Below are 576,716 nucleotides of genomic sequence, written 5' to 3'. Positions count from 1 at the left end.
AAAATCCATGAGCATTTTATGTTAATTAAGTAAAAATGTATAGTTTCAACAAATCTTCGTTCTTACCTAACTCCAGCGGGTCTTAAATTCAGATAATCATTCAAGTATGTAAATAGGGATGTGGCTTATTTGCATCCCTTTGACATGCTACTCAGTAGAAATCCAAAGTGGAGTGCAGAGATGTGCTTCTGAACCCCTTCAGCTCAGTCAGTGGAGAACGATGGTGGTGGTATGGCTTTTAACCAATGGAAAAATGCAAAATAAAACTGGACTACATTGTACTGATGGAAGTGTGCTGTTGGACATGGAAGAGGGTGTTTTTTAGTTTGATCCGACTCAGATGTTAATATTTAGTTTCATTTCTAGTTTGGGATTGTTTTCCAGGAAATCTCTCAAGATCAGCAGTGGGTTTTTCTGTCTCCCTGATGGTTCTGAAGCCACCCGTAAGTGAAAACATTGCAAACAATCCACAGCTTCCTCTGGTTTCAGATGAATCTCATTGGCTGTGCCTCACATAACCAAGGAGCAAATTTCCCTGGGTGTCACAGCAATATTGTAATTTACCCATGCCTGTGTTATACAAGTTCCTTATATTCTTTGCTATTTTCTCACTTTGCATTTCAATAAAGACTAGGTTTCATGTCCTTTGAGCTGCCGCTTTCAGAGATATAACACATTAACGAAGCTCTGTAAGTGGCTCTCTGATTTCAGGGTGGTTTACGTGACATTGATGGTGTAATTTGAAGCTACAATAACTGAGCCTTTTTATCTTTTTTTTTTTTTTTGTATCACACGCTTCTATTACCTATTTGTATCATATAAAAGGAAAGAAAAAATAATTTCCTGTTGCTTTTTTTTTTTTTGCACTGAAGGCATAACTTACTGGTACCAATTGCATCAACCTCACTTCTGCCCCACACAATATAGTAAACAGGCAGATTCCTCAGCACATGTAATGTGGGTTTTCTTGTACTTTTCTTTGGTGTGTCTAGCAGATGTAGTCAGAGATTGCATTTTTGCCTGGATGAAATGGGTCTGATCCAATACAGGCAGACCCAGGTCTGTTTTTGGCCAAGTTACTCCACCTCCAATGGCTTAGTTTTCCCTTCTGTAAGATGAGGATAATGTACTGGCCTCCTTTTAAAAGTTAATTCTGATTTATAGAAGCAAAGTGCTAAAGAACATATTACGTCTCGCATCCCTGGAGCTTGGATTAAGGTGAAAGCCTTTGCTTTGTGCTCATGTGTTCTTCCTGAAATACCTACGTGCTTTGCATGTATTTTTAGAAGATGGCATGGATTTTGAGGTTTAAAGAAGCACTTGCTTTCTGCACTCGAGAGCAGCTGTCTTACTTTGTTGACCCTTTAAGGCACCAAGCTGTCCCAAACACAGAATTGTATGACTCCTCCTGGAATCACAGCTCCCAAATATACCTATCAGAGCAGCAGCATTGTAAAATAAGTTTTTTTTGATTTCTGATCCCACTTCTGGCTGAGACTGAAAATACCTCATGTGCACAAGTCCTTAACCCTCCAAGGTAAGTATCTGGGAGGAGGCTGCAGGACCCTGTAGTAAAAAGCTGGTTTGTAGCCAGCAGTATTTGATGAAGTTTCAGAAGTTCTAGCCGCTCAGAAAACCAGAGCAAAGACTGCAGAGCCAGTGGAGGATGTGCACAAAGGAAAATGTTTAAAAATAGATCAGATGAAATCTACACGGTAGAATTTGAAGCCTTATTATTAGTGAATAATTGCTGTGAGGAGTCTAACACTTTTCCTGTAAATTTTCAAAGATAAACAGCTTTCATAGATACAATTTGTTTGAATGAAAATGTTTTTAGAATAAACACTATGAAAAAATATTGGCTGTTATTACAGACTTGAACTTGGTAGTAAATAGAAATTAAGAAGCAACTGAGTTTTTCCTCCTTCAAGTAACCTGAATTTAATGTTAATGAAGCCTTGACACAAAAATAAATCTACAGGAAGGGTAAAAATTGAGAAAAAAAATGAGTGTTAAAAAAAAGAATTACTCTAAAGTGGCTAAAAGAGCCTAAGGTGTTGCATAAGCGTTGATGAGATTGCTCCTTTTGAGAATAAGTTTTATTCAAGTCACATGCAGAGATACCCGTTCTGAGAACGTAAGAACTGACAAAGGACCCACACACTGTCGACAACTCGACTGTGACATACATGCTATAGAGTGGTTTTATCTGTTGCTTCCAAGAGGTCACTTTCTTGAGGACACCATGTGTCTGTTTCTACCTCAGTGTAACTGATGCGGAGATGCAGTTACTGGTCTTCTCCCAAGTTTCTGTGTGGCCTTTGGTGTTGCCCAGTTACATAGCTTTTTTCAGACACATGCCCTGGTGCTTCATGTAGTAGCCTACACATGTTGGCTGTTGGGAAGTCTCTGAAACAGACCTTCCCAGGCTCCTTCACAAACAGGTTGACCCTCACCTGGCTGAACAGTGCCATCTCAGGTTTTGTTCACGTGTCTCCAGTTGTGGAAACTGTTGTTGACTGTATCTGCCACCACGCCAAGATGTTTGCTTTCATCATTGATTCTCTTCATGTATTTCAGCTTGCGTTGTCTTGAACATGCAACTAAAAGAATCCTTTCTTCATACTGTAAGGGTTTAGAACAATAATTTCTCCAAAGTTCTGCTCCTTGAAGAAGAGGACAGACCCATTAATGTTAACGTAATGATGGACATGTGGCAAAAAGAGAATGGGACTTCAGCACTTAAGTTTTTGCTCTGATACTTTCTCAGTGTACGTCAGTGTCCACATTTGTTTGCCTTTAAAAATCTCTCATATTGGTGTCTGAGAGTATTAATACCAGTACAGTTCTTTGGAGATGTAAAATACATTAATATATTATATTTGAATTGTCACCCTTACACATCAACAGACATTAAACGAGAAAGCACCTGTAGGGAGAAGTGGTGTGTATACAGATACGTTTCCAAAGAAGTTCTTTCATTTACACAGACATTCTTCATTCTTCTTGCACTCTTCCTTGCTCCTCTTATTCTTAAACACCCTTCAGCCACAACTGGCATGAAGTTTAGTTTGTATGACAGAGTGCTCTGAGTACTGTTGTGCATAAACTGAGAAAACTCTGATTACCAGCTATTAGGCTCGTGTTTTCCAAATTCTTCCCATGGTTTAGTGATGATGCAAACGGGAGCATTTTGTGCCAGTTCTGTGACCGCTGCAGGACAACAATACAGCCAACAAATAGGACAGCAAACAACATGAGGTACAGGAGCTGCACGAGCCTCAGCTGGGTAAGAGAAGTGAGATGTGGGTAAGAGGAGTAAGAAGTATGACTTGTATTTGGCCAAGAATTGTTTTTTAATGTCTGGGGATACAGTGAACTACACATACCTGGGGAGGAATCAAGAACCACCTCTGGTTTTGGAGCATGTGATTGGAGGGCAAGATATAGGTCATGAAAATTAGATGCTGTTTATATTAGAATTTCATGTGGAAAGAAAAGTTAGAAAATAGCATGAATAGGACTGAGCCCCATACAAACAGGCAAAAGTAAGTGTTCACCTGTGAGTGTAAATTTTGAAAGCAAAACTCAGCAAAAGATTTACCCAGATATACCTGATATAACCAGACGTTTCTCCACTGAGAAATATAACTGCATCTGACAGCATTTCAAATTATGCTCTAAAAGAATAATGACATTACTGTTACAAACAGAAAATTCCAACATGCCTTCTTTTAGCTTCAGTCGAATATTTGCAAAGAGGAAAATATCTTTATTCACATTGAATTCAGTCTCACATCCGTTAAAGTCAGTAGAAACATTACAGTTGATCAGGTCTATAGTATCTTAAATGTATTCTCTATATTACTTTCTTTAATGATGTTTATCTTTTTATTGACTTTTTTTACTTAGGAAACACTCAAGGCATCTCAACTAATCAGAGCATTAAAAGATAAACTGTAAGAAACAATTCAAGGAAGCTCAGCAAATGGTTCCTTAAATCTTTTCCAAAGCTGATTTATATCTTTGTATATTAGTTCTGTCTCTTGTCAATTTATTTTGTGTACAAGGTGTAGGCCTGTTTGAGGAACATGGGGCCTTGAAGAGACCCGTGCTGAAAAGTTGAACGTGCTTAAAAGCTAAACTCTTAAGACCATGGTAAGCTCTCTGGAAGAGGGAATCAGGAAAATGTCCCACTATCATCCCACAGTGCCTGTAAGGAGGGGGCTTCTGCCAAAGCGCCTGGTGATACTTTTATCAATCAGATGAAGGTTGCTGGCCTAGCTGGATTTGGGGTATACTTCCAGCAGGTGTTATCATGGTGTCTTACGATTTGGCGTGTCCCATCAGGATTCCTCTTTCATGGCTGCAAAAAAAATGTGCATCTGGGAAACAACTTATCAGGAGTGGAGCATCTCAGCATTTGCTTTCTACTTCAGCAACTTTTTTAGTTTTCAAAATGATCTAAAATATGTATAAACTAGCCAAGCTCGAAAAGAAAAACTCTTAGCTGTAGTTTTACTACATAAAATATTTCCTTATAATTTTTAGCTATGGAGTTTTGATGCATTGTGAAATGGTTTCATGAAGTGACAGCCTCCCACACAGGGATGAAAGCTGCAAACACTTCTGCGTTAGGCTATGGCAATGTATGTAGATGTTCATATTCTAGAAATGGTTATGGTTTTCAATTTCAGCTGTGTGTAGGAGGCTGTTAGTGAAATAATTTCCTTCCATGGAGAGGAACAACACACACATTTTGTCTTGCCACAGGAAAACAGCATGCATGTACTCAGTGGAAAATGCTCGGAGTCCAAATTGCTGCCTATAGGGTGGCTGAGAGCACTCCGGTAGCTGAGAGGACAACCTACAGACCAGGGCTGTCCCTGCAGAGGACAGCATTGGGACGCTGCTCGGTGAGGCTGTAGGTTATCTACGTGGGACAGCGGGGAAGCACGGTGACTCACCTGTTCTGCAGATGATACGCTTGGGTTTGCCTAGCCCGCAGCCAAGGAATGGGGGAAGAGAGCTAACAGTGCTGGGAGACAGGCGACAGGAAGAGATGATGAGTTTCGGATTGGATGCAGCACAGGAGTTGTGTGAGAGGAAGCTGTGACATTTGGTGATGTACTAGGTCATACCGTACATTTCTTACTGCTCATAGGAAATTAAGTTGTATTAAGAGTGGCTTCCCACAGAACTTGTTCTTGTGCGTGCCAGCCCTGCGTTGCTGCAGTGCGTTCTACTGCTCATGGGGTAAGTAACAATAACCCCCACATACCCGGCAACGTTAAATTACCGAGGCTTCAGTGGCCAGTCTCCAGTACACCGAGTCCTTCGCAGGACTCATGGTAAATCTCCTGGTAAGTCTGGGCCTCCTGTCCTTGAGGCTAGCAAAGCAGCGTATTCGTGCTAGAACTGGCTCTGAGAAGGCAATTTGGAGATAGCCTAAATTAAAAAAAAAAAAAAAAGAAAATCATCAACACAGGCTTAGAAGAAGTTTGTTGTGCATCCAGGAACAGTGTGAAATCCAGACCGCTTCTGAAATTCTCTGAATAGATCTGGCTGTTGGAGTACAGAAGAGCAGTTGGAAAGGGTTCTGTGGACTACAAAGCTGCTATTCCCAAATTACGTTCCATGAGAATTTCCTACAGAGCAGGCTGTACCTTACCATTTCTCTCCCAGCAATCAGCAAATGATGAAAATATGCGCATTAGTTTTCTTCCAAACACCAGAAGCAAATGTTCATTCCTCTGCTCATGGATAAAAAACTAACTTCGTGTTTTCCAATGCCAGTGTGGTCTAAAATAAAGCAAGCACCATCAGCAGTGCTGCTCTGCTATCAGTTTCAACACACACTGAAATTACACAAACCTTATTCGTTCCCATAAACTGAGAGAAGAACGCACATACAATACACTGTTGTGACAGCGAAAACCCTGGGACTGTGTCAAAGCAGAGACAGAAGAGATAAGAACTGCAATTTTTATTATGGTATAAAACAAGTAAGTTTTCCATTTTCTTCTGAAGACCAGGCACGAAGGGTGCGCAGGACTATCAGTAGTTCAGGGCTATCATTCGCCTGAGCGGCAGGGGTCCCTGCCAGCCCACGAGCACAGGGCTCGCTGCCGCACGGAAAAGGCCCAGAGGGGAGGTCAGCTGGACTTGACGGTGACCTTGCCACTCGGGAATGGAGGCAGGGCTCCGGAGACAGAACCGTGTTTGCTGGGCTTCTGGTTCCATTGCCCGTCGCAGATCAGCCCAGGATGGGAAAGCCGCCTCCTGCCTCCCCTCCTGCTGAGGGCGCAGCGACCGCTCCGCGTGCCCCTGGGTGGGCACAGAGGTGTCCCCACGGGCTCGTTGTGAACCCCAGTGGACACCCGCTTCGTGACTCACCCCTGCCACCTGCTCTGCTGCCCGGCTGCCCCATCACAACGAAGCTGCTCGTGGTGGTAGCTATCAATTTTTTTTCCTCTGCCACCCCGAAGTATATGAGGACATGGGCCAGAAAAGAGACAATATGAGGCATTTCAATGCACAGGTATGTCAGTATTGTCACTGCTTAGTAACAAACACTCACACAAAGGGTTATCTCAGGTATGGGGGCACAGCTTGCTGCCTTAATGCTCCAGTCACCTCATTCTCCCCCCTTATTTATCAAAAATACAGGAAAGTAACTCAGCTTCCCTTGCATCCTTGTACTGCTGTGCTTTCTGGCTTCCCGTGAAGCACCACAATCGCTGCTCAAATCCAGCTTAGTGTTACCCCGCTCTCTCCCCTCACATAGTCTGCGGAGCACAGCAGGCCTCTGTGACACGCCTGGTATTATCCACACTTGGCTGCAGATAGGAAATAGTTTTATAGGAAGGACCATCTGGTCTCCAGCTGTCCAAATGCGCGTTTGCCTGCACTCCTGCACCTGTTCAGCGTCTCATCCAGCCTCTCCCTGCCAGGTGCTCGCACACCAGAGGTCCTTCTGAGCCAGGGGACGAGAGGACATCTCCCAAAGCAGCCGTGGGTAGAGGTTTCTCTTTAGTAGGTACAAATCCCAGTTTATATTCAAAATAGAAACTCTGTGTAACAGGGGAAGCTAACTGCGCTCTGAAAAAAGGTCAGCAACATTACATGTAACAGCTAAGTCATCTTCACCAGTGCCCAGTTAAGGAAGGAGGCCTTCAAACGATTTGGTGTTTAAAACACTCATGGATATTGGTCTTACTCATCTATGGAATCACAGTCACAGAATGCCTTGGGTTGGAAGGGACCTTAAGGACCACCCAGTTCCACCCCCCCTGCCATGGGCAGGGACACCTCCCACCAGACCAGGCTGCCCAAAGCCCCATCCAGCCTGGCCTTGAACACCTCCAGGGCTGGGGCATCTCTTTTTTCTCCCTTTGCATGCTTGACTTCCCACGAGAGCTACATTTTACTATAATAATGAATCTGAGTGTGAGACTCAGACACAACTCTGAGATGGTGGAGTTCTAGTCCATGGGACTTACCTTTTTTATTTGACTGCCAACAAGATCTTTAGATACAAAATACAAATTGTCAGATTTCCTTCAGAGAAAGAAGAAATATCTGCAATTTGTGATTCATTTTTGTGAAGCATACTGTTACCACTCGAAAAGGAACTAAAGGTACCTATCAAAAATGACCTCAATGCCAAAAATTAAAAGCAGGATTAAATAGCATGTAATTACCAAGAGAAGAGCTGTAGCTGTCATTACTGGGCTGAAGAAATGGCATCACCATATACAAGAAGGATGAAGCGGTATGCCTGCCAGACCAAGCAGTTACCTGTTATTACACTACATTCCTATCTCAAGTGTAACACTGGAAAAATAAAATCTAATGATCACACATCGATGCTGTAGAACTTGCAAGTGAAAGCCCTGGGAGAAAAAAAAATATCTGAAAGCATGATGTTCCCTGAGCTAAGCAACATTTGCTCACATATGTTCTGGGAGACGGTGAAATTTTCCCCATTTTTCAAACGAAAACTGGAAACACACAGATGTTCCAGTTTGTTCCTTACCCCGCTATAAGGAAACCACACAGATTAAGGTTTTGCTGAGCAAATATATTCATCTTTTTCTAGTCTGCCAGCCTTATCTTCATGTTGGTTCCCCCTCTTTTAGCAGGGCATCGGAGTTTAGTTGTTAGTTTTACACACTTCTCCTAGGTTTGAGATACGTGCTGTCATCCAGGTATGATACAGCCATGTTACCCTCCAGGCTGTAAGGTGCTTTAGGTAGTTGTTTGGGAGGTAGATGGGCAGAGGGAATTAAAAAAGAAAAAAAGAAAAAAGTTTTAACAGTAGGCTTTTTTCTCTCCTTTTAAGGGAAGCCATTTCCTGTTCACAAGGTGCCTGCGAGTTGGCTCTGGGTGTCCTTCCCCACCAGAACCACCTGGGAAGGGCACAGGCAGAAAAAGCACCGCGAGTCCTGCTGTCTCCTTGCACGGTTCGCTCTGAGGCGGTGGCACTTACTGGCACCCTGGCTTCTCTACTGCCACGACCACAAAGCCGACACGTTCAATTCTATTTATCTAATGGTCGATAAGCTCTTGCTGTCTTAAGATAAGGGAGACCTTAAGATAGCTATTTAGGCAGCTTTTACAGTTAGTTAATGGGGAAGATACGCTTAAAACTTCCTCCCATTCACCATCTGTAGTGAGGAATTCATCTCCCCACTCTAAGACGGGCTGCTGTTGGGAGGCATCTCCTCCACTGCAGCTAATTACGAAGGGAGCACAGATGGCTAGGGAAGTCGCTGAGTTTTTAAGCAGCTGATGAGGTGGAAATCTCAGTGCAAACAATAGTTCATTATCTGGCCTCCAGAACTGACCTCTCCACCAACTCACTTCATAGCTCACCTAATTTTGACAGAGACTAGCATTTGAAAATTACAACTGTGTGTTTTAATGGCTGGGTATGTCAGCTTTGTTATAAATGAATTTGTTAATTAAGGACCTTAAAGAGCTGTGAACACTCTTATCCTAAAAATACACCATTAAAATATGTGATTTTTTAAGGCTTGAGACTACAGTTGACTGGGAGACTTAATGTCTGGAAAAAGCTTGTCAAAGTCTTACTGCCATAAGCTTTAATTGGCACTTTTAATGTTCTTTGAGGGGGAAAAATATCATCTTTTCATAGAGAGAAAAATGCAGAGAGACAATGAATATTTCCAACAAAAAAATGTACGGTCAAAGGATGAAAGGCTAATGTCTGCACTGCCCCATTACTTTAGAAGTCATCAAGTAACTTTAACCTATTCTGAAAAGGTATCAAGGAGAGAAAAGTTTCCAGGGTAAGTAAGTTCCTAACAGCTCTGTCAAAGTCAGTGCCGGGGAGGAGGGAACAGAAGAAAGAAGTCCAAGTATCACCTCCAGGGAGGAAGAGATGAGCAGAAAGATGCCCCTTCTCTTGCCTGGGCGAGATAATGTCACTCAACAAGAGAACATGGGTAAAGAAACTGGATTTACAGGAGGCTCAAGAAGCTCATAAGAAACAAGACTTCATTAGTTCTGCTCTTCACAATACTTGTTTTAAATAGAGAACTTTTCTCAGGATTTGCCAAAACCAGATTTTATATTTGTTTCTATTTGTGCTGTGCCGCCCTTTCTACAAAAGCAATCCTTAAGAAGATCACACGTGACTACGCCCTGCCACCAACTACCAAGATGTACAAGGGAGCAGAAGCGTAGCAGTATTGGAGTGCACCAACCATCAGCCAAGCAAAGGTGTTTCCATACTGCATGTTACAAAAGCATGGAAGCTATCACAGATTTTTACGTTTTCTGATTACTGTCAGCACACAGAAATAAATCTCAAATCATTTCCTTAGCTTTGACGATATACACAATGCTGTTCACAATTGATGAACAATTACGAATACCAGAGAATCTCTGAATCTTCTTCTCTCACCAACTTATACATTGTTTTGTATCGTTTTCCTGATACTTCAGAACAATGTGTTGTGGTCCTTTATAAGCGACAAAACCAAAGTCAGCATCATAAAAATGCCACATTGCTACAGACTGATGGTACTTGTGATCCATTTATTGCAGTCAACTAAACAAGCAGTGAAGTTTTATACCAACATTCCACAGTCCTTTAAACACATCTGCTACGAGACAGGATAATTTGACTCTCATTCAACTACATAATACAACCTTGCATTTTAACTCAGTAGAATCAGCACTGGAATATATACTTTCCAAACATGACAACATATAGCAAACATTTTAACTGTAGAGTGCAACTTCATATATTTTGTAACAAAGTAATTACAGAGCAATTCCTTAGAACAATATAGGCTTCATAATTTTAATAATGCACTGAATGTATGTAAACAAACTAGCAGAAAGAAGTTTAACAATGAAAAACTACTGCAGAAAAGCAACATACAGCTTTTTAGTAAAGACAGAGCAACAAGCATCCTCCAGAATTACAAGATCTTGCTTACCCAGGCAGAACAACTCTGTCTCACAGAAATTTAAGAGAACAGAAAAGGAATAAAACCCCTGATGCTTTCCACCCTCTTATACCAACAAAAAAAGAGCTACAAAAATAGATTAACTGGTATTTACAACAAAGACATACCTTTATGGCTAATCTTATAGCTAATGCCACAAGTCATAGCTTTACCCTTATGCTACATCACAGTGAATTGCTAATATTATTCATCTGGAAAGAGCAGGAAGACGGCACTGAAAAAGTGCTGAAGTGCTTCTCTCACAACTGCAGACACTGCAAGAAAACCAAACAGAAATTATCATTTACACCCTGCAATGTCATTGTGTTGGTTATTGCACTGAAACCATGATTGGTTTTGACAGGGATCTTGCAACACCACAAAACAATATTTTGGACTTATCAGTAAAGGAGCCCAGGGCTCCTTTGGTAAATGCCCCATTGCCAGACCAAAAAGCTCCTTGGCATATGCCTTGTGGCCATTTATTTTGCCCAAACATTCAGCCTCTCCTCTCTTATTGATACATTCCTGAACCAAATTAAAAAAATACGTGGTGGTTAGCAGCACGGACTTGGGAGGTGGTGAAGAAGGCCTGTTCCTTAACGTTGAAGAGGTATCCTCTATTTCCTGAGTGCCTACCCATTGACAACTTGTATTTACATTGGTTAGGAGCTTTTTTAGGTTTTGGAAGGCAAAAAAAAAAATCCATGCCTTTTTGAGGCACTCTTGTTGGTACAGACAGCGCTTTCAGAAGCAGCTTTCAAATGAAGGAACTCAGTGCATGCAGGCAGGGAGTGCGAGGACATGCCTGAGCTCCGTGGCAAACAACTGCCCGTGGCTAAGGCAGGGACAGCCATCACCTGGATGGAGGCAGACACACAGGTGCCTGAAGAGCCTTCACATCAAGGAGGAAACAAGCGATTTTACTTTCCTCAAGGATAGCAACAAATGGGATGCGTCGCAAGTTCTGACATGGGGATCTCCTTTTGCAAAAAAACATCGGTAGATCTAGCTCAATCACAAAGGTAACAACAGAAAAATAAAACCATAGGCAGGTAAGAATGATTTTTTTATATGCTAGCCAAAAAGTGCTGTTTTGTAACCAGAGAGAAGCACAGCTGCAGCCAGAAACCTGTCTGTGCTGAAGGCAGCAATTGGAACCGAGTATCAAGAACACCAAGAAGTGGAACAAGATAAACATTCACAGAGCTTGTGCTGGGAAAGGCAAAATCTGGCAAGAGATAATGAAATTGTGCAACAACCCATGGGTAAGGGTAAGATTCAGAATGCAAAAGTAAAATAACTGCAGTAGTGTTCTTGCCTCTTCACTAATTAAGACGTTAAGCCTATTGGTAATGATGCAGAAAAGGCGGAAGTTTCCAATTAAAATTTCTGCTTCGTATGTGAGAAGTAGGTGGTGTGTTGGGTGGTGACGTATTTTCCCCTCTACTAGCAACTGAAGAGGCAAAGCAACACTAGAAATAGACATTTTAATAAACACCATATATTAAATAAGTTTACCCAGTGCATTTTTAGGTAACTTAGAAATTCAATAGATTTTGGGAAAATGTAGCTGTTGTACTACAGAAGGACAACAAGAAAGAATCAGTTAAATACAGACTGATTTTCCAGTATCCAAGCAGTGCTGCAGAATTTATAGAAGGTTAAGGGATCAAAAATATAATTGCCACTAGTTAACACCCTTTATGAAAAAAAAATAAGCTTTAATAAACCTCATTTTGTTCTTCAGTGAGATATTTGGTTGATAAACCTATCCAAACAGACATGATACTTTTGTAGGGCATCATGGCAGTGAGTCAAACATCTTAATCCACAACCAGCGTAATACTACATTAACAAAATACACACTCAGTATCCAAACTGACAGATTTGGAGGAGGAGCTTCCCCACTGGCCGCAGGTCAGGTGGGTTTCTTAGGGAGGTTTTACTGATCTGTACAAGGACACACTTTGGTGCTTTAATAAAATCATGCAAAAGGCAAAAGTGGATGAATTGGTACATTCTTACAGAGCCTGAATAATACAGAACAACATAAATCATGCCTGAAGCTGATTTTCAGTCAGGTAGAACTTGCTTTGGCATAGCAAAAGGCACAAAAAAAATATTTGTATAGGAAAGAGAAATTTAGGCCATAAAATGGAAGACTGTACTGTGCTCTCCAAAACCCTTTAATTCAGTTTTAATGCCCACTGTGATGCTATGGCAAAAGCAGGTAATAGGAATTGTGAACATATAAGCAGGGGGCGTAGAGTGAAAGTGAAGAGGTTGGGAAGGAAAACACAAAGGGATGAAAAAAATGAACACTTTCCGTTGTTGAGGACTAGAGAAAATCAGTTTGTTTAGTCTACCAGAAAGAGCTTCCACAGCAAATATCTAGAGTGTTAGTATGCTCAGATGTTTTAATAATGTCAGCTTATTCTCATATTAATAATACAGAAGCGGTAGGCTCACACTCTACTCAAGTATTTTACGACCAGGCAAATTCTTGAACAAGTGACTGAGTTCAATCTGACTGAAAGGTGTTCAGCGCCACGCCAGGTACCATAGCGATATTTAAAGACCTACAATATTAAGATCATCTTATCTAATACTCACCTTTGACCCTAAGGTGTGAGAAAATGTCATTTTTCCCCCAAGCAGCATTTAGCCAGTTTTCAAACAGACATCTCTATCTTTTCTGCCACCTCCACATCGCTGTGCCTGCATTCATACTGGCACAGGATAAATATTATTGAAGATCAGGTGCACATACAAGTAACAGCTCCCAAAATTGGTATGTTGTGTTTATTTACATAAAATATCTCTCAGAAAATTAATCACAAACATGACAGCAACAAGAAACTTCACAGCAAATCTAGTCGAGCTTTTTCTATACATGATGTATTTTTCCTAGGAACATTATTAGCAATATTGACACATTTACACATTAAAAGTCTATACAACGTCCTTTCCTCTCCCAGTCTCCGAAACGTGTCGGTTCAGGGCCTTTAGGTCCACCCCTCTCTTTTGTAGTAGGATTGATTCCATCAGGGAATTCTAGAACGACAGGGAAAATTCATTAACATGCCTATAATGTTGACAAACATGGACACAAATTGAAACAAAGGAAGTTCTCTTTGGACATCAGGAAACACTTTTTTTTTTTTTTTTAAACTGTGTGAGTGACAGAGCAGTGGCACAGGTTGCACAGAGACATCGTGGTGTCTCCCTCCCTGGAGACCTGTAGGGGGCCCTGCTCGAGCAGGGGGCTGGAGCAGAGGACCCCGCCAACCCCAACCGTTCTGTGAAATAGAAAGTTGTCATCATCTGTAAGCTTTGCCTCTCAGTCCACACTTAAATGCAAAATCAATTATCTTGTTTATAAAGGCAACCTTGAGTTAAGCACTTCCCAGAGCAATAAGAGTCATTTCAGAGTTTTGTGACTACAGTCAGAAAAGTATGATCAAATTCCGTCACACAAACAAAAAAGCAACTCAATGTCCAAAGCTCCACAGTGGATTCGGAGTAAGAACTGGCATCGTGCAGGTATGCTGTACGTACGTTTGCTACATCTAAAATATCAGGTCGTTGTCTGTGTTTGTTTAGGTTTCTGATTTTAGACTCACAGGTATGAGAACTTCAGTCGAGATTCTGTAATTCTCGGACTTAAAACACCCTGTTTTCATGGATGATATTTTTTCAGCAAATACCATGTTGAGATTTCCCAACATCGGACTAAATACCACCATCCTAGAAGGTACTATGAAATCCCAGATAACTAAAATTAGACATTTTACCTTTTAAAACTGAGCATAAGCCTGCTAAGTCCCTGTGATGCCCCTTCAGGACAGGGTGCGACCCTTCCCGAGCAGGGTGTGAACGGGACTCCAGAATCTCTGTGCTGAGCTGCACGCTACGCTCACGCTCCCAACACCTCCCTAATTGACGCCACCTGCCCTTACCGCCACGCAGCTTTGTTCCACCCCCGGCAGTCTTGTGCTACTCGGTGCTCCCGGAACGGGGCCCTCTCTTCACAGCAACTCAGGGACGGCTGCACAGGCATCGCCAAGCCACAGAGGAGTTACTTTCTGGCACGGCACCACCCTAGGCTGGGTATTTTTTCATCCTGCGGCAGACTGCAAAGCGCTCTGAAGCTCTCTGCACCCCACACCCGCTTGCCATAGTGATTCCAGAACCTTCCTGTACACCCAGCTCTGGGCTCCCTCTGTTGCATCACTGAGCCAGCGCTGGTGGGGACGCAAGTAACAAGGAGAAGGGCTGAGAATGAGAGAAGACAACAGGAATCCTGGAGAGCGATGAAAAAGGGCAGTGACAGAGGAAGACTCATGGCTACAGGCGATACGCGATGACATACTGTGATGCCCGCTTGAACACTCACACAGACCCTGACAGGGAATGTCAAGTACTCGAGTACTCCCCATAGCTCAAGGAGCACAAAAGCATCTTGCATTATCCCGTAGATGTCATCATCCTGATACCCAAGCACTACTGCTGTGCTGACAGTGGACGCAGAAGGTCAGAAGGTTTCTCCACGATAGCTACACGGCAGAGGGAATCGCAAACGGCCATCTCAAACCCTCACATTTTTTCTGATAGCCATCAAGGATACAATGGGTAGCGGGCATTCTAACAAACTGATGTTATGTGTAAAAATACCCAAGTACAACTACATTTAAAGCCAAAAGAAACCTTCAATTTTGCTCTAAATATAGAACACTTAAGCCAAAAGCAAAAGATAATAATTATGCATTGGTTTTAAAAGAAGCACTGATGGCATTTATTTCCTCGGAAATAAAGGAACAAGAAATTAAGAATTAAATAGTGCTTACAGAACAACTCCAACTCTGAGTCAATGCTCAAGTGAGTCCATCTGAAATCGCCTGCAGCCATTTTGCAGACCATACTATAATTTTTCAGTCGTTCTGTCACCTGGATATTCACAGGGATCTATTGCTGTATTGAAAAAGCTTGTCCTGGAGACCTTGGAACGGACAAATACGGGCTATCACTACTGGTGAACAAACAGTGACAAAACAGCACACTGGTGTGTAAGATCAAGTCTGCCTAGCACTTTTACTTAAGGAAAGATGGCTCATCAAAAAGAGAGGGAAACAGATTCGTTCTCTCTCCTGCCTGATAAATAAGCGCATTCTTCCATTGGCTTTCAGCAGTGACACATCTGGCACCTGGGGCTGCCAGGCTCCCTACACTAAGGCCAGGGGAACACAGCCCCAGCAGCCGCAGTTCATCAGGGCCCCCGGCCCCACCGAGGGGCTCAGGAAACAGCATCTGCTGTTGCTCTTCAAAACGCTCCGTGCAAGGCTAAGAAACAGGGACCATGAAAATGGCATAGGTCAGGAATCTTCTGCGGACTAAGAAACAGAACTGACTTTTTGGATAAAAAAGAAAGTAGCTGGTGCCCTCATGGGTTTACCACCATCGGTTAGAGCTATACGGTAACAGACTAATGCTGCCCCCCCCAGTGACACTTAGCAGCACCCTCGCTGGGCGACTTCCTACAGCGTTTGACCACCCTTGTTTCGAAGAAGTTTCTGCTCATACATCCTCTGCTGTGACTTGTCACCACTGCCCCATCTCCATTCGTTTTCAAAACTGTTAAGCCCAGAAAGCGATTCTGAAGACTGCTGAACACCCATCCCTCTTCATAAACGTGTATCAGCACAACATCTCAAAATCTTTACTTTAAAAAACATGGCTTTCAGTTTGGTAAAACGTGACTTACTTTCCAGGGGTTCCCTCTCTATACTGGACTCCTCTGGTTCATCAAATCGACCTACTGGTAACTTCGGTTTCTTAAGTGCCTGCTTAGCGGGTTCAGGTCTTCCTCCTGTGTTAGAGCTGGTGCTCCTCAGAGAGCTGCAAAGAACCGATGACCCTGTCAAATGAACAGACGCGTAACGTAAATGTGAGGCTTTAACACTGAACAGTTCTAGCACTGTTTAGAGAACCTCGGGGGGAGGCCAGGAAAAAGCCCTCCAAGTATTAGTTCAAAACTCAACTCACAACCACCTAAGAAATCAGCACAGACTCTTATTTTCAGTCCTAGAAACATATGCAGGGAAAACTGTGTTAGTTGTGTAACTCTGTTCACATAAACAGTGTATTTTAAACTGCTTGAACTTCTCTTCATCATTACCTTCTTGTATTTTAGACTCTAAATAGTAGTTGTGCTAGCACAGACCAGTACATTCTGTTTTCCTGGAAGAATCCTAACCTCCCCAAGAAACCAGCTGATTTCTAGGTTTTGGCTCATTTCCAGCAGCTTTTTAGTCAGAAAAAGCTTCTGCCTTCCCAACGGAAAGTATTAAAAAAAAAAGAAAAAAAAACATTGTTCCCTTAATAACAGGTATTCCAGAAAGTTGCTACAGAATAGATGGGCTTTGTTTAGGATGGTAAAGTATTTAAGCTGGTAGGCAAAAGCAGGACAAACTTTAAACACATTTGCATTCACGTATACAACTGCAAATTGTGCAAATGCGTTGAAGAGAAAAAAAGTTACTTATTTTAACAAAGACCTACTAACAATTTTTAAACACAAATGTAGAAGAAACCTTATCAGCCATACCTCAAAGTTATGTTAAGTAGTCTAAAAACATAGAGGTGCACAGATATTATAAGTCACAAAAAGTTCAGAAGTCATTAACAAGTTAAAAATTACTTTCAAAAACCTCTCAAAATGAATGCTATTTCCACAATCGTTTAAAAAGCCAAATGTCCATGGACAACGTATGTTTAGAGAGTAGCTCTTGTTCACTGTGGACATGTGCCTAAAGGGGCTCTGACCTTTCTTAAGGAGGATTCAAGCAGGAATCCTCCCGGTACCACCCCAGGTGCAAAGCACTGCGAAGAACTATCCCACCGTGCTCGAGATCGCACCAGGCAGCCTCCGCAAGCAGCACGGATTCGCCTCCCCTACACCAAACAACGATCCACCTGCGCTGCCAGAATCTGCGCATCTATTCATCCCAAAATACCACAACCTTAAGATTAAACCCTATGGTCACATAAACCATACCATGCCTGCCAACCACTGCCAATGCCCCAAAGAAATCTACTTTTTTTTCCTTTAGCTATGACATAGTGGATTATGAACTGGGAGGAATTTAATTCTCATCCATACACTGGATCCTTCTACTCCTGCCAGTCAACTGGCTCTTCAGCAAGCTGAAAGAGAAGCTATTTAGAAAGCTAAATTATGGCTGATATTCTAGCCTAAATTCAAACAGAAGTCAGATGAAGCTACTGATATGAAATCGATTATCTCAGCACAGAAGAGACAAAATCAATTTTTCCTATTTGTAATACTTGCTATTGTTGACCAAGATGTATTCTTCTTGACACAGAGGTGAAAGAAGTTCAACACTAAGTGCCTCCGAGAAAGGCACGATGAACAATCAACCCAGAGTAGTCACTGCACCAGGCCTGTCGGAGTTTAAGAAGCGACTGGACTGTGCACTTAGTCACATGGTCTAAAATTTTGGGTAGACCTGTGTGGTGCCAGGAGCTGGATTCGATGATCCTTATGGGTCCCTTCCAACTCGGGATATTCTATGATTCTAACCTCATCAGTACAGCACATTCTGCAAACTGCCCTTGACCTCCCTCTTCCTTTGCGGGCTGTCACAAAGCCACGCAATGTATTAGTTACAGGGTTGAATTTAAAAAGAAGTTGAAAATCCCATGTCTTTTAAGCTGCTGCACAGCCAACATCCATAATACCCAAAATACATCTAGTTCTACCAAATTAAAATAATGGCTGTGGAGGATATTCATGCTTCTTACTCTATGTTTCTTGGAGGCAACACAGTTCTCGAGAGCCTTCATCTCCTCAGAAACAACTTGTTTGCAAACTAAGCCTGCAGGAGGTCTCTGCGTTAGCTAAGACCACCACAGATTCGGAGCGACGGCCGGGTGGGTGCTTCAGGAGCCCCGCGGCAGGAGGACGCCGTGAGCTTCAGGTTTTGAAGGGGAAGGCAGGGCCCTGATCGGCCGCCCTGTGCCCACTGCTCGGGGCTCCTTGTACGCCCGAGCCCCTCACACACCGGGCACAGGGCAGAGATCGCCGAGGCGGCCCCCTCACGCCCTCACCCCCGCCCCAAGCCGCAGGCAGAGCGAGGCCCCTGCCCCCCCGCCGCCGCCATTTCAGGCGCCCTTCAGCCACCGAGGCAACCGCCCCCGCGTGAGGAAGAGGAGGAGGAAGAGAAGCAGGGGAGACGCCCAGGACTCCCCTCACCCCCTTCCCCTCCCTCCTCGCCCCGCCCGCCGCTTACTGGCCGCCCCCGCCGCGCCCCGCAGCAGCCGCAACGCCATGGCCCCCACAGCCCGCTTCAGGCGCCCGGCGCGTGCGCAACGGCTGCGGGCGGGGCTGGCGCGGCGGCCGTTGGGCGCTGAGGGAGGGGCGGGAAGCGGGAGGCCGGTCAGGGCGGGTACAAATAAAAATCGTTAAAATACAGCGTGGGAATAACACGCGGAAGGTAGCTGGGACGTGAGATCTCCTGGTCTGAGGGAGGTGTCCCTGCCCGCGGCAGAGGGGTTGGAATTAGATCGTTTTTAAAGCCCCTTCCAAACCCAAACGATCTATGATTCCATAAGGGAATTAGGCTTGCACCACAGCGTTGATTTACAGGCTGGCTTTGTCCTCATAAATTAAAGGCTGTAGAACTTCAAGGTTGCCATGCCTTTCCCCTTTTTTCCCCTCACGTAATTGTTTCATTATTTAATAAATTTGACCTCTCTCACCTCTTTCTGCACCTGAGTAGGTAGGAAGAAGGCAGCAAGAAACCGAGCAACACAGCCCAGTCACTGACCCAGAAGGAGTATTTCGGACCACATCTTTTAATTTTTCCAATCTATACACTGAGAAAGTGCTCTGAACACTCTACAGTCAGTACAAACCTAAGCCTGGAACAGATAACGTCTGGGCATACAGGGTGGAGTTCCAGTTATTTAGCTCCAATTGATTTCTTTTGAGCATACTAACATTTTTGTCACACTCCAACCATCTCCATCTAACTTTGCTCCTCCATAAAAGAGAACTCAAAACTCTGTCCACAGATACAAAGCCACAGAAGATAACTCACTCACTCAGCCATTCATGGAGATGGAGTCTAAAATAGCGTTTTGTGTTTGAACAGTTTAAGAAAGTAAATTAACAGCCATGCTCCGCTGGGTTTATTGCGCTACAACTGGCAATGCCTACACGCTGAAAGTGATTAAATTTAACTGACTGCCTTCTGTGTGACATTTTCTCAATAAGCTTCTTGTAACATGGTTAATTGGTCATTAGAGACTGAAAATAATGGGAAACGCTTTACTTTATTCTAACAGCAAGATGCTGAGCTTCTAGACTAGAGAAAAAAAAAGTAATACTGGTAGTTCGTGCAGGAAAAATGCTCTTCTGACCAAAAGCAGCAAGGAAAAAGCCCACAGGTCTATGACAAGTTCGACAACGAATCATGTATGCGCTTGCTATCATGAAATCCTTACCTTAAAAAATACTCATACCAAGCTGTCTGTAGGTACCAAGTAGCAGTAAGCTCTGTTGATTGAGAGCTTAAAGCAAATCCATGAAAATCATGCTGACATGCATTCCCAAATGTTAAGGATAAAATAGCAATGTAGGATTAGTTAGGAACTATTCTTCCACCAAAAAATAAGCTGAGGTCTTCAAAGCATTATTTTATATGCTTTATTAGTTGTATTCCTGTAAAAATGCAAAATGCACATTTTACTTCTCAATTGTGTATTTCTAGATCCTGTGGTTGAGAAGGTTGTGAATCTGAACATAGGTAAGTACAAATTTAGCACGTGCCACAGGAATTTGCCACTTCGTGATTAAAAGAAACGTGTTGTTGTTGTTTCCATCCCCCCATTTACTGATCATTTCTCTCTCACTCTCCAGCTTGCCTTGCAAGGAGGAGTCAAACAATATTGTATTATTTATTTTGCTGTTCTAAAAAGCAGGGAATAGAAGACTTGGAGCTAACATATATACTCTGCCAGCAGGTCAATTCAGATAAGCCAGAACATAAGCTTTCCATGAGTGCTATCAGGAAAGCACCACATCCACCACTGTCACATGCCACCGACAGATGTGCCGATTCCTAAGGCACATCCTAAGGAAATGCTCCGAGCATTTCCTTTCTGATCAAGTCAAGAAAGCTTAGCTGTCAGAACAACATACCTGGTTGGGGCTGTGCTGATAAGATTAACTTGGAATGAAGAGTGTTTTGTGGCTACAGAATAAATTTTCCACCAACGTGGAAATTCTTGGCTCTGCTGCAAAGCCTGTTGACTTCCACAATGATCTTTTTTTCCCCCAATCAGTATCCAGATCCGTAGGATCAGAACGTTTAATTTGGATGGAAGATTCAAACACAAACCAAGGAATTAATAATTTATATACACTACACACAAGCAAAATTTCAGATACAGTCATTTTACACAATGGTGTCCTAATAATATCACAGGGAGCTTTGTGAATAACAGGAGCAACATACTGCCTTCAGGGATTGAGAGACTGGCAGCTCCCTAAAGGAGTGAAAAAGACCCTAACATTTAACTCCCATTCTGTAAGCAGCATCTGATGCAGCCTAATCCTCTGTCAAGTGGTTGTAAAATACCTGCACGGAGGAGAGGTTGCTATCACCACAGGAAGATGAAGCTGATTCAAAACAGAAGAGGGGAGAGATGGAGCACTTTATGGCTGCTTTGGATCACAACACTGAATTAATTATGCATATGAATCCATACTCTTATCTAGTAAATAGACAGTAGAAAAACGCAGGAGTAGGGGGAGTATGCTGTGTAACACGCACAGAGTTATCCAAAACATGGATGAGTGCATGTGTTGTTCAGACAGCAACTGCAAGCATACCATACAGTTAATAAATGCACTTCAAGGACACACTGGGGTCATCATGCCACTCAGTGCTGTCTTACAACAAACAAGTAGTGGCCATTCCTTTGGGACTTCAAGATGTCAAACAGCCCCCATGAAGGCTACAGTAGTGAGAGGGCTCCCAGACTACAGACAGACTGCACTGGGCAATACACATTAGGGGAGAGAAAAAGAAATTCTCTTCATTTGCCCTGTTCCATTAAGAATTTACGTGCAAATATCATATGATTTTCTACACCATCCATTTCACTTAAAAAACAAACCAGATTCAAGACTGCTTAAATGAATGGGCTCAAGTATTAAAAAAGAAGTCAAGAAAAAAAGTGGCTACAGTGCAGAATATTTCTGCTTTGCTAATCACAAAAGCATGACGTATGCTTTTGGATTTCCAGAGAGATCCAACAAAAACATTTTTCAATAGTGACAGAAATGTCTAAATAGTTCCATGCTCACAGTATTTTAACTTCATCATGGTGAATCACGGAATATTTTGTAGATCTACCTCCCTAAACTGATATTAAAAATTAAGCTACTGGAATACTCTTAAACAAAATACAGTCGAGATATCAGAACACAATTTAAATATTTAAAACAGAGTAGCACCGTCATAATATACGGAACATTAATAAAGCTAGACATTGTTAGAGGGGGAATGTATTTAAGGTATCTTTGTGTCATAAGCACTTGCCTAACCCAATTCTAATAAAAGCCTCTTAAGTGGACACATTGCCAAGTTGCAGGTGCTCAGCTGAAACTTGGAAACCACAGAGAAGAAAACGGATTACAAAGACTGTATTAACAAACCATATCAAATGCAAAACCACGTCATTATAAACTCTTATTGCTATATTCATTTCAAATAATACAAAATTATTAATTATATGCAAAAATGCCTCCCCAGAATTTTGGTAATTCGCAGAAGATTTCAGTTTCTTTAATTGCTTCCATTAGAGCCATTTGTTCATTTTATTAACACCAGATGCAATAACACAAAGCTAAAAATAAACATGCATTATACAACAAATTTATATTTTTCAAAAAAATGTTCATTACAATTAGTGAATGCACAATGTAACCCCTTTTTCCCCCCACCTTTAGTGAATTATTGTTTGAAACAGAGAAAAGGGAAGGAAGGAGAAACCAAACATAATGCTATTCAGCACCAGTAGAAAGTCAATAGACCTTTAACATTCCTGTATATCAAAAACATTTTATCTGTATCACTAAACAGGTAAAGTTTACAATATTGTCCCAGTTGAAGATGTATTGGTTTCTATTTACAATACTTTGTAGTCAATAAAACATTTTAACAATATTTAAAAATTGATTAAATTCATAAAAGTATTGCAGAAATTTATAACATTTACTTATTTTATGTACATACAAGGAAGTCCATGTAAAACTGTCCATGTTCATCTGAAGAACTGACAGAGTAAGGAGCAATTTTAATACAGTTTGCAAAACCCCAATTATTTGAAGGCAGCTATCATTAAACATTCAAAAATCCTTAGTTGCCATTTGCTTCTGAAAACTAAAGTTCCAGTAATAAAATCGAATATGTAAACTAACATGTTTTTGAGATCAGTAGAAAATATATTCCCACAGGCATAACGTATTTAATAACGATGATAATGACTTTGTAGAAAACTGTTAAGATGTAGTGATATCTGAACAGACAACTCACTAACGGTCTTTGCGAGACTCAGGGATGTAGTCATTTTTCAAATACCCAGTATTTTAGCAGCTCGTTGTGTTTCCAGTTTAAACTTCTTGCAGTGCTAAAATACGACGACTGAACGTGTAATACCGTATCAGAATTTTTAAATCCAATTAATTTTGGCATCTAAACCCTCTTGCAAAATGAGCCAAGCAACATTGACTTCTGTAGTATAAGAGCCCATAATAAACAAACTGAAAGTACACACTGTGCTTTAATCTCCAAATAATCAGGTACCCCAAATTAAGAAAAAGTAATAGAAAAGTAAAAAGAATAAAATAAAAAAAAATATTGCACAGCCACATTACCTAGAAAGTAAAGTTGATGTTAAAAAGCCCTAAGTGTGGATGATATAAATTATCTTCCATATAAAAAGTATAAATATCTCTTAAAATACAGCTGCAGCTATACTTTAATACCACACATTATTTGATTCATCTGTTAATGAGGTAATAACCAAGTCTCTTACAATGCTTTTCTCTACTGAAAATATTTTAGGGCAGCAACAAGGAAGAATTTTTCTAAAAATATTTCTGAATCAAGAACAGCAATGTGTGCAGCTCTCCCTATAAGCGAATCTGCCGTATTGGGCAATGCGTTAATTACATTATAACGAACCAAATTACATTCCTTATTTTGAAGAACTGGCAGAAGCAGGTTCTGGATCATTTCAGCATAAATTGGTCCTGCAGAGGAAAATAAAAATTGCACTGCGTGAATCACCAGGAACAAACACAGTTCTATGACCTTGACCTGAAAATGAATGCATGCCAGAGCGCTAACAGCATGTGTTACGCTGCTTGTCTGTTAAGACTGAATACAGTTTAATTTCCTCAGATACCTGGGAAAAATAATTTTATTTACTTTGCATTTTTTTCTTGGTACATTTATAGTGAGAATGTGCTTATCAGTATTAATGTATTATACTGGCTACGTAAAAGGTATTTACTTGTCAACATATAATATTAGAACGTGAGTGTGCTAGGATATCTCAACTGTAAATACAACAACCAACCATCTGAGGCCCCCAGCTCAGGAAGGGTATGGAAGTATTCAAACAAGTCCAGAGGAGGGCCACAGAGATGATCAAGGGGCTGGAGCACCTCTCCTACGAAGACAGGCTGAGGGACTTGGGGTTGTTCAGCCTGGAGAAGAGAAGGCTCCAGGCAGACCTTATAGAGGCCTTCCAGTACCTAAAAGGGGCCTACAGGAAAGTTGCGGAGGGACTCTTTGTCTGGGCAAGGGGTCGTGATAGGACAAGGGGTAATGGCTTTAAACTAAAAGAGGGTAGGTTTAGATAAGGATGAAATTCTTTACTTGGAGGGTGGTGAGGCACTGGCACAGGTTGCCATCCCCATCCCTCGAGGTGTTCAAGGCCAGGCTGGATGGGACTTTGGGCAACCTGGTCTGGTGGGAGGTGTCCCTGCCCATGGCAGGGGGCTGGAATTAAATGGTCTTTAAGGTCACTTCCAGCCCAAACCATTCTGTGATTCCACGATCTCTCAAAATTGTAAAATTGCATTTTCATTCACTGCTAGTATTAAGCCTCAACTAAATAAAGCCCACATGCTAGAAGCTACAACTGGACATCTTCAAAAAATGAAAGCTATCTGTCCTCCCTATTCGTGGAGTAACCCATCAGGGGCTGTGTTTGTCCCACCTAACTTTCAATGAAGTTTATAAGCTAGAAATGTATTTAGTCTCATCTTTTGCAAGACATATTAAGAAAGCAATTCCGTTCTTATGTAGATTTTCTCCACTACTACAGAGTAAGCCCAGGGTGTCTAAAGACGTAGCTGAGGTGCCTGAAGCACTCAAAATTAAATGGGATGAATCTGAAACCTATAAGCTTTCATCTGAGTGGTCTTTTTCCATTTATTACCTGATTGTTTATCCTTTAAAGCTGTTTTACACATCTCAATGCGAGCGGAGTGATAAGGAACATAACGATCTTGCAGAGATCCTACTAATACAATGTTTTTGAAGTAATGAAGACCTACAAGAAAAGAGAAGAAAGTATATATTATAATGAATCACTTGACAATTACTACAGACTAATTAAACATTTTACAGCTGAAGTTTGGCACTGATTTATTATAAGACCTTGCATGAAAAGGCAGAAAGAATTAGTTACAAAAGACAGAGCTACAGAATAATTAAATTTTGAGTACTGGCCTTTTTCTCTGTACATATTTTAATACACACATACAGACGTGACTCAAGTGTGATGTTTCCTATTTAACCAAAATCAGTACGGTTTAAAACTTTCTCTGGCTTCTTAGACTGGAGGAGATGTAGGAATCGAGCGCTCAATTTCTGGCTGACAGAAGGGAGTAAAGGCTCTGCATTGCTTAACGAAGCCTAGAGTTGAATGGTGCCTTGTCTTCTCCACTGATGCCCCAGTCAACAGCGTAGCCGGGCCAGGATTAATGCCCAGCATAAATATCTATGCAGTACAGCCCAGGAGTGCAGCCCATCCAACAAAAAATCCTTCCCTTTTACCCGATTGTTTCCTAAGTTTCCAGTATTTTATAGACTCTGTATGATGAAGGCTACGTGTCCAAACCAAGTCAGTTACAAAACCAATGTTGAACAACCTCGATATATGAGAAAGTAACTGGACCTGCCCAGATTTCAAATAAATTGATAAATAAAAACTCTGCATATCTATAGAAACATAAAGAAAATCCATCCAAACTAAATCCTGTGCTCTTCAAATATGAAATCCTGTTTTTCTGTTTGTTTGTTTTGGCTGTTGTGGTTTTGAGAGGGTTTTTTAGTTTTGTTTGGTTTGTGGTTTTTTGTGTATTTGTTCTGCCTGTGACCACTGCAAAAACAATACTGTTTCAGCAGATCAGCTAAATCACTGGAATCTTTTATTTGACATCTGATGAAAAATGACCGCAGCAATCTTACACAAAGATGCAGATACCAGTTCAAAAACCTAGTACTAAGTTGAAAACAATGCATTTGGAATGAATCAAAGACAGGAATTCTCTGCAGGCTAATCTGTAATCGTTTTATAAATTCCTCAGGAATCTACCTATCTCGAATTAAGTATTTTTGATATGAGCTTTCCCTAGAGAAATATGCATTAATTCATATAAAAGGTACAAAGAAGTGGGTTGCCTAGAATCAACCTGAGGAAGGAAGAAAAGTCCTGTGGAATCTTTAGAGGAATAGCAGTCTACATCAATCAACAGTTAATAGTCTCTTTTCAGCCTCACATAAAACAAAACCAGAATTAAAACAAAAATAGCTTAGGACATCACAATTTAATAAATTAAGCATCCCCCTTTTGGTCACAGTGACTCATTTTTTATGGTCTATATAAAAATAAAAATAATAACTTATAATATCTCCTAAAAATAATATAATGGACTTCCCTTTACTTCAGGTATGACAAATATAAGGAATCTTTCCTGAAGTGTTTGAGGGAATTCTTCAGTAGGAACAAAAAAGGCATACAGGATATTTCATAAGCATGAATTTTATTCTTTAACCATTCTTTATGTTTTATTTTTGTTGGTGGTGATGGTTTTTTTGGATGTGTCTTTGTGCTTATTTTGAAGAAAAATGTCCAAGTCTTATGCTTTGGAGTTGTTTTTTCTGACATGGTTGAATACAGATGTGCACTCCAAGAATGAAAGGAGTCAAATAGTATATATAAAACATACAGAGCCTGGCAACAACCCCTTGGATGTCTACAACATGAGACAACTCAAACCATTTGTCAATGAGAAAAAACTGCACGGTGTTCAACAGCATCTTTTCTGCTCTCCAGACAGTCTGTGAGACTACTCAGGGCATGGGCTTGGAATGATCTCTAATATGGAAGTGTGCAGTGCTAAACTTAAGCATACTTGTGGACAAATAAGAAATTTATCACTATCTTTCTTTTATGTAGATGTGAAAACTGGACACCAGTCATCTTTCCTTGTTGTTCTTTCACTTACTTCCTAGACTTCAAATATATCCTGCCTTTAAATTGGAAATTTTAGAATAGATTGAGAACAAGAATAAAGCTCTGTTAATTCCTATGATCCTTATCTTAATTTTCCCTCTGGAAAGAAACAAAAATAATAATAAAAAACAACTCACCAGACATAATACAAGATCTATCACACACACCAGAAGTATTAAAAACAAAACAAAACAAAACAAAAACACAGCCCAAACATAAAATTATTCTAAGTAATCATTGAACCAATCTCACTTGTTCAGCAAAATTTTCAGCTACTGAATTGGGAACCTAACCCCAAAAATCTCATTAGGCCAACATTTTTAGATTGCTGTAGTTAGGCAAAATACTAGAAGATTAAAACTGAATTCTATCAGAACAAAATATATTTGAACTCATTACATCACCTCATCTGCAAAACAGATCACATTTTTGCAGAGTACTATAAAAACACTGATGTTTTCATTAACTAGAAAGCACTGACTAAATTTTTCAACAGGGTTTGAGATGGCCTGCAGAAAAATAAACAATCCAAGTGAAAGATCACTGTTGAAATAATAAGTTTTGCCCCATACAACAGAATGTTCTTTTCTGCAGTAACAAACCTCTTCTAGGCTTTCCAAATTTTTATGATGATTCTCATCACCTAATGGAACTTCATTTTCAGTCAAAGTTAATTTAAGCATACACAGAGTGCATTTTCTATCATTTAACCATCTTTCCATTCATGTCAGTGCATCAGTGAATGATAATGGCATTAGTCATTATTAATGAATATCTAAAAATTCATGGCTTTTTTTTTCCCAAATAATTTGTCAGGTGGAAAAATCTGTCTGGAGCAGTAGGTATAGAGACCTGGCAATCCAAAACTGTCTACAGTCAGAGAGAAATAGTTTTCTTATATAAATTCCAGCACCAGAATCAGGGAGCCTGTAAATCTAACGCTAAGTCTGCCCTCTAGCTGAAGTCAACGTGCAAGTAGTGAATGGAAAACGATGCCACTGGTAGAATGGGCTCGTGATTTCCTCTGACACTTCATGACAAAAGGGATAACAAAATTCCATCTACCCCCCTTTAACTCAAAACGAGGCTTGAATTATTTGCAATGGACAATATACACTGTGGATACCACAGAGTTCTTGAGCATAAGGAAATCAAAATCACTTAGGATAAGCTTCAAAAAAAATACAGCAATCTGATTTTGGTAATAAGCTCCCATTTTGTTTAGGAATATACTAATCACAGAATCCTAGAATAGAATAATTTAGGTTTTAAGAGACCTTTAGAGATCATCTGATCCTACCTACTTTTTCAAAACAGGGCCAGCTTTGATGTTAGATCAGTAGCTCGCCTCATATCTGGCTGCTTTGATTTGAATGAAACTTCTCCATTTTGTCAGGGTACTGGACTGTAAACATTTCCCACAATTCTATCAATTCACAAACCTGTCTGGAAAAAGGGATCTGAAGCTTTGCCAAAAACGCAGTCTGAAAATAGACGTCAGAAACTCGCAGTGAAAGGCAGCTCTCTCTCCTGCAGGCAGTCTTCTGCACTATTTTGTGAGGTTAGTACATCACACACAAAGCTGGAACCATGGCCTAAAAATTCACTCTCCATAATAGACATCTCAAAGCAGAAAACGTCAGCCATGCTTATTCATGGCTTTTCTGTTGTTAACGTGGACATACACTGAAACCCAAACAACTTTCCTTTCCTCCTTTCAGAGACTAGGAAAACATGTGTTTTTAAAGGGGGGAGATAATGTAATAAACAGATCAGAATTCTGCTAATCAAGACCTGTGGAAGTGCTAAGACACATGAATCTAAGCCCACCTACGTAAGTACAAAAATACTCTGAAAGAGACCACAGCTATGCACTCACATTTGTGAGCTCTGTGGGATAAAAGGAACAGAACCGTAGAGCAATCCTGTTGGTATGAGGAATCCCTCATCCATCATAATGCCCATTTCAGGAGAGTTTACTTTGGACCAGCTCTGTCTGGTCCCGTGGCTGGAACATGCATTGGCTGTTGACGCTCACTCACTGCGCTCTGAAGCAAACAGGGATGATGAAAAGATTTGCTCCCCAGTGCAAAGTGCTGATGCAGGCATAGTCTACGACTGACTAACAGGACTTAAAAGAATACATAAATAAAGCTGAGGAAAAAAAACTCACAGCTCCAAAGTTCGTTGCAGGAAGCACTCCTTCCCGCGAGCAAACAGTATTTTGAGGTTTTCCCTCTGGAAGCAAGTCTCAGCAGGGCACGCTTCTCACATACACGTTCTTTATAAGAGAACTAGTTCTGTCTGAAGTTCTGGAGTCACTCTATTTGGGAAGTCCTTAATTCCAAATGACCTATAAAAATTTGTATCAACTTGGGATCTACCTCCAGGGTCTTCATTTCTGATGTCTGAGCTGACTGAGAAGCTCAAGTTTCTGTCAGCAAAGACCAGCTGATGGAACTGGACTCTGCTTTTAATACCCGTACTGAACAATGTGCTGGAGTTCTAAACAAGGTATTCACACACAAAAGATTTGTCTGAAACCAAACTAAAGCCAAATGTTACGCATCCCTAACACTGTTCTTAGACAATCAGAACGTCAAAACCAGCCGAGCATCTTCAGTTTTACCTGAGCTACTGCCTTTCCACTTCCTCAGGCAAAAACTACAATGTGTTCCAATTGAAAAAATAATGTATTTGAAAACCCTCATCAAACCCATATCCTTCCTCAATCTGTTAAAAGAAAAAAAAAAACAAAACTTCTGATTTTTTTGGTGATATGCCAATAAACACTTAGAATTTCATATACTAGCTAATTCTTCCATTTTTTGTTAGAAAAAAAAATGAAGGTACAGTATCGCTTGTAGAATTTGAGCATGCCCAATTCTCAGAGTAAGTGGAAGATTAGTGGTAGGTTAAATGGAAGCAGAAATCAGAAGCTGTGTAAATTCCCGAACTTGTCGCTGAATCACAACATGGTGCTGTGCTGAGCAATGCATCCATGCACTGGTTTCAAATAATACTTCACTACTTACCGGTTATCCTTTTCAGGACAGGTCTGTATTACAACCATTTTGTAAGTTTTATGGCAAATATTAGGTGTTTAGTTACAAGAAGTCTTCTTTCCCACTAAGCAGACAGACCATACTAATGTCTAAAAGCTAAGCAATTAGAAAATAATACTACGTATTTTTTATTTTTCTGTCCAAAAATCTCATCAAGTTAATTTCAAATAACTCCAGTCTTATTTTTTGTTGAATAATTAATACTGCAACATGAAATTCTGTTTACACAGAACACAGTAATTTTCATGTGTTTTTTCATCTGCGCTGCTACAATTGTTTTTGTATTGAACAGCTTGCGTGTCATCATAGCTGGCAACCTGCTGTAATTTCTTGTCGCAGTATGAAGCTAACAATCATTTCCAAGACCCCAGAAGTTACCAGACAGATTGTGGCTGCTGAAGACATGACAAGCAAATTTTAAGGAGATTGTTGTTAAAGAAGATAATTCTTAGAAATATCATTACGAAGAAACAACAGCAGAAATCTCAATTTTCCACCAGTTAAAGCCAATATAAGTTGGCCTCAACTGCCAACATAAAGTGATCAGTACTTCAAGTAACTTAAAATTCAGGAATTATTATAAACTTGAACTCTCTTAATATTGAATTATCCTACTACTTTTTTTTTTTTTTTTTTAAATGAACAGATAAGTTTAGATTTTGCACCTTATCAGCAAGTACCAACGATGGTAACTGTAAGAAATAAAATAGTTTTAACTTAATAACTTTTGAATGGTCATGTCCAGAAAGAAAATATCTTTTTTTAAAAAATAACAATCCCATCAGAAATTGCAACATATTTAAGTCTCCATTTCTTCCTGCTGCACCCTATTATTCTTCAAAATAAAGATTGCTTTTCATAGGGTAACTTATTACATGTCCCCCAAAACTATTTTGTTTTCAGAATTCTTGAAGATAACATAAAAGTGGTCCTTCTACGGTTGCTTCAACAACAAGTTAACTTTTTAATATTCTTTCTGCTTTGACAAAGACACTTGGTAACTGGGCAATAAATGAGTTGTATTGGACTTTAAAAATATTCTACAAGTATAACACTCCATTAAATGCAGAGAAGCAAAAGTAGCTCACAGACACGCCTCATAAAATGCTACAGAAAAGCAGATACTTAGTTCATCACTATCATCATTGCTTGTCAGTTCCTATAATTTATTGAATCAATCATTTCAAAAAGCACTTACAATTTAAGAATCAATTCCTATTTATACATCAGAAAGATATAAAGAGGATTGTTAAAATACCCTGTCTGTCATTCTGCCTTGACAATTTAATTGAAAATAAAATGTATACGCTCCCAGACTTCACTTTCTAAATGAGTTAACTGTATGCTAGATCTGAGGAAATTCTGCAAACAAAACTCTTATGTAGACGTACTTGTACACAAACAATCCAATGAACACATTCTAAATCACAGATATCTATGTTTAGGTGGATGTATTTCCTTTTAGCTTAAAGATACTAATAACAAGTAATGACAACAACAACTTCAGTTTGGTCACTTAGACGAATCACTCTTCCAGCATATAGTTTATATTTATCAGGCATAACACAACATAGGTATGGTTTTCATCAATGTTATTTGCCAGAAAACAGTACAAACTAAATTTTGCACCAGCTATTTTTAAAACAAACAAACAAAAATCAGACCACAACTAATGACAATAAGCACCTAGTGCTTGAGTACAAACCATGTGTTCTTCACAAGTTCACTTTTTATCTCAGAACTGGATAATTATCATTCAGTCCTATCACAGGATGAATTACAATACATGAATAGCAGGCACTGTAACAACTGGTAAGAAAACTTTTTTCACTTTTCACTGGTTGCTTTAAAGAAAATCCTACCAAAAGATTTTTACAGCGAAGCAAAACTGAGGTAGAGAACTTAAGGAACTTGAGTAGAATAAGCTCTGGGTGACTATTCATTCAGCAAATACTGATAGACGGATTTAAGTTGTACAGAGGAAGAGCTGCATGATTTAGACAGGAGGGATTTGTTTACGACATATCTATCATTTCTATTCTTACTCTGTTCTGCTTCTTCCAAGTCCTGTAAGTTTTAATACATCAAACATCACAGGAACAAGGATGTCAGTCTCTTGCTGCCCAAAGCTCTCAACCAAATTTCAGATGTAACAAGCTACTACAAACATTTTGACAGAGAAACGTGCCCAAATTTTCCACAAAACATCATGAGCACCTTTGGCTCCACAATTGCTTGGCTGACAGACATTTCAAAACACCTGTCAAATGAACCCTCAATAAACTTTATGAGGTGTGAAGGTACTTGACTCATCACACTGCAATAACTAGCTTCAGAGGCTGAAGAGGAAGCTGACATATACAGTGTACTGGCTGCACTCAAAACAGACTCATTAGTTAGGAAGGAAAGTCTAAATGTAATGGTCCATCTCTAGAAAAAAAAAAAAAAAACGGTTTACTGTTTACTTACTTGAAGAATATGGAACTAAAACCAAAGTAACTTAAAAAAACTGAAACAAGAGCTTGCTGGAAACCTTTTTTCTAGGTTTCCTGTTCACATTTACGCACAGTGGTCTTTAGAAGACACCCAATATTAACAAAGGTTACCTGCTTTTTTACTAAGCTTGTATAAGAATGTTTGTCGTGGATCTGAATGGTCTCGACACGTCAGCTGCAATAAAGAGCCAGACTTCTTCCACTTCTGCATAAACCACAGTCCTGCAGTGTAAGGTACAGTATGAGTATAGATCCAAAATAAAATATGAAAATTAATATAAAGTATGTAACATACATACATTTAGCCTCTCAGGTGTGACTGTTCTATTTTTCATGTCAGCGCTGTCACACTTAGGCATTTTAAATTTTTATTCCTTTTTTTCTTGTCAATATGTATAATAAAGCATGAAGACCATTATTTCAACTAATGTACATGCCCTCCTACAAAAATAAGTATACTTACAAAAAGTGAAAATATATCACTGTTAGACATAAGGCAACGTACAAACTATTTCAATAATTTATAGAATATTAGAACATTTTGATGTTGAAATATATATCACTAAACAACAAGCATATTTTTAGAAATCTGAGAAATAAGCTTTAAAGCAGCACTGAAATCATCATATATAACCAGGAAGAAGAATATAACAAAAGAAGCAGAATTTTCTGGGAGGAAAAGCATACTAATACTTATTCTATGATTTTGTACCCTCTTTACTGGTCAATGAGCAAGTCAACTGGCTGTTTTTTCAGAAAAAACTTACATCCCTTGCAAAGCAGAAGAAAAGCACACAACCAAGTCCTTATAGCCTCAAGAATTTCTTTATGTGCTGATTCAACCCTCAGGGAAATAGTTTTTTTTTTCTTTTTTTTTAAATAACAATTTACTGAAGGTCTTTCTTGGTATTTTCTAAAATCTTAGAGTCTGCTTCCATAAAGTACCATCATAACTGCCATTAGCCATCAATTCCTGTTAACTTTTTTTAAGCCCATCCTATATGAGTTAAAGGTTTTTCCTCTTTTTTTTTTTGTTTTGTATGAAGCAATTGGACAATCAATAAATAAGCTGGCACCAAATGAAGTAATTTTCTTCATGATTTAGCGTGTACACTTAACAGTTTAATGAGCATATTTGTATTTACTGAAAATAAGGGTTACTCCGTTTGCTTCTGCACCCTCCAAGGCAGGTGGTAAACTCAAACAAATTTTCATCCTTAATTTATTTTAAATTTGTATGCTACTTGAAAATATTTTCCAGAATTTATTTGAAAAGCATTTTCTACAAATTCTCCTAGAGCTATATTTAGTCTTCAGAAAAACAGACATTGACAAGACACACATCTGCAGGAACATACTGGATAACTCATGGGCATCCAGCCTTTCCTCTTTTGTTAATATAAGAAAAGGTTGCAAGATATTTTTGAGAGAGGAAATACAGTACTAATGGTTCAGAATTGTTTTACTGCATCTTACCTACTTGCTCTGCAGATTAAGTATATTAAAATTCAGTCTATAATAAATTGAATTCAATACATTAAAGCTAGAGTTTCTTTAAGGTGTAACAAAAAAGCCTGAATCAAACATCCTGGAAAACTCATATGTCAACCATCTTCTGCACATCCTTCTATTGATACTTTACTTTTATAACCCTGCACACTACATATAACTGCTAAATGAGTTTCAAGGACAAAACCTTCCCTAAACTTATACTACCAATAATAATATTATACCTGTATTAACAAGAGCACTGCTGTTGTAGAGGGTACCAAGATGTGGTCCAGACAGAGACAGGAAGGTGTGAAGTTTGTTGAGGTAATATTTAAATCGAGGTCTTGTGAGCACTGAACGGATTATTAAATTACCCAGTGAATGTCCAATAAAGCTGTTTAAAAAGAAAAACAGAATTTGATGGCAAGCTTCTTATTTTTTTCTTTTAGACAGCAAGAAATAAAACTGGTATCATAAAATGCTGAAGGAGCATAGGAAAAAAAATGATAGTTTCCATTCAAAAGCCTGTATTTTAGGAAATAATAGAAACACAGCTCTTCCATACATCCCAAGCCACACAAATTCATTAGGAAAATGTTCTGAGCTCCTTCAAAGTTATTTTAAACATTGTTTTTGAAAAACTGTGAAAACAAACTATCCTTTGACCAACACCTCCCACCCAAAATCAAGATTATTGCTGGGTCTATTTCCCTTAGCACCAACTATTCAGAAAATATTTTGAGATGTACAGGACTGAATAAGTCACAACTTCAACATGTGATGACATTCAGTATCATAAATGCATGAGAGTTACTGAATCAACCTGCTGGAGAAGGATTCCAAAAGTGTACTCCTATAAGGGGGAAAACCATTACTGAACCAAATCTGAATATTTTAAAGTAGAAGCAACATCTCAAATCTGCTTAACAGTTTGACCAAAAAAAGTGATAATCAGCTTGAGCTAGGCAAATGAAGTTATCTGTCTACCAGGAGAATATTACATTTAGTTGTTTGCCTGGTTAATCAAGCTAGAGGGAAGATTGATAGGGCTCTTTAACTTAATGTGGCTATAATTATTACTTAATCTGAGTTGCCTGCAGTCACACCTCCAAATCTGTACAAAGCATTTCTTTAGCAAGGACACTACAAAATAAAGCATTTCTAGTTATTATGCAGTCATGCTTACAGATCCCTGCTGAGGTAAGGACCACACTAACTTAGGCACCGAGTTAAGGAGGATATGGTACAGGCAAGACAGACAAAATTAAAAGGAAAAAGTTGTCTTCCTGTTTTACAGAAGTAATTTCATGACTTGGAGAGAACAAGCCACCATCCAAAAATATATGGGAAATCTATGCTAGAACTATCATAGCTGAATTACCTAACTGCCACATTATATCCGTAATATCACCCTTCTAATATGCTTTGTATCACTGCATTCTTTGACAAAAATAGCTGCAACAAAGCTACCAATATCTACATAAAATACACTGCTAACAAATTACTTGACTATTCAATTTCTTCCCATGCAAGAACTATTAGCTCTGAAAATTCCAACGTAAAGCTAAATGAAAAAAATCAAACATTAGGCCACAGAATTGCAGAGCCACTCCTAAACTCTGACACAACTGTACATTTCTGGGTGATGGAATAGGCTACTTGTTTGTTACCAAAACACAGTTTAACAATATATGCATATTTTTTCTGGTCACTTTTACTATTAGATTTTCAAAATTGCTGCAGTATCAGAAATTCTTTGCCAGAGCCTGCTGTTTACCTAACTTTGAATCAAAAAATATGTATCCTCTGTGTTGTCACAGTCACATTAAAAGCTCAACAGGGGTGTGCTTGAAAACTAAAATGCTGAGTTGCTTAATCTCTTGAATACTAAGATTTAAAACTATTCTCTTAGTACATCATGAAGACCATACAAGAAAACCCAAACTGTAGGTTATTATTATTATTTCTTTAGGAACAAGAAAATGCCCACAGAAATTGAGTAAGTTCATCCTGCAGATGGTCTGCACCACAATTTTTAAACCGGAAAACAAAGTGATCCATCAGTCAATCCTATCATCCTCAAGAATATGGGCATACCTGAACCAAAACTTCAGAAACATGAAAGACCCATTTGAGAAGAAAAAAAAAAAAAACAAAAAAAACATGCTTGCAATTAGCTATGTGAACATATTTCAAAGATTAAACATTTCTTAATTTGTAAAGATCTTGAAAAACAACAAAAGTTACTGTAATGTACTGGGTTCAAACCCAGGTGTTTAGGTGAACATGCAATAAGCCTTTAATAGGTTTTTCTAAGAGAGAAAGGTTCAGGAATTTTCTCAAATCAAGTGTAAGAAGAAAGGCTTTGAAAAATGCAAGACAAAAACGTAACTCATGCTACTCATTGTTTCAGATACGTACAACTGGGATGCTCTGAAAAAACAATGCATTTCTGAACAGCAGGTGGCAATATTACTGTCTTTTGAATACAAGGTATCACTAACACAACACACTAAACGAACAGAATTATAATGTAGTATTTATATTTGCTTTATGCCCCAGGTTTCCAAATTCAGATCATACTGGGAAATTACACACAGTAAAACCTTGTTTTTCTGTGTTAATGCATGAAAGATCATGTCCAAGTATAAAAAATTATGGAAGAAAAAGATATCCATCAAAAGCCATAATCAAAAAGAAACAAAAGAAATTGCTGAAACAATATCAAGCTCAGGAACTCTATCTAAAGTGCCAAGAGGTACATGAATAATAGGGTATATATACCCTATTGTACGTCCTTTGTTTATACTCTTTCCCTAAACATTTATCTCTGGTCACCATGAGACACTGCTGACTGGGCTAGACAGAGTCCAGAGTCTGACTAGAGAACAGATGTTTTCACGTATGCAGAGCATGAAAAATTTCCTTTTTTGGGGTGGGGGTCAGGGGTGAGCCAAAGTTACTTAAAAGAGGATGAAAAGTTGAAAAATACATTGAGGCCAAAGTCCAATATAGGCGATCAGAAATATATATAGGACCATACATGAGGAAGATGGTTTCTGAAACTATGCTGCAAAAGCATGTCGTTCATTTCCTAGTTATATCATGACCTGGAAAGCCTTCCATCCTTACAGATATTCAAAACTTGAATGGCTATAACTGAGCAATTTCGAAGTTGGATCTTTTTTAAAGTAGATCAAAACCTGATCTAACTTTTAAGGTGCCACTCATATGAGTGGGTAGCTGGCCTAGATGGCCTTCAGTGGTCCGTTAAACCAAAAAGTATTCTGCGATTCTTCATCCCTTTCTTTTTTAAGAAATAAATTGCTGTTGGTTTCAATGAAGATTCCAGTTCACTCTTCCTAGCCACATTGATCTAAGAACAAAGATTTTGTTCAAAGCAAACCAATGCACTTGCTGGTGGGTGTATGGGTACGGTAACAGGTATTAACTCTGATAGTACCAAACATGTTGGTTCATTAAGTTGACAATACAGTATGGCTCAGGGTTCTGATGGTACATGGAGAGCCTCTTATTATCTCAGTACAAAAATGTAGCACGCTAAATATGACTTTGAAAGCACGAAGCTTTGCTTTGACTGGCCAGTACAGAATCTCAGCATTTCTTATGACTTGTCTTGGCCTGAGGTGATTTTAGTTTGTTTCAGGTGGGACAACAACTGTCTAGCAGTCAAGGAACAAGTCAGGTCTGAAGTTAGTTTAGTTTCTCTGTAGTTTCTAGTAATAACATATAGATGTTCCGTGTGGATTGAAAGGTGTATCACCAGAATAAAACACAGCATGGAAGAGTGCAAACACAGCTGTCATATGCCTGAGGTCCCCAACAGCCAATTAATGGTCACTGCAGAAGCACAGTCTCATAAGTCAGGAGATAAAAATGGTGTTAGGGACAACAGAGAACAGAAAAACTGAGTAACTGCATAACGATGAAAAGAAAGATCATGTGGGCAGACCAAAAATACGAGAAAATAAATCCAGGCAGACCCAAGGCCAAGGGGGTAGAAAATCCCACCAAGAACACCATTCTTCTGCCAGTGAAGCCCCAAATGCTGATGTCTGACTGTAAGCCTTTTGTCTCTGTTCTGCTGAAGGAAGAGAGAAACCACCAACCTCAGGACTCTGACAGCTGCTGGAAGGAGAGCCTAACACCTCAGAATCATAGAATATCCTGAGTTGGAAGGGACACACAAGGATCATCGAGTCCAACTCCTTGGTCCCCAAAGGACCACCCAAAAATCAGACCATGTGTCTGAGTGCGCTGTCCAAATGCTTCTTGAACTCTGGCAGGCTCGGTGCTGTGACCACTGCCCTGAGGATCCCCTTCCAGAACAGATACTACTTACCTCTGTGTATAAGGTGTGCTCCATTTTGCCTATAGCAAGATTTTGGACGTAAAAGAGCAGGCTTTCCTAAGACAAGGCACTTCCCAGTCCTTTTTGCCTTATGGCATCGTTACAGGTCTGGAGGCTGATTTCTAACTTGACTCGGCTATTGAGTACCACTTGTACAGAGAAGATTTCCTTCAGTACACAGAAGATTTTAGAGAAACTAGCACCATTCAGGAGAGCATGGCTAGCTAGACAAAGCCCACTTCCTTCACAGTGGGACAGCCAAAATGAGTTAGGAACGCAGTGGCTACTTCAATAGAGGTTTTCTCAAGAGTACTTTCCTGTGCTTTCTGGGTTATCCCTTCAAGGACTTGCACATAAGCACATCTTTCTGAAAGACCTCTCACGCAGCTACCAGGAAACAGCTGCAGGATTTGCTGATAGACATAACTTTCTCTTAAGAAAAGCAAACGTTGATAGATGGAGACTTCTGCTTCGTGAAGCCAAAACACAACTGTAAATCTTGAAAAGGAAGCTAAAATAAAAATTGCAATTTCTTTTTTGATCAAGTGTCAGGCAATAAATGAAGCTGAAAAAATATTTACAAATCAAAAGTTTTATGAGAAAATATGCAGCAAACCAGAAGAGACTTCAATTGTCAGATATGAACAGTGAGAAGGAACTGGGTGGATACATCCATCACTGCCTTCTGACCACAGGAAAGAGAAAATATCAGTGTGTGCTGGTGGGTACAGAAGCCTCCGATGTCGAGGGTGCTCACACGCACTCTGTGTAACAGACACAGTCACACAATGCCTTTTTTTTTTTTAAATCACCAAATCAGACAAAATTAACCATGTCAAATCTCAAAATATTAACATTTGTTTAAGAATTGAGATGACATTTAAACATGTTAGAAGTTTCCTCTAGCTGAACAAGGTCTATAAAATACATGAGTACGCAGAAACTTGTAGGATATGCAACAGCAACCAGTGAGTCAAAACCCACTACAGAGGGATAATTTGAGGATGTCTAAGCAAATGGGTGAAGTTGGACATTATTTGCTCCTGTCATCTAACAGTGAGCTAACTCCAGCTGTGTCAGTAAGAAAGTCTTCCCAAACGGTGCACACTACTGTGAAAAAATAAACAGAACAGGTATACCTTGAAAATAACTAAAAAAGGGAAGAGGAATCCTGGGATAAGCCCTCTATATGAAGATGCAAAACATGCTTTTTAGCAGATGAAACAATCAGAAAATCAAAATAATGAAGCATTCTTCTCATGCAGCTTCCCTTTAATGTCACGTGTCACACTGAACTTTCCTGTAGGAATGACAAACTGCCGCATCATACTTGGTGAAGAGACTAAAACCAGAAGAAAGATAACTTGATCTAGAAATAGCGCTACTGTGGTTTCCTTCTACTTTCTCAAAATATTATCAGTTTTACCACAGACCATTACCACACAGGATCTCTGAGAAGGCACAGGACAGCAGTTCCGGAAATGTAATGAGTAACTCACTCTTCCCTACAATCACCAACAGGACTCAGTGAACTCACAATACTGTTCAGTTTTATTTCAGCTGGGAATTCCCTCTCTCCTCCGTCCTCCTTTTCCCTATTCCTCCCCCTTCATGAATTTCTCTTTCCCTTCTCTCTTGTGGCCTGCTTCTGAGCATCACAGTTCAGAACAACAAAGGGCTCTACTGTTAAGTTTATTTCTATAAATAGTATAGAACAGATATTACCTGATTTTTGAAAGGGTTAGATTATAAATTTGTATATACTGTATAATTTCATCTAAAAGGCGATCTGTCATGGAATCAAAATCAGCAAAGGTATCATTCTGTAAAATAAAAGAAATAAAAAATAACAACTGTGTTTTCTAATGCAGTAATATACATTCTGCATTCAGTCTGAACTCTTATTCCCCAGTGTTTCGATTAACAACACACATATAAAAGCATTGATATCAACTTTGAATACAAACACTACAGCTAGGTATTCTCATTTTTTCAAGTTTTTTTTTTCTTGTAACACTTTGGAATAAAGCAATATACATTTTATTGTGAGACTACTTTCTTCTAACACACCAAAACAAATCTTAACATGACACAACCAGCCTTACTTCCATACCTTCCTCTACATATAATCTTATCTTTAGTGAAACTGAAGACCCAACTACATATTCAAAACTAAATCACACTGCCCATGAAATAAAAATATGAGACAATTACTGCAACAGCAGAGTCTACATAAGTGTTCTTTATTCAAAACAAAAAAAACCTTTAAAGCCTTATTCCCAATTCATAGCTGATTCTCTACAATGATTAACAGTAAGAAATTTGAAAAGAGGTAGGCAAAGCTTGCCTAAAACTTTTCAACACAAGTTCAAAGGATCTACGCTATAATCTGTAGTGTTCAACATATTGATAAATGACCTGAAAAAGGGAAGAAGGAGAATAACAAGACATCAGAGTTTGTAAACAAAACCAAATATCCAGGATAATCAAATCTAGAAATGACCAGAATTTCAGAAGAATCTTATAGTACTGTATGACTGGGTGATAAAATGGCAAGAAATGCAAAATAATATTACACAGGGAAAAACAGCCCTAAATACACATGTAATCAATAATCTGTATATCTGTGTTCTATAAAATAATCCACAATAGAAAAGTCAGGAAAGAACAGAAAATATCAATATACCATTTTATAATTTCACAGTGCACAAACATCTTCAATGCCCTGTCAAGTTCTGACCAACCTATTTTAAATGACAAGAAGTTTGAAAATGGGCAGAGAAGGATATCATCCAGGAACTGTTGCACAGGTGTTCCTGAGAAATACTAAATGAAGTAGGCCTCTTCAGTTGCCTCCTTAGGAGGGAGAAATTATACTTGTTTAGGAAATACTTGATTAACTGAAGCAGAAAATGGGGAATAATTATTGACATTTTTTTTTCCCCCAAAACAAGATGTAGGATTGGTTTAAATTTCTTTGTTTGCAACTGAATTATTCATGTATACGAACCATGGAATTAATCTCAACTGTATGCTGTGTAAGCTGTAAGTAAAATCATTCAAAAACAAATCAGCCAACATTAAGCAGAGACGTCCATCAGTAGCTATTAGGCTCAGTGGTCTCAACAGATTTCCCAAATCCCAAAGTTTCAGAACTGCTGACTGCCAAAAACTATAGTGCTATAGAAGAGAAACCATGGCTCAGTGCCTGCCCAGCCTGTTCTCAAAGCATCCGAGCAGCTATCTTCAGAAACACACCACTGCACTAAGTGAACCTCTCCTCTGAGCCACTGAAGAGACTCTGTTCTAATACTTCCCTGAAGTATGTCTAATACAATATGTAACACAAAAAACCAAACATGTAAAAATTAGTCTTCTGTGCTTTTCGAAGTTTACTTCATCTGAAAATAATAAAGTTCACAAAAGATGAAGACCAAGGTAATTTGATATGGATTCAGTGTCATGATGCAGATCTTGCAATTCGCTGACAAAAGATTACATCCTGCAAAATAACACATCTCCCTTCTTGCCACACAAGTTTCTACTATTAGTGCTTTTACCGTTAATATAAAAAAGTATTTTATAAACAATCCTAACTGGTAATACTGAGAATTTAGGAGATATCAGTATACACAACAAAATGGCAACAACAAATACTTCTCCTTACATGTTTTTCTTCAATGTCATACTAGGTTTTGTAACTACTTTAATGCAAGCCACAGAACAATTCACAGGTTCTGCTGGAATACAATAAAAACATATAGAATGTGTTAAACTGCATACCATAGTACTATTAAATAAACATGTCTGAAAACGTACAGTGTTTATTGCTTTACAAAAAATCTTTTGTTAGTAAATACCTGATTCCTTTCGGACATAAGAAAATCTATTCTTCCTCCAGGCAGCCCTAGCTCAATGTAAGTCTTCACTAATCTTAGATCTGCGCTGTTACCTTAAAAGGAAAAACAACCAAGAGTTATACACTGCAAAGTGAATTTGCAATAAAAGCATTTAGAGTACTGAAATGAACCTATGGGACAAGTTTATATTTAAACACAGTTAATGATATTCTCAGACCTAATTAAAATTCAGTGAGACTCAGGAAGATAAACTGCAATGTCAAATACAGCGCCAAAACGAAAATGACATTCAATTGCAGACACCGTTTTAAAAAAGCAAGGATTTAGGAAGGCGTTTCATTTTTTTATGGCATCCAACAGATACATAGCACTGTGAACGTTAAATTCTTGAAAACCTAATTAACTTTAATAAAAGTCAATTAAAGAACTCAGAACTAGCTTAAAGGATTCGGTGAAGCTGCAAGGAATAATAGCAAGTTGTAAAGTTTTTCACACAGTAAAAAGGCAAAATGGACCATCAGTAGATAAAGATATGCTTAGACTGGTATACGAGACAACTAAAGCTAGTTTATAAGACTCCTGAAGATTCCTCTGTATCAGTGATCATGCATACTTTTGAAGAAAGGGTACCCTTTCTGCCTTAGAGAAAAAAAATAAATCTCATTAATAGGAAAGAACCTTTATGTACTGTTTTACAAGAAAATTCTAACTATATGGATTATTCTAAGGCTTTGAATACATGTTCTTATAACAACAATTTTTATGGCCACGTTAACTTTTGTGCTAACTCTAAGCATACAATAGCACACAAACATCTACACTAGTAAGAAGGAACATTTCTGAGTTCAGTTTCAGAAGAGCTTAATAACGGATGCCTTCTACTCAGAGGAGGAAAGAAAAGCTATTTTGTTATTTTAACATTCTTTAACTAAGAAATTTGAAAAATGAACAAGACAGCTGTGCAACGTTAGTCCAGCCCAATATTCTATGTATTGTGTCTCCTTGCATTGTTAATTTAAGAAGCTTCTCAAAATGAGACAAAAAGGTTAATGGCAGAAAGATGGGAAATAGGTTCCTAACTACAGGGGATGCCATTTCTTAGCATGCACATACATATTGAACTAAAAGCAGGTGAGTATGTTCAAACTTCAGTGTGCCCTGAGTATGGCAACAAGGCTGGTAAAAGGGTGAGAAGGCATGTCTTGTGAGGACAGACTAAGAACACTGGGTTTGGCTATTCTGGAAAAAAGGAGGTTCAGAGGCGACCTCACTGCTGTCTACAACTTCCTGAGGGGAAGTGCAGAGAGGTGCCAGTCTCTTCTCACTGGTAACCAACGAGAGGATGTCCAGGAATGGCACAAAGCTGCACCAAGGGATGCTCAGACTGGATATTTGGAAAAATTTCTTCACCGCAAGGGTGGTCAAACACTGGAACAGGCTTCCTAGTGAGGTGGTTGCTCCATGTCTGTCACGAGTTCAAGAGGCATTTAGACAATGGCCTCAACAACATGCTTTAACATTTGGTTAGCCCTCAAGTGTTCAGGCAGTTCTAATCAAAGATCTTTGTAGATCCCATCCAGCTGAACTACTCTACACCGTTCTGTTCCACACTATTTAAATTCTCCTATCTTCATTCATTTAGCAAGGGATTTTCTCATTTCTACTATAGCAAAGTCTCTGTCCTTGGAGATACTCAAAAACCCACTGGGCATGGTCTGGGGCAACCTGCTGTAGGTGACCCTGCTCTAAGCAGGTGAATTGGACCTCAACCATTCAGTCATTCTGTGATCTAACCTTTTAAAACCTAATATACAATTGACTGCAATTTACACACACTTTTTTTTTTTTTTTAATAACAGTATACACACCTTTTATTTTCCTTGACAATGTAACACTGCAAATTCTAAATAAAGCTGTTTTGTTACTATCTCTCTTCTATTATCACAGTACGGACAAACACCTAGATGACGTAAAAACTGGAGGATGTACCTAATGTGAACTATGCCATACACTGGGTTTATGCACTTGAAAGTTTTACTGAAGACAAATGTTACACAAAATTCTTAATTTAAATGTATTTCTAGAACACATTGTTAAACATAGCAATACAATGTCAGATTCCCATCTCCCTCAGGTGAACCTATTCCAGAAGTGTTCAGTTCACAGTTCAAATAACAAAAGTTAAACCTGACTGGTAATCTGAACTGCCATCTCATTCAGTATCATATTTCCCAGCATACCATCTAGGCCATGGACACAGACTATAAGATGTATTCCTTCTCCTGAACAGTCATCCTCCTCCATACTGAAGTAAGGTATTGAAGAAGCCAGTTTGAAAACATCACTATACATGAATCCGGGAAGTTTAAGTTGCTTCAATTCTTCTTTAGCCTGGAGGAAACTGGAATGAAACAATATTTATGATAAAATAACATTTACTATGGGCAGACAAATTTAGGGTATCCTAGGATACAGTTTTCTATTGACTTTTTACTTTTGTCTTCTATGTAATCGATATGAAGAAAAGATATTTATCAAATTACTATTTTCACAAAACAACCCAGTTCCTCAAAATACTTTTTAATTTCAGCTTCCTAAAGTCCTTTTTCCTCTGTAACAAAATCTGTACCCTAAGATCAACTCTTCTTTCCTTTGAATATCTCTGCTAACTGTAAAATATTTCTGAAACCATACAAGATTCTGCTTTAGTTCCAGTCTTGTTAACTGCAGTAACAACATTAGATCTGGTTCTAATTCCTGTAAAGTCAAGATAAAGATTTCCAGTGACTTCTGATAATTCTTGCCAAATTTAAGACCTGTTTTCCTAGGTTAGCAGAGGTAGTGCTGAATTGGCTCACTATAAAGTTCCTTTAATATGCTGAACAATTGTTATTTGCTTCAGAAGAAACTAGATCCAGACCTCTGATCTCTTACCTATTAGGAGAGGGCTTACACTATAGCTTCTATAAGCTGACCACGGGCCAAGAGTTCCTCCTGCTGCTCCCTTTCTGTAAGTTTCTTTGTGTATGACCTTTCTACAAAGTTGCATATCAGTTTTCCCTGCAACACTTCAAACAGCCTTGCTTCATGCCAAAAGCTTTATGCTTCTTTCTCTCCTTTATTTGTCTTTTCCATATGACCCCTCGGCGTCAACGCATAGCCTGACCTCTTCTGCCTGCTCCTTGTTTTCCTCTCACTCTACTTCTTGTTCTCTGGTTCCCCAGCTTTTTCTTTAGCTCATTCCTCACTAAGTGGTAAGAGCAAACCTCAATAAAGTCGGCCTAAACAGAGACCACTGCAGAGAGCTGGTCTTATCTCTCTGCAGCAGAGTTTACTTAGTTTGTACCACAAGAATGTTTAACGAATGAGATGTACCCAAGTTTGGTCTCCAACAAGCAGCTCCTGCCCTCTGCAGTCCCTGTGGCCTCACCATCCACGTGACTGCTTTCCCCAAGGCCAAGTCCTTGATTTTACTCTGAGTGCCCTCTTTCTTTTATTGTTACAGAAAGCCATAAAATAGTCTCTGCTTTTCAACCTAGTCCATGCCAGTCCCCATTATCTCAAAGCTACATTTCTGTCTTCTCACTTCCAGTCTTGTTTCCTCCACAATCACTAGATCCTTCCTCCTGCTTACCACAAACTGTCTGGTCTTTATCTCTTTTGTCCGCTGATTCTTCTCCTTGTTCTTACTTCTCTTCCAAGCCTTCTTCATTCTGATAGCAACATTTTGCTTCCAATACAACACAGCACATTAAGCTGCTGCTTCCCATGTTCTGTTAGCAGCAGGAATTATCAGAGAAACTCCTATTTTTGCATCTGGGATCCCCGATGCTCCTCTAAATTTGACCTTCCTGGTACCCAAACTGTAGCGTAATTTAGAGGTGTTACATTTTGGATATTTGAAGTTAAGATTAAAAAATAAGGCTGTAATCTTGTCCAGTATTGCAAAATAGCTTCACAACAAATAGAATGGACAGTAAGTTACAGATACTTTTTGCTTTTATGCTTTTAAACTCGAAGCACATTTTTCCGTACGTGCTATTTTAACAGCTTCCATTTCATTACACACCATTTTTATGCTCAGTAGCCACTACGACATCACTTTTCCGTTTAATGCCTATTTTTAAAACAGGAACATATTAACGAAACAAGATACATGCATTTTGCTTGAAGTTTGTGAAACCACATGAAATTGCAATGTAAATCATATAAGGAATTATGCGCTAACACATTTTCCATATTAACATCTAAAATGTGATGTTACTTGAATATACAGAATCCACAAGACAATGTCATGAGGGCACTTGAGCATAACCACATTTCTTTCCCCCTTTTACACTATATTAACATCATTTCTAAAAGCAAATAAACTTTGTTTTAAAACAGTCACTTACGCTAGCATTTGAGGTTTTGGGGAGCTTTCATACCAGGAAACAGATGAAGCTGAGTTGTAGGATGTGCTGCTTGGCTGCTGTGTAATTGCATCAGATTTATTCCTTGAAGAACAGGTAACATTGCAAGGAGAGTCTCTCAGAGAAGATGGAAAAGACAGACAACCAGGAGTACAGACGGGAGGCACAGTCATTCCATCTCGCAGATGCCCACTATCAATCCTTTCAGATCTCAGGACTCTTTCTTCTGCTAAGCCATGGTCCTGGTCAGCACTGGAAGCTCCATCTAATATACCATAGTCTGTTTCTTCATAATACCCATTTTCAATCATTTCTTGATCATCCTCTTCTTCCTCATCTTGTTGGGAAGAGCAAATAATTTGCTTTTCATACATTTCTTTTTGAGGGCTAACAGGATTGCTGTTGTCCATAGGCCAAATATCTGAAATATCTGTGCTGCTTCGAGAGCCAAAATAGTTTTCTACAAACCCTTGCTTTACAATATCAGTACTACTGGTGGGAGAAGGATTATCTGTACCAGTTTCACTTTTAGCTGCTGACAATTCTTCCGCTGTTTCCTTTAGTTCTAAAGGCTCATTATGTTTTCCTTCATTTGTTTTTTCAACCTCATACCCTGCACTTACAGATGAAGAACCTGAAACAACAGATGGCTCACTCAAGCAAGTAATTTCTAAATGCAATTTAACTGTTTCTTCTGTAGTGTTATGATGCCTTTCGAGGTCCTGAGAGCCCTTGCAAGTTGTGCCAAGGTCTGTCTGTGGGCTGTTACTTTTCAAATCAGTAGATGTAACTTCATCTGAAACAACTAAGCCTAAAAGATCTTTTGTTCCTGAGAGAGAGGAATGTATAGATAGAGTTTCGTTATCTGAATGCCCTGAAAACAGAACACACTGTTGCTGCAAACTGGTATTTGATTTTTTAATGTCATTGCATTTTGGCAAGTCAACTGCTCCAAGATCCAATACAGTTTTACTGTCACTTAGCTGGCATTCAGGTACAATAGTTATCTTTGAATTTTCATCAGGTGAGAGTTCATCATCATCTGAAGGCAAAGAATTTATGGATGTCAGGGATGATTGTATTTCACTTACAGCGCTGGTACTCTCAGTACAATGGCTTTCCAATGCATTTTTTATAGCATAGTCTGGTTTTAGCAAAAGCTGAGGAAATAATCTCTCCGTATTGTATACACTTTGCCCTTGAACATTTTCAAAAACCTGATCAGGGTTGGGGAGAGTTGCAAAAGAACTTGGTTCACTTTCTATACCAGAATCTGAAAACCTAGAAGAGGCATATGTCACACTAACATCTGGTAATTTAGTCATGTCCCCACTTACAGAAAGTTGACTTTCTTTTGTAGATAAACTAGGCTGATTATTTTTTATTTTTGTCATGACATCACTGGTGTGTCGGAAGTTTTTTTCATGGACGTCTTCCTTTTCAAGCACTGGTTCTACTGAATGCAGTTTATTTCCAGATTCTGAAGCCTGAATATTGGGTGTCTGCAAATTCTCTCCTTGTACTCCATCTTGCGGAAACTCAGACCACGATCCAATATGAACAGTTACTTTCTCCCCTTCATAGGGATTCTTATTACTTGGTTTGACCTCAATTGTCCTGACCCCCGAGGAAGCTGGCTGACCTCCTTCAAGTATACCTCTGGGTTGCAGAGCACTATCTACTTGTATAGTTCCAGGACCTGCCTGGGAGATCGTAAGTCTACCAAAAATAGCCGCGTTTTCACAGTGCACGGGGCTACCCTGACTTGGTTGAACACCTTCAGTCTTGGCAGTCTTTTCCTCAGTTCCCAATGACAAACATGTAAATTCTCTTTGACTTATTTGCCTGGTGCAGGTCTTTGTATCACAAGGAAATCCACTTAACGTAGGGTCCAGCCCTTCATTAGCATTATATGAAGGCCTGCCTTCTGAGCTTTTAGAGGCATCTTCCAGTGCTGCACTTTTCAAACATTTGTAGCCTACTAAGACCACAGAGTCCTTAGAGTTCTGTTTCACGACTTTTTTTGTGTTTTCAGGTTTCATTGTTTTCATGAGCTTAGTAACCTTAACTTTAGGTTTATTTGCATCTTCATTTTTCCCTTTCAAAGACTTTGTTAGCATCTTTTCACTTTCTGAATGCCAAAGGTTGGAGGCACCTGCAGGTCTTATTTTCAATTCTGGGCTAGTAAATCCAGCTACAAAACCTTCTTCAGCTTCAAATTTATCCAGTTTATTGGACTCCGACCTTGGAAGATTCTGAACTACCAACCAGGGTACATCCAGATCTTTTACCAAAAAAAAGTGAGAAAAAAAAGGATTGTTTACAACAAGATTATGGAAGTAGCTGAAGCTATAAAACACTGGTAATTACAGAATTTTACACATCCTCAAAACTCAAACTAGAAAAACATTTCCTAGCAAACAAACATACTCCTTCAAAGCCAGCAAGAAATGACAAGAAGAATACTCAGTTTCTGCATCACTTTTGCTCTTTTTCTCCAAAAAGAAAACTGCGCTGTGAGGTGTGTTTACCTTCAGTAATTGAATCTAAATACCGATCTTCAAAGATTATAGGCAAGGAGTTCATATCTCCATCTAGTTCACTGCATTCAATAGGGAGGGGTGGAAGAGAACTGCAGAAGGAAGTGTTTTTGATAGCTGCACACATCTGTAGATGACTCTGAGCACTGAAAAAAATGAAGTAGTCCTACATGAAAAAATAGAACTGTTTATTTTTACATTAACAGAAATCAGCAGTAGTTTAATTCCCTTTAGTGGAAGCTTTTCCACTAATTACTTATTTAACAGAAAAATTATTCCATTACTCATTTGAATTGCACTGTCTTAACTTGTATGTTCTTCACTAAAAAACTTCAGATCTCTGTTTAAGAGCATTAAGTTTCTTTTGAACTTATGTAAGTATTTTTGCAAGACAGTACTTCTACACAATGTTAACTACAGAATAACTACGTGCTAAATGTTATGCACTTCGAAAGGCTACTCACTGTAGTTCTTGATAGGCAAGGGCAGCTTGCCTAGGATGCTCAAGACAAAAGAATGCTTCTGCAAATCTGCGCACCTGCAAGATCCAAATAATGTTAGAGCTAATTGTGTATTACACACAAGTTCTGAAAATTCACCAGGATTACTACGCTGCAATGCTATTAACTTGGATTGAATTATATAGTAATAATAATTGAATTATATACATAGTTTTTGGTGGTGGTGGTTTGTTTTTTCAGTGTTCAGTCTGGGCAAAGAGGGAAGAGGATACCATAGGCAAGACTTGAAAGTGAAATGAGGATTTTAACTTGTGCACTAGATGACTGAGGGGAATTATATTAGACTCAACTACCTGCTGAAAACTTGATTACCAAGAAATGAATCATCTAAACCAGGCCCACATGAAATAAAAACATACAAAAAATATTAGAAATTTCAGAAGAGGAAAGGAAGTAACTGTTTGACGGACACTTCTGAATGGGCTTGAGGATTACCTTCGGAAGCAGAAACCCATCACATGCGCTTGAGACGTATGTTTCAAACATTTCACGAACACCCTCTAGCTCACAACTAAAACATTGTGCAAAAAAAACCTTTTGTTTGTAAAGATTTCAGCTGTGATTGATAAATAACAGAATGTATGCTAATCATAGGCACTGTATTCAAGACTTAATTGTATGCCTGAAGTTAATAAACCATGCAATATTAAAATGTTTTTTTGTAACGTATGGAAGCCTATTTCTTTATCATCAGGTATTTATTTTCGCAAGGTACTCTGGGCCTTCCTCTTGCTTTATCTAATTTCCCAGACAGTGACTATGAGAGTTTCATGTTCTGTAATTTCCACCTTTTCCTTTTTTTTCCCCTCCCCTTCATAACATAAGAAAAGCTGGTTAAAAAACTGCTCTGAGGTGCTTAAAAACAAACAAAATCAACTCAACAAACACACAAACAAACAAAACAACACAAAAACCTCACACAAACATTAAAACCCCCTATCTCGAACCTGTATTAGAGGCTGAAAGTCCTTCTGTCCCAACCTCTCAAAATTCTATTTATTTTTTATATGAAATAAATCTCAGTGATATATCACCTATGAATAGTCATAGAAAATGTTTTGAAGCAACAGAAAGCACTACACTGTATACTGCCTTGTAAATGCAACTTCCACTCTCAGCAGTGACCAGACACACACGCACAGCCTACCTCCTCTCCTTCAGAAATGGCACTCTGAGTTTATGCACACACATGCTGCTTAAGAACCAAGTGTTCCTACTATTCCCCTGTGCTTTCCCAGATCCTTTTCTAAACAGAGGTCTACCTTGCAAATATGTCATTTTGTCAGGGCTAATCCTCAGCCTTTGCCCCAGAAAGGTACAACATTGTTTTATTATTTAAAAACTAGATGTTAGAGCAACTGATTATTACGGCTGGACTGGTTATCATTCTAAACTGAGCAACCTAGAAATTAATTACAGATCCTAATTGATCACGTAATAGAAAATAAGACAATAACAAGAGTATTTCCCAATTAGATGTCTGTGATTTGAGCCAAGAAAAGGGCATATAGCTGTTTCCCAGTAGGGGAGCAAAGTGCTTTTGGTTTTGGATGCAAGCAATCACTTTACCACCGACCAAAACCTGGCTTACACAGAGAACAGATCTTTATAATTCTGCCAATACCTCAAACAGAAAATTAAGGCTTTTTTATTTGCAGTAAACCCCATTTGTAATTGCTTAATTAATTCCAGTGCTTTTGAAGAAAATCTGATTCTCAGCTCTGACAGCGCTTAGTTTAACAGCAACAGTAGAAAACTAGTTGGATGCAAGCTCCAAAATTGCTCCAAATGCCCAGATAATCAGTATTAAAGAAACAAAACAAACAAACAAAAACCCCTCACAACAGTAGTTTATTATGTTTAATCAGCATGTACCTTATGGAGGGACTGAGACGTTTGCTAGGACACTGTTACGCAGGCTCTGCAGCAGCAGAGAGCCCACCAGCTGGCAGTGGTGACTCAAATGCTACCAACATGAGCTGACCCCGCAACGGCTTTGCGGGAGGAAATTGTAGGCACTACTCCTAGTCCCTACAGGCTTCCTCAAATTATGCACTCGATGGTCCTCCCAACGTAAGCAGAAGAAAAATTGGATAGAAGAACTGCTGTGGAATACATACTGAGTCCCTGGCACACCGATGAGTAGCAGCACTCAGATCTTGGTTCTCAGTTCTCCTATTTTAGGACTAATCAAACTGTAAGAAATCATTTTGGAATAACGTGTTCAGACCTACCAGAAGATGTCACTATGAAACAGTGTGTGCAAACTTTGTGTAATATAAAATATCTTAATCAGTTTTTTTTTTCAATGTAGTTGCAAACCTTGTTAGTGGGCTATTGTAGTTGATGGATGTTCTAATCTGAATTTTTCCTGCTTTTTATGTAGCAATTAAAATCTGGTATAGTGTTTTACAGAGATGTGCTCAAATAAGATACTGCATTTCATTATGACCTTATTTTCCAACAATACTCCAGCAAAAGCACCTATGCACAGAGGGGGAAAACTATTTGACCAAATACAGATGACAGGCATTTCTAGGGGATATTTTACTTAAAACATCTAAACCAGTCAGATGGATGAGTCCCTAAAAGCGTTCATTTGTCTTAGATTAATATAAAACTTTCCCAGGGAGAAATTTCCAGTGGAGAGTACAGTCTACAAATACTGCAAGATGAAAAGGTAAATTTAGAAAAGATTTAGAATCCAATATAGACCAGATGAGAACATCAATTTCTAAAATAAAAGGACAGAATTTTGTATAGTGCAAAAATCTTATTTCGGAAAAGACAGATATGCTCTCAAGAGAGTAATTATAATTAGTAGGTCATCTCTCAAATTCCACCTACATTCACTAACCAGAAAGTCTACATCATTTAACACGCAGATAATGCCTCTAGTGAAACATGATCATTCCAGGTTTCCCCAAAGTTTATATAAAGGTTTATAGTCTCAAGACTATTAATACAAATTGCAAAATGTTATGGCAAGACCTCAAAAACAGTATCCAGAATCAGTAATGCTCTTAAAAATATCATGGCTCAAATTTACCATCCCTTTTTAATTTTAAGGTTTACTGAAGTTCTGCAGTGCTGAATCCTGCTCGACTGGCAGTATGTTTTCTTATATATATTTAATTGCACATATTTGCAAATTGTTTGTACCAGCTCTTCACATCTTGGGAGTACAGGAAACCAGTGTGGTATCTGCAAATTAGTGTTTGTAAAATTAAGTATGATCACATTGCTGGTTCTATGTAAATTGGCTCAGGTAAAATTTCCTTCTCAATGCTGTATTATTCAATTCGTGCCAGACAGCAGCCTTGGAGACAGCCTCCTTGCTCTTCGTTATCAGGCCCTAAATAAAAAGGTAAGTTTAAGATTACCTGTGTCCTGCATCTCTTTTTCAGACTTTGATGTTTGGATAGATACTGTAGTATCCAGTAACTGCAGAACTCAGTAAGAAATAGCAACTGGCCACTTCTTTCAAAAATAAAATAAGCTTTATATATATATTTAATAAAAAATAAGAACATTTTCAGTAATAACAAGGGTCAGCTCTGAGTTCAACCCTGAAAACTCAAAAGTTTTAGAGACAAAGTATCACCCAGTAGCAAGCTACATGGAAGACTATGCAACCATCTTCAGCTCCCCACCACTACGCTGCAAATGTAGCTTAATACCTAAAGAAAAGAATATTTCTGCTGCATTTATTAAAGAAAAATGTTATTTTTTCTTTTATTAAGAAGCAAAATTTGCATGTGATGTGATGCTTGAAACAAGATTATTTATGCAGGGTGACATCTAAGAGGAGAAGTGGGCATAAAAACAATTGGAGGAGAAAAATGCAGGTACGAAAGCAAGTGACACGTTACATAGAATCACAAACTGGCTTTGGTTTGAAGGGACCTTAAGGACCACCCAGTTTCAGCTCCCTGCCATGGGCAGGGACACCTCCCACCAGACCAGGCTGCCCAAAGCCCCATCCAGTCTGGCCTTGAACACCTCCAGGGATGGGGCATCCACAGCTTCTCTGGGCAACCTGTGCCAGGGCCTCACCATCCTCTGCGTGAAGACTTTCCACCTAACATCTAATCTAAACCTCCCCTCTTTTAGTTTAAAGCTATTCCCCCTTGTCCTGTCATTATCTGACTGAGCAAAAAGTTGTTCCCTCTCTTTTTTGTAAGCCCCCTTTAAGTATTGAAAAGCTGCCATGAGGCCTCCCTGGAGCCATCTTTTCTCCAAGCTAAACATCCCCAGCTCTCTCAGCCTTTCTTCAGTGCTCCAGCCCTCTGATCAAATTTGTGGCCCTCCTCTGGACCTGCTCTAACAGCCCCACCTCCTTCTTTCAGCCCCATATCCAGGCCCTGGATGCAGCCCCATATCCAGGCCTGGATGCAGCACTCCAGGTGGGGCCTCATGGGGTCAGAGCAGAGGGGCACAATCCCCTCCCTCCACCTGCTGGCCACCCCTCTGTTGGGGCAGCCCAGGACGCAGTTGGCCTTCTGGGCTGCAAGCACACATGGCTGGCTCAGTCAGGCTTTTTGTCCACCAGAACCCACAAGTCCTTCTCTGCAGGGCTGCTCTCAATGAGTTCTTCTCCCATCCTGTCCTCATGTCTGGGATTGCCCCGTCCCAGGTGCAGCACCTTGCACTTGGCCTTGTTGAACCTCATTAGGTTCACATGGGCCCACTTCTCCAGACCCCTTTGGATGGCATCCCTTCCTTCTCTTGTATCAACTGCACCACTCAGCTTGGTGTCATCTTCAAACTTGCTGAGGGTGCACCCGATCCCACTGTCTATGTCATTGGTAAAGGTATTAATCAGCCCCAAACAGACCCCTGAGGGACACCGCTCGTCACTGGCCTCCACCTGGACACTGAGCCATTGACCACCACTCTCTGGGTGCAGCCTTCAAGCCAATTCCTTATCCAGTGAACGGTCCACCCTTTGAATCCATCCCTCTCCAAGTTGGAGATCAAGATGTAATGTGGGACCGTGGATTGATCAGGCATGATTCCAACAAATCAGGAATCAGAAGGAAGGGGGAGGAAGGGAACTCCTATTCAGCTTCTGTGATGCTTTCCAGTTTTCACAAAAATATTTTTAATACACACAGTATCTCAATTCATCTCAAAAATACTTTGATTTATATTCCCTAGAAGAACTGCAGTAAAATTCAGTTCTTAAATTATTTGAGAGCTAGAGAAAATGACATAAATCAGAGACTTTAAGAACCACATTTAAGAAGCTAAGGACATATCATTACTAGCATACACATATATTTAACAATGGTCCAATTAAAATAAAAATATTAATACTTTTGGCTCTACTCAAGGTATACTTGTACAAACACTACCTTAGCAGCAGTTGAATGCAAATGCAGGTTAATTGAAACAATATTCTCATCTTATAGCTTCCACCCCAGTTGAAGGATTCCAGAATTTGTATGAAAAGCACAAAGGCAAGTAAGATTCATAGATAGCCAGTAAATTGATCACACCTTGCTACTGCTAGCACAGTCACTCTAACAAATAAGTCTTGCACTCTTTCTGAAAGATCCAACTTCTCAGAATAGGCTATTTGCACAACCACAATTCCCTCACTGAACAGTGTGATTTTTCAAGGGTTTACGTAAGACCCCAATCCAAGTATCCCTCATAATCAGTTTCCACTACAGAATCAAAACAGGAAGGCTTCTGGTGCAAGTGATAGAAATGCTGGTTAAACAAATCAAGTCTCTGCAAACTAAAACTTTAAAAATGACTTTATTTTGGATTGTCATTACTACAAATCATTGATACCATGTACTCTCACTAACCAGACCTACGAATGAACTCTCTGCAAATGGTTTTACAACAAGAGCCTCCAGATAAACTCTTAAAATGACTTCTTATATGTACGTGATACATGTATGGATTATGATGTCAAACAGTAAAGATGTGACGCTAGCTAAATATCAAGTTGTGTGATTGGGAAACAAGGGTGGTGGGAAGTGTTGTTTGTTTTAATGAATTTTACTCCCTGAAAAATTTTAAATGTTTTGTTTCTTCAAATCCTTGACCACGAAAGAGGGGAGGAAAAGATACATTTATGAGAAGGTAAGGGCAAAGGTTTAGCTCATACTTGAAAATATTTCACTATGTTTTGCATGTAGAAAGCAGCAACTGTATATACACATCACCAGATCTACTGCGTGTAATTACCATGCATCAATTTTTATACATACACACACATAAATGCCAAATCCTGTCTGGATTGTCTCTTCTTTTTTGAAATCTCACTTCAGAACCCTTTCAAAGCTTAGGAACGTTATCAGTTCTCAATTCAGAAGAAAAATACGTTTCATTTTATGATGTAATCTGGCAGCCTAACTGCAGTAGGGAAGGAAAATGAGTGGGCACTAGACATTGCTCCTGCAGAAAAATACATCATTCTACACAAACACATCTCCCACAGACTGCAATTTGCCTTCTGAAATGCGTTTCTTATTCAAACAATCAGTGAATAAACATAAACAATGTACTTTACGTGTATTTTATATGTATGTACTTTATATATATTCCAAGAATAAGCTCTAACAACATTATATACAAACTAATCAATGCAACGCAACAGCTCCCTTTGTGATTCCAACTACCTTTCCCTAATAAAACCTGAAAAAATACAATTTGGAGTGTCATTTCCATTACAATGTGTCCCAGCAAGAGTATGAACATCCCATTTATAACACCAGAGTTAATACTTACTCTTAATGTGTGATGCTCTTGTGCAAGCAATGCTGTGACCTCCTCTTGTAAAGTAATGACCTCCAGAAATTGTCCCCAGAGAGCCATTAGAAGTGAGCAAAGCTGAGCAAGATTCATATTTATAAGTTCTGCCAGTTCATCGGGGTTTTCCATTTTCTGAAGCATGGAAGAAAGATTTACATGATTACTACACCACAATGAACAGACAAAAATCAAAAGAAGTGTATTTCATCTTAGTAAGAAATTTAATTTTAAAAGTAACTTCCAAATGAGAACTGTTTTGTCAAAGTATTAGAATTGAATTAACTTATATTACAACACTACCAACTTGTTTTATTAGTATTTTAAATATTATCTAGATGTCTATTAGCATTAGGACTCATGATCTTAAATTGAGGCAACAAACCCATTAATAGCAACCATAACTATGAGTTGCAACTGTTTGATTTTCTAACATGCAAAAATATAGTGCCTGAAAGGAATCAGAATTAGAAAACAGAAAATTGATTCTAGGTATATTAGTCCAAATTTGATACAATCCTAAGAAATTAATGAAGACATTTCCACTTTGGAACATTAACAACTTACAATAATGTTTATATGGCACTATATGCCTACATACACTTTAAACATGTTCAGAAATCAATGTTATACTATTTGATAGTTACAGAATAGGTTTCCTAGAAAGAGGTCATACAAATTCAGTGCAAAACAAGTTTTTCTTTCTGAGAGTGTACTGTAATCCTGTGATCCAGTTCCATACAAGTCAACTGTAAATTGTTAGGCTTATATTCCCTACTATTTTAGAAAAAAATCTAGCTTTTCCAAAACTAATTGGAGACAGATAAGGCATTGAGGCAAGGGGTTTAAAAAGTAAGTATAGTAAAGATCCAACACCAGCAGTATTAAAGGGGAAGCGTAAAAAAGGATTACAAATACTGAAACACCAACTTAGGAGGCAAGAGTAGAAATAAGAGGAACTTTTGAAGAGAACTGCATAAAAGAACAGAAAGGAGAAAATGGAAAAAACAAATATAGTTTAGCAAGCTAAGGGAAAAACTAGCAAAAAAAATCTTAAGTACTAGAAAATACATAGAAACTACACAAATGTAAAAAAAAAAAAAAGCCTTTCTAGTTTATAAAGTAAGATTATCAGTTGCTCACAGAAAGCTAACTGTGTTGGCTTTCTTTGTCTCCAGTTATACAAATAGCATCCTTTCAACATCAGTATTACATTTCCTTGCAATTGTGCTACTACTTTTGAAAGTATGAATGAAAGTTAAGTCTATTACAAAAGCTGGGTAGCTAGCCCACTCAGCAACAAAGCATGGACCATCCTGCATAAAAGTCTTCAAACTTCTGCTTTAAATTTGTCTGTGATAAGGAAATCAGCTCTTCAACTAATTCTGTCTGGTGCACATGAAAGAGTTGAGAAGACAAATCTAAGTAATCTATAGTGGACAGTATTTCCTTGAGAATGCATGGAAAACAAAAGGAGACAGCCTCAGGCCAAGTCCTTCTGGATGAGGATATGCCTTGGAGAATCTGCTTTTGTACAACTTATTACTCATGTTCCATCTTGTAACTATTATTTGGTATCTTCAAAAAGAAGGGATTCAAATAATGAACACATAAAATTCAAAATATGATTTTAATACAAGTAATCCATCTTTCTATAATCTTCAGTTTTATGATCTTTAACAGTTACCATGGCTACTACTGCCATGCTGAGCCACCAGATCAGTAGGTAAGTTTTTGAGTCAGCTGAGCGACTACTCTTTGAAAGAACAGTCAAAAGAAACAGTGGCAAAAAAAAATAAAATACAGGATGTTATCACCTAAACAGTTTATTCCCAAGTACCATGTAAAATCAGCATACTCTACTTTTATAGTTACTTCACTTATTCAACGAATGTAAAGTAGTACCTTTACTTCTTCACACAATTCTGTAAGACGAACTTCTACATCTATGTTTTCTGGAAAGATGAGAGTATATAACTATGAGAAAAATACTTTCCAAGTTGCATAGTAAAACCTATTATCTCACAAAACAATTTAAAAACATTAAAAAGGAAAGACACTATCAATTAAAACTTAATGTCACATTGAATGTCATAATCAACTTTAAATCGAGTAAATGGTAAAATAATTTCTTACTAATGTCTGAAATTGAGGACAGAACATGATCAATAAAAAATGGTTTGCAGCCAGGTATCATGAAGACTTATCATGAGACCTCATCAAGGATATAATTTTTTTTATTCCAAGTTACACTTGCAAGCACTGTACTGTAGATTATATAGTTTGCACGTTACCAGAACTGCTCAGCTATTCAGCAGCAATATCATCACTCAAAACCAAGGTAACCCAATTCATCTTCTACCTCAGATTTTCCAGACATTTGTTAACTCAGCACCGTTTTTCTACAGGTATATTATTTAACTGATTTGTAAGCTACATAAATAAAAATAGATTCTTGTCTGATGAGTCATAGTTTGGTCAGATAAAGCTGTTCTTTAATTAATCTTTCTCTCAATAGCTCAATGTCAAGAATAACTCAATCTTCCATGCTATGGCAACTTAAATTGGATCAGAACCTCAAATGTCTTTATTCCTTCATGTAAGATACTGTTCCTTATTAATCATTCCTTTTCTACTCAAGCAAATCCAATCAATTAAATAATAACATTGTACCACAATAAGATTTCCTTCTACATCTGAGGTACCAGTAACAAGGGAGTAATTTACAAACCTAAAATTATTTCTGACAAATATTTAAGTTATTTTTCAGAAAACAGTATTAAGGGCAAAAAAACAGTTTTACTTAAAAATGTACACCAAAAAAACATGCTTCCAAACCCACAATAATATGTTTAGGATATGGATAATGAACGTAGGCTTGTAGAACAGCAATAGCTTGCTCATTCATCTGGTCTTTGAATTATACCATCTGGATTTGCTGAGTATATATTGATTTTCAAATAATTGTAATGCCTTATGTCTAGGTTTAAACTCAATGACAAATTAACTCACACAACTCAAAGTTCTGAGGAAATATGCAATATAGAAACATATGAAGTTCTCAGAAACAAGTTTAGAAATGTTTTTGAAATAAACTACTTGCACCTGTTAACTAGACAGCACTTGATAATTGCTCTGGAAATATTTGAAAACATTTTATATACACGTTATATACATCTTTTGGAGTGTTTGTGGCCACACGGATTTTGTCATTAGTGAAAAAATTAGATGGTTCTCTTTTGAGACCATCTAATACTGAGTAGTCATCTTGTTTGCCACACTGTGATTGAGCGTAGGTTTGATACAATAGGTAAAGCTGACTTCTGAAGTCATTTCTGAAAATCCCAAATTACAATGCTATCAAAAAACCTACAATATCAAAAATAAACAACAACAAAAAAATCCACTAGACAATACAAGACTAAACAAAATTAACTGTTTTATAGCAGCATTGTTCATACATCTAATGAAATTTTACTGGCTCAGCTAAAATAGTTTTGACTTATTTTTTAAACAAAAATGCAGTTATTCATGATTAAGTTGGTGTCCTACTATGAGGCTAAACTGCCATTTTATTCTTCTCTCATCATAAACTGCCTTGTGCTTAAACAGCACTGTACTTTTCCAACATCAAACCAACAGTGACTCTCTCCAAAGAGAAGGCTGTCCATTTAGATGTGGACAAATGCACCCTAAGCTTTAAGAACGTCTTGTGTAGTGTTTGGAAGAATCAAACCTTGAGATACCAGAAGTAATCTGAACGATTTCACAGGAAGAATAACTACTAGCCTTTAATTACTAAAAACAAACAAAAACAAAAACTAAGTCTGTAATGAACTAAATAAAATGAATTATAAAGAAATAAAAATAATTTTAGCTATTTTATTTAAATGGTGACAACTGACTGAACTCTTCAATCATTTTTTTATTAAAATAGAACAACACTAAAACAAAGCATAATATTTTATTTTATTATCTACGCTCAGCCTAAAAATAAGTAGTTCAATTCTACAGACTTCACCAGAGTTCAACGTACTCTCACTGTGGCTAAACAGTGAAATAGCATTCCTGTTTACAAAATAATATGTTTTATATTATTAATAAAAATCTGAGGGGTTATATCACCTGCTTTGAAAACATACCTAGGTAGGCGTCTCTCTGGGTTCGTGGAAATTTTCTTCTGAGAAGGCGTTCATAAAGGACCTGCATGCTGGCCTTGGCTAGTTATAGGGATTGCACACACATGACTAGTTACTACACTCCTTTTTTCATCTTTGATTTATTATTTGCCTTAAAGTTAGTAAAAAAGCTTATTGCTAGCCTAGCAATTAGTGCAGTTAGATCAGTACACGAAAGCATATAATTTTGGTGTAATTTCTCGATTAGATATCACTCATGATATACATTATGCTAACATTCTTTTATTTTCTGAAACCAACAATACTTAAATGGTCAGTTACAGTTATTGAGTCCAACAGTTGTCTCCACATGCTTCTGCAAAATCAGTCTTTTTAAAAAAATTATATGAGAGAGCAACAGCAAAGCAAACAGAAGAAACAAAAATTAGGGAGGTTATAATTTAATTGGAAATTAAAAAGTGACGATTTGAGATTTAAACAGGACTTGAGATTCTCTTCTCCAAAGGTCATTTAAATTTAACATATAAAATCTCAACCAAAAACCAGTTCATTTACTGTAACGATTAAAAATAAATGCAAGAGACAGTTTTGTTCTTTGTGAAGTCCAGAGAGCTTCATTTTTTTTTATAGACATCACAGAAACATGGCTTTTTGTTCCTTTTTAAATTATTATTATTAACTGTTGATAGATTTTAGAGAAATTGGTGTTAATGATAAGCACTGGTTATTTTACAAGAGCGAAGAGTGAGTAGTAATAGCATAACTAGTATTTACATTATTAGTTCTTTTTGTTATATCAATTTCCCCAATCAAAGTATATACAAAATAACTGCAATAAATGAAAAAAAAAAGATTCAGAAATAAGAAAATAATTATACCAGAAACTTAAGAATTAAAACAAAAAGCAAAATACCATAACAACACAGGAAACAAACCATGAGCAGAATATATACAATGTATGTTAAATATAAGTACTGATTTTCTTTTAATGTATTTATTTTGAGTGTTTCTTTTCAAGCTTGCATTTCCTTAAGGTAAGCTAAGTCACCCAGAGAAATGACTAGAGGTCCGATCCAACTACCACTGAAGTTTTGTTTTGTTTTTTTTGTGACGTCAATGAAGACTAAATACCTCCTCACTATGCAATTTGATTGTCAGCTTCTTTCTATTACATGTATTTTGTAAGAATGTTTTAGGGGAATTTAAGATCCTACCTGAAACATTTAAATATCAAGACACAATCTTAGCCTATCTTTACAATAACAATAGTGCCAACAGATTCTATTTGGCAAAAAGTGCATTTTGTCCTTACAAGGCAGACTAAGAGTTGAGTCATTCATATAATAGGGTGTTTCCCTCCATACCAAGATTAAGATAACTGACACAGAAATACTCTGTACTGTAACTGTAGCAGTACTTCTGTTTCTACAAAGAAAACCCTCAGTTTCTGGTATTTTTCTATGCACAGATTTTTAACACACTTGTTTCCTTTTTGTTCTTGAGTTATTAAATTCCAGTTCAGTTTGAATAAAAAGATTTTAGATAGACAAGATGTATGAAATCAAAGCCAGTTTAGCCTAGGAAAGGGATTATTTTGAATAAACAAAGGGAAAGTGATATATTTTATTAAATTCAACATACCTAGTTCAATTCGGTGAGAAGAGGGGAGCTCCTTTGTTATCATAAGGAAATAGCTATGTAACCCTTTGAAAGCAAGCAGCAAACTAGCACAAAGTGTATAGTGGAAATTATAGGCATGACTGAGGAAAGACTCTGAAACAACAAAACTGCAACCCTGAAAAAAAGAAAAAAAGAAAAAAGATTTAGGCACATACTAATTTCATACAATAAAGGACGTGTTAACAATGCAAATTGCCTATTTTTATGAACCTCATCCATCTTTTTGCAATTTTCAACGGATTGCAATATCTTAAAAGAATAAGGCTAAACACTAAATACTGTAAGCTTTCCATCTGCACAGTTTTGAAACAGGTAACATAGCCTTCTGGAACAATTCTTTTCTTTTCCCATATTTATATTATATAATATTCCCATATTATTATTTCCTACATTATATTATATGCCTGGCACAGCAAAGTAACTCTAACAAAGTTCATTTTTTAATCAAACAATACTTTTGCAGAAAAGATAAAATTCACACCACCCAACAAAATACAAATGAAATGTTCAACTGAAGTATTCTTACATCTGCTGATAACTGCTTTGTGTAGTTATTGCCAAAGACCACGCTTTCAAGAGAAGGAATCACAGAGTCCCTGTTTTGTGCTGGTGCATTTCTGTTCAACCACGTATTCTTCACTGGGCGAGGGAAACTGCAAAAAGCACAAATGAACCAGTAAGCGAGATAAACAGTGATTGCAATGGATGACACGAGTTAATGAAAGAAGAAAGCTTTACTAAAATTAGGCAAAATTTTATTTAAAGAGAAAACAAAATCCCCTGGTTTCATTTATTTTAGTGAAGGTAAATGTATCATTTGCAGAAATCATTGTCACTGCAGTATCAATTGAAAACTGAGAAGATAGCCATCAGAAGATGCTCAATTTGTATTGGACTCCAATGATCCTTGTGGGTGGCTTCCAACTCAGGATATTCTATTAACAGCACCTACTTCAGTCACTAACTACAGTCAGCAGCAGATCTTACTGATTAAAAACATGAATAAATATTTACACATATAAATATACATGAATAAATACCAATGTTTATACATTCCTTCTCTCTTCTCTGGTTGTGGGTATTATCTGTCTACTACATTACATACTCTTATTTTTAATGAAAACAAACTCAAAATTTTCTTCAAGGTAACTTAGAAAACAAGAAGCTTCTCCTCCCTCTGAACCCTGGATTACAAAATCATAAAGAAAACTACATTGACTTAACTTCTTCCTAAGTATTCAGTTCTCATAACGTTTCCATTTGGACACCCAATACTTTATTTGTATTTTATTAACAAGAGATTACCTTATCAGGGGCTGATGCAGAGCAACCAAAGAAGCATGGACTATAACCGATATGACGGAAAGGTGGAAGTAATCAAACATAACATTGACGTAATGGTGAAGGCCCCGGTGTAAGTTAAAGTGCAACTTTAAAGTTCGGCTACTAATTGGCTGTAGTGTGCTCAGGTCATCTGGTCTAAGAAGAAAAAAAACAAACACATACAATTACAGTGACCACATTCAAGGTGCAACATGCAAGCGAGTTATTAATAACTGATGCAGATAACAATATAGCATTGGTCTATACTTTTGAATGTAATAATATCTGCCTCAGAGGAGAAAAAAAAAGAAAAATCATAATGAGTCAAACTAGTTATGAAATCTTAACAGACTTCAGTGTTGGATTTCTTTCGTACTCTCATATACGTCTAATATGAACACAGTGCATCTATATATACCACAGATTTAATTAGTTTAAAAAGTTAACATATGCTGTTGCTTTAATAAAATCTTCTATATTTAAACTTACGAATAGTCTGTATCCGTGAAGTGTAGATCTAATGTTAGCAGAAAATTCATTTCATTAAGAGACTCCTCAATCTAAAAAGAAATTGTGGAATTGTGAAATCTTTTCATGTCCCTTATTTATACTAATCCAAACTGTACATAACAAAGATTTAAGTATCTGAATATAGTTAAATTGGTTGACAGATTACCTTCCTCTCATCTAACAGCATTTTTATTTTGAAAATCATCACATCGTTCACCGACACTTCCTCATTTTTGTAAAGAATCTGAAATGTTTTACTGCAAACTATATTGTCATGGATTGAAGCAGGAAAGGCAAGATCTGCACCTGAAAAAAGAAACAAGTATTAATATTATTGGCCTAGCATCTGGCAACTCCAGAGCAGCTAATAAGTGAATTTACCATTACTATCAGTTCCATGACCACAATTAAAACCATAACATCAACAGTATCTGTGGTTTTCCATTTCAGTCAGCAACTACTGGAGTTTGAAGGGAAGCACTTTGTTTCTAAGTAATGCTTTATCAATATTTTTCAATGTAATTTACTTTCAATACAATTTCTAGATTGAAGAATCTAATTTGTTCCAAACTAGAGTGAAACGCTCTAGGCATCAGAAATTTTAATAAAAACCCTGAAATCTGTCTTGTTTCATTCACCATTTGTGTTGTTTTACAAGGTTTAACCGCACTAAGAATTCAGAATTAACTACCAATGAGGCAAAGAGGTTAAATGATATATATCACTCCACTGAATTAATCAAGAACAGTGGTGGTTCCTCCTTTCCTTCCAGATCTTTGCATACTGTTCTGGCCAGACTAGTTCCAAGTGTATCACCTGAACCTTATGTTTGCTGCTCAGGATGATACATACTTCTGCTTTCAGTTCAGAAGCTGTTCATCACGAAGAGTTCACAAGAGTGTGATATATGGTTAGGGAATCCATTGCCAAGAAAGGTCAAAAGACTTTTGGAAGAAATGAGGAAAGGAGTAGTTTTAAAAAGTTACTGAGGAAGTATTTAGCCATAATTACTATCCAAGGGTTATCACACAGGAAATATGATGATGGCCACTACCCTGTGAAACAACACATAAAAGAAGGCGGAATTTGGAAGAACAAAGTCAACAGAAACATCGACAGTTTCTTATCACTCCTCAACAAGTAGCCTCAACAACATTAACCTCTTTCAGAGCACAGAGTCTGATAAGTTGTGTAAATGGGAGCGAGAAACATTTTTTAAAACATTTTGATTCTTTTTAATCAATCACTTCAAATGAGTCCACAAAAGAAAAAGACATCTGCAAAGTTGGCACTTCATAGATTTGGAGTCTACTGACCACTGACAGAAAATCACTGCCCGAGTCTGTATTGCAAACACTCCCACTCTATAACCCTCATTATTGTTCAAACTTCCAACAGAAACTAGAAACCAGTAAAAATACATTTTTTTGCTGAAGTGCTTTCATATGCATCATTGATTTAGGTCTCTTGAACAAAATAACTACAAAGGATGAATCATTAAATGGCAATTCCCCTAAATAATGGCACGTTCACCTTGCATCAGTCCTTGCCACATGCTGCAGGTGAAGGGCAGAGAGGGCATGGTTTCACGTTATGTGTAATCTGACAGAACCACACACCATCAGCAGAAGGGATTCTGCCACTGCATTCTGATAGAAAAGAAGTAATGGAGACACATGGCCAAGGTCAGCTTCCTATGTGCCGTCCAACTCTGTGAGTTATAGCTCTCGGTTCTGCTGACTTGAGAGTAACGTGAAACTGCATCCTCAGAAGTGAGAGAAAAGGAGAAGAGGCAAAGCGAGCACCAGGAACAGGCTGAGCCACATCTACCTGGGAATCGAGGTCTCACATTAAACAGTGGGGACTGAATTCATTCTTGTGCTGTGAACCTGTGAACATGGTCATCTCGTTTCTAAACTGCCTTACAGAAGAAGGAGTACAGAAGAACCTCAAATAAGAAATAACCTCATACAGACTGCAAGTACCTAAGTTTTTCTTTTATCTTCCTAGAGGATTCCTCCATTTCCCTTCAAGTCACAAGAATGCCAGGAGACATTCTCAAGTCCGGGCCTAAGGCAAACGGCTTGCCGTACCACCACTGTAATGACACACACTGTCATGTCCTGGGTCTGCAGTAACTCAAGGGAACTACTAAAGGACACGGGAAATAGAAATGGATGAAACATGGATTTGAATAAGCACAGGACCTTATGAAAAGGTGGGAAGGACTGGGCAAGGGATGGAAGAAGCAGTAAAGGAAAGAGAAACAGGATTGAAGGATGAACAGGAAGCAGGGAACAAATGAGCACGTACAATTAACCTGGGGAAATAAAAGGAAGAATTAGATCAGAGAGTCTGCAGGTGAGGGGAAAACACAGCTAGGGTAAGGAAACTGTTGGTGACTTGTGGACAGGCTAGGGAGAGCTAGAACTAGCTAGGCAAGATGACTTGGACTGGAGTGGGAAAACCATGACTCTGTCAAAAGGAATGGGATTTAAAAGAGGTAAGCATTAGGAAAACAGAACAGACAGGTAGAAAAGTATAGGAAGAAATACCTGGCCAACACAACCCATCGCTCTCAAGAAGGAAAGACCTACAGCTAAACCTACAGACCTAAACCTACCGCTCCCCATTCTGCTATTTTCAGCAAGCAGCTGAAACAAACGGAAGGCAGAGGTCCTCAGCAAAATAAAGCACAACCAAATCCACAAGAGGAAAAGCTAATACTGCAGTGGCATCTTTACCACCAAAAAAAAACAAAGCTGTAGCTTAACATGCATTTAACTGGAAAAAAAAAAAAAAAAGCAGCCATACCCACTCTTTCATTGACTAAAGTGGGGAGAAGGACACAAGCTGCTGTGGCACAAACTGAGAGACTGAACTGAAAGGAACCCCAGTTTTTGGGTTTGGAGGGTTTGTATTTTTGTGAAATGGTTGCTTATCTGAACTGAACTGAGTTTCCCAATTGGCTTTCCAGGCCAAATCAGACACTTGTGTCAATACAGTGCATGGAGCAATACGAAGGTAAAGAGTAGCAGCTGGGGGAACCACAGGCCGATTTGTTTTGACAGCACCGCTCATCTTAACTCCTGTCAAATTGCAGCCTTTAATGCTTACGCCTAGTAATGAGCGACCAAAGAGCTAACACGTCACAGAATTTATTAACAAGATTGCAGCTTTCTGAAATTAACTGGACTGTTCTAAAATATACCATGAAATGGAAAAAAACATTCTTTTAGCAGTATTAAGCATCATTAAGCGATGCTATTAAAAAATATGTCTTATTAGAGTGAAAGGATCAGTTTAGCATAGCTAAATTCCCTCAACAACGCCACACTTTGACATTGAAATGGAATAGCCATGGTTTGTAAGAATTATTTATTTACTTCACATAAATCAAAGCAAACATAAATATGCAAGAAGCTTGACTAAAATTCAGTGTCTAAATTGTGGTTCTTCTCCCAGTTACTTTTAAAACAGTGTCAAAAATTCAGGTTTGAGTATCCCAGTTTTATATCCCATTTTCTCAGACTGCAGCAGGTCCTTCTACCTGGCAATTCCAAGAAATTCATCTGCCACTTGAAAACTTCATTCATTTCCATTTTTCACATTTCTACAGCACAGTGAGGTGTGGGCTTCACAGAACTAGAAGAGCGCTAACAGGTTTCTCCAGTTCAACTTGCCTCAACAAAGAAACCAAAAGGCAGTTCTGCTTTCTAGGTCAAGTACAGGGAAAAAATGGGGGGGAAGTGTGGAGAAAAGGTAGGGGGGAAGGAGGATAAAAAAGGGAAGAGGGTGTAGCTAATTCTGTGCAGGAACTTAAATCAATTTTGCTGCTGGACAGCAAGAGAGCGAGTTTGAAAACAGCAAGACTGGATCCTTTCAGAGACTTCTTGGAGGGGAAGAAAGGGGAGGCGGTTAAGTAGCAATCTATATAATTGTTTGTATCTGAAGTACTCCACTACTTTGAGGATATCTAGTTAAATGAGAACTGTCCTTAGTATCCTTAGTCCAAAACATAAGAAGACCGAGCATATCAGTGGAAAAAACAGAAGATATTAACATAAAGGAACCACCATGTTTCACTACCAGCAAAGAGAATTAACAGAGGAAATACAGTAACACAAATTCTGCAATCAACTTTTGAGTCTCATTGCTACAAACCAAGTAATTTTTCAGCAGGTCGCCATGAAATAATTTACATTTCAGTTGTGTCAATGACAAAATGAAATCACTTTTATATTAGTTATAATAATACAAGACAAAAAGGATGCTCCCTTAATCAACAAGTCGAGATAACGGCCTCGCTTACTAAAAGGCTTTGCACTTACCAGTTGCGTGTAACAAACTAGCTTCTAACTTGTGTGGAATTCTTGGAGGAATTTTCATAGACGCACGAATCTGGTAAAAGCTAAAGCAAAAGACAGTGATTTGCAACACATGCTGTACAGTACATCTATCTCATTTACCATATGCACTTACATACAATGGCAAAGGCAGGAACACAGAGTGAGAAGGGGGAACAGAGCACGGAAGACTAAAAAGCTTAAAACTGCGTTCTTGTGTGTCATCAACCAGACGGATAAGAATATAAGAAGGAAGTCTGAACACAGAGCTAGACTTTCCACACTCCACAGTGTAAATGCAAGTATTTATGTAGATACAGGGTAAACTATATTGGAGAACTGATATGGATGAAAAATCAAGATCGTCAGCTACACACACACCCATCTCGTAATGATTTACCATGCAGCACATCTATAGGGCTGCTCCAGCTCTGCTGCTGAGGAAGCTATTCCTGAAACCGCAGCACACACACCACCAGGAACCCCACAAAATACCCTGCTTGCCAGACGCTCTCGACACTGCCTGTCACCACCACCACACAGTGCAAACGGAGGGTCACACTAAGCAAAATATGGCAGCACTTGACTATGAAGACATAGTGCTATTGCCTTTGTGATAGCAAGGGCAGCAGCTGCAGGCATACAAACTAAAACAAACAAAAAAAAAACCCACACCCAAGAACACAAAACCTTCAGTCTTTGTTTTCTGAGTCTCTGCCCCCACCTTTATCAAGTTTTTAAATCTGTTCAGTTCCATATTGTTTCCAACCTTGTTTTTGATCTATGAAATCCCTAATTGTCTCTTATACTGATTTTATGGGACTCCTCACAAGACACAAGCACCCGTAAATACACACTTAAATGGTGTGTTCCCTCCATGTCATCCCATTTCAGATAATTTGTTTTTATTTTAAGGGGTGAGGTGCAGCCAGCACCGTAAGCTGATCTGACCTGCATGAACAGTGACACCACCGAAGCGAGGGAGCAAGAACATCCTCAAGCAGAGAGTGGGCAGAAGCACGGCCTCAAATGCGTTTGTATGCAATTTCCCTTCTGTATTCCTCTCAATCTCATCTCTCATTTTCATGGTCTGGACTATCCAAACTATCCCAGATTACTTCCTGTTCCAGTTTTGGTTACTAGCACCTCCGCTACACCTGATGATCCAGTAGTTCATTAGCAAATGATGCATCTATTTACTAGTCTGACAATCAATCAATAAAAATAATTCTTAATTTAATCCTTCCACAAAATTAATATGTCAACTACAGTCTGGTCAAAACTATGCATCAAAGAGTGCCTTATAACAGAAGATACTTAATAAACCAGTGATGTGGCTAGAGATAAGAGTGGAGAGCAAAATCATCCCTAGCATTTAAAAACTGAATAAAACAACTACTGCAAACTAGTAATGATATATTTTGCATTAGAAACCTGAAGTCAAAGAAGATTCCAAATACATTTCCTAAGTGATTCACAAACAGTAAACTCTGAATTAATTTTGCACTGGATAAAAAAGTATAATATTAAGATTAAGAGTGTAAGGCATCAAGGCGATTAGGAGAGCCCTCTCGTCAATAACCCAGCAGGATGCAATCCACTGATGTCTCCTTTCCAGTCGGTCAGATGCTGCTTCCATCATCCAGCCAGTTACCCGTTTCACTACAATGAGGACACACGTCCTCACAATGCACATAACCTCAGCAAGGAGATACTTTTCACCAGCTCCAGTTTCGCAGTGCCATTTCTAGATCCCCAGTAAGCATTTCTCAAGAGCTTGACATCCCACGAGCCACATCTTCTCACAACCCAAATGACTAGAATGTGCTAGCAGACCACAGTGCTTGTTGCTTCAGGTATTATGGAAAGAATGTAAAGTAATTGGTGTGGTTAAATGTTATGTCTTGGTAGTTCAGAAACACGCCACGTATTTTATTTCATGTCACGCTAACCTCCTGCCAAGCTGAGCCCCTTTATCAGCCTTTAAAACAGCCCAAACCTGCACCATTCTCAGTTCATCTTTAGAGACAGGTTGCAGCTCTACAGAGAGAGACTTTAACTAGCTTAAAAACTTTATCAGATGTGGAGAGATGAATGAATTAGGACTGCAACAAGGTATCACGCAAGGCAATATCCCTATTGCTTAAACCAGTAAGACCCATTTGTCCTGGTGATGCCATTAATTGACTGTTTACAAACCAGGCCTCAAAGAGAACAATAATCAATAGAATTGTTCACGCTTAGAATGTAATTTGTGAAACCAAAGGCCATTGTGACACCCTTACTTTTCCTATTATTACTTTCAATTCATGAAAAGCAGAGTATTCTACCCTTTACCCAGTAAACCCGATGGATTTTGATGTGAGGTTAATGTGGAGATGGAGGTGTACTGTCTGCTTGTTTGAGACAGGTGGCTTTGATATTCAGCACAGATTTAAACTCTAAGCAGTTTATAATATAAAACATTCACCTGTTAATCTGAAAATTTAAATCCTGTAGGAGTTCGTCTTAGGGCAAATTTTTAAATTTTAATTTCCAATCTTGTGCCCAGGTCTTTGAAACAATTATGTAACTGCATCAAGATATTTAAATGAAAAACCCAACCTCCTACACAGTATTTACCCAAATTAATCACTGTCACTCATCTTTAAATACCATATAGATTAAGGACCTATCTGCAAATGAAATACTGTGATACTGAAACAGGGTATTTAACTTACAATGGAACTGCATTTGTAATGCATAAAATAAGGAAGCGTTTTCTAAAGCTAATAAGACATTCCTCATGTGACAGCAAGATTCTAAAAGAAAGTTCAAAAAATGCATCAAGCGTGGTTACTCTCTCCTCCCCCAGCCCTGCTCTCCTCATCTTTCCGTCTGTGTTTGGTTTGACTCATCAATGTGTGTCACAATCCTTCCTTTTCTATTAAAAGCAAACAAACAAAACAAACAACACAATACCAACACAAACCAACCACCTCCAACTATTTCCCATTTGAATATGGAACTGAAGCATTGTCTGGTTCTGATGGAGTCTACAAGTGACCCATAAACCTGATCTATTCAATTGCATCTGTTTGGGAGTCCAGATAACAATTCAGTACCAAAGGACTTGTCACATTCAATTATCCCAGATATCCTTAAAATACTCCGCGAGTAAGATCCGAATACAATCAACTCTCCATTATCTTATGTAATGGAAGAACGAAGGTATTCTGGATAGTGGAAAATCCCAGACAATAATGATGCTACAGATGCCGTCACGAAGGATGGTCAGGGCTGGCACACATGCTCTTAGTAGAAGCTGAGAAAACTGAGTTTGTCCAGCCTTCATTTTTTCTGGATGGGTGTTTTTGAACAAGAATTCTTGATTCTTTTACTATATTTGGAAACAAACAAACAAAAAACATGTTATAACCTTTCCCTTAGTCCCTCTCTTAACTGTATTAAATAGGGAAAATATCATATATTACTAGATGATCTGAACTAGATGATCTTTGAGGTCCCTTCCAACACAGGCCGTTCTATGATTATATATATGAGAACATCAACATCCGTATGTTAGGATCCTTGACTACCTTTTGTTCCATGAGATGAACCAAGTATTTAACTAAACAGAGAATAAAACCAAGAGTAGTAGCACCAAGAACTGTCATTTTTACAGTTTGATGGAAAACACACTAAAAATCCTGACCAGAAGCAACAATGTGATATGCAATAGTTGCTGGATTCCTTTAATAGATTACGCATTGATGTTTATAAGACCCACCACCTGATAATTCAGCAAGATGCATTTTGATCATCTTTGATGATATAAGGTGATTTGGGCATTTTAAAAGTCCAGGCTACACCAGCAACTCATGAAGCAGAATCTGAACGTGAGTCACTGCAGCATGGGCAGTGCCTGAATCTGATCTGGGAAGAAAAGCAAAGTGAGAGTTGGATGAAGGTCTGACACCACACAACAAAATGATTTTGAGCAAGTCTTTAGCACCGTTTTGTCAAGACAAAGCAAACAAACAGATTACAGCTGCATGATGCTTGCTGATAAGAATGATTTGAAAGAAAGTCTCCAAAGGGAGATCGAGCAAAGTGAGACTCAGAGCAGCCTTCCTGAGCCTTACAAAGCTATTTACAAAGTGCTGCAAAAACAGCTCTCCTGATGAGTGATCAAATATGTAACACATCTTTGAGGTACTTTGATCTTGGTGAGTAAGAACACCCAGAAGAGCTCAGATGGATGTCATCAAAAGAATCAAATAGTAAAATAAATTGCCCATACCAAGGCCTTTTAGACCATGGACACTTGGCAGAAATTCTTAGTCTGAAGGAATAAAGTAGATATTTGCTGTCTTATGGAGGACCTTCATTCCTCTAAGAGGACTTCTCATCCAAGGCTTTTTAAAAGCTTCACCTTGTTGGAGAAAGAGCAAGCAATTCTGAAACCCTTTACGGACATCACTGCATTCAAAATTACAAAGGTTTATTTTCTTCCTGCATTATCTCATTTGCCCTAGATTCCACAGCTGAAACACGGTACTTATTCGTGATATCACTGCTTTACCTGGAGAATGAGGATTCATTCACTGGAGACAGCGTTTACTCCCCTGTGGGCCCCTATTTGTTCTTCCCATAGATAGTGTAACTCAGAGGCTATGGAAATGCATTCTGCTCATTTCCCAAACACCATCAGGCCATCCGCCCCTCAGCAAAGGAAACCCTGACTACTGTTAGCATGGCTCTACAGTGGCAGACCATCCAGGTACGTGCCTTGTTAAAGCTAGGTAAGCCAGCACTGCTTCTGAAACAGAAACATTATTATCCAGAAACATTACTATGTGAATGACGGCTCGCTAATGCTACTTTAAATTGTTATTCCAACACAGAACAGAGGTAGCTCTGCCAAACACTGTCAAGAAGGAATATTTTATGCACAGTGAGTAAGCTTTAATTCTCTTTAAAAAGCATTATCACAACAGACAACGTGTATTCAGTCCCAGCAGCAGACCTCACCTTGCAATGGTCCAGGCTAGGGGCTGCCTGCCTTGAGAAGCTGTGCTGAGAAGACCTTGGGGGTCTTGGAAGATATCAAGTTGAACACAAGCCACCAGCAAGGTGGACAAGGTCACCAGCATCTCATCCTGGGCTGTATCAACAGAAGCACAGCCAGGTGTTGACAAAAATGATTATCCCTCTTTACTCAGCACTCATCAGACCACATCTGGAGTCCCGTATCCAGCTTTGGGACCCCCAGCTTGAGCAAGTTCAGCAGAAAGCCATCAAGTTGGTTGGCGCTGGAGCACAGGAAAAAAAGATACAATATACAATGCCACCTCTGAAAATATGCCAACCTCTCCTTTTCTAAACGCTTCCAGCATTACTTACCTTGCTCACAGACAGCAGCAGGTCAAGAATGAACACCAGATCTCTGTTTCACTGCTTAAAAGCTTTGCCTTGAAACAGTTTCTCACCCACCCCAAGAAAGGTACCTTTGCATGTAATTCATAATCACAGATAATGTGTGACAGATGACCTGTGACTTAGCCCAAATATTTGAGGTGCTTACTGAGACAGCATAAACAATCACGGCTGAAGTCACTAATGGAGGACTTAAAAATATCCAAGGGATGTCTGACAACCCAAGTCTATGTAGTGCGCTAAATGTGTGCACATGCTGAGGTCCACTGTCTCATTTGGTCCTGAACATAACCATATGCAAATCCATAACCATGTTCTTAAACCTGCAGCTTAGTGTCCTTACTACAGAACTTGTAGAAAAAAGTCTTCTGAAAGGGGTAGTTAGACTTACTGCTCTCCTGTGGACAGAGGAGACATTTATTGACCATACTGTATGAAGGATTAAATCTTTTTCAAATGAGCTGCATTAAAATCTCCAAGATTCAGGATCTAACATGAGCCAGAACTACCTTCTGACACAGCAACATTGTCAGGTTTCTTTTTTTCACTGGGATCATCATTTAGATGGGTAATATTTTTCCATTATATGTGTTGAAAAACACCATTTATAATCTGAGCAAGAAGTGGGTTCAACAGTAACTGGAATTTACCTTGCTACTAACACAAAAGGAAATATAAGAAGGAACGGTTATTTGATTTTTTAATGCTCCCACATGGAACCACAGGCAGTAATGTGTGCAAATGCAGTCAAAAAGAACAGCCATTATTAAAACAAAAATCTCATGCATAAAAAAGTGTATGTGCTTTTAGAGATAGCCGCTTGAGCATTTACTTGAAAAACACTTACTTTGCCAGCTAAAGCACATTCCAAGGGAAGCGTACATCCTGAAAAAGCTTTATAATACAGTTCATCATTGAGGTAAAACTTTTATGCAGTTCCTCTCGCCAAGCAGAGGACAGGCAGAAACGCACACAGCAGATTCTGACCTTCCCTTGTCCCTGAGTCCCCTTGCGCTCAATGCACACATAAATGCATTCAGTCACATTAACAAGAGCAAACACTGAACATCTTGGACTGCAGTACTCACACGCACAGCGGGTCACCTGCAGGGCAGCTCCTACATCTATCAGTCCTCAAAACGAGGCGACAGCTGTGACCCTGCAGATGTAAAACCTCAGGAGAGCTCCTGGGATCTACTGAACGCGCGGCCCTGCTGAAATCCACGTGCTCTGGTGCAGACCACCACTGAGACTTCTCTCCTTCTCTGTTGTCCAAGGTGACATCAGAGAGACAGCTGTGGCAGAGCAGTAGCTCAGGCAAGCAAGCTTCACTTGGTGCACAGGCAAATGCAGAACAGAAACTCCCACTGCACTGAGGGGTCGAGGCAGCCACGTATTAAAAGAATCCAACAGTGACAGAAAGAACATTTTTTACTTCTGTTCAACATCTCTCTGTCCTACAAGCCGAGCCCCTTGCTACTACAGAGATCCCACACTACTAATTCTTTCAAGGAATCATAAAAATCCATCTTAAAAGCAACGAAGGTGTTTGGCATTTCACACGACCAGTCACAAGTCTGTACTGGTAAATGCCAGCATCCACACATTTTTCAAGGCAATCTGAGCCTGCTTGTGATGTTTGAAGCATTTTAAATGACCTTGGAGCACAAAAACTCTATTTTAAATGTTAAATTTAAACTCTATTTTAATGTTAAATGTTTTAAATGTTCGGAATTGTTTGGTATTCTGTAAAAGTTAAAACTAGTTACAGAGGTTATCTAGATAGGGTATCATTTGATACAGGTATAGAACACACACAAAACTTCTTATCCTACACTCACCTTGTGTAAGTGCTTCCAATAATATAGCACCATGAGATTACACTCTGCTGTAATCGTGGGGTTTATGCCATTTAACAAATTCCATTTCAGATCCTTGAACAACAGGAAATTATCATGCCCAAAAGACTTTGTTTAAACTCTTTTATCAATCCCATCTATGAAAAATCCAGGTATTTTTCAGATGGATAAGACAATTTTTATTAAGAAATAAAGGAAAGGGGCAAACTTACAGGACTGATAAAAGGTTCACATTTACTTGAAAGCAAGTTTGCTCAAAAGTGACTTACTTTTTAAAGTACACTGCACGTCTATGGAGCACACTGCTTCTCACAACTGAAGATTTTTTTTTTTTTTCATTGAGCAAATTTTTTTTTTTTTGATTGAGCAAAAAAGATTGAGCAAAACAATTATTAAGCCAAAAGTCTGATGACATTTATTTGGAAGCCTTTATTTGGAAGCACGTATTTGGAATACCTCAAATAAGTCACAGCAGTTTGTTATGAAACAAGATCATATACATCAGACAGGAGAGACTGGAAAATAAATGCAGTAGGGATTTTGCCTTATTACTACACAAAGCTTTTCTCCATGTTCTTTCCAGCAGGACACTCGGGCAGAATTCCTGCAGTGGCTGTCAATGTTTATTTAAAAACTGGAAAGAGGAATACTCTCAAACAAATCTTGATTTTTTTTTTTAAAGAGCCACATAAACGCACAGTAATAGCTCTCATTTAATCAAGTAACTCTTAACTTGTATCAGTCTGTATTTATAATTTTAGTTCCCCTTTTATTTCCTGTTATTACTGAAGGGAACAAAAAAAGAAATCACGCTATCTTGCCTCTTTAAATTATAACAGCTCCATGAAGCTCTTCTTCGGTGCTAATGATTTCCTACATTCCCTAATAAGAGAACTTCCTAACTGTATTTATTTAGCTTTGAATTTTTTATTTGATTTTTTGATGTATTACAAGTGTGTATCTACTGTCTGGCTCGAAAGCTTTCTGGGGACAAAGGTATGGGATGCAGAGTTTTCCTGGCAAGTAGGGCCACAGTTTTTTCCAAAGCTTCTCCTCTTGCAAACAGGCAGTGGTTCTTATTCAGACACATCATAACATGTTAATTTTGAAATCAAGGTTTAGCAAACACAACAGATGGGAGACCAGAAGACAAGTCTGACAACTCATTTTCTGGTACTCACTGCCAATGGTCTTTCAAATCTTTTTTTCAAGCTTTGCAGCTGTGCAATTCTGTTCCTCTCATCCACCAGTAATCAAATACACAAGCTTTACAATTCACTTTGTGACTTACTTTCATGAAACGCAATCTCTGTTTTAATAGCAAATATATCATACATTTAACCAGAAGCAGAAATTCAGGTACCACAAAGAAAATTCTCACAAAAAATGTGACCAAAAAATGCACATTATCTGTCCATCATGTCATATGTATGATACATTAAATAAAAGTGTTACTCTTTTAACCCTTGCTGACATCTTCATCTTCCCCTGTAGAAAGCTACATCATTCAAGGATGTAACATCAGCTCCCCAAGCTCAATTTTTTTTAAAGTTTCTATCACTATAGTTTCAAATATAACTACTCTTAGATATTACTTGGACATTAGGGAAGAAAAATAGCCTTTCAGCATCTGAAGTATCCATCTTTTACCTTCAAGCAAGGTGCAGTTTCATGACTAATTTAAGCCAGCCTAAGACAGGAGCAATTCTGCACTCAAAACCCCTTTTTACATGTTTTTGCCCCTCCTCAGACAAGTTCTCATGTTCTAGCAACTGCATGGTAAATCAAATCAACACATGTCCATTTGGAAAGGGGAGAAAGAATACAATAGGGGCTATCAGAGCAGGCAGGAACATGTGGCCAGGGGAGAATGAGAGAAGTGGGACTGCCCCATTCAGTGACAGCCCAGGCTTAGGTCAGGCTGAGCTGCTGGTGTGCCCCCACACTCAGAAGTAATGTTAAACTGCACTGCCAATTCCTGTAAAGTATTTTTTCCTCAGGGGTTTCAACTCTAAAAAATTGAAAGAAGCAGATCTACTCAGTGTACTATATCTATGCATTCATTATTAACATAGTTCTCAAGAAGTCATCTCAGGGAATCTTACCAGAATGGACTATGTTAGACCCATGCTATCAAAGGTCTGCAGCAGATTTCAAGATCTGCTTTTCTAAATTCTTATTCAGATGATCCAAAGCGTTCATGAATGTCAAACAAGTAAGGTAAGCATTCAAGACACGAACTCAGTAGATTCCTAAACACACCACTTCTTACCCATCCATGTAAAGGAAACAACTTGCTTTTCTTGGATAGACTTTTTGTATTTTTTATTTTTGCCAAGTTGGAGCCACCTCCTACAGCTAAAACATTTTCAGTCTCTCCTGTACCTTTACAAGATCAAAGTTAAAAATCCAAACTCACCAGAGTTAACCTTCAGATACCAGTTTAAATAGGCTTGAAAATGAGCCCAGACTTTTAAAATATAAGGATTTGGAGGGGAAGAAAGGATTAAAGAGCTCTGTTTTCCCCTTTCCCTCTGCCCTGCCCTCCCAGACACTCACTCTTGCCCCTGTGCTGCAATGTATCAGCCCGTTCCCAGTTACACCAGCAGACTACCTGCAGACAACGCTGCCCACTGGACTGATCCTGCAGCGCACCTCCGGGCAGCTCTGACAGCACAATGGGGAGGGCAAGAAACAGCCACGAGCAAGGAAAGCAGAACCTGCGAACTGGCATCGCCACCCAAGTGTCCCTAAATGACAGCTCAGGGAAATCAGAACTGACGCACCTGATGTCTGTCACCGTCCTGTACCCTGCGGGCAGGGATGCCAACCGAGGTGAAGGCAGCAGTTCAAGCAGAGGGTTTCTTTCAACACATACTCACCTCTGGGCTGCTCTCAGCCAGCCAGAGATCGTGCTGATGCAGACTCTGCTGTTTGAGACATCTTCCCAACACAGAGGCTAAACTACAGACACCTCTCTCCGAATGAGGTCCAGCATTACAGTTAATCAGCCTGAGGCTGGTTGGTGACACAAGCAGGGATCCCGTTCCTCCATCTTACCTTCTGCTCCTGCGCTGGCATTGACTAGCGCTGAGCTTGTGGAAGGTGAGCCAGTGAGACAAACTAGCAAAAGCAGAACCATATCCTGTGTTTAGTTTTTCTGCTGGCCTAGCGTTTTGAGCTGACCTGCCATGAGGCAGAAAAGCCTCACTGCAGGCACACAGGATGTGCCAGAAGCAGGACCACTCTTTTTAGGCAGCTGCTATTCAACACATCTCCTGATCAGTAACATCTACACCCTTAGCCTAATGCCCACTCCCTGTCTACACAAAAAGCAAGCCCATCTGATTGACCACAGAACTGCACGACTGCAAAAGCAAACAGAACAGGAGATGACCGTGCATATCGCACCTTTTGGCAGACACATGCCGTTGTACTGCCTTAAGCCACCTACAGATCCGTAGATGAGAACGCTGTTTCACAGAGGATTCGAGCTCAAGGCGCTAATAGTGGGCCATGCTGGGTGCACATTCTCCCCCTCCACCACCACCAGTGCTCAGGCGATTATACAACCATCCACATCAAAGAAACTGGTACAGCTGAAACATATGACCAAGACTGATTACCTCCAACAGGCAGAAAATTTAAAAAAATAAAATAAAACACCTTGAAAATACACGGTGAGTAGCAACAGAGGTCCTGACCCCCGCGTGTATGATATTCCCCATCTTTTTTGAGAAACAAGAAACATTTTTAAAAGCAATTTTAAAACTTTCTGGAAAAACAAATTTATGTGGATAAACATGAATGTGTTGAAGAGCTCAGATACGTACTTAAGCCATCTTAGTGGCCTAAGCCTGGAGTGCCTCTAACCCTGTGGAAGCGTCTTGAGCTTCTTACCTGCCAACACAAATCAGACCTGGGAAAGGGGAACAAGTGCAGGAGGAGGAAAAACGGTTAAAAATCTGAAAGTATGAAAAGTTACTTTGTACGGCATACAGTAATTGGCAAAGGTACCAGGAGGTTTAAGGAGTGAAAGAGGAAGATTTTAAGGAGAGATGTGAAGCAAGGAGAGTCTCGAGTAAAGCACCTGATGGAAGCAGAAGCAGCAAGCCTGGCAGTGTGACAGGGCCTGGCTCCATATTCACATGAAGCTGTATTTCTCACATCATCCAGTAAACTGCTGCCTGCGACTGCAGACACAGATCTGCATAAATGTATGAATAGATGTACGTGCAGCAGAAGGGGCACAACAAGACCCAGTGCCAGGAACTCCCGTCGTACCACAAGGCAGCCAAGACTGTGGAATACTCAATGAACATCTCTCTCTGCTCCTTCAGATAGCAATGGATGTCAAAGTAATTTAAAGGACTAACATAATCATCTTTCTGCTATAACCACGTGCACAAAAATAGGTCAGAAGACTTAGAAATGTCAGATTTTTCTCTAGTTTTTCTAGTTTTCATTACCATCACATAGAGATTGGTCTGAACTGTAAGCTGATGCAGAATCTACATGCTACAAAAGGGTGCTGCTGAACTTGTGAAAGAGAGTCTCAAAATTAGCAATTTTAATGACTAAGCATATATTTAATGCAACGTTAAAGCTGCTACTGCTGGCACACGCCACTGCAGAATACTCAACTCAGTAAAAGTCAGATTTAGAAAGAAGTCACATACTCAAGAAACCATTATTCTGATGTCTTCAACCAACACCTCAGTGAACACCTACTCTCATTCTACCTTCATACAACACACAGAAGCTAATTATATTGTTCTAAAGGTTAAAATAAAAAAGGGTTTTATCTGGAGAAAATCATTTTATATTCAGTACTGTCTCCATTGTCATTTACGCCCTCACTAAACTGAGCTCACTGATCATGTTTCTGCTGGCAGTCTTCACAGCAGGACAGCCTTGTGCCACGCTGATACTTGATCTTTATACCACAATGCGAAATGGTACCTGGTCTTACAAACACAAGGCACATCTTTCTTTGATCATAGGAAGAAGGAATTACACATAGACTTCCAAGCACCAGTCTTCGAAGGAGGATATATAATATAAGCCGTGTCATAATTACATTTAACCTTACCGTCACACAAAATAGCTATACCTACCACAGTGCTGTCAGGCTCCAGCAAGACGTTAAGATGGCATAAGCACATATTTGAGGACTTTATTTCTTAAAAAGTGAATTTTGCTGAATTCAGTGTCTGGAGGGTATGTCTGACTCACTCAAAATAACAAACTTCAAATGTTATGATGTTAGTTTCCTTCCAGAAGGATGACATAGGTCTAAGAGCTAAAGCCTGAACAAAATTCAGGTGACTTGAGATTTTAACCCAATATCTGAGAAGTCTCAAATATGCAATAAATACCCATGAACATTTGACAAAACCTTAGGTGTATTTTTGAACAAATATTGGCTAGTAGAGGGTTGGAGGAAAGAAAAAAGTTTTGTAAAACATCCCTTCAGTACAACTACAATTACCAACTGTTATGTATCTGGGAGTAGTGACTGAAGAAGTAAGCACCTGTACCATTATATCTAGATGTCAGAAAATGTACCTAAAACCAGTAGCTTCAGGCATCTGATCTAGTTTCTTAAGTGGGAGGCCAGTCTTCTGGGAATTAACGTATGGGAATGGAAGAAAGAGACAGGATTCAGAGGCTTGAGAGTAGAAACCCAATTTACAATGGCCCTAAACAATCCCTCAACAGGCTTCCCTGTGTGTCTAGAAGTGTCCTAACACAGACATTTTCACTCAGATATCTAAAAACAAGTGGTACAACCTCCCCGTGTCTTCAGTTCCATTTATATAACTAAGGTTGAGCATACTTCAAAAGCTTTAATTTCTCAGCTAACTCAAAGGAAGTAGTGCTCAATTGTATGCTTACTCTTCCAATTTCTACTCAACAAACGTAGGGCTTTTTATTTTTAAAAGGCATTAATCTAAAGGACCATGATGTGGTACTTCAAACGGTTATTCCTCGTTGGGACCACACCATGTCATTGGCCTCTCAGGCATCCTGCATCAGAAGGGCTAATGGGATATTTGATCATCCTAATGTTTAACTTCTGAAACATTACCAACATAAAATATGACTTTTTACCCAATATGACATTTTACCCAGTTTTACCCATTCTTGCCTCAGAGCAAGAAGGACCTGTGTACGTGCATCCACCACTGAACCAGAATCAGAAATTGATCCACCTCTAAAAACATGAATAAAAAAGAAAAGCATCCGCACCTTTTTTTCCCCAGACAGAATATTCCCCTGTTTTTACAGCCCAGCCCTCCAAATCTTGAATCTGTATTACTGCTATTCGTATTGCTGTACAATCATAAGCTGAAGAACAGCGCTTATCTTGCAACTGTTAGACAAATTTGACAGCTTTCTTCTCCCTTTGAAAAGATCGCATTACATTAAGGAAAGATCAGAGCACAATACTTCAGAAGATATGCTACATGACAGAAGGGAATTCAGAACACTTACCTCCAGAAAGCTGTGTCATACACGAACATAGTTTGAAAGCAAAAGTTTGACTGAGGTTTCTGAATTCCAAGGAAAACCAAACAGCTCAGCCTGAACGTGTCATGTACCCCATGAGTCTGCTACCTGATCATATGCTAATGGCACAAACCACAAAAATCCTTTATTTAGGAACCGAAACTGTCCATCTCCTGATGTAGCCAGAAGAAAGATGAGTTGCCCCACTCTTCAAATTTTAATTTACTGTTAACAAATTATAAAATTAATGTAGACAACTCACTGGATCCAGGAAAAAAAAAAAACTTTCATATGTTGCCTGATTTCTCATTAAATTACCCTGTAATCATAGTAAGATTCACTAAGATTCCTACTCTGATTCAGTGTTTTCCTTTACACAACCAGGCACATGGAAGCATAAAATGTCAGTGCTGCTGAGATACATCAGCAAGTGTCTGCACATAAGAAAACAAATCTATGGCAGAGAGGAATACCGTAACACTAATTTTCCAATAGTCTCTGAAGCTTAAATTCCTTTGACTTTCAACGAGGCTCAGGTTCACAAGCAAATTAGTGCTACTGAAATCCTCCCAAAAACCTAATTTCAAATGTGATATGCATCCAAAAAGTGTTTTCACATTCCTGTGATATTGCACCCCACAATGAAACTTCTACTTGGAAAAACAAGACAAAGCAGAGACAGAGACATTGCTATTGAAAAGCTTCTAAATCCACATCTGGCTAGATGCGTGTGCACAGCTATCGCTGACAAAATACAAAAAAATAGTGACAAAATAAGAATTTAACATTGGGATTTTAAGAATGCGAACAGGTAGAGAAAACGTAGACTAAATCTAAAGCATCTCCTTTGTAGATTTTTCAAAGAGGAAAATTAGTATGAAGAAATAAATATCGTGGTTTCAAAACTACCTGAGAAATAGAGCCTGACACCAAGCCCAAGCTGCTGACAGGAGTCAGGCAGCATAACACAGGAAGAGACCTCGCTTTCCCAAAGTGCACTTGATGCTCTGAGGAAAGAGGCGTCAGAAGGCTGACAAGGTCAAAATGGTAGCCTTCAAAGTGGGAGAACATAACGTATGCCAAGACCAAAGGAAAATTAATGGAAGTCATTAAGGGAATTTGCCAGTTTCTACTACAGGACAAGGTAGGAAAGATGTTATCTTACAGATCTTCACCCCCACAGAATTCACATGATCGAAATAAAGGCTGGATGCAAGCAGGTAGTCTGATACAAACAGGATAAATTACAAGACTGACCCATCAGCTTGGTGGTAACAACAGAAGAGAGCCCATAATCCACACTTCTTCCTAAGGCTGCCACATCTTCAGTTCAGAGCAAAACCAATCTTGAGTTAGGACAACTTTGGCAGCAAATGCGCACCAGACATGTTAATGTGTCATACTGTGACTGGCTGTCACTCTCAAGTATCAGATAGTGAAGGGACCTTAAATCACAATAAATATGACTGCCATCCAGTGACAAAACTCAGCACACTGACCTAAGCAAGCATGAATAAAGTGTCATACTTTCTCCACAGGCATCTGTAAGCAAAACAGAGTAATTCACACTGTGCTGGGCAATGGCCTGTGGATTATTCCAGAAGGTTATGTATTCATTTTTAAATATAAAAAGTGTGAAGGCAGTGAATATCACTGGTATGTCTTAGGTGAAGTCACAAAGTTTGAGAAATAATCTTCAAAACAAAGCTAGATCCCTCAATACACAAAATCATAGGAGTATTAAAAAAACTTAGCTGGGAGACATTGCATTTTCTTATTTATTTATTTGTTGTTGTTTTTTTTTTTTTTTTGAACAAAGGCTGAAAAGAACCACCTGAATCACAGAATAATTTAAATTGAAAGCAAAGCCTGGAAGTTATCCAGCCCAAACACCTGCACAAAGCAGGTCCCATCAGACCCTGCTGTTCTGGCACCTGTCCCGTCAGACTTTCAGTGTTTTCAAGGATGAAGATTCCACATCCTCTCCGTGCAACCTGGTCCAGTTGGTGAAAAAGCATTCCTCATGCACAATCTGAATGTCTCGTATGGCAGCTTGAGCCTCTTGCCCATCATCCTATCACTGGAAAACTGCAAGAAGAATCTGGATCTGTCTTCTCCAGCCATACAAATTAGTAAGGTCTCCCTTTCACCTCACATGTTCAATTCACTGTCTACCACGGCCCCTGGGTACTTTTCTGCAAAGCTGTCTTCCAGACACTTAGCCCCCATCCTGCACTGCTGTATGGGGTTATTTGGCCTCTTTTGTATGACTCTGCCTTTAACACAATGTCAGTCCATTTCCCCAGTTTGTGTAGGTCCTTCCAAAAGGGCTGTTTTCCACTGTATCTAACCATTCCCTGCAAAGTGTAATCATTCAAAAACTTGCTGAGAAGGCATGACGTCTCATCATCCAGGCTGTTAATCAAAACACCAAACAGAACTGATGCTGTATCGATCTGTGAGGGATGCCACTAGTCATTAATTACAAGCTGGACTTTGCCCCATTTGAGCACAACGCTTTGAGCCCAGTCACCCAGCCAGTTTTCCATCCAACTCATTCTCCATTTCTCCAGTCCACACCGCCCTCGAACTGCATTATATTTCCCTTGGTATTTATAAAAGGTCAGCACTACAGGGCCCAACTCTAACCGGAGCCTTTATAAAGTAAGACAACAGAAGAGCTTGAAGCCCTGCCATCTCAGACGGATCTTCCTTTATTCATTTTGTCACACAATACTCACGTATCAGCCACTGACTGTTTGGGCAAAAACTCCCATGATCACATCACCCTGGTGTAAAAAGGAAAACTATGCGAAGCCTTATCTAAATGTAGCAACAGTTAAAATAAGCCAGCAGAGCAACCTGGAGCAAGTTTGCTTTTAAGCCACTAGTGCAGAGCTATAAGAAAATATTACATAATGAGATAGCTAAATTAGATAAGAAGAACTTAAGTGTTCTTTAACTACATTACATTCCTCTGCTACTTACGGCTGCAGCACAACTTTCAGGAAATGCCATTAAGGTCCAAAAAGGACCCCACTTGCTGCATGCTGGCTCAAGTTGACTGAGAGTTCTCTATGTATGTGAACTTGATCTCTCCTAGAGAAAGTTAAACCATCAGTTTGTGACATCTGCATACCATAAAATGTGCTTCAGCCCAGGGGACAGAAAGGTCTGAACCAATCACTGGTACAAACAACTTCAAAACACGCTCATGGTGAAAACATCTGGCCCAGAGGACCAGACTAAACCTAGTCTGAAGTAATCCTGGAACCACACAGATACCGGGACCTCAACCTTGCTTCTAGCACTTTATTCTGAATGTACCAAATTAATTGCTAGCATAAATAGAGTCTTAAATGCTTCTGGAAACAATGTCACTATAGATACAGATTCAAGAAAACATAGCTACAGTTAGATGCAATAGATGGCGGATTTCTTTACATGGTTATGAAAGCAGGAAGAGATAATGCTGTTTTAGATTCAGTATTGGGATAAGTGGACCTCACAGAAAAGCAGGGGGCGGGGGGGGAGCAGCTTGTCACAAATTCAGATGACTAAACCAATTCAGTTTATAATTAATGGGAGAGACAAATGACTGACACCTAAAAATATATCAGAGTGAACATTCAGGCTGAAAAAATCATTCAAAGCACAGGACAAAGCTGATGGGAAAAATAAACAACTATATATTGATCAGAAGGAAACTGAGGCTGGACATTATGACATCTCCAATAATTAGAAGAGTGAGAATCTGATCTCACTTTCTAACTGAATAGTTCAGATAAAAATCCCGTAAGTTTTAAGAAGGAGCTTGATTTGCTGGATGTGATTACTTGAAATGGCTGCACTTCTATTTTACACAATTCACAAGGCCATTATGCTTCTAACACCATGAGACAGACAAGCTAAGCTGTGTAGGCTTGAACGCACACAGTCCCAAGCAAACCCATAATATTATCAGTTCTATACCTGACTTCTGGTGAGAGAAACCAGGCTAAATGCAGCAGCAGCTCAACAACACAAAGCCAACAATGAAACTGAGGATTTTCTTTTCTGCTGATTCAATCCATCATCTAAGAGCTCCTCTGGCACTATCATATAAGTATTACATTCCTATCTCCACTAAATACAAAGGTTAGAACTTGCCCAAATTGACAGAAATTACAGAATTCACATTACTCAGTCTTTTGACTTATTCTGGCAGCTTCTTCTCCTTCTTGACATTGCTTTATAAGGGAACATGCCCAGAGTTAAAGGTGCAGCTTGAAACCACAGAAGCAGTATCTGCTAGTCATTTTTCTCATTATGTCAGCATTTCACCTCCCTCAGCCTGCTGTGTGAGTTTACTGCATTTTAAAGAGTAAGCTAAAAAGCAACAAGCCAAGTTGAACACTGGTAATTGTAACGCTGTGCTTTGCTTCCAAACTACCTTTCTGAGGAATCATTTGAATCAGAGGGTGAAGATAACCCATAAAGACTTCCTTTTTTTCAGGTTCTTCTCTATTAATGTTTTTCCATACTCTATCCTCTCCTTCCACACTGATTTCAGAGAGAAAAAGAAAGGACACAGTTCAAGGAAGTGTACTTTTTGTCAAAGCAATTAGAACATTCTCAGTGTTTTCCCAGACCTCTTAAGCCTTCCTTAATCCTCGTCCTCCAATGAAGGGCAAAATTACAATTTCCCCTAAAAGATGGGCACAGCTAGTTAGCTGCATATAGTTTGACTGCAAATGGTAGTGAACGTAAGTCAACACTTCTCAGTACCCACTTCAAGTCAAATTTAGAGAAAGGCTGGCTTTAATAAGCTCTAGAGGAAAATTAATAGTAACACAGCAAAGCTAAAGCCTAGCTAGCCAAGATGTGTTGTATGACATCATCTTATGCCGCTTTCTCCTGATCTCCTTCCCAATTCTTTTTCATATCACTCTTCCCCAAAATATCCACCTCGGAGATTTAATACAAAGATATCTGTAATGCAGCACGGAAAAACAAAACAAAGACATTCCCACCGCCCCTGAACAAAAATTGTTTGCATTATCACCAGGTTAAAAACAAGAATATATTTCATTGTTTCCAAGTAAAGTTCTTCTACAATATTTTGGAAAGAGCTATCATAAATCAACACTGATGTATACCATTCTCTGTCTGTGAACACTGACACAGCCTCAAACAGACTTGCCTGAAACTATCATCATAACAACTAAAAGAGTGACATGTACTTTTACTGTAGTCTGTTAGAAAGCTTACAGGATGACCAACGAGCTTTAATAACTCAAAAATAACCTAAAAAGGATTACTTCCTATGTAGCCATAGGAAAGCAGGACCTTAGGAAGTAATCTGGGAACAACCAGGTAACAACGAATTAAAGGAATGTGAAAGGGTCTTCTACAGAGACCCCATGGAGTTAAGTGGAAGTCAAAGGACCTATGCAGTACAGAGTCTTCTGCTACTGCAGAGGCACAGCACAGCGTGACGACAGAAGCTAGTGAAGTTCTCCGCTGCCAAATCAATAAATTAATAAGTTAATTGGGGCAGAAACATTTTTAAAAGATACAAAAGCTGCCTGACATATTTCAAGCAAAAGGGATCACAGCAATTAAAATATGAAAGGGTAAGAGCCCAGTAAGAATATAACCTGTCCTCAAACTCTACAGAACTTCCCTCCTTTCCAATCAGAAAATAAATACTTGTTACAACTTAAGTTTTAGGCCAAATTACTCAAACATTTTGATTCTAGCAAGCATATACCTTTCCAATAAGCAATTAACAACTTTCAAATCACTATAAAAACAGTCAATAACACATGAAGCAATGCTGCATGATGCTACCAGTTAAGGTCTTTCTAACATCACCCACACATCACAGTAAAGTTTTAGAGAACACACTACCTACCCTCTTTGAAACAAATCCACATTGAAGAACTTGTGGAGCTCCACGGAGAATTCTACCATAGCCTGAACTTCGCTCATGTTTATGAGGATGAAGAAGTCAAAGCTTGTCAGCACCTTAGTTACTGAAAACAAACAGAAAACAAACTTTTTAAAACACAAGCTGGGGACAATGCCTATCTGGTCCTTAAAAGGAAAACGCTACTCAATTTTACACAGCTTCCTTAAATATACATGTCCTGGGGTAAACATGAATATAGGATTTATATAGGATATGCCAAATCCTGCCTACATTAGCTTCTTTCTTTGTTGTGAAGGAATCAAGTATTATCAGAGAAGTATCACGATACGATCAGCATAATATAACCTTGGAACTTACTGATACCTACGTACTGCGGCTCTGCTCTGGTACTTGGCTGGAGAGAGGAAAAAGCACTGCCAAGAAGGAGACAAAGAGCGTATTTGGTCTGCTTCCAGCCCCTGCTGAAGCAGAATGACCAAACAGGTAGCAAGCACTACCTCAAGTCCAACACGAGGACAGGGACAGCTGAATGTGGCCAAGCGGGGCAGAGTAAGGCCTGACGGGAGCTGTAGGATTTTTGACGGAGCGACTGGAGAGGAAAGGCAGGAGTTAAAGAGGGCAACGTGCCCATCCTTAGTCAATCTTTGTTAGTAGCAAAGCATTAATTCTCATTGTCTTCTTTGCAGCCACAGACTGGCACCTTACTGCTAATTTACAGATGCCTGCTGATACTTAAATTAAAATCTTACAGACTTCGACGAGTTCTGCTGGTTTCCCTTCAACAATATCAAGGGGATTAATAAAACAGACTACTCTTTCTGCAAACACTCGTCCTCAAACTTCCTAGCTCCTGCAAGCACTGCCTGGTTTGAAGAATAAACAAACCAAAAAAACTAAAACGGACAACCCTTCATGCACATTAGTCCTCCTTCTGTGTCTCGTGCAGAAGCAGTAAACCTAATAGCGAGCCTGGCCTGAGCTTGAATGCGTTATGGGCTTTTTTTGTTTCTATAAAACAAGCTTAAACAAGCATGTGGGAGTTTTGTGAAGCAGCAGGTGGTACTACCGAGACAGAAAATAGAAAGCTGGCAAAGAAAATTCCTAGCCACAGCAGATATCAGTCACCTGAAAGCAAAGTTATCTTACGGGGCTACCTCGAGCCTACCAACTAAATTATCTTGGCGTATGGCTCAAGATAAGATTTACCTTGCTGTACTTGCAGCGCAGGTTTAGATTTTTAAGCATAAACAAGTAAATTCTGACCTTGGTTTAACAGCCTGTACAAGGACTCCACATACACCTTACTAAGAACACACAAAGAACACACTTAGTACTTTCTGACTTAGCAGGGAATAGGTAAAGAGGAATTTTGCTTCTGAAGCTGAGTTATAACAATTTGAAGAACTCCGATCCAGGACCCTTCATGACAGGTGAAAACTACAGCATACAGGTGGTGCATTTAACACAGCTTGTCTAAAAACCCTGCATTACAATCCGAATTCAAATCGAGGGATTTTGACAGACTAGTTGAATGATGCCACAGCATGCAGTGCAAGGGCTATCACTGATAACCTACACTACTTTGAAACAATTCCTTCTTCCACTGCTCTGCCTACAGGATTGTGTAGGGATGTCCTCAGCGGTCCTCTGAAGCCAGAATCAGGAAGTTCTGCTCTTCTCAGGCACTCTAATTCTCTGGGGTCGCAGTACTGCATTATCACACGTGCCTCACCTACCAGGACGCAAGTGTATCTTCTGCAAATGGAACCTGACCTGCCACCGAGCAGGGATCCTCGACCTGCTGTGACCCTGGGCAGCAAACCCTGTGGGCAGTGTATGTAACACGTGATGAGGCTGGATGACACCCCAGAAAGGACAGGACCCCACTTGAAAATCCTCAGGCAGAAGAGAAAGACCTTCAGAAGACAAAGGATGCCATTGAGCTATCTGAGGCAGTTTGCATTTTGATGAAGCTAACTACATTTTCAAGACATCACATCATCACACGCCTCTGACTCCCCAGCACTAATGGCACTGTCCTTTGTCCCTGAAGTTTGGCTTCCCTATGAGGAAGGAAAACTGTTCCTGCAGGAGTTGTTGAGCCAAGCCAGCCCTTCCAAATGCTTCAGGGTCCCTCAAGTCCTCAGGAGGAAACCAGGCAGGAACAACCCAGAACTAGCCTGGCTAGGCAGATTTAAAGGCTCATTTTATGAAAGAGTTACTTCAACAGCAAAAAAAGCTACAGAGAGCCATATCTGGCATTACTGTCAAAAGGGCTGCCCCATGAACTTGTGATATTTCTGTTGGGTCTGATATGACTCTAGCTGGAGCCAGAGCCCCCCTACTCTGCTGAGCCAACGCAGCATCCCCAACCAGCCCAGTAAAAATTGCCTGGGCAGGCAGCAAGGCAGACTGAACACAAGCACACACACGTGTGCACAACACAGCGCCACCTGTTTTAAAGCAGTAACCCAGCCCTCGATCGACCATCAACAATATGTGGAAAAGTGGCACCCCTGCCTTGCTCCGGTATCTATTGCTAAACCAGCACGAGCTACCGAGCCACAGTTCGTGTTGTGCATCCAGAAAGCAGCACTGCGCACCCCTGCGAGTGTCTGGGACTGCAGTCAATCCGCTGACCTTTGCCAAGCATCGGCTTGTTCCATGTTCAGTCTGGGTGAAGGGGAGCGTTCACTGTCCTGGCTTGACGTAAACCCAACCACTACTTTCTGTCGAAGTCTTTTATAACTGTGCAAAGTAAAACTGAGTTCTTCGAACCACGTAAAAGTGTTATGCAGCAACTAAATATTTCAAAGGGGAAAACCAAACTTGGAGAAGCCGTCTTTAATTTTTGTTTGCTTATCATAGAAAACCCAACATAGAAAGTTAAACTTGTGTAGAGGTATTCCTTTGTGTAGATTCCATTTAAATTTACAGCTAAACCTGCACTAACTTCAATAATATTACAAGTCCACAACTCATTTCAATACTTAATGAGTTGATTCTTGTATTTTAAAGCATATAATTATCATTAAGAAACAGAGAAGGAAACTGACACTTGTCCTGCCTGCAAGAAACAGAAGACTCCTTCATTAAGAACAACATTATGAACAACAGAGGTTAACGCAGCATATAAACGTGCATCAGAAGATCTGACAGTAAATGAGAAGAAAATCCTAGTACAGAGGGTTAGAGAAAACAACTCTTGGTGGCTACTTAGAGCTTATGAATAATCAAAACAGCATTTTAAAACCCAGTAGCATTAAAGCACTGAGACTGAACATCTCCAATGGTTAAAGCAGCATTAAAGCCACTTGATTCTATACTGAGGACCAAAACTTTACTTTTCTTTACACATCTGAGGGTTTATCTATATGAACCTGTTCTTAAGGAGACAATTTCCTACGCAACCTTGCTAGTCAATACTGTCCCCACACCAGCTCATTCCTTCTTTAGTTACCCAAGCCCATCTCTTCTGGGGCAACAACAGAAAATGGATCAAAGAAATATCAGACTGTTAAAGCCCATCAAAAGGGAAAAAATGTTTCTCTATTCTGTTTTTTTTTTTTAATTATTGAACATTTTAGTGGTACTTTACAGCAGCTGCATCAGGGCACCTCTGAGTGCAATGAAAAGACGGATGGAGGTGCACAGAAACCTCCTAAACCAGCTTTGTTCTCAGAGAAATGTTTGTGTTAGGAACTGCAAGACACTGCTAAGAAACGAAACCGCAGCATATTCACAGAATATCTTACCTCTACTGGTAAATACTCCATTTTAGTACAATAATTAACCAGTCTTCCAGTTCTCCACTATTGCTGTCAGAAGCATACTGCTTGAACTAGAAAAGAAAAACAAAAATGTTTTACTAAGCACAGTATCTCTAGAACGTTTCAGTACTTACGTTCTTTATCCTCTTTTCTGTGTCCTAATACCAGACCCTACCACGTCCTCTCCACCAAACACACGCATGTATCTTCGTACCTTCTATCACCATTCTCCCATTTGCCCTCGGTTCCTACACTGAAATTTTCAGCTTTCTGCAAGTCTAACAGCCTGACACGTATTCTTCCAAAACAAAGACAAAAAAAATAAAATGTTTCTTGAAGCCGGTGCTCTGGCAAAGCTGATGCTGCCACGTTCAGCCAAACCAGCCCTGTCTTTGCTGAGGAATCCCATCCACAGGTGATCCCACAGGGCCCCGCAGCCCCCCTGGTCTCCAGAGGGAACCTCAGCAACGTAGAGCAACCATTACAGCTAGGTCCATGCCACGGGCTATTCCAAAACCCTCCTGAAGCTGCCGCTGACCCCATCTTGAAAGGACTTGCTCAGAATCAGCCTTCCCCCTGTATTCTTCTGAAGCGTGAGGACGTTTAAAATAACAAAAAAAAAATAATCATTCATTCTCCACTTTATCTGACATCTATTAAATTTCAGACACGAAGAGAAGAAAATGCTTACTTCTGCTTTCTTAGAGGATCCTTGTGTCCTTTCTGTATGAATTTCAGAGAAACATAAACACAAAACCTATCGCAGCTTGTGCAGGCAAGTTGTGAAACTGAACTGTTTTTGCCTTAACTTCAAAGAAAACAGAGACACTGAAGCATAAAAAATAAATTACCTGTTTGCTTGTTTTTTAATAGAAAACACTTGTGCTTGTCACGTGCAATATTACATCTCTGACACCACAAATTATCAGTAATGCCCTGACGAAATTCTGATACCATAAGCTTGCATCAAAATTACTTTTATTCCATTTAACTGCACGGTACAGGCTGTACCATACTAGTGTTTTCTTGTTTTGTTTTTTAAAGGATGAAGCTCAGTGCAAAGTCCTCAGAGTAGTGAAAATTACTCTGGCCTTAAATTTAGTATTTTATACTTGGTGGAAGTCAAATGCAAAAATACAGAATCCTACAAAGGAAAATACAACAAAAATGTTTACTTTCCTCCGCTTTTCTTCTAGCATTTAAGTCTTCAGACAACTTTTTTTCTTCTAAGTTCCTGCAGGAGCTTTGTGCACCTCTCTGCCTGACCTTTCTTCCTGTCCTCTCCTCCCCAAGTACGAACTCAGCGACCCAGTATCTGCCAACACAAACTCCGCCACCATCTATCTCTGTGCTGATGACTCAGATTTGTCCCCCCCCCCACCTGGGAACTGTCTTCAGTTCCAATTTTAGCTGTTTCTTGGACGCAGCCTTCAGCTGAAGCTCATTGTGGCTGAACCAGAGCCCTTAACCTGACCTGCACGGCTGCTCCCGACACCTACTTTGGGAGCGCGCACCTCAATGCACAACCTCACTGCAAACCTAGAGAGCGTTTTTCATTTAGTTTTCTCTTGGTTTTCATAGACTTTGGCAAGGCTACGCACAACACCTGCCAAATTTGTCTGCACGTGATCAGAAACGTGTCCTGTCTATCCAGACGGCCAAAACACATCCGAGCTAATATCCTCTCTTGTTTTAATTACTGTTAAGCTGCAAAGGTGTAATTCACTGCGTGTCTTACTCCAGCATGGTGCAGCAAAGAACCAGCCTCTGACTTTGATCATTTCACCTCTCCTTCTGCATCCCCCACAAGGAGAGCCCGGGCTACTGCATCAAGCATCGCCTACTTGTCTTCTGAAATCCTTTTGGAGCTGAACGGCAGCCAGTGCCACAGTGTCCTGGCTGCAGACTAGAGCTTCCCAGCACCACTAATAAACCCTGCTCCTCCAGAATTAAAAAGGTGAAGCGGGGGAAAGGGAAAAAAAAAAAAAAGTGCTAATTGAATTTTGGGTTGCATAAATATCGTTTTGTAAAACATGGGAAAAAAGCCATCAACGTAACGGTAAGCGGAGGTATCTAGGACACCTTATGCAAATTTATTATCCCAACTTTTAAAAGATGACATGACTACCACTCAGAAAAAATAAAAACACAACAGAATAGACTGCTTTATACTAGGATTTATTATTTTAATGAAAAATATATTGTTTTAAAATCTGCATGGTTCTACATATCTGTATGAGTATAAATATCCCCAGTTACTTAAACATAGTGAAACAATGATCCAATTTTACAGGCTCAGGGCAAAACCCCACTACTACAATTTCCTTCTTGCATGGTTCTCTAAGGCTGTATTACTTTGCAGACCGCCATTACAAGGTTTCATTCACCTCTTCTAACCAAGCTAATGCAGGCTACCTATGACACTTCAATGGGCTAGATAATCAACCAGAATACAAACTCAAATTTTCCCACTTTTATCTTTAAATTTAGCACCAGTATCTGGTTCTCTGTGCAGCACTGATAAAAACAACATACTACATGGAGCTGACAACTTAGTTATTCTCAGTATGTGTGGAAGTCAGTAATATGTTGCCTTTCTTTTCTTCTACCCTATTAATAGACCACATATCTGATATAACAACATATCTTGAGCATTTATTAGGCTTATTCTCTTTTACCCTAACATTGGCCTTTGGCAAATGACATGGCATTTCTAAGCTTCCTCGTTAAGAAGTTTAACATGAAAAGTTCTGCGGGCAGTACAGTTAAAAAGCTGCTTTCCTACAGACACATTCCTCCCCCTCCACCACGATAACCCCCTATCTGTCGTGACACCTTGACGAGGCAAAAGATCACACGTCCTGCAGGTACTAGGAACATATACCCACTGTGAGGGGCCAGCTGCTACAAAACCACGTAGCAGATGATTTCTGTATTTTTCCTCCCAGAAAGGGCACTAATTTCAGTGTCTTCCCTCTTCAGCCGCCAATTTACACAAAACACAATTCATCATCTTAGAGAGCCCTTCTCCTCTTTTGCGTTTGGCTGAATTGAGCAATGGTTTCCAGCCCTAATTTGCACAGAAAGAGGAAATGGAACGTGAACAAACCGAACTGAATGTTGTATTTGTCTTTTACAAAGACTTCCCCTAAAAATTTTGTTAAAAAACAGATTTATGTTTAAAAGGGTAAAAAATTACTAGCAGAAATTTGACTGCAATCAAGTCTGCCCCAGCGAAACGCAGCATTTCCATGAAAAGCGGCGGTGGTTCAGGATGCGTGCTGCCATGTAAGCCAGGCCGTGTCCCACTTTGGTCCCAACCACCAGTTAAGTGAGAAAAACAAAGCAAATACTACTACACTCATGTCCTAAAAACCAAGGAGAATAGACTTATTTTGCATATAATTTTTATTTAACACAATCTACCTATTTTTCCTAACAAGCTACTCAGCAGAGCAATATGGGAGAGAAAGAAAAAATAAGTGCTTACTCTAAATAATTAAAAGTCTTCTTGAACTTACATGAAAGGCACATGATGATCTTACAATAGACTAAAAAAAAAACAACAAAACAAACCTGCAAGCTGTAATACTTTGGCTTAAGGAATAAATTGCATAACAATACACTCACCATCTCATAACCTCAAGAATTTATGAAGGATGCGCTACGGAAGAATTAATAAACTAGGAGGGGGAAGCTTCCCAACGTAATTTGATTCTGTCCAACTGAAAAGTTTCTTCGTAAAGAGTTTACTAAGGGTCTATTTCAGTGTACTTAAAGTGTACTTATTTCCTTTTCCTACTTAGAGAAAGAAAATAAGCACTTCTCTGAATTCCACGTGCCACGCAATGCCATTAAATGAAAATTAACTCTCACATATGCATGAATGAATTTCACATTAAAATGTCTGCAGTGACTGTTATTATCATTACTCTGCCATATTTTATGAATCCGAATAATGCTCAAAAGAGTCAGTTGTCGCAACTGCCTTCCCAGCTTAAGCAGATTTATTGTTAAAAAAATAAAGCTTAAGAGAAATCTAACGGTACATGAAGTAAACGGTACTGTAGCATACAGTAAATTATTTCTTCATAGGTAATAAATCCATATTAAGCAATTCTGTAAATAAAAGAGAATACAGTTTACTAACTTAAGTCACTGTTCCAATACCTTTTCTGAAGTCACAGTTTGACAAGACAGTAAATACAGTTTAGGTTTGACAGGTCGATTTCATACTGGAGGGCTTCATGCCAAATAGTTACTGTCTTTCCTCCCACAGCAGGCATTAAGTCAGCACAAATGATATATTGTGTACTCTTACTAACTTAAGAAACGTGATAGTTTGCCTACCTGATCAAAGTTACATTACAGGATAATCTGATAGTAAATCTGATCCAGGAACAGTGATCACAAAACCACTTCCTTGGTAGCTCCTACACCAACACCATCTCTGGTGACAGGCTGGATGTGCCAGCACGGAGGAACAGCGACTCCACCAGGCTCTTTATGCAGAGAAAAGTTATTTCATAAACAGATGGGGGCACGGTATCGGAGCCTCGTTTATTTTTAACACATAATGTTAATAACCTAACACAAAGCCAGTTGACTTGAAGCTGACTTTACAGGAATATATCTATAAAAACAGTCTCCAATATCACTTTTTCCCTTACAGTTTGGCTTCCAGTTTCCCACAGTTTCAACAAAAAAATTGTGGCAAACATTATGTCACGTAAATTTAGGTTAAAAGATTGCTTCGACTTTAAATGAAAAAAAAAAAAGAAAAACAAAACACCTTAACACTCTGGAAATACAAAGCACTGTTCTCATCTTCTCAACTTCTGTCCACTGCCTTTATTTAATACTGGTCAGAGAAATGCCGCAGCTTCTTGTTTTGTTCTTTGTTAATGGTTTTCTCACCCTTAGATACTCTAAAATGCTCTTTGCAACTCCTCTGTTACACAAAACATGCATTAACTTTACAGTCAAATCTGTATTATTTTAGTACAGTGCAATTCGGTTACGGTTGGATGCCAATTAAACAGACTGCCATTGGGATCGCTGGCCTCACGAAGCTAATGGGGTCATGGGAAAAGTATCTCAGAACGTGAGTCAAAACCATTGACACACCAAGTTTTCAAAAACATACTGTAGCTTTAGAAGAGAAGGGACCGTCCGCAGTCAGGCCAGTATTAACATCTAACCCTAAAGAAGTGAGCAAGGGCACGGCAAGAATTTAAGACAGCTCTTCTCGTGAAACAACACTGGTCATGAACATCAGCAGCAGCTTGAGAAGATCCTGCCCCAGGTGCTCATTTCTGTCTTCACAGCATCAGAGCCTCACCCCCACAACATGCCGACACATTGCTTGTGGGACAGCATTTTAAAATGAATTAGTTACCATTTTAGAGTAATCTATTTTTGCAGGGCTCGATCGGATCACTTCCTTATCCTGTTTCAAAGCACAGCTCCACAAATAGCTGTGTCACCACCACTGGTGGGGAAGGGACGGCGAGCTGCAGCCAGAGATGGCAACCCCTCAGGGCTCCCTTCTCTTCAAGGCAAAGTGAGGCCAAGCAAGGAGGCTTGATGGCAGCAGTTTGAGAGCAGTTTTCCCTCTTCACAATCGTTCCAGAGGTAAAAAGCCCTGCACTCCATCCTTACGCTAACCAAGCAAGCTGGACGAGGAATGGAGCCAAGGCAGGACACAGCACTCCTCCTGCTGGGATGGATACAGCCAAAAGAGCCCAAGCGTGAGCCCAAACCTGACTTCTCCCCGGCTCAGCACTTGGGACGTCCCAATCCCTCCTACAAGGGCTCGCGTTTCAGGGAGAGAAGCTGAAGATGGGGACATCCCTCTCCTGAAGGAAGCGTGAGGAGCTTCCAGCAGTCCTCCGTCCCGCCAGGCCTGGAAACACACTCTGCTCACAGGATCCCTCACTTACAGTGCCAGCCTCAGAGGACAGGCACGACTGCTGCTGAAGAAGGGCTCTTCCTCTCCCTGAAATGGAGGAAGAAAGAGACGGGCCCGCCCTGGCCGCCAGAGCACCCCAAGCCACAGGCTGGCCCCTCACGGTGCCGGCCCTTCCTCCCCCACCAGCACGGTGCCGAAACAAGAGTTACGTACAGAATCCCTGTTAAACAGACAAATATAGCAACCTTATCAAATTCAAGTTTTGCTTTTGTTTATTTTACGGCTTAATAGCTTTATGCCCCTTTTATCTCTCCTCCCCACATGCCATTTAACTGACAGAATAAAGCTGACACTTGATGAGCTGCTAGGAGAGCTGACACGAGCACAGAACGGCATCGCTGTGTTTCACAAACAACACGTTCAAAATAAAACAAGCTTAATGATCACCTTCAGTACCTTCAACGGGGAGACTTGAAGGGTTACATCAAAACAAAGCAGCAAACTGATTTTTAAATTAGCCTGAACCATCACCATTGCTATTTAAACAATTTTTGGCAATGTTTTATATGGAGCAGTTTTTGTTCATTCCTTTTTTCCTACAATTTACTTGTCATATTTAGTCAGAAAATACCATACTAGCAGTTGGTAATCATTAAATCCTTTATACGCTCCTTTCACGTATGCTACAGCTGGAATAAGGAAAAACTGCTATTAAATACCACATAACACATCCAGAAGAAAAAAGCCCAACAACCAGGAGCCCAGTTATCACAGGTATTCCCTACCCTACGGACACATAGTTAGTTTTCAAACAGGTCCTCATCACCTCCTATTCTAGCTGAGAGGGATGAAACCACAGCTGATCATGCCGACTGGCCATGTAAATCTATTTTCCCATCTAAACTCCACCAGCTTTCATACCTTTCACACGTCAAAAGACAGGAACATACGTGCCAGAGCTCCTTGTTGCCAACCAACAGCCAAACCAAATATTTGTAGCCTTAGCTGACATTCAAATTTATTTCAGAGTAACACAATGTCCTTTTTACAGAAGAGACCATATCTCAAGAACATTCAAGGTAAAATTAGCACCAGGTGAAAACCAATGGCACACAGCTTCTGCCTGCCTAACAAGGGGTTTCATTAGAAAAGGTCCAGTCTGACAGAAGAGGTGCAAGGTTGGAGGTCTAGGTGTCACTTCCACTTGGAGGTCTACTATTGACCTCAACCGTTTTAAGACTTTCTCTCTATGCATCACAAGCAGTAAAGGTATGTTTTCTACTATTTACGCCCCCGTTCTTCTGGCACCTTAAAGACACTCACTACCTTGGCATATTTTGCACCAACGTATTTCACTGAGCTGAAGAATTTAAGGTCAGAGGTATGGGGAACCACAGGCCCTGGAATTATCTGGTAGTTGGTATAATCTCAGTTTGCCCAGAAAATTCATAAAATCTTAAAAAAAAAAAAAAAAAGCTGATTTTTTTTTAACATGGAAATATGCAATCATAATGCAGAAAAATCATAAAGTGACATCTGAACTGACAGCCTAAGAATAAAGTAGGTTCTCCAAAAAAAAATACTTCTTAAACCTGTAGGAGAACAAATAGTATTACATTTCTTTCATAAGCTTTAATAGAAAGAAGATAAAAGATATACTGCGAGCCATTCTGATATCAAAATTTCAAACCCTTAAAGGGAAACTTGCTTTATTAACTTTAGAAGCATCTAAAGCATAAAGAGAATGCAATGTATTTATTTTATAGCTAGGAAGCATGATTTGCTCATCTAGCTTGACATCCTGTATAGAGAAGGCAACAAATTACCTATGCCATGATCAGTAGCACATAACAGTGATAAATTCAAGAAGTTTAAACAAGTGAACAAGGTTGTGACTATGGTAAACAGATCTGGATCTGAAAAACAAGACCGTTTATTATTTCAAAATGTCATAAATTAAAGGTAAGGCTTCCTGCACAGCTGACAAATGCTGTAGATTTTTTCTGCTTAACTCTATGAATTAGGGGGGTGGGAGAGGGAATAGGTGATTTATTCTGTAAATGAGATTCAGCAAACTGTATGTATATGTATGTATGTATATACATATATAAAATTTTATAATGTTAGAGGTTACAAATTTGTAACTGTAAATCTAAAAGATAAAAATAGGAAAAAAAGTGTTTTTCAATTTCCTGATACAAAGCATGCAACTTAGAAATGAAGAAAATCCAAATTTATTTTTAGTAAGAAATATTGATAAGGGTGACTTCATGTCTTGCTTCCAAGAAAACTGCTGGCAGAATATTAAACTTCAAGGTTCTTAGCACAGAAAATATTCCCAATTCCAAAACCTCCAAAGCAAATCCATGAAAAAAAGAAAAATACAGCACTGCAACCATCTAATGAGAAATAGAACTGATGTCATTTCAGTCTGCTTTATCACTTTCAACCCTTGTTCTGCTTATAAATTGAACTCTACGAGGCTTCACTCTGTTTCTTTTCTCTGCCTGTTCTTTCCAAGAATAGTGCTGTCACAGATTTCCTGCTTGAAGTAAACACAGTTTGCTCACCTCACTTCTCCCTGACCCCAAAGTATGGCAAACTTCCTTCCTTCCTTTCAGATTTTTTTTCTTGTATACTCTTTGTTGTATAGTCTTGTTACCACAAATGTTCCACGTATTGTTCTCTGAGGAAGACAATTTGTAAGACAGGCTTCTAGAAATATTAGCTACACTGCATTACAAACATACCAACTGCTTTTGCTAGAACTGAATGCATAAATATTTAACTGCCGTGTTCATACTTCCACAGTGACATAGCTTTCTATACACAATGCTTTCTGAGATGTATTCCATGAATTAGTGCGATCGAAATGTGTTCAGTAAAATGCTAGAGTAAGCCAAAACCAGCAAATACTTGAACTTGAAAACACATGCCATGCCACACAGAAAACATAAGGTGCATGAACATTAACAGAACATAAGGACATCCTTTATTGTTCTACTTAGCTGTGGCAGAAAAATGCAGAAGTAGTACTTACTCAGAAACAGTCTGACTATAGTAAGTTCATGGGGAGATGAAAAAGTGGCTTTTGAGTGTATTTAACCAATCAAACCCGTCTGTTCCGCCTGATTTAAAACAGGAAAATGCAAAGTCTTTGAAGGTTCCTATATCCTACATATAAAGCTTTTGAAGGCTCCTATGTAAACAAACTTTTCATTAAAAGAAATAATCACATTTTCCAAGCTTTTCCACTAGCAGGGAAAAATGACTGTAAGACTAAGTAATTCATAACTCAAGAAACATTAAGTTATGCTCGTAGTTTAACCAAAGCAGAAACTGAACATGCCTGTATTTCATGCGAATGCTTTGGCTATATGCTTTCTGAGCCAACGGCCTGTCAGAGGTGCCTGACATACAACGGGAGGCTTGCTGAACGAATACCCATCGTGAACAATTACTGGTCAATACACAGATGCTACTTGTCCACCCTGTCATGAAAACGATAAAAAGCACCAGTGAGAGAGTATTTTTGCATAAGAAGTAAAGAGGGAGTGAAGAAATCCCAAACAACAAAAACACAACTCTTCAACCTTGGTTAACTAAAGGGTATCCAAGGCTATGCTTTAGTCTTTAGGGACCAGGGGATGCAAAAGAACAAAAAGATTTCAAGACAGAAGACACAAAGGAGAAGATAAATCCTCTACCAAACAAGGATGAGAAGCACTAGTCTCTATCAATAACGACTTCAAATATTGAAACGCGGTCAACAGTAATAAGAATTCACGACAATTCTTATGATTCTCTCATTAAGGTCCACCTTTGTTAACAGCTTAACTTTCTTTCATGCTTCTTCAGGACAGCACCCACACTGGGAAAGAGACACAGAGGCACCAGTAATCCCAGCATTTTATCGACAAACATTTATATATCCATCTCCTACACTGGCATAGACATTTAGTTTCTCTTCAAAAACATAAAATAGAAGTACAAGAATCAGAGTTCAGACAGGACTTCCCTATCTGTCTACCCACAGTAGTTCAAGGCTTTGCCACTCACAGTAATCTGCTTCGCCCTGCTGCCAAAAAATGCTTTCCTATCCAGTTCCACAGGATGGTTGTGGCACACATATCCCATCCTAATCACTTCCAACACTGCCTAAGAGAAGCTTGCACCAAAATATCAGACTAACCTGGTGAGAGTGAGATAATGACGGAAACATCCTGTTGCAGGGTGTTAACAACATCTGAAAACCACAACCACGAAGTCCATCACATGCCGTCAGCCTTCCCTGGTGGAGAGCTGACATTACAACCACAAAACTACAGTGCCAGGTAACAGTTCATCTGCACGAGGGTTTCAGTGGCTTCACAGCAGACACCAAGGCTTTTTTCTACTGAACACTGAACAGAACACGAGACATTGTTTTTTGAGGTTTTGCTGAACTCAAAACAGAACTAAATTCTACAGCAGTGGAATTAGATTCCATCAGCAAATGTATTGGGCTGTCTGGCACATTTCGAGAAATCACAGTTTTGAAGACAGATTTCGGTTGCTGCGTTCACTTGACTATTACTGATTACTCTGCGTGCCAAACCCTACCCAGGCCAGTCATGCAGACTGTAATTTAAAGTGAAGATAACAAATCCATTTTATTAACAAAACAAGCATAGATTTAAGAAGAAAAATAGTATTTCCACATATGATATCAGAAAACCCTTACCGGTTTTATAGGACTATGCTTCCCACAGAACAAACATAAACCTTATCAAAGAAGAAGTTCTAATTCATGTTCTACAACCTTTCCCGATTACTGAAGGAAAGCTGAAGAACTGACTTATGCTACTTACAGGGCGAAAAAATGAGAGGCAGGAGAGCGAAAATAAGCTTGGCCAACCACGGAAGTGTAGAATAAGAGCTATAGCTGTACTCTGACCTCTCAAATGTGGGTGCTGCCACCTTGACTGCCACCGTCACATGGAAGAAACAGGGCAATACAATGATTCCGCATTTCATTCATTTCGGGTATTTCCAAAGATACAATGAAGTCCGGCTTATTGCTCACTTCCTACAAAACAGCATCTCGGTGTTAGCTGGCAACGCACTGCTGAATGGAATAACGAGAACTATGCTGAAATACGTAATTTGCTCTTCCACAAACCAGGAATTTTTTCATCCTGAAAAAGCTGTAACGCTCCAGGAAAACACAGCTTGACCAAACCAGGCTTGGCTACCCTTCAGCAAGGGCCAAGGAGTTCTGCTTCACAATCCAAATGCTAAGTAAGAGAGGTTCAGGGGACTGAAATGTAATACATTCCCTTCCAGGGTACTGAGGATCACGCCAACAGCGTTCCCTACTTATCAGCCCAACAAATGGAAAAGCAGCGTGGGGGGATTTCTGCTCACTTTGCCCACGGACAACACAACGTTAAGGTCGCCGACTGACTGCCTTAAAAACCAAGGCAAACCATAAAAAAGGTATTTATGCCCCGCCACTCGATAAAACTTGCCTTCAAAGGGAAGTTTGTTTACTTTGCCATCTGAAAAGCCCACCGCGAGGAGAAAAGGGAAGCGGCCTTGAGCACCTTGGCATGAAAACCTCTTTAGCTGGAATATTATTACCGTGACCGCAAATCCCCCGAAATAGATTTTTTTTTTGTCATGCAATTTCCCTTCCAAGCGGCACGTCGGTAACGTTCAGCCACGAAATAAAGCTTCCACTTAAATCCTAATGGAAATAAAAATAGATAAATAAACCCCAACAACTCCAGAAATAAAGCTAAGAGTTATTTCCACGAGAGGGCTTCCCGATGGTGCAAATTTGGGGCGTCTGGGGCAGCTCACCCCACCGCCGGGCAGGCCGGTATAGGGCAGTGCTGGAGGGGGGCTCGGAGCCCCCCCGGAGCCCTCCAGAGCCGAACCCAGTACCCGGAGGCTTGGGGCAGGCACCGAAACGCTGGAAAAAAGCCCCCGGAGCCGGCGAGGAGCGGGGCACGGAGCCCCAGCGCCGGACATGCCCAGAGCCGGGGCGCTGCGGGCAGGGGGCGAGGTGGAAAACCCTCCCTGACCTATTTGCAGCGCCGCCCCACAGCCATAAACAAGCGGCGGCAACGTCAAAACAGTCCCCGGGCAAAAAAAAAAATAAGGAAAATAAGGGAAAATAAACCAAACTTCCCGCCCGTGGGTCACCCAGCGAGGCGGGGTGCCGGCACAAGCAAGCCCCCCCCCGCCCCGTCCCCTCGTCGGGCGCAGGCCGGGCCCGGCCGGGGGAGTCCGCCCGGCGCCCCCCGGTTCCCGTCCCCCTTCCCCCCGTGCCCGGCACCGACCTGGGGCCCGGAGCAGCGGCGGTGGGCGGCGATGGCCCGGCGGAGCCCAGGCCGCGGCGGCAGCGGGGTGGCGTGGCGCAGGCATCCGCCGACCGCTGCTCCCGGGAGCGGCCCCGCGCCGCCGGCGCCCGCTCTGCGCTGGGCGGGGAGGCGGCGGCGGCTGGGGGGGGAGCCGGGGGATGGCCGCCGGGAGCCGGCCGCACAACGCTTCCTGCTCCCCGGCGCCTGGGGGGAGGAGGGCCGGGCCCCGCCGTTAGGCTGAGGGCGGCGGAGCTGGCGGCCGCCGCATCCCTCGCTTCCCCGAGCCGGCGCCGCTTCGTGGGGAGACGCCGCCGCCGCGGCTGCCGCTGGCAGCCGGAGCCCCGGCTCGGGCTCGTGCTCCCCCTGCCGCCCCGCTCCGGCTCCTCCGCTCCGGAGGGGCCCGGGACAGGCCCGGAGCCGCCGGGCCGGGTGGCGCCCGAGGGGCCCCGCTCGGCCCCGGGCCCGCCGCCCCCGGAGCCCCCGCGGCGGCTGAGGGCGGAGGAGGCCTGTCCCGAGCCGCCGCCATGGGCCGCGGCCCCCCGGGCTGGTGGCCGGGCTTCCACAGCCCTTGTGTGGGTGGGCAAAGGTCTTGTGTGTGGGGCAAGGCTTTTAGCAGCGTGCGACAGCAGAATGCGAGGCTGCAAGGGGAACAGGACTAATCGTCCTAGTGCCGAGGAGCAGAGAGGCTAGGAGCTTCAGCCTTCTGTCAGCAAGTGCAGCCTGAAAAGCAGTCGGTGCAAAAAAGTACCAAAACCAAAGTGATTGGCTCCCTGAAAAGAAAAAAAAAAATCTTAATCGCCTTCTATCTGCTTTCCTTCCCCTGAAAATAAATAAATAAATAAATCCTTGATGTGAAGAAAACTTGCATCCTAGCCTAAATACAGTTCTTCAGAGTGGGCTTCCCCTCTGAAAGCCAGACCTAAACCCATGGCTGTTACACAGAAGTCTGTGTTAGAAGAGTTAGAAGCAGACTATCAGCAGTAGGTTTGCCTTTTACTGTTTATTTGATTATAATGTCTTTCAGTCATGCGATCTTAGGCCAGTCAGGTGGCCAGCAATGTTGAATTTGCTCTGTTAGTCTTTGGATATGCTTCTTTCAGTAATACTTCTATCAACTGATTCAACGTCCAAAAATGCGCACAGAAAATGAAGACCAGCCAAGGAAGCAGCCCGAGTGGCACTGGGCTGGGAAGAATGACAGAGGGATGAGACGCTGATCGCAGTGCAGTGTTGAGATCAGCTTTGTGAGGAACCCTAGTGAGTTCCCAGCACCTGTTTATTGCTGTAAAATGTGATTAAGGTTGCTCTGGTCACTACATGCAGAAACTTGCTCACTGCAGGCTGAACTCATGGCTATCTGGGAATTTAATTCTCATAAAAGAAATCTCAGTTCATGAGAAATTAATAGTTTAAATTAAGCTTGCATTTGATTTGTCAGGACTGTCTGAGTGTCTCGAAGCTTTTTAGAAAGGTAATTCCAAAAGCACTGATACCAATCCATGCCATTTTGCCTATTTACCCTTGATTCAGGACAGGCTTGAGTGGTCCTGCAGAGTCAGTTCTGACATACAAAAAAATACTGAAGCAGTTTGTGCATGTCTTACAAAAGGACCCGCCAGGCCTCAACACAACACACCTCCAACTTACTTGCCTCATAAATGTAGCATTTTTATATTAAAAGATGCTCAGCACCAGATGGTGTCCATGGCTCTCAAGAGGCAGATTCTGAAGATGGTCTGGTTTCTGAGTAGCCAGGGTCGGGCTGACAGTTTGGATTGACTTTATACTTTTGCACAGACATATACTTGCTTGGCTTATTTTTACTGGTATTTTATCTCTCCTGAAACTTGCCTTGACTTCTCCTATAAGTTAAATGTATCTAGCAGGCTTCTTTCCTGTCAAGTCAAGGAAGCATTTCTTGGCAACAGCCTTTTCCCCTGATACAAGCAGAAAACTGGCAGCTTGTTCCCATAAATGGCAGCATTCCCATTAGAGACATCTGATTCACTGCTGCTCCCTCACCAAAATCCACTTGTGAAGATCTGTCGTAAATCAGCCCGACTGCTGACCACATCTTTCCTTTGTATGTGACAATGGGTACTCTTTTGGGATGGGGTCTGCTGACCTCCTTTGTAATGCCTCCCTGCTTGCTCATGTAAAGAAGGATGCTCTGACAACTCTTCTGAATTAAGACAACCTTCTGGAATAGCAGCTCGCTGAGTCCGCTACACAAAGCTGCTGTCATTTCCAGGAGATTTTTAAAGTATAGGTGTGCTATACATGAAGACTGTCATGAAATGGGTACCCCATTTCTGGATGCACTGGTAAGCATTATAATTTAGAGATGCATATCTGGAAGTTGCAGATTATCGTCGTTAATAAGTAGCATAGAGAGGTCACTTAGGTACAATGCAGGAGACCCTAATTGCTCACTCCTGTCATTTTATTCTGCTGAAACTGCTTTTTCCATGGGAAATTAAATTAAATCAAATCCTCAACTCATATCTCTGAGCATTTTTACTAATCCAGGAGCTCATTAAAAGAATAGTTCCCTGATTTATGGGCATGTCTGCATGGTTTAACACGGCACCGATACTGGGCTGTATCTCAAGCTAGCACCTAACTTGTGCAGTGCGTGACCAGCCCAGGGAACTGAAAAGCTGTGTAACACCAGCAGCTGAACTGAGAAACAGGACTGAGAACCCAAACGCAATACCACAGGAAAGCAACTGCACCACTTCCAGTTTCAGAGCTGGTCTGACCAGTGAGGAGCTGGGCATCTCTCCACGGCGCTCCAGTTTGTAGTATAGCAAGCACGTTGTGGGACGAGAACAACACGGTAAAAGTGAGGCAGAGTGGAGCTGCGTAAGTCTTGGAAAATTGGGTGGAGCTTGATCTCGATTCAAGGGAGAAGGAAAAAAAACAAACAATGGATGCTGTGTGGAGGAAGCTTGGTAACTGTGCATGGGTGTATCAGGGGGACGTTCAAGAAGAGTCTGGAGTAAATAAGAAAAAAGAGTCTGATGGAGAAGTCTGTATAGGTGGACAAAGAGAAAGGTTGGATCTCAGGAAAAATTAACACAGAAGAAAAAATTGGACATCGAATGGAATGATAAAGATTGCCAGATTTTGAGTCGAGTTTATATCACATGAGTGGTTCATGTATTACTGTGTCTAGGATTTAAAACTGAATGACTGGAGGAGCGATTCCTGTCAGAAGCAGCTGTTGATTGTGCTTCTTTGCTGTCAAAATATGGAAAAATGCTGAATGAACTTTCAACTGATTGCTCAATGAAAATAAAATTCTAGACAACTGCCAGATTTGGCTGTGTTCCCCAAACGAATATCTAGATAGAGGATACACAGCGCTAGGCATGTTCATTTTCGGATAACAGATTTGTGTGAAACATCCTCTGCAATGGCTTTAACCATGAGAAAACATAGAAACTAATTACATCTTGAGAACATTTTGATAACTCTGTGTTGAAAATAGTGAATGGAAAGATACTTTTATGTACTGCAAGGGATCTCAGAGTTCTCATTGGAACATGTAATTACAAAATCATAATTAAACTAGTATGCTACTAAAATAGAAAGTGTTACGATTGGGATGTCCTTTTTTACTTTAAAGAATTTGATTAGTACAATCTAAAATTAGCTTTTAAACTTTATTACATAATAAATGGACGCAATGTGTACAGGGTTCACAGAAGAGTGGTTAAAATCTACGTTTTAACAATTGTGATCATGTCCTCGTATGATAAAAAATGAGAATTTTTTGGTCTTTTGGGGTGAAGAATCATATATAGAAAATAAATTACTGATATAAAAATATAGCTACAGGATTTAAAGTATCTATCTTCATCTGTCAGCAGAGGCTCTCTACATGGAAAACAGGGAGCTTAGTGCTGCAGCTGGCTTCAGCTTGCATGCTTTTAGGTAAAATAAGGAACTCGCTCTTTTAGCACGGTGCTGACTGTGCCGTGGGGAACCCTTCAAACTACCGCTATAGTCGCTGGTTTCAGAGGAAGCAACAAGAATTCAGGTTTAGATGTACTGACCTGAAATAAAGGCCCTTCAGGAGGTGCTGAAGAAAGTGGCTAGATACAGGGTTATATGAAGGGACACAAATTAGGTGTTGAAAATGTGCAATTAAGGATGGGAACAGAGTTAATGCAAGCAGATCAATTAATGAGAAGTTGAAGTCACAGAGAGGAAAATGATCCAAGGTTGGTAGTACATTCAAAAAGGAAAAGGGAAGGAGAGAAGGCACGAGAAGACAGCAATGTGAGACTCACAGGAAATTAAAATTTTAAATACGGCATATTAATTATCCTTCAGAAACAAAGACAGGAAGAAATATAATCCATAGGGTGTAGGAATAAAACAGCCATAGTCAGCTGGCAATCCCAGGGAAGACAGATTCTACAGAGAAAACTGCATTTGGTTTTGTTTACAGGTGTGTATTTCAAGGAAGAGCTGCACGAGTCGAGCTATTCATTAGAAAGGCACAGCGTATGTTATGTTAGTGTTCACCGAGTGAAAACCAATGAGGGAAGGAAATGTGAAAAATAATTCTGAGTCTCTTAGCCAGAACTGATGAAAGTAATCTGTTTGGAGATCTGCTTTAAAAGTCTAGTGCCAAGAGAGACTACAGAAAATAGATCTCCATTAAGTGTCATTGCTATTTAGAAAGTTAAGATGTATCAAACGTGAAGATCTAAATCGAGTAGCGCTTAATGATCTTCAGGGTTTCTGAAGACAGGTTTCTGTGGGTTGTTCTCTGGCCATGTCACGGGAGGGAGGTGATGCTCGTGCCTCTGGTCCCAGCTGTACCCGCAGCGAAATGCCCCCGATTTCGGGGTACCCATGGCTGGGTTCTCCCAATGCCCGGCTGTGCCGGAGAGCTCTTCGTGAGCCTGCAGTCGGATTGCATGTCAAATGACTTCTGCACTGGAGCCCCTTGGCTCTTGGAAGGGTATTCCCATAACACTGTGTATTTCCTCCTATTCAGATCACATTTTGCTTTGTCACAGGCTGCCCTTAGCTCGAGCCATTATCGTTTTACAGGATGTAGTGAATATTGCAGATACTTCTGTTCCCACCAGAAATCGCTGTTTGCCATCTTGATGAGCTGCACAAGTTTTTAGGACTACCGTTTCTTCCCATAAGATAACTCCGCTCGCTAACTTGGTTGTTTCTAAGCTCTTTCTCATTTTCCCTATTATTTGTACAGAGCAAAACATTGCATTTGAGTTACAACCCCACTGGCGCCAGATGGAGACAGACCACTGTATGTGCTGCTGGGTCAGTCAAATGCCCCCCACCTTTTTTATGTGCTACTCTGCAATAGCAAATGAGTGTTTCATGAACCATTTTCTATCCATTACTACCTCCATGATATTCTGGAGTATTTTCTCTCTTGCTGTATTTGCTGGCATTTTTCTGAGCTCACTGTTAGTTTATTTTTGCCAGCCATATACCTAGTTATTCTGGATCCTTTCTTTTCTTTATCTGTGATCATTGCTTTTCTTAATTTAGCTATCATTACTAAGTGTAATTAATATGTTGCTTGACTTTCCTTCTTTAATACAACTGAAAATTGTTAATACTAAACCTAAAAACAAGTTAAAATATTCAGCTAGATGCTTTTTCCCATCTATGCTTTTCCCAGCTGTTGCTGTTTATCGTTGTATTTCATATACAGTATCTTTCCCAGATTTCTGTCTGATTATGTAGTATGAGATTTACTGCTATTTTCTGTATTATTATTTTTTTTAATAAGAGTATATAGTTCTGAGAGCTGGGGAGTCCAGCAATAGAATAAATCCAAATTGACTTTTCTACAGGATGTGATTGATGGCTGAAATGAGCTCTCAGCTCTCATAATAAGCTTGGCAAGATGACAGAGAGAGAGAGATATGGTGTAACAGGCATGAAGAAAACCGAATAAACAAAGTTTGGGGGACTTAACCACGTTTTGCTCAGTCCTTTGCTTTGGGTTTGTCAAGGACTTGAGCAGTAATGTGGGCCCTGAGGCCAGAGCTTAAGGAGTTACTGTACTGTTTTGTTACAGGACTGGTAGAAGAGATCACCACAGTCGTTATTGCAATCACGCACAGACACACACGCACACACATGCATGCAAAAAAAAAAAAAAGAATTTTCTGAAGTGTGGGAGTGGAATGGTAATTTGTAGATAATCGCAAATCTATGACATTACTGATTTTAAAATGTGTTAATGTAAGTTTCTGTATGCAAACAGCCGTGAATTATGTTTTATTTAAATTGTCATGTGTAACTAGATAGACTATGAAATTCACTAAGACATCCAGATGGTCTTTTATTGATTTTTTTTTGCAGAGTTACTGTCAAGTTTACAACCTGAACTGTTAAAAAGAATGTATCCTCGCAGAATTCAATTCAAATCGCACAGTTTCAGGACTGCTGTATCACTTATTTAAGTATACCAATGCTGTACCTATATTTTCAATAAAAATTTAGGTCTCGAGAGGTAAAATATTGCTTAAATAGCTTCTGAAATAATGGGGTTTTAAGATCCTAATGATCACAGTGATATGAAAGGCATAACATTGGAAATTTACAGGTAAAATACCATCTTGAAAAAAATAAGTCAAAAAAGACACATTTTTTTTCTAATATCACCCAAGAATTTAAAAAAATCAGTGAGAACAAATAGCTTTTGCAATAAAATATTCTATTTTTCAAGGTTACTGAGTTTGAAAAAAAAACACATTTTGAAGTTGTATGGCCTTTGCGTAGCATGAGATGTCATTACAAGATGAAAGGGAAGTTGCATCTGAGGGCAAACACTTTCATTATTACTACAGATGGTCTACTTCCAAATTTCCCTAACTGATGAAGTCTTCTCAATGCCACTGTGACTCTGATAGTGCTCTAGGTTTCAGTTGCCCTGGAACCAACTGAATATAAATTTGAAGAAAAAAAGATGATTCTGTGTCAGGGTGGACCAGCTTGTATCTCCAACAGAAGAACGGTTAGTCAATTTGCTCTTCAGCTATCTCAGGCATGAGCTAGTCTAGGTATTTTGCTGAAGTTGAAAGCTCTATCACCCATTTTTTAAAGAAGAGTCTTTAAAACATCACGGATGGTTGTCAAAACCAAAAGTCATACAAAAACTATAGCTCACAAGTACAGAGTTAAAAGTGTATTGCAGATTATTGTTCAAATTTATGGTATTGTACCATGCTTCAGACACTTCTGACACAAAATACAATTTTCAGCTAATAAAATGGAGAAAAAATCCTCGTCCTTTGCCATGTCTGCTACAAAGTATTGGCTTTTTCTTTCATTATTCTATTATAAATCTCACATTATCTGGGATTTTAAATGCCACATCTCCTAGAAAAATGACTATAAGCACACGTTCTTAGTGTCAGTTCTCAGTAAACCAAATGTCTCTGCTCTTATGCCTATAAAAATAGGCTGGAAAATGTGAACTCCAAAAGCTGAGAAAGCTATAATGCAAATTAAACTAGTACATGAATTCAGTTTTTTTAAAATTTACACATCTTTTGGGTGATTGAAGTGGTACTATGGAAAAATATGTATATATTTTTGCACGTAAGCAAACAGGTTCCAGGCAAGCAATCTGGTTCCAGGCAAGATTGTCTTTTTATTATTGTCTAGACAAGACAGTAAAAGTAATTGGTTTTCTGCCTCTTTGTGGTTGCCCAGATATTGGGTTTAAGCATTTCTTTATGTTTCCATCTAAGCAGATGGAGCTGAAATGGACAGTACCTTGGCTCTCCCCATCACGGTTGTTATCCAGAACAACAGAGCCAGCAGCAGGTGCCTTTCTTTACTCCTGGTACAGACCCAAAGCAAGCTGGCACTAACCTCTCAGGGACTATGTAGAAGAAGGATTTCTGCAAATTACGATACCTTAAGGTAAGATGCAGGTTACATACACAGCCTGTCACATTCGGGTGTTGCTGGAAGTGTTTATTTCTTTGTAGACATCGTGCAGTTAGTGTAGTGTGGTCTGTATTAACAGATCTCTTTCTGAATACCTGCAAAGCTACCCCACTGTTGTATACACAAGGCAAACACCAAAAAAAGTATAAGCTGCCAGTGCTAAATAAAATTAACTGTTGCTAAATTCAGATCAAAATGATGCTCTTTTATGAGCTGATGCATATCCATCCTGTGCACTGGTGTAGGGACCCAGGAATAAGACCATGCAGCTGCTTAGCTAAAAAGTGACCCAAAGGTAGCAAAGGGAAAAAGATAGCATGGCTTTAATTATTCAGAGTGCAACACTGAATTGTCCAGTGTTAGCTCCACACACCTGGGGGCTTATAGCAGTGTCAGGGCAACTGGGTATGAGTGAGAGAATTAGGTAAAGATGATGCCAAGTATTAGAATATTGATAATTATCATGTACTAGTTATCAATGTGTGCTGCAGAGATTGTGAGCTAGCACTGATGGGACTAACTCGCTGGGGTATGCACTCAATTAACATCAATATATCATTCTCAGGAGAGTGTATTGGAAATCCAGTACATCCTCAGCAATGTGAACCAGAACATAGTGCTGAGAGCAATGAGCTCCATTTAATGCAGGGTACGCGTTCAAAACGGGGGTGTCTGCAAAGCTATGTCCCAGCCTCTCCTTTCATGTGGCTCCCCATAAAGGCTGATCTGATCACTCTCAGTTCAAATGATCTCTTCCTTAATTTGGACAAGGAAGACTATGAAACAAGCTTGAGAGAGAAGGGAGAAATGAGCATCACCGTGGGATATGATAGGCTCACCTATCCTTGTTTTCTGCAAAGTGTATGAAATTTTGGAAATTTATCTTGCAGTCCCTTGCTGCTGCTGCAACAGCCAGAGGATGTTTCCTCACTCTACAGACCAGCTCCACGCAGCCTTTTTTTCTTGCTCACGCTCACAGTGGTGATGGGAAAAACCTTCCTGCAAACTGGCAGCAGTGACTATATGCGGTAGTGTCCTTTAATGGAAAGCATTAATACAAAAATAAAAAGCTTCATGGAGCATACCCAGCAAAGCATGACTTACTGTAAAAGTCCTTAGAGTCACTTCCATTTCTGTATTTGAGATATCAGACATACTATGCTGCTCTTACTCATCCTGTTCCCGTAGATTAATAAAATATAGCTCTTGGATCATTAAAAATTCCAATGCATTTCAGAGTTATTTTGATAGAGAACATGTCTCACTATCACTGCAACTTGAAATGTATTTAGCTGGAAACTTCATTTATGACAAGACATGGGAAGGTTTTTCTTGTGCACATGGGTATCTTCCTTTCTTAAGTAAGGTCTTTCCTCCATGCTGGTATCTGAACAGCATGGTATTCATGAAGTTGCAGCAGATTGAAAAGGATTTAAAATAGTTACTTGCTGATTTTTCTGCTAAGATCTAGACTCCACCCTTACACTATATTTTGGATAGATAATTTACAGATAATTAATAATTAACTTCTCAGGTGCTTTCTTAGAGAAAACAGTTCTGTTACAAAGTTTCACAATATGCACAATATACTGTCTCAGAGACTCAGCTAGCACGATGGATTCTTTTTGAGATATAAGTCATTATTTCTCAGTTATGGCTGCATACTGCGAGTAGGAAATTACATTATATCTTTCCAAACTGTATTTTTCTCTATCAGATTCATATGCAACAGGATCAGTTCCTTCAATGTTAGTGACAGCCTGCAAGGAATTAGATCAAAATAATGGATGGCCAGGGTGAAGTGACTGTCAAGCTGCATATGGACAGGACTGTGTGGATCTGCACGTTTGGAGCACAAGCAAGGAGAGCACACAGGAGTGCTGCAGGAAACTATGTGTGCAATAATCACAAAAAGTGGAGTGCTGTAGGGGTACGCTAAAGAATGTTCAGGCTTATTAGCCACGGGAGTGAATCTGCGATAAACAGGCTTTAAAATCTTTATCATTTTATTTGTGGAAAATAATGCCACATACCAGAGTTGTGGAACCTCACACCATCAGCAGCTTCCACTGCTCTCTGTCTCAACACCAATGGCAAGAGGAAAGCAGGTACATTTGTGCTTTTTTCTCTGTGACAAAGCTATGTGCAATGTTTGCATAAATTTTCCCTGCAGTCAGACAGCTATTTCACTCACACTGAATGCCTACAAAAATGCTGAATTTAAATACAAGCCAAGTGCACCAGTGAACTGCAATCTTATTGACCAAGTTTCAACACATTACTGATAAATCTGAGAATTTAAAATGTATACAGGTGTTCCTTATCGTCTTTGCTGTGACAGACAATGCACCCTTAGCAGCTTTAAGCATTTGGTGGCTGTAAGGCTGTTCCTTTGTTCACAGATACACTGTGAAGAGGAAAACATGCCCAGTACTGAAACAAGAAAGCAAACAGCCCCTTTTGTTGTTGCTTAGCTGGGGTCACATTCCACCACCACCATGTGCCATTATGCTGCCACTTGTCCTGCTGGCACATATCAGGACAAGGCGTCTGCAATCAAGGCAGCAGATGGTTCTTCGGGTCGCCTAAAATCAGAGTTGGCACGGACACAGCATTTATGACGCTGCTAGGAGAGAACAACATATTGGCATGGACATAATAACAGATCTCTGGATAATGAAGGCATCCTGCATCCTGTTAATCCATTCACACAGAGCAGTAGCCTTCAAGTTTGTGAATAATGCTTTTTTCTGTTAATGCACTTGCTTGTTTCGTATCTGGTGATACACAGGCATTCAGTCCGTAACCCATCCATTTAAACCCAATTCAAGGCAACTGTTTGGGGAATATTTCAGGTTTGGACTATGCTTGTGGACAGCACAGCACGAGTTGCCTTGAAAACATCTGTGACTGCTGGGCCAATGATACAATTGCCAACACTGAATTCATGGCCAATTCATTTTGTTCTGTTTTGCCAGGCTCCACAGAGTGAAAGCAACACATTTCTGAGCAGTGGTAGGCACAATTGTTAAGGCAGGTCCCCCCAAATGTTTCAAGAATGCAGAAATTTCAGGAGCCCGCTGCTACCCATATTCCATTTCCACTATAATATTTCCAGTAAAAAGGCACGAAAGAGAGAAAAATACAGACCTTCAGTGTGTTAGACTCCCCATCATATCAGCTCGAGTCTTTCCAGCAAATGTTTCCCAGTCCTAGACCATTTCATGTTTTAATGTTCACAATATGTTGCCGTAGACCACTCCACAAACGTTAACCGAGGAAAGGCAATGAATTATGATGCTGTGGATTACAGAACACGCTCTCCGTCAGCTGAATTGCTTGTTATGGCCAAATGCGGATACAGTGCTGATATTGATCACTGCACTTACATTAATAATGTGATCTTTCTGTAGTGGATCGGGCCACCATGCCTTAAATAATTAGTATTAAATGACTCCTAGCATGCATTTTCAGTTGAACTCCAAGGGGGAGGCCAGTTGTCAAACCTCACTCAGACATGGCACAAGAATGTCTTCTGAGAAAGGAAGGAAGAGGGGAATGGGGGAAGGTGTTCAGCAGTTTTCTTTTCAAAGCTTGTGCTCCCTTTAGTCCTATGATGTAAGGTCCTCTTCGCTGTGGGGTGAGGTGGTCAAGAACACAAGGTTTACCAAAGGAAAGAGGCCACAGATACATATGGCTAGCAATCTTGCAAAATCAGGAAGCAGATTTCTTTCTTGTGTGAGATGTTTCTTTTTTCCTATACCTGATCCCTGCTCAGTTCATCTTTTGGTATCTTGGTATCTGCTTCTAATGGACCTGTTAAATGGACCAAGTACTACAGCTTATGCTGTACCTATGAAAGAATTGCCTGATGGTTCCTATGCACTCTACTTGCTTACGGGCTGCTACGTATGGAAATGGGTAGGAAGCAGGCAGAAAATCCTTGTTTGTCTCCTGAAACATATTTTCCGTAAATTGCCAATAACGAGCTTTTAAAAAACTTGAGTTTTCAACAAAATAAACTAATGTATGTTGCATTACACACACACACCCCTCCAGTTTTGAACCTTTAGGAATTTACTTTTGTAACACAAATGCTACAGACATACTATTTTGCAAGTAAGGGATGAGATTTTCATGACTTCATAGGGAAAACACCAGGTAAAAAAGGATGAAAAAATCCAAAGATGTACCATAGGGATCACATGACAGTGAGTAGCAGCAGTAGAGCCAGCTACGGCACCTCCACAACTAAGCCAAAGCACTGAAGTACATACAAAACTATTTAATCCTTCAACTCTGATGCTGTGACATCACGTGTAAACATGTGCACGCAGAACTACTGCCTGCACCTACATTTTTAGTTGCCTTTTTAAAAAATCTGGCCTTTGAATTATAGATGGTTCAGGATTTAATGTTTAGTGGAAAAAGGAAAGAATAGTGCGCTTTAGGTAAAATTACATAATCCAAAGACTCCTGAAAATACTGCTGTGAAAATATGAATGACGTGACTAGCTGAAATTTAAGGGATATTTTATAACCCAGAATAGCTTTGTCATCATGCTGTGAGGTTGCAGCACTGTCTGAGCAAAATTGAGGCTTACAGAGGTATCTGCGAAAGGTCACGTCTCACTTCTGTTCTCAAGCACCACTGCTGCTTTTTGGGGCTTGTCATGAATGTAAGGTTATATGATGAAGTACGCATCTTCCGAAATAGCAAGACACAAGGGAATAACAGCGGGTGTGTGCCCCCATAACCTAATCAGGGAAATGGATGGGATTCCCCTGTCCCAGCCCTGTCAATGGTTGTCTCAGAAAAGCCATCAGCCCTTTGTATGGGCATGACACCTGTCAGGTAAGCCAGTGGCAGAGGTGTGCATGTGAACCCACATATCTGTCTATGTATGTATTTATGTGTGTAAGTGTGCAATGAGGGTGCAGTGAGGGCCAGTGGCTCCCTGGGGCCGGGGCTGGGAGCAGTGGGGGCTCCCTGGGGTTCTCAGGGCAGGGCCTGGCACCGGGGCCTGTCCCACTGCCCCAGCCAGGAGCAGGGCAGCCCCAGGCCCAGCATCGGGCACCTCCATGGGGATGGGAACGGCCTGAGGCCAGGCCGGGACGTGGGCCCACACGTGGGCCCGGCTCAGTGGGGCCCATGGCCAAGCAGGTCTGGGCTATGAGGAGCTGGAGCTCGGCCCTGCTGCAGCCTTGCTGGGGCAGGGGCTGATGGCCTCAGGGCTGACATGGGACCCTGGGGCTTGGACAGGGTGTGGGGAGTCCCAGGGTGGTGGGCAGGGACGGTCAGGTCTGTTAATGCCCAAACACCAGGCTGTTGGGAGCACATGCTCAGCCCTGCCACTCGCTGCAGCTGGGGACATCGAGATTTGGCAGCCTTGCCCCTGCTGGACTGCAGGGTGTGTGTGCAGCTCCTAACGATAAACACAAGCTATTGAGAATAATAAGCTTTTTCATTATAAATTACGGTTCTCTTAGCATGCCAGAGATTCATCCGATGATATTCTCCAGCTTTATAGCTTGTTTTTAATGCATAATAATCTCATCTAAATGTTTTGTATTGTTTCTTAATGAAAGGTACATTAGAGTTATATAAAATATATAGACATCATTCCATCCACTAAATCTCTCCCTTTTTATGAGTTATTTCAGTTAATGTATTTGTTTTCTTATGGATTATGATCAGTGTATTTTGAATGACTACTGCATTTTGAATGATTGGTTCTACTAACAGGAAAATGATTGATTTTAGGAGTACAAAAAGTGTATGGATTTTCAGTAGGAAGATAATATTTTAAAATCCCCAAACTTTACAGTATCGGGAACAAATTTTACCACGCTGTAATATTGCTAATTTGGATAAGTGTATTCTGAGATCTTTAAAAACAATTTTGAAGCATTTAGTACAAGTGAAAAATGAGAACAATATATTCCACAAGTATAATTGGCCTGTTCTGATACAGGCAGTCCTGTATTTCGCTACATAAATCCACGGACCAAGTTCTCTAACCCGACACCATGGCTCCTATTACTGTCTATACCAGTAAATTAATCGGGACCAGCACACAGTGCTCAGGCACAGGCACGGGAGGGTTCAGTTCAGTTGTTGTGTGCTTCTCTGCATGTTTCTGGCCTGCACTAACTCGTATTCTCTCCTGCAATGCCCAGGCAGAGTTTAGGGAAGAGCTTGGGGCTCGGGGCTGTTCTCACAATGCAGGAAAATATAGCCGTATATAGGTAACTGTATGAACATGAGCTGTGCTGTGCCACCTTCTCTCGGGACCAGCGAACAGGTCCTGACCCATTTTGTTTGCCAATGCAATAGCGCGTGGTATTTCTTCACAACATCTTGGGAGAAGGTGAAAGGTGGCAGGAAGAAGCAGCCCAGACATTGTAGGATGACACACAATTCCTTTGAGACCATGTCAAGTAATAAGTTTGGCACTTTAGCTCAAACAGATGCAGTAATTCTGGGACTTGGCCATACCTGTCCTAGTTTTTCCTTTTTGTTTTAATTGCTGGTGGTGGCGGTGATATTTTTTGTGTGTGCGTGTGTGTTTGTGCTTTTTTTTTTCTTTTTTTTTTTTTTTCTTTGAACAACAGCATTTGATTAAGAAGCAAATGGAAACATGGCTCTTCCTCTTTCTTATCTCATTTAGGCTCTAACTACATTTAAATTAATGACACTGTCCAAATTGGCTGTGATAGTGCAGCACCAACCCCTCACTGAGAGGGATGAATGTGAGATCAGCACTTCAGAAAAGGAAAAGCAGCACATCCATCATACGTTAGACCCTCAGCATTCAGCATAACAACAGAAAATATTAATGCAATAAATATCACAAATGATTTGCTCTGATATATCTAAAGATTACTTGAAAACAGCTAATTAGTTCTGCATTTCTCAGACCATGAGGCACAGTGCTCTGGCAAGGGGCTATGCATCGGTAACGAGGCACTAGGGATTTTCCACCTCAGACCTGGATGACATACATTATGACGAAACTTGGAGATCCTTAACTGAGCAAGCCCTTGTGGGAAATGAGGCATGACTAAAAGGGTCAGAAGGCACCAAGTTTTCTCACTTGAGACAATCTATTAATGTTTATAATCCACTACATAAAATATGAGAAATAATGTTAAGGACAGAAGTACAAGGTTTCCCTTCTGCCAGAACCCTGGATCTTCTAGTTTCTCTAAATGAACAGCTATCTGTGCAAGAACAACTTAAAGTGACAGGAAAAAATGGTATGTTACAGTCACTTATTTTTTCTAACTGCCCAGGAAATAGAAACAAATTGCTAATATTTAATTAACAATTAGTGAAATTAATAGAATACAATCTGCTTGTAACCTATTAGGCAGTTATTTTGTATACTGTTTATCCAGGCCCAGTGATAACTGCTACTAGTCTACCCTGTAGTACTAAAAGGAATTGTATAACCATGATGAAGATACTTCCTCAAACAAAGTATGTTGCAACCAAATGCAGTGATGAAATTTTATCTGTGCTGTTGACAGCCCCAGTTTCTCCTGAATTCAGTCTCCATTTGATGAGCAAGCCTGGACAGGTCAAAGCAGCAGAAAGCAGCTTGGATTTAGCATGGTTAGACATCCAGTACAGAGGAACCCAAAGCATGTTAAGATTTGTGTTCTGTTCTTCATGTTGGGAACCAGCTCAGACCTTGTTCTTGCTCAATGTTTTCAGGGTTTGTATGATCAAAGCATTTTATGTCCAGATGGCAACATCATTACTGAAAGAAGTGATCTAACCAGAGTATGACCTATCCACACTGAACCCTGAAGACTGCATAAAACCTTACTTGTGGATCTGTATCCTTTCCAAAATCTGTGTAAGAAGGTGCTATGCTCAGCAGCAATAGCTCCTGTGAGCACTTCTCGCTCCATTTTACTGCAGCTTGTATTAGCTTAAATACTACTAGCTATACATCTTTATATTACCTCCAAAAAAATGCAACAATGGCTTAAACTATTAACTTAAACTATTCAGGCATTGCTAAACTGGAAATTATGAGTGAAATGCGAGGAACTCTCTTGGGAGACCAGAAGGGTGGGAGCACACACAAAGGGCATGCAGAGCAGAGGGCAGAGCATGGTAATCTCGCACCAGGGCAGATGAATCCAGAAAAGAACAGCACCCACAGCCATAGTCAGTCAGCATTTAAAAAAACGCAGCTGGTCTGGTCTGAGACAGTTTAATGTAAATGTAGTTTTATGGAGTAAATAATTATATCTACACTTCCTAGTTCATGTAAGTATATACATATACTTCCTACTTCATACTCTTTTATTTGCCTTTGCTAAATCTTGTCTCACTTTTAAAAGCAAGCACCGTGAAGCTAAATGTCAGAAGAGTTTATTTCCAGCTGAGTGACACAATTATTAACAAGCAAGTAATCAAGCCCTTGATAATATAAAATTCAGAGTATACCTTTGACATTTTGAATAAAAGTATAAAAAGTGCAATTAAATCAATGCACTTCCCTAACAGAGTTCTTACATCAAAATTCTGGATGGCTTAGGTTAACTCATAGCGATTTCATTCATAATTTTTCAAATTATGCTTGATCACTGCTATCTGTTTCCACGGAAAATCATTAATGCTCTTTAGTGAAACCAATTATCTATCATGAAGATTATATTATCTTATTAATAAAACTTTCCAAGGAAATATGGATGTATTTCAGGGGCAAAATTATACAAAGGTGTCATTGAGATAATATACAGAATCAAATTTAAGTCTGGATGTTGAATACCCTCAAATATATTTTATTCTCAAGAAAAAAACACAAGCGTTTTTTGTTTCAGGTCCATAGGCACAAATGGTATCTCTCCTTTATGCTGAGAAGTCCCCCAAAATAAATCGGTGTTTAAGAAATAAATACATTTGGCAACATGCTTTGTCCTCACAAATCATAAATGTTAAATTAAATTTCAATGCTGCTATCACTTTCATGAAATTCACACATGTAAGTTTTGTCTTAGAATGTCAGAAAGAAAATATAGTCCAAGTGTTTTAAATACCCTTTTTTTTTTCTACTCTCTACATCTTCCATTTTATTTTCCCATCATCTGACTGTTGAAGGAACTGGCACACTACAATAGTATGCCAGCAAGTATGTCATTTCTGTTCAATTACCCTTGTGCAGTACTACTATATGCCACAGGTCCTGCTGGCAAGCTGAAATTCATTGAAATCTCACGGAAAACTCATAAATTTAACCTGGCATTTTAGACTGCAGCTGTACAATAAACCAGCAGTTTTTGAAACTGAGATGATAACTTCCTTCAAAACTATAGCTCTTCCAACCTTGTGGATATGGTTTAATTTTATTCTCCTGATTAATCTATGTGCATTCAATCTTCTTGAAGTTTCTCAAGGAAATATTTTATTGTAAATCTGAATAGACCAATGGAGGATGGAAAAAAAATGAAAAAATGGCTATGAGACATGGGAATTTGAGAAAGCAAAGGTACATTGCTGTTTTCCAAATACTTAAAAAAATTTTGGAAAGCCATTGTTTCAAAACAGGTAGGCCTAGAAACTACAATTAAACAAACCAAAGAAGTGATTAAAGTTAGTGAAGGGTCTTGTCTTTGCTTTGATTGCTATTTAGAAAGGTTTGATTGTTAGTGTTACAGTGAATGAAACCTGATTTCCCCATAGGAATACATTGTCAGTAGGGAGGTAAATACCATGGCCCTTTGCATCTGAACTATCTTTTCCTGCTGACAAATCCATTGTGCACTATCTCCAGCAATACTTTTTGTCTTTTTGTATTTTGAAAAAAAAAAATAAAATTAAATCCCAAAGACAGATTCACCACTCCTGTGGGTACACGGTAGGAATATCCAGTGATAAATATTTAGGAGCTGTAAGATGTAACTACCATTGCTACAACAACAGAACTAATAAGACTGGTGTTCGGAATGCTGTAAGTAAACATTTTAAATTGACTTGGGCTGAGAAACACATCACTGATCACACTGTTAATCACACTAGGGTGAAGCTACCATGGTTTCTGCTGTGCTCAGATACTGTAGTAATTACTGTGTCACAGATAGATAGTTTGATGGAATATAAAAAGCAGTGCAGACCCATTAGGTCCCTTTTCGATGAGTATAGTTAACATTTGCTTGTGAAAAGAAGAGCTGAAGGAACAGCGATTAGGCACTTCATCCTTACAGAAAAAGAAAATGTGGCATTGTTCAGTGTATTGTCTTGAACCTTCTTGCTTCCTCCTTGTCTTGAATAAAAGGTTATTAAGAGATGTTTTTTCCACATTTTCCCTTGCTCTCCATTAACATGTATTTAGTTAAGGGTAGAGCAAATATGGCATGAAATTGGAATTGCGGTAATATTTAGGATTGATGATAAATGAATAGATTAAAATGCATAGTATAAAATCTATTTTTGCCTCTATTTTTGATACTGCAGACACAAAAGTGTAGGAAATTCACTTGCAATAACCCACAGAAATGGTTATGGCTATTCTTTACTGGACTATCCGTTTGTTTGTTTGTTTTTTCCATTTGTAGTTTTAGTGGCCATCTTCTTCCTTTCTCATACCTTTTGCATATGTGATCCCTAGGCTCTAACTAGCATTCCTAGATGTTTACAAGCATCTCATCAGAAAAGGAAACCATTTTGGCTGGAGCATCACCAAGATGCAGATGCTGTGTTTGCCATATTTATACTTCGCAGACCCACCGGTCTTGGTGAAAGAACTCCATCGCACTGAAGGGTCAGAGGGACACGCGAGCCCTGAGAGCACTGCTAGCAGGCTGGAGGAGGACAACGAGGACCCTAAAGGAGGGTGTGATGCAGGCATGAGGGAGCAGTGTGGAGGACGGCATAGTTTGAGGTGAAGGGAGGTCTGCTTGCTCTGCAGTGCAGGCATAGTCCTATAGATGATACGAACGCCTGGAATGCAACACGTAGCCTAATGGCTGCCCTGACCATTTTGAATGGTATTAGGAGTCACTCCCATACTTCTATAGTCCCGGACGAGAAAAATGGAAAGACAGCCTAAAGCAGCTCTCTGACGCCTGCTTGATCATCATGTTCTTTATTATGCTCGTGTGGTGCACAGCACAGATTATCGCCTGTGTGTCTGAGGGAAGAAGAGATCTAAATGTAAAGCAGACCGGCTATATTTTAATGATGATAACGTTTGCCCTGGAAAAGGCAATTCGGATTTGTTTAGATGCTCTTCTGACTAGTTCCTGAGCTTGAATGCTGTGTGCAGACTCCTTCAGCTGAAGCAAATCACTCTTCCTGATGTGCCAGCAGAGGCACAGACTGCTGCCCTTCAGGGCACAGTGCAAGAGACGTTTATGTTATTGAGCAGCTTATTGACTAGCTATGGATATTTTTCCTGGGCTTGTTTTTGCCAACAGCACATCTAATTTGTGATTTAATCTTTTTATTCAATGCCTAGCTGCCTCAGCAGTCCACATTCAGAACAAGCATGTGAAATGTATACATTGTCTGTTGTTTGCAATTAATCATCAGTGATTATGCTGTGAAATTATCTATCCCATATGATTTAATATCAGTAATGGATGGCTATTAAAGTTACTTCTGCCATCTGCATATTTGTTTTTCCAACTGCTATTCAGAGACCAGCTTTTTAAGGATTTTTTTGAGCAGAGAAAGATATAGCCATCTGCTAATCTTGACCATGAACATATTTTAAGATGTGTTGATTTGATTATATAATGGAAGTGCAAATGGGGAACATGCAGTTGAATACTTTGTATTGATCAATAAATATTTCAGTGATTGATTGCAATTATTTCTCATTTCTAAGAATGAAACACTTAAACATTTCTGAATGTTTCTTATTTAAGCATTTTTGAAGCTTTTAAAACTGTTTACTATTCAAAACAGGATATTTTAGAAACAGTTTAGTCTGATAAAGGACAGCAAGTTTTTCTCTTTTTAGCAATCAAATTACTGTGTCATTTTCCCATTTTAAAACCCATTACAGGTATTTCTTTAATTAATTAATGAACAAAAATATTTGTATTCAGTGGGTAAATAAAGTTCTCTCTTTATTTCCCTCCTTTCCTTATCACTGCAATCATAAAAGGTAGGTTTTAGACGATACGTATTCTGGTCTTTGGTTTAATATAGTTTTCTTTTTTAATTTTTATATTAGTTTATTAGAATATGGCTAAACATATAATTTAAAAACATCATTTATTACTTTTATTCTGACAAACCACTGCAAAATGTCATAAATAACTTTTCTAATGATTTCTATTATTTTTATCACTTACCAGCTATGCAGCAAACTTCCATTTTGCTGATGCCTGGATATCTTTCTGAGAACGCTAAGAAATTACATTGGTAACTTTACATTATGCTTACATCCTTAATCCTGTATTTGTAAGCTGTTTGTTATTTGAATATAGTATGCTGTTTAACTTTTGTGTTAATATTTACCAATGAATCACCAATGTAAGGCACATGAAATGTATCTGCTCTCTTTTCTAGTTGTTGAATGTACAATGTATAGTAGAAATTCTTGAGTATTTTTTGTTTGACTAACCAGGGAAACTGGGAATTTTTGTTTTAGGTCAAGTGAAAAGGAAATTCTTACCTGTTTTGGATAAGTATTTGAAAAAAAAAAAGCTCTAAAATTTGTTTAATTCACTTCAAATATTGTTTTAACTGAATGTGAAATGCTCCTTCTAGTTGTGTATCATTTCAAAGTAGTAAATTTTGATACAGTCTTAAACAATGTTTTTTGAAATGAAGAGTAATGGGATTTGAAATGATTTAAAAGGTTTAAGCAAAGTATTTCAATTTTTCTGAAACTGTATATTAATTTTTACATCAGAAAATATCATTTACTTTCGGCTGAAACTCATTTTTTTAGGAAATTAATTATTCATTAAAACATTTGGCCCAACACTTTTTCTGATGCAGTAAAAATTGATTTTGATTTGAAAAACAGTATTATAACTATGAAAGATATTTCAATCCATGATTTATGAAATATCACCCAATAATGACATAGATTATTCTTTGTGTGTGTGTTACACAATATTAATAAAGTCCATATATTAGACCAGTTTCAATATAATGCATGTGTTTTTAATTCAGGAAAGATAGACTATTAGAGAATATTATCATTTCAAACCACTTGTTTGTCAGCTTTATATTTAGGAAGGGAGTATGAACCATCTTCCCTAATGTTTGAAAAATATTTTCTGATTACATCAACCTTATCAAGCAGTCAGAATTCTGCCCAGTTCTATACTGGCTCTGGATCTGTCCCAATGCCCTGAGCAAACCTAGGTCTGATACTTAGTCATGGATTTATTCAGGATTTTTCTCCGCCATTTCATTTATTAGCACATAAAGAGCAACAGAGAGAGATGGAGTCATTGTCTGAGCAGTCTATGCTGAAAAGGCCATTTATTTCTCCTGAGTGTTATTAACTACAGCTGCTGTGAAAAATGTACTGCATTGAATTAATTAATTAATGCAATCATGAGTCATGATGGTTTGGTCTTACTGAACACATCTCTTTCATTAATAGAATCTGTGATTCAAACGTTCAGACATAGCTTTCCATGGGTAATTGTGCACTCATTTAACCATTTATCCCTTTTGTGGAACCGTTTTGTTCTATGTTCGCTTTGTGTGTATAAACACTGTAATCCTGTAAACTAGTTGCTTTCCCCAAAAATATGCTATAACTTTATAAAGTGGGAAAACACCAATAAAAAGATTTTGAAAATTTTACTTGAAGGCAAGGCTTGGACTGCTACAGTACATAGTTTATTTCTTTTTCCTTTACAGTGTATTAAAATTGCAATATTTTCCTTTCACTGGCTTTGATTAATCTTTGTATAGCGTAACATAAATGGATCTGATACAATCTACTACAGCATGTGACAAGTAACAAACAAGCTAATTTTAACCTTCCAAGCCCGCGTACATGTTGTTTGTCCTTGTAGTATTAGAATTGCTAATGCTGCCTGTGGCTGAGACCTAAACCAAACAGCGCGAAGTCACATAAATAAATGAGAAACTGTATTTGGTTTTGAAAGTCAGTTGAGCTGAAATAGCTTTGGTTTGGGGGAAAGAAAAGGCTTAAAGCCTTCAGGAAAGTGAGCAGCATGGTTAAACAACAGTTACTGTCCCCCTCTTTCAGTAAGTTGTACCCCATTCTGAGAGTATTTAAAAGAAGATTTGATTCTTGATGATACTTCTGTTCCCAATTCCGATAGCTCTGTTTCTGTTGGACTCCAATTGTCAGTGCAAATATTCTATCGATTTCATGAACATCTGAAAAAAAAAATAGGCACAATGCAATGCAGAGAAAAGGAAAGGACCCCGGTCTGAATCTTGGCACTGTTACTGTATTTTAAGGAAGATGCATTTCAAGGGAAAACAAGAAGAGGGAAAATAAATGTACCTGAAGGTTGTCAAAGAGAAATGAAATAGTGAAGAAAGGACATAATTTTATGAGAAGTATTTATACCACAAGCACTGTCTTCTAGTTCCCTATTGTTCTCTTAAAGTCAAATGGTATGAGAAAACCAAGACTAAGAGCATGACAAAGCACACTTTTGTAACATTTAAAAAAAGCCTCGTGTGTACATGAAAACTACTGATGTCTGAGAGATGAGAGGCCCAAGCCAGAGAAGGACTTTTAATAATGCAACAATGCTGTTATAGAGAAGTATTATAGAGAAGTATTATAGAGAAGTATTATAGAGAAATATTATAGAGAAGTGTATTATAGAGAAGTGTTTCTAGCAACATCTTCTGCACCTGCCCACTGGACTGGGACTTAGAAGGAAGGACTATGAGCAGTTGGATCCAAGCAGTTTTAGGTAATGAAAAGCACAGTTTAGTCCACAACAAGTAACAGCTACAGGTTGTTGCTTCAGGGGCTGTGGTGCCAAAACCAGATATGCCTACAGACTTTTGCACAAGTGATAAATTGGTGGGGACTCCCTGCTCCTTGAGTTTAGGTCTCTTCTCCATTACCCCAACATTCATGTGCTTATGTAGATCCTAACACCAGGATTTAAAGAATCCAGCAAGCTAAGGAAGAAGCCCCCTAGGCTAGGTAGCACGACTATTAAGACTTGGAAAAACCACTGACACTGCTCTGAGAATGACTTTCCGATGGGTTGTGCGTTAAGGCAGGTGGAGGAGAGGACAGCCTGTTTTGTGGAGATGCACAGGGGGTTGTATGAGACTGTTTAGGACAGAAATTTAGACACCCATGGATTCCAATAGAAGAAAGACTCTCTGGGGCAGAAAACACACTGAAGCAAAGTAGGGGTTCAGAGGACGCTGTTGACTAAATTATGATTCAAGGCGTTGTGCTTCATGTAATCATTTCAAGTTTTGCTAAGTGACTTAATAATTTCTAGCAGTGCCTTGGAGCCAAACCAGCTGGTTCTTATAAATTAGAGTTAGTATGAAGTTGAAAGAACACTGTTAGGTCAAGAAACTACGTTACTGGTTTGCTTGCTTTAAACCCTAGAGATGCATTTTGACAGTCCCCTGATGTGTCTGCCTATTTTAATATTGTAGCCTGCCTTGCATAAACAACAAATGCAAAAAAAATTCTGCACTACTACTTTGACAGCCTAGAGCTGCTTCCATGGTGAGCTTATCCCAGGAAATAAATGATTAGAGAACTGATCCTACTAAAAATATAAAGAAAATAGCTTTCCACTGGTTCTTTGTATGAACTGCTCATATCCAACAAGTGTTTTTTTCAGCACAGAGATGGTATATATGGTCTGAAAGGAAAGTGCTGAGCAACTATGGCTGGCTGTCACTTAAACTGTTGTGAAAAATGTATACTGTCTTCCTAAGTGTCTGATTTTCTACTGTCTTTTGTGACCTGCTGCAATGGTGGTTCACGTCATCATCCTCAAGCTGATGAGAACCCTGGTTTTGTAAAGCCAGGTGGTGTTGAAGTGAGTGGAGTTTGTTACCCGTGTCTGTAAAATTAAGCAAATAGCCGCTTGATTAGGCCTTGCTAGGGAAAAGCAGTCAGCTAAATACTGTCAACTGCATGAAGTAGATGGAAAAAAGACATTTCTTTCTCTCATCTCATCCTCTGTCAGAAATCTTACATAGTATTTCTAAGAGTTAGGTATAAAAATGTTTTGGGCACTTTTTTCACCCTTTTTTCATTTTGTTGGCTTAGGAGAACTGTTCTGATAACCAAAGATGATGTAATCAGTTCCTTTATTTTTTATTTTTTATTTTTATTTTTCCCCCTTGGAAATCTATCATGATCTAGCCAGAAACATCCACTAAACTGATCTGTGGACTATGGAGGGGTTGTTCTTACTTTATTCTTGTATTTAGTTATGGAATTGTGTCCTGAAGAATACAATTTTTCTGAGTTCTTTATGAATGTATTTCCTGATGAGTACTTGATGCATATCAAGATTATTTTCCTGAGGGCACTCAGCCACTGTGCAAGTCAGTCTGCAAGGTAAACCTGGCCTGTGGCATCCAAACGAGGCATCTTAAGGCTAGCTTGGAATGACTCCCCTTTGACATAAGAAGAGGACATTCAGAAGGCTGAATCTTCCATCTCTATATGTGTTATAGCTCACGCCTTGAGTTGACTTGCAGCTACAAGCTTACCTTGTGAAAGTATCTGGGTTTTGTAACATTTTGCAAGCCATGCATCATAAATACTTTTTAAATAAATCACTTATGACACATCAATAAATCAGTGTCAGTGCTGGGAAAAGGATAGTTAGGCAAAACAGTATCCTTTAATTTTCCAGTGTGGTCAGGATTAGGAATCATTGTGACTCAGCAGAACCAAAACCAGAATACAAGTCTGATCGTAATTATAAAGCCAGGTGCCATGGGCACTCAGATAGGAGAGAAGATTTTCTCTCACCTCAGAGGCTCCGGCGAGAGCCACTGAGTCACCACGCACCATGTATGAACAAGTAATCCTCCCAGTTGCTCTCCTTGCCGAAATACTACCTGGGTAGCTTGTGCAGAGTGGCACAACCTCCTGCTCAGTCTGTGAGATGTGAGGAGGAAGACAGAATACATGGTTAAGGAGTTTTCAGTTTATGGGATAAATCACCTTCATGACATAAATACAGGCAATAAAACAGATGAAAGATAATTATGGCTTTAACATTTAACATTATCATCTCAAAATATATATAATTTGTTTTCTAAGGATTTTTCCAACACTTGTAAGTAAATTCTTTGCAATTTCCATATTTTCTATAACTTCATTTTCTTCTTATCTGACAGTTAAATGAGTAAATAAGAGGATGTAATTTGTGTATAAGTTACAATGGTTGTAATGAAGCATAAAAATATGTATGATTCCAGGCAATTTGCGATTCAATAGTTTTTATGAACAAAACTCTTGGATCTGTGCTCAGATGAATTATATTTTAAGATGAATTAAATGTATTGGAATATAAAATGTATCAGAATAAAAGAAGTATTAGAATAAAATTAAATAGATGACAATGATAAACCAATTAAGCTATTTAAATTTCTAATAGTCAAGAAAATAGTTAAGATGACTCCTGTACAGGAGTGTTATTTATTAGATGACTTACTGTGGTCTTTTACTCACACAATAACTATACAGACTGATGGCATGCTACCTTACCCATACATCCGTAAAGAAGAGAAGTGGGTAAGAATCTTAGAGAAAGGCATCTTGGCTGTAAGAAATAATACAATACATCTAGGGAAAAGACAAAATTTAGACTTTAAAAAATATTTCTAAAATTATTTTTGTTGATGAATCCAAATGTCAAAGTAGATATATTCCTGAGTGATGCACTTCAAAGCTATTCAAGCTATCCATCAATAATACCTACATATTTTATAACCAAAATTCTTGGAATATATAACTAGTTTAGAGCATTTTGTTTGTTTGTTTGTTTTTCTGAAAATCCTACATATGTTTAAGCAGGCAATGTGTATGGTATGACTAGGAGCCAGGTGTGAAGAGAGTGCCTCACTGAGCCTAAATAAAAGCAGGATGTGTACAGAAGGTGGAAGTGGGGCCAGGCTAACTGGGAGGAGTGTAGTAGCATTGCCCAGGCATGCAGGGAAAAGCCAAAGCTCAGCTGGATTTGAAGCTGTTGAGAAATAAGGCAAAAATGGCTTCTGCAGGTTCTTCAGCAGCAAAATGAATATCAGCAAATATGTGTCCAGCTGCTGAACTGGGTGGGTAAAAAAAAAAAAAACAAAACTGAAAACACATGGAAGTACCTTCTTTGCCTCAGTCTTTACAAACTAGGTATTTCCTCAGGCATCTCCATGGTGACTGATTGACTCTGGGGGAGAGAAGTACTGCCTGTAGTAAAAGAGCATTGAGCTATGGACTGCTCAAGCACATTGGGTATAAACCCATAGGTTCAGACAGCATGCTGAGGGAACTGGCCAGCAGTATTGTGAGACCAAGCTATATTGCCTTTGAAAGGCAACAGAAGCCATGAGGCATGGGGGCCATGATGTACAAGGAGAAGCTGAAGGAGCTTGGCTTGTTCAGCCTGAGGACAGGAGGCTCAGGATTCTAACTCATCAGCATGGGCAGGTACTGGCACAGGATCCCAAAGCAGTGGTGGGATGCCCATCCTTGGAGAAATACAAAACTTGACTAGACAAAACCCAGAGCAACCTGATCCAGTTTGAGAACTGGCCCTGCTTTGAGCAAGGAGCTTGGCTCAATGACCTCCAGAGGTCCTTTCCAATGTAAATTATCCTGTGATTCTGTGCTACACTAAAATCTGTATTTTAGATGTTAGTTTTTACTTGCTTTAACTTTTCATACCATTCTCTCATCTCTGTTAGAAAATCTAGGTAAGCTTGGATATTGTTATTCGTAAGACATACTTGCATGAAGTCTTCAGTTGTAAGTTAAAAATATATTAAAAAGCAGACTGAAGGTACCTGCTTTTTGGTCAAGAAACACTCAATAAATCTAACAACAGGTATTCCTCTGTGAAGAATGGAAAATTTCTGCCTTTCAAGGTTTGGAAAGCATATGCTCTTTATCTCAAGAAAGCAGGCTTTGTAACATAGCTGTGTTTTAAATAGAAATTTGTGGATAAAAAAAAAAAAAAAGAAGAAGAAAGAAAGAAAGAAAAAGAAATATGGCTGAGGTATGTTTATGCAGAACTGAAAGCAGGCCTGTAAAGCACTGGGGGGTTGATGGCTCCCTGGGGTTGGGCTGGGAACAGCTGCTGGGGCTGTCAGGGCAGGGCCTGGCACCAGGGGTGTCCCACCACCTCAGCCAGAAGCAGGGCAGTGGGGGGAACTGGGGCAGCCCCAGCACCAGGCACCTCCTGAGGAATGGGGACAGGCCAAGGCCAGGCTGGGATGTGGGCCTGCAGGTGGGCCCTGGTCAGTGGGGCCCATGGTCAGGCAGGGCTGGGCTGCAGGGAGCTGGAGCCTGGAGATGGTGTGGGACCCTGGGCCAGGGAGAGGTAGAGGGAGACCCAGGGGGTGGTCACGAACAGTCAGGACAGTCACGGTGGCCATAAGGCCATGACACCTTCTTTCATGGCACCAATTTTCTGTTTAAATATATTAAAAAGATGCTAAAACATTTCTTGCCGAAAATGTTTTCTTCTGGAAACATTTTAAAATCCTCCATCTCAAAACAAGCCTTGACCATTCAATATTTTCTACCAAGATTTTTTGTTACCTCTGTATAATTTGTATTTTTAAAATCTTCTTTATTTAAATGTTTAAGACAGTATCTCTGTTTTAAGACTCCAGATGTGAATGTTTTATATATGTCAACACATGCCACAGAGTAATTTTCTGGTACCCTTATTGTGTGAATGAATATTATGTACAGTATAGTAAGGTGTGATAGTGGTTACTGAGAAAAACAGCTATTTGTGTTAGAATATTTATATTAATTGGGAAGTTAATTTAGCCAGCTGGCATACACAAGCCTTTGGCTTATACAACTCAAAAAGAAATGACTCACATGACACCCACTCTCACAAGAGAAAAAAGATTATGAAAAAATGATAATGCATTCTTGAACAGCTACTTAAAAGTCAGAAACCATTCATTTGGTGAGCTGGAAGATTTGCATGAGTAAAGCTATTTGGATTTATTGGAAACAAAATTTAAATTTTAAAATATAAAACCTAGCTCATTTGAATGGAGTTTAAATGAAGGAGGTTTACTGAAAAGTTGATCCTCATTTCTCTCACTGGTCTATATCATACATAACATACTGTTAATAAAGAGTATATAGATAATAGACTGTATAGGCTACCTGTGATAGCAAACAAAATCTCTCTCTCCATAAAAGAATTTATCAGTCCTTCTACACATTGTTTCAGATATTTATAATACATAATAAGTAGACTTCTTTTTACTGAAGGAACCATAGAATCGTAGAATATCCCAGCCCACAAGTATCATTGAGTCCAACTCCTGGCTCCACACAGGACCACTCAAAAATCAGACCATGTGTCTGAGAGCATTGTCCAAATGCCTCTTGAACTCCAGCAGGCTCGGTGCCATGACCACTGCCCTGGGGAGCCTGTCCCAGTGCCCCACCACCCTCTGGGTGCAGAACCTTTTCTTATCACCCAGCCTGACCCTCCCCTGTCCCAGCTCCATGCCGTTCCCTCGGGTCCTGTCGCTGTCCCCAGAGAGCAGAGCTCAGCGCCTGCCCCTCTGCTCCCCTCGTGAGGGAGGTGCAAGCCGCCATGAGGCCTCCCCTCAGCCTGCTCTGCTCTGGGCTGAACAAACCAAGGGACCTCAGCCTCTCCTCATACCTCTCCTCATACCCCTCCTCATACGTCTTCCCTTCTAGATCCTTCACCAAACAAACAGATTAGAATCCCTAACAAAGAGATTAGAATTGTCCTCAGGACCAGTAACTGGATTTCTGTCCCATCTTCAGCTTTGCGGCTTTTATCCCACTGTCTCCCCTGTGTTTTATCCCACAAGATTTCTTAGGCCCCTCCAAGAACAGACTCACTCTCAAAGCTACCAGCAGCAGTAACGTTCTATAGAGGGATATGGAAAAGACAAAACTATCTATTCCTTGCAATGCTGTTCCTTCCAGTGTATCATTTCCTTTTGTTAATAATAAAATAGTCATTGTAAGCAATATCAATTATGTTGTTTTATTCCAGTCATGGTGGTTTTTTTATATCCAACAAGCAGACTGATATGACAAAACCAGTCTCCAGCTCCAGAGGCAACAGCTTCTAATGGCAACAGCTCTTCCAATTTGGCCTACTGCTTTTGTTTCTCTAGGACACCTATATTTAACTCTTTTTAGGTAATTTGTGCTCTTATGAGGCACATTTTACCACACATTTATCGCAGCATGTGAACTTTTCTAGTCCACGTATGGAAAGACAGCTCTGCAATTTTTCCATCAGTGGTCATTATACCTATATTCCCACACATCCAAAAAGGCAGCAAACGCAGAAACATGGTCAGGTTTTAGGATTTTTCCATTTCCATATTCTCAAACTCTCTAATCAACATTACATAAGCAGAGAATGCAGAGTGAGGGTTGCTTAGGAAATAACAATGTCACTTTTATTTTAGCTAAGTGATTGAGAGAATTTCTGTCCCAAAGTGATAATGGGAATGTATTGCCCCAAGATATATTTAATCACATAGGTACTAACAAGACAAAAATCTTGCTAAGCCTGTTGTATTTCAAGTATATTATGTATTTGGAGAACACTGAGATTTTTTTATTTAAATCATTGTGTCGGGGTGTATTCTATATATGTATTTCTATAAACTTATGCATATTTTAAATAAGAAAGCGTGAAGCTGCCACAATAAACTCATATAGGAGAAACCTGTCTGTCTATCAATACTTTTTTAATGAGCCAACAGGACTGGCACACTTCTACTGGAGAAAAGAACGGAGGCTGAAGATCCATAAGAAATGGAGAGTCTGCACTTTCTCAGAGCTGTAGGACGCTACTGTGCAGTGACAGCCTTGGTACTGGCACACATAGACATTACGATAGAGGCAACGGGCCAAGGAAGAAGTGCAGCACTCTGCAACTTGAGAGTGAGACGTCTGTCCCTTGCAACTACAATGGAATTGCACATTCATGGTATGGGGATTAGATGCCTGGAAATACTTTAGTCATTAGAGAGTGCTGACAGGAAACTTTGACACTTTCAACTTTCCTGAGTGCTACCATGTCCCCAAAGCATTCTTAATTTGATCCCTCGCTCTGTCAGGACAAGCCTTCTAAAGATGCATTGCTGTGTTCCTGGTAGCTAGCTTAATTAACTATGCGCCTTATTAGTATGCTGCACAAAGGAGCAGGGAAATCTTCAACCAATACGGTCAATTCAAATAATGTCTGGTTTAGTGTGGAACACTTCATTGAATGAACTGGTACGGCTTGACTGTGACTCACAGACCTCTTGTACTTCATGCTTAAATCATCTTTTCATGGTTTCACTAAGTCACCATGTGAAGGGAATCAAGAAAATCTAAGTGGATAGGCTTTTCACAAAGAAGATCACACCCAGGATTCACAAGGTCCCTCTCGAGCCAAAGGTAGGACACTTTTTGCATACAACTGTATTGGCCAACCTTGCCTTGCTTCTGCTCCCCCTTGCCTCTGCAGTACATGCTCCTCCTTTATCTGGCAACAGTTTGTAGAGAGAGGCACAGCAGAATGATTTACTCCTAATAAAGCTCATATTTCAGGCTAATATTTCAAGCAACAGGTAGCTTGTTATATTTTTAATCTTTTCTTCATATCAGACAGAAGGAACTTAAACACTGATACTTTGATCTAATCGTGTGGCCCTGGGCTCTGCCCAAGATTTTGATGCAGCACCTCCCTTCTCCCCACCCCTGCTGCTATATCTTGTCTTGGCAATACCTACTCCAGCTCAGAGGTCGTCTCCTTGTCTGCATGATTCAGCTGTAATTGCTCTGAATTTTGATATGGGAGTTTTGGAACGTGAATCAATCATGACTTAATGGATGAGTTGTCTGTTTCTTACATATGGCTTTAATGAGACATTATTTCCTGTTGTCCTAGATTTTTAAGACAGTATGTCTACCTTCACCCACCATTATTATCAATACAACTGTCCTGTTCATGTTTGTTGCTTCCTGCACATCCATGCAGGCACACCTACTTCATGCATAGGCATATACGTATATGCGTGGTGTGGTGAGGCATGGTACTCTGGTATGGAGACCATGGAAGAACTGTAAACACTGACAATATGGGGATGACGAGTTATGCTTACCTCCTTCATATACATATCCTTGCACAACTGCTTTTCTATGGTTCCTTTCTTCAAGGAGTTGTTTGCACAGCACATAGTGACTGACTTTTATAGTGCATTGAAACAGTGTCCTGGTCTGTTACACTCAGCGTTTCACATGGACTTTGCCCTTAAAGGTCATTTCTATAATCCAAGGGAAAGAAGTATTGCACAGTTGTTTTCAGAAAATAAAAGCTACCTCTGTGGTAGTAGCACAATAATGATGAAAAATAGATAATGGATATGTCTGTATTATCTCTTAAGGAGAGCAGCATATTTGACATGTGAAGTCCTTAGCTCAGCTGTGTACACATTCAGTCATCCCTTGCCATATATACTATGAAACCCTCCTAAGAAGAAGGGTCAATATGCCTGCCCAGGTATCTACTAGCCACATGCTACTACTCCACACCACTTGTGGACAGGCAGTGGAGAATTTTGCCTGGCAGACAGAGCCCTGGCCATGTCCTTGTGGCAGGAATAAGGGCCCTTGGACTCTTTCCAAAACAGGCAGGATAGGGCCACTTCTCCCTGTTTCTGCTCTTGTCTCAAAGTCCAGCTGACAGAGAAAGGAGCAAGGACAGCCTTTATGATGACTTTGGTGGGCACTTATCAGGCAGGTTTGAAGCAGCCCATGGGCTCTGCCCAGCACTTCTGCAGGAGCTCATTCATTCTCCCCAGCAACTTTGTTTGAATGTTTAAACTACCAAATGGTTATGAAGGGCGTAACAAAGCGCTTCCTGATTTTGTGGGGTAAAAGGTGCAACATTTGGATGCCTTTTAAGTTGAAGGGGACTTTGGGAAATTTTGGACTGACACAGCAAAGTTAGGTAACTGAACAGGGTCCCCACAAAGATGCTTAAGTAGAAGGTAGGTAGGAGAACCCCTGCAGCTTACAGTTGGCACATGTCCTATCATTTACATGTTTTTTCATGTCTCTTATTAGTCATAGTAATTTTCTTTTGAACATTTAAATTCTTATTAATATGGAAGCCTTTCTTTGATTCTAATTATTTTTTTCACTTACCTCTGAACTCTTAATTTCTTCTTGATTAAAACACAGCCAGTCATTTTATTCAGAAAGATATCCCTATACTACCAACTGAGTGCAGTTTTTGCCACCAGGTTTGCTTAAAAAAAAAAAAGTAGGTCAATAATTATTTAAATGAGAAGACAGGCTTCTTAGGTACTAAATTAATTTCAATAAACCACCAAGCAAAATGGTAATTTGCCACTGCAGAAGATATATTAAACATGTTAGCTATGAATTCTGTAATAACTGGGGCAGCAATTTCAATACATCTGGCTCCAAGACCCACTGTCTCAGCATTTATATTCAAATTAACCAATCTCTGGATATTATGGATGAACTCAGAAATTATATACTTCAATAGAAAACTTGCAAAAAAAAGTCCCTGTTTTTGGAACATAAATGTAGGCAGTGAATTTTCTCATCTCGGTTTACAGAAAACAATCTCAACCTCTTGGCTTAGGTAAAAACAGTAATACTGAGTTCATTAGAATTCTGACAGCATCGTCAGCTCCATAATCACTTGTTTTCCAATGTCCGTGCTACATATTATTTTGGCTCAAGCAGGTAATCCCTCCTTTTGAGCAAGACGAGTGCATTATGCCCACTCTTCCCAGATGGGAATCATCTATCCAAAGCGTATTACAGAATATGAGCAAACATGATAAACAGAACTTCCAAACCCCTTCACAGTATGATATAAATGTCAACGTCAAGATTATAAATGCCAGCTTCACAGAGAATAAGATCGGTAACAGTGGAAAATCACTCCAAGTCTCTACCAATAAACCAGACCATTTTCAGTATTTCTGTTTACCATATTATTTGCATAAGAAATAAGTAGGAATAAGTCCCTTCACACTTTGCATGGACTCTCAAGGAGTTCAAGTCCCCAGCCAATGGTGGCTCCTTTTTTTTTTTTTGTGATGAATACTCAGAATATGCGATGAGCTGACAGACTTTTACAAACTTACTCTTTATAACTGATAACAGTGTTTGGCATGAGTTTTCCATGACTAGTCACAGGATTTCCTTAATACTTCCGAAAGTGTTACATGGGATCCGGAGTGTCAACCAAATCTCTGTTCTAAAAACGGGGAGAAACATTCTTTCAAAGATAAGGGGAACACAGCTCTGATGGATGGCCACTGCAGCCCATCAACAGCATAATGTGATAGCCTGCCTTAGTTGAAAGGATAGCAGCATTAGCGTGAGTTGTATACGTAAAATGTCAGTAAGATAAAGGAAGCTTTAGAATGTAACTGAATTGTAAGATTAAAAAAGGATCAGGCAACAACAGAATGGTTGGCAATCTTTTGGACAGATCCTGCGGGTAAGGCTGAATATTACACTGCTCAAAAGGGAGGCTTGGATCTAAACCATGTTCAACAATATTCCCCCATGCCTTTAAAAAAATTATTGTACTTACTAGCAAAAATAGACAAACAAACAAATAAATAAATAATATCTGAGCCACACTTATGGCAATTCAGAAAGAACACAGAATAACAGCAGTAGAGGTCTCCTAAGGTTTGATGGGTAGTTTTCAGAAAACTATATAAGTAAGGATGTATGATATACTCTGAAAACCTTCTTTTTACCCTGTGATTTTAAAATTTCAGCTCCTTTAAGCCACTAATAAATTAACAGAAATGGAGGCCCAGTGGGGGGTTGTGACACAGGGTAAGCAAGCCTGTGCTATTTTGTCACATTGGTTTGAACACTATGTAAGTTAACTGCAGTCCTGTCAACAAAAATCCCAAACACCATTCTATACCATATAAATAAAGAGAAAATAGTATACGGTCCTTAGTCTGTCTTCCACATGTCTATGTTTTGCATTTTACAGATGCGTACCTCTTTTTTTGTATCTCGTTGTCCACAAAACCACAGCTGAACTGTTCACAATTCTTACAAAAACAAGAAGCAGAACAATCTGTATGGTATGACTTTTCCTCAGGATACCGCAGGCTGTGCAGATGCCTAGGAGTTCAGCAGTTCTGAAAACTCACTGTGGTAATGGTTTCATTTTCAGACAGAAAGCATTATATACATGCGGAGACCGTAAGAATCTCTAGAAATGCCCAGAAGGCGAACTTGATTGGACAGATATCAAGCTCTACTGGAGCTAGCAAAGGCATTATATGTGATCTTCCAGGAGCCTGCAGAATAAGCGTAGGCACCAAGATGATGTTTAATGTATAATAACTGATGGAGGAAAGGCCTTATTAAATTTTGTATTATTATTTTTTTTAGGAACAGGTAGACACAGTCTACATTCTGAATTTTATTACATACATGCAACAGTTGTGATGCTGATGTTGCCTGGCATTAGAGTGCTATATACACATGTGCATAGCAAAACAAGCACTGCAAACACGTGCAGCCTTCTGAGGAGTAAAGTATATAGAATCTACACTATTGACCCCCTCTCCCCTTTCCTTATTATGTAAATGAAGGGTTTCACTTTTTAAATTTTTCAATATTTTATATGATTAAAAGTGCATGGGAGGAAAACAGAAATTAGAATCAGGAGGATTAAAATGCAACACTTTTTTTTTTATTATTTTTCCATAAATGTTATTATTTAAGGGCTTTAAATTAACTGAATATTTATTCAAACACAGAAATAAATTAATTTCAAAGGTCCATAATATATTTTTCATAACACACTTGTTTTTATATGTGAAAAAATGAAGTTAACAATCAAGACTTTTTAGAATTCCTTAGCATAGATACTCAGTGTGTCTTCATCTGGTTAATTACAAGGGAATCACTAGGAATAACAGTTATACATGGAAGTTTACACTACCACAATTGTATTCACCCAGCAGAAAGTAAAACTATCATGTACAAGCTGTTGCCTTCAGCACCGTCATGTTTTCTAAGTGTGATTACTATATATTCTTGTTTCAGTTACACAGAGGAGTACCGGTTGGAAAAACAGCATGATTTTAAATTACAGTGCACTTATGTCATGTGCTCTTAGACAACCGATATCATCTATTCTCTTGAATTCTACATCTGGTGATTCATACATAGTCACTAATCAACAATGTGAACAATAGATATTCATTTGCAAATTCCTCACATGACAAACTTTTTCTTTGTCTTTCAGAGTTATGGTTATTACCTTAGGTTACGTGCTGAGCTTAGATTTTGTTGCCAAGACAGCTGACAGAATCTCTAATATAAACATAAAAAAAGAGAAATAACGTATTTACTGTTGACATTTGTGAAAACAGTAGTGTGAATATTCACATAAAGTAAAAATGATACTGAGAGAGGTAGGAAAGAAAGGGGGCTGAGAACTCAGATGGATACTTAGCAGTCTGGTATTACACACTTTTAACTGGTGAATCTGTAGAACATAACAAACAGATGGTGAGGTCTTTTCCTATAAGATACAGTTTTATATCCACTCATAACAAAGGACTGCTAGTACAATTGTCACAGCAAGTGTAATATTCATACCTTAGTCTCAGTTTGCTACTGTGATAGTTGCCCCCCCAAGACACAAATATTGCTCTTCAGAAACTATTAACTATAAATAACTTTAAATAAAAAGTTCTGATTGTCACCTGTATTTTTAAGACTTTAAGTTACCAATTTTTTATGCAAAAAAAAAATCATGTTGTGATTCTTCTTTGAAAATCATGGTATTGTTTTAAATAAAAAGGAATATTTGGCCTCAGTTTCTGGTTTGAGTGGAGAGACGGCAAGACTGAAATATGGTCAGTTATTCAATGAACACAGAACAGCAGCATCTCTGACTTCTTTCTTTTGCACACACATATATATGCATTTATTAAAAAAAATGCATAAGATAAAGGCCAAAATTCTAGTCCTGTTGAGGACTGGAGCTGTTCAGCTGATTTCAGTAAGTCAGGCTGTCATCCAAGGGCCTTGTAACTGAACAGGTTCAGACAGTCTGGCCTCGGGCTAGGGATAAATTGAAATCCTAACAACAGACCAGGGTTATGTCTGTCCTGTGGGTCGCAGGAACATTTCCAGGCTTGTAAGGCCAGTCACATCCTCTGCTTGCTCATGTATTATCTCCATGTCAGAGTGAGATCGCAGCATTCATCACACCTTCCCTCATGTCCCCCCAAATCCTTATTTTCTCATTGAAATCTCAATTTTTCATGAGAAAACTCAGCTGTAAGGGCTAGAAGTGAGACATGGCATTCCCAGAAGAGGTCCTTGATCTGGACTGTCTGGGAACCAGTGCACTGAGATGCACCGTGTACCTCCCCTATCCCTAAAATGGCCTTCACACCAAAGACTACACACAGAAGGGAAGGGATGGGAGATGGCTGTGCTGGGTCTGTGTGTACAAGGAATACAGACATGTAAGAGTATCCCAATTTAGCTGGCTGAGGGAAGTGAATGTCCCACTCCACTCTTCACTAGTGTAGGCCTCACCTCAGTACTGTGGGCAGCTGTGGGTGCCACAGCATAAGAAGGACAGAAAACTATTGTTTTCTTGACATGACAGAAGTAGTGCCCCTTTTTTTCCCTGTGGTCTGAAGTCACTACATTACTAGAGGAAGAAAACCAAGAAAACTTAAGCTAATATTATTCTCTCACCATCCATACTTAACTAAATCTAAACAGGAATTGGTCTCTCTGTCTGCAGTCATCTAACACGATTGCTTAATTGGGCTGTTTTGTAACACTTCTCTAGCTACCAGAACTTACTTTCTAACCACAAAACCAGAGTATGACAAAACAGACTCACAGTACTTCGTAATTTACTGAATGCAGACTTTCAATTTTTTTTTCTCCATAATAATAGAGACATTTATCAGCTGGGCTATGCAAATGCATCTTCAAAGCTGTCATTGATAAACTGAGAAACTGGAGTAAAAAGCAAAGCTGCAGAGCATGTAGAACAGCTGCCACCAAAGGCAGCCTGGGCTCCGACTCAGGCTTTGCTGCCTACACCACGCAGCTGCTGGCTTTGCCAGTTCTGACCAAATGCACTAGGAGTTCCCTTCAAATACCCACCTCCACTATGCTGTATGGTCACTGCTTATTCTCCTTACTTTTATGCAAATCTGTGCCTGTTAACCAATTTGAAAAGCAACAGGAACATGGTTGTTCTGTGGTCTATCAGGCGGTGTCCAGAAGTAAGAGAAAAAGTGGCTGCTCTCCCCACAAAACTGAGTTCAGTCCTACAGTAAGTGGACAAGTCTTGAGTTCTTTCATGAGACCTCTGTTCACTAAAGTCTCTGATGACCGTCTATTCACTTAAAGAAAGCTTTTACCTGTTCTTATAGTTTTATTTAATTTATTGGTATTGATGGATAATGCTTTCTCCCTGAGTTTCACAGAAGCTGAAATAAAACGGAAAGCAACTAGTTTGTAGAAATGCAGCTAATGAAAGCTGTTGGAAACTCTACATCCACGAATTAACACATGATGTATAGATGTTCAGTGTCAACATACACATTGTCTTGGTCCTTTTCAACATCTACTTGCATCCTTTAAATGACTTCATCATATACTGCAAAGAGCAACTGCATGTATTAAATTATCATCACATACCATGCATTCACGAGTAACATTTTCCATGGTCATCAGGTGGCTAAAAGCTTCAATCCCACTCTGGTGGGCAGTGACCTGGGTTTTATTCACACCTTCATCACCTCTTAGCTGGTGTGGTCTCTGTTATGGGAGGTTGCATTTAATAACTCAGGGTCTCTTCTAGTCCTATATTCTAAGGATTGCCCTGTTGAAAAGCTGCAACTAGAAGACCTATCAATAGAAAAACTATTGTAGTGAATTGCAGAGCACCTTGGATGGCCATTCATCACAAAATACCGCCTTGTGAACCCCCCCCAGGAAAAAGAGGCCATAATGAAACTCACCACATTTTCTGAGATTGTTACAAACAAAATAGTCAAGAGAGAGAAGGGACTAGAGAAAAGGATACTGCTATGAACAGGGGGGCTGTATGAAAACATCCCGCTAGTTCCATGACTTTCAGTTCCCTCCCCATGCAACAAGTACCTTATTCCCCAGAGCTGGAATTGCCAGCTGGGTGGGACTGCCCCACTCTTAGCCCCGGCTGTTCCCATGGCAGTGCCAGGTCAAGTCCTATACGGAGGCTGGAGGAAGAACAAAATCTGTGATAGAAGAAAGCGGAGAATCAGGAGGGCAAGCAAGACAGGCTGAGCAGTAAAGAAGGGAAGAGAAAAAAAAATGTGAGGTTAAAATCTGGATTAAAGGATTCTCCTCCTAAAGCATGAGCGGCTGTATGACACATCACAGCTGCTGAGGTTGGGGTTGGAAGTATAACATGATGCCATGTAAGCAAATGCATGTGATTAATGGTAATCTAAATCCACATAGTTTCTGAGGACATAATTCACTGATCTGTATGTCATTTACTTGACTTTGATGTATGAGAAGCACCAGTGAATATCTAAATTTATTTCTGCAGTAACAGTAAACCACACTTAGCATCCCCTAGATCCTCCTCTCTACTTACCAGGTACACAGGCTGCAGGAACTATGAGCTGCTAAAAGAGAACTGCCCAGGCCTTTCAGCAAGCAGTGCACTCATAACAATCAAATTCTTTGCTTCATCCATCTAATCCACTGCTGCCCAAGCTCACCACTTTTCAGTTCATACAATTCATTCACTGTGGGAAGGCATGGTTAAGCTTCACCAGCCTTACTGTACTTTGCAGAAGTGTTTTTCCTACACAGAGACATTTTTTTGCTGACTTTTGCTTGAGGTATGTTTGATTACAAGACTACAAAACTTTAATAAGAAATACATGAAAGAACCCTGAAGGAAGAGACAAAGGAGGAATGAGAGATGACAAGGATGTTAGTGTGACTGATCACTTAGCAGAGAGGAAGGTGGAGAAAAATATCTCCCACCTAGACTGGTTGTAAAGTCTTGTAAGGTGACTCCTTGTCACTGGTGACCAAAGCACAGGCAGGACCTCCTGTGGGGAGAGAGTTTGCTTTACTAGTGCAGAAGTGAAAGGTCACATGGAAGCTGCAGCCTTTCGTGTGCTTGTGTGAGGATGTCTCCCCTCCTCTGAGATGGTCTGACTGTGCACCCTGGCCCTCATTCATACCTGCTTTGCCCTGATGCAGCCACACCGACTTCCCCACCTTTGGTTGGGAAGGGCTTCCCAAATGCTACGGCTGAAATGCTGAGGTTGTTTAGATGCCCCTTGACTCGTATCCTGTGGTCACAGTAATTATATGCTATCTGGCACAAGAGGATTGCTTGGATGTTTCAAAAGACCCACATACAGTAAAAAAATATCTAAGTTTAAGTAGCTGAGCATATAGATAAAGATATTAAGTATAAAAGCATATGCTAACATTCAAGTTGGTATTGGCAGCAGTGTAGCTGCTTGTCAAAAGATAAAGATCATATCCTCCAAATGGATTCTCTTTGGCCTCAGTTCAGCAAAAAAAAAGTGTCCAGTACAGCAACTAGAGTCAATACAGCACTGTAACATCATTTCCATTGACATCTTCCTTCTCTTCATCCCTGTCTCTACCAAAATGATTCCAGCAATAAAATCCCCAAGCCAACAATTAAAAAGCTGAGAAACCATTAAGAAAAAGACTAGGAGGGTTATTAAAATAGCCTTGATAGAGTGAATACTGTTTGAACTTCCTTTTTCAACCTAATCCTAATGGATCAAACAAACATTTGTAGAAGCCTCTTTATCACCTAACCATCACCTTCCTTTTGTAACATGACTCCAGAGCCTGTGTGAGGCTCAGACAAATGAGAAAAGAACAAGAAAAATGTCCCTACCGCATAAAAATAGTTTTATGTCCATCAGCTACTAAGTTACCTCATGACAAGTTCTTCAGCATATTTTTCTGACTTAAAAAATCTTTCAAACTCTTCAGAAAGTAAGCATTTCCAGCATGGAAGACAGGAGTCCTGACAACTCATAGTTAGAAAATGATAAATTGCATCATCATAGTCATTCAGCAAGTTGACCTCTTCACAACCTAATTGGCCATGCTATGAATTTGAAAATTACAATTCTAACACACATCGGGACTCGAATCTTCTGTGTTGGCTTTACTATCGATGCATTGTCTGATCTTTGACACAGCAGTTTCCCTAAGTTTTTCCATGAAACCAAGATAAAATGCACCTCCCTGACACATTATTTTACTGTTGTGGTTTATTTCTGTTTGTAAAATTCCTTCAGGGTCTTAGATGGAATCTGTTAGAGTCATGCAAATAGACAGGTTCACGTAGACAACGTTGATTTTCTGCGCTCTTGGATTGTCAAAGGACTTAGTAAGTCACTCTCTTCCACTGGATGGTTAATAGCAAAGAAATTAAATTTAATTCTTATGATGTCAGGATTCAGTCCTGCACATGTAAGCATTATTATTATTATTATAATTATAATTATCATTATTTATTTATTTAAACAACTTGATATCATGTGTATTTTCAGCTGGATGATTGAATTTTTAACATTACAGAAAAGAGGGCACCTGACATGAAAAAGGGCTTTTCATCAAGTCTAAGTTCTACACAAACGTGTTACACTCAGCAACTCCTAACATCTCCATTTGGGGTACAGAGTGGAATTAAAATAGTTTTGATCATAAAAAAGACTGGTGATGCTATTGATGGTATTTTTCTTGTGTTTGATGTCAGTGGACTAAAAAACAGCTGTAGAAACACAACACTGAATGAAGGATACCAGACGCATTCAGAACAGAGAACCCATTTTCAAATGAAGTGGGATGTATATGAAAATTACTAAAATTTGGACTAGTTTTCCATTTTGAATGACCTTTGCCCATCAACATGAAGGTGAACAGTCATTTCCTATTCCATAACAGATGTTTCAATGCAGATGATTTGTTTTGTTGTATGTTATTATTGACAGAGAAGGTGGAAGTGATGTTGTAATGCTATTAGTTAAAAGCATGTCTTTCTTCTGGAAAGACCCCGTGGAGTTTAATAGGCAAGAAATCAATAGAGAAGTCTTTTATCAGGAAGAGGTAATCTACTGAAATTGATAAAGAATTATCTCCTGTGTTATTTCTTAATGGATCTTAGAGAGTTCTGGAGCAAAGATACTTATTTCTTTATATTAAAAATTATAATCATTCTGATTAAAATTCATACATTTGCTTAGAAAGTTGTGTAAGCTAGGATCAGGACCGTGCAAATCATAAGTTATATGTGGCTCCTTCATTTGATATCATTCTTTTTCTTAATTTTTTCAATCTAGCCATGATACTTATTTGCATAACAATAAAGTTTAGCATCTATGTTGTTTTGTTTGTTTATAATGTTATATAATGAATTTGAACCAAAAGTACCCACTAAAAATAGATAATATGACCTCCCATTATACAAACATGGAAACCAAACAGAGTGAGGTTAAACAAACCATGTCAAAACAGTCAGAAAGTGCCAGTACCAGGACCAGAAGTCAGGTGTGCCTCAATTCTATTCTAGATCTAATCCATTACAACAACAAAGTCCAGAGGGGTGGTAAAAGGCAAAACAATTTAAAAAATGTTAGCTATAACCAGTGGAGTGGAAGCGTATAGGATATCTCTTGTGACCTTTACATCTGCTGGTTGACCAATATTTTGTTCATATGTTTGAGAATATGTTTTTTATGTTTTCCAATTTAATAGGAAATTAAAGAGAAAAAAATAAAAAAGAAAAAGAAAAAAATAAGACCTAACCATCTGAAACAATCAATACAGAATAAACATGCACTACAAGTGGTTACTAATAATAATGATACCCAATGATAATATCCATCTGGAAGAGTATTTCAGTTGGCTCATATTATTTCTCTCCTTTTCTGTGGTATGTCTTCTTGCTTATTGCTAGCCTGCCCTTGCTAAAAAAAACCACCAAAATAGCATGTGTTTATGGCCACTGACTAATGTATTGATGTGTTTCTGTGTGTATTGTTTATTTCAGCTGATTTTCTTTTCTCAGATTAGTATTACAAGGTTTATTGAAGCATTTATTACTGAGATATCGTTTCAAAATTTCAGCTGCTTGTTTGCCTGAGAGAGGTCACTTTTTGTATGGACAAGTGAAAACATTATTATTCTTTTGAGTTCTTGTCCTCAGCTCGATAAGCATGGACAAGATGACTTTTATACAAAGGCTGTTAAATTTTTATGAAAATTTTGCGAAGTTCTTATTGAGTTGTCTAGGCTAACAATAGCAAAATATGCTTTCCCTCCTGTTACGTGGGATGTTTACCCGGCATCACTTCATGCATTCTGTTGCAGGTGACGTTCAGTCATATCATTCTATGAAATGCATAAATACTGATATTTTGGAGATACAAAATTCTTAACCATTCATTAGTGTTTAATCTGAAAACAGGCCCCGCTACCCTGTCTGGTTTTCCACATGGAAGTTTTATACGTGTGTGCTGAGGTGCAGGGGTTTCCATGGCAACTATAGGTTTGCAGAGTATTCAAGAAACTGCAAGTTAAAATTAGCTCGGATGGTCATGCATAGATGATAAGGGCCTGGGGCTGTGCAAACTATTTTTGTGAAATTTAGTGGAGGATGTTGCAATCCAAAACCGATGTATGGTATCGATGGCTTAAGGCAACAGTGGATCTGGAGCGAAAGCTGGCTGACTATGGGGATGTAAGATAAATGGATTGGCTTTTAAAAGATATTTTAAAAGAAAACCCAAGTTCTAAACGCACTGGAGAATGGAGAAAAATTCGTTCTGATTAATTAGAGTTAATGGAAGTTAAATGACTCAGGAGCCTTCTTGCTGTCATTAAGTTAATTTGTTCTTACAGTTATTCCAGTTTATTCCTGAATATTTTTCCCTTGCCTGGACACCATTTGCAGCCAGGGTCTGTTGCAGACTTACTCACTGCATAGCTAAAAACCTATAAATTTAGAAGAGAGCTCAAACAAGACATTGGCTTGTGTCCCCTGGGTCTCCATTTAGAGTACAATCACAGCACTAAACCAGGAGGCTTCTGATAACTTTTCTGTTTTAATGAATCTTTCTTATAATACTGTGGGATCCATAGAAATTGGAGTAATGCTGTAGCTAAGTTGTTCAATCTGCCTCTGAGCTTGTCTTATTTCCCAATATAGCTGCATATTTAAAGGTAGAGCAACTATGAAGTTATATTTATGCCATAGAGTCATTTGTCATTAAATGCCTTTGTCTTATCTTCCATGGTTGTTTGTGCCTCCTAACACAGGACAGTCTCATGTTCTGTAGGCATTATATCCTGAGGAAATAGAGATAGCCTGTTTGGGTGTTTCTCTGAAACAGTTCAGTATATATAAAATGATTTAAAAGGCATAATCTTAGTTCTATTGCAGTCAGAAAGAGACCTAGATATAAAAAAAGGTGTTGTGTTCTGTCCAGTCACTGCTTTAAGAGATTAAAACCTACAGAATCAGTTACATGTAATCATCTGCTTTCAATCTGAACTACATATTTTTATATATATTTTTAATAATTTTATTACCGTTTTTAAAAGATGGGATATGTCACCCTTCCTTTCTGCTAATGAAAACTCTCTTTCAAGAAATCAGCTAGTTGATTGAAGATACTGACACTGCAGAGGAGGAGATATATGAAATACTGTGAGCAGAGATGTTTGTCATCCTGATCTTATTATTCTGATAATTTTGATAACACATGAATTCCAACAAAGTAGAGTTCACTCAAGTGTTTTTTTTTCTTCACTGTGGTGATTTCTACATTTCTTCAAAAATATGTTCAGGGAACACTAAAGTAATACAACTGACTCCATCACAGTAAAACCACCTAGAATTCAGGGTGCATTGTCGATATGGATGCCCTCTTCTGTGACTGAATATTAAAAAGTTGCCTGCAATCACAGGCTTGCCTACTGTTATCTATCAATCCAATAAGAGACTAACATCTCACTGTGAAAAGAACATGTATCATCTATTATGCTCATGAGCTACTAGGTACTCAAAAACAAAAAACATGTTAAGATGCACAAGAAAAGAGATATAAATAAGAGCAGAAACCTGCCACTGGCCAAATCACTGGTGCAGCTTCATCTGTATACACTGTGCTATGCAGATTTACTTCAGAGATACTGTACCTTATGCTCAAAAAAGGATGAGAAAAATGATAAAGGTGCAGCAAGGTCTCTCTCCAGAGAAAGGAGACTGAAAATACTGGTACCAATTATTTTAGGACAAAGACAAGTGTACATGGTAAAAAAATATTGTAAAAGCCCACGTAAAAGGGAAGTATGCTAGGACTTCTGCTCTTGCTGCAATATAGTGAAAGAACAAGAAAACAATTCACTGTTTAATTTCCCCCTTTCCAGCCCACTGAAGGGAAAGCAGCATCAATGGACTCAGTGCCCTACTTCTTACTCCTTCTCTGTACATTTTCTCACACTCTGTTGTGGGTGGTAAGAAATTGTAACCAGACAGACACTTGACAATAGGGCACTGCCAGTAAGGGTAGGTATAGTTTTCCATCGTCTTAAAGCTATAAAGAGCCAGGATAAATCCCTCTGCAAAACAGGAGGAAACTGGGACATCAGTCCTGACCAAATCTCTGTCTGCTCCAATCACTCTTTAGGACAGCTCAGCTGCCCGCTGTCATGTGGTTTCTACACCTTAAACATAAATGTATAGCATTTTCTTCAGTTTTACATCACATTGTGCATATGGCATCCAGAAACAAAGAATGCAATTTGTTGAAAAGAACTGTGAAATGGTGCAGCAAAAAGCTTCATGTTACAGAAAGTTGTTTGAGAAACAGTAGTTGGAGGAAATTACGTGATAGTACTAGCTGTGCGCTCAGGTACAGTATTTTTTCAATTTTAAGTGATCATTCTAAAAAAAAGATTGCTTTTGCACCAAGTATTATTTTCAGCAAGCTGTAACTTGGCCAGATCTAAACTGATTTTCGTCAGCACATTCATATACTTCTCCGGTGTGAGGGTTATTTTGTTAAAAATCAATTTTCTACTGAAGCACTTTCGGAACTGCAGCTACTTAAAAGAAGAAAAATGTCTTTATACACACACACATATATATATATATATATATTCTGTTACTCTGTCAAGATCCAGAATTGCCTTGTCTTGGGCTAAAGTAACCTGGGTCCAACAGGTAAAAATTTCTGGAACGGATATCTGGAAGAATGAAGATCATAGTGGAGAGTGCTACAGCATCTGTCCAGAAACGTAAGTCCAACTATTAAAACCACAGTTAACCCTTCACTAGTTCTATTAGGACTTACGAATATTATAAATATATGAATAAGTATCCTATGCAAGCCAAATCAGATGATATTTTGGAGCATTTTACTTAAAACAGTCTGTAGGCATCAGCAAGAAAAGCTCATGAGGGTCTTTTCCTTGTTATATATTATACAGGAAGAAAATGACAGATGAAATCCTAACAATTAGGCCAGTTATCTTAAAGGGTGGTCTTAGGAGCATGCAAGCTATAGAGTTGCAAGGCAGTCGTAAAACAATATTGTCTACCTTAATAATAAAAATGACTAAAGATTAAATAGGATGTGACCTGTAGTAAAGAAAATGTGCATGACGTAGTAAAGTTTCCATGGGAACACCATCACGAATTCTAAAATATCTGTCTTCAATGAGAAAAATCTGGGTAGACATCAGCTTCTGTCACAGTGGAGTGCTCTTGGCAGTTAACAGGCTCACTGAATAGGTGCTGCCCAAGCCCTGTTAGCATCACTGCTTGTGATAAACTCAGTTGTCTACTGCCTCTGTCTTTCCTCTAGCAGCTCTTTTGGTGTCTGCTGTGCAAGCAGAAGATCAGATGCACACAAAGCAGACACACTCAAAGAGTTCCTTACTCATTTAGGGGGCTTTCATATACAATGTCAATGAGCTATTTTGAAGTATATATTCCTAGGCTAGATTCTAGCTTTGTCTACAGCTTTGAAAATGAGGAATACTTCCATTGATTTCTGTGGACATAGCGGGGACTAACTCAGGAACAGAATAAAAAAGATCAGCATTGAAACGTCTATCTGTATTCTTTGAAATGGATAAATCTGTTGTAAACTGCATCATTCTTGCCAGAAATTCATATTTGTTCACTGAGCAACTGCAGCAGAAACAGTGCAAACAGCTCTAATACGTATCTTCCTGGCTGGGTTTCAAGTGCTTTATTCTGTCTTGTTGACTTTTATAACTCTGGACAGCTTTCTTCTCCCTGATGTTCAATCTTCACATGTTTTATGGGTTGTTCCCTTTAGTCTCCTTTTATCTCCTAGCTATTCTTTCGATACTTCTCAGCATCCTTGAGACCTTCATTTTTGTCCCCACTGTTTTTAGTGAATTCACGGACATGCTCTTCTAAGATAGTGGCCCTAAAATATACTTCTACTCTCCAACGAGGGGAAGTCTCCATTACAATCTGGGTAGCACACAAGCATCCTAAAGTCAAGGTGGCCCTCACAGAGTAAATACTCTTTCTTTCTCCAGGGCTCCATTCCCTTGTATGAATCACTTCATAGGAATCATCTTCATTTTGCTTTCCCTTATGCCTCTCGTATTTTTGCTCTTACAAAAATCTGGTGTTTCCCCCCTGCTTTTTTTTTTTTTTTTCCCTCTAGAATGTTTCTTTGAAGTCTACCATCTCTTGATCTCATCATCCTTGTGGTTCTGCTGTTTGAATCTCCTAATCTTTTTGATACTAAAATGTATGCCTCCTCATAGTCTGCCCTACATGCTGAAGCTGCATGTTTTGCTTCAAGAACACAAAATCCCTTCTGAGTCATGTCCTACAGCTGCTTATTGAACTGTATCTTAAGTTCAGTTTTCTCCTTGTTCTCCAAGCTTTCAACAACAAAAACATGCAAGCTCTCTTGATGTATATCGCTTACTGAAATGAGGCAGTATAACTGCAGCTGAAGTCCCTCCTAGTCAAGCCATTCCCTGCATGTAGAGCAGCTTCTGTCATATGTCACAATCAGGGCCCTGAGGGCTCTAACAGGGCCACAGTGTCCCTGCCCTGCCACCCCCCACCCTACCCCTGGCCCAGGGTCCCATGTCAGCCCCAGGGCTGCCAGCCCCTGCCCCAGCAAGGCTGCAGCAGGGCCAAGCTCCAGCTCCCCACAGCCCAGCCCTGCCTGGCCATGGGCCCCACTGAGCTGGGCCCACTCATGGGCCCTTGGCCCGGCCTGGCCTCCGCCTGTCCTTGTCCCCATCCCCAGGGATGTGCCCAGTATGGGCCCAGTATGCTGCCCCAGTGCCCCCATCATGCTCTGCCCTACCCCACAGGGGATGCCAGGCCCTACTCCACAGCCCCAGCCCCACAGCTCCCAGCCCTGGCCCCAGGGAGCTGCCAGCCCTTGTTGCTGCAGACAGCCTCCTTTTTCATTTCACTTATCTTAAATGATAAGTATAAAATTGATGCTAACATTGAATGTTTAAAGAATAATACTTTCCTCATTCCTACTGGTATGGAGATGGGCAGATTCCCTAATGAATGGGTGCTCCTCTCTCTGGAGACCATAGTCCCTCTGTCTGCATCTGGCCCTCCATGCTCCCTGCTGAGTACTGCAACCCAAGGCCATGATCTGGTATCCAATACATAATTAATGCCACTTCACTGCCAGGAGTATGTCCAGAGAAATGGAAATCTCAGCTGAATCGTGTAATGTTGATTATTCTTTGGAACATCCTTTAAGACCTGTAAGGTGGCTGATAATGTTGTAAGGAAGAATCTTGACTGAATTTGTACAGAATATGTAGAATGTTTCTGTATGGCTTCAGGGTGAAAGAAGGAGGTTTCCCACTGCTCATGGGATTCATGTGATATAACTACACTACACAGTGTGGACATGAACTCATGTCCTATGCTAAGTCTTATCTGTCCAGTTTGTCTCGATGGCCATCATCTTTCTCAATAGTAGAAAAGTGACATTTAGGAAATGCTAAAGAAAACTCACACCCATGCTAGTCCTGAGTATGTCTTTGCCTCAAATGTAGATGTGCCACTCCTCTGCTTTACTAGATCACCCCATATATCCTGCCTGCCCTTGTGACACCTGCTATGGGGCTGGAAAGAGCCTAGGTCTTTCCTACAAGAGCCTGTGGCATCATCTGTAGAATACCAAGTGGGCTTCGTGGTCAGACTGAGCACAAGGCTGTCACAGGTTAAGTACCATGAAGCCTGAAAGGGACAGACAGCAACCCCCAGTCTTGCTAAGTAAGCCCAGGGCAAGAAAAGGGTTGATCAATGCCTTTGAGCACCCCCAGCTTTTAGACTATTGTAGGAAGTATGCTTCCTCTGTTGAATCCCTCCTGAGATCCAACATAAAAATATTACAATCCTGCAGTACATTTGAAGGGAATTTTTGTTCTACAGCCAGCCCTAGTTCTAACAGCTGCTGCCCTAAGATCTAATTCCACCAGTTCAGCTAAATCCATATTTACCAGTAAGAAAGATGCTATGGATCACCATTGCAGAATGCTGGACATTCTTCAATTATCAACATATTATTCCACTGAATGAGTTATGATGAACCCAGTATCCAAATAACACTGACGGTTAATGTTGATAGAGCACATAAACAATAATAAATACAGTTATACTGAAGTAATGTTATATGAAGAAAATCTAACTCCTTTTTACTGCTTGCAACCACATTCCAGACTATAGCATTTGAATCTGCATGCATACGTTCTTATTAGTTTTCTTGCCTGCAGCATTTACAGTATTTTCTGTGTGTTTTTGGTATGAGACATGAATTTCTAGCCAAGTAATATTTTCTTATTCTGAATATGAGAGATTCCTAAATCATCATTCCTCTGGAACATGTGATAATTTACAGACACGTCTACATTTGGCTTCTATCCAGTTCAATATACCTGGTTTAAGAGAACACCCAGAAGGAAGAAAACCTGTTAAAGCTGCAATTTCTTAACCTTGGCTGCAAAGCGGAAAGACATGGCTAGTAACTGACAACACCAGTAAATTCATTCTTTCCTTTATTTTTTTTTCCCCAGATTTTTTATTTATTTATTTATTTTTAAATAGCTGATTGAATAATTTTTTAGGATTACTTCAACAAACAGCATAGAGAATCTCTAGACACTGTACCTCACCTAACCAATATGCTCCATTAAGCCCACCTTATTACATTTTCTTCTTTCCATACTACTTTAATATATTTGTACAAAATGTAGGAGATAACTGTCCCAGGCAATTTCCAGAGTACATGCCAAAATTATATAATGGCTGAAATGTCCAGAAAGGTTTTAAAAAGTAATATGGATTAAACTAAACAAAACATTTAAATGCATGCATAATCAGCATTTCAATTTTAGGGCTCTCCTCCTGGAATGGAATCCAGGCCTTAGCATTAGTCACCTACACTTCCTATTCAGGGCAGTAGGAGAGGATGGACCTTAAGGCCTACACCCCAATATATCACGTGCTGCATGGGGAACCAACAGGAAATGCTAAGTACAGGAACATGTTTAAAATCCTCACCTAGAGCCAAAGTACCTGACTCAATGCTTCAGGAAGGTTCCTCCCTGCTTCTGGGATCCAGAATATGGAGTCCACCCCTGATATTAGGCATTTATACCTAATCTTTGAAAGAATAATCAGAGCACAGCCTGTTCACATCAACAATCAGGATGGTTTCTGATAATGGTACTGCCACACCTTTTCTGTGTGTAATAAAACATGTTGCACACGTGTTCAGAGTATGTGCAATCAAGCTTCCATTTCTTCTTCTGCTGGGACTGACTGACACGGCTGTTGTTCCAGGTGCACTCCTGGCTACACTGCATGAAGAATGATGCAAGATTCATCAGGTCGGAAGGAGAACATACAAAAAAGAAACATGGCTTAAACATGAGAATTGGAACTAAACCCCAAAGGAATGGATCTAATTTCTGAATAGGCCGGGGAACAGTTGTCAGTCCACAGCTCTTCCATCCGTCCTGGTTCAGTCCATGATCATTCTCTTGATTATTGCAGTTGCATTTGTTTTTAGGTAGTTTTGCAGTTACAGGAAGAGGAATATTGTTTGGCAAAGTGAATGAAAACTCTGTGGAATGCAAAGTGTAAAAAAAATGCGGGGTGTAAAGCAAATACACAAATAAGATGTCAGCTTATCAAAAATACGGGATCACAATGTGGAAGTTACCAAAATGTCTTTATGTAACTAGAAGGTGTACAGGCATTGCCGTCTGTATCTCTAATTCTCCCAGTCAAAGAGGCAGACTGCAGGAAAGACTGAGAGGTCATTTACATTAGCTGAATAACAGTCAATATAACTCAAGAACGCAAACTAGTTAGTATTTGATAGAACAAGGTGGTCTGCTATTTTTGCAGTAAAGCTCATTTTAAACAAGGTGTCTGCCTTGCTGATAGTGCTAGAGTGCTTGAAAGCAAAAATTTTAAAAATCCTAGTTCTTGAATAGCTCACCAATATAACTAAAGATAGAAATAGCACTGCTGACATTGAGTGTCTTAACAACCTGCATACTACCAAAAGATGGAAAGGGCCAATAATTCATTCGTCTATGCATACATACATCTTGCATTATCAATATTAAACAGTAATAATACGTTGTTAGGTCTAATTTAGTTTATAATGAATTAACAGTATAGCATGAGAACCTGAGCATTGGTGATTATAAAACTCCACCTGTCGGGCAGAAAAGTTAGTTCATGCATCATGTTGCCACAGATAGTTTGTGTGTGCCCAGTTAACACCGGAAAAAGATTTCCCAGTTTAGATTGTTTTCATCAAATGAAGCTTTGCTTTACCTGGAGCAGCTTATGCCAGCTCAGCAAGTGAAATACACTATGCAGATGAAGCCCATTTATCTGGCATAACTGTATATATATGAGGACTTTTCCAGTATAAAATGTCACAAGAAATCCCACACTCTGTCATTATTATGCCAAGAAACAGTTCTGCAATGTAGACTTGAACTCATCCTAAAAAAAAGCTTCCTATAGGTGGCATTAAACAGGATTACTGAAGAGGCTTTAAAGACAGCCTGAAATAGGGAAGTTTCTGAAGTTTTAGACATTTCACAGAACTGGAGAACACTGTGTGTCAAATTTGTGCTGCATTACCTTGGAAATTGTGTTCAGTGCCCTGGAGTATTCTTCTCAATTATATCAAAGGATCTGAAATACACTGAGAAATGACCTAGAGGTATAGGAGACAGCCTGAGTGACAACACATTTAGAAAAGGTTATCACTTGCATTCATATGCTGATTGTGGCAAGCAATTACACTGTCAGTCATTTGCTCTCGGGCTGCTATCTAGTTCAGCACAAATGCTGTAGATAAGCTTTTTTTAAGAAGTATCTGTGTAAAAGAGTAATCAAACAGCGGAATTTGTTGTCCAGAGAGGCTGAGGGATCTCCATCCTTGGAGATAATCATACCTTGACAGGTCTTGAGCAACCTGTTCTAATTTGCAGGGTACTCCTGCTCTGAGTAGGGGTTGGACCAGATGACTTACAGAAATCCCTGCAACCCAGAATTGTTGTATGAACCTCTGCTACTCTTCTGATAAACTCATTACACACCAACACAAACAGGATGTTTGTGTTCTTCAGTCAAGTACCTGAGTTTTAGAAGATTTGACTCAAGAGAACTCATGCTTAGAATGGTCCTTCGAATTCCTAAATCTAAATATTCTTAAGAGTAGCATTCAAACATAGCTATCTGTCTCAAATACAGTACTGAACAGGGTGCTGTTCATGTATACCTAGGCTTTTCAGACAGCTTGATATGGGCCTAAAAGACAGGGTTTTAGCACTCCTGTGAAGTTCTCTGACTATCCTCAAAATTGCTAGTGCCAGGGAAGCAGCTGCTTGCTCAGCCTTCCCTACCACCTGGTTTTGTCCTTAGCCTGGGAAGACCTTTGTTAGAAGAGACACGGTACTTTGCTTTTCATGCTCAGTTAGTCTTCGGTTTTCCTACAAGGCTTCCAAAAGGGAGAGTGATTTTGTGGTGGGATGTTTGCCTGCCAAGGGCTGGCCTGTGATCATTAACTCATTTCACACGGCCTAGCAGACGTTGGATAGTAACAACGTCTGCTCAGCTCTGTGCAAGACTTGACTCAGAGCACTGACCTAGAAGTGGCAGAAGTCCTCTCCCACTGTTAATCCTCCATGCTGCTGCCTTGCCCTTGAACACGTGTCTATCACTCGGAACTATTTAAAGTATGCTGTAAATCTTTGCAGAAGCTGGCTGGCTACCAGAGTGGCTGCAGTACACAATGCAGTCTGCATAATTCGGGTGAGATTACAAATATTGTGAGGAAATGTGACATTCAGAACATCGTAGTTAGGTTATTTTTGTTCCCAATTTTTGTGCATAGCTCCCACTGATGGAGATGAGAAGTCTGTATATCGGAGGCATTCCTACTTGGATTTCATTGTGAGTCACTTAGCTCTTGATTTGTCAGCCCTCTATATCAGCCAAATTTCCGTTATCACCTTCCTAAATCTTTTGGGGGAGAATATTTTCTTAAATTGATTTTGGCTTTACAAAAAAATCTTCCGTCAAAAAAAAAAGTATAGTTGCCCGCATGTTATAAACGTTATGGATTTCTCAATCCATAATTTATAAGGACATAAATTCTGGGAAAGTTCTAAGTTTTAGGAAATAAGCAAAGGTATCATTTCAGCGGTAAGAAAAGGGAAAGAAATCTTGAGATATATTACAATAAGTTCTATTAAAAATACATTCTTATATATATAAATATATATATATATTTTTTGCATACAAAAAAAGTCTCTTGCATACAAAAGTTTAATGAAAAGAGATCCAAAAAAGTTGATAGTAAGACTTCTCAGGTCCATTGTATGGGAAGCCCACTGGTGGAAAAAAATAAAAAAGGAATAAAAAAATGATAATAACAATGGGTTTGGTTCAATCCAACTATAGGACTTCTAAAAATAAATGAGAAAGCAGCAAAACAAGTTCTGTGACATTTGCAGGAGTGACTAATTTGCAAATGACAACAGGAAATATCTAATCATATCTGATGAGATATACTTCAGAGCATTGCATCAGAAACATGAGAGACAGAGAAGCTTATGCCTCTAGATAATCAGCATGAATTTATTTATAGGCACGTTACATTCCTTCTTAAGTGAGTTGCAGTAAAACATTTACCAATCTTTTCTAAAGCCTACTATTTAAAAAAAATCAAGATGATAAACAGTCTGCTGCTCACTCTCTATTTTTGCGGTTTCGTTCCTGAAGAAAAGTTCACGTAGTTTTCCAGAAGAAATATTGCAGATATCACCCAGATATCACTGGAAAATATTTTTTCTTTTCTGAGTTCAGTCTTGCCATACACTCCTCTTAAACTATCTGAGCACTTGATTCTTGCAGCACCAATAGCTACTTACAGCTATAGAAACTGAATAGAAAGGAACTACCAACTCACATGTTTCTCGTAGTGAAAGTCTTTCTCACACTCCTCAAGGGCAAGACAATGGAGAACAAGGTCCAGAAATTGAGTACAGGTACTGAGATGTTCATAAGTTGCAGCAGTACAAATTCTGTTTGCATGAGCAGAAAAAATTGCCACCATGATAGTGTCTAACCCCTGGTGCAGTTGCTGTGAGTGGTTCAGGAGTCTCTAACCTTGGAGATACGCAGATCCCAGATGGCAAGGCCCTGACTGACCTGCTCTGACTCTGAAATAGATTCTGCTTTGAGAGGAGGTTGGACCAGATGACCTTCACAGGTCCCCCCAGTCTTAATTTTTTCTATGCATCCTATGCTGTTCAGATAATGCCCAGTCTGTGATGTGTCCCTTGAGATTCCTCTCCATTTACAAGAATAAAGCTTCCATCCCAGTATCTTGCATTTTGGAGAAAATTAGAAACAGCAGAAGGAAAATCCCTTCCTTCTTAAACTATGGCTGTTTTTGTTTTTTAGGAATGCTGCTAGGTCTGAGTCTCCTGAAATGTGTTCTGATATTACAAGGAGAGATTTTCCTTTATGAATTTTCAATATTACGGAGTATTTTAAGTATTAAGAACATCTGTATCAGGTCAGACCGAAAGAACATCTGACACAGCATACTTTCTTTGGTATAGATATTAATAGCGGATGCCTAGAGAAGCACATCGGATAGAATGAGTACATTGCAACTTTTCTCCAGTGTATTTTCCCAGCCTTTAGTGATTTGTGGTCCAGTGCCTTTGTGAGCTGGAGGTGGTCCCTGGTGGATTTTTCCCCCATTAATCTGACATGTCTCTTTCTGATCCCTTACAACCTTTTAGCACTCACAATGTCATGTGGAAAAGAATTTCACTGCTCACCTACATGCTATATGGAGAAATTTAATCTGTTACTTGTTTTGAATCTTCTGGCTTCCACCTTCAGTTGATAACCTCAGTCGTTGTTCTGGAAGAGAGCAACACCTGTTCTCTATTTGCTTTTTCCATGATGCTCATAATTTATTACATCTCGTTTATTTCAAGGTTGAAGAACCCTCATCTGTTTACAGAGTCGCAGAATGGGAGAGAGGCAAGATTCACAGAATCACAGATCGGCTGAGGTTGGCAGGGCCCTCTGCAGTCCAACCCCCTGCAGGGACGCCTATAGGTGCCCAGGACCATGTCCAGGTGTCCAAGCAGGGAGACCTCTCCACAACTTCCCTGGGCAACTTGTACCAGTGCTCCACCTCCTGCACAGTAAAGAAGTGCTGCCTGATGTTCAGAGGAAACCTCCTCTGCTTGTGCTGGCATGGGCACCACTGAAAAGATCCTGGCTCTATCTTTATTATGCCCTCCCTTCAGGTATTTGTGTACATTGATGAGATCCCCCCTGAGCCTCCTCTTCTCCGTGCTGAAATTCTTATATGTGTTGAAATCATTCCAAACCCTGCTGACCATGGTTTAGGCAGTAGCAATTTGAAATTTTCTGCTTTGTTCACTATGATTTTCCTAATTTCTCTCAACATGCAGTTTTCATTTTTTGCACACTACTAAGCACAGAGCTATGTTTTCTTAACTCTTCATAGTATACCTGACATATCTTTCTAGAATGGTAAAAGATACCATGAATTTAGGACCTTTTTTTTTTTTTTTTTGGTTCATTAACAGTTATTCCCTGCTTATTTATAGGGAATTTCATCTGCTATTTTATCAAATGCTTACTAGGTATTTTGGGACTTTCCCACAACTTTACACCCTCAACGTTCATTTTTATTGCTTGGGTAACTTCCTCATATCTGCAGGTGTTACCACATCATTATTCACAATCTTTCAAAATCTTTTATGGATATGTTGAACAGTGCAGGCCTTTGTACAAATCTCTGTGGGACTTGGCTATTAAGCCTCCCTCTGCTTTGAAAATTATCATTAATTCTAACCCATGTTTTTTACTCTGTAGCCGTCATTTTGTCAGCACATTTTTCAGAAGAGCACTGCCAGTCATGACATAAAGGTAGACTCACTGAGAGAAAACAAAAGGAATAATTTTGACATTTTTTTTTTGCTGTGTTAGTTTAATCTGAATCAACTTCTGACCAGAACAATTTTTGCAGTCCAGTGGCTATACTGAGGTCAATAAACAGCGGCAAGTGGAAGTGTAAAGTCAGTGCAATGATAACGTAGACCTTGTTATAAATAATTAAATCCACACAAACTGGTAGAATTATACTTCCCAATGTTTTATTATTGTGTTATTCTGCCATATTTATGTACTTTATATTTCTCACAAGAGAGAAAATAACAAATGTTAAATTTTTGCACTTTTTTTTTTTTTGATACAGAATATATCTTGCAGATTAAAATGTATACTCCACATGTCAAACTCTGTATAGAAGTCAACATGTGCCAGCTTTCTCTGGTCCTAGAATCCACCCTAATGTCATAAGTTGTTGAAACCTAGCTTTCATTATGAAACAAACTGTCTCCCCCTCCCAGAGCTGTTCAAACAGCACTTGAATAAGCACGAACTTATGCAATGATGTCCTAAGTCTGCAAAAAGTCTGAAATGACTTTGGGAAGAGCTGAGGACTTTGGGGATCACCATTCAGACAAAAAGTTGCTACAGAAACCTCATGGTCTTCAATACTGTGAAATCTGGCTTTTTTTTTTTTTTTTCCGCATCTGCCACAGAAATCAAAATTTGTGTCATAGAATTTGCTCTTTTGTAGAAATGAGTAAGAGGAAATGAATATTTCTCTCCTTCCCTGTCATGTCAAGACTTCTCAACGTCTGCAATGCCCCATTTTTTCACAAGGGGCATTGAACTGGGCTAAGGAAAACCTTCCCTGCCCTTGAGGCCAGGCAGACGGAGCCAGGCTGGGCTGTGGATGGGGGTGAAGGGTGCTGAGCCCAGCTGGGGAGACAAGCAGCAGGACAGGGAGTGCTGCTAGCCTTTAAAATTGTCACTGAGTGAAATAGCTGTTTGTTAATTTTAATTTCATGAGTATTTTCACCTATGAATCATTGTTGTGGTGCACATATGCTTGTGTAAGAAAGGGAAATCTTGATCCTGATTAAATCAATGGAAATTTTGTTACTGGTGTTAGCAAGGGCACGATTTCTCTCAAAGAGTATTTCATGACAGTAAAATAATTCTTGCTGCAGCATTTTGAGATAAATATCAATGGGACTAAGTTCCATCATGTCAACTATTACAAAAAGTTCTGTTTTTAAGAACTGGAATTTCTGATCAGATAACATAAGCTTGGCTGGAAAAGAATCTGAGTTATAATGTTAGAATTTCCCAGCTCTGCAGAAACGTGAAAGAACATGTTTTTCATCCTCTAAAATGGTGTGATGGTGTTGGGATAATATTTAGGTAATTTGCAGTAATAGGAAGAGATAACAATATAAAACAATATCACTGAGATATATTAAATATGACTGAAGATGCTTCCAACACACATGCATATATGTGCATGTATATACATATATACAGGTCTAGTTAAGTGCAATTGTGAGATTCAGACCCCGGGTCTTAGGAGTACTATTTGCTATTACAAATTAGAAATTCTTCACTACATTTTATACTAAACTAACTAATACAATCATACAAATTCTATTTCTGATCCTATTTCTCTTGTTGAGAATCAAATCAGTAAAATCAGTGTGATCTGTAGACCAACAAAGCCGTAACTTGAGTGGGATCAGAATTCTAATTTCTGCTGAAATAAAGTTGTTTTTGTTGCAATATTAGCATATTTCTGCTTGAAGTCTGCTTAACTTCACTTTTGATTTTCTCTGCAATTCATCTAGAAAATAAATTCTCCTATATTTAAGATAATTGGAATTACTGACTGTAACATTAGGGGATAATGTCTGTCTGGCACCCCTGGAGACAAAGCACAAATCTTTTGACCTAGAAAGAAATGAAAATAGGAAAGATGCCACAATGTAGACTTTCATTCCAAGGTATGGGAACAGTAAGTCTCATCCATAGAAAGAATTGTTACTGCAAAGGGACATGAAGCTCTGAAGGAAGTTTGTCTGTCCTGATGTACATACCATTTCTGTTTGTGCCATCTCTGTTATACCATTTCCATGAACATCCCACAGGGATCAGCTGAATTTTGGAGAATGCACTGGGAAAGCCTGAATGTTCACAAAGTGGCTTCAATGACAGCGCAGTGAGGTTAAACTGGAAGATGATTGTGCTGAGATGATTCTGGCCCCATGTACTTCCAGGTTTCTCTAAGTGACCTCTCCTAGAAAGAAGCTGTTTGGTCTTTATGAAAAATGAAATCTGACAGCTTGGAAAGAAAAGCTGTTTTTCTTCCCATGCCAAAATTCATAAAATTTTGGACAGAAAAGTACATTTTTATGATGAAGGTAAGGATTTATTGGATAATAAATTATATGCTGAATTCCAGTGATGTGTTGGAACCTGGCAAGGATTATAATTTTGCTGTCAATTCAATTACCCTAGACTTTTGGATGTTGGTTTAATTATTTGTTGTCAGTTTAATTAAAAGGCGCTTAAGTCAGTGCAAGTTTTGCCCCTGATGTCAATGAGATCAGTCACAGGTCTAAGTTGTCTTAACTCTTAGAGTGATTAATAAAGAGCAGATCTTTCAGAAACACTATCAGTCATAGCGACGTGCAGTTAATCTCGAACTATCAGAGCCAAACAAAGTCGCACAAGTTCAATGAGTGGCATGTGCTAATACCAGAGTCTGTTAAAATACCAAGAGAACAGGCAGCAGTGGCCATTGTCCTATAAGTAAAAATGAAGAAAGATGAAATGTAAAAAATAGATTTTTGTTATTGTGAAATGAATGGTGAATGTGGCCTTAAGAAGCTGAAGTTAAATGGGAAGAATGAAGACACAATTTAAAAGAGAAGTACCATGTGATGCAGACGTAGCATTTCAGAGAACACGAGATAAATAAAAAGCAGCCTCCCTCAAGTCTTCTCCACTGCCCTTCTCCCCTCCAGCTGTGCCTGGAGGAGCAGGGGCAAGGCTGTGGCCAGCAACCATTGCTCTCTTGTGAGACCACTCACTTGGGCTTTAGCAAAGCAGATTGGACTTTGGTTCCTCTGGTTCCCAAAGCTTGTTCGTGAGCCATCAATATCTGCATGTATGCCTCAAATACTTTTCAGAGGAAGAACAAACTCGCCTAGTCTCCTAAAATTCCTGCTCGAAAGTACAAGCCAGTGACACTGAGCTTCTTCGAGACTAGTCAAACAATGAAATGTCAGGAGATGGCTTAACTTAGCCATCCCAAATTGCACTCAGCCCGAGCCTGAACTGAGGAACCTTCTTCTCTGCCACATTTAACAGCTCCTCCTGAGCCAAATGTTGGTTTCTGTGGTTTGTGTTGGATTGCACCTTTTGAAAGTCTAACTACAGCCATCTCACTGGAACCTTTTTCATCACAGAGAGCAAGCCTTTATATCTGCAGAAGAAGCTGGGTCCACCTAATTTATTTGCTATTTCCCTGGCAAGACCACAGTCTTACCAGACAGCTGTGCAAATGCACGTTCACTAGTGCAAGCTACACATAAGAGGAATATGGAATCAGACATATGAGGAGGGGATGTGAAGTCAGGTATGTAAGCACACTTTTAAACAGCTAGTGAGGTGATGACATTCCTACATGGCTTGTCTTCAGGAGATATTTGATCAAAGTCACCATAGCTTTGCTAAACAACAGAGATATTTTTGGAGAATCACGTTCTATGTTGTTTAATTAATCTACTTTCAAGGGTTTAGCAGTTGGTCTTTAGGTGATGAATTCTCAAGCAAGTGGCTAAACAGCAATTACAGTGCACTGAAATTTTCTGAAAAAAAAAAAATAAATCCGTATTAGCCTAATTCATAAAAACAGAAAAATACAAAGTGACAAAGAGACATCAAACTACTCATGTCATCTGAATGTGTATGCCAGTTGGAAAGGGACTGACTCTGTGACCCTCAGCAAGGTATATAAGATCTATATAAGATCTCAATCTATCTCAGTTTACATCTACATGAAATGGGAATAATATTGACCAGATGAGGGGGCTTTTAAATCAGCTACCACTAGTTTGTCTGTTAACATTTATTGGGCTCTTTGAAGATAATGTGATAATTATTAGTAGAACACCTAATCAGAAGGTTCATCATAGATCGTGAGTTTTGTTTCAAGTGGAAGACATCAGGATGCACACAGGACAATCAGAGCCTATTAGCATCTTTTAAAGCGTTTTTCCTTTGCTCACAAATAGAATAGCAAATTAGTTTTCCAACCCTTAATTACATCGTTTTATTTCAGCAAGTATGTCTTGTGAAGATGCTGGATTGGGAAAAGACATATTACAGGTACAAAATAACCCCTTGAGAATCGCTGAAATGAAATGCAAATGCAAATAGATTATAGATTGTTCAGAAACCGAGTATGTGTTTTCCAAATTTCTCTGAACAAGCCCCCTTCCCTTTGGAGGGCATTATGTCTGTTTGAATAACCCCAGACACAGGCAATGTCAGACTTCTTTCTGTCATGTGCCCCAAATATTTGCTAATCTATTCAAAGATGGTATAGATATGGTTCCATATCTAACCACTTGGATGGCTTTTTCTTCCTGTAAATAAATTGACAATATTAACCAGTTTCAAAGGCACACTGCCTGCCACAACCTACCATTTGATGAGAGAGATGGTTTGGCACCTAACTATCCCATTCCTTTAAAAATCTGTTACTCCTTATAAGCCCTCAGTGCTCTCATTTGTTCTTTCCCATGACACGCCATCCCTTCCCCTTCCATATAACTTCACGGGACTTCCACATCACTCCCTCCTGCTCCTTATAAAATATTATCATGGTAGATAAGTGACTCAGGTTTATGGTGACTTGGGCAAACTTATTGTGAAATCTAAATATTATTTCTCCAATTTTTAATTTTCTTTATTGACAATAGTTTCATCTGCCAATTCTGGTACACACGTCATAGGTTGACCATCATGATGCTAGACTACAAGCCTCCTGGTATTTATCTTTCTCTTGATGGGGGAAAAAGTGGTGTCACCCAAGATCTGTGATTATCTGTTTGATCAGGCATCTTTGCAGTAACTATCAGGACTTCTTGGCTTTTCACCCCTTACCTTTGGTCTTTTCATGCATACAGATTTTAGTCTCTCTCACTCTCTCTATGGCCATGTGAAGAAATGTGAATAAATGTCTTTCTGTGTCCAAATGTGTACTGTCTATGGAAAGCAAGTGCTTTATCAACTGAAGAACAGGAGTCTACTTTGTAGTGCCTGTGTGTATTCCTTAAAAAGGCTCAAGTTTAAGCAATAAAACCCCTTTTAAATAATTGGTTTTATTCAGAGGGATCAACTGGGACATCTCCAGCTAGGCTTCTCCTAAGACCATCAGATGAATAAATCATTGAGAAATGAAACTATCTTCTTTATAGGACTGGTCTCTTCTTCTGGAAGCTTTTAGCCTTAACACCGCATCAGGGCCACCAGTTTTCTCAAAAATCCCTTGGTACATATAATTCTTTCATCTGCCTCGTTGAACAGCAGACCCTGCCATTTGGTGACTGGCATTGCTTAACTCACATTTTCTTAATCTCTCTACCCTGATGCTGGCATAAGCAGCAGCCTTTTCTTTGCTCTCTTGGCATCTTTGTACTCAGCTGGCTCCTGAGATCCGCCCTCAGACCCCACCAGGACACACATGTCTATCCAGCCCCCACCTCCTTCCCTTCGCAAGGTTAAAACCAACCCAGCAGCTGCACCTCCCTCCCTGCTGAGTACTGCATGGGGCAGAAGGAGCAGTCTGCACCCATTCGCACTCTCCTTGACAGGGCTAATGACAGGGAACAAGAGAGTGTGAATATCTACACCAAATATTCACATGAGAGAAGTGAAGAAAACCAGCAGTGAAGATGAAAAGCAACTGGTAAGAGAACAAGTGGGATTTAGATAAATCTGTAAATAAGAGATTAGAACAGTTAAAGCTGTCTTTGCCAACTGCCTTCTTTGTTGTTTGTTTTCACGACAGCATTATACGAAAGAAATGGTAATAGCAAGACCTTTGTAGACATGCTTTATTATAAAGACAAAGATAAAAAGTTCTCGTGTAAAGAAATTGTCTTGTCAAGTCTGTTAGTAAATTCTTACCTCATGGTTTTATACACTTAATATGCATGACTGAGGAGAAAGTCAACAGCAGAACCCGTCAGAAACTATACATTCATACTAGAGTTTGCTTTCTGTTTACAGGAAAATTACAGCTTTCTTGTACGTGTGTAGTTTTCTGGGGTCTTTCGTCTCAGCTACCATCCAGCAACAATCAAGTAAGGAGATAGACTTTATCTGCCTTTCATCTTTCTGTAATTTTGACTGTCAAAAGAATTATTCTGAGCTTATTCAAAATTAAAATCCTCTCTAGCTAGCCATCACAACAGAAAGATAGAACTACCTCTGTGTGTGTGTATGTATTTATCTGCGTATGCATATGAGAAAGAGGGGAAAAAGTGAGAGCTATGTGTATTATTTTAAGTGCACTATTAGATATATTTTTAAGATAGGGATTAAAATCTGCATATAGGTGGTAGATACACAACACAAATCCCCCCCCCCCCCCATCTTTCAGTGCTCCTAGTTAGATATTAGTCTGCTATATATGGCAACAAACTGGTTCCACTTTATTTGCTGGGAATAAAATATAAATGGCTGGATGTCAGCCATAAGTCTCATCAAATAATATAGAATGAGGCTATTTCTAAGGTGTAACATGTCAGCTTGAATGTTCCCTTTAAGCCTATGTTGTCAGAAGGAAACCCACATTTATGGTTGAGCCCTTGCAGCACACAAGAGGCTCTCTGTAGGTTAGAAATGTATCTCCTTCCAACTTGCATGCTTCATTCTTCCCCATCCAGACTCTACTAACATTTTCCATACTGACCTGCTACTGGACTTGCACAGAATTCTGAAATTATTTGAATAAATGTTTATTTTCCCTTCTTCCTTCCTTAAATTAGGGGAATCAGTTGGGTCTCCATTTCATTGCAGGGCTTTTTGGCAAATAATATTCAGAAAAATTAGATATTTAAATTTGCTTTCCTCAAACAAACTTCTTCCACGTTCTTGCTTGGGTCAGTAAAAAAAGTCTGTAAATCCTTCTTGCCCCTAACGTGTATTTCATGAATGGCCATTTTCTCTGATCAAACGTGGCCCAGTGGTGGGATGGTGGGAACACCTGGAATACCAGAGAGGATGAAAGAAGTGCCAACAATTTCTCCCCTCAACAGCCTCTTTAGTTGGCATAAAGCTTGTTTAAGTTTCCTTGGGATTAGGAACACTATTGATTTAGGCAACAGTTTTTTTTTTCCTTTTTTTTTTTTTTTTTTAAGGTTGCTTAAACCAAAAAAAGTTCCAGACCTAAAACTCCTAACACTGCAGGTCTTCTTATGCTGGTACAATTATTCCACTGTAACTCTGCTAGAAAAGAATAATAACTCCCTCATTTAAAGGTCTAAAAAATCAAATAAAGACTCATTTGAAATTTGGAGCTCCCTAGAAACAGATATTTATTTTCTTTGACCTCTGACTTCACCAAGTACATTTTTCATTTATTATTTATAGTTCTATTTAATTCATAATATTCTTACAATTGCTTCAATTAATTTTTTAAGGTGATCTCTGCAGGCACATGGTTAACTAATTCATCCCTTTTTGCAGGACTACCAGCCATCCTGGGTGCTAGTCGGAGAACTGATCTCTGTCCAACAATTAGGATTGGCCAAGATGATTTACCAGGCAAGTATCATCTGACTTTTTCAGGAAATAGCTGCTGTTCAGAAACTCTAATATTCAGGTTATATTCAGCTCTGTCACTGCACAATGCTGAAATTAAATTAAAATAAAAGTTATATTTTGGACATGTATGTTTTTTCTTGTAGGCTTTGACCTGATTTCTCAGTTCCAAATAGAAAAAGCTGCTTCCCGAGGAATTATCCAGAGAGTAGTGGGTTCCACTGCTCTACAAGTGGCTTATAAATTGGGGCCCAATGTAGACTTCAGGATCCCAACCAGGTAATGCTCTTTGCTGTTTGACTTTAAAACATACACACACAATAATTTCACAAGTTTATTATTTAAGGGATAGATCTTCTCTGCAGCTGGATGACCTCATTTGCAAAGTTTTTGGAAAGGGAAAGATGAGTTCAACTTCCATATATATGTATGTGTATATATATATATATATATTTTTTTTTTTTAATTGAAACTACCAGACTAGGTTGATTCTGTAATAGCAATTTCAGGGACATCCACTTTCCTCTACCAATAGTATTGCTCAGGGCTCCTGGAGTTTTGCCGAAAGAAATATATTCACCTCTAGGAAGTGAGGCCAAAAGTAGGGAGGTGAAGCAAGGACAACAAGAGGACAGTGAGGAAAGTTTTCTCAAAACATTGAAACAGAGAGATCTTTCTTATGATGTAAAGACTGCAGAGATAAGAATGGAAACTTTGTTGTTGTTGTTGTTTGTTTGTTTGTTTGCTTTTTGGATAACTGTTACATGCATGTTCCTGTCTGATTTATGGTCACTTAATCTATAAAAGATGATAGCTATTATTTAGCATGTCACAGGCAAATTGCAACAGGAGCCACTATTTAGGAATCTAATTACGTTTGTTCTTTAGAAGCCAGGATTGGTGCAGGTGAATGAATAGAGACAGTACAACAGGGTAGAGAAGTCTTTGCCAAACTTGGGCAACCCTGCATTCTGGTCCAGCACCTGATGTCATTAAGAATGCCTTTAATTAGCAATTGTCTGGTGTAGCCTTCGTTGGACTACTGTTTCAGCTAGAAATATTTGGAGAGCAAAGTATTTCTGTTGCATGCCAGCTATCACAGACAAGTTTTTCTTGCTGCAGTCTTCCCTGGCTTCTGCCTCCATAGCCATTAGGTTAACCCAGTTTCAAGTTTAACTGGCTGATTGCATTGGACTCATGATTACTTTCCCTCACAGTGGCACATCAAGGCTGCTAGTGCATAAAGGTGAATCCAAACACAGAGAGAAAATGGGATCTTCATTTCACGAAAAAATGTAGATTCTCATATTCTCAACTTGTGCATTTTAACTCAGAAAGAATCTGAAATATCAAAGCCATAATATTTTCATTTTTAAGAGGGCTTAGATGTATTGCTGTAAATGGCTCTAGTGATATGCTTGACACAGACAAATAATCTCTAATCAAGCCTGTACCAATTGTGTTAATATGCTGTGACATCTGAGCTGACTGCTGCCACTGGACTTGTTGGCTTGGTGTGGTGCTGTAGTATCAAGGATTTACCACATTCATGTTGCTGACTGGCACCCTCAGACAGCGCTGTGCTGTCACACCGCAATGGTAGCTCACAGTTTACCTGAAATTTCAATTTTCCCCTGGCTTAAATTATAGTCATGTGCCCTTGAGCTGAGTCCCTCACCCCACGGAATGTATAAACGCTTGAGTCCTGATAGCACTATAGGTGTGCTTCTTCTCTGCCCCTGAGCCAGAGCTTGCTGTGCTGCTCCAGTGCTATTTTATATCATGCCTCTCAGGTGCTGACTTAGAAGTGAAGCTGGCAGTAAGGAACTGAGGTTACCAGTGCAGGAGAAGCACGTCTTAAACCAGCCCGGCATGATGCAGCAATGTTCCCTTGTGGCCAAGAAGGCCGACAGTATCCTGGGGTACATTCAGAAGAGTGTTGCCAGCAGGCCAAGTGAGGTGATCCTGCTCCTCTACTCAGTCCTGGTGAGGCCACACCTGGAGCATTGTGTCCAGTTCTGGGCTCCACGGTACAAGAGGGACATGGGGGACTGGAGCACCTGTTGTACGAGGACAGGCTGAGAGAGCTGGGCCTGTTTAGCCTGGAAAAGAGAAGACTGAGGGGAGACCTCATCAATGTGTATAAATATCTGAGGGGAGGGTGTCAGGAGGATGGAGCTGGTCTCTTTTCTGTTGTGCCCAGTGACAGGACGTGAGGTAATGAGTGCAAACAGAAGTACAGGAAGTTTCAGCTCAATATGAGAGGGCATGTCTTTCCTGTGACGGTGACAGAGCCCTGGAACAGGTTGCCTGGAGAGGTTGTGGAGTCTCCTTTTCTGGAGATATTCAAACCCCACCTGCATGCCATCCTGCGCAATGTGCTGTAGGTGATCCTGCTTGGCAGGGGGGTTGAACCAGATGAGCTCCAGAGGTCCCTTCCAACCTTGGCCATCCTGTGACTCTGTGTGATTCTGTGAAAGCCCCCCTCTACCACCACCTCTATAAGGCAATGTGCCAGGAGGGCTCCTGAGGGGTGAGGGGGAGGTGGTGGCTGGCCAGAGTCAGAGGGGCACAGCGTGGGAGCTGTCTGCCCCCATGGGGCTGAAAGGCCGCCCACAACGGCTCCGCAGAGCACTGGGACCTCCTCCCACGCCCTCGTCCCAGAGGTGAGCAACCATGTTCCTGCCAAGGGCTCTCACCTTGTGGAATAGGGAGGGCTGGCCCCTAACTGAGCCTATGCTGTTGTAAGGCGTTCCAGGCTTGTGAGGCCTGTGCATGTTGAAATGGCAAGCAAGCCAATTACACTATCAGCCCATAGGGCCTGCCTGTCACTGTTCATTCAATGTGTATCAGGAATAGTAAAATTTAGGCTGGCGTATGATCATTATACCAACCCGTATTAGTCAACATTGCCGTGGCTATGGCATGGGAATGAGAGCTCAGTTAGCTGGCTACGGCTCAATATATTTATTTAGTCTTTGCTGTAGGACTAGCTTACGCAGTAGCTGTAGGACTTAGCTTTAAAAAGCTTGCATAGCTTCCTTAAAAAGCTACTAAATTGCAGCTTAGTCTTTTTGCTGCTTAATATACTTGCCAAGGTCCAGAAGTATGTCCCAGAATGAATAGAATGGTTGCACACAAGTCTTGACTTAAGCTTCTCCCATCATTCAAATAAATTTCCATTGCCTTTGCTTCTTCTGGTGGAACATCTGCGGAACAATCAACGTGGTATTCTTAGTGTAATAAGAACCTGTGACACTGCTGTGACTTACATCCATTTTCTCTGATACAGTGAACCTGTAATTTTTCAATCTAATCTATGTGTCTGTTGTAGATGTCCACCACATAGTAAATACAAAATGAATACTGTAAATTTGAGTAATAATTGTATTGATTTTTAATTGCAAGCTTAAAAAATACATGATAACAAAGGAATATGTTTGTAATATGTTTTTATGTGGGGAAAAAGGCTAGCCACCTTTTTGCAGTGGATGAAGTCTTAATCCTTTGACTTCACAAATGGGAATCCCACTGCAGGTGTCATGTCACAAGGCCCCTAAGTCAACTTCTGCATGGATAAATTAATGCCAGAGAATGTTCCAAGGCATTCGTACATTATCATCTACACTGTTAAAATATTGTGCAAGACCTTGACATGGTTTTGGTCCATCCTAATTAACACTCTTTACACAATTCCTGGGTACTGCTTGGCAGTTAGCATTAGGCCATGGACCTTAGGCCACGTTGCATGTGGTCATTGTGTTTTGGAAGTAAGCAGTACTTTTAAGTAAGATTTTTTCTTGCCAGGTGAACTTAGTGTCAGAGAACAGTTCCGGGCACATTGAATTTAGTAGCATGAAGGTGGACAATGAATCTACAAACTATATCTCTTTGCCTGCAGTCTCTTCCCTGCAGAAAGGAGAGCAATATAAAAATGTAAACTGCCTTTTGAACAGTGCTTGTTCTGAGGGGAGTTGTGTGCTGTAGACAGTTTTAACAGATGACTTGACAAACATTAAGATAGGAAACTATAAAATGAAAATAAGAGGTTTATAAAGCTTTTTCAGTAAACTTGGAATATCCAGAGAATTTCATAAGCTGATTTCCTGGTTTTTCATTTGGCAATAATGCTTCCCTGTGAAGTAATGCTCCTCAAATGCCTGGAGGTGTGGCTTTCCTACAACCAGACACTGAAGTTCTTTGGGTACTTTTCCTTTTGCATTACATGTAAGATACCTTACATAGTACCACTCCATTGATATTGATGATGACACTCTAGTGGAAAAGAAAAAAATGCAACTAAGAATCTAATTAGCTCACAAGAGAAATAATTAACTCAGACCTGGATGTTTCTGAAGAATAAAGACCAGCTGAGGGTAATGAATCCTAGCAAATGGCTTCTGGCTAATGACTTTGGACAATTGCTTTTAAAAATGCTTAGTTTTCTACTGTTATTGCACCTTTTTTTTTTTTTTTTTTTTTTTTTAATGGCTGCCAGATAGTTCCTGCTAGGTCAGCTGTGATTCTAGGCTTCAGGAGGTACAGATACAAAAGTCTCCTGCTTGAGCAAAAGAACCCACACCTGTGGGTGTATGATACTGCATTACCATGGTCAGAGGGATTTCTACAGCCATTTCTAGTTGATTGTACTAACATTTCTAAAATCTTAATTTAGCAAAGAGTAAGTTATCACAGTGGGAAATGGGGCCCACCTAAGAAACTAACTCTTACAGAAACATAATAAAGCAGAAAATTATTTTGCAGTATTTAAGTCAGTAGTTAACATTTTAAAATACTCTGCTGCTCTTAATGAATTCTGAAGACAATGATGTTATTTAGTGCTTCCACTGCCTAGTCAGTTGAATCATATTATTTGTATTGATGCCTGCTTTGTAGGACTCAGCCTTAAAATTTTAAAGAAACGTTGCTGGTAAGCACTCAAGCTATCAGAATAATAAGATTATTAGGTATTTATGAAAAAAGAAAAAAAAAGAAAAAAAAAAGAGTAGTGTTTCGGAAGTTTCCTTAGATGAATTACAGATGGGGAAAAACCATGTACTGAAATACATTGATAGGACTAAAGCCAATGGGATTGCTTTTCATTACCATGGGAGTAACAGAGATGAGAATCTGTCTCTGCTTTACTTGAATTATAAGTATAAATCTTACACAGTTACAGTCCCACACAGAATACATTTCTGGTGTTGGTCAAGCTGTGTTTAGTTATGCTGATATTTTGCTGTTAGTCTAATGGCAGCAGCTCTTCTGATTTGTTATTATTATTATTTTTAATATAAATATTCATGTTTGTGTGCTGACTTTTTATTGTTTTATAAACATTTCTTATCCTTTAGTTTTATTTTACCAATGTCACAAAGTCTTAAACAACTTCTCTTCTTTGTATATCACTTGAAAAAGTTAAAGTAATTCTTTTCTATTTTAATTTCTGAGTAAGAAGGAGGACCCATATGATGGCTTGTAAAGCACAAACACTAAAGTTAAATATGGTGCACAGAATCCTTTTGCCAATCTGGTATAAACATCTTTTTTTTTTTTTTCTTAATGTAAAAAAACTATAGCTATTATTTCTCTCTTTTCTTTTTTTCTTTTTATTTTTTTTTTCCTTCCCCTCTTTCTTTATTTTTCCCAGTGTGTCAGCTGAGGTGAGAATCTGTGTAATATTTTAACCAGTGTTACCATGAGAGTAAAACTTATCTGTGCAGAGAAGGAATGCAAGTCTCTCTTCAGAGGATCTGGGATTAGTAATGCTTCTTTTAGCTGTAAGGCTTGGTGTGTCAGATCCCCCAGGGCCACTGAACTTGATAGAAAATGGAAAATCGCATGGAATTTAGTTTAAAAATTACCTAAAAATAATACCTTTGATAGGACAGTAGTAAAAACAGCTGTTGTGCAAGAACATACAGTGGGATTCAGCAAATGAAGAAATAAATAGCTTGGGTGAGCTAAGGTTTTCGCAGTAGAGGAGACTGAAATACTTGTTTAAGAGATATTATAGAAGGACATGAAGGTCTGTAAGGGATGTGCTGACAGGATCAGGAGCTTAGCAAAGTTTAATGTGCATCAGAAGGGGGATAAGGAGTGTGCTTGCAAAGCAGGAAAATATATATAAATATGTTGCATAAGCTAGAAGCCTAACAAAAGGAAGGACTGTGGCAGCAGTAAACGCTGGAAAGTGCTCAGAATATGAGGAAAGGTAACGTGTCCACACATCATTGACATTTGCATTTAAGAAGGCATAATACAAAACAAAACACAACACGACAAGCTAGACAAAATCCCATCAAACAAAGCCAGCTGGGACAGACTACTGCATCTGCAGTCACCAGCAAAATGAGTCACAGCGAACCACAGACAACTTAAAGATGCTGGCAAGGAGCCCCCTCTCCCACCTGTGTATATCTCTGCGCCTTGTGCAAGGAGATAATCTTCCAGCCAAGTGTTCCCGTTCCTCATACGCCAGCTTTCCCTGCAGCTGAAGTACATATCAGACTGCAGGCTCATGGGGAAGGAGCAGAAACGCTAGCAGTTCGGGTGGTTTATTATTAAGGTGAAGCTGCTGCTGCTGCCAGGCTTTCCCAGTCCTTATGAAATCTTGGTGAGACTGTGCCGTCGCCTGCTGGAATATGATTGTACTACAGCTTTGGACACAACACCACTAAGAAATGTGAAGTACTACTCTCTTACCAACTCAGTAGTCATCAAGGATACAGAATAAGAACTAGTTTTTTCGTTTTTTCACCTTTTTTATCTCAGCCTAAGGCTGGAGGTTCACTAATGGCTAAATTCCTGCTGAGGTAGGATTGATTTGCCACTCAAAAATAATCTTTGTTCAAAATGCCTGCTTGCCTGGGAAGTTATTTTAATGAATGCTGTTGACAAAAAAAAGCTCTGCATGTCTCTATACTTAAGAATTTTAGTCAAATACAATTTTTTTTGTGTGAAATTCTTAACTGTGGATATGTGGCAAATAATGTGTCAATGTCAACTCAATTCTGGCACTATGATCTTACCATTTATAGAATGTGAAAAGAATATCTTTTAAAAATATTCTACCAGTTTCACTGACACGTTTGAGCTAAAAAATGGCATCACTATTTGAAACAGTGATACAGCCAGTAGTACATGTTTGTGTTTCCAAATCTCACACGTTATAGGAGTAGCAAAACAATGAAACATTTTATATGTGGCAAATCTTCCCCTGCTACTTGTAGCCTCGTGGTTCAGTGCCACAGGACACAATGCATTTTTAATGTAGGTTCTTACTGTGCGCGTGATTGTCGGTGAATGATCTGTTGCATGATTACTGCTGAAGTGATAGCTAATACATTAACAAAGTGGTTATTGTCAGGCTGAACAAGAAAATGCCTTTGCAAAAGACATTCTTATGTCTTCCAAAATAAAAACAGTTGTACACTATTTACCTAGTCAATTGAAAGTCACACTAAGTTGATTTTGTAAGTCTAATATTAGAAACAGCATGATCGTAGGATATACTTTCTAAGTGTAAAGTACTAGCCTGCTGTTGCTTGATCCATTACACTTCAAAAGGGTTATCATAAATATTTCATAATGGAGGAAGTAGAACCCACATTTCTGAACCAGTTTATTTTGCCATCAGTGACACTAATGACTCAAAAAGATATATCATTTTGGGACTCTTCAGGTAGAAGAGTGCTGATAAAGAATGTTTGAAGTATGGTTCTGCTGAGGACCCGATTTTCATTACTCTGTTGTGGTATGTGGAGGTTTTCAGAACAAATACAACAAATTTACTGTATTTTGATCCTACACAGTGCAATATATTCCAATGGATTGCCTGATGAATATTCCTTTCTTACTACTTTTCGGATGAGTGGACCCACACTTCAGAAATACTGGACTATTTGGCAGATTCAGAATTCTTCAGGAAAAGAACAAGTTGGAGTGAATCTTAATGGTCCAATGAAAAGTGTTGAGTTTTCTTATAAAGGAGTGGATGGAACTCTCCAAACTGCATCATTTTTACATTTGCCTTTCTTGTTCGATTCCCAATGGCACAAGCTTATGATAAGTGTGGAAACAAGCAGTGTCACACTTTTTATTGACTGTATTAAAATAGAATCCCTAAACATAAAACCGAAAGGGAAAATCAGTGTTGATGGCTTCGCTGTGCTTGGAAAGCTTAAAAATAACCCTCAAATTTCAGTTCCGGTAAGTATCAAAATCTTATATTACTACAAAAAATGTTTTACAAGATCTTTACACTTAATCTTTTTCATTGAATGCATCTTCATATATTTTCTGAAAGCATAAAAGGCAGAAAATAACCCACTTGGCAGGTAAGTACTAACTTTGATTTTCAAATTTTGCACATATAGATATCCTGTGGAAGGTAAGGGATCACCCAGGTTATTCCTGAATTTCAATAGTGAAATGTTTTAGACACCCACGCTTCTGTCACTGGATTCTGCTGTCAGATATATCAACTGTGGGTTCCCTTGTTTGTATCATATGCAGAGCTTGATCTAGACGGAAACCACAGGACATGAGCTTGGGGACTGTACTCACACCAAAGAGAGCAAGAACCTTTCACTCCTGTGTGTGCACCAACCGTCAGCAAGAGATAATTAGTCCTGTCTCTGTCAGAATAAAAATTTTAAATTGTTTATACAAAGGGAATATCTCCTGCAAGAGATTGATGGAGGTCCTTATTTGCTCAGCTCTGATGTTCACGCAAGAAGTAAGAGAACTATGTTCAAATTGGTGCTAAACCAGAGATTTATCTTCATCTATCTTCACTATCTTATACCTCAGGAAACTCTTCCAATCATTGTGTTACCTGGTATGATCCTATTGACAGCATCATTTTCTCTTTAATTAGCTTGATTTTTTTTTTTTTCAAAAAGACAGACCCAGAGTAGACAGCTAATTCTTAAAGAGGGTTCTTTTTAATGGGCACCATAGGATGCATAAGCATACTTCCTATCCTATATCCTGGAAGTATAGCATAAGAGTCCAGGTCCAATCCACTTGAAAGGCCTAGCAGAGCTGAGACAAAAAGCCCACCCAGCTCCACAATACTTCTCTTGGCTGCCTCAGGACATCCCATCCCCATATCCTGACTTCTGCAAATCCCTTTCTTAGATATTAACTTTCCTTGTGTGTTGTACTAGATACCTAAACTCACTATAGAGTGTTCCTTTATTCTGTGTAGCAAGACTAGGCAATGAAATTCTACTTTATATCCTGTTAGAGGATATAATGCTAAAAATATCCTCTTCGTGCTACTATATTTTTGGGATAGTTGTTTTGATGGAGAAAATAACATTGGGGCTGACCTACAGAAAATATTGAATGCTTTTGTGACCTTCTACCAAGAAAACTGAATCTGAAAAACCCCAGGGATTTTATTATTTGGTTATCTGATTTAGTTTCCAAGATGAGTGATTAATATAAAACACAGAGAAAGTGACATACCTATAACTTCTGACAGAAAACAATTTGTAGCTGTCACATCTGCATTTTGCCTTTTAGACATCTGTGAAAGTGTTTTTCTCAGGCAGTGTTTTTTCAGCTAATGAGTCATACTGCACTTTATGCTGAATAATAGGAGAATTTTGTCCCATGGTAGCATTAAATGACATTTAAGACTTTGGAAAGGCTTTTTCTGCATTTACTTTGTAGATTAAAATGAAATAGTTTCTGTTGAATAATAGTTACTGTTGAAAAAAATGCAGAAAACAATTGCAAAATTCCATATATTTTCCTGTTTCTTTTCCAAGGATCCTCTGTAAGTGTCTTAAGAACATATACAATGAATAGTAAGGTATAGGGCATTCATTTCAAAATGACTTGAATGGCAAAAAGGGAATTACATGCTTAATATATTGTAAACATTTCTCATATTACTACACTGCAGATTTGCAGCAGCTTTGAAGTAAAACGCATGAAATGAGATATAATCTTGCGTTAACTATATCTCATGTTATTTGACAAAATTGAATAAACTTCAAAGGCCAAATGTCACAAGAAAAGTATCCTCTCATACTTTGTCACTTCTGTATGTATAGGCAACTCTATTGCACCAGATAGAAATAAGATTTACTTGAAAAATGGTGAGAGAAAGCTGCCACAGATGTCTGAAATTGGTTGCCTAGGTATGTTGCTATAGATGTGGATTAGGAGACATCAGTAGGTGAAAAGTTACAGTAATTCTGTTGAGAACAAAAACTGATCTTTGAAAATTTCATTCAGAAGTAAAGCTGGAGTTGATACTGTTAGTATTAGCTGCATGCTTTGCTGACTGCTCTGAGGGGTATGAGTAGATGAATGGATGGATGGGGTGTTGAAAAGTTTACATATTCTAGGCATGACCCTAGGACGAAAAAACTTCTACCCTAATATCATATTCTTCTTTGGAAAGACATCTAGATTAAATGCACAGAAGGATGTAGGCATTATGTATTATAGCACCTAGTATGCAGTGCTACAGTAAACCATGCCCTCAAGCTAGACACACAGACATCCCTTTAAAAACAAGGAGGGTTTCTGTTGCATGTTGAAGTAATGATTGGAAGTGTCAGGCTACAGACTAGGAGAGAGATGTGGTATTAAGGTGACGTTGGCAAGAACTTGGATTTCTACCCATCCTTCATTGGTGCTCTGGATGACACTGATTAAGGCAGCCCTGCAGAGAAGGAACTGGGGGTACTGGTGGATGAAAAGCTTGACATGAGCCAGCAGTGCACACTTGGAGCCCAGAAAGCCAACTGCATCCTGGGCTGCATCAAAAGAAGTGGGGCCAGCAGGTTGAGGGAGGTGATTGTCCCCCTCTGCTCTGCTCTCGTGAGACCCCACCTGGAGTGCTGAGTTCAGCTCTGGGGTCCCCAGCACAAGAAGGACATGGACCTATTAGAGTGAGTCCAGAGGAGGGCCACAAAGATGATCAAGGGGCTGGAGCACCTCTCCTATGGAGAAAGGTTGAGAGAGCTGGGGCTGTTCAGCCTGGAGAAGAGAAGGCTCTGGGGAGACCTCATTGTGGCCTTTCAATATATATAAAAGGGGGCTTGTAAGAAAGACAGAGATTTTTTTAATTTTATTTATTTATTTATTTTTATTTTTTTAACCAGGGCCTGTAGTGGCAGTACAAGGGGCAATGGTTTCACACTGAAAGAGGGTAGACTTATATTGGACATTTAGGTAGGCATTTTCAGGATGATGGTGGTGAGGCCCTGACACAGGTTGCCCAGAGAAGCTGTGGATGCCCCATCCCTGGAGGTGTTTAAGGCCAGGCTGGTTGGGGCTTTGGGCAACCTGGTCTGGTGGAAAGTGTACTTGCCTATGACAGAGGAGTTGGACTAGATAATCTTTAATGGACCCTTCCAACCCAAGCCATTCTGTGATCCAATGATTTTGGATAAGATTAAAGAAGTTGGGAAAAGCAGCAGAGGAAAATTAGAAATTTTATCCTCCTTCCTCTTCAGCCATGTTTTTTGTTTGTTTGTTTTGCATCCCTGTGTTTTGCAGAAGACCTGCTTTTTTTTTTTTTTTTTTTCCAGTGAGGCATACAAACAAGGAGCAGTGAATAGGTTGGGCTTCTCAAATGTTTTGTAAGGGAAGAGTGTCCAGCATTAACTTCTGCCTCATCTATGCTTAAGCACTTACAGCATTAGGCACTAGTAGGAAGCTCCTTGAGGTTGGAAGAATGTTAAGTATGGGTCACACTGCTTCAAGGATGAAAAGACAAAATGGTATTTTCACTTATAATTCACCATTTATTGTGCAAAATATTTGTTTACCCCTTTAAAATGTTTATGGAAATATTCAAACATATTTAGTGCATTTTATGAAAAAAATAAAATCTTTTGCATAAGGTAGGCCTTAAAACTGAGGAATATGTTCCACATTTTTTGACAAAAAGTGCTGGAACAAACTACCAAGGAAGGAAGAAGGTAAGCATCACATTAAATTTTTAAACCAAGTCTGCACATTGAAAAATATCCTTTAATTCCGACAGCATTGTGGGTTTAACATAGGACTCACTAGACAGAAGTGGCTTGTTCATGGCCTGTACTCTGAAGTCAAAACTGTCAGTGGTGGTGGTCCTGCCTGATACTATAAAAACGTAGATTTAGGAAAGCCATATGCTCTGGAATTATGAAGAAGAAAACTCACAAGATGATGGACTAGAAACTTTAAAATGTCTTTTTATACTGCACAAGTTTGTGTTTTGGCCTGTGTATTTAGTTTCTCTTTAAATTGAGTAAATAAATCTATGGTTAGGTACATTCTAGGTTTATCCTATAACTTGCTTGACTATTCTCAGTTTAAGCATCTCAGAAGTCTTGGTTAGTTAATATGTCCCATGCACAATTTCTAATTTATTTTCAAGCCTTGTTAAAGTATATGACTTCCAGTGTTACAATTTTTAAAGGACATAAGTTACGTTTCCTGGTTTTCCTCTTTTTATTTATTTATATATTTATTCAGTATTCTGTGAGTGATCCATTTATCTTGCAGAATAGGTCAACTTCTTACAGGTACACTATAATACATGTCATTTTAAAAGAGATTCTTTATGGCTTGTTGTTACCGTGATTGCTTCTGAGAGTAATAGAGTTCCATTAGAAACTCTGGCTTGCCTTTGAGTCTTTACAAAGATTTATCCCAGGATTTCTGGAATGTTTTATAGAGGGCAAATTTTTATACAGGTTTACAACTGCATTTTATCTTTTCTTAGATAAAAAAGAAAATAGTTCTTTTTATCTAAAAGTAATTCAAATAATCGACTATAAACTCTAAGTAATACAAGATATATCATCAGTTCAAAACTGAAAAAGAACTTACCTCTTGAATCCTGTGTTTGTTAAGAAAAGGTAAGGGCATTCATTTCCTACTGCTCAAATATTAACTGCTGTGAGATGATGTAAATTGCCTTAGTTTCTGTGATTTCAGAGGCACTGCCCTGATGTTCTCATAACTGTCACTAAACACTTTGCTGGAAGTGATCCTACATCATTATTTAATTGACATTTAATGCTGTTGACTAGTTTGGTGCAGCTACCTAACTTCTAACATATAAGAGGAAACTGCTTATCAATATTTGTTGAACAAGGATTAATTCACACTATTGCACAGATTATATCCATGTATTGTAAAAAAAAATCTTTTTTTTTTTTTTTTTTCACTCTGTGAAATCTCTCAGGATAAGATATGTTTAAATAGAAGTAGCTTATTTCTGGTCACTTAAGAACAAATGTGCAAACAGTTGATAGCAGACTTCCCTTAGAACAAACAGATATCACCGATGAAAAACAGCAAAACCTCCACCTGAAAATTAATTAGCTGAACTGTAATTCCCCCAAAGTACTGTTTTTCTTTGAATCATCCCTGAGGCAGCAGTAACCCAGCGTGGCACAAGGAGCCAGCTCGTCCAGAAGGCAACTGCAGACACGCTCTGATTTACCCCCAGAGGAATGTCACAATTTCTCTTAAAGCCTATGGTACTGTTAAATGCTTCGCTATGGACTTATGCTGCTATACTGAAAGTAGTACTCTAGATATTTAGGTCTCACTTAGATTTACTAAACCTTCATATCCCTCATCTAAAGCCACCTATAAGATAAGTGAATTGCATAGCTCTGCTACTGAGATGTGCAAAACTGTGGGCATTTATGGGCATTTCCATAAAACTGAAGAGGGCAAAACAGTGAACTGACAGACATAACCAATCCAATTATATATGTGTTAATAATTTAAAATGAAACGGAAATCCCATGAGAATTTTGGAAAATGGATGTCAAGGCTATTGACCTATGGGTCTTAACCACCTATGGGTCTTAAAAGATTAAATTTTAATAACTCTGCTTTATTATTATCCTTGGTTTATCCAAGGTTCATTTCTGAGAACGTTGTGCTTGTATTTCATCCTTAATAACACCTTGTACTGATTTTATAGAACATCTACTCCAAACATCTTCAAAATGGTGGCATCCTTTAGATCCTAAAAAAGCCCAAAGCAAAATAATTACCGAGAAACCATAGTTAAAAATAAATAAATAAATTAGTGCTGACTGACCAAGCAACTGTGAACTAAGATATATCAAATTAAAACTGCATATTCAAAATATTACAACTGCTTTCACATTCTCATTGTGGCACAGTGTTTTGTAAACAATGCTAAGTATTTTATTCTACATGTGATGCCTGCCTCTTTTATTAAGACTTATTTCTGTTTGTTTATTAATCTCATGAGAGTACCAGGCTTTACTTAATGTTTACCATTCAAACCCCTTCTTGAACAAAACAAAGTGATCAGTTTTCTCTTTGGCCATTCAAGAATGTTGGAAGGAAGCATATGAGACATTAAAAGGATCTTCTGGCTCAGCAAGTTAAGTTCCTACTGTAGCAAGTTATCCCATTTTACAATCTCATTAATAATTTTTCTGTTTTAATATTGACTTTGTACAAAGTTGAAAAACTTGGTTCAAACTTAAAAATGTAGATGCATTTGCTTCTGAGACTTGGATATTGGCACTGGGAGAGTCATCCATCAAACTCTAGGCCAATGCAATTAGCATTTTCTCATCTCACATCTTTCTTACCTTAGTGCAGAAGCCAAAAAAACTGAAGACAACCCCCCCTGCCACACACACACGCACACAAAGAGGCAAAGATTATCTATACATTAAAAAAGCAAAACAAAACAATGTGGTGATGCAGGTACTAGCTGCTGGTAGTATTCTTTAAAAGTAGTTTTTCAGAGTGTTTGCAAATTTTGTAGCACTTTATAAGTTGCAAATACAGCTCAGGACTATTGATTTCAGTTACAGTTGTTACTGATCAGCCTTTTTGCATAACCTGTACCCAGATACTTCAGTTCAAGCAACTAACCTTTCCTCCCATAATGCAGAATGCTAATTTGGCTATTTTGATTTAAACAATTTGTTAACACTATATAAGAATTATGAGGCAAAAGCAGGAGTACAATCCACAGTGGCAAGTCTACCTTTGTCACAAAGCCATCCTTTCTTTTTCTGTCACACTTTGCCATATTCATTTCCAAACTTCCAGTTTCTGCAGTATGTGAATCATTTCCACAGCCATGCTCCTTTGGTCTGGTGAATGAGGCAAAAGTTCTGAGGGGAGAAGTGTGGAATCACAGTTTCAGATTACACACAGAGGAAGTGTTTACAGGCAATCTTAATTCTAGTATTTCGTGGCTACTTAATGGATTACTTTTTAATTTTAATATTATTAAATGATACTCAATATCATTTTACTTTAACATTAAACAGACTAAATGGAGAAGAAAAAGATGTCACTTAGAACCACACCTACCCCACTTAAATCAAAAACAGCTTATTATTTAAATCAGAAATAGATTATAAGCACTGCTTTAGAGGCATTATGGACCTCTCTGCCACTGCAAATTGAAGGGTGAAATATTCACCCTTGAAATATTCAAGGGTGAATAATGCAGACTTAGCATCTAGTGGTATGGTATAAAGTAAATTATCATCTGGGGGTCATTTGGTCTCATTTTTATGCTTTTTTATGAATCATCAACTTCAGATTCCAGATAACCTCTTATTTTTATCATTGTATTGCTGCCTATTAATATGAAATTATAGTATATGTTCAATTCTTTTATATGTCTATTATGTCATTCAGTTGTCTATTATGAAGGATTGGGAAAGGTTTTAAAATGAGAACTGGATAAAGGAGGTGAAGAATTGACTCACAGATAGTGGTGTCATGTAACACTGCAGGTAAAAGAAACTACTGCCTCCTTTGTGCTGTTCACAGCACTCTGGAAACTGGAATGGCTGTGCTAAATAGAACAGCAGAGATGTGATAGCAAGGAGTTCAGCAGTGGCAGCAGAGAAGTGGTGAAGGTGAAAAGAATAACAAAAAAGAAACTTGTGGACATGTGGGCTTCTTGCAGAGATCTTAAAGGACTTCAGACTCAAAGCCTTTTTCAGCTACAGCAGTCAGCATGCAACTAAGTCAACGTAAGGAAGGTGTCAGGAGAGGAAAGCATCTCAGTGACAGTCTGCTTTCTGCATCAGTCACAGGTTGGGATTGAAGAGAGCAAAGAGATATCTTAGAGGGAGTGCAGGAGGCAGCCAGGAAGCACTAAGACATTATGTCGTGGGAGAGATGGTGGGAAGCTGCTTTAGCTCTATAGAATAAGAAGAAAGATTGAGAGAAGTGGAAAAATAATAAATGAAAGCCCCTGGATGCTCCCACTTTTATTTCAGTTTCTCAGAAAAACAAATCACAGTCTTTGCTATACCAGGACTCTATGTTGCAACAACAACAACAAAAAATCTTTCTTTTCCCCCAGGTAAACCACTCATTAGTGGGTCATAAACCAAGCTGGTACTATATATGATAGAAAGTGAAAACAATCCAAGACTTTAAAACTTGAAAATAATAACTATGCACAGTGTAATACGCTTTTGGTACTTAAAATCCCACTTGATGTATTATAAATCAGATGATAACACCTCTGAAGCTGTGTATTTGAGTTATTTGATAACTATTAGCGGAAGATATGTATTTTTTATCCACGTATGCTCATCAAGAGAGACTTGGTGGCAGTTTCTGAGAAGAGATTGTCTTAATCTTGTGTCATTTTCCAATGCCATATAAAAATTCAAAGGAGATGTGAAATTTCACAGATATATATAACTTAATTGCAGAGTGTTGCTACTGTACATACAATCCAGTTTTCTGAACCCCTCACACTTGAACCATCTGTTTCTGTCCTCAGACCTATCACTCCTCATAGACATAACCATCCAGTCAGAGAAAATCTTTTGGGGACTGTGTGTCTTTTAATAAAACCACCACTATAACATAATATGAGATAAATGTCTGAGCTCATAAGAACATCTTTACAAATAAATGATGGATCTCACCTTTTCTTTAAATCCCTCAGCAGGTTTACTCCTCCTCTATAAACTGTCTTCAGATTTCGGGGCTGGAGGGATGCAGGGTGGTGATCTGCTCTGGAGTAAGCTCCAGAGGCTGAGCCAGACCACGCCAGTGGTTTGTGCTGAATTGCATCTACCTACCTTTCAAAACACATCATTAGCTGACCAGTGCTCGTCCTATTAAAACCTTGTCAAGTGTGTCCCCCTAGACTGATTTAATGGTGTTTTGTCTTCCCCACCAGTTTGACATCCAGTGGATGGTGATTCACTGCGACCCCCTGCGACCCCAGCGAGAAGGCTGTGGCGAGCTCCCGGCTCGGGTGAGCGGCATTCCCAGCCTGGCACTGCACAGCCAGGCTGCCAACAAGTCTGTCTAGCCCACAGGAGCCTCGTTTTTACCCCTCTGTGTCCAGAGATGTCTATTTTCACCATACCTGTGTGAAATTTGGTGCCTTTAGAAACCCAGCCCCCCATGAGCAGCAGCCTCATTTTAACTCTTCCATGCCTTCCTTTCTTTTCTTCCTCACTCGCTGCTCGTGCCAGAGACTTTTGAAAGCTGTGTCTTGCAGTGAGGGGAGATTTTTGCCACCTCCTTGCAGGCTCCCGGGCAGCCTTAGGGAGGGAAAAGCTTGGTGGGGGATGAGAGAAGGTGCCCAAAGCAACAGCAAGCAGGGCAAAGGGTTAAAGGAGCTGCTGTCATTCAATCCTCTCCTTCCCAGCCTTCAGCTCTCCTCCAATCCCCACGACCCCCCTCTCCGAGGCATTTAATAACCAGCAGTGAGGGGTGCCTGCAGCTGGGCTCACCTTTTGGCTGCAGGGACGTGTTTGGGGTTTTGGTGCCTTGTAGCACCCGAGCAGGGTGCTTCCCACCATGGCCTGGGCTATGCTGGGCCCCCTGTCTCAGGGGCTCTTCCTGCAGATTATTTGCCTCTGCCTGGCTCAAGTAAGTTTCCTCTGACTTTGTCCCTCTTTTTCTCCCTTGCAGATAAGCCAGACGGTGATTGAGGTAAGTGTGAGGGAAGGGAGGGTGTTGCGCACTAAGGGAAGGGGTCTGGGTGAAGAGAGGCTGAAGGCTGCTTTCCGTCATGCCCAGGCACTGACCCGCTGAAGGGCTTTTGACCCTTTTCTCCTCCACCTACAAATACCGCGGGCTGGGTTATTTCTGGAAAGACTGGTGTGGGGAGGAAAGGCAGCCGGAGCAGCAGTGCTGTGGGGAGCAGGGCCCCAAGCTGGCCTCCCGCTCACAGAGCACCTTTGTGGGGGCTGGAGCTGGCAGTGAGGAGAACAGAGACCCCCATTATAGGGATGGAGGCCCGTAAAAGCCTTTCTCTTAGCTTCCACACACATGCAGTGCCTCCTGCCTCTCCTCTGGGAGCCTGGTGCTTGCAGAAGGAGCCTCTGTGGATGCTAATGTAATCCTGTGGAAACAGGGGGAGCTGCTGAACCTGCCCCTGGAGTAGGGAAAAGGCTGCTTTAAACTTTCTTCTTTAGCATGAACTCTCAGGAAGACTGTCTGCTTTATGCTCTCTGAGTAATTAGAATAGCTCAGTGAGTTTCAGTGCTTGGTTTGCAGAGTTCACTGTTTTTATTCCTGCCGCCCTGCCATCAGCACACAGCTGGGTCAGGGAGTCGAGCTGCTGGTGCCTTGCCCCAGACCTGTGAAGGACTGCAGGGGCAGCCAGGCTTGAGGAGGAGGTTTAACACCTCACCCCGCTTCTGCCTGTGATGGGAACATTGCTGGCCATCACCACAAAAGCTAAGATGGGAAAGGGCCTGTGGGTCCTGACACAGACCCCCATTGCTGCTGTGACCCCCTGACTAACCCAAAGAAGCCCCTCTCGTTGTGCTGGTCTCCCCTGACTGGCTCTCACAGGTTTACCAGGATCTAATTGCTCCTCTTTTTATTCCTTGTCAGAGAGGTCTCCCTGGTCCACCAGGCCCCCCAGGTCCGCCAGGGCCACCAGGAGTTCCTGGTATCGATGGCATTGATGTAAGTATTTCCCGTGACCTGCCTAGAAAATGGGTGATGTCTCGAGCTGTACCTGCATTGTCCTCACTGTCAGTGCTCGACCCCAAGGAATTTGAATTTGTCTGGAGATCTACACTGGAACTGACAGGTCCCATATTTTTTAGCAAACTGGGATGGAGAGAGGGGAAGAGGTAGCCTTTCAGATTCTCTCTGATATAAAAATTATAGGATTAAATTATAGGATTTATTTTATGTAATTATGGTCATATGCTGTGATTATTTGCCTTAAATGGGGTGTAAGGATTTTATAATTCTAATCTCAAAAGGAATTACCTAGTATCATTCTTAGTAAAGCCTGCTACGGATTTGTGGCATTATTCATGATAGCAGCTACTATATATTTTCTTTCAATTCCTGTCAGAACTTTGAGTGATTATTCTTGTTAGTCTATAATAGAGATCATGTGGGTTTATATTCATTCTCTACAAAGAAAATCAGTTTGAGATTATTCCCAATAATCTGCAAATCAGTGTTTCTCATGAGGGACCATGAAAGGTCCCTGTAAGTTTAATACCTTTCCTTTTGTCTCTTGTTAGGGAGAGAGAGGTCCTAATGGCCCCCCAGGTCCACCGGTAAGTGATTTCAGCTACTTTGCATTTGCTTCTCAAGAAGAGATGTAAAAAGTTTTGTTTCTGCTTCTGTAGATGAAATATGCATAACTCTCCTTTCAAATTCTGAAGGGTCCGGATGGGGATGCAGGCAAGGCAGGATCCCCTGGCCTGCCTGGAGAGCCAGGAGCTGATGTGAGTATGCTTGACTTTCTGGAATTTCCTTTTTTTTTTTTTTTTTTTTTTTTTTAGTTTAAGAAAAATACTTGGTTTTAATCTATTTCTGTAGGAGCATGACCTTCTTTTGAGGTCTCTGGCTTCCTCACAGCTGCCAGCTGAGTGCCAGCAGCATGCATGGGGGAGAGGGACTTTTCTCCAAGCCAAAATGTGCTCTCTTGAACAACTCTGTGTTCCCCCTGCCAGGGGGAGAGGCAGCCAAGGAACAGTGTTGGGTGCTGCCACCCTACTGAGGAAAGGGCCGTGGTCAGTGGCGCTGCAGGCGGGAGGCCGTGCTGCAGCCTTGGGTGAAGCAGCATGGTGCCTTCCCTCTCCGGGGAGTCCTTCCCCAGAGAAACAATGAGAGCAAGGGAACTCAGTGATGGGCAAGTAGGGGAGTCTCTGTAGTAGCACACCTTTCTAGGCCGTGGCTTCCTCCCACTTGAGGGGGAAGCAGCCACCTCTGGAAGCAGCCTCAGGTCAGCGCCCTGCTCTCTTGGGAGACACAGAGCAGGGCTACAAGGGCCAGAGGAGAATCCAGTCCCCGGCCAGGGCAGCTCCAGAGGCAGCACAGGGCACTGAGGCGAGACCCGCTTCTGCACATGGGGCAACTGACATGGGGCAGCCAGCATGGAACACTTGTGACCCTGCCCTCAATGGTCACCACCAGGTGGCCATGGGCGGTTGGCACCCAGTGCCAGAGGGGAGCGCACAGGGTGTGGTTTCTGTAATTTTAGGGCTCATTTGTCTGCTATTCCCTAAAACAGAGAAAATGGGAAAGAATAAAAACAAACAACATTTCTATTGATGTTAAAGTGAATGGTTACCTATTTTTTTTTTTTTAACAAACTGAAGCATTAATTGGAACATCTCAGTTTCTGAGGAGAAACTGATTTTCATGTAGCTGTTCTGAAAAAATCTAATGTATCTTTCTTTCTCTGTGGAAAATAACAGGAAAATAAAGGTTCAAGATCACCTAACGCTGATGGTCTGTTAGTTGTATCCCTTGAATACATTAGTGGCAATAAAAACACCTCTGTTAAGCAAGACTTACATTGTTACTTAGATTGTATGCCAGGGTGCAGGCAAACTGACTTGTAACTTACATAGAATACTTACACAGTTTCAAACAAAAAATAAAGGTTATATATAAGTATAGATTTTATAGATCTATACTACAGTGTAGTATAGATAGTAGTATATTAGTATAGATTATAAATTAGTATATTATGGAATATTACAGTTGATATAAATTGAAACACCTCATTTGTTGAAGATTACACTGTTGCAGTTCAGTTTTTAATTTATTATTTTTTTGGAAAAGGTGGTAATTGGACATGAACCTGAAACAGTCTGTAGTTAGACTTCAAATTTCAAAACTAAGTGTAAATGGGCTAGCCAATGCTCCCATTATTTTCAGTACTTCAAATTAACTTTTTTCTTTTTTTTTTTTTTTTTTTTGTGAGAGAAATACAGGACCACAACCCAATTTACATGTCAAAAACTCATAAGCAGATTTTCAAAAATGATTGCCTCTTAAAAATTTCACTTTGGGTATGATTTTCTTTTCCTAGCCAGGATTCATGGTAACACAACCAAGAGAAACAGAACTTTTAAAACTCAACTCAGCTTTTAATATTTATTTGCACTTCCATGTTCCCTCATATTAGTGGATGAATGAAACTAATACTAAAATAGTGTATTCTGAAATGTTAAGCCTTTTTTATTTTCAGTTGAAGATAAAACAGGGGAGCTTATTGTATTCCTGCTGTGCATTCAACTTTTAATTGGGTTTTAGATTTATAATTCCTTTTTCCATTTTTAATTGGTGAGGCAGTTCTGACTTCTTCAATTCTTGTTTTTCTTTTACAAACTATTTCAGTGTCAAGTTTAATAGACCGAGTAAAGATATTGTACAGTAATTGCCTGTAATGGTCATATAAGCTCTAGAAAGAAAATTATCAGAGAAAACATCCCTTTGGGTGAACAAAGAATCGCTGGATGTGCACCAAACAGGAAAGTATTGGACAAACATAAAAGCAAGGCTTTTCTTACGGTTCTCTGGAAATTTCTCGGCCATATAAGCTAATTAAAATGTTGGAAACAAAAGAAAACAAAAGAACTCCAATGAATTTGCAGTTATAATATCATGATGACTTTTTAATTTTAGCCAGGTAATCAAGTACGGTTCAAAGACTAACCTCAAATCCAGCCTGGCAGCTTTGTTGACTTTTTGTTCAGGGTGGTTAATATAAGCCTGTTCTGGCTTATGTAGACAAGACAGTCTCTGTAGCTTCTTTTTCCCAAGAGATGAAAGTTTGTGATTCAGTTATGCCTGATTGCCTTATGTGGCTATCAGAAAGTTGGGGAGTGTCATTTCCTTCAGGACTGAATTACAAGGAATGGTGACTAATGGTGTAGACTAAAGTGACCTTTAGAGTGAGGGCATGGCAGATGCTGCCTCAGTGAAGCTGCGAGCCTGAGGAAGAAGAGCTGAAAAACAGATCTCAGTTGTAGTAGTGGTGACACTACTTCAGTAGTGACAAGAAGTAGGGGAAAAACTTTCCTTGGGGTGACCTCTGATACTAATACTGAACTGTACTGATGCTTTCTTCCTCACGAATTAGTGTTTCAGTATGTTAGTGATGGGGAAAAAAAGGGAAAAGATACACAGAAGTATATACATGAAGTATATATGGCGTATATGATACACAGAAGCATATATGGTTCAGGAAATGCATTTGCATCATTTTATGACTGTCACAGTGCAGGTTTGTCTCTGTTCTCAGGTCTAACTGTTTCCATAATCAGCCAAGGTCCTAACGAGTCCATACAACTGTCCTGCAAGTGTACAGTGCGAGTCTTCTGACTGCAAGTGATTGTAGCTTCCTACTTTTAAATAGGACACGTCAATTAAAACTATGAGCAATATTTTATTTTAGGGTATTCAAGACTGATTTTCATTAAGCCGTTGCCTCCTGAATCACAGAATCATTAAGGTTGGGAAAGACCTCCAAGATCATCTGGTCTAACCATTGCCCTACCACCAATGTCACCCAATAAACCATGTCCCTAAGCACCATGTCCAACATTTCCTTAAACACCCTCAGGGACGGTGACTCCACCACACCCACAGGCAACCTGTTCAAGTGCCAGACTACTCTTTCTGATAAGAAATGTCTCCTTATTTCCAACCTAAACCTCCACTGGTACAACTTGAGGCCATTCCCTCTAGTGCTATCAGTAGTTACCTGTGAGAAGAGGCTGACCCCCAGCTCCTCACACCTTCCTTTCAGGTGGTTGTAGAGAGCAATAAGGTCTCCTCTGAGCCTCCTCTCTGAAATTACAAGTCAACTGAAATGTCTAGTGAAGTTATCCAGAATCTCAATATGTGTGTCTCTATAAATTGGTTTTACGAATACATACTTCTTACAGAGAGTCTGACAGTTCATTTTAATTCCTAGTGAAGTGCATGTGTATAGAAAGGGTGGCAAAAAGACTTCTATAAAACCAGTCTTGCGTAATTTCAGACACCTGCTTACCCTTTAGAGAGCCTTGATGCTTCTTCCAGTTTGTAATTATGAACAATCTTTTTTGAAATGGAAAGCATGGATGGTTGTTGTTTTTAACATAATCAATGAACTTAATTCATCAATCTTCCATCAGGACAAAATATGATCATTTGAGTTCGTGTGCTAAGTTCAGTCGAAGTTTAACAATAATTTTTGGAAGACATACGTCACAAGCACTGATATTGGTCACCAGAAGCTAGTACTTTGAACTTGGCTAGTGTTTAAAAGTGAATTAATATTGAATTTCAGTTCTATTTGTACATGTAAATAGGCATTTGAATTGTAAATCTGCTGCAGTTACTCAGCTTCATTATTCTATGGTTTAGAATGTTTTCTGTTGTGATTAAGAAAAGCTCAAGTAGCCTTTATGTTAACATTTTATCCCTTATTTCCAAAGGGATTCACAGGCCCTGATGGATCACAGGGAGCCACAGGACCAAAAGGACAGAAGGTAAGAACAAAATTATATGTGAAATTATGGGACAGGCATTTTAGCAGGGTTTTTGTTTGTCTCTGTGCAACTAATGAAATGCTGCAGCCTTTTAATATTGAGAAAGTGTCCTTTTAATATTGAGAAAGTCTCCTTTCTGTCATGTCTCACTGAAACCACTGTAGCATTAAGTGAATAATACTTGTAGAACATGTCCACTAAATAATACCCTCCAAAAGTTGAGAGCTGTATGTTGTATACAAAACTTTGTGCTAATGTCTCTGCAAAACTCTATTTTTTCAAGGGTGAGCCAGGACTTCCAGGTGCTCGTGGACTTCCGGTAAGCCATACATTTACTGTATGAAGAGGTTTTTTAGACCTTCACTATCAGTATGAAGGATTCTGATCAGTAAACTATTTCTGAGGTTTCAAAGAACTCACAGGATAATGAAGTAGCATGTTGAGGAACTTTTTGTCATTGTATCAAAATGTGCGCATATTACCAAAGAGGACACATTTGGTTTGTATTCTGGAGAAAAGAAAAGCATGTCTTTGATGTGGTCACAAGTTTTGGAAGCTTAGATACTGTTGGTTTCCATCCGCTTGTGAAAGTGCTGTAGAAAAAAGGTAGCCCATATTTCATATGTATAAATTAGTCTATGTACAGTCATTCATGTTTCAGCTCGTCACCATATGTTTAAATAGATTCACTCAAGTGCAAATGCTGTATATGACTTTCTGTACTGTTCTGTATGCAAATGACGAAAAATGAGAGAGCACATGCAAAGAATAATGGGCAGGTTGACATGCAGATGGATTTAACATTGTTTTTTGGGGGTTGTAAAGAATTGTGAATTCTAGGAATTTTACAGGTTTAGAGAAGCAAATGCTAGTTGGTATGTAGAAACTTAGCTTATACAGGAAACCAGAAAAATCTCAAGGAAAATGAGTACTGCAACAACATTAGAGGTATAGAATTGTAATAGGTCTGCACATAATTAAAACTTAATTAAAAACTAGATTCCTTTTAGAGAAATTGTTGGAATTATAGAAGAGAGGCATTGTATTCCAGTATAGCTCTTCTTTTCATGAAATTCTTTATCTTGGACCGTATCTTTATTTTTCACCGTACCCCATTAACTTTTGTTGAATTTATATTATAAAATCATTTTGGTATTTGTCCATAGAGGAAATTGCAATGTTATTCCTGAAGAGGTTACCTAATAGATGTGTTCAGACTTAAGACGAATCATTCTATGTGGACATTTACATTTGATTTTCATGGCTGCTATTTCTTGCCTGGAAATATGGAGCCTGATTTAAATAGGTAATACTTTTATAATGGCTAGGCTATCTGTAGACTCAATAGATAAGCTAAATTTAGTCACAGGAAGTAGCAAAACTGAGGTAGTTTCTGGGTAGACTGAAAGGCTTGAGTTTTTCTGTTATTTTATTTTATTTTATTTTATTTTATTTTTCTGTCAAATGGTTGAAGAATCTATTTCTGTGTCATTTGCAATATTTTTTAAAATAAGTAGCTGGAAAGAAGAGACAGGTTAACTCTCTCACATTTGTTACTCAGATGATATGGAAAAAAGTGTACATAAAAATAACTACTAGATAAGAGACAAAGTGGGGAATTATAGACTGAATTACTGAATTAGAGGTTAAAATACCATAGTAAAAACCCGCTTGACTTATTAAAAAATTACTTGGGGGAAAATATGCATTATTTTATCTTATCATAAACAGACCAATGTGAGATGGAATAACTTAAGAGCCTTCATAAAAATTGGGTATATAAAATATGCACAAGGAACGTCAAGCTAAGTTTTTCAACTTAGAGGCAGAGATGTTACCATGGGAAAGCAGCAAACTGGACCAGGCTTGTGAATGCTGATTCCACTCAGAATAGCACTGACCTGATTCAGGTCTTTGGTGACCATGTTTTGATGCTTTAAAAACAAGAAATCTGATGAAATTTTGGATTGTTGTTGGAAGTTTAGCAACCTTTGACCTGAGACTGGTGACATGCTTCAGTGACCATCAGTAGGGATTGTCTTTGGAGTTGTTCTGCCTCTGTTAAATAAGCAACTGGGCATTGTGTTTAAAAGTGAATTTGCAGGAATATTTGTGATGCTGAGTCAAAAACTGTTAGTTATATAAAGGTAAAGAAAAGGTGAATATACTTGGTCACCTCATAATAGTATTGGAACCTGTCATTGCCCTTGTAATGATTAAGGTTAAGGTTAATTTGGAGACCTCAGATTTTAGGAAGTAGCCTAGCGTTTGATTTTCTGGCTCCTTGGTTGTTAGCTTGTAAATGCTGAATCCATATGGAAAGATTAATGCTCAAAATAACTCTTAGGGAAATTCCTTTTATATGGGCTTTCATTTTGATGAATGGCTTCAAGCTGCTGAAGAAATAGAGTAACTCTTTTTCAAAATGGCCAATGCCAGTTAGGTTGCCTTTAGTGAGATTTAAACTTAATTTGCGCTAATGACCCCCCCACACCCACACATAAAAGAGGAGGAGGTAGGAGTGGAGGAGTGGGAGTGCTGGAGTGTGGTGGTTCCAATTCTCAGACTCAGAGACATTTTGAGAAGCTATCACCACAAACGCAAAGTGGTGAGGTTGTTTAACCTTCACAGGACTTTGGCTTGATCTGAGACCTCATTTACTAGAAACATAGTGAGCACACTTCTGAGGACGCATACTGGCTACATGATTAATTGAGCGTTTAGCTGTAAATATGCTTTGCTTTGAATTCAGTCAGTGGCCTTTTGCAAGTAGAGTAGTCTGTCTCTGGATGGTTATCCAAAGCTCTCATTTCTCACAAAAATAAACTGCTTACATTGCTAAAATGCTAGATGCAAACAGAAAATCAGAAGCTTTGGCTGCAACATTCATTAATTATAAATGATTATCACAGTTTTTCAAGCTCATCCAGTGGAATTTATTGTCCAAGTTAGGACTTCAAGTAACTGAAACAAAAAATGCTAGGTATCTGAAGTTCTATATACAGTGTTTGCCTTTCTGCTTCTGTCACACTTTCTTCCCCAGAATGTATCTGTAGATGTGTTTATCTTGGTGCTTGATTATTAGTTAAACCCAAAGGCTTTAATATCTTCATTCCTTTGTTTAAGTTTAGGCTTATAAATATGTGCAAAGAAATGCTACTTCAAGGTAGCTTAATTGGTAATTTCATTTTTCTTCTGATATTGATTACCTGATAATAAGTTGATGTCTAACATTGGTTAAACAAGTTTTCTAATACAGAATCAAACATCAGGGCATTTGTGCATTTTTATCCCAAATACTTTATTCTTGGTAAAGAGCTCAGCTAGGTGTGAAACCCTCTCCACATTTCTGACTTTTTTTCATATTTCACAGGGCAAGGGGCTTCTTGGGCCACCTGTAAGTATCATCTTTACAATTCATAAAGATGCTGTTTAATACATCTGTCTATATCTGTTATACAGTTTAATTAAAAGTAATTCAATGAAAAAAGAGACTTTTAATCCTGATGTTCTATGTCTATTATGTGTTCTGTCTTCAGCTGTTGATGAGGTTGCTTAGGTCTGTGGTAGATCGGACAATAACACTGGTGTCTGAAGGCATAATTTGTTGTTTGAGAAAATGCTATGTTCTCTCTCCTTGAATGCTTGTTATATAGGCATTGTGTGATCTAAAATTACTCCTGAACTTGGTTGTTACAGGGTCCAGTTGGTGCAGCAGGACTTCCTGGTGAAGTAGGCCGTTCTGGCCCACCTGTAAGTATTTCTGTGTTTGCTAAAAGTTGTAGGTTTGTTCAATTGCTAGAATGTACTTACAGAAAGTGTGGGTAAGTACTGTGCCATCTAAACATGGCTTGGGTTATAACAACACTTGAAATTCTTTTTTTTTTTTTTTTTTTTTTTTTTTTGTCTCTGCAGTGATCACTGGTAGAGGAAAGATTCTGTTTGGTGAAGCTCATCAGAAATAGAGTGATTAATAGCATAAAGTTAGGGACAACGATTAGAGTTGAATTAAATGTTTCATATAATGTTCCTCCTATTGAAAGCAAGCTAAAATCAAAAAGCAAACCTGCCACAAATCTAGGACATGTAAACATTATTATTACATGTAGAACTGTAGCTTTACATGTAGTCTTCTCACATGTACATTACAGTAACCCATCATGTGCTATTTCTGTTTTCCATTTGCATGGCAGTGAACACGGAGCTACAGTATTCCTTCTTAGTCTCATTATTGAGTGTGACTCCATCTGCTGATCTTAATGCTGAACTGTACACTTAGCTTCAGCACGGTGTTATATTTTGACTCCATGTTTTACCACTGAAACTAAAATTTAAACCAATTGTTAATTTTATAATTGAAATCTGAAATAGCTGTAAAATTTTGTTTAATGAAGCCTACTTTTCAATGCAAACCTCTCTCTGTGTTGCATTCATTCATATAAAAAAAGGCCTATTTGTCTTTTTTTTTTTAATTTTAATTTTTGTTTTGTCACACTGCCCCACAGTCTGGTAGTTGGCAGTTCCGAGACTGCCTGTAGCAGAAATTGCATCTGTACTGCTTTGTTCAAAAGCTATATATGAGGCTATCCCCCATTAATTTGTTCAGTCCCTTTTTGAATCTATTTGTATCCAGGGCCTCCACAACAAATAATGAGTGATAATGAGTCCCGCAAAGTAATTATACATTATGTGGAAAATAAATACTCCTTTTTAGTGTTTTTAGCCTATGGCTCTATAACTCAGGCATGGTGAGAATCAGTGAATATTTTTTTACGTTAATTTTCTTGTTTCATTTTTGATTTAATAACATATTAAACAATACAGAAATGACAGTATTAAGTTAAAAGGTGGTCTCAGTCAGATTAGATTTATTTTTTTTAATTAAAGGCAATCAGAAAAAATAATTAGCAGGGCTTCTGTGTTTTGTCTTTACTTCTGAAAGTGTTAGATGTCAAAATTTCTTGAATGGGAGAAGATTCTAACTTTGTAAATTCATCTTGGACTCTGAAAATGTGTGTTTGTTTTTTCTTTTTTGCTTTTTGCTTTAGGCACTTTTGTCAGTTACTATGGTTTTTTAATTCAGATCTTAACCAGCTGTTATGAGAGAAAGGTATAAGTAGATGATCTTGTGGTCAGATACTTCAGATTTCTAAAACAGTTGAAAGTTATTTTATTTTATTTTATTTTTGGCTCCCATTGTACAACATGGGTCCAATTCTACTAGCAAAAAAATAAAATTTCCATTCTGCTACGGGAGCTGGGTTATGGGTTTAGGTTTCGGTTGGCTACGTAGCCTGTCCTTCTGTAGCTACTTCATCTCTCTCTGTTATTTGGTATGAATGTGTAACTACTGGTTGTCATTATCACTATGAATCAACATAATTATTTTACTTTTTTTTTTTTTTTTTTTAGGGAGATCCAGGAAAAAGGGGGCCACCAGGACCACCAGGTCCACCAGGCCCTCGAGTAAGTGATTGTCTTTAATATGTGCTAATGTCTGAATTATATACTATTGCTGCTGCTTGAACAAAACTTCTCCTTAAGTTCTACGATGCAATACCAACTACAGGATGGTCTACCTCAACTCAATAGAGGTAGACTATTCTCTGCAAGGAGGAGAAAAGAATTATGTTTGGCTCAAGAGCTTGAGAAATACATGCCCCCAGGTGCTACTTATTTTGTCTCTTGCCTGTTACTTGCAAGGGATATGAGAAAGCTACACTGGTGCTTTACCTCCCTAGGAGAGTGGTTGTCCTCTCCAAGCCTCTTGAGAGAAGGGATGTTTGTTACGCTTTCGTGTTGTGGCTATTTACCTGCCCAGAGAGAGAAAACCTGAGCATCTGGCAAGCACATTGTAGGCTGTGTGCTGTGAAATACAAACACTGGGAAATGTATTTGAGTCATACTAATGTCTCTTTAAAAGCTGTACTCTTCCTCTGTTGGACAGACCCCATATCCATAGACTTTATCCAAGTCATGTTTCTTTTGTTCATAAAAGTTACCAGAGAGTTGCAAGAGACATTGTAAAAAATGTGAATGATTAAGTGGAGAAGAGTATTTAGGCAACAGGTAAAAAGGAGCCCTTGGTAATGGTGTATGTCTCTTCTATTCCTTGACAACTTTGTCCTCTAGGTTTCTAAAGTGCCACAATCTTACTCTAGTTAAAGATGTTATGGACCCTACTATACCCTCAACTTTTTTATTTTTTTTAAAGTTCTTTTGTATAAAAGGAGAGCAGTTCGTTACTTAAGCACCCCTGCTTCTGTCTGAACTAATGTTCTGTCCCACTGGGCTTCAGAGAATCAAGCAGCTGCTGTGAAGTTGTATTTCTCCCTGTTGTGCCTCATAAGCACTCCTGTTCACTTCCATCAGTTGTTAGATTTAATATGAGGAATGGCTTTCCCCCCACGGAGTCCATCTGGTTGTACAGAGATCTCCAGTTTATTGCAATATAACTGAGAGACATTCACTCATCTACTGGTACGTGTGTAGTAGGAAGATTATTTTCACTGTAAAGCTGTTTTTTTTTTTTTTTTTTTTCTTGAATGGTAGTAAGCTGGAAAAAGAAAAGCTATCCTGACCGCAGAAATTGTTGGAAACGTTTAAAATCTACAGTGTTTGGATAACTGACTTAACCTAGGAATACTTCCCTAAATACTGAAAATCAAAATATGGTTTAATATATTTTATGTAGCTTAAGAAAAAAATAAAAAGATTATTTTTTTTTTTTCCCCAGAAATTTGATCTAACTTAGAGGACAGGATTTTGTACATAGCTAGAATCCTACAATAAAAACCTACAATCTAGGTGCTCCTCATATCAGAGAACTTTTGGCTGATTATGATTCTCATTCAAGCTTCAGATAGTAGTATTTTCTGGTTTGCCTAATGACTCTATTGACTGATGGGTCAGGTGTGGTCATTTTTCTTTTTACTAATTTTGATTAATTTAATTTAGGGAACAATTGGCCTGCAAGATGGTGACCCACTGGTAAGATTTGTCCACTCTTTTTTTTTTTTTTTTAACCATCTTAAGGCAACCTTATCCAAGCTATGTGGTACTAATTATGTGGGTGCTTTTCCAGTGTCCCAACGCTTGTCCACCTGGCCGCCCAGGACATGCTGGCTTAATGGGAATGAAGGTAAGAGAATCTGTTCAAACATTCCTTACAGACATACCTTCTCAAAGCACTAGGGAGGGTACTAGCTAGCTTAAAAGAAGGGTAATTTGCTAGTTTCAAAAAACATTGCTTCAGTATGTGTGCTTAGAGTTTTTTCTACACTTTACGGCCAAAACAACCTCTTGTTGAAATCTCTTACAGCTGTTGTAATCTGCAGAGTAATATTTATATTTCCTGAAAGGATTAGAGTATCTGAAGGATTTCTTCATTCACTTTTCAGAGCATTTGAAGTGTGATCACTCCAGAGAGTCCAAATATTCCACCAAGTCCTTAGTCTTTTTTCCTTCTTTTTTTTTTTTTCTCATCATGTAACTTATAACATACTAAATTGAAAGGAACACTCTTATTTTATCTAAGATTTTTTTTTAATGTATTCCTCACTGGTTTCTGGGAGTACTGTTGGCCTGAGGAGATTGTTATGTGATAACCTAAAAGGAAATGCTAATCTGTCTAGAAATATAGTCTTGTTAGATCCAGGAACTGGTTTGTTTGAAGATGGTGCTTAATATATGGTATTAAATGGGTGGATGATGAAGCATTGGTGAATGGGGATTGTGGAGGGAAGAGCAAGATTGTTCTGAGGAGCATATGTCTGGTTTGCAGAACTCTGTATTTTAATTTGGAATCAACTCTGTTTATTTATTTTGGTTTCTACACTTATTTTAGGGACAGAAAGGCTCAAAAGGAGAATCTGGTGAACCAGGAAAACAAGGTTATAAGGTAATAAAATATATATGAAAGGAAAAGCTGCTTCTGCTTTTTACAGTCTAACTAGTTTAGCCTTTTCAAAAAGAGCATTGGATTTTGTTAGAACTATTATCTGTTTTAAAAGCATGCATGAAGAGAGATTACATCTCATAATACTGCAGAGTAACCAAAGGCACATCTCTATTACACCTGTAATTTGTATTTGTTATGACACAAAAGTCAGTGCTGCCATACTGCTCTTGCTTTTTGTTTTGATCCTCAAAATCAATTATTATGGAACTTGAAGTCAAGTTTATTAATTGGAAACCTTCTGAACATTTAGATGCAGAAGAATTCTGTGGATTTACCAAATAAGTTGTTCTGTGGCACAACTTAGCCATAACAGGGACAGGAAGAATGACAGGGCAAAACATGTTTGAGAGGGAAAGGACACAGTGTAAGATCAGACACAAAGAAAAATTCTAACTGTAATAAAGAGGCCAAGTCTGATTCAGCTTGAAGACTGAAATATGAACTCTCTTAAGGTGTTTCATTTGGATTAACCTTGTTTAATATTGAAAAGCTGGTATGAAAATTTGAGAAATTTTGGGTTGCATTGGTGCATGTTTCAATGCAGGTTGAAAAAAAATTGGAGAACATTAAAAAAAAAAAACACAACAAAGGACACAAAACAACATGGCTCTCTATTCCTTACTATATCGAAAAGAATGCTAATTTATTTTTTCCCTTGATGTTGGACAGTTGTCTTATGCTCCAAAATCCCTTTATGCAAATTGAATTGGCATTTCATAGTTATCATGTAATCAGCCTGGGGGTTAACCAGTTGATAAGGCATTTTACCATTTTAATTTCCGAAAAATTTTGAAACACAAAGTGGTATTGTGATGCAGAATTACTGGCATATCTGGTCCTTTTACATTTATGAGTATCCCTTCTTTAACATTTATGAGTATCCCTCCTTTATACTTTAATCTAATGGAACAAGGAAACCTGAAGAGATTAACATCAAGGAAGAAAATGAACAAAGATAAAGAGGAAAATATTATTACTTTTCTTTATACTAGGGTTTATTTGAAATTATATCTTTGGCTAGTAGTCAAATAGAATGTGAACCTGAACTAGTATCTGTCTATATTCTGAGTAACTAGTCTTCATCTGGATTTTCTTCAATCAGGGCTTGTTGACAGAGAACAGTAATTAGTGAATGTATCTGTGACGAGAGGGCATATCCATGGTACTGATAAGCTTCAAATACACTCCTTTTGCTTTCTCAGGGTGAAGAAGGGGATCAAGGACCCGTTGGTGAAGTTGGAGCTCAAGGCCCACCAGTAAAGTATTTCCTCTTAAATAGTGTTACACATTTGCTGTATTATGTTGTCTATTGTCTATTTCTTCTTATTGTAAGAGTTATTATAAAAGCTCCACACACCTTTCTTTTTATTCTGCCATATTGCTTATAAGTGAGAATAGACTTATTTGTAAAAACAAAACAAAGCATCATTGCATGGCTTATTTTTAAAAGTATTTCATGTCCTACATTTTGTAATGTTTGGACTGTGCAAATAGTTTTTTTTTTTTTTTTTCCTGGCTTTCCATAATTTCAGCCTTGAAAAACTAGTGTTTTTGTTTAAAGTGTTTAACTGTGAAACTCAGACTTTGCTAAGACTTGGGGATGGAGTGTCTGCCCTGGAAGAACAGATGTTTTCAGGTTTCTGCCTTTTTGCATGTCAGGGAAGAAGCCTTTAATCATATCTGTTATTTTGGAATTGTTTTCTTGTGCTTCTCCTGGCTTGTTTGTTCTGACACATACCTTCTCAGCTTGTTTCCTCATGAGGACCTATTACTAGGGATCCTGCAGCTCAGTAAGAAATATATAACAGAAGTAAGGGGGTTATTCTAAGTCAGAGAAACAGTTGTAGAGCTCAGGCATAACACATTTAATTTATATAGTTTATTTTCTGATGGATTCTTATACTTCCTTCCTAGGTGTGGAATTATTTCTTTAATTCCACTGATGTCTAGATGTGACGTTTTGGGGGAGCTTACCTTGATGTACATGACATCCAAATCCTAAATAACTGAATTCTCTATAAACATAAGACAACAGAAAACTGCATTAGGACTAGAGAAAGATGAAGTAATCCTTCTTATGTCTGATGCTGAAAAAAGTATCCCTGGGGCCTTGGTGCAGAGAAGGCACTTGCCTAAGATGCTTATTCTGCTTTCTGAAGGGCCTGTGGGGACCAAACTCAGTTTAAGTTTCTTGTATCACTGAAATAACTCAACAGGGATATAAAACATTTAGAGAATGACTTTCCTTTCATTTCACTTTACTGCTTAGCCAGTTGATGACCTTACAAACAGGCTTTAAATCATTGTTTCCTCTTAAAATATGGGATTTGAAATATGCAGAAGGTGATGTCAGATAGATACCCTATAGCAAAGAGGATAGACCACACCTTAGAGAGACAGATTGAGAGGCTGTTGACAGAACTCTCTTTATATATTTTTCCTGCACGTTTCTTACATAAAAGAATGTAAGGTTCTGATGCACAGAAAGAATTAGGAATCTGATCTCTGCAGCAGCACCTACCATCTACCACTTTTGCATGATGGATAAGAGGACTTACATAAGATAACACCTTTCCCAAAATTGAAACTAACTTTCCCACCTGACTGTATTTTGAAGAGAAGTGGTTGTAGTGCAGCAAGATGCATCATACCTACTATGTCTATGCAGTACAGTCTCTGGTGGGCATATAAGTTGAGCACTTATTTTTTTGAAAATCTTGCCCAATTTTATCTACCTCTGTTGTTCTATAAAGTCTGCTGGTGCATTTCTCTACATCTGTCCTATATCCTACTTCAGACAACTCAGCTCTTTTGCAAACCTGGTCTTCATGCATTCCTCTTGCACAGACTGCAGAACTGTGCTTCAACTCTTTGGTAATTTCAGTTGTTCAAGCATATTTGTGGTTGTAGCATTCAGCCTGATTGTTTACTTAGTCTTTTTAAAAGTCTTAAATTAGTGAAATGTCAAATTACCATATAAATTAAATATTCAAATAAAGAAACAGATGGATTTTTCCTTTTGTACTAAGAAAGTAGTAAAATAAACACAAAGAAAGCAAGTAGGACTATAAGAAGACTTCTGTTTGAAAACTAGGACAGTTCTGATGAAAAGATTTAATCATGATTTGAATATATTTTTCATTTTCAGGGCATTCTAGGTATCAGAGGTATAACTGGTATAATGGGACCTAAAGGTAGCAAAGTGAGTATTAACTTTTCCTTTCATTAAATGGACTGGATACAAAAATGTACTCCTTTGAATGTTTTTAACCTTACTTAAATTTATCTTTTGCTTCCCCCCCCGCTTTTTTTTTCTGCATATTCTTTCTCCTGTCACCTGTTTTTCCATAACTACTATACTTTTGCTTAGGAAGAAATGCTCTATAGTCTTTCTGATAAATGAAGTACACATACTCTTCACACATACTCACCATTCCCTCTAATCCTTGGATTTATAGTGGTTTGGCATGTATGCAAATATGTAGCTGGCAAGATAGCAAGTCATAGCAGCTGTAAACTATAACATTTTAATTAAAGCTAACATTTATTAAGTAGTCAGTCCTGTGATTTGCATCTTGCTGAAGGCTTTTCCTTCCCTTGTCCCAGTCTTTGTCAGGATTTTTTATTGAGAATTTGTTCCACTTCCATTCTCTCTCTCTCTCTTGCATCTTTGGTGTCTTAAATTGCTGCCAGTGGGATTCATGTTTCTATGGGCTTTGACTTTGCTGGGTCATTCTCCTGCTATTCATCAAACTGTTAATTCTAAACTGACTATTACATTTCTGCTCTTATGATCTTACTAACTCTGAATGCTCAAAATGTCTGGAAGGAAAAATATGTAGCAATTGTGTCATTGTCTCCTTCTCCAGAAATGAAGTCACGGAAACTTTATTCTGTGACCTGCTATTTTCAGAAACAACATCAAATTTGTCCCGATTATGAATCTTCTCATTGGTGATCGTTTCTAACCTCACAGACATGTTTACTGAACTATTACTGACTTACTTTGCTTAAATTTTTGTTCTGGTTTATCTATTTGAAATATTTACTATATCTGTTTACAAAGAGTTTCTTGTTCTCTGTAAATCCTTCTGATTTTTTTTCCTGTCAATTAAAAATGATTGAGTAGCAATTCTACTGTGTGCTTGAAACATATGTGATAAAATAGCTGTACCGCAGTTTACAAGTTCTATTCACATTTTGGTGGTATTCTAGTATGTGGTGATGGAAATAGTATTGTTAAGGACAGCACAGACATTTTCTGAAATCACTTGAAAATGTCTACCTCCTTGCTCTCTCATTTTTTTTAGAGATCAAATTGGTAGATGAATGACATTTTTCCATGGTTAATAACATGTTTTTTATAACTTCATGGAAAAACAAGATACATTAAAAGAATCTTCACTAAAATTCATTTTTTTACTATTCTGTTATAACTTAGTGCTATGAAAACAAACAAACAAAACAACAAAAAAAACCACTCTCTGCTGTAGAGAAGCTGCAGCTCCCAGCAAGCTAGGAAGGAGTATAGATTGTTAGTGCCTCACTGCTTCATTTTAAAGTTTTATGTTATCGGCTTGTTTTCTAGGGAGCTCGTGGCCTTGATGGAGAGCCTGGTCCCCAGGGTCTTCCTGGAGCACCTGTAAGTAGAACGTGTGTTAGCAAAACACTTCCCAAGTTTACCCAGTTAGATGCTCAATCTGAAACTTTGTGGCTGTAAATCAGAAAAGCTTCTGATTAATCCAATTAAACTGGTTCTTCACAGGTGAATAAATGTCATCACGATGACACCATGTCCAAAATCACTTACTGTCCCCAAGGAATTATTGTGCAGTTGAACTCTTTTAGCCTTTCGGTATTGTAACCTCTTTATTCTGAGTGCTACTGTGCATTAGGGTGGCCTGGAATTCTTCAGCTACTTTTCTTTTTCTTCTGGAACAAAATTCGTTCATTAGAACAAAACCTGTACAGGTAATTTGCGTGCTTCCCCTCCCTCCCCACTCCAATCTGGCTGGAAGTTATGCTTGGAATAGCCAATAAATTCATGGGTTAAAGAAGTGAATGCAACAACTGTTGCTTAGTCAGTCCTGGATTTCTAGGGGGTGGCTGGGCTTTAGCTGAGTTTTTAAAACACGTCTGTGAGCTGAAGTTTTAAGAAACTGCATTTTTAAATGTAGTATGAGTTTAAGATGTTTGCTTTAACCAAGTGCGAATGTACACGTAGACTAAAATATACTAAGCTTCCTATTCTGTCACCTAATACACTGTCCACATGTCCACATAATCACATGCTGGGAAGTAATAGGGACATGCTACAATGCTGTTTTGTTCACTTAAGGCTAAGCCTTCTCCTGATACAAACCACCTTTCATTTTCAGTTTGTATTACTGGGAAGAATATTTGAGTGATATTAGGTATTGTTGTAATTGCTGTTATTAGTGAAATCTTTGCTGTACATCCATCAATATTTGTTTTGAGCACCTGATTCTTCAGACTGCCCTTATGAACTGAAAGTTAGTGTGGATCCTTTTTGTAATGCAATAGAAAATTAGCATTCCCATAACTCGTTAAGTTTTTCCTGCACAGCAAACATTCCATCAAACCAGGGTCTGGTTTGTCCTTTCCATAGGTAACCATATGAATCTATGCTCTAGTATGTGGGAGGAACCAGCAGTGTTTTTGGCAGTTCTAGGGAAGAAGGTAGTGCAGGTCGGATGTATGCTTTTCTGCCCCTCTGTTTTTGATCCTGTGGGAATCAGGGACTAGACTCTAAAACCAAGGACTAAACTCTAAAATTACATCCAATGTCAGCATGAATTAAGTATTTTTCTTCCATTTAAAATGTTTTATTAATAAATACAGTACAGGAAAATACACTACAGTCAACTCCTTAGATCAAGTTCTTTTTGTAATATGAAAAGAGCAAAAGAGATGTACTCAGTTGTTTAGAAGAGCTCAGAGCAAGCTATTCACCCATGTTGTGATTCTGATAGTAAAAAAATTTTATTAATTCTCTGAGCATGTTCTGTGTGCAGGGCACTGCAAGTCCTCAGTGCTTCAGGTAACATTGATTGTCTGCAGGTTCTCATGGCCCTTGTGTGAGACAGGTTCAGGACCCTCCTGAAAAAGATACTGCAGCCAACTTATCAGCCATGTGCCTTTGTCAGCCTTTTACTTTGTCAGCCATGTGCCTTTATCAGCCATTTACTAAAGGTCTTATCTGAGAAATATAAGTAAGTTTACTCTGGTCTTGTTGCTGAAAGAATCTTGAGTATCTTTTTTTTTTTTTTTTTTTTTTTTTTTTTTTTTGTAGGGTGATCAAGGACAGAGAGGTCCACTGGGAGAAGCAGGTCCAAAGGGAGAAAGGGTAAGCACAAATTTCAAATCACGTTTACTTGCAAACATTGATAGTACCAATTACACTGTATGTTTATATGCTGTAAGTAAACAAACTAATGCATATCTGACTAAGTATGGATTGATGGTTTTTGTATCTGTTATTTCAATGTGTTTATTTTCATTTCTTAACTTTATCATTGTTAGGGTCCTCAAGGAACAAGAGGAATAAATGGTCTCCCTGGGCCTAAAGGAGAGTCTGTATGTATACGTTATTTGTTCATTTGATTTGGCATTACACTGATTTATATAGTAGAGTGCTTAGGAGAAATATCTCCAACATTTTCTTTCAAGGGCTTACCAGGAGTTGATGGCCGGGAAGGTATCCCTGGAATGCCTGGAGCAAAGGTAAGGCACAGCTGGCACGCTTTTAATTTATGTAGCTTTGGTAATGTCCTAGATTTGTTCACTCATTTGGGGCTTTTCATTGTGCTGCTGCCCATGGCTTTATGCACATTATTAGGATAATTAAATGAACTTTCCCATCCTCCAGTTCCAAAAGTACTTCATCTCTGTGTTCCAGAATTAAAGTTTTCCCTTATGTTTGTCTTGCATAAGTTACAAGTTAAAATGTTTTTCAGGGTGAACCAGGAAAACCCGGTGCTCCCGGTGATGCAGGGCCTCAGGGACTGCCAGTAAGTATCTGGTGTTCTTCTTTTGAAAGTTAGGTTCAGTTCAAACCATAGAAAGGCCAGATATAGGCTAGTTTGGCACTGATGCTGGAGTAACTGAAGTGAAAAACTAACCAAAAGGCCAAGGAAGAATCTAGTGCAAGGGGAAATTCTGCTGTATGTACGCAAAACTGCTTTGCACAAGTTTGAATACTCTAGTGAGGAATTCAGTCTTACAGAAGTCTGTGGCCAGTGTGGAATTCTCATGTGGTTTCTCATATCTGAGACCCTGTGGACATTGTGGTGTGACCCCACAGTTAGAACTGGTTGTTAATGACTAGGGGCACACAGGTTCCCAGGGTGACCTGGAAGAGCCAACCTGCTGGTCTAGCAAAGCCTAGAAGAACAAGCATCTTCTTTTGATATTCTGCTGGCCCAGAACATCTGGAATGTACCACACGTGTGGTTTTTTTCTGAAAAACTGTTTTCCATTGTACACCCCTGTAGTGTGGTTATAGGGAATCAGTAGTAGGTTTTCAGCCGTTTTTGAAGGTACTCCTCTTATGTTAACTCATCATGTTTGAAAGCTGTGCCAGTTGTCAAAAGCTAAATAGAAACTTTTTTGAAACTATGATATGGAAGTAATTGCTGCATTAAAACAGAATTGGAAATAGATTTGTAAAATGAAGTAAGCTCTTAGTCTTGGAAGAAAATCTGATAAAAGCATATTTGCTATGAGCTGTTGCACACAAATGAGGAGGGGATGAAATGTATACAAAATTTATCTGTTAAACTCTCTGCCTCCAGTATCAGGACATGGAGGCTGAGGATCTATTTCTAGTCTAAACCAGAAAAACCACAACTCACAGAATCACAGAACTGTAGGGGTTGGAAGGGACCTCGAAAGATCATTGGGTCCAACCCCCCTGCCAAAGCAGGTTCCTTAGAGCAGGCTGCCCAAGTAGGCGTCCGGACGGGCCTTGAATATCTCTAGAGAAGGAGACTCCATAACCTCTCTGGGCAGCCTGTTCCAGTGCTCTGTCACCCTCACCATGAAGAAGTTCTTTCGCATGCTGGTGCGGAACTTCCTGTGCTCAATTTTGTGGCCATTGCTCAATTTTGTGCTCAATTTTTGTGGCCACTGACTCCTACTCCACACTATTTTTGCCAGTTATAAAGTAGAAATAATACTCGCTGTTACTTTATAAGAAGAATTCAAGCTTGGCCAATTGAATAAAAGTGCTTCAATACAAAGCAGAAGGACTAGAAGTACTTTAATGTGAGAAAGAGAAAATTTAACACTGTTTCCAATCCTCTTAACAGCAAATAAACACTGAACATGCTATTTTCTTTAGGGCTTACCAGGCTCTCCAGGTGTGAAAGGCATTCCTGGTCCAAAGGTAAATCATCTTGAGTATTTGCTTTCTTATAAAACTGTATTCGTGCTTATCAAGTTCTAAAGTATTCAGTGAAATTATATTAATTTTCCATTGTAATAAGTGACAAGCCTTTGGCTGAAAGAATCAAATATATTCTTTCGTCACCTGTGGTTATGTGTTTTTTTAATGATTATTTTACTGTACGGTCTTTTTGTGGTGATTCCAGGTGCTAAACAATATGTAAAAAGGCTGTGTGCTTTTGAATCTGTGGAAGTCATTGCTACAGGATGCATGTGACATGGCTACCTCAAAACAGTTTGAAATGAGGAATCTCTTAAGAAGAAGAATATCCACAGTTGCAATAAGCTTACAGAATCATGGAGATTTTCGTCTCTATGTATCAACAAATTGCAGCACCGATTCCAATTTTGCTTTTAAAAATCATATGACTGAGACTGTGGAATGTGTCATGCCAAAAAATTTAGTTTTCTTTTTCAATTACTTTAGACTGACCAAGACTAAGATCTGAATTTCAACTGAAATTATATGGGGTGATATTACCCATTTGTGAGCTGAGAGCAGCAATCAGGTCTATTTGGTCTTTGTTAGTACATACACAACAAAATAACTGGAATCTGACTTTTGAAAAATTATACAGAAGGAACTAGGTAAAAGTTGAACTAAAACCGAAATAAAGGTCAAAGTTAAAAATGAGTAAAGACTGATTTTTAGACCTTACTGATTTTCTTATTTCTCATTTTATAATGGAACAGTAAACCATTGGCCTGGCTGATATTTTTCATTGTTTCTCCAACAGGGTAATAGAGGTCCCCCTGGGATACCAGGTTTGATGGGAAATTCTGGTAAACCGGTAAGATCATTAATCTTACTCAATCCTTAGAAAAATGAAAAGCTTTGCATTGTGTGAAGAATCGCTTTTCGAATTTGTTGCATCATTCCTATTCCCAAAACAGGGTGAACAAGGGCCAGAGGGAGAAGCAGGTCCAACAGGACCCCGGGGACCACCAGTAAGTATTGAACGCATTTCTAAACGACTATTTACTACTGCAGTGTCTCAAGTTACTGTTGTTGCAGCTAACTATCAGGTACAAATATTATTCAGTGCAAATGCTAATTCTTAAGGTAAATAGTAAGTCTGTAACCTCTACCTGTACCAGGTGGATGTGCATCATCATGCAGAGAAATCCAGAAACACAAATCCTGTGACTGTTTTTGGCTTTGGTGATGGAATAAACTCTAAACCTTTGTTCAAATTCTTCTAGTCTTTGTTTTTAAATAGGCTGAGTAAAAGCCCAAACAGGGAATGAGGGTGGTTTGTGACAAAAAGCTGGAACTGAACTCCTGTTCTTGGACTGCAGCTGTCAACTTTTACCACTGAGGTGGAAAGAGCTTGAATGCATTAGCTGTCAGTAGATTGCTTACTCTTTCCTTGGATTGGTATAGTCTCTAAAACAGTCAAGTGCTGAGACTGTATGTTAGAAGGTTTTGAACTTTGGACCAAGTTTGAGAATGTGTGTTGTTTTTATTTTTTTTATTATTTTTTTTTTGGCTAGTGTCTATTTCTACTGCAAGTAATGTGAAGGCAGAGTATGGAAGAAAGATAGCTGCCTGCCCTGCCTAGCAAATAAAATGACTTTTCTTTGGCCCTCTTGGTCAAGTGGCCCGGCATGGTTTGTCTCCATACTGCTATAATCTCTTAACACCCACCCCTTGTGTCTAAAAGCAGGCTGCACGCCCTCAGGTTGCATGTTGAAAATGGTCCCTTTCCTGTGTTCCCCAAACTGTTCCTGGGCATTGTCTAGGACAGTGCCAGGTGACCTGAGCTGTAACTGTGAGGACCATTTTTCGTGGATGGAGCTGTGATGCTGCTGGGGCCTCTACCTTGGCCCTTTCTGGTTTGCATAGTGAATGCAGCTGTACTGATGTGAAGTACAGCATTTATCTCAACTTAGAAACACTGATGTTTTACTGGCGTGGGATAAAGTTACACGAGGTCGATCTAACTTCCCTTTGCTCTTAATCCTTCTGTGGGGGATAAAAGGATCAGTGATTCGAAGAAAACTTTCATATACCAAAATTCAATCTGACTGCATTGACAAAGCTCACGAGGCTCAGGGATCTATAAGCAATTGCTTTTGCAAGCTTCTCTCTTGCCACTGGTACCGTAGGGATACTTTCCTGGAATCTGCTGAGCTTCTGCTGTCATACGTAGGTGATTTACCCATGCATTTGTAGGGATATCTTCATACAGGGCGTAGGGAATTATTGATAGGGATATATCTGTGAGGGTATTTCATGGCTCAGAGATATGTTCTCTGAATTAACTCTGTGTCTTTAAACATGCAGCAGCCGTCAGCCAAGTAACAGTCTTACTTTTCTGCTATTTTCTTCTGTGGTCTGCATTATTGTGTGCTAGATGCATTAATTCATGAGATCATGTATGCTGTAGATTGAATCTTTGCATGAGTGCTGTGCCCACAGCTGCCTATAAGTGATACAAAAAGGAGGTTATAGGGACATATGTTCACTAGGGTAGAATACAGCACCTTCAGCTTCCCATATCCCCAACTTGCAAAAATTTAATTTTGTTGCTTGTGTTTAAAAGTGTTGGATGTACTCAAATAATGTTTTTTAGCTGTGTTCTTCTTCCGTTGTTATTTTGTATACCTGTAAGAGGAGTAAGAATTATAACTGAATCAGACCAAAGCAATTGTCCACTCCAATAACGCAAGGTAATCTGCTAAACTATGCTTTTAATCCTCTCAATGTGAGCATGAATTTACAAAATCAGCAGTTCATACAAACAGGAGCTGACACACAAGGTTAATTATTAGTAACCCTGTAGTGAGGCAGAAACACTTACTGCAGATTAAATACAACGATTTTTCTGTTTATCACTCTAGAGACCATTACATTTGTACCTGTCATTACAAAATGCACTTATTTAGGAAAAATGAACATAGAACAAAAGCATGGAAAGGAAAACTTGTAGCCAATGCAAAATGGAGAATGAAAATGCGTTATTGATAGTAAAGTTATGTATAAAGCCCTAAGCAGTAATCTACTTCTCATCTATAGTTCCCTTAAAGTTATAAAGAGCCCTGAATATTAACTATGTTTAGCCTCCTCCTGCTGAAGACTACAAGCAGTATATGGCTGGAATGGCAAGCTGTTTTTCTTTGGAAACAGGCAAAACATTACTTCTGTGCAGAAAATTGGAACGATGAGGATTTTCTGCTCAGTAAGAACACAAGATTGGATTTTTGAACCTCAGTGAGCTCTGGTCCAAGTTGTGTTTGTATTTATTTTCAGTGCAGAATAAAGTGTATTTTCTCTTCCTTCTGCACTAAGTATATGTAGTAGGTGTATTTGAGCTTCTGCTTTTAGGATTCTGGCCTCACATTTCCAGGAAAAAAATAAAACCTGCCAGTTAAATAATTCCGCACCTCATCATTTTCAAACTTAGAAAACTAGAAATTTTGGAAATAAACTGAGAAGAGCTTTTATAATTGCTCTAAAGAGACTTTCTTGTGAATATTTTTGTATTTCTTTCAGATTTTGAAATTTTCTCACATTTTTAATATTTGCCAGTTTCTCATCAGTTTCATTGCCAAACATTTTCAAAGCCTGAGGATTTTATGGTTGCTGTTCAGGTGTTTTTCTTGTCTTTTTCCTTCCTATTTCAAATTTTCCTTTTTAACATTCACTTCAGTTCCTTTCTTTCTCCTTTACCCTTTGTACCCTTTCACTCTTGCTAGTAGAAGACTGGCAGAAGTCAAGAGGGGCTGGGCTTCTTCCTCAGAGTTGGAAAGGTTTTGACATTTTGCAGGACATGGAGAAGAACTTCAGTCCCTTTCTGTATTGTTACACGGTAGCAACTACATTAGAGATCCTCTTCATGTTTTGTGTCTTCGTGTGTGTAGTTTTTTGAGGGGTTACACAATGGAGCACCATTAAACTATCATCAGTGACCCTGTTTGTGGGAGAAATCAATTCTTCTGTACTGTTTACAAAATGCTATAGCATCCTCTGGCACAAACCATGTTATTTCAGTGTTATTTTCATTATTAAACAACTGTTGGAATGTAATTGAAGTGTATTGTTAATAAACAGGTCAAAATTTTTTTTGAGTCTGTAAGCATTTACAGTTTCAGAGGGAAGATACTAAATCACTGAAAACAAGATAGCTAGACAATAAAAAAAATAGGCAAACTCATGTTGGGAGATTCTTATCTCACTTTCAAAAATACTGTTTTAGTCTGTCATTGCTTTTCCTTAGAAAACCTGATTGGCACATGAAAGGAAAAAGTTTTAATTTTGTTTCTTTAGTTTAATATTCATCTGTTCAGCAAACAGAAAAGCAACTGGAGCGACATGGCAATTTTGTCTTTCATTTCTAAATCAAATGTATTCCCTCTTCCACTCCGATTGTTCTGTCAGTTAACTTTGTTTCCTTCACATTACAGTAGCCAATCCAAGTAATTACCAAACTCATTTGTGATTTAAATTGTTCTAAGTCAGTTATCCTGGCAGGTGGCCCAAAGGAAGCAAATCTCAAACAACGGTGTGTCATTCCTAATCAGTGGAATTTAGCCATGCTCCCTCAGCTGCTTAGCTACTTTTTTTTTTTTTTTCATATTTGCTGAGATTTAGTAAGATTTAATTTCTAATGTTTTATTTGCAGAAAATACTGGCAGCCCCTTTTCTTCCCCCTCCCTGTTTTTTGTCCCTTGTTTCTCTTCAACTATTTAACCTCTAAATTGCTAACGTTTAGAAAAGATGTATCCCATCCTGTGGTTTAGACGTGAAAAGAGAGCTTGGAACATTTAAATATATTTAACAATGTTAGGTTGAGCACAATGTTGATGTGTATGCAGACCAGCAGATATGTGTTGTTTAAGTACTTAGGATGTGGTGCATATTTTCCTAACATTAGCAATAGAGGCTGGGTATCTAGCTGCATAAAATTTGGTACCATAGCTGCCTATGAGAGGCTTTTGAGTATGAGTGACCCTGTATTAGAGGTTCAGGCTGGCTGGGCTGACTTGCTCTCTGGAAGTGCTTTTGTCTCTGTTCATTTTGAAGAGGAAGCTTAGAAAATAGCTTGGGTTTGATTCTGAAATGTCAGATAACCTAAATGCAGATGAGAATACTATTTTCAACATCTTGGATTATTTTCAACTAAATCATGCTTTGAGTATTAAAAGACATTTTCCTTTGTCTTACCTACCCTGAAATGTATCATCTTACCTTAACAATTATAACTAAAATCAATTTTTCTATGACATTCTTTTCAGATGACTCAAACCGAAACAATGGGTCATTTTCCGAGTTGGTTTTGGCATAGTGGTATTGGTACAATGACAGGATGAAACGTCTTTACCTCAGTTTATATGATATATGTAGGTATTATTGGACACATTTTGTATGTATAATTCAGAAGTGTTTCACAAACGGTGGGTCATAATTTACATTTAGGGTATAGCCAGAGGACTTACTAGTTTATAGCAGAGTTGAAAGAACAATGTGGGCTTTCACCCTGCCAGATAAGCAGATAAGATCCAGCAAACCTAAGCCTCTAGGCTTGTGCCTAGCGCTTCCTGACCTTCCACGGCTCTGCAGTGTGGTTCATGCAGGTCAATGCTACCTCCTCTCTCTGTCACACTGCATGGGCTGTCCAAACCTCAGTAGGATCTCCAAGCCTCCCCAGTTCTCGTACTGTCCACCCATCTTTACAAACTGCGTGTTCAGATTCCTGTCTGCTACCTTACTTTTTAACCCTCCACCTCCAACAGCAGCTTCCATTGAATTTTGGGCGTGTTATACCTCTGCTGTCAGCAGGTATCCAAGCGCTGGCTTTTCCTAAACACCGTATTCTTTTATAAGCAGTAACCTGGGTAAAAAACACCCTTATCATGAAGTTAGTGTACTAATGTGAGATTCATCAGAAATTCTCACATTTGTGAGATTGAAATTAGCTGGGGATATTCTCATTCTTATTGCTGTTCCACTAACAGAGGCATCCTTAACAGGATCAGTTGCACACCTGGAAATCAATAAACTAGCAAAAGGAACTGTTGCACCTGAGTGTGTGCTCTGTGCCTGTGGGAACTCTACAACAAATCAAATCCTACTGAATTTCAGTGGGGATGAAAACCATCCCAGACAACTAAAGGAAGGTCTACCAGTACTCATAAACTATGTTGTAATGTATGTGACATTCAAAGTCTGAATATTGATCTAACAGAACTGTGAGAGAAACATTAAATCCGCTTTAAATGTATCAAGTGGTATGGCAATAGTCCCTTAAACAAAGTGAATGGGGAAAAAGTAGATTCTTCAGTGACATGGCTCTTGGCATATTTTAAATGTTTACATGGGGACACTTCAGGATGCCTTTTTTTTCTTCATCTTCTAGGAAGCGAACTTAAGGTAAATAGCTGAACATGAATATTAACATTGAGCCCTCAGTTAAGTATAGTAACTTGGAGGAAGCTTTGCAGTCTTAAATTATGCCAATAGGATTCCTGATTGTTCTTTGGGTTACAGTCTCTTACTCTCTGAAACACAAGACCTGTGGATTCTGCAGTGATGGCCCTTAATTTGAAGTGATCTATCCTTACAGCCGTAATTCCCATGTTTATGGGAAACACCATGCTTTACTGTTGTGGTCTTCTGTTTTTTTTTTTTTTTTTTTTTTTTTTTTTACCACTTTAGAAAAGCATGAGCGTTTGAAAAAGTGCCTACAAGGATTTTTTACATTTAAATGAAGTGAAAGATTTTATTGAATTCTTTATGACCAGCAGAAACATCGATGTGCTTAAGACATTAATTATGAATTTAACTCTACGGAAGGAACATCGCTTTTGTTTTATAGCTGCATAGCATTCAGATGTGAATGGTAAGACATACACAAGGAGACAAATTTTTAATACTGATTGTAAATTTAATCATCCTCTTTCCTGCATCAGAAATGTAGGAGTATTCTGGGTCAGAGGTGTAGTACTGAATTATGTGATTAAAATACAGATTTTTCAAAAAGGCTTGTGCATGTTTTTGGTAGTAAAATAAAGGTGATTTGGGGGGCTTTTTAAAATTTATTTTAGGTCTAGAACTTATACAAAGACCTTTAAAAGGATAGTGACCTTAACACAATAGGATGTTTTGGAGGGAATGAATGGAAAAGTCTTTCTGTGTTTGGTTCTCTGATCAGTCCAGGATACCCAACTATTTCTGGAACTGTAGGGCTCAGTCTTTCCAGGCTTGTATGAGAAGTCATCACTGCATTTATGACCTGGTGTAAAAGGCATTTAAGTCTGCTCTTTCCTTTTATTGTTCAGCATGTCACAATATTTTCCTTATTACGAAGAAAATACTTATATTCGAACTTATCGACTGTGTACAGTACTGGAATGCTTAGATCTGCTTTTATCCAAAATTTTCTAAGCTATATATAGCAGAGTTATCTACTTACATCCTAATAACCTTGATTCTTGGAATTTTATGATCTTAAATGATGCATCATGCTTTTATAGCAAGTACTACACATGTTTACACAACTGAAGTAGAGAAAAGTGTCTTGCACGACAGGCTTGTGTTGTGTTTGAATTTATCTGTAGAGGAGTACAAAACTTATCAAGCTGTTCTTAATAGTTTGATTGTAAGAGACAAACACTTTTCGGGATAGGTACTTTATTTCAAGATTTGCTTAAACTCTTTGAAATTTTGACTCAGTGTCAGGTTTACCCAGAATGTATTTTCAAGTGGCTGCATTAAGAGACGGAGTTATAACACTAATGTGACTGTGATGATCTGAATGCATTAACATACCTGAAGTGAAGCTAAAAAGACAAAATCCAGTTAAGAGCATATTTATGCTTATCACTGTTATGAATGGGTTTTTGAAAACATCTCTCCTCCCTACAAAAGCCTTCACATATATAGACATGTATTTTTTACCTAAATGAATTTGTTAAGCATGACTTCTGCATGCATTTTTCAAATTTGTCCATTGCAAGGTGGGATCATGGGCCTTTAAATATTTTAAGATGACACTTGAAGGCTAACAAGAAAAAAGTATGCTCATTGCTCTTTTTTTTTTTTTTTTTTGTCATGAGCTTGTAAGTTATGCTTAATTGGGTCAATTGGGTGTCTGGTTACTGAAACTAAGCATCAGCCTAAAGCTAAGGGTTAGCCCATTGGGATTGTCGTAGTGAAATAACTGTATTCCTAACAGGTAACTTTCAGGTGCAGAACATGAAGGAGACTTTATTGTGAATAATCACACATCAGAATTAAATAGTTAAGTCATTTAATGCTAACTAAATATTGTGTGTCATTGTAACCTAAAAATATTTAAATTTCTCAGCTTTCTGGTATCTGTAACTCACGTGATATTTTTACAGTAATAAACAGAAGTCTTGATTAAAGCCAACTGCTAAGTAATGTAATTCATTAAACATTAAGGAAATAATCATACTTTATTCCCAGTTCACAAGAAATGTTTCAGGAAGTAACAGTGTCCTTCTATTTCCTATAAGGGCAGCAGAGGGGAGACAGGTCCTGTGGGCCCTCCGGGTTTACCAGGGAAACTGGTAAGCATTTTATTTCCATATTCAGTGCCTATGTGTACTTCTAAGGAGCTATGGTATCATCTGGAACTACACTTAGCGATTCATCTATGCAGGGAACTGAAAATAATGTTGAAATGAGTGATTGTTGAATTTCTTTTTCAGTCCTCTGTGACCGTGCTAATATTAGTAAATGTTGTTTTGAAGTTTCTGGAGCTGTGTGACTTTTTCTTCTGCCTAAAAGAAACACCTCTGTGATGTGCAAAGCTGGGTTGCACACCCCTGTGTGGGCTGTGTGCGCATGGGGAACAGGAACAGTGAAAGACTGGCTTTCTGCTAACAGCTACGTGAAACTAATGAATGGAGCAGATTATGAATGCCACCTTTTACTACTTCTCCAGCAGTATTTACACAGCAACAGTCAGAAGCATAGCTGGGGAGGTTTTAGCTGAAAGAGCCTGCTGTTACAGAGGAATGCACAAATCACAGGCTGCAAGATCTGAGGAAGTATTTTAAGGGAACCAGACTGTAGTCGAGGGACTGAAGGGTGGAAAACCCTGTAAGCCATTTCTCTTGTGCTTGTCAGCAATAACATTACAGTAAGACACTGTTTAAAGGGATGTATTTTGGATCAGCTCAATTTTGATCAGATAATCACCTTTCATCAAGTTGGGACTGCTCTAGAAATGAGATTCTTACCCATCTGCTTGTCAGGGTACGACCCTCAGCCGTTCATTGTAAAACCGACTGGGTAAGTTTACATCTTTAACTTATTTTCACAGGGTCCCCAGGGTGATATTGGACTTCCTGGACTGCCAGGTCCTCCAGGCCTACCTGGTGGTAAGGGTGACAGGGTAAGAAATGCACTCATAAATAGTCTGCACTTTGACATCAAGAGTAAATGCAACAATATGAGCATTGTTTGCAGTTTTTACATGAACTGATTTCTTGTTATTTTTCGTTTTGCATGTAGATCTGTTGGCTGCTGTTTGGAGCCCATTAACTACTTGTAGCTTATAAAATATACAGGGAAAGTCACGACGTTACTGAAGGGTTTTAAATAAGATTACTGTTGTTAATACATATTTTTTTTTCTGAGTTTGAATCATTTAGGTACTTAAATCACATTGAAAATCGTTGACTCAACCAGATCTGTTATTGTAAATCAGGCTCTCTGGTTGCTACAGAACTATGTGGAACATCAACCCAGTTCTACAGTAGTCACAGTGTCTTTAACATACCTCTTAGGATCTGCTATGGACATGCACTGGTTTCTGTAGCTATTGAGACACCTGTGTGTACATGCACAATTACAGGATATAAGTACCCCATCTAGGATTTTGTTAGGAGGGAAGAATTGGGCCATAGAGACATCACGCAGAAGATATCCTGCTTTGCTGAATAGATGTCAGTGAAGACTTCATATACATATAAAAAAAAAAGAGTTCCTTATCTTCTTTCGCTCACAGGAGGCTAGAGAGGGTGGAATTCACTCACCAAACTTCAGACATCTTTGTTACAGGAACTGTCAGTTCTGCATTGTGTTTCATCCTTCCTATTTCAAGCATCTGCTTCAGTATGAAATGAATTGCACTTTTGAAGTGTCTGGTGCTTTCCACTGACAATCAAGGGAGATTACGACTGTTAGACGTGGGTATTGCTGCCCTAGATGTCTTTTCTTTGAACAGAGGAATCCTGCCCCTGGCACCTTATACACTGTATGGTGGCTAGATAGGGCTCACAGTTGCATTTGGCAGTTTTTAAAAGCTGCTTAGGTACTCAAAAACATATTTCTAAGACAGCCTTTTTTGTCCTTGAAGTATTTCTTCATGTGGATTTTTTTTTTTTTCATGCTGAGATCAGAGACATATGTTTCTAGTCAAATATAAGCATTGACATAAAGCAGTCTCTTCTTATTACACTGGTAACGATTCATAACTTACTCTTCCAGAGGGAGATTGAAGGCACCTCAGGAAGCAAATATGATAGGAACATGGCTAGTATCTGTTGCAGTGCTGACAATCTCCCTCCAAAGATGCCTATTTCTCTCAATTTATCATATAAAGGGGCTTGACCTGCAAGATAAGAACAGAATGTAGATGGTGTGAACAGCCCCATTCAGATTCTGGCTAGAGTCAGGAGGTTTCTGTTTGTCTAAGGGGCTGATGATAGCTTTTTTGTATCCTAGGGCTGGTTTCATGCCCAATGCAAATAAAGTCCAAAAAACTCTCCCAACAACGATCTCATCCTACGATTGCTTTTTATCTTCCTCGTTTTGAGAGTTACCAACTGAATCCACTCATATCCTGGGTTCATTTTTTAATTCAGTCCCACAGAGACTGGAGTGATTTTTCTGGGTCAGGCTTAACATGGCTGCAGCTCTGCTAATGCGTACTGCAAGTCAGAGGCCTGAAAAGTAGTCACATCGTGCCACTCTGTCCTTTCTCTACACTGTTCTTCTTGCAACTGCATCTGGTTCTGCCTATTATACTAAATCAAACAGCTTCAGGCCAAGAACCAGACCTTGACACTGGAGCATGAAAGGGATTTTTACAAATAGATAAACAGTAAGTTAAAAAAAAAAAAAGGTAAAAAAAAAAAAATATATATATATATTTTAACATCTTACCCTTTTGTCTCCATTGACATTTTGGGGGACAATGGAGAATGGCATTGGATTGTTTTAGTTGTGATTTTTATGCCTGCTGATACAAATATTACAGCTCAAGCTTCACAAAAGCAAAAGCTTGTCCCATTTCAACATTATCAGCAGTTTTGTTGCTCAGAAGAAGAATAAGTGGAGAAAAACAACACAAAACTCACTGTGCTAGGTTGGAAATCAATGTCTTTTTGTTTGAGTAATTCAAAAACCTAAAGGCATGATTTTGAGAGTACTTTAGACAACATAGTTGGTGTTATTTGACAAAGTTTGAATGTTAAATAGGTCTGTGATTTCCACTGCTTAGCTTAGGAGATAATTTAGTATTGGCTCTTCATCCTCATCATAATGAGAGCAAATCTGAATTCATAAAATTGCAGATGTTATACCAGTTTCTGTACCTGTATCTTATAGGAATTAAATGGATCTCTGAAATTGGAGAGAAAATACTGCATGTCGGTTTAAAAAAAAAACACATTTTTTTTTTGTGTACAGTTATAGTAATTTGGAATGGGTATATTCGAACATGCACAGACTGCAGAGAACATTTAAGGATGACGCGATTGTTTTTCTAACAAAACAAAAATACTAGAATTTTCTTAATTGGTGCACTGTTCTATGAGTGAAACACTTCTACAATAGAAACAAACGACATATGCTTGAAATAAATCAGGTCATAAATTTATTCTTCTTATGTTCCTGCCTGTCCAAACAGGTACATTTTAACATTATTATAGGATTCTAAGACAAAAGATAATTTAAAAAAAAGGGGGGGGGGGCAGGGAGGGAGCAGAATAACAGTTTTAAGATACAGGTAAATTCAGCTTTCACTGTGATAAAAATTCTAGAGACAGCACTGCTAAAACCACTGAGAATTAAACAGCAAGCAAGACAAGGTTGTGACTGAAATTGCGGATGTCTGTCTGTGCTTATCCCACAATACCAAGGCTGGTATGGCTCACAGCTATACGGAATACTTAATATGGCTAGAAAAAGTGATACACTTATTAGATTTTTACTTATAATTTCTAAGCGATTTGCAGAGCAGAGTTGTAGCAACTTCAAGAGCATCTGCCATGTAAAGCTCCTGCTTGACAGTCAGCATGTGCCAGTGTGTTTTATATTCCACGTTATTACTTCCCTTCAGCCTGGCACCTTAATTATCCAGGGAGATTAAAGTGATTTTGCTGTCATTCTTAAAAATTTACTGCTTTAAAGGTCTACTGCATTAATGCTAGATAGTTGGGAAGACTGAAGATGATTTAATATACTTTTGTGAGGTAGGAAAAAAAGTTAAGGGGGTTTAATTCATACTAGCAAAGTGGCATTAAGAGTTTATTTCCAAGGAATCACCAGTGTTTTCCGTAGTGCTGTAGTCCTCAAGTCCTGTTATCTTTCCCAGTAGATATTAGTGGTGAGCAAAGAAGACAGATCTATTTTTTCCCCTTAAATAAATGATTTATGAATGCACTAGAAAGCTCCTAATTGTGTTACTCATGATATAGCATATGACACAAAATCGACTGTTCTGTATGCATTCAAGAAAAGGAATGAAGAAATGGTAAAAGGAGACAAATGTTGCTCTGAACAGACTGTGACTCATTTAAATCTACTGTACAGAGTAGAAGAAAATTATTTAAATTTCTGCAGTTTCAAATTCTAAAAGATTTTTCATATCTTTAACCTTTCAGGGTTCAGTGGGTGAACCAGGACCTAAAGGTGAACAGGTAAGTGATGTTACAGATCATGGTAATTTAAATTTACGCTACTAAATGCTGCACTACATCACGTTGACCAAATCTGAGGGCTGTTTTTTTTATTGTATAGGGTGCACCTGGACCAGAAGGAGATGCAGGAGAAAAGGGTGACTTAGTAAGACGTTATTCTTTCTTCACCTGATCTAATATTTTGTTGTTGTTAATTAAAACTTCAAAGTGTAGTTGTAGTATTTTGTGGTTTAGTCACTGAAACACAATTTCAGTTGTGTACTAACTGGACATACTGCAGAGCACAGCAGTTTTTTAGCCTGGTCATACATTTCATCTGTTTGGAAAGCACTTTGAAATATACATGTTCTTCTGTGTGTGTAACATGGTACAGGCTGTCTTGAGGAGTGTGTGTGTATCTACACCAAGAGCTTGTACATAAAAAATATATATGCATATACACACCTATATATGCATATATATATACATTCTTGGTGTTTGGTGCAGCGAGGATGAGGAGGTAATTTAATTCAGGTGAAGCAGGAGCACAGATAACTAACCTTAATATCTCAGACTTGATTGAAGTGTATTGTATAGTATCTTTTGGAAATAATATGCAGCAACTCTCTGTTAGAGGTAGAATGGTTTGGGAGGAGGCTGTGACACCAAGATGTTGCTGGAGAGCAGAGAAGTGTGGCATGTTGTGAATTTGATGGATAATGCCTGTGCATGTGCCCTTGGGTAAAGAGGATTTGGTTTTGTACAGAAGGAGGAGAAAAGCACGAGTGCAGTGGGGCTCCTACAGTGAGGGCCCTATCCAGCAAAGCCAGAACGTGATCTTTCAAAAAGAAGTAAACTGCTCCCTACTTAAAATCACTATGCTGCCAGGTGGTATGCTGTTAAGAAGTGCTTTTTTTTCCTACCCTCTACAATTCTGAAAAGGTTTTTAACTAAGTAACAGCCCTGGTGAGCTAGATGTCCACTGATGCAGCTTTACTGCCAGTACACAGGATTCCAAGGAAGCAACACCAGTTCTCTAAGTGTGCTGCCAGTCTGTTTTTAAGCTGGTAACAGTTGTTACTTCTATTTCATTTATGAAATATTCATTAATAGACAAGGTGGCCTTTCTGGCCTTTAGAAACCACTTATTTCATCAATGCCCTTCAAGAGAAATGGGAGAATATAGTTTTCTGAAATTTCCAAGGGTAATATGATAAAACCAAAGAAGATGAGTCAATGTTTCACAGGCAATTACAAGATTTTGAACCCAATCTTTTTTTTTTTTTTTTCTGTTTGTTTGTTTTTCCCCACACCAAATTTACACAGTGTAAATTTAGAGGAAAAACTAAAAACTTATGAATAGTGACTGCTATTCTCAGTCAAGCCATAGGGGGATCTTGGGGTTGCTGGAAGCCAGAGGCTAGGTTTCTGGGAAAAGGAATTTCTAGGGGTTTGGTTTTCTTATAGCACGGTGGGTAGACAACTACCTGCTTTCTGCTAATGTTTTCTTAGGGCTAACAGAATGCTGTAAAATAGCTGTGAATCTGACAAATAAACAGTACAAAGCCAGCTGTAAGAAAAATGCTTTCTTGTTTGTGCCTTACAGAAAGAAATCTTACAGAAAAATCTGAAATTCAATTTTTTTTCCAAATGAGTTATAATTCATTGAAGTGCAATTTTGCACATACCAGCAAGTGTCTTTGTATGCTAAATATGTGAACTTTTTCTTATACAGGAAAAATATGTCGAGTTTACTGCATTTGTAATGACTATGGCAATGGATACTCTCTTCTGATATAATGTGTGTTGTTTTTGTTTAGGGTGATATGGGATTACCAGGTGCAAAGGGATCTGTAAGTATAACAAACCGCACTGTTACAGAAATACAGAGACCTGGTAGATCAGATAGATGGTTTTCTGAATAAGGAATAAGAATACAAATAGTGAGATGAGTTCTTTACAAATCATGGTTGAATCAAATGAGCTCCAACAGCATTTCTTCCTCCTAAATTTTGGATACAGTTCGTATTAAAATGAATTAACTTTGGAAAAGAATTCACATCATCAATTCTAAACCCCATTAAAGAGAACCTGCACTGAACTGCAGTTTTCTGGCCCCTTTTTATTATTATTATTTTTTAAGGAAATGAATGCACTCTTTATGCAGTAGAGGTGCAGAAGGAGGCCTGCTGCAATGGCTGCGTGCAGTGTGTAATCTTCATACTGTGAAAAGGTGGCTGTAGGACTATGCTGCCTGTGAAAGTACTTCTGGCCCAGATTAATTTCTTTCTTTCTTTCTTTCTTTTTTTTTTAATTATTTTTTTTTGAATAAAGAAATGGTAGCTTTGATGGGGAAGATGAGTAGAAGCTTGTATGTCTCATAAGAAAAAGACTTTGAGAGCCAAGTGCATTCTTTTATTTCAGCATCACTGAGGAGTGGGATTATCGCAGGAGCTGACAGTTTGGGCCATACTAGTAACATATCAACAATTCTGCTTCCAGGGAACTGAGGTCGAACGTAACAAAATGAGCTATGCTTGTGTTCTCAGGGGCTACTGCGTCTTTGGGACTAAGCAAATGCAAACTAGGCATTTATTGCTAATTGAGATATTTTATGGGAAGGACATGAGGAAGAGAAGCAGCAGAGGAGAAATCTGTAGTTCTTCGCACCATTTTTTTAAATCTCTTCACCTGATGAGACCCTGGAGTGCTTGTCATCCCAGTGAGTAGGGGGATGAATAAACCATCGGGGAACCTGATTACTTGCCAGGCTGGGCAAGAAAGAAATGATGGCTTCCTCGTTGTGTAGTTCACAGGGGAACTTTGCTGTCATTATTATATCCTGTGAGTGTGTTCTCTGGGTCTTATGTCAGGGCCAGCAATTAGCTGTGGGGAATGCAGTAGAGATGGAACTGAAATGGCTCCATCTTGTGGATTTAACCGATATGTAACCGGTAATCACCATGGAGGAATTGCCCAGGTTTTTGAGGACCTGCTTCAGTGGGGTATTTTTTGCTGAGAGATTTGGGAAGCTGGAAATACGTAAGGATTTTTCTTTCTTTTGTCCTTTTTTTTTTGGTGGTTGTTTTTGGTTTTGCTTTCATTACTATTGATTAACGGTAGTAGAGTAACTTGCATTGAAAGTAACTTGGAGGCTTAGGTCTCACTCTGCATGCTATTTAATCTGTTAGAAAATCTACTGGCGCAGAAGCTATGACTTCATTTACTAGGATGTACTTCAGTGGCAATACTGATGCAGCCCTACCATTCCCCAGGGGACAGGATGCTTATACCAGTAAAATAGCTCTTTATACCCCATCCCTGAGTGCAGTAAGCTGGCAATGCCTCTGTTCTAGCACTGTGCCAACATCATCTTCTGTGAGCACATTCCCTCCCCAGAGCCAGCAAAATCAAGCGTGGGACCTGGAAGCTGTGTGCTGTGAGCTCTGGCTCTGATACCTAAACAAAGCAAAAAGTGTCCACTCCTGAACTCAGCCCGAGGCTAGGTGATACAAGCTCATACTGTGGTCTCTGGTAGAGGGTATGAAAGGCGTTTGGAGCAAGCCAAATTTTGTAACTTGAGGCGCACTTAATGGCCAGGAAAGTCGTATGTGACATACATGAGGGCAGAAGTACAAACCAAGAGACTGTTCCTTGACAAAAACAGTGTCTTTTGCGTGCTATTATGGATCATGATTCTGTCTCTTTTGACAGAATATCTTATTTTCCCACTTCTCCACTTGAAATGAGGGGAACTCTTCTTACTTTTATAAACCACGCAACCGCTAACTCCAGGTGCTTATCCAAAAAGGTGCCGTGCAACAGCTCTGCAGCCCTGTGGCTGTTACTTTGCATTCGCGATTGGTTCTTGTCAAGATTTTGATGTGTCAGAATGAGTGTAACGCCAGCACAGCAGTTTTTTGAAATTCCTCTGTCATCGCCAGGTCGGTAATCCTGGAGACCCAGGTTCCCGTGGGCCTGAGGGAAGTCGGGGACTGCCTGGCATGGAAGGACCACGAGGTGCGCCTGGACCGCGAGGCCTGCAGGGAGAACAGGGTGCCCCGGGGCTGCCTGGCAGTCAAGGTCCAGCTGTGAGTACTGTCCTCCCCCTAACTGGTATCTTTTCGAACAATTAGCTGTCACTTGCACCACTCCTTTTCTTGCATCAGGAGATAGTATGCATGGGAAACACAAGTGCTATGGCAGAGTGCTTGAAATGCACTCTACCTTTCACAGACCCATCTGTACCCCAGAGAAATCTTAGGGCTGTACAATTGGGTCCTTTGGTCCTCAGCTTTCAGTTCACTTCCATTTTCTTGTGCCCACCACGCTCCTGTGGTGTGCATGTAGTGTGTTTGATACACGGGTGCACCACACACACACACAGCACCTACCTACCTTGCCAGTCAAAGCGACTTCAGCTGGAATAGTTGTAATTGCAGGGGCTGGGACACCTCTTATTGAACAGCCAGCATCTTCAGCATCAGGCACCCTTATAAAATGTACTCTCGTATCAACTGGTTTTTAAATTACTATTTTTCAATCCTAGGGAAAAGAACCAACGGATCAGCACATTAAGCAGGTCTGCATGAGAGTCATGCAAGGTAAAGATGCTAAAAAGTATTTGATGTTTCTTGTGCATTTAAGTCACAATACTCAACTGCTGTGGAAGCAGCCAAGATTTTCCCAGCCTTAAGCACAGCAAATGACATGCTCTCATCAAGGCATGCAGTAGAAAGTCTTTCCACATGTTAATGTAGACACAATATGAGAAACTGAAGTCCCTTATTTACATACCCTGTGCAGCTCATTGAACTACTCATTGATTCCACACTATTTCTGTAGTAACCAGGCCATAGACCAGAGTGTTTTTATAAAATACATGAATTTTGTATACAAATCACTTACTGTCTACATTTATAAAGTACACAGTGTCACTGAAAGCTTGTTTTGCCTTTTGTGCTTATACACTGTTAGATTACAGCAAAGAGACTACAGCAAAATAGGCTAAAAAAAAATGGAGGGAGTGCACAGAGAGGCTTTTTGTAGCTAACTTACCATAAGATGAAAATAATAGGCAGATGTTCAAAACCTTAATTATATTTGCTCAGTTCTTCTCGGAGCATGCAGAAAGCTGGAACTTTTCTAATACAGTCGGGTGCATACTGAGTTTAATAATTTATGCTGTCCTGTAAGCACAAAAGAAATATTTCAGTACTTGCTATTGAAGATGACCTTTGGGATATTATGACTTTGTAACATTAAGAGTTTACCACAACAAAATTGCTGCTCGTGATTGAGTCTAAAAAATCTTGGTACAAGTCACTCTTCTTGATACCATGGGGATATTTTTAAAAAACTTTCAGATAAAGCTGTCTTCGGGTGAGATGATTTTCACATGTCTATAAATAAGGTAAAAAGGTCTTTTAAAGTGGCTTCCTGAAAGTCTAATGTTGAGGATTGAAATTAGGTATGATTCTTGATTATATTCATAACAATCAGAATTAGCAGTGAAGAGAAGGTTATGGGAAAAATCTAGACTATCTTCATTGCATCCCTCTTGAGAGGCTCTGTAATTGTCAATGTGATCATGTTAAAGCAATAAAATCTGATAGGGTCTCTGGTGCCTTTTCACCTTAATGACAACCATAATTTAAGTCCAGCTCCTCAGGAGGCTTTGTCTGCAGATTAGTACACCCAGTCTTCCTCATTTATCTGCTGGACACAGTTGTGTTTTATTTCAAATCCTGTTCTCCCTGTCATCTTACCACTTCTGGACTGTGGACACACAAAAAGATACTTTTGCCAGGTTGTGCAGACTTTATAGCAAATGTCGTATGGAGTTGTGTGTGGCTGTATCCACTGAAAGTTATTTCTAAGACATGCTGGAAAGACGGCTTTGAAGTCAAATAGGTTCTTTAAGGAAGGAGATGACTGCGCTCATGCTGTTACAGTAGTAGACTGAAAGAGGGAGGAGGAGAAAGGAATATAGCTGGTTCAGACCATTCCAAGGAATTACAAGTTGATCTTATGCCCAATGAAGAGCAAAGCTCCTGTTGATGCACCTTAAGAAAAGACCAACATAAAATGTTCAATTATTTACCAAACTTGAGCTCATGAGCACCAATTTGAGAGGTGTCCTTCCTCTGAAAAATAAGGCCTGCACTTAAATTGCAGGCCCACTGCAAAGACAGGTAACTTCCTGTGGCCTTTTTAATTCCTTCTTGTAAAGATGAATCTTAATAAGTATTAACAAGTAGTAACAAAGAGAGATATTTTCTTTTTAAGAGGCAGCAATTGCATGGGTAAGTTTTCTTAAAGGTGGTTGAAAATTAAATGACAAAGAAAATTGTAAGGACATATAAACTGTATACATTTAAGTCATTTCAGCCTGCAAACATTACGTGTTTAAGATGTAGGCTTTCAGAGAGACCAGCTTCACAGTATGCCTAAGCAGTTTGCCACTGGTGGAACTAAGGTAATATTTTATACATAACAAATTTTGCAAATAGCATTTTACATAAGGAAATTGCTGTATGGTAATCTGTCAGTTTCCACAGCAGAAGATATATCTTTCTTCGGTGACCTCTAATACTTGTGAATCTCTCCATTCAGGCCCCGCGTGCTGCTTAGCTTTGTCCTTCTGTTTGTTGCAGAACAACTCGCCCAGCTGGCAGCCAGCCTCAGGAGGCCGGAATTCGGCGCTCCAGGTCTTCCAGGCCGACCTGGGCCACCCGGTGCTCCAGGGCCCCCTGGGGAAAACGGCTTCCCAGGACAGCTTGGACCCCGTGGCTTGCCTGGCCTTAAAGGTCCCCCTGGTGAGATCGGTCGTAAAGGTCCTAAAGGTAAGAAATTCTGTAGCTGGCTTTCAGTTGTTGGCTGGAAAGGCTCTCCTTGTATTTGGGGGTCACATTATATATAACTGAGGTCTGGCTTTCTCACATATTAACTGCGTTAAAATCAGACTTGGCCTTCTGAGTTTTCCATGTTGTCTAACAGACACTTCTCAATGCCAGAGGGAGCCTACATTTAAATCTTTGTTTTATTTACTATCAACAGCTGAACAACAAAATCGAAGCTCTTCTGGCCAAGCCATAGAATTTACAGTTCTTGTTTGTATGATATTAGGTTGTCTGAGGCAGGGAGAGATGATAAGCATATCATTCGTCTGAGCTAGGGATTTCAGCATCTAATTTTTCAGTCAGTTGAACCCCGAGAGTGGTGTTTTTTTCCTCATTGGATTACAGGTTGTTAATGAACATTGTACAGGTGTGAAGGCCAAACAGATCCCAAATTAGGAATCTAACCTGTTTCCTGCCTCTGTTCCCTCAGTTGCCCCAATGATTAAAGGGCACATTGGCTGGCCTCAGCAAAACTTGTTTATGTTTCTTGTCATCATATCGCTTATACACTATGAGAAAGGACAGACATCTGCCTTGAGCTAGAATTAAGCAGCTAAATCAGTTTCCTAATATTAACTGTCCGTCTCATGGACTTCTGAGGTTTGTGTTTTTCACATGCTGAAAAGTTCCAGCAGTGATTCTCTCTTTACCCCACGCGGTCCAGTTGTGAACCTCACTTCTGCACAAATTACAGTCTCAAAAGCCAACATAAACAGTCAGGTTCATTCACTAATCCCTAGTCTAAGTCCATCCAGTTTCTCACATTACAAGTGGCTGATAAAATTCTGCCTCGTATTTGGGTATAATACTCAAGCCATTCTTATATTTAACATCATTGCACCTTGGGGCCACAATCTATTGATTCTTTGGAAAGGACAAATCTGTAAGAAAATTGAGTTACCTTATGCTTCACAAAAAAAAATGTTGATCTAAGTTAATCTCTTTTTTTCCCGTCTGAGAGGGTTTATATGCCTTCAAAGGATTATGCAGGGGAATTTTCTGCAAAGTCTTTTGTGCACCAAGTATGTATTATTGTTTGTATTCAGCAGTGGTTTCAATTTGTTTTCTTGAAGGAAGGTTTTATTTAAAAAATCGTATTTCAACACAAAGCCGGTCTGTTGCCGGATTAGAGTGTTTACTTTTGTCTCAAATTTTATTTGAAAGTAAAATTGGAAAAAAACTTTGAGAGAAGGAATAGAATACAAAGAAAGCAAACCCTAACTGCATTGTTGCTGTAGTTCTGTTACTGTTTTATTTAATGTAGCGTCATCTGTATTCACAGAAGCAATAAAAAATGGAGATACAAAGGTCAGCTGATGTGCTGAACTTGACTCAGCACACACCAGGCTGCACTGTAGTAATATTAAAAAAAAAAATCCACAGAGCACATAAAAAAACAAACTCGAAATTAGCAAAATGCTGTTTCCTACCATAATTGTCATCAAATTCCAGGTTACCTTATAGTAAGCCTTGAAACAAAATTGCAGATACCAAAGAAGTGGTGCACACACAAGTGCGTGCACTATCACGATGGTACTTTAAGATGCAAACCAGGTAATGCCTAGAACATCAAATGCCTGCCAACTACTGTCGTGAGAAGAGGCCTTCACCTTGCACTGAGTACTGGGCTGCTTGGCTGACTTCACTTTCCCCTCTAAGTGAGGTTTTTGCCATGTTCACCTGGAGGCTGTCTTGGGATAGGAGTGGCACCAGGGGGAGGCTTCCAGCGCTTTTTTCAGCGTTGTTGGCAGTGATGTGTCGCCCAGCTTTCGTGGCCACCTGGTGTGTAGGGAGTGGAGGCTGTCTGGTACCCCCACGGCCAGGCCATTTCGTGGAAGTGCCAGGGTAAGATGCGTGACGTTGGTGGGGTCTGCAGGGGCTTCAATGCAGTCAAATAATTGGACTAAGAACTAAATTAGTTGTTTCAGACAGCATCCACTTTTATACCTTGTAAAAGAGACCACTAAAATACTTTGATTATATTATTTATGAGGTTCTTGATAGCTGCACGTTTCATGGTACATAGCAGGAAACATGAAAAAGATCTCTGTGCACCCACCAAAGGGAAGTCTCTGTACTAGCAGTACATGAGAACAAAGTAATTTGTTTTACTTTTGTGACCATATTCCTTGGATGTCAACAGTATGCTGTAATCTGTGCAAGTAAGCTTCTATTTTCTTCCATGCAATAGGACTAGCACTGGAGAATTTTTACTTACTAGCTGAGTTCACGTGGTCTTTCAAAAGCCCTCTGTCAGTAACCCCAGGCTGAAATCCAAAATAACCTTTGTGGTTCTGTGATTTTGGTTTATTTCTCTTATTTAGGCTATGGTGTATTTCGTGTGGTACTCACTGTCCTGTCCCTATTTTTCCCCTCCAACATGTCTACTAAGTATAACTCAAACAGAGGGGGAAAAATGCAACCCAAGTCTGCAATCTTTTACAAGGACATATGTCATGACATCTTTCAAAGATGCTAAGAATATATACAGCCACCTGAATTCTCTGCTTATGAGCTGTTCACTTCTGAGAGGTAACTTACTGAAGGTAATACTCCAGGCAGGCTGTAACTAATGTTTCATGAATTTGTTTTAGGTGAACCAGGAGAAAGAGGAGAAAGAGGATTTCCAGGCAGAGGAGTGAAAGGCTTCCCTGGACCAAGAGGTCTTCCAGGTAAATATGAAAGGCTGAGGATAAAGCAGAAAAGCAAGCAATGTGCAATAAAAATTTATTCAGAACGGATACCTCAGGCTACCTTGAATACATTAAAGGTGTCCATTATTAAGCAATAAGCTTCCAAACAAGAGTACTTCCTCACTTTTATGTTGTAGGTAGTGATAAAGTTGCAAATCCAAATTAAAAGCTCTTTTACTAAAGTGCTACTACCCCACCCGAGATTAGGAAAAATATGTACAAAGCATTAGAAAATGATTAAAAAAAAAAAAAGAAAAAACCATAAAAGGCAAGCCACAAAACCCAGACTATCTTACTGGCAGTCAGAGCAATCTTCAAAATCTCCATTCATAACTTAAGACATTCAAAATACAATTCTTTATTTTTGCAGTAATTAATTGCAGTGTTGCATAATAGGGCTCGAGGACAGATAATTGCTGAAAAATGCAGCACAACTGGCCTCTAGTGGCCAATGATGAAAACAAACATTTCCATCAATGTCTGCAGCATGTTTATGTATATACATAGAAGCTACCAAAATTTGTTCCCTTTGTAAAAAGGAAAACAATTTCAGTTGCATATATACTGATACCCAGGATGTCTGGGAGACTCAGAGCTCTCCTCTGTAGAAATTTATCATTGGAAAAGGCTTACTAAAATCACTGTATTTCATCCCTTCATTGAAGATTTTTAAAAAAAAAAAAGATATTTCAGTGCTCAGCAGTTCCACCCTACGCATCTGTTCCCCAACATATCTGAGTGGAAAATAAAAATAAATTCTTGCTACATCTCTTTCCAGGGCAGTAACGTAAGTCTGAAATAGTGAGTAGCATCTGCACCTCCACAAGACTCACCAGCAGAATTGCCTGCATGGCTCCAATCAGGTTTTGTGGTGCAGGTTTATAGGGTGGCAGGTATAACTGGAGAGGCTTGGAACTGAAATGTCATTGCTATAGATGTGTAAAGGCAGCCTGGTTCTCTGTTGGCAACTAACCGTCCCTCTGCATGCTCACCTCTCTGGGGAAGCCACTGCGAGTAGTAAAAAGGGAATTCCATCGTCCATCTTCATACAGCTTTTAACAAAAGGTCGTTCAGTAATACGAGATGTATGCTGAGCACATCCCATACTGCCAGTTTTAGACCCACATTCTCTTTTCCAGGTGAACCAGGCAAAGCCAGCTACGGCAGGGAAGGCCATGACGGCGTACGAGGTCCCCCTGGGGTGGCTGGTCAGCCTGGGGTTCCTGGTCCTCCCGGCCCTCCCGGCCCTCCGGGGTACTGCGAGCCATCGTCTTGCAGGGTGCAGGCTGGGCAGAGAGCTGGTAAGAATGTGAAAGGGCCGTGAGTGGGCAGTGCACATGCCACCAAGTGCTAGCATTGACTTACTTCCTGCACAGACAGCTGAGAAACAGATAAGGAATGGAGGAGAAACACACACAGAGAAACCTTGCAGCCAAGGTTTCAGTAAGGCATTTTAACACAGCAGGTGTACATTAAAGGTGTACTTAGCAACACAAGTTGGAGCAATGGTGCTTACAAAAACACACGGGCAAGGCCTTTCAGTTCTTCTCCCTTGGGGAAAATAAAAGCACTTGTCTATTAATAGTGTTTTTTATAAATAAAGAGTTTCCATGAATACTTCTTCTCCCATCCTTAATTTCTTTGTATGATGTACAGTGAAATGACATGTCTTCAGACAACAAATAAAAAGGATTAGTTTATTTACTTCGGTTGTAGCTATTTTTTTTGTGCATGTAAAATACAATCTAGAGCCCCCCTGAGCAGGCTCCATCACTTCATACGTGGTCATTTCGATGTATGTACATGTTGCATGGGCTGTGCTAAGCCTCCCTCAGCTCTTCAGCTGTGGAAAGGCAGCATGGAAACCTGCCCCCCGCCATGCTGTAAATTTCTGGAAATGTACGATCACTGAGGGCTCATGACTAAGCCATGTGGAATAACCTCTTCGTTTTCCACTCCAATTTGTGTTGCATTCCTAATTTCGGATTAAGCCTATTCCAGCTCAATTCCTGTGTCAAATTCAAACAAAAGGCTGGCAGCCATTTTCAAGGGAATGTTAAGTCCCAGAAACGTACCAGTTTTATAGTTGAGATTATGTATTTTGAAGTAACATCTGTGGTTGTACAAAAAACAAATAAATGATGTCTTAACCCCCTGTATGCTTTTCTATGTGTGTTTATGTTCAATACGAATAAACAGAACAGCTGGAAGGCCACCGTTAGACATCCCAAGTTGCCTTTTTTAGATAAATTCAATTTAGAGAAAAATGTGCAATGTGGATATTATGTTTCTCTCTGTATAAATTAAACTATTTGTGTTTTTGACTTTACCTTCTCTGAAGCCTGTTCTTTCTCAAAGACACAGTGAAACCACCCTATGACATTGTCTTTCATTTTGCTATTAGTCACCCACATTTTAAAATAAAAACTTTGGCACGCTTGCTTTAAGCATTATTTTTTTCTAGACCTTCGTTGTCTGTTTCTGTTCAAAATTTATGCCATTGGAGAATGTACAGAAATAATACAAGCAACTGAGCTATGTATTTTGCCTCTAACATATAAGAGAACACTTAGAAAATATTGTTATATTATTATTGTTATATTATAATATATACTCTGAAGGAAATTACTGAAGACAAAACCAAACCCCACAAACCTTCCCCCCGAACAAATGTGATGCGCTATCTGCATTTAGGAGCTGCTTCCCTGGCACCTCAGCTGGTGACAGAAAATGCCTAAATGAGCTCATGCAGGAGAATACTGTCTGATAAAGCTGCTAATTTGCACATCTGTTACTTTTAAGAACACGTTAAATGGGATAAATGTTATTAACCTCTTTATGACCCTTGCACAGCCCGGTGTTTTAAATGATACCATACTGCAAATCGTAGCTTCAATACTGCTGTCTGTTTAGTTCCACAGAAGCAGCACTGGGTGAGATTTGGGGGAAGAAAGTAGAAATAAAGAAACATGACATTCTTTCTAGAAACTCTGGGCGAAGTCTGAGACAGGATGGTTTTCCTGCACCTCCTGTTTGGCCATGATTTCTCATAACCGACATCTTCTACTTCAATACTACAGGAAGTCATCAGAATATATAAATGCAAAGAATTTCAGTCTTAAGAACCAAATCCAGACAATTGCATACGAGGTGAGTGGCTTGCTCATACATAACAATGTTCCACAAACTTTCAGATTAGGTCACTTTTTACTGATGTCCTCAAAAGTACGTAGCGTAACAAATAAAACACCAGTGTTAATGACAAATTGTTTCACCAGCAAACTTTTATTTTGATTATAAAGTGTGTAAAACTTAAAAAGAAAAAAAAAAACAAAAACACTGATAATGAAAGAATTGAACTGATGTCATACAGAATGAAAATATTATTTTCCATACATAATGCATAAACATAATCAAAAGAAGAAAAACCCCAATATTTAAATATAAATGTGAAGTTCTTTAAAAAATATAGTCTGAAAATGCATAAAATTCCACAATGGAGAGAAAACATTGATATGTAAAAAACAAATCAGAATTATTACAATCAAACAAATTCAACACTGAGGGTCAATTCAATGCAGATGCTATGTAAGTGGACAGCTTGAGATTGGGACAGATTTTATCTAAATAATGGTAGAGCATATATCAAAAAAAAAATCAGGAATTGAATGTTAGCAACAGCAAGTTCAAGTAAATAGATTTGGAAAAATAAAAGCATAATTATGAAGTTTAAGGCATATTAACTATGGTAATATAGAAAAAAAATAGCACTAGTTTAGTTTAAATAAAAACAGGTAGATGGCACAAAGCAAAGAGTGTGGGAGGTTTCCCAGGCCACTGACAGCGTTGCCAATTCTAAGAGCTGCTCCTGGACTCTGGGTGAGCTCCTGAGTAAGGATTTTTCTCCTGCCTTTCTGGTTCAACATCACGAAACGCAATGAGATTTCCAAATGACAACCTCCTGGAAATCCCTTCCACCGCTGGGGATCTCTGCCGCCACTTGTCACCCTCAGGGTGTAACAGCACTGTGATCGTACATGGCTTAGCTGCCCAGTTACGTGACCCAAGTGTAGGCAGGAGCCCAGAGAAAAACATTCAACAACTGTCTGCAAACTGATAACCAGTTCTTCACCATCCGACCTCATACCTCAAACTTTTGACTGATATGTGCTTTCCCTATTAGGTTATTAGTAAGTATTAGCAATACTTCTGCCAAATACTGCACTATATTTTTAAACACAAATATATATATAACATATATATGGCATATTTATACTGTTAATATAATGTATATGTTTATTTATGTATATATACTTTAAGTTTTCTGTCACAGCCATCACTGGACTCAAGCAACCTGGTACGAACCGGTGCCAAAAAACTTTTGTGACTATTTTACAAGGCCCAGCTAAAGGATGAGTGACGGCTCTAGAGCACGATTTGGGACACCTGAAGGAAGGAAGGAAGCAAGGCTGAGGAGGTTACACCGGATTTGCTTCCATGAATACCCTTGTGTGACCTGAGTCTACACAGGGCCAAATCCTTATCTCCAAATTTGCTCTTCCTTCAAAAAGGGAGCGTCAGCAGATGCTACTTTGAGGGTTGCCTGGAAGACAGAGTGAAGGAGAAACTGAGTTCTGTTGGTTTCTCCTAGCAGATCACGGCAGCGACACTCCACATACAAACACATGCTTTTGCAAATGTTTTTAAATTACTGAATTAACTGTGTGAGATGTATTTGCTTGACCTACTCATTGGATGCACTAGGAAGATGATGGATGGATGCCACTGTTCCCAGTATTATTATTTGGCCACGCAGTTTCTGCCTGCTTTGTACTTAAAATGCAGTCACTGCACCTTCTCTGCACCTGGATCACAAGAAGAAAGGGCCTTTATTTTGTAGGGTGTGTTACTCCCGTCTCATTTGTTATAACCTCAGTTTTATTCCCCTCCCCTCACTCTTTTCAAAAGGACTACTCAAACCGTGGCAGCTGTAAAAAACACGTAGCAATCCTGATGAAGCCAGTACTAAATTTGAAGAAAAAAAAATCATGCCAGTGGTCAAATTATCACCCATCATCCTTCATACCGCTACTGACCTGGGAGTTTTCTTTTTTCTCCTGAAGAGTTAGTAAGAGAAGAATGAAAACACCTTACCTCACCTGAAGTTAACCGCTTTCTGAATGAGAGCAAATGCCTCAGTTTTAGACTGGACCATTCTCAGCATCCAATTCACAGATTATATTAACTTCCATCAGATTTATTTATCTATAGAGGCCAAGGTTTTCCACTTTTTTTCCCTCCAGCCTGTGCAACCCTAAGTTTCACCAACCCATTGTAAAGCATGAGCCTGCCCACGGTGTGCTCAGCAGCCCTGTGCCCCGCCGGGCTCGCCGTGGTGGCTGCCTTCCTTCGCATCCTCTTGCATCCTCCCTCATGATTTGAAATGTAAGAAAGGAAAGGTTGTCACTTCTGACAGAACCACTATTCATTTTCATGTACAGAAAGTATGCGAAATGTTCCCATTTTCATCTGGAAGCCTATTTCACAGATGTAAATGGCCATGTCAGTAGTGCAAAGAGCACATTTTCTATCCACTTAATACATATCCATTGAATTGAACCTTAAATGTTGCAAACCAAAAATATAATGAAGGAAAGAAGCAACCAGTATGCAAGTACTGTGATTAATTCAGTGACAACTGCATTTCATTCAGAAATGAAAGAAAACAATAAAATAAGGTATGTCATTGAACATCCTTCAAATATATCAACCAGAGACAATGTATTTACATTGAAACGTCAGTAAATAATTAAATGCATTTAAGAACAGCAGACTCGGAGATAAAACTGCTAATAAAATACATGTAGACTACATTCTTTTAGCTACAACTTATTTTGGTCTAGAATCTGTAATGTTTGTTAGCAATTAATATTTGAAAACAGTATTTTCCTAAATAGGTTTGAGCTGGCTTTGCCAACTTCAACAACAACCAAGGCAAGGTCACAGTTAAACTTGTTCTCCATGGTCTACACCAACCTCTATGAATGGATTTAGAAATCCATCCAGCATCATCTAGTTGTAGTGGTCATAACAGATTTCAGAGAAACTTTACATGATTTAGTAAAGCTCGAATCTAACAAACACAAGCCAAAAAAAAAAAAAAAGGCAAATGCAAAAAAACCAACAACATTGTTTTGTTTCCTGAGATACTTCTCATGTTTTAACATGCTAAGTTAGAGCAGCACTTCTACCAAACTGGTAAATTAAGAAAAGAACTCTTGGCTGGCTTTAGGCTAGTGTATCTGGAGAAACAAGTGTATAAAATGCTAATGTAGCCGGGGGTGGGGGGTGGGGGGGGTGTAAGACTTTCATGTAAACATCACAGAAAAGTAAAAAAAAAAAAAAAAAGAGTGTACACTGACATGAAAAATAGTATTTCACCATTGTGAAAAATAAGTGCTAAAATATTTTGTGTGATTATTCATTAATTTAAAAATATGCATATTTAACAAAGCTGTGCATATCTAACACCTCTCATAATCCACAATCAGAAACCAAAGGGAGGAGTGACGATGCACTCAATCCCATTTCCTTATCACAGTGCTCTTTTAGCATTGAAACCAAATCCAGGTTAAGACAAAAATATTGGATCTTAGAACATAACTAAGTAGGCTGCACTGCTACTTGATTGTACAACTGCGATTGTGCTGCTTTAGTTTTTACCAGCCTCTGCAGACCCGCTGCTCCCCTGGAGACACCTGCCATTGCAGGGGACGTAAGCGATGCCCAGGGGCTGCATGTTCTGCTTCTGCACGTTCTTCTATAGTGTGTCTGGATACATAACACAAACAATCTAAGCAAAATTACCTTAAAATAATTACCCAAGAAAGGCAGTATTTCCGCATATACTACCGTGTAAAAAATAAATGGATTTTAGGAAAAAAAAATACCAGGCTCAAGAACACAACATGAACTCCGGTGCCGTGCAGCTACACAGCACCGTGCCCTTCCTTGCGCTGCTGAGTTCAGCCCTTGCTTTCTCACTGCGCTGGGAAGGTTTCTGCGCTCCCCCGTGTGGACAACAGGAGCTAAGCTGCAGCCTCGGAAAAGTCTCACCCTAAGTTTATTGTGTTCTTCTGTACATAGCTATTAGAAAAAAAAAAAAAAAAAAAAAAAAAAAAAAGCCCAACACTTTCTTAGCAGGCAATAAAGAGACTTGCCATCAAGTAAAAGTGTCCGACCCTGAACAAGAACAAAGCTTGCAGAGCTTTTAAGAAAGGTTTCAAACATTTTGTCAAAGATAATTCAGCTCAAACTTCCGAATAAACATTCCCAAATCAGAGAAATATCTTGTGCTGCTGGAAATAACAATCCTCCCCGTCTAGTTTCTTGCAATGTTTACTGCAACACAGACCGCTCTAAACAAAGATGAAATCGATGTTGTGGATGCCCCAGCCCTGGAAGAGCTCAAGGCCAGGCGGGATGGGGCTTTGGGCAACCTGGTCTGGTGGGAGTGGACTGGAACTAGCGGATCTGTGAGGTCCCTTCCAACCCAAGCCATTCTACAATGCTATGATATAACAAATCCCAAAACAGATGAACACCCCATTGACCTCCCTGGCTCCCCTTCCCAAAACCCCAGACAGCATCAGTCTGAAACTGCAAACAAATTTCAGGGGGAAACCTGAAAACCAGGCAGACGCACATTTCCAGCTGCATCCTGCTTTCAACTGTAAAAATGCGGAGTAGGAGCAACCCCATGTGAAGGGAAGTCAAGCTGGGATTAACTCTGTGAAGAACATGACATCTTTAAAAAAGGTATCAAGAGAGCCCATGTAACAAAATACCTGTTTTCTCATGTGAGAAAATTAAATTGGGCTTTTAGCAAAACAAACAATAATGCATCAAGGGTAATTACCAAAGTAATTACCTGCAGATAAATTCAAAGTTCAAATATTCAACTACATTTTAAAACACCTTTAGATTTGAGCTCCGAGAAAAGAAAAAGGCATCTGTAGGAAACAAAGATGAAAAAATAAATTTCTTCAAATATAAAAAGTGTTCTACTTTCTGCTCAGTCCAAGTAAATTAAAATACAGAAATTGCATCTGGCAACTAATAAATGCTCGGTTTCAGCTAGCTAAAAGCCCCAAAATATACAGATATAACCCTAAGACAGCGTGACAGTCTATGTACAGCGTTCCAGAAGGGGGCTGCTCAGAACCCTTTCAACCTTGTGATATTCCCTAAAAGACAGCACCCTTTTTGATATTATCACAGAAAATGAAGTTTAAAATTAACTTACAAAGTAAAAAAATATTTCCATTTTACATACATTGGAATTACTAGAGATGGAAAACGAAACGTTCCTGCGGGCTGCCTGGCCAGCAGTTCATTTGAAAGAATTGAACACGGCATGCAAGGCCCGGGTCTTTGCAGGGTGAGCCGCCCGCCCCCAACACCAGCAGGGCGGACATTTGGCGAGGCACCATGGCAGCCCTCGGGAGCACTCCCTCTTGCACCACCGGGCCAGCTTGCAGAGAGGGGGAGACCAGAGCTGGAGAGGCAGGTGATGTCAGAGGGAAAACCGAGGAGTGTTTATAGGCACGGGAGGTCTGAAGCAGGAGCAGAAGATGTGGAGCTCCACACTGGCGGGAGGATTTGTCCGAAATGTGCCTTCATCACGGTGCAGCGAGGGTGCCCCGGTGGGGCCTGCAGGGACAGAGGGCCGCTGCTGCCTGCTGTGCCACTGCGAGGGGTGGGCAGGACAGGAGGCCAAGAGCTGCGGGCTGTCCATGGGCTTTGACCCAAGTCTCAGTACTCACAAGACACGCACATAACACCATGAGCCCCTGCAGCACACCCCTAGGTGCAACGTGTCACAGCTCGCAGATTTCCGTTGGAGATCGGGCTCATGACACGCCATCGGTTTTCTGGCATCCTCCTTCCAGCTCACCTCTCCTGTCCCAGGTGCTAAGACGCCAGCCTTCCGTCCCTGTGTTCGTTTAAACATCTCCTTCCTGCTAAGCACCTTCCTCCCTCAAAATGTGTGATTAATACACCAAGTGACACTCGGAGGTCACTCTCAGGGTATGATTTTCTTCTCAGCAAGTGTGCCTGAAGGCTCGTCCTGTTCCCTGGCTACCTAACGTGACTGTACAAGGTACAAATCTTTCTCCTCTTGGTCTGGAAGCAAGTGCTAGGAACTCTATCCAGAACAAATGCCGATTTATTATTTTAGTCTCCCACCGTTATTACTGTTTTTATGTCAAAATCAGAAGTCAGACATTAATTTTGCATGAGAGCTTCCCTGGAATCCAACACTCCCAATCTGGGAGCGCTTCCCTGCCGCATGACCGAGCGGCTGGCTCCTTCGGCACCGCTGAAGCACGGAGGCCACCAAGACCACTCGCCTGCCTAAAGTGGGAGAGCATTACCACCTTCCTAACAACAGGATTCTCTTAATAGCACTTTCAATTTCTATTACACTGTAGCCAATTCCTTAGGACTAATCTATGATTGTCCGTTTCCCAATTGTAAGGAGTGAAATTTTGGCCAACTCTTCTACCTCCTTTTCAGAGTCAGCCTCTGTACAATTGGTTTTCTCCACCTTTTCTTTTGGTCACTCCTTTGAGCTCTGTAGGATTCGTGTGTTGTTCTCTTTTGTTCTTTACTGACAATGCCTGGTTCTGTAGGATTTACTCAATGCTTGCAACCTGCATGCAGTCAAGATCTGGGTATCACACCTTCCCAAGGACAGTTTCCCAATTTTTCCAAATTTCTCTTGAACTCCAACTATTTTTTGCAGCCAGTTATAAGGACCTGTGAATTTTGCATTCTACTGGTTTCAAGTTCTTCTGAAGCTTATTTCAGGACATAATTATTGCAGGAGAAATAGGAAAATGTGCCATTTGTAAGATCAGGGACTTCTGAAGGTTTCTTCTTCAGATCTCACTGCTAACACGTGCTCTTGCTAAAGCAAGATGTCTTTTTTTGTAAGCAGACATAATGGCTGGTTAGCTTGATTACAAGCAATGATAATACACTTACTGAGTCCACATGACCATTAGAAGGTGTCCCAGTTCTCAGTGAAGAACAACACCATGAGTCCCCACCACTCACACCTGGAGCGTATATGCAACCATGACTAAACCAACGTTCAAGTTCTCAGTTGGAACAGCATTCAGTCAACAGAAACACCCCGTTAGTGCTACACCTGGTGAATTCCCAGTCAGTCTGAATCTGAATTGGATGGGAGTAGAGAGATCATAAAAATACCTGTTTCCTTCTTTGACATCTAGGAAATTATGGAAATGGTTGGTAGCGCCCGTGGTGCATGATGCAGACCTGGTTCAGGAGGTGTGCCGGAGCCTCCTCAGGGGACGGTAACATTTAGTCTGAACAGAGTTCCCAGCACTCCAGCTAAGATCCTACATTCACCACCAATGGGTACACTTTAAAACTTCAGAACAGCATTTTCTTCGTTTAAACTTCACCACCAGTAAGAAACATCAAGCCAGCTTACATACTGAGGCATACGTACTGCCTTAAGTTATAATAAAATATTTTTGTTTGAAGAAAGAAGCTTATGAAAATTATTTGGGCCTATTTTCTCCTCTAAGCAAAATAAATATGAGAAACATAACACATGGAATGCACTCTGGAAAATAAATGTCATCATTTCACAATTATGACACTGCAAATAGAATAGGAAAAGGCTCAATTCCGCGCCTTACAAATTATCTACAGACCATGCAGTGTCAAGGGAACAAAAAATGCACCAAGTATTTCAAAGATTAAATTAACTTATTGAGAGGAGTGAAAAGTGATTGTGAACCCAAGTGTCTATGGGAGAGGGTTTTTATTTCCCACTGGCGCGTGACCGAGTCTGTGCTACGTGGTAATAGCAATCTGCTGGATTGCATCTTCCATTAGGTCCAGGTGGCCCCTGAGGTCCGGGTGACCCTGGAGTTCCTGGTGAGCCCGGCAAGCCAGCAGCTGGTGAAATAAAGTTAGAATTAGCACAGTCCTTGCCAGAGCACATGCAGTGTCCTGCCTTACATCTCTGAAAATTAGCTTCATGCCAGCTAATCTGCCAGAAGGCTGGCATATCTGACCTCACGCTATGGCAAAAATCAGGAGGAAATTCACTGATGTAAAATGTGGGAGAACCAGGAGAAAGGCACGTTAGTTCGTAAATAATGATAGTGTAAGATAAATCTGGAGACTTGTACCTGCAGGGCCAGGTGGTCCAGGATTACCAGGCAGTCCAATTCCAGGCTCACCTCTTTCCCCTTTCTGTCCTCTATAACCTACACAGAATAGAGATATGAAAATAAGAGTGTCCTCTTATTATAAACAGCAATCTTCTACAGACCTTGTTGACAAGAAATCATCATGACAAATGTAATTTTGAAAACTCATGTTCACTTTTTTTTTTTTTTTTTTTAACCTGTGACTATCATTGTTTTCTGGGACAGCTGTTGCATTTCTATGTTCCTTCTGGAAAATATGAGGATTTCTGACCCTCTGCCAGAGGACCCTTACTATATTTACTAGCCTGACCTTTCCTGAATTTTTAAAGTTATCTTCCTAAAGTTCCTGTAAAAATGAACTGAACGTGTATGCTGCTCCAGCTCCACCTGTTTGATGAAATGATATAAAGCACCAACCAAAGGGCCATCTGGAATCCAACCCCATCTTTAACTGACCATACTCACAGGAGCATAACTGCAACCAGCCAGCCCCTCTGTGACAGCCCCCAAACTGGGTGAGACTTTGCCCTCCTTACTCTATATAAACCCCAATGTCTGCACTTCTTAGCTGTAAACTTGGGCTGGAAGCTGTATGCTTTGATATTCTCCTATGTGTAAGAGAAGATCAACTCCCTCTCCAGTGTTATGCACCTGCCCTCACTTAGAAGTTGTCTTTCGAGCATGTGCAGATTAGGGGTGCTAGCACAGAAAGCCTTCTTTAACACAAGTACCTATATATTGTTAACAAGGTGATTGCTAATCATACTTAGAATATTTCTGTCCCTTTTATTCACAGGAAAAAGCTTTGTATTTATCTAAATAGCTTCCATCTTCTCACATGGCACAACTCCTATCTAACTTTTTTTTTCCCCTTAAACTGTTCATAAAAATTTTTATTAGTTGCAAACACTGGCTGCTTTAGAGTGGAGGATTCATGGGTACCAGTATAACATTTTGTCTCATATTTCAAGTAAGAAGTCCATCTAAAAGTGCAGCTTTTCTGTTTAAACTAAGTAATTTATGTAGGACAGGGGATGATAGCATTTTTAAAGGAATGAGTGTGACACCTTCCACAACCCCTTACTTTAAATGGGATTATAAGAAAACCCTCTTTCCTCGCCTCCCCAAGACCCCAGACGTTGGCATGTAAGGTGACATATGTTGAAGATTAATTTGCCAACTTCTGGTCAATTCTGGTATATTTGCTCTGCTTCCAAGACCAGCCCATTTCCAGTGTCATGTATGTCATACAAGAAACTTCCTCTTGTGAAGAGCTGTAGCTTAATTTAAATTAAAAGAGAAGAGGCGTAGTTGACCAGTCAGCATAGTGGCAGCAATCCACCTGATGTCTCATGAAGAGTAATGGGCACTGGCAGAAGGAAGGCAAAGGTGGTCCTGTCAGTGCACTGCGGTCTATGGCAACACTGGTACTTTACGGGACAATCCAGAAGGAAACTACTGAAAGTGCTGTGGGTACCAATTCAGGGTTGTTACAACAGACACAATGCAAGAGGAATGGTACACCAGTACTCAAACTTTGTTAAACACAGGCTTACTATATACTTCTGTAGAAGGGCTATTACCTGTTGCATTCTGGATTTCAAAACAGAGCATGAAGGATCTTGTATCAATTATCTCTCAACAACCCACAAGGCAAAAACATTAGAAAACGCATGCAGAGTGACATGCACAACATAACAGAAGGAAACAAGCTGATTAAAATCTCACAGAGAAACAAACTGATCATGCATCCTGGTAACCTAGTTGTGTTAAAGAGAAGTGTGTAAGGCATATATGCACATAAGCTATAAAGGCTTGGAAAAGGGATAGTGTTTGTATTCAGTTGTGAACCTTGATTTTCTCTTCAGTGACCGTAGTAGTGCTTATAACTATATCAAGTTGGTTGGCTCTGAAAACCTTGTGTAATACATAATAATTGCTACTGTTTAAGAAGGTCAATCACACAACCACAGGATCTATTACACTTCCTATTTATTACACGTCTCTAAGTTTTTTAATTTACAATAGATAATTACAATACATTTCTCACTACAAACCCAGTTAAGTTGTAATCTTACAAAGTAGTGCTGCCACTAATCATTGTTTTTGGGAAAAAGAGAGAAATCACATTTACGATGTATCACATTTACAAAGTCCATGATAACCATTACTGTAGATATATGACACAACACAGTTGAAAAGGGACTGAGATAAACTGAAAGGCTCTGTAAACATCAATGGAATTCAAGACAATAAGGAAGAAACCACAATAGTACAAACAGCAGCCTGCCTATGCAAATGTATGAATGAGGGTAGTGTAAACAATTAACTGGTTGTATTTGAATACATATACAAAGGTGTAGGTTGCACATAGTGGCAGATGTTCTGTTGACACTGAAACTTAATACAAAAATTCCCAGGTATCTTTTCTAAAAATAAGGCTTTATTTTGCAAAATATAAGCATATTCGTAAACAGGCCTATATGTAAACAGTCTAAACAATGCAATATGTAATTTTGTCAGTAAAATATTGGATTTTAAATGAGGTATATTTGCTCAGAAGTAGGTCCATGATTAGTAGGTCCTCTTCTAGAGGTTAATAATACCTTCTCTCTGAGCTTAAAGCGACAAACTCATACTTAGTCAAAGGAAAATATTACCATACACTTAAGTGAGATTTTGATTTATTGTTTTTAACATAAAGGCACATATAAGATGGCTATTTTTACTGGTAGAATTACAATGCCAGTAAGAGGTACCTGCTTAATTCAAAAGGTTTCAGCAAAGCCTTTGCTTGGGTTCCAGAAGTTTTGGTGTAATTCCTGCAACCCAAAAGTTGTTGTATGTAAACATGTACCCAACATGGGCAGTATGGTAAACACGTGGTAGTAGTGTGTAGCAAGGATGTATTTAAACAGATAAGCATTCTTCTTCAGTTCATTGACTGACTGGTCATAGCTAAAATAAAGCTTTTGGTTCAGTGCTCTCTGTTAGAACTACAAATATACACAGAAGCATCACTGTTGCAACACCCTCAACTCTACTTGGAAATGACGCAAGTTTGTGTCTACGTGTTATGGAGGTAAAAAGGCGTCTCATTTAAACAGCTCCAAAAGGTGTTCTGCCTACATTGCTGAGACCTTCTTCCGTCCACATGGATAATGCAATAGCTGAAACCAGTGTGCCAATATCTAGAGAAATCTGAGGTTCTTTAATACGAATGTGAAGCAAACACATTAACACGACAGGGAACAATGATTCTGAAGTATCCACAGTATTTTACTGTGCAAATGATCTGCACATCACTGCATTCTTACAAGCAAAAAACTGCAAAGCAACCTCGCGGCTGAGAGGTAGTAACTGAGTTTCAGATCAAAGTAAAACAGGTTAACTTCACCCTACACAGCAAAAAACAGTTTACAGGAGGTAACAGTTTAAAGCAGTACAGCTATTTCAGAAGAGTGACTGTGTCTGGACAACATCCATTACAATGGGCTCATGATATCAACCAAGGTTCCTAGATGCCCCTACCATGCAAATTATTATATTAAAAGCCATAAATTTTACTGCAGGAATCAACAATAAAGACAAGGAATTTTCACTATTCATCAGATGGTATTTTTGTTTCCTGATTCCTTGAGGCTACCATGAGCTATGAGGACTCTTACGTTTCATTATTTTGATAAAAATAGTGAGGCTTAACTAGCATGAACACTTACTTCCATATGAGAAAAATCATCATATTAATGTAAAGGATAATATGCATCTCTGGATTACCAAATTCTCCTAAGGGAATTTTGTCTGATGGACCAAAAGTCACATTCTGTTATAGCTTAAAAAATCCAATTAAATCAACACAGTCAATTGAACTATTTCCTGTAACACCTGGCAGTCTGACTGCCTCCAGATGGATGGCATTGTTATAACTTGTCAGTAAAATCTTGAAATAAACTTATTCCTTCTCTGCAAGACTCTAGCATCCTTTATAAAACTGGTAACACTGCCTCACAGTATCAGCTTACTGATGCATATACCATACGTTATTTTTTTAAGAAGAAATATATATAGATATTCCAATCACTACTATACAACCTGTTTAAATACCAATTGCATATTTCATCATTTATTTTGCAACTCTTTGGTATTTTTTTTTTTGCATGCTACATTTTTACTGAGACCATCAGATAAAATTAAAATCGTTTGTACCTGAAACACTGGGAAGTACCAGAGGGTCACTGTGAAAGACCTGGCTCAAGGCCAGCAGCTAACAATTCTGGACTTCTTTAGAAATGGATGACTATTCCCAACAGCCTAGCAACTCTTTATATCCGCTTTTTGAAGACCATGCCCACACTTCCTAGACGTAGTATCTGTGTTTTCTGCTTCTGAGTCTAACCTCTGCCCATGAGTTTACTGGGCAGGAGGCTTCCTCCTCCTGGTGGCATCAGAGCAGACTGACTCCTAAGGAAGTGGCACCCCACTGGAAGGACTCTGTTAAGCTGCAGGCTAAGCACCTCCTCGAACACACAGCAACGCCTGCTCCCTCCCACTGGCCAGAGCTCTGCTCAGCATGCAGCATCACAAACTGCTCTGGAGGTGTTTGTCCTATTAATTATTCTTCAAAACTGTCTACTTTTTTTTCACTGACATTTTGTGGACAAGTGACTAACTGTTTCACTCTGCTAGCACAGATGTGCATTACCATGCACAGCAAAACCTGTAGTTGCCAATCTGGGCTACAACCGAGTGAGAACCACAATAATGAATAACTGGCAGTCAATACCAAATACCCCCAATGCACACTATCTGTCTGGCCTCCCAGATGGGTAGGTGAACATAACATGCTTCCTCACTGACTTGGACATACGTGCACACAGCATGCTACCTTGATGGTCTCAGACACACATGCACATAACATGCTTCTCCAAGAAGTCTTGTCTGCTCTGTCCTTTATGGTTGAAAATAAACTGAAATATGCAAGGATACTTTCCAGTCTGCTCAGAGATTTGAATTTCTTTTTAGCTGTTGGCACAAAACAACAAGACACACAGGCACAACTGGGAAAGGCATGAAATGTACTTGTAAGTGTGCTTCTCTCATGGTAATCTCTCTTACTCATAGTGTAGTAAGGAGGCAAGACAAATTTTTGGTTTTCTTGCCCTTGAAGTATGATTTTCTATATCTTTTGATATATCAAAAGAGGAAAAAGTAAATGCTTTTTATGATTATTAAAAAAGTATTGAAAGAGAAGTAAATGCTTCTCACTTAGCTTAACGCTTATGAAAAAAGATTATTGAGCATACTGATAAAATAAATGGAATTTTGTGTACATGGGGCACTACTTTTACTTAAGCATAAGGCATGAAAAAGCAGCTTTATTATTTTTTTCAAGCACAGCTATCACCTTTACTTTTGATGCTCACTAGCTGGAAATGAAGCCTAGTATAACGATCTACTTCCCAGAAGCATCTGAGACTATCCACCACATACATACTCATTGAACAATCTGCCACTGACATTAAAGGTGACTGTTTACAGTGATCTGAATATTCAGATAATGATGAAGTCAGTGCTGTAAGATTCTAAGGCTTTATTGTTTTCCTTGATCCTTTATTCTTGTTCTTCTCATTCTGAGCTCATCTCATTTTTCAAGCTTCTGTCAGGGGTTTGCGCTTATCAGTGTTAGTAAGTCTTTATTCTTCTGATAGCTTTAGGATCCACACATCTTCAGTTTTGCTTTCATGTTCTTCATTCCAGTCTGACTTGCTCTGACTCCAGAGCAGACCAAACTAACAAAAGATAATAATAAAGAACTACCTACAGATAAACTGCAAATTACATATTGCCCACAAAACATTACTAATCGATATTTTTTTTTTATTTTATTCTGTTCTCCTCTTCCTTTTAATCTTGGACAGGCTGGGTCTCAAGTATTACACAGCTATGATGATCTTGAATTTCCTGAAACTAATTTTGCAGTGAAGGACAGTTCACTGGAATGAGAGTCCTATACTGTCTGAACGCATTGAAATGTACAAAGTACCATTATGGGTAGAGTGAAAACTTGATTACTCCGAAATTGATTTGTGTAAATAGATTACTTCACAGTAAGAAGGATGCATGCTGTAACATTTCAGTTTTCACTGCTCCTTAAAGAACAGTATTTGCCTTCAATTTTTCCTCCCCTGTTGTCCCAGGATCGGAGCTGAAAGCACTCACATTTGGAATTCAAGTTTTTTTTTTTTCTTAAAAAACATTGTCTCTCAATATGGAATAGGATGTAAATAGTTACATTAGAGTGCTGGCTTATTTTTTCCTCTGTGTTCAAGTATTTTGGTCAGGAAATAACTGGTACAGCACTCCAGATATCTGTCGGTAATTAATTTTATCATTTATTAGACTCAAATGCACTCATTAGGAGTTTCAAATCAGTAAAATCCACACATTTACTATGGGTTAATATTTAGATCTAGTCTGGAAAAACATAAGTACAGTTTTAAAAGTTAATCATTAGGAAGCTAGGTAGGTAATCCTGGTTTATTTAATAACCATTAGCAAGTGTATAAGGATTTTAAGATACAATTCATGGAACCATTTTTTGGAATTCCTACCTTGAAGCCCACGTTCTCCGGGTGGCCCTGGTAAACCATCCTTTCCTGGGGGCCCTGGCAATCCATCTTTTCCTGGGGGTCCTGGTTTTCCATGAGCTTGGGAGGCAAGCATTGCAGCAGGCAGCTTCAACTGGGATACAAACTGAGCCATCCTTTCTTCATTAACAAAGGATACAAGAAAAAATGCTAAGAAATCTATTCACAAAATACATGAAAATAAATAAACCCCAAAGCTCCAGCCAAAGTAAGTTTCAACAAGTAAGGTGTTTAATCCTTCTAAATTTTCAACGGTATTAAATGCTCCTATAAGTACTGAGGTCTTCAGTTCCAACTGACCTCATGTCTGAGTCTTAACCCGTTGCAATAATCTGAATGAATTTGTACTAAATTCATGTGCTGTCTTTTACTGATGTAGTCCAATATTTTAAATGACTTCTGACTCCTGCTGGTGAAGTACTTGAGATACATGAACACAGAATAATTCGTATTTTACACACCTACGAAGGGTACCTTTTAAAACTCATATTAAGTTGCAAAGTAGAGCTCAAATACTGTGAACACTTCTTGGGATGTGCTGAAATTCTAGAAATAGTTGTTAAAAAACAAATGCACAGCAAACATTCTTGACTGCAGAGATTTCAGCACGAATGGCTGAAGCTCTTGGAATAAAGTGCACTTGCTAACATTTCAGCATTCTTTAGAGGCAGACAAAATAGTTGCTAACCTTGTATCTGTCTCAGTTACACTGGATTAAAAAAAAAAACTAAGTACTCCACACTTGATCTAGCATTTACTCTGCTGGAGTTTTCAGATTTTAAAAAAAGAATTTGAGTAGAGTGGGCATCAAACAGAAAATAAGCAGAATGACAGAAAATAGGCAAAGTGGAATAAAGCCAAAACCAGAAGATTTGCAGGTACACAACTGAGGTGTAGAAAATGGAATAGTTACAAAGACAAAAGGCAGGACACCTTTTAACACTTTCTTTTTATGAACAGACTAAACATCTATTAGCATTCCATTTGAATGGGAAAAGGAGGTAACTTCAGCCAACTATCTGCTCTTCATATACACAACAGGCTGAACTTTTAAGGGGTGGCAATCTGTGTAAGTGTGAAAATACACAGTGATACCCTTGTTATAAAGTGGAAAACTCCCTGAATAGTTTGATAAGTCTCAAAATTTATATGGTGTCTTTTACCCCTAGAAGATGAAGAGGTTTGTATCCACAGATGCTGATGATGAAATAGCTAAGCATATGGCAGACATAAGGCATTGCAACGGAAGAGAAGTTACTGTCGAGATGTATTCTAGCAGCCCCTTGTTTCAGACATTTATCTGAGTCGCAGCTTTTCAGCTCTGACTAGAAAAATGCTGGGGAAGAAAAATATTTCCTTCTCAGCATAAGGACACAACTAAGAAAGCTTATACAGTACAAAGTCCTTGGCTGGATCTGGTACTTGCTTAAAACTGTGCCAGAAGTTGATGGTCTGCAAGAGGGCTTTGGATCTCCACATAGATGTTTGCTGAAAATGCACAGCAGTTTAGACCTGCATGACAGAAAGCTGTTAAGTCTTTATCTAAATAGTCACTATGTGGCCATACAATTCTATATTTCTATTGGGTCCATTTCACTAATTTTTCAGTGTCTTAATGGTACATTGCAGACACATATATGTGTCAGTATTTATCTAAAATTATACATACATATGTTTGCCATTACGATTTGGAGCAAGCTATCTTTTAATGCTGATTTTTTACATAAGGAAGCACTGTGGCTAACATATTTTGACTTATAACAGTTTGAACATAATTATACAAAGTTGACAAACAGCAGCTAAGCATAGCTATAGCAACAAGGCAGCTACTATGCACCGTGTGAGTTAGATGACGTAAAGAAATGTATAAATAGGCTGTAGGAAAATAAAATCTTTTAGAATAGAATTTAAGACTTACATTTAGTTGTATAATACTTATTTGTCTTACCTTCAAAAATTTTAAGAACTTCTTGTTTGATATATTTTTTTATTTCTTCAAGTGAAACTGTATCAGCCTGATGAGGAAACAAAAAGGTGATATATATATATCAGAAGAAACATACAGAGGGCACTTTACAATGCTACAAAATAAAACATGCTGAAATTAACACTAAGAGAAAAAAGGGTTTCACCAAAAATTAAATATTCTAAAATCTGTGTTACTCACTTAGCTACAACGTTTGCAAATAAATTATAATACTATAAAGGCCACTAACACCATAGAGTAGAAGAGGTACACTCAACAGTTAGGATGATCAGCACTTAAGTGTTTTGAAATTAATTTGCATAAGACTGTAAGGAAGTCCATTAACACTGTCTTACTTTAGTAGCCTTTTGTATAACATTTGGCAACTTGTCACCCCCTTTAGAGACTCACTACTTCCACAGCCAATGAAATAGAACTGTATCACAGGACCAATAATTTCAATGCAAAAGGTTTTTAGAGCATTATTCTGTCTGATTCAGAGTCTCTTATTAATTAAAAAGAACTCACAACACGTATGTATGTGTACATGGAGAGAAACTAAAGTACATACTACTGACAGGAAGCATTTCATTGTCTTTTTAAATGCTAATTTCTCCTTTATTGAGAATCATATTTGTTTGCCTGCTTTTCTCTCTCATTTGCAAATACTTCAGCTTTTAGATTTATGAAAAATTTGAAAATTAGCCGTATTAAGTAGCCACGTTGATTTGTCAGGAGCTAGATAAATAAATTAAGTTTATGCATAGCATATATTTTTTAAAAAAAATAAAAAGAACTGCTTCATCATCTGGGTCTATTTTTTCCACATCTGTTAATAGAACACTGAAATAATCTCAGAGATATCTTGATTTTTATGATACTGTGGTATTGCTTGGTTGAATTCCTACTGCTCAGCACACGCTCAGCAGACACCTTCATCTCTTCTGTCACCAAAAGCAACCAACAAAACCTTTTAATTTTCTTACCAGTAAACCCGGGGGGCCTGGTGAACCTGGGGGACCTTGATGACCTGGTGATCCTGGATGGCCTCTGTCTCCTGGTGGCCCAGTAGGACCCATGGCCCCCTTTTCTCCTGATGGGCCAGGTTTCCCTCTTTCACCTTGTGGACCTTTGTCTCCTGGAATACCCTGATCTCCCTGTGTAAAATAAAAGCATAAAAAAAACCCCTGCACATAGCAGAACTGACTAGGAAAGTCACCAAGAATGCTAGAGAAATTTCTTCCTTGTTCAGAAATTGATTTTTATGAGACCAATAAGTTATGCAGGGTAGCTGATTTACACCCTAATCCTTGCCTCTGAAAACACAGCAAGTAATGCTTTGTTTTCTTACACTTTTAAAGCTGAAGTCAATGACAAAATGTAGTTCGACTCTGCAATCCACTTTTTAAGTACAGAATTTGGGTGTGGAAAATTTATAGATCTGATCCATAAAAGGATCTAGAGATGTCAAATACAGCAGAGGCTGAATTTAGGTGCTCAACTTCTCCCAGCGTTAAGGTATCGTTTCTTTTTCCCTGTAAATTTCCATAGATGCCTAATATTTTATTTTTGCATCTAGTCAAACCTTCAGTTAATCAAAGAAACAACAGATACACATATCCACTTAAAATGACTAACTTCCCTGCAAATGAAATAAATTAAAGGTTTATGTTCTGGCCAGTTTTCATCGCGGGCTGAGATGGCATTTAACTTTGTTTTATTTGCAAGGAATTAAATCTTTTAGAATGACTTAATGTGTTGTCTATTAGTTTGCGGAGCTATAGCTGTGGAGCAGAGTGCAGCAAGTCATGCATTCAGATTGTTAACAAACAGCTGACAGTTCTTATGGGTCACTGGCTGCCCTTGCTGCATCACTTAAGCTAATGTTAAGTTCTACCAAAAGGAGGAAAGAGCACTAGGAACTGCCTACGTCCTTACCAGATAAATCAACAATACACATTTATGAGGAGTAAATTAATGGAATTAATTGCATTTTTAATGTACAGAAAGTACTGGTAAACTGTATTCAGATCTGAAACATCATTAACTGATAAAGCAATAAAAGTGTAGTTATATTCACAAGGTGTATTTACATGACATGTTAAGAATGGAAAATTCAGAGAGAAAAGTAAGGATGAAATTAGGAGGTTGTATACCACTTTCATCACCATCTGTACTCCAAATCTGTATTACTTCCAGTGAGTTAGAGCTTACTAAAGGCAATAGCTAAGCTTTGCTACAAAGACTGTCACTCGAGTTGCCTTATTGCATTAACTGAAATTGCAACACGTTCCCAACTGGAGTTTAAATTACCCTCAGTAAGAGCACAGAGGCTCTGAACTCTGGAAAGCCAATCACAAGGAAAAACAGCAAAAAACACAACAACGACAACAACAAAACAACTATCCAAATCCAAGACCTCCTCAAATCCTATCCTACATATATAACTAACCTGTCAAAACTGCTAATATAGTCAGGGAAGTCAGCATGACATAAAAACAATCTCAATGTTAATTTAATTTATTGTATTTCTATTAAAAGATTTATTCTGCCAATATTGCAGGTGCCTGATTTCCAGTTTTAGTTTCTGGCATTAATATTTTGGGCAAAAATATGCAGCATATGAATGATTTCCTATAAACATATAGCTAATTTAGCTATTCAGTCAAAAAAAAAAAAAGATATGATGCAATACACAAAAGATACCTGTGATCTTTGTCTCAGACTATCGGATTTTCAAGAGCAGACAGGAGCAGGAGAGGGAGCATACGTGCATTGGGAAAATTGGAAGAGTAATGTTCTGATGGAAAACACAAACCTTTTCAGGTTTCTATAAATTTTAAGACTTCTAGCAAAAAGTGTTTTGTTCTGCATATATGTATTGTATCAGGACATGCATTGCAGCACCTTGAGAAATTCAAGGTGCAAGAAGGTCTCTGACTGATAAGCAGATCTTCTGTAGTCTGCAGGAAATAGGCTCTTTTCCTGGCCTTAAAAAGTTTTTGCATCCAAAGCCCTATCTCCTTCACTCATAGCAACCTGAAACATTACAAAACTGAACAACTCCTGTTCTATAAAATGTTATTGCAAACCTTAGAAGAGGCATAGCCTTTATTATAATTTTTAGCTTAGTTTCTTTTTTAGAGATTGCAGTCTAGTTTATGTGGCACCTGAGAACACTCCATTCTGTCTGATAGTGCTTTTAAAGGAGATGACTCATGTATACGTGAGTGAAAAACTATATGAAGACTACTAGCTTAGAGGAAGACTTAATTAAAAATATATTTAATGCATAAATACACATATATCATTTCACAGGCTTAGAACTCAGCAGAGCAGGTATGGATAGCTGTACTACCACTGCATAGTCCATCTGCATTCTGAATGGTTACAAACGCTTGTCAAAATCTGTCAAGCTCTCTCAAAGATGCAGCTGTAGGTGGGGTCAGTATGTTTCAAGGTCATGCACTTAAAGTTCCAGCCTCTTTCTCTCTTGTATGTGTATAGTACTATTTGTAGTGCACTCAAAGAGGTAACATTGATAAGGTTAAGGCTGAGCAATGTAATGTAATACACAGTAGGTGGTATAATAAAAAGGTCCTCACATTTTATTTATGTTCTTAAAGGCAGGAATAGGCATTATGAAATGTTAATTTCTATGAGGGACAGTTATTGTAATAACGGTTAAAACTTGTTGTCTCCTTAGTGTCATAAAGCAGTATTTCCATTTCCAGATTAGACAAAGAGGTGCTTTTTGGGTCATCAGATAAACATGGTATCAACTGTATTGGGACAGCAGGGCTTTAGCCTTTTCTGTTACAACAGAAGCAGGGTATGCCCTAGAATTTTCTTTGTTCTAACAAAATAATGATCACCCCCCGCCTCCTGTAATGATTCCTGTCCGACATGATCATGTTACTATGAACAGAACTGTCTAAACATTTTGGCAAGAAGTAAAGTAATGCATTGGCACTCTGGCTGCCTAGCATTATAAGCTTGTTTTATGTAAAATGTGACAATATATTTGTGACATGCAAAGAATCCTGGGAGGAAGATGCGGAAAGCTTTATTACTTTCAAAGTTTGACTGCATCACAATGGGATTATCTACTTTTTAGTTTTCATCCAATTGAACCATTTACACTACCCAAACCAACTGTGTTAGAAGGTCAATAAATGTGTTTTTCTCTAGATGCAGAAGCCAATTCAATTCTAGTTACTTAAAGTGGTCTCTGGGACTCTCAGAATCTAAAAGGCTGCTTGGAGTTCACAGAAAATTCACTTGGTTTTGACTGTAAAATACATGTCAATGAGGTGTTCGGCTACTCAGTTAAAAGGAAAGAAGTTATTAAGACAAGTGACTTACACGTTCTCCTTTGGGCCCTCGGTCTCCTGGTCTCCCCACAGCACCCTGAAAAATTGTTTTTGAAAAAAGCTAAATATATTGCTTAAAGGCTTTGTTGTATGTTTCTTAGCAGAAGTGAAAGCAAATACTAGGATTAGCAGCTATGCTATTTGTGAATAATTAAATATACTAGTATTCAAAAGCATGTTTTCCTACCGGAGGACCTGGCAATCCATCTTTTCCATTGATTCCCTATAAAAAAAAATAACTTTTATTATTACAATTATGTTCATGCATTTTGAAAACAAGGGATTAAGCTCATTTTTTAGGGATGGTATTAATACATACAAAGTTCTGGAGTCAGAAGTTTGTGTTGTTATGGTATTAAAATACCCGCAAATAATCTTGGGGCATGTACAACAAAAAAGCTTGGGGCCATATTGAACTGCAAGCAGATTTAAACTGATCTGAGATAGAAGCGCAAGAAATATCTTCAGTGACAAGGTGTGCATCAATTTTAATGAGCTCACAACTTTAAATGACAAGTTACATGGAAATTCTGCAAATATGTAGAATATGGAGCTGTGAACTCCATAGGAACTTTTCAAATCATAGCTAATCATTTTACCAATATAGAATAGATTCTTATATTTCTTATTCTAGATATTAGCCTAAATGTTTTATGAGCCCTCTGCTGTTACATAGATTAGGTCTTAATAATAAGTGGCCAGATCCATTCTTTGATTCTGAGGATTTGTGACATGCCACACACGCAACCTACTGGGCTAAACATTTTTCCTGCCCAAAAGAGGGTGGTCTTATTCACCCTACCTACTGGGAGCAGTTCCAGCCTCACATTATCCCCCAAACTGGAATGTGGCATTGTCTCACAATGTGCTAGTTGGTATGGGACAAATTAATGTCATATAGTAAGTGAACCCTTGCACAACACCAGATAACCATGAGATAAAGGATCTGGCACTGTTTAATTTACTGGAATATAGATGGCTAGAATCTGTACATGCAGAAAACTCAGTGCTATTGTGCACAGTGAGAAAGAAGACTTGTATGAGCAAAGACATCAGGAATATTTCCTTCCCTTTCATACTGCAAAGCACGGTTTTGCATGTATTAAGCATTTCCTCAGAAACTGTCACAAATAGCAGGATTACACTGAGCGAGACAGAGATAAACCGGCCTCTATGGAAACGCACAATAATTTGGCTCGGCATATCAGAGCACCAACAGGCTCTTTAGCTCCACCCCAGCAGGGCTACGGGTGCCTGTGCTCAAGGGCAGCTCAGATCTGGTGCAGCCCTGTAATCTGGGATCAGACTGCTGTGAAAGAGCTGGCGGAATAAGACCTGTGAGGTGCCTCCTTTGAGGCCTCCCCTGCTTCTCTCAGAAGGCACTCAAGCACCTTGTGTGGGTAAGTCAGTGCTTGGCCTTGTGCCTTACACACCCTGACTGTGCCTTGTTGACTTGACTTTCGGGATTGACCAAGGACCTGCCCTGTCATCATGGGCTTCTCTGGCTGCCACTGGGCTGTTGGCTGACCTGAGTCTGTTTTAGTTTGGTCACTGTGAGTCAGCACCCCTTGCTGGTGAGGCCACAGCCCCATCTTGCTCCTGCCCTGAGCTCGCTCGCTTTCCCATGCAAAGCAGCCCACTCTTGCGTCTCCCTGACAGAAACCATGGAGGTAGGCACTAGGGCTTTAAAGTTTTATTAGTGTTACAGATTTTCAAGCTATTCCTTAAATTGGACCAATTTGCTGCAGAAATTGTCTCTTTCAAGACAGGAGCATAATGTAGAGGCATGCTAATAAACCTAAATGGTCTACTTCTCATGCTTGTCACTGAAACATCAAGCTTAGGGAGAGACAATTATTTCTGAGCTACCCTAGCTGAACTACTTCTGGAATATAAACCAGGTTGTTTTAAACTAGCCCAGACAGTGCTACAGTACACTGCTGACTACAGTACTGTCACATTTTAAATAAAGAGGTCAGATTAGACGTATCCTAGAAGCCTAGTAAATGCTTCAGCCGCAGTGTTGCATTACCTGTATACAGAAAGACAGGAATTTTATACAGACAGTCATGAAGCAAACTGATCTCTATCTAAACTGAACCCAGGAATGCATTTTGTTACCCCATCCTTTATAGACCGTGTTGAGTGTCTGGGTTAATATTCTCATTCTGAAAATCCACTAGAGGAGCCTTGAAATCAAACGGATCCAAAGGACCTTCTAAAAGGATTTCATCTACCTTTGACATATCTTAGTAACATCAACTATAAAAATATCATACCAGGCTCCATATAAAAGGAATTATTGACTAGACGGTTAAAACTGAGCACTGTAACTCTAGAATGTTCTTCAGAAGTTATCTAGCCCGATATGAAGCAGGATGTAATCTGATTTCTTTTGTAACTTCTGTCAAACTAAAATGTATGTTTTTGTAATAAACATAAATGTATTTCATATAAAATTGCTTACCGGTTTTCCTTGTGGCCCTTCTGGCCCAGGGAAGCCTATATCTCCTATAGGTCCTCTTTCACCCTAAGAAAGAAGAAAATACGTGTATGAATCTGCATTTAAAATCTTGTATTCAATGTTAGAAATATTTGTGTATTATCACAACACTCCAGAACTCAAATCTGTACTTACAGGTTCTCCTGGCATCCCTGGGGACCCTGGGGATCCTGGCTTCCCCTGCAAGAAGAGAACATTACAAATTGAAATTAAAAATAAAAAGCAAAATATCAGTTTCTCTTAGGTTGAAATTAAGACAGGATATGTATTTGAGTGAAATACTCAGGTTATAGCTCAATAAATGCTTTAAGAGAGAAAAAGAAATATTTTAAAAAGGGTTTATTAATGATTTGATGTGTTTTGCAAAACCATTTGTTTTTTGGAGGCCTTTAATGCTCCTTTCCAGGAGCAGATGTGCACCACAGCTTCTGTCATCCTGTTTCTTTGGCTATTAGGCATTATACGTAACTTGGTACTCCACACAAAGTCAGGTTCACATCTTGTCAATTTTCTTCTCAGCACTCTTACGCAGTTGGCGACTGAATTTAAGAATTTAGTCTCTGTGACATGTCCTGGTGCAACATTCATCCAGTCTTATGGGTATCAGCTGAAGTCATCCTTAACTACCACTCATCCTCCTTCTGCAGTCCCTTTCCTCTCTCAGTCAGCACTACTGTCCCAAGGACATTGGTCATCACCCAGTTTAAGTTGGGACACCATTTAGGCCTTGATATGCATATCAGTGATGGACAGTACCCTGATATCCTAGCCATGTGTAATTTGAAGAAATTAACAGACCTGTTTGTAGGAACAGAGGATAACTCAGATTGGAAGAGAGACCTCTGGAGGCCATCTAGTCAAAACTTCTGCTGGGTCAGCAATCAGATTGGGCTATTCAGCCCCAGACAAGAATCTCAACCCACATTCCCTGGAAATATCCTTGGACCAGATTCTCAGATGACTTGTACAAGTGGCAAACCTAACACATCAGCACCTGTGACAACTTCAGGAATGACATGACTAAGCATTCTTTCTGGCAAAATAGGCAATTGTGGCAATTCTTGCAGACTCAGTCCAAGTTTCCTTGATAATCCCACTTGGCAAAAGCCAAAACTAAAATGAGATATTTATATCCCCAAATGGGGACAAGTGTCCTCTACTAGATCTAGGGAATAATGCTAGCTGAGGGGGACAAATACTTCTCCAGCAGGATATGTGGATGTATTTCCAAAACTCTTCCTCGACTACTAAAAAATACTGTCTCTCATAAATCTATTAATTTTTTTTTTATTAAAACTGCTTAACATAAAATGTTAAAGCAAATAATTTACTTCAATGGATTTTATTAGAATTAAATGTAAGCGACAGAATGTAACTTCATCAGTGACAAAGGGAAGTCATTAAATATTTAACATCCAGCCAAATTAGAAAGCAACAAGATTTGAAACATATCCAGTGGGAAGTACACAGGGAGCGAACAATTACGATCAGCCTAACTGGCTGTTGCATTATTGATTCACAGTGTAGAATATATTTCAGAGTAACAAACTTTGAAACTTCTACATGGGCTATAAAGCTCAGAGAAATCCTTCTCTTCTTCCTTTAAATGTGCATTTTTACCTTGTTTTAGGATAACTTAACCAAATTAAGCTATTTAAGCTGATGCTCTCTCTTGGAAATCACAGTAAATATACTAAATCAGTGGCTAATGGAGATGGGAGTGCATAGATACAGACTTCTCGTTATTTCATGAAACACATTTATAATTTAAAAACAGCTCCTGAATGGATTGGTAGCTGCCCAAATTTAATAATAAATGTATTTGCATAGAAATTACTCCATGCTGCCTCCTGAAATATGAATATATGTATATTTTTATTAAACTGCGAATGCAATGTAATGAAAAATCATCTTTATTTCCTTTAGGAACACAAACAGAACAATTATAATTTCAATTTGTTATTAGTTACGTTTCCTTTCACCTACAACAAAGCTTCAGGATGACTTTCAGAAACTTCTTGAATACTACATGTAAATAGCTGACAAAGTATGCCCCTAAAGCAAATGTTTGATTGACTTGATATGCAGATTGTCATGGATTGCAATAAACGTTAATATTTTTTCTTTGTGACAGAAAGATACTCAGAAATCTGTGTATGCCCAGGAACACAGAAAATGACTTTATAATTTATCTATATTAAGCTGAGGCAATGAGAAGAATCTTCTTTAAGTGATATGAGCATATGCAGCTTCAAATTCAAGCTTTATTATGTATTCACTCCATTTCCTCCTGTTATTTTAATAATAACATGAACCCTCAGTAGTATTAAAATTGTAATCCCTTTAGGAAAAACTTGTCATTTTCATACCTGCCTATAAAGCATTAGCCAAGAGCTGGCATCCACAAACAGTGAGTAAGATTATAGCTCAGTACCTTGACTTTTTTTTCAACTTCTTCTAAAAAAACTGTGTTTTCTTTAATGAATATACGCACCGGTGTCCCTGCTACTCCTGGTGTGCCAGCTGGTCCACGGTCACCCTGAAGGAAAGATAAATCTGTATTTAAATAGTAGCACTCAAAACAGGAGTTTGTTCATGGATTCTGATTAAAACCTGAGGAAGGATTATGCAGTGAACTGAAAGTGAGGACAAAAGCCAGGCTCTGCTAAATGCTAATATTTAGCTCTGACACTGACTCATTTTACAGACTTGAACAAGTAACTTAAATCCTTTGTTTAGATTTCCTTGTCATAACTTCCACACTATCCTTTACACTCTGTTTGAGGCCTTCCTTGAAAAGGGATGGAAAGTCCTGATTTATCTGTAGTTTTCCAAATAATTATCATTTGTGGTCATGACAATGACCAAAATCAACACAGCATAATTCACTATCCTATCAAGATCTCCATATTTAAGGTGTACCTTTTAAAGAAGCTTTTGCCTTCTGCTAGCCAGTCATCCATTTGCTTCAAGTTAACATCCTTGATTTGCTTGTGCCATGGTCTTTTAAGGGCAAAGTTTCTTCATTTGTCATACCAGACACCTTCATCAATGCTTTAAGCTAAGATAATAGATTTTGTGCTGGAGCTGATGAGGTGTGGGCAAAAATTCATCTTTCTCTCTCGAGAGGACTATAACTCAAAGCAGATGGATGAAGCTCAACAGTGGTGAAACTCTACAGCAAGATTTGCCCTAACCTGCTGACATGTATCAATCTGCAATACTGCACTCTGCTAGTGTAACATGGGTAAAAAAAAAATGTAAGAAAATCAGGATGCAGGTTTCTGTAATCATGTCAGGAAAACCCTGACACAATTAAAGCCATGTGAACAGGAGAATATTTTCATGAGTTTATGTTACCTGGAGCTATTTTGCAAAAGCTCTGCCAACGTAGCTCAGACACGTTCTTTTGTGCAGAAGACCCTGAGGAGATGTTGGGAATTCTGGGTTCTGTATTTAAATTTAATGCTGATTTGTGTCATTCTCATAATTTCGTTCAGGTAATACAGTGAGGATGCTTGTAATAAGAAACACTTAGCTACATTACACAAAGCGTAGAGAGATGACAAGTTAACATCTATAAACAGTTTTAAGATCCTCAGATCAAAGGTGCAATGTAGGGAAGAGCATCAATTATAGTTACAATAGTAACCATAGCTTTTCAAAAAAAGTTAAGCAAATTATGCAGTACAAGATGGAGAAATGTAGTGCAGGACAGTACAAGACAAATGAATACAAATTCTGTTTTGCTTTTCCCTTTGGAGTTTTCACACTTCATGACAACAGCAAGGAACATATTTAAGGTCTTGCTATGTATTACCTTTGTGACAGAATGGCTGCTGTATTAAAAACCTGACAATGCCAGCAGTAAGTAATTCTAAGTCAAATAATCTGAACGTGGCTAAGCAGCCAGGAGCTGGCAGCCAGCTTCCATGCACGGCTGCTGGGAGTGACCTCTGCAAACTGGAAGAGAGGTCTCCATATTGCTTATCAGCCCAAAGGGGCGAGTTAATAAAAAGCATCCTGCCTTGCAGGGTACCTTCGCTCTGACACACCCACCCGTGTAATAAGGCTGATCAGACCAATATCACCAAATCACACCAAACCAAACCAGAAAAGACCTTGTGTCTGGAGGGAGAAGCTTGCGTGCAGGCCACAGTTTGACCTCTCTTGCTCAGGAGACTACGAGAAGTCACTTAAAACAAGTTTCCCCCTCACCAAGGAATCTAGCGTGCACCTTCAGAGTAATCAAGTACTCAGAATACATTTAGCAGGGCATATTGGCTTGAGTAGTGCACTCTGCCCCCACATTTATTCTGTACCCAGAATTTACATGGGTAGTTTCATCATATACTGGCTAGGAGAGTGAAGCTGGAAATTCCCAGCACTTCCCCTGCACTTTTTTCCTTTTGAGGGTTATTCTTACCCCTCTCCCTGACCACATTCAGCGATGTGATGATGCACAGCTGCAAAACCATGGTGTCTGCACAGCTGAGCGAAGGCAAATTTCACCCTGAGGGTACAAAGTTCTTCTGCCAGTTCATGACATTATCACAAAACTTCAGCTGGCATTGTCTACGGCAGATGGCATTCTACTACACAAATGTACCTCGGAGCTCTAAATCACAAACCAGCATGCACTGTACTGTTGGGACTGGCAGGCAGTCTGGGATTGTGTTATTTGCACCAGAAGTGTGGAATTTTGACTAAATTTAGTAAAGGAAAGAATATTTTGGCATTGGGAAAGGGCCAGACACTCACTTAGCTTGTTTATACAATCTGCTCCATTGCTTGTTCCCGTTATTTAATTCTTGTCCCCATTTTGTCTCAGTTAGGCCTGTAATACCACCCTGTGTTTGTTCATGCTAAAATTAGATTGTCCTTAATTGCTTGTAAATTGTAGTCTTCCAGAGCAAGAATCATCTCACATAATTTAAACATCTAGTGTAGACACCTACATTAGCTTGTTACCCCCCACCTCTGCACAAGTAGGAATATGCACAGTGATATTCAGAGAAACTTTTCATTTATATGGCTTTTTGATGAAAAACATGTTAAAGGAAACTAATTTTTTGTATGAAGTCATTGAAAAACATGTAATTCCTAAATGATAAGTATTCTGATTGCAAAAACAAATAAAAACAAAAACAAAACAAAACTATTTCTTCATATTGTATTTTGAAGATACAGGCAAAATCAAAGCAAAGCATTTTTACTGACAGTAAACTTTTCAGATTTTTTCATTTATCTGGTGAATATTTTTGTGCTTAGACATACTTAGAAATAAATACCAAAATCTTGAATTTTTTTTAGCATTTCATAACAAACTTTTCTCTAAATTTGTATTAGCTTTCATAACTAACATGTGAAAGGCTGAAATACCACCAGCTCAAGGTAAGGATCATTTTCCAGCACTAGAAGGTAGACTTGAACTAGAAGAAGGCGCTGGAAACTATGACACAGTTCAGGATGTGCTGGAGTGGCTTCATACAGGCAGGGAAGTGTGTCAGAAAAGTAAAACAGAAACAAGGGGCCTTTTTTAAAATAATGATCAACAGTCTGAGAAGTCAGTTCTGCCTTTGCCTTCACAGCAAACACTGTAGGGAATCAGTCTATTTCTACCTCTTCCTCTATTTCTACCCTTTTCTGTATTTTTAAACTCAACTGAAATAGTCTTTTTTTTTTTTTTTTTTTTTTTTTTGTATGAAAGTCTTCCATGCACTAGATCTAGACAAATTCAGATACAAATTTCTCTTCAGGTCTGTAGCTATGTCATAAGTCTTACAAGTCAGACAGCCTGTAAGCATAAGATGACTCTCAGAAGAGAACAAGAATTAGTGACCATACTTGCGAACTTGTTAAACATTAATTTCTATCAAGTTAAGGAAATAAAATACTACATGACCTATATACACATTTCCACTTCTTGAAAATGGAATTTTATGTTGGGTAAGTAAATGATTTAGATACACATTAAAGCAAAAAAGGAAATGCAGATAAGTATACAAATCTTTTTTGTATAAAAACATTAACTTTCATAGAAAAGAAAAATTAAACGAGGTTTCAGACACCATTTAGCTGCAGATAGTTCCACTAAGAAGTCATGACTTCTTTTTTAATAGTCCTACCTTTTCCCCTGGTAGTCCTTCCAGTCCTGGTAATCCCATTGGTCCTGGGTCTCCCTATTTATTTTTTTTAATTAAAAAGGATTGCGTGGATTAGAATTTCAGTACTCTACATGACATGTTGAACAGCAAACAACAGCAGAATATTAAACTTGAGATTACTAACATATCCAGTTGTTAGGTGAACAGATTTTTCTATACCATGGTTTATTCATCTGAGAATAAAGCTATTCTCAGAGGCACTATGCAAATATTTCAACTGATTTAATTTTGATTAAGAATGTAATCCAGAAGACTCCCCTTCTGTGCTCCTGCAAGCCAAGGTCAGCTCTAAACCACCTTCAGGTGGTAGAGCCACAGTGTGTGAGCATATGCTATCAGCCATAGAATGAACGTCTGAGCAGTTCTGTTCAATTTTCTAGGTTTATCACTGTATCAGAACACAGCTCCGTTCCCTGCACAAAGCTTTCTCTGTAACGAGACACTGTTCCCTGTGCAAGTCTTCAGGTTTTGAAAGAAAAACAGAAAAATGCTGCACTGGAAAAATCAGTTTAACAAGTAGAAAGGCCCTTTTATTCTTTTTCCTATTTTAAAGAAAACCAACATGTAATTTTCCACAGAGATTTGAACTACTGTCAACAATTCCATTATTTCAGGTATCTCAGTTAAACCAAAAGCCACAGCCACAGCAAATTCCTTTTATGGATTTCATGAAGTCTTTGGCAGATTTCACTTTCCACACCCTACTTGGGAGAAGGTACTTCCTGAGTAGGAAGTGGATGCTGGTATAGGAAGATGCATTCAGCTTGTCGGGATTATGATGAAATTACTTTAAAAAAAATTAAAAATAATTTTTTTTTGAAAATCGATTAATCAACTGTTTTAGGAAACTACCTCAAAACTAACACTCAGAATGTTTTGCTGGGAGAGCTCAGTCATTCAGTTTTAGGTTTCTGCATTGTCCTTGAGGAGCACAGTTACCACACTGATTTATAGATCAAGGCTTAGCTGTTTGTGTACCTGGTTCTCTGTTAACACTTGGCAAGGAGTCAAACATTATCATAGGCCTGCATTGATTGGCTGAGTGGAGATGATGTGCCTTCATGACAGATGAAGTCTTAGCCAACTTTTCAAAATGTTACCTCCCATCACTTTGGGCTCATCTGGGTTAGCCTGATCTAGCTGCACTTAATTCTGATACCGTTTTAAAAAATCCTTTCTCCAATACTTTTCAGGGTTTGCTGATCTTCATCAAGTAGGCAATTCATCAGCAGATCAGGGTGAGCATAGTCTGACTGGGTACAGTTTTCTTTCCTAAACAGCTCAATTTCTACCACTATTAGCAATAGAAATCAGCAAATTCTTCTCAGTTCTTCCTATTAGCTGACACTTGGTACTTATCCTGATTCAATCATACTGTCTGCTGTATGAAAGAGGTCTGCTGGACACATTTCTACCACACTGAGCATGAAGGTCCATACCTGTTTCACTGCCTTACAGCATTATAGTGCTGTAACTATCATTGTGTAGTTATGTGATGTTCCTTAGACTTAAAAAAGGAGAAATACACGAATGTAGTGAAATTTTAAAATCTATGAGAATACCTATCCAATTTTTAAAACAGTATCCATTTAAAATGACATTTGATAGTATCATACTTCTTGAGCTAAACCACTGGTACTCAACTTTTACAAACACCTGTTGGGTATTTTTACTTTCTCCAGTCATCAAGATTCAATACATCTAAGTTTCAACTTTGCCACCTTCAGCACTAAGAACTGCAATGACAAATCACAATCTAATGATGAATATAGTTTCTCTTTTATGAAGGCAGGACATATCACGTCTGTGGCTTCAGGGAAAATGTAATCCTAGTCACGATTTGGATCTACATTCTGCTGGTGGCTAGCTGTATGCTAGCCTATGCACCTGCTCAAGATTCTTCCAGTAGTTATTCCTCTCCTCCTCATAATTGTGAAAGAAAGATTACAAGAAAGGGATGTAACAAAATGCTTAAAGGAAAAATACTAAAAAGTTAAACAGATCTGCTTATTATGGTTGTTTTTGAATGTCAAACTGCAGAACTGAAACTTGTAGTGGCCCCCATGATAATAATCATCTTGTTCACTAGGGGCCATGTGATCATACTGCAATTACCTGTCATGTCATTTCTAATGAAAACATCAACTTCCGGTTGTTCCTAGCTTGCATTACATAGAATACTGTCCCTTTGCCATTCCAAATTTAACATTGAGAACAGTCTAATAGCTCTTAAGTTATCTTCTATCTTTATTTCTTGTAGGTCTGTATCAAATAAAAGCTTAATTTCTTTCAGCATGCATATTTTACTCTTAAACATATACAGTGGCAGCTCAGCAGAGATGAATCCAGAAGCAGTTAATACTGTGTTCAGTCATTCATTATATTATCACTGCAGAACTATTCACCAGAAATTGCAAAATTCTCAAGACTGGCAATAAAAAGGACTTTTTTTCAGATGCACTGATTCTGCGGGAGGTAAGCTACCTGCTAAAGAACTTAATGGACTTTTCCACCCTTGTGACTGGGATCATGTGTTGAATTACTTGGGGAATCTCTATCATGACCAAAAAGTACATACCACTGTGCCGGGATCTCCTTTTGGACCCTACAAAGGAAATAAGAAGCAGATATACATTTAGAGAATTACAAAATAACATGGGATTTTTCTGTATAAATGTATTATATACATTGGTAATGCAGTGCATTTAGAATCAGTACTAAGTCCAGCCCACTCAGCTGGTTAATTCTGTCTTAAAAGAGTAGAACTTGCTAATGACATTTACAAGAAAGAGAACCTAAGGAAGTACGGAGAATCTCCGGTTCCACAGAACCAAAGCAAGAATGTCCAGCTGCAAACTGGTGTATCTGCATTGTGCGGAGTAGTGCCTGGAAAGACACCGGCTCTGTACTACTGCCATATTGCCCTGTAGCTACACGCACTGCATTGGTGACAGAACTGAGATTGGAATTCATGAGTTTCTCATTTCCAGCACAAAATTTAATTTATTACAAGACCATCACTACGTATAAAGGGTATACTGGATATTTTAAGATATTAAGATACTGTCAGTAAAGAGTCCAAAACCAAATTATGCACCATTGCAGACTTTACGTACTATTCAGCATAGCTTTAGAGTGAAATACTTAAATTGAAATAAACTACTCTCCCAAAACAGGCTAAAATGCTTGACAAACACATAAAATCATATACTTCATACTTTTATATGTACTACACACCAATTATATGCTAGTTGAGTTATCTTTTCTCTTTCATATATAAAATCCAATTCCATGGCATTTATCAAAACTGCATTCAATTAACCCTATGTTACTGCCTGAACTATTAGAAATTACATTTTTATTAAATACTTACTGGAGGTCCTGGTGGACCTGGATAACTTGCGACACTCACACCTCCCTGCAACAGCAAATTTAGAAGTTGAGGTGGACCAAAATTAGGTGCTGATTGAAAAAAATATATGTTATTAAGAAATACCTGGAGTTTATATAAGCTGCTCATTCCATTTCTTTCATTGTAAGGCATACCCTTTAAAACACACACACACAAAAAAACCGATTAAGTATCACAACTATGAGCTACAAAGTCAGAATTCATGCCCTGTTCAAGTCCTGTATCTCAGCAAAGCTGTGGTATCATTTTTGCTCTAGATTAATTTTTCAGATTCCAAGCATTTCAGTAAGAACATAAGATGCACACCTATGTAAGCTTTTTTTACTTACAAAACCAGAAACCTGTAAATTCTCAGTTTACATTACGTTTTAATATTCTTACATAAAATCTATGAGTGACTGGTCAAGTGATACAAGCAAAGGCAGCATTGCACATTTTCTTTCATGCCTGTTTGAAAATCAGTGTTAAACTAAAAAATGAGAAAGCAACTAACCTTAAACTTCAAGTGATTTGAGAACATGAAGGCTTGATCTGTAACTCTAAATTAATACTCATGCTTGACTTGATAAGAAGCAAAGAGCTCAGAAGTAAACTGATTCATACATAAAAGTCAGTGGCTGAACTGCCAATGTATGTTTGGCTTGATGATTTCCAATGCACAAAAAGTTCAAACTACACAAATTTGTTCAGCTTATGAACAGATGGAATTCTTGTTCTGAAGATATTTAGATTTTTGAATGTTAGCCATTCTTCCTGTATGAATGTTTACAAAACATGTATGTAAAAATGACTATACTGAAAACAGCTCCAGGCAGCCTTCTCAACTCAACCCCCTCCTCCCCACCCACAACATGCTTCCAGCACAAATGAATTCGTCTGAGGCTCTGAAATCTTTAAAGATTTCAAGATTTTCATGATTTCAGGATGAAAACTCTCATTATGCATAAAAATAATGCAAACAAATATAGTATGCATTGTTTTATTTTTGCTTTTACACTTATTTCATGTATAAAACTTGATGGACACAGAAAACTAGTGCTGCAACACAAAGTCACAGATCTAGCTAGTTATTCTGTCATTACTATGCACACCTTGTATCCTGGCAATGTCCTCATTGCTATCCTAATACCAAATTTCTGAGATTCTCAGTATGTCCTTATTTAAAACCAGCTGCTGCTCTAGAGAATTTCCTGAGATATGGATTGAATTTTGAGAACTGTTAAGCAACGACTGAAAAGTGTACAGTCCTCTAAGCTAGGTGGAGTTGGCTCTAGGGTTAAATCTGGGGCAGAAGAAAATTAATTTTTGCGGAGGAGGCTAGAAAAAGGCTGCAGGTGAAGTAGGCAGGTATCATTAGGATAAGGCTAGATTTTAGAACAAAAGCTCTCCCTTGATTATGGTTAGGTATGGCATTTCCAAAGCTGTCATTAGGGTTAGGGATTTTAAAGTGCTGCAGTTATTACTTCTCCAGAACTATTATTGTGTTAGGTACTAGTCCAGTTAATTTAGAGTCCAATGAGCTCCATGGACTTGCCTAGGTTACATGACTACAGAGTTTCCTGATGTCAGGTAACCAAGGTGTCTAAACTAACCTTCGTGTCCAAGGTTATTAAAGTAACTCATTTGACCAAATTTCTAGGATGGCTTTAGTGACCTGGACTTACTCAGTGATGAATCACAAGTTAAAAAAAAAAAGAGGATTACAGAAATATTTTGCAAGAAGACTTCGTTGTCTTCCTGCACTACAAATATGTATTAGAGAGACAGTCAATTATTGATATATGACATTACATTTTACTCATAGGTGTATCGTTTCCAGCATACCATTCAAAATGTAAACAATATGTCTTACCGGAGGTCCAGGTGGTCCAGGCTTCCCAGGAGAACCTTCACTACCCTAGCATAATGAGAGATATAAAACTCATTTAATATAACTGTTGTTCTGATCTGTTCCATACCCAAACTACGATGACCACAATGACAATAAACAAGAGATACAGTCAATAGGAATAGGTAGTATCAAGAATAAACTATCCTGAACAGCTCCTGCTAAAGCTTTAGGCAAGTTATTAAATGTTACTTTATACCAGCTTGTATTTTGTTAGTTACTTGATGCTTTATGTGTAGTAACTTCCTTATGGCAAAATAGTAGTGGTAGTAGGGTTGTGAAACGCTTCATATTTACCAGCAGGCAGAGGAAGGAAAAAACACTTGTTAATAAAAATTTCTAAGCAATTGGCAGATAGAAGTTAACATTCATTTTATGGTTTGTAAATTGTTTTGCTAAAAACAATCCTCAGTTTGTTCATTCACAGGTAAATCAAGATGACCTAGTTTCAGAAGTTCAGTTTATTCAGAAACATATTGGGTAAAAAAAAAATAAAAAATCTTTATTAAGAGCTATAATGAATATCTTCTTGGTTTTTACTGTAAAATAGTTATCTGTGGGTACTTGTAGCTGTAGTCTGTACTGATGACATGCACTAAATTGCTCATATTAAAAAAAAAAAAGTTTCAAAGTTTTATCTTATTTTTTAAGCTTTGAGCATTATAGATGCGCAAAGGTTTAAATGTCAAATTTCCCAAGCAAGATCTTTTCAAAATCTCATCATTAAGATTCAGTTAAAAATTCTCTATAATTTAGAACAGGTCTGCCAGAATTTTTTACTCACTTCATTGAATTTTAATAGACTTACTTCATTGAGAAACCTAGGCTGCATATTTAAAATTATTAAGGTGGGAAAAGTCAAGCTGAGCATACAACAATACTAATCAACCAACCAGAAATATATAAATATTTAATTATTATTATATTAGGATAATTTCCAAATAGTCCTGCTAAGTGCTAGAAATGTTAAGCTCCAGATTGGAAGGTTTAGAGTATTTCACGAAAGGAGAAAAACGGTCTCTTTTAGAAAGTTTATTACATGATCACTTTTCAGATGTGGTCCCCAGATAAAGGAAGGAGGAAGAAGGTACTCTGGCTATTGTTCAGCTCGTCACTCTTCAGGGATCTGACTTTTGTCCTTTTCAATCAATGGCACACTAGTTAAGGAGAAATGGCTTTCTCATTCTCACACGTGATAGTAAGAGGCCACCTTCCCCTGATCTTTCTGATGCATAATATAAAGAGCAGCTACACTTAGGCCTCAACCAAGGATAGAGATGTACACGCGTTAAGCAGCTGGCCTAACGCTGCATTCTCAGACTCTTTTTTCAGTACTTTGGAATTGTAAACATGGAACTAACAAAACCTTGTTTTTAACAATGGTTACTTAAAAAGGAAATGAGTTTGGTAAATTATTTCTATTATGGTCAGGAAGGAGACAGTTCTCAACTCATTTTTATACTGAAGTCACTTCACAGTTTTACAAAGTAATGTTTCTTTTTCTTAGTCATACCAGAGTCAAGGTTTTGTAGAGTATTAGTAGGATCACAGACTGATGTGGCAGCACTGTGCCTGGAAAAGCCCAAGCCAAAGCTGAAAAAAACTCCAAAAAATCATATTCATGTAAAAAAAAAAAAAAAAAAAGAAAGAAAAATTCTCCCCAAAAGTATTTTGCCAACTCATTTTGTCTGTGGTATTTCATTGATCTGAGGTGCCCAAGAAACGAATTTTAGTTTTAATGGAAACTATCAAGAACCTCATAAAAAATTGATTAAAAAACCAGTGCTATAACAGCCTAAATTAATTATAAAGGAAGCTTATATACTTTTGCTGAATACATATACTGAATAACTTTCAGCATTCATGAACCACTTTTAGAGTATGCAATTACTTTTGACTAAAATACTGGAAAAAGAATGAGAAGCAGAGCAAGTAGTAACTAGTCATACACTATTTCACAAAGGTATTTTCACTTTCTTAATATTATATAATATGTCATACTCAGAGAACATTCTCTGCACCTTACATGCACCACAAGGGCTATGCTTCAAAATACAAGCCCAATTGCATGGCATTGTTTGGGGAAAGCACTTAAGACAAATAAAAATTATTTGAAAATATATGTCAAGTTCACATTTGCATTCTATGTTAAAAAACAGAGAGAAGAGAAGAGAAGAGAAGAGAAGAGAAGAGAAGAGAAGAGAAGAGAAGAGAAGAGAAGAGAAGAGAAGAGAAGAGAAGAGAAGAGAAGAGAAGAGAAGAGAAGAGAAGAACAACAAAAGCCAAAGCATAGGAAAGTAAAGGGATTACACAGCCTATACAGATCTTTACTAAAACTAAAAAGAAAGTATACCTTTTCGCCTTTTGACCCAGCAGGACCAGGATGCCCAGGTCTTCCTATGGCTCCCTGCACAACAAACACAGTATTGGTTAATCCCAGTCAAGAAAAAACTAAACACTGAAATTTGCATTGCAGCCTAGTTTTTAAAACTTACACCTTTTGAAGGTCATTTAAACCTAATTATGCTTCTCCTTCAGGTTTAAATATTTCTTTTCTGTCTGATACATCAGCTGTGTCCTACTGATAAGCCTTACGAAGGCTAAAACTTGTGTTTGTGGTTGTATTTTCACCTTGTGCAGACTAAATGCACTGACATTAACCGACATCTCTTGATACTTCTAAGAATCATGCTTCACTGCTAAAATGGTAATTTACATATTTCACATTAAGCTTCCTAAATGTGTTGATATTTCTGAAAGAAGGGAAGCATTAGTATTGTCAACAACCTGGGAACAAGTAATGACCAACTAACTAATATTACCTCATCTTGTATGTAGAAAATAGAATTTTAAAAAATCCCAAGTTTTCCCAGTAATACCAGTATTTTTATTTATTCTTTTTCAGTGACTTTAAATATTGTTATTTTACTCCCATACTTCATAATTACTTGGTTTCAGCATTTAATGCTTTCATAATACCCAGTTAGAAATATTTTTAGATTTTTATTACTAACATTATTACAGTAACTGGAGTATAAATACATAATTAACTGCAAGTTTGCCCATCATACATTTTTTAACCTCAGAGAGTCTCTAGTAAGGCCAAAACACCAAAAGCATTTAAGTTACATCAACTCTGAGGCCAGACAATGACAGTATTTTCAGAAATATCAACTCATAACATAGTTTATTCTTTTAGAGCCACTGTGGGTAAGATTTTATTATTACTCCCCTAAAAGCCATAAAGAGGCATAAGAAACTAAGAATAAGAAGTTTTGCTAGATAGTTACAGCAACCTTTGCAGAGAAAGGTTAGACCATAGAAGATAGCACACACTTACAGATGGTCCACTGGGTCCTGGTACACCAGGCAGTCCAGGAACACCTTGAAGGCCCTGAAAATTAGAAAGAGCATATGCCTGTTGCCTCTCCCATGTACACTTATAGCCTCAAAAACTACTTACATTTAGCGCTTCCATCAGTATTATAACAATACCAAAGCACATTTTCCTATTTTAGGAATAAAAATGATATACCTGTAGGTGAGAGATTATCATTGAACATGGTTAGAGGCAACTAACTGCTTGACTCAAACACAAAATTCATCCTTCAACATTTTCCATTGTTAGCTTATATCCTTTAGATCTCCTGGTCTTAATTGTGCAAACAAGAACAGTCTGTCTGGCTTTTCCTTACAGATTAATTTTCTATCACTAAAAAAACCCCAAACATTTACTCAGACTTCTCAATGGTACCTCATGCTATTGACAGGGTGGGGGGGTAGACTGACAAGATTCTCATGAAGTTCATCAAGAAGTGCCAAGTATTGCACCTGGGAAGCAACAACCTCAGGTACCAGGACATGCTGGGGGCCACCCAGCTGGAAAGCCGTTCTGCAAGAAAGGGCCAGGGAGTCCTGGTGGACACCAAGTTGACCACGAGGCAGCAATGTGCACTTGCAGCTAAGAAAGGTAACGGTATACTCGGCTTCATTAGGCAAGGTATTGCCAGCAGGTCAAGAGAGGTGATCCTTCTTCCCCTCTACTCAGCGTTGCTGAGGCTGCACCTGGAGTGCTGTGTCCACTGCTGCACCCACCAGGTACAGGAGAGACCTGGAGATACTGGAAAGGGTCCAATGTAGGGCCACCAAGATGATCTAGGGACTGGAGCACCTCTCCTATGAGGAGAGGCTGGGAGAGCTGGGGCTGTTCAGCCTGGAGAAGAAGAGGCTCAGGGGATATCTCATCTATGTCTATAAATACCTGAAGTGAGGCTACAAAGAGGATGGAGCCAAGCTTTTTTCAGTGGTGCCCAACTCCAGGACAAGAGGCAATGAGCAGAAACTGGAACACAGGAGGTTCCCTCTGAACACTAAGAAACACTTCTTTATTGTGTGGTTAACTGAGCACTGGCACAGGTTGCCCAGAGAGATTATGGAGTCTCCCTACTTGGAGATCTTCAAAAGTCATCACGACATGGTCCTGGGCAGCCTGCTAGGTGTCCCTGCTTGAGCAGTGGGGTTGGACAAGATGACCTCCAGAGGTCCCTTCCCTCCTCAGAAATTCTGGGATTCTGGGATCTAAATGCAACGATGCTTTTTTGTTGTTGCTGAGAACAAAACATGGTATTTTTCATAGTATTTATTGACCTGCTTTCCACTTTTATTTTATTCAATAGACTGAAAATTAATAGATTCTGGTATCCATTTACTAAACATACAGGCATGTGACCTATTACAGTGAATACAGGTGGGTTTTGAGATAAGCGCACATCGCTGAACTCTTTCCTCTGCCCCACCAGCCTCAGTCAGATGAAATTTTAGGCATGTAACAACCTGATATCTAAGCTACATACAATATATATATAGCTTTATATATACATAAATATAAATAACAATAAATAAATAATAATATATAATGAATATATATAATATAATAGATAGTGTATAAATAATATACATTATATAAAATATAACGTGTAATGAATAATAAATAAATATAAAAATAATATTAAGCATATTATAATGTATAACAGCACTATATATATTTAAGCTAAATGCTCTTGATTCCCTCTGTAGTCAATGGAGGCCCCACTGAACAGTGAGTCATTTTATCTGCATTGGGTGCCTATCCTCTGAAAACAGGAATCACCTCAGAAAAGGCATGTTTCTATCGTTAAGTGCAGTGTTACAGAAGGCATTGTCAAGTGGCTATTGCAGAAAACCAAAGAGGTCAGGAGCCCTGAAAGAAGGGCTCTGAGGGAGGGTCTGAGGGAAAAGCTTCAGATAGAAATATCAAGAAAGATTTAGAGGTGGAGAGAGAAATTGATTTCCTTTTCTTTGAGGACATTGATCCACTTCTGTAGCTTTTCAGCAATCCAATGGATAATGTGTTCTCTGCTCATTTCGAATTATTTTACTTGTACAGCACAGTCATCCAGAAAATGAATATGAAACCAAAGGAACATTTTCTGTAATTCTTATTGCTAATATTAGAAAAAACATTCTCTGAAAAAAAAAGGAATGCTTTAAAAGGAAATTAATTCTACATAAAGTAATTGTTTAACTTGTATCATGGGCCACAGTAAAATTTCATCTGCTGTAAATGCTAAAATCAGTTGAAGAAAATGAAACTTGAGGAACTGTCCTTCCTTTCTAGTTCAGAGAGAAAAGACTAACAGACAAACTTGTACTGAAGTGGTAAGCATGGCACCATTTTTACTGTACAATATTAGATTATCACCATATGAACTGCTGACAGGATTTCATTCAAATCTTTTCACGATGTTTCATTTGATGAATACAGTTTTGGTTTGTACATATTATGCTAGACAGCTAAGCTTCACAGAAAGATTAAAGGGCTATCTGAAATCATACTGACATTCATGAGTGTATCACCATTTCTTTCGAAGAACTTCAGGCTTGGTTCTGAATCTCTTCTCATTTCACCAAATCATAGAAATCAAAGTAAATGCACTATTTTAAACTTTGTAACTTTGTAATAAAGTTACTTTGAAACTTTATTTTTTTTTCGTAATCTCTTTTATATGTTTTTCTGAAAATAAATTCACTTGCACCCTCATAAAATACTAATCAAAAGACATTACTAAACACTGAAAATATCAGAGCTAAGGAACCTAACCAGCTATCAAACAGTGAAAAAGCAGAGCACAGTACCCTACTGAATCAATAAAAAAAAAATAATTAGAGTGAACTGAATCTGGAGTTCCTTTGAAAAAAATAGTTACCACTTATAACCTTACCTTTCTTACCCTAATTGCCTCTAATCTCTCTTTTGATTCTCCATAGTTAAATAGTGTCAGCATTATTCTTTTTTGTTAATGCCTCATACTGCTAGGGCTGAATTGTAGAGATATGCTATAGGTCATGCAAATGAAGGATGTGTTACTTTCTCATTATAGCTCAAGTATTTTAAAATACTAGTTAGTAACATTAAGTATTAAATAATACTTAACTGGTACCAGTTAAGTATTTTGGGATTTCAGAGTGGTCATCAACTATTTTTTATAAGACAACTTATTTTGTCTCCTTCAGTTGGCTACAGGCACTAAGAAAATTATTTATTTACTCAGATTCATCTGCTTAATAGCTTTTGCTTTGGTGATTTTTTTTTTTTTATTTTCCCAGAGATTATTCTTGAGCTGTTAACTGCAAATATTTCAATCTAAAATGAAAGCGATAGCAGCTATTTTGGATTCTGTGCCATAAGTCATGTGCCTTTTTTCTTCCCGTAATGACATAAAAATAACTCTATGAATCCAGTATGTGACGCAAAATACTGTACGTATTTTAAATTCAGTCTCCAAATATTTTCTGATTTCCACTTAATAGTAATTGCTGTTATTACTGTTCCTATCACAGTATTTGCCTAATGGAATAAGTGAATGTTAAATAGGAACTAACACAACGAAAGCAAATACGTTATAGAACATGAAGTATTTTCTGAAAATATTTAGCATTTACCTTTTTATTGCTCTATTCTGTATTCTTAAAAACTAGCATTTAAAGAAATTTGAGAGTTTAAAATATACAAATGAGCAAAAATCCTCACACATATGAAATAGATTCTACTTAATTCAATAATAGTGTTTAATCTTGTTGAAAGTTTCCAGACAAGGGCTATTTATAGTGATACACGACTATCTCAGCACTTTTAAAGAACGGAATATTATTCTATGTGCATCATTCTTAGTCTAAATCTTTATTAAGGTTCAGGTAAGAAAGTAATTGTTACAGAAATGAATTAATTTTACCTCATCGCCCTTCTCTCCAGCAAGCCCAGGAAATCCACGTTCACCTTTGCTTCCCTATGAAAACATAACATTCAAACAAATACTTTCTATTAGATAACAATGAATTTCATGCTATGGAGGGCATTTTGTGACCCACATTTAATATATGCTAGCATGAAACCCTTATAGCAATAGTGCTAGTAAAATTAAATAAATAAATAAATAAATGAATAATAAAAAAAGCTCTACTCTAAAAAATAAATACTATCTTAAGTTTTAAAATGTGCCTCTCATTGAGATGAAAGGAAAAGACTGTTTTTACTTAATAGGTGAAGTAGCCTAAAAGACTGATGGAGATACAGTCTCATTTTATGAATACCAAAGAGCTTAAATGCTTGTCCACATGGAGAAAGTATACTAGGTATACTCTCAAGTAATTACTTTCAAGTAAGTTCAAGTAATTAGGTTCTACTATTGTAAATTTCTATGTGAAACCATATGGCACTTGATCTGATTACAGTAAAGCATAACTTTGATTGACCTCAGTGAAACTTCAAGTCCCAGCGAAACTGCTGAGTTATTCCCAAAGGGAACAATTTGCAAAGGCACAGAAGATCCAGTTGTTACACACTAGAGGGTTATACGGGAAGTTTCTTTCTTCACTGAAGGATTCCTGCATGAATGACTGACTTAAAATAAGCCTATAGATGGCAATGCACTGCTGGATAATTAAGTGTGATCTAGGTTTAACTGAGACAAGACACAAAAGAGCTATACTGGCTTGGGACTCAATTCCCAAGCTGTTTAGCTTACTTTCCAGAGAGGAAGGGTACACTAACACAGGAAGAGGACTGAACTGTAAAAATTGTTGGAACTTCTAAGCTTCTCTGATACTACAGGAATAGGGCTCAAACAGAGAAGTTAAGTCTGACAGAAAAAAAAATCTGGCTTTTTATTTTTAACAAGCAACAAAGCAATGTAAAGTACTGTCTTCAGAAACTTACCTTTGGCCCCTCTCTGCCAGGGATGCCTGGAGGACCTCTTGTGCCAGGATCACCCTGAGGAACAGACACAAAATAAATAAGCATTTCTATGATGGGCCTTTCTTCCTGCCTTTGTCACCATCCCTACTAGATGAGTCTGCCATTCATTCTCATGCTAGCTGATTCAGGTACACTAATTTAGACATTTTTGCAAATAACTAACTAACTAAATAAATAATGTTAGTAATAGAAGCTTAGCTTCAATAGTCAAATTAATGCTACATTTTCTAACAAAATTTGGAAGAAATAAGTAAAAAAAAAAAAAGAAGGTATGGTATATTATTAAAATATATTTGGAAATAAAGTAAGGCAGATACAAGTGTGACCATATAGTTTTGGTAAAATAGTGTCTGAATGTAGAATTTGAGTTAAATTATTTCTAGAGCTCCGTGGTGAGACCACAGAGTCGCAGCAAAAGGAAATCAAGTTTATAGCAGGTAACATATAATTAATTGATTGTTACTGGTAATTGTTATCTTTCCAACCTCAATCCATTTTATGAGATAGTGACACTATTTCTTTCAAAAAGAGATAGCACAACGTTGTCAGAAATTGAAAATGAGGTGTTCTACTCTTATTTTTATAACTGAAAGAGGATAAATATAGACTGGATATAAGTAACTTTTTGATAATGAGGGTAGTGAGGCACTGGAACAGGTTGCCCATAGTTTTGGCTGCCTCATCACTAGAAGTGTTCAAAATTGGGTTGGGTGGGCCTTTGAACAACCTGATCTAGTGAAAGATTTCCCTGCCCATGGCAAGAAGGTTGGAACTAGGTGATCTTTAAGTGTCAACTTAAGCTGACACTTAAAAATCAAGTTTCACTTGAAAGATCACTTAAAGATCAAGACACTTTGACACAAGATCAAATTTTCCACCCAAACCACACTATGATTCTATGATTCATTCTATAATGCCTGAAAATGTTTACCTTCAGTATAGCACCCATGTCTCCCACTAGTGGCAGTGCAATCTGAAATTATAAAAGGCACCTGCAGTTAATATTTTACTCAACGCTACCGATTCCAATAGATACTTCTGTTTTCTAAAGTTTAGATGGCTGCATAGGTAGATGATTACATACACGTTGGCTGAAATATTTTTTCTATGAAAGCTCTAAATAAAAACCAGGGATTCAACATAGTTTTTAAATGTTAAATATCACTCTTGACCCAATCTACCAACATAATTCTTTGTTACAGCTTGAACAAAGTTGACATGACGACAGTGTAACTCCAGAACATAGTAAATTCCATTTTCAAATAGTAATACGCACAGTGTTGTTTTTGTAGCATACCAGCAACACATCATCCTTATTGGAAATTCTCACAGCCTATTCTCACCTGATTATTTTTGATGTTTTCCTTCTGTTTTCTCCTGGGCTTTGACTCTACTGTGAACTGCAGTCTGAATTGTGGAGATGCCAAAGCTAACTTCAATAAATTATCTCAGATACTGGAAATAATCCAGCTTCAGCAACATGTGCAACACATGTAGTATTTTGTCCAGCCTTTAAACATTAAGAATTAGTGCAAAACTCTGTTTTGCCACAGACGAATTGGTACCAATACTAAAGCCAACCCATTTAAAGCTCAATCAATAGGTTAACACTATGCTGCAATATATCTGCATCCTCAGATTTCCAAGTGTTGTCATTAAACTTACATTTAAAGACTCCCCATAAAATCCGATTGAGCTGATTATCATTGGTTTCACTTGCAAATAGACTTCAATTCCCAATGCTTATTTCTTTTTGCACTTGCTGAAGCAAAAATAACCCTGGGCATACAATAAAATTAGACACATTCGAACATTGTTACTGTTTTTGTTCCATGTGTTTCAATCATTTTCTTTTTTTTTTTTTACAAGAAAAATACAATGTAAGCACTTTTGTAGCATATTAGAACTGCTGGTTGGTTGCTGGTTGGTAGCAACACCTGTCAAACACCAGTTCAAGAGAAACACTGTCAATATACTCAATTCTAAGTGTAATCATGAATAGACCATTTACAGTGTCACCCCCTTTAAAAGCATGCTGAGAAGTTTTCTAATGTCCTTATTTTAGCTGCTACACAATTTTAAGACATAGAACTGTACAATTTTAAGACAGGGTCCTACCATCCAGCTGCCAGGGCATAACAAGTATGAGAGAAAGTCTACTGCGTTTGTGCAATGCAGTTCATCTGCTCTGCACATATAGCTAATCCAGTCTAACTGCACACACACTGCGAAGTCACAGCTACATACACTGAACTCTGAATAAGTGTACGACATATACTGGGCTTTTAAAACTGTTAAGATGGCCTTTATTTTCCAGCCTTACTCCTGCTTGCTACATCTTCTTTTAAATATGTTCTCTCCAAAGAGATGAGTATTTCAAGAGAGCAAAAGGCAGTAACTCCCCTGCTAGTAAGTTTTAGCATTCAGATCTGTCTGTTTAGTGGTGGCATCAGATTTTTTACTTACATTTAGTTTACAGTGCACTGGGCCTTCCAGAACATACTCTATTTATGGATTTTATTTTTCTTATTAAGCAGTTTATGATCATCTGCCCCAAGTTTCATCTTACTGACTTCAAACTGTCTCTGAATTTTAGATTTTGATTATATCTTCAAAGAGCTAGCAATCTTTCCCAGACCAGTTATGGAGTTTGTATCTACTTGTCCAAATAAAATTAAAACACTGAAAAGAACTGGGCATGGGAGAGACCTCTCTTTCAGAGTTTGACAATAATCTGATAGACACTGATACCATATTTTTTTGATAAGCCTTAGCTATATGGCAATTACTTCAAGAGCATTTTTTGCTTGCTTATAAAAACATCATGAGGATAGTCTCAAAGTTTGAAGCCAGCCAAGATACATAGCAGCACTGTTTCTCTGTCTTTCCCAAGAACGTTAACCTTCCAGAAATGGAAAAATGATTTATTCCATGCCAGGCTCTTATCAAAATAATGCTTGCATTCTTGTATTCATATCATTCTTATCATTAGTATTTAGAATTAATTAGAAAAATAATTAATATCTTTATAGCAATCAAGCTTTTTTTCAATTGACCTATTATACTCTGGTTCCCCTCCTATTCACCTTTTATGATGTATGCTTTCTGGTCTCTCCATTCCTCAAAAGCCTCACCTTTCTCAAAGTACTCACAAGTACTGCTAATCATTTAGAGACTGCTTTGGTTCATTCTTGAGGTGAATTCCACCAGACTTTCATGTTGTATGTAAAAGCTCTTTAGCTCATTCTTTTCCTATTAAATTTATTAAAATTGATATTTTTTTTTTCTGAAAAAAAAAAAAATATTTTTTCCCAGTGGACAGCAAAAAGCCACTGTATTATTCAGCTTTCTTTGCAGAGTTTGTAATTTGATCTCCTTGATTATTAAATAGTAGACTTGACTCACCTTTTGAATAATTGCATTTACAGTGCATTTTTCTTGGTTTTATGTCCATTGCTAACCAAAGATCACTTATATCTCAATCTTTCTGACTCTATGAATTAATTTCTATCTTCATGCTCAATGCTAGTGATAGATCTGCTTTTATTCGATGATCTTAGTCCTTTGTGGAGCTACTGATACTGTCAAATGTCTCCCAATGCACTGTAACAGTTACTGCTGCGTGTTCAGGGACTGCTGCAGTCATGACTTAAATGAGGCAAATGGTCCAGCCACATAGGCAGAACAGTATTATGCAACCAGAAAAGGTTTGCTGCATTGACTGATGATAACATAGGAGCAACCTAATGGAATCACTATCCTAATCCCTGATGATCAACGACACATACATGCTAGCTAGTTCGCCGTCTCTTTTTTGGAGAAAGCTGACTATTCTTTCTGACATGAAATCTTTGTGTGACATTGGGGCTAGTTTATTCCTTGATCTGCTCCTTGCTGTCAGTCCCCAGGCATACTTATAGATTGCTGTGCACCTGTATGACCACATGTTTAACTGCAAGCACTGTTAATTTTATTGCCTAATGCATTCCTGCAGCAGCTATGGAGCATTTCTAAGCTCTTCACAGGCTGTCAGTAGTCTGAAGACCTGTTTGGAAAATGTTTGCCTTACATTTTCATTGCTGGACACTTGGAAATTTAAATCACTCAAAAGACATGAAGCAAGTCTCTGCATCTGAGGAATATGTATGATGGTCAGGTATTTGTAGAATTGTTAGCTTAAGCAACAAACAGACTGAGGCCACTGCCCCCGCTCAGTGAAAAGGCCAAGTTCATGTCTTGGCAAGAAACAGAGATTTTGCCAAAGGACATAATACAGTTGAAATGTGAGGTTGTATTTTCCTTTGTTTTGATATATCTCAAATAAACACTGTATCTATTTTTTTAAACTCTTTGATTAAATACCAAGTCATATTAGACCAAGAGGATCACAAGTGAGTTTAACGATCTTAGTTTTTATTATTTTTAAGCAGTATTTTTAATCTGTTTCTTCCAAACACCTACAGATTTTTATTTTGCTGACGGAATACATTCAAACAATGGCTCAGGGAATCAATAAAGCTTCATTTGGCATCATAAAAGCCTCTGTAAGCATTTGTTTCTAAACAAAGGTTTGCTTTCAAAAATCTCTGAAGTAGCTGTAGGGGTTCAAGACAGGAGCAGGAATAATGACTGAAGTTTTGCTATTATGCCCTCTTTGTAAACGTGCACATGGGACTCTCCTGACTCCCATGTAAAATAGTAATCTCTCAGGGTACAATTTGGCCTGAGGCATATGTAGATTTCATGGATCTTGTAGTGTTGGACTTCACAAAATCAGTAAAGCCATAACACTGTTAAGTAGAAATCACTGCTATAATACTCAAGAGGAGATAATAACTTCTAAAGCGTATTGAAGGATCAGAACTCATTTAGTGGCTTTTCTCCCCCCAAACCAGCCACTCAACTTTTCATTATTGTTAAAAGGAATGTATCACAGGAGACTAACTATTCTCAGAGTTTCATCAAAAATTAATATCTTCCTTCTGTGGCATAGCAAAATTAGCTTCAGAATACACTTCCCCCCCCCCCCCCCCCCCCATTCTTTTAACAAGGTCTGCACCTGAAAATTTGCATTATACAGAACTTCTTATGAGACTGAGGAACACTCATACAGTAACCTGCCAAGTTATAGCCTGGCAGAAATGCTAGTACACAAACATTAAGGTAACACTTGAAAACAGTGTGTTATCCTGGGAATGTCAATGTAAGTTTAATTTATACTGCAATACTACAATCAAGTTAAAGAATATTTGATTGAATAATCAAATTAATTTAATCTTTTGGACTTCTAGGCTGATAGGTTATCTTAGCTCCTTTAAAATTTTCTCTCCAAAACAACTGTAGAAGCTTTCTACGTATACATACAGGATCGCCTGGAGGGCCTGGTAGTCCTGGCTTTCCATCTCTTCCTGGGGTGCCCTAGAAACAAATTAAAAATCTGGTAGCCTTAAACATTGACAAGGGGCACGTTACTTTTTTCTGTATATATACAATTACTTACATTAATACCCGGGGTACCTGGAGTTCCTGGTAATCCTGGAGGCCCCCTAGGGCCCTAAGAGCAGGAAAAGTCATTTAGGATTTAAGAATATTTATCTTTTACTGCAAACCTATTAAAACTAAATTAATTTTTATATATATAAAGAGAAAGTTTGTATCCTACCTGAACACCTGCTGATCCCGTTGGCCCTATAGGACCCTGTAAGAAAATCTCAAATAATCAGTAGATACACTTTTTGGGATAAAGGAGATAAACTTGATCAAAAAATACTGAATGTGGGATACCACTTCAGTTCACATTTCAATAAAGACTTGTTTAAGGCTTGTTGTTAAATCCAGGTCTAATTTTGCCCAAATCAAGAGAATTCAAGATTTTGCTGAGGTGCATTTTTAAGGTCAAGTAATGACAAATAAGAATGATCTGTGGTGGAATATGTTATTTAGCTAGGAGAATCACAAGAAACCAGAGAGTTTGTTGAATAAAAACAAATTATAAGATTTAAATATAAATTAGACAATTTTTAAATTAAGATTTGAAAATATGTACCTGAATTTAAATGTGAATCTCCAGACCCCTTTCTCAAACATTTTCTCTCTGTATCTGGGTTCTTTCAATAAACTGAAATGTATTGCTCAATTATATTGGCCTGGACTGAAGAGAGATTACCCCATTCACCACAGTAGAGCATGCACACTAACATCTACCATCTCTACCACCAATTTTCTTTTTTTACTGAACAATCTGCAGATACTACAGATGTTATTACGTAAAGGCAGTAGAAATAAAGAAAACTGGGAAACAAACTAAATAACTGAAACAGTTACTACTATATAAGATTTATTTAGTATGAACGCTCTAGGTTAACTACAACAACTTGTTTCATGTTTGAATTTAAACTTCACAGAGATGCATGAGGAAAGTTGTCAAAAACCAGAACTTCACTATTTCCTGACACAGTACCTGGACAGTGTAAGGTTCTCATTTATTAGCAGTAGACCTAAGCTTGTAATTAGCAGTCACCACAAATGCAAAATCTTGAAGCTGACGCAAAGCCTTCTACATCTCTTCTTTGCCTTTTCCAGTACCACTAAAATGCCATCATCTACAGTGTAGAAGATGCCTCTTCTCTTGTACCAGTGCTCAGGCTGGATTTTGCTGACAAACAGTTGTTGCTTAGAAGCAGACACAATTAGTTGGAAGATATGTCAATACTATTACTGGCTTGTCAGCAAAGTAGCCATTGATTCATTTCTCCAGGCTTCTGCTTTTAAGTGAACACTACTAGACGTTCTTGGGACTGGATAAAGTGAAAAGTTGCTGAGCTGGGAACTGAGTCAGAATGGAGTTTATGGCACAACTTTTTACTATTATTCATTTACTTGTTGCAGTTTCTCAATAATGTACAGCGAGAAACCCAAATTCTGGGTATTGGTATACTTACTGGTGATCCCTGAATGCCTATTCCAGGAGGCCCCATCTCCCCAGGGGCTCCTTGTACACCAGGTAGTCCTCTTTCTCCCTAGAAGGGCACAAGGCTTTGAGTTACAACAGGTCTGAGAACATAAACTAGCCTATTGTCCTGTATTTTCAGAAACAGAAATAATAATATTTTTTTTTATACCTTTGGTCCCCGTGGACCTGGGTTTCCAGGACTACCAATAGGACCCTAAAATAAAATAAAATAAAATAACAACCAAGAAAAACAAATTATATTTTGAAATCAATAACACTAGCTGAATTTTATTGCCAAAACTAGTCAGCCTTTATAAGTAAACCATGACAGATTTACATACACCTTTGCTGTTAATATCACTGTCACTGGAACCGCGTGTGGGCCTTGCACTAACAATATGGGTTTCTAGACTATATTCTAATGTACTTACAATAACTCTGTAATATGTATTTCAAGTTTGAAATTTTATCTGAAAAATTACTTGTTCATACTGCTTTTATCGTGCAATGCAGATTCTTTAACAATTATCCCTACAAGAAAAAAAGCCATAGAAGTCTTTTCAGATTGCAGACTTACTGGTGTTCCAGGCAGACTTAGTCCAGGAGGCCCCACCTCACCTTTTGGACCTGGATGTCCAGGCGGTCCCATAATCCCACCAGGGTCCCCCTACAAGATAAATGAATCAAACTGAAATTATTAAGATTATCCTAGAATGTATGAATACTGAGAGAAAGAATGGAGAAGAAAAAAACCACCACCACCACCACCAACAACAAAAAACACCCAAAGCTTTATAGAGCTCCGCATTTCATAACTGCTAATTTTAAGCAAGTGAGCCTATGTGGGTATCAAAATCATGACCATGGTTTTATCAAATTTATCACATTTAATTCCACAGAGATTCAGCTCCCTGCATCTGTAAGTACCTCAGCTTTTAGGAGACAGGAAAATCCTGTGCATTGTTCTCCTAACGTATTATTCACAGTTACCAAAAAACTCCTGAAAGTGCTACATATGTATGCATGGAAAATACATTTAAAGGCATCAATTTTCTAACAAAAACCTATTTTGTTCAAAAAGTTACAGAAAAAGAGGCATAGACCGTAGAACCCCTAATAATAACTAGCATTCTCTCAGTTTTCCATGCTGCAGTGCATCTGATCTATATTTCCTTGTCTGCAGCCCCACAAAATTCAGATTGTCACTAAGCCTTGACAATTACTCCACTGTAGGAGCTTCAGACTCTCTCTCTGCCCCCCTTCTCTCTCTCCAGTTACCTACCCCTAGTGCTAAAACCTTGGTCTTCACTGTATTCCTGTTCACACTTACATTTCTCATTTCAATGCATGCAGCATCTCTTGCTCCACATCTCTACAATTCCTCCTGCTTACATAGGTAAATCTGTGCCTTTTATTACACTGTCCTCTTGATTTTACATGCTCCTGCATAATTCTCTGTGATTCTCTCTGATTCCACTATTGCCTGTTTTACACGATAGTACTTTTTTGTCATTATTCCACCATTACTTTCTTTTCCTGCATTTTCATCATCTCGTTTTTCTTCAAACTATTAATGGATTTTATTAATTTCCTTTGTGTTTCAAGATGTATAAATATCATAACACTTCACACAGCTCACAGTATGGCTGTATAGTGTCTTTTCTCCCCTTCTCTACATACAATGTACACACACACAACTCTTGCTGATGTAGCTGAATTCCAACCAAAAGGCTGTCTACCCAGCACAATGCAATGCCATAAAGAGATCCCAGACTTGGCTCAGATATGAGACAGTATAGCTGCCTTAGTGCTCTGCCAAGATTAATAAGTCTGGCTGTGAAGCAGGTTTTTACACATTAGTCTGGTTAGGGCACTATTCTGAAAATGCTATTCTGTTGTCAGGACCTGAGCTGGTATTTCTGCATGACACATTTTTATTTCAACAGCCCAACCCAACCTCTCTTGAAATAATTCTTAAGTTATGAATCTAAAGAGCAATTGGGTTGCCAAAATGGCCTGCAATATCTCCAAGGAAAAGATGGCAGTTCCCCCTTGTACGTTTCTAAATTAATTCATAAAGCTGCTGGAGAGATGCACTACAGGTGGACTGAACATTTCCTCAGAAGAAGACAGTCTGATATGCTCTAATATGCCAAACTTAATTAGGAACTGTTAGAATATACCTTTTCTCCTTTAACTCCTGGATTTCCTGGTATCCCATGTTCTCCTGGTAAGCCCTGGAATTAGTAAAATAAAATATAATAATAATAAAAATATAATTATGCATATATACACATATATATATTAAAAAATGAATGTTTTTATAGCCATTCCCTTAAAATTTATCTAAAAATTACAGATGAAAATGTACTTAGACTGGATTATTTACTGTGCACTAGTATTGACCCATAATGTTAAAGGGTTGATAATGCTTCTTTAATCAAATTTATGAATCATTTTACTTTAAATCAATATTAAATAATCAAGATTATCTTGGATTATTTTCATATTCCATCTTTTATTTCTAAATCTTCTGATTTTTCACATTTTGATTTTAACCTCATTATCTTCCCTTGCCCTTTCTATCAAGGGTTTGTTATAAATACAGAGAAATAAAATAAAACATAAAAAAAAATCAAATATTTTGGAATGTTCAATTGATTGTTGACTCTTTTACTATGCTGGAACAAATACATAATTTTCTTCTCATAACTCTTCCATCTTATTCAGCTTGATACTATTGTACCAGGCAGTTTATCAAGAACTGCAGTTATTTCCATAGTAAATAACACAGACTGCCGAAACAAAACGGTCATATCATTTTCAGGTTGGAAATTGGGAGACATTTCTTCTCAGAAAGAGCAGTCAGGCATTGGAATGGGTTGCCCAGGGAGGTGGTGGAATCACTGTCCCTGGGGGTTGGACATGGTGCTTAGGGACATGGTTTAGTGGGTGACAGTGGTTGTAGGGGGATGGTTGGACCAGATGATCTTGGAGGTCTTTTCCAAACTTAATGATTCTATCATTCTTTATCTAAGCATAGTGTTTAAACACAAATGGAAAGCAGCCTTTTCGAGAAAAAGATGAAAATTCATATTTCTTTTATTTTTCTTAGAAGCGTAAAACGTAGCTTTATGAGCATCTATATATAATGACATTTGCATGCCAGCAGTGAGGGTTTTCAATAGCTGTTTGCTCTTCATTGCATTCTGTCCTTATACAGACAGCTACTTGTTTCAACCACTCTTCCAAATTAAAAGCATAAGAAAAAAAAAGGTACCTGAAAAATATTCTTCTCATATCAAATCATCACAACAATATATGGAAGTTTAAATTTACTGATTATGGAGTGGACATTGTGTCTGCACATATACACACCCTCCTCCTGGAGGATCTCCCTTTCCTCTCAGGAACCCTTCTTTTTTGACACCACTTCTTTCTGTTTCTCTCACCTCTTGGTTGTTGCTGTTCAAATAGTCTATGTGCACAACTGGTGATCAGTTTCCAAACTGGCAGGCCTGTCTTACGTCTCCGCTAACTGGAGAACCCATTTGTGCCACTTTTGTTTAGTACACGTTCTATCAGAATTTTAAAGCAGCTCCCAACGTTGCACTGGGAGTAACCTTATGCTTGATAGCTCAGCTGATCAGTTTTGGACACTCTCACATGCACAAATACACACACACACACGTTATCTGCCATCTTTTCACTATTTAAATTATTTTTCACCTACAGCAGCCATACAATGACTTTCAGTACTTTATGACTAGCAGAAAGTCACTGTACAATTAAATTGGAATACCAACTGACAATCATAAGAATAATCTCTTGTTCCACTTTCTGCACAAGTGCTTTAGAAATTTATTCTATTGAAAAGTAATGCAAAAAAAAGGGTTTTCTATTAATTTATTTCCAACTAATACGTCTACTCTGATTAATGATTTAATGCTGTCCATAGTTTTAATGGAATTAGGTAGGGGATGAGTCTGGCTCTGAATACGAGTTTTGCTCATAAATCTGACCTAAATGCTAAGACAATGAATATAATTGTTTATTCTGTTTCTCTTATTAATCTTTACCCCTTTTATGTGAAGTAGAACAATTCAGAATAGTACAAAACCAGACAGAAATAGTACAGAAGACAATGTGTTTAAATTTGGGGGGTACTCTTACTTTCCCTACTTTGCTCCACACACAGTTCTTTGCAGCTCATGGTATAACATAATTCACACTTTGCCAGAGATTTTCAGTTTTCACCTAATCTCATGAGGTAAGAGTGATTTTTGTGGAGTTAATTACCTGTGAATCAGAATTCAAATTAATATTATCATCCTTACATTCTTATGCAGATAGTAACACAAGGACAAAAAGAACATAAGCAAATCACTGTCCTGAGGCACAGTCCATTACTGTTCTTTGACAGCTGATTTCTATAGTACCACTCACAAATGGAGTACCTATGGAAACCTCTGAGGCACTGTTTCACTGGCTAAATGATCACATACCACACTTACACTGCTTGGTGAAATTACACAATACATACGACTTCTCCTGGCAGTCCCCTGGGCCCAACAGGTCCTGGAGGTCCTTGCAGTCCCTGTGAGATGATATAATACACATTTGAGATAAAAAGTCAAGACACCTATTATAATTCAGTGTAAAGAGTTTGAATATACAAAGAAATTAAACCATCTGTCATTTAACATGATTTTTTATATGGAGTAAGAAGTACAGACTTTGCTCAGTCATACTCCCTTAATTTAGTCCATTATTTTTTTGAGACTAATATGTACAAAATATGAAATATGTATACTAAATAAATACAAAGGCACTAACTAAAGGAAAAGTGAAAACAAATGAAGTAAAACAAGGACATGTCCTCCCTCAAGGGACAAATCAAATTTTTGAACCATGTGGTAGGTGCTCATTCTCTTTTCAGAACAGATCTCATCAGAAAGATTCCGGAGAGTACTGAAAGACTCCAGAACACATTAAAAAATGGGAATTGCAATGTAGAGAAAAGAGGATGACTTGATGCAAAACATAATGATCCTTTGGATCTCTATAAGCCTTTTCTGGAAGGTATACAGTGTGACAGTGACCTAGATTTCCACTGCAGCAATAATTATTTCAACAGCCTGTGCCAAGGAGGGACCTGAAGGTACCCATTAGTCTCCAAAGAGCAGTCTAAGGAGTTAGAGAATGATTTTTAAGATGACAGAAAGCTGTATTTTCGTGGACTTCTGTTGCTGCATCTATTCCACCTGTGATGCCTGTTTGATGATCTAAGGAACTTGGGTACTATCCTTTTCCTCTTAACATTTGTAGGGGACTGCTGAAGTTGAGGTTGGTCACTGGAGCCACAAGCGCTGCTCCTGCCCACGCCTAATGAATTGCTAAATATTGCTGCATGGAACGTGAACAGTGTTGAGTGGAGGTCACATTTTCAGAATTCCCAATTCTGTCTTTGATACAATACAAACCACTGAGAGATCCTGAAGACCAAATGGTACTTCAGTCACTTTCTTCAAAGCAAGGCGATGACTACTTCAACACTACAGGCTGTCTGAAACACAGGAACTACTAATGTACTGGCAGTGGTTACTCCTTGCCCTACTGATGGATAAAGTGGATACTCTCAGTGCATTTGTAACTGCAAAATGAACGCTTATATGCTTAAGTGACCAAATAACATTAGAACCATTTGAGCTTTGCATAGGTATTCCCTGCTAAGTGATGCTGAAATCAAAAATTTTATGAACTAGAATTAAAATGGCCATGATCCATGCACAAACTTCTGACATACACTATTTGCAGTCGCTGCTCTTTAATACCAGCTAAAGAGTTGATACCATTCAGACTCCTCTTATATTATAGCAGACTGTTTTATGCAATGTTAACTCCACAAAAATACCTTTCACATACCATTGATCCTGGATTTCCAGTGAGACCAGGTGGTCCAGGGTCTCCCGTTTCACCCTAATGATAGTGTTTGAGAAAAAAACAGCTTTACTGTTATGTCTCCCAGCACCAGCTACGTACACCAGCCATGTATTTCAGTGTGTACAGGTCAAAAATACCTTATCTCCTTTTGATCCCTCCTTTCCAGTTTCCCCCTAAAAACAGCAGATATGACCATAAGAAGTAGAAACTCAAACTAAGATCAACTATTAATTTAATTTGCTACCCTAGAATGTTATAGTATAGTTTGCAAACTTAATATTGAGAAAACATTGAAGAATTTCTGAAGTCTTGTGGAAACTTTGAAAGGCATTTCTCTTTCAAACTAATTTGTTTGCAGGTTTTGGTAGTGATTTAAAGAACAATTGCTTGAAATCACATTTGCTTATGAGATTCTCTAGTCTAAAGTCTATTCTTCCCCAATAATTTACTACTACTGACATAATATTAATCTCCAAAACAACACATTATTACTGTATGCCTTATTTTGTTTGTTATAATGTTTATCACAAGTGTCTAAGCAACCTTCAGTTGTGTATTAAACAACATAACTAGCTTCTGTCCAATGTCACGGGAGAGAACAATAGTTAATTAAAAATAAGCAACACATGTAAATGGACTTTTAAAGAACGAGTGCTCTGAAAATATCCCCTGAAATAGTGAAAAATTAGGTACACTTAAAATGGCTATAAAAACACTGCCCGCTGTTAAATGCCACAGTGAGGAAAATGACACACCCACTGAAAAAAAATACAGCTCAGCCCACATACAATTTCGTGAAATAAACGAAAGAGAGTAAGAACCTTCAAGGGACAAAAACTTCTGCAAGCTCAGTTCAGGGACTGTAATAACTGGCCGTCTATTTGTCCCAGCAGAAATGGTGAAAAACTGGGTACTATGCCACATCTCAGCGTTTTATTTAAAACCAGATTGAATTTAATGCACATGTAAGAAGGAGACAATAAACATGTTATGCTACATAATCACTGAATCTAATGAAAGTGTACAAAGAAAAGAATTACCACATGAACACCGTACAAAAATCACACAAAATAAATTATTCACATCATCAGGTCAAGATATGGCTATACTTACTGGATCTCCCTTGTCCCCTTTTTCAGAAGGCTCTCCCTATGACAACATAAAAGTGATAACACAGTGTTATTTCAAATGGTAAACAGTACATATGTCTGGGTTTGGTGAGCAATGTTCTTCTTCATTATTGTTGTTTTTAAACCTATATAGAATATAAATATATAGACTTCAAAAGTTTATGAGGGATACACACCTATAGACACCTATTCCCCAGTAAAAATCTGCAAAATTTAAGCTGAAACCAAAAATAATACTGAACTACAAAAGTTTATTTACAAATTTTAATAATTTAAAAATTCCTGTTTATTCATACAGATATCAAAGATCATACATACTTTCAATTTTAAAAAGTATGAATGACATCTAATTCATGAAGTAATCCCTGATCATAAACTTATATAAACATAATTTTAGAATGGTATTCAGTAACATCTGAATGTGATTAAAGTTAAGACTTTTGCAAACCATTGGAACAAGGAACTTTACTTGCATATGTAAATATTTTCTTAAGGTAGGAACTGAGTAAATTACTAAGGACATTCAGATCCTGACAGCTTTCCTAATGCCTAAATAAATTTTCTTGATCCTGAATCTACTTTCCAAGATTTTATCCATACATTCAGCCACCTTCTAGCATCACATACAAGCAAATAACTAAGGAATTAACTTACCTTTTCTCCCTTTGCTCCAATCATTCCTGCTTCTCCTTTTTGACCCTTTTAACAAAAGAAATTATATTTTAAGACTTTTATATACTAACAAATGGAAATTAACTTCTCCTGTATTACATCTGTACTCTGTTTTGTGTAGGGCACAAACTCTTAACTCTTCCTGCAGTGGAATTTGCTGCTCCAAATCAATCTACATGACCGTATTGTATGGCAGATGTGCAGGGTTCTCAATAAAAATTGTTCTCAATCCTGTGACATCTGGTGCTTGTCCTTTTCTTCCAAGTTTAAAAGGCAGCCAATTGTCAAAAAATCATGCCACTGTTTAAACAGGGAAGGTGCCTATAAACAATATATTGTCATATGGTTAGAATTTGACCTCTGAGTAATTTTTATAGGCTCATTATAAGTATTTTTGGTATAGCAAGCTCCATCATTACAGAGAAACTGCTTTTAATGTTCATGATTTACTACCACAATATCTTTCTGAATTTTGACCTATTTGGATACTTTTTTGCCTAACAGGAAGGCCATCTAACTTCAGTTCTCCTCAGCCAGTGCTATGGAAGCTACTCATAATTCTTCCTGCATTTTTCCTTTCTGGCTCTCATAGGTTAGAAGACAAAGACTCACTGCGGTACCTGCAGAATGGCGCGCGAGCTGGACACTGAACTACACCAATCAAATGCCACACATATAGAAAATCTATTCCTTCAAGGACCGTTGTGATAAATCGAATAAAAGATACTATGCTAAAGGTGGCAGAGACAGGTTAGATGGAAGCTTTGAAATTTCTCCAAATTTCATACAAAATGCTTACAATTTCTCCTTTCTGGCCTTTAGGTCCAGGGGTCCCAAGTAATCCTAGTAGTCTTGTATCACTCTGGGAAGAAATATCATCACAAAGAACATGTCACCATTGATTTAGGGTGTAGTTACCATAACAATTTCATGTAATTTACCAGTATGTAAACTTGGAAGTCCTAATTTACTGTCAGAAAGGGATACTAAATTCCTTTGCGGTATATCTAAGTAATGTATTGCAGCAACACATTCTTTTTCATGCATTCATATTCCATTCACAATTGCAGAACACGTACAAAAGCATAAAAGGCAAATGTCTTTGCTGAACATTGCTATGCAAATCTGTGTTTTCTTTCCTCATATCAATGCAAAGAACATAAGAATATGCTAATTTTTACAGTACACTTCTCAAGTATGTTAGAAAAGAACAATAAAAATCACTATGGCAAAAACGCAAGCCTTTTACTTTTGAGTAGTACTAAAATAATTCTACTACAGCATTGAGACAAAAGGAGAGGGAATGAGTAAGATCAACAGGTTTCCTCATATTGCTTCTCAAAGAAAACAGATTTAAGGACCACGGCTTCAGGTTGTATGCTTGCTGAGGTACTATTGAACTACATCTATCTACTCTGTGCAAGGTAAAGACACAATATAGTAAAAAATAAATGGTTTCCTCTTCACAAAGCCAGGCTCAGACTACTTATGGGGAACATATTTTCTTTTAATGACAATGGAAATAGCAAGAAAAACAGTGGCCCGGAAAAATTAGCATGAATTTGGATCAAATGAGTCCAAACCCTAAAACATCTGCCACTGGGTTGAATGGGAACACCAAGCAAATCAATTCCCCTTGTCATTTTCTGGTTTCCATGTCTGTAAAAAGAGGAAGTATCATCATGATTAGAAATGGCATTTAAACCCTTAATATTTTTTAAAAGTCGATACTGAATATGACTTGAATAAAATTCAGATATTTTATAAACGTTAAAGTCCTGAAGGATCTTCTACAGTGTTTAGGGTTCGTAGTGCTATTACCAACCTAATTATTGAAATCAGCTCCAGAGCAAGAGACGGATTTTCAATGAAGGGAACCTGAGTATTGCTAAGAAGAAGCTGACTACTGCTTGACTGAGAACAACCTAGGTGTCTGCCATTAAATAAGGAGTATGCTCTAAAATTTGATTTATTCTGAGTTGTGCATCTTTTGCATATATAGAGAAAAAAAGGGTATTAGACAAAATAATTACTTTTATGCTCTCTGCATATTTATAGGTCATTCACTCTTTATAACAAAATGCAAGAAAAATATGCCAAGGAAAAATGTCTTAGGAAAGTAATAATGAAATATTCACAAATCAACTCATAATTCTGGAAAATTTCCTGAGCAGACTGTGATGTAGTTCCAGTTACTTTGTTTTGTAGTTTCATTTTTATTTTTACATGTAGGAGAACATTTCAGATTAAATTGATCTGTATGCCCTTTCCAAAGATGTTTAGAAGCAGGGTTGACTGAAGTGACCTTATACCTAAATACGGTAAAATGTTAAGTAACAAAGATGACAAAGAGAGGCCTTGAAAGCCCAAGCAAAGGATGATAACAGAGGCTCGAGAGCATATAAATATAAATCATGAATCATCGTTTACCAGTCACCAAAGAAACATAACCTACAGAGCAGGGCAGAACCAGTTTTTGGCATAACAAAGAGAACAAAACGCATGTATCAAATATATACAAAACATCTAATTTACAGTGAAAGCACAAAAGACATAACAAGAAGGAATATAAAAGTAGTTGTATGCTTTGCAAGAACAGGCACAAAAGAAGAACAAAGAGGGAAGAAAGGAAGAAACACTCTGCTACCATCTCCCACCCCATTTAGGATCAATGCCTCTACTTATCCCCGGCAGGTTCCTCTCACCTTTATTAAAGAAAGACTGATGTTTTTGGTTTGCCATTCACCACAATTTGCTGCTACAAATCAGCAAGTTTATTTATAGTGCTCTCTTTTTCTATATGCATTGGTCAAATAAATTATACTCTTGAAAACTTGGACTCTGGCCTCCTTATGCAATACGCTGATTTGATACAGAGCCAGAGAAAGATTAGTTGCAACAAATTATACAAGTACACTGTGCAATCATGGCAACTCATTGATACCAAAGAGAAATCAGAAGTATTACAGAAGGCTTAAGAACAGAATAATCTGCTAAAAAATAGAGAAATGACAAGATAATGAAAAGATATTATTAAATTATGATGGGTCTTAAGATCATCTCTCGGTGACCTCACACCTATCTCGGCAGCAGTGTTTATCATAACTCCTAGAAACACCAACACAAAGAAACTGTACTACTACCCTCAGAATAATCTGATATTAAAATCTCTATAGCAACAAAAATGCGGTCACAATTTAAACACTCCAAGAACACAAACAGAAATAAGAGCTTTTGAGATCCTTGAGAATATGCACGAAAAGTTGGAAAACAATAAAATTTTCCTGTGGTGTAAGGAATCTCAAAATCCACAAAATATCACTGAAATATCATCTTAAAAATGCTAATAAACAAAGCACATTCAAAATTACATACTGGAACGTGAAAGATTGCTTGGTATCTCCAAGGTGCACCAAACAAAATCAGCACTGATCACACTATGCAACAGTGTGTTACAAAGAAAATTTAATACTGCATATATCTGCCTAAATGAATAATCAATGGCAAAGCAGACAAGCTGTCTTTGATGACTTCTTTGATGTTTTTGTCTTGTTCTTGATGGAAATGTCCCATTCCCATTGTAAACAGTCTAGAAACTAATACGTTTGCTGTAGCAGTCAGCGACTTAGGTTGACTCAGGCAAGATCTGAACATGTAGTTACAGAAACTTGGTGTATTTAAAACCTGCTACTTGAATCAAAAAGCCATCATCTCTCTCACCTGAAACAAAACCTTAACATTTCCTTGTTGAACAGCTAATTGCTCATGACAGAGTCATTAAAATCTTCAGACAGCTGAAGGAAGAGGAAAGTTGGTAAGCTGTACAGGGTTTATAAGACAATTAATTTAGAGACAGAGCAGCTGATCTATATTTTTCCAGAAGATTGTTAATTAGGAAATACAATACACCTTAGGAACTCCTAGAGCTGTACAATGATAAGAAATGAGATTCCTGGAGACAGATGCTTGCCAGTTCCTGAAGATCCCCAATGTTTGTTTTCCCTGTTGTAGAATTAACCTTAAAGGGACCCTCAGGGTAGAAAAGATTAGTAGTCCAGAGGTGGGAAATGAGTTACAACAAATATAGTATTGATAAGGAAAACAGGACTGGTATCAGTGAAAGTTGTCTTTGGCATGAAGACAGAATAAATTGGTAATAAATACAAGGTATAAATACAGAACATATAAAACTTCAACGCATATACACAAAATGGCAGACCAAAAACAGAAAATATTTTTCCAGGTATAAAAATATCCAGGACATAAAACCTTACTTAATTCCTAACCCATGCCCTAAGTTGAAATACCGATTTGGAATGGATTAAATATCAGAAATATCAGAGAAAACATGCCAATGATAAAAGCAACCAGAAAGATTTGTTTGCTCTGAATTTCACTCCAGAACCTTTTTTAAAAAATTGGTTTTATTACTCATCTCAATATGTTATACAATAAAAATAGTCTGATTTCACCTTCTCTTCATAATTATGCATTTTATTATTAAAAGAGGAGGATGTCTTCCAGGTTTGATCTATGTGACATAAGGCAGGAAGCACACAGTAACCTCTGTATTAAGCAAATATTCCTGTAATGCTTCATACATCTCTGAATAAAATGCGATTTTTTCTATTCAGATAAATTATGCACTCACTTCAGCATCAATTAAGAAAACTTGTGTGATCTTTGTATCACAATGCCTTACAATAGCAGACACAACAACTGCATAAATGATCTGAAAAATCTATACTCAGAATTTAAAAGAGAATGGCAGCTCTGTCACTTGTAGCACTAGTACGCAATTTTAACTTTTTTCTGGCAAGTGCTTATAGCCGCAAAATGTTATATTATTAAGACAATATTCTTATTAGTATATAATATACACGTAGGGAGAATTCTTACAGATCTCCGGTAGACCTTTTTTAATTATACCTCCTTGTCTTTCTATTCTATTCTTAGGATCATGACAGGTTTGAGAGAGAAAGAAGAAATGTCAAGTATGATTTAGAGCAATTAGGATTAGAAATGGGGAGCTGGGGCTTTCCGCTAACAGCTGGGTGGTCCACCTACCTCCATTTTGAGTTACAGAAGGAAAGAGTATGGGAGTACAAGAGGCATACATAAGATGTATGGCAGCAGGACAGATGACACAGTAGGTGTGCAACCAGACTGTGGACTGAGTCTATACAGGAGTGCAAAAAGGGAATAGGGAAGGATCTACCTGTTGGATGAATTTGGAACATGGTTTGCAGGGATCAAAACTGTGGTCACTTCTATTTTAAATGCTTCTTAGCCATAAACACACAGACACAGACAGACGGACACTCAAAACCCCATACCTCATTATAATGCTTGTTCAATGAATCCAGAATTCCTTTTAGTCCAGAAGGACCCTGTAAGGAAAAACATGTATCAGAAAATCATTTTAATTTATCTAATGTTATGTTTACAAACCTGCATTCAAAGAGTACTGGGACTTAGATTTTTATTTGATTATACAGTAAATTATTTTCTGTTGGATCATTATATCTTTTTTTCTGGGCACATGGAGAAGCACAGTCAGTTTCAAAATCCTTGAGTTTTGAAAACTGGCAACTTTTTTCGTAGCAAATCAGTCTGCCAGAGAAGGCAGAGATGACATTCATATCAACTTTAATAGGAATCTCTTCTAGTATGAGCTCAATTTTCATTCCGCAGCATTTTAAAACTTCTTTTCACTAACTCAAAGCACAAGTTTTGATGTAGAAGCAGCTCCTAGTGTGAGTAAACAGGCAGATTTTTTAACTTAGAGCACTGAAAGTGAAACTGAGGAATGCCAGAGTTCTCTGAAAGACCAACTTTCTGGTTTTATGAGGTATGGAAGTTTAGATTTATACAGACACCTTCCATCAAGAATTTCAGCAAAGGAGAGCATACTTCTTACTTAAATGAAGGCTTAGGAAGGAGAGATTAAAAAAATAACACAGAACAGGCCCTCAATAAAATTTTTAAGTGTTGTGAATCAGGGCAGAGCACAAGAAGTTGACTAAAGATTTTGTGAACTAAAAGTTAGGTACATTTACAAATTAGCATAGTAACTCTCCACATCAGGCAATATGAACTACAGACACTTGTGGTGGCTGTAGGGAACATTTGACTACATGAGTAAGATACAAAATCACTTTTTCAAGTCACCTGGTCTGAATTAACTGCATTTAACAGAGACAGCACAAAGGCAACTCTTCCCTCCCACCCCCTTTTTTCTTTTTTTTTTTTTTTTGTTTCTTTCCCCTCCCCCCCCCACCATTACAGACAATTTACAGGAGCTTGCAACTTTTATGTTTGTAGGAAAAATGTAGCTGGCACACATGCTCCCTAAAGATTGCTTTATAAAAGTGAATTCTCTTCAGTTTTGAAAAGGGTTGTTCCCTGAGAAAATGGAGTCTGTTTATCAGTTAGAGATTCTATGTCAGAGATTAGACATTAGTCAGAGATTTTAATCACACATTTTCATTTTGCATAAGGTCTTTGTGAATTGTTTTATAAGCGCTGTTATTACACACACACACATACATAGGAAAGTAGCTTTCTGCACTTTCAGAATAAGAATCTATTGAAAATTTCCCCCATTTTCAAGCTAAAGGACACGTAAAACTATTACAGAAGTCAAAATTACTTCTCACACACGGACGGAAATTTGTCCAGATGAAAATACTATTGTTTTCCACTATGAAAAGTCCAGATAAGACTTCCTTAACAAGAACTGCTGCCAAATTCATGCAGTGCAACACCAAGACTACAGAGTATTCTTAGGAAAGTTGAAAAAACTGCCCATTGATAGATGTCACCTAGAGATCCAAGGAAAATACTAAAATGTCATGTATTCAACTGCGTAAATACTGATGAAAGTTTTACTGCCAACCAGTAATAATGATATATCAGTTACTTCTACTGTATATACCACATCAAACATCACATCTTGCCTCACTCCCTCTTTGTTCCCCAACATCAGAAGAAACACAAGCCCATAATTTTTTCTGTTCATTTCATTTTGGAAGTGAATTGTCACTTTAAATTTAGAATGAAAAATAAGATAAATATATCCATGATGTTTTGACTGAGATGCTCTCTCAATTCTGATTTCTACAGTTAATGGCAGAATTTCTACTCTGATATCCATATTAAAGATGACAATTCAGAATTGGGACTGAACCATGATGACATTGCATACTTATTACGTCTCAACTTCAAGACTGTTGTTTTAGAAAGGACTCTGTAATATGGCAAGCAGTCAAAAAATCAGAATTTATCCTCCTTTCTCATTTGCCACCATGTTGTTTCCTTTACTTCCCGCCCCCCCAGTGGAAAACCAGTAAAAATGAAACCACTGCAATAAGACAATCCAGGAAGGATCAGATGCTCTATCTGCCACCAAACCTGACCTCTCAGATATTATTTGTACATCAAATAAATCATTTTGGACAACACTGAAAGCCTTTCTATATGTCACTGTTTTGAGAAAATGACATAACCTCAAGAAACCCCAGAACTGTCTTGTGACTAAGGCAGCTGAGGGGAATTTAGGGAACTTGGGTTGGATTCTTGACTACGTCACAGGCTTTGTGTTACTAGAGGCAAGCCATTTCTCTGTTTTAGTCTTCCCATTTTCAAAAATTGACATAAATGTAAGTATTCCATCTGTCTTTCTATAATAAAATGAATGAAAAGAATACAATTTTGTACAGCAAAAGAAAATACTTTTATTCAAGGGTGTCTTCCTAAACTCTAGCCTTTTTCTTCCTTTCCACATTATTTCTCCCCACTAATATAGCTGCATAATCCACTCTGAAGTCTCTACAGGCAATAAAAAAACTAGTATTATTGGTTTGCAAGTGCACAAGCAATGAAATTTAACAGAAGTTGAAGAATTACTGTACAGGCAATTTCTGTCTTTTGAATAAGAATTTTGCACATCTGCGACTTTGGATATTTGTCAAACTTGCTCCTCTGCAAATACCAATCAAAAGCTCACTTGAGCAGGGTTTCCTTTTTTTTTTTTTTTTTTAAATATTGCATATCAAGTCATGTAATTGAGGTAACTGAAGCACACAGAGAATACATGTGTATGAATAAGAAAAGAACTGAAAACATCCTGATTATTTTCCAAAATCACAAGCAGGTTTCAGATGTTACTTCTATAGTCAAGGTAGGAATAGAAATACAGGTGTTTAAAAGAAAATAGCTACAAATTGTGAAACTACTGGGGTTTATAATGTATTTTTCTTCCTTAACTTTTCTAGTTTGTCTGCATTTCTGTTAGGACAAGACTGCTGAAAAAGTCTACCCAATCTCACAGTCTGCATACTAAAATGTGTAACAAGTGAAATGCACTGGTTGCACCTCAAGAACAGGCCGTTTCTGAGAACACAGTGCTGAAAGGGACTCAGTGTAATCACTTTATTCATCCATTTCAGATCTGTGCCTACCCATTGAAGTAAAATACTGCTCTTCTGATTACTATAATGGAAAAAGAACATGAAACCCATCAGTGCAGATGTATAATATTGTATAACTATTCCAAAAAGAAAGCACGATGAAGGCATGATGGCCTGCCACAATAGAATACATTAAAATACATTTTGATACGGAATTTAAAAACTTAAACGCACAGAAACAAACAATATGACCAATCATTGCCAGCCATTTCCATCCTATCATGTAAGCATTTCCAATGTTCTTCTAAAAAGCATCAGAATGTCCAACAATACCAGAAATGCTACTGACAATTTTCACTTACCATTACTTTTGATTTTCTGTTTATTGTAATTAACTGATAACATTCATTCACTTTCAAAATATTGGTAGAATGACAGTATTTCCCAAGGCAGAGGAAATGAGATTTCCAAGGCAAACTGCTGGATACTTAAGATAAGTAGGCTGGTGGCACTGGTATATGTACTGAATAAAATGAAACCAATTCCAAGTATACGGAATTAAATGTAGAAACTCAAGTAGCCAGTGAACTTCTCCATTGCTTCATATGGAACATTAATGAAAAAGAAACCTTATTTTAATTTAAGACTTTAAGGAGACTTTAAGCTAATCTTCGAAAAAAGATTGATTACATTGATAAAGATAGGAAGTTCAGCCCCTTGCAAAGGGAACTGGTGAACTAGTTCTTGACACAAAGAAGCCGATGCTTCAGTTTCCTGCATAAGGAAAATTCACATAGCAAATCTGAAGCAAATCCATTTGGGCTGCAAACAATAACTGTGGATATGTTGGTAGAAAACAGCAGAGATGCAAGAGGATGAATAATCTTGATTGCAGTGTATTAACCTGTGATTTAGGAGACCCAAAGTTGATTTGCCAGCTCTGACACATACAGCTTGTTGGACAAGATGATACTTGGCCAAATCATATAGTCCTCATGTTTCCCACCTTTAAAAACAGTGCTGACAGCATTGCCCTTCTGCCAAACAGTAACACTGAGCAGAAATCTTACTCTGACTCACCCCAAAGAACACTGCTTTACTAGTTGAAGTATGTAGCACAACTCTGGCTTGTCACTCTTTATTTTTAAAACAGTTTGATGCTCTTCTGCAATGGGAACTACTGAGAAATGGAATTCTTCCAGTCCTAACTGTTCCCAACCCTTGATGGAGAAACCAGTAAAAACTACTTTTTTCTTTTTTTTTTTTTTTTTTTGGTACTATTTACAGAAATAAGGCAAAAAATCAAAAAATAAACTCTTTTGAAGCTTAGACAGGTATCATGAAATCTGTGATGTGGCCTGTACTACCTTGTTTCAGTGTCAATATCTCCCACAAATGACCATAATACATAAAACAGTGCCAGACATCAAGCAGTTTGGAGCAGGACAAGTAGAAACACAAATGATTGTCTCTTAACAGAACTCTGAACAAAACCATGCACCTACCTATCAGCCCTAGACCAGAAAAGCATTTTGCCTAAGTAAAGATTACAGAAGTGGGCCACTGCATCACTAGGCCAAGAGCATATAAATATTAAGGTCAAACATCTTCCATACATGTGCTTTTAAGTATTGAATAACATACTGTTGCTGGAACTAGAAAATCTATGCATTAAACACATAAAAAACAAACAAACAAACAAACAAACAAAAAAAAACCCTGTGCTTTGCTGGTAACCCCTTCTGTGTTGCTAAATCCTGTAGATGTTTTTTGTTAGCAGCTACCGCAGAAGAAAACTATCAGTTCAGTTCTACAGTAAGATCAAAATGCTACAAAAAGATCAAAATACTTAAAACCTCGTATCATCCTACTATGAGAGTATCTCTTTTTGTTTCATTTATGAAAGCATTTTGATTTCAACGTAGAACCATGCAGTGTGGAATGACCATATGTGAAAGAGACAGTATCTCTTTTAGAGGACTTCAGAAGCAAGTACAGACAAGAAAATGTATGAAATACATTTGAAGAGTACAGAGATTGATTTCACAGTTGTAATATCCAGAATGGTTCTGAGGAATAAAGGAATAGTGGATTTAACAGAAGCTTTAGTTTTAAAAGGGAGGAAGCGATCCAAAAGCACTAGAGGGAGCTGCTGTTCTATTTAAACTATTTGCATTCCTTGTTTTCAGCATAAATTGTTGTGCACTGGAGTGTAATGTGTGAGCACACATCTCAGCTCTCTAGCAGTGATATAATAGAACAGTACTCAAAAACAACATCAGAAAGCATGGATGCAAACCATGAATTCTGAATCAGAAGGGAATAACAGTGCATTTTAAAAGTCTACAATGTTTAATAAACCTTAAAAAAAAATACTCAAAGGACCTAGAGATCATCATATGGGTAAGCATAGGGAAATAGTTCTTATAACCAGTCAGGAAAAATATTCATTGACTCCTTGCCTTTTGTGGGCACAGGATTTGCTCCAAAGGGAAAAAGTGACACAAGAAAGGACGCCTGGAAGAGATGCACAGGGAGTCCCACTTTAACTGAGTAGTTTTATCACCACGTGTCAAGAGATCTACAGTTCTGACACAGTAATGGGGGTTTTTAACCAAAGATGTGCAGATGATGTTAAGGGACTGGAAACTAACTCCAAACATCAATTTCACATGGGAAAAAATCCCCAGAAAACAGGCTAGAATAAAAAATAATGAGGTATTGAGAAAGTGTTAGAGAAGTCAGAGTAGGGGCAGATGGGAATATAAAGAAAACCTTAATTGCTGCAATGCCAGAAGTAGCTGAAAAGTAATTATTTTGATTGATCAAAACTCATGTCACCCCTTAGCAATGTCCAATTTACAGACCTTTTGACTGTTCAGCATGTGGTCTCGTAAGTCCTTCTTCCCCTTAAGAACTGTGCTTTATATCAAATCTCCTGAGCATTGCATCCTTTCATCTGTTTGCTAACTTCCTCAAGGAGGCAGAACTTTCCTTCTTACGGCTTTTTTTTTTTTTTGGTTGTTGCTAAACACCTGGCTGTTCTCCTAATATCTAAATTAAGTACTCAGCCACATGGCATAAACTGATAAATAAATTAGGTAATTTTGTTAACACTCAGTGTGTACTCAAGCTACCTTCAAAATTAATGACTGAATATCCTTTTTCTGAAATAAAATTTTCTTATTCTTTTGAAGCATGAGCCAAACACTGAATGTATATATGCCAAACTTATAGCAACCAGCCCACAGGTGTGATTGTTCTGTTGTACTTCAGAAGCAGAAGTAGAGGCTGATCATATATCCATATGGATGAGGAGGCTGCCACTACTATTAGAAGTGGAGTTACTGTTAGTAACTGGAAGTACCATTCAGCAAAACTTAGTATGTTCTGAGCCTTGGGAAAGATGGGAGGAACGATGAATCATGTAAAAAACTTGCCAGTATGTACCAGCTTTAGCACTTTAATTATGAAGGTACTACACATTAGTAAGCATTACTGCTTATACAGTATGCTTTTTCTATACTATTTTGTCAGTACTGGAAAAAGAATTCAAGATACTGTATCCAAAGTAAGGACTGCATCAAGACAATTATACCAGAAACAAATACCTTTAGCCAATATTTAGGCCATGACTGCTTGAAGAATGCTTTTCTGGGGTACAGTCCCCACACAGAGCTCTTCATATGGGTGCTTCTATGCTGACAAAGCTGAGCTTTGCATTGCTGTAGGGAAATCTGAAATAGGCTTCAATAATAAAAATGCAATTTAGCTTCCACTGAAGGTTTCTGGTATGTCTGTCAAAGATCATACATCTTCCCAAGTCTGACCTGCCAGCAAACCTATGACAGCAGAAATCTGTAATGGAGAAACAACTTTTCATTGGTTCACAAAAAGTTAAGCAGATCAGGTCTCTGCTATGTTTTTATTTTCAAGGTAACTTTTGGCATTTGTATTAAGAAGGATTCTGCATCATGCCCTTCCTCTGTTCGGATACCCCCAGTCTGCAATATCATTTTAGCATTAGTAATCCAAAGGGTACAAAAGACTCAAACAAACAAGGCTTCAGTGTGACTATATGTAGGGGAGGAGAGGGAGATAGAGGGATATTTAACTACTTAGCTTTATGCAGGATAAATGAACACCATTATCAATTTCTTTCTGAACACTTCTTGTAAAGCAAAAGGGAAATAAATGTGATTTGTAACATTTATGTGGTTTTGGTTTTAGATAAGTGTAAATGACATCTATTTCAATTTATTCATTCTATTTAATGCAACATCATTCTCTTCACTAGAAATAAGCCTAGAAGTTTTCTCTTGCTGTGAGCTTTAAGTAGATGAATCAAATATTTTGAGATGTAAACTGCTGACCTTTATCTATTTCAGGTAAGCAGAAAAAGGAATTGTGAAATCCTTGCTTGATACTATGAATGTGAAGCAGCAGCAGTTTACTTATTCCACAAATTAATGTCTGTTTTATATTCGTGCATGATAGCATTTTTACAAATACAATATATATGAAATGTTACAAATGTGATCATGTCTTCCTCTACCAGAAGATGACTGCATTCATCATAGGCTAAAATAGACCAGATTCATGCTTGATTTCAAATTTGAAATCATGTATCTCTTAAAAAATAAATCCCAAACCTCTTAGATCTGAGCTAAAACCGTTACTGTTTCATACTACAAATCCTTTCATAGAGTCATGTATTAATCTTTTAATTCTTCTGTAAACTCATCTGAACCACAGCTGAGTGCTCATTCCAGTGCCGGGTATAATCCTCCCCACCATTCAGAGAGTTGGCACATGCTTCACACAGTCCTTCATCTTTCAAATTACCCCCTCTGAGACAGAAATTATCCCTTCTTCTACAGAGCATCACGCATTTTGTAAAGTGAATGAATGCACAGTATTCACATTTAGTATACACGGCCGGTCTTTCTTTGAAATGCCAGATAATTTCTGTTTCCCCCACTGCAGTTTGCATCTTGCTCTTTTGCTGCTGCACTGTTCCGTGTAGTCTCCCATATTTGTGGGCACAGTCCCTTTCTCTTTGTTGTATCAAAAGGCTGGGTATAGCAGCTGTTTGATACAGCAGAGAAAACAGTGATCATCTGTTTTCAACTATAACTATGATCAGGTAAGACGGTATAAAAATGTTATCAAAGTTCTGTGTTCTAGGAGAGGGGTGGAAATTTCCCATTCCCCTTGCTATTACTCACAGGAGGTCCCGGTGGTCCTGGTTTTCCAGGGAGGCCTGGCTTGCCTCGTCTTCCCTGGAAACAAAAAAGAGCAGCAGTTGTTAATAAATGTTATTGCCAATGACTGATCCTGTAATAAGGATTTTGCTCAAAAGAAAGATTTATTGTCTTATTTAGTAGGAAGACATTCAAAAACTATCCAAAGTGAATACTTCACTGCACTAACTATGTATAGTACTTTTAGGATTGTTTTTAATAATTATGACAAACAGTATATTTGCATCAATGTAACATTTACTGTCACATTTTAAAGCTATGTCTCATATGTGAATGCACATCGATAGTGCTATAAACAGAGCACACTGATGATGTGTAAAATTGTATTTTCTCTGAATATACCAGAGTTTGTGATGCTGAACTGTGATGCAGCAGTAGTCACCCTGACTTGTACATTAAGTACAAATGTGCAGTACAATCCAATTAACAAACACCCATATACTTCTCTGGGATGTGAGAACAAGCAGAAAACATTCAGAGATTTATTCGCGAAAACAATTCACCTTCTAGTACACATGCAATATCGTTTGCATTAAAACTTAAAGTTCCATAAGTCTACTTAAGCTAACAGGAGCCTTTCCACTCAGTCTAAAAACACGCACATACAAATATTGAAATTTTTTTAAGCACAGCACTCAGTTGAACAACTGCTGTTTTCACACAAACATTTTTTTTTTTTTTAAAGGAAGATCAACATAAAAATTTACAGTAATTTAAATCTTTATTGCCAAGCTGAAATCCGATGCACATTTTTTAGAAACAACAGCTGAGAACAACTAATATCTAGATCTGATTTCAAAAAAAAAAAAAAACAAACACAAACAAACAAACAAACAAACAGTATTATATCCATAAGGACTATTTTATTCCCTTGCATATGGCAAACGTAAATTAACAAAAAGCATTAGGGGGATGTCCTGGTGAAAACGTGGCTTGTGAAATTTTTTAAAAAATGAAAATGCTTGCTGACAGCTCACACTTAACACATGGGGATATTTCTTCAAGTTATGATTCCTGTATCTAACCCTACTTCTGTATCTAATTAAAGGACATCACACAAGCTGCAGAAGTAAAATCTCAGGAACAGAGAGGGAAACCGCAGCCTCAGTCTTCACAGGTGAAACTCCTGATGTGTAGGAAACCACTCTCATGCTCTGCCTCTCTTTAATCTCAAACTATACTGAGGGTAAACACAATGATGGATGGCAGTAGGGGTGGAAAATCCCTTCCTCACCAGGGTAACCCACTGCCTAGATGTCAGGGGTGCTTCTGAGGAGCAGGACAGGGGGATTTGAAGCCTTTCAAGCTGAAGAAAGGACCAAACAAGGGCTGTGGGGATATGTTTTACCCACTGGGCTGTGACATACAACATGTACACTGCCACCAAGGCTTTATGAGTCAGTCAGTGTGTTTTAAAGGTAGCGTGAAAAAAAAACTCAGCAAATTTGGAGTGCCGAATTCCTGGGTCTTAACTGGCTGAGACGTATGCTATGTGCTGAGCTGTTTAATCCTGCCAGTACTCGCACATGCAGAGCTGCAACTGGGGCAGCTCAGGGTGAATTTTCAGAATCAAAATATGGCGCCAGGTGCCTATACTGGCTTCAAAGCTATCCTGTCCCTCACCACCCACCCCATGACATGTCCCCTGTGTGCTGGTAACATCACCCGTGCAGCCATGTGATGAACAAGAGCAAGCAACTCATCTCGATTACAGATACCCCCCCAAAAAGTAGATTACTTTTTAACGTTGTTCAGTTCTGGATTTCATTCACTGAGTAACCACGTAGCTAGCCTGGCATAAGAGGCCACAACACTGGGAAAGGTATGTACATACACACATGAAAAAGAGAGCCTGTTGCTAGCTAGCACTGCCACTGAAATAAAAGCTTGTGAAATATCAGAGTATGCATCTCTGGGCCTTCACCCCTCATGCCAAATTCCTATTTAGATTTTACATCCCAATGTTGAGATGTGTGACTTTTGGACTGATTTTTAGCTCAGAAAGGCAGATGGAAATTAATATTTCCCAGCTTTCCTGAAAAACAGTAAACTTTCCGAGAAAGCATGAAAACCAGATTGAGATAAAGATGTGAGTAATAAACAAATATAAATTGCTTCATACTTTTAAAATAGTTCCTCTGAGTTATAATGATCTATACTGTTGACTTCTTGAAGCACCTTCCTTTTCCTGTTTGGACTTATTTAAAGCATCCTGAGGATGACACTTAAAATCACAGCAGCCTAAACAAAGTATCAAGGAAGTGTCACGGGAAAGAAGGCAGGGCTTTGACTGGCAGACACAACTGTGAATGAGGTGTTAATTACACAGGAAGACACGCAACATGTTTGAAAGGCAATTTCGCCTTTATTTACAAGATGAGCTAAAATGTGATTTATGACATATTGTCAGGTCGAGACTTGAAAAGGTTTCTGAAAAAATATGTTATAAAAAAGGGGGGGGGGGGGCAGTTATTTTTCAATGTCATTTATTAATTACCAGAACACTTACCTACTGAAACAGAATAAACACTTGCCCTACTTTTTATCCCAGCATTACAATCTGTGCCATGTGTACATAAAACATTTAGAATAGTCACAAATCTGTATTTTTAGAGGATCAAAAGTAAATGAAAATACCAAAAATTAAATACAAAATAAAAATACTGAGATTTTCCCTTTCAGAGAGGGGCAAAAATTCTAAGAATTCAAGTTAGATGTTTCTAGATTTACTTATTTTTTAAGTCACATCATGCATTTTTTGTTTTTCTTCTACTTTTATGGCCAGCGTAAAAGGCAGAAGAACTATTTTCTTTACTGGTTCATAAGTGTAAACACACTTTCAATAGCATGAACATTTCTGATTGAGCTGTTCTGTGGATATTAGCCTGTTTCCTAGTCTTAAGAACCATTATAGCCAATGCAGCGATCACTACAACTGTACCAAAAATAAATAGGTAAAAAGGTATTTCTGAAATGATGCATCAGCTTTTTCTAGAGAAACAGGAGTCCTCTTCCTTTTTCTTACAAACGCCATTCTAAACTTTAAGAAAGAAATATGTCTAAGGCCACTAATGTAGCAATGCTTTTCGGATACAGAGATTTAAATTTTAGGGATACAGACACAGCTCTGCCTGCTGGCAAGCACTCCTGCTTCTCCGTGGTTTCCCTGCATCAGTATGGAAAAAAGTAAAATATAAAGTATAGTAAAAGGAGAAAAAAGTTTATCTTTTTGTTCAGGATAACATAATTAAAACAATTAGAAGATTTTTTTTTGATAAGCCCATTATGGTCTTGCCTTGAGCAGACCATGAGTCAGCCTGTGACTAAATATTTACGTTTTGATTCTGAGCCTTCCTTCTGCCAAGAAAGAAGTGAAAATACCTCGGTGTCCTCTTGGGCTCACAGAGTGGGCTCAGCAGAGCTATGGCTCCAGTCTCCTGGTCAGAAGCGGGCGCTGGCAGCCCGGCGAGAGCCGTACTCATCGCTGTACGGCTGTGTATGGGGCAGACAGCTGGCACAAGAGGCCCAAAAAACTGTTCCCTTGCTCCTTTGCAAGCAGATGTGCAGAGATTACAACATTAAAAAAAAGCATTGACCAGCTGCATAGTGTCATTCTCTGTACAAACATTACCTAAAAACAATAAATTTAAAGTGAAATTCATTACCTTTTTTTCGTTGAGTTTACTGAGCAAATACTGAGGTTATAAAACAACTCAAAATATAAATAAATGTTCCAGGCATCATGCAATTCCTTTAAATCAAAAAAGCAATACCACCTACACTAAATTAAAAAAGAATAATGAAATAAAGAAAGGATAAATCATGTCAACAGCTGTCTAAGATTACTTAGAATAATATCTAAGGAAAATAAAAGCAAAATAGTTGTTTGCTATTTCCTTTGTGCTGCATCCATTTTTGTTGGCAATCAGTGGGATAAGAAGTTATTGAAATATAACTGATATTTCAGCCCATCCCCTTCACTTCTGAAATGCTTGCCCTGAACTAATTTGGACAGCAGGCTAGTTTCCTCTTTTCCTGAGGACAAACTCCAGCTATGATACACACAAAAACCATTCAAACAACTGCTTGGTCAGGGGCAAAAAGAATAAAATATTACAAATAAAATAAACAAGAAATTATATGCTTCAGCAACCCCCAGCTGAGCGCCTAGCTGAAGAACAGTCAACTGATCTCTTCATTCTTCTCTTTCTTCGCCCTTTCAGTTAATCAAAATGACTTGACAAGTTTTGCCTCACATTAGATTGAAAGCTCTTGAGAAGCAGAGCTCTGTGCATCCTTGCGTACATTTGTGCTCTGACTGCAGCCTCTGGGCACTGCTGTAGTCCCAATACACAATGGCAGAACTCTAAATGTATATTGTAACTCCCTGCCCTCTCGTGTTACATCCATCTATTCATGTATCCCTAATTATAGAAGAGTAAGACCACTAATCCTGGTGCCTAAAATAGACTGCAGATTATTTTAGGATTAAATCGAGTGGAGTTATGTAGGAACACTGACATGATTTGCAAAATGGAATTGATAATTTAAAGAACCCACACTCGAGAATGAAGGCAAAAGTTCTTAAAATAATCCTGTGGGAATTTTCAAGGGAAACAGCTAATTAGCAGTCCCCGAAACACATCATCACATTTCAAAACAGGAACTAGTTCTAGAGAAAGTAGGAAGCTGGATTTAAAGCCTTAACTACTGCAGTTATTGGACAAGATTAATGAGGCTTATGTAACTCGTTTGCCAGGCTAAACTGAGATCCCCTTGCATAAGCCTTAAAAGCAGCCTGAAACTGGGACAGATACACCCAGAGCAGGAAGCAGGAGGAAAGCAAGGACACCCATCTCAGTGCCCAGTGTATGGACATCTCGATAGCTCCTTGGGCACCTAAATGTAGCCATACAAGCAGACTCTGAGTAGTTATGAGATTGCTTCTCCATGTGCCCAATGTTCCCTCAAAGCAGCCCAACAATCAGGCAGGCTGAATTAGCCCTGAGTCTGAGCTACCTGGGAATACATAAACAAGGCTTTCCTTTGCCTCATTCCTCAAAGCTGATACACCTAACCCTTACAGATGTCCAGAAAACCAGAAAGATTGAACCTGCTCGCTTTCTCCAACTGGGGAGAGAAGAAACTGCCACAACACAACAGCATGCAGCCACTGCACGGCTGTGGGACAGGGGACTCTTCTCCACAATCATGATGTGAAAATTATAAGTCTACAACAAATCCACAGCCCAAATACAGTCATTGTTTTCCATTGGGTATTTAACCAACTTTTTGGTAATATTTAAAGATGGCTTTGACATTTAACCACCTAACGCCACACAAGTGCTGCTAATAGGGATTTTGTCAGTAACTGTGGAAGTGTCACAGCTGCAAAACTTTTTCTGTTAATCCCTAGAAATCTTACAGTTTGGATATTCTATTTCCTACATTGAAAATCCACCTTGTACTCAATGAAACCTTGTCTACTTTGGTAATATAGTATTAGGACTTGAATGTACAATTTCTTCACTCCTATTAACCGTGGCCTTGAGGATATATGATGGTAGCTGATATATAACAAATTCACCTCTATATTAAATGTTAAACCTGAATAAACTCTCAGGAAATAAGGCCAGAAATTAAGCAGTGTGCAGAAAACAAGTGAAAATCTACACCTCATATGTCATTAAAGCCTTTCACAGAAGCATGGCCCACAACACAAAAGATCCTAATCCCCTGTTTTGGAAAAGAATTCACTTGGGAACTCCTTGCTAATGCAGAAGTATTCCTTCACTCAACCTTGGCTTTCTAATTTTAGTCATGATTTCCAATAAAGCCTATTTACTTTTCTTTTGTATTTATAAAATGCTAAAAGAGATCACCTAGCCAGACTATATAGCACTCTTCAAATGTATTTAATAAACATCAAAAAAGTTCTTAAACAGGCATAACAACACCAAGAAGTAAAACACTACAACCTAAATTCTTCAATGTTTCTATTTCTAACAAACCTCTACACAGAGTCAATCACATTTTTTCAAGTGTATCCACAGGAGTATATTTTTAATTTAAAATCACTTCTAAAGGTATTTATCAACTACGTTTAGATTTTTTATAATGAACACCTTAATTTTTAATTATAAGAAGCAATCTCCTATTCTCTCAAGTTGCTATGCCTTTTGCTAAGAGACATAAAAAAGTGATAAAGTATTTGGAAAGTAGTTTAAAAATTTTAAATGAGATCTTGAAATAATTTCTGGTTTGTGATTAGAAGTTGTATTTTATGGAAAATACAACTATGGAAACTATGGACTTCTATGGAAAATTAAGAAATTAAAAAATGATAAAAGTATTTTCTAATTGATGATTGTTTCTTCAGTATTCTAAAGTACAACTTTTTTTTTTTTAATACCAGTTTTAAGCACCAAAGTGGGAAAAAAAATATATATTTAAATCTGTACCCTATCTTAGCGGCTCTTTGCTTTGCTTTTAATTTAGAAACACTCTGTTTGAAAAACCAAATTATCTCCCTCTTCTATGTTAACCATTTTTAGACTGTTCAATACCTAAGTGAAGGAATTTACAGCACTCCAACTTAAAGAGAAAATCAGACTAGAGCTTTACATAAAAACAACTTACATCAAAGTCAGGAAGGAATGAGAAGATTAAAAGAGATTCCAAAACTCCAGAGCTGTAGCTGTGAAAAATATTGTTTGTGCTGTGCCAGGAGCCTAAGCTACTATGCAGGAATTATCATTACTCTGTAAAGCTTGTTTTACAATTGGTTGAGTACAACATTTACTCACTGAACTAGAAAACAAATTATGTCAAAGAAATGTTTAAGTTCTATAAACCAGATAAATGCAACCTGAATTTAAATTCATTTTGATATTTGTATGTCGCTTTAAGTAATTGAGTTAAGAAAATATAATAATTCCTCACCCAATTATTTAGGAAGATCTTCCTCTGTGTCATAATAATTTTATTCATCCTTGATTAGAAAAATTTGTCATCTCAGACAGTAAATTGATTATTTAATAGGTAGATATTATGATTTCACAAGGTCCTTCCAAACATACCATTTTAATGAGATCCGTTCTGAAACACCGGATATTACAGCTCAAAGCACTCTTGTTTTTTTGAGGGATTTCATTTATCAATGAGATAATGCTAAAACAACCTACTCCTAAGTGAAGTATTTGGTGTTACAAACACACAAGTTGGAAATAAGGAAGTTGGTTCAAAAATATTTACTTCAAGACACCTGCAACTTCGTAAGGAAGAGAGTCAATAATATGGCTGTGGTAACACGAAAGACTTGTAATTGTTAGAACTGAATTCATCATTGGAATCAGGGAAACCACCACGGTGGAGAATTGGTCTGTTTAAATATATACACAAAACATTTCCAGATATCTTTAATCCATAAAAATCAAGTTGCTGGCAGCTATGCTGAGAGTAAGCTAGAACGAGTCAAATAAAAATCACAGAATAGTTTGAGTTGGAAGGAAACTCTTGAGATCATCTAGTCCTATCCCTTGCTCAAGCAGGGCCACCTACAGCAGGATGTCCACAACAGTGTCCGCTTGAGTTCTGAGTATCTCCAAGGATGGCGACTACACAACCTCTCCGCGCAACCCATTCCAATATTTGACAACAATCACAGTAAAAAAAAGTGTTTTCTTGTTTTCAGACAGAATTTGCTGTCTTTTAATTTGTGCCCACTACTTCTTGTCCCACCTGTGGGTATTACTGAAAAAGTCTAGCTTCTCTCTTCTTCACTGCCTCATCAGCTATTTAAACACATTCAGGTATTTATATACATTGGTAAGATCCCCACGAGCCTTCTCTTCTCCAGGCTGAAGAGTCCCAACTCTCTCACCTCTCTTTATGTGAGAGGTGCTCCAGACTCTTTAATCCTCTTTGTGGCCCTGGGCTAGACACACTCCAGAAAGCCCTTATCTTTCTTGACGTGACTTTACCAGCGCTGAGGGGAATGACATCTCCCTTAACGTGCTAGTCATCGTCTAATGCAATCCAGGATACTTCTGGACTTTTTTGCCATGTAGGTGCATTGCTGGTTCATGGTCTGTTTGTCCAGCAGTACCCCAAGGCCCTTCTCAGCACAGCTGCTTTCCAGACTGCCTGCCTCCAGTGTGTACTGATGCCAGGGGTTATTCCTCTCCAGATGCAGGTCTTGTTGAAATTCATGCAATTCCTCTTCGTACAGATCTCTGCCAACTTGCTGAGGGTACACTCTACCCCACTGTCCAGGTCATTAATGAAGACATTGGACATGATTGGCTCCAGTACTGAGCCCATTAGTGACTTGTCTTTGACTAGACTTTGTTTCACTGATCACAACCCTCTTCACCCGGTTATTCAGCCGGTTTTCAATTAACCTCAATGTCCTCCTTATCTAACCTGTCCTTTATCACTTATAATGATACTATGGAAGAGGGCATCAAAAGCTTTACTTGGTATCAACAACATTCATTGTTCTCTTCCCATCCATCAAGCCAATCTCCTCACTGTAGAAGGCAATAAGGTAATAAGCAATAAGCACAATTTCCCCTTCATAAATCCATGCAGGTAACTCCCAATCACCTTCTTATCCTTCATGCGTTTGGAAATGGTTTCCATGAGAATTTTTTTTTCCATCATATCATGCAGGCTGATCAGCCTGTAGTTCTCTGGATCTTTTTCTTACCCTTCTTGAAGTGATATGTGCTCTCTTCCAGTCTTCAGGAACCTCTCCCAGTTGACACAACCATTCAAAGAGAATGAAGAGTCACCTTGCGATGACATTAGCCAGGTCTGTCAGCACAGGTGGGTGCAACCCATCAGGCCCTATGAACTTATTTACATCCAGTTTGTTTAAGTGTTCCCTCGGTGGAGGAGTACCAGGCTGGGGAAGTCTTCCTCACTCTAGACACTCCCTCTGGTCTCAGGGGCCTGAGATTTCTGAAGGCTGGTTTTACTGGTAAAGGCTGAGGCAAAGCAGGTATTGGGTACCTGAATTTTCTTTGTCCTTTGTCACCAATTCCCCTTCTCTGTTAAGAGAAGGGTCTCTGAGAAGATCCAGTCAATCTCCTTCTCACTCTCTCTGATGCTGTGCAGTCTGCTGACATCATCCCACAACTCTTCCAATTGATCTTGAGCAACTTGGACTTGAATTCCTCAACAACTGCACATCTCCTGCAGCAGGCCCCAGCTTCAGCAGGAGGACCCTGTCGCTGCCTCCAGCCCAAGACTTGCAGAGCTGCATCCTCCTTCTGAAGCTGCCTAGGTCCAAGAGTCCAAGAGCTACTGCAGTCGTACCTGGGTCATGTGCCCTGTGACCATCATATTTAAGAATGTGTATGCTGGACAGGGGAAGTTTGCTGGTCACTTGCCAGAAGTTCCCAGATCCAAACAAAATCACACAGGAGTTCAGGAAGATACCAAAAAGAAGCAGAGCACAGAAACTACTTCATGAACTGCTGTGCCTGCTAGGTACATTCTGGGCCCGGCTCTTACATATAAGAAGGAAAAGTTAACATTTTCTAGATTTCAAGGTATGCTATAATATATTTAAAATTTTATAATATATTTGTTTAACAAAGTTGCATTGGTGTTTTGTATTAAGATAATTTTTTGGAATTCACTAAAATATTATATAAATAAAATTAAATCACTTTCAGATTTTTTTTTTTAAACGCATCAATTTCAGGGAAAATTTCTGCTACAAAGATATCCAACTAAAGTTAAACATTCATTTCCAAAACTTCTATAATTATATTCTGCAAATATACACTTCATTATACTTAAAATAGTGAAGGCAGACTGTGAATGACTCCACACATAGTAAGTATTTATAAATGTGGAGACTTTAAGTACAGCAATATGACAAAATTATTTGAAGACCAAAGAAAACTCATTACATGGGGAGCTGAAGGACCTTAGTTTTCTCAAAAATAAATGGAATGGTGACTTGATGACAGAGAAAAAATACTTCAAATGTCTCTTCAACATAAGGCAGACATGACAAAATAGTAGGTTTTGAAAGGTCAACCTACATGCTCAAGTGTAAAGAAAAAAGCACATTTTGAAATGTGGGATTGACAAGAAACACTGCGGCAATCAAGGAAACTTGTGAAGTCTCTGCTGTTCATGTCTTTCATGCGGAAACCGTATTTCTGTTAAAGACAGACTTACCTGAAGTGCAGGATTATTCAGGATTACCGAGAGAAATAATAAAGTACTGCATAATGCAGGAAGCCAGGAAGATAGTGTAGCTGTCTACCATGATTTCCATTCCATGCAATGCTAGGGTAACACTCATACTTTCTGTTTTTTTCTTGGTCAGTAATATCAAGCCAGGGACTTTTCTGGGTAACATCTGATTACCTTCAGGCGCTCCTCATGTAATTTTGAGCAGTGGTGTAATAATATCAAGTTGCTGCAGCAGTAATATACTGCTCTGAGTGCCTGAAGCCAACAAAAGGGACACTGAAAAATTATTTGTCTCATAAAGGAATGAGGAGGAGGGAACTGTCCCTACTGGTCCACTTCTCCCAGTGACCAGAACTAAAACCAAATGCTCCTAGCAAGGCCTCACATCTAACATGAACCACTTATAATTATACAAAGTCACTAGTGGTAGAGCAAGAAGAAACACTGGTCTTTTTGTAAGAACAGCAAAGGTTTGAAATGAATGCCTCTCAATTTGGAAAAAGCAAATTTAAAGAAAACAGTAAAATGCAACGTACTTCTCAATTCAAAACGGGACAGGATCTTCTATATTCAACGGTTATTCTGATCCATAATCACACATAATGGAAATCATGGAATACTGCTTTTAAAGAGAAACTTGTATTCACAGTACTAAGAACTTGGGGGTAACTTAAAGTAATTACTAAGATGAGAATTAGTAAGTAAAAACAACTTAATACATGCAAGAAAAATGTGCAAGTATTTTTGACAATAAATTCTAGAAAGCATGAAAACTCCAGAAAGTACACAACAGATAGACATAGCAATATATTACTTGTTTTGAGGGAAAAAAAAACAACCAAACTAAAAAATTTTACAACTGATCAAATTTGAAAGGAGAGAACCCTGAGTGTTAAAGAGGGATGGAAACACAGATTTGGGGAATTCAGTGAATGGGAATGAGCTTGAGTTTTCAGAATAAGACATTAAAAATGAAATATTTCAATATTTCTCTCAATAAAGTAGGAACTTCACCTTTTTCTTCTTCGGTTTGGTGTCTACTCTATGATCAAACCAGGTCCTTTCTGAGGAAAGTGTATTAGCTAGGCTTAAGTTACACACCCCAAATATAAATGCAGCTATGCACTACATTTTATTGCAAAGATTAATATTCTAACATCTACAAAATTAGTAATGCTTAACATCTTCCCTTTTCACTTTGCAGTTTGGTTTCTAGAGCAACACTACCTATAAATAAATACTGATATTTGAATTACTAGTGATGAAGAAACCCACACTTTAAGCTGATAACTTCTTGCTTGTATCTGAAAACATCTATCTTAATGTGTAATATTTTTTCTTTTGTATTGATATTTAGATAGCATCAATTCACTATTTTTTATCTTTCCAGAAAATTAACGATAGCAATTCTAGTGAAGATGGTCAATATAATGAAGATAAGAATGATTTATTTTAGAAAAGATTACTTGCCAGGATCTTTTACACCGTACCAATGAAAATGCTTTATATGAAAGTATGAGACCTTGCTTGAGCAACTTTCCCAAGGGGAAAAAAAAAAAAAGTAGTAAATTGGGATAAATGTTTCTGCCACCGGCGGAAATGCAGGAGGAAACGCAGGTGGAAATGCATTCTGCACCTCTCCTTTAATTTGGCATTGTTTCTTTCTATTATGCTCACTACCATGTTATTATGGTATTCCATGATTTTTATTTTTTATTTCCTGGATGGAAGAGCATTAATTATACTTTAAACATATACATACTCTGTCACATAATTCAGCTCACAGTTGAAGTGAGAAGCAAGGTCCATATATATGAGCTGTTGATTGGGAGAGGGAAAGCAAATTTGAGAGATCTTAGAAAGAAAGTGAAACATGAAGGACCATGATTCTACTGGCTTCGGTGACCAAAGGGAAAAGTAAGTGCACAATGAGAAGGCATAACAAAGAAGATGAGAGTAAAAAGGTCCCAGTAAGTGGGAACTGATGAATTTACTCTCATAAACATAACTAATATACTAAACTACTAATGTGTTTGTTGTACACACTTCTATCATCAAGTTCCATGGCTGAGTTATTTGTGTACCATCATTTACAAGCCTAAGAACATGCTAAAAACTGCTCATTGACTAGGGAGAAAGATCATATCCCAGCGAGATCATGTAACAGAAATACAACAGATGACCAGGCCAGAGAAAATGAAATATATATTATTTTAATAACCAAATATTCACTCAATACAATGTAACTGTGCCTACAATGCATTAATTGGACAAAAGTGTTTACTGCTTTATTTGAAATAATACATTGATTTCCCCTTGCTCTTGAAATAAATAGTCTACAGCCATCATCTGATTCAGTGATGTAAATTTGTGCTTTTAAGCAAATTCCAAATATATGTCAATATATGTGTCAATAAGCATTTAAAGGTTGGCACAACTTTGAACTAAAATCTACAATTTACATTTATTATAGTTATACATAAATATGCATATGTATAATTATATATAAAGATATAATTTCTAATATATATATATATATATATTACTATGTAATTTTCAATATAGATTATGAGATGAAAGAAATGCTACTACCCAGATTTACTCTTTTTAATACAGCAGAGGGGTACATTTGCCCTAGGTCCCCACTGTAGTCAAAATAAGGTGACTGGTGCCCACTCTGGGGAGTGTCCCATCATTCATATTTGTTAGTAGTTCTAATAATAAGCTCTGTGATCTTGAATGATAAAACAAAATCCCCCTTAAAAACACTCTGAAAAAAAAATGCATGGCTCAGGCCAGTTCAAACAGGAGAAAAACCCACTGGCATGGCTTTTATTCTTCCCCTTCTAACTCATTTTGTATTGTCACTTATCTAAAGCACTAGCTTTGTCATGAGTCTTTTAAAAGTTTTTTTGAGTTTTTGACATAACATCATTAACACTGTTAATTTTCCTCTGCTCCTTAGATCTTGTTTTTAGTGTATTCAGAGGTCTCTAACTTACACACTTAACAATTCTCAATTTGCTATTAATATCAGCCTAATTTTCAAAAGAGCTGAACACTAAAAAATGCTGCTGAAGTGGGAATTAAAATTTTGAAATATGACACATACAATGCAAATGGAAAGAGTAAAAATGTCAGGTTCTCAAGGTTTGGCACCCAAAATTAAACAGATTTTTTCAGAAGTTTTGGGTGCTTCTTTCCCCTAGTATGTTACAGCTCAAGTCTGCAAAATAGGCACAATAACACCTTTACATCTGAGCAATATGTTGAAGAAAAATCATCAGTTAGTTTAATGCTCGATATTATGCTTTAATGCTCCAAATACAGCCCATGACAAAACCAATAACTTCATATAATGTGAAAGATTTGGATGATCTGCTGGAAGTAGAACAAAGGAACATGACATCTATAATTAAATAAAAAGGAATATTTAATAGCCATTAGATATGTGCTGTCCTGTTTGTCATTAAACAGAGCAGAGATCTTGTTACAAACAGTATGTTATTGTGTAATTAAATGTATTGGAAATGCAAATGCACATGGGAGTTGAATTAAGACTGCAAACTACGTTATTAAAGCTTGGGTGGGGGTGGCCAGCAGAATGAGTATTGTTGTGAACATCTCACTGGCAGAAAGATAAAGACAGATGCCGTGAGTCTGAAGTCTGCTGTTCCCATTGTCTGGCCCAGGGCAACTGTGTGCATGGCTGAGATTATAAAACAATCAGCACTCCTGTTTTTAAATATATTGGAGTGAGACAGCAGTTCAGTTTTTATGTGTGGATAGGAAATGGCCATGATAAATTTATCAATCCCCTAATTTCCACTGCAAAATAAAAAGGGCATCTCCAAATGAATTTCTCCAAAATTATAGATAATACTATGCATTCATTCTGAATCTCTGCCTCAAAAATTAAGAAATTCAAAGAGTGATGCTTCTAAAATAGTCATATTTATAATTGTCCCTAAAGGAGAACTAAGAAACTTTGAATGTCTGCAGACTGAATGCTTCACATAAAAACACACAAAAGTGTACTATAACTGCGTATCTGGAGCCTTTCAGTATCCTGGGTATCTAACTGCATAACAGTAAGAGTCATAGTAATTATAAAATCCTTAATAACAAGTCCATAATCCCATGTTTATATTCACCACATAACTTCTGATTCTCCCTTACTACATCGTCTTTTTTTTCTGAAAGGATTCTCTAGCCTTCCTTTGAAATTTAAATAATCTCAGTTTTCAAATTTTCATGTTTAACTTATGTGAAATTCATTAATAGTTTTTTAACTTAAAGAAAACAGCAATAAAAAGCATTGAGTAGGCCTGTAGGCCTCAAAGCTTTTGTTCAAGATCTGGTCTTATGTTATACCAGGGAAGCAGTCACTACTAGAATTATTAAACTGGCCTTTAATAACTCATTGTGGTTGACTAATGTCAATAATACTAAATCCTTCCACTTTAGATAACTTAACTGATATACTCAACATTATGATACCTAAAGTAACCAGAATTATTGAGAGATCCAGTTTTAAAACCATGAACTGGGTGCAATTTCATTCATAAAAATATAGAAATGTTTGAGTATGAATATCCTCCCAAGGAGAAAAATAGGATATAAACTTTCAAGTTATTTCTTGAGATATCAGGTTCATCAATATTCATTCTCTGCTCCACTTTAAGTACCAAAGACAGGAGGTCAGGGAAAGTGAAAGCATAATATACACAAGGAAATCAGCCAATTATTTCATTATAATAAAATTCTCAATAACCAAATGTTTATTTCATGCCTTGGGAATAATCTCCACTGTTGGTGTTTTTTTCTTATTGTATCTCTCTTCTTTGTATATATACGCTAGGCTCTGACTCTTGCATAATGGCATCTACAAAAAAACTTGGGTCATTAGCTCTGGATTCTGATAACATTGTAGATAATGATCTTACATTCATATATCCTAGATGTAGTAAGGTATGGTCTATTTCTGCAAGAAAACTAAATCTCCTGAGCAGTTTTAGTATTCTTTCATTTCAAATTAAAGCAGAAGCATACTGCACAAAAGACAATATCTACATCTGTGCTGCCAGTCATTAAAACATTTTAGATGGTTTAAATTGTTAAATCTCCTTCAACTGAAGAGAAACCTCAAATGTCAAAGCTCATTTTGTTGTCAGCATGCTTCATACTCAGCTGCTACCTTTCAATTTTTTATTAGTGCTTAGAAAGAAGTCACACATCAAGGTCAGTGAGCACACACACCAGTTGTTCACAAAGTTTACTCACCCTTTGACCTTCTTTGCCAGGTGGACCCTGGGGACCCTCCAGCCCTGGCAAACCCTGAAAATGCAAACATTAAACAAATATAACATTCAATATTATTTTCATCCTGTATTATTCTATACAAGTGAGCCAGGTGTCAAGACAAAGCATTTATTTCTAATAAAAGCAGGTTGGTTGTAATCACATCTTCCAGGGGACTGTTGTATTCAGGTGTGAGGAAGAAAATGCAAACTGTAATTATTAATCGTATTCTTTTATATAGATGCTGAATCATTTAGAATCAGAGAGATGAATCAGCAGCATTACTTAAGCAATTATAAATGTATTTAGCTACAGTTTTGTGTGAAAATCTATTTATCTGGTTAAGTTCGGATGCCATAAGAAAGCAAACAATTTATGTTAAGTGAATGACAACTTTACAACTCAAATTCTAACATAGGCCCTGGATGTGGAGGGGAAAGGAAGGGAGGGGAGAGAAGCGAGACTAAATATAGCAGGCAGCCTTATGCTTTCTGTATTGTAAGAATCAGCTCTCTGCAGTTTCCTCTGTGTGCCTGGGCTGAGCTTTTCAAAACCCTTCAGAGCCACTTCTGTCTTCCTCTCTCCCCTAACCAGGTGCAGGAGTTTGGGGTACTTTGAATATGTCTGAGCCTTCCTTCTGAACTCAGTGCAAGGCTGACTCTGCAGACACAGAATCACAGACTGTTTCTGGGGCATGGGGGTATAAATTTTGTATCTGATTAATGTACAATATAATCATAAAGCCTTCACATAACAGCTTTGTGCTTAGAACACTGCTCCCCCTTAATTTATGAGTCACCTTGGAGCAATTTTTTTTTTTTCAAAATGACTTCAAGGAAGCTATCCAATTTCCATTATAGCAACAAGGAATATGAAATGAGTTTCAATGTAATCAGCAAAGAGCACTGAGCAGATCTACTTCCTATAATTTTTTTTAAATGAATGCAATATTGCATATTCTTACAGGGTATCAAAAAATCAAGAATTTATGTTTAGTTTACTTAACAGTTTGAAATACTAAAATATTACATTTTTAACCATTTAAATTATGCAGACTTGGGTATTACTTCAATATACTTCAAATTGAAATACTTCAGCCTGAGTTATATGCTTGGCCAAATTCTGAACTCCTTATTTAGAATCAATAATGCAGATTTACTGCACCAATAAGGGTAAACTGAACCCCTGTAAGAATCATGTTTTCAAAAAATGTCCAGATTTCCAGGAAAAAAAATAAAAAGTTAATTTATGATCTCCCAAGACAGACTGGTGAAAGTGAGCATATAGAAGTTGCTAGCTCATATTTCTTCAATGGATATCTTCAGTTTATTAGAATGAAGGCTGACTTCAATTGTAAATTAAAGCAGACAGCTCAAGGGTTCTTTTTTTCCTATCCTTTCTCTACTCAGCCACTGAATACCTCAGACATTTTTTCATCACTAGATATTTCTTCTTTCCCTTCAGCACATAATACAAACAAGAAAAGGTTTAGAATCTTTTACAAAATTTATGCACGCTGTTTCCATTTTTTTCCAAAAGTTTATGGAACTGGTATATGCATGACAATGTTGTGTCCAATAAATCCCAGTGAGTTAACTACAGTGCAGTTATGTAGCATATACTTGCACAAACACATAAAGCAATAGGTGAATATGAACTCTGTAAGCCTTTTGTACTTCCTCAAGGTAGTTCAAAAATTTGCTAAGAATCCTTTCTGTTCAACTATTAGCAATGTTTTACTTTGTAGAGAAATTCTAGGAATCCAGGAAGAGGTGAAGCTTTGTTTTGTTAATATTTCATTTTTTGTGACAATTTTATGTATGGGAATGAAATGAAAGCCTGTAATGTCTGTTTTATGAAGGAGGAAATACTGAGCCTCACATATCCGTACAATAAGACTCCAAGGGGCTAAGAATTATACAACAATATAACTGCACAATAATGATAATTAACAGCCAACATTTTTGCTCTAGACCTACTTTTATTCTTTTTCTTCTCTCTACAATATTATTGTCAAGAAAAAGGAACCAGATAAGAAGGTTTATCTTCAAGGAAAGGGAGGAGAGCTGCTTACAATTGGTAACTACGCAGGGAGGACTACTCTGTACAAGGAGCCATATCCTGACATTGAATCTGAGGTAAAAGTTCACACTAACTTCAGTGGGATCTTCAGTTTAAAAAGTGATAGGACAATATGGGCTGCATTAAATAACATGGTTGCAAAGCTGCAATAACTTAGCAATGGTAATGACTTAGCAATGCTATCATTATTCAGCATTCACTGGATGAGATCCTGGAAAAATAACTGAAGAAGAAACCTGCAGAAGGAATGAAAATAAAACTTCTCAATGGTGAAATCTCTCTAAAGGGATGAATAAAACATCCCCTGTTAAATTCCTATAAAACCTGGCAATGAATTTAACAGTTCAGGCACAGAAAAGAAGACTAATTTGTAAGAAGGCACACCAAGGTTTCTACTTTGGTCTTTTTCCTATTTAACTTCTGGAGATCTCCCAGAGATCTCTGGAGATCAAAGATCAGGTTCTCCACTCCTTCAAATTATAGGAGACACAGGTAGTATGCAAACCCCATCAAAGGAACCCATCTCCACAGACAGAAAGAGACAGTCACATGGCCTCATAGAATATGATGTTGATTGTTTTTAAAGTGTTTGTATCAGAAAGCAATCTATTTCACATGTACTGTCTCCACAAGTAAACAACAACCAAAGCAATCAAAATGATTCATTATTGTGTCAGTTTCCAACCTGAGTCTTGCATCAGCAACAGGATGAGTATGGCAAAAAGCAAAAGGAGATGCAGGAATAGCACAAGGCATAAAGTGAGACATGAGAAAGGCGCTGAGCTCTGCTCTCTGGGGACAGCGACAGGACCTGAGGGAACGGCATGGACCTGGGACAGGGGAGGGTCAGGTTGGGTGTTAGGGAAAGGTTCTGCACCAAAAGAGTGGCCAGGCACTGGGACAGGCTGCCCAGGGAACTGGTCATGGCACCGAACCTGCCCAAGTACAAGAGGCATTTGGACAAAGCTCTCAGAAATACCGTTTGATTTCTGGGTGGTCCTGTGTGGACCCAGGAGTTGGACTCAATGATCCTTGTGAGTCCCTTCCAAATCAGGATACTCTATGATTCTATGAACGCAGAAAATCTACTACAATGAGTGAGAATAGCTATGAAAGATAAAACATGATACACTGGGAGACACAAGAGGGTCATACAGCATCTTGAAAAAAAAATTAAGAGTGGGAACTGGCAAATTCCTTTATAAAGAGGTAAACTAATGGGAACTGTTGGCAAGGGAAAAGATGCTGGTTGTTACGCTAGACAGAAAAAGCAAGCTTATAGTTGTTTAAAGAAAACAATCATCAAAACAGATTAAGATTTAGTCAAGGGAAGAGAGAAAAAACAACATATTTAAAAAATGTTACAGTAGAAAAACTGAGCTTTTAGAAGAACTTGCATCTCATCAAAGGTGTTAATTCCTACAAATATTTTTAATACATAATATTTCTGGCCAGATAAAAACGAATGAGAATTATTAAACTTTAGATGGTAGAAGAAAAATGTGTTTGGAAATGGTAGAAATATAAAATCACAATTCAGACAGTTAAGCTATTTTAAGTTTCATAAGGTATCGGTTTAAAGTGTATTAGTTGGCATGTAACTGCCAGAAGCTGCTTATTACAGGACTGGAATCCTGCCATGTGACTGTGCAGGTACGAAAACATGTTAAAATCCTTGTTACATCAAGACAAATATCTACAGAGACATGGTGGAGACTTGGTTTGTGAATTTAATAGCTCAGAATAACTCTAGAATAACCTAAGAACACATTCTGAACAAAAGCAAAATGTTTACTGTGACCTCTTGGTGAATTAAAAACCAACACAAAATAGAACAGCTGAAGTGGAAGACTGAAATTACTTAAAGTTGTTATTTGTATTACTTCCTCCGGAAGCTTACATCTGATGCCAAAAGCATGTTTAAAACAATATTTTACAAGTCAGTGTATTTTTAGTATTCTGAAAGTTGCTTCAAAATGTAGCTGATTGTTTTTGAAGCAGGCTAGACAGATGCCTTATGCACTCTTAAGTTGCGCTGCTGAAATAGATTCTGAGCATAGAAGACTTTCCTTCTCTACACAAATTAGAGATAGTATACAAATGCTAACAATAAGAAGAAAGGTCTAATTAAGGCGCACACACACACATGAAAAAATTATACACCTTTACAGACCGTTTTCTGTATTCTATACATAAACTATTCTCACCCAATTTTGTGCCTTGCAAATTCCAGCATATAAATGACCTCATTTTTTATGGAATAAATGCTGCTAGACAAGGAGAAAGTGCATGAGACAAGTCAAGCAAAGACACAGATAAAAACTTAATTAGGTATGTAGAAGCAACATGTGGTAATGTAAGAACAGGTCATTTTTTACCATTTGAATATGTGCTTTTATAATCATAAAACTTGCTACTTTAAAAATACTCAGCTATAAGAGACATTATTTGGCTATAGTTGGTATAGTTCCACTGAAACAAAACCAACAGTAGAATTTTTGTTTTTAATTTTTACAAGCAAATCGGTAGGCAATTCCCAGCGCAGGGACTTGACCTAGTTATTCAAGACACAGTTCTCACTAGGATAAAGAAAAAACATCACACTGACTGATTTAGGTTTATGATGATCCCTCTGAGAAGTCCATGAATAGAGCAGTATAAAATTGCACAAATCAATAGTACAGTAAAAAGTGACTTGATTCCTGAAGTAACAGAACATGTGATCATGGTAACCTGCTGCAGCCTGAAAGAACCAAAGGGCATTCCCCACCTGTCCAAATACCGCTCTTCTGATGGACGGTACTGCTGCTGCTGCACTCATGCAAGAATGTCCCAGCTATGCAGAAAAAACTGACAAGACGCATCCAGATGCCGTTCAATTAAATCTCAAGTCATCTTCTGATCTGGATGTGTTACCAGGCAAGAGATCTACTCTGCTGGTCATGATTTTCACTGTGACCCTTTAACCTGTTTTGAGAGTATTTTCCTCTTTGGCTTGTTTTTACTGCATGTTGTGGGGAAACTAGTGCCTTCCTCCCTTGTAAGAATGGGCTATTGCTGTCAGCAACATTTGTATATATGGTCAACATTTCCAAACGTGACCTTCCTTCACATCCTTAATGAATTAACTTGGGTTGGAAAGCTGAAACATTTTGACCCTGTTTTTGGCCTGTTACTGCTACTGCAACAATCATACTGCTTTGGTCTTGAGTTTGACATGGAATCGGCATCATTTTTTTTTTTCTTTTTTGCTTTCAAACTGCTACCAGCCCACTTACTTCTGTGGAAAAGGAGACAGAATTTAGCAGTAAATATTTCAGACTGCAAGAAAACATGATCAGATACTTTTTTTTTTATGATAATTTATTACTGATGCAAACAGAAAATATATTCTCACTGATCTCATTATTCTTAGGATTTGGTCATTTCTGTAATTCTCTCTGGTAACTTCACCTGAAATTTATTTTGCTTCAGAGACAATAATTTCAAAAGAAAATTGGAAGACTAATTTCACAGAAGTTCACACTTTATGTACCTAGTACTTTTAATAGACCTGGGTTTATCTGCTAAGCAAAAAAAAGTATCATTTAAATTCCTGAGGAGTAATTTGAAAAGATTCTTTACACTGACATCTGCTGTGAATAGAAAAGCATATGGGACTATTCTCTAATCATTCCTCTAATGAAGGACATATAAATTCTATTCATGACAATTTAGGAGACTGTGAATTTTTGAAAAACATAAATCTTCTGTGAGGCCAAGACATGAATTTTCACTTATGCCTTCAGTATCAGTATTACTGCACACAGAAGACAGATTGAAATTGCTAAAACATCTTGTTTCACTAAATAGGGTAATCTTAATAGGATCTGCTTCCATACTTAAAAAGCATTTCACAAAAAAAAAAAAAGAATATTTGTAAGTTATACTGTGAGAGTTAAAGATCATTATATCTAATGCAGAAGAACTAAACTGTTTGGTATTTTTATGAAGTTAATACACCCCCAGTAAAAAGCTCAAGTAGTTATAACTCAGATTTTTCATAGAGGGCTATATATGAAAATAAGATAATTAGAGTGAAAATATAATTTTCTGTCTATACTTTCTTTAGTTACCTAGTATTGCTCTCCTTTAGTTCCTGTCATTATGTGAAAAAAACTGTCATTATGTGAAAAAAATTACACTATCATTGAATTTGTGAAGGCATTTCCCAGGAAATATTGGAGAGCATGAATTACAATTTTAGCTTTACACAAATAATTAGAGAAGCTATGAGAGGAAAGCTGAGTAACCCCTTGTTGATGTTTGTTTACTGAGGGAATGGCTAAAAGCGACCACAGAACTTGCCTGGGCCTGGACCTGCAGCTTCCCCCTGCAGACGGCTCACGCTGCACTTGTGCCCCAGCTCCCTTCGGCCCAATTTAACCAGCCCCGGGAGCCAACATTCCAACTATCTGTTTAGTAAGCAAGTCTTGGGTACTGCTGTCTGTGGCTGACTTAAGCCTTGGCTTCTGCGTAAACACTTGGTGCCATCTGGATGACTATTTTATAACTCCTGAAAGGGATAGGTTCACAGGAACGTACAGACGGACACTCGTTTTCCTCAGGAACTAAAAGCAGCGTATCGAATGTCGAGAGGAATAGTTATCATATATTTTACAAGAGATTGCTGCGCTACCTTCCCTCACCTGTCACTCTTCTGACACGACATGCACAGGCTTAAGCTGTGGATACCAGAGAGAGAGGGAGCTGCTTAGCCAGCTGTGTCACTTCAGAAAACAGTCGCTAGCTTCTCAAGCCAAATGTCACTTTTTGATAAAACTGCCCAGCAGAATGGTATAATCTCTGCCCCTTATTCTCTAAAGGCTCCTCGATTACGATACAATTTATCAGGGAACTTACACTTTTAGAGACTAACCATATTACTGCATAAAGCAGGTAAAATTAGGAAGAAAATTTCAAAATGTATTCCCAAAATGTGCTATAAGAAATTTGAAAAATACCGAAGAAAAGAGACCTGGTACTTATACAGCACTTCAGAAAGTTAAACTAGCAGAGAAATTAAAGACAGCAGAAATAAAGGATGAGAATCAATCATGACTTTGGACTACTCCTTTATAAAACTACTACCAGAACTGAGGAGACAAATATGTGCATCTCCACTCGTAATGTTAATTGACTCCATGGTAACATATAAAAACTTTAAAGCCACATTAAATATACTTAAATATGCACATGTGTCAAAGTTAGTGCCACTAAAATTTAGTTGTATGAATAATGCATGAATCAAATACTTAAAACTTCCTGTAATTACTAATTTCAGTAGGATTCTAACATAAAGCCTATTTTTTATCTATTTCTTTTTGCAGCTGAGCGTATTTTGCACTACAATGCCATTTTTTTTCCTCTAACTAATCATGCAAGAATGATGATATTGTATTAACAGGACTTTCCATATTTGCCTTAAAAAACCATACTGAAACACATGGGCTGTGATTCTAATCCCAAGTCTATTAACTACAGAAACAGCCAGGCATATACTTAAATTCTTTCTGAACTCCCTGCTATTACTGTAAGACACTTTGTTAAGTGTGCATGCTTTAGCATTTTGGTAGAGATTTACCATTAAATGACATTAAACAAGATAACTCATCTCTAAGTGCTTTGTTCAAAGCAATGCGCTTTCTGATCTATGAAATTTCAATTTCAAACTGATAAAAAAAAATGCTTCTTAAAAAATCACAGCATTATTTCCCCTCTCACAGTTTAGCATAGGCTCATTTGCCTGATAGGTTGTTACAGTTGTTGGGTATTTATGAATTCTGCCATCCATACTATGTCGAAGTATCCCTCATTCGTTAGAGACGCTACAATGGCTATACCTATCTATTAAAACACTGACAGATTTTTCCTCCAAGGACAAATAACTTCATTCTGTCCTGCATATTTTCATGCTGGTGGGCAGAGAACTCTTACTGTGCTTCTGAGCAGTACATGATTTAGTACTCCCCAGGAATTCCTGAGCCCTTTGAGACACAGGATCACTCACACCCTTTAGACTTTCACAATTACTACTACTTATGGCTATGTGTTTTTGCAGATTACCTACAAACAACTGGGCATGGATTAAGGACAACCAAGGAGTCTGGGAGTCACTGCAATGAAGCAGCCTCAGCCTTTTAGTCATGCTCATGCTCCCCATGATGGGGACAGGACTGTGGTACAGGCCTGCGTGTGGGAAAAATGCTCTGGCCCTGCACAGCCCTGCAGATGCTCTAGTTCATCCTGAGACTGGCATGAATGGCAGAGCTTCTTCCACCACTGGATTATTTCTATGGATATGAATATGAATGGAAGAGCCTCACAGGGCAGCGGAGCTCTGTAACACCGTAATTTCCCACCTGTATCAACGTGGCCTTTGTGCTGAGGTAGAAGGTAAATGACCCAGGCCCAGACTTCTGGCTTGACCAAACTAAGTCTTTTTGGATATTTCCTCCCTCCATGCCCAAATGTATTTTGGACTTAGCTCTAACAATGTTAGTGCATCATTATTATCACCTCTCTTCCTTCCCTGTCCTACAACATAATAATTCATTTTGTATTTTGATAAAAAGAAATAAATCATTTTAACATTAGGAAAAATTAGAAATGATGATAATGATATAGAGTATAAATTTACAATATTATGCTTGAGTCTGAAACAAATGGAACATTTTAAAACTCAGATTTTACAAGACTCATAACTGAAACACTGATGTCACATTTTGGCTGTAACAACATAAATGGTCCTGACAGAGTAAGTTTACGTTCAGTGACACGTGAACCTTGATATTATCTGACCTATTACTTATTCACAGCAAGACATCTCCCTTTCCTGATTATATATTGTAAAAGTCATGACCACACAGAAGTCACACAAATAAAAAAACAAGTCTGAAGAATGGATTTTCCCTTAGCCACCACAGTTCATGTCATTCATCATCTCTAATTTCTTGCCAACAGAAACCCATGACTATTTACAATGGCAGAGAGAGAAAGACTTCCTGCTGGGCCATATATTCCCACAGTGTTGTAATCTGTCTTCAAACTGCTCAACTTATTCACACCCAGTCTCATCTCTTCTATCAGTTGACAGCTACAAAAAATATTTCAGTACTTCAGTTACTAACAACCCTCTAAAGACTTGTGCCTGCTTTTCTTAAAACTTAAATGTTTCCTTTGTATGAAATTAAAATGTTCCCTAAGTATGATGACAACCATCAGTGGCTGTACCAATGCACTGCCATCTTGCTATGCCTGAATTGACTGACCTGAAACATTGCACAGCATTTTGTAATGAAAGAAATGTAATTCTTTGACAGTCCAGTTTATGAAAGGGGATCACTTAATGTATAGAAAGACTGAGTTCAGTCAATTTGAAAGCAGCTTGTGATTTTCAATAACACACTACTAAACTCTGAATATGACTCTTAGTAAAGCTAAGTGCACACAATTTTAACTGAAGACAACAGAACCATATGAATTTAGTAGTTCATAACACTGACTCTAGGGGAAGAGCTATTCATATGCTGTGGAACTATAGCCTTGGAATTCAGGAGTTTTTATTTCTGCCACTCTTTTGCATCATTATCAATTGTTGTCACCCACATGGATTGTCCTTACCGAGAGGCCCATTCTCATTTCCGTTTGTGGAAAGAATCACTTGGATCAGACAAAATGTATTACTTTTATAAAGCTTATAAAGCTTTATAAACCTTGGAGAGTTCTAGGGAGCATTTATCTTTAGTCTTTGTACACGCCTGGGGCACAGATCATTGCAAGCAAATTAAAAACATCTTCTACTCTGTCTATAGCACTATCTAGCCAGAATACAACTAATACACAGGTCATAGAATCTTCAAAATTTTGTCTTCTGCTGCACCCGTATGTATCAGATCCTTGCACAGAAACTCTTAGATCCATACTCAAGAAATCTTTTCTTGATACTTGAAAGACAACTAATCATTATGTCTTATCTCACTCTTTTTTTTTGTAGGTAAGTTACAAGAAAGGGAATAAATCAGTTAGTAATAGAATTTGCAAAACTTCTGGAGTCTGATACACAGACTTCTATAAAGAAAGGGAGGTACTTGTCTGCTTTTTTATGCCCCCTCTGAAAACTGTAGAAACAATAAAAGAAACTAAATGGCTGTATTAATGTTCTGTGTAAAAATCTAGTAAGTGATATTCCGTCATTATAATGTGACACTACTTTTTTTTTTCTTTTCAGTCTGTGCTTGTTATGTATGTCTGGTCATTTGTAAGATACAAAGATTATATAGATGTCAAAACCAAAACATGTAAACACCTAAATTTGAAAGTATTTTAAATGACAAACTCCAAACTTTTTTTTGGATAAAGAAAGTTTCATACTGCTGCGTATATTATCCTCAACTATTATCACCTGTCTCCTTTGAATCATCAAAATTCAAATAGTGTACAATTAAGACATTACTAAAATTATTTTAATTATCAGTAGCAGCATTATTATGTAATGCAAGAAACCAGAAGTGTATGATGTGTTTCATGAAAGAATGAATTGTATTTCCCACAGAGTTATATAGCTCCCATGTTAATTTCCAAGTTTTAACCTATAAACTCTCAGTTTTGTGATTGCAGTAAACTTCTCCCTTTAGTGCTGCAATTGCTTCATTTGGATAAGAAGGTAGTTACTGAACATTCATAACTTTAAAAACATGCTTTGAAACTTACATGGATGATATTAGATGAAGAAAAATTCACATTTTTCATGAACTGATGAAAGCAATTAATAAAGCATTTAATAACATGACTATCTAATTATAGAAGCTAAAGAAGCACGATCAAAGATTTTGGAATATACTTTGCACCTACAAGTAAAAACTGTGCTCCTGATTCAAAATACTTTGTTCTGTACGCAGTAAAAAATGGAGACTTCACCCCCTCCTCTAGAACAGCATTTGGATACGTGAATTTCTGTTGTTATCACTTTATCACCACAAAATCCATGTCAAATGGGGAAAACAGTGTTTTAGTGACAACTAATTAAAGGGTCATAGTCTGTCATGAAAAGAGAACAGACTATGATATTACATCAGAATTAAATAGCATATAGTGACATAAAGCATGTACGTGAAGCAGTCACTAATTGTAGGAGGTTGGGAAGAGCATAAACACACAGTGAGTCAACAGGAGCAGCTTTCCAGAGGGCTTTTCAGACTGAGGGGCATTACCATGTAGGGGTATCAGACACTTTACAGGATACAGTGGAAGTGTATTTTGGGATTGCGCAAGAATTATTTATGGGATGTTTAGTGGAACGTCTGGGTGCCAGTGACTAGGGAAAGACTGGGATGAGGGGCAACTGCTTGGCAGGCCGAGTGTCAGCCCAGCTACTGGAGGGATGGATGCACATTGCGTATATATATTTCCCACAACCAGACCTTCATTGTGATCAACCAAAGAGTAACAGGACAAGACCGCTGGTGCTGTTTGTGGAAGTGCTGAGTGTCCACCTGTGCTGACCTCCACAGCCATACACGTATACTCACCTCTATCCATCCCCCTTAACTTTCTGACAATAAGGTCCTGTCCATCAAATTTGAACATTTTTATGCTAGATATATAATACTGTGTCATATATGTGACTTTGAAGTCATAACAAAGTTCTTAACACAACCAGACAACAGAATAATTACAGTATCTTAAAAAGTACTAATTACTTCTGCAAACTTTTACTGAAAAATGCTGTTCACTAAAAATATCAAGTGAATTTACTCTTGCTAGTATTTAGTGGGAAACAAGAAGCTTTAAATATGCTTATTTTCTTTACATTTATAAATTTCCCTTTTCCCTGCTTCACAATTCATACTGAAAATGTAGTGGCATTCTAAAGAGAGGGCCCTGGCTCTTAAATTTAATAATGGAAGTATTTACTTTGTAAATAAGCTACAAACTGCAGCATTTCTGACCGATTTCCTTTATTTTTTTATTTTTATTTTTTTTAATGTGTACTTACACTTAAGGCCATCGGTCCTGGTGGTCCCACATCTCCCTGGTTAAAACAGGACAGTAAATAAATGAGCAATCTCATTTTAAACCTTTAGGCATTTTAGAGGATATGCACCATAGCTTAAGTAAATTCAGTATAGTCATCACACATTCTCTGGTTATGAAAATATATGAGTAAAGTGATTTTTTTTTTCAGCAATTGCATAGGTACAGACAATTCTCCATAGGTTAAATGAAAAAACAAAACCAATGAAACAACAAAGCCAAAACCAACACCAGATAGACCTCTGCATAAATGAATCCCAGTTTACAAAAAGCAATCCTGCAAACACATTTGCACATGTTAAATTACAAGCTGCCACTTATATGCATAAGGTGGCCACTGAAGTCAGTGTGACTGCTCCTACACGTAAAGACATCTGACTGTAAAATGTTCACAAAATAGCTTTTTGAGGTCTGAACCTCACTGCAAGACCTTCTGGTGCAGTCAATGGGAGCAAATCAGAGCACCAAGAGAGCAATTCAGAACATGTAATTTAGGTTCCTGCTCTGAATTGCTTTCAAAAGAAGATTCTCCCCCTTCTGTAGTGATAAAGACTGCTTGCCTTCCTTATTTACAGTTAGTCTGTACTTACATTCTTCAATCCTTACGCTAGACAAATGGCAGCAGTGTGTGTTTATCATACATAGTTAAGGCAGTATATTAAATATTGAAGAAATATCATGCACGTTCACATATACATGCAACTTCACAAGTTAAAAAAAAAGAAGTACCTTTTCTCCTTTGGGACCAGCCAAGCCAGGACTACCAGGGTCACCTTTGAGTCCCTGGGCAAAAAAGAAGAATGCATATTGGTTATCATCCTTGGAAACTGTTGGACAAAATCCTCTACTGCTGTGAATTAGTATATACTAACCAAATAAGCCTTAAAATATTAGGACATAACAGAAATAAAAATTAAAAAATAAATTCTTTATTTTCATTATTTTGTGAACAGAGAAATATCTACCAAAAGACCACATGCATCTTCAACAGAGAATTAAATATACAAAGCCAAACTCTCTACCTTGACTGTGCCACTTTATGGCAAGTAGCATGTAGAAATGCAAAATTCTTTTGAGGTTTCAGTAGGTGCATATCTTGTGCATTCAACAAAGATAAATAAAATGCCAGTCCCACAGCACATTCTCTTCAACTCTGCTAAAATTGAGAATGGTAGAAGTGGACAGAGCATTGTGGTTTCTGGGTTTCAGTTAGCAATGTTGAGCTGGTGAACTGCAGCAGGGTTCACCTCAGAGCAACTGCCATAACCTCCAATACTCTAATTTTCACCAGTGTTTGAGAAGGGAATTACAGAAATCACCAAGTCCTTTGTACCTCTCTTACCAGTTCTGCCTTCAGCTGGAGAAGCCAAAAACGTTACCTACTCTTTTACATTGCAAACGCAGTAATTTCACAACATGGCTATTCCACTAACATGTCTCACCAGAAGCACCCCAAAAAGAAAAATTCTTATTTCTTATAATCTCTGCTGTCTTCTCCTTGCTTCAAAACACATGGAAAAGCGAGTGGTTTTGAAATATACCCAGCAAATTCAAGCCACTCTGCAGTATGGAATAACCTTTCTTCTGATGTTGGAACAACCTACCAGGAACTACTTCTTGTTTAAGCCAAGAGCTCTGTCTCGTACCTTCCCTCTGATCAGTGTTTTAGAGACATGCCACAGGAGAACACTGCTGATGCGAGTCAGAGAAAGCTCTATGAGTTCAAAGATTTTATTTAGAAACCAAATGGCAATAACGTGGGCAATGCAGGACCGAATCACAATTAGATAGTTCACAAGTAGGCCAACATCATTACTACTGTGGAGGTTAAATGGGTCAAGGATAGAAATGATTCATCTACATCTGAATAAGGGTTTACTAACTTAAGTTCTTCCCAGCCCCCTTTTTGCCCTTGCAAACTCTGTTCCTCGCTTTGCAGTAATTGGAAAGATAGAGACAACTGGCATGAAAATGATAAGCAACATCTGTGCCTTGGTGGGTACAGAAACATTAAATCAGTGAGTGTTCTAAATACTGCATATTTGTGCAACTCCACTTCCTGCTAAAATTACATTAATTCACCATCTGGAAGGAACATCATTTAGAACTATATGAGCATTTAAGTACCCACTTTGGATTAAATTTGTGGTTGTTGTAAATACCCCTGATTTAGCTTTGATTTGTCCTTTATTAAGCTTGCCAAGTATGTAATAGTTAAATCAGAAGTAGTTTTGTTGTTTGAACTTAAAAATGTAATAGGCAGATGGATTCAAAAACCAAGCCAAAAAAAATTATTTCTTTTTATGATTTGCATATTTATGACATAGTTTTGATATTATCTCCATTTACTACATTTTACTTTTCACCTGCTTATGAAAGACTGCATAAAACACTTCCTGTTCTGATAGCCACTTTAGGGATTTTTCAGGTATGCAAACTGTAGGGATCTGTTTCAAAGTCAGTATTAGTGAATCAGCAGTGCAACAATAGGCTTGAGCTTAAGGAATAGTTCTAAGGTGGTGTATTTCCAGAGGAGAAAAAACAGAGGAAGATAAAAAGAAATCTGCAGCTCACAGGAGGAGATATATGTGTGTGTGGCTCTATTGAAAAGACAACTGCAGACAAAAGATACTGAACCAAAGCCATGCACTGTCAAACTGTGAACATCATTTTTTTCCTAATTGGTGTGTTTATAGCTTTTAGTAGTGTTCCTGCAGTGGACCTCAGTAAGGTATGCAGTTTGACAGCTAGTGCAGAGATGATGACCACAGAGGTCAGCCTCACATAAGGGGAAGAAGGGGACAAGAGGAACCTATATATTTGACAACAACCTTTACAGTGTTCGAAGTGTGATTTTTGAGTACCTGGGAAGGTTTCTACATAACATTTTTATTTTACAATACTTGAATTACATTTCCTTTGCAGTTTATACCCACAAAAAAAATCAGGAAAAAAAAAGTTATCCCAGTAGAAGTATTTCCCATTCTTCACCACCTTATATTTCTTTTAAAGATATTATTATCTTAATAAGTTCCAGACATTATGAATGCTTGCAAAAACAGATCTGGTACTATATCATGCCTATTCTTCATTTCAACCACCCTTTTTAAAGCAGCTCCAAGGGTTAGCTGCTGCTGACTGTCTCTGAAATGACATAAGAAATAAGAATTCCTGTGCTATGTAAAATCCGTAGCCGCTTCGAGCACAGTGCAGTACAGTATCCTGTCTCTGGCAGAGACCAGAACAGGATGCTTCAGCAAAGTGGATATGGTTATCTAAGCAGATATCATTTGGATGATTTTAGATTAGGCTTTAAATTAGAAAAGCTCATTTTCTACAATATTGTAGGAGAAAGAAGTCAGTTTTGTAAGAGACATACTAATTTCTATTGACCTAAGGAATCTGTAGTCAGATTTGTCAGAAATTCAAGAACTGAGTAAAAATTCCAAAAACTTGCATAACAAAAGGTAAATGAATTGCTGAATTTTATCCTGGTCTAATTCTGGCTTCTTCAGAACAATACAATAATAAACATCTGTGAGTTCATGAACTTATAAAAACTCTTCACGAACTGTTTGCATCTGTTACCTTTCCTCTGCTGTAAGGACTACAGCTTCGTCTTTCTACAGGTCAAAATAAACTTACATCAGGGTTCCTCTCTGGATGCCAAAATGTACAGTAAGCATTGGGACATGCTGACTTAATAGTAACAAGATAGCAACATGAAAAATTGCAAAAATGAGAAACATTATCTATAACAAGACAGGGGTATGAGTGTAACTGAATTGCTGACCAAGGGAGAAATTACTGGAACAAGTATTTCACAAATACCAGTAAAAGTGTGAAGTCAGCAAAATTGGGGCCAGCAGTGGAAAGAGTAAACTAGGGACAGACTCGTTGTTTGGAAGGGGATGATGGCGATATTTCTTCTGGTGGGAGAAATTTAAGGGAGAAGTTATCATATTGGTTGACACTACTTTTGACAAACCTTTAACTAGGTTTTATCGCTGACAGTAGTTTACAGGAGTCTTAAGCAGTCTACAAACTCAATTGGATTAAGAAGAACACAATTACAAAACAGCAACTGTGCCTTAAAACTGTGAAAAGAACCATGGTTTTGTGAATTCTTCAAATGGCAGAATTTTATCAATGGTAGCCCAGCACTACTGGCATAAGAAGCATCAGTTTTTCTGTTTGAATTTTCCTTTTAGACCAGTGACAATCTCACACAATGCATGCTGTGCTCTGGAGTTCCATGGAGAAGAGAAAATAACTTTACTTAGTGATCTGATAAATATTTTCCTTACCAAGTCTGAGAACATTTTATTTGTTCGCTAGAAGTGTCAGGTATAACCGGAGCCAGAAAACTAAACAGTTTTTCAGTTCCTATGGTTTCAGTCATTTGGATAAGATCAGAACAGTCAAAGAATTTGAGAGAAAAGGGAACTGAACATTTTCCTCTAAGCCAAGTGGTCTCGACTGCAATTCTTTTGTGACAACATGATGCTCCACAAACCAGTACTCCTACCACTATTAGCAAAAAGGACAGATGATGAAGAGAACAGATGATTTCGTAGTTTGCTGATTGTGTTTGGGATTCATATTCCATATGCCTGCAGTACCTGAAAAACTACACGATGAAGGTATTGTAGCCCATAGGAGTGTTGTCTAACCTTCTCATCAAAAAACAGTAAAAACATGAAATATGTATGTACCTTTTGTGAGTACTCATATATAACCTATGGAGGTTATATTTAAAGGAAAACATGGCCATGGGTACTTGCACAGGTTGAGGGAAGCATCCTGCAATTTAAAGGAGTCTGGTTCTGTATATTGGATTTTTGTGCAGACTTGTGTCTGTTGCTTTTAACCTTGACACCGTGATGTTCAGCTGGGTTTGAAAGCCACACCAGGGATTTATAAGGGTTTAATGAGCAGGCACCTCTCTAGCTGAGACCAAATAGCTGGCAATCACTGTACTAAAAACACCACAGCCCAAATGGAGGGATTGGAATGACATGCCAGGGCAGTCTGAGGAGGACTTTCAACAATGGACTGACAATAAGCTACTTTGGGAGCAAACCCAGAAGCCTAAAGAAAGCTAGGGTAAGTAAAGAAAGCTTACTGGGGAACCATTGCAGAGCTGCCAGAGTTTCTGAGGCTTACACTGCTGGCTACAGGCAACTAGACTGAAGAGTTTCCACAAGGACTGGAGAACCACAGGGACCAAGAGTGTCAAAGGAGCTAGGATTCCGTTTAACAGCTCATCAAAGACAGATTAACTACTAGGATGAAAAGACAGCTATCGGCCACAACACAAACCTCACCAGTACTCTTAGATGACAAGAGCCTACGGCATTTTCTCAGCTGCCATTAATTACTTACTTATCCAGAGCTGGGAAATATTTGAGAAGTCCATTAACCTCTCACCCTGAGACAAATGTTTACCATAATAGCAGACACAAATTTGAGCAGAGGACTCTGAAAAAATAACTGATTTTTTAATTTTGCATGAACTTATCTATAATAAAACTCTATTTTCTTCAGAAATATTAGGAAAATTGTCAATGTTATGCTAGATGTCCTCTTTGAGTAAAACATGCTTTTTATTCCTTAATGCTTGATGAATTCTGACTGAACCTAGCAGGTTCACTAAGGCCTGAGAAAACTGTATCATACATCGAAAATTTTCACTCATAGAAGCAGCCAGTGCTTATATCACCACAGAAAGGAGATAAAACAGGGAAAACATACTGGCAGCTGACAACAGGTGCTCTTCACAAAGAAAAAGTGCTAAGATCAGCTGGACCCCAACTGAACAGCAGCCACGTCTTGCCTACTAGAGATGCACTTCTTTTTGCGGCAAATATTACACAGCATACACGAGGCAATGAAAAATGCTGCAAGACTGGCATCATGTTTTGAGGAGAATAGGTTTTCCAGTCCAAAAGGGAACTGTTTGGAAAAGTATTATACATTATTTACAAATGTTTTTATTGCTGGATGCAGAAAACTTCCTTGCACAGGTCCCTGGCCTGCATTAAATGGTTCAACCTCACACCAGGCTAAAATCTCCTAGCATGACATACTACCTAAAGCACTGGAAATACGGTAAACAATCCAACCACTAACAGTGTGGAACCAAATTGTTATGGATCAAATCAAAAACCTCTATGGAGTAATAAAACTTAGAAATATTCTCATTAGTAAGACAACAAAAACACATTTTCTCCACAAAATGGTCTTAAAATCTTAATTAAGGCAACAGCTTCAGAGTCAGCTGTACAACACCAAGCTGAATATGTTGCAATTACTTTTCCAATTTAGTGAAGTATTTTCAAAGCTCCAAGTAATATCCTATTTTTCAGTTTATATCTCATGTACTTTTAAATATTGCCATTGATCTTTCCTTGTTAATATCATTCAAAAACTTCAAATTGCTACAGTGTTAGGATTTTCTGGATCCCAAACAATGCCTACTGTCTCCTTATACTTTTGCTCCTAATGGACTCCTTAGACTCTAGATTTAATTAAATAACATTACCAATTTCACACTTTCAAAAAATAGGATTCTTCACTTACCATCCAAGTCTTTCCTTCCCATGCTAATACTGAGACAGTTCAAGATTACAATGACAGAAAACCTATGAGGGTGTGATGGTAAATGACTGCTACCATCACATCAAGCCACTGAGTCCTTTTGAAAATGTTCATATTTCTGTTCACATTTTCACGAAAACTGAGAAATAAAAAGACCCAATATGTGTACATTTTACCTTCTTTCCACTGAAAATCTGTGATTTTCTTATTGCTCACTGAACCTCACAGGTCTGTCTTTTCACATTAGTAAGTAAAGAACAATATATTTTATGTAGAAGAGTTTTTAAAGTCACTTAAGAGTACCAACTTTCCTGATAGGAGAAGGAAAATAATTAGTTAATCTGCTGGTTTAACTGTCTAGGGATTAGGCACTAGATTTTCATTTTAGATTTTATTTTTTAAACAGTTTACAAGAAAGACTTCTCTTTCCCTAGCTATGCATGACACCTGCTAAGAGATATGACAATACTTCCTTGGCTTCCTTGCTTTTGCTAAAGGATTTCATTTTTGTTTGCAAAACATGAAGTAGTAGTATCCCATGGTATTCACTTCCTACCTGTACCACTGATCAAGAATATGATATGCCTCCAAAAGGAGTCTAGAAGTTTGAACGGGAAAGACTTTCTTTCAATTCACATTCAAAAGTGTGAACATTACATAGATTTACTCCATGGATAGTATCATGGACATTTGTATTGCAAATTTGTCCCTATTCCATATGGAATGTAAGGATAACGGAGTAGTAACTGTGTTTATTAGGATTTCTCTCAGAAAGTGCATCCATGAACATCCACTTGTTACTGTGATAAAAGTGATGGCATTATTAATGTCAAGTGGCTATAAAAGTCTCAAGGGATAAAACTTAAGAGACACTACTCAAGAAAATTGGCTGTTTGTATTATACAGGAAAATAGCTGCTTACAGATGTAATGTGAATACATACCCCAGGAAGACTACATTAGTAACACGTAAGTTATTTATAGCTACTCCTTAAGAAGCTAAAAACAATGGCAACCGCATTACTAGTATTTATAGTCAGTATTTGTGTTGTCAGATGGATTTTGAATAATGTCCTAGACTGGGATACAGCACTGTAGATCTTGGCTCAGATTTATGGAGTGATAATCTAGGAGATGTGCAGAGCAGTTAAACATATTCACAGTTCCTGCATCCAAACCTGGTTCTGAATGAGATTAGCTGACCCAGTTAGTACAATCCATGAGGGATGAGGGACTTCAACATCACATAAAGCTAGTCTACAAATCAGGTTTAGTTTTCCTTCTGTCATTTACTTCATTCTAGCAAGAACCTTCTGTATTACAACTAAGAAAACAAAAGTAGTGACAGCAAAAAGAAAAAAAATGGAATTTGTTTATGTGACACCTTGTTCCCCAATTTTGGTTAAAATAAATTTGAACATGTTCCTACCATTTGTGCAAGACAAAATGTTCAGTCATCATTTTCAAGTTCTTCATTTGTGAGTACAGAAACCCTCACTCCCCCAGCCAGAGAGACAACAGCTGCCAACAGCCGATACCACCAGCTTTGAGTGTTTTCAGGCTTTCTTTATACAGCACTGCAGATTACACCCATATAAACAGATTAACTTGATTATTTCGGAAATATCAGATGTTACATTTCTGTATGTGGAATGAGTTTGAGAGACACTGATAGCAACCAAGAGTCAATGATACACAGTCCTTTAAATTTAAACTTAATGACTGGCATCTCCATGCACTCTGATAACTGAATCCAAAGCATTTTATTTGTGTTGTTAAAAAGGAATTATGTGTGGATTCAAACAATATAGTGTTATATTGCCTTGTGCAATTCTACTTCAAAAATATTTTAAAGACAGTTCCCATGATGATAATCCACCCCTTTTTTGACACACTACAACAGTTCACTAAACGTTCCAAATTATAAAGGTTTGATATTTTACACTTTCAGTGCCACAATGTCAAATATGTTCTAGAGTTCACCAGATACTTGGTATACCTTACTCATCCTAAAAGATTTATGGAACAAGATCCCATGTAGTAAAGGAGATCGTGTAAGACCAACACAGAAATGTCCCCAGAGCTATGGAAAGAAACACAGATGTGTTTTTCCATGCTGTCAGCATATATGTATGCATGACAGAAGTATATGGTTCACCTTTACAGACAGGCAGGCTACAAGAGAATACCTCTTTGAATACCTAAACACAGTTTCAGCTCAGTACATAGTACATGTTTTCACATGAAGGATATCCACTATTCGCTGAAAATAGTCTGATTCATCTAGCATTAAACTAGGAAAAACATATTTTTATGGCTACAGTGTGTGTACAGAGCCAAGTGACAAAAAGTGTGGTGATCGTGTAGGCTGTTTTAAAAACTTTAAACTGTATATATAGCTCAACACAAATAACCACATGCATTGCCTGTGTTCTTACTAAGCACAGCTAGGCTGTCATAGTATTTTGGTGTGAAAAGTTGAACCTTTCACACTTTGGTAATGTTGCTGAAAGAGTTTTGCTGAATTTTTTTTTTCCAAATCCCATATCTCATTGTTGGCTAGAATTCCAATCATAATGCCAGACATTCCCCAAAGAATTTAGACAGACAGGTTCAGTCCTTCTGTGAGATGCTCTCTGCCTTCAGTTGTGATATTTTTGCAATTGGGGAGCCAACAGTACCCTTCATTATCAACACTTAAACCCAGGTTGACCTCCAGTTAAGGTCAAGGAGGAGACAGGAGGGGAAGAGGGGGATAAAGAAAACTGATAGCTTGATTTTTATTTTTAAATCTTGCTGTTCAAAACATGCTGGTTTGCTATTTCAGTATTACATGGACAAACCTCTGATTTTCTGCCCTCTTATTTTAATATATTTGGAGGTAAATACAAATATAAAGCAGGCAGAAGCAACGGTTATCACCAGGCACATCTATAGTGTTAGCTCAAGTTCAAGATTGGATGTGAACTCAATGACAAGGAGTATCTAGTTTTTTTTTTTTTGTTGTTTTTTTTTTAATTTAGATTCACGCCACAGCTCAAATATGAACCAGATCAATTAACTAAATAGTGAGTAAAATCTATCAGAGAATATAAGTGAAATTTTAACTCATATTCTCTATTACATGAGCCACATGGCACAGTGAGTGACCCATTGCTCTCACCCAGGAATGGCTAACAGTCTGTGCACTTGCTTTTCTTTTTCAGCAATCAAGGACCCAGGCCTAGCTTTACCTTGCCTCCAGAAACGCCCTCTTTTCTCATCAATACTGTGTTGCTTTAATACCCACTCCTGTTTCAGTTTATCTCATGAACTCTAAACAGTTTTATCATGGAATGTACCATATCCGTACCTACACCTTTCCCATCCAATGTTAAGGCTTAAGACCTCGTATCTCAGCTGAATGCACCTCTTTTTCTTGCCCATCATCTTGTGGATGTTAACTCTCCAGGCATACACATTTTCTAAATCTGTCACTCTCCTTACACAAAGTCTGAAATCCATTGTTTGCCTATCCCCCTAAAAGTTTTCAACTTGACTGTTTTAGTATCGTTCAGTTTACCTCTCTTCCATGAATGCCTTCTGGTCCTGGTTCTCCTTTATCTCCTTTTTCACCCTAAAAGAATGAATATTTATTTAATTACATTTGCAAGATAAATACTAAACCATGACACTTTTTTGACAGGAAAAATATTTGAAGATTCTGGGCTGTTCTACATACAGTGCTACAAATACGTTTCTGACTGCACAAGCTAAATTATTTCTTGCATTTCAAAAGAAATTCTTTCCAAATAAATGACCCTGAAAAAAGGTCTATCACCAAGAGCTAAAGAATTTTGTAATTCACAGTGCTACTGAATGTCCATAAAGACTCACCACAGGAAAATATTCTAGATTCTCACAGTGCTCTGAGAACAATGTGGTCAAACAGAAATTTACAGTGAGGGACAGTTAATTGCTTTCATTTTGGTCCCGCTTCTTAATGAAGATTGTTCTGAAAATTATTTCTTACAAGGATGAATATAAGTGATATATCTAATCTATGAACCAAAAGGAAAAAAAATGGATTCTTAGAATCAGTGATACAGGTTGGTTCCTGGGCTTCCTTATGGAACACTGACCATAAAGCTCTATATTCTTTGTAAGATACAAAAAAGGATTCAGTTCCATACTATCTCTATGGACCACGCTATCCTAGTTAATATAGATTTCATCCAAAGTTATCAAAATCTGCTTAAAAAGTATAACTTAAGGGAGAATGCCAAAACCAACAGGTCTCATCTGTGTCACTAGGCTGAACTTTACCAAATTATAAAAATAACATCATTTTGATAGAAGCCTGAGGACTGACTTTACTAGGGTCCAAGCTCTTCATTATCAACCAAAGAAAGGGAACAGCCCCACACTGAATTTCAATTATCTCCAGCGGACTACATATGTTTGAGCAGAACCTATTCATTATGTCAGCATAATCTTCATAATTCTGTTAGGTAAATGGTACTGAACTGAGATCATTCAGCTAATTCCATTTGTGACACAACCCTGATTCAAAGCTATTTCTCCAGTGGCAATGACAGAGGGCATTTCATCTAATAATCAGTTCTGCAAAATGAATTTGCATGAGCTTTCTCAAACAACTGAAGCCTACTAACAAATTAGCAACCACAAACTGTGAATTTAATAATCCCATGCAAAAGATGTCTGCAGTAGTTCATTGTTCCCATTTCAGTACATCTTGTTGATAACAAATCTAATGCTGTGCATTAGTTTGAATGGTCCTGTTAAGGTTTTTCCTCAAGTATTGCCTTTTTTGCCTGTCAATAACACCAAACTTTAAACACTATCTATCAACGCATCCATCGGAAAAAGTTTAAAGGACGCCAAATAGTTACATTTTAACACTGGTCCTTTTAGTATGTTTAAACTATCAAGTTCTCTTTGTTCTCTTATTCTATGGATTAAGGCATCGGTTGAAACAGTAATTGTCTTACACTATCAGTTTAAAAAATAGCAGTTGAAGTTCCAGATTTACTCCTTTTTTTTTTTTTTTTTTTAAATAGCTTAATTTAAACATTTTAGTTCTCATCACTATGACACACTGGACATTCAATACTGTTTTCACAATCTTTCAGCTGGTATTAAGTCACATTGTTACAGCCTGGCAGTATCTACAAAGGTACAGTCATTCATTTACCATAATAACTCCTTATTTTAATACATTTCTAGGAGATTTAAGAAACATTCCAATTTATGGAGCCATCTTCTATGGTTTATCTGTTTATGTACTTTAAGAGAAAATTGTATAAATGTCTATAGTTCTGATTCAGGAACAGCAGTAACTTGTAAATTCCTTAATGTATACGTGGAAACCTTAGGTAAAAGTATCTTGTGATAATTTGTAATCCTACATCTACATTTACATTAAAAAAACATGCATTTACTTAGCCTAAAACCCAAGAAGACCCTCCTGATGTTAGATTAGCAGCACATGTGTTAGAGATCCTGCCACCTTCTTCTTCAGCAGGCAGACAGTAACTTTAAAATGTTGGCAAATGGTTCTAGATACATACAAGTGCAGTTGGTGAATGCAGGGAAGAAAGAAAAACTCCCTTCCTTATGATTTACATGATACTCAGATTTAAAATGTTTGTCAGACAAAATGATAAAAAGCACCCTCTGCTAATGAGCCCCAGACCTCTGCAGAATCCCAAGTGCCCCAGGCTTTCTGCCATGTATGCCATTTTACTATGAACCTATTCTGATTTTTTTAATAGAGTAAATTATTTGTACTTGCCAAGCCTATTGTGCACAACGTTCATGTCCTCTATGAAGCAAGAATTCAAATCAAACAGAGGTCCAATTCTTACAATTTATTTTTCTGTGAACTGAGCCAAGCCATGCTCATTTCTGCCTTTGTGGAGTGCACTATGCTGCATAATTAACAGCTTCAAACGTAGCTAATTTGCAGAACTGCTGAAGCCACTCTGCAGTGTAGATGAGGCTCTTAATAATCAACATTGTGTGTTACCTCATAGATTAACAAAAGAGAAAACAGAAAAAAAAACATGTTAATGCCATTTTCTGTCTCATGTTCCTGCCTGCTGATACTATACTCAGATGAGACAATTAAAGACTATTTGGGAAGTAACTGCAAAAACAGGATGACAAAACTCTGGAAGTGCCATTAGTTGTTTATTAGTCAACCAAAACTAATCCAATATAACATTGAATTCTTTGCATTCCTTTGGGTGTATTCTGCTTTTAATTGCCCCAGTGGAACAAGCTGATGGGGTTGCTGCAGTATAAGTGCTAGGACGGATTCAGTCTTGTGTGTGTAATACTGGATACACTGCAGTCAGTGGCAACGTTCTCTAATTAGAGCTGGGGGCTTGCTCAGGGTTTCTGCAAGACTGCAGTACCAGCCTTAAGTCACTTGGCAACTTTAAGGCTGCCTAATTTTCCTTGCATACTATTTACTCCACATTATAAAGGCAAAATAATGTATAAAAATATAATGTATAAAAATAATATATAAAATTATGTATTAATAAAATACATTTATATTTTAAAAAGTGAAGTTTATTTTGCAGTGCTGCCCTGTTAATAATACTAATTCTGAACCCCTGATATCCTTTGTTCCAAGCACTTTTAAAGTACCATTTTTCACAATAGCAAAAATATTCTCCACAGTATGCAAGGTAATAACCTTGTAATTCTTAACCTCTGAAACTCTGTGATTTTACCCCACACAATCTTTAAGATAATTATGTTTGTTTTAAAAAAGTTGTTCTGTGTTTTGCTACAGATCTGGCTCAGTAGAATGCTCTACATGAATTGTGTATGCTTGCAACCATTTCTCCACAGTTCCCTACAAACTGAACCCAGCTAATAGGAAAGCTTCTTGATTTTTCCTAAATAAATTATGAATTTAACAAATCAGAATCTGCAGCTCAAAAAAGAAATGCCATATGGGTCTTTCTCTTTTTACCGATACATTTCTGGAAAGCTGGGACTATGAAGGGCTCCATCCCAGTAATGTTCTTATTGTCTGACCCGTAAGCTTTCTACAGAAGGTGGGATAACATACGACAGGAAAAGAGTGGTACTCAAGGAGAAGCACCTTTGGCCTGCTGAAACACAATACCATTTAGAAGGAGTAGTAATGAAGGCAGAGCAATGATCCTGTCTTCATTCAGACTGGGAGGAACCATGCAAGGAAACAGAAAAGTCACATAAGTGGCTTATTTCCAAACAGGCTCTAACCCATGTAAGACTGCTACCTAAGCAGGGTCAGAAAGAGACACTGTAAAACATTGAAGAAATACACTTTCTTGTAAACTAAAATCAATGATGATGACCTGGGAGGATGTCACTGTGAACCCTGTATCTTTCCAAACCCACCTATTTAGGATACTCAGACTCAGCATGAAAGCAGATGACCACAACACTTCATAGGCATCAGCAATTCAGAGAGCTGAGCAGCTATGCTTATCAAGAAACCATGACCAAAACATTTCTGATTCAAAACTGTGCCATCACTGTCTAGTGAGAGAGGCACAAACAACAGGTGTCATGCCTGGCCAACCCGGATAACGTGTCAGGAGAAAGATCTTTCCTTCCTGCTTCACTTACGTAGACTGAGCAATACTGAAGAAGTACATACTGGCTAACTGCTGCTTGGTGTCAAGCAGTACATTTCTGAGCAAGCTCCCAGAGAAGCTATATAAAGGCAAACTACCACCTCCGTTGAGTCCAAAATCTTAGGCGCAGAATGACTTGAAGCCAAGCCAATCCATGGATCCAAAACTGCACTGCTGAACTGTCTCTCCCTGTCAACAGGAATGAGGCAGTCATCTATTTTTATTCATTGTAGAAAACCCTCAAAATATAAAATGATCTCAATCAATAAGAACTGCCACTAAAAAATAAATAAAAATAAATAAAGTTCAACAAATATTACAGTGTAGTGCTCTTGGGTTGGAGAAATCAAATGCACAAATAAGAAATAATTTGTGTAGCACTGCTGCAGAAGAGAATATGGGGATTACCACAGATCATACAGTGAGCGTGAGTCTGTAACACAAAGCTGTTATCAAAAGGCCAAGCTTCATTTTGGGATGAGCCACATGCAAATCAAAAAAAAAAAAAAAAACAAACGTAAATATTCTTGTTTACTTGTCACTGATCAGAATAACGAAGGATGGTGTCTATAGTTCAGGCACTGTGCTGTTCATGGAACACGGCCAACTTTCAGGTACCTGCTCTTCTCCAATTCAAAATGGTAGAAATTTTGGAAAAAAAAGCTATGAGGGAAGAGTGAACACAGGACATGCTGATGGCCTACAGAATTATGATATCCTTGAGAACTAAACCTTAAGAAAACCCCGATTCTTTTTATTCACATCTAGAAAATGCTACAGCATGTCTAACAGTGACACCATATTGAAAACACAGCTGAATAATCTTTTGATCTCTTAACGTGTTCCTCTCAGACCTCTGAATCTCACCTTGGTCCTTATCTTCAGCATAACACTAGCTGGTGGAAATCTAAAAGACTTCCTAAAGACCCTTGGTGAGGACCAGAGCTATTAGCTGGGATTATTAATGAAACACTGAAAGACATTAAATAATATTTTAACAAACGAACCAAAAAAATAACTTATGTAGAATACTACATGGCATACATTTCCTCTTAATAGACTTATCAGAGTAAAAGAGACATAATGACACAACCTCAGCCTTTTGGATGATAGATCTTAACCTGCATAAGAAGAAAAATTACTGAGATTTTAGATAAATCCCGCTTGCTATAATATACACAAGACTAACCACAATCTAACACATAGCTTTGCTTTCAATCATAAATGCCCCAGACTAACTCTGCTCAGGCTCAAGATGTTCACACTGCCTTTGCTTTTTGCCAGAAGAAATTTAGATGCTGTAGGTTGAAAACCTTGCTCTGCATGCTATCATTGCTTGTCTGCCATCGCCATTTCACTTTTTTTTCTTTAATCCTTTCAATGTCAATGAGAAAACAAACAAACAAACAAACAAAAAAACACCACAAAATCAACACCCCAACTTCTACCCTTTTTGGTATAGTTATTTCATCACATATTCTCAGATTTTAATCTTGGGTTAGAATTTTTTCATTCAACTTTTATTCATAAAAATACGCTGATACGTAAAACATCATTTTATATATTATTTACTTTTTTGTTAATCATTCAAGTCTGGTTGTTCTGCAGGAACCCATCTTTTGTCTTAAAACTTATACTGTATCTTTCAGAAGAGATAAATGGTCTGCTCTGCTTTTGTGCTGTGTCTAGTACGATGGAATCATAACACTTCTTTTGGACTTCAACAAATATTTGCACTTTTACAGAATTTTGCTCTTGTAGCACTCTCAAACAAAACTTAAGAGTTGAATTTGGCTCCAAGCTGCTAACACCAAATTATACAATATTTTTGAATTTTAGTGTCTTGCGTATCTACCAACAGATTAAAAACTAAAAAGAAAAATCTGCCTGATTTAATGAGCATTCTATTTTTTCCTTTCTTAAGTAAATACTACAAATGGATTTGACTTTCAGCTGCAATTGTTTAAAGCTCTATCTGTCTTTCAGTGGGGAGGTTTCTGTTTATACTGGCTTAGCCTTAGTGTTGAATGAAAATTTTTCCGTAGGAGGAATAAACTAGTTTCTTTTCAAGGCTTGTCTCCTAAGGAACCTAAACCAATCTGTTCTTGTCAGTAGTTGACAAATAGTATTGCTTTCACAGAACACAGTATTTTTTAGACACCCATACTTTCATGGTTTTGGCAGGCTACTGCTATTGTTATTTAGACTCTGAAAGATGTTCTGCAGATGGTTACAGCCATCTCAAGTGTTTGCACAAATTGACGGACTGCTACATCTATTCTGGAAAGTCTGCATCTTCAGCTCTATTTCTACCACATGACAACAGAAATAATGGCATTTTCTCTAGCCGTGACTATTTCTGAACTGCGTTCATCAGGCCCACACAGGCAGCAGTATCATTTACCTCCATTTTCTTAGGGTACAGGAGGAAGTTTATTAAGGTCATAGAAATACAAACTTTAGACCAGGAGCTCCATGGAGTTTCAATAAAGTTCTCATAGACCCTGATAAAATCTAAAGGTGTGATATGTTCAGTCTTCTGATGGATATTCATCTGAGAAGGAGGTTTGATCTGTGTTCAAAATATGCATACCTTGCTCATACTTTACTAAGGGCAATTCAAAACACAGTTATAAAAGTAAGGGATGGCTGTCTTTTGAACAAAACATAAGTAATTACAGCTTTCATGCAAGAAATTTTCTCCCTTTCTAGGTGGATCAAAATCCACAGCTCCCACTTCCCTGGCAACTGTCCATTACAACCAGCCCATGGGATACTGAGCATGAAAACAATTGCCATCTTTCTGTTCTAGCTGGGCAACATTGCAGTGAAGTGTCTAGAATAAACAGAACAGAGAATTTTCTGTAGCCTGTTGCAAGGGGGAGGCATCTTTAGAAAGAGCATCCTGGGAAATTTGATCTCTATCTGCCAGATGGCTACTGACAACAGGAGCAAGTTTTAGCCTTCTGTAAGTACGTAGAACTCATATAAGGGCACGGGTCAAATTCCTTCTGTATCTCTTTTTGCACAATATATACTGGCCACACCATACCCCTCCCTCCCCCAGAGACACCTAAGACAACTGAGTCTCCACTTACTGTCACAGAATCTCTGAGCTTTGCAGTAAATTAGCTGCTCTTCTAAGCTAGCTTCTTCAGTTTCTTAAACTAAACATTTAGGACACACAAAAAGTAGAGGCATAAAGCTGCTGATGGGGTTAACTACATCAGGCATGTGCTTCTGTACAATTTACCATTCTTTAGGTTTTGTGCATATTACTGGTAACAGCCTTAATACCACAGAGTCACAGAATGGCTTGGGTTGGAAGAGACCTTAAAGATCACCCAGTTCCATCCCCCCTGCCATGGGCAGGGACACCTCCCAGTAGACCAGGTTGCCCAAAGCCCCATCCAGCCTGGCCTTGAACACCTCCAGGGATGGGGCATCCACAGCTTCTCTGGGCAACCTGTTGCTTGTACTTGCATGCTGCCTAGGTCAGGTCTTCTTCAAAATAAGTATTTTCTAGTTCTGTCTACATTACAACATTTCTGTCTACATTACAACATTACAACCTTTCTACATTAGCAAACAGCATGGCATGACAGAAGAGGATCTATGAGGCAACTGATGCAGAGAACCAGATTTTCACATTGTACATGTTTTGTGGAACCTATTCACTGTGATTCACTATTCTTTCTTTGTAGAAACTTACACTTTCTTTGTAGAAACACTGATCTTGATTCAGCCCCAAAAGTCATCTATAATACTGTAGTACCTTCTGGTTAAAATTTGTCTATAATTCTGAAATAGTTTGGTTGCTGAAGAAAAGCTAGACGGCAGTCTGAAGAAACAGAACCTGATGAGATATAAACCAGTAAATAGGAGCTTTTGGGGGGCTGAAAGAGTTCCCTGACTTATTTGCTTTACTAGGTGTCACACCAACAGTTGCAATAGCATTGCACAGGGACATTGGGGACAGGAGGAAGCAGCTGGAAAGGAAGAGACAAAGAAAGAAGATGGTTATTCTCATTGACATTATTGCCTTAACAAATATAATCTCTTGCTAAAGGGGGAAATAAATGCTTTGGAGATTTCAATACAGTCATTAAACATATATGTTGCTGACTTTTCAGTAGTCACACCCACTTCTGTCCTCACAGGTTCTGGAAAGATTCCCCCACTCACATTGATTTTTATTTTTGGTATATTCAAGAACAAAGTTCTGTCATCTCCTGTTCTAGAGGGACCAATATGAATAGCCATTTTTGTTTCATCTGCCCATTGTTTCATAAGCCCATTGTTTCATAAGCCCATTGACTTAAATTGACACAGGTATTTCATCTGCAAATTTTCTTCTTAGTATTCAGGCTTACTGTAGAAATATCACTTAAAAAAAAAAAGCTCACAATATGAGGCTAAACTTAAAAAAAAAAATACAAGGCTGCCCAAGCTTATATATGATTTACGCTAAATAATGTTTTCAGATATGATGGTTACTAATATTGCATTAATACTGTATTTTGCTGTATTATCCTATTACCTCTTCTCATTACATACCTGTCAGTACTCTCCTTTTCCAAAAAGGATAATCCTCTGCAACAGTGCATACATCATCATCTCACTGATAGTAGCAGCTGCAGTAAACTGACGGCCTCCTTCTGCGGAGCCCTGCCAGCTCATTCTTGCAGTGTATCTTTGCTCAGCAGTTCCCAAGAACTGCCTCCAGTTTGAGAGAAAGGAGGCTCGCCTGTCACTAGTGTTATTTAGTCCACTATGTTAAAGTAATACACTGCAGATGCCAACAGGGATTCGATCGTGCTTACTATTGCTGTAATGCCTTCTTCTTCCTGAGCCTCCTTTCTATCTTAAAGTTCTTGGTAAAAAGGCATTTCCGATAATAACTGCACAGCACACTATTAAATCAAAATAATTACGTCAGAAATGATTCAATTTAGAAATCTTTTAGTATGGTACTAAATATTTTCATGCTTGTATTATGTTGCATTTCCTAGAAGGGGATAACTTAGGATAACTTACTCATTTAAATAAACATATGAATACAAATGTAAATGTACAAGCACGTTGGTGTAAATGTGCATGTGCAATCAGAAATCAAGAAAATACAATTGCTCAAAGCTAAACCAATCACCAGATCTGAGATTCAGAAGAAATACCCCACCTAGATTATGCTGTCAGAGAATATTGAAAATACGAAACTACTTTAATTTTCCATCCAGGCTAAATGACCAGACCAATATCACATGAGCTTACCTACAACCCACGAGATTTATGTGTGGGTGTTTGCACAACAGAAAAGTTAAGTTGCAAGCCAGAAAAAAGGGAAGAGAGAAGGCACAGATAATCAAGAACATATAGAGTAATAAAAATAGCTAGCAGACCAAAAATAAATTCAAAAGCAGTGTTATGAAAAGAAGTTTGAACAAAATGACTGGATGTTGAACTTCAGTCAGACCTATTTCCCTGAGACTATTTTGGGGAAACATACACACAGTGGGCCCTTTCCAGGCCTCTCTTTAATCCAACTGAGGTCACATTCAGTTTTAAAAATATATATATATTCTGGCATTTCTTCTCTTTGGACTCAGCAATATATATTTTTTTTCTTTTTTAAATCCAGACTGTTAAGTTTAATAAATACTAAGCAAAATACTTCGTTATAATGTACTATAAAGCCTTTCACCAAAGATGACTTGTGGAGTCAGAAGGGAGGATATTTTAATTCACAGCAATAAGCTTTATCAATTGAACTAAAAGACTAGCTGAAGTAGATGACTCCTCTTTTCTGGTGAACCAAAAATATAGGTTGATCATGAGACGCATTCCATCCATCACAGAACACAAGAAGAGGAGGCTGAGAGGGGACCTCATCGCAGTCTACAACTTCCTCGCAAGGGGGAGTGGAGAGGCAGGTGACCTATTCTCCATAATCACCAGTGATAGGACCCGTGGGAACAGTGTTAAGCTGAGGCAGAGGAAGTTTAGGCTAGACATCAGGAAGAGGTTCGTCACTGAGAGGGTGGTCACACACTGGAACAGGCTCCCCAGTGAAGTAGTCACTGCACCAAGCCTGTCTGAATTTAAGAAGCGATTTTGCTGTGCATTTAGTCACATGGTCTAAAATTTTGGGTAGACCTGTGCGGTGCCAGGAGTTGGACTTGATGATCCTTATGGGTCCCTTCCAACTCGGGCTATTCTATGATTCTATGCTCTCTGCTACTGCTGGTGGATATTTCTTTGCTCCTCCAGAATACTTTCCGAGATGCTAAATGTGCAGCACTCCATATAGGTAAAATTGTTCCATTGATTTTAAATTAATTACCATTTATCAAAATTACAGTCAAAAAGGTTTACAGCCTTAGCTATTTCCAAGCTAGTGCATTTTCGAGGCATCCAGAACTGTAATGGTACCCAGCCATCTATCTCTGGATATGTGCTCCGAGATCTGCAAGGCAGCACAGAGGTAACCATTACTAGGAGCACAGCCAAATGACCTGGCACTCTGCTTTTCCCATTACCTCTCAACAGAGTGCCCACTAAGGAAGCTACAATGCTTCTGCCACCCCAGTCAGCTCGTTCAGAGCAGCCTTGGCTGTTTCTGCAGAGCACTGCATGTGCTTTCTTGCCCAGAGTTCTACATCTGGGCCTACTATGCAAGAGACTTCCTACGTTGTGGAAGCAATGGGAATTTAGGGAACTTTGAGGACCAAAGTTGTACTAAATATCTGCAAATGGCCATTTTTAGAGTTTAAGATTACACCAAACATCGGTGGAGAGAAGTCATTCTGAAGGATAAAACTTTTCAATGCCAAAAACGCACCTGTCAAATACTACATTCTAATTCAAGGCAGAAAGCTTGAGAGTTCACACTGGCTTTTAGATGTTGGCAAAGTCACTTCTCTCTCCTCCACTAATCTTGTTCTCAGCAAGATACAAATTGTTTACACTCAAATCTCATAAAGCAAGCCATTTTGAGGCAGAGGTCTAGTACATGGTACCTCAGGTGGAACTGTTAACATTTAGCAAAGATGTAGCAGTGAAAAAAAGGTTTAAAATGGAAGAAGGTATTCAATTTTATAGTTGGAATACACTTTTAAGCCAATTATTTTCTTAATTGGATGTGTTGGGAAGTGGAAACCTTCCATTATATGTATACATTTGTGAACAACACTAACTTTCCTATGAAGCGTACAAAGACACAATGAATCCTTTCCAGGATAAATACTTTAACTTTACAAATTATGAAATCATGACTATACCTAGTAAAAACATGTTACACTTCTATTTGCACATTCCAGGCTTTTAAATGTGCAAAGATATATTTGAGCTCAGAAGTTGGTTGTGTTTCAAGAGGTAAAAATCTGTTAACTAACAACGAACAAGTGTGTATGTTCTCAAGTCTCTCATCTACTCTTCTACCAAGAGTAAAAGGATGAATGTGGGACCAACAACTCTCCTCTACTGCAGCATACCACGAGAATAAAACAGAAGAAAGTGCATAGCAGAGGGCTGAAGATTACCAGTTTCTGTATAGATATGTGACTTTTTCTACTTGTACTTTGAGATGACCTCACTACTTATGAGAGCTATCCAAAATCAAAATTTCATATGAAGGTGTGCACTAAATGAAGTTAAATGTCAGGAAATATTAGGAAGTCAAAGAGAATAAAACAAAAAATTCACTGTCATATTACATACATTGAAGTCCTTGTCTCTGACATCTTAAAACCTTGCAACAGAACTATGACACATCCAGACACAGCTACTAGGAAGATCAAATACAGATCAGTTGTCATAGGAGATTGGTATTTCTCAATTGGAAGAGACAACTCAGGAATGCATGAGATGCTTATCAATTCCTGATTGATATGGAAAGGGAGAACAGGAGTCTTCCAACAGGAGAAGTAGGGGACATTAAATTAAATTAACAGGAAGCAATTTCCAAATAAACAAAAGGAAGTGGTTCTTCAAACATGAAGATAAACACCATAATTCCTCACCGCAGGATACTGCAGATGCTTAAAGTTTACATGAATTTGAGGGGAAACTGTACACACTAATGGAAGAGAAGTCCATTGAAGACTACTAAATTCACTGAAACCACATCTGGCTGAGAACACAGTCACAAATAATTGGAGGTTGAAAGAGCACATGAGGAGAAGCACTGTACTTGCTTACTCTGTCCTTATGCTTTTCCCTAGGCACCACTTTTGGCTATCATTAGAAGCAGGATGCTGAGCTAGATGAACCTTTAATCTGACCAAATGGGTATTTGTAAGTAAATTAGACAGTGGTATAGCTTGGGTCCTCGAACTTGGTCATCGGTATCAATAAATTGATAGACCCTAGCTGTGAAGGTCTCTTGTAGACGTTTCAATGAGGCTAATTAGCACTTCCCCATACAATTCCCAGGCACAGTTCAAAAGTTACCATAGGATGTGAACTATTTTCAACAAGCACTTTTGATGAAGCCTGTTTGTTTCGAGGGCAAGTTAGTTAAGCAGTATGAAGATAAACACATCGAGTCAAATGCCACAGAACTACAGGACAAACCCTGATAACATATAGCTTACTGGGATAAATGCCAGTTAAGACAGCTTTTATTACAGGTAGAAACTTCTTGTAGGATTAAAAGTGTGCTTTTCCTTTTCCCCTGAAACATAAGTGTACATGTTTCTCTGTGATTGTATGTAATATGCTTTGTAGCAAAAACAAATCTCAAATAAAAACACTTTCATGTCCTTTAACCGAACAGCTGTCTTGTAAACAACATTTAGCCTCATAGGACTTTATGAAAAAAAAATTTAAATGTTATTCACCATGACATAATAAAAAAAATAAATTATATATATATATATATACACATACATACAACCAAAGAAGAGAACTTTGGTTCCCCACAGTTTAAAAGGTGTGAATACATAACTAGATAGTTACAAGATGAGAGAGAGAAAACTAACTCTTCCCTTCATAGCATTAAGAGACAAGTATGAAAAAACTCAGGTCACATTTACATCCAACTGGTAAAGAACCCAGTCTTGACTGCTTGAAATAGGATTTAAAGGACTTCAGAAAATTACCTCTGAACCATTTTTTTTTTAAATTTCGTATAAAATATCTATTTTGATGGTTAGCAAAGGCAAGGAGCCACATTTTCAGCACAGTGGCATGGACTCAATCACCATCCAAACGAAACCTGGGAACTGGACTCAGTCTATAATGCAAAATGCACTTCCTTCCGTTCCCCCAGAAATCATACAGAATAACAGATCTGGGTATTCAGTGGCCATGGTTATATCAAGATTTGCAGCTTACTTAATTTAGTATATTGTACACTTAATAGTATATATAAATACTGAAGTATTTCTAGCAGAATGTAGAGTTGACAAGTAGCTGTATGAACACACAGGAGGGTTAATAACTGCTTCTCTTGTCATTTTTTATTATTTTTAATTATAGATTTTCCAGATCCATTACTGTCTTCTACTCCATGAGCAATAACTCCTATTTTTCAAGCAGATTGCAGGCTTCCCTGATACTTGAACTGTCTTATGTGGACTGTTTTCATCACTGAGATTTATGGTATCAACATCAAAATATTAGACAGCAAAAGTAAATAATGACTAACTTCAACTAGCACTTTTGAAAGGGAATTGGCCTCCTTCTGCATTTACTTATGCTTATTTAAGGAAAGTTTATTGAACACCAGGGGGAAAAAGACTACACATGGGGACTTGCTGCAAGTTTATAGCCATGCATATTCTGAATGGATGAAAGATAGAGGAGTATTTTATTAGGTGTGATAGGATGAAGAAGAAAATGTTAACCTCCAGGAAATCTTCCTGACATTAAGATCTATTAGGAATTTTCTTCTAAAGGAAATAGAGGAAGCCCTATTTCCTGGAATAATTCAAATTGTACTTCACAAAATAGTAAATATATACAAAGAACATCCTGCGTTTAGAAGAAAATGAAGCAGATGACATTTTTTTTCTACATTTAGGCTGGACAAGCCCCAGATAATCTCTCTCTTCTCACATGTATACACATGCAAAAGCAGAATCAAAACACACAAAAAGCAAAGATAAAAGGATAAAACTTTGGAAATAATGTGTGACGGTCATTATGGCTTCACTCCCAAAGTTTCCCTTACTCAAATATATCTAACTTTTTTATTCATATAATTTTACTGAGAAATATCAATCAAAGAGTTGCAGTAAAATAATCACTTCACCACAGATCAAGTATTCACAAGTGAGTATCACAGCATGTAAACTGACACAAAGCTCAACTCCAGTGACACCCAGTTTTAAGATCCTCTATTTAGAGTGTGAGATGGGAGGGGAATATCCTTTTTAAAGGAAAGCAACGGAAAACTGCATGGAAAATTGCATGGAAAACTGCAATTGAAGAGTCCAGCTCCAGAGCACAGCTATCCTCCTGCTCTGTCACTCATCTTCTGAGTCTTCTGAGCAATCATCTAGTACTGCAATTTAGTCAATATAAATTGCCTCTCTGATTTAAAACAGAAACAGGGATTTTATACTAGTGCTTTGAAGAAGCTATGTGAAACAAGGAATGTAGGTTTCCTAGCTCTGTCTAACCAGTACTATCTCTTAGCAACAATCCTGTCATGCTTGCTTGGCTATAAATAACATGTACAATGTGTTGGCTTTTCAATTGCCACTTTATTTCCAAATAAAACACAGATCTGTTCCAGACAGGGTGCCAAATTATCACAAAATTTATGTGGTGTTGAGGTTCCACATGTCCCTCAAAACTGAAATACCAGTGTTCTAGCTTGATTACAGAAAGAAGAGTACCTGTGAAGCATATACTGCAGTAAATACATATTCTAACCAAGGAGGTAGATAAGGAGATGTAAAAATGTGGGATCTGGGCAAAGAGTACTAGCTAGCATTAGCAAAGGAAGCAAGAATCTGGAGGTAAAAAAGGATAAATCATGATTTGACAAAGAAAAAAAAAAAAGATGCATGGCAATTTTTGCTCTAATAAATTTTAAAGATTCTTTTTCTTTTTTTAAAAAAATTGTACTTAAATTTTGCAAAGACCTCTAGACTTCATTTATTTAGGTCCATTTACTTTGTAAGTATATTTATTAAAAAATAAACAAACATATCCAAGCGACCATGTACAGTGCTACCCAAAGAGGCATTCCATGGCAGCTTTTATGAGGAAGGGAGCATCAGCTGACAGGTGATCAGGTATTTGAGCAAGGGCACTGGTCTTCCCTGAGATGTGACGCTCTAAAACAAGTAGTGTGTGTAAACGTATATATACTTCTTAAAAAAAAATGCTGGTGAACAACATCCAGTTCTTATGTGAAACTGAAAATCATGTACATAAAAATCTCCACTAAGTCATTTGACAACTTTTGTTCCCTACTCCATACTCTACATTAAATGTACATTCACATCTCAACCTGATGATATTTTTCTTTAAATACCACTTTTTATTATTCTCCTTTTTTACACAGATTTATACTGTGAACACATTTACTGATTCAGAAAAATATCATGCTCATGTGCACTGTCATAAAACCATCAGATAACTGAGGTTGGAAGTGACCTTGGGAGGTCTCTAGTCCAACCTCCTGCTCAGAGCAGGCTCAGCTGCGAGGTCAGACCAAGTTGCTGCAGGCTGGTCTTCAAAGCCTCCATGGGTAGAGGCTGCACAACCAATTTGGGTAACCTGTTAGGAAAGTATTAACTAGCCACTAAAAGCAAAGAAGAATATAGATTGAAAAAGAAACTGTCTAGCTGTTCTCCGTGTTTATCCAACTAGAAATCGGTGTGATAACTTGCATTATTTTGATGCTATCAACAGAAAATGGAAAAGTCATTTGAGATAATCCTATCTCCTGTATTTTAATGAATCAAGCCTTTCTATAGATCATTGCCTTTTCTGTAACCAGGATAAAAAATGCAGAACACCGGAAGAGGAAATTACTTCCATAACAAACAACAGAACAGTGTTAAAATTAAAAAGCCTTTCCTAACAGCTACCTAGTATCTTCCTTGCCCTGCTTTCAGCCTGTTACTTTGCACGTTATCCACCACAGACACAGGAACTATACCATTCGCTTCCTCTGCAGCGGTCTTATGTATTTGAAGACTGGTTACATAGTCCTTTTCAGCTGACTCTTTACTAAGTAATCTTCATTCATGTAATCCTTTCTCAAAGACTATGTGTTACATAGATCAGTCATTCCTAGTGATATCCTTCGAACAACTTTTAAGTTGAAGCTTTACCAATAACAAATAGCACAGGACTATTTCCTTGGTGTTGCAGACAGTATTGCTCTTTAAACCATCTTAGTTTCCTTCATTGGCAACTGCCTTACTTCATTCACCTGTGTTCAGCTTCAGTTACAAATAACTTTCAGATTTTAATTTGCAAGTAGATGCTACTTATTTCTTTGGGTTTTGTTGTTGTTGCCCTTAAAAAAAAAATCATGCTTATTCTCCCCTACAGGTAGTTGCTTGCACGTATTATTTTTTTGTTGGATCCTATTTTTTTAGGTTACCTCTCTGATTTGCCAAAAACATTCTGGACTTTAAAGCTGTTTTCCAACTATTATCAATCCATGCCATAAAATTACAGTTCTTAACAGTATTAGAATGAAGACAGATTCACTCAACATAGTCTTTCTTCCTGGCAGCAAAACAATTAAAACTGCTCTCAGTATGTACTTTCCCAGTTGTGCTATAGAACAGTAGACCAATGCTTTTGTTGTGAGCTGTAGCACTATCATATGACAATGACATTACCTACCTAACACAAAGGAAACAGAATACAAAGGAGGATTAAAACAAATTTACAGAGAGTATATTTCCTATGGAGAGAAAACTTGCAGCCTGCACATGCACATGCAGTTCTGTAGCTTCCCTTGCTACTACTGGCTGCTATAAGAGAGAGCAAAGTTCAATGTAAGAGGAGGAAAAAAAAAAGGGAAGAAAAAGGGAGGAAGGCAGAACAAGACTTCTGATTCCTCAAGGAGATGCACATGTAGCAAAGAACCCTTAAACCTAAAGAGAGAGATTTAAGCTTAAGGAATTAAGAGAGATTTAAGCCTTTAAACCTAAGGAATCTCCCTTAATAGCTTAATTTAAAGATACCTCCTGTATCTTCCATTTACATATGATCAATCACTTTCACCTCAGTTGCCTACGTCTCCCTGATGTACCTTCTTTTTTGCAACTCACTAGAAGTGGGCGTCAGCTGCCTACAAAGGCATCTTGCGCTATTTTTGATTTCTGAATCTATGGTGGCAGGTGCCCCTCCTGGAAGTGGTGCTCTCCCATCGGTTCTGTGCTGTCTCTGCCAGCTGTGTGCGGCACTTGGAGACTGCGGAGAGTCTGAAACGTCAACTACCTAACGTTTAGGCAGCTGAAACCCTCTCTAGGTGTTATGCAAAACAGAGTACTTGAACACTTATCCTGTTCCTTGAGATGCAAGATCTAGCAGAGGAGTTTGTATTAGTAAAAATTAAATTTTAAGTTCCTGACTTTTTAATCATGTTTACACACAAATTAGTACAGCAATTGTATTTTGGATAGTATGTTATAATGGAAAGATACTGATACCTTTTTAATACCAGAGTTTAGTAACTGGAAACAGCATTGTTCTTCTAAATTATTTGATTTATGGTCAAACTGAGTAACTGTTAAAGCCCAGGTTGAGACTTCACATTATTTTAAAATACACTCTTACCACACAAATCACGATATGTAGCTCAAAAAAAATTTTTTTTGAGCAATGACTGGTAAATAAGGATTCTTCTACTCATATATTTCCTTTTATTTGAAGGACAGCTGAATATCTAGTTAACAGTTAAACTGGAAATACATTTAAATTGAATCTTTTGATTAACTTCTGAGGTTAAAAAACAAACAGGAAAATAGTCTAAAATGTGCTGACTCAACTTCCACATAAGAAAAACGTTACTGCCAGTCATTTGGTCATTTTATCTCTGCCTTAATATAAGGGGAATCAAGCAAAGAGAGTGGCAGCAACAGCTGGAGCCACGTGCCTGTGTCCAAACACAATTTATTCATATAACTCAAGGAAAGCACGGCACAGCTGCAGAGCAATTATGAAAAAAAAAAATCAACAAGCCCTTCAGAACTGATGAATAATGATGCTACGAAGGAAATAAGATCTGTCTGTGAAGCTAGAAACACTCAGGCTTAACAAGTGCTTTTTTTAGAGACTGAATCTTCACGTGATAAATTTTAGTTGCTGTAGATGCTGGCTTTTACTTCTGATATTTTTTCCTTCCTGGTTACTGGAATACTTCCTCCTAAGAAAACCCTCTGCAACTTTAAATCTGCTTAAATTAATCCATGACATATTTTCTTTAAAATATGAACACTGGAAAGCTGTCTGACACTTCTGAAGAGGCATGGTGAGTGAGTGAATATACCCCTGTCCAAAGCAGCCTATGCACAAATACACTGCCCTTTCTTAGACTCAAAAGCTGCCACCCACTCACCATTTTCTTTAGTCTGAATATTGCCAGAATCTCAGCATCTTTCGTTCTTCATCTTGAAGGACATATAAACATACGAACGTATGTGATAGGTTAAAGGTTGGACCAGATGATCTTAGAGATCTTTTCCAACCTAAATGATTCTATGATATGATTCTACATAAATGCATGAACATATAAACAAATGACACACATTCAGCAGAAATGATTTTCTGCATCTTTTTCAGACAGCGAGCTAAAGAACAGAGAAACTATCTATGGTCCAAGAAAAGATACATCCTTAAATCAGTTTGCCTAATCCAAATCTGCCAAAACACTACTAAAAAAGCAGTAACCAGGTAGTAACTTGTTTAAGGAGCTAAAGCTCAACTATAAACTATTATTATTGTTACTGTAATTCTTATTAGGCAAGCTAAGAACAGCCTCTTCTTTCCATTTGTCCCTCAACACAGACTTGCCTTTGATGACCTGTCAGTCACAGTGATGTCTGCAGTCACACAGGAAGATTAGTGCACATCACCTAGAGCAACCCAGGCCAGCATTCTGTCTGCTGAGACAGCCTTCCAAAGAGCCAGTATAATTCCCATTTTAATGCTCATGGCTTTTTCAACTATTTCTGGCCAATGCAGAGTATCTGCAATTAGGAAAAACTGCTTCACGTTCCATTTCTGATACCCACAGGTGCAAAACAAGGAAAGGTTTCTCCTTGAATTTGCATGTGGAAGCTTTATGCCAGCCAGGAGACTAAGAAGATCCTTAGAACAACATGCCAGTTCATCTGGCAAAGAAATGGAACTGCCAGTCTGAGGAAGAGGTAAATGCACCTGCATTCTGCAAGGACAAGCAATCAAGTCATTTCAATTGGAGTCAGATATGTGCAGGAGACAAAACTAATGCTAACTACTATGTAGGTATACAGAAATATATCAACAAAAATTAACCTTTTAAAACTAGTTTTTAGTTATTATGCTGTAGCAAATGTAAAATTTTGCAATTGATGAATTTACGTTCTTAGGAGAAAAGAATGCAAAATATTTAGTAATTACAATCAACACATTTCAGTAAGTTTTTATTAAACGTTTGTAATTTATAAAAGCAATAACTTCAGTGCTATAAATACCTCCACTATTTCATCATGCATTCCATTCTGTATAAATAAACATCTACTAGTTACCATAGAAATACGGTAGCAGTAGACACTACTGGAGTCAAGTGGTTCTGGTTCTGTTAGACTTCATTATTTAATTGTTTCTTAGAAAAAAGAAAGAAAGAAAGAAAGAAAGAAAGAAAGAAAGAAAGAAAGAAAGAAAGAAAGAAAGAAAGAGAAAAAGAAAGAAAGAGAAAAAAAAGCTTCTAAAAGAAGTGTTGATGATGCTAATTAATATGCATAAACAAGTCCTTGTTATTAAGCCTTTCAGGAATCACTGCACAGCAAAAAGTAAGAGTTTTATCTGTGAAAGGGTTAGGAGAGGCCTTCAGAACTAGGCTCCAGTTGTTTTGCCATATATCAAAACATTAACCAAAAAAAATAAATAACATGAACAGAATAATTTACCTTTTCACCCTCTTCACCTTTACTACCCACAAAGCCACGTTCACCCTGGAACACAAAACAATAAAATAAATATTTCAAGCAAACATTCTTCAAATAATTGCAGTCCTTGAAATACTTTTATTACATTGTATTACATTTTTATTATGGGATTAAAACACACACAAAACAAAAAACATTTGGATAACGACAGTCTTGCATCAGAAATGTGCAAAACCTCTACAAAAGCTGCCACGGTTTTCCAATCATCAGTCATATTTTTGTTCAGCCTAAGGGATCTTCTTGGCTTTAAAAATTCTAAACTGTTGATACTAAACCCACTCACTACAGTCCTGGTATTCTGCAGAACGAGTTTAATACATTTATTCCTATGAATTCCTTCATGTTAATTTTTAAATATGACTAGTCATCTGTAAAGGCCTCAAAACCCCATTCAGTTGAGAAAAAGATACAGATGTAACTTGGAGAAAGAAAACCTGTTCCTTTCACTTTGAAAACTTTGTCCCATTAACCAAGTTCTTTAAAAAAAGAATAGAAGAATTGAAATACTAATTCAAACTCATCTTGTTTTGGCAAATTGAATTCTTTATTTAATGATCTTCCAATAAAAAGACCTGTTGTAATGCTCTTCTTGCTCCAACCTGATAACTTTTAGCTCAGAAAAAGATCTTATTGAAGCATTCTTACTTTGTTAATATCTCTGTCAAATGGTCTTCAACCTGGCTACGTTACAAAAATTATAGTTAACTATTTTAGTCAGATCTTTATTAACATATTTTTGTCTGTTTTGTGAGATACACAACAGAAATACAGCCAAAATCATATGCCTGCAGTACAAAAGCTCCTTAATTAAAAGCCTAACCAAACCACATTTTCTTTCTCCCTTAAATCATCTGGAAAGAGATGGTTTGCATGTCTTTGCCAGCCTAAAGAATTCAGTCTCACTGCCTCAGTACAACGCACATGACTGCTACAGGTTTGAAGATGAGAAGACTGGAAGAATTCTGAAGGAAAGCATATGGCATTGTCTCTAAATTACTTTCAAAAAATTAGAATGAGCAATATCTAAACATTCTTTCACCCTTCAGAGATTTTCATTTCCATATATAGAAGTCCAAGGTTTAAATGAGGTCAACTAAAACGGCAGGCTACAACTTGCAAACTTTCTAGCAGCATTTTGCCTAATCGTTCAATTGATACAATATTGTGTAATGCACATCTGGGAATTAAATTAAAAGCTTAGGAGATGTGCAGGCTTATAGATTATCAAATAGCTTTAGATTTTTCAGCACTGCCTGCAGTGTCTCTTCCCTATTTGCTTTTTTGGCTGGGGTGACTCATGCAGTCAACAGCTTAGGGGTCAGTCTTAAAAGCATATCCAAGACCAAGCATGCAAAATATGTGATCTAGTAAAGTAACCTTCCATATATTCTTACCAAAAAAATGAGTGGTTAATTACTGAAATGATTTCTGAATGTATGCAATGTATTCTTCTCCAATTTTGGATATGCAACAGAACTAACTTCTATTTACTTTTGACAAATTTCTAGAAGCAAAACACTTTCTTTATTTAGCTTTCCCATTTGTAAGACTGCAAATCCTTTCTTTACTCAATTCCCAATCCATTATATAAAAATTATTCATAGATAGAGTCAAAATTTTTCTGGTTGGAGCTTGTGTCCATTGCCTCTTGTCCTTTCACAGTCCACCTTGGGAAAGTCTGGCTCTTGCTCTTCTGCACCCTCCTATTCCTTGCAGATAGCAGTAAAGTCTGCTCCCTTCCAAATCATCTCAAATTATGGCTGAACAAGCCCAGTTTCCTCAGCCTCTCCTTGTACATCATGGGCTCTAAGCTCCTGGCCATCTTGGTGGGCCTCCACTGAGGTCACCTCCATCCCAGATGCAATATGATGTTTGTCTTTGCTGAACTTCTTCATTAGCCTATTTCTGCAGCATGTTGAGGTTCCTCTGTATATCACCCTTCCCCTGCCTTACCAGTGTGCGGGCTACTCCTCCACATCTGGGAGGGTGGAGTAGTAACATCACTACGCATCATCCAGGTTATTAATAAAGGCACTAAACAATACTTGCCCCAGTATCAACCCATGAGGGATGACAGCAGTTAGTAGCCATCAGTTATTGTACTGCACCACAGTTATTCCACCTCTGACCCCAACAATACAGCCCATCTTCCACCAACTTACAGAGTTCATATCTCACAGATTTGACTACATTGATATGATTGGAGACTGTGCCAAAAGCCTGTCTGAAGTCAAGGTATACAACATCCACTGCTCCTTATCCACACTGCCTGTCATCTTATTAGAGCAGACAATCGGATTGTCAGGCATGATTTGTCCTTGGTGAATCAATTCTGACTGTTCCCAGTCACCTTCTAGTCCTTCATGTGTTTAAAAATGTCTTTCAGGATTTCCTGTATAATTTTTCCAGGGACAGAGGTGAGGTCGACTGGCCTGCACTTCCCTGGATCCTTCTTGACGACAGATGCAATGTCTGCCTGTTTGTAGCCATCAGAAACTTCCCCATGTCATCATGATCTCTTGACATTAACAGAGGGCAGCCTTGCAGTCACCTCAGCAGCCACTGGATGCATGTTGTTTGGTATCTTGTACGTGTCCTTTTAGCTTAAGTGCTCCTTAACACTCTCTTCCTTTGCAGTGGGCAAGGAACATTCCTCACACACTCTGCTAGAAGGTTCAAGTACCTGGGAGGCCTGAGGGCAAACTTTATTAGTGAAAGCCAAGGTAAACAAAGCACTGAGTACTCTCAGCCTTTTCCATGTCCCTCACTCCATGAAGCAGTGGGTCAGCATTCTCTTCAGTCTTCTTTTGCAGCCAAAATACTTCACAGAAGCCCTTCCTGCTGCCCTTCAGAATCCCTCATTAATTTCAATTCCAGATGAGCTTTTGGTTTCCTAACTCCATCACCACACGCTTTGGCAATGTTTCTATTTTCCTACTGGGTAGCTCATGCCTGCTTCCACTGTTTACTTTGTTTTTGAGCTCAGTCAGAAGCAACCACTTCATCCATGCTGACATTCTGCCATACTTGCTCAGTTTCCATCATATCACAAGGGACAGATCTTGTGCTTTTAGGAAGCTGCCCCTGAAGATCGACCAGTCTCCTGGGCTCCTGAGACCTGCAGGACAGTCTTGGTTGCTCCCCTTTGTCAGATTTGACAAACTCAGTGCCCTGAAACTCTCCTCCCAGGCCATGTTTTCTAGATTCTTGAACATACACTAGCTACCTGCTGGGCCCTCTTCAGTTTCTCCACATCTCTCAAAATGGTAAGGATGGAGGAGGACCCAAGCTTGACACAAGTTTCCAGATGCAGTATCACCAGTACCAAGCACAAAGAAAAACACCATCCCCTGATGTTCTAACGTAGCTCAATATGTGCTTTACTTTACTCCCAACAGCAGAACACTATTAGCTTATATTCAGCTTCATGTCCACACCCAGGTCATTTTCATGAACAGTTCTGCTCAACCAGTCTTTGCCTGTACCAGTTTAGGGGTTATTAAATATTTCCTTCCTTTTTCACAAATACTGGCTAGGTGTCCAGAGTTTTTTCCACACTTAAAAAAAAAATCAAATTAGAGAAAATAAGAAATGCAGTCAACAAAAATGTAGGGAAAGAAGTTTAGGTAATTTCCATTTGACAACATGAAAAATATCAGCCTACATTAGCCACGGCTAAATTACTTCAAAAAATTTGAATGTTACAAAATTCTCATGTTGCACAGCTCCAACCAACAGAAAACAAAATCCGATCATGAAAAGGACCAGAAAACTTTAACAAATATTACCAGTAAACTCTGAATTGCATATGCATCTTTTTGCAAGTTCTGGCCTTCCTACAGTATTCCACCTCCAGAGAGGAGCAAAAGATTAAAATGGAAGAGTACAAAACGCACTGCTTCCCTCATCTCATTGTGCTGAGATCATGACGCCCACATTTCGCATTCTTGGATCTGTGTATCTCATGGCTACAAAGACCCTGCACAGTTCTGAGACCTAGACAACTGCTCTTAATGCACAGTAACATTGGTGGGCATGTCTGTGCCACTATACCTTGTGCCTCTTCTCTTGTGAGAGAGCAGCTGATAGTGAAGTTGTATAACATGATGCCTTTGTCATGTCCAAAGTCCAAGTCCAAAACTGGATATATAATTCAAATACAATTTATGTAGATACTGGAGGGCTAGCAAGAAGGATGTTGAGAGTAAAACCACAAAAAAAAAAAAAGGATTATTTTATTTATTTATTTAATTTACCTTGGAACCAGTAAGACCAGGTATGCCAGGAACACCCACTAAGCCAGGTTCCCCCTGAAACAAAATATACATAACCATCATTTTTTCAGACCTAACTCAAGACTGAGCTAAATTAAGAGGGAAAAAAATGGAGATGTATTTCCTTCTCATTCTTTTTGAACAGAGCTGTTGAATTGATTTCTAGGGTCATTTATGTCTGTTGATTTGTATTTGGTTAAAATACATTTCATATCCAAAATATCAGACAATTAACAATTACAGGTTATGTAACTATGCAGCAGATGTAGCTGCAGACTGCTTCAAATGACTGAGCCACAAGAAGATCAGAGAGTTTGGATTATGTGAAAATCTTTCCTTACTTTTATTTCAGGTCATGATTCAGGAAAAAAAATAAATTAGAAAAACACACAGACACAGACACAGACACAGATTTCTAGGTTGGAAGAGACCTCAAGATCATCGAGTCCAACCTCCGACCTAACACTAAGTACTCCACTAAACCATATCGCTAAGCTCTACATCTAAACGTCTTTTAAAGACCTCCAGGGATGGTGACTCCACCACCTCCCTGGGCAGCCCGTTCCAATGCTTAATAACCCTTTCGGTAAAGAAGTACTTCCTAACATCCAACCTAAAACTCCCCTGTCGCAACTTTCGCCCATTCCCCCTCGTCCTGTCACCAGGCACGTGGGAGAATAGACCAACCCCCACCTCTCTACAGCCTCCTTTAAGGTAACTGTAGAGAGCGATAAGGTCGCCCCTGAGCCTCCTCTTCTCCAGGCTGAACAAGCCCAGCTCCCTCAGCCGCTCCTCGTAAGACTTGTTCTCCAGACCCCTCACCAGCTTGGTCACCCTTCTCTGGACTCGCTCGAGCATGTCCATGTCCTTCCTGTAGCGAGGGGCCCAAAACTGAACACAGTACTTGAGGTGCGGCCTCACCAGAGCCGAGTACAGGGGGACAGACTTGCATACTATCCAAGTACCTAAAGACTTAGCAAGGGTGCTACAATTTCCATCCTCTCCTTCTTACTTATTAGGTGCTTGAGCCCAGAGGGATCTACAATTAAAACGTATTTCTGCTGCTACCTGTGAGCTGAGTGGTGTGGTGCTATCCTACACGTGACACATCTGGGAGAAGCAGCTCTGCCTCTTCCATCTTACAAAATGTTACATCCAGGGATGCACAGAACTTACTTTTCCCATTTCGTCAGCACTGAGATCACCACAACCACAGCTGTTCCCATTGAAAAACACAGGCAGAGGTGATATGGTCATTCATGTTTCATAGAATTACCTACGATTACAGTACATATGAAGCAGGATGCTGGCTTCTAGGCTTTACTCAGTCGAAGGGAAATTTCAGACCTCTTCCCTGTCTTTAGGGGAGTGCCCAACCTACTCTGCTAGATGAAATGCTATGCCTTGATCCGGTGCAACCAAGCAGGCAAAAATCTGTCCTAAGTGAATCTTCCTAAGTGAATGCTCTGACCACCAAAAATTTATGTTGTCAAATTACTGCCTCCTCTACCAGAGATTTTATAAAAGCATAGTAATTCAGCTGTACAGCTGTTAGTCACATCCCTCTTCCCCCTCAAACATCTTTCTTTCGTGCAGTACTCATGAAAATTAAGAATATGATTTGGGTTTCTAAATTCCATTCGAGACTGGATGCTTAGGACTTATGCGTGGCAACTGAACATAGATACAAACAAGCACCTTGTTTATCAGAAATGTTTTTAAAATGTAACTGTACATGCTGAGTAACATCATCATACAATATTTGGTATCTGAATTAAAACTAGTTGAGCAGAAGAAAATTTAAAACAAAAGAGAAACAAATAATAGATTTGAATTAAAAGCTACAGAAAAATAAATCCTGCATGTAACATGGGTATAGTCAAAAAACTAGTAATATCTCACATAGCATTAGAGTGTACGATATTGCAACCATTTCTTTTTCCACTTCTCAGCAAAGCTGGTTAGACAATTACAGACCTAGTAAGGACGAGGCTATACCACTGAAAGCTAAGAACCATCCTCCATTTACAGATTTATGAATTAAGCGACTGTGAAGTACATTAATTTTGGTTGCAATAAATCTGAAGTTGCTGAGCTAAGTTCTGTTTGATAAATTCATCCATACTCCTATGACTTCAAGTGAGATCTTAGAAGGCTTATTAAAGGAATCTAAAATCAAATGCTTTCTCCATTCCATTCATTGCCCTACTAACTCACACACCACCCAGTTCAGTTTTCTAGCCAAGCAAGAATTCAGCAACAAAAAAAGTTTTGAAAGTTCACTTGTTTGACTCGAAGCCAAGTGGAAGATAAATGCCTCACAGACACAAACAAGAATAAACAGAGACAAAGAAAAAACTCCAATCTCTCTGTACAACACAAAGAGACAACAAAAGAATAATTATTCATCTAAATGATACAAGTAATTAAACAAATAAATACAAAGCACTCATAGTATATAACTATTAAATTATGGCTTAAAATAGCCTGTTAAAATGGCATTTTTCTAACTCTACTCATGGTACAGTTTCCAACATCTTCCTTACAGCTCCCCTCTGTAAAAATAGATGCTAGCATGCTGGGGAAAAATTCTAATTAATCATCACAAGTAATCCTTAGTCTTTCATTTTCTCCAAATTTACAACATGAATTCAGAAAAGTTCTTTGTAATAGAATAGTTACCAGATAATATTTTATCTTCACTGCTATTCTAGATCATTATAAACTAGAAAAAAACAGCACACATTCCCTGTCTTTTTGTTGTTGTTGTTTGTTTGTTTTTATGAAGACAAGGCATAGATGTTTTGTCTTGCACTGGTTAATCAGTGTTCTGCAAATGATTATTCATTCAACAGTATAATGCAAAAATAATCTTCCACATCAATATTGATTCTTATTAAATCTAGAATGATTAATGTTGTGGCTGCTTTACTATTCTGGAAACGTGCAGTGTATGTATAATCAGGTTCTCAATGTATCTATCATTTATTGATTCTGCAGTTTTTACTTGCACTGCAACACCCTACTAAGTTAGATATTCTCTCTACAGCTAAAGGTTTTCAAGATACAATAAGTTGCAATATCTATGTGCTTAGCAACTACTTTAGAATGCATATTATTTTTCTAAGAATTTTTATACCTTGTCTTCCATATTTTGTTATTTTTCCCTATAAATAAGAGACTTTTGAATTTATAAAAAAAAAGAGACACGATACTTAATATGCAAGTATCTGAGCTATATTAAGTGTATTGGTTATTTGTACTACCAAACAGTATGGTGCATTCAAACATGAATTAGGTGTCTACTAATCATAAGAAAAAAAAGAGTTGAGAGAAACTTGTATCAATGATTTAGAATGTGTATTGCTATTTAAAACCTTTCAGGCATTAGCACAGTTTATAATGTCAAATGTACTGGAACTTTGTGAGATTCTCCTCGTGGCTGGGAAAGACAATTACTGTAAAATATTTTAAATACTCGTTTTACAGATATGATTTCTATGAATAGAAAAAAAAAAAAAAAACAGATGCTTCTCCATCCTCAACAGGCAGTTTTTCTTTTATTTTAAAATTTACTGGGGCACTGCCAGGAGCCTGATTTACAGAATAGACCTGCTACTTCAGGGTTACTAGCAAGGAAACTCATCTTAATAGAAGTAAAATCAGCACGGTCAAATGCTACTTACTGTTTTGATAATTTATGGATATGTGCCTTCCATTACCCTGAGTATGCCAGACCCTTGGAATAATCTAATAGCCCGGTGTTTTAAAATGAGGACAACTATTTTTAGCATTGCAGAAATGGAGCGGAATGTTCAACAATGTGCTATCACAGGGCTCTATCAACATCCTCCCCCTCGTAACACGTACAGAGTGAGTCAAGAACCACAAACAGGGTCAGAGCTTTCCCTTTAATAAATAACAATCCCACACCAATTATACTCCATTAGATGACATCTCCCTTAGCCTACTGGAGTATTTCCTTGTTTCTCTAAGCAGGCTCATTTTAATGGCTAGAACTACCCGATAAAATATTAATTATTTTAAAACATACTCATAAAAATATACTAAGACTTGCCCTGTGAATCTCCAGGACTTGTCATGTCAGGAAGCTTGTGCTAAATATTATGACACCCTGGTTTCACTGCGTCTAGTGATCCTTTTGTTCCCACTTGGTTACTGCTGAACTAACAGTGCTCAGCACTTGCTGGGCTGCAAAGGCCCAAATCAGGGCTTTCCTTTATGCAAACGTGATCCATGTAAGCAAGCATAAGATCCTCCCTTCAAATAACCTAGTGAAGAAAGAACTGGTGACAGATAAACAGTAAGCTTCCTTTGCTCTCTTCTGCGTCCACAGCAGCCTCAGCACAGCTGGTACTCCATGGTTCAGCCACAGGGGTGAGGGCCGCTGAGGGAACTTGCATGTCCTTGTGTCCTAGTGGTCAGGGCTCCTGTGGCTTTTCTGTGTAGCTGCTCATGAGAAGGGCAAATGAGAACAGCCCAACAAGAATGACATAATCTGAGTCCAGGAGGCATCAATTTTCCTCATTTCTAGCCCTTCCTGATACCCATCTTTGGGACAAGGCTGACTGATTCAGGCATTCATGTCACCTAGAAGTTAATATACTGCAAACTTGACATTTGAAAACTTAGGCTTCAGTCCTTTGCAGGCAAACTAATTAATAAGCAGGTAGAAACAGCTTAGGACTCCAGAGAACATGATCAGAGGGCTCCTTACTCCAGACTACACTCTTTCTACTTGGCATTGTTTCCTTTTTTATTTTTCTATTAGCATGTGCTAAAAGTGCACAACTACCACAGTTTCTATATTCAAATACATAAAGCATGCATATTTTACAAACGCATGACATAAATCAGAAGTTTGTTTCTGTATTTTACTCCACAAATTATTTTCATACAAGAGAAGTCAGAGAAGTTATTCTGAAAAACCTGAGATGAAAGGACCGCTTCACTTATTTTCATGCATCACAGCACAGCTATAGGCCTGTATGTTGCCTTTCCTTTTCTTTAGAAAATTGATAAGAAACTGCCCGAAACCTTTACGATAAATGTCAAATAGAGGTTTTTATACCATTAACAAAAGTATCAGCAGAAGCAGAGACTCCATTGTCAGCAGATGTTCTCTATGCTTTTGACAAATACAAGTGGTGTTCACTGCTATCACACGTCCTTAGAGAAGTGCCTACTGCCTTCTTTCTCTTCTTGACATTCCTCATCAAGAACTGATTCCTCAGTCCAGAAGACATGCTTCCAGTCACCATTCATAATTGCCACTGATTTCAAGAAGAACAGAACTGGACTGCAAGGAACTTAACAACAAAACAGAGGAGAAAAATAAAAGCTGACCGTATTATCAGCACATAACCAGGACCTCATGTAGCTTATGTTTGGTTCCCAGCTGTGCCTCTGTTTTATGTAACCTCCAACAGGTGATTTATACCTTATTCTCCTTCTCTCCCTCCTACAGTATTTTTAAGAGGAAATTCATTAGTGTCTGCAGAGCCCTCAGAGGCCATAATGGTGGAGCATTACAAGCCAGAGTAAAGCTCCACACAGTGCCAAAGAGCAGAGGAATGGGGCAGCTGCTCCTTATTCTGCCTCACTGTGTTCTAGAGCCTGAAGAGCTTTTACCATTTTTTGTCTGCTTTTCAGACTGCATCAAATGACCCAACTAACACCTTTTTTAATGGCTCATCACCCAGTTACACCCCTTAGGTAAGAAAGGTAAGAAGCACAACATAGTTTACTACTGACAGATATGGGTAATGTTTAATATATTTTTCCCACTGTTATTTAAAAATGTAGTGACAACATGAATTGAACATGAGCTTCAAAACAATCCTGCTCAGTTGACCTATGACACCACACAGACAGCATAAAGAAAATGCATGTGAAGAGCATGAAAACATTTCCTGTAGAGTACTGAGAATAAGAAAATAGGCTTCTGTCTTCAAAAGATTCTGAAAGATTCATAGATTCTTATGGACGAACAGTTCAGAAAATTAAGTCTAGCCAGTTGGATACTTCTATCATCTAAGACAACACAATAGAAAAAAAATGGAAGTGATCTTGTACTCATGGACAGCTGAAAGATTTTTATAACTATATTTTTTTCCTTTACGGTAGATCTGTCAAAAGAAAAATTGCCTGGACTTATACACCATCTATTGATTTAATGTTAACCGAGCCATAACACAGCCTTAAAACAAATCTAAACCCTATTAAATTTTCAACGGAACTGCAAATTCATCTAATTGACCTTGCTAAAATAATATTTGAAATGCAATAACGTTAATTATCAGCTAAAAGGCATTCTCTGAAACTAATGAATCGCTGAAGACTTTTTAAAATAATAAAATTATTATGACTACTATATTTACCATAATAATTGGTGCACTGAGGTAAACTACAGTGGTCAACCTCTTATAGGTGGGAGGCTATTCTTTAATGCATGAAATAAAAAAAAAGAAAAAAAAACTTACAATATTAATTTCCATAACCTGGAAGTTATGCAATATATATTCCATATATTTCCATATATATTAATCTATTTCCATATATTCAGGAGGGAGATTCTCAGCTAGTACAAATGCCAGCTTACACTAACAAAGATCTGTCCACAGACTATCAACCATCAGTCTAACATCTAACAATACAGCTATAAAATGCACAAACACAGCACCAAAATTACAGATTTAGGGTGAATCAAAAATAAATAGATAGCATATAGACTGGACTTTCTAATCTAAGAACTAACTCAGCTCAGTATTTGTTCTGAAGTACCACATGTTGGTTTGCTTGTACAGCTGCAAACCTCCTGTCAACTATTGATCAGTAAAGTAGTTCAAGATACAGTTTCCCTGTCTCCATTTACACTTAGAAGTGTAATACTTTCTTAAGAAATCTCTCTCTTCACTTTCGACATTTGATATATTTTGGAAGTGGACTAGTATTTGGATTTAAGAGGCTATAAAGTCAATATACTTAGAATTCCAGCAGATAGTTCTCCCACCTGTGAACCCAGGTATCAACCAATCTTATGTCAGCACAGGAACCGCAGGGAACTGCTTCCTAAATATAAGTCCATGTACATCTTACTGCTATCAGTTCCGTGCAGCTTTGAAGGGTACAGCAGCATCTCAGCCTAGCAAAGTTGTAACTTTTCCTTTCAGCCCCTTTTCTTGACCTCTTGGATGCTTATTAGCCTATCCCTACTTCTGGGATGCCTGACAAAAAGAGCTAGTCCACTATCCAAGGGACATAGAATCTACACGAAGAGTTTTTAATCATCCTTTCACTAAAAAACATTGTTTATTTAGAGAATCAACATTACTCTGACAGCCATTTCTCTGGCTGCATTCCTTTCTCATTCTTCTTAAGTTTAGCAGACATACTGCCAGAAAACTATATTCTATAGTCTGGTATTTCTTCTGGCTATTTCACAATGCTGGTATTATAACCTCATCACTGCAAAGATCCATTTATTTTTGTTAACGGTTCCTGAAGTCTCATCTCCTTCCACCTCATAGATTTGAAAACCAGAAAACAAAAATGCTCAGACTAAATTATGAAGAAAAATAGAGGGGAAAAAAAGACAAACTGCTCATAGTCTCTGTTATGTTACAGATGCTATTGCCTAAGATTCTGAGAGTTCACATTAATCAAAGATTATTTATAAGAGCATCCTGATACTCTACTATTTCCAATGCTGGTTTGGCCAGAAGAGTTGCTTGCTATGGCAGTGACTAACAAATGTCACAAAGATCATCCTTTCTTCCACTCACCGTTATCTGAACAAAAACCTTAAACTGAATTAAACAGACTACAATTGAGACAATCTCTCTTCAGTTATATAGAGTCTTGTGTGTAGCTTACAATAAAAGCAGTAAGGATTAGCATTGTACACTTTTTATTCCCATCCATTAAGTACTTTCTGACCTTCACTCTTCCCTCATAGCCCTGGCTGTATCTCATCAGTACTGTACACCTTTCTGGGCAGGGAATTTCTTTTACTCCAGGCTTATGCAAGACTCTGTACAAGAAAGTCCCAAGACTTTCTCATGTCAAGGGAAGAGGCAAACACAGTATGTAACTGGCATACCCAGAAGTCTTGCATTCTCCTTCCATCCCTGCTCTATGTGGGAATGTGCATTGTGACAAATGGACAGCTAAATAAACATTTCTTGAAACCCTATTGGCAGGAGCTACAGAGAAAATGTGCATCTTCCACATGTAAAGGTAGCAGGTTCCAACTACTAAATAAAATTAGCATGGATTAATTTCTCCCGTTTAGTGTCTGAGGGAATTTTTTATTTTTTATTTTTATTTTTTTAACAGACTAAAACTGTATTACCATCATTTTTAAGGAGAAACAGAAGAACTACTATTCACAACAAAGAGGGAGAATAGTGAAAGTGGAGTAAACTCTGAACAAAAAGCATCAGCTGACTAGCTTCTCAGTATCTGTGAAAAAAATCTGTCCTGTGTGAGGTGCTTTTAAATACAAATCAAACACCTGTCAACCAGCTGGGCTGTGTGTGTCACTGCTGAGCCATCTGCAGAAACACACCCCGCGCCAGTTGCTTTACTTAGCCCGGCCTGGGAACAAGAATCCATTAGACAGAAAGTCAACAGTGGAATTAGCAGCACTTTTTCTTTTAGTGCCCTTCCACTTACTTGTTTGACTTCTTATGTTTCTATTTTTGGGAGCCTCATGCCAGAGCAACAGTGCTGACTGCTGATTAGACAAGACTTGGCCCAGCCTCAGCACGTCACATTGATCTGATCGATTCAGGCTTGAAGCATGCAGTATGAATCTGAGGTGTTGAGAAATACCAGCTAGCCATGGCAATTTAAGGAGTACACCCTGTTCTTCTGTACCTGTGAATGATTTTACTGTATGGATAAATAAGTTTGCATATCCAACAGCTTGGTATCTATGAATGAAAATAAAAAGCAACTTACATGGAATTTGGAATATAAAACTTACATTATAACTTTTACATTTTGGGGGAGAAAGTATGTTTGTTGACAATAAAAATGCAAGTGAGCTGGATTTAAAATAATTGTATGACTGATATACCTCATCCACCAAAAAAAGGGCAAAGAGCTAATAGTTAATAGTCACTAGTCCAAACAGTACTCTAAGCTCCATACAATTTGTACTACATATAAATTTTCTGTTACATCAGGCTAACACTTTTTTTTTTTTTTTAATTTCAGGAGCTACTTTTTCAGGAACTACGGTTGTTGTTAATCAGGCAGAGTATAATATTATATATAAATTAAATCAGTAACAGTAACATACATCATTGTTTTTAAGTTATTCTACTACAAATCAATAATTCATTGCATTTGAAGTGTTATATTTAGTAAAGTTCACTAATTTCTCAAAAGAAAATAAACACAAGTAAGCAGAATGTGTCAGAAAAGTAGTACAGCACTGCAGTACAGCAGAAAGTTCCTTCCGTCCTGATTAGTCTATCTCCGGCAACACACTGCTGCCAACTTTTATGATTTCAAGTCTGGCAATAGCTGCTATTTTTCTTAAAGCCCTACCTTCTTATGAGATGGCAACAACCGAGAATAGTAGTTATAAGATTTCCAGTCTCTACCTGAATGAAAAAAAAATCATGAAAATGTAACACTATGTGCTACAGAAACCTCACAAAAACAGCCTAAAAATATAATTGAAAAAACAATCGAAGAAAACTCCTCAAACCTCCCCCCTCCCATTCAAAGTCTGCAAGGTCCTGACTCAGCCTTCTCAAATGCAGTTAAGCACACCAGAGCCATGCAGACTCAAAGCTGGAGTATTCATGAATCTCTGATTAAGGAACAAAGAGTTGCATTTAATGACTGCATTATTTAACGACTGCATTATTTTTTACTTCCATGTTATGTAACAAACTAACAAAAGCCTCTTCTACATGGCAGCATGCCACTGTCCCTTTTGCTCCCAGCAGCCCAGACAACTATAAAATGGATGGTGACCTTTGGTTTCTTTGGCCACACCTCACGTAACAATAGCAGTCACTGCCTGCAGAGCCCATGTGACTGGCCACATTTTTCTAGTTATTAAAATTTCCTTTCAAATACCAGAGCCCCCCCCCTTCTGCCCCCACTCTTATCTCACCACAGTGACACTGGCCTATTGCTTTGATGCTGAGCAACACAAGCATTAGCGTCTGGCTTCCCAAATACAGTTTGTACTTTTGTCCTACTGAGACTGATCTGATTCTGACAGAAACCAGGAAAGGGCAAAAGAAAATGTGATGGGTTAGCTAATGGACCAAAACAGGCTTTTTTTCCTCAAAAAACAATGATTCTTTAATGCAGGATGAAGTCTCTGCTCACCAGCAGCACACGCCCAAAAGCAGTCACTAGCACCATTCTCTCCAGAATGGAAACAGCACCAAGCGGCGCCGCCGCACGCGATGGAATCTGGTGCCCCGCAGCTCGCTAGCAAGAACCCAACCGTACTGCTGCCGTGTAACTTTAGGAGCTGAAAAACCAGGGAGCTCAACAGTTCCTGCAGTTGGAACTGCAAAAATCACCTAATAAGGCAAAAATAAGTCAGCACAGCAGACAGCTCTCTGGAATCAAATTTATGATCAAAGGCTATTCAAAACACATCCTTGTAATGTTAAAGAGAGAGCAGAGCAAGAAATATACATGCTGAAGTAATGAAGCAAGTTTTGGAAAACATAGTGGTCTAAAGTGTTTGCCCAGCAGGATTTTTAGAGAGTGTATTCATGAATCAGAAAGCTATAGAGAACTACTCTTTTCACATACATTTATGTCTTAAAATCAGATGTGCATTAATTATTGAAAACACAAAAAGAACACAGGAAACACATACCAGATTTGTTACTGCAATAAATGAGATCCAACCACCTGATGGGCAGCAGTTCTCAAAGTCAAGGCTTTAATATAATGATAATAAAGTTTCCAACTGTAAAACCACTCTCTCTCTCTCTTATTAATATTTACTTGTTAGCCCATCAAACCTCATTTTTAAAAAATTACACCTTGTTTCCTATTGAAATGTTTCAGCCTTATGCTAATAGAGCTCATAATTTTCCTTGTACTTTGAAAATGTTTCTGTTGTCAAATATTTCTTTCTATACTAGTGATTATACTCTTCAGTCTTTGTTGCAGACTCCAAAGTAAAGGAACAGAGGGATTTTTCAGAAGCTGTATAACTTGTACAAACTATCGCCATACCTGATCTAAAAATGTTGAAATGTAACTGATTAGCGATGATAGGAGCTCAGAAATTGGATTACACTGAGTAATAGACAAAATGAGGAAGATGGCTTTAAGCAGCACATATCCAGTGCTCCCCATGCATTTTTGGAAGCTTTTTCAGGGATGCTGATGAGCTACGTTGGACATACGTTGACCCCTGTCAAGGATCTGTACAGCACATGAGAAGTGGAAGACGCTGTGTGCGGAGATCTTTCAAGACTGGAAAAGACTGTGTCACTGGAAGCTCAACACCAACGTCTCTTCAGATTCGCATGCCTGCATGAATGCAAGATGCTCTAGGAGCATATACTGGACTGGCATAATAGGCCATGTGTCCATGACTCTTCTATAAACTCAAATAGGCCTTGTGAAGTTCTAGACAGGGTTTCCATGGTCTAGTTGGAGCAATGGGGAAAGCAGTTCAATGATCACAAGGATCTTCATGATGACACAATTTGATCTGGATGTACATTTAACAAGTTTCCAGTGTTCAAGAGGCATTAGGATAATGTAATTAATAATATGCTTTAATTTTTGTTTAGCCCTGAAGTGACCAGGCAATTGGACTTTATGATCTCTGCAGGTCCCTTCCAACTGGCTACTCTATTTTGTTCTAAAAAAGCTATCCCTGAAGATCTGACCCTGGAATAACTCAGTATGGAGATGGGTATTAAAACTACCTCTGAAAGTAATCTGAAGATCCACACTGTACTTGCATGTCTGTTTTTTTCCCCTTAAAACTTTCAAATAATGCATATATTTGGAAAACAAAGCACTGGCCATTTCTAAGCCATGCATTTTATTGAGCTTCTGAATTCTGCAACAGTCATTCATTTAAATAAAACAAAATAAAATAAAATAAAAAAATAAAAAGAGTCTCATGTTTCATAGCCATTTTCAAATTCACTTTCTCAGGCACCATTAAGGGAAAACAGAGCTCTTTCCACCAGGCAATGCAAAGGAGGCAGTTCAGGAAGTGTTAACACATTGTTTTGACACCACAAATGGTATCCATATCACATTTTGGGAACCCTTTTGCTAATCATTTCCTGACTTGTACAAAAGAAAACTCTACTGCAAAAGAATAATCAAATTTAATGAGAACAAAATGGTCAGTGCTTGGTTTCAGACTCAGCTAAGACTCTGAAAGCGTGAAGAAAGCACATTGCTAATGGACTTGAGAAAACTGAAATTACAGATTTCAGATTACAGATTTAACTCATTAAATGAGAAAAACACCACCCACCAACAAACAACATTATATATTCTAGTCCTGTTGTCTTCCAGATCATAAAATATGTGAGTTTGTGTATAATTTGTTGGCCATCCCCACAAATAGATGCAAGTGAACAAAAAAGGGAACAATTCTTTTGCAGATACCTACTGTACAGTCACACGTGAACCAAATCTCACCTTCATCATTCTTGGAAGTACAAATAGCACTTGTACAGTTGGTAGAGCTCTTGAAACGTACACTTAGTTTTTTAGTTTGGCCTGACGTTGAATATAAATCTAAGATGTGTGATGATAAACATTGTTTTTATTCATATAAGCATTTCTTTCTCATTTCAGTCTGTCTAAACTGTTTATTTTAGTAGTATACTGTGGGAGTAACCACACAGTGCAGTAGCAAAGGCACAGCATATTGAATATTTCGCTACCTCTACAGGCTTAGTGTGCAAAAAAGAAAAAGGTATTTTAATGAGCTTACTCAAAATATTTAATGTTTTAGGATGTCTGTTCATAATCTAGATTGGAAAAAATAATGCAAAAAATACAATAGTAAAACTAAATGATTTGAAAGTCAGGTATTAAAAGTGAATGGAGTTACAAGTATTTCACAAAATGTACTTTAACAAATATAGGTACATGATCACCATCATGATGAAATCTATACTATGGACTAAAATAAAACAATTTTTATAGAAGCTTGGCTACAGGGGAACAGACAAAAATGTATTTTGGTTTGGTAAGTCATCTGGATCCTCTGAATTACATTTCTGGCAACTTCAGTTGTATTTTACAGAATGTAGTAGAGAAAGAAGAAAAAGTATTTCCATAATTAAAAAAAAACAAACAAAAAAAAAACAGACAAATACGGAATGGTCAAGAATAGAGCCAATCATTCACCTTCAGCAGCTTAAATCCTTTGAGACATGCTGCCATCAGCTCATCCTCAAAAGCCTAAGAGCTTTTGGGCTAGTAGGACCCATAACATATGTATTCTCCTACATGCCGTGGTGGCAACCTCTCTCTCAGAACTAGAAAAACCCTCGTACACGGAGACTGGTCTGTTCCTAAAACAATATGCCAACAGAGCTGGCAGGTTCATCTTGACTGCTTCAGGCTGCTTACTGTGCTTAAGTTCTAGGAAGTAGTCTACCATGTCAGAAAGCATCACATTAGAGACCTGCAGCAAGGATAAGTTCTCACCGCATTTACCAGAGAAGTACATCTTTTTAAAGATTTTCCTGCAGTTAACTGTACTGGGTCTGGCTGGGATGGAGTTAACTTTCCCCACAGCAGCCCATACTGTGCTGTGCTTTGCACTTACACCTAGAAAAGCACTGGTATCACACCGATGTTCTGGCTACTGCTGAGCAGTGCTAGCACAGCATCGAGGCTAGCTCTCCAACTCCCTCCTGTCCAAAGGCTGGGGGTAGGCAAAATGTGGGGAGGGGGCATGACAACAGCTGACCCAAACTGACCAAAGGGATATTCCATACTGTATGGCATCATGCTCAGCAATACAAGCGTGAGGTGAGGGACAACTCTCAATAGGAAAGCATCTCTCTTCCCAAGAAACTGCTACGGGTACTGAGGCTCTGATTCCCAAGACATGGCTGAACATTGCTTGCTGATGGGCTAAAAAGGGGCAGGGCTAAACAATTTTTTTTCTTCCTTTTGCTTCCACATGCCCTTTGATTTTATTTTTTTTTTCCTTTAATTAAACTGCTCCTTACCTCAAAACATGAGCTCCCCCCCCCCCATCATATTTTCTCTGTTCTGTACAGGAGTGAGATCATGAGAGTGGCATGGTGGGACTTAGCTGCCCACCAGTATGAAACCACCATGTTAACCAAAACACAACACAAAACAAAACACAATCAAACAAACAGGAGTACATTACCTAGTGTCCAGGACATAAAGTTTTAATTTGGAGCTTCACTGTCATGGTACTGTAGACCCAGGAGCGAACACAAGGAAAAGACTTGAGTTGCTTGGATAAGTGAAACAAGAAGCACAGAAAACAGAAGAATCTCAGCTATACAGAGGCAAATCAAACCCAGTTTGTTCAAATTTACAAGAAGCTCAGGAAAGGAAAGGGACAGAACAAACTCCCTGTAAAGGAGAATGAGAAGGTCTGGTGGCAACCTCAGAAAGGGTCTAAGAATGCATTCTTAAGGATGGAATACTTGATCTTCCAGCCATAGCTCACAGTGTACAACCCCTTAAGTTGTCAGACTATCTAGAAGCATACCGCAAAAGAAGGATGAACACAGGATACACTTACTGCAAAGTCTGATGGTTTGCTGGACTGGAAGAGCAGAGAGACTAACCCTGTTCTCTTCCAACACAGAAAGTACAGCAGTGAAGTTGATCATCCTTACCTCTATCCATCCCCCAGTACATGCTATGGAAAGGCCCTGCACAAATGCAGTCTGTAAGTAATCAATAAGACATCATCACGGCAGTAAAGAAGAAGCCTGTGGGTTTCACAAACAAGAGAGTCCTCTCACCATTTCAGTATGACAGGAACACTAGGAAAACAGTGTTGTGTTTTTGTTTGTTTGTGTGTTTTTTAATAGGATACTTCCCAGAAAATGTAACAACCTTGCTCAGATTTCATCAGTGGTGTAACACAACACACACAAACAGTATCTAAAGACTACTTTGAACAGCAGAGCAAGCAGTTCTTGTCGTAATGAGATTATTCCAACTGCTAGACCAGGTTTGCTTACCTTGTGAAACCTGACGTGAAGCAGATAGGCAATTGTCATCCTACACCTTAGAGAACTCCAATCTCCTCAAACCTCTGCTTCAGGGGCAGATTTAATTTCAGCATGTTTATTCTCAGGCCATACAGCCAGCACTCTGGCTGCAATCCAGTTGTACTAAATAGCTTAAGAAATGTATCCAAAGAAAATTTCACTTGCTAATCGCCAAAGAATAAAGTACGCTAACACACTGCTTCTTTGACAAGTGTTTGTTCTGTCCTCATAGCCTTTGCTGAAGATCTTCAAACCGGCCAAGGCATAAGGACTCAGACACATAGTGATTCTGATTTACCACAACATTTCAGCTCTTGTATCATGACTAGATACATATGCTGACAAATTTTCCCCAGAAGGCTGAGTCACAAATCAGTCCTGATTGCAGGAAGGGGATTATGGCAAAGTTTTCCACATCTTCCAGTAGCCTACAATTGAAGTCAGTTTCCTTCCAAGGGAGGACTATTGCTGTCTTATTTTTTAGGATTATAAACCAACACCACAGAAGTCTCTCCTCTGATACTTTTAAGAATTCCTTCTGTTGTCCTAGGTAAGACCTACTATTTTAAAAATATCTCTTAGGAAAGTTCCCTGAAAAAGGTCAGGGAAGAAGAAACTAGGTAGTTAGACACAAATATTTGTGACGGTGTCTGTGATCTACTGCCTTCTGACTTTGAGGGCCTGCGGTAGGGCTCCACAGGGACTGCATTTGATTCTTCACTCTCTAGGCTGGTCACCAGTACTGTCAGACTGACTGCTTTTGCCCTGAAGGCAGATGACATGACAAGCACGTTGTGGTGTGGGGTGTTGTCAGTCAGTGGAAACCTTACTTTTCGTGTTGGCAGCTTACAAGAATTATAGTAGAAAAAAACAGAACCGCAGAACTGCCTGAACAGACATCTGTTTTCTTCAGGAAACAGGTGTGTTAAGGTTATTCTTATGTCACTCTGGAGTCATCAAGACTTAAACTTTGTTCTCTGGATTAGCACACAGCAGGTCCAACCTCTCAGATGGCAGAACCTCTCACCAGTCTATATCATTTAGATCTGCAACTATTATCCAGTACAACTGTTGCAAAACCACTGCTGCATTCAGTGAATGAGAAATTGTTCTGGCTGCATCAAGGGCCACCTGCAAATTATTGTCAGCTATAACCTGTCCTGCAAATGACAGAAGGCCAAACATCACATTTGAAGAGAGACTGAAGATGTATAAGGTACACAACCTATTTTCACACTTCAGATCCCTGAAACTCAAGGCCATATACAAAGGAAGCTCTACAGACTTGCCTAGAAAATCTGCAAACTTCTCATTGTCTATGTAGATTTTGAAAATGAAGTATACAATCATGGGGCATTTTCTGGGGAGGTAAAATTCTCTCAAGTAATAAAGTTGATTGGATAGGATTATTCTAGCTTTAGACTTTCACTACAATGATGGGTAGATTTGAGCTAATCAATTCTACAGAAACAGTCCCTCTAATAGTCCAGTTTATCTCATTCCAAGGTAAAGTTCCAAAATAGGTCACATGAATTAAGCAACATGGCATTATCCTAATGATTCTATGATTTTATGATTAAGATCTGTCACATATTTATTCTCTGAACTTTTTCTCACAGAAAAAAGTATGAACAATGAAGTATTGTAGTGGATAGTTTCTGGGTGCATCAGCCCTTTTTCTCTCTGAAGTATCAACCTGCATTTACATACAAAATAGCTGTATCTTTTCTTTTTTTCTTTTTCCTGAATAGTTAATGACAGGATCATATCTGCACAAACTGCAGAAAAACATAAATTAGACATCCCAGTCAAACAAAACCACATTTCTGTTAACAGAAAATGTGTATTGAGGGGTGTAAGAAAAGGATAAGCAGTGCTAATTCCTGAGAATGTTCCCTCAGCATTCCACGATCTGTGCCTCCCCTTCCGGAAATATAGGAGATGCCTTTGTACTTAGCAGTTCTCAGAGGATTTTTCTTCCTTTACATTGTTCAGTTGTCTTTGAATCCATGTACATTTCCAGCATCCAGAACACCCCAGAAAAAAAGAGCTCAAAAATAGCAGACACACAAATTCACACAGCTCTTGACGCATCAGCTGAGAGACAGAGCATGTTAATACCTTTCATAAGATAAGGAAAATAAAGTGATTCAACCTCCATAAAGACGCTAATAATTCCATCCAGCCCTATATTACTCTACACAGACATGACAACTCAGGCTAGCATAAACCAGGTGGCTGTATCTCAGTTTCATCTAGCTATGTATGTACAAAATAAACATATATATATATATATATATATATATTAAACAGCTTTTGGTCTTGCCAGTTTCAGATTCCACAGTAGTTCATTTTTAATTTGCAACAGTGATATGACTTTTATGTAGTCTGAACTAAAAGAGCTATACTGTTCAGGAAAAGTATACTGTTCAGGATAAGTACAGTGTCTCAAGATTAAATACGATCTGACTGCTGAGCCTCATATAAACTAACAGGAGCTTTGGGATTTGGACTCACAGTGAATCTGCAAGGCACTAAAAAAATAAAAAGAAAAAGAAAAGAAAAAGAAAAAAAAAAGGAACCCAAACAGTATTAACCATGGAAACTGCATGGAAACTGCAATAACAACTTTTACTGGAAAAGCAATGTCACTTGGTAATTTTCAAGAAAGAAAACAATTTATTCCCACTAGCTCACAGAGGGAAGCACAGTAAAGTAAAAACCGTCTAACTGGATCAAATCGAAGGTTGGAAATTAGGAGAAATTTCTTCTCAGAAAGTAGTCAGGCATTGGAACGGGTTGCCCAGGGAGGTGGTGGAATCACTGTCCCTGGGGGTGTTCAAGGAAAGGTTGGACGTGGTGTTTAGGGACATGGTTTACTGGGTGACACGGGTGGTGGGGGGATGGTTGGACCAGGTGACCTTGGAGGTCTATTCCAACCTTAATGATTCTATGGTTCTGTGAGGCTTTCTCTGGTCAAGTGTGTCTCCAAAATTTTGGCGACAACAGATGTTTATGGAAAGTATAACAACAGGGCAACCATAGAGACTTCCCAGTGCGTTTCCCAGACTTCAGCATCTTGGAGTTCAAGAACTTTCGGAGAAGCAGTGTTGTCTATCTTTGACACCCTCCGTGGATTTTTATTTCACCAACTTTCTAATCAGTTTTTTCAAATGATTTAAATCCTGTGGCAGAGTTTCAACTTTGATTTTGTTATAAGCAGAAGGATATAATATCTATCCTTTCTATCCTTTCAGAACTTGCTATCAGATAATTTGATATTCTAGTTCTCTCAATGGAAGAGTGTGAAATAAATAAATACAATCCCTATTAATCTTTTCTGTTCCACTGATACTTCTATAGAGCATACTTTTATAGAATACAACACATTTCCCCTCCGCTGTGACTTTTTCAAACTGAAGTCCACATTGCCACATCTTAATTGGAAGATGCCCAATGCTCCTGATTACTCTTGACACCTCCTCTGAACCTTTTCCAATGCTATTATATCCACTTTGAGATGTAGGAACCAGAACTGTATACAGCATTCAAGACATATCACAAGGCAGTTTTATTAACAGTAGTGAATTTAAAATGCCTTTTCTTTGTTCTCCATTCTCTTCCCTGATCTTTACTAAATTCAATTTATTTATTTGGCTAGTAGTTAACAGTGAGTGTATGTTTTCATTGACCTCTAATCTCAAGATCACTTTCATGAACAGTAAGAGCTAATCCAGAGTCCAATATGAAATACGTAAGTTTTGGCTTGTTTTTCCTTCCATCGCTTTATGGTTATTTTCACTGAGTTTTACATGCCACTTTATGATTCACTTCCTCCACACTATAAGGTCCTTTGAACATCTTTGCAGCCTGCTCTCCACTTTTTTATCATACATAAATTGGCATAAGCAACAAATGCCATTATTTTAACTCATCTCTTTTGTAATGTCATGTATCTAGCTCCTATTTTTAACGAAAACATAGTTTGAGAAAGAAATAGTAAGTAAAAATGAAAGACAATTTCATAATTCTATATCCTGGTAATTACAGATTTTAAATCTCACAGTTGAAGTGAAATTCTTGCTTGTTTCAGTGCTTAGAAATGTGGATAATTACTAAATAAACAAAACTGTGCCATTACTAAAGTGCTGCATACGTGTGAAAGGGGTTTGTCAACCATCAAGTGCAATATTGAAATTTTGAGCTTATCACAGCAACAGCTGCCTTAAAAAGGAATACTTGCTTATGGTGCTGAAAGGACAGAAACTTGAAGTGCAAGATGAAAAAGAACCTAAATTGACAGTATTGAGGGATGAAGACTTAAATCAGGATGTTACAGATACCACTGAAAAAAAATAAATAAATCTGTGCAATGGACTAATGCATGTATCTTGAAAGCTTCATCCATTTATGTATTAAGTGGTTTCCAGCTAATAGGTGGAACAACAACAAAAAAAATCACAAGAGGTGAAATGATTATAATCTCCAGCAACATTCTGTTTCCTCAGTGTTATGCGGGCTGTCCTCTATACTGAAGATATCAGGATTTTGGACTAGTGCACTTCCTCTAATACAGGTAACTAGCTCTGAACTCAACAAATCTGTACAACTGCCTTAAATTGGACAAAGTGAATGGGTAACGTCCTGAAATGAAGTGAAACTTACCTTCTTGAATACACAGGGAGGTTGATAAGCTTTCTTAGCTATGGTTATTTGCTTAGAAATCAGTGGTGTTTACCTCAAAGCTCTATCAAGCAGCCTGTTGAGAGCATAAGAGCTCTTTTCTGGGCCCATAGACCACAGTCTGCACAGGTCAAGTTATCGGGGAATTGAAGAACAGAGCAACCAGTCTTCTTTACTCCTGCTTCCTTTGCAAGGCTGAGTAGTTAAGAAAAGAGCAAGGAGGGCTTACCTGAGAAGAGCTGCAGCAAGTGTTGAAGACCAGGCTGGATCAGATGTCCACCATGCCATCTGGGCATGAGGACAACATTCCTATGGCAGGGCAGCTATGTGGAAGTTTAGCTGCTGGTGTCACCACCTGCTATGGGCTAGTGTAGAGTTGTCCTCGCACAGAGCCAGCCAAGCTGACCTGCCTTCTCCTCCACCTCTCTGCGTGACAGGCCCGATAGAATATCTCCTTCCTGCTCTACTAGTTGGGTGGGCTTCCCTTGCTTCTGTATATTCTCCCATCCCTCTACCCTCCATCCCAGAAAAAAAACAAAAGCACGCGTGCAGAGAATACTATTGGTTGGAGTGTGCTACAAAAAGCTGGCAGTATACATAGCAGAAGCTAGTTTTCTAACAACAGACACGTTCTATCCTCACATTTATGTATGTAATTATAGATAAGCTGCTGTCAGAGTGAACATTTCCCTGTTACATACTTCTATACAAGAACATACCTTTTCGCCAGGAAGGCCAGCAACACCATCCTGTCCTTTTGCACCCATCTCACCCTACAAAACAAATTGTTCAGTTAGAAGTTCTGAAGACATCTAAGATTGTTAACTACTACTCAGGTCATAACTGATTCAACAGAAAAGTGTTTCCTACCCATGCAGACCTAGTTTTGTCTGCTTAGCAATGTAACAACTATGGAGGAGGATGCCATATATGTAACACTAAAATCTGAAAAAAATAAGTACTTTTTAAGCACTTACAAGATCAATTAAGACCCTGATCTGACAAATACTTGCAAATGTATGTTTCTATAAAAAACAGGTCTGCTGATTTCAAGGGAATTCATTGTGACATTAGAGTTAGGCCAAACAGGTCCAAAATCAATGCATCGAGTTCATTCAACTCTGAGGAAGTGCATGTAACAATGACTTTCTTGGTCTGAAAGTCACATGCACGCAATATTTTTAAAAGACACTGTTTAAAGTCAGTCCCTCTTTCCCTCCCTGTCACTCCCTCAAAGCAACCAAAACCCTAACTGTAAGCAATCGGTAAGAAAATCTTAGTTTTAAGAGACAAATCACTGACTGATCAGGAGAGGTGTGGAAGCTCCCAGCAGCTGCAAATTGGATGCTGAGTCTTAAAAATGATTGAAATAAATATATAGCACATAAACTTCGCTTAATAATGTTATGTATGTATTACAAAGTTTAAAAGTCAAAGCCAGGTAGACGCTAGAGGATAAGGACAGCAGTAAACCATATTACAGTTTTTATTCTAAAAAAAAAATGTAAGTTTTGTCTACTTGTACCAAAGGGTGAAACTTCTCTAGGGAACAAAACATTCTACACCCTTTTTTGCAGTAATTCACTACCTTATGAAGAGAATGTCACTGATTTGAAAATAATTAACCATCAAGTTGTTCTTTGAATGAAAGGAGTGCATGAAGAAGCACAAGAGCCACATTTACACAAATAATTGCTTCCTAAAATAGGATATAGACTTAAGTTTGGTGCCCAAATCCAAAACTGCAAATCTAAAAGCCCCCGCTGAGGAAGTGCCCACAACCTCTAAACTCACAAAGTGTCAAATTTTTTAAGAAGCAGGGCCCTGGGAACTTTTGATATTCAAAATATGCAGAAACTTCTTAGTATTAGGCAAAGTTCATTGACTTTGTCAGTAAACCCACTCTGTAGTAACAAACGCCAATTTCTCACGATCTTCCCAAACAGGATACATGTACAGTGCTGCAGTGACTTCTTTTTCATCTGCAACATATCAGACAGGAGATTTTTAATTCAACAGTCTAACAGAAAGGCTTTGTGTGGGTCACAGAAGACATGTCCTGTGCCCACCCCAGCTTATGGGTATTCCCAGCCTGTGCAGCACACTGGTTGTTAGGGGATGTACAATTGTTCCAAAGTTTACAGGAGGAACGTTAAGAAATGCACAAGTGATCTGCATCCCAGCAGCCTGGTCTCTTTTTGGAGAGCTAGGAGACCAGGCTCCTATCCAGATGACTGTTCCTGCATTTTACATGAGACAGTAACTGTGTAAAGTGCCCAACAATTTCTTATGTTACATCCTAAGTCTCTATCAGTTTTAAAGTGACTTTAAGTAATGTAGTTACAGTACAATGACATCAGCTATGCATCTTAGAAACCAGCACCAGTAGACAACCACTGCTGTAAAGCTTAAACACCACCACCACATACAGACACAGACACACACAAAAAAAAAAAACAACTGAAAGAGCTTCACAGACAGAGTACTCTAAGTACATTCATCTTTTCAGTGTAAATGCAGTACTTCTCTTTCAAATGATGTCATTAACCTTTCTGAAGTTAAGAAAGGAACATCAAGATTGGCAAGAAGACCCTAAAGTACACAGCAAGAATATTTGCTATATCCCAGACCAGCCATTTATTAAACATTTAATCCATGGTAAAGGAAGGATTTAGAATATGTTTTTTCTTCACTGTTCCCTTCAGGGTGTACTCAGCAGCTCCTGACTCAGCACAGTGTACTCTGAAGTGCTTAACTCTCCTTATGCTCTACCCAGGGAGCCCATGGATCAAATCCAGGGCTCCGCACTGCAGTCTAAGGAAGGTGCTGAGAATTCAATATTTTTGCTTTTAGTCTCAAGGGAAGTAAATAAATAAATAAATTCAAGTGCTACAGGTCAGATTTCCTTGTTACCTTCTTCTGAAAGCAGAATGATGTGTCCTCTGAAACAAGCTGTCGTATCCTAATGCTACTGATGTTGCTTTTCACCTACCCATAAAACTTACCTTGCCCTCCATTGTAAGCTCCTGAAATCTATTCACAGAAGCCATCATAAAGCAAGTGCATCTGTGCAACCTGGCTCAAAACTCCTTCATTTATAACATGAGCTGAGCAAATCAACCAAAACAAGATGCACTCAAGTGCAGAGCACCAACCTATCTGATCTTATACCACTGATCAGAAGCAGCAATGTTCTGCAGGAGCATATCAGCCATTTTTTATGTCCTATTTTTTGAAATATTGGAAGGATCCTTAATATAGGTATGCTAAGTTACTTCTGCCTCAAAAGTAGCACAAGATCTTGCATGTGCAAATAGCACGACCCCACTACTAATATGAGAGAACACGAAGCTGAACTGGCCCCTAGTTAGCTTGGTTTATCATCCACGGAATGACAGCTTTATCTGTGCACACTCTGTTCCCTTATGCCACTTGCAAGTATTTTAATAGACCAGAACTGCTTTGTTACATCCAGTAGTGTATTTTTATATACTGTATAGGCTAAAATTACACGGCCTGGTACACGTCCGGAAGCCTTTAACTATATGACTTACTAACTAGTTAACCACACTGTGTTTACATTTCTGTTTCATTAAGTGCAGATGGACCCCCTGCCTTGCAGACAATCATTTACCATTGCAAATTAGACCATTAAGTTATGACTCTATCTTGTAACTGTGATTTCAATAACCACAGTCTGAAAGGCTCTAGTTTCTCAAACTTTTGTTCAGTAAGCTTAAAGTTCGGATATTACATGTTGTATGACCTACAAAAGATTTCACACAGGCAGCAGGACAGAAGAAAGAAAAAAAAATAAGGCAAATGCATTTTTAAGTCTTTTTGGCCTATCTTTTGTATAGTGGTATTTTCCTTTGCATCTGCAGATCTCAAAGTGCTTTACAAAAGTGAACATGCATCATTTTCACTTTCTCACATAGCAGATACCAAAGGTATAAAATGAGAATTTAAAACAGGGTTCTGCACCACCAGGCCTACATCTATCCCTACATAAATCTCTTTTTATACCTCAACAAGAGCATACCAACTCCCAACACACACTGCAACTGAGCCTTCTAAGTTTATGTAAATGAATTATTAAGAAGGCAAATAAAAAATTGCATTTGCTTACAACTACTAAAACCAACAGAAATATATGCTGGCAGCGGTGAAAGCTGACAGTACGATGAAGGCATGAGCGGTTATGAGGTACACTCAGTATAATAACATTCAGCATTAGTACATTGAGCTTTAAGTCTACTGTTAAGATTTTCTGCTAAGGGTAGCAGTGAAAATACTTTTCAACACAGCAAAATATATTTATTAGATAAAGTATTTAAGCCATAACACATTTTCCAGAATGTAACATCTTGCAAACAACAGGATGGCTACTATATTCTTGACAGGGTTTATTTTGGTGAGCTCATAAGCAGACAGTGTGGAAATTCAACAGGCTCAGGCTGACAAACACCAAAATGTTTCTGTCAACTTTCCATAAAGCCAAGCCAAGCCCAGTTCTTAAAAAGAGATTGTAGACAGCAAACATGCTTCTTTCCAGTGATGCCAATCAGCCATCTATTTGAAGTGGAACCAATTTTGCACATCTGAGACCACCTGCAGTATTACACTTGTGATTATTTTGTTACATTGATGATTCAGAGTTTCAAAAGCACTTGACCTTTATATTTTTGTGCCATTCAGCCATTATTTAATGCTTTTGTTGTGGAACTGTAAGTTCTATGCTAGTAGCAAACACAAAATACAGTATCTATATCAGACATTATTACTGATGAGTTATGTATAGCAATAATAGCCTAAGACTAAATGTGGTAATAATGAGAAAGATAGTTATTTAAATTAGCAAATCACAGTCTTTCTCATATAAAACCAAAAAACTTAATTTTAAAACAAAATTTTATTTAAACACATACATTTGCCATTTAAGAGACAAAATAATTTAATATATGTTTACATTGTGATATGGAGTGGGATTAATGTAACACATTAATATTTAATCTAGAAAAAAAATTCTACAAAAAATTTTGAGAGGAGGAAAATATTTTCAGCAAGTTTCGGTACTAACCAGGTCATGATTTTAACGTAAGATAAAAGCCAATGCATTTAATAAATAGAAAGGGTGACATGAATATGGCATAGAGCACACGCTGCTAGAGTACTACATTACAATACTGCTCTTGTCTACAATGAGGACATATTCATTCAGATAAAATAAAGAACCTAAGTCAGTTCTCAAAATGCTCCTTAAACAAATCTATTTAGATTTTTTAAGAGTTGCTTAGCTAAACTGGCTTTCCCAGTTTTCGTTTCTGCATAGGTATGTGCGCCAGCAGCATCAGAAATGTCCAGGTAAGAAAATATGTATTATTATCGAGAAAGAAATGCCAGCACTCTGAAGAGAGTTGTTCCCAGCAGACTGCACTGTAGACAGTTACTTCCAAAAGTGATTAAGTGGAAGGCAAAGTAGGGAACATAAAGAATGCATCCTTTATACCACATATGCCATCTGTATAATTAACATCAGAGGTAGTCCCTGTAAGAAATTACATAACTAAGAAGTATTAAAACTTAGATGCACAGACAGATATATATTCTCATGATTATAAAATGGTCATAGAAGTATTTAGACCTGGAAAAAGACAACTCATTAGGAACTCTAGTTGATGAATACAATCAGTTCAGATTCAGAGAAGTTGCCAATGGTGAGAGAGAAAACTCATCCCAAAAAGTATGTGGCCCTGCTTCAACAGTGGCGTTGGACCAGATGACCTCCAAAGGTCTCTTCTGACCTCAGCCACTCTGTGAATGAGCCTGGGAACTTCTCTGTGTGGCATTACTCCAGTGTTTTCCTGCCACTGGGGTAGAAGCAGAGAGTATATAGCCCCAGTCATATCACTCATGTTATTCCTAGTAGGAGCCTCCTGGCTGTGTGCTGACCCGGCAGTGAGGGGCTCGGCATTGTCACTGTTCGAGTGGTTAACCCCGGTACTGGGGGGCCCAATTGCTGCTGCTGCCCTGCTTCAGCTTCAGCTCTGGGCATGACCCCGGTGGGGAGGGGTGACAGCCCCCATCCCTCTGAGCACCTCCGAGTGCTGAGGATTCATTGCCACCCTCTCTGTTCTTCTTGGGGAAGACTTTTGCTGCCATTCTGAGAACTCACGTGAATACTGGAATAGTGAATACGGTAAGATGTGAATATTTGAGAGTTTTGTTTTTGTTGCTGTTGTTTTTAAGAACTGTATTACTAATGATGCTTTTCCATTTCAATTAGATAATTTGGAGCATTAGCCAGTTAAAATATTAAGTAGGACTAGCAATAAGTTCTTTTCTGTTTGTGTGTGGAGTGTTTTCTTCTGCCCCATTATACAATTTGAGTCTACCAAGTACTCTGACAACTCCTGACTTAAGAAAATCCCTTCATTACCACTGACAGCCAGCCATATTTTGCCCAAGAAATTTTTCTTTTTCATGCATTCCAGTCTCTAGGTCCCTATCTGAGTCTATCAATAAGCCTTGCAATGAAAATCAGACCAGAAAGGAACTATTTTCAAGGCTGTGTAATACAATAGATATGCCTTAGATGGAATCAGATAAACCTGGGTTATAAGAGGAATGACAGAGAAGGAAGAAAGGAAGACTAATAAGGAAAACAGGCAGAAAAAGCAGTCAGACACCTCATTTGTTCTCCGTAAGTTCTTTTTTCTAATCACTCTATCATAAATATTTTCTCAGTGCAACAATATTGCATCAATCTATTTCTACCAAGCCTAAAATAGCATTTTAAACATCTTTTTCTTTAATTAAAATATAAATTAATGAACCACGCTTGAATAGCAATAAACTTCTTCATGGTGTGCATCAATAGGCACTTTAACGTTTGAAAGCACTGTGCCTCTGTTTTTTTGCTCCCTACAGTGCTTGCAGCATTAACAAATGATCTATTAACACAGCTTGTAATGGTTTATTATAATAAATTTAAATTTTTAATTCTCTTTGGATTTCTATTTAAAATCTTTTGTGGCTACAAAGCTTACTTAACATACAATTAATTTTGTAGCCTCCTCAGTAGAGAAAAACTGTTTGTATATTCAGTATATGTATAATTATTTCAATTACTGCCATCCATATTCTGCCTTTCTGAAGATTTTCTACATGTTGAGGGCCAAATGGGACCTTGACATCATGATCAAAAGACTTTTACCAGCAATAAATATGTTTTTAAGAGTCTGAGTAGTAATATATCATGCTAAAGTAGTATAATTTGCTTCCAAAACAGAAAACATGGTACATTTCTCACTCTGCTCAGCAGCAGCAGAAGCCTATCTCTACAGAACATACATCAAAATGCATTAAATCACAGGAGAGCTCCATCTGACTTTTGAGCACTTAAAACTTGTGAAATACACTGTGCTGAGAATTAACCTACCATGACAGTAACACAGAATATTACTCAAGGATAACCTAAATGGTACAACTGGCTGCTGCTGCCTCTCAGTTTTCATCAGATGGGAAAAAGCTATCGGGTAGTCTAAAATGTGTGTTTCAAGCGCTTAGACCAATAAACAGTAAACAAAGTTGGTTCTGGTGACTTTCTAAGTCTAAATTATTCAGACAGGAGGTTGTCCCCTGCTGCGGATAGCTGGGAAATCTGGATCTCCAGGCAAATAAAACCCTTCAGAGCAAACACTGCTGATTCCAAGCCTGCACAAGAAATAAAAAGGACTACTGCCCTTGAGGCAAGTTTGCTGTTTTGTTTTTTTTTTTCCACATAGTAAGTGGTGTGGTATCAAACTGAACAGTCTGGTCTTCCAGCAAGAAAGACAGACTTAAAACAGAACAGCTCCTCTACCCCTGAAGCACCTTTTCAAAGCTAAGGGAGGTACTTCTGTTCCTGAGTGAAGAACTGTCCTCTTAATGAATGTCTGAATGAAGCCATAATGTAAGGTGAGATGTTCAAGTAGAAAGGCCTTTCAAACAAGTGGAATAAGTTTTGATCAGTGGTGTTCCTCTGTGTAGCTATTGAAGCTTGCCAGAAATACATCAATATTTGCATAAATGCCTATTCTAGTGAAAACATGGCACATTAATCATTTGGGCCTACAACACACTTTGGTCTTTGGCACTGACCCCTTCAGAAGTACTACGATGGGTTCTGCCAAGCATACAGGAATGAAGTGAGAAAAGGCTAATAATTAAATTCAAAATGCCTAAAAAGGGCTTATCAGCTGTCATGCTTTGTACTGGTGATAATGCAGGTATTCCTGAACAGGCAAAACATAGTCTGATCTGAAGGAACAACTAGGGTAGACTGAAGAAAAGGGCAATTTGGGGGAGCTCGAATAGAGCCTAACACCAATTTGAATACGCATAGACTTTCTTACCAATCCCATCCCAACAAAAAGACATGTAAATTCAGTCATACATTTAATTAGGGTGGGTGAAAAACTGGAATGAGACAATGTAAATAAAAGAATAAGCAATGTTGGGTTGAACAAAAGATGACATCAATGGATATAGAAATTTTCTAGGAAAAAAGTCAGAAATTACCAGTAACTTGTTTTTACTTGGATGCTGCCATGGCAAGGACATTTAAATGTAGTTACCTGGATGCTATTAATTTGATTTAGAAGCAAAATAAACAGTAGGAGGAGAAGCTGAGCACAAGCAAAGTGGGAAGCAAAGGCTGAAAAAACACCAGAAAACTTACAGAAACCCTTTTTGCTTTGTGACGGAAAACCTGGCCAACAAAGTCCTCAGTAAGCTACCTATTTCACGTGAAACATATTACAAAACATCTAACCACAGTCTGTTACTCTCCTGTACATCACTTGGCAATAAATCATATATTTTGAATGTCTGGAACGGTCTGGGATATTGCTTGTCCATCTCTAATTATTGATGCAACAAGGTCATCATCAATAGCAAGTGGTACAGAAAACCTGCACAAATGCAGAAGCAAAAGTGATGCCAAAGCCTCAGAGAATGTGGTATTCAGCTCCATTATGGTAGGTAGTATTTATTTGCTCTCAGAAGTCAACAGTGAGACCATCCCTTTAACCACACGAATAACGTGACTTAAGACACTGGAAATATCCCTTACTGTTGAATTAGTGTTTTGACAGAATACAGTGTGAAAGGTTTCACTGCAGAAATCACAGAAAAGAGAGAAACTGAACCATGCATTTCCAAGCTTTCAAGTCATTAAGAGAGCTGACACCACACAACAAGAAGCAAGACTTATATCATCAAGGGAGAGAGAAGATGTTTTGGTTCATCTGCAAGTGTTTGCACTGTTTGACTTCTCCAGTGGACCTACAGAATACTGTTACCTCTGTGGGAGTTACTGGCTGATGGAACAGCCCTAGAATAGTAATTTCTTTCTCATGGCTCCTTCACACTGCCAAACCTGCACCCCCGCAACACCCAAAACAAGTCTTAAAGCTAGGAAGTAGCAAGTACTGGTGAATTATAAGGAAAGTTCAAACTACACAGCTTTCTAGCTGTTTGCTGTACTACCTCTGACTTTAATCAACTGACTCTTTCAGTAACAAATGTCAATTTACTATCAGTTCTGATCAGATCAGTTGCTGGATGCACATAATGCTGCTCAGGCTCTGAAGATTCAATGAAATATTGGAGTGGCTGGTGATAACCTGTTCAAATTTGGATTTACAAGTAGCAGTAAACAGCAAAAAATATCTATTTGTATAAAGCTAGAAAGGTTTATTTTTCATTGATTTCAAGCTTAACGGTTTTTAGTTTTATATCAGAGAAGATGCCCTCTAAAATGAAAACTTTGTAATTAACAACCATGACACACATGGTCTTGTGCAATTTGCTATCAGTGATGCATTGAAGTTGAAAGGATTCATTGACTGTTGGTTGGTTTTCAAATCAGATGAGAGTTTGGTAACATAGTAACATTGGTTCAATGAGAGTTTGGTAACATAGGGTAGCTCTAACAAAGATAATTGTGCTTTATACTCAGATCTAAGATCAGTAAAAATTGGTGATTAAGTTTGGAGGCTACCAGGAATCCTTCTAGGTTCAGCCAGGCTACTGAAACTAACATATTGGAACTTTCTTCTCCACTAGGGAAAAGACAGAGTTAGTATCAAAATTGACAAGTATGCTGGAGGGGAGGAGTTGGGAAGGGCAGACACTATCTAGGAATTTACTCAATTTCAACTGACTGTGTGGATAAGCCCTTTCAGAAGTGGACCATTTTCAGATGGGTACTGCTGCCCTAGGAACAGTGCTAGATGTCTTCACAAGCTGTTTCAGATCACATACTAACTAATCAGTGTGCTGTAAGGGAGGATGGTGGATTAGGACATCTCCATCCAAACTGCTGGACTAGGACTTTCCAGGTGTCTTCCTCTCACCCTCAACTCAAAATTCCTATCCACTGCATTTCTTACTGACCTACAGTAGTTTATTCAAATTGGCACCTCTATGAACACAATAAAAACACTTCCCAGACATGTCCTAATGACCTTCATTTCTAGGAAAGCCCCAAGCTCAATAGCACAAGAATTTCACAGTAAGCACTACAGAACAACGATATGGAATACACCCACAGAAAGGCGCACCAACTGGGCTGTCCCAGGAGTTTGCCAATGCCAGGCCCCCCTCTCTTTACAATTTAGAAAGTTTCAGGAAAAAGCGATGTCAAAGAACACAAGTACTGAGGTCATATCAGTGAATTCTTACTCTGCCACTGACCACTGAAAAGATTAATCCACTGCATAGGATTCTGGCCTTCAGCAGCAAACACATACATTGTAGTGGCAAATCCTTGCCGTAGATGACATACATGACTTCTCTGTGTTTAGATAATGAGAAGAGACAACATACTGTCAGTGTTTGGTGTGTGCTTGCTTCATGGGCAAGTAAACTGTGTTCCATGAAATTCATGAGTGGGAGCGGATCCCAGAACGAGACAGCTCTAGGCTGTGTGGCAGGAAGGCCATGCTTAGAACCAGGGACTGACTGAAAAAGGATTTAACCTGTATATAAAAAGATCCCTTTATGGAATAACAACATCTGTGATGTTTCCATCTGCTAAAGAAGAAAAAGCCACAGATGAAGATTTGAAAGAGAGAATGCAATTACTATTTACCTTTTCACCTTTACTTCCTTTCTGGCCTGGCAAACCAGCTACTCCTGGTAATCCTGCTTCTCCCTGATTTTAAAAGGAAGAAAAAAGAAATCAACAAAGAAGCAGCTCCAGAATACATATTTGGTTTGAATTCCTTGTCTTAATCACAAAAGCCTAACAAAACAAATGAGTCGGAATAAATGTAGTGCCATGTCCAGAAGGGTTGAAAGAACACAGTAGGTAGAAAATTATTTATTCTGAAGTAAAAACATTTATTCTAAATACAATGTCTTAGTAGTAATTCTCATTTTTACTATTGATACAGTTTTTTTGTGTGTGTGTGTGTTTGCTGAAACCACAAAAACTTATAGCCCTCTGTAACTCTAATTTTAAAATGAAAGTTAAAATGTACTGTTTCTTCACTACAACATACAATGTACAACATTCTAAGATAGTAATATATTTTAGATAACTACAAAAAGGAAACCAAGATATTTTTTTTAATACCTATCAGGATTAAACAGCATGATGCATTAAAAAGCGATAGGAAAACCTCATACCTTATTTGGAAAGCAGTGGCATCTGTCTCTAGATTCTTGCTGTGTTCCTGGAAGCGTGTATATTTTGCTGGCATGAACAGTCACTGGTGATGAAGTAGTAGCAAGTAATCTGTCCTCATGTGGGCACTAAAATAAAAACAAGATTTTCTGATTTTTGGTCCACTTTGGTGAATAGATAAATACCATCCAAACACTCCTTTTAACTTACTTTCTGTTTTAACACTACTGTACATAGCACATTACAGAGATGCCACAACTGCCAAACAGAGGGAAAAGCTGTAGTTAAACATAGCCTAGACACTGTGATCCTTCTGTACTGAAATCACTGCTGGTTAAAACAGACCTGATTGTCCCAATTCTTTCTTGCAAAACAGTCCAGACATACAAAGAAAGCCTCTCAAAATTGTAAGAAGTGAAAGCAGAAAGTGCTCATTGGAAAAAAAAATAAAAAAAGAATTTCTCAGTCCTGTCCTTCGCCCTTCCCCAAAATGCATAATGCCAGAGTGAGTGAAAATTATTTATTTATTTATTTTTAAATAATGAAATACTTTGGACATACAGAGTTTGGAAATAAACAAAAGGCCTTGACACCACTATTCAGCTTCCTGCAACTTATGCGAGCTGAGCCGATTTGAAGATACACTACCAGACAAGTCAACAGAACCTGAAAAATTTTAGAAACTCTCATCAAGATGTGATGAGGTCTCCTGTGAGCCTTCTTGTCAAAGAAATTCCAACAGGATTTACATCTTGGTCTAGAAATTCGTAACCAAGGATGAATTCCTTCCCTTATATTACTGAAATTTTAGCTCTTACAATGGGTAAGGAAGTCATGAAAAAGAATCAGAAAATGTAATGCTGATTTCAATATGAAAGTCATTAATGAGTAGTCCATTATTTTTATATCTTCAACTTAAGACATACTGACAGTGCTTTTATCTAAACAGCTGAATGAGTGCTTAGCATTTTATCAATATAGCATATCCTTGATCTTTTTGTGTTCATGTATAATTACGGTTTGTATTTTCTTTTCTGTTACTGTGGCATAACCGTTGAACAAATTTTATTTCTGTGCACGAAGTGAAACTTACAGAAAAAAACTCATTTATTTCACCTAGCAATAAGCTCATAAATTTAAGAGGAAGCCTGCACTGTTATCAGTGTGAATATATTTGAGGTATATTTTAACAAAAAGTTAATATTTAACATTGAAATTCCCCTTAATAAGTTAGATCTAGCCCCTTTATGCTTCTGATCACCTATCAGTTGTCAGTTCCGACAAACTATTCTCCTCCTCTGTTCTTAGGCAGCTTTCTCTCTCCATTTGAGCACCCCTTTCTCCCATCTCTTTGTACACAGGATCAATAAGACCTGCAAGAAGGACTAGACTTTGCTGACTGCAGGCTGAGAGGTGATGGTGCTCATGGTCTTAGAGAAGTCTTCTCTTAGATGTTTGCAACTAACAAAGCAATATTTTAATGTTCAGGGGTTTTTTTGGAGTTTTTTTTTTTTTCCCTCCAAATGGACTTAATTTAGCAAAAACATTTATTCACATATATAACTTCTAGCATTTCTATAATTCTAGTCTTCCAGCTTATACCGATTCAGTCTATCCAAACAAAAGGGAAAAATGAATTCTAAACTAAATGAATGTTTTCCCTTATGTTAAACAACATACACCTCCCAGCACATGCACTATAAAGAAGAAAGTATTTGCCAATTACAGAACACCTATTCCTCCATGTTATTACATTGAAATAAGGGAAACACTCTCAATACCCTCCTGCTTTTCTTCCCTTCCACTGTCATGCAGAGACTTTCATGGGCTTTGTTTATCAATTACAGTGCTAGAGTAGATACAATTGTTATTAAAATGGCCTCTCTGTTATTTGATGTCATTCTCAGGTAATGGCAGTGATTTGTTTCCTACTCTCTAAGACTTCCTCAGTTACTAATTAGATACTAATCAATGTTAAGAAATGCATTTAAAAAGCACTAGCAGCACCTAGTGCCTTTTACTGAAGATCCACTAAGCCATTTGTTTTGGTAACAAGAAATACTGCATGATGACTCCAGATACAGGATTAATTTTCAGGAGGTAATTATTCTAACACTTCCATCGCAATTTCTTTATAATCTTTAGTAAGAAACAATGAAATAATTTCTTTTATATTACCACTTGTATTTTAACAGTAACTTACCAGTTCGGCAGATATTTCACAACACGTATCTTCTGTTACAATGTTTGGATTACAATAAACTGTTATGCGGTGAAGTTCAATCTGTTAAGAAATACAGGAGAAGAGATTTATGTGAAATGTAAAAAATGTCTTATGGCATGTATTTTCTAATCTTGGTGTAATAAATTTTCTCTCTGAAACAGCGTATATTCCTGAAATACTGCAAATACCAAAAAATCCCACAGTTGTTCATTTTCTCACTTAAGGAACAAATTACACAGTCCCTCATTTCGAATTAAAACACATTTTAGATTTCATTTACCTTCATGTAAATTGCGGCCCTCTGTGTTGCACTTAGTATGACTACATGGGCATTTTAATCCTCTAGATATTCTCTGCAAATGTTCTTTTCAGGAATATAATTTTCTCCTGCAGTGAACTAGTGTAAAGTTTTGACAAGCTATATGTCCTACGTATCTTCCATCACTTTGGACAGAACTTTGCCTGGACCTTGCCACTAAATTGTCGGAAGAGCAAAAATTCTTTATGTAAGACTTCTGTTTTAGAGATTTAGAGTAGATGAACAGCGTCTAATTTTAACTGGTTAATATTGCCCTGCCCAGCCCTTACGAAAGTCCAAACACGTCATGGACTGCACTGACTTACAGTTACTTACAGGAAGGTCTAAGGAGGGCCTAATTTCACAGAATAGTTTTGTTACAGGATGTCTCCTTCTGCATCTGCTTTGTGTTCTCTTATTTTTTCACTTGCACTTGGTATTGAGAAGTGTGTCACTACAGGATCTACTCTGCTGCTTTCATCAGCTTTATGCCCATGTTTTTCTACAAGCATGGAAAACCCAACTGCCAACTTCTACTTGGGATTATCCAGCCTGTGCTGTAACCAACACAAGTTTAAAAGCACTTGTTACTTTTCCTCTGTGCTACTTGGAAATAAGGAGATGGTATATAAATTTGAAATAAATTTGAACTCAGTCTTACAAAATAAAACGAAGTATGAACTTGGCCTTACAAAATAAGAGCTCTGATGATCCCTGGCTAAAGGTTTCAGCACCTCACAGCATGGATTCCTCTTACAATGCTAGCTTGCAGTTACAATAATGTTATTTTCATCTGGAACTGTTCAGTGTACGTAATAGAGCTAAAACTTTCAAATGGCCACTATAAACTCTAAGCCAGATGCTTTAAACCTGGTAACAAGATGTCAGTATACTTAAAACAAAATGACATTTCCTGGAACTTTCCAATTGCTTGCTCTGAGCTCTCTATACAAGGAAAGAGAGGAGGATATTTCTGGAACAGAACAAAGCCCATAATATTAAAGGGTTGCCTTGGGTAATTCCATATTACCCCGTTTATCTATAGATGAGGCAACAGCTTGCTTTCTTCAGCAACACTCCACAGCAGCTTACTTTCCTTGCATTTGCATTTCATTCAGCAGATCTTGCCCACTGTGTTTTGTAGGAAGGGGTGAAGGAAAGGGACTACTTTACAATTGTCAGCTGCACGTGCAGTCAGTTACTTGCATCAAAGGCTTCAGGAAATGCACATTCAGCCACTTCCTCATCCCTCTCATTTGGAGGAAGGAGCAGCAACTATGAACAAGGTGCTCCTATGTCGGCACAGCTGAATTACCTTGGAAAGTGATACAACTTTGAAACATAGGCAATCTAATTTTTGGGGGTGTCTTCTGCTTATCATAGAGGGACAAACTGTAACAGATGACTGATACAAACTTGCATTTGTCATCCTAATAGCTAAATCTCATAAAAACTAAAAGAAAAAAAATTACTACAGGAGTCGTCTATTAAGTGTAGTAATGTGTCTATGGTAACTACATAGCTGTGACTCCAAAGTAAATACAGAAAAATAGACTCTTGAAACCAGGACTGAGTTTTTGTAGTTACTTTGGTAACAGAAGGTTTGCCTTAGTGGACTCTACAGCACTTAATGTTGTTTAGAAAAAAAGACAAAGATTGTAAATTAAGAATTCCCACTCAAAATTAATAACCTGTTTTGAACCATTTTTTTCCCTACCAAATTCTTTATGATGGTTGTCAGTAGAAGTGTGGATAAAACATGATTTCAAGTTTTCCACTTTTGCTTTCATACTACTCACATCTACAGGCTTATCATCTGCAGCACGAGAAGCAATCAGAGTCCTTCCCTGCAAGTCAATGGTGAATTGTTCATCAGTCTGCTTTCTCTCAATTAAATTACAATCCAAATAGAGGGAAATGATCCCCAACTGCACGCTAATACCAAGTTTATGCCACTGCCGATCGAACAATGGATAAATTTCTCGACTCTTAAAAGTGTAGTGCAGTATATTTCCCTGAGCGGATTTGGTCATATATTCCACGACCTTTTTTGAACCATCCAGAAGGACAGAGATCTGAAAGCAAAATGAAATAGAAGAAGCAGTCATTTAAAAGTTAGAGTAGAAGAGTTAAACCCATACATAAGCTGTATGTAATAAAAATATTTTCATTACACAGATTGGACTAGAATTATGAAGCATTTTTTAATGTAACTTTGTAAAAATATATCAGCTATAAATCAAGCATGTCTTCTATCCTTGTTCATAGTCTTAACTGAATAAATTTTCTTAATTTTTTGCCATTCCTATAATAAATCATAAACTATTTCAGATCAGTCTGTCTATTATTTGTAAACTGTAGCTCAATTCAGTGGTAAAACATCCACAAAGTGATATTTGCCATATTACGTGGAAAAAAAAAAACACAAACAAACACTTAATTAAAAAAAAAAAAAAGAAAAAATCAAAGACAACTCTAACCTCAGGAGTGTCATGCTGATTTAAAATTTGCCATATATACCAACGCTCTTTCTTGGTATTTCGCCGTACACGGAACGTAGCAACTAGAGAGTATTCTTCAGGAAGCCCATTTGGAAATACTTGCCTACAACAGAAAGAAGGAAAAGAGAAAGAAAAATAGAGTTCTGATTATTCTTATGCACATATAAACATTGCTTAAAAGGAACAAACAGAAATAATACCTGGTGAAAATAAGGAGCCAAATGCTCACTCACACTCATACAAATTCACTGGCTTCAGTGTTCAAAAGTGCCTCATTTTGCTTCCCCAAGCTCAAAAGTACAATTCATTCTATTTATAAGAATGACTAAAGATTTATATTGTTTTTATTTTTTAAATCCTAGGTTACTATAAATAGGAGTCTTAAAAGAAGTGCTGCAAAATGAGTGCAGTATATAAACATACTTTAAAATACTGCTTTCCCCAATTTATTGCTTGGTACACTGGAATAACTTTCCCAGAGGATTTGTGGAATAATTTGTGGAGGATTTGTGGAATAAACTCCATCCTTGGAGACTTTCAAATTCAGCTGCAGATGGCTTATAATAACCGTAATAACCTAATCTAACTTGTTGGCCCTGCGTTGAGCTGGGGGTTAGATCCAATGACCTCTATGGGCAATGACTTGGATGTCTTGAGTATTAGAACAACTGAACTTCATCAGGCTTGAGTAAAAATAAGAAATGCATTTCTGAATGAATGTCTTGCTGCATTTGATTTTGTTATTCCTTCATTACATAAAATACACTCATGCCTCTAAACACATGCTACCTATATCACAGAACGCAGTAGAACACCATTTCAGTGAAATGTTTAAAAAGTTTGTATTTCAGAAGAAATGTTACGGAAATCAGTCTGTAACTCAACTCTATGGACTCTGGTAATCATTAACTATACGATTGAACTACATGAGGTTCAAAATGTCCAAGTGCCCCTGGGCCGGGACAATCCTAGACAGTTCAGACTGGGAGAAGAACTCACTGAGAGCAGCCCTGTGGAGAGAGACTTGAAGGTTCTGGTGGACAAAAACCTCAACGTGAACCAGCAGTGCGCGCTTGCAGCCCAGAAGGCCAACTGCATCCCGGGCTGCATCAACAGAGGGGCAGCTAGCAGGGTGAGTGAGGTGATTGTCCCCCTCTGTTCTGCACAACAGACTGGGATGGTGTCATCACTTTTTGAAGCTATTGCACTCCCAATTACTTATTTTCTAAGGTTGAGGTGAGACAAATGAAAACTACAGACAGACACAATGTGCAAATACTTAAAGTGTTAACATTGAGTTTTTTATGTTGGGTTCAATGCTGTTTGCTGAAAACAGTCTGGGTTGCCCAATGAGCTACACTGCAGAAGGTATGCCACAGATTAGAATGGAGGAAACCTGAGGGCCCCACACAGCAGAAAAATTTACTCTGGTTTTCATCCCATGATCATTTGAAGTAAATAGTTTAGTTCTGTAAAACTACAAATGGGATTATAATTATACCATAATGTGCTACAAAGGGTTTATTTTTAAGAAGAAAAAAGAAAGAGGAAAGCACCAGCTGACAAGACAATAATCCCACCACCCTCCTGGAAGGTAGTGCACTTCAGTTCACTTAGGATCTCAAGAAAAATGCCTTCTGTCTAGAGGCCTGCTATAAATCCTACCAAAGAGCTTCTTTATGGACTAACACCTCTTTAAGTCCCTTATGTGGGAATCACACTTCTTTGGCTTATTTCCATCACCTGATTCCTGTTTTCATCCCAGGACCGAATTGGCTGCTGTCCCAGTCAGTGCACCCATATGCTTTGTTGCATAGTTACAGATGTTTCAGTGTCAAAAGGCAAGGCAAAAGAGAACAGACTTTGCAGGACTTAGATCAAGATTTCATCCTACTCTATATTTTAATTATGGCATAAAGAATATGCTTATGATTAAAAAAAAATACCTTCATTGAACATTAGTATTACCGTTCTGATATTCACTCATGTAAACTATCTGGACATAGGATCAGGCCTACGGTTCACAGCATCTGAGACAAGACAAGGACATGGCATCTCAGATTTACAACTGTAACCTACACAGGACATCTGACTGTGGGAGCATCTGATTAGCTCTCCAAAAGCAATTTGCTTTCCCAGTTAAGTTCCACATTAGGAGACACGTGGGAGTCTGTGCTAATGGGCAAAGGGCAGACAACTGTGGAAGGGAAATGAACAGAAGTCTTCATCAAATGAAAGGAGGAGAAGCCACGATTGATATGATATGTCTGCAATATAGACAGAAGTCATTTCTGGACATGGATAGTCTAGTAAATATGAGCACTTTTTTTTTTTTTTCCATTGTCTCCTATTACTGTAAGCTTCCCTGACACTTAAAGTGTTATCTAAACAAACAATAATGTTAGTCTTCTAAAATTTAAGTTTGTTTCAGAATATTCTCAAAAAAAAAAAAAAAAAGGAAGGTAGAAAGGACTGCCTCTGGAGGCCAATGGATTCAGCCACCTGCTCAAAGCGAGGTGAACTTGAAAATTAGATCAGGTTACTATGAAACCTGTCCAGCTGAGCTCTGAAAGTCTCTACGGATGGAGATTATTCCACAAATCCTCTGGGAAACTTGTTCCGGTGTCTGACCGCCCACACAGTGATTTTTTTCCAAGATCCATTTGGAATTTCCTTTGCTACAACTTGTGCCCATTGCCTCTTGACCTTTGACTGTGAAGCTCTGACAAGAGTCTGTTTCTGGCCTCTCCATAATGTACAGCGATGAGGTCTTCCTTGAGCCTCCTCTTCCCCAGGCTGAACAAGGCCAGCTCCCTTGGCTTCTCCTTACACATCATGGGTTCCAGCCTCCCGACTGTCTTGAGCCTCCATTGCACTTGCCCCAGTCAGCTTTTCTCTCCTCTGTCGGGGAGCACCAAATTAGACACCGAACTCCAGATGTGGATTCATAAGTGTCAAAGAAAGGGAAATGATCTGTCTCTTCCCCTGACCTACTGGACCTACACTTGCTAGGACAGCTCAAAATATAGCTGTCCTTTTTCTCCACAAGGGCACTCAGCACCAGCATCTGCTCCTTTTTGGTGCAGCAGCTTTCTGAGCAAGCAGGTAGCCAGCCTACAGTGTCTTATGATGCGACCCTTCAATGTGCTCACCATTCCCAATTTAGAACCTACAAAATGTATTTCATATGATCTTTTAAAAATACTGGCTATGTCACAAAGAACTTTAGATTGCTCAGTGAAATTATTACAGTATGGGTAAAAGTGGTGTAAACAAACAGCAAATCAACACTGTCAAATAGACCAAGGTGATACACCATGCTTCAGAAAAAACAATACAGCAACAGAGAAAACCACTTCACACTAATCTTCTTAGGAAGACAATGTAAGACCATACTTCACAGCTACCTGAACAGCATAGTGTCAAATAGCATAAATTCCATATATGAACTACTGTATATCAAAGACCTAACTTAACAAAAACAGTCTTCATTCTCCAGTTAGTGTTCTCACTGTATAACTATATGAACATATTCCTTTGTTACCAAAAAGTCATTAACAGATGCTTAAAAGTATGTGCTTTACATTCAAGCCCTCCAACCAGACGGTGAATGCTGTAATGAAAAAAAATAAAAATAAATAAATAAATCAAGGGATAAAATATTTAGAAAACTAGCATAATATCTACTGCTATATATAATTTCCCTTATGTTCTTACTTCTTGAAAGGCTTGAATTGAATGTAATAGAATAAAAAGCATGCATCTACCCTTGAAATAACTTAGCGATAGATGATCAGTAAGATAGTATAGCAATGTTTTAGCATTACTCCCGTTGTATCTTCTACTCGGTAAGGCTCAGTTAAAGATTCTTCAGAAATACACATGGTACATGTGTGTTCTAAACAGTAAGTATAAAATGACATCTGATGGGGGGGGAAGTTGGAACAGAAACATCAACATAAAACCTCATTCTGAAACATGAGAAAAGCAAAATAAATAAATAGATAAATTTAAATCTCAGAATACTGAACTTGAAATTCAGGCTTTGAATGCTTAATATACTATTTCACCTGGTTGCATCTGCCAGCATGTAAAAAGGATTGCCATGAAAGATTAATGAGATGTCACATGAAGGGTGAAAACAATAAAGTAGCAGCATTAAACACTAATGTAAAAGACAAAACCAAGTTGTTCCACATGTCCACAGCTCAACAAGTACTTCCTCACAGAGTATTTACTCTTTCCATGCAGCACACAGCAAGAGCAATAAGGATAGAGAACAAGGATGAAGGAAACCTGAACCAACCTCACCTCAAAGTCTACAGATGTAAAACACATATACAGAGAACATTAATTTAGCGTAGCACTCCCTGGTGTCTAAGCCAAAAGCAGTAAAGGAGATAACAGGTCTTAATAAAGCTCTAACGTTGCAGAACATAGGTAGTGATTAGTAATTGTCTCAATTCATCTATAAAGAAGAGGACAAGAAAGAATTTGCAGGTTAATAGAAACATGCAAATGAGAGTATCCTTAGCACCTCTGATACAGGGGATGCTTATGGTTCCTTGGACAAAAGTGTCTCAAGTGTCTGCATAATCATACTTGAGAGAAAACGATGAAAGTTTTTCTTCCCCAGGAAATGTGTTAACAGGGGGACAACACCCAAGTTCCCCCATTCCTGTTGAGCTTCCTTAGCTTAGGACAATCCAAATCAGGTATCCTTCCTGGACTACTCTAACCTTCAAGACTATTAAAAAGGCCTTTTTCTCCTCTTCTACACTTAAAATGATCATGATTGTTGATATTTGTGTTGAATTCAGGGCCGTCCAAGTTTACTAGGTGCGATTTAAGCACAGGCAATGGTTTAGGCACCTCAGGACAGAGGCAGAGCTTAGGCACCTGTACGTTCATCTCTGAATCACAATGAAGCTTGGGTGGGAGCTAAATGCCTGGCTGCTGAAGCCATGGTGCTTCTGAGCTTCCCTGGAACTTATGCCCGGATGCCACAGGAAATCTGTGATAAAAATGATTCATTTTAGGTGCCACGAGGGGTTAGGTGGTGCTTCAGAGTAGACATGTTGAATCATTCTCTGAGACTTGGGTGCCTGAAGTCTGACTGGATTATATTTTAGGTGGAATTTAGATGGTTTGAATTTCTCCCTTTGTCCGCATTGTCAGTAGTACATAATAAAAAATGAAAGTTGATGAATGGAGCTCTGTGTTCTCAAAGCGAAGCACGCCCTTGGTGGAAACTGCTGAAAACAATTGCAGGAATTGAAGCACATGAACTGAACACACAGACTTGAATTTATACCAGCCTAGACTGCTGGACTGAGGTGTATGGTAAATTACAGACGTCCCAGCTGGCAGATTGAGGAGACAAAAGAAAACAGGAAAGAAAATCCCTGTCAATACAAGGATTTTGGTATGTTACAAATCCAGACAGCCAGGTGTATGTTAATATTCCACAGGTTGGAGCATCAGGCAGATACATCCAGAATGGTAATAAAAAAACAGTGATGTCCCAGAAGCATCTATGGGCCACTCTATCAAAGCATATGTACACTCTTACTTGCAAAGGCTTTTGCTGTATTCTCCCATTTTTTAATTTATTAAATGTAGCTATATTTTTTCCTAAAAACAGGTGCTGCGGCCCAGGTACAGCACAGACTGTACATTATGAGGTTATTTGAAGAGTACTTACAGGAATTTTGCATGAACTTTGCATCCATTTTTTGTGCATACCCTCTATTGTTTATAACGATCAAATATAAACAGATTTTTGGCAAAAATATTTGCTTATGATTTGTTTCCTCAAAAGTTCTGAAAATTTCTGAAACACAGCTACCAGCTGGTTCTCCTAGTGCTACCATGCTAAATGAAGTAATTATGAATGAATTAACTGTGTATTCACAGAGCTATAAAAACAGTTTTAGTTCTATCTTTGTAAAGCAGCATTGAATTACCCATATCGAATTTAGTAAGGCAATCCTTTATTTACCTTTTGTTTTTATTTTTAAAAACACACTAATGGAAAAGCAGCATCTATTTTTAAATCTTATGAACTCTAATTGTTCCATATCGAATGAGTATACACTACAGTATATGACAAACTTCCGTATTTACAAGTATCAATGAAGCCTCCAGCTTGCTGAATATCTTCCAGGGAGAGAAAGATGAGCCAACTTACATTTCCTGAGAGAGAAGTGAGAGATGTTTAGAGTTTATGGCAAGACATATCTTTTCCAGCTGACATATACCATTACCTGCTATATGTCACTTGTAACATGACAATGTTACAATAATTTGGTGACCAGAGCTCAAGGAGGTAGTTTAAACAACTTTCCTATCATGGGTGATGATTTATTTAGCACTACGTTGACTGAGACACTGAAATCTTAACCTTTTTGTGTTTCCTAAGGGAATTCAAGCTGAGATCAGTTATGAATAAGAAAGCAAAGTGACCAGATACAAAAAATCTCCCCATTACTCTCTATTTCTACATCAAATTACTACATTCTTGACGCTCACTTTTTGCCTAACTTGACCAGTACAATAGGAGAAGGGGAAATAGCTAACTAGAACAATTTACCAATCTCTGCCTAGAAATATTATTTTAAATTCTTTATAAATAAAAGTTAAGAACAGCTGTTTGTTACCCAAAATAAGAAATAATTTCCCTCCCATCCATCTTCCTCAAATCACACTAAGATGCACTATAAAGTTTCATGTTACATTAGGCCTCAAGTTGTTTTCATATGACACATTATATGATGCAACTTAAAGGAAACTATTCAGACAGCTTAAGAGTTATTAATTACTTGGGAAGTGCACAACCCACTCAGAAAATGTAGCACTGAAAGCAAAGCTGCCAATTATTTTAACACTGAGAAAAGTGATTTACCCATTTTATAAAATTCAACATGCCTCCATTTTCATTTACTGAACAGGTACAGATTAGCTGTCACTTTTAACATGTAGGTGGCTCAGATTTTTTTGGTGATAGTCAATGTTATTTTCATAGAAATTTTTAAGGATATTTAGAAAAAATCTATTGGTTTGAAAGAGAAATAGAAATATAAAACCTGTTAGTCCTGCTCCGAGTATGTTTTCCCCAGTGTTTCCAGCACTATTCTGCATCCTTATGTACAAGGACTGTTAGTGAACTCCTGGCCTTGATAAAGTCAAAGGCCACTCTTGCATGGTGAGTGCAAAGAGGTCATTATAGCAAACTAAGCCTGCTTTCAAGCTTCACCCATTTCTGCACATTTTAACTTCTCTGAAAAATCACCCAGAAGTGTTAAGAACTACTGTCTTAAAAGTAATAACATATAACAATGGGAATACAAAATGCCACAGTTTTTCTTTTCATTTTTCTTAAGCAGAATTCTGCAGCCTGATAAAATTTTGAGAAAATTCAGATCAACACTTAGGCTTTTGGTGTCTTATCTTGTGGAAAACAACTTTCAACACTTCTGATGCAGTTATAAAATACTTGCCTCATTCGACCTGGATATTTGTTTTATGAACCAAATTGGTCCAAGAGAAATTAGTGAGTTTTCCTTCTATCTGGAAAACAAATATAACCCTATATAGCAAATATAACATCTTTTTAATAATGAATATATAAAAAATGTAAAAAGACTATTAAATAGGTTCAGAAACTAGCAAGAGTATCACATTATAACCTATTCAAATAGCATGTTTCCCATTCAAAAATATCACACCTGACTCTGAATGTTGCATACTAAATTAAGCTGCTCAAATCAGCAGTAAGCATCTTTCTGTGCTAGAGGTACACGGGGTGACAAAGAATGACAACCAGTGAACATTGTGATGGAAGATGAATGAGGGAAGGGATGAAAGCCAGTACCTGACTATTTGAGCAAGCTAAAATTTTACTCAAAGTAATCTCATACTCTGAAGGATCGTCCCACACCTGCACTGGCATAGACTCAAGAAAAGTCAATGCAACAGAGTAGATCCAGACAATGCATATACTACAGTAAGTTGCCTTTTTATGTACAAAGCCAGTAAACGGCATGTATAGGATACAGGCATTGAGATGTCCCTCCAGACACTTTAGAGCTAATTTAACATCTAACAGCACAGTTACCTGGGATTCAGAAAGACTGAAGTCAATCAGTATGATTTGCTCAGGTCTTACATCAATACAGGTCTTACATTCAGACTTTTTATTCTCCTTAGGACATGACCAGAGCACAAGCAAACATACTGCTGGTGATGTCTGAGATGAGGAATGTGGAGAAGAAAACTGGAATTCCACTTCTTTCAAACAGGGAAAACATTTCCTCTGAATCTCCTTTCTCCTAACCATGCAATTCCATGACGCTTTCTGGTGTCCCCCTGCCTCATGCAGCCCAAACCAGATTGGCTTTCTGTGTATCAGCATCACTTACTGGCCAAGGAACATGCAGAGACTTCCTAATGTCAGTAGCAGAAAGCAACCACCAAAACCACTCTCTGTTGTTCCAGTTTATTTTTTTCCAACCTGATTATTCACATATATATTTTCAGTAGTTGCGGAAGTGTGGTAACACTTCTGGAGCCAATACTGATGCCACAGCAATTGATACCTTCAGTTCCATCTGTCCCTCCTCACAAGGATGTTTCAACAAGAAGTTGCACTAAGCCTGCTGTTTTCAGAGTCTTGTGAAGACAGTAATTTTACTAATCACAAGTGCCCTTTCATTGAACATTTCTCTATATTCCACAGATGCTAAATCAGTTAATGTATCAAAATTTTAAAATGTCAGTTAGGAAGAGCTCCCTCCAGTACCAGCATCCAATTCCTTATCATTGTATAGATATATTGAGAATATAAAAATAACTCAGAAGAAAACCTGCTTTTTTGAACTCTTATCATTGCCTTTCAGGAGTCACGCTCTTCCTAAACAGACACCTCATTCTTCTTTCCTTTCTGCAGCTAAATGTGGTTAAAAAAAATAAATTAAAAAAAATGCATTTTTCTAACAGGTTTCTACTCCCGTGATTCGCTGTGGGAAATGAAACATCACAGTGCACATGCAAACATGGTCTTATTGCCCAACTTGAATATCTTAGAAATCTTTAGAGCTTTCCTTATTTAGGACCACACTAGCAAATTAATTTCCTTCTTTATAGAAGGAACTACTCAGGGCCTGATGTATTTCTGACAAGCAATACACAAAAACTGAACAGAGTTTTCTCTTTGGAGATTAATGCAAATGGCTGAATCTGGAGAAATGTGATGATCTTTCCATTTCTTAGGTGGTTTTGTGGTTGTCTCCTACAATGTTAAAAATTTATTTATTATATAATCCTTATTAAAAATTTAAAGGTAAGACTTGCTTAAAAGAAGGGCAGAGATTTAAATTTTCCTCAAGTCGTTCAAGATTTGTATCAAGCTTTTTGATATTTTTTGCACGGTCTCTCAAGGCCATTTTGCTATGCCAAATATGCTAAAATCCAGTTGTGGTAGACTTTCTTTTCAATTATGGCAAGATTCAAGAGAAGATGTGAACTTCAATACTTTTAAAGGAACTTTACACACTTCTTTTAAGATCTACCCCTGTGTCTTTATTTAGGCATTTTATGAGCAGCTCTATAACTAATTTTGTCCTTCTAGATTGCTCCCAGAAATGGAGTGGAGACAACACATCTAGTTATTAGAGAAGACTATTACTTGGCAGTCTCTGAATTCAATGAGAGATTAAATTCTTATGCTAAATATGATTCTCTACAGTGGACTGGAATTATCCAACTGAGCAAGAAGTCCTCTGAAGATGTCAGAGAAAAAAAATAATTACTGTAACCTCTGAAAGTTAACTGGCAGCAAAAATTGTTCTGCACGCATTTCTACATGCTTCCTACCCTGAAGCAAGATCTATTGGTATGATGTTAATTATTTGTAGATCTTAGTGGTTGCTGTTGTCCAAGAATAAAAATGAAAAAAAAAAAAAAAAAAAGCAGAATACAATAGGGGATTTGTACATTGGAGGCTGTGATCATTTCAGTCTGAAGACAGATGATGCCTATCATACTTTGGAAAAGAGGGAAGAAATAATTAATGTTTCTTTTTCCTTGGCCTATGCATATTCACATACTCTTCACTAGAGGAAGAAGAAATCAAAGCATGCAACTTTCCATGGACGTTTTCACAGCCAATTTACCAGCATTGTACAGATGTTTGTATTGGTATCTAGAGATACTAGCCAACTCCAGAAACAGTCTTTTTAGTTTTGTACACAGAGTTAACCAATTCAAGCAGAGATGCACACTGAGAGACTCACACCCTGCTACTTCTCACATGAGTCTTGTGTATTTCTGTATGACCTTGTGATACCCAACCTAAATGTGTTGTTTCCTTTTAACACTCAGTTGCTAGCTGTTTAGTCTCCCTCACACCCATCACAAACTTTTGTTAGATTTTAGCAGTGAGAACAAGTGAGCATTGGAACTAGTGGTGAGAGCAATGGAACAAGTGATTTTTTTTTTTTTTTTATTTATTACACTTGGAATAGGTTCACCCCTTCCTTCCCTGGTACATGCTGCCAGATCCTGGACAGCCCTGGCTGATGACGTAAGACAAACCATCTCCCAGGCCAGTATCAATACGATGAAAATTGTGGGTGGTCACGCTGAACATAATACCATGGTTGGCAGTGGAAAGGGAGAGCTAAAAGGGCTGCTATATGGATGGAGTGCAGCTGAACAAAACTAAGGGATGTTTTTTCCTAACCTCTCCAAATAATTGCTTGGATAACTAGCTGCCTCCTCCTCCTCAGCATTCAGGAATGCCTATCAATAAATTAATTCCAGGCTGAAGTCACAAGCAGGTCATGCTAAGAAGTGTTTGAGAAAAAAGGCTCAGGCAATGCTGAAGATACTACAGCCAACAACACTGTTACAGATGGATATGGCTATCCATCTTGGTTCCACATGATCTCCCCAAAAAAAGAAGGCATAAGGGGTGAAGATTAAGTTACCATGAGAAGAGACTGGAGTAGGAAAGAAGGTTAGTGATACCAGATACCGCACGACTGACCTGAAATAAGTAGCTCTGTCAGCTGCAAGAGCTACGGAGACAGAACATGCTTTTGCTTTAACACCCCCTACACACAACATGACTAGTCTATGAATATTTAAGCCTGGTGTTCTGCTTACAATTTGAAGAATAACTAGATGGATAATGTGCTCTTTTACAGTTTAAAAAAATGGTAATATTTATGGATTTTAAGTGAACGAATATGGAAATAAAAGATCAAAAATACATCTGCATCACATAGAAAACCTAATAACAGTTTCAGAAACTGGAAAGTATTGCTTTTGTAAAGTCTCGGGACTCAGAAATTACTTGTCTAATTGAAGTTAAATGAAATAAATACACGACATAAAAGTACGTACAACTTGGCCTGCATCTCGTGCAATTTCTGTACTAATGAGATTTTGGCAAGTTACATATTAAATGCGTTTGAAATATATCAAGCTCAAAAATATCAACATTGAATTGCTATCTACTGAGTCGTAACTATGTTTACCAGGATGGGCCAAGGACCTGTGACTTGCCAACCCTCTTACTACCTGACCTAGCTGGGAAATGGCCAGGTATTCACTATGAAGGACTAGCAGAGAAACACACAAAAAGCTTAAAGGGATGGGGTCTTGCACTTGACCCAAGACAGAGGTGTTGAAAGGAGACTTCAAGCAGTGGAAGCTTTGGATAAGCGAATGAACATTTTATTTAGGTTTTTCCTAAACATCACATTAAAAGAACCCACCAAATCCAACTTAAAAGAACAAGGAATATTGCGGGGAGTCTTTCTCAGGCTGTAGAAAAAGGCCAGATGCCTTATATCCAAACAAGGAAGCCTGGCATGCTGTGAGTTTACAAATTTTTCTCAAAACAGTGAAAGCTCCACCACCCAAAAACTTTCATTAAAACAATGCATGTGATTCCATTAACTATAGCTTTATTTGATATTGAATCATCTATATCACTTCTACGTGAAAATAACAGAACTAGAATAAACAATAATTTTATTTTTTGATAGTATGGCTGAGATTGAAATCTTTACTGTTGATGAAAATTCGGTGAACTTCAAATTATCTACTACAAACCCCTGGCTAACTGACAAAGTGTGAAAGAGCTATAACTAAAAAAAAAAAAAAAAAAAAAAATCACTAATACTTCACATTGTATAAAATTATAACATTTAAGTATGTAGTGAGATTCAATAAAGCTTTTGCAAGTTTTGAATGGGAAATACTTAGCATGCACACTGCCCTATGACAAAAACACATTTGATGTATTCAGTCTCACTATATAAATTACTTTGCTGACAATGGAATTAAGTACCTAACGTTATGGGAATGTTTATGGAAAAAAATCTGTTAACAGCATAGTCTATAATTGAAGCACACACTTACTTATGCATGAGAACAAAGTCAATCTAACATAAGCTATTTAAAGAAATGACATTTAATTGTGATAACAAAAGTTAGGATGCTGTAAAAAATGTAATCTTAGTGATAATATGGATTTATATTAGAAGTGATAACGGATCGTTAACTGGAGCAATGGAGCTAGGCTGTATTATAACTCTTAAGTCTTTCAAGAACTCCAACCAGTTAATGAGTCATGACTTTCCTTTCCATAAAATCATACCAGCTATCTCAAATCACAAAGTGTTTTTGTAGTGCTCCTAATATTTTCACAACAAACTGATCTTAAGCTTATGTAATTTCCTGGCAACATAGCATATCTGTCTCCACATACTAATACAGTCATTTATCACTTCCCAAATTTAAAGAAACTCCCGTGGAAAGGGAAGTAACTTACGGAACATAAGAAATCATTTTAAAGTCTATGCTCCTTTTGAGTAAATACAATTGTCTGACAGCATTTCTCGTACCCAACATTTTCAGCCACTCAAGTCATCATATACAACTTCATATTGAACTACAGCTAAAACTTATCTTCTATTTATTTTTGATCCTGTTGTGGTACATTTTCATCCAATGTCTCTGACCATGTGATTATTCTTAGGAGGTACTGTCTTTATCACATATTGTCCACAGTTCACATAGGAATCAAAACCTCTTATGTTAACCTCCTATTCTCAGTTCCCAAGAACTTAACTCCACAGGACATATTTTCAAAAAAGCTATCGTACTAAAGATTCCCCTTCCCTTAGCAACTTGTTTCCAACTAATACTTTTACCTGCAAAATATATGAACATTTTCCATTAATCCATATTATCCATAGATGTCAGTTGCTAGACATCAATCCTGAGTGCCAGCAATAACTTAATGCTGCAATTGCCTGTGCTGTACTCCAGAGTAAGCACATCCAGATGACAAGGACCTGAATGCAAGAACTGGGCCTGGAAGTACACTTTCCGCCCCACGTCTTGGCAAACAATTCCTGTCATTGTACGTGCTCCTCGTGAAAATGACTTCATTTTTCATAGACTTCACAGATCAATTTAAATTGGCACACATTTAGCCTTCTGAACTGCTCATTTAGAGACAGATCCAGGAAGATGAAAAATAAGGTGAGTGGAGGGACAGCGTCGTGGAGGTACTATCTGTATGGTCACTTCTTAGGACTAGGCCAAAGCAAATCTCACCTTCTCTAAGCATAAAATAGCCATTGCTATTTTGAGATAAGTATCAACAGCACTTGAGTAATCAACAATGCTTACTACAGATTGTGAACAAAAACATTTCTTAAGTTCTCAGCAGAGAGTTCCCAGAGAAAACGGAGATAAATCAAAGTTTATCAAGAATTTCAGTATTAACACTGCTATTATGGGCATAGTAATGAGCAGGAGCTTAACGCCTAAAAATAAAAGATACGTGCATTTTCATATGACAAGTAAAAGCCTAATGCCAAATTATTCAGGGCCTGTATTGTCATGCTCAGAGTATTTTTAGATTATTATTTGTTTTTTTTTAGAATTCTGATATTCTGCAAATAATCACATTGGCTAAATCCAAAAATAACATGAGCTCTTGCACATGGTCCTGTTAATATACTGATGTCTGTACACCAGTACTTAGCTGCTAGAGATTACAGACTGTTCTTTGTCTTGAAGTGCATTAAATCATTCCAAGCTTTAAAATGATTTTGTGACGTGAAAAATATTCACTAGAGACGAGGCTGCAGTCAGCAAACTCTGTATGCTTATGACTAAAATCCAGTTGATACTCAGGTCTCCAATTGAAAAATCCAGGGCATGGACCATAGCGCTGATGCAAAATTAAAATACTATTTTTAAATATTTGGTCATTTGTCTCTATCTCTAAAAATGTTGTATGGCACAATGATAAAAACTGCAAAGAGCTAAACACAGAGAAGTGCTGGAGACAAAAATCTTTCACAATCAACTGAAAATAAATGAAAATCAGAGTAATGAAAAAAGCACCAGGGAGCTTCACTGTAGAGAGCCTGTGAACTATTTTTAGAAAGGAAAACTAAAATCCAAGAGGCAAGGTGGGGGGAAGAAAATGATATTTCTTTATGACATCTTTAAACATCAAAGCCCCACTGTAGACACAGATGTATCAGCACAAACATCTTTTTGCAAAGTACAGCTTTAGTCAACAGGAGAAATTACTGACAGCTTTGCTAGTGCAAGCTACATTTCACAAAGTGTTAAACCACAAAGGCAACCACAGAAGTTCTGATTTATTACATTTTTTTTCAGCCTGCTGATAAATGCCTTATGAAGCACTTGGGACCAGTGCTTCAGTTGGAGAAATAAGCACTTGACAGAGATACTTGAATCCTCTCAGCCCAATCAGGAAAACTGATAAATTATCTTTCAATCTCTACTTCTACAATACAACACATGGGAGCAATAGTCTATCATCAGCTGCGTGCATCATATACCGTACCTTTCACTGAATCCTGCATGGCTGCATATAGCACTGTTGAGTATATACCCATACATACTCTTGATTTCTAAGAAACTTCAGTGTGTGTTAATTTTGCAACTGTATTTTTGTTTTAAGGCTATTCTGACTAGAATTTGTATGGAATACAGGTCTTGTTACAGACTTAGATCTGCAGCCTCCCTACTGTTTCATAGTATCACCTTGTACTAAATTTTGGGAACTCCCCCTGACAAAAAAAAAAAAAAAAAAAGCCCAAGAAAAAACAGAGCAACATTACAATGGCTTTAAAAGTCAACATGTTTGGCAGAGAAAATAAAAAAAAAACACTCTTGTATGAGTCCCCCACAGTCAGGCATCGCTAACTGCAGGTTGCTGAGAGCAGCAGTTCTGTGGTGTCCTTCCATGCTCCTCCCCAGCTTTTTGCTCCTTTTCCACTGTGACTGACAGAGATCACACAGCCACCGGGATCAGCCGCTGGCCTCATGGACCAGAGAGGCTGATGCTGATGTGGAGGAAGTAACATGAGGTCAAGCATAGGAAAGAAACGTTAAAAAGATGAACTATAAATTTTATTTTCTTTGAAATAACCTTGGCTGGACAGATTTCTCCTTTAAAAGGAAGGCAGCATGGAAAAAAATAACACTAACACTAAGCTGAACTGAAACACTTTCTTTTTTTTGAAATTAAGGAAAGTTTTTCAAGTAAGAAAAGTAAACTGCCTTTGCGATTTGTTCATCCAGTGCTTCTGTAATTTGCTTATTGCTTGTCTGATGTTTCATCCTGAATGCTGAAGCACATGGGGAGTGGGGATCCACAAAAACAACAACAACAACAAACAACTGTACACTCCCACTGTGGACCAATGCCCGTGAAGTCCACATCTCCCAAAGGCTCCTGCCCTTTATCTCTAAGTGCTTTTTGGCAAGATCAACATTGCTGGGGGAAAAAAAGGAAAAGGAACAGTCTGCTTCATCCAACATTGTCTGACTAATTCAGATGGTAAGACGCTGCCACATGAAGTGCTCTGCTCTCTGGGGAATACGCTAAAGATCAAAAAATTCAGATTTGCTACAGTCAGAGGTATAATTAAAATAGTTTTGCTGCTCTCTGTTCCCTCACAATCTGCTTTCAATGTAAGTACTATACATTTTTTTAAATAAATTTCTCCTCTTTGCCATGTATCTGTCATTATTTCTGCTCTTCCGATTCTTCATTTGTAGAAAATTGCATATTAAATTAGGATTCGAGACCAGTACAGCAATTAAAACCAATTAATATCTGAATTGTTGATTTTTATTTTTTATTTTTAAGATGTTGACATGTATCTTGTAAATTATCAGGTACAAACAAGCCCATATACCCAGGAAAAGACATTCACGTGTTTTCATTCTTTAAAAGAGGCATTGTCCTATTATTTTTCATAGTAAGAGGCCCTGCTTTTCTCCTTAGTTATGAAAAGAAATAATTGGTGTTTATGTGGTAGGTACAGCTCCAATTTGTTCTTTCAATAGTACTCCTTGTATTAGCCTTCTTTTTAATTTCTAAAATTAAGTTTTCAAGTTTCTGTAATAAATACAAAATATATGACTTCAGTACCTTTAGCCAGAATTGGAAAAAGAAAGATCGTATCACTGCATCTTTTGATATACTACTTTGAAAGACCTGAAGAAAGCGTTAGGATTTGTACTAAATTCAGGCTCCCACACTCAGGAAGTAAATTCCAGAGACAAGGCCCTTTTCTTGAAAATACCCTGCAACCAAAATACCAGACATTTCAATCTTAGCATTGTTGGCTCAAAGAGCTCAAGTGACCTCAAATAAATACATGATATTGGAAGGAAGAGGTGTTTCTTCTTACATAACTATCTAATATTTTTACATAAGTATCTAATATCTAAGTCTGGTTAGCATAATGGTAACTACTGCCACCAAACACGGGTGCCATCTCATTGCCACTTTCATTAATATTAAACTGTATTACTATAAAAGTGTTTGATGAAAACTTTTGAAAACTGGTGAGTTGCACAACTATCCAATCTATATCACATTTAAGAAATATGTACACCAGTTCTTAATATATGTCTTAATACTATTTTTTCAAGACGATTGCTGAACCTGGACCCACTGGCCAAAACAACTCATAAGCAGAACTAATCAGAAGTCATGACCACGTAAGATGTTCACTGACTGCTAAATTCAAACGCAAGGCACTGGCTATTTAGTTGAATACACAGAGGCAGAGAGCAGACTGCAAAGTCACCCAGAGGTAGGTGCCTTTGGGAGTAAAGTGCTGGTTATAAGAAGGCTTCTAGGAGTAAGCACAGAAACTGCCTCACTAGATGCCAGCGGTGTTCAGGAAATGCAATTCCGTATGCATTCCATAGTTGCATTTTTTGCAATTATAAAGGTTAGCATCAAAACCAAACCAAACACGTGTAAATGTTCTTTCATCATCGATTTCTGTTCTTAGCTGGAAATGTACTGACAAAAGTGGTAACACTATTTCTGGATCTTGTAACTAGACATCAGGAAGGGGGGAAACACTTTCTCTGAAACATCGCCCAACCCACAGACGCAGTTCTTTCAGCAGCAATAAATGAAAACATTGCTGATGAAGCTGAGTAGTCCAAATACAGTCAAAATCCAAGCTCTTTTTCAGTATCTTAGACCAAAAGTGGAAGAATTCCTAACAAAAGTCGTAAGAGTAATCCCAATTGCTCTAATTTTGAGATCATTTTAACAGCCAGCTCTGACAATCATGTCAGTAAATGAATATGAGCTATCAAATCAAATGAGCTACAAGATAAGAAAACAAAATGACTGTGCCATTAGGATTTCCTAATCATAAACAACAGATGTCCATTTCAAAAACGCTCTGAAACTCAGCTGAAACCAACTTGCTATGTCCCTTATTAGCTCTGTACAGAAATTTCAGAGCAGAAAAAAGTGGCCCACAAGCAAGCCAGACAAGTGAGAACAACTGGCATCTGATGCATCTTTAGAGAAGGACAGTGAAACTATTTCAGCATCATGCTATCTACTCTAAGGCTACTGAGGAGCAAAGACCAGCCTAAAAGGCCTCATGCCAGACGCTCTGAGTATTGCTGGCAGACCTGAAGGAGTTGCTATGAGCACAGAGCCCTCCGCCACTTCTGTCAGCAAGCTTTACACCGAACTGGAATATGCCTCATAGACAGTACGTATTAGACTCTAGCTAACAAAATGTGACTCCATAATGTACTTATTGAAATAAAATTAAAACATTATAAAATTGGTGTTATTATGATTACATAATTAGATTGTCTACATAACTATGGTTAATTTCTTTAGGATTCAGAGGCTCAGTTATACTGCTTTAGTCCAGAGTATCTTCTAATAATGTCTGTGTAAGAACTGCAATATATAACTCTCAGTTTCTTAATTTAAAAGTCACTCTTTAACTCTGAAAAGATTAAAAGATTAGTCATTTACACAAAACTTAAGTTACCCACATCCCACTACAACACATTCATGTACATATCCCCTTCCCAAAAGACATATAGAGCCAAAATTCAGCACAAATAGACATAAACGATTTCCCAAGCTGACACTGCATTGTAAATTATTTACAACATATAAATAGGTGCAACACTACTCCAGGTCCATTGAAAAAAATCAAAATGGCATCACACAAGAAAAATGGCACAGCATAGCTTTCTATTACCCACACTACAACTGAATGAATGAAATGCAAGAGATGTGCCAAGCTACTTGATACTTGCTAGTCAGCTTAATCAGATACTCTCAGTTTCCTGCAGGATGGAAAACAAACACTGTTCTGCTACTTACTGCACACCACGTCTACTAACATATTTTCTGAGGCAGAACGATCCTAAAAACCTCTGAGCATCTAATAACACAAGTGTTCTGGAACTACACAATCTGCCATATTGTAAGAGAAGAAGATTTAAATAAAATATTACAAGATATTGGACATGGGTATCTGAGATAAAGTAAATTATAAAATTATGATGACAGGTATTCCTGCTTCATTGAAAACCTATAACGTCAAATACTGATTTTATGCTCCTAACTGCCATATGCCCTTGTTTAAAAACCCAAACAAACAAACAAACAAAAAACCACCTCAAGTTCAGAAGACTATCAGAAATACTTTAAATACATACTTTAAAACATGTTTCTCTGAAGTCTTAATAACAGAAAGCTACTATGTGTTCAATATTTGGAATAAAAAGGTAAATTATTTTCTCAATTATAACGTGCACTTCTCTGTGAGGAAAGGTTTAAAAAAGCAATAGCAAGGCTATTGCCCTTAAGAACTACAATTTAATGTAACTTCTACAATGCTTTAATGTTGCTGAAAATATTTTAGCCCTTTTTTTTGTTTGGAGAGATATATGTAAGAGGTACCTTTTACTTCCACAGCAAGTTGACAGAAAAGATCATGTTGTACCTTATTAACATTAATAACGTGATATAATTTTTTTAGCCTAACTATATTCAAACCTTAGCACTGATTACAATGATACTAGATTATCATTTCAGCTTCATCCAGCTGAAGTTTTCATCCACTGGATACTCATTTTTAGGAGAAACTGGAAAGACTCTCTCTTTACTTTTTCTTTAAAGTCTATAAACTGAGGAAAACAATTGGGTGGAAGATGAATATGAGAAGCCATCGACACTAACAATACCAAACCACCTGTCCTCTGGGTTTACCATTTACTGAAATTCTTTATTCCCTGGGCAAATCAGACAAAATAAAGAAAAACTACTCATTCTTGTTTTCCTCATTTTTGTCTCCAAGAGTCATCCTCCCTTCCAGATAGCTGAGCAGATAAAACAATCTGTTAGGTTCCTCTCCCAGCCATAAAGAAAGTATAAATAGAAGCATTCTTTCTTTCAAGAATATTTCCTTCCAACTTTTGGGAGTTAAGACTTTACTGAGTAGCAGCTATCAACCATTACATGACTTCCCCCATTTTCACTGTCCTCATTAATAATAATTTTTGAAAGAATTTGAATTAGTACTCAGGCTTACTAATAAAAGCAAGTAAAAAACCTCAACATTTTCAACCTCAACATCATGGTCAGAACCCTTCAAAAATATCAAATTCTCAGAAATCATTTTCATTCACAGATTTTCCCCCAAAGTAATATGAATTTAAAATAATGTCATTAATCTGTCCTCTTAAAATTTCTAGCTCTTTTCACTCCATTTCTTGTCACTGATTTGCCAACATTTTCAGAAAAAATGTAAATCAGCTTGCAATATACATTTCTCTGATTGTACACTTAGCTCTACTTAGTTTCTTATTCCTCTACTCTTCTGTATTCTCACGTTTCCCTCAAATTCGTGTCCTAAAATAAATCTGTAAGAATTTGTAAAATGAATAACATAAAATAAAATAAAAAGTTTTCTTATTGACAAACTTTCAAAATAGTTTTACGATAGACTCATATTGTGGTATTTAATTTTACCTGTTCCTCTGCTAAGGATGATCTTGAAAATACTATGAAGACACTAATAAAAAATAGAGCCCTCTCTGTGTCAAATAATTTTATCTAGTCATTTTTCCTTCAATAACAGTCAAAGAATTTTAGAAAAGACAGTGATTACTTCGTACAACTTTGAAGAATTATGCAAGGATACTAATTTAGCATTTACAGTACCTAACACTTCCAAAAAAACTTAGATATTCTAAGTTTCTAGTTAGAGTCTAAGTGGTATTTCTTTAATCACTCTTGTCTCCCAGAGATCACTTTATTTTTTGCCTGAGTGTCTCTGATCCCTTCTCTTTCTTCTTCAATTACTCTGCCAATGAACCCCACTTTGGTTTTCCCAGGATCCAGCTGAAGGGGAATTCTGATGGTATGGATGTATTTTTTCCAACACAACCAGGTGCCAGAATTCTTGCAACAGAGAATACCCAACCTGAAAACATAGGAATACAGTTGCTCCCCACATCATCACAAGAACATGCTGTACAGAAACGACAGTCCCATGACTCAGAGCACATCTCAACCACAAAGCTCTGAGAGGATTCTCTTTCTCTCCACTGTCCAAGGATGGGGAACTTGAAATGACATTCCTAAATGCATCTTACCATCTCCTCGTCTCAATGAAATCTTAAATCCATGCAGTTCCATTACGCCTTACTCTCTTGCACCCTCCTTTTGATTTTTCATGCAGTCTCTGCCCTTCATTCCATTCTGTCAGAAAAGCATGCTGCCTAGTTTCACCTCTACTCTGAGTACCAGCCATTCTTTTGGTGCTCAAAGGCAAGATGTCAAATTCACTGAAAAAAAATATAATCATGAAAATACAACATTTAAGGAAACTGTGACTCTCTCTTTTTATCCCTGCAAACAGCCAGTTTCATTGAGGGAAAATTAGTAAGGTAAACTCTTCCTGTCACACCATGAAAGTTCTTTGTTTCCTTTGTTTTTATAAATCTTTATGTATAAACAGTAGAGTTTTCAGTATTAGAATCACAGTTTGAGAATAGGATACTCTCAATTAACTATCTACCTGGATACTTCCAAATTTCAGAAAAGGAAATTCCTGAATCAGACTAATTCCCAAAAATTATCACTGATGAAAATGCCTAAAAAAAGATATACTTATCTTTCTGTGGTATCCTTTGATACACTGCTCAGTGTATCAGATCATTAATAGTATTTGGCCTGAGCTTCCTCTTTTAAGGATTCTAGGATGAAAGTAGTATCTTACTTACTTTGTGTCTCTGATGAGAGGAGCACTTCCCAGTTTAAAGCAGATTTTTTCCCCTCCACAAGACGTCTGTCTCAAAGAAAAGCTTTCTGCCAGATCAAACCCTGCAGAACGCGATATACTGATTTAGTTTATGTAACACAGTTTTTTAAAAGTATGGGTAAATACTGACTTTTTAGCATGCTGGGTGACTTTCTAGAGGACAAAAAGCTATTTTGAAAACCAGTACTTTATGTTGCAGAAACTTACAAAATTCATTTTACCAATCAATTTAGATAATTTACTCTTCGTATTAAAGAAAGCCATTTACCTGACACACCAAGACTGTCTCTGTTGATTTTTTTGAGATGATGAGCAACTGTTTTTATTAAAGGACACACAGCACCTTCAAGAGAGCACAGGTTAATATTTCTCATAAAATTCTGCCAAATGAAAATGAAACAGAACAAACCATCATGATAGTGATAGTCACAGCAGGCATGTTTCTTTTAGTTTCTCTATCTTTAGGATATAGAAAATAGCAATAAACCAAATTACAAAACCTAAATGAGAGCAATAATATTTCATTTTATACTAATTTTCCCATAACTTAGGCAAATATAAATTTGATCATGTTTTAATTCAACTTTTTAGGATTAAAGCGTACATGAATGACAACCAGAAGAAAGATACACAGTTCTTACTATACTCTTTCCATCTACAATAACCTATAAAGTAGTAAGATCTGTTCTAAGGTTGTTGTTTTTTCCTGGTTATATTATTAGAAAAATTCTTTTTCTTTGATTAAGAAGACATTACAATGAATCTGCAACAATATAGCATGAATGATTACTGTTGCAATAACCTATTGTTACCTCAGTGAACATTCATTTCAAAATGTGGATTAACAAGGACATGATCATATCATATAATAAACAATGCAAGCAATATTTATACTTTGAAAATTAAGCAGCTTTACAAGGGATTAAGTCTGAACCAAAGTATTTAGGTAAACAAACATAATGTTCTAAAAATTGAAACATGGTAAATTCTAAGGCTATCTCTAGCCACATGCTTAGATCAAACAATGTATTATTATGCAGCATACAATTTGCATAAAGACTTTTTTAAATATATACAGGAATACACACTTTTATGAAGCAAATACAGACAAATATCTCATTTGTGCATGGGTCAGAAATAGAGTTTTTTATTTAAAAAAAAAAATCAACAACTTTTAAAATAGCCCCACTAAACCCTAAGGAAACTGTCAAAAGGAAAACTACAAGCAGGATTTGGCCCCTGTGTTTATTAAGTGCAGAGCTCCTTGTTGAGCTGATGTGACTAAGGAAATGGCCAAGATATGTCAAAAGATACTGAGCAGTGAAGGTCAAGGGGCTTTCCAAAGTGTCAGTTCAAAGAAAAAAGCAAGGAGAAGTGTCCTAGCATTAACCTGGAAATCATCTATATTTAAAGGTTTCCAAGGGCGTATAGACTGAGGGTTGACACTTAAAATAGCTATATTTGTAATTTTAAAGCATGTGAACTTTGTCATTCATTCTGTAGTAATACAGACAGCACATTATCCTTCAAAAGTTTTCAATTCTATTAAATGCATTACATTATTTTATCTGGACTACAAACGGCTAATCAGAAACAACCAGTAAAAAATTAAGCTAAATTATGTAATACAGAGATAAAGAACCTTCCTATCAACTTGGTTAATGAAAGGCATCTCAATGACAGGTAACATCACTTGTAAGTTGATTTATTTCAAAGGTACTGAAACAATTTATTCTTTCCTTCCTTCATGTATAAAAATGCATATATACATGCATTTATGTATATATACTTATATACAGTAATGAGTAAAAGTTTATGCATACATACTTATATACAGTACATTTATATATACTTATATATTTATATACATACACAAATAAAGTTTCATGAGAAATAAGAAACATATGCATTGAAAACAACTATAACTCCCCTTATAAATTCCTTTTCCCCCCAAAAAAGATGCAGAACTGTTAAGAATATTCATTCGTTCTGAAATCTCTGAAACTGAAATGAAATCTATCATCACTCTCAGTTTGTAGGGAGTGTGGAATTACATACTAACATAGCAATTTGAATACACCATTTACCATACACATTAAGGGACAGAAAGAAGCTCACCTTAGATGCTCTTTAATCTACACACCTGGGATTTCAATCATTTATAAAGATTATTAAACTATAGATTTGTATCTATACCCACTGTAGAGCAACAAATTGGTTATAGTAGAGGCATAACTACAAGAAATATGTTGGTGTAGAAAAAAAAAAAAAAGCCTCTTATGGCTGAAGGCACAATAGCTTGTCATGCATGGAGTAATAAATATCTTAATGTATTTCTTTTTTTAAGAAATGCAAGGACTATGGGCAGACACATTTTTCCATTGAATTACTTTACAGTTCTTATAAAAAGAGCAGCCAGATACAACCTGTTGTGGATTTTACCTTGAACTGCTATAGTAAGAGATATAGAACCAGAGACAAAAAAATGTGCCTTTTTTTTTTTTTTTCTCCAGTACTAACTTACAGGAGGGCTGAGCAACTAAGGACTGGAGCATATTAGCTTATTCCCTCCAGACACTTTCTTCCAACTCCAAATAAAGAATCAAGCCTTAATTTCTGTGTTATCCAGATGATAGCAACGATTCCTCACATGCCACAGACTGGACTGTGGACCTATTTTTATCAGTGGCATAACAGTCACAGCATAGACAGGCTACGTAAATGTTACTTATTTGGTTGTTTTCCATTTCCCTTTAAAAACTGAAAGGGTTACTACGATTATTCTCCTATCTTATGCTGTTGGTGCACTCCTTTAGTCCGATATTATTTTATCGGACAGCTAAGACAAAATCATAAAATATTAAAAACCAAAAAGCTCTCCACACCAAGACTGATAACTTTAATTGCTATAGATTAATGAAAATTCTTTCTAGAGTTTATACAGTCAAAAAGTTAGTCTCTTCCAAGATTTTTAGTACTGCTAGCAGATCTTTAGATTCTCTTTGGCCTGAAACAAAGCCACTCAACCCATGGATAGCTGAATTAGAGGATCTACATGAAGACATTCAGGAAAGGAAAAGTACACGACAAACCCTTATCCAGGTGTAGAAACCATGCACAGCAACCTGCCCCATTATAATATATTACTACAAAACTAAAGAAGAAAAAATAGCAAGCTTACATTTATATAGTAGGTTGCTCTACATGTGATAAAACTGAGTTTGTCTTGATTGAAGTCCACAATTCATATTAGAATGGTGATGCCAAAGCTGAAGTTACCATACCTATAAATTAATGAGATCTCCTATCCATAGGATAGATGCCAGACCTTAATCCTTGGAAATCAGTGAGCTGTACGTAGGTGGTTATTACTACAAAATCAACCTATTTACTTCAAAACACATATTAATGTAAATCAAGCAGGTGTGTCACATATAATTGTGATGTCTCTCCATTGAGAATCTAGTAAGGATTTTTTTTTTTTTTTATAATAAAATTTTGTAAAAAAATGTATTCTGAGTAGGGGGGTTACACCTAGCCTTGCCTGCTGCAACATGCTATGTCACGCCCTGAATTCTTGTAATGGTCAGATCACTTGTTGAAGCACTCTGCAGCTTCCATCTAGGTCCCATGCCCAGTTTTTTGTTCCGTGAAAACTCAGACCCAGAAGACTGGTGCATGCTTTGGTCTCACTCTTACAGACATCTCTTGGGTGCAGTTCCTGACTGGGAACTGTAGCTTCCAGTAAGCACTCTTGGCTTCTTTAGGTCGTGTGTGAACTGAAATGACCAGATTCACTTCCCAAATACCTATCTGCTACTTTGTAATTAAAGTTCATGTTTAGGTGAAGTTTCAGTTGCTGTCTAACCCACTGATGTGCACATTATGAGGGCACCAGAGCTTCCATCAGAAAGCACAACCGGATAAATTAACGTGGCCCAAGAACAAAAACCCCAGCTATCACATACACACATGCTATGTTGGATTCAAGCTTCAGGCAGAATCCCAAATTACTGAGGATTTATCTCACACTCTAACTGGATCAGGCTTCATAAAAATATAGTAGAATGAACCTTCTCAGTGTGTATGGCTGACTTGCTGGATATCATTGCTAACATTCGCAAGCCCACCTCACAGGTATTTATACTGAAGATGAGGGTGCTGTGCTCAAATACCCAGCTGGCCTGCTTTCAAGCAGGGTCAAGGAATTAGATCCCTTACATACCCATAGCCACATGTACAGAGCTACCAGAAAATGAAATGTGACTTTTTTCCTCTTTTTATACTGAAAGCCACTACGTATTGCATTACAATATAGGTATTAATTAAGCCAAAGGTGGAAAGAGGAATAAAGAAGACTGGATCTACAACTTTGTTGATATAGGAAAGAAGTCAAGTCCAAGCCCAAAGATTATTTAGACAGTTATGTAAATAACTAATTGCTTTGGTAGTAGAGATTAAGAAATTCTTACCAAGTTCAAGTATTAGGAGTATGGTGTACCTGCCTCATGCACACACTAGACCTTGGAGAACTGGATTCTCCCATGAGGAACAGGCGGTAGGGGGAAAAACAGGACTTTATACTCTAGGTGGATATCTTGGCTACAGGAAATGATTTTTTTTTTCTTTCTCTCCCTTTCCCTGAAAAAAACAAAACAACAAAAAAAAAAGTAAGCTAATCTAGTCTACAGGCTTCGCTCTGGGAGAATGTGTGTAGTCTCTCTTATGTCCTATTACTCACTAACTGAAGTGGCTCTCCACAGTGTGCAGGCTTTCATGAATCACATCCTTACAGACACCCAAAGTTCCTTCTTCACTGCCCAAGAAGGCTTACATTTTACCTACAAGTTAAGAAATCCAAGGGTGGAATTGTCATTTAAACACTGCAGTGCTGACAGCAGTTTGTGGATCCAACCTTAAACATTCAGGGTAAGAGTTTAAACACTCCTAGTATTAAGACTATGAATTTATTTTATATGAGAGTAACTACAGAGCCTTTATCTTGATTTTGAGAATTATCTAGCTGTACTAAAGGATGAAAACTGAAAAGCTGAGCTGATTTGCATGCTTGAAACCAGTCACTGTATTTGGGTTAAAGTGCCTATCTGAACTTATGATCTAGAGCCAATACTTTTCACAACACATTCCATGTCAAAAGGCAATGGAAATTCACCATGACTGACAGTCTCAAGACTTTATTTATGCTACATTTTTCATGGCTTAGCAAGTGACTTTGAAAAGGATTGATTGTAAAAGAAAGTTGAAAAAGCAAGAGTGATCTGGGAATGAGACAAAAGTATTAATATTCTTAACATGGAGCAGTTAGGAATGATCAGATTAGAACTTCATCTGTCACTAAAGAAGGAGCTCATATCCATGCTCCAAAGCGAAATGCTCCTAACAACACAACAAAAGTTTACAATGTGAAAATATTCTTGAAGTCAGATTAAAAACAAGATTGTGGAGAACTCCTGAATCCTCTCCATCAGATTTACTATATTCTGTCATTAGAAGTAAGTGCTTCCTTCTGATGAACCATCAGAACACCAAAACTTCTTAACAAGTGAAAACTTAAAGAAATCCTTGATGTGAATCTAATGGTTATTGGCCTAAGGAGGACTGCTTCAAGAAGGCTCACTCTGATATTTTTTCTAATTCCAGTATTTATTTAATATAGTATTATATTAAATAATATAACTCCCAAAGTACATTCAGAATGCCAGCTCAGAAAGTTCTTTCCTATGTGTACACGCAAGTTAATCCTTTCTCTCGCACAAGAGATTTCCTTCTGTATATATACTTTCCCCCCCTCTTCAAATCAAGGTTAATTTACAGTTTTCCCTGCCTTTGAAGCCCATTCTCAAGCAGAACTCACCTGACTCAAGCAGATCGGGTGAGAAATTTTAGGACGCAAATGCAATATACCAACATCCTATCTAAATGAGCTTTGTTGGAAAAACGTTTGTATTAGCCCAGTGTGAAATAAACGCTATGCATATGTTGAAGGGAAGAACCTGGGCAGATCCTGAAGGATAGAGGCAGATCTATACAGAACTGCTATTTGGGAGAGAACAAAGGCCCAAGAGAGAGGCGGTTAATGAAAGAAATAAATGGAATGGAGGAGACCAGATACACTCTCTTCTTGAAATGTGCACACTTCCAGCCTGTAACAGATTCATCTGCATACAAATTATCAAGCTACAGAACAAGACAACTTTGCAACACGGGATACTCAGTTCAGCAGGATAGGGCAGATTCAACAACAAGGTCTGCAAACGCACCCACACCACCTAGCACTTCACCCTTGCAGGGTCTGTTCTTTCTCAACTCTTGTTTTCTGGTCTACAGCTTGTATTTCTGTTTTGGATGCTAACCGCCCTCTTCAGTCTCTAGGAAAGTCTCTTTCCTGTTGTCACCTTAAAGCTTCACTCTGAGTCTATTCCATGCTGTTGGCAGACCTGTACATGCTGGCAGCTATCTGCTTGTTATTCCTCACCATCTGCTCATATCACCTCATATTGCAGAAGCCTCTCAATCGTACGCAGTCAGTTGTTCTCAGGAAAGGTTCAATCTCTCCTCTTCCTCTCAGGGGTTCCACTTGACCCATATTTGATCAATTTGTAGCAATTAGGTTAGGGAACACTGCAACCTCCCTCCTGGTTGCCCAGACACAAACTTCTAACAGAATGTAATGTACAGTTCAGACGTACCGTTCGCTACCGGTTCAGGTTATCGGTCACAGTCTGTATGAAAGGTGTACTTTTTCCTACATTTTTTTCCCCCTGTCTAATTGAAAGTGAGAGAAAATGCTTCCTGGCATTTTGTTTTAATATTTTTCAAGTTATACATTTATCCATTTACATTATTAGGGAAGCTTGTGCACTCACACCCTTCTAGCCCTTTAAAAAAGTTCCCTTTCATAATCCACTAGTTAGAAATAACAGAGAAATCAACCTATTTTACTTCCTTTAGACAACCAAAGAGAATGATTGCACAGCTGTTATGTAAAGCTCACTCTCTCACAGGGGTTAAGAACAGTTCATCAGTGGAGCACTTAGCTTTGCTGTCCTAAAAATACAAGGCAAAAAAAGTATTGAACTTAAACTCAGATTCTTTACCACACGTTACTGCTACCCTAGAGCCCACACGTTACATTCACTATTTATTAAATATTACTATTTATTGTTTCCTAGAGCAATAAAAGGATTATTATATTAGTAATGGACTTTTTAAATTTCTTGGGCCCAAGTTTCAAACGTGTTATGGAGATTTAAAGTTGTTGTGTATGTACAGATTCTATTATCTTCCGTTATCTGGGCCTATTATCTTCTTATCAGATTTCTGGAAAGACAGCACCACTAAAAATAAGTTTCATCTTCTAAAAAAGGAACAATCAATAACTCTTTTTAACTCTAGCAACAAGTATGTTTTCCCTCCTAATAATTGGAGAACAATTCTAGAAAATTGACGTACGTGTTAGGGCTTAGCAATTCTAGAAAACTGACAATTCCTTATTTTATAAGCACACACGATGTGCCTTTAAGATAGAATTTACCACACTCAGGAGAGCCAAAGTAGAGTTTAAGTGTGACAGCTAGATAACATGCCGACAGGGAGAGAGAGAAGAAAGCGGAGAAGTATGAGAGTAGTCGCAGAAGATGGGTGACAGCTAACTAAACAAATTCATTAAACAACTAACTAAACAAATTCATTATATTCCCTTCCTCTGCCTGCTTAAGTGCAAGGTTCTGTCCTACTCTAGGTCTGTTAAACTTAAGACCTGGTTTGAAGATTAAGTTTAGGTTAGGCTAACGTGCATTAGGTTGTTTAGGTCAATGTAATCACTGTTATATAATAAAGCCACATGGTTTTGTTCACAGAAGTTTTGCAAGCCATGATGCAGAACCTTGGTTTGTACAATAAGTTGAAAAAGTACAAAATACAACTCCTAGAAACTGTGTCTACTTCCAAATGTGAATCTCCTAAGCACATGAAACAGAAAGACTGCTTTGGAATTGCTTCAAACTTAGACTTCTTCAAATAGAGGTAAAAAAAGAAAAAAAAAATCCTTTGTAATTTTGCCTGCTTGTATGCTTTATTTTCTGTGTATTACCATTATTTGTCTAAATGTTGATTACTGAGATTTATGCTTTTGGTCTGTGATGGGCAAGAAAAATGGAAGTACCTGTCTGGTCACTGACAGCCACACAAGTAGAAACAGGGAGGAGGAGGAAGACTGCCATACAAAGCCAAACTATGCAGGATCCAGTGTACTTCATCTCCCCCTGGACACATGTGAACAATCAGCTACAAATCTGAAACAGAAAATAATCACATTCAGAACAATCTCTTCTTCAAGAATTTCTTAACTGTAACGAAAAGAGTAAATCACTTGCTAAATGTAGTGTATAATTTATCCATTTTAAGGAGATACAAAAATAGATGGAAGTAAATTTAGAAATAAATGACAAAAATATTCCTTGAGTTCTCTACTAAGGTCCTAAATAACGTCAAAAATATTAAATCAGATATATTAGCTGTGAAGGTACTAATTATTTATTTCATTAGTGATGACCGATGTTATTTTTCTCCCAGTTTTCCAATCCTAAGTACGTCAGCTTAACTGGTCAGTGTCACACTGCTGCCAATGACTGCTGATGCAGTCATCAAACTGAACATGGACAACATATGATACTTTCAATTTAAGTGCAAACAAACAAAAATGTGACATTTCTCTTCATTGCAAAGTATATTGCAAGTACTTGTACTGAGTTTACAGTTTAGATCTCACAGAAGTACAACCCAGCTTCAACTCTTCTGTCAGCATAATAATCAGCTTTCCTTCCAAGCCAACTCTAATTTAGAGAAACGTCAGAAATCAGCGAAGGACAGCAAACACTTTTCTAATCTCATTTTCTGTAAGAGAAACAAACCACGCAGCTACGATGCACTCTTAGCCATTCTTGTCGCACGGCATCTCCCCGATCAGCAGGGCTATCCTGCCGGCAGCTACACCCTGGGTAACTTTTCCAGCTTCCCCCGCAGCAGCAGCAGCAGCGAGCACACCTTCACAGAGCAGTCCCGCGGCGTGCCCTGCACTTGCCGTACGAGCAGGTAGCTCACCCCACCGTGGACTGTGCTCCCCTCAGGAGGAGCAGACGGGTCCCCGCCGTTTCCAAGCCGCCGCTGCCCGTCGCTGCCCCGCTCCCCGGCCCGGAACCTGCCTGCGGCGCTCGGCCCCGGCCGGTGGCTCCCTCACGGGGCGCCGGGAACCCGCTGGGGCGCCGCCGGAGAAGGGGGCGCCGCCCGCTCCCCTCCCTCCCTCTCTCTCCCTCCCCGGGGCCGCACCTACCGCGGCCGAGGGAGCCCTCTGCCGCCCCGGCCCCAGCCCCGGCCCCGCCAGGTGTGCCGGCGGCTCCCGCTTGCCCCGTCCCGCGGTGGCCGAGCCTGGAAGCCGCCGCGCCCCCCCGCCACCCCTCCCGGTGCCGGGCCCCCGGCCCTTTCCAGCGGCGCCCCCGGCACGTGCCCGGCCGTTACAGCCCGCGCGGCGTCGGCCGCTCCCGCTGAGGGGAGCGATGGGCGCTGACAGTTGTAGGGGCAGCGAGGTGCCCGCGGTGAATAAACGTGCCCGGTATTGTGCCACGTTACGTCAGTTTGTGCTGCTTGTGTAAATTACTACGAGTTTACTAGGGCCGTTTGTGTCAGCGTACCTTCGCATATACCTATAGTCACCCCCAAACATACCCTACACACCTACACAGCCACCAGCAGACTCCTATTGCACAGGCTGATTACAGCACATCAAAACCCTATCGTCTATATTATATTTACATAGTTAACACAGACAAAATCAGTACTAAACTTAGCCAGCAATTCTGAAAAACACAGGAATGCTGAAGTACATGCGTGTACCTAAGGTGCTAGGGCAATTCCCTGCAAACAACGACTGACTTACCTTTAATTTTTATTCTAGTCTGTTCCCCCCGAAGCACTGAGAACGCCTGTGCAGAGCTGCCGTAGTGCCGAGGAGTTGCTGGAGTGAGTCTCCAAAGAGTGGTGGAGGGGGATGCAGCTCTGTCCTTATTAGTCTCACACAGCGTGACCCTCCCACTCAGCACAGAATACACCGCAAGGAAGGACAAACAACCACCCAGACACACACTTTACATAATCATACTTACACATCCAAAGTGCAGTAACAGTGTAAGAAATGCTTTCTTTCTAACCCCTCCCCTCCAGCTCCATAAATTAATTTGCCAGTGTATGAGCGAGTGAATGAAAAGGTGTCTGGCTCCGAGTTGTAAAGGACTGATTATGTACATTAGCACACTGGCAGAAACTGGCTTTTATCACTTAAGTGTAAGCACACATCATTAATTTTATATACTTTTATCATAAATTTAAAAATCAACCATCCAAGTAACCAAGAGAGTGTGCCTATTTATGGCACTGATGCTGCAAAATACAGCAGATTACTGGCATTTGTTTTGCCTTTTAAAATCTACCATTTACAAGTCAGAATGTTCTTGCACTGTAATATCATCTGTCTATGATAAAATGGTGACATTGAACACTGACACTGGCTCTCATTTGAATATGCTAAACTGCACTTTTCTTAGGTTCTCTAAGTGTGCTTGTGGCAGTTTTCTGTATTGCATTTTACAGATGTAAGCCAGAAGGATGGAGAGAAATAAAATGACGAGAAATACATACACAGAACACAGATTTAGTGCTTATTTAAACGTATTTAATTTATATATATTCAAGACATCATCTTCTACTAGTGTAATCATTCTGACAGGGGAAAAAAAAAAAACAGAAAGGTGATGACTGTTACATGAAAAATAGCTTAATGCCAATTTAGCTCAACTGGTCTTAAGGTCAGAAAACTCAAAGGGTTAGCTTTTTGCTTTTTCCTCCCAACAGATTTTGACTAGTGTTTCAACCAAGACAACTAGCCAGGATAACAAATCACGTGGAAAGATATGATTATCTATTTGGTTTAAATTTCAAAACAGTTGTTGTTCTTCCCAACTTAGTATCACAAGAGAAAGATGAAATTGCAGCTTATGTACGTCTGGTAGGGTGTTTTAATCCACAACGTTGCCACAAACTTGTACTGTAACTTTGTGCACATTACACTTTTCACTTGCTTGTTCTGTAAATTATAGAAAGTAAAGCTTCTCTACCTCACAGGGTGAGGCTCAAGATCCCAATCCTACAGCTGACAAATTATCTGAGTACTTCCTTTGCCTTGAGACTGTTCATTTGATAAAGGCTAATTCAATGTTTCAAAAAGCTTCAAGACCCTCAGTTGAAAGACTCTTTGTAAAAACTGAAAGGCATTACCATTTTTTTATTTGAGAAGAACTGCATTTCTCATTGCTCTTTCAAGTATAAAATTCTTACAATCCTTTTGTTTTACTTCATTTTACACACCCTAAATATATGGATTCAGCTGTTACATGAATATCCACAGCTTTATTAATTTCATTTCAGAATTTACATTCTGAATTAGGTAAACCTAATTGCATAAAACTTTGCACATACAATCCCTTCATCCTCTAAAGAAATATTTCTGCCCCTCAAAGCTTCCGTACTGCTCATGAGACCAGACCCAAATTTGGTTCTCATTTTCTATGAAGTAATAATGAAACATAACCCCTAAACCAAAGATGTTGTTCCATTTACTGAGCTAGCTGCAGTCCAAATAGGAAAATTAAAAATACCTTATTTGGACCACGTCAACTTCAAAACACTCCACATCACTATGAAAGCATAAGAAGAAGAATTAGAACCTCCTGCAATGTTCCCTGGCTAATACAGACACTTCCTGTACTCTGGCCCCGATCTTCAACTAAATGGGATTACGCCAGTTCATGTAAGTCAAAAGAATTATGCTGATTTATACCAGTCGAGGACTTGGACGTTAGAGACTGTAACTGTATGTATTTATGGAGAACACTGCTCATATTGATAAAAACAGCCTTGAATAGCTAGTGACATAAAAATTGGGAACAAGAAAAATCTTACTGTTTACAAACTTCTGTCAGGAGCCAAAACAAGCTTCTCGCCTGCACTACAAGAAGCAAAACCACAACCTGCAAAGCTTCTTGGTTATCATGAGCAGGTTAAAAGTTTGAACCACCTAGACTCAAGTTCACCTGCAAATGATTATTAGCATGCTCCACAAAAAACATTTTCTATATGTAGTTCCCTGCTTTGTTTTCAGTAAGTATGGGAAAAAAATGATGATAAGGTATGATCTGAAACACCAGCAGCAAACAGATGACATACCATGTTACCTTTGTAGCAACAGTTTTCCAGCCATCTCAGGGCTTAGATAAAACTCTCGCTTGCAAACAGAAGACAGGATTAGACCTGGGTCCAGGCAAGAGCCAAGGCAAATATGCAAAGAAAGAGAGAGAGAGAAACTAAGTTTGACACCATACTTAGCGCAGACGTGTAGAACACATCCCATCTCCTGTGCCAAGGGTGAACTGCTCCGCTGAACAGCTTTTACCACCACTGCAGTTGAAGGCAAGATACAGGGGGGAAAGGCAAGAGAATTGTGGGGTAGGGGGATGCAGGGACAGAATTATTTATTCTAAAATTTGTTTCTCTACTGCTGAGCGTCACTTTTAGCCTCTGTTGCTTTTGCAGCGCTATGATATCCAAAACAGTCAAGTAACATAATTCACTCTTGTCTGGTGCTAACAGATTTGTCTCCATCTTGTTAGACCCACATTTTTAACTTGTGCTGCTTATGACAACACATGCAGGAATGAATCTGCAAGTTTTGACAAAACTCTTTAAAACTGGCAGTATTCTATGCAGGAAGTTGTCTAAAAATAGGTTAATTTGAAACTCCCCCTTACTACACCATTTCTCATTGTATATAGAGCACAGTATTTCTGGTTTGTTTTTTAAACCCTTAAGTGGGATTGTTCCTTGCCAGATGAACCTTTCTGCCCTTTGCAAGATTTGCCAGTCATGACAACTGCACTGCACTGAAATAATTAAAATGCAAATGCTTTAAAATATGTTAGACTGAACTATGATGGAAAAACAAGACCAGTGGAATCCTGGCCTTGAAGAATTTCATGGAAATTTTAGTATTGATCTAAAAGGAGTAAGTAACTCAAAAAAGTAAAAAGTAACTCACGTGTGGAAACTTTGGCATAAACTACATCAGAAGGGAATTATTTGTATGTGCATGCACACACACTAAGCACTCCTAAGTAGCAAAACAAATAGAAAAGCTGAATGTCTCTTCACTTCTTCTATAGGAGAAGGAAGGAGCAAAAACAACTGATACTTCTTTTTCTGAATTCTTATAAAGCACTCAGATTTTTAGTAGAGGGGCCAAAATAACTGTCAGAGAAATGCAGAGAGAATACTTACTGGTGTACTTTTGAATTATTGGTTGCCTTGGATCCATAGATCAAACTTTATTTTCACTGATCTTCAACACTAAATTTCGTAAAATAACCAAATATTAATAGCTATAATGATGCAGCAACAACAACAACAACAAAATCTGTACTTTTTCCTCCAGCTCCAATGGTGCTGATAATCCCAATCTCATTTAAAAAAAAAAAAAAAGCTATATCATGTGCAATATTTAGTGCTATCTGATCTTAATGTCATAGCTTTAATAATGAACACTTTAAGCTAAAATATATATATTTCAAATTAAATGTAACTCTTAATATATTGCTTATATTTAATAGTTGCAAACATGTCTAAACTGTATCACATAATGTGTAAAGTGTTCATGACTATTCCAGAAACAAATACATTTCTGTGCATATACCACTCCTTAAAGTGTTAGTTCACAACTTCAGTGAAAAGTTATTCCAACCTGAAATGGTGTTGGATTTGTAGAATTCAGTATGACATCAGTTCAGTCTAAATTGGCTAAGAGGAACAATGCTAAGAATAGTAGTGCCAAAATATTTAGGTCCTTAATTTATTAAAAGACATACTTCACTTCATCTTCTTATGGATAGATAAATGCATGTGTATAACCACACTGCCATGATACAAACAGCTTGTCATGTGTTCTGTTGCTTCATGAACCACACAAAGAAATACACACACACAAAAAGAAAAAATAAAATAAAAATAACACCGAAAACCCGAATCTTTATAATTTTTTTTTGTCTTCCTTCTTTCACATGAAATCCACTCTACCTGTAACAGAGGAAATGCGTGCCTTTTAGTGGCTTTTGTGTTGCAATAAGAAACAAGCATGTTATTGAACAGCTGACTACCAACTAGAAAAACAGAAAGGTGTTTTCCCAAAACAAGTCAAATGTAAATCACATCATCTGGCTTGTTTTAGATGGAAGTACCTATATGCCTTTAAAAGTCGCTACACATAACGAAAAGATGAAAGCCAGGTTTTAGGCAGCTGTGCTGGGAATTACAAATTTTGGCTCAGTATTTCCACATGAATATGCTAAAATCCTATGTGCGGGCTGAAAACATCTATAAAGCACTGAAATATGCTAATTTAAAGCTGCTATAATGCAAATACTAGAAGAAGGAAGATGAAGAGCAAGAGAAATATCAGCTGAATTTAAGATTCTACAAATAGACTAAGTTGTATATGCCTCTTAGGGTTACAGGGCAACTTTATTTTAGGCAAAGATAAGATCATAAGGGTGAATATTCTATGCTTGCTTTTTAAAACTTCCGGAAGACAAAGTATACATAGCCCAAGAAATATCAGTTAAAATTCCACTGTAAATTGTAACAAATATGTCTATGCAATTTCAAGTCTCGATATTAGCCAATGCCTCTTACTGTTGTGTCCTTTCTGTCCAGACAATTTGCTGCAATTGTATTTAAATATAGAATGCTACATTTAAAAGTAAAATTATTTTAGGTCAAATTATGAATGGTTTCAAATTTTTCAGAAAGTAATTTCTATAAATTTAGCTATCAGTCTTGAGTCTCTGCAAGTCTGATAGATGTTTCCATCATTTTTATCAACCTATTAACTACAATCACATTAACATACAAGATTCTGAATTCATGCAGAGCTATTTACAATTACGTAAAGCAACATAAAAATGAAACAATAAAATGACAATTATTTTGTTCATATTTACTGCCGAATAAGTGAACACAATAACCTGGAAAGTCAAAGTATGTGTACCTTTTATCTGTGTGTCTGCATCCACATACTTTGCCTTTCATCTAGGAGTAAATATTCTCAGAATTTAACGAATATTATACTTCTAAGTCAGAAATTTTATAGATCTATGTAGGCTCGATGTCTGCCTAGAAGTATCTAGTTATGATCTCAGATGTAAAAGAACTCTCAATTCAATAGCATCTAAAGCTGCAGCTAGAAGTGAGACAGACGTACAAGCCAAAAGTCTAGCTGCTATGTGCCCTCTAAAAGAACCTACTGACTGTATAGGTCAGATGTTGACATTGCAATCCCACATCGCCTTGTGTATACATGTATTTTTGGGAGCTGGGGAATTTGCACACTTATAGAAAATGACGGTTGAAAGGAAGAATCTATCAGAATGTGTTTGCATGACTATTTGTATACTTACGCACTGCAATTCAGATAAATTTTACTGTTTGTTAGGAATGCAAAAGCAACCATTAACTCTAGAAAGGCCAGCATTTACATACGTGGAAGGTTCTTAAATATAGCCGTGTAGTGTATCAAGCGTAACATTGGCATCAGCCTCTAAATTGTTTATTTTGGGCATTTCAAATGTGGTTTGGACACGATGGATTAATTTAATTTTGGAGAAAGGCCGAGCAATTTAGCATGAATGCACCATTTTGATGAAGCTTGGAGTAGCTAGGAACTGCTCTGTTTTTTCCCTTTTCTGATAAGTGGAATCTAGATATATCCCATTGATTATATTAATTGAGTACCAAACTTAATCTTGCCTGTTAGTTACTGACTCAACAGCAGTGCTGGATCTAATTATGTCCTAACAACTTAAAGTGGCATCCTGCAACCACTTAGTGAGGGAATATTTTCACATGTAAAATTATTCAAATGCATTTAGAGTTAATGTCTTGATCAGCAGATATAATCTATAATTATTAGAACAGTATTATCTGACTCTGATACATAAGAAAGAATGTATCTAATTACAGCAGGAAGATAACCTTAGGCCAAAAATACAAATTCTAGTGAAGGTAACTACATTGCTAAGATGTTATCAGGCTGTTTTCAGAGAAGAGTCCTGCTTGTGTGCATGAGGGGGAAGACAGTTTTCAGGAAGATACAAAATTTTGTATAATAACTTGTGTTCATCTAAATCTTTTCAGTATGAGTAATTATGTTGCGCCAGGGGAGGTTTGGGTTGGAAATTAGGAGACATTTCTTCTCAGAAAGAGCAGTCAGGCATTGGAACGCGTTGCCCAGGGAGGTGGTGGAGTCACCATCCCTGGGGGTGTTTAAGGAAAAGTTGGACATGGTGCTTAGGGACATGGTTTAGTGAGTGACATTGGTAGTAGAGTGAGGGTTGGACCAGACGATCTTGGAGGTCTTTTCCAACCCTAATGATTCTACGATTCTATCTTGATGTGCCTCCAAATCTATTTGGGAAGAAGTACCTTTGTTTATATATTAAAACTACAAGGCTAGATTCTTAAAAAAGAAAAAAAAAAGTCAAAGAACTCAAACTGTTTCAAGACTTACTTGCTCGGGCATTCATCGGCAACATTGAGCTCATCTCTCCTAATGTAATATTCCATTTCCCTGAAATTAAAATAGAGGTAAATTTTTAAGGAACTGTTCTTAAGTGACAGATACTTCACTTACAGAGGATTTGACTCCTGGAGAACAAGGTTTAAAAAAAAAAAAAAAAGGATGAAACTGAATAAACTAAATCTGTTTGGCAGAGGTAAAAAAAAAAAAAAAAAAAAAAAAAACAAAACCAACAGACCACTCTTACAATAAAATGTTTGTAAGTAGAATACGTAGCTTTCTAAACAGCCATAACTGAAAACAAGACCTTGCATCAGGCACAAAGGACAGTAACATTCGGCATTTGTCTTTACACAGGGTTTATCTTCACCACATAAATTATTTCTTGTAATCAGGACCTAGAGTCGAATGCCAAGTTAGACTAGCCCAGTTACAAACAACAAAGCTGGCAAGCCTTCTTCAGTCCTCCCTAGTATTGAGCTTTCCTATGTAAATCATTGGGACTTCTGAACGTATCCCATGGTTTTGTGGTACAGCACAGCCAACTACTCGAAGAACGTTCCGAGTGCATTGAGGAAGACGTTGCCTACTTCCAAGCATACTTCTGCCTTTATGGGAAGACAAATACATACTCGCTTGATTTGGCATGTTTCTTCAGTGTAAAGACCACAGTGTTAATAAATCAAAAGCAATTTAAACATGAGTTTAAATCTAGCTTGAAGCAGCATCTGTTAGGTATGGCCAAGGGAACTGTGGGACTTTAAGTTCTGTTACCGTCTGCAGATGCAATCAAACTCTAAGTGCGATACAAACCGACCAGAAGGCACGTGAGATGTTTACATTTAGGGCGTAGTTTCCCCGGTTCCAGATTTGGGATTAACTCCTCTCTGCAAGTGTCTGTCTTCCTTGATTTCAGAGTGACGGTATTCCCAACTTCAGCCTGGCAGCTATGCTTTTCAACATAGGCAAGCTGAATCTGTGCTTAGTTAAAGGTTTTATAGAATCTGTGGACATCCAGTACACATTTCGTTAAGTTTTAGTAAGACCTCAGATAGCACTCTTAGTTAACAAAAATTTAATTAATATTTTCAGTGGAAAATCAGTCCTTTGATTTTATGAGAATGTTAAATTTTTTAATTTGTAGAAAAGAGTTTTCCACTTATGTCCTACATGGTCTCAAGGAGTACAGACAGGTGGCGGTAACTCCTTGGATCCCCACCTTGTTTTATTTTCCTTCATGTCATAAATTGGTTCAGAAGTTCTAATACAGTTTATGCCACTGCCGTTATGCTGAGTTGAAATGTGTTGTCTCAAAGAACTCCCTAATCGTTTGCCTTGCCTGCATGGTGACAGTTTTTCTCCAGACTGGAGCAAAATAACAAGCTACCAAGGCCGGAAAAGCCAGGCAAATAAAAGGGACAGTGCACAGGGAAGAATCTTTGATATTTAGCATGTGTGAGGCCATGAGTGCTCACCTATGTGCACTTTGTTACTTATTTATGTATTTCACAGATATTTTTTGTTTTATTTTCTAACAGCTAATAAAACATATGCATTATTTAAATATATATTAATATTGAATATAGACCTAAAATATCTGCAGAATAAAACATCTAATTTATTTAATGATTTATTTATAATCTTTCTATGAACTATTTATTGGAATGACAGTCAGGAGTGGAGACAATAAGATGAAATGAAAGAAATAGAAACTAAAATTAAGATATTAGAGTATTTTTTGACTGAGTAGCTAGATGGATTGTTTTAGATTCCTTTCAATTTCTTTGACTGTTAGAGTAAAAAATGTCTAGCTAATTTTCATTAAATCAGATGCACTTCATCTCTTTCCATGTAGATTATCGTGCAAAAAAGTTCTTTTTAAGATATTACCAATTTTACAGTCCTTTAAATGTTTTCCCTTTAACAATAATTAAGATAACAGAGGCATACCATTATATGGCTAATTGCACACACGTTAGTGGGTGTGGACATTAAACAAAGACAATCATAGTGAATTAAGAATTTGATTTTACTTTTCTGATGTTGCAAAAGTGTATGCTTTTGATGCCTGAGAAATACATTATCAAGCCTTATTTTTTCCATGTAAGTACTACTGAAATACTTTCTTTTGTCTGTTTACTCACTTCTCTTCTTACTTTACTTCTCTGTTTACTCTGTTCATAACTTTGAGACAGCTGAGAAGTGCCTTTAGCAGCCATTTATGGAAAATCTATCAACATTGAGATGAACAAGAGAACAACACATTAAGATATAAAAATCAAATAAATACACTTCATTATTACAAAAACCAACCAAAAAAGCCCCCTGATCACAGCTTTATCAACTTAATTTGTAGTTAAATTACCCTGAAAACAAAAAGACGACATAGTTAACTTAAAAACTGAAACATTTTTAAACGTCTTTGATAAGCCAGATCTAGAAAGGAAATTTTGTCATTTTTTTCTTACTAGTTCTCCCAAAAGAAACTTTCTCCTACAGGACTGATACTAGTTCCATTAATCACCTTGCCCTCTGCTTTCAGATTTGCCTGCTTAGCGTTGGGTTATTCTCTCCTCCGTTATCTGCAGGAGACTACTACTTTACAACGCCATTCTAGATTCCCACTAGAAAGAATAAGCAAAAGAGAATTATGAAGTTAGTGCAAATAAAATGCTTCAGTCTTACTGCAGATCACAGGAAATGTTGGTAACTTGTTTTATTTAGAGTGAATTATTGGCTTTGCTGAAGTCAGTGTATGCTTTGCTACAGACTTCAGCTGGGACAGGGTTGCACACCTGGTTTCTATAATCTCTGTTTAGTTGCTGTTACTGCAAGCTGGGAGTACTGGAGACTTCAATGAAGCCAGGATCTCACTCTAAACATATAGTGTTACCAACACTTCCTGTCATCCTTAGAAAGAAGACAATTAAGAAATAAATATGCCAGAATTATAGAGCTTGCCAGAAAGGCTTTCGTGGATTCTAGGCTGTGTTGTATTTAGTGATAATAACATAAGCTGAACAATAACAAAAAAGACAAACCTTTGTGACCCAGAGACAGGAAAAATATTATTTAGAAGCTAGCTTTCATGAGCTTCTTGTCTGGATTATAATAGAGTCAGTAAGAGTATGCTAAAGTGAATACCTTATTTTTATTATTTTTATTTTTTTTTTAGCATGGTTGAAGTTCTTACTTTTATTTTCCTTTCCTAACCCTTCACAGCCCCTGTTGTATATAGATTCTTTATTTTCCAGTGGTAGCTGGAGTTCCTGATTTCAGACCTGTAGACAGACCACTGGTAATCTAGCCAGCTCTATACAGATTAAGTGATGTTTTTTTTAGCTGTTACTTGTAGTCTTACACTAAAGAAAACAAGGAAACCTTGAAGAAAACAGGGAGACTGGCAGCCTTGAGCTAGCAGAAGCAAGGGAGATATGGGATGAAAGCTAAAAAACAAGGAGAAAGAACAGCTGAAGGAAGATTCCAGACTGACCTATAGCAATCTTTACTCATTAAGGGGTCATTGACATATTAAAAACACACCCATCAAAAGGCTAATGTACGCAAGGGTGTGATTTGCGTATAAATAATGGTGATTCAAACCTGACTTTGTTTGCTTTGTGAAAGATTGCCAAGCACCTGACTCTGCAGAGTTATATAATTAATTATTTAACTAAAAGTCCTTCATGTGTATTTTGGCTCTGTGTGCTTATTGGTGAGGTGCCCGAGGTATGAACCTATGGATAATGTGCTGAAAGACAGATGAATGGTATGAAAAATCAAACTCATGAGAGGAAACCCTTTATTTTTTATTTTATATTTTATATTTTTTCTAGAAGGCTTTGAGGAACCAAAAAAAAAAAATTATTCCCCTCTAGGGGTTTTCTGTGTCTGACCATGCTAGACAAGTTCTTGAGGTGGACCTACCTGCATGCTATTCTGGAATTTATCAAATTAAATTTCTCCTAACTAAAAAGTGAATTTTATAGAATCTTCGATAAAGTAACTCCTTAAATAGAAGAAATTCAGTTTTATTAAGTGAAACAGAATACTTTAAAAGGTTTGAAAACAAATCTACTTATAACCCAATCTATCTTTGCCGGACAGGTATTTTCCTTCCATTTTCCAGAAAATCTTGCAGCTTTCAGTTGTTACTTAGGTTTGAGGAAACTACAGGTCTCCCATAAAGTCTTTTTTACTAACTGTCATCAGTGAGACTTGGGCTTCGGTCTTCTCTTTGCTTGCTGAAAGGAGCCTTCCTTAACTATAGTTTCATGCTTCATGTTTTACCTGTCCTGCCCTAGCCTTACCATGCTGAAGCTTGGAGCATGGTAAGCAAGCACCTGAGCATGGTAAGCTACTTCCAAAGAATCTGAGGGTCTCATCTTGGCTGCTTCTTTCCCTCCTGATGTTATAATACCTGCCACAACTATTTTGCCTTTTTTTTCATAATCTAGACTATAAAATGGTATCCAATCATTTCTGACAAATTCATTGTTTGTAGGTGAGATTTAACTCCATTTTTTACAGGTAGATGATCTATTTTTAAATATATGAAATTACAAAGATTCTAACACATTTCTAGACTAAGAGCTGCAGTATTCAACCTTATTTATGTGTTTTCGTGGTTTTTGTTTGTTTGTTTGTTTTTTCTTGCCATGTGCCTTGTGTTTCTCAACGTATCTAGCTTCAGCCTTTGGATCATGACATGATTTTATCTGATAGATTAAATATCAGCATGGTATCACAAGCCTTATTTCAATGTACAAACTTAGGCTGTCCTCAGATGTTCTCCTGAATAACAAAGATGGATTGAGGGGCTTTTGTTTTGTCTGTCTTTCACTACAAAGCAGGACTGTTTATTTTGTTTTGCTTCGCTTTTTCTTCTGTAGCCATTCCTGTTTATTAATTATAGAGCATAATGCTTGGATGCTAGACGCAAACATAACAGTATAGTTATAGCATTAATACCATACTAAGTAGTAACGCAGCTACATTACTGCTACTTAACATTTCTTTCTGTTAAGCCCTATTTTTTTTAGCCCTCACAGTTTGCAGGAAGCTATCATTATCTCTCTTAAACAGTTAGTTTTCCAAAATGCTGGAAGCCACTCAGTAAGTGTAGCCCTGCAGTATTTGTTTCCACAAGTGTAACCTTAAATTTGATTTCATTGCATCACCTTTTTCCTGGGCAACCTAAATGACCCTACAAAAACGAACATTTAATTATTCCTTACTCAATCATCTTCATGTCAACAGCAAGCTATTTCCAGTGGTTTCCAGCTGAGTAAAGCAAAGCACTGTGCTCAGTGTAATGATGTTTACCTAGAAGTAATGTGATAGTTTTCCAGCAGGCCAGCTGAGCAATCTCCAGCTTTCAGGGAATATTCTAACTACGCATAAGAACATTTTTTTTTGAAATTTGGAAAACTGGAATGGGAAAAGTAGGACTAAAAGATTTTGAAGTTGCTTAGCGATGCCTTCATTTTCAGCCTAACTTGTAACTGCTTAAACTTCAAAAACTAGTTGATGAGTCATTAGTATCATTCAAACCTGCTTTTTCTCATACTAGTAGGTTTACAAAGGCTTGCAGACCTACTTTATGTATGCTAACAGTCTGTTTCTGAAAGCAGTCACCTGGAGGCCCTCAAAACCCACTATTGATATATCTACAGTCCTTTTTGTAAAGGAGTGATTGATTCTGTGCAGAAAATAAACAGAACAAAAAACTGATGCTTTAAATAGATTTATTTAAAAGTCTCTCCTGTAGATGTTAGGTGTGCCTAAAGAAAGTGCTTGTATTTTCCATACTATTTGTTTGAATGATGCCAAGAGTCAGCAAAATTAAAACCCAAATAGAATAAAACTCATCTACAACAGCTAAGGCTTTGAAGTGATCCAGTTGCTCAGTGTATAACTGCACTTGGGCAAATATGACGGTGAATGTAATAATCACAATGTAAATGCTTACACGATAGAAAATGTTAAAAAAGCAACTTCTCTACGAAGTCATAGAAAATACACAGCACACAAGTACACTCACACAGAAAGCAAATTCTTTACAAATTGTATTTGCTCTGCATCTTGTACATAGCCAACACTGAACAACAATAATTTGGCTATCACCTTGTCCAGGTACATATTTTCAACTCTTCTTTATGTCAAGATTCCCACCAGAGCATGCTTTGTGAAATGCCTTGATGTCATTAGCCTTTGCAAAAAGTACGACCTGTGCAACAGATTCTTTTGTGCACTGCCTCTTCAGAGACAGTGAATGCATTATAACAGTTACCTTAGGGCAGAATTTGTCATGGTTCCCCCCCCCCCCCCCCTTTTTTTTTTTATTTTACTGACTATAACAACGCAAATGATAACACAGTGAAGAAACAGGATTGGAAAGCTTATTTGCAGTTTGTTTTTTTTTTTTTTTTTTTTAAACAAAAATGCAAATGTACACACAAAATAAATACACGTATATAATAAGTAAATACTTGTCCTGCGTCATTATGCTTTTATGGATCTGCACATTTCCAGTGTTTCACGTCAGCAAAGGCTATCTGTATCACCTTTTATTAAATGATAGAAAAGATTTCAAGATCTAATCAGCCATATCAGTAGGATTTATTTTGCATTTGCTTATTTGACAAAACATTAAATTATTAGCAGGCCCTGTATTACTGTGTTGAAAACCTTGTGTGGTGAGAAGCAAAATAAGTTTTCTGTTAGCAAAACTGTTTATGTAATTGAAACACAATGAAAAACACATGAAATAATGAAAGGAGATAAATGAGAATTATGTTAATACAAATATGCATTAATTGTTTCTATAAAAGGGAAATATAAATAAGATGTAGAATAAATTTCAGCAATCACCACTTTCATGGCCATCATCTGGACTCACAGCACTTTAAGTATTGAACCAAAAATGTGTACCAAGGGGTATTTTAAGACAGATGAAAGCTCTGTGGACTGACTTATGAAGGATATCTTATATTTTAATAGACTGTCTCAAAAAAGATAGGGAAGATTTTGGTGAATGAACTGAGCATTTAATGACAAAAAAATGTGGTTGCTGGATTGAAGGAATGAGAACAGACACTGAAGTCTGTCAGTGCTTAAAAGAAAGGGACAGGATTGTACTAATCCTTACTAGCTTGTCTGTCTTGCAACAGAGACCAAAAGAGACAAAGATGAAGGTGAAGAGATCAACATGACTAGATTTTCCACCTCTTTTTAGAATGAAAAAGTTCAGAGTTAAGAATGGAAATGCTACATTTGCAAACATGGGAAAGAATAATGTTTTAGATAAAAAAATAGTCACAATAGAGGAGGATTCATTCTTGAATACATAACAGTGAAGAAAGAGCAAAATTTAGGTATGCTGTAGTTGTACATATCTACATAAATGGAGGCTTTGATGATGGCACTAAATTACAGGCTTGAATGCTTTGGAAAGCAATGGAGCCAACAATAGCAGCAGAGATTGGCAGACAGAGATTAAAATTTCGATCAACCCATTTCACTTTTTAAAAAAAGGAAAAACATCCAGATTTCCTTTAAAGCCTCTATATAGTAAACTACAAAATCACTCATATATTACAAGCCTACTCCTGAAGTTCTTGCTATTCTAAAACTTCTGTGGAAGTGAAAAATTTGTCAAAGTAAGGACTTGAAGATTTGGCTTCCACTGAAATCTCTGGCAAACATACTGCATAAAGCACGGGAACAATTTTGGAGAACTACAATATGGGAGCCCTCTGGTGGGTAAAATACTAAAATGCCCCTAAAATGACAATCACTAAGTAAAAAGTCTCCTGCCACTTAAACTGTATGTTTACATCTAAGATTGCAGCAACCTGTAATTATTAATTAAAATGTATTTAATTGTCTCACCTACAACAAAATGTTGAGTTTATATATCACCCCTTCTCTATAATTGCCTTATATTCTCCTCCCTCTCACTACTCAAACATTGAGCTGCAACCTGAAGAGAAAAACAGTTCACTCTGAGGAAATAAATGAAACAGGAAGAACATGTGAAATTAAATTCTTGTCAACAACAATAAAGAAAAATCACATTAGTACCTCATATCCATGTCTCCTGTTTCTGTCATCAGTGACAGGGAACGTTAACTCTTAGTAGTAGCTTGTAGCCCTAGCATTCCTTTGGGTCTTGTAAAATCAAGATTATACACACCAACATTTTCAGAGCAAAGACTCTGAGACTGTTCCTCACTAGTTACACAGACAGACCTGGCTCTGCACCATTTGCACATACACACAGTCATTTCAGTCCTTTGACTCCATATGCTTATTCCTGCTCCCCTCCTCCCCCCAGGATACAGTCTATCTTGCCTCATATTAAAGAGACCAGTAGGTGGTTGTATCTATATCTATTCATAACCAAGTGATACATGATCCGCATAGTTCAAAATCATATTTTTAAGAATGGACAGAAATAGCAGAAAGCAAAATAATTTGCTCTTCAGTGAAGTCAAAACTAAAGATGGACCTGCTGCTATGCTGCTGATGATCAAAAAGGCCTAAATGATAAAAAACTTAAAAATCAGCAGCTATTACCTCAGCCCATTCCTATTCTTTGTGACATTGCTTTGTCTTACTGTCCTATTACTCAAATCTTGGTGCAATTCCTAAGAATAACAACTTCAATTGCATTCTCCAAACAGTTATGTTCTATCTAAATATAGTTACTCTGAGTGGCATTAACCACTGACTGGTTCAGGTAGGAAGGGGCTCCTGGGACCCTTCTCGTGCAGCCTCCTGCTCAAAGCAAGGTCACACTGACTTCAGACCAGATTGCTCAAGGTTTTATCCAGTCAAGTTTCATACATCTCCAAGAACGCAGTCTGCAAAACTAATCTGTTCCACTGCTTAATTATTCTTACGCTTCTTTACCTTGCATGTACCCATTCAGATCATCCTATTTCAATCTGTCTGTGTTGTCTCCTCACCTCACTGTGCACCAGTGACCCCATCTTCTGGATGACCTCCCTGTAGGCACCGGCAGCCTCCATTTAGGTCTCCCTCAAAGCCACCTCTTCCCCAGGCTGAACGAGCCCAGCTCCCGCAGCCTCTCCTCAGTGCCATCCTGGTGACAACAGTTTATCGATGCCTTTCCTGTGCTGGGAAAATCGGAATCAGACTTTTTCTTTCCACATGCAAGCATTAAACCTATCCCTTTTATCATTTTGAAACAAAAAAGGAACTGTCATGCTCCTGGGAATGGGTTTAAGGCCTATTTTGCTGGTTAGAGACGAGGCTCAATCCTTCACTGTAATATAAAATCACCTCTCCTGTGCTGCTAGACAGCCCTTATTTTTCAGGATTCTTTATGCAATCTATATGCTAGGCTTAAGTAATGTAAATGGCTTTGAATCAGCCTTCTCAGCCAGGGGAAATTCACCTTTATCATGAAGATTACCTTCTAACTGTAGCAAATGATCAAAATCCTAGCTGTTGATGAATTCTTAAGGACAGCCATACTGTGCTGGAATAACTGAAAGATAATTGGAGTGGCTGAAAGCTTACTGCATTGACCTTTCAGTGCCAACGGCAAACCCTCTGGAAAACAGGGAAGGCTGAAGAAGTTTCCCTTGTGTATCTTGTCGGCTTCTGGCACTCCCCTGTCTATGAACTTTCTGATGTGGAGGTTGCATCTGGATCAGAGTGCTCAATGCTGCTTCATTTATCTCTCATCCATGAATTTCTCTATTAACTTCCAACATGACCATATTCATGGCATGCAAATCATCCTAAGGTAAAGATAGCTAGTTTTTAAATTGTATCAAACAGTTGTTGTTGTTTTTTGTTGTTGCTCTTGTTTTTAAAGTTTCTATCATTTGTCCCTGAGTAGCATCTTCTCTGACACAGAGATTCCAAATTATTCACTTTTTCTGTGTGCAGCACCTACTCCTTACTAGTTCATGCTTACCCTTCCCTAACCTATCCCAAATTCTGTATCTTTTCTGAGATGGGCAACAAAACAGCCTGAAATGTTCATGAAGTCTAAGGGCAGCTCTGTCTATCTAAGGTCATCTACGCCCTTCCATTTTTTTTTTCCTTATTTGCCTTTTTGACTAGCAATGAATATTAATGTTTTTTGAAAGTCAAAACTATTGGCAGCTTTGCCATTAAATTAATAGGTCAGAATTTGACCTACTCTTTTGCTTAATCTCCACCTAGTTTCCTTAGTCCATCCTGGAAAAATCTGCACGTCCCTTCTCAGTCTATGCCTTGGTTGCAGTTTTCCCATGTATATAAGATGAGAAGTATCCCTAATAATTTAGTATAAATATGCACAAAACAGTACTTTGGAGGATCTAGTATGATCAGACAGTCTATCTCAGTTCATTATTTGACTAGTACCATGTGAAAAATACTCGGTAAAATTTTTTTATTCTGACTAAAAACAACAATGAGAAAGTTTAAGGGGAATACAGCAGTTCAGTCATTTTTATCTATAACCTCTTCCCACTGTAGAAGTTCACAATGTTTTCAGTCTTATCAGCTTATACAGAGCTGTCTTTTGCATACAGAAAAGGCAATAAAAGCTTCTACTTTAAAAATAAAAATAGGAAAACATTGACCTTGGAAGCTCCTAATAATCTTTACAGCCCTCATTTAAAAAAAAGATAGTTTCCAATCTACACTCTACCTCCTGGAGAAGTCAATCACCTCTGCCTCAGACTCTTTTTTACTATTCTGCTTTTGTTAAAGTAAACAAAGTGAGGAACAGAGCAGGAAAAAAGCCTTCGTAAACATTATTGAACAGTTCTTGGTAAATATTAAAAGAACAATTACTCCACATTGTTCCATAAGTTAATTTTAAATTTGTAACTCAAAATGTATATATGTATGTTCATTCAGCATTTTCCAGCCTTTTAAAAATGATCCCTACTCCAATTATAAAATTATTATTAAAAACAAAATGCGCACACACACAAAAACACTTTTCCCCTACTTCAGTGCTACCACAGCAATAAAAGACACACACGTTTTAACACAGAATTATAGAATCACAGAATGGTTTGGGTTGGAAGTGACCCTTAGGGATCCTCTAGTTCCAACCCCCCTGCCATGTGCAGGGACACCTCCCACTAGATCAGGTTGCCCAAAGCCCCATCCAGCCTGGCCTTGAGCACCTCCAGGGGTGGGGCATCCACAGCTTCTCTGGGCAGCCTGTGCCAGGGCCTCATAGTAAAAAATTTCTTCCTAATGTCTAATCTAAATCTCCCCTCTTTTAGTTTTAAAACTGTTCCCCCTTGTCCTATCACTATTTGCCCTTGTAAAAAGTTGCTCTCCAATCTGATTCCCTGTCTTAATGCACAGGTTGCTATTCCTCTCTACCTTGTGACAGTTCGATGCTTTGATAAAGAGTTTACTAATCCCAAACTTCACCAGATTTTTCTTTGCATGTTAGAAAGTCCCATGTTCTGAGGACTTAGGTTCACCTAGGATGATGATCCATTTTGTGTATATCAACCATTATGCATATCAACTATACGATTTCACATATATAAATTATTTTATGGACTTCATTATCAAAAGACATAAAGAATGATATGCTAAATGGACAAAAGACATTATTTTACCAATTAATAGCATAGAAAGTCTCTTTAGCTTCCAAAAACTATGATGCAACCTTTGGCTTGGATTTCCTGAATCATACCCTACCAGTGTCGATGGGTATGCTGGGAGGATCACCACTGTATGCTTACCGCTTTCATATATGCTTTCGCTAAATTCCACCAAATATTGAGAAAACCTTTTCCCCAATCCCATGTGACCACTTGGTTTTCCACAAAGTGACACCATTATTTGCTTTGAAAACTGTTCCCTTCTCTACACTTTGCCAAAATAAGAACTGAGCTGACATAAACCAAGTTAAGGTCAAACAAGAATTTTCATGAAATTCATGAAACTACGCATTGTCCCTGTTTTTCATCTAAATGTTCAGCCATTGATAAAAAAGAAAGGAAGTACTGCTATTGAATAAAGCTTAGAGGGAAATGAGATTTCTCTTGGTGAAAATGAGTGATAGGCTAGAGTAAAGCCAAGCAGTCTGGAGACATTAGCATGATTGAGGAGCTTGAAGCAAGGTAATGTTTTAGCATAAGGCAACTACGAGGAGCAAAGACATGAAGAGCACATCATGATGTTCTCTATTAATGTATCGATAAATAATACACAAGTTAATTTTGTGAATGTCTTCTAAAATGTCTGTTAACAGGCATGCAGACTGACAGATTCCAATTTTCTCCAAAAAAAAGTTGCTTGTTATTTTTTTCCTGCAAAAGTGGAAATCTTATTCATGGAATGAAAATTATCTCTTAATAGTGTTTAGGAAGAAAAACAAATCTGTGTGACTGGTTAAATAAGGCTAAGTAAGCATCAAAGTGCACTGACGGAAGGAAAGTGTACTTTGCCTGTGTTCACCTAATACAGCATGACAAACCAAACTCGAAATCTAGTTTGATCTGCGGTAATGGAAGTGAGCTACAGCATTAAGTCAAACATAAGAAAGTTCAAGAAGTTGTAGTCAATTTTCTTCACACAAGTTTAAGAACTTTTAAGAAAAATCTTACTAGTTATTATTGCCAATGGTTAATTGCATGTACTTGCACAGTTCCAGGTCCAGTGCATTCTGTTCCATTGGGGTTTATAGGCATTACTGGATTCTAAGCCGTGCAACACAAACAGTAATTATACCTTTAAGCATAAGGTTGTGATACGTTTTGGCAAATAGTGCTAACTCCAGTTTCACTACTTTCTTTTCTAAAACTGGAAGAAAATACACAGAAAAAGTAGAGTTACTCATTCAGAGAATTTTAAAATACGGGATTGCCATTAGCCCACACACTTTCACAGCCCCCCTGAAACTTGTGGGATTATCAAGTGGTGAGGAGAGCAACTTAGTCAAGTGAGATGGTGCACCTGCTCTCTGTTGGTATGTACACTATCTAGTTCAAGTATGATACTAATCCCTCATCCTGGTCAAAATGAATACTAGATCATGTTTCATATACTTTAATTTCTACAACATTGCTCCTCTTCTTTCTGAGTCTTTTTATCACATGAATATTAATCAGCAAACTTGCTACTCAAAAGTAAATTTGACATGTAAAATATTTTGCATGGTTTGTACTTATTTCTGACTACACATTTTTAATATAATGCTTCTTTTTAAATAAATTTAAAAATAAATTTAAAAATAAATTTAAAAAGAAATTTAAAGTTTATATTCTTTATAAAATGAAATCTTTGCAAAATGCATTTTTTGCAGTCTTTGTTTTCAAACTGTGCAACTGTCTTGATGAGGAAAATGAAGACAGTATTTAGGGAATGCCATATATAATTCTTTGTTTTTCCATACCATGCCTGCTACCACCACAATACACATCATTTTTTTGAGGAATATGGTAATAGCATTCTCTTCAGACTGATTCATTCTATTTTCATGCACACATTCTTTCACTGATCTGTAAAATTTTTTTTATTTATTTATTTTTAAGATGTTCAATGACATCTAAAGAATCAGTTAATTATTAATCCTTGCAGTTAGGATGAGAAGCCCACGCAAATTTATCAACCCTAGCTACTAATAAGCCCAACAAAACCTCTTCAGAAAATCATCCAAGCCCACTTTTTGTATTATTCTCACCCTGTGACCTCATACACTATGCCCTACCAGGTTCAGTTTACTTCAGCTCTCCAGCACATTTGCAGATCATGCTGCACATTGTGGTACCTTGATGACAAGCTTTTACTTGCAAGAGCAAGGAAATGTAAGAGGAGAAGAGACAAATCTCTGAGTCTTGGCAGGAAGAGGCACATCCACTACTGGAGTGCAGGGGAAAACAGCACCACATGGACAACTACCAGGCTTATTTTGTAAAGCTGGCTGGAAAAACAGTGCTAATGTCTACCACTGCAGTTGAGAGCAAGCACTCACTTGCACTTGTGTAGTACTACACAGTCTTTCAGCTGTGAGATGATCAGCAATTTGGGAATTAATGAAGCCACTTCATAGGCTGGCCCATACCACAACACTTTATCTTGAGTAGTAAAACTACAAAAATATACACCATGTCTCCTCCTCTATTTGTATGCAGTGATGTTTCCTCTGCAGCAGTGACCAACTGCCTCCTTTTACACTCCTTGAATGATGAGAATGAATGTCTTCTTAATTAGTCTCTTGTTAATTAGTCTTAACGACCAATGTACCTCATGGAGTTTTGTTCTGTAGTTGCTTGTTTTCACAGCATGACATACCAATACGATTACATTTTTGAGTCTTTGCTGATGCCACCCTGAGCACAGCCCCAGGAATACCTTTGTCTGCACCACTGAATGAGCAATCTATGGACAGAAATGAGTAAAGGAGGAAGCTAGTGTTCTTTCCTGGGTGATCTAATCTTTCGTCGTCAAACTTCAATGAGAACAAATGAAGGTGTGTCCTCTCCTAGCTGAGATCTTCAAACTTACATTCAGCATTTTTGTACATTTAATGATGAACAAAAAATCCAGGCCATATTCTATTTTTGTCTCCCTAATTATCCAAGAAATAGATATGTCATTGAAGCACAACAAACAATAACTTCAGTCACCTGTTCTCAGTGCTTTCATTCGGGTTTTGAATCCTGTGGGTGGCCTGACAGATTGTAACTCAAGTTACAGTCAGTGAAAAAAAAACCCTACAAATGAAGGTGAGATGCATACATGTTCACGTAAATATACTACCAGTACTGCAGTACAGCAGAAAGGCATAGTGCTAAAGAGAGACGCATAGCCTTCTGGAGTAAAGTGCAGGTAGACTTGGGGCACTACAAACAGCAGATGTCCTGGAGGTAGTCTGCAATGGTGTGAAAGACAAACACAACCGTGGTATGCCAAGAAATGTCTAACCAGCATACCCTCAAAGGTCGTCCTGTCTATAGACGTGAATATTCCAGAATTTGACCTCAAATTTATCCATGAACACCCCCTTACAGAGCTGTGAGGATAGAAACATGAAGGTTTCCCTGGTACTGTTTTCGGCTGAGATGGAGTCGCTTTCTTTGTAGCAGATGATACAGTGTTTTGAATTTATGACCAAAACAGCACTGATAACACACCGAGTTTTCAGCTATTGCTGAGCAGGTTAGACAGAATCAAGGTCTTTGTCTCTCTCACTGCCCTGCCAGTGAGTAAGCTGTAGAAGATCAAGAAGTTGAAAGGGAACAATTGCAGGACCCTGATCCAAACCAATCAACGGAATATTCCATACAATATTACATCATGCTCAACACCTATTAATTTAATCATTTTAAACATAGGTACATGAAATAAGTTTCATTGAAACCTTGACAGGCTTGTTTGTTACCTAATTATGAGCAGGTTAGTGAAGAGAAATTTATTTTTCTACTAGTGGGAAATGTCTTTTTTTGTTGTTGTTGTTTTTTACTGTCTGTTAAGAAACTATATAAACACTTAATTGTTAAAATTAGCCATATTAGAAAGGAAAAGATTTTTTTTTATTATGTTGAAGTTACTCTTATGGCTTATTTACTAAAGCAAGTTAAATATTTATGTAACCGCTTTGGTCAAAATAGAAAGATTTGTGGTAGGATAGATCTATAGCATTTCCTCTTTTTTTACAGCAGCCTTAATTCTTACCTTGTTATGAGTCTCTGATGTTCTCCATTTCAATATTTTATTGACAAAGGTATGCAGCACTGTACAAATCATAAAATCTTCATATACTCCAAAGGCAGATTTCTTCCCTTCCCATTTGGGAATAATTGATTTTTAATGCCGTTCTTTAAGTTGTTAATTCTTCATGGGGTCTAGGGTAATTTTGAATTATAATATACATATTTAATAGTAATGACATCCAGGGAAATATTTTCTGTGGTGGAGATGATATACGCACATAAGTAGTAATACATATTAAAGAAATCTAAGAGGGTGTACACTCTATATTTTTAATTTAATCCTAAATAGACAGTAGAACATTATTCAGTGTGATGACCCTTCTACATGCTTTCATAGTTGAAAAGGAAAGAGGATTGATTTGCCACTTTCTGTGAACTCCTATTTCTTTAAATTATGAATATTTCAATTATTCACAGACCAAGTATTTCAGTGTTATTTGCTAAAAAATGGAAGGCTATTTGGTATTAACTGGGTATTTTTTGAGAAGTGTCTATGCACACATCATACAGCATTCATAAAAGTAAAGATATTTAGCCTGTTAGTACCTGTTCCATGTTCTGCTTCTGCCACATTCAGACCATATGCATAAAGAGACATGAAATGCCTTTCTGCCTTTAATTTCCTTCATCCAAGAAACTCCATTAAAAATAAATAAAAAATAAAATAAAAGAACATACCATCTGTGACTTGTGTATTCTCCATAAAACTCTTTCTGAAGTCTTTCAATATTCACTACAGAGAGCTCTTGAGCTCTAAAATTATTTTTCAAAGACCATTATCACTGGATCATAAAATAAATCAGGCTGGAAGGGACTCCAGGAAATCACAGAACCATAGAATCACAGAATGGTTTGGGTTGGAAGAGACCTTAAAGGTCACCCAGTTCCAACCCTCCTGCCATGGGCAGGGACACCTCCCACCAGACCAGGTTGCTCAAAGCCCCATCCAGCCTGGCCTTGAACACTTCTGGGGATAGGGCATGCACAGATTATCAGGTCATTTCTGATCCTTCAATATTTGCCTCAGTCATCTACTTCAAAGCATGGTCAAGCATCAGTCGAAACCAGGTTGCTCAGAGCATTATCCCACCATGTTTGAGAACACCCAAAACTACACATCTCAAGGCAACCTGTTCCACTTCTGAACTGTTTGCACAGAGAAAGCATTCTCTCACCCCAAAAGTCTGATGTTCTCTTGTTTCAGTTTATGTCTGCTGTCTCTCCTCCTCCCACCACACATCATGGTGAAGTGCCAGGCTCCATCTTTACAGTGACTTCCCCGTAGGCACTGGCAGGCTGATGTCCAGTCACCTTAAAACCATCTCATCCCCAGGCCTAACAAGGCCAGCTCCGTTGGCCTCTCCTCACAAATCAAGTGCTCCAGACCACAGCCACCTTGGAGGCCTTCCCCTGAACTCACTCGTTTATCAATGTCTTTCCTGTACTAGAGGCCTAAGATTGGATGACACAGCACTCTAGATGGGACCTAACAAGTCCCAAGCAGAAGAGGATAATCCTTTCCCTCGGTCTACTGGCTGTGCTCCTCTTGGTGCAGACCAGCATGCTGCTGGCCTTCTGTGCAGCCAGGGCACCTTGCTGGTTCCTGGTCATCTCAGCAGAGCTGCTCCCCTGCCAGTCAGTCAGTCACTGACCTGGGTTATTGCAAAGCATATTTTCTTTTCTGGGTGCAGGACTTGGCATTTGTCCTTGATGATTTTTATAAGATTCCTGTTGGCCCGTCCCTCTAACATGTCCAGGTAGCTCTGGATCAAGCATATGACTAGATCCACCCAGGCGCACAGAAGAGCAAATGTGCTTGCAACATGGGATTCCCAAAGCAAACTGAATCAAACAATGGCTCTCACTCTGCAACAGACCTGTAGCTGTTTGGGCTGCCAAGAAAGGAACTGACTTGGCCTTCAACATTTCCTGCAGCTTGAAGGCTGTAGGATGAGTACAACATTAGAATGGAATGGTAAAAAACTATATTGAGAGCTTTGCAGAAGGGCTGTAAAAGGGTAGGATACCACTTTCACAAACACCAATCCCTCTCATCAGGAGGCATGGTGCTAAGTAAGGCTCTACTGGCTCACGTTAAAAAAAAAAAGAAAGAATGAAGAAGAAAGACAGAAAAAGAATGGGGCCAGTAAGGGAGTCCAGATGGATTGGCAAGCAGGTAAAAATACTGTATCCTAACCATATTTAACCCCCCCTGAAAACCTCCTACAGCAAAGGTTGTGGGACATGCACTTTGGTTCACTTTAAAGGATGGAAACTGTGTGTGTGCACCACTGAATTATGTCAACTTCTTAGAATGACACTATACAGTGTGAGGAACAGATTAACCTCTTCTCTTACAGAATATCAACTAAGATCCTGACAGCCATCAATCAACACAGTGAAGAAGAAGTACAAGATTTATATCAGCACAATAACCTTCTAAAAACAGCTAGGAATGAAACAAGAGCAGCTGAAGCCCATCAATATGACATTTTTAGTGGATGGAATCCTACTGCTACTGCTTTGTTTCACCTTTTAACCCATCCATTGTTGTATATTGTTATCATACATGCTGTTAACCATGATGGTTACTGTACAGTATGTTCAAGTATAGTAGTTGGTGTGACAGTTTTTTGTACTTTGTAAAATGACTTTATATCATTATAAAAACTGCCTTTAATTATATTATCATGCAGAAGAAAAGTTTAATAGTATAGCCGTTTATCCATATATATGTTTGAGAAATGAATCACCCTAGATGGCCGAATGACCTGAGCTAGAAAATAGATCCAGCTGGTCGGAACCTGAATGAACAAGCGCTAGCTGCCCAAGCAACAAAGGGCCTGTGAACAGGTTCATGCTGTTGTAAGGCAGCAGACTCTCCCAGCAGCCAATACAAAGTGTGTTGAGACACAGACCGACTGTGGATGCATTTATATGATCTATCTGAAGTTTCCATGAGGTATTCAGGATGGAAATCAACAGACCTAACAACAGCTGGGGATGCTACAAAGTGGAACAAAGCAGAAGGAGGATGCAAGGGGAGCCCACACATAATGGTACTGTGCTGGGAGGCAGCTTTCAATAACCTAGAGGCTGCAGAAAGGTTAACGACACTCAAGAGGTAGGGATGCTGACGTTCTATCTGTTAATTTTATGCTGACGTTATGTCTGTTTCACTCAGGATGCTGTCACATAGCTCCTAAACAACATCACAGGCTGCTGCACCATTCACACCGCTCTCATGCCAAATCCTCATCTGGCAGAGGTATTTTCTGTTTGTTCAACTGCAATACCTGGCCACACATCCCTGGGAGGCCCCTTTTAACAACAGCATGAGCATACCTGAGTGCCTGCTTAGCACCCATCACTTGATTTGCAAACACTGTAGCCTGTACGACCCTCACTGCAGACAGAAAACCAATGCAGTTGTCTGTCACTGCAGTATAAGGCTCCTACACCACCGACACACTTCTTACAGATCCTTTCTCAAGATGTATATGCCAGTCTTCTTGCTCTTTGATCACCCCATTACTTGGCTCCCATGTGCCATCACTTAGACCTCCTTATAGCAAACCTCAACAGGAAGCACTGGCATCTGCTGCCCCAAGGCTTCCTCCTGCAACATGTCCCTTTTCCCTTGGTGAAAAGCCCAACCAACATCCCCCATCTGTCTGAAACTGTCCTGGTTTCAGCTAGGACAAGGTTGGTTTTTTTTTCCTAGTAGCTGGTACGGTGCTGTGTTTTGGATTTTGCATGAGAATAATACTGATAACACACCGATGTTTTAGTTGTTGCAGAGCAGTGCTTACACTAAGTCAAGGACTTTTCAGCTTCTCATACTGCCCTGCCAGTGAGGAGGCTGGGGTTACATAAGATACTAGGAGAGAACCAGGACAGAAGCAGGGCAGCTGACACAAGCTGGCCAAAGGGATATTTCATACCATATAGTGTCATGTTGAGCAATAAATATAGGGTGGCTGGCTGGGGTACATGGGGGTCGGGGGCTGCTGCTTGGGGTCTGGGTGAGCATCAATCAGCAGGTGGTGAGCAATTGCATTGTGCATCACTTGCTATTTTTTTCCTTCATTTTCTGTCCTACTAAACTGTCTTTATTTCAACCAAGAAACATTTTTTTTTTTCCCTTGCTTCTCTCCGCTGTCCTGCTGGAGGAGGTGGGGTTGAGAAAATGGCTGTGTGGTGCTTAGCTGCCTACCAGGTTAAACCACAACAATAACTAACGCTATGAACATTGTCACATGCAGCAGCAGACTGTGCTGACCTGAAAGCAAGTGAAGAGCAGATAGAGGTGACAGCCTCTCCTTAGCAAGCCTCAACCTCTGCTGCTTTTCTCATCAGACTACAAGCCCACAGGATTGCCAGGAGCTCCTCTTGGCTCATGAGCACCAGAGTCACTGCACATATCTGTGTGCTGCCTGTGCCTGCACACCAAGTGGAAATCCAGAACAAGTATCTGCCTCTCTGGAATGAGTCTCCCAAACCATACTGCTACTGCATAAGCAGGCCTATTCTTGCAAGGCTACGACATTCTCTGAAAACTGTATCCATGAAGATGTCATGGATGTATGCCATCACATACTAGCACCCTCCACACTGCCCTCACAACAAAGAGAAGTACAGCACATGTCCACTGCTCTGGGGGAAGCTTTCTATGCTCCTGTCCCCCCAAACACAGGTCTGGTCCCTGGTCCCTTCTTTCAAAACTATGAGCCCACATGAACCCCTGCACCCAACCACCTCACACATAGCTTGTGAGTGCCCTGAGGTAGCAAAACTGACATGGCTTTGTCATTCAGTGCCTTGTCATGGGTTTATGCACCTGAAAATCTCCCCGTGCCTGTAAACACACATGAGACCCTAACACACCTACCGGACTTTTTTTTTTCATTAAGATGCATCTCTCTCAGGAGGAGAGACTGAAAGAGATGGGATGTTTCAGCCTGGAGAAGAGGAGGCTCAGGAAGGTTATTGGTGGTGTGTATATGGTAGCTGAAGGGAGGGAGAACAGAGGAAAGAGCCAGGCTCTTTTCAGTGGTGCCCAGTGCCAAGAAAAGAGGCAGTGAGAACAAACTGGAGCACAGAAGGTTCTGTGCAAATGCCAGGCAGCACTTCTGTGCTGTGCAAGTGACGGAGCGCTGGCACAGGTTGTCCAGAGAGGCTGTGTGGTCTTCCTCCTTGGAGATTTTCAAAACCCACCTGGACATGGTCCTCCTGGGCCTGCTGTGGGTGGCCCTGCTGGAGCAGGGTTGGACCAGATGGCCTCCAGAGGGCACTGCCAACCCCAGCCTTTCTCTGATTTTGTATATTGTAACAGAAAATATTTTAAGTGTTTTTACTAAGGAAAAAAAATAACGAAAATACCTGATACCTTTTAGTGTATCTTTTCCCAAAACCTCCCCCCTCACCTTTTTTTTTTGTTTGTTTGTTTCTTTGCTTGCTGCCTTTTAAACAGGAATCCCCTCAGGCTGCTCTACCTCAGCCTGCCCACCATGAGGGAGGACACGACCCACACGGGAGGCAGCAGCCGCCGAGGTCGCCGCGTGAACCCACACAGCCAGGCCGGTCGGCGGGGGAACTCCCCCTCGGCCGGGACGGGCAGCCCCCCGCGCCCATGGCGCCCATGGTGACACGGCGACACGCCTTCGCCTCCGTAATGGCCCCGCCTCGCAGGGGCGGGCGGCAGCTGTGACGGAGCGAAGATGGCGGCGGCCGCTTCTGAGCTGCTGATGGGATGGTGCCTCTTCGGCCTCGCGTTGCTGGTAAGAGGAGGCGCTCTGGGCTTTCGTGTTCCCCCGCCATGGTTGTTCCTCGGCCGGGGGCTGCTCAGAGCCCGCAGCTGCCCCTGTCAGGCCCTACAGCGGGTCGGCTTCTTCCTTCGTTTTCCCTTCCTGCCCCCCTGTTCCCCGTCCCCCTTCCGTTTGGGGACGGGCAGCCCCCCCTTTCCCTTATTTCTCTCCTTTTAGACCCCTCGTGTAAAAACCGCGGGGCTCCCTGTGGTTTTCCCCGGTAGCCCCTCGCCTGGCTGCCCGTGTGCCCCTGGTGGAGCCGGTCCCGTGGTGTTGGGACACCAGACAGGGTCTGGGTGAGGGTGCGTGGCCGCCTCGTCTACCTGTCTGTGTGCTCGGTGCTACTTGGTGGGTCTTTTGGCTATGACTGCTGTTCTGCTTGTGGCAGCAAACTGCTGATAGTGAAGGCAAAAAGAGCTAATATCTAGAAGAATGTAATGCTGATGATCACGTACAAAGTGGCCTGAGACAGGGCCTAACTTTAGTAGATGCGTTCGGATGCCCTTGTTACGTTCACCATAATTATCTTTCACTGTTTTACAGGCTATTCTGATTTTCTGCTGGTTTTATGTACGCAAGTATCAAAGTCGACGAGAAAGTGAAGTAATTTCTACCATAACAGCTATCTTTGCATTGGCAGTTGCACTTATCTCGTCAGCACTGCTACCAGTAGACATCTTCTTGGTTTCGTATATGAAGAATCAAAATGGTACATTTAAGGTATGTACTTTTAAAAATGTTAATTTTCTCTTTGAAAGAGGCAGCTCTCTTGTGTTGAGAGAGGATGTTCTTTCCTTTACTTGGTTTGTAAGTGTATTTAAAACTTTTGCCAGCACCAGTGCTGTTGCTCTGGTTCCTGGAAAGCTGTGTACTAGGACTGCAAATACAACACTGTGCTCTGTTCATTACTTGAACTGGATTTCAATTTTCAGTTCTATTACTTTATATTTTTTCCTGTAAGACTTTCCAAATTCTACTTGTTTCCAAACACTTATTCTTTTTATTGTCTTAAAAGGAGTGTGCATACTATCCTTGGGTTATAAATACATCTTGTAAATATTGCTCTTTAGTACATTGTTATGAGGCATTGTAGAAAGGAACTTGTTGCCCTGTTACTTAGAAACATACTGCTTTGCTCATTTGCAGTTTAAGACTTATTTCAATTCTTGTTTTTCAAGCATTCGTTTCTTCTGGTACTGAAACATGGCGTAGTGACTCTATGTAGGTCTTTTTCTATGATGTAGAGTGTGAGGTTAGCTGCTTGTGAAGCAGCTGAATGCAGCTTTACCAGGGAAAGCTGAAACTCCCCTTAAGGGGTGTGGGTGCATGTGGGAGGGGAATATAGTAATATCTGTTCTTGCTAGATATTGCCACACCTGTAAACAGGTATGAGGACTTATTGCACAGTAACTGTAGGGGGTTGCTGTGTAACAAGTTTTCAGTGAGATGACTACTAGGATATTAGCGTACTATGCACTGAGAATAGTACTGAGTATTAAGAAGTATATTGAGGCTGACAAGGTAGAGAAATAGCTATGAGAAAATAATTCCAGATGAAAAAGTGCATCTGCAAGGGACTAAGTAGAATTTCCTGTTGCAAAGGAGGATCTAGTTGGAGACCTAGTTGGTGAACGTACTCTTTTCCTGATTTGAGAAGCAAACTTGTGAAGGAAAGAGGCCAAATGTAGTCATGCAATCAATACAATTTTAATTGAAGAAATGTGATTAATAGAAGGAATAGCACCGTATTTAAAATACTGTTGGTTTTTTTTCTAGGTTTAGATATGTGTTAGTGACCATGTGCTGTGATATGATGGGGTAAATGGAAGGGTGGGTAGATTCTATTTAAAATTGTGCCTGATAGCAGCAAGCATCTGTGCTGGTGGTAAAGGTTTTATTTCTTCCAAGTACTTTTACCTGTGTTTCTGACACTTCTTGGTCCTGTTTAGTTCCTAATGTTTGTAGATGCTGGTGGTGGTATGTTGTTCCATACTGGCCTGCAGAAGAATTCTTCCTTCTCTCCTAATGTTTAACTCAGTGAGTTTCTAGCTTTGCAGCAATAACTTGAGGTCTTCCGATTCAATGCAATACAGGCGTTGAAATTGTGAAATAAAAATATGACCCTGGCCTTCCTGATAAAGTTCAGTGAATCTGCAGTCAGAACATACAGACTTAAATGTAAGCAATAGGCTTTGATTCTTTGATTTCAATTTGAAGCTAGGAAGTTGTCAGTATGTTGACATGTTGATCTTCATGATTAATTAAGGCTCTTAATGCTGTGCTGGATACTGTGTACTGCTTTTCTGCTACAGCTTCACAAGTAGGAGAGGCTGGATTGGGTTCTGAGTATTTCTGGGAGTTGAGTGTCCTTACTTTAGACCAAGCCCAGCACTTCCAAGGCTGGTGCTTAGCACTTCCACATCTGATGCTGGGCTATGACTCCGGCCAGAATCATTTATTTTCAATGGCCAAAGTGACTTAAGCATTTGATATATTACTTTTCCTTAGTAAACTGTTGGAGACAGATCTAGGTAGCAGATGTGGACCATATTCTCTGTAGATTAATTATTAGTTCATCAAAAAATCCTTCAACTGGACGATTTCAGAACTTTTGCCAAAAGAGTAGTAGCAGTTATCCAGCTCCTAGGTACACAATTTTAGATGTACGTGATCTTTTTTTTTTCTCTGCCTCTCAACTGTGATTCACAGTGTCAGCGCTAAAGAGATTCAACTTCTGAGTTGAGTTTCAACTTAAGGGGTACTACATATGGACTCTCAGGTCAGTTTTTAATCCATCTGACTGTCCTGTCAATGTGTAGAGCTTTCTGAGATTTTTTTTCTGTGAACACACTTGAAGCTAACTAGGAGAAGTGTTGTTGTGATTTAACCCTGGTAGGCAGTGAAGCCCCACACAGCTGCCTGCTCACTCTCCCAGGGTGGTGTCTGGGAGAGAATCAGAAGGGTAAAACTGTGAGAACTCATGGGCTGAGATAAAGGCAGTTTACTAGGTAAAGCAAAAGCTGTAAGTGTAAGCAAAAGAAACCAAGGAATCCCTTCACTACTTCCCCTTGGCAGGCAGGTGCTCAGCCAGTTCCAGGAAAGCAGGGCTCTTCATGGGTAATGGTTTAGTGGGAAGACAAACATCATCACTCTGAACAATTTTATTGCCAAGCATGATAACCATATGGTATGGGACATCCCTTTGGTCCATTTGTTGCAGCTCTCCTGGCTGTGTCCACTCATAGGTTCTTCTGCACCCCCAGCCTGCTTGCTGGCAGCGCGGCATGACAAGGAGAGAAGTCCTTGGCTCTGTGTAAGCACTGCTCAGTAGCATCTAAAACATCTGTGTGTTATCACCACTATTTTCATCACAAATCCAAAACATAGCATCATAGGAGCTTGTTATGAAGAAATTTAACTTTATCCCAGCCAATACCAGGACAAGTGTGTTGTGCTAATAGCAGAGACTAAACAGAAGCCAAGGTTAGTCTGGTGGTTGAAAGTTTCTCTGAATAGTATGTGTTCACTGACTAGTGAAGGTATGTGTCCTGGCTAGAAGGATCAATTTAATTGTTCTGGTAGTAGTAGTAATCACCTGTATCAGACAGATTATCTGAAGACTGCTAAAATGATGCTGTTTTTCAGATGAATTTTCTTAAAACAGTGTTCTGTAGACACTTTCTATCGCGTGGTTTGAGGTGTCTTCCTTGACAAGGGCCATATACTGTAACATGGTCGACCCTGGTTAATCTTGATGTTTTGTTAGTTTTGATGGCATCGTGGAGCTTAACATACTGTTTATACATCTTTCAGTGATGACAAGTTATTCTTTTCTATAAACAAATGGCTTGTGGCATTTAGTACCTGTTGGTTGTCTCACCATATGTTTTACTGTATTTCATGAGACTTGTCAGTGATAATGCAAGCAAATCGAGCAATTTCAGTATGTAAAGGTTTTGCACTTACAAAGGTTTTGTAAAGGTCATGTAGTCCTTTAAGAAAGGAGCAGCGGTGCATGGACTTGTGTTGTCGTTATTCTGTGTGCAAAGGAATTCATTGAATAGAATAGTTCAGTTGGAAGGGACCTACAGAGATCATAGAGTCCAAAAACAACTGAAATATTGTATTTCAGTACAACAGTGCTATTCATTATCATAAGTTGCTAACTGGACACAGCTGCTGAGGGAAGAACGAAGATGCCTCTGATTCATGCTACCAGGAGAAGCGAATGTTCTTCATAACTAATTTTCTATGAATATGACTGCAAAAAAAAAAAAAAGGCACTTGAGGGAGCTTTTCTTTGGTTTTATCATTTAGGTAAACCGGATCTGTCTTAAACTGCCTTTTTTATATTCATGTATACATTGCAACATTTTGCTGATGTGTTTGCATCTAACACTTGTAGCTGTATTTAAATTCCCTGAATTCTTCAACATGGTTTGTGTTAAGGAGTATTTAAGAGTAATAGTATAGCATAGACCATCATACTCATTGTGTGTCCTTGCAATTTGAATCCTTTATCTGTCAATACAGCGCATTGTTACAGGCATTGTAAAGGTGGTGTGATGCATTCTTGCTAAACTTCATGGAACAGAACAGTGCAGAATGTGTGAATTCAGCAGATTTTAAGAGAATTTGTGGTCTCACTTTCACATCTTAAACTGTTATTGAAGGCAGTAGTGAAATCTCGCCTTCTTAATCTGTTGTGCTTCTAAGGCATTTGCTGTGTGTCCTGTAAGTTTGGGTCGTAATGGATGGAGAAGCAAACAGGCTAGATCTAGAGGCTCTCCAGGCGAGTTCTCAGCTGAGTCCTGTACGTGCTTGTCCAGTAAACTTTTATATGCCTATCAATTTGAGAAATACCAGCACTGCTGCTGACAACGTCTGAGCTCTGACACTCAAAAGGCAGCAGCGTGTCTCTTGACAAGACAGTGCTGCTGTCACTAGCTTTTGAAACATCTCAGAGGAACTGGTTACTGCTGATGAGGTGTGCATACAGATAACTTGCTGGTAGGAACAGGAATTTTTACCTCAATTCGTGTAAAACTAAGTAGAGAGTGGCTGAATGGAAGTTTGCACAATAAGTATGCTGTGCTCTTGAGAAAAATCTGTAATGCAAGCCAACTTGTGCAGAATAATGCAAAGTTTAACTTCGGGTACATATGTGCTGTGGTGAAATAGATCTTTGCATCTTTACATATGTTAATGTAAGATGACATCTCAATATTTTAATAAGCTGTAATATACACTTCCTATTACTGTGGTCTTGTACACTCCTTAATTCAAGCAACAAAATTAAATGCATTTATTATGTTTTCAAGTTCTACATCTTTACTCTGTTATAAATCCTGCTAATACTCTTCTGGAGTTGGAGAAAGAACTTTTTTTTGGTAGTTAAGTTCTATCAATTACTTGCTACCTCTTTCTGTAAGTGGCTGTGCCACTTAAGCAACAGTAAGACCCACAGTTTTTTGTTTTTTTTTTCTTGCTTGGTGTGTGTTTTGAATCTCTCTGACTGTGGGAGAGACCTTTTTCCGAGACCTACTTGAAAGTGCCACCTGTTCAGTTAGCACTTTTTTCCCTGAGGCATAATTAAAGCAACACATTGCCTTATTTTTAACACTAGGCAAATTAAACACTTTAATATTCTGAACTTAGTTACTGTCAAATTCTTTCACAGTCATACAGATGCCTAGAAATTTTTCTGTTGAAACACTGTTAGGGTTTGGGCCTGCCAGTTTTCAAAGTCTGGGCTTCCTGTGTATGTGACAGGCACTTAACTTTAGGCAGTGTTGTTTCTAGCCCGTCCGTTCAAGTATTTTCACGCTTTCTTTTTGCTGATGACAGAATGTGTGTATGCTTTTCTCCTTAAATTCCAATTGGATAATGATGTAAGTTTTAAATGCTCAGTGTAAAGTGGCCTATTGGGAATCTTAATATATTGATTTGAAGGAAGATGGTGCTGATTTCCTGAGATCACAGAAAAATGGCTGTCATCTGAAATGGGTATGGTCTGTCATCAAGTCCACATTTCATGGGAACTGAGGCAATTCTGAGGGAACTGATAAAGCAAGTGTCTGTCTTATCTTGTGCAGTCTTAAGTAGCATTCTTACTTCCATATTTCATATGTGTTGTATTAGTGTGTGCTTTCTTACAGCAACTGAAAGGGCTTGAGTTTACCAACTTGAAAAATCCTCTACATAGAAATTGTAAGGAGCTTTGATAGTGCTGGATCTCTTCTTTTTCCACTGATTTATTTTGGAGGCATACCAATACAACTAGTTAGCTTTCCAAAAACTTTGCTTTTGGACAGCTATCTTTTTGCTCTCGACTATGAGTAGAGTGGATCCCACGAGGCTGGAGCAGTTCTGGAATGTTTCATCTGTACAGACAGGCTTGCACCTCTGGATCAAGTGCCTGATTTGGGCTGCCAACAGTCATGTTACGGTCATGTTAAGCTTCCTTAATCCTATAGTTCCAATAGGAGAAGGAATAGCTGGGTGCAATTACCAGTGTAGCTGTAGCAGCATCTTTGCTTCAGTTTTTGGAACAATTCCACAAGAGTGCTGTGTAACTGGATTCTGAAAATTGGTAGCTTTTGCCCTTGCTGAATAATGGATATCAATGCTGCTACATCTGGGATATGATTTTTAAAATGCGTGGATGGGTTTTCTGCAGTTCTGAGGTAAGATTTGAGATATGCTTATTAATTTCTGTGATGAATTTTGGCTTCTTGATCAACATCTTACTTTTAGATAATTTCATGAGGAAAGCAGTCTGTCCTTTGGTGTTATGTAAAAAGCTTCTGTGCTTAGGCTGCAAACTCAAACCTGGCGTACAGTTAGTGTCTAAGCTCCACTGGTGAGTGAAATATTAAGTAATCCAGTATTTTTTCAACAAATTGATACAAGGTACTGGTCTCTGAAGCTTACTGTTTATATAATTCAAGTCTTATGTTAACCTTTACTTTTCAGTTTGAACTTTTGAAAAAGAAGACAAGGGTTTAAACTGGGTAGACAACTAGTGGAAAAACAAATCTATAAGCTACAATAGCATAATAAACTCTCTGCTGTTCTCATATCTAATTATTGTATCTATGAATTTTAGTCTTGGTTATTCTATGATAGAAATGCTGCATGCAGTCAGGTGTCTTAAGAGATCCCATTCTCAAAATGCTGTGGGAATTGGCACAACGTACTTGGTAGCTGCCCAAACAACTCAGTGGTCTTCCTGGTCTGTAGTATTTTGTTTCTGAAAGTCTATTCTGTATCAGATGGTCCTCTGCTTGTTCCTGTATGCCCGCTCATTTCCAGTTTTGCTAGCATTCTACAGCCAGGAGGTTTTGCAGAAGTAGCCTTTTGTATTTTTACTTATATAATACTGATAGAGATGAGGATATAGTTATCATAATATGCTTGTATTCTTTAATGTGTGATTATTTCAGTGTTGCTAAATAGAATAGGAACAGGAATTGAAGTATAGTACTGCGGAGTTTCTCAAAGTCATGGGTTTTTGTATACTATTAATATCTAGACCTATATGCTTGAAAAATAGCTTTGGTACCTTAAAAGGCTATGTGTACAAAATTAGCTGTTCTTCCCAACAGAGTGAATTCTACTCACAAAACTTGACTCTGTCCCCTCTATCAAGTTGCATGTAGAAAACGCTTGTCTACTATAGAGCTTTTCTTTCTAGAAAGCTGTTCCCAGACTTCAGCGTGTGATGCCATTTGTGGCTGAAATCCAGTTAAGTCACTCTCAGCCTCAAGTGGTGTTTTGAGGCTGTTATTTTTAGCAATTCCCATTGTCAGACTTCATGATATAAAAGTAATGCTTTTCTGACTGAGAGGTAGGTAATAACTTCAAAATGAGAACATCGTTGACTTGATTAGGTCCCTCCCAGTTGGCTTTCAGCGTAATGTAGGCAAGCCTCTAAAACAGTTTAAGCTGCAGCACATCTGACTACTGGGCTGGGCAGTTCATGCAGCTAAGTTGCCTGTAAAATCTTTTTCTGATGTACTAGACTGCTTCAAAGCCTATCTTATGTTGGAATTTTTTAGGAAATTAATTCTGAGAACAGCTATGTCCCTGTAAAGACTTGGCCTATATGCTTAATGTCAACTGTGTTACTCCAACAGTCCAGAAGGAAAAGGGCTAGAACTGAGAATAATCATATCTCCAGGATTTTTTTAACAAAACACTTTGAAAAACTGTTTAGGTTAGGCTTCAGACTCAGTAGTTGTGTTGTCTGATATGTATTAAATGAAAATTGGTTTCATAAAAGTGGATATTCAGATTGTACTTGGTATTTAAGTGGCATAACAACAGGAAATATACTCAGCTGCTAAAAAAAATTAGACACTAACACTTTTATTTCAATTATTCATTAAAAATATATTATATTGTAACTAAGGATATTAATTCCAAAAAAAAAAAACCAGCTTTAAATTTTTAGCTAATGGCCAAAATGAGTGGGTGTAGACAGTTGGGATGCTACTGCAGTGTCTGTCCCATTAAAGGCAGCATTTCTTAATCATAATGTTTAAGTTGAACTAATTCACTTATACAAATAAGTTCAACTTAATATCAACAAACTGGGTACGTAATGCTTTTCCTTAGGCATTTGATATACAAACATTTTTCAGTTCTATAAAAATGCAATTGAATAAAATGTTATTTTTTATTTGGTGCTAAATGCTTTTATTCTGTTTTACTAGGACTGGGCCGATGCTAATGTTTCAAGACAGATTGAAGACACTGTACTTTATGGATACTATAGTAAGTATTTTTAACTTTTTCCCTCCAGTTAATAGGACCTATCACTTTCATACCTTTACTTAAAGGTATTAAGCTTTCAGGGGTCATACTAGATTATTGCTATTTGGTTACATTAGCCCTGCACTTAGAGCCCTTCAGTGAAGTTTTTACATTCAAGAGCCCCTCTAAAAATGCAAATATACTCAGGTCTAAACCAGGAAAAGGCTAATGGCTTCTGTCATGCAATCTGCTGTTAACATGTATCCTGTATGTATTTAGAGGTTCATTTAGGGCAACTGATGGCTTCGATATATTTTTTTTTTTTTTTTTAGCACTCAGGATAAGCAGTAGTGTGGAACTTGCATACCATGTGTACAGTCAGTGCATTTATGATCATAGCACTTGTTCAGATTCAACAACTACCATATTTATGTCTTGTGAAAATCTGCTGAGGGAACTGCGGTTATTTAGCCTAGAGAAAAGGAGGCTCTGGGGAGACCTTGTTGCTCTCTACACCTACCTCAAAGTAGGTTGTAGCGAGGTGTGGGCTGGTTTCTTCTCCCAAACAACATGCAATAGGACAAGAGGAAATGGCCTTAAGTTGCACCAGTGGATGTTCAGGTTGGATAATAGGAAAAAAATTCTTCACTGAAAGGATTGTGAGGCATTGGAACAGGCTGCCAAGGCAGGTAGTCGAGTCACCACCCCTGAAGGTATTTGAAAGATGTGTAGGTGTAGTGCTTAGGGACATGGTTTAGTGGCAGACTTGGCAGTGCTAGGGTAATGATTGGACTCTGCTCTTAGAGGTCTCTTCCAACCTAAATGATTCTATATTTGAAACTAAGAGCTACTGTAAATGAGCATAAAGGGGCTGATTCAAGGATGGTAATTCTAAGCAACACTGAAGCAAAAAATTAACTGAAATTAGATTAATAAAATTAATCAAATAACTGTTCGTGGAACTTTCATGTAGTTTTAGATCATTTTTTCAGTATGTCCTTATGAAAAGATTCTGCTGCTAGTGAAGATATTTAAAAGACACTTAGAGAGAAGGGATGCTCATGACAATGTGAGTAAAATGACTGCCTTTGTCAATAATAGAAATTCAAAGGCAGAGTAGTTACCTGTTTTTGGTCATGTTTCCTAGGACACAGAATATGGTGGGTTAGTTCTTTTGAAAATAAAAATTAAAAAATATATATATTAAAAAAAAAATCAGGAAAGAATCAATTCCAAATAGTGAACGCTTGTGAGATTGCAGAATATATATTGTCTGACAGACGGTCTCACAAACCAGAATGTATAATTTCATGCTGAGTGAAGCCTAAAACCAGAACTGGTAAGAAACACGTGGTTTTAAAAATGAGCTGTGTAACTACAAATTTATCTTCCACAAAAATTCTTTACTATAGAATAGTAGAATTACATCATGTGTGCTTTCTACTCTTTGTTACATTGTTCACTAATGATGTGTGTGAATGGTCTTCAGGCTCTTCTCTGTACCATCTGTATAGATTTATCGAACCAGTGGATGAATTGTCATAAAATAGTTTGGGCTAACTAACCACTGAACGTGGTCTGGAAGACTGGAAAATGTTTTCAGACCACGAATGCTTTTTCTGAAATGAGATCAAGTGTATAATTGATTCAGACTGTTTACTTTTGGATATAAGTTGAATGGGTTGCTTTTGTTACTTAATAACTTGAGACTGCATCCAACTGCGCTTTGGATGAAAAATGTTAAAATATGAACTCTATAAAAGTTCACATATTTGAGTTTTAATTAAAATCAGCTGATTTTTTTATTATTTTTTAATAGAATTTGATTTTTATAGTTTGGAAAACCTTGCAATCATCTGTCTGCTAGGATTTCAGCTAGTACTATGCACCACTACTCTATGTTGTTTCTGCAGCAGAGACTTGTAGAGAGGTAGGCTTTGCACTAGAAGATGTCTTTACAGTTGCTTTTTAAACTTTTTTTGTTTAAAGACCTTGATTTTACAGACTGGTGTATATGCTAGCTAAATCTACTTAAGTAAAGAAGTTCATTTTCATTACTTCTGTGAGGAGAACTTAGCTGTTTCTGCCTTGTATTTGAAATGCTGTTAAGACTCAAAACCTAGTTTAATATCTTCCTAATTTAATTTTAGTAGATGAATAGCGACTACCAGTTCTAGTATGTTTTGCTGTTATCGACGTTAAGATATAGGAAGTTCTTAAGGCATTGCCGAACTTTTCCTAGTTCAGAAGTTTTGGGAGAGAATCCTTCTTAAACTGCAGTGCAGTACCCGATTAAGTAGATGTAGAGTACCCCATGTTTACTTGTAGTTCAGATGTGAGATTATAATTTTCAAAGGGTTTGTTTTCTTTTATATTTGGGATTAGTCTAAATAGCAAAGATAAATGTCTCTTTTAAAAGCTAGATGTCTCTTAGTAAATCCTCAGCTAACTTTTGGGATAGATTTCAAGCCTAAACCTGAAGAACTTCAAAGTTTTTGATTTTTGGTTTACCTGGACAGGTCTGCTTGAAGTTTTGTAGGACTAATGTTTTATTTCATAGTATATCCTCCAGATGGTGGTAGAGATTTTTAAGATGCTTCAAAATATTTTTCTTTTGTAACTTCTAGTTTGAGGAATTGATGCGTTTTTTTATAACTAGAACTACACCGAAGTGAACAGCAATAGGTAACATTTTTCAGAAAAGAGCATCATTCCTGTACAAAAATGCAACTTGATAGTTCTCCTGTCTGTTTAGGTCTAGTTCCCCTGCTGCTGTTGCACAGCACAATGAAATGAAAGCTGAGAATGAATAAATTAAACAACTCTTCTAGTCTTGTAATGCTATTCAGTTTTCTTCTACTCCTATCTTCTAACAGTATGTGGTCTTGCCATATTTTAAAATAAATGGGGTGACCAGAGTGAAGTCACTTTTTGTACCTAGTACTAGTATTAGGCATGTGCATACCAGTACTCTCTTTCCAGAAAGTGCACTAATAGCTGTATAGGTCTCAGTCTCTCCTGTAACTATATTGTACTTGCAATTCACAGTATGGTAAGTTGATAAGTTTAGGTCGCTGTCCTTTAGTACAAGTCACTTGGAGGCTTTGGTTTAACTGCTGTAGAATATTAAGGATTATTTTACTGCCTGTGTTGCAATTTACTGAGAAAGCTGTCACTAAACTTAAAAAAGAAAAAGGGGGGGGGGGGGGGAAATGGGTAGGCTCCATAAGCGGTCTTGTTTCATACCCAGCTGGTAGATTGCTTGGCTTGACTATTGATAGAAAAGTGGAATTGCTGTGTACTGGTAGAAAGCAAAATAAGGCAACTCAGAATGAAGCTTGAAATGCCGCTATTTCAAAGTGGGACTTAATGTAAGTGCTTAGCATAGGAAAACATTTTACTGATTGCTTTGAAGCCCTAGCAGCTCAGTGTGTTAACTAATTCTCAGTTAGTTAAATACTCAGCTTGCAAGTATTTGGTACTGGGTCTTTGACCCAAGGACTTGGGCTTCTAGGAAGTGGTAGGTGGAATGAATGCAGCTACATGTCTTCTCCTATGGTCGGAATATGAAAACATGCCAAATACTGTGCAAAGCTTGCACAGCTGTACATGACAAATACTGTATGTGACAAAGGGAGTGACACTGACCAAAAAAACCACTGCCCTCCTAATAAGTATGGCTTTTGAGAACCATACTACAGTGTGCTAGAATATAAATTGGAGGTCTGTTATAGTATTGGCACTTCGCTAAAGTACTCTTAACTGTCCTGCTTCAAACAAGTGTTGTGTGATGAACACCCGAAATTCACTACTGGTTTGTATTTGTTAACTCTCAGTGAGGAAAACAAGCTGGCTGTCCATGCTTTAAAAATTGTTTTACCAAGCCTTTTGTTAGATGTGAGAAGTATATTGGGGAAGAAACAGTTGTCTGTAGGTCTTCAAAAGTAGCTCATAACTCAGATTTGCAGTGGAAGTGAGGGAGTATATAACAAAGCACTGTTTTAAGCATTTCTGCAATGCATCAGTATATAATGCCATCTGGAAGAGCAGATGGCTTGCATGATGGAAGAGATTTTTGATCATATAAGGTTCTTGAGCCTCCTGTAGTCTCTAAGGGATTTTGGGAACTGTATTGATCTAACATACCCTGCATGAAATCTTCCCAAACCTTTAAGGTATATTAGTTCCTTCTACCTAGTGCTTTTTGCTGTTCCTTGTTGTCTACTACTCTTCCTAATTGTCCTCACGTACTTCTAGAAAAAAACCGAGTCAAAACACAATGAAGGGACCATGGCAATAATTTACTTGAAGATTACTGCCGAGTCTGAGTCTCATAGTTAAAGTGTCTTTGTATTGATGTGGTACAAAATGGAAAAAAAATGCTCGTTTTGACTTCGTATAAGAATTGTCCTGAGAAATTCCTTTTAAAAAAAAAACCTTACCACAGAATTCTTGCTGAAGATTGCTTAGACTTGTTCTGTGACAGTAATCATCATTATGCTGGCTATACGGTGAAGCCCTCTTGCAGTGGTATTGCTTCAAGCTTCTGATACAACCCAGAAAAAATGCTTTGAAATGGCAGTTGAACCTGTGAACGAGTGCAACGAGCAATCACCGAGTTATAACTGAAGTGCATGGAAGTGAAATAAGGAAAACTCAGTCAGTTGTGCCACAAGGTCACAGGCAAGGGAGCCAGTGGTAAGGAAATATTTATCACTTGGCTGACTGCTTGCTGCTGCAAGACTTCTGACTTCGCAGGTTAACTTTCCAGGGAGCAAACAGCCCTTTTAGTGGGCAGAACAGCAGGCAATTAGATGCTTGCCTGTAACGCTTTTGAGCTGATGAAAGGTGTTCCTCTTGACAATTGGGAACAACAAAATTCACAGCTCGGATCAGTCTCCTCCCTTGTGTTTTTAGGAACTCTGCCAAATCTTTTAAAATTTTCTGTGTGATATAACAGAAAGAAAAACCGTTTTACTCTATTAGCTGTATAGCAAGTTTCCTTTTAGGAGAAAGCTTCCTGATTTCCTCTTTCCTCTTTGTGTGCCTCTCAGGTGTTTCTCATAGGAAGCTTTAAGACTTTACCTGATGAGTGAATGAAAAGGTCTTAATTAAACTGATTGTGCGTGGGAAATGCAAAGACAAAACTGCTTTTAAATTCACTTTTCAATGGTATGGCCCTGTAAAGTTACCATGGTAACGTGGCTTTTCAACCACTTAAATCTGTTCTGGGCAAATTGCAGAGCTGTTGCAACAGGGAGGGTAAGTTGGCAGTTGGTGGGTGCTTGTGCTGTGCTAACTCAGACTTAGGCATTAGTAGAAATTCACTTTGACTTACACAAGTGCCGAGGTTGGAAAGAGGCAGCTGCTCACAGCAGTTCGTTCACACCAGTCTCCAGCTGGATGCTGAGTATCTCCAAGGCTGGAGGCTATATTACATCTCTGAGTAGTCCGTGTCAGTATCTGGCCACAGACAGACTAATTCATTTTGCTTAAATGAATGTTTCTAAATTTCAGTTTGTGCTCATCTTCCTTTTATCCTTTACCTGTGTAGCACATAATCAGGTGTTTATACACATTGATAAGATTCCCTCCAAAGCCTTCTTTGCTCCAGGCTAAACAGTCACAGCTCGCACAGGTGCTCCATGTCATTTTGCTCTGTGTTAGGCTCTCTGCTTTATGTGTGTCTCTTAACACTGGGAGTCCAAATTGGATGCAGCACTCCAGACCTGCAGTGCTGGTAGGGCACACTGAGTCAAGGGGAACAACTACCTTCCTTCTCCTGATGGTGACACATTTCATGAGGCAGCCCAAGATGCTGTTGGCCTTCTTTTGCTGTGAGGGCACTGCTAGATTTGTCTCATCTGCCAGTGTGATGAGTGAAGATGACCCGGCACAGGGTCTAACACGCTGGAGGTGGTGCAAAGAAGTGTTAACGTGACAGGTGGATGGAGGAGAGAGGGAAGTGGGACCCCTCCTTGGATCAGATACAGCTTGCCACTTGATGCTCACTGAAGAAGGCCTTTCAGCATCTGCCAGTCAGATACAATCCAGTAAATACGATTGTTTTCTTTTGTTATTCGTGTATGATGCTGATATGCTTGTCAGCCTCTCAAGTGTTTGTCTAGAAATAATTATATCAAAGTAGTATTTTTATCTATACTTATGCAGTACATATTTAAGCTATTTCATCTTTAACTTGGAAACAGGATCTAGCCCTGTAGTACAGCTTTTAAATGAGTCAAGAATATTTTTTGCATGCGCAGTGTGGACTGGAGGAGACTTGCATCTAGAAGCAACTCCTGAATGTAAGGGTATACTTCACATGCTGAGTTTCTCTCTATGGATTTAGTTTATCTAAAGACCAACAAAACTGCTGTAAAGAAGAATCTAAACTAACCATATCTCTTTGAGGAAGAAAAGTGAAAACTCTTCCACAGAAATAAAAGAAATGACCAGAGAAGCTGTGGATGCCCCATCCCTGGAGGTGTTCAAGGCCAGGCTGGATGGGGCTTTGAGAAACCTGGTCTAGTGGGAGGTCCCTCTGCCCATGGCAGGGGGTAGAATTAAATGGTCTTTAAGGTCCTTTCCAACCCAAACCATTCTGTTTGTATTTTTACGTATACTCATTTCTAAGAGCAGATGACAATTTTCAATATGTGGTTTACTTGCTACTCCTCCAAGTATAACTGTAGTTGCTTGTCAGTACCATAACAGCATCAGTCTTGCTGCTAGCTTGTCTTTAAAGTCATTTGCCTGCCTGAAAAGGACTAGTTCTGACTAACTCCAGTTATGGCTGTTTAGGGAGCTATAAAGAATGAAATTGCAGAAAGTGACCAGGCCTGCATGACTTCTCTAAATATCTCCTCCTATTGCCACCATTGGCAATTCTGTACTCACTGTTTCAGGCTTTTTTTTCTCAAATTTGTATTGAGAATTGCAGAAAATGGATATCTATTTCTGCAAGCTTTTGCTCATTAGATTCTTTCCCCAGTTCAATAGCCAGCACCCTCTTCTTTGGAATGTGTAAGACTTCTGCTGATGGAGCTGAGCGTGAAAGGCATTAATTGATACAATCTGGAATGAGACTAACCCATTGCAGTCAGTCTTTCCCCACCCTTCTATAGATAGCGCAGGACTAGGTAGGTATTTCTCGTTAGTATAGCAGTATTATCCAAAAATAGCTCTTACTGTATCTTGCTGATTTGGATATGAATATATATTTGGCCAGATGTGGCTTGGCTTTTTTTTAATAAAGACCAAGAGCTACATCTTGCTCCCTCTTCAGGAAGTTAAGTGGCATTTTTAATATTTGGCTGACTTTGGAGTTGATCATAGCTGCTCAGGCAGTTCCTGAAGAACAATTCCACTGCTACCAGTTAAGGTTTCAGTGAATTAAAGCCTTTTGGTCTGCCAGTTGATAGAAGTGTATACAAAAGGAGATGGGCAATGCTTTCTCTTAAATTAGTTGAGAGTCAGCTTGGTATAAGAGGGCTTAGTGGGATCTTTAAAAGGTTTTATCCTTCATTATGCCCAGCTGTACTCCATTTTTCCAGAAGATTCAAAGCTTTGCTACTTCGGGTTGCACAAAAGCAAGGCTAAACTCTTCTATATTGTTCTCCTGTTGGCATGACACTAAGCCAGTATGATTTTCTTTTTTTTTTAATCTGATAAACTGCTGGCTACAATAATACAATGGGAACATTATTGAGAACTTTGATGGGATTAACTGTGACTTCAAGGAAAGCACAGTTATTTAACCTTCTGGTAAGGCCAATCTGGATAGGAATTTGCTTTGCTTACATTGGCAAAGAAGAGAAGCCTATAGATGTTAACTTCAAAGTTATGAAACTTAGGATGTCAGGAGCTTAATATCGGGATTTCTATACAATATTCTATTTAGAGCTGCATAGACTTGGATCTAAATTTGATTTAAGTATTCTGGAATGCAAACATTATCTTAAACTTCTTGTATGGTTTTCATGTGAGCCATTGGATGTAGAAAAGGAAATGAGTTTGAATTCGAATAGAACTGTTAGTAGCAATACCTGTTTCTTACTGAATTCGTACTGAATGAAGCTACCCTGATTTGATGTCTCACACTTGTTTTTTTGTATGCACATGAACTCTTTCATGAACTCTTTACATCTTGCAATATATTACTCCGAATGGTGGGTTTGTGGAACTATTATGGTCATGTTTTGGACTTTCTTTACTGTAAAAGTTGGTTCTATATAAAAACACTTAAATCAGCTGCATTTATTTGGTGCACAAACTTGACTTAAGTATTTATATGGTCATGGTAATGAACTGTTATAACTTCCATAAAATGTTTCATTTATGGAAGTACCTCTGTCTTAAGCTTTATTGTAATAGCTTAAGCCTGCTAATTCATAGCATGAGTTGAGAGGCACCACTTACAGTCTGGAAGCTTGGAATAGATGACTTTTGGAAAAAAATCTTCATATTATATTTTTGGCAACTAACTTGCCAAACTCTTGTGACAGTCCTTTAAAAGCTGAATGCGATGATGTTAATAGCAATACGTGGAAATAGTTTTTGGAATTGTTTCTTTTACTGAGTTGAAAACTTTGCTTAGCTGTCTTACTGTGTGCTGCTCAGATGCTTGTGGTACCAGTGGCTTTTTTCAACCTTTGTAAAGGCTGGGCAAGCTATGCAGCAATTCAGCAGCATCAAGCAATCCAGTTAAATAAGACAGTTCAACAAAAGTAGTTCGACTGGTGATTGTCAGTGGCCATTGAGAAAGGTCCTCTGCTATGTACCTGTAGTAGATCAGAAAAGCTCTGGATATTAGTAGGAAGAATTAAGAGAAATTACCAGAAACGGTTTTATCCTATAAAAGCATACTATACTTAGTTTTCAAAAAGAAAATAGTTTAAAAACAAATTCAAGATAGAGATTTAGCTATGTATTTGGTAACTGAATGCCAGCAGCTCAAATTCCAAAAGGTCTCTAAGCTTAGCGTCAGAAGCCTGAAATGTTGGTTTTAAAAAATGAATTAAGATACTGCAGTAATAGTGTTTTTAGGTAGAACCAGTGTTTGGTGTAGTAGTATGTGGTAGCCTTATTTCACTTGGATTGTAGATAATTTTTGAGGTTTGAGTCTTTCTTCCTTTATTGCCTTGGAGGAAACATGGATTGGTCCTGTTATTTGGTGAGCTGTGGTCATACCCCATATGAGTAAGGTATGCTGAAGCAGGTTTACAAGACTTAAACTTGGAAACAGGGTGTTTTCTGTGCTTGCAGTGACCTCTATGGGTTGATTATTCAGATCTTTAATGATGATTGTAATTTGTATAACCAACTGTCACAGTGCAGTTTATATTTAGGACTTGCCTAAAAAAAGGCAGATCATAGATTTGAGACATTTGATTCCTTGAAACACAATATTGAAGCAGTTTACATGTTGCTCTAGAGCATCTAAGAATGCTTTAAGATTGTTTCAAGTTATCTAGAACTGAATTTTATTCCTGTTGAATGTGAGACAGTTTACAAACAAATCAAGAACTATTTGTTACACTGCTTGTTACACTCTTACCACTCTTACACCAATTCAGCATGCTAAATAGTAGATGCTCATAACACTTTAAAATATTTTTCCAAAGAATGACTTCTCTTGAACTTCTCATTCACATCTAGGTAGTAGGTCTCAATACTTTATTTGGCTTCATCAGCTAAAATGCTTTTTAAAAATGATTTTGTGGAAGCAGCTGGGTATTCTGAATATACTATCCAAGATAAGAAGCAACAAAGCTAAGTAAGGAATAACGTTGTTATATTTATATTCTGTTCTTTGTGCCCAGTATGCTAGTTCTGTATGTCACTGCGTGCAGGCGATTGCTTCCTTTAGTCTTTTTATAATTGCTAAATTGAAAATTGATCTGAAATCATAGTCTGAACAGGTTAACTCCAAAGGACTTTTAGAATGAACAAAACAACAATAATTCATAGGCTGACTGTTAAATGTATTAACTTTTCAATGCTTGAAATTGAGATCTAGAATGAGAAGAAACTAGTCTTTTTTTTTTTCCTTTGAATTACTGTGTAGTAAATGAAGTGCCAATATAACTGTCTTTTCACTTAATTAATCTTTTTCCTAGCCTTGTACTCCATCATATTGTTCTGCGTCTTTCTGTGGATACCCTTTGTCTATTTCTATTACGAGGAGAAGGAAGAAGATGATGGCAACACATGCTCAGTAAGTGCACCATAACAAAGGGAGTTAAAAGTTCTTACATGAGATTTTTCTTAGAATTCCTGGAAATATCTATGAACAGGCTCTGAAGCAGAAGACAGGAGGATTATAATAATTCTGAGATAGAAACTAAATCTGACTATCTTGTGCTTTCATTTTCTGAAAGTAGGCGGTAGTAATTTACATGAAGCTAGCACTTGGTGGCTTCAGTAATACTCTGAAGATTTTTGATATGCATGATGTTCCAAGGAACACAAATCCATGCCAGTAAGCTGTGAGCTACTCAAATGAAGAATCTTTTTCTTAAAGAGTCTTGTAATCGTTAATCACAGTCCCTTTCAACTCTATTCAGTTGTAATATTAACATGAGAGATAAAAACTTCTAATTGTAGCCATAATAAGCAATAATATAAAATATTGGTACTAAGAATTTTCTTTGAATGTTTTTGCCCTGAACAAGTGCACCCTGGCTTCTGGCCACAGCTGCCCAAGTGCATAGCTTAATGGAAGCATAATTCAGTATCATTGTTCATAGTCCTCAAGCTACAAGACTCCTCAAGAATGTATACTACTGGTTTGGACCTAAAACTACTCTTGCTTATTTTGGAGGTTCTCTTGAAAATCTGTTGCATTGAGTATGCTTTGTAATAACCTGTTGGATAAATCCCTTTGGATTTATGTTAATATTATAATTTTCTTTTTAATATACAGCAGGTTAAAACTGCACTCAAATATACTCTGGGATTCCTCACAATTTGTGCAGTTCTTCTCTTAATTGGGTAAGTATTTGTATTGAATATTAAAGAAGGATATACTAAATAGAACCCTAAATGGAACTTTGTTCTGTGCAAGATTAAAAAATTACATTATGCTGTGCTCAAGCAATATAACCAATATCTAGCTTATATCTATTAAGGCTTAAATAACCTGGGTATTGCTCACCTGAAAAGCAAGAGTTTTAACTAGAAACGAAACTGGTATTTTCCTTAATTGTGGAGGTACTTGTGCTTCCAAGTTCTGACTTCTTGTGCAGTGTGAATATCCATCAAGGACGTGATGGCTGCAACTTTTATTTACAATTGTATCGATACCTGAAGTACAACAGGGTGTGAAAGACTCCTGCTTTTCCTGCTTGCATTCTCTATGACCAAATGCTTTTGTGGACATCCAAAAACATTTTTTAGGAATGTGAGTAGGTGTAATGTTTTTAGTACTACCCCCAAATGGAAATCTTCTGTGGAAAAACATGAATATAGTGTGGGGCTGTACTTTACAGAGTTGTGCCTTGTATGAAAAACACCTTACCAGAATTTGTTTACTATGCAGGTATTACTGAAATGAGTAACTTGTTTGCAACAAGTACTATTATTTTGAAACTTCAGTATTACAAAACCAATATAAGATAATTGTTAAACATGACATGCACACCAATATTTAATGCTTCTAATGTATGCTGTGCCATATGTGTTTTGACTGCAGCAATAAAGCTGGTAAAATTTACAAAATGCGTGTTAAAATGACACATGATGAAGTTCTAGAATGTAAAGTAGGAACTAGCAAAACTAATGCTTCTCATTGTATACTGCCTTATTGTTTTATAGTATTGTTTCTAGTTTGGAGAAACACTTCAAGGTAGGATTCAAAGAATTTTAGTGTCTTTCCAATTAAAAGCTTATTGGCTGCTAGGAGAGACTAAGGGGCTTAGAGTTAGCTTAATCTGGGTCTAAAAATATTACTAAAATGCTGTGACAAAAGCTGTTTATCTAATCATTGACTTGAATCATATTCATATAAATGTACTGTATAATGTATATTTTGGGTTGTCATCAGAATAATTCTTCTGTTTGCTTTTACAAATAGGAGGTTGCTCACTTCTTTAAAGATAGTTTGATATTAACATCATCCTGATGCCCTTGCACTGGAAAAGCATCCTTATGTAGGAGGATGCTGCAGAAAAATTGCTCTTGGCTGCCCCCTTTAAGGGACACCACAAGACTGAACAGCTCAATTCAGGAAGCAAATGAGAACTGTGCTGAAGAAAAATGTGGACCTCAGTTGTCAGTAATAGTGGGTGTATTCCGAATGTTTATATACACATTGTCATGGAGGAGTTGGTCCACTGTCTGCACAGCAATGGCAAAGAGCAATATCAGAAGCCCCACTGCCATAGGAAAGAGCTAAAAGAACATTGGAGCTCAAGTCTCAGCATGAGGGGGTTAATTGAATGTGGGACTGAAGACAATCTGGCAGTACTACCTCTACTTGGCAGTAGCAGGAGATTTTAATTTTTTTTCCACTGGTTGTGAGAGGTAAACACGTGATCAGGATCAGACCAACATTAAACCAGACTGGAACCTTATGCACTGGATTTATTTTTAGGAGGCTAGGCTTAGTGGACTAGGATAGACTCATGCACGCAGGTTGCAATAGCAGGAGGGGCTGGAATGTTTCCTGTTAACTTCCTAGTGAAATTGGCTCATAGTCTGTCTTGTACTTGCGCTCATATGGTTAGTGTATGGTACCATCTTGGTTCAGCAAGTCATCTGTATAACTAACAGATCTGTAAGTAGCTTGGCTTCCTTAAAGATAGGGGCAAAGTCTTCTTGGGGAAACTTTTCCTGTGCAGAGTTCCTCAAAGAAACCATAAAAGCTGGCTAAGCTGGAAGTCTAAAATTTATTTTACTCCTATCTGAATACTTATCTTGCTCCATTGGACATCAATGTAGCTATTTTGGGAAATGTAATATTTTTTCTTGTGTCAGTTAATCTTGTAGTTTTATTCTAAGTATCATTAAAAGCAAAGAATAGACAAACTTACACTGGGATGCTCAAAACTAAATTTACTTGTAATGCAGTTCCCTTCTTAAAATTCTTTGCTTTATTGAATTAGTTTATTATTTATCCCTAAATGTCATGTGTTGGAGGCAAGGAGCTTGAGGTACTACAAACTACATTAAGGCACCTCTATATGTCAGCCTATTTTGAACTAACATATTCATGTTTGAGGCTAATAATGTTTGATTTAAAACGTAGTTTCCCTGACTATCAGTGTTTATAATTGAACTTGTTACCTTAAATTTTCTGGAAGTACTACTGTCTAAAAAGCTATGTATGTAGCTCTAATTAACCTATAAATAATTATGACTTATAGCAGAACTCATTTTAAGGAAGTGAGTTTAAATCTAGTTTGAAACTCAGTTGCTAGAGATCCCAGTTAGTAAATCTTACATCTTTGATTTAAGGATCGAATTTGACCCATCTACACCTGTGTGCTATTAGCTCTGCCAAATGTTAATAGTCTTGTCTAGCTTGTCTAGCATTTGTTTTTCATTCTGCAGGGTAGATCTTGATCATGGTATTCCCAGGAATTGTTTTAAGCAGGAGATTAGTTTGACTCTGTTCTGAAAATTAGTACACTTGGTAATTTCTTTTCTGCCAAGACCTTCAAGTGCAACACAACACTATTGAGCTGCTCTGTTCACTTGAATTAGCTGAATTCCCAGTTACACCTGTAAAACTGTGTTGGCATTTGTACTCGATTAACTCGCTGTCAATTGACTGACTTATGTTGTAGTGTGCTGGTGGTAGGTGAGTAGTTAGTTAGCAAGTCACTGTCTTACTCTGATGATAGCTGCTATTGTCCATTGACCATTTAGTCAACATATCAAAATGACTGACTTCTGTCCAATTTCTTCTTGCTTCGTGTGCATGAAAAACGGGCCTAAACTGCTCTTTATCAGTATCATGATGGCACGATGGATGGGCTGTGTTTTAGAGCTGCTTTGGGACTGTGGGCTGGATGCTGGTCTGTAGACAGCTAGGCATGCTAACTGTGCCTCGCTCATGTTGTGGCCTGTTAAGCTAGAGGCCAGAAGTCAAGGTTGGGCTAGTTACAGCCTGCTGGCTAGTTGGCCTGTAGTTGGGGGGGACCCTGTTCAGAAGGTGAAGTAAGATTCCTGCTTGTTTGGGATTGGAGACTGTGAATTCATAGCTACTGTGTGCCTTTCTGAGGCCCTTCTTGCTACATGGAACTTGAACAGGAGCGGAATCAGAAATTTCTCTCATCGAGTCAGGATTTAGCCGAATACTAACTGAAGACCATGTGTGACAGGGTACTATACCTTCTACTCTGCTTAATGTCCTTTGACATGCTGGTTTGTAGGTACGCAGAAGAAAGAACAAACAAATACCTTTTACTCTTGGAGGAAGAAAATGGCAAGTTATATCCTAGGATGTTCTTCCATCTCTTTTGTTTTCTCCATGTGGTCCGCAAATAGCAAATGCATACTGATTTCTGAAGTGAGAGGACTTTGAGCCCACTTGGCTTGCAATTTCCTCCTATTTTTTAACTTTTTTTCAGCAAATAAACTGCTGTTACTTGTGTTATCTCTTACAAGTGTACAGTTCTATTTAACTTGTTTTAGTACCTGTGATTTGATCTTGCCTGGATGCGATTTTAAAGAGAGAATTAGTACCAGGGGCAGACTGAAACCGTAAGCCAGCAAGCATGTGTCAATTCAAGTATTAGCCTTAGTCTAGCTCTTACATAGTCGAGAAAGTAAAAGCTAAACATTTTTGAAAAGTTTAAGATAAGACCTTTTAATTTTGTTTGCAGGCTAATGGATTGGTTTGGTTTTGAATTGATAAGTGTGCATAGTTTAGCACTAATCTCTGAAACACGTACTTGTATTCTATACTTGAAGTTCAAGGCAAGATGTGCGTTACTTGTTTATTGGAACTTGAAGCAAGAATCCCATTCTGTTCTTTCATTTATACAAAAGTCCAAAAGGTACTTGTGACCATTCTTTCTGGATTTTTGGTTTCTGTTCTCACATTCTTTATCTAAATTTCTCTTTGTTTACTTCCAAATTGGCTTACTTGTGACTTGTAGACTTTCACAGAATGGTTCAGATGGGAAGGGACCTTAAAGATCATCTAGTCCAGTTCTCTCTGCTGTGGGCAGGGACATCTTTCATGAGATCAGGTTGCCCAAAGACCCATCCAGCCTGGCCTTGAACACTTCTAGGGATGAAGCATCCGGAATTTCTCTGGGTAACATGTTACAGTGTACCACCACGCTCTGAGTAAATAATTTCTTCCTAATATCCAATCTAAATCTTCCCTCTTTGAGTTTGAAACGATTGCCTCTTGTCCTGTCACTACGGGCCCTGATGTCTTTCTCCAGCTTTCTGATAAGCCTCCTTCACATACTGAATGTCTGGAAGCTGTGATTTTAGATTTCTATGGAAGTACTGGTTTTCTAGCTGTTCAATAATAAGCTGTTGTGTCTGTGGAGGTACTGAAGAGTTAGTCTTACTATTGGACTTTGGATGGGATGACTGTTTTATCTGGAATTTTTCTAAGCACTCTTTGCAACTCTCTTTCCCTGAAAGGTCAAAAATACTTAATGGGCTTCTCTGCAGTTCAGTTCTCTCAGGCGAAATACCAAAGAAGAAATGGAATGCAGAAGAATAGTCTGTCTTCTTGTAATAGTGGAACATAGACATGTCCCTCTAGATTTTAATTAAATGCTTGCTGTGGCAATCATGAATTTTATTCTAGCTTTCAGTGATGTGATTTTTATAAAAGAATATCTCAAGTGATAGTTGTTGGGTTTGTTTTTTTTAATTCTTCTGCCCATAGGTCAAGCCAGGTTAGTAAATCAACACAGGACATCGTTTAATGATGCTTGAGTGTAAGGTCCTTGCCTCAGTTAGGACTGGTAAAATTGAAAATTATTTGTTCGTTGACCTCAGACCTAGCTGAGAACTAGAACATTGACTTCAGACCTAGCTCAGAACTCTGCTGATCCAGATAAGCCATATATGAGGAATGTATATTAAATGTAGCACTGTCTTCAGAATTTTTGAAACTTAACATCAAACAATTTTTCTTCAGGAATAAATGGATTTCCCTTTGCTTAAGTTGGAAGCACAATTTTTTTATATTTGCCTGATGAGGGTAAGTGAGATGACTTTCTGTTTTGTTACAGGGCTTTTGTTCCTTTGGATATTCCCAATAAGAAGAACTCCACAGAATGGGAGAAAGTGAAGCTCCTCTTTGAAGAATTTGGAAGTAGCCGTAAGTTTGAGATCTGTTCTGAGTTTGCATTGCTTGGTATTAGCTTATTCAGGCATGCTTACCATTAACTGAACAAAAGGTAACTTTCATGGTGACAGTTCTCTAGTTTGAGTTTACTTGCTCCACTGCAGTAATTCTTCAGAATAAGATTTGGAGTGCTTTGAGCTGCTGATTCCACAGGAAGGAATTAAATAATTAAAAAGAGAACATAGTATATTAGTTTACATTTCAGGAGGCACTTCAGTTTGCTGGAGTTGATTCCACTGTATCCCGCACATGCTTCTGAAGTTGTGCATCTACTGTATGTATGCATAATCCAGTAGCCATTTGGCTCTGTTGCTGCCTCTAGTTTTGTGGTTGTTGCACAGGTCTGAGGATTCAGTTAGTATTTTAGCAGTGTTCTTTGCAAAGTCTTTCTCAATATGAACTCCTTTTTAAGCTTTTCCTGCAAGCACAAGGGATAGGGAAGCCAAGTCCATTGTTTTGTCATACATTTTGCTGTCCCTTTGTTTGTCTGAAGCTAGAGAAGTGTTCTGACAGTATGGAATAAAATGCTTCCCAAACTGTTTATATGGGTGGTGACAGTAGTTGAACTGAGATGCAAGCTAATTTCTCTAAGCAACATTGACATGGCTGTCAATTAAATATTCAGTTCTGTAGCTGTCTTTGCTCTGAAAGTATAGCATAGCCAATGTTTAGTTCTAGTAAGGTCATCAAGATGCTGGGTTTGGATTTGCACGTCTGGGTTTGATTTCTTGACTCTACTGGTGCTTCCTTGTGACTTTAACGTGGTAGGATCAGGCAACAGTCTTCAGACTGAAGGGACCTCAGGTCATCTAGTCAATCTCCTGCTCAAAGCTGGAAGTTGTAAGGTCAGAGCAGGCAGCTCAGGGCTTTATCAGCTAGTTCGTGAAAAACCCTTACAGATGGAGACTTTCATCTCATGGTGAAAAATAATTCTCTTACCCAACATGAATGTACATGCTGTCACCCTTTGTCTCCCATTCAACCACCGTGCACCACTGAAAAGCCTGGACTCCACCTCTTTGATAAACACCTCAGAGGTACTGGCAGGCTGTGTTAGGTCTCCCAAAGCTCTCTCTCTTCCAGTCTGAACAAGCCCATTTCCCTCAACCCCTGTGTATGGTATGTGCTCCAGACTCTTGGAAACAGGCTAGTGAATGGACTCTGGCTAACAGGTTGAATGAAAGCTGTTTTGCTCAGAGTTCTTGAATCTCCCAGAGGAAGGGGGAGGACATGAGGGAGAACACAAGGCAGTGGCCCGATTCGCAGTTTCTGTGACTGGGTGCAGACACAAAACCGATCTGTCAAAGTTAACTTCTCTAATAGCTACTATACACAACTGTGCTGCTATTTAATGAGAAAAGTTCAAGGAAGCTTGCCAAGTTGTGTCCTTGTGGGCAGGATTAGGGACAGGGCTGTTATGCAGAATTATGCAGGAGGATTCTAGAAGCTTGTTGCCTTTGAGGATGAGTTTGGTATCATTCTTTCCTGCCTATCCCTTCTAATTTCTAGAGTGATAGCAAGGCTGCAGTAACTCCTCAGTTCCCTGACCTTTTTCCAGTTTGTATCTGGGTATACGTGGTCTGAGTCAAGCTGAAGCCCACAGTCCCTGGCTTGTTTGGTTGTTTGAGGGATCTGTGTCTGCCTGATTGTTTGTGTAGTGCTTGATTACGAGAAGCTGGGGGATAACAAATCAAGGATAAAACCATCCAGAATGAATGCCTAAATTGTGGAAGGTTAACCACAATACTCTGTGGAGGCTGTAAAGAGGTATTGAAGGAGGCATTAGACAGTGGTGGGAGCTAAGTTCATCAGTGGCTATTCAACCACTTAACGAAATACATTATCTTCAAGTCTGTAGTGAGGGAGGGATGGCTGTCCTGCTTCTTGAAGTATTGGAGGAGGAACAAAAAGCTGCCAAATTCACCTAGCGCAGCTTTTTTTAATCTAAGTTAATATGGCTGGTAATTACAGCTTGTTTTTTTCTTTAATCTAATTAACTTAAATTTCAGGAAACCAATTCAAGAAAAATAAGTATCTCTACTGTAGGAAACTTCAGCAGGCTTTTTTTTTTTTTCAGATGGCTTGACTGCTCTTTCATTTTCCATTAGTTCCTTGACTGTGATTGGAATGTTGGCAGCTATCACTTACACAGTAAGTTGTTACACAAATGTTTCAACTTCTTATGTTAATGATATTTGCCGTTATCATGAACCACAGTTGTACAGAAAAAAATCGTCGTGGTAAGTAGCTTCAGCAGTATCTTCTAGCTCTGTTTTTTCATGGTTTGAAATAATACTTCTGACTTCTTGGAATGAGAGGAATAACTTTACTGCAGCTTAAGAACCACTGTTTCAGAACTTGAGCTCAGTTCAGGTTTGGTTTCAATGATCTCCCCTTGCAGGAATACATTCTTCTTTATGCCTTGTAATACAACTTCGCTGGTTCCTACTGTACTGAGGTTTGTCTCTTGCTCCATGCAGCAGTAGAGAACTAAATATTGCTATTTATGCATTGCACGATGGCATAACCTAGACTTGGTGTTGTCATCCTGACTGTAACCTTACTACTGTTCATCTACATTGATGGTTTTATTTCTACAGAGCTTTATAAGCAGAAGTCTGACAATAACTTTATGTATAATGAAATATGCAACATTTTCTTAATCACAACTACATTTCCTGTAAAAGGCTGTTCTTCATTCAGTAAACAAAACAGCAATTTCTTCAGCAGGTCGCATTGCTTCACAGTTCTGTATTTCTAGAATGTGAGTACAAGTGCATATCTATGCATGTCAATATTCAGTTCTACATACGAAGAATCTGCAGTATCTTCTGCCATGTATGCCTTCAGAAATCCAGAAGATCTAAAGTTAAAAGCAAATTGAGTTTGAAACACTGTAGAAGCTTGTTTTCTAAAGCCTGGGGAGTGTTCTTTTAGTCCTAAACATGCAATTAAACTACTGCAGTTCTTAATGTAGCTTAAAAGGATTCAGAAGAGTGCATTCAGTAACAGATCATGAATCACAGGATTAATACTATTTGAATATTTAAGTGCAAAGGAAAAGGAAGCATTTTAACTTACAGGCTTTATTGCTTGTAACTTATCTTCAGATGATAACTGATTCTACGCATTTTGTATGTGGCAAGTGACAATTGGAATAATTTGGCCAACATTTCATATTCATGTTGTCACTTTCTTTTTTCATCTATTCAGTTTATTCAGTCACTGAATATCGGCCTAATTGTATTGCTGTAGTATTAAATTGTCATCAGGGTAAAATTTTGCAATTAAGATGATGTTTTAAAGCCTAAACAGTTAACTGCAGATAAAACTTTTAAAGCTTGTACGAGTTCAATGTTTTCTTAATAGGTGTTAATCTTTTAAATGCGTGTCCTTGCTGAAATAGCTCTCTTCCATTGCAGCCTGGCTCTAACATAATAGACCTGTGTAGCTTTGCTAGTGAATTCTGAGTGGCTCAGTAACAATAGCTCATACAATAAAAGTTATTTTGAAGCACTGCTACTAGCTTGTCTTCGGGCAAAAGATAAGTGAGCAAAACCATTGCAGAACAAGGACAGAAGTAAGAGCCCTTTAGTCATAACTAGATAAAGGGGTGAAGTGTCTGCTAAATCTTTTGACTCCTGAACAAGTCCAGATTTAATAATAAAGAGACAAAGTTATTAGCTATGCTTTTATTAATGCCTTTAAGCTGGCATAAGTTACTGCAGGATTCTGAGAGGCAATTCAGCACAGAGCTGTAAATGGGCATGTTGAATGCCAACAGCTGAGTGGTGATGAGGCCACTGAGCCACAGCTGTAGGAGACAGCTCGCACTGCTGTAGGAGAGCACTTTGGTGGGCCACCTAATAGGAGCAGTGAAGTCAATAGAGCTGAGAGCAGCTCAGCTCACCTAGCTGCTCTAATCTCTATTGACTAAGTGCTTTATTTTGAACTGAATCATAAATTTAATTACTTTTAAGCCCTTTCTGACTGACATAGGCGCTAAATTTTTCAGGCTATATTGCTGACATCTAGATCATGTCCTGGTCAGAAAAGACCTAGACCTTCACTTAGCTTGTAATAACATGTCAGCTTTTAAATTTGTTTCCCTTAATTATGGAAGGAGAGATTAATCTCTTGTTCAGTTACATTACTGCAGAGCACATGTAGAGTTTTTGACCTTCATGAAACTAAAATTAAGAACAAAGTCATTAGCTGGGAGAATATCTTCAATGTTTTTGCCTATTTTTCCAGACTAAAGCTGGCAAACAGCTACCCAAGTTTTTTTTTGTGGTTGTTAATGAACATCTACAAACATATAAAATGCAGACTGTTTACATAACTTTATTGTTGACTGAAGCGTATACAGTGTTTCAGAAAGTAACATATGAAAGCTTTTGAATTTATTGCTAATACTCTCCACCTATATTTTATATCCTTACTGTGCCACTGACTTGGATTTACTGCTGAGCCCAGACTGTTTCTAGGCACTGTTCAGCTGCATGTCACAATATGCTTCTGTCCTTGAGACTAACTGAACCTGGGAATATATGACTTATGTTTAATGTTCAGTAACTTCAGTGCTCTGTGCTGTCTGGGGGGGGGTTATCAAATGAAGACAAAACCTGTCCTTCAGGCTGGTGCCTTAGTTTTACTGTATTTAGGACTTTGCAGATGGTGGGTGGTGGTCACTGAGGTGAAATATCAAACATGAGAACTACAATAGCCTTCTTTGAATGCCTTAATTACTAAATTTTTAAGGTTAGTTTGTTGCTTTGAAAACTTGGAGCTATCTATGCAAATGTTTGGAGCATGGAATTACTATTTACTTTGCTTTTAACTGCTGCATTTTATCCTTCCAAAACCATAATTTTTGTTACACAGTAGGGTTTACAGCATGGTGGGAGAAATGGAGGAGTTATTCTATGAAAGACTTGGGCATGAGCTCACGGAGGAGACTGTTGTCCATCTCTGGTGGTGTACTTTTTGGCACTGTTTACAGGCAATCACAAAATCTTAGGCCAAAACAGTGAATTAACTTTGATACATGGGTGGACTGAGGTACAAATGCATCATGTTCAGTGAAAGCCGCTAAATAGAAGGTCTACGTTCTCAAAGTTGGAGTTGGAACAGCTTTTCTAGGCTCTTTTTCATAACGCTTTTGCTCACTGTAGTGGTGTTCAGGCTGCCGTAAGTATGCAATTTCTACCTGTAACAGCATGACAGCACTGCTCTCAATTCACTATTCAGACAACTTGAGCAGCAGGCGGATGCCATGTCCCTGTGTGAGAAACAATCCGCAGGCAGTAACACAGGCAGGGATCTCAGTGAAGTAGCATTTTTGTTTGTGATCGCAATGAGCGGGCGTCCTGCAAGCAGGAGTGCCCAGCAAAAGTGTATCACAACCTTAGATTCCCTATTATCCAATGCTGAATTCCTCCCCAGTTTTCTCATTGGCTGAGTACTACAGGTTCACAAAACTCCTCGATGCTTATTACTATACTATGTATGTACAATTTTATTTGACCATCCCTTAATTTCTCCTTTTCCTTTTTTTCCTTCTTCTCTCATGACTAGAGGGCCCATGATTTTTTGTTTTTACTGATTTTGCACTGCTTGTCTTGTTTTTCTTAGCTATCCTTGTTTTGGGACAGTGGGACCTTCCACTGTCCCCTTATCTGCTAAACATGCTCGTGACTGTTATGCCTGCACAATCGCTTTTAAAGATGCAAGGTTAGTGGAATTTTCCACTGCAAAAACACACTTTAATTCTCACACCTGGGTTGTGGTTTGTAGTGAGGACTGCTTTTCCCAGTGGTAGGACTTAATTTATAAGTTACTTCAGTGAAAAGTTTGTGCACTGTCATACTTTCCTGAGCCTGAGAGAGAGAGCTGTAAGAGTATAGTCTCTTACACTGTACCAGTTTGGATAACTCTAGTCCTTACACTTAAGAGGAAAAAAAGCATAATTCTGGAAGGAGTAACTGTTTATTTTTGTAAATTTACCAGTTCAGTCCTTTGTGCAGTCTGCCTTTTAGGTTTGTATTCTTATGTTAATATTGCATTAAAAAAAAAAAAGCCTCTAGATAAGAAGCATCAATGCTTAGGCAAATTTGATGCATTGTCTGTAATGCTTGCCTGTGATGTTAGATATCTGACAAGTAATTAAGTTCCTGTATCTTTAGACAGCCTTCTGTAGCATATAGAATTGTTTGTCATGGTTCTTAGTTGTTAAACTATTCTTTAATAATTGCTGGTAGATTTGTAAATGCCAAAAGGAATACCCTTTTTGTAAGGGTAAGCACAAAAACATCTACTTGAAATCTTGGCGCAAATGCTTAGCAGATTATGAGAAAAGGGTAGACAATAAGTGAGAATGTAATACATGTTACTGGAATTTCCTTCTCTGAACAGAGGTGATCTTAGATCTTTTGTTCTTCCTAGTTAAGAGTTGAGGATTTGCAGTGAAGATGGAATTTTTTCCCCTGGTTCCCGACTTCTGAAAATCCTCAGCCTGTTCCATTGCCTGTTTTGTATTTGCACTATTAAAGGGCTGTGTGGTTATAAGAAAAATCAAGAACAGATGTATCCAGTCTTCTGTATACTGATTTATATTATTGTGAAAAAAAAAATCTATTCTAAATGAACATATAATGAAGGTTGTAGTGTAGTAAGAGAGCCTAGCAAATCCTTTCATAACTGAATTGCATTGAAATAAATTCCTAAGCTAAGAGTGGTTTTATGTTTAAGACCTACAACTTGAACTCAAAACACTAGAAGTAAACAGTGATGCTGTGCCTGCACTTATTGCAGCTGACTTGAATTTCATTTTAAATGGTATTTCTAGAAGAGTACCATGAAGCAGATGAATTGGTGGATTCTGCGTATGTTGCCTGGAATATAGCTTATACATTCTACGATTAATCAAATGTTAACAGGACTGTTCTGCATGGCCTTGAATGTGAAGAATTGGGTTATAGCTATTCAGAAATTGCACTTCTGTGCTGTGGTAATATGCAATACTGAGAAAAGTTAAGGAAAAGAAGCTTTGGCATTGGCACCAGGCAACCTTGAATTTGAATAGATACTGAGAGCAAAAGCTCACTTCTGTATTTGTATGCTTCTAGGCTTTCTCTCTGAAAGCATACTTTTCTTCCTCAGGAGGAGGGGTGCAGAGGGTGATGTTCTTTAGATTGTAAATGACTACAGTTTAAGTTATGGTACTAACAAATTTACTGTAATGACTAATCTAGTTAAAATCTATTTTTTAAGGAGTACTGTCAGCATTGATGCAGTATGCTGGGCCTCTCTGAAGTAACTGTTGATTTAACGTATTGCTTTTGGTGAAATCTATGGCGAGCCCTTCAAGCAGCAAAGAACAGACTTACCAGACTACGCAATATAGTCTACACAATATACATTTGATGTGATGTTCCTGGGGGCTAGGGGGGACACATGTTGAAGCATCATGCTGGACTATAATTGCTGACAACAGTCAAGGTACTGCCATGGTAGAAGATAAAGCTAGAGTTCTGTTTGGTCATCATCAGAATAGCATGCTGGTTTTCATTTTCGCCTGGCTCGAATATCAAAATCCATCCACTAAATTTGACATAGTGATGCAGAGAAGGTGTGTTGTTTTTTTCCATATTATGAGGAAGAACACAGAACACTATCATTGCTGTGAACTTCACCCCAGCTTCTGAATTGAATATCATGAAACACACTGTTAGAGCTCAAAATGCTAAAGAGAGAAACATTTTGGTATGGAAAACCTCTTGAGTTCTTCAACTTCAGCTAAATATTAGGTATAAATTTAGGAGGGCTTAATAATATGTATCGAACCTGAAAGCATCCCGTTCCTGAAAGTAAAGCATTAGGGGAATACTAATGTAGAAGTAACAGCTTAAGGAATTAATGTGGAAATTGCTTATGTCAGGGAAGGTCAGGACTTACTTAACTACTTCCAGGGATGATTTAATATAGAAGATGAGGTATGTTTTTGCAAATGCTTTTGGGTAAAAGCAAGATCTGTTGTCAGAACTAAACTTGAATTTGAATGTGCTTTTTAGGAAATATTTTGAAGTCAACAAGTAATATTGGAATAAAGGAGCAAACTAAACGTTTCTGCAGGATTTCTTAAATCCACGTCATTCAAGTGAGAATAGAAATGTGATGCCAGGAGGATAACTGAAGAACAAAAAGTGTGTAGAGAAAGGATCTCAACTCCATATTTTAAGTGGGAAAATTGACTTGTTCTGTTTAGCTTCCTGTGTGATGACATTGGGGACAGTCCTGTAGGATGTGGCAACTGACTTCTGTGAACTTAAAGCAGTGTCTGGTTGTGGGCTGTATTCTCGAGTTGGAACCTTTTTCCAGTAGTACTAGCTTTTTGTAGAGAAAAAGAAGCTTCTCTAATGCTTGCAAAGGGAGATAGAAAGTGCCTGTTTTTTCACCATATTAAGAACTCCATAACAGTGAATCCTCAAATTACATGTTACAGTTGCTGTATTAAACTTTGTTAGCTTTTTCTTGTTTTCATCCTGGCTGTTCCAATGAACAAGTTGGTAGGTAAGGTAGGCACAAAATCAGAAGATGGGCAAAAAATTTTCTGAATTTTCCAAAAATATAGAACATGTGTGCAGTGTTACAACATCCTAACATATCTTATCATAGGAATTTAAAAAATGTGCATATTTGTTGGAAAGCCAAACCTAGCCCACACTGAGGGTCTCTTACAAGATCCTTCAGAGAAACTGGAGTATGGGTTCAATAAACAACTAGTGAGGTGGATTGAAAATGGGCTGAATGGCCAGGCCCAGAGGCTGGTGACATGGGCAGTGGGATCAATTGCACCCTCAGCAAGCTTGTGGATGACGCCAAGCTGTGTAGTGCGGTCGACATGCTGGAGGGAAGGGATGCCATCCAGAGGGACCTGGACGGGCTCGAGAGGTGGGCCTCATGAGGTTCAACAAGGCCAAGTCTTGCATCTGGGCCAGGGCGATCTCGAGCACAAATATAGGCTGGGTAGAGTATGGATTGAGAGCAGCCCTGATGAGAAAGGCCAAGACGTTTGTTGACAAGAAGCTCAATGTGAGCTGGTAATGTTCTGGGACAACTTAAGTCTAGAGAAATTAAAGCTTAGGGAGATCACATCAATGTCTATAAACACCTCAGGGAAGGGGGGCAAAGAAAACAGAGCCAGGTTCTTTTCGGTGGTGTCCAGGGACAAGTCAAGAGGCAATGGACACGAACTGAAATACAGGAGGTTCCCTTTGAATGTTAGGAAGCACTTCTTTACTGTGTAGGTGATGGAGCCCTGGCAAATGTTGCATAGAGATGCTGTGGAGTCTCCCTCCTTGCGGATCTTCAAAAACTTATCTGGGCATGGCCCTGGGAAAGCAGATGTAGGTGTCCTTGCTTGAGTAAGGGGGGTTGGGACCGGATGATCTCCAGAGGTCCCTTCCAATCTCAAGAATTCTGGGATTCTGTCTACCTTATGGACCTGTGGCATTTAGAAATGTACTAAGAGTGGCACCTGCCATGTTTGTAACTGATGATGTGAGATGTCCTCTCAGCTTAAACTAGGTTTTAGCTGAGGAAAAACTTGACAGGACAGTGATTGATGAGTGATTCTTTCTTTGGTTCATTTTATTCACAGTACTTGTTTTGCTCTTATGACCTCACTTAGACCACGCTGGAAAACTTTTCTGTTCTAACACAGCTGTTGTTTTCAAGCAAATGATTTATTAGATTTTTTTAAATATTCCTCTTTATTCACTGCTTTGCAATTAATGCTCAAACAACGTTGGGCACTTTGTTTAATAACAGTATGCAGTGTCTTCAGAGAAGTAGGTAGTTCTGTGTTCTAGGAGCTATGAATTTTTGCAAGATTACGTGCTGATAATTCTGTGCCAGAGGATAGTAAATGCATTTAAAGAATAACTTAAATAGTGTGGTAGGAGGCAAATTTTCAGAAATTACTTGTGCAAGTGAGGGGAGTGTAGATGCTTGGTCTGTGGCGGGGGGAACACATAATGCTTGCTCATGATCAAAACATTATAAATCGCTTTATTTTCCTTCACCGTGTAACTTCAGAGACTTGTTTGTACAAGAAACAAATTTGCTGCTTTTGCAAGTGGATGCAGAGGAAAAGTATTTTAAGCCTTGGAAATTGCAGTTAAGTTTCTTGTGCCTATCTTTGGTTTGATCCTTGTTTTTAGCCTGGTCTTCTTGGATGCACTGCCAAAACTCTCACTTCATGTTGTATTTTCTTGCTGAATGCTCTGTAAAATATTATTTTCTTGGCATTAATTAATGACATTAGTTGACCCTTCTGGAAACTAGGAAGGGGGAAGAAGGTGCAGCTAGGAAAGGTGTATATTCCAGATTTTCTTTCTGAGAGGACAATAGTGGTTTTATCAAAAGTGTAGATGAAGTCAGTTACAACTTCTCACATCATAGATATGTCCATATTACTGACAAGAGTGTGAAATTATATCACTTTTTTCAAAGTACATGCAATGTTTAAATTAGCAATGTTGTGTGAACTTTTTTCTTGGTGTGGCTCAATTTCCAATATAGTCTTTAATTGCTGGTTCCTTTTCTGTTGCGAAACCTTAATAGCTCAAATCTGCTTTTTTGGTGTTATGTAATGCATAATACTAAAGTACAGCACTTGGTTTTTAAAATACATTTGTAAAAAATATGAATAAGTGATCCTTAGGGGGTCTCAAGATCCATGACCTTGATGATTTATACTGACAGCTTTCTGTGTTTATAAATATGCGATATAATAAGAAAATGATAAATCAGGACTGCAGTGCTTTGTTTGAAATAGTTTCATAGATGATGTAATTTGAATCTATTCTTTCATTAATGTGTTTTGCATTGGAATGGTTTTACATTGCCCTAGGTATTAATACAATAGTTGTTGTCAGCTCCAGATTGCTATTTGAATTCAAGGCAGAATAACATATTACTCACACAATGATAGGCAGATTAATTTTTGAGTGATCTTTTGCATCTCATTTAGCGTGTCCTTGAAGGATGATTATAATTGGCTTTGTAATTTTTCCAAAACATTTAATAAGCGTTATTTGACTTTTTATGAAATAGTAAAGTGATCCCTTCTCCTTCATCCTGAGAGAGAAGACGGTACAAAATTCAGTTTGTCAGCTGACAAAATTAATGATCTTTTCACACCTAATTTTTGTCCAGAGTATGATTTACTTTTCTTTCATTTGACTTATTTATATTGAAGGGGAAGAAGCTTAAAGCCTTTTGTAATCTACCTAACCTTAAAAGCACTCGTTTACTACTGAACTTCTTAGGTAGACTTCAAACAGTTATTGAGAAACCTACAAGTTAGCAGCTTTTATGGTCGTTACCACTTAATCACTTCAATATCACTTCTTAAATACAAAAGAAACGTAGTTCTTTGATTACAGTCACTTCTTCATGAACAAATAAATATCCGAAATAGCAAACCACCTTGTTCTTTTGCTTTAACAGCCCGATTCCTACTGCAGCCATGGAGATCTATAGATGTTAAACTACTGGATCAATGATAGTTTTGTACTTTTGCGATTTTAGAGATTATACTTTGAAAGCAAGTTAATCTTTTGGTTGTTAATGCTCTTCTGTGCCTGATGGAGCAATGCAGAAAAACAACAGCTGGGTATAATAGTTATGCTCAGTTTCTCAACTGATAAAGTTAAATTTTCTAACAGTTAAGTAACATGTCCAGCAAGCACAAGCTCACTGTGCGTGCTGTAGAGCAGAGGCTGTTGTCCTTGAACATAAGTACTGCAACTCCTTGGCTTCTGCATCTTACAAACCTTAATGGCACTTTTTGGCCAGCTTAGTCTCACTTATTTTTCCCAGTGTTTCTTTTGACTCTGTGCAGTGGAGATTAAAGTTCATTAATATGAAATACGAAGGTGAATGTATTAACGTAAAGCAGAAAGGTACTGTAGTGATGAGTTAGAGGAACCGGTGAACAGGTATTCAGCATACCGTTCATTATGTATGCAGGAGATGACATAAGAAATGCCAAACTGAACTGGTATGTTCAGTAAGATCAGTTTGTTCTGTAACCTGAGATTTTAAGTGTTCTGTGAAAAATTGTTGTGCTCTCATATCCAGTCTTCAGTTGCTAATAAAACTTAACATAAAGGAACTGAATTTTTGCTAGTGAATATACTGAATGATTTCCCAAGCCATATGAAATGAGCATTCAGGAAAAAAAAAAACATCCCACAAACAACAACAAAAGCCTGTCCATGAGATGGTCTTACATCCTCAGATTTATTTAAGAGGCTTTCTCCTTTATTCTTCACAATTTAGGAAAGATGTGTGAACCACTGTAACTGTTAGCTGTCCAGAATAGCGTTCCAGAAATAAGATTCTCTAATTCTGACTTTTATCTTTAGAATGATAGTATGGGTAAAGAGCCAGATATAAAGACAGATTTTTTGCTGTGAGGCAAACAGTTGACTATTACGTGTAGAATCAGATTGCTATACAAAAAAAAAAAAAGTACAGTGTAGGTGTGCAGAAAAGAAAGGTACAGCTTAAAGAAAAGGTGCTGCATTAGTGCCTTGTATACAAGCTTATATACAAGTGTTTCCTGTATTGGTGTGATACGTTAAAGTGCACCACATTTGACTCAGTTGTACTAGCTTGCCTGCTCCAACACAAGCAATGCTGCATTGTATCCATATGAAATACTGTTCAGTGTAGGCAATTGAACTATATCATATGCTATAAAGGGAAAAAAAAAGTATTGTGTGGCTTCCCTTGTACTTAATGTAATTCAAATGAAAAAATAGTGAATATAGAACACTTCTATACCAAAATATTTTTGAAATTAAGTTTTTGTTTTTTTATGGGGCTTTCATACCATGGAAAATTAATTTATATTTGACTTGTATGTCTTTAAAGCACTGCATATCCTAAGCGTAAGGTATCTAACCTGAATGGATCCCTTTTTGATAAGGGTTTAGTTGGTAGAATTGCACGTTTTTGTGGTCACACTTTCAGCTGAAGTCTTGAAACAGGCTGTTATAAGACGATGGGAACTTTGGGGTTTATTTTGGACCATTAGAGTTGTGAGTACTTTGCTTGTTTATGCCTTTTATACAGTGATATAATAGTAAAATGACTTACCTTTTAAATTGGCTGTTTCATGCAACTTCGCTAGAGGGCAGTGCTCTGCAAGAGATGTTCATCAGGATTAATTTCTAGGCATTTTGCACAAGACTGTGTGTATACGTGCACACCCCTTTTAAAACACCTTAGGGATAGCACTTAAAAGCTGTATCAGCTATATGGACTTTTAAAATAAAAAGAACAGGGACTTTCTTCTATGCTATACAAGTACTTTCTGGTAATTTCGTGAAATCACAGGCTTAGTTCTTAATATTGTTACCTTAAGAAAAGCTGGTGAACTACTGTCAGTTATAGTGCTAGCTGTGTACCAAGACCAGAATCAACTTGTTCTGTTTGATCTTTAACAAGGAGAGATTATTGCTTGGGCCACGTTTAAGTCATTAGACCATATTTTATTAGTTGAACACAGCAGATGTAGGTTATGAAACATAATCAGCTTTTAATTAACCTATAATGCTTGATAGCTTCAGGCATTTTTCAGTAGGTGTTCAGAACGTAGTTTTAGGTATTTACCTCATTTCTAAATGCATCTACTGCATTCACATTTAAAATGTGTTTTTTTTCCCTCTGTGCTAATGACCGATCTGTGTGCTTATGGCTCATCTGGTTGCATATTAGGTGTTCCCAACTTCATAATACACCTTCAGTGGAAATCTTTTGGTAGCTTGTGCAATTTAAAAAATGTTAGACTAGCAGTTATGATTCCCAACCTTTCTGGATCTTACTAAGAGTTTATCCCTGAAGTACTTACTTGCTGCAACTTCTGTAAAATGGGATTTTTACAACTTATTTCAACATCACTTATTTTATATCTTGCGCTTACAGATCACTATAAACTTAGCAGGTGACTAGTAAGACAGACTAATAATGCCTTATGTAGTCACAGGCTGGGGAATTTTGGCAACCCTAAGGTGTTGTAAGATTCTGAGCCTGCAAGAGACAAAAGGAAAAAAGAGCAGCATCTGTTACTTCTTAACATCTAGTTTTTCCTGGAGGATGTGAGGAGAGTGGCTGGATCTGCTGTTGACAAGATGGGAAGGAAAGAACACACGAAGCCTGAAGACTAAGCAAACTGACGTAATGCTAGGGTAATCTCTAATGTGGTATCTTAGTGCTTAGTGATTTCTAGAATAAAAAGTATATTTGTGTTCTGTGGCACGCTGAGAACAGCTAGAGTATGATTCTCACTGTTCTTCAATGCCTACTAACATTGCGTAAACAATATTGAGCTGGTTGTTGTTTCCATGTGACTTAGAATCATTAAGGTTGGAAAAGCCCTCCCAAGATCATCTGGTCCAACCATCCCCCTACCACCAAAGTCACCCACTAAACCATGTCCCTAAGCACCAGGTCCAACCTTTCCTTGAACACCCCCAGGGACGGTGACTCCACCACCTCCCTGGGCAACCCGTCCCAATGCTTGACTGCTCTTTCTGAGAAGAAATTTCTCCTCATTTCCAACCTGAACCTCAATCTAATTTCCAACCTAAATCTAGATGACTTGTCTTTCTGTACTTCATTCTCTGTCTGTATTGATGACTTGAAAGAGCAGTATGTCTTACTATCCCACTGATGATCAGAGAGATCTTAAAGTCTACCGTATTCTCTAGGAGTCTAAGTTAAAACCACTTCTAATATGGCTTTTTCCTGTGCAAGAAAAAGTTTGGGTAGTGCAAGTTGAGAAAGATCTAACAATGTGTTCTTCACTAATGAACATTTCAAGAAATATTTTAGGGAAAATACTTTTCTCTTACCCCCTCTTAAATGCTTTCAGGTGATTTAACAGGTATCACTGTTTCCTTGGGTTTGAAGCCTGTTGAGAGAGACGTGCTATCTGCTTGTTGAAATTAACTAACAGTGTTCCACCACCTTACTGGTAACTGTCACAATGAATGTAAGAAGCCTAATTCCACAATAAGTGAAGAAGACTGTGAGACTACTAAACTTCTGTTCCATTTTTTCCTAGCATAATTTTTGAAGAAATGTACCTTGAAACAATGAAATATTGTCATTTGAAGAGAGAAACTGAAGTCTGTGGGCTCAGTGGCATATATTTGGCATATATTTATACTGAAATGCTAGCTAATGAATATTTGAGCTACAGTGCTAGTAAATAAGACTCGTGTCCAAGGGGCTTAGAAATACCTGTTTATGGCAGGGTATCTGGCATGTTGAAAAGTATGTTGAACATGTACAGCTTCTTTCTTTGAGTGTACTGTTCATGAGACATCAGTGTGTCTGAGCAGGTTCTCAAAGAGGTCAAATCAATTCTTGTGTATAGAAAGCTCATGTGGTCTGACCTATCATGCATGTAGACATTTATAACACTTCAGCATTTGGTTAAATATTGTAAGAAATACAAAGCTGTACTTGGAGGAGGAAGTAGTATGCCTATGAACATCTATAAAACTGCTGATTTCTGAAGTTAGATAATATTCAGATATCAAGCACTGTAGGAAACAGTATTTGTTCGTTGAAATTCTGTTCCAGAACCTTGCTGCTGAGCTCAGCACTATGGAAAAACTGTCACCAGCAGCCTCCCACCCCCAATAAAACAAATCAGCCATAGTTAACTTTTTGACTTTTGCCTAGGTCTGTAAAATTCAGAGGGGAGTGGGGAGGAATCGATGAAATGCTTCTGTGTATCTCACCTTACATACTTTTTCTTTGTGATAGTAGAAAGCTTGCAGACTTTATGCCCGGATTTTTCCAATGTAGTGTTACATAGAAATAATAGGCGGACACTTTGAATGGTATAGGATTTATAGCTAGGAGTTGGTGCTAACAGATGTTTATGGATGTGAATGGATATTTAAGTAGTCTTTTGAATATGAATGAGTTTAGGCTTTTCACCTAGCTTCTTTTTTTTTTTTACTACAGAAATTTTTATAGTAAATCAGGTACTTTCTAGGTAACTTCATTTAAAAAATAAGTTGAGGGGTATTGGCTAATAAGGAAACTGTTTTTGCTTTACTTCTAAAACTATTAAGGTTCATTATGTACAAATTCCTTTATTATACGATGTTGTGATTAGGAACTGAGTTGAGGAAGTTTTAGAAAGGTGAATGAATTGACCAAAAATGGACTAGCTTGAAAAGTCTTCTGTGGGTTATGCTTACGTAAAGTTTTAACTTATGTTATTGTCTCAACGATCTTGAGAAATTTACTTTGGGAGCAATGTGGGACACTGGAACCTGCATAGTGTTTATTCTGTTTTACTCAAAAATGAATTAAACTACTGTGATACCTTAGAGCTACAACATATGGTAGACTAATTAGGTGAAACAGTCTAGCAGAAAATTTGAGTATATATCTTCTTTGTATATATTTTCTTTTCCTTTCTTTGTTTTAGGCTTATGGTATGTCAGCTTTGCCTCTAAACTTGATTAAAGGAACTACCAGTGCAGCTTATGAACGTTTGGAGAACACTGAAGATATTGAAGAAGTGGAGCAACGTATGTTAAGGATTAAGTCCAAGGTATCCGCTTTACGCTTCTCACTTAAACTAAGGATCTTTTTTTCTTGCTTGGCTTACCAGTTTATGCTCATACTATGAGGGTTTTTTTTGTTCCAGACAAATGGAAAGAGTAGCAAGATAGATGTGATCAGCGCTTGCAATTCTTGAGCTATTTGGAAATGGACATGGTTACTTGTGTAGTAGAGATGAGGGTTTCTTTATCAGTCTATCAGCAGTAGTTATTTGTATCTCGCTGCTAATAGTGCTGATGAGCTAAACTTGAATTTCTGCAGTGCTGCTTAGATATATGGAAGAGACACACCTGGTGGAAGCGGAGAATGTTAACCTCGCTCTAGTCTACTACCAGTTATAGCATCCAATTTTTTGATGCTTACTCAGTTATTATCAGCGTTGGATACTTGCTGCATGGATCTGCCACAAGTCAGATTCATCAAACTATTAATCATCTTTATGAATAAGTAACAGCTCTAAATATTCGTGCTTCAAAGTTAATGTACTTTGTTATAAAACATTTATTTGTTAAATGTGTACTTTGGGAAATCTGTTTCGATTTCTAAACATCAGGATGCTAATGCCATGTGTAAATCTGTGATGGCTTTGCAGCTTACTGAAATGCTGCGCATAATAGAAGCAGGAAAGCTCTAACTACTTGGGAGTGCTGAACAGATTTTTCCTGTATGTGTAAGGTGCTGGGGGTAATCACCTACCCTTTTCCCAGCCCATTTCAGATAATGTTTTGACCAGTGGTTTTCACAGCCCTGAGTGGGGGGGATGGGAAAGAAGGGACATTAAGATACGAGCGTTTTCATCCTGGTAGTCCATATGTGCTGTTATGTGCTCTGTGGTGGTAGATTCCCAGCAGTGTTGAAATGGTTCTGACAGGCTCTGCTTGATACTTGCTATTTCCATATAGTGTGAATACCTTCACATTCTACGAATCTTGCATAATGAAACCTAAAAAGTAGCCTTCTGTTGTTTAAATTATAAAGTTTTTGGTTTTGTGCAAAATATGGCTACAGCAAAGGCATTTTGATTACTGAAATCAATGAGAAAAATGAGAAAGTCCTGGAAAAATAGAGCATTGCTTGTTACAGAAGACTGTTGGATTATGAGAGTTTGCAAGCACCTAGTGTTAGCTGGGTTTGGTAACAAGACAATTAAGATCAGAAGGCAGAATGACTTTGTTCTAGTTATTTCTATAATTTAATGTGACCACTGGTACCACCTAATTTTCCTTGATTTATGGATTATGGTCGGATTCTGCCTTAGTGTTTAATTGAAATCTTAGTCGATTACATTTGTGAGAAATCATGAAGAAAATGAGGCAATGAAATGAGTGCAATGAAAACATGCAGAACTGCAAATGTATCTTACTCAATCTTTACATTAGGTTAGGTGTGTAGTCTGGTCTTCTGCTATTAGTATGCCCTCTGGATTCAATTAGTCTTACAGCTTAGGCTGGTTTTGAAGTTTTTTTTAAGTCACTTCAGGGTGTTGAAGAGGATATGGGGAAGATGCCTTTCTATACCTGAAGTGGTATAGAAAGAGTATGAGTTATATACCAACAAATCTTAGAGTTGTTGTAATGCATTAAACTAGATACCAAGTCTGTTCTTTGATTGTGTTCCTTGATCGCTTGCAATATTTTCTGATAATCAGTGCAGAGATGGTCGACCTCTGTCATCAAGGGATAGACGGACTGTGCAACAGCTAGAAGAGAGACTAAGAACACTTCGAAGGAGAGAGAGGCATCTGGAATCAGTTGAGAAAAGTTGGTGGGCGAAGTTCTGTGAAGCTATCCGACCTCTAAAGGTAACAAGTTTTGACACATTTTGAGAGTTAAGTTGCATGTAATACCTTCCAGGCTTCTTCCCATATAAATCATAGGACAAGTTTATCAATTACCATACTGAATAACAACTGCTTATTATTACTATACCCCATGACAACCTTACAGCAAGCTCTTTGAGCTCTTGGATAGCTTTTTACTTTATTAAAATACAATTAAGACTGAAAAGCAGCAAGTCCTGTCTGTTTCAAATGATCCCTAGAAAGGTGTGTGTAACTGTGTGTGGGTGTGTATATATATATGACATGTAGCCTTACATACCATATTTCTCTATTTGAAGCCTTTAAGTGCAAGGCATGAGTAGTCACTATAGTCTTGTGTAGTATAAAGAGAAGTGCTAGTATAAAATTGTAAGAAGCCACTTAGTGATTAAAATACCAGAACATATGCTTGGCTAAGATAGATAGTTAAGTTGGAGCTAAAAGGACCTTTATCTTATTTCTGTGGTCAACTTGTTTAGCTTTTGCTATGATAACCTTACTCCTTTTTTCTGACAATAGAGAAAATATTAATACTTGGACTGCTTCCAATGCAGACTTGCAAATGTGTTATTTTATCACTTTTCATTATCCTGCAAGTAAAATGGTTCCTTGAGTAGATGATTGGCTTCAGGGGGGTGGGGGGGTAGGGGGCATATTGCTGTTCTTTGCTCATCCAGCCTTGTCACCTAGCAGAGCTCCAAGAGCATGAGGTTACATTTGTCTTTCTGATACCATGTTTTCCATTCTACAACTCTTACCAAAAAATAAATAGATAGCTGCTAGTTGCTAATTTTGGATATTGTGACCACCAACTCTGTCAGTTTTAGAGATCTTGGAACATGCTCCTAACAGTGCTACCTGCTTAACTGCAGACAAATTGGTGGTGTGTGTTTTGTACTCTTGGGAAACAAATGCTGCAACTCTGTCTCTGTGGGATTCTCTGAAGACACTGTCTTGTAATCACGTTGATAGAGGATTGACACTTTGATCACTGATTTCAAAGCTTAGGTTCCTTCTCTTCTCTCTTCTAAAGTAAAAACAGGGCTTTCATGTCATGCACACACACACCAAGCAGTTACATTTATCCAACCCTAATCTAGCTCCTCTGGGTATATCAACCCATGTGTTTCATTTTATATCTATTATACCTTGAATTTCATTTATTCTCATCACTTAGTGCTGAGGTTCTTTTAAGCCTTTGTCTTTACCTATCCTCAATGTTATTCAGTTTGTTCTAGCACTGTAGTGACCTCCTTTCTGAGAAATGACCAATTCTGTTGTCTGCTTCCTTGTTCCTTAACCGTGGGCACTTTCATTCCTCTCTCAAAGCATTCCTTAGTCCCCTCGATTAATTTAATTTCCCTGGTCCACATACTCTGTTGTCCTTTGAAGAATCTGAAAATTCCTAACAAAGATTTCTTTTACAGTGTGTCTCCCAGTTGTGGTAGGTTGCCAGTGGCCAGCTGCCATGCACCAACCCAGCTTTTTTTTTCTTGTTCTCTCTTCTCCACAGGATAAGGGTTAAAAATGAGGTGGAAAAAAAACTTGCCAGTTAACATGAAGATAGGGAGACCACTTACCAATTACCATCGTGGGCAAAACAGATTCAATTTGAGGGGGAAAGGTAGTCTAGTTTACCCAAATCTATCTAAACTGGCAATAGTGTGAAACAAAGATAAAACTCGAAACACCTTCCTCCAGCCTCCCCACCTCCTTTTTCCTAGGCTCAACTTCGCTCCATACCCGATTCCTTTACTTCTTCCCCATTGTCTTCTAGGAGATTTATGGTCAGTTCATCTCCTTTCTCTTCAAGCTTTCCCTGTGCTCTAGCATGGATCTTCCCACAGGCTGCAGTTCTTGGGTGGGTAGTAGGTGGGGGAGAGGGGGAGGGAGGAACCTGCTCCTATCTGGGTCCTCTACAGATTGGAGGACTGTATCACAGCATCTTTCATGGGTTGTGGAGGAAATCTTTTTTTTTTTCTGGCACAGAATACTTTTTCCTCTTCTTCCTTCTATGACCTCAATGTTTTAAATTTTTCATTTTTTCTTCACCCCTCACTGCCATGCCACTAGTGTGGTGCCCTTTATTAAATGTTTTACAGAGGTGCCACCAGCTTGGATGATGGGCTCAGCTGTGTCCTGCAGTTGGAACCAGCTGTGTCCAGCAGAAGGCAACTCCTGGCCTCTTCTCACAGAAGCCACCCCTGCAACATTCCACTACTAAAACCTTGCCACTCATACCTTATACACCAACATATTGTGTTTTCTGTCATTTTGTTTTGAAGCCTGTGTGTGCAGATAAAATGGTGTATGTAATGCATGCACATGTAGGACCTAGTCCATACTAAAGAAGTGTCAGCAATTTTCAAAATGAGTTTGTCTGCATAGATGCATTTACAGAAATGAGATTGACATCTTGTGGAGAAAAATAGATACAACACTTCGAATAGATTCCTGTAGGCTAAGGCCTGTTTCACTATTAAGTCTAAGTTGCGTGACTGACAGGTTGTGGAAAAAAACCATGTCTAGCTTGATGCATCTTCCAGGTGTATCTGCTTGTCTCGTGGTTAAGAAAGAGGGGATTACAGAGGTGTTAGAAACTGAAGAGAGGAATGGAAATAGAGACCTGGAAGCAGTACCCACACTTAGTGTATGTCTGATAAAAAGTAGCTCTAGCATCTTTGATCATATAATTGGAACATGATTTGCTTCAAAAGCAAAATATTTAAAAAAAAAAAAAAAGACATGGATTTATGGATATCCTTACCTTGGATTATAAGGGATGGAATAGACTTAATCTTGTATTAGACCTTTGCTACCCTGATTATTTTTGTCTTTAACTTGATTGGCTATAGCCCTTTTTCTTTCATCTTGTTGCTTATTCTTTAAAATCTGTGACATTTTCCTTGTTCTTTAACTTATTTTCTATGGCCAGAAGAGCTCTTTCCTGTAGAGAGGACATGAAAAAAGTAGTTACTTGGGGGCAGAGAGGGCACAGTGAACACATGTTGAAGATTAATGTGTAACTACATCTGACTTTTTTTTTTTTTTAGAGCTTGCGTTGTGGCTAACCATAAGGTAGTTAAGAACAGTTAGGAGTGGTGCAATATATTAAAAACAACATATGATAAGGGGAATGTAAAATGTACTATTGTGTTATTGCCATGGCAAATCCAATTATTTTTTCTCAAGCATGTGAAGATAGGAAGAAGAGAACAAAGAATTCCATAGCTGTCAGTTGATTAGTTAAAATTACATGTAGCCAGCAAAAGTGAGAGATGTTGACAAGAATATATGCATTTGGAATGAGCATCTTGCGAAGTAATTTCTTGATCAATAGTAAGCTGGATATGTAGAACTTCAACCCTGATGCTTAACTGGTGCAAAAGAGACTCTTACAGTGTCAAAGCTTTCATCTTGGTCTTTTAATCTTAGTTGACTTATGTATATACCTGGTTTAAAAGAAAATAAAAATAAAAATAAAAATAAAAGTACTTCTATGGAACAGTATTGACATAAAGTATTTCTTGCCAACTGCAGGTAGTAATTTTAGTATGACTTTAGTCTGTACTTTGTAAGGATGAGGGGGGCTATGAGCAATTTGCTCTGCCACTGCTATTGTTAATTCTGAGTACCAATGGAAACAGGCTGAGATTAGTCGGACAGAAGCTTTCAGTATAAAATTCTTAGTGGAGTTATCTTTCAATGATAACTTAAAAATCTAGATTAAACCCTTTTGAATAAAAGATGAATGTAACTATTCTGAATCAACGTGAACAGTTTGTGTAGTTTCTTTAACTTCTAACATTAACCTTAATTTTGCGAAATGCGTTGGTTGCATGTAGTGTCTGTGGGACTTGAATAATTCATTGTATTCTCATGGGATAGTGTACGATACCATTAGCTACTTACGGTCAGGATAGTATTTCAGTGTCTTATTGTTCTTGTGGTTTGAATCGTTTGGTTTTTTTTACCCTCTCAGTGAGTAGCTGACCTAAGAATCCAAGACTAAAAAAGTAGAGCTGAAGTTTAGTAGTTCTTCCTGGCAAATTTTAACTTGGAATAAAACTGTGCTATGAAGCATGTTACAAAGCGTGTGTTTACTTTGACTTTTCCTAGAGCTGTCCTATGAAAGTGATAACACCCATCACCTTAATAAACATCTCAACTCTTGCACAATTGTTTTACTTGTTACTCTAATAGTATTTGAATTGCCTCCACACACATGTAACTTCTGAGTGGCTCAGTTGGTGGCTTTATGAATCATAGAATCATAAAGGTTGGAAAAAAAACTCCAAGATCATCTGGTCCAACCATCCCCCTACCACTGACAACACACTAAACCAAGCGCCACGTCTAACCTTTCCTTAAACACCCCCAGGGACGGCGACTCCACTACCTCAATGGGCAACCCCTTCCAATGCCTGACTGCTCTTTCTGAGAAGAAATGTCTCCTCATTTCCAACCTGAACCTCCCCTGGCGCAACTTGAGGCCATTCCCTCTAGTCCTATCACTAGTTACCTGTGAGAGGAGGCTGACCCCCAGCTCCCCACACCTTCCTTTCAGGTAGTTGTAGAGAGCAATAAGGTCTCCCCTGAGCCTCCTCTTCTCCAGACTAAACCACCCCAGTTCCCTCAGCTGCTCCTCACAGGACTTGTGCTCCAGGCCCTTCACCAGCTTTGTAGCCCTTCTCTGGACACGCGCCAGGGCCTCGGTGTCCTTCTTGTAGTGAGGGGCCCAAAGTTGAACGCAGCATTCAAGGTGCGGCCTCACCAGAGCAGAGTACAGTGGGACGCTCTCCTCCCTGGTACTGCTGGTTACGCTGCTCCTGATACAAGCCAGGATGCTGTTGGCCTTCTTGGCCAGCTGGGCACACTGCTGGCTCATGTTCAGGTGAACATTGACCAACACCCCCAGATCTTTTTCCTCTGCACAGCTTTCTAGCCACTCTGTCCCAAGATGAAGAGAAGGAGATCTTTCTATAGTCATATATAATACTTCTGATCAATATAGAAGTGCAGAAAAGCCTCTCAAACCTCAGGAGGAACTACTTGCATCAGTTACTAGATGTGGAGAGTGCTATCTCTGCTTTGTTTTGGGTTGTAGACCCTTGCTGGGATTGACAGACTATAATGACATGCCTGGGAAAAACACTTAGTTTCAGTGTGTTGTTTGTTTTTTTTTTTTACAGTATTTATTTAGTATTTACATTCAGACTTCTCTAATAATAATTGTATAGTGTCTTCGTACACTCTTGCTTTAATTATTTTGTTAGAGCTAAATATCTGGTAGTAGTATGTAGTTTGTCAAAGTCAAAACTTACTTTTTTCTGAAGAGTGTATTTTCTTTGACATGGACCGAAGTAAATTTTGCAAACTACATTTGTTTTACTCCAAGCTGTATAAAAATATATCAAACTCAGAACAGAATGTCCCAAGTTGGAACGGCCACACAAGAATCATAAAGTCCAACTCAGACATGAAGCTGCTAATTTTTCAATTCACTTAAAAACAAGACACCTAGAAGATCGCAAAGATGTGAGTAGGGGACAGCATGGGGTTATTAAGTGAAATCAAACTATTCTAGTTTCTTCCTACAGAATCTTACCTTTCATGTAGATAGCTAGTCTACTCCTTCTCCTTTCTTTATCACACTTTCATCTGATATTCTGAGCAATGAGAGATTTTTTTTTCTTCTGGATAGATAGAGAAACTTTAAGGAAAAAATTACAGAGCATGTGGTTAGGTTTGCTCTCAGTATGTGAACAAAGTTGTGAAATGTGGAAGTCTGCTCAACAATGGTAAGTTTTGAGTACTGCATTGGTTTTTCATGGGGGACTTAAAAACATTTCTGGACTGAAGCGATGTCTGAAGTGAGCAATAATAGAAAATAAGTGCTCAGTTTTGAAAATGAGTTCCCTTTGTGAGCAGAGCAAACAAACTCAAGTGCCTTATCTTAAGCGGGGACTTAAAGCCATTTTCATCAGTCCAAGTACATGGAAGGTGCTACAAAGAGAACAGTGTTCTCTTGGTGAGTAGAAAGTGGCACATGTGAACTCAGGAAGGGAGATACAAACTGTTCTTCTGTCTAATCTTAAGGACATAAGGACTTTTTGTATATATAGATGCTTCAGTTTCTCTACTTGTTGCTGAAGGCCTTCAGAGAAGTATTAAGTATGTGTTATTGAGGGTGGAGAGTCAGGTTATTCCTCTTGAATCTGTTCTGTTCCTTTTTTGTGGGCTTTTGATCTTTCACCTCTCTCCAGAGAAGTGAAAAAGGGGAAAGTAGGCAATTGCTGTGCAGGGCTTTGGGTAACACCTGTGCTGGCGATGTGCTTGTGCAGAAAGGTGCTGTCATGAGTCAGTTCATCTGCCTCAAGGAGGTGATGTGGCTAAACTGACAGGCTTTCTTCCTGCAATCACAGCTGTCTTCTAAATCGGAGGCTGAGAGGATAACAAGCAAGAGGTGTGACTATTCCATGTCCTAAGCTTATATAGTGATAACTGTAAAACTTAGGCTAAGCAAAATACTTAGTACCAACAATATTTTTTTAGCCTTTTTCCCAGGGTACCTGACACATTGTGGAAAGTAGGTTGTGTCATGGCTTGACTCAGTTTGCTAGCAGATGCCCAGCCAGCTGTTCCCTCACTCTTCATGAACGGGATATTGGAGGAAATAAGGTAGGAAGACCTTGTGGATCGAGATAAAGATAGGGAGATCATGTACCAGTTACCATAATGGGCAGGACAACCTTGAGGAAAAATAATTTAGTTGCTAATTAAAATAGATTTGGAAGGCGAGAAAGACAGCACTCCACTACCCACCCCCACCTTTTTCCAAGGTTCAGCTTCCCCCCTTCATTTCTGACTCCCCTGTGGCACAGGGGGATGGGCAGTGCAGTTTAAAACATCTCTTCTTTGCAGCTCCTTCATCCTTATTGTCTTTTCCCTTTCCCATGTAGGACCACCCCACCTCTTACCAGATAGCAACCCTACAGCCCCCCCACTGCCAGCACCTTGTCAGGTAAACCTAATCCAAATAGCAGTTCTTACCTGTGAGAAATCCAGCTTTGTTTCTTGGCCAGTGTAGCTGTTCAATAACACTGCATTTCTGTGCTACTACTTTTCTTTATTCTGCTAATGGATACCAGCTCTGAGAGGATGACTGCTCCTTTAAATTTTCATTTTGCTTCATTGTTGCTTCAAAGTCATGGAATAGCTGTAACAAGATGACTTGCAGTTTCTTTTTTTTTTTTTTTCTTCACCAGAAACAATTAGGCAGGCAAGTATTCTTTTAGTTTTTTTTGGAGGGGTATGCTTAGCAGGTGGTCACACCGGCTCAAAATGAACTGAGGCCTAACTTCCATGATCATCTCAGTAACATTTTGTAATTATCCAGGGATGAAATGGCTTAGCTTGACTGACTTCTGAGAGTAGGGATAGGAGGCAAAGAGCTCACTGCATAACTCAAAGGGTGATAATGGGGGGAAGGTTTAGGTAGTTGAAGGGAGATACTAAGAAAAATGGTGTAAACGGAACACGAATAATGTCAGAAGAGCTTAAGCTTGTAATTTGATTATGTACAGTTGAAGTAGAAAAATACACTAATTATTAATATTTCTAAGTCATTTGCTCTGGTTTATTACACTAGAATACAAGTCAGCTTTCCGCCATGACCTGGAAGTGGCACACTTTTACTATTGAGACGTGCCAATTTACACGCTTTTGTCTTGTTTTTTATTTATCCATATCTCTTTAATGCCATATGTTCAAATGTAAAAACAAAGCTTTGAATAAACCAGTTCTTACTGTCCTCTGCTTCAGCTGTTTCCTTATATGCTAGTGTAGAGGCTTCATAATACAAAGATGCCAAAGGGACTTATTTCAGGGAGCAACATCAGTTGTAGTAGCGAGTGTTTCTGCTCATTGTCTTTGTAATGTCAGCAGTGTTGCCAAAAAACAGTGAACCACATTTTTATGCGGTTACTTGACTTGTAGATTCGGAAACCCAAGCAGACACAGCTGATCAAAATGATATAAGTGCAAGGCAGCAGGTCTGCAACCTGCTCTTCAGCAAATGTTTTGAGTACGAGTGGGGATGGGGTTTGTGTTTTGTAGCTGAGGGATTTGGGGAAGTGGTCTGGCAATGGAGCAGCTCTGGTAATAGGGAAATGGTAACATAGCTTGAGTTGTGATTGCCTTGAGGTCCTGCTTTCAAAAGAACTATGGAGTATGAAGAAATCTCATCTTGCATTGGAAGTTTAAACTTCTCTTTAATGTAGATTGAGGGTTGCTTTTTTTCCTTGAGTAATGACCTTCCTAAATTCCTCTGTGTGCTATTTGGCTGAAACTTAGGCTTTTTGTTTTTGCCTGTTCTCATATTAAAAGCTTTTTAACACCCATTGATAAATAGTCCAGTTATAAGAACAGGAGGTTTGTTTTAGTCCTGTCCTTTGCTCTGAAGTCGAACATGTTCTCAGGGATTTGGATTCCTTCTCATTTGTGCTGTAACACAAAGATTAAAACACTTTGTGAATTTTCATGGATGTATCTAAAATCTTTTTAAGAGATTCTAGTTGGCTTGAACTAGTAGACAACAGTACAGTTATATCCCTGGAACACTGTCTGTAGAAGACAGATCTGTCTTTTGTACAGGTGACAAATAAAAGGCAACAGTGAGCATATAGCTTCAACTGCAAGTTTTTTCTAGCTTGTCATAGGCTGCGGGGAGGTAAGGGAGGAAAGGAAGGACTTACTCTTTCTGTTCTCCAGATACAAAATGGAACTCAACTGCAGGATGCTTTAAATGTGACACCGTCAGGTTGATCTCACTTGATAAGACTCAGATCAACTGCACATGTTGTGAGCTCAGCTATTAGTCTGAGTGTTAGTATTCTTTTATTCATCAGTTATATTTTGGTTAATAGAGTAGAAATAGTCTTGATTGGCCTGTCGCCAGTTATGAGGAGAATCTAGATAACCCAAGGATATCTTCTGTGAAAGGCCTAAGTCAATAGATGCTTTGAAATTGTGTGAACATAAGCAGTTTGCAATTAATATCAACCTATGGCTCAGTCGTCTTAATAGCACTGTAGAAGCATAGGATGAACTAAGGCAGAACAAAGGTCTTTAAGTTTGAGATAGAAAAGGCTTTGGATTTGAGGTTAAAACAGGAAGAAGAGTGCTTTTTTAACTGCTTATCCACTTTTAAGAGTGTAATGAAATGCATTATTTCAAAACACGGGCATATCACAGAATTGTAGGGGTTGGCAGGGACCTCAAGAAATCATCGGGTCCAGCCCCCCTGCCAAAGCAGTTTCCTGAGAGCAGGTTGCCCAGGTAGGCGTCCAGACGGGCTTTGAATATCTCCAAAGAAGGAGACTCCACAACCTCCCTGGGCAGCCTGTTCCAGTGCTCCGTCACCCTCACCGTGAAGAAGTTCTTTTGCGTGTTGGTGCGGAACTTCCTGTGCTCCATTTTGTGGCCATTACCCTTTGTCCTGTCCCCACAAACCACTGAGAAGAGGTTGGCCAAATCCCTCTGTCTCCCACACTTAAGGTATTTATAAACATTGATGAGATCCCCTCTCAGACTTCTGTTCTCAAGGCTGAACAGAGCCAGATCTCTCAGCCTTTCCTCATAGGGGAGATGCTCCAGGCCCCGTATCATCTTTGTGGCTCTCCGCTGGACTCTTTCCAGGAGATCCCTGTCTTGTTTGTATATACCAGAGGAGTTACGGATACCTGTCTACTGTTTGTAGTTGGCAGAAAGTAATGAAGTAATATAAGGTTAAGACACCTGGTCCTAATTGTTTTTAAACATCTGTTTCCTGTCCAGCTAACACACAGTGGGAGCTTGCTGTGGACGGGTATGATCTGAGAAACTTCTGTTCTTAGTTAGTACATCGGGCAGTTTTCTATTGGTGATTCAGATTGCCCTGTGCAAAAGCTTGCCAAAAGCTGCCTAACTCTGACTTCAGAAACAGTAGCTGGAGCTGATTCAGTTATAGTGGTCCTTATTAGTTGTCCGTGCTTAGCTATGCTTATGACTCGTTGGCTAAATAAACATAGCAGATGATTTTTTTTTTGTTTGGTTGGTTTTTCAAATTCTCGAGTACAGTATCCAGCCCAAAGAAGGGACAAATGACTCCTCTTGGGCAGCTGAAGGGGTGTGGAAGTTGTTCTAGAACCTTCTCTAGAAGAGAGGCCTTTATCTGGCTATTGTGATATGGTCACGGTAATCTCATCTGTGTTTGTCCATGAGTGATTAAGATATATTTTAGATTGGTAGCTTTTTAAGTTGAATCTACATATTCCTGAAGCTCAAGTGTCTTTCTTCCTACCTTGGTAGTTCTAAGCATCTTATTTTTTTTTTCTGGTCCATTCTGAATTCGTCACGTCACTTCAAAGGTAAATTTCTGGGTAACTTAAACCTTTGAGTCAAAATACTTTGAAAGCTGCTTTCTGTAACTTGAAGCTTGAAACTTACTTTGAAATAGTCAATACTGCTTACTAACTGAGGACTTGCAGATAGAAGCAAGATGTGGAGCTGGTATTTAGGCTGATTTACTTGAGTTTTATGTCAGCCCATCCAACTGATTTTGTCAGTGTTACTAAGTTGCTCTGCAGAAGGGAACTCTTGATTGGGAAAGGTGAGTTATTCCTTGTAAGTTCTGCTCAGGTTGTTTTCTGTTGAAAGGAGGTACACAGATGTGGTAGTGTGGCCATGGAAATAAATTCTAATTTCCCTTAATTAAACCCAAATACATGCATATAGTTAAGGTTTTCCATTTTATATAGCAAGTATACGTAGTGTGTTCTGGTAAATGCTGTGTTCATTTAACATCTCATCTGTGTTCTTAGTAGCACATTTGACTTGTACGTAGAATTTACAAGGGCATGTAGTGATAGGACAAGGGGTAACGGTTTTAAACTGAAAGAGGGTAGATTTAGATTAGACACTGGGAAGAAATTCTCGTGCCAGGGTGGTTGGACCAGGTGATCTTTAAAGGTCCCTTCCAAGTTAAACCATCCTGGGATTCTGTGAGATGTACTTCAACACTTGGTTCTGAGTTTAGTATATCCACCAGACAAAGAGGTGGTTCTCATCTTAGGTGATTATCTTTTAGAATGCTTGACATAAAACCTGTTTAACTAAAGAAGCATTTTGTTAGCGCTTCTGTCAAGTCCTTACCAAAAAGTTATTTTAAGCATGTTTGAGCTCTGATCTGGTCCAAGATCATTAGTCCTGTATTGAAACTTAGACAAGTTTTCACTTACTGTATCATCTGCAGGCATTTTAAGTTTCATTGTAATGTATCTTTGCTTCTAGATTGTGTGGGGAGTATTCTTCATCATCGTGGCACTGCTTTTCACTGTCTCTCTCTTCTTGTCAAAGTAAGTACATTTCAGCACTTTTTATCCACTTGAACTATGTACTTTCTCTTCTAACATCAAAGTCAGTTCAGGGGTGGTTTGCTTCAAGAGTCAGCACATTGCTTTCCTATGGTATGTTTCCATAGCTAGTGCTGGTTTTCTCATTGTAATAATTGAAATTGAACAAAATGTGCTAAAACAGGTTCAAAGAAGGATGTGGTTCAGCTTGGTTAACTGCATGCTGCTTAAAGCAGTTCTGATGCAGCAGGGAAATTAAGGATATACTTCAAGAAAGCTTAATTCAGACTGTAGAAGTATTTTGAGTGCTTGAGTGAATCTAAATGTGTAGGTACTCATTGGGCTGGGTAACAGGTGCTTATCCTTGCAGTAAATGACATATATAATGCATTATCATGTGCATTGTATTGTAATTGTTTCATGGAATTGAAAGCGATTTAGAGAGCTGCAAAAGTGGTGATTTCAGTGAAGGTTGATATTTAACCAGTAGTCTCAAATGTTGGCTTCTTTAATTTTTCAGACTGGGCAAATAAACTGTTTCCAAACTAGGGAAAAAATAAAGTGGCAAGGAGATGCAAAAATCAATGTACCTTTCCATAGAACAAGTGCAATGAGTGTTGTAAAACAGCATGTGTCTATATAAGTACAGAAAAGCTTTTAATCTTTGGTTTTAGTTCAGCTTTTTTTGACCTGCCTTTTATAATTGAACTGAAGACAAAGTTCTTGGAGAACCGTAATACTTACCCTTTTTTTTTAATTACCACAGTTTAGACAAGGCTCTACATTCAGCTGGCTTCGACTCTGGATTTATAATTTTAGGAACTAATCTGACTAATCCATTGAATATGCTGTTACCTGTTCTTCAAACAGTAAGTAAATGAGTTGGTGGTGTACAGATATAAGGATGGTTCTTTTTTTTTTTTTTGCTAAGTTGCTAAAAGGCAAACTACATTTCTAAAGTGATTTATTAAAAGAAAATTCTCTAGATGCATGTTCTGTAAAAGCAAGGTGACTTCCTTGTCAGTGATCTGTTTTACTGATACTGATGTGAAAATCTTGGGTGGATTGAAGTCAGTTGCTGTAGGAAAGCAGTGCGTGAGGCTATTTTGTATCTGAAAATGTGATGGTGAAAATGGTCAAGTGTGACACCAGTTGTTATGCACAGAATAAAACCATTTTTTTTCTCATGCCTACCTAACATTGAATTTGTTTATGTGCTTAATAGCTTATTACCCTTAAGTGCAGTAAATGCACTTTGGGTTTTAATGTTATTTTTACCCATTGAAAAGATACACTACAGTCTGTGTAGTTACATACGTTACAATTATGCATTCCTCTTTGAAAGAAAACCTACATTAGAACAAACATTTACTAACTTCAGTAGAGCTGGAATGCAGCATGGCCACATAGAAATTTTGCGAACAGTAGTGGGTAAGCTAACAAAAGGAAAAGCTGTAATTGTAAGTTAATGCTTTACCCTCCCCTAGCTGAGTTCTTTCCACCTTCTCAGTATAATGGGTTGGTACGAAGCGTTGTTTATCCCATGGTTTCAAAAACGATTAAACACTTCAGTTTGTAGGTCAGTAGGAAGAGCAGTGTTCAGCAGCAGTGTTCTGTCTAGCTGTTCAATCACTTTTTATATGCAAGCATTTTCAGAAATAATCACAAAAAGAATGCCCATGTAGTTCTAAGATGATTTGTGCTGCTGCGGATTTTGTTCTGACAGTGTATTTTAAAGAATCAGGTATTTGGCCTGAAAATGTGTAACATCTCATTCAAAATTAAGGCATGTTTAAATTAAGAAAAATGCTGAGTTACTTTCACAAACTAATGGTGTAAGCTCTCGTAGCAGCCAGCTATACTAGCTCTAGTTGGAGCTAGCTATATAACTTTTAAAGAGAATGTCTATTACTACCTCAGATACTACAGGTAGAAACTACTTAGTTTGCTTTCATTGGGGGGAGAGCTTGTTTTCTAATTTGAAGGCTGTATTGTCATTTGAACTACTTGTATGCTTCTTGTTTTAGGTTTTTCCACTTGATTATATTCTTATTACAACTATTGTTATGTACTTCATTTTCACATCGATGGCAGGGATTCGAAATATGGGTATATGGTTCTTCTGGATAAGGGTAAATATCGCTTTGTTTAAAAATGTGACATTGAATATGTTTTATAAATAGTCATTATTTATGTACTGCTTTATAAATACAGGGATGCCACATATAAGTGTTGTTTGTATATGTAATGACTGTTAGAAGCATAATGTACAACTCATAATATTTTTGAAAGCTACTCTGTTTTGCAGAGTTATTAGACCAAAGCTGATAAGTGTGATAAGCAGTGCAGTCAGCTGACCCCTGTCAAGTGTGAAACGAGTGCCACTTTGGCTTCTGCCTTTAAGTTGAAGCAATATGATTCTGATACAATGGAAGTATTAATGAATTTCTTGGTCAAAATAAGAAATGTGCAGTCAGTAAGGCTTGGCTTGCTTTTTAAGTGGGAAGCAAGGTTTTCTAACTTGGTAAGAGTACATTGATATGGCTTATCTAAATATATGATGCAAATAATATTACAAAGCTGTTTTTTTCAAATACAGTGTCAACAGTATACCAATCATACCTATGATCCTTGGTTAATATTTCCCTGCTTCTGCCTTCCCTGCTTTCTTTACCATTGTCAACCCTTCATGCAGTGATGCCCCAAAATTGCGAACACTGACACTGAGTCCAGGCAGTGAATTATGGGGCTTGCTGCTAGTTTTGGTCTTCCATCATTTACCCTTCAGCTGCTGGTTGCTTTCTCCTTAATATGGCACTCCAGCTGAACCTGTGGGGATCACAGGAATAGAGTAGTATCTACAGGTAACAGCAAGGGATTATTGCACAGGAAAGTGGAAAAGATGCAACTGTATGGCACACAAGTTTTCTCAGTGCCTGGGGTTATAATCTCATGATTCCCTTCTCTGGTTTTAGATCTGATCAGAGAGGTAGTGATAGATGACATCTCACCTTAACCAGAGGACACAACATTATTTGACAAACCAAGGCAGGGCTTGATATCAGTGATAAGCAACACTATTTAAATCTTGCTACTAACTGTTTCAGGAAGCTTCCTCATCTATAAATTTTCTGGGTCATTTGTACAATTGTAATAGTTAAATAGCTGTACTTAGAACTTCAGGAAAATATACCTGAAAGCCTGCTTTAACTCACTGGAATTGAGTTGCTGGAGGAGAATTTATAGCAGCCTCCCACTTCTGTTGAGAGAATTAAACCTGTTACTTGGATTAAAGAGAAATTTAAGAGTTAAAAAAAAAAAAAAACACACTTGAATTTCAGTTGTTAATATTTGTATGTTTTCTGTTTTAGCTGTATAAAATCAGACGAGGAAAAACTCGACCTCAGGCACTCTTATTTCTCTGTATGATACTTCTATTGATAGTTCTTCATACAAGTTACATGATCTACAGTCTTGCTCCTCAATATGTAATGTATGGAAGCCAAAAATACTTGGTACAGGTGAGATGTAACATGCTGTGTGGGGGTTGTTTTTAAAAAATAAGCATGCTGTTTACAATGACTGAAAGCCAGACTCACTTTCAGTTTTAAAAGATTTGTTAGCCAGGATTTTTCAACTACTAGTAGGTCTCTTGGTACTGCACAAGCCAAAAATTGGCTGTACTGTATGTAATGTGACTTAATTCCTTGAGCATCTTCACACAGTACAAAACTTTGAATATTGCTTCACTTCTTTTGATAATACAGCTGCTAGCTTCCACTGGGCTCTGTGCTGATATGCTTAGGTTGCTGAGTGGCTAGGAAGCGTTGCTATTCCACAGTTGCTGTCTTTATGTGTATATTTATGAGAGATGACAGATACAGCTTTATACAGTACAGGATAATCAAAAACAAGCTGAGCATGTACTGATTAATCAAATTTTAGGGTCACTTTTTAAAGCTGTAATGCAGTTTGAGACACTAACAGGAATGTTTGAGGTTTTCAGTAGTTCACTTGCAGCATAATCTTTTTCTTCCCTGGATATCTAATTATATTGGATGCTATCATCTTAAACCAGAATAAAACTGGATTCGGTATCATTATTCAAGCCTAACAATTCCATAGTGTCTTCATCACCAAAGATGAATTCCAAATTATGTTTGAAAAATTAAGATTTAATTTTGGAGATGAAGTTCTTATTTTGCATGAGTTTTCACAAGCTGTTATTTTTTCTAAATGAAAGCATACTTAAAAAATTCATATTAAATTACTCTTAAATGATAGTTTACTTAATGCATTTACTGTTAAAAACCTTAATCCTTCTGAATGTGTAAGAGGTTAGTCAAAGCCTCTTCTATAAATCCAGTTATTTATTGAAAGGTGTTTATTTGAGAGACTATCCTTGTGTATGGAATAATACTACGATAGACTGGTGTGCTAATTTTGCATATTTATAATGCAGAGTAATAAGACAACTGATGGCCAGCCAGGGAATGTCACAACATTTGTTTCTAAAGACTGTGATGCAGATGCACCTGAAGGTAAGATGAATTAATTTCTTGCGTTTCCTATGTTGTACGTGCATGCTGAGCCGTAATAAGCAGCTTAATTCTTTGTTGACTTTGAATTGCTTTGGTGTAATATGAAGCTTTGACATATAGTTACGTTCAGAAAATTCATACTGACAGATTATTGAATTTGTTTAAAGAAAAGATTGGTTTTAGTAGAATCTGTGTACAACAGGGCATTGCAATTAACTTTTAAAGTCTACCATTTACTTCAATATGTATGTAGAAGACCTTAAAAATAAACCCTAGGCACTGAATAGCTTAGTATCTGAAATACTTTAGTGTATACTTACCATACAACATGTGGAGAAGTATTCTGTCAACATTTGTAATGTACTCAAGAAAATTAAGATCTGAATTTCTCAGTGTGAATTTACAGATGAGAATTCTGCAATTTTTATTAAGATGTAAGTACAGGCTATTCCTAGAGCAACAATACCAGAGGAACTAGATGTCTTAGGCTATTGTCCTGTAATCCTCTTAATTTTAATCTATTCCCTCTGACATCCAGTGTAATACTTGCTCATCTGTTATTAACCATCCCTTTTTGACTTGCTGTTTGGGCAGAAGCTGTGCCATGGGTGATTTGGAGCTGTGAGCAATGACTAGCAAGCAGATCAATAATGGTGGAGCTTTCCCTGACTTTCCATTTTTGCAGTCCTTAATGCTGAATTTTTTGAGACACTTTGTATAGATTTTGTTCCTCTTTGAAACTTGGCTAAAGCTGCGAATTTCATTAAGAAACCAAGCTAAATGAAGTCATAGTGGATTTTTTAATGTTGTCTTCCCTTCTGCATATAAATAATTCTTAAACCATCTGACTTGCACTAGTCATTTCAATACTGATACTGCCATTTAAGGCCACTATCAATTTTTATTGATTGCCTTGGTCTTTTGTTTAAAAAAAAAATTGATCTCAGCAAAAGATTTATGGCCTTCGGTATGGTCCAGATTTTTTTCAAGTTGAAGCTCTCAGTTGCTTTCTCTGGCAAACTTTCAGCTTCTCTGTGTAAAGAGAAGTTGAATTATACGTGCCTTAGTGTACTTATAAAAAGGCTTGACGGTGTCTGTAATTGTTAAAATAGATAAATACCTGTCTTGTATTCTAATCTTTTCATTCTGTAACTATTGAACCCTGACTATGCTCCTAGAAGACTTGAGCAACTCCTCAGCTTCTCTTCCCGTTTGTGTGTGTTATGGGAAAGATACTTAATTTTAAACATTTTGTACTAGTGGAGTTAACTGGACATAAGTTCTTTGTTCCCAATTTTTCATGTTGTAGTCTGTCTTTTGCAGGATGGTTCCCTTGTATTTACACTTGTCGTCAAATTTAGTATGTAGATGTTGCTCTTATTCCTTCCTGGTGGTTCACACCATCTACCATGGAGGATGGATTTTTCTCCCGTCTCCCCGATACTTCATCCCCCCTTCTATTTTTGATGGCTGCTTTTAGCCATAATGTAACGTGTGAAGTGTTGTGTTTTTTAAGGAATGTGATAGCTCAACTCATATTTAAGTTGCCATGTTGTTGTGATTAGAAATAGAAGCTCTTCTGTGGCAAAGTTCGGAAGAGTAAAATCAGTCATCTTTCAATATGAGATCACTTTGAGGAAGCTATGCAGATCATTTTTTTTTCTAAACATCTTCTAGTCTTAGCAAATATTTTTTGGAAGAAGAATGTACTCATTGTCATCACTGAGCTCATTAGTCTTCACTTTCCTGGGAGAAATTCAAGTGGTCTCATTTTCACAGACTTTGCTGCTTAATTGAAGGAAGTGAGGTTGGACTGAGAAATAAATTTCCTAGATTCCACCTGCAGTTGATGGTACTTTAAATACTTCCTGTGATTTTTTTCCATAATTTTCTTTGAGAGATGGAAACAATATAGCTGGTGCCTAAAGCTTGTCTTCTGATGGGCTGAATGCAAGAATTGGCTTGTGTAAATGATGACTTCGATTTGCCATTGTTAACATGCATCATGTTTGCCTGCTTTAATAGAAGAGAGGTGGCAAAGGTATTGATATGCTGTCTTATGCTAGCCTTGTATAAGTAGAAGAAGACAGATGGATTTTTGTTAAATGTGAATGTTAATGCGATCAAAAGGCTTTAGTGGAGTTCTGTATCTATAAATACTGTCAGGTTATGATCTTTTAATACAAGAAAGAAAAATTTCTTCAACTTTAATAAATAAATGTTTAATGAAAACCGTTCATTCTTTCATCCAGTCACTTGGATGGACTGTGTTAGGAAGGTGAAATGTAGTACTTGCCTGCAGAGTACCTGCCATTTTTAGTACCTGTTAATGAAAATTAATTAAAGAACTGTTGTGGATCCTACTTCTCTGCTCTCTGATCAGCTAGGAGATGCTGTCAGGTGAAACATACTGAAGGTAGGAACTAGGTTTTAAATGTAATTTCTCTTCTTTATAAGGATATTAGATGCATAGTGAAAACAGATGCAACTAACTTGAGAGAGGGTGGCCAAGCACTTGTGCTTTTTATTGACCTCTTTGGTGTTAGGGTTTTATCTTATGAAAACCACTGAACTAGAACTAAATGCAAATATTGATTTGTTTTCTCAGCACTTACTCTATTTTGTTTTGTTTGAACTGAATTCATTCTAACTGGTGTTTTTACTTAAAGCTATGACCTTTTAATAACACTGCTGATTGATGAGCTTATAGCAATCAGCTCAGTGGTATCGAGTACTCAAATACTGTAGAGATGATCTCTACTATAAGTACACTTTTTTCAGAGATGGTAGAAGAAACCTCGTCTGATATTGTTATGATAGTTATAGCAACTAATACTGGAAAACTTTGCCATTGTTGAAACTTCAGTATTTAATGGGGAGTGTTAACTGTATGCTAGTATCAAACCAGTGCTCAGTTTGAAAGGGAAGGTTACATTTTCTGAAGAAACATCAGGCAGTTAAAATACAATTTTAGTATTAAAAAATCCTTTAGATACTTAGGGTTAAATATATATTTCATGATTTTTTTAGTATTTTTGTCTGCTTTCATGCACTAAACCTTGTCATTATTTCCTTCTGGTATGCAGGAGGTGAGTCTGCTTTATGCTGAACGCCAAAGACCATGATAGCACAAACTACAGGAAACAGACAAAACAGAAGCCAAAAAGTAATAGAGCAGGCTACATCTCTTAACTCAAAATACCTTTTCTTAGTTGCACTTTAATAACTTACAAAAGGCTTGTGTTCCGATTCATATGGACTTTTTTCTTGTAAAGTTTGAAGAAGTCTTTGGAGTGGCAAATTTCCTATAAGCGAAACAAACATTAGTTCTCAGTGTTTGATACAGTTGGGCAAAGTTCTCACTTGATTGTTTTCGGGGAGTATTGCTAGCCGAAGTGCTGGGTTCATAGTTCAGCTGAGCATAAGGTCGAGCGAAGGAGGTTCAGTTATGTGGTGAAGAACTTTGCAGTTGGACTAATGCACTGAAAAACTGGTATAGGTTTAGCTAAACTGGTTAACAGGACTTCATGTAAGTGAACAGTGACTCAACTGAAAGCCTTTACCTAGGACTTTTCCCAACCTCCACTGTGAGATCTTATAAACAGTATTTGTCTCTTTCTAGGTTAAAAATCACAGAAGTGTTTTTATAATACGGGAAGCATCATTCACTTTAAATGTGTACCAGACTGTGAATCCTCCTGATCTGGATTCTTTTTTGCTTAATTGGAAAAATTAGACTTATCTGAGGTTTGTTGAATGCTGGGCACAGTGCTGAACCTTTTCCATAGACCTGCATTGACTTCAACTGTATATAAAGCAAGAAAGAAAAAAGGTTATATCCATTTTTTAAGGATTAATCTGAGCAGGATTTCCTGTATTAAATGGCAGCTAGCAGCAGTAGCATTTAGTTCCTACTGTGCCGTGGCATTGTTCTTATCTCTGGAAGATGACTTCTCCTGTTTAATTGTTTTGCTTTTTTTTCTTAACATACATCATGAGAATATTCTTTACCACATGACTATGTACTTTTACAAAAAGGTGGTAAACCACCCTACCTGTAGGGTTCTGAATATCATTCTTACAGAGCAAGAAGGTACAGCTTACTTAAACTATTGCACTGTGTAGGAAGTCTGTACCTATCCAATGAAAATACCTGGAAGCTTCTGCCTAGGTGTGGCATGAGATGTACCACATCTCTGCTGCAGAAGATTTTACATCTGTTAGGCACCCATACAGTACTTGCCAATCATACATCTTATTGTATTTTTATTATCTGAAATGCACCATATAACTTATGACACTTTTCTCGTTAATCATTTTACAATACTGTAAATCATCAGAACTTTACTATAAAAAGCACGTCAGGTTGCACCAGGAGAGGTTTAGATTGTGTATCAGGAAGAGTTTCTTCAGGGAAAGGGTGGTTATGCTGTGCCAGGAGGTGGTGGAGTCCCTGCCTCTGGAGGTATTTAAGAGACTTGTGGATGTGGTGCTTAGGGACGTGGTTTAGTGGTGGATTTGTAGTGTTAGGTGGATGGTTGGGCCTGATGATCTTAAAGGTCTCCTCCAATCCAAATGATTCTATGATTCTTATAGGACTGTGCTGTTTTCTGGAAGTCAATAAATGCAAGATCTCAGGTTTTATTTTAGCCTGAATAAAGACTAGATTTAGACTTTACTCAAGTTATAAAGGTGACGCACATTTGAATGCCAAAACAGGAACATATTCTGTTTCTCTTTAAATAGAGAAATCTAGGAGACATGTAAAGTGAATGTTCTGGGCAACTTGCTTGTGCTTTTAATATTAGCACTTCTGTAGTAAGCATCTTAAGACCATAGATTGCTATTTCCAAACGCTTGTTTTAACTGAATTGATTTGCAGTTATAAAAAGCTCCACAAAAATCCTAAACTGGGCTTTTAGCACAGACTGTTATCCTTTCCTGTTACTTTTCTGAATGACCTTGCCTAGTACTTAGTCCTGAATCTCCACTTCTAGCTAACACTGTTGAAGTTCTCCATAATCATAACAACTCAATAAATGAGTACAATGGTGCATGTTTGACTCCAGACAGCCCAATATAGCAGCTGTACATGGTGTGAACAGCTAAGATTCCCTTTTTTTTTTTTTTTTGCATTACACTGTTCATTGACACAGTCACAGAAACACAAACACCTACACCTTTTTTTCTGTACCTACCACTGTTGAAAGATATGAGCTGCTCTGAACTACCTCTTCTTTCCCTCCAAGAGATCTTAACTGGAAAGCAAAAAGGCCGTGGTTACTAAATGTTCTGAACTGTTAAATGGAGTTCAGTAGTAAAGCAACAGCATCTTCTTGGATCAACATCTTAACTCTGTCTGTTGGATTTAAGTCCAGCAGTAAAGTGAGATGCTCTGATGTTATCAGTATTTTGGAGTAAGAGTTAAAGCTCCTTAAAAATGATTGAGGAGGATGTGCCTATTCGTAAAAGGAAGTAAGGAACCCAGTGTGAGTACTCATTTGAGTAAGAAACCTACCAACAATGTCTACAAAGTGATCCTCTAAATAAAGGCAGTACTTCTTACCGAGGCATCATATCTGGTCTCTGTAAATGACAAAAGCCACCAAATCTTTTTATAACTGAGAATAAAACACATTGGAAACATTCAATGAAATGCTGGGAGCTGCTTCTGCTGGTCTAATCAAATCCATCTTCTTTTATTTTGGTATAGACAGCTGACAAATTCATATCATAACATGCTCAAGAACAGCCATACAGGAAAAAATAGGCAGCAGGCTGTTACTGCAGCTGATGAAGCTACATACAGATGTTTCCTGTCCGTCTTTGAATAAGGATTGCCCAATAGACTTAGAGCACCTTCATGAATACACCCTTTCTATTACAGTGCCTAGGACCTGTGGTCCTGCAGCCAGACTGGATGGATGACTGAAAAATAATATCTGAACTATGAGAGAAGAATATGACTGGAGTACAGTCAAATGCATCGTAAATTCTGTGTGTAAAGGAGAGAGAAGGTGGGAAAGAATGGGAAGCCATTGTTTTGAGAGCATCGTTAGAGATAAAATCACTCATTCACATCCAAACTTTTATTTAAAAGAATTTGGCATCAGATCTTTCAAGTTTGACTCTTTAATGATAGTCATAACTGGTTTTGTTCTCCAGAGAATAATTAAGGAGTTCCAGCACAGAAAGTTGCACTGCTTTGTGAAATGCATCTGAGTATTAACCAGCTATAAATTCTTCTAAGGACTAAAGGAGTATTCCATGTGAGGATATTAAGAGGTCAAGATCAATCTGTTAAAGTTTCTTCTTCCTCCCCTTCCTCCAAAGCCTTTTCCATATACCTGTATCTCAGGAAGGGGAGGGAAGAGGGAGGTGGGGCAGTTGATCCTTCAGTTACGCAGGACAGGCATACTCTTTCTAAAGTGGTCAGCTGAGGACAGTGTGAAGTGGAAAGGACATGATGTGAGGTTAACATTGAAGGCCAGGTGCTGTAACGTAGTTTCAGGAATTCTGAACTGTTGTAAGCTGAAGCTTATGCAAAGCAGATGCTGGAAAAGGAGATAGGTGGCTAATGGAAAGTGGCTTGATTAAAGTGAAACTGATATTTTGTCTATTAGTTGCTTGCTTTCTGGAATCTTGCATCCTTATTCCTCTCTAGGATATTACCTTCAAAGTTAATAAATATCTGGGTCTTTAAAATAGGAATTGTTTGTCTTCAGTTACTTAAAAATAAATGTTCAAGGGAGACTCTTAGAAAATACCTCTTGGCAGAAGTTCAAATTAGGTCTGTGTTTTAAAGGCAAGAAATGGCAATTATAGGGCTTGTGTCCAAATGCCTCAGGCCAGTTATGATGATTAACCTAAATTGTACATAGCATTTCCAAATGTATCCAGTTGCAGATGAAACAGAAAAGGTACTTTCTCCCTCTGCTGTCTGATCCAGTGGTTTATAGAAGGATGTGATCTCTGGAATTCGTGGCTTCAGATTTCGGTCATTGGTTAATGCGCTGCCTTATCACTAGGTACATGGCCCTTTAGCACTTCTTCACTTAACAGCATTTAAACACTGAAGGAAAGTCATCCTTAAAATGTATGGAAAAAAAGAGATTAACAGATTTAGAATCTCATTAAAAGGTTTCCCTATAGTCTGTAAATATATGCAAATCTTGGCACCCTCTAAGATTCTCTGTAACCTGACTACAATAGAAGCCTGATAGCTGGGTGCCATTTTCCATTGTAATGCAATGGCTTTAAGGTGAACTCCAAATCTAAAATGGTGAAAAGAGTACTGATAGGCTCTTTCAAAGTATATGGAGAAGTGGTGAGAACTTGCCTATGCTCAGCTAAAGCTTTTTGTGCTCTTCCTCTGTGAGATCTATTGCCCTCTTTCTACAGCTGTGTCCTGCACTTCTGTTCATCCGTGCCACTTTTCTTCCTCAGTAGTCAAATCTAAACATTGGCTATGTGACCCAGATCACTTGATAGGGCTACATTCTCAATATTTAGCATTCAGAAACTTAGCTGACCAGGGCCTTGTCTATTCAACATTTTTCTTCACCTTTCAGCTCCAAGACCTACAGGATCTTACTGGACGTCTCTTTATGCTATGAAGTCCTGCTAGCACTGTCAGGACTTGCAGATTCTTGAGCTGTTTAATGTGAACATTCATAGTGTGTAATTATCAAAAAGTTGTATGACTGCTACAATAATTAAGGTACTGTAGAGTAACTATGTAGCTATTGGTTATCTGACTTCTGCTACTAAATCAGATCAAACTGTCATAAAACCAGGATTCACATTCATTACGTCATTTTCTGGCTTTGTCTGGGATTCTAATAGGGTTGGGTTTGATTTACATATATGCTGTATAAAGTATCAGGTATACCTTATCTATAGCTTGAGTCACTGAAAAAGCAGAAATTGCCTTCTAAATGATAGTCTATCTTAAATGGTTTACTTGACACTTAAGAAATCATGTGGTAACACTGTTAGCAACTCTAATTTAGAACTAATGAGCCTTTTCAGAGTGAGTGTAATTCTATCTGAAACTAGCTTTCTCAGAGTTTAAATATCTACCGGAACACTGCTAACTTCATTTCGAGTGTTTGTGGAAACTCAGATACCTTCCAGTGGAAATAGGATGTACTTCTGAGCACTTGGGAAGTTGGGATCCTCTTTCTATTTCCAATGACAGCCACATTCCAGGTTCCTTATTAATTCCTGGTTTCCAAGCTCCTGGCTCCTCCTTAACTTGTTAAAATCTTTTCCTTTGGCAGGGTTTGATTCCAAAGGTAATAAGCAGCTCTTGTTGAATAAAGTAGTTCTTGAACTACAACTAGGCTGATTCAGCTCAACTTCTGCTTGGTTTCTACAGGTCCCTTCTACGTGCATCTCACTAACACTTCCAGCTCAGCAAACAAAAAGGCTGGGATGAAAAAGTAGCCAACTTCTCGTGCTTGTATGTTAGACATATTATAAAGACTGTAGATGGCTGCTAACTGTTTAACATCTGAGTGATTTGGTATTTATCTTGGGTGTCCTGTAGTACTTTAAAGTGCTGTCAGTTTGAGAAGTCAGAAGCTTAGTGATTCGTGTCTTTTTAAATGGGGAGCTATTGTAGCTGCCTGCAATCTGCTGGAAAGTGTTTTCAGGTCCTTGTTCTACGTGAATGAACCAATTACAGTAGCACATTTTTTCAGTGTGATTTCCATTCTTATAAGGAATCAAAGGTAAATTTATTGCTGGGTTGACCTTGAGGCTAGTGCATCATCATGAAAGATGAAAGAACAGCTTGAAAGTTTAAGCAAATTCTGGAAAGAGTTACTGAGGGGAAAGGGACAACTGGTATGTGATGCCACAAACTAAACCTTTTAAAAGCTTTATATAGCAGATCGATTTAGCTAGCGAAACCAGAGAGGCAGCAGCAGAGGGGCTGGGTTGTGAAGTGCAAAGATGGTCTCGACAGCTGAATGTATGAACTCTGTATGTGTGTGTATGTCCCAGTAAAGAATAATATAGGACAAGTGGGGAAGTAACTAGATGGAATATGCTAGCAGCCACTTTTCGTGCAGAAACTGCTGAGTAACAGGCAACAAAACCAGTCCCTTTTTCCCTGTTTATTCAACAACAAAAATTATTGTTTGTGACTGGAGGCAGCTGTTGCTGCCACTCCAAGAATGCGTTTCCATTGAAACCTGTGAAAGTGATATATGAAATAGAATCTTAAACATCAAACTTCTGTGGCAGCTTGAAGTCCTGGAGTGACCTTAACACTTCCAGAAAGACTGGATGAAGCTGTTAAATTGCTAGATGATAAGTACAAAAGCAAAGGGGAAACTTGTAATTAGAAAACTTTTGGTATACCTGCTTGTATCTGAGGACACCTGAAGCTTATTTTCTCTTGTCCATCTGGTCTGCGACCAGAGCCAGAACTGGAAGCAAGTCCATGCTCTGTTTCTTGAGGCTTTATTTAGCAGAGTGTTTAAATTTTATTATGTGTTGCCTATTTCCACTGTTCTGTGTGAATGAAAAATGTTTTTTTTAAAACTGCAAAAAATGGTACCTGTCTCTTGGGATAGCTTGCAGTGCTGTAGCACTCCTTCCATCAACAGGGATTATGATCTCTCAACATGTCATCGTACTAGAAGTGGAAATTTTGTTGTTCTCTTGAGAAAAATGATTTGGACGTTACACAAGGTGATGAATAGGGCTTTATGGGTGTCTTACACTGTTAGATGTCCCTTGGTTTCTTACCTAGTTGAAACTGTTTTTTTTTTTTTTTTTTTTTTTTTTTGGGTGGGGGGGGCTATCAGCTTCCTCACATCGCTTCTTTATGGAGGCAATGTTACTTTTTTTGATTTCCCTAGTGAAATGTTGAATTGCAAGACAAAACTAGATAGTTGGACTTCTGTTCTGTGTGCTCTATAGCCACAGATTAATCCATTGTTCTTAAACACTTTGGTAGTTGTTGTGGTTTAGCCCGGCTGGCAGCCAAACACCACACAGCCGTTCGCTCACCCTCCCCCCTCCCTCTCCGGGATGGGGGAGAGAAACGGGAAAGTGAAGTCTGTGAGTTGAGATAAAGACAGTTTATTAAGACAGGGAAAAGAATAACAATAATAATAATAATAATAGTATTAATAGTAATAATGTGTACGAAATAAGTGATGCACAATGCAATTGCTCACCACCCGTTGACCGATGCCCAGCCTATCCCCGAGCAGCCGGCCCCCCACCCCGGCTAGCCACCCCTATATATTGTTCAGCATGACGTCAGATGGTATGGAATACCCCTTTGGCCAGTTTGGGTCAGCTGTCCTGGGTCTGTCCCCTCCCAGCTCCTGCTGCACCCCCAGCCTGCTCGCTAGCAGGACAGAGCGAGAAGCTGAAAAGTCCTTGGCTTGGTGTAAGCACTGCTCTGCAACAATTAAAACATCAGCATGTTATCAGCGCTCTTCTCATTCTAATCCCAAACATAGCACCCTGCCAGCTACTAGGAGGAAAATTAACTCTGTCCTACCTGAAACCAGGACAGTAGTATTTCATATGGTGGGAGTTACATCACAACTTTTTTTTGTCCAAGTTGAGGTAGCCAATTAAGAAATTCTTTTTATTTTGGAGTTTGAGAAAGCATTGCATATATATTGCTGAGAAGAAAATGCTGCCATTATACAAAATAATATATATTTTTTCAGAGTCCTTAGTTTACCGTAGGTATGTCCCTTAAACAACTTATTAAATGGATGGCAGTGTTTCCAAGAAAAACCTTTGATATTATAGATCTTTCAAGTAAATGCAAAAGCTGCTCCATCTTCTGCTATTGCATCCTTTCTGGTAACTAAAGGCATGTCGCTCTGGGACTATCTTTTAAACCTGAGATCTCTGCCATGTACTTGCTCAGTTTATAGGAATCCCAGTGTTTTTCTCATTTTGTTCAAAATACTGATACACTGTGACAGAGAAAAATGTTAATACTGACACAACTTGTAGGAGGTTGCAGATGACCTCTGGAAGGGTGTCCTAGAAGTTGTCCAGCTGAGCATTCCACAAGTTACTGTGTCCAAAACCAACTATTCTTGCTGAAGTTCTTCACCCTATTTGTCAAAATGTGATTTAGCTTTGTTGCAGAAAAGCCACAGTAAGAAAACTCTAGTATCTTAAATGTAATTTAGAGGCAGTTGACTGTTTTATTGCAGTGTGAAACTGGCTTGGACTGTAATGTGGGAATGCTGTTCATTCCGTGGTACAAGATGATGCTTGTCTTGGGTCATGTAAACCCAACTGAAGCATACAGGAATGGCAGTCAATAATAGGTGTGTCATGTTATTCTTCATTGTGCTACTGAAAGACTATCTGGAAACCAACGAGACTAGGGAGAATGCTTGAGGTGTCACAGCTGTTGAAGTGCTGCTGCATGTGAGGCACCGAAGATGTGCGGTAACCATCATCCTCTCTTGGTGCTCTTATCCGAGTTTTAGATGACTTAAATTAGGAGTAGCAGCACAGGTGGAAGTGATGCTTGTGAGGATGAAATGTAGGTTTCCACTTAGTTACACTTTCTCAGGAGAAATCTCAAACCTTTTGGAACTTGATAGATGATTTAAGTTTATAAATTCATCAAACCCTTTCTTGAAGCTCAAGTTGCAAGTTGGAGTGCCAGCAGCAGCTGCTTTCTGTCACACAGCTCCTGAATGATTGGCAGCAGGGCCATATGAAATGTGAAGTGTTTCTGAATACCTGAAGCCGTGCCTTCAGTGCTTTTAGTATTTGGAATATGCAGTGCTTATACATTCTAACACACAGAGAGAAGCTGCAGGTTTTCTTTTGGAAGTACTTTTGAGTGTATTTTTACCAAAAATATCTTCTGCTCAAAATCAGGCAAGTAAACATTGTCTGTTCTTGACACTATCAGTCTAAGTTTAGGTTTTTCTTCCAAAATGCCATGTTTAGTGTTAGGTCTGTTTGTGTTGTCCCCATATATAAATATACCTTCCTGTAATGTGAATTGTAATGGTTTTAAGCACACAGGACCTAAAGAGATCATCTGGCCTAATCCTTGGGCAGGGTCAAACAGAGCAGGTTGCTCAAGCCCATCCAGTTGTGGGTGTCCCCACAGATTCTGAAACCTTCGTGGGCAACCTGTTTTAATGTTTAACTGTTCTTATGATGAAGTTTCATCCTGTCATCTAATAGGAATATTTCTGATGCAGCTTGTCTGTCATCTATTGTTATTTCACTATGCAGGTCTGGAAAATCTTGCCATCTATTTTTTTTTAAGCCCCCACTAGGTAGCAGAGGTAGCAATAAGGCACACGTGCAAGCACCTTTACTCCAAGCTGAACAAACACATCTTCATTGTATGCTTTGGTCTCTAGCTGTTGTAGTGGTCCTCTGCTGGACCTGCTCCAGTATAACGATACTTCTTTTATGTTGGGCAGCCTGAAATAACTCAGCAGATGCAGTTCCAGTTAGAGTAGAAGGAGGTAATCTCTTCCATGGTCCTGCTGGCTGTACTCTTCTTAGTGAGGCTTGGTTTTCAGTTACATTTTTCAATTGCAGTTACACACTGGTAACTCCCACTTTCAGTTTGTTTCCCAGAACACTGAGACACTTTCTGCAAAGCTGCATTTTACCTGGTTGATCCTCAGCCTGCACTGTTGTATGGAGTTATTTTGTTCCAGGTACTTCCCATCTGTCTTTGTAGAACTTCAACTATCATTTAAAGGGGCTGAAATAATAGGCTCCCTCTGGACAGCATCCTTACCACATTGTGTGTTGGACCTCTGTTCCTTGCTTCCTCATAATTTGATCTAGAGTCTTACTGAAGATGTAGTCTGTGTCATTATCCAGTTCACTAATGAACAGGTAAAAGCAGCGTGCACCTCAATACTGACTCCCGAAGAATGCCAAGGTTTTTAAATTACTTTGTTCACACCTATTTGTACCTCTCCCCTAAAATTATTTTTAACATCCTCTTGCAAGAGCACACTGTGTTTTGAGATGCAGAAAAGATAGACTGCAATATATGTAAATAAGTTGTTTTATGCACTGAAGACTCAGATTATAACTGTTTAGGCGCTAGGATTTGTTTATCAACAGATTTCTTTACCCTTGTAATTCATCTTAAGCAAATTCACTTCCCAGAAAAAGCCTTTGTTCAAGGATACAAGTAAATTGAGCCTAAGGGTTTTCTAATTCACCAGAATGAAAAACTTTCAGTAGATCTGAAGTAAAATATAGTTGACTTCTTGGGTAATCATGGCTATTAGCACTTGTTGCTTGGTATCCTTTGTTTAAGAAACCTTTCTGTCTTGAATCCTTGTTTTTTGGCTTGATTGCTTGGTCAGCACTACATAATATACTAAATTCTTAGTGGTGACAGTTACCTATCAGAAGCTTGGTAGTTTTCCGTACATGCCTTTGTTCCAAAAGGTCAAGATACTGTCAGTATTATTCACAACTCTCATTCTTAATAAAAAGATTTTAATCTTAATTCAAGTTTTTCGTTAACTTATTCTAAATTCTGTTATTGTAGGAATAAATTAAATGTTGTTACATCAGCCTATTTAGTAATATTTTAGTTCAGAAGGAATAAAAACTTAAGTTACTTGAACTTGTGACACACATTCAATTGAAATGTTTTCTCAAGGTCAAACTGTTCTAAAATATTTACTACCATTTATTTAATCCAATTACAGTAGAGAGACATCTGAAAGTCCTTTAGCTGTTCTTTAATTCAAGTAACCAGCTGGAGAGCTGCAGATGGTGTTGACAATACTATCTGCAGTTATGAAGCATCTTTACTTTACAACTATTTCTTAGCTTTACTTCACCTTTCTTATGGCAGTGTCATCCTAGCGACTGATGGAATGTAGTGTGCTACTTCACTTTTCCTCTCGTGTAGGGTATGTTCTCTTGAATGGTATCAACAGGGGAACAAAAACTGAATCGCAGTTATGTGAAGAAAACTGGAACACCAGGAAGGATTACTTCAGCAAAATTCCTCTACTTCCCGCGTACTTTCATTTGACGCTAGTGGAGAAGCATGCTTTCTCTACGTGAACTGTTTGGCATTTTAATTATTTGTAGAATGTCTCTGTGTTGTATGCCTAGTGTTGAATACTCGTGAAATCCCAGTTTAGCTTTTTTTTGTCTGCTGATACTAACTTGCAGCCTGTTAGGCTAATGGAAATTGGTGTGCTGCATAAAGTAGTAGTTAATATTTTAATTATTCTGTTATTTTAATCAAATGTAAATCATTGGAGAATTGTTGAAGGGCTGGAGTTTTGTCTGTTTAGATACAGGATATTGTACACATTGTAGAAATTTGGTTTCATGGGAGGTTACCTTGGCAAGGCCAAGCACCAGACCTTCCTGAGAAGGCCTATCCGTAACTCCTACTTTTCCTCTCTCCAGAAGTAGTTAGCTATAGGATGTGGTGGTGTTAAAGCAGCTTCTCTGATGTGGAATTGTAATCTTTAAACAAAATACTTGCCTTTAGAAACTGATATTTGTCTGTTTGTAGCTTGTTATATGTCTCTTAGAGTGAAATTATCTAAGAGCAGCATATCCCTTGCAACTTCAGGAAGTGGAAAGCTCAGTTGCACCTGGGGGTATTTCCGAACCTGGGGTAAGAAGTGACTGAAAATTAGACAAATTCTGATTTGCTTGTGTTCTCTAGTGTTCAAACTGTTTGGATGCCAGTCTCTGCACTGAAATAGCCTTAGGTGGGGTTTGGAGCATAGTAAATGAGAAAAATAAGAGGTCACGTTATTTTGTAGCATGAACTCAGTGCATTCTTACTTGCTTTGGAGCAATGATTCAGCTGGCTTGCATGTCCTGCTGACTGCCCTCTTACATGATCTATTGAATGTTACAGTCAGTGTCATGTACAAGCCTTTATGCTACCGGTCTGCAGTCTTAGAAATGTCTTGACAATTTGATCCTTAATTCTGTTAAAAAAATAAAAATGAATAAAAATTTGCCACTTTGTAATGGAAAAGAATACTTACATGTTTTTAAAGGTGGCTGCGTTTACAGTTTACAGAATAAGATTTGACCAGCATTGTCAGGTCTTAGGTGCAAATAACACTTTGGCTCTCTGGGTCACCAAAGACCCAGTGTGTGTGTGTGTTGCCTACACAACTCAACATTATTGTTGACTTAAATTTTTGCAAAATGCATGCACTTACGGTAAGGAGAGGGTTTTTTTTTGAGGTACTGAAGTGCATTTTTAGTACAGAATTTGCTTTATATCTCCTCTTTATGATTACAGTTCATCTAAAATGGAAGATGATTATAATAGGATCTGTGTCAGAAGAAGCAATAATTGGTAGATCTGTACAAATACCCGGTAGTAATGGGATTACCTGTGTAACTGTCAGCTTCCAGTGCCATTCAGTATGCAATAATCAAATATCCCTCTGCTATATAATTTTGATAGGATAGTACATTTGATTTAGTGGAGTGGAATTGTTTTTAAAAGCTGAATACCCTCTGAAAGTGCTGAATTGTTATTCTGTAAGTAAATTGGAATTAATTGATTTTATTTGGTCTGTGTTAATGAGTACTATTTGCTTTCCTTTTAGATCAGTGTATCGTTACTCGGACATACCTTTTTCTTCACAAATTTTGGTTCTTCAGTGCTGTCTACTACTTTGGGAACTGGGCATTCATTGCAGTAAGTACTTTTAATTTGGAGATCGCTGATAATCATCATCGAGTTATTTGCATCACCACACTGCTATTCAGTTTTACATATGTTGCCCTTAATTGACTGAGAGTAACTTTACTTATTTTAAATTTGCAGGTCTTTTTAATTGGATTAATTGTATCATGCTGCAAAGGCAAGAAATCAGTCATTGAAGGTGAAGTGGATGAAGATGATTCAGATATGAGTGATGATGAACTGTCTGTTTATTATCGTTGATAGCCTTTTACCTTTAAGATGGGAAAATGTAACTTAAAATTATGCTGAAAATAATATCCATGAATTGCTATCCAAATGAGCATCCTTGTACCTGTAAAAATAAGTGTTCTTGCTTACAGGGGGTCAAAAACTGAATGTCACTTGAGTATCTCTGTTATATCAGAGCAAATAGTGAAACTGGATTTGAATAATATATAGAAAATACTGTTTTATGATTAAATGTATATGTGTAACTTTCTGATGTACAATTTGATAAACTGACTGCAGTTATTTCATAACTCATGTTGTTTTTCTCTTAACTTATGCTTCTTAAATGATTTCGTACCTAACTTGTAGAACACTATTTTTTTATTCAAGCTCATAAATAAAGTGAGCTAAAATCCTGCAAAACAGCTGATATAAACATTGCTAGGAAGATGTGGATCAAGTTTTCACTTCCAGGCGAATGCAACTTAACTTCTGCATTAACTTTGCTGATGTTTCTAGGATTCCCATAATAAACTATAGCTGGTACGATACTGTACTTAAAGTGTGCCAGAAACCTGAACTTGAGGTAGGTTGCAAGTTCCCAGTATATGAAGAATGAGTCACTTGCACTGCCTTATCCCCATAAAGCTACAGTAGAATCCTCTAGTAACCACGAGGTGGCTTTTGCTCTGTAAAAAAAATTGTTAGTTCAAATGACAATATTCAGCACTGTTGCAGTGTTTTAGTATGGCTCAGTTCTGAAGCTGCCAGGTGCCTGACTCAGTAATAACCAATGGAATAATTAAGATTTGATCAACTGTCAATTTATTTTTTCTCTAAGGCCTATTGTCTAGTTTGAAGCTTTTCTATTTTTAATGTGAATGTTGTCAACTTGTCTACAAGCCAAAAAGTTTATATAAAAACAGTTCATAAACATTTTTGTCCTTCATGTATCTTTAAATATATAGTTACTGAGCAATATTTTTGAGACTGAAAAATTTCTTGAGGCAGAAGAAAATCTTTGGCAGCCTGTGAAAGAGAAAATATTTACAGGTACAGGTTTTTAAAGTTCTAGTGCTACCTGAGGGGATGTTATAGTCTACACAAACACATGAAATGTAATTCAGGTCGTCTTAATAAGTTGTTAAGTAATTATTGAAGTATACGGAAACTTATCTTATGTTCTGTTTATGTATGATGTTGGCAAATTCTTTAAAACTGACAGTTTTCTGCTCAGTTGTTTCAAGAACAGTATGCCTCTCCCTGTAGTATTTCAGAACAGCAGACTCTTAGGAACTTCTGAATTTTAATTCAGTTCCAGTATTTAAAGGAGTCTTAGATGAGTTGCTTAGTTAATTTGTGAATATTGGGAACTAATGTTTGGACTCTTCCAGGAACAAAACAAAACAAAAGTGAAAGTCTTCTGTGCCAAGTATTCCAATATCCATGTTCATGTGGCAATGTGGATATTGGATCCTGATCATAAGCTGCAAGTATGCAGTCAAGGTTGCTGAACTAATGGTAACAAGTTTGTTAGCTGCCAGCGTGACATTTGAAAGGACAAATACATTGAGATGCTGATAGCAGGTACTGGAGCTTGATTAGGCAGTCTGAGCTACCTTTGACTAGAATGAGCTAAATTCTGTTTAAACATGACCATGGGGAAACTGGCAGGGAATTATAAGAAGTTAAATGACTCAGATGGAAAGTAGAGCCTGATGCTGGCTGTCTGGAAGCTCCTTACAAGCTGCATCCAGAGGATATCAAAACTTTACAGCAAATGGTTCTTTGTGGATGCACTACTGGAAAAGTTACATGAGCTAATTTAAATAAAGTTAACTGCTCAGATGTTTTTTTTTTTTTTTTTTTTTTGAGGGTTTTGTTTGTATTTCATCAACAGATTTAATTGATTGTAATTCACTTCCCTTCCCTGGCTGTGTCATACACAGGTTTGTTCATTAATATTTCTGGTCCTAAGACTGGGCTGTGATACCCAATTTTGCAGAGTTGCATCCATTCAGTCTCAGCTTCCCACTGAGGAGATCGCTACTTGTCTGGGGAAGATTGGCAGGAAGGTATTGCTTTTGTGCCATGCAGCTGCGTGTAAGTTGCATGCAGTCTCAGGCTGGGATGCCTAGCCATTCCTGGATGATTGTCACTCTGTTGGCCTCCCCTGCTTCTAGGCTTTTCTTAATTTCTAGATTCTTCCCAATCTAGTCCTGATCCATTCTTGATGTAGTGGCATTGTCTCTCTTGCCTCTTTTCTTAGGAGGATTTGGTAAGTACTGCTTGTTTATTTCAGTTGTTACCAAGACTTTTACAACCAGACCCTTATTACCTGGAGCTAGTAAGAAGCAGGCCATGAGACTTCAGAAGTTTTATTTCATTTTCTCATTTCATTTTTTATTTTATTTTCTCTCACCTTTTGTCATACAAGTAGTAAATAATTGTCAGCATTCATAATCCAGATGTTTTTTCACCTGTCCCATCCTCACTAAAGCTTCTCAGGAGTTCAATTGAACATTTTGACTGACAATATTTTAAAAGGTTTTGTATGCACTAATGTAATTCTCTTGAATATACACTCAAGAATTCATCTCTATTTAGCACTTCCTTCATGTGATGGAAACTTGATGTGTTTAACTGAGCTGTGCCTTTAAAATGAGCCCGAGGTGCTGTTGAATTGTGTGTGAAGTCACCAGCTAGATTTGAACATCCCGTATCACTCAATAAAGTAGACTAGCACTGAATGTAAGATAGCTAGGACTTAAATGCTTGTTATTGATCAGTACTTGCAGCAACTTTTAAGAAACAGAACTTCCAATATATTTTTTCATTGTCTCTTTTGCTGTGTTCAATAAAATACCAGTAAGTAAAACAATGAATTACTTTTCTTGCACAAAGTTATTCTTTCTGCGGTAGCTCTTGTAATATGACTGGTGTAATTGACTTATTGGGCTTTTAGCTGTGAAGTGATCATCTAGAGTTTTCTGCAGGTTTTTCAGCAAATTTGAACTTGCCAGTCATGTTATAACACAGTATTCTACGTTGTAAGGGAACTTCTGACATCTTCAATTAAGTTTCAGAGATGTAATTTTTTCTACACTAAAGTCACTTAAAATAGCATCAGAATTGTTTCACTGTTTTGAGTATGTGAATAATGTTCCAATTTCATCTGCGTGAGCTTTTGAAACTTCTGAATAGGTGTAGTGCTACAGTCAGACTTGGCATATATTTGGGTTTTTGGTTATATTTTCTAATCAGTTTCTATTGTGTTTGAGGCTTGTGAACATTCAGAAGCTAGTGAGCTTTAAATCTTAGTGATTTAAACTACTGTCACCACAAGTATGCTTAATAGAATTCAGCAGCAACACCTGCCAAATGGGACCTCTTCTTGCTACTTATTCTGCGGTGATTGATGGTTTATCTACAGTTACAAATCATAAATACAATAAAGCCTGTAATAACCTGCTTTATTTCTTAGCTGAAAGCTGACAGTATGCGGCAGATTTCCTGCTGATTTTCAGAAACTAATGAAAAGCCTTTCCTGGTGGAGTGCAAAGCAACATTTGGTACCTTGTATTCTTCTGCTCTGACTTCAGGTGGAGATGTGAAGGTGGACTTGAGATTTTGCACTCAAAACAGTAACTTGGTAGGTAGAGTGTATCTGTACCAGAATCATGCCACACAAGACATTCATTTCATACTTAGTGTGGTAATTTAAACTGCATCTTATAAACCCTTTTAATGCTCAGGTTTTGCATATCACTGTAACCAGTGTAGGCATAACTCTTCAGGTTCTTTGAGATGTCTTCTACTGTTTAGAAAATGGTTCTTGGGTTCCTAGCTGTTTGTTACTTAACTTTGTGAATTCAAGTTCCTGAATTATACAGTGGCTTATGACAGAATTTGGAGAAACTTTACCCTCTTAGAAAAACTATTATGCAGTTTATTCTAAAATATTGATAACTTACTGGCATGCAAAGCAGTGTTACAGTTGAAGTGTTTAAAATAATAAGAAAAGCTGAGAGAGTGAGCATAGATGATAACTTATTTCTGTGTGAGTAAGTAGATATTCAACCTGTTCTGACAGCATTAAAACAGTGAAGGTACAGTCTGAGAAGGAAATAAAACATTCCTTGTGACATCAGATAAGGGGAAGAAATCATCCCTTCCTGAAATCAAGTCTAAAATAATTTGAAATACGCATAAGCTATAGCATTCTTCAGGCTCTTACCTTAAAATTATAGTTCATACCAACAAATTTCATTACACTTGTGTGATCTGTTCTCTTGCAAACTTCTGCAAAGTCAGCTATCTTACGAATAAAGCAAAGAAATCCCTGTGTTTCCTGTATATGTGTATTTTGACTGTACTTTCCATGAAAAAACACATTGTTTTGATTGTGGTAAGAGTTTGTTTTCTGTTAATATAACAGCCTGAATTTTACAACAAATTCTGTTTCTAAATTAAGCTTGTTTCTCTGGATTATCTCAACTGGCAAATTCCAGTATTCTTGACCAGCTTTAGGGAGCTGTTTTTGTTACACAAATTGTCTGGAAGTTGGGCTGACTCAACATCCTCCTGCTCAGGGGGATTACATGAATGATATCACTTAGAGTTATACCTTTTAAGATGGTTATTCATTTAAAATAGACACTTTAAGCACGTCTAACCACAACTAGCATTGTAGTTCCCATCCAGATTCTCTCCTAAGAAAAGAGTAATATATTTAGGGGATTAGAGGAGGACTGATCTTAGCGGTGAACCACACAGACACAACATACAACTTCAACTTTTCAAGCGACTTAGAAGTGTGATGTCAGAGTTCTTAGTGTGAGAATCCACATATCCCCTGTAAGGCTGGACTGTGGGAACATTCAAAGCAAACACAAAGCTTATTAACATGTGCCTAGTTCCTACTGTAATTTAAGTCTGTGGGCTTTCCACCAGAAAGTATTGAACTACCTCTTGAGGAAATAAAATAGAGACTGATTTAATATGTACTCTGCTTCTGCTAAGCTGTTTAAGCATAAATCATTATGTTGCTGTGATCTATACAGAGTGTGAAAATTCTCCCATAACCTGTAAATATATTGCTTCAACCAAGACTGCTTCAGAATCAGGACAGCAAGAAGGACTTATACACAGGTTATATTAAATTAATTTGAATGTCCATCATAATTTTATTCCTTCCCCCCTCAAAAAAAAAAAACAAAAAAAAAAAAACACGAAAAGGCAGCAAATGGATTTTATTATTACTTTATTATTGTATTAAGTGCTTGAAAGAATGTTGTGGGACTGGAACATTTAATTCTAGCATGTAATGTCTGATCTAAAGATAGTGTTTAAGTCCTAAATTTCTCAGAGTTGCACTTGTTCTCTAAACTTTTAGGTTAGAACAGTACAAATCCGAGTCCTTATTTCCTGCTGATACCAGGATTATTTTAGGATCAGATTTTTAAAAATGAGGGGTGCAGCTGAAAACCTCCAAGTTCAGATCTTAAGTGATTTGGAATATGCTGCTTTGATTTTGTATTTTCCCTAAGTACTTCAAACACAAACTGTTTTCCTTCCCAGTTCATGGAGGAATTAAAATTTTATCTTTTTAATGAAGAGTTGAACAAGTCAGATGTTTTTCTATCTTTGAAAATACGTGCTTGATAAATTAATACTCAACTAACATGTTTATTGTTGAAGTTCTCAGGCCTCCCTCATTGTGCCCCCAGTTCTGATAGGCAGTAGAATAGCATGCAGAAGAGATTGCTGTTCAAAAGGTGGATCGTGTCTTTCTTGAACTCCCTTTGAACATGGTGGTAGGAAACAGTGATAAAGAACACTTATTTTTTTAGGTATTTTTTTGATATGACTTCTAGCCCTGTGCTATTTCAAGCCTATCCAGATGCTACCTGACAGTATGTGGGAAGATGCAGACATCTCTAGGGAAACGGTGTTGATGAAAAACCAGTTTTCCTCGATGAGACAAAGGCTAGGGGAAAAGACTCACCCACGTGCTACATCTACAGAGTAACTTACAGCTTGCGCTGTACAGCTCAACATGGTACTACGTTTTAGATAATCTGATGCCTAATAGATGCTACTTCACTCTAGTTGATTTCTCTTTGTGGGGGCAGGTAACGTTGAAGGATGGTGTATGTAAAACCAGAGTGCTAAGAAAGGAACTTCTGTGTTAGAGGTAGATGTGACCTAATGGTTCATGCTTTGCTTCCCGTTTTTTGATCTACAAAGAAGCTTTCAGTGTGGGATGGGAATCAGATCCTTCCTGAATAGATAGGCATCAAGAGATATACCACTTACCTGGAGGTATGACTTTACACCTTTTGTAGGTGAGAAATGATCTTTGTCTGGTGAAAGCTGGGCTGGGGCTGAATATAGTTTTTCTTAGACCTGGCACTTGAATTACCTTGTATTCATAACAAAGATGGATGAGAAGATGTGGGCAGAACTCAGTCTGAGCAAATCTTGAGCTGTCCAATCCTAGATATCTCTAATTCAGATCGCTTGTATATTCAGAGAGATGCTCTGCAGATGTGCCTAAAATCTGATTGTATTAAATCTGAAGTGCAGCTGGAACTACCCACTCCCTACTGGCTGCAATACCTGCCCAGTACTGGTAGGTCATGATACTGTCCTTAATTTGGATGGAATAAGCTTTGGCTTTCACACTGAGAAAAGTATCCTCCTCACAACTGAGGAGTATCCTCTCACATGAGAGAGCACTCTCTACCCCTGCTGTTGAATGTGGTCTGTTGCGGATATCTAAACATCTGTTGATATCAAAGAGAGAACCAAAAGAACCATCCTCTACAGTGCGTGTGCAAAGTAAGAGCAGTCGTGGTGCTCTGCCTACAGAGGGTGGTGCACCTGGCTGGCAGCAAAGTAAGATTTGTGGCCTTGGAGGTATACCAGAATGGCGAGGTCTATCCTACAGCATTGAGAAAAAGCTGCATTGTAATGCAGTCGAGCAAAAGAGCACTCGTTCAACCCTCATCCTGCCATGATACCCCACTGAAAGGAGGATTTTTCCAGCTGTAGAGCCAGTGCTGCCCAAGTGATGTTTGTGGAACCAGCGCTGGCGTGCGAGACTTGCTGAGCAGACAAGCGGTGCCAGCCATAGGTGGTAACAGTAGAAACCTGCATCCCACTAACAGCAATGCTGCCTTCTTCCAGAGATGGAGCACATCCACTTTTGCTTTAGAAGGAGCTTCAGATCAGCATCCCGAAAAGATGGCATCCTCCTACAGTGGAGCGGAGAGCTGCTTTAATGCCTTTCAACTGCTTCCACAGATTTCCGATGCAGCCTGCAGAAGTCATGTGAGGATGGTTGTCTCATCCTCTTAGCTATGTGCGAACAGCCCCTGTTTTGACAGGCTTGCTGGATGTGTCTTCGCAGTTCTCAGTGAGGCTTCCAGGTCTCCTGCCAAAGACAGAGCGACAAGTACGTCATTCAGGCTTGGCAAACCTATGGTGGGGCTTGATGATTAATGTGGAGAAGGGCTGTTCTCCACGTACATGGATTTGTCTTAAGGAATATACTTTGAATAGAAATGTTTCCATATTAGCGTCCTCTCTTAGGCTAGTGCCTGCACAAATCTTTGTAGCAGCAACAGTCTCATCTGATATGATGGGGATGGTCTTGGAATGAAGTTATCTCTTAAAAATACTAGCATATCAGTCCTGATAGTGTTACTTTTAACCTTACACCATCTGTTTCTCTAGGGCCTTAAATAAATTTACGTGTTCGTCTTAAGTTAAACATAGAACTAATTGTTCTCCAAGGATGATTTTTTTAGGCAAATTTGTAAAATTTGTTTTACAATTTACTTAAAACTGCCTTTTCAGGATTATAATCCAGTTCCATGGGCAACTGATCTCAAAGTGCTTTGAGGAATCTACTCCATTTTGTATAAAAACGTTGCAAAATGTATCCTCGAGTACTGTCTGAATTGCATTTAATTAATCTGGTTGCCTGGCTGAGTTCACCTAAATCATGATCATCTCGAGAATAAAAGTACACTTGCGATGTACCTAGTGTCCTGTTGTTGCCTTCTGACATGGATGTATTGTTTGGACACTTCCCAGAACTGTTCTTAGTGATTATTTTGCAAAGCTTCATTTTTTTTCAACTGCAAAGATTATGCTACTAGTTGGCAGATGTATGGGAAATAAAAAAAAAAGAAAATTTCATCACAGCTCATACAGCATCATTATTTTTTGAAATATGCCAGTACTCCCAAATCTGTACTGCTCCTGTGTGAGCAATTGCAGTCATAAAACTTTGCGTGTTGGACTTGACTATTGAATGGCATGCAGGATGAGAGCTATTCTCCATGGTGTAATGGATTCAGCTATCTCTTGTTCCCGCTGTTCTGGAGAGAATCCTGCTCAGTAGACACCTACAGTGACTGTCATCAATGTGAAGGAGGAAAAACTGTCCGATGTGCTCCGGAGGGGGGTTAGCACGGTATCTCTGGAGTTCCCCAGCCCTAGCAAGCTATATGTAGTTCTTAATTGTTCGTAAAGCACGTTTAGCTGTTTGCCATTGTGTTACTCTCAGAAGAGCTAGTAATGACTCCTGTTGTTTGCATCTTGTATGTTCATATGATTAGCTCTTGGTTATGAAAAATGCTTTTCTACTGTGGTGTGAATCTGATTTTAAAAGCTTCCTGGAGTGGAAACTGTTGCCCCAAAGTGGTGAAACGACTGTTTTGTTACAGCTCATCTCAGCCAAGAGATAGGAATGTTAAGTGTCATAATGCAGACACTTCCATGTTTTATTAATATATGGGTTGATGTAATATATAAAGACTAATGTAAATTATTTTGCATTTAAGCATGCTTTGACTTATCAGAAGTGAAAGTCATCAAAAACAGGGAGAGTATTCTCCTTCTTGAAGCAGATTTTTTTTTAGCAAGAGAGGTACAAAAATATATCTAAGGAAGTGAAGCAGTGCCTATTTGAATTAAGAACAATAACATTTCCCTTGAGTAAGGAAGAAATAGGATGAGGATGGAACTGCATCATGCTGAACTGCTCTAACAGCTTGCTGCCAAAAGGGGTAATTCTGATCCATTTTTTCTGCCCTTCTCTGCATATTCCTTCTTCATCTAGTGTTACCTTATCTGTTTGTGCGCTGAGTTAGTCTGCTACTGTAATAGTTTTAAATAAAAAAGCAGTGTGCAGGAGGTGCAAGGGGAGGGGAAGGACTGCACGACTTGGTGGAGGAAAAGAGCTGGGGAAGGGGCATGGCTGCCCTTCTCGGGGCAGCCAGCAAGTTGTTCATAGGATCACGCTGGAAGTCTTTGGAAGAAAGATTGTCCATCCTTTGGGAGACTCCAGAAGGACACTTGTAAGAATTGATGTGCTCTACCAGAGATGAAGAAGGTCCCTCGTCAGGGCTGCAGACTTGGATATCAAGGTGGATGTGATGCCCTCCTAGCCACTTTGGAGGACACTTATTTGGCTAAGGGAGACCTTTCTGCTTAGTCTTAGGCTGCTGTGGAGCTGTGGCCTAGGGAAGTCTGGTTTCCCAGGGCTCCTCCTTTTCTCATCCCTTCCCCTGTTCTGCTTCTAGCTCTTACCACGCATTAATCTTACCTGCTTCAGTGGGCTGAACTGGCAGTATAGAGATTATATATTTTTTTAAAGAATTTTTTGGAATGTTGTGCTGTAGCTTAAATTAGATGTACTTTACCAAGCAAGTTGATAACATGATATTTTTCATGCAAGAATGCAGCAGATCTCCAGGACACCTTTGCAATGCCCTGCTCCCTTGCACATGGCCTGAATACCCAAAGGGCGGCAGACATGCATGGGCTGGGGAAGAGCTGATGCCGACAGGGAGAGAAGCCAAACTTTTTGACAGGTAGCTACAAAAGAGCTCTTGGACTGTGGTGAGGTGTTGCAGTACATGCATGCTTCAGGAGGGTCCCTGAGGAGCTGGTCAGAAAGAGACAAGACAGCTTTCCGTCAGCTTTCTGTTCTGTAAGAAGGGAGTCCATTTTCATTGCCTGAGCAGGTGGGTTTACAGCTAGCTTTGGAGTAAGCCAGGCCCATGAAGGATCAGCAAATCCTAGGGTACGTGCTACATGCAGGTAATGGTGTGTAATGGCTGAGCTCATTCCACGATGGTAGCTGTTTTACAGAGGAGTTTTAAAGGGGCTACTTACCAGCTCTTCTGGGAATTCCCTGCCTCATCCTGGGAATTGGCTTCATCTGAAGAAAACAGAGGCAACATCATAAAGCCAAACCTGTCAAAATTCTGCATAGCTATCTTCATACAAAGTTTAACCGCTGTGTCTAGCAAAAGTATGGGTATGTAATTTTGCAGGTGAAAAAAATTAAGCAATGAGGTGTAATAGATGAAATACTACATAAAAATGAAAAATAAGTGAAAATACTTCAGTTTGAAAACCAGTTCTTTAAGGACTTCAACTTTTTTCTGAGACCAGTGGTGTCTTAGATACACAAAAATAGTCAGTTTACATTATTTCTGCAAGGGTATGTTTCAGGCTGCAAGAAATCCAGCAGGAAAAGCAGGACTGGAAGAAATCTGATGGTCATGTAGACTAGTTGGGACATCTTATACTACTATATAGGCATTTGTGCAGTATTGTATCATATCCATTAGTGGTTTTGAATCAATTCAGAGAGAGCTCTAGATAGTCTATCTCAATGGCTGTTATCCTTTCAGATATACCTAACAAAGTGCTCTACTGTGAATGAAGTTGGCATCTTTTTGTTCATGCTAGGGGTACAGAAAATAGTTCACTGTTCCTTTAGTGATCCTTGTTTGTATCGTAAGACTGTTACCATGATTTCTTTCTTTTCCCTGCTTCCTTACTTTTATTTTTTCTTAATTTTAGAAAAGATTTTTTCTAGAGTCTTGCTGTGTAGAACGGTCAGGTTTTTTTTTTGAACCTCCTTTTATTCTTACTACCGTTCTGTGGATGCTTTTGACTTTGTCTGTTTTTGTTCAACTATAGTGTTGAAAACAGGACAAAAAAACATCATTTCATGATTAAAAGGATAAGCACTGCAGTCTCTATTAACCCCTGGATTTTTTGGCTGAGTTTCTAGTTTAGTTTCATATTTCTGCACTTTTTCTCTTTTCTAAAATGTTGCAGGATAAAGAAAAAAGGCTAATAAGAGTATTGCCAAACAGCTTGCAAGTGTCTTAACAGAACAAGTTGCATTTATTTTTAGCAAAGTATTCCCAGTGGGGAAAAAACATATAGTACAGGAAAAATGTGGACCTTTTTTCTTGCGACTGTACTTTGGTCTGTCCTTTTTATGTCCTTAAACACAGAAGAGGAAATCCAGTTAGCTACTGGAGTGCATAAAACGAATGTGTAATGCACAAGTTGAAGGCTAAAGTGAGACACAGAATGACGTGCAGAAAGGAGAGACTTCAATTTCAGTAAAAGGTAAATCTTGTAAACATCAGTAAGAAAACAGGGAGGGACTTCTCTGCTACTCAGAGCAGGAAAGGTAATTAACATGCCTGAGTAAGATCATCAAGATCATTGCCTTTTTATTGTACCAATGCTTACTGAAAAGGTTGGATGGCTGACTGTTGTGGGCTGGTGTCTGAAAGACCTAATCTGTACATAAAATGATAAAATATTACCTTGAAAAATGTTGGAAAAGATTAAGAGGGTACTTCAGTATGATACTTTAAAATGGGTTAAGCCTGTTGGACTTGATCCTAAAATAGAACACCATCCTCCCTCCCACCCCTTGCCCCCTTGAAGAAAAAGCAACTGGCTGATGAAATCTCAGAGCCTCTAAGTTGTTTTGGGAAATTCAATTATGACATGTTGGAACATGGGGGGAAAAAAGAGCAAATCTAGTGTTTGTTTCACACGGAGATCTCGAAGTAATAGAAAAATCTAACACAGTCAGCTTCATTGCTTCTCCAAGATACATACTAGAATAATTTGTAATTACCTGGAGGCTTGCCAGGAGATAAGTAATAGTTGATAGAGATTTACTGAAAACCTGTCTTGCAGACTGGTTCAATTTTCTACCCTGAGAAAGTATGGGCGTTGTGGGCAGAGCAGAAAGCTCTGGCTTTGGAAAGCATTTTGACAGTCTTGGTGACATTCTACAATAGTATCATTATGGACCTGGATGAGAGAACGGAGAATAGATTTAATAAACTTGCAAATAGTTAAAGTCTGGGGAGGAGTGCAAGCACTATAGAATGAAAGAATAAAATTTAAAATGCTCTGACAAATGGTAGGAATGGGTGTTGTGGTCAGGCGGAAAGCCAATGTGAAGAACAAGTGGCTACTGGTTGTAATTTAGGGAAGGCTCTGGAAAGTACTGTGCATTACCAGCTAAATAAGTAGAGCTTGTGGCCACTATATTTTTAATTCCCTTAACAACTTCATAGGATCATAAAATATCCTGGGATGGAAGGGGCCCACAAGGATCATTGAGTCCAGCTCCTGGCTCCACTCAGACCATGTGTCTGAGAGTGTTGTCCAAATGCCTCTTCAACTCCGTCAGGCTCGGTGCCATGACCACTGCCCTGGGGAGCCTGTCCCAGTGCCCGAACACCCTCTGGGTGCAGAACCTTTTCCTCACACCCAGCCTGACCCTCCCCTGTCCCAGCTCCATGCCGTTCCCTCGGGTCCTGTCGCTGTCCCCAGAGAGCAGAGCTCAGCGCCTGCCCCTCCGCTCCCCTCGTGAGGGAGCTGCAGGCCGCCATGAGGCCTCCCCTCAGCCTGCTCTGCTCTGGGCTGAACAAACCAAGGGACCTCAGCCGCTCCTTCTGCATGGATAAAAGTATAGTAGACTTGCAAAAAATGTGAAATTACTGTTCCACTTAGCAATATTAAGGCCTTACCTGCCTTACTTCTTACTGCTTTGCGTACTACGTTTCAGAAACAAATAAGCAAATGTGAGAAAACTCCCAGGAGAGTAACAGGAAAGACTAGGTGTTAAAATATGACTTACCAGGACAGGCTGGCTGAACTTCTGGGAAACCCATTCTAATAGCAAGAACAGTGAAGTACTGGAACTCATTGTTTAGGAAAGTTACGGAGTCTATCACAAGAGATCTATACCCTGTTCTTAAGCATCTGTTTGAAGGAAATTAAATGTCTGCCTATACTGTGTCAAGGAGCTGTAAGATCCTGCATTATTCTTCCAAACGCTTAAGCTGTCGTAGGAAGGCTTGCACTTATGCTAACGAGTACATGTTAGAGCCCTTGACTCTCTGTTTAACATCTGTATTGTAGTAGTGGACAATACTTTTGCTCCTCAAGATTTTCTGTTAGTCTGTCGCTTTCCACAGGGGAGAGTAAGTGAAATGGAGATTGTATAGTTTTGTTTGTTTGTTTGTTTAGAGTATATCTGTAGTGTGATGGTATTTCCATGTTGATGTTGCCTGTAAATTAGTTGTAGTTATCAGACGTTCCAGGTGCATAGAGACACTGAATTCACACTATAGATAGAAATGGCCCATCAGAAGCTAATTCCCCTTTATAATGGTTTGTGTGACAAAACTGTCACAGTTTTTTAAAATAGTGTCAAGGAGCAAAAAATTACACCCCTGACTTCAGCTGATGTTATCTTTTTAAGAAGAAAAAACAAGACTGAATATCCACTGCTGGTGATTACTCAGTGATTAAGATAAAGTGGGGCAAAAAAAAAAAAGATATCAGAAAAGCTGAAAATTGATTCCAGTGATATGAAATCAATAATGGAAACAGGCTGATTTGAAACAGAGTTTCTGAAGGTAAGCAAGTAGTTTAGAGAAAATCAAAATGTGATAATAAGCTGCACTTAAGTGATATACGTTCACCCTCCCTCCCCATTCCCCTTTTAAAGAGCATTTGTGTTCCTGTTTTCACATTGAAGCACGGGTAACAAGAGCTATTCAGTTAAAGATTGCCATAAAATGTTATCCTCAGAACATAGAGGAAAATGAAAAGAAAAAAAAAAGTGGAAAACACTGTAGAAGAAAATGCAGTTGATTTGATGACTTTTTCACAAGTTCACAAAGAAATACAGCTGTCTTTGTGTTGCTAACACATAAGTTTCCTTATGTTCCAGTCTTTCCCTTGGGAATTGAATTAAAGCTATTTCATGATTTTTGACTTTTTGTTGTACTCCGGTGAGCGGCAGATAATGACCTTTTCCAGCTTCTCTGGAATTTCCTCTTTTCGAGGCCCTGATATCTGTCAGTTCTAATATACAGAAATAGGTAACAAGAATAGCTGTAGTGGGTCAGACTAAATGTATGTCTAGTGCAGGATCCTGAAAGCCCAGGGAAGGAGGCAAAAACATATGTCTATAGTGATGCTTTCCAAAACATCTCAATATCCAGTGGTTCACTGGGGCCTTGTCTTTTCTCTCAATTTCCATCCAGAATTCTCACATTATTTATCTTTTCACTTTCTTTTCACCTCACTGTTTTATTGGCTTGGATTCAATGCCAGTCCAATACAGCCATATGGTATTTGGTTGGTTTACAGCCTAGATGGAGGAAGGTTATTATTACCTGCTCTACTATTTTATAATGAGTAATAGTAATTGGCAAAAGAGACATGTAGGAATGTAGATTGGGTATGACTGTAGGTGAAGTACTCACCTGGAAGATTTATTTTTGGATTTGCTTTTGTTCCTATCTAAACAATAGCATTGTCTTCAGATATCCCAGTTGTGGGTTCTATCTTTCAGGCTGGTGGCAGTCTAAGCCTGTTTCAGCCTCTGCTAATCCAAAGTTGTTCTACTCCATTAAAATAAATAGTTACTGAAGGAGGGACTTGCACTTGTCTCTCTTTGTAGTGCCCCTACGAACTATCTGTTTTAATATTTATTTATGAACTACAGGACTGAGTCCTTCTCTTTTGACCAACTATATTAGTGGGTACTTTGCTGCAATTAAGAGTAGATCTATGGAAAAAAGCCCTTGGTGTGAAGACCCTTGTGTCTACACAACCTGTATTTTGAAGTGTCTCTTTGAATTAGGTCTGGACCTTTGGACTGAATGCACATTTGTGGTTGAAGCTCCATAGGTTAGCTCTGTGTGCAACTTCTTGCTTTGTTTTGTTCATCTCAGTTTGTACATGCTTAGAATCCTTTGCAGTATGAACCAAGGCACAGTGAGTGGGGTGACCAAGAAATGTGCTTCAGAAATGCACTCCAGATTCAAACTGGAGTTGTGATCCATTTGCAGCTCTTGTCCTTGTACAATAGATTTATTGTGATGTTGTGGTTTAACTCCAGCAAGCATCACAGCCACTCGCTTACTCCCCCCACAGTGAAATGGGGGACAGAACTGGGTTGAGATAAAGGTTGAGATAAAATCCAAAACACAGAATGATATGAGCCTGTAATGAAGAAAATTAACTCTATCCCAGTCAAAACCAGGACAGAGAAATTTGTATTCATTTCTGAGAAGTCTGATACCTGTGAAAGACCAAAAGAAACTGGTGTTGGTGCAAACATATTGGCCATACATACATACATTGCCTGTGCAGTAAGACATAACTTGCAATGACTGTGTGATAAAATTTGAGCTGGCAATAAAACATCCCTTGGCTGTTTCACCTTGGGATGAAACAGTTGATATTTGACCTGTTCTGAACCTCTCTAGGATCAGATTCCAAGAATCCATAAGGCTCAAAAGTGCCCTTTAGCTGTTCTGTTAGCTTTCTGTATCTAATGTTTTGCTGTGTGGTGACTTACAGCTGGCAGGAGGGATGAAAAATGCTTTTCCCTTCAGCCCTGGTCAGTTATGCTGTAATGCTGGATTTAGACAACTGCCGAGGAAGTGGTATGTTGCTGAAAGCCCTCGAAGGAAAGAGCTGACCCCTTGTATGCTGTATCCTGCCTGAATTAATTTATTTCTTTATGATGCTGCTGTGTATACTTTCTCTTTTGCCCCAGGTCGTATATAGCTAAAATATTTTTTGTGTGTCTTAATTAAAGTGCATCAGGTCCAGAAAACGCTTCCCACAGGCACCCTGAGTTTTCTTACGGATGCCCAAGTATGGCATCCTTGACCCTCATCAGAAAACAAGCTGCTGTGTGTCCCATTCTTAAGTAGGCCCTATTGGCTTTACAAGGAGCTGAAGCATGCAGTTCAATCCCATGTAAATGTTTGATTGAATGTTCAATTATCACAATTTAAAGCTCTTTTGCATCTGGAATATAAAGCTTTTGATAACAGGAAAGTTGCAATGTTAAAAATTCTACTAGTTTGTAAGGAAGCAGATGAATGCCTGCATCTTTTTGTTGCAGCTCCTGGCACACTCATTTCAGAGCATCATTTGCTGGAGGGTCAGAATCAACAATGCAGAAATTAAATACTTGCAGCCTATTTTACTATGACAGCCTGACCATCCTATCGTCTCAACTGCCGCTGGATGTAGCAGATTGATTTAACCCTTTATTCTGAGTTATTGAAGCTATAAAGGATGAAAAACAGTAGTTGTCATACTTCCTTCTGTTTGTGTTGAAATTTTATAACCTCAAGTGTAGACCCAACTGTTTGTATCAAAGCCATAGCGTATAAACAGCACTTTCTTTATAAGTTCTGTTCCTTGAGCCTTTTGAAGTATTTATGAAAAATGACTAATAACATTCTCATTAAACCTTTTTTTTTTTGTCTATGAATATTCACTCTGTATGCTAGTATTATTTGCTTTGTTTGAATGGGTGTTACAGCTAAAATTTTTGTGCTCTTAGGTGAAATAGTGAAAAACTGTCAAACATGCTCAGAACTTAAACCCTGTTTCCATAGGAATTCATGAGCAGCAGAATAATTTTAAGAGTCTTTCAGTTTTTCTTGGAATTCAATTTTATTTAAATATGTAGCAAAACAATGTTTTGTTTCCAGAAAATATCGACTGAAGACTTGGAACAACAGGCTGGCCTCATTGCTTTTAAAAAAGTGGTAATGACAATACAAAATTATCAGTGTGGGAGGAGAAAATAAGCCTGAATTTTCTATCTTCTGGGTCTCAGTTCTTTTCCTGAAGGCTCTGGTCTGATTCAGAGATTCACAATAATCTTAAAATGTCATGCAACATTATTTGACGCAGAGCTCATGTGGGAATCTGCTGCAAATTATATGCAGCTCCCATCAGCTGTTTCTGTTCTAGTTTCTGGGTACAAAACTAAGCCCCAGCTCCTCCTCACAGAACTCGGAAATAAGACATGCTTGAGCTCATATATGTACACAGGTTTATTGCCAGGGCTTTGAGAAGGAAGACTGTGAAATAATTGTGTTTCATAGCCTATTTCAAATCAGTTTGGGAAGGGACATTTTATATCATAAGACAACAAAGCTTCAGAACATCTGTAATATAAGATAGTTTTCCTTGACTGTATAACTGGAAAATAGCATAACAACTTCACTTGCCAAAAAACTTCAGTTTTCCAAAAGAAGAAAGAAAAAAAAAATCCCAGATTTTGGAAGAGTATGGCAAAATTTAAAAATAAACAGTACTGACTGAAGGGATCACATGGCTGAAAGGCTGTGAAGATTATGAAGGGACCAGAGCATCTTTCATATGAGGAAAGGCTGAGAGAGCTGGCACTGTTCAGCCTGGAGAAGAGGAGGCTCAGGGCTCAGGAGCTTCTCTCTGAACATCAAGGAGCACTACTGTGGAGGTGACAGAGCACTGGCACATATTGCCCAGGGAGGTTGTGCAGTCTGCCTCCTGGAGGTAGTCAAAAACTGTCTGGACATAGTCTTGAGCAACCAGGTGCAGGTGACCAAGCTTGAGCAGGGGGCGTTGGACCAGATGACTTCCAGAAGTCCCTTTCTACCTCACCCATCCCATGAAAATCAGTAAGCAATTGCTATAGCCCACAAGCCTATTTCGGAGAAAATGACTACATTATTTTCATATCTCACTATTTTCTGCTAAGCAGAAAAGCTCTTGAAAACTCCTCCTTTCTTTTCTGTGCTCATATTCTCTGTCAGTTCTCATTTTGGGGTTGGTTCATCATCTGCTCAGTCCCACGTTTTTCCTCTGCTTGAGATGAATGGTCTCACTGGGTGCTTAAGTTTTCATGCTCTCAATGTCAATCCTTTGTTAGTGACTATGGGGAGGTAAGTGAGGAACCCACAGATAACTGTCAAATGCACATGACACATGCCCTTCTGCTTGTATGTGTGTATATATACACTTACACAAGCATATATATGTATTCCTCTATACTTTAGCTGTTATAAACACATTACAGCTCAAATGCATCCCCAGCCTTCCCATCCTCATCTCACTCTAAATTTTTACTCTTCACCTGTAATTAGATTTAGTTAGTAGTTGACTGTAAGTGCTAGGACTAAGACCTCTCTCTTTTAATGGGTTTGTGAAATGTCAGCAATAATGGAATCCAGTCATGATCTACATCTCTTAGTATTCCAGTAGTATAGCCAAATGGCTTCTGCTCCTCTATTGCTCAGTCTTGCAGCGCAGGGGCTTTTATGATTTTCAGGCAGAAATTAAGTCAAAGCTCATTTGAACTTGGTTACTATTAAGTGAATGACATATTTGTTATTTAAATACTTTTTCTTTGTTTACCTCCTTTGTTGTAGCTTATCTTAGGCTTTAGCTTAAGGTTTTAGTAACACATTTTTTTCAGGTATTTAAGGGAAATAATACAAAAAATATGGTGCTCTGGAAAAATGAATTTGTGACATCTCCTTTACATAGCTACATGTGAGAGGACCATGGTCATGCTGACAAACACTACCTGAATACTGATTTACAGAATTCTCCCCATTGCATGATTTCATATTTAAAGCATAGTTTCAATCTAAACTACCACCTACCAATAGTAAAAGAAAATAGTAAAAGAAAAAAAATACCATGGTTTTGTGTGTTTTTTTTTGTTTGTTTGTTTGTTTTTTTAATCACAGGTTGGGCCTTCAGTCATACTTCATATCTCTGTTATTGTTTCAGAACTTCTAAATTTTAGGAAGAGTATCAACTTTTTATTTATTTATTTATTTATTTATTTATACTAAATACTGCTTGAGATTTTCAAAGTTTTGGATTTTTTTTTAATTTATTTTTAGTGAAATAAGTGATCTGTATGCAATGAATTCATCATTTTTCTTCTCAAAAGCCTATTTGAGCACTCACAGTAACCAAGCCACATGAAATAATCCAAGATTTCCTTTTATAGTCTTAGTAACTCGTGTAGGTATGTCTAAATTAGCTGTCTCCTTCCCTTCTCCAATAGCAATCAAAGAAGCCAAAAAAGTGATGATTAACAAGGAAGAAATTTGTTATGCATTTACTTAAAAATTTTAGAAATTCCCTGGCTGTTTTCTCCTTCAGAATTTCTTTTTTAGAAGTTCATGAATATTCAATATTCTTTGTCTGAAGTGACTGGCATCTCACTTCACTGCATCTGAGTAAACCACCTATATAAAAGAAAATAACTTCCACTTTTTAGTAATGTCTGATTTGGAGAATCTGTGGCTATCAAATCAGTCAGCAGTATGTTTGAGTTTATAGCTCTAGCCATAGATTTCCACAATCCTTCCTCAAAGTCTGTACTGAGAAATAAAATTAGACATGTGAGGCTAGCAAGAATTGAAGTTGAAATAATTGTGGTATGACAATTGTATATTCAGTTAGCTGTGTATTTAGGAAGACAATTGCTTATTTCTCAGCTGTTCCAATTCTGGACACACAATGCTTGTAAATTCCAATACAATACTCAGCTGCCTGGCTTTGAACAGTAATTTTCGACAGTAACTTTTCTATGTGAAAAGTTAAATGTTCACTTGATCACAGGAAAAAAAATCTTCTTTCTTTTTAAAGTTCTCTTCCCCATATCTAATCTGACTCCTACACTTTTTTAAAACTTTTTCCCCCTTAGGAGGCCTGAGAAAGATTTTTTTTTTTTTTTTTCCTGAGGAACAAAAGAATCTCTGTAATATTCTCTTCTACAAAATATGTCTTCTTTAATTGTATTTTTAATCCTGAAGAATTCCCTGTGCTGTTCAAAGCTACCCATTTAAGGAATTGCATAAGTATCAAGTCCTGTGTGTCCTGAATGGAAACACTGCATGTACTCACCCAGGCAGCATAAGCACAGGGGAGACACAGCCTAGAAGGTTCAGAGTTACTGTACGTGAGGTCAGAGCATCATGGTGGCATTCAAAATACGTATCGGTAGAGGTCAGTGTGTTTATTTCATCAGTTCCTGGTGACAATATACACTTTTTCTTGTTTTGTTTTCATTTGGCTGGCTCAGAGTGAGGGATCCCTCTCAGTATGTGTACATGCAGAACCAATCAGCTCCTCTAACTCCTGTGGGAGCAACAAGATATTCTGTACTTGGAGAAATCAGATTTTTAATTTGGGTACGTACAGAAAGTTAAACTCATTAAAAAAATAATAAACAAATTGAAAAAAAAACACACTTCAATACGACAACTCTAAAGACTTAAATTATGATTCATTGGTTGTTTTTAACATTTAGAGTTGCAGATGACCTTGCTTTCAAGTAAAGATGGTGACTTCTGTTATGAGAATGGAGATGCCTTTTAAGTGACAAATATTTCTTATAATGGTTTTGCAATTAGATATTTATAAAGTGTGATTTATTTTATTATTATTTTCAGAAAGAGAACCAAAGATCATTTTAAATGAAATGGGACCTGTCAGTTGTCGTCCTGACAATTTTAGAAAATTCAGGAGCTCCACTGAACAACTTCTAACAGCTAGTTTTAGCACACACAAGTTTAGGACTTTTCTGAATTGGCAGTAATCCAAATCATTGACTCACAGTCTTAGAAACTGCTATGGATGATTTGTCTAATGGCCTAGCACGGTGCTCCAAAGCGGAGTAAATCACAAGCCGCAAGACTTGGATGTGTGACCAATGTGTTTTGTTCACTCGGTCAGCAAGTAATTAAAAGGAAGAGTCAAGCCCTGGCACACAACACAAGCTATCCCAAGGAAGATGAATACCCCCACCATCATAAGCTATATCAACCTTCAAATGTTTTCTGTTTTGCCTCCAAGACTCATCAGCATAAAGTCCTGTATTAACTGCACTGCTTGTACGAGTTACTCCCATTCACAAGTACAAAAAATAAGATTTGAAGAATTTGCACGACATTTTATCTTGCATCTTAATTCCTCCTTCATATCCCTGTTTTTTTCGTCTTGTGTTTCATTTATTGACATTCAAAAAAAAAAAAAAAGAAAAAAAAGTTTGCATGTATCTACACTTGTAGGAATTCTTGGATAGTCCAGATGAAGAAGGTACCACAAAGAAAGTTCCTTTCGATTAGGTAGATTTTGAAAAATCAAAATATAAATTTTCTTTATATGTACAACTAAGAAAAGTGTTCTACTACAGTATGATACCTGAGTGGAAAAAAGAATGATAAAGAACTTTTGGCTCTATGAAAACTGATTTTTTTTTTTTTTTCAGGAAGCTTTACATGGCTTTTAGGCTTTGAGTTAAACAAAGCAATAATTTAGTTTTGAATCCCAAGTACAGAACTTAACCAACAGCAGTAAATTAAGACCTTACTTGGCTGAATGTTTTAGAAGATGGCTACTCCCTCTGTTTCTTTGAATTATTTGTAGGGATAGATCAATTGCTGCGCTAACTTTATGATTCAAGTAATGTGTCATTAGTCTAAAACAGCAGAAATAATCTGCTGCAGAAGTAGAATATTGGAAATTAAAATGTATACAGTGGTCTAAAAGAAGTGAAAAGGAGACACGTCCTTGCAGCTAGGCGTAAGGTGCAGTAGTAACCTTATAGGTGTAGGTCCAAGAGAGCCCTTCCTGTCTTTGACAGGAATAGAAAAATTCACAGCACACCAAACATTTTTTTTTTCTTTTACCTGAGTGTGGAGAGTAAGGGAAAGCTTGCCACTGTGTCCAAGAAAGGAAAGAACAAATAGTACAATATTTAGTTCCTTTCTGCAAGACTTCTTCCCCATCATTCCTCTTTCTGGATGCTTTTTGTTCCAGCCAGGTTAATCAGGTATTCGAGGCATGGGTGCTCTGAGTTGATGAGACACCATTTAATCTTTTCCTTTTGCAGCAACTGAGAACTGAGTCTGCCCAACAGCCACCTCTTTTGCTCTTCTCTGGCACTTACTTTGACCTGCAACTTCTTTTTCAGACCCAGTTCTTTTGGTTTCCAGGGAGAAAAGTTACTTCATGCTGTTTTTTCTTCCCTTTCCTCAGAAAACAATAGCATTAGAATGACAAATAGCTACATTTGGAATGCATATTCTTGATTCCTATGTCGTTCAGTCAGGAAAAAGGTCAATTTTTAATGGAGCTTTTTTACTCAGTGAGTAAGCTCTGTCTGAGGCTGTCTTTTGTCCGTTTTATTACTAGTGTACATAGTACACAGTGTACTATGGTAATTCCATAGGCACACCCACTGTCCCAGGAGTCTGAGCTCATTAAACCAAGCTGCTTCACCTGTCTCACCATCTCCTTCTCATACTGCTCCTTATCACATACTTGGTAGTTTTTAACCTGCTTCGAGGTATTTACTGCTTCTTGGAGACCATAACAGATACTTTGAAATGCTATGCTAAAATAATTTCCTATTGTAGTCAGATTATGCTGGTCTTGTTTCATGGATAGCATGAACTTGAATTATGATAACACATTCCGATTAAATTATTTTTAAGTCTTAACATGCTTCGACTGATATTATTTTGCCATCAAAATTAAAAATAATTAAAACTGGAGAAAATTATTTTCCATTCAAGAGCTCAGAACATTTTCTTCAAAATATTTTCTTAGCTCTCACCCAGTTGCACTTCATCTGGAATTGGAAATCATCCATAAAAGAATGAGTGAAATGTGAAAATTAATTCTACAGAGTTCCTGAGGATCACTTTTATACTGAGGATTGTTAAGGCAGAAATCTATTTGCTGTCTCTGCAGCAATCAAATAAATCCTGTTGAATCAAGATACCCTGTTGTGGATACATCAAAAAGAAGATGCACTCATATGCTCCTTTAAGTGCCTCAGTAGAACATTTAGCTCCTGCTAATGTTCACAGAATATCCATTAGACTTGCAATCACTGAAGCTGACTCCACTCATCACTGCCTAAATTCTGGTAGCATCAAGTTACTTAGTTCCTATCTTTTATATAAGTACTGACAGAATTGACAAACCAGACATTTGCTCTTCGAGGAGCAAGGTTCTGGTACATACTTAGATGTCACATAACTTGATTAAGTGTATGTCTTCCCTCCCCTCTCACTTGTAGAGACCATTGATTTAAGATTAAGGAAGTAGGAGATTTTTCTACTAGTCTCTAAGCTTTATTGTCTTGTAATAAATCCACTTTGTATATACCACTTAAATATTCATTGGGTGAAAGACAGAAACCAGAACAGACTGGGGCTGTATAGACTAGCAGTTAAGGCACCCACTAAGGAAGCAAAGCACAATCATTTTGTTTCCTACTCCAATGAATACTTAATATGAAATACTGAAATATTTATTGGTAAGTGGAAGTGGTATCTGACCACATAAGAAGAAACATCTTTGTTTGCATGAGGTTAAAATGAAGACAAATCTACAATGAACCTGAGGAAAAGGGATCAATATATGACAAAACATATGTATAATTAGCTGGTTGATAGGAAGTGCTGAAAGAAAAAAAAAAAAAAACTTGCATTCAGTACTATTGAAAAATGTCTTTCTTTCTTTCTTTCTTTTTTTTTTTTAAGGCATTTTAAATATTACATATTTGTTATAAGATGTAAGAACTTACTCCAGTTATATTATGCCTCTTGGGACCATAAGAAAAAAAATATATCTATTCATTAGTAATAGGTCAGTACCAGAACTAAAAAAAAAAAAAGACTCCATATTAGATAATACCTAGTAGTTTTCTTTGCTAAAAGAAATCACATTTTCAGTGTGCCATGAAGTGATGAGCACCAAACTCATGTATTTTTGTTGGGAAATTGTTATAGTGCACATGACTGCTTTGATGCAATGTATTACAGTGAAGTAGTGAAGCCCAGGCTTTCTGTGAGTGCTGTATAGGTGGTGAGTAACTCATGAAAATGCGTTACTCAGCACAATTCAGGTCCTAATATTCAGTATTCAGTTTCCAGGAAAGGGCAAGTAGTGGAAGGCCATAGACAGATGGGCATGTCACAGAAACTGCCATCAAATTGCCATTAAATGGAAGCCTTTGTTGGTAGCTTCAGCTAAAAGGTCAAATCCTAAATGGACACAGAAATTAATCTAGCATCTCTTTCTTGCCTGTTGGTAGTAATTAGTCTGAAGTATCTTTCCCCCCCCTTTACTGATCTGGCTGAGACATCTGCACTCTGTGGCATTTTAAGACGTTCACATCCAGTATGACTTGGTGGTATGTAGGTGAGGTGAAAAACTAACCACTTGCAATGCAGTCCTGCAAATCAAACATACTTGTTCCTTTTTTCTTAGTGAAAAACACTGAGTACAATTTTGGTCCTTTATAAACAGTTTGGGGGGAATGTTTTATATAGCACAGGTAGTTTGCCTTCAGACGTTACATTGTTATTTGGAAGTAAGGTAATCACTAACTTCACATTTTTTCCCTCTTCACAAATAGCCTGTGAAGGCTTTAAAACATAAGTGGTTGTCTAAAAATGTTTGAGGATGTCATATAAACGTATTTGAAGTTACTTTTTTTCATGACATTTTTAGAATTCGGTATTCAGGTGGTTATTTGTTATGGAGAAATTATCATTTATTGTCTGAAATTTTTTGAGTGTTTGATTAGGCGATACAGAGGTAACAATATGTTCTGCCCTCCCGATAAGATTTGGTTATAAAATTAGCCTGTGTTTAGTTACCATGGTGATGAGTTTTTTTATATAGCTTTGTTCTTTTACCTTTTTTTTTCCTCTTAGCAAACAACTATATGCTTCAAGAGTTATCTTAAGCCTTCATATGAAGAAAAATTTGACATATAAAATGCTCACAAATTTCAAATGAAATATTGTATCAGTGTGCTTGAGAAGAAATATTTGCAGATGTATCTTTCTTTTTATGTGCAAATAGTTTCCTCTTAAGGTATCAATCTGGGAAATATATATCTTTAAGTGGCTAAAATATGTGATACAATCTAGGAAATATATATCTTTAAAGGGCTAAAATATGTGATACAATGAAAGAAATTAATATGGTGTTGACTGTCTCTCTCTTTCAGAAACCTTATAATGAGCAAAAGAAATTCTGGCCTCTCTCTCTCTCCAGCTGTTTAGGACACTGTGGACAGTGTTTAAGACAACAGTGTTGTTCACTATTGAGCAATAATGAAAGTCCCCTTGGATATGTATTGATAAGATGATGATAATGGCAAGCTTTTCAGAACTGAGAATTCAGTGCAAATCTGCAATGATCATAGACTGTGTGCTGCAAGGAAACTTGTGAGATCACCTTATCTATCCCGTGCTTCAAGGACCAACTAGATTACTTCTTAGGGATAGTTGCTTTTTTTCATTCATGACTACCTACAGTGATCAAAACTCCAGAGTTTCTTAGGTAACAAAGAGACTCAAAAAGAAATGGTGGAAGTATGTCAATGAATCAAGTGTGAAAGTGGTAATCTCAGTTATATTATTTATACTTCCATGCATGTTTTGTAAGCTATGCATGTTGTTTAGGCACTTCTGCACCAAATCACGCTCTACATAACTCTGGCATCTGTTGCAACTATGCATGAAGAGAGGTTCCTAGAAATACCACGATTTTGGGGCAGCAGCTGGGGGAGAGAGGGGAGGAGGAGGCCTCTTTGATAGACACAAGCGTAGGTATCTCCTCCAGTATGCCGAGCTAGAGAAATTTGGTTGTGTCTCTCTCTGTGGATTGGTTACAAGAGCCACAGATGACAAGAGTAAGGCAAATTCAAATTAAATTTTGAGTCTTAAGTGCATTTTAAATCTGAAGACACATACAGTACTAGCAACAATGAATAAATTAATTGGAGATTCACAGGAGGATTCAAAAACAGGATGTGCAGCATTGTAGGAGTGGAGTTGCGTAGGCAGTAATAGGAAATGTATTTAATTGAGTTATTGTGGTTAAGTGATGAGGCTGTGAATGCTAAGACTCGGACTCTGAGAAAGAAAAAAAAATCTGTTTCAGGCAAAAATGAAAGATGATCTGTTTTTTAGACAGGGACCAGCACACAGGCCTGGACATACCTTCTATTTAAATTACTGTTTTGGTGCAGCCTTTTGTTTTTAAATCTGTTATCTTAGGAAGTTTAATAAAAGAACCTAACAAGTTCTGCCTAACAAGGCATTTAAAAATATATTTATTTTTTTTTTAAGGATAGACCTTAGAAACAATACAGATGACATACATTTTTTTTTCCAAATCTTGAACATTTAACTTAATTTCTACAATATTTTACCTGTATTGCTATTTTCTTACATTTAAAAATACCTAAGTTGTGTTTAACAGCATCTTTAGACTTTGACATGAGTAAACTTCTCAACTATAGCTGCAACACCACAACTTCATAACTTACATTCCCCCAAAAGTAGTATCAATACAACACCTTTAGATAGTCAGTTTGTTTATTCCACTGTCTAAAACAAATTCTAGATTTCCAGAGCACTGTATACCACTATTCCATAATCAGAACAATGCAAAATAAACAAAGATAAGAGGTCCTGTGAATGTCCATGTTTTAACACCATCAGCTGAACAAGGAATAGGCTTGCAAACATTTGAAGTTTGCAAATTTTTGATATCAAAAAAAATTGATAGGCTTTGCAAACATTACAATGGCTATTGAATTTTTGCCCAGAGTAGGGGTCTGCAATCTCACTCCCCCTCCTCAAAGGAACAGGGGGAGAAAGTACGATGAAAAAAAGAGACGAAGGGTTAAGATAAGGACAGGGAGATCACTCACCAATTACCATTATGGGCAAAACAGACTCAGCGTAGGGAGATTATTATAATTTATTGCCTATGACTAACAGACTACAGCAACGAGAACTAAAAGCTAACTACAAACACCTTCCCCCATCCACCCACATCTATGTCCTCCCCCTGGGCAGCGCAGGGGAACGGGGAATGGGGGCTGTGGTCAGTCCCTGATGCTTCATCTCCGCTGCTCCTTCAGGGTCACTCTCTGCCCCTGCTCCACGTGGGGTCCCTCCCACGGGATGCCGTCCTTCCTGAACTGAGCCTGCGGGGGCTGCCCACAGGCAGCAGCTCTTCAAGAACTGCTCCCACATGGCTCCGTACCACGGGGTCCATCCGTCAGGAGCAAACTGCTCCAGCACGGGTTCCCCATGGGCGGCAGCTCCCCCCAGACCCCCTGCTCCTGCGTGGGCTCCTCTCCACGGGCTGCAGCTCCGGGCTGGGGCCTGCTCCTGTGGGGGCTCTCCATGGGCCGCAGCCTCCTCCAGGCCACCTCCACCTGCTCCACCCGGGGCTCCTCCACGGGCTGCAGCGTGGAAGATCTGCTCCATGTGGGACCCATGGGCTGCAGGGGGACAGTCTGCTCCACCAGGGGCCTCTCCACAGGCCACAGGGGAAGTTCTGCTGTGTGCCTGGAGCACCTCCTGCCCTCCTTCTGCACTGACCCTGGGGTCTGCAGGGCTGTTTATCTCTCATTTCTCACTCTTCTCCCAGCAGCTGTTGCAGAGCAGTTTTTTGCCCTTTCTTCAATCTGCTCTCCCAGAGGCCCAATGGATGTTGTTCCCTGGCTCGGCTCTGGCCAGCAGCAGGTCCCTTTCGGAGCCGTCTGGAGCTGACTCTGCTCTGACATGGAACAGCTGCTGGGCTCTGCTCACAGAGGTCACCCTTGCAGCTCCCGCCTTCTACCAAATCTTTGCCATGTAAACTCAATACAAAGTTCAATATTGGGGATACTTTACTGTCAAGTCTTTTGCTTTTTCAAGGTCTTCATCTTGGTTACTCAGCCCTGTGTCAGAACATGCAACTCTGTCTTCCATTGTAAAGACTTTGAACAGAATTACAGCTCTTACTGAAGGAAGCTTACCTATTGCAAATCTGTCTACGGTGTAATGTGCTTTCATGGCACAATGTTTTAAAAGGTAAATGGACCTCAGGTGTAGCCATAAATAGACTCCCTAGACTCCATTCAGACATTCAGCTTAATGTGGCAAAGGTATGGCTAGTTGCACACAGATTTAGAGTGAGAAAAATAAAAAAAAATTAAAAAAAGTATATTCTTTGAGTGCAGATGGGCAACAGCATGGAGACAGCTGTTAAAGTACATTCCAGAATTGATAGTCTGCTGTTGACTTGCTTTAGACATAATAGTTGAACTCCTTGAACAAAGGATGATGGCTTAAATTCCACCAAATCTTCATCTCATCAGCCTGTACATAGAATGTAAGCTTGCTTTCATGTAAGTCTGTTCTGTGTTTGTTTTTAGTTATGCTCAGTAATCCACAGCAAACAATTAGTAGTGATATTGAAACATTCACTGACAATAGAATGAAACAAAAGACTACCCATTAATTTGGAGTGATATTTTTCTTGTCTTAACTTAGCAAACCCCCAAAGGAGGCAACTGAGACTGGCCCTCACTGCCAAATTTTTATGTTTGAGCGATGGGATTTTTCTTTGATGTGCGATCAGGTAATGTTGTAGGTGAGACTAATGACCCATTCAGTGCAGCTATCATGACAACAGAAAAGAAGGGATACAGAATATTTTTTTAACAAGTTGAAAACTGCCAAGAACAGGTCTGCTTGACCGATGCTTTTGGAGAATTCTGGGAAGTGTGGGCACGGTATTGCAATGGGAGCCTCTTCCAGCTGACTTGCCTGCTTCAGCATTTACTTTGACCTTATTTCTCCTGGGAAATACAAACTGGTGAGGTTACTCAGGGAGTTAGGCTTGTTCTTATATTTACCATCAAGTACAATTGTGAGGCATTTCAGCTGAAATTCATTGCAATACACAAAAGGACACTTCAAGAACTAGGCATGCATATCTTAGATTCTCTTAAACTTTATTTTGAAAACTATTTTATTGTTTGTGGGGAGGATAGATCTAGTGAAATCATGCTCTACCTAAAATCATTTCCAGCCTTTCTGAATTTTCTTACACATCTGTCTCAAATCCTCTTCTTTATAAACACAGCAGCCATGCAACTTCTGCAAATGCTAACACAGTCTTCAGACCCGTGCATTACAGTCCTATAGTTCTGGTTTTAACTTCTGTCTTTCAGGAAAATAACATATTGCACAGATGCAGAATCTTACCCTCCCTTGGTGTTTGCAAACACTGTCATTCAATATGCATTAATGCATGTGGTATGACCACAGCAGAGTAGGGGTCTGGCTTCTAAATGGAATGTAGCACTGGCTGTGTCACTGAAGATGGCCAACAAATTCTCTAGCACGCCAGAATCTCTTAGTTGACACAGGTATGCTTAAGTTCAAAACAGGAACAGAATTCTGATGTGAATCTTCTGACTGTTCCTACTTACCGTGCTTTGAGCTGCACTGTGGAGAAGTCTCAGGCTGTGCAAAGTGAAAGGAAATCTAAGGTGTGATCCAGGAGCAAATCTAGCATGCTCCAGCCACTAGTGAAAATTCAGTCTGTGGGACCAGGCCAAAGCTTGTCTGAATGAAAACCTTAAAAATGCATATACCGTGGGTACCTAACAGGTTCTCAGCACAAAATATTTCCCTCTAAAAATCCCTCCTGTTGTATAGCACTACTTTTCAGTGTAGATACATCCTACTAGATCTCTCTCGTATGTGTATATATATATATATACATATATATATTATTTTTTTTCTTCTAGCTAATCTCTACTTACTGTTGAAGGAGGAATGACCACAGTAGACTTAAATCCTTTCTGCAAATCATATTTGGTTCAAATTAGCTTTTTTTTTTTTTTTTCAGGTGGCCTGTTACCCGTTAATCACAACCTGTGCATATCTGGCTGCCTGAGTATTGTACAATCAGTTTAAAAGCAGAAATTCATCTGGCACTTCAGGGTTTTAACCTGATCGCAATCACTTAATACTTAAGGTAAGGAGAAGAGAGAACTTTGTTTAAAATGAGTCTTGTTCAAAATACATTAAGTCTTGTTTATAGCAATGCAAAGGAAACAAAGAGAAGTCAACATTATGTATTTTTCCTGTTATTCACTAACATTTTTGTCTCCTCTTGATTATTGGCCAGTTGGCAAAATGTCACTGTGCTAAATTGGCTCCTTAATTGATTTATTAGGAGACTACTCAGATGGTTTAAGTGGGCTTTATTAGCACCACATTAATAATTCAACTCTTTAGCAGAAAGCAAAGAATAAAAACATAATTTCCTTACCAAACTTGGTTCCACCTTACAAGCACAGGGGAAGCAAGCTTCAAAAATCTGTCTGTTTTCTGATAGTTTTTTTTTGGTGATTTTTCATGTACTTTGTCATACAAAGGGTGAAGCTGTTTAATTTATTTCCAGTTCCCAGTTCAAGTGCTGTGTATAGCAATATTCTCACTAGCAATACATGGCACCTTGCTGTAAAAATTGAACTCTTGCCCCACTTTACAAATTTCCTGAGACTGGCACCCGGCATGAGACTGCAACTATCTGGGACCTCTCTGTCTCCCCACAGCTCCTCCTGGTGTGAGAGCTGCTGCTTTGGTGTGTCTCTTGGTGTGATGGCAAGAACGCTTGTACATATTTTTTAAAGAAAAAAAAATAATAAAGTTGAGGTACATAGGAGAGAAAAGAGCAGTTTGTTGCTGCAGCCTATTTCAAATGGAATCTCCTAAAAAAAAAAGGGAGAGGAGGTAACCTGTGCCTTTCTCAAGAACAGCTTGGGCCATGCGTTCCCAGGGAACTCACTGGAGGGCAGAGCAGGACGGGATGAGAGACCCTGCAGTCCTTGCTCTCCCTGCAGATATGTTGTCAGGGAGTGTTTGTTAACACTCTTAAGAAAATCTGTTTTCTCCCCAGTAGATGAGGTTTTGCTACTAATAGAGTCATTAGATATATGTTAATTGTGTTCTACCCAGGTCTTTTGTGTTTTACAGCAGGTGCACTGTTGAAAGAAAGGGCATAATTTCACTCCAAGGCTTTGGCTAATTGAAGATCCTGGCACAGCACTGCAAAATCAGATGTTTCAGACTCAAATATCCCTTCTTCACCCTGAAGAAGGAAGAAGATCCTTAAAGAAGATATCCTTATTTTCACCCTGTCTGGATAGCCTTTCCTTTGTCAGTGTAGGGCAAATTTGATCCTGAGCTGTAGTCCCAGCTCTTGCATATATCCAAGAGTAGCTGACTATTTTTGAAAGAGCAGCAGACAAGGATGTAAAAGAACTTTTAATACAATGCCAACAGCCTTTGCCTTTCAGTTTGTGTTTTCTAAATCCTAGCAAGACAGGACTTCTGTACCCAGAGGACAGAATGAACCAGAGTTATTTTTGTCTTAAGTGGTAAGTAGAAGTGAAAACAGTTTGGCTTATCCTGTTAACATAAGCCTTGGGTTTGTGATAGCAAAGCAGGCCTGAACTTAACTGTGCAGCACTATGAGAACTCACATGAACACTATGAGAACTTCTTCCAATCATTCATATTCAGACCTTGTGTGAACCTTCTTCTCATCTCCCTCATGCTGTGTTTGAACCTATCCACTGAGGATTTATGTATGCAGCTTCCAGCTTTCTGCCTGAGATGATCTCTTTTTCAGTGTTAAGGAAGAACGTGCAAGGGTGGCTAAAAGCTGATGGCTGTACCCTCAAAGTTACAGGGGTCAAAGTGATATACTGCTGTCTGTAGCGTGGGCAGGGCTATGAGTCGAGGCCTTGTTCCTCACTCACACCGTAAATCAGGGCTTCTGTAACTGTCATGGGAGAGCACCCTAGGAAGTTTTGTCACAAATTCTCTCACAGCCTGACCCAGAACTGTTAATTACAATTCCCCTGCTTGAGGTTGTGTCCTGCCCAAAGGGACATACAGATGACTCTGCGTGGTGGAACCAAAGTCCCAGCACAGCCAGCAGACGTAGCAGGTAGCACTGAAGGTGACTAGAAATCTGTGGAAGGCGGGATGGGACTCCAGCTATGGTGGTGAGTAGTCTCCAGTGGCATCTGTAGCAGCTGTCCCTGGCACAGCAGAGCTCTGGGAGGGATGGAGCTTTCCACATGTCAGACTGCAGACAGTGCCTAGTGCCTCTGGCTGGTGGTGGGGCAGTCAGAAGTGGTGTTCTTGTCTGCTGGAGGTGTGCAGTGGATGGGGAGTTGCTGCCAATTGATAGAGCTGTGGGAGCAGGTGAGCAGCCTACGTGGTATGAGGGAAGACAGAACAAGGATTAACAGGGTCTTCTCCAAGACCTGTGGAAATTATCCCATAGCTGTGCAAAGGGGAACCTGGAGTCTGTGCTCACTGAGTGGCAGATGGAGAATGCCATGATGGGGAAAGCTGGAGGCGTGCGACTTTGGGCACCAGGATGAAAGCTCCTTCTCTCCCTGCATAGCTATAACTGCAGAATAGGTTCAGTGCATTCCTAATAGATGGGGGTCTGGAAGTCTATATGCCCAGATGGACTTTACCCATGGGAACATGGGTACAAATCTTGGGTTGCTGTCAAACCATGACTTGAGATGCACAGAGATGCAGGCTCAGTTGCTGAATGAGGTGGCAGCTATCCCTACCCGTGCAATGGCCTTTGGTCTTCTATTTCACACTTCCCACCCCACTGAATTCTGAAAGCTGCTTCTCACCTCCAAAGCAAAGTGGGATCTCAGACTGGAATGATGTTTTCAACAAGGCAAACTTTTAAAAGAAATGCTGTCATTTCTCAATTTATTAACATATCTCAGTTTGACTATGGTCATAATTTGGAAGTTGATATGGAAGGATGGGTCTAAAAGAATATTTAGGGCTGAATACTTTCAGGCCTTGTGGGGACTGAAATTCCTAAACTGCTCCTTCAGGACCTTAAGGCTGTGAGTCAGGACTCAGAAAATCATCACATTATACATTTAGATGTGTCATGACACATTCAGATGTATGCTTTCTGACAAATACCCTCTTGCCCCTTCTGGCTTTGTGGCCCATTTTCAAGTTTTTCTTGGTAACCAGTAAGGTTAGGAATGTAATGTTGTTGTTATTGTTGTTGGTTTTTCCCCTGACTTTTTTCAGACTTTGCTTTTTAAACTTAATTTAAATTAGTAGTAATGTGCTGGTGTGTTCATACAATGTTAACTCTAAAATTTTTAAGATAAAGACCAACGATTAGAATCTATGAGCTGGCAACAACAAAAATTGGATGCAAATATTGTAATTTAGACTTATTTTAGACAATATTTAGATGGATTCACAATATAATTCTTATGTCTATAATCATAATTCCTCCTAATTGACTGCTTAGCATGTGATTATCACAGTAATTTCTGGGGCTAAGTATCTGTAATAAAATAATATTTGCTTTCTCTTTTCTATGAAATCACTGGCTCCAGTAAGCATGGCAAAAATTTCTCCACAGCAAAGAAAAGCAGCTATCAGTGGAGAATTTGTACTTAAGTAGCAGGCTGTAGTGAGAATTTAAAATTCTCGATTTTCAGGGTGAACTACTAGTTGCAGATTTATGCTTAGAGCCATACATTCAGTGTTTATATCTCATGCCAAGCTGCAGGGAAATATTCCTGACAATGTTTTCCTTGTGCCATGCACTGACTGATTGAAATTTACAGCTGACCTCCCTGACAATAATTCTGTCAGAGGATCGGGCCTTCAGGCAAATTGCCAGCTCTGACATGAAACTCTGCAAATGGAAGGATGCAGAAAGCCTTTTGCATTAAAACTGTGGAGATGTAAATTTTCCCTGACAAAAGTGGCATTGTGGCTTCTTTTGCAGCTTTCTCTTTCATCATTTTTCTTCCAGCTGAAGACGGAGAAATGATATTTTTCTTCTCCCAGGGAATGTCCAATCATACTAAAATGCTGTTATATTAAATGCTAAGGACTCGTAAGTGTTCTTGAAAATTTGGCACTTTAATGAAAATTTGTGACCTCTAAGGAAGTTTCAGTTAGTTCCCAATTCCAGGTATCAAAATGACTTTGAAATATCAAAATAGAAGAGACAACTTATGGATTAGTCTAAAAGAAAGATTGTTTTCATTGCAAGGATTTTACTGATAGGTCATACTCCTTAAGAACTTTATGGCCATCAGTGTACAATATGCTGTAAAAATGTCAGTGGTTCAATAGGACACACTTTTTTTATTAACAAATTGATACATGAGACAATTTCACAGGCATTATGTTGCTGAAGGTGCTGTTTCTGAGATGGGAAATGCAATAAGCTGTGTCACTATGTTCTGCCTTATGATTCATTTTTCATATAATTAACAATTTACTTCTGTACCCACACTCTCTGTTGGCTTTAGCTACGTCCTGTGGCATAACCACTGTATTTCAGTAGTTCAGGAAGATGAACCCAGAATTAAATGAATAATTCACATACAGATTTCATAGGTAAAGTGCCTTAGAAACCCCAGGGATGAAAAGTACCATGCAGAAGTGCTGCACTGACAGTTAGGGTGAATTTATGTTGAGTGCAGACATGATCTCAGTTCAATTCCTGCTTCTGTTGGAGCCTTCCCAAGTAGTTACAGGTGATTCATTTAGGCACAGGTTTTTGTGCCTGGTCCCTAGAGCAGACCACTGCCCCCTTGTAGATGTTCTTCACTCAGTCAGGGAGCTAAAATAAGTTCCCCCTTGCCCAAAAAGCTCTCCCAGGCAACAAGCAGCAGATGATGCACTGAAAATCTTTTTATGGCCAAAAGGGAACACAGTATCTGTATGGTGCTAAGAATTTATTGTCAGCCCGCTTTAACAGTCTAATCAAAATACAACAAACATTTATTTTTTTGTCCCATAGCGGGAATACCAGCACTCACTGTCCAAATTGATTAAGAAAGAAAAATAAATGCCTCTTTAATATCTTTAAAATTGTTACAAGAAAGACTTCAAATTATCATCCCCTTTTCTTGGATGTCATGCTCATCCTTCCAATGTAGCTCATAGTCCTCAGGCTGACAGCTTCCTCAAGCAGAAGGGGCAGGAGGCGTTATGACAAATCATCAGCATCCTGCGGTCCCTTGAGGAAGGAGTATGATGCTCATGGTGGGAGTTTCCTCTCCTCAGTCCCGAGACTGCTTGTTTTCCTTCTCCCAGGCTGCCAGCTGCAGCCTGGCAGTGCCCCCAGCCCCACGCACGCAAGGGGCTGTTGTTTGTCAGGCAGTGACTGCTGGAGGTTGGTGTCACCCCCTCCCCAGCAGGTCCATTTCCCTAAAGCAAGGGAGTAGCAGTCACTGGGACCCAGTGCCAGGAGGAAATCAGTGAAACCCTGCCAGTTTTTCTCCTTCTTCCTTTCTCTCTATTTCATGCTATTCTGTAGTTAGCTTTTCACCAGTAGATATGGTCCTGGGCCACATTTTTTCTGATTAATTCAGGTTTTGTTGACCTGTGCTTAGACTTCTGCTCTGTCTCTAGTTTGGCAGCAGCAAAACTTATTTCTTTTGTCTGATTTAAATATTGTCAACACTTGGTCAAGAAAAACAAGCACTCCTTAGCTAGATTGCAAAATGTGATGCCCATAACATAAAATGTAAAGGTCATGCTGCTAACATGAGCTATTTAGTTTCTGTTGCCTCCAAAATAAAAGGCGCTGACAGGTAGTGATTATATCTTTCCTCTAGGGAAAAATTCAGTGGTATTCAAAATGATTCAGGAAGTTTTCTTCTGAGAGTTTTGTGCATTATGGAGAGTCCGAATGGGTCACAGGCAGGCAAAATAAACAACTGTAGAGCACTTCCCAGGAAGATGTCCAAGTTTCTAGTTCTTCCTAAGCTCCAGTCCTCGGTGTTACACATTTTTACAAGGAATCCACACTCCCCTGCAACTCCCACCTGCTTCTGCAGCAGGTCATGCTCAAGGGAAAGGTCCTGCTCATCTTTGAGTGCTGCTGTCCCAGTGTAGGAAAATGAGAGACTAAGAGGCTGCTGAGAACACTGAAGCATTTCACAGTGCTTTTCCTGGGGCTCTAACCCCACACTGCAACTCCAGGAACACCATCAGATGGCCCAAGGAGCACTCCTGCCAGCAAGCACTGTCACCTGATCTCACCCTTTTAACTGTTTTCCATGATAGGGTACACACAGCACTTTATATGATGATAATGTTCAAAATTATTTCCTGGTTTGCTCCTCTCAGCCTAAGAAAAAATCCTATCTCCATATATATCATGTGTTCTCTTCTATCCTTAAGAAGAGTTTGAATGTAAGAGCACATATCCTGAATTGCACTCTCCAGAAAACTCCACTGACTTTGAAATTGTGTCCTGAAGATAGATGTTTAATTACATCCTTCCAAATACTGAAAGTAGGATCACTTGTTTGCTTGTTTGTTTCATGGCACAGAAAGACTCAGACAGGTTTCCTCCCCTTTACAGTTCAATTTTGTTTGGAAGGCACTTATCCAGGTTGTAGATGATTCAGTTTCATTTCCTTTCCTCAACTAAAAGAGTTTCAATCTGCCTTCCCAGTCCCATCTCCCTCCCAACTCTTTGGAGACTGTCTCACACCAGGCTATTTGGGGGTGAAAGTTAGGGAGAAAAGAATTCACTTCTCTCCCCTTGAACAGAAGAGTTCACTTCTCGCCTGCCACTGACATGAAATACTTCAGGACTCCTTGTTCCTGTAAGTGTAGCATGACTGTACATCCTACCTAGCTTTAAAAGCTCCTTATTATGGGAGAGGGTCTAACTTTGACTCCTTGTCCTGGATGAGTAATACATTTATGAAATATTTATTGGTTAAAATTAATAAAGAGACCTTTGGAGACCTGAAGAGGTCTTTATTTTTAGTATGCTTACTTGAAATCTTTAGTCTTCAGCCTTGAAGAAAGGAGGCCAAGGGGCAACCTCATCGCTCTTTACAACAACCTGAAAGGAGGTTGTAGTGAGGGTGGGGGTCGGTCTCTTTTCTTAGGTGACAATGATAGTATGCAAGGAAATGTCCTTGTGCTA

General features: G+C 38.3%; 5 protein-coding genes across 10 annotated transcripts; 2 read left to right on the top strand and 3 right to left on the bottom strand.

Moving 5' to 3' along the window:
* Positions 1-13,264: 13,264 nt before the first annotated feature.
* Positions 13,265-18,903, bottom strand: SDHAF4 (succinate dehydrogenase complex assembly factor 4). Its single transcript, XM_035542920.2, has 3 exons — positions 18,794-18,903; positions 16,246-16,398; positions 13,265-13,538 (listed from the first exon to the last, which is right to left on the bottom strand). The coding sequence occupies exons 1-3, from the start codon at positions 18,831-18,833 to the stop codon at positions 13,429-13,431; spliced, it is 303 nt and encodes a 100-aa protein (XP_035398813.1). The 5' UTR covers positions 18,834-18,903; the 3' UTR covers positions 13,265-13,428.
* Positions 18,904-22,061: 3,158 nt separating this feature from the next.
* On the bottom strand, positions 22,062-104,650 carry FAM135A (family with sequence similarity 135 member A). 6 transcript variants are annotated; one of them, XM_035542919.1, is made up of 23 exons: positions 104,338-104,481; positions 102,948-103,079; positions 92,086-92,171; positions 88,313-88,433; positions 68,612-68,691; positions 64,447-64,586; positions 64,260-64,330; positions 63,753-63,926; positions 62,974-63,100; positions 62,409-62,562; positions 60,771-60,848; positions 58,534-58,583; positions 56,608-56,763; positions 49,804-49,877; positions 49,331-49,485; positions 46,782-49,083; positions 44,628-44,788; positions 42,388-42,479; positions 40,253-40,350; positions 34,398-34,549; positions 32,776-32,886; positions 25,023-25,136; positions 22,062-23,826 (listed from the first exon to the last, which is right to left on the bottom strand). In XM_035542919.1, exons 4-23 carry the CDS (start codon positions 88,387-88,389, stop codon positions 23,621-23,623), a joined length of 4,572 nt encoding a protein of 1,523 aa, XP_035398812.1. In that variant the 5' UTR covers positions 88,390-88,433; positions 92,086-92,171; positions 102,948-103,079; positions 104,338-104,481; the 3' UTR covers positions 22,062-23,620. The 6 variants fall into 6 exon arrangements, 4 of the variants coding, with proteins under 4 accessions (XP_035398812.1, XP_050565505.1, XP_035398811.1 ...); XM_050709548.1 differs by lacking the exon at positions 104,338-104,481 and adding an exon at positions 103,518-103,600 and having other exon boundaries at positions 102,948-103,075; XM_035542918.2 differs by lacking the exon at positions 102,948-103,079 and having other exon boundaries at positions 104,338-104,492.
* Positions 104,651-166,040: 61,390 nt separating this feature from the next.
* Positions 166,041-232,798, top strand: COL9A1 (collagen type IX alpha 1 chain). Its single transcript, XM_035542952.2, has 38 exons — positions 166,041-166,054; positions 166,378-166,451; positions 167,839-167,916; positions 168,060-168,192; positions 175,728-176,124; positions 185,096-185,173; positions 185,839-185,859; positions 186,769-186,843; positions 187,419-187,454; positions 187,563-187,625; positions 191,616-191,669; positions 191,953-191,988; positions 195,043-195,066; positions 195,369-195,422; positions 197,082-197,135; positions 198,627-198,659; positions 198,754-198,810; positions 199,516-199,569; positions 200,832-200,885; positions 202,778-202,831; positions 204,218-204,271; positions 205,943-205,996; positions 206,173-206,226; positions 206,320-206,373; positions 206,607-206,660; positions 207,992-208,036; positions 208,833-208,886; positions 208,990-209,043; positions 216,577-216,630; positions 217,389-217,460; positions 220,957-220,992; positions 221,093-221,137; positions 222,792-222,824; positions 224,916-225,062; positions 225,521-225,575; positions 227,628-227,816; positions 230,468-230,545; positions 231,706-232,798. The coding sequence occupies exons 1-38, from the start codon at positions 166,041-166,043 to the stop codon at positions 231,888-231,890; spliced, it is 2,760 nt and encodes a 919-aa protein (XP_035398845.1). The 3' UTR covers positions 231,891-232,798.
* Positions 232,799-241,427: 8,629 nt separating this feature from the next.
* COL19A1 (collagen type XIX alpha 1 chain) lies at positions 241,428-434,362 on the bottom strand. The gene is made up of 49 exons (XM_050709490.1): positions 434,257-434,362; positions 426,340-426,414; positions 426,034-426,133; positions 404,374-404,497; positions 403,693-403,968; positions 401,575-401,655; positions 399,374-399,499; positions 398,835-398,897; positions 367,734-367,787; positions 363,439-363,483; positions 343,276-343,329; positions 333,844-333,897; positions 333,077-333,112; positions 320,941-320,994; positions 305,407-305,460; positions 297,104-297,157; positions 292,567-292,629; positions 291,750-291,794; positions 291,079-291,114; positions 290,103-290,138; positions 289,948-290,001; positions 288,566-288,619; positions 286,206-286,259; positions 284,600-284,689; positions 284,192-284,236; positions 284,012-284,089; positions 282,733-282,768; positions 282,571-282,624; positions 282,435-282,488; positions 278,002-278,043; positions 277,032-277,085; positions 276,049-276,102; positions 272,118-272,171; positions 271,131-271,184; positions 268,742-268,786; positions 266,974-267,024; positions 266,851-266,895; positions 266,056-266,082; positions 263,439-263,492; positions 259,805-259,849; positions 257,446-257,490; positions 257,275-257,337; positions 254,995-255,030; positions 254,800-254,844; positions 251,421-251,591; positions 250,417-250,483; positions 248,433-248,588; positions 241,801-241,878; positions 241,428-241,564 (listed from the first exon to the last, which is right to left on the bottom strand). Exons 1-49 carry the CDS (start codon positions 434,348-434,350, stop codon positions 241,428-241,430), a joined length of 3,366 nt encoding a protein of 1,121 aa, XP_050565447.1. The 5' UTR covers positions 434,351-434,362.
* Positions 434,363-464,156: 29,794 nt separating this feature from the next.
* Positions 464,157-542,566, top strand: LMBRD1 (LMBR1 domain containing 1). The gene is made up of 16 exons (XM_035543019.2): positions 464,157-464,257; positions 464,828-465,004; positions 473,002-473,062; positions 483,163-483,260; positions 483,969-484,036; positions 489,250-489,338; positions 491,443-491,516; positions 505,891-506,016; positions 507,676-507,828; positions 519,178-519,242; positions 520,006-520,108; positions 521,267-521,371; positions 522,611-522,760; positions 523,702-523,780; positions 539,374-539,465; positions 539,595-542,566. The coding sequence occupies exons 1-16, from the start codon at positions 464,198-464,200 to the stop codon at positions 539,712-539,714; spliced, it is 1,620 nt and encodes a 539-aa protein (XP_035398912.1). The 5' UTR covers positions 464,157-464,197; the 3' UTR covers positions 539,715-542,566.
* The last annotated feature ends 34,150 nt before the right edge of the window (positions 542,567-576,716 follow it).

This window comes from Cygnus atratus, chromosome 3, assembly GCF_013377495.2.
Source record: "Cygnus atratus isolate AKBS03 ecotype Queensland, Australia chromosome 3, CAtr_DNAZoo_HiC_assembly, whole genome shotgun sequence".
Lineage (NCBI taxonomy): Eukaryota > Metazoa > Chordata > Aves > Anseriformes > Anatidae > Cygnus > Cygnus atratus.
The sequence above is the reverse complement of the archived record's forward strand: the minus strand, read 5'-3'. Positions and strand labels throughout refer to the sequence as shown.

Coding starts and splice junctions, on each gene's coding strand:
- COL19A1 (XM_050709490.1), bottom strand. CDS start 434,350: ATGAAGTACACTGGATCCTGCATAGTTTGGCTTTGTATGGCAGTCTTC. Junction 277,086..278,001: donor ACATGGGTGCTATACTGAAG/GTAAACATTTTC, acceptor TCTGTTCCTCAG/GGTGATCCTGGCACAAGAGG. Junction 255,031..257,274: donor AAGGGCCACAAGGAAAACCG/GTAAGCAATTTT, acceptor TTTTTTTTATAG/GGAATCAATGGAAAAGATGG.
- LMBRD1 (XM_035543019.2), top strand. CDS start 464,198: ATGGCGGCGGCCGCTTCTGAGCTGCTGATGGGATGGTGCCTCTTCGGC. Junction 519,243..520,005: donor GTCTCTCTCTTCTTGTCAAA/GTAAGTACATTT, acceptor TAATTACCACAG/TTTAGACAAGGCTCTACATT. Junction 539,466..539,594: donor GGAACTGGGCATTCATTGCA/GTAAGTACTTTT, acceptor TTAAATTTGCAG/GTCTTTTTAATTGGATTAAT.
- FAM135A (XM_035542918.2), bottom strand. CDS start 88,389: ATGAGCGAAGTTCAGGCTATGGTAGAATTCTCCGTGGAGCTCCACAAG. Junction 62,563..62,973: donor CAAAGCAGTTATCAGCAGAT/GTAAGAATACTT, acceptor TCTTTTTTTCAG/GGTTGCAGTTTTGTTGTTTC. Junction 58,584..60,770: donor CCAGAGAGACGCCTACCTAG/GTATGTTTTCAA, acceptor TCATCTTTCCAG/AAAACATAGATGTAGAAGTT.
- SDHAF4 (XM_035542920.2), bottom strand. CDS start 18,833: ATGGCGTTGCGGCTGCTGCGGGGCGCGGCGGGGGCGGCCA. Junction 16,399..18,793: donor GGGCGCGGCGGGGGCGGCCA/GTAAGCGGCGGG, acceptor TTCATTTGACAG/GGTCATCGGTTCTTTGCAGC. Junction 13,539..16,245: donor AGAGAGGGAACCCCTGGAAA/GTAAGTCACGTT, acceptor CTGTCGTTCTAG/AATTCCCTGATGGAATCAAT.
- COL9A1 (XM_035542952.2), top strand. Junction 167,917..168,059: donor TGGCCAAGATGATTTACCAG/GCAAGTATCATC, acceptor TTTTTCTTGTAG/GCTTTGACCTGATTTCTCAG. Junction 225,063..225,520: donor CTGGCAGTCAAGGTCCAGCT/GTGAGTACTGTC, acceptor TTTCAATCCTAG/GGAAAAGAACCAACGGATCA.